At 39.3% G+C, this 431,012-nt stretch overlaps 12 protein-coding genes across 16 annotated transcripts; 5 read left to right on the top strand and 7 right to left on the bottom strand.

The window, feature by feature from the left end:
• Positions 1-25,646: 25,646 nt before the first annotated feature.
• Positions 25,647-30,197, bottom strand: LOC134667744 (uncharacterized). Its single transcript, XM_063525164.1, has 6 exons — positions 30,110-30,197; positions 29,426-29,504; positions 28,894-28,959; positions 28,455-28,606; positions 26,955-27,102; positions 25,647-26,162 (listed from the first exon to the last, which is right to left on the bottom strand). Exons 1-6 carry the CDS (start codon positions 30,179-30,181, stop codon positions 26,095-26,097), a joined length of 585 nt encoding a protein of 194 aa, XP_063381234.1. The 5' UTR covers positions 30,182-30,197; the 3' UTR covers positions 25,647-26,094.
• Positions 30,198-32,698: 2,501 nt separating this feature from the next.
• LOC134667792 (uncharacterized) lies at positions 32,699-42,225 on the top strand. The gene is made up of 9 exons (XM_063525200.1): positions 32,699-32,999; positions 33,064-33,216; positions 33,281-33,430; positions 36,359-36,511; positions 36,853-36,959; positions 38,193-38,312; positions 39,329-39,496; positions 41,354-41,578; positions 41,986-42,225. Exons 1-9 carry the CDS (start codon positions 32,699-32,701, stop codon positions 42,223-42,225), a joined length of 1,617 nt encoding a protein of 538 aa, XP_063381270.1.
• Positions 42,226-75,136: 32,911 nt separating this feature from the next.
• Positions 75,137-76,256, top strand: LOC134667743 (uncharacterized). The gene is made up of 2 exons (XM_063525163.1): positions 75,137-75,338; positions 75,617-76,256. Exons 1-2 carry the CDS (start codon positions 75,311-75,313, stop codon positions 76,171-76,173), a joined length of 585 nt encoding a protein of 194 aa, XP_063381233.1. The 5' UTR covers positions 75,137-75,310; the 3' UTR covers positions 76,174-76,256.
• A 45,241-nt stretch (positions 76,257-121,497) lies between these two features.
• On the bottom strand, positions 121,498-122,467 carry LOC134667742 (cytochrome P450 6B4-like). The gene is made up of 2 exons (XM_063525162.1): positions 122,003-122,467; positions 121,498-121,675 (listed from the first exon to the last, which is right to left on the bottom strand). Exons 1-2 carry the CDS (start codon positions 122,328-122,330, stop codon positions 121,500-121,502), a joined length of 504 nt encoding a protein of 167 aa, XP_063381232.1. The 5' UTR covers positions 122,331-122,467; the 3' UTR covers positions 121,498-121,499.
• Positions 122,468-129,866: 7,399 nt separating this feature from the next.
• Positions 129,867-172,825, top strand: LOC134667741 (uncharacterized). Its single transcript, XM_063525161.1, has 2 exons — positions 129,867-129,875; positions 171,084-172,825. Exon 2 carries the CDS (start codon positions 171,100-171,102, stop codon positions 172,108-172,110), a length of 1,011 nt encoding a protein of 336 aa, XP_063381231.1. The 5' UTR covers positions 129,867-129,875; positions 171,084-171,099; the 3' UTR covers positions 172,111-172,825.
• On the bottom strand, positions 149,598-155,354 carry LOC134667790 (uncharacterized). The gene has a single exon (XM_063525199.1). It carries the CDS (start codon positions 155,352-155,354, stop codon positions 149,598-149,600), a length of 5,757 nt encoding a protein of 1,918 aa, XP_063381269.1.
• Positions 172,826-184,634: 11,809 nt separating the features above from the next.
• On the bottom strand, positions 184,635-306,758 carry LOC134667570 (protein tweety). The gene is made up of 16 exons (XM_063525004.1): positions 306,468-306,758; positions 257,115-257,156; positions 212,479-212,549; positions 204,029-204,177; positions 201,942-202,070; positions 200,454-200,597; positions 199,540-199,752; positions 199,256-199,384; positions 198,273-198,410; positions 196,805-196,949; positions 194,508-194,653; positions 193,617-193,714; positions 192,712-192,867; positions 191,835-192,040; positions 190,799-191,201; positions 184,635-190,192 (listed from the first exon to the last, which is right to left on the bottom strand). The coding sequence occupies exons 4-14, from the start codon at positions 204,161-204,163 to the stop codon at positions 191,875-191,877; spliced, it is 1,599 nt and encodes a 532-aa protein (XP_063381074.1). The 5' UTR covers positions 204,164-204,177; positions 212,479-212,549; positions 257,115-257,156; positions 306,468-306,758; the 3' UTR covers positions 184,635-190,192; positions 190,799-191,201; positions 191,835-191,874.
• On the bottom strand, positions 244,553-430,477 carry LOC134667561 (short-chain specific acyl-CoA dehydrogenase, mitochondrial-like). Of its 5 annotated transcripts, XM_063524991.1 has the most exons (10): positions 430,104-430,477; positions 428,701-428,870; positions 418,131-418,389; positions 417,456-417,617; positions 416,759-416,825; positions 415,905-416,044; positions 414,723-414,814; positions 414,203-414,402; positions 413,585-413,695; positions 244,553-244,562 (listed from the first exon to the last, which is right to left on the bottom strand). In XM_063524991.1, the coding sequence occupies exons 1-9, from the start codon at positions 430,141-430,143 to the stop codon at positions 413,602-413,604; spliced, it is 1,224 nt and encodes a 407-aa protein (XP_063381061.1). In that variant the 5' UTR covers positions 430,144-430,477; the 3' UTR covers positions 244,553-244,562; positions 413,585-413,601. The 5 variants fall into 5 exon arrangements, 1 of the variants encoding a protein (XP_063381061.1); XR_010098652.1 differs by lacking the exons at positions 244,553-244,562; positions 415,905-416,044 and adding an exon at positions 415,000-415,151 and having other exon boundaries at positions 413,579-413,695; positions 413,827-414,402; XR_010098651.1 differs by lacking the exon at positions 244,553-244,562 and having other exon boundaries at positions 413,588-413,695; positions 413,827-414,402; positions 415,905-416,056.
• LOC134667566 (cytosolic Fe-S cluster assembly factor Nubp2 homolog) lies at positions 312,204-315,066 on the top strand. The gene is made up of 4 exons (XM_063524998.1): positions 312,204-312,381; positions 312,517-312,787; positions 313,354-313,525; positions 314,233-315,066. Exons 1-4 carry the CDS (start codon positions 312,271-312,273, stop codon positions 314,459-314,461), a joined length of 783 nt encoding a protein of 260 aa, XP_063381068.1. The 5' UTR covers positions 312,204-312,270; the 3' UTR covers positions 314,462-315,066.
• Positions 315,624-364,115, bottom strand: LOC134667551 (cryptochrome-1). Its single transcript, XM_063524977.1, has 13 exons — positions 363,934-364,115; positions 341,195-341,336; positions 340,759-340,905; positions 340,361-340,548; positions 338,873-338,989; positions 338,106-338,239; positions 336,839-336,934; positions 335,616-335,689; positions 323,863-323,989; positions 322,786-322,968; positions 322,056-322,223; positions 321,464-321,587; positions 315,624-318,167 (listed from the first exon to the last, which is right to left on the bottom strand). Exons 2-13 carry the CDS (start codon positions 341,322-341,324, stop codon positions 318,051-318,053), a joined length of 1,605 nt encoding a protein of 534 aa, XP_063381047.1. The 5' UTR covers positions 341,325-341,336; positions 363,934-364,115; the 3' UTR covers positions 315,624-318,050.
• LOC134667789 (uncharacterized) lies at positions 365,239-391,683 on the top strand. The gene is made up of 16 exons (XM_063525198.1): positions 365,239-365,497; positions 366,205-366,310; positions 368,388-368,612; positions 368,828-369,028; positions 380,673-380,867; positions 381,131-381,332; positions 382,217-382,392; positions 383,181-383,308; positions 385,326-385,427; positions 385,870-385,975; positions 386,814-387,038; positions 387,831-388,031; positions 388,521-388,703; positions 389,358-389,556; positions 390,726-390,898; positions 391,525-391,683. The coding sequence occupies exons 1-16, from the start codon at positions 365,403-365,405 to the stop codon at positions 391,660-391,662; spliced, it is 2,655 nt and encodes an 884-aa protein (XP_063381268.1). The 5' UTR covers positions 365,239-365,402; the 3' UTR covers positions 391,663-391,683.
• LOC134667546 (toll-like receptor 6) lies at positions 395,741-405,782 on the bottom strand. The gene is made up of 7 exons (XM_063524970.1): positions 405,145-405,782; positions 402,008-402,466; positions 401,503-401,770; positions 400,503-400,883; positions 397,366-397,547; positions 396,724-396,826; positions 395,741-396,431 (listed from the first exon to the last, which is right to left on the bottom strand). Exons 1-7 carry the CDS (start codon positions 405,426-405,428, stop codon positions 396,210-396,212), a joined length of 1,899 nt encoding a protein of 632 aa, XP_063381040.1. The 5' UTR covers positions 405,429-405,782; the 3' UTR covers positions 395,741-396,209.
• Positions 430,478-431,012: the final 535 nt, after the last annotated feature.

Raw genomic sequence — 431,012 nt, 5'->3', positions numbered from 1 at the left:
ATCTTGTGATTATCTCGTTTCCCGTATACGCGTGCAAATTATTTTAAATTACATAACAAAGTAGGACAAGGAACAACATATTAATTTGTTTTACAGATCAAATGTAATGATATCGTCAATTATACAAATATAATATATAATTATAATTTCGAATCACAATTAATCCCACGGTGTTTTATCATTCTTGAGTCTTGTGTGATGTAATACTTAGGCAATATAGAGTTAGACCAAGAAAAGTCTGCAGCGATTAAGATAGCCCACGCAGTGCAAGTGTTATTTATACGTCATAATTTCAATTTTCAAAATCACTGCAGACTTTTCTTGGTCTAATTATAAATACATTTCCGTTTTACAGAATTATTAAATTAATTAATAGACAATTCAGTTATATTGTTTGGAAGTTTATTAATTATTATTATCACAACAAAAAACTGTATAATAAAACTTATCAATTCTAATTAGAACATTTAATTAAACAACTAAACAGCTGAATAAGCTCGTTCATTACGTCGCTTTAATAAAGCTCCGTTGTGTGAAATTTTTAATTTCAGTCTGGATCTGGACGTCTAGAATGGATTAAGGGAGATCGCACACGACTTTCTGTAGCAATTTAGTCGCAATAAGGCGATACAGTTGCGAACACTATCTTATAGCTCCTCTACACGATGGGCCAGCGCCGGCCACTCCAAGGGACGCAGCCATGCGGTAGAAGGAAATAGCAATATCACTTGCTCCCTCTAACGCATAAATGCGTCCCTTGGAGTGGGCGGCGCTGGGCCATCGTGTAGAGGAGCCATTACACAAATCGACGTAGTCCCACAATCAGCGCAATAAGGTTTGTTTTGTTATACTAACCGACGATATATAGGAAATTCAACATGAAACATATACAAACACCTGGGCGACCACAGCTCTAAATTTCAAAAGGACCTCTAGATATCGAGTACCTGCTTGTAATTCTAACTCTATTCTTTAAGTGGTAAAGTTGTTATCTGTAAAGAATCTTTTGTTGTTATTGCATTTCATTTTGCATAGGTGATTAGCGGTTTGGTTTAACAAAAGATATCAATACCATTCATCGTAAGGTAGTCTCTCAAGTGGACCCCGATATTTTAAAACCATCCGACTATTCTGATGTCGCGCGCGGAACAGCCGCGCGTTCTGCGATGCCGAATTTAATACAGGGCGACTGCATCGTGACATTCGCGAGTTTTTTTATCGCTACTGAATGGCTTCTGTCGCGCATTGCAAATGCGACTAGGGGCCATAAAAATACGGCCCGTGGTTTGCGGTAGGCCAGGAAGCGCTGGTGGCCTAGCGGTAAGAGCGTGCGACTTTCAATCCGGAGGTCGCGGGTTCAAACCCCGGTTCGTACCAATGAGTTTTTCGGAACTTATGTACGAAATATCATTTGATATTTGCCAGTCGCTTTTCGGTGAAGGAAAACATCGTGAGGAAACCGGACTAATCCCAATAAAGCCTAGTTTCCCCTCTGGGTTGGAAGGTCAGATGGCAGTCGCTTTCGTAAAAACTAGTGCCTACGTCAAATCATGGAATTAGTTGTCAAGCGGACCCCAGGCTCCCATGAGCCGTGGCAAAATGCCGGGATAACGCCAGGAAGAAGAGGTTTGCGGTAGGCCCTCTGAATCAGTCACGCTATGATCGCTGCAAGGCGCCGTGTGCGACCTCCCTAAGAACTAAGATTTAATTGGAGTTTCTTTATGACACAAATTTCAGCTGCAGAAAGGTTTTAAATTGAGAGAAATATTTAGGGACGATCTTAAATACACAGGTCGACTTATCAAATGTAAGCAAACTAAGCAAATGTACCATGTGTGTTAAGCGACGAAATATATATTGATATAGATAAATGCATATTTAGGGTGATGTAGACGCAAAGAAATGCTTTTACCGGTATTCGAACCCGGAACCTCTTGCTTCGTAGGTACTTAAGAAACTTTGTTTTATTTATAAGTTGTACATAGTTAGTGATACGTTTTGAAATAAGAAAGCCGCTAGAGACCTCATAGTATAATCACAGCTGTGACAAGGTACAAAATAGGTTCAAAATTAAATTCTTTGACTGCTATTTGTACCTGTGACGTTATCATATAACGGTCATCACCATCATTATCATCATATTAGCCAGAAGACGTCCACTGCTGGACATAGGCCTCCCCCAAAGAATGCCAATGACCGGTCTTGCGCTACCCGCATCAAGCGGACTCCCGCGACCTTTATAACGGTCGCCGACGGCCAACTTGAAAAGAACGGGTAAAGTACGTGACGTAAAACATCAATCAGGTAATAATGTATGCTTTAATGCCTTCCCTTCACGACTTAAGGATAACTCACGTTAGACCAAGCCGTGTCCGGGCCGGAGCTTCCGGCGGTTACTTTTTCATGACATGACAGGCGATCACGTGATGCTTGCCATAGAAAACGATGCGTCGGAAGCTCCGGCCCGGTCTAACGCGAGTCATCCTTAAAACATAACAATCAGGTAATAATGTATGCTTCAATGCCTTCCCTTCCCGACTTACAAAGCTACTTACGATCTTCCTGGCATTCCCTGAGCCTCTGGAGCTTCGAGTTTGTAAACACAATCCCTGTATGATTGGCAGGCTTTTATCTCCCGTCACGTCTTCTGCCCTGCTTATTGTACGTGCAGTACTTGCATGAAAATCATCGTTTAAATAAAGAACTTATTCAAAGAAAATAAGGTAGACAATTGAATGACTTTTCAACTGCGATTACTGCATATGTTGTTAGCACGGCAGTCTTAATGCCCTGAGTATGCGCAAAGTTGATTCATACAGAGTAATCTATATTCTGCAAGCGGTATTTTACTTAAAAAGTTTTTATTTAACTTGCATTATTTGTATGTATGAATGTTTGAAGAGGTCTCTCAAGGGGGGGTCTCTATTGTTTCCCAAAAAGTTTTGGGAAATGAATTAGATATTAACTAGATACGATATAGTAAAGATATGTGGCGTCCCATGGGTAAAGGTACCTTATGGCGGTTGACGTTTACGCTGTTATTAACGCCGCTCTAATATTATTGCGGCGCTATGCGACATAAGCGCCGGCCACCATAAGGTACTTTTTTTCGTGGAACGTCACATGTCTTCACTATTTCATATCTAGTGAATCTATAATTCATTCCCCGAATCGCGGTGCCAGCCGCTATAAGGTACCTTTTGCAGTAGAACGGCACATATCTTTACTATTTCATATCTAGTGAGTCTCTGATTCATTTCCCGAATCGAGCCGATAATGTATTGTTTGTCGGCATTTTCCTTAGTCATAATTTTTTTGGTTCAGAAACGCGTATCTTTTCAAGATTGGCATAAAACAAACCTAACCTATCTATAAGATAACCTTACGAAAATCCTGAAAAGTTAACGGCTTCAGTTTTATGGTTAATGATAATATGACAAACAATACATAATGACTTAAAACTTTATGTGAAACAAAGGGAAGCAAGAGATCTTGAGCTGAAACTTCACACACATAAAACATCGCTACCTAATTGTGTTTGGGTTTGTTAGAATTGTCTTGATGGGCACATGTTGCCTGTTGAAATAAGAAAACCGTCAGTGATGAAAGGTTGTATCTAAAATGAACATTGAATTTTTATTGACAGACGGACAGACGGATAGCGGAGTCTTAGTAATAGAGTCCCGTTTTTACCCTTTGGGTACGGAACCCTAAAAATTAGGCATCTGCCTCGATTGCAGGGGACACTGGATAGAATAGAATCCAGCCAGCACGGCCTTATTTTTTTACATATTTATGACATTATTTCAGTTTATGACTGAAATTTTGCCAAAAAAGTTTTTTTGGGTAGACGGTACAAGTCATATACGCCTCTAACGTGACTTCCTAAACGATAGATCCCTTCGAAGATAGATTACTGTAACAGTTCCTATATTGTGATCCTGAGCGTCGTGTTTCAAGACTGAGTATAAGAATTACCTATGTGTTATGTACATATATCATATATTTATATTTTACCTGGCATGTTGAGGTAAACATAATGATAAGCAGCTCCGTGTCATGTCTAATAGAAATTTCATTTATCATTTTTGCCATAGAGAAACAATACATAGAGTGCTCACTCCATACTTTAGTTTTAGGTACCAAAAAGACTATTATTTTCGCAGTCGACATCTAGCATCGAATAGCGGAATTATCAGTAGGTACTACTTGACAATAGATGTGGCAAAAAGTCTAATGCTCAACAATTTTCAGCTAATATTATAACCGGATTTACCGGAACTCTATTTCCAACTCCTTCTGCTATTAATACTAGTTGTAAATTGTTGTTCAATACAATTGTCTTGAGTCACGACAATAGATAATTCTAGTACGTATCAAGTAGCAGTACTGATAATTCCGCTACTCGATGCTAGATGACCCTGTCACACTTACACGAATTTACAGGTGCGAAAGAGACGTAAGATGTCGATCGTGTTTCGGGGTAGGCTCTCAGCATTAGGTACTGCTACCCTAAATGTTAAAATCGATGTTACTGTTTTGACATTTTTCACAGCAGCAATATCGCACTGCAATACTGCTACAGTAATGCTGATTCAAGTAGTCTGAATCAGAACAGTACCTTATAGTGTTTTTCATACATAGCTTGGATATGGAATCTTTTGTTGTTCTTGCATTTCATTTTGCATAGGTAGGTAATTAGCGGTGATATCTATTCAATGTAGGTATAACCTTAAAGCGCAAAATACGTACCTATATTGAGATGAAGCAGTGGTGGCCGAGTGGATATGACGCCCGACTTTCAATCCGGAGGTCGCGGGTTCAAATCCCGGCTCGTACCAATGAGTTTTTCGGAACTTATGTACGAAATATCATTTGATATTTACCACTAGCTTTTCGGTGAAGGAAAACATCGTGAGGAAACCTGCATACATCTGCGAAGAAATTCAAAGGTGTATGTGAAGTCCCCAATCCGCATTGGGCTAGCGTGGGGACTATAGCCCAAGCCCTCTCGCGCATGAGGCCTGTGCTCAGCAGTGGGACGTATATAGGCTGATATGATGATGATGATGATATTGAGATGCGTTAGCGTTATGTATATTTATGTATGGAATTTTGAACAGCGCGCCAAGCATGACGTTTGGGAAACTCAAAATCCTATATAAACTGACACTTAACGCAAACGCGTACGTCATGTCAGACTATCGACTGAAATTTACACTAGGGGTTGATACAGTTCAGTCAAGTAGGTACCTATAATTTGACTAAAACCTCTCGGCCTCGAGACTGCTTCCTCAAACACCAGTTTCCAGAAGTTTCCTTTGTTAGTCCTAGTAAGTCTTTGTTAGTCCTAGTGCGCCTAAGCCGTTCCTTCAGCTCATAACAGCCGTATAACACATCCGTAATGCCAAGCACGTCACTCACCACAGCCGACGGGACAGCTGACTTAGGAACGGTTAAAAATGTGTGTTTAAGATATGTACCTACATAACTGGTTTATTAGTGCACACCGTTGTGTGGGGACCTTGCACTTTGAGACTATGCGCTCAAATCACAAATACGTTTTTAGTCTTTTCTACTTTATGCTTTTTTTTTTGTTAGAAAGTGCATTGTTTTTGTTCCAAAACTAGATTTCTCGTCCTTAATTTATCCGAAAATGATAGATCACATGACAGGTATACTTTTAGAGAATTTAGAGAAATGTTGCTCCAAGTGAAGCGCGGCGGCGTCGAACTTCCCCCCTCCCCCCCACTAAATGAGACTTAGCTCTCGATGTCTACCGGTATGTATCTGCTCAAGACCAGCTAAGAATCAACTATGCCAAGTTTCAGCGCATAGTCACAAAGTGCAAGGTGTCGTGCACTAACAAACCAGGTAACAGTTACTTGATCAGTCTTTATTAGACTTATATCGACCGGGATATGGACCGTAATTACCTTTTGTATTGTTTTCGAGCTCCCGATATTTCAATGCAATTACATGCATCTTGTTCACGGGTAAGAGCGGTTTCGCACTACGTCCGATCCGAATCCGATCCGAACCCGGATATGGTCCGTAGTAGTCCGAAAATATGGTCCGTAGTAGCCGTAGAACTATTTCTATGGTAAGTTACGCACCGCACACGTTGAATGACGGAAAGAAATCGGATGACAGAGATCGGATCTAGTGCGTAACTTACCATAGAAATAGTTCTACGGCTACTACGGACCATGTTTCGGGTTCGGATCGGATTCGGATCAGACGTAGTGCGAAACCGCTCTAACTAATGATAGCGGGTGGGTGTCAAAATTGTGTAGACCGCGCTCGGTCTACCCTCATTCTTATTGCGCGTCGGCTTCGTTCGCTTTCAACGTTACCACCTGACGCGTTCACACTCGTGTCTGTCAAACAATCAAAATTTGCACACGTGTGTCTCTTGACTGTCAAATAATCCAAATCTCGCATATAGCTGATTAAAAACCAAATCCAACCCCATTCTTTCACAAAGAGAAGCTAATATTTTCCAAATCGTTTCTAAATGCCGCAGCCGTTTACTCCGCACCATCCCAACATCTCACTAAGGTAGCATAATGTAATATCGCTTATGTTGGTACGTGATGCATAAGCCCACTTTTATATTCCGAAGGGTGCCATGTAAAAGCGTTTTAGTGAAGTGCTAAAATTTTATGTTGGCAGCACATGTCGGCGGATTGAGTTAGGCGCGGAAAATGTTTAAAAGTGAGATATGTCTAATTCAAAATATACCATTAACCAAGAAAATGTATCACGTAGCCAGAATAAGTAATAGTGTCATAGAAAGGACATAATCTCAATTCTGAGAGTCTGGCTACTGAAATATCACACAAAGTTTTGGCGGGAAATTCAAAAAATCTTGGGCTGGTCACACTTTGTGTAGTAGGAATTATAGTTTTGATTCTAGCAACGCGATAACAGAAAGTAAATATGCTGGTGTATTGTGCCAAGTATGGGTGCTTGTCAATTTCATTATATTGTTGTTTTCTATGGAACTACATGTTCATCTCAGTGACAAGCTCTTAAATAAAGAGAGAAAAAAAAGATACTTTTTCTATACCACGTTGCCATGGTTGCGGCAATATACAGTAAAGGCCCTGTCGAAATATACCCATCAAAAACATAAATGTAAAAAAGGAGAGCCAAGTTCAATACAAAAATTATGCTTGGTTGTGGGGTTCGCCGCAAAAAGAATGGAGATCTAAATGAGTGCCAAGTTCTATGCAAAATCCAAATATGTATTTATAGGAACAAAATAACATTATAAACAAGTATTAAACTCTATTTCTTTGCTTTATTGGATACCTATAACAATTGCTGTTATTTAAAAAAAATGCGAGATCTTAAAGCAGGTTAGATTTGACTTGGCCAGTTTTCATTACATCAGTCATTTTATAAAGTTATTCAACATATATATTTTGTAATTCTGATAAAAACTGGCCAAGCCAAATCTAACCTACTTTAAGATCTCACATCTTTTTTAAATAACAGCAATTGTTATAGGTATCCAATAAAGCAAAGAAATAGAGTTTAATACTTGTTTATAATGTTATTTTGTTCCTATAAATACATATTTGGATTTTGCATAGAACTTGGCACTCATTTAGATCTCCATTCTTTTTGCGGCGAACCCCACAACCAAGCATAATTTTTGTATTGAACTTGGCTCTCCTTTTTTACATTTATGTTTTTGATGGGATATCAATACTTTTTGTACAGAAAACTAGGCAGGTATTGAGATTTAATGTTTTTTCTTGTGTTTCCGCTGCATGTTTTTTACTTCTGTTCTTTGTATTAATTATGTGGTGCCGCGCGCCGCCAACGACACACCATTGGCCGGTTGTTTAGCGCGTATTACAGGTTTTTTGTATGGGGACCCCCCCCTACAAAAAACCCCTACAAAAAACCTGGATTCCAAATTTCATCCTTCTAGGTCATCTGGAAGTAGGTTAGGTTTAGGTACTTATATGTCAGTCACAATAAAAAAGAAATTTGTATGGGGACCCCCCCTATTTATTAACTTTTTTTGTTTTTAGACTTTTTCCTACGCTTGCACACAATAACCGAGCTGGATTCCAAATTTCATCCTTCTAGGTCATCTGGAAGTAGGTTAGGTTTAGGTACTTATATGTCAGTCACAATAAAAAATGTTTTTTTTGTATGGGGACCCCCCCTATTTTATAACTTTTTTTTATTTTTAGATTTTTTCCTACGCTTTCACACAATAACTGAGCTGGATTCCAAATTTCATCCTTCTAGGTCATCTGGAAGTAGGTTAGGTTTAGGTACTTATATGTCAGTCACAATAAAAAATGGTTTTTTTTGTATGGGGACCCCCCCTATTTTATAACTTTTTTTTATTTTTAGATTTTTTCCTACGCTTTCACACAATAACTGAGCTGGATTCCAAATTTCATCCTTCTAGGTCATCTGGAAGTAGGTTAGGTTTAGGTACTATAAGTCTGTCAGTCAGTCTTAAAATTTACGACTTTTTGACCTTCATATCTTTATAACCGTTTGAGCTAGCTTCATGAAATTTGGGCTTCTAGATGTCCTTATGGATATAATTAAACACACGTAGTTTTATGTGTTTACGTTAAAGATGTTTTGAGTTATAGAAGGGTCAAAAATGGCACCAAGTGGTTCGTGTAATATTACACTTGGCGCTGGCTAGCCAGTTCCTTTGCTTGAACTTGGCTTGACACGCTGCCGCGTGTCTAGATAACATGATGTCGTATTTTTTGGAAAATATTGTTATTAACAATATTTTCCAAAAAATACGACATCATTTATATAATCAAAATATAATTGTGTTCGATAGCGTGACGTGCGTTCGCGTTATCGTTATATCTATTTTTATATGGGATTTTGAACAGCGCGCCAAGCGGGACGTTTTGGAGACTTATTTTTTTTTAATTACCATACAGCATTTATTACAACAATCATAAGTAATACATAGGCAAAGGGTTAGGTAAGACATATGTAGGTAGGGTAGAAAAGGGGTTTCAGTCGATGTGTGGAAGGGCGGCACCGTCGTCGAACCCAAGCCACCTGGCGGTGGACTTAAACCGGTGGCGGATGCACATGCCGGTGGTGCATATAACGGCTATACTGATCCTGCATCTCAGCCAGCCCAGTATGGTGCTTAGAGAACGGTTCCACCGTTGAGATATGGTTTCTGCCACATGTTTTGAACATACCAATACCATACAACATGACACTTAAAGCAAACGCGTACATCACGTCACGCTATCAGATGAAATTTACACTAGTTAGGTACATAGCTTGTATACACGTCAAGTTTTATGTGAAGCATCATAAAAACAGTTTATGAAGTAACTTGAGGGATTCCTTGAATTCGCTTATTATTAAGTTTTCCGAGTTCATTTCTTTTATTTCCTTCGGGAATAAAAAGCGCTGCGGTTCTTAATAAAAATATTATATTACTATTATTTTTGTTTGCCGTTTTATTATAGTTCTTCTTAAACGAGAAATCACTGCCTACCCTATAGTAGGTAATTTTATTAGTAAAATACTTCACAAAGTACAATTGCAACCTTAAGTAGGTACCTAACATTCGATAGAAAGTAACAAAAAGATTATCGTACAAGACTCACTTTAATCGATTATTTTAAATCTAAATAAGTACCTACCTATTTAGTGTACATTAACAAAATGCATAACTCGGAAATTCCTCAAGTTTGAACCGTATTATAATAAATACGAAATGTTACATTACATTACCTACTGAAGCTTCCAATTTATTATTTTCTTGCTCTAAATTCTCAGACATTTCAGTTTTTTACTAAAATCCTTCATACCTACTTAAGACTTTTTTTAACCATATTTAATGCAAATAAGAGATTTACTTTTTTACATGTTTAAAAAATGATCTAATCAAAAAATATTCAAATTAATTAGTAGGTAGTAACTATTTAATAATTACTTATATCATTATAAATTTTGATAATATTAAATATGTACATCTTGTAGTGTACCATTTTTGCAATAGACTTAAAATAGGTTTTGCGAAAAATATATTTCTACAAGTCAAATTGAACCAATTCATCTGAATTTTACGAGTACCTTTACAAATAGATATCAGATGGGATCGTTTGAGCCCCTTCGACCCTTTTGATCTATTTACCTTTGAACGTTAAGCATAAGTAGATACCATCTTCCACTGTTAACGATTTGTACACCTTATTAAAAGGGGACCCCCCTTTGTTCGGCAGAGTCACAGTACTGTAAAGGTTTACAACCCTTTACAGTCTTTTTTAATCTGTGACTAGCTAGTCACGATATTCAAATTTAGAATTTTTTTTTTATTATGAATGGGCTTACTCATGGCCACAGACTAGCCGAGGCCGAGCCGTAGAGGCGGTTTTAAGCCCGCTGTTAAATGGAACGCGGTGCGCAATCGGCATTCGATTAGAGGCAGCCATCGAGTGTAGATATTTAAGTAAATTATATCCTAGCTGAGAAAATATACCTAAAGAAGTCAGATCTGCTGTTTTATCCATGCCCACAGCGTCCTAACAATAGGCCGTCCCCTTTACAGTACACAGTGGCATAGTTATATTATAAGTCATGTATTGTATGTCATGTCATTATTCCCAAAACTAAAACTGTTACCGTTTTCAGGATTATAATAAGGTTTTCCTATAGATACCTAGGTTAGGTTAGGTTTGTTTTATGAAGAATTCTCTTCTAGGTACTCGTGTTGCCCCTTCAATAATATTTCTAAATTTAATCTAATTTACATTGTATGTTTGATGTGTTTATTTTAAACGTCAAAATTCTATGAAATTATGACGTATTAATGACACTTGCACTACTTGGGCTATCAAAATCGCTGCAGATTTTTCTTGGTCTAACTCTACCTATTTGCGAAAACAAAACATCTTCTGTCATATTTCTCAGCCACGTAAAATTGCATTAAAGCAAGATACACACGTGTATAACTTTACGTTTTCAGGCAATTTTTCAAACGCGCCTTGATCCCGTTTTGTTCAGAAGAAGGCGAGCTTTTATTTCCGTTACCACGCGGTGTAGCAAATAAAAATATGCATTACTGATGATTCGACGAAGAATTTCGACGTTGTTTTATAAAGACTGCGTTACGGCAATCAAAGGAGAGAGTTTATATTTAAGGTGTAAGATGACTGCTAAAATGGCCCAACCTTAGTAGTTGGCTACTCTTAACAAATCATTTTTTTTTATTTGACAAGGCAATAGAAGTCATATTGTTAAGAGTTGGCAGTTACTATTGCGTGGCCAATAACTATAGCAGTCACCCTATGTTGTTAACATTTTCAAAACTTATAAATATAAGAAAAACAGTTAAATATAATACGACTAGGTTTGATATCTGATCTTAGGTAGGTACTCAATTGCCAATTACTGTTTTTATGTCCTCAATACAATTTCAATAAGACGTTAGTCATGCGGTCACCCGTTCTAAAACTGACTCTGCCCGATATTGTTATATTTAGTGACATTAAGTAAAAGAGTCAGACCAAAAAAAGACTGCAGCGGATTTGATAGCCCACGCAGTGCAAGTAACATTTATACGTCATAATTTCATAGAAGTTTACCGTTTAAAATAACATTCGCACTGCATGGGCTATCAGATCCGCTGCAGACTATTCTTGGTCAGACTTTAGTCAGTATTCAGTGTATTTTTTTTGCAATCGTTGAGATGCTGCACTGATTACCTAAGTTAATATTGCAATTAACTAAATGCAAGTTTAAATTCTATTGCAGCGAACAAAATGGTAAAGTCCCATTAATCGGTTGACAGATGACAGAGAAAAGCAAAATGTCATGTCCCCTTGTCATGTGACGTAGCGTGTAAAGAATAAATTAAAGGCTTCCACTCTAACTAGAACCACAGTAGGTATGAATACAGTAATATCCCACGTATATCTGTTACGTATATCTGTTCGTGTGTGGTGTTGCGTGTGTTGTGTGTTGTGTGTGTTGTGTTGTGTTGTTGTTTGTTGTATTTCTGTTTTCTTTTGTATTGTCTTCTTTTATTGAGGTGTGCAATAAAGAGTATTTGTATTGTATTGTATATACAGCTTTAAAAAAAATCACCTCGCTTACCTACTGGCGTGGTCATGTCCGTATTTCTGTAGCTTTACCACGACTGCCTTAGCTGTGTCAAACTGACATATTCACTAACGTCTGAGTAACTTACTTTCCAAACATCTCGCTCGCACTAATATGCGAGTACGAGCGAGATGCATAGAAAGTTACGCACAGTGCACACGCTAGCGATATAGCAGTGTCAAACTGGTGGCATACTACTTGAAACTTCAGTTATGCGGGACGCAATGGTCATGGTTCTTAACACTATTATATGCCTTATGTTCTTAAAATGTTCAAGGAAACTCGACACAAAAGAAGAAAAAAACCTACTCTTTCTTGTTCTGTTGGAATCTATTCTGTTGGAACTGAACACAGGCTCTCTAAATCACACTAGGTAGAGGCATAATGGCACCAACGCCTCGCACCGAGCGATTTAAAGAGTCTACTGTCCAACAAATAGTTTTAAAACTATTTTGTTTGAAGATGGACTACTCTTTCCACATCTATTCTGTTGGAACTGAACACAGGCGCTCTAAATCACACTAGGCAGAGGCATAATCGCATTAACGCCTCGCACCGAGCGATTTGATGAATCGTATGTCCAAAAAATAGTTTTAGAACTACATATTTTGTTTGAAGATAGACTACTCTTTCCACATCTATTCTGCTAGAACTGAACACAGGCGCTCTAAATCACACTAGGCAGAGACATAATCGCACCAACGCCTCGCACCGAGTGATTTGAAGAGTCTACTGTCCAACAAATAGTTTTAAAACCATATTTGTTTGAAGATGGACTACTTTTTTCACATCTATTCTGCTATAACTGAACACAGGCGCTCTAAATCACACTAGGCAGAGGCATAATCGCATCAACGCCTCGCACCGAGCGATTTCCGGACGACGAGCGCCATGTCTGATTTATTCGCGTGATTTCCGGTTGGGCTTAGGCTTTTGAGTTTGCTGGATTTATTGGTAGCCGCGTTTACAATGCGCGTGAGGTATTGTTCTTGTAGATTCTATTGGAATTATTAGTTCGGTAAACGTTCTATTCATCTTCATCATACTTTCGTGATTATGACGCTAGTTATGGCGACAGCATAAATTATCTGTGGGTTTCCATCAGAGAAGGGTCCTTATTGTTCAAGTACAATAAGGTCCTTTCCATCTGAAATTCCAACAGATATTCTGATAAAAAGGTTCTTATTGTACATGAAGCATACCCCGTCTTTGCTGGAAAACCACATCTTGTCTTAAGACTAGAAAGTCCTATTCCATTGAGTTTTAGGCAAGTTCCCGACTACACAAAATTGTCTGCGTTGGAATGCAAACTATTCAATGTGATAACTAGGTACTTATGATTTAGACTCTCATATTAATAAAAACTATAAAACATTTAAATTTGAGAACAAATATAATACGGAAATAGTTGTCATAATATTACCAAAAGTGACTGAGCCCTCTAGAGGCCGAGGCCAGAGTTGGTCAAAGACGCCTAGACTTTCAGAGATTGCATAGACTCCAGAAGGGACGGCTGCCGTCATGGCCGGGAGGCCTAACGGCCCAGGCCGTTACCCGCGTAAGCTGTAAAAACACTACATTTTACTATAGTGCAATTTCAGTCTGAATTTCTAAACAGCTATCATTTATTAATTTCACTTTTAATTAAACCAACATCCATAAATCCGCCACTCAGCGTGAAACCTTTAATAAACAGTTATTATGACAGGAATTTAGCCGGATATCCGGAATCAGGGGCCTTGCGCCGGATCATTGCTCGTTAACAAGTGATCCACCGCCGGTGTGACGTTCCAAACGCAAGCGCGTCGATACTACGTCAATCCTGAGGGTCTACCACGAACTACATTCGACGTGTTGCCTCCCTGTCACACTTATTGGTGGTATTATCGATAAATATATAGTTTTATGGATCGATGGAGCATCAGAAATTATGTACGATACTGTAAAAAAAAGAAAATAAAAAAGATGGACTTACAGTGATAGTTATGCCTCTCAGGTAAGGATATGTAAAATTTGTCATTTTTCGGCAGACAGGCTGTCTGTTGCATTACTGCAGCAGTATGGCTATGCGACATTACTGCTGACTGCATTACTGTCCCAAATGTCAATATCTATGTTGCTGCCCGGAATCTTCCATGGAAGGCAAGTCGTCAAGGTCCGAAATGAAGGCAATAAAGCAAGGGCTTTACAAGCCGTTTTCTCAAGCATTCATCTAATAATGTCAGGGAGTTTTTGTAGGTGCTTCATATTAGTACATTCTCCTCTAATAGGGCTGACAAGCTCTTCAACACTCTGTCATTGCAAACTCTTTAGGTACGGAGTTAGCTTGGTCGAATTTTTTTTTTCTTTTTGTTTATTATGAATGGGCTTACTCATGGTCACAAACTAGCCGAGGCGTAGACGTGGCCTACGATGGAGCGAGCTCGCCCAGAAGGTGCCTGTTCACTCTTGATTTGAAAGTTGCTGGGTTATAAGAACACGAAAATATAGACGCCGGCAAGGAATTCCATTCCTTGGCAGAGCGCATAAGGAAAGTAGAAGCAAAGCGCTTCCTGCGAATTGGTGGAATATCTACCAAGTAAGGATGGAAACCGGCCGTGCGTCTAAATTTTACTCGACTTGTCCGCGCTCGCAATCGTACTCATACTACTCGTAGCAATATTCAGCCAGATTAGTAGATGACATCTGTGACATCTATTGATCCTCTGGCGGCGAATACAATGAATTTATGTCGAAATGGTAACGCGTTATTATTTATGTAGTTCAATCAAGTGCATGACTGTATTAAAAAGAATTATTGGAATTAATTGTTTGTTTAGTACGTTTTAATGTTTCAATCATGGTAAACAAACATGGTGAATGTGCCTAAAGTAGGATGCCCTGTGTTTCAGGCGAGATATAATTTTAATTAACTCCTAAAAGTCCTAAAATGGGTGCAGCACTTTTTTACCAATCCATATTAGCAGATAAAATACTCTTATTACTGATAAAATGAAAACTAAAACTAGAACACATTATGGCTGCGATGTGTCACGGCACAACCCCGCCGTGTCACGGAACCGGCCGCAGAGCCGCCGGAATGTGACACCTTTCGGCGAGCCAACACCTTTCCGTTGATAAAGGTCACTAATTATATGTTAAGCTGGAACATACAAAACAAATAAGTTTTTGGCATAAATTTAATTTTTGGTACAAGCTTTTATCGCTGACTGTACTTTTCTTTCCACAGGCAACTAATACTCATCGAGGCAATTCTAAAAACCCCAAACACAATTAGGTTTCGTTTTTTTATCACAGAGTTCCTATGGCTGCCTCCGGTCCATCATCAGATCAGCTCGATGACACCATAATATTGCATTGTCACCCGACTTACGTATGTATGCAAAATTTCAGCTCAATCGGACACCGGGAAGTGGATCAAATTTAACTTGCAAGATTTGATTACAGACAGGCAAGACAACGGTCAGGTGAAAGTAAATAAAAGCTTGTAATAATAAAATTAAAATTCGAAATGTTTAAGGTGACATTTGAATGGCAATTGCAGCTGCATTACTGTTGCGACATTGTAAATTATGTAGGTAGGTATCTGCTGAATCTTTCTTTATACATGAAAATGATTTAATTTTTATTTTAAAGCAACTATTGATTGGATTGACAAGCTGTTAACTATTGCCCACAGGAGAGAAAACTAGTGTGTTCGCGCGAACTGTACATTTTTCTCTCCTGTGGGCAATAGTTAACATCAGCTTGTGGGCATGTAAGTAATGATTTTATCATAGTTCTCTAAATAAAAGGAGGACCTTTTCACGTGGATAAGGGTTAAATAAGAAGATTAACCTTTATAGCCCTTAACTCTTGTGTATGTCTACAGGAAAGACATAACACAGTTATCTGTTTGACCCTTAAAAACAACGAATAAAAAAACATAAAAAAATAAGTGATAGGTATGAATGTCATCGCGGCAGTCATGCGACGGCGAACGTCACCTATATTATCAAGGCAATTGACAAACACAGCGGCGACCTCAACGCTGCAGCAGTAGTGCAATGCAAGTCACTTTTAACCTTTTAACCACCATAGAATTTTTCATCGAGCATGCTCGTGTCGCCGGCGGTACGAAGTTACACGAAGTTTTGTCTTATTAATCAGACCGCGGCTAATTCAACCCGATTTTGTTTGTCTTATACAGTATATGTATATGAGTCTTCGGCGGTTAAAAGGTTAAAGACACTGTATGCTTTGATTTGCTACTCCATTTGTAATAAAATAGATCCAAATGCAGATACCAAGACTCAATAAGATCAAACGTCGCGTCTCCGCGAAAACGGGAGGTATAAAAAAGAAACATCAAAGTATATAATAAAGCCAATGCCCAAAGGAAACCCTCGTAATAACTAGGAGGGAAGTAGTATGAAGACGCGGGACAAGTATAGCTGACCCATCGCTTTGATCTGGAGAGTGGACTTATAAAAGTACCCTTAAGATGGTGTTTTGACTAAGGTATGTAAATTGAAGCAACATAATAGGGGTCATCCATTAATTACGTCACACGAATTTCTAGGTTTTTTGACCCCTCCCCCCCTCCTTGTCACACTTGGTCACATTTGGCAAACCTCTCCCCCCTAGTGTGACGTCACATTTTTTCTACGAAATCGCCAAATCGAATTAAGTAAGTACTAAGTATTATTAATATTTTATCAAAATATTTTTGACGATATAAATATTAGTAATTTTATAACCCAAAACTGCTTAGGAAAAAATATTAAACGAATAAAAACGAGTATCGTTTTAAAAACTTGTTATTTAAATGTACAGCGAATAAAATGATTTAAATAAATTTTCAGTTACTGATGAAGTTAAAGTGACGTCACAAAGTTTGTGTCTCCCCCCTCCCCCATGTCACAATATGTCACATTTTCTTGACCCCCTCCCTCCCCCTAAACGTGTGATGTAATTAATGGATGACCCCATACAACGAAAGCTCGGTTTTGATGCCACCGGTGGATTTGCAAGTAATTACCCACATCATCAATTTTATATTAGAGGATAAAATTGAAAAATTTACGCTTCCGGCAGAACTTGAACCCGCAACCACCGCAATCCGTGCGTTAGCTCTAACCAATTGAACTACGGAAGCCTACCATAATCTCGCGAATCTTTCCATTCCTCCCTTATGTATATGTCGGCGGCCGATCGTAAGATCAGGCATATCATGAAATTCCTAGGCATATCGTACGATATGCCTAGAAAGTGAAACGTAAAAATCTTTGACTCGTTCCCTGAGTCGACAGAGCCCCGCTACGCGGGGCTCCTATTTCTGGGCAAACGCCCTTCGGGCATCTGAAGCAACCTAAGAAACCTAACATATATTGGTTTAATGTGACTATCGTCAAAACATTACACAGGAACATTACGATCTGCCTAATCTTACGATCGGCCGCCGACATATACACGCCTAAAAAATATAAAAATAAACATAAACAATAAAATTTGGAACATCGCTCGCAGATGTATCTGCATGTTTAATAAATTGATTTACCCACATCATTTTATAGGTATTTCTTAAAGTCGGACGAAGCTAACTCTGCGTGGCATTTGCAAATTACAAAGTTATATGTCAAGTCAAAGGGTCTAGCCGTGTTTGTATGGGGCATCGGCCCCAGAAGCCAATTTGATTGCCGTTTTGCCAATTTATTAGGCCAGATGTAAGATGCTATTTCACCAAAAAAATAACCCTAAAATGCTGCAGGTTTTTGAGAAAATAAAAAAAAAAGAAAATTGGTTTTCATTTTTTTTTTATCTAAACTACCGAACCGATTTTTTTGTAACTTATACACATTATGTAAGTAATCTAGATGAATTATTTAAAAAAAATTGGAGTTCCAAATATCCTTATAATTAGTAAAATTTTCACTTTTAATTTTAAAAAAAAATTTTTTTTTGTATTTCCGAAATAGGGACACCCACCAATTTTGGGTATTTTATGTATAAATTAATGTTCTATAACATATATTTTTTTCAAAAATATTCATTTGGCTCAACAGGGTAAAAATACCGTATGTATGTATGTAATGTATGAACAGACACAACCGGGAGAACTCCCGGTCCCATATCAACCACCGCGCCGCTCTGTACGAATTTGAATTTCGAACGTAACAAATTGCTAAAATGGGCTATATTATTATTGGCTGTATGTGGCTTGGTTGTCGTCAATGAAAGAGCTCATTATAAGAATCTCAAATATAACTAGTATTAAACTCAAAAGTCATAACAAATTAATTTAAATAACTAATTATGATTATGACTTAATATGATTTTCATCAACAGTTTCAATTTGTGAAAAAAGAGTTATACGAATTACTATCTACAGATTCTAACGAAATTGCCATAAAATATAAAACTTGCGCTTGTCTATACTGAACACCTCAATGCGAGATCAACATTCAAACACAGTGTACAAAGGCTCAAAGGGAATAAAAAAAAATAGCGACAAATGTACGAAAGTAATAATTCATCAGGCCTTTTGGCCGCGGGCCAGTCGCTGAGAATGTAAATTCAATACGCTACCTACTTGCCACAGTGTAAGGAATAAAAAGTATACCAACCACATCACTATCACAATAGGTATCAGCCGATAAACTTCTACTAACGACAACACTCACCATTGATAAACAGTGCACGGTGTATTATTTATTTCAACAACACACACACACACACACTACACACTACACTACACTACAGTACTACACTACACTACTACAGTAGGTAAATTTGCAATAAAATAAAATGGTGATCTGTAAAATCGGTTTACGGACGATAATTTTGCGTGATAACGTCATAATAAAACGTGGCCGTAACGTTACCACGGAGATCTGTCCACAACGTTACCAAAGAGATCTGTCCACAACGTGACACTTTTTCGTGCATGCTACCGGTTATTACTACCGGTGTTCAGCGATTTATAAGACGTTATCACGTCAAAAAGATAAGAACATTGGTAAACTGACGTTACGCATAAAGGTTTGTCAAATCTAACATACCGTTTTCAAAATCGCTTGTAACGACAATTTTGACATTTCTGTTTGTTAGAAATTGTCCAAATTTTACAGTAGTTTGTTAGATTGAAGTTTTATGAATACCTAAAGGGGAAATTTACTTTGCAATATGATAACATTGATAACTATACAAATTGTTAGTTTACGAGTACTTACAGTGTGAACGATGGTCCTACGGGGCAGAGATCTGCCCCAAAAAATTTTGTATTTTAAAACGGGCACTGTAGCACAGGGCGGACACGCCATACATCAAAAATCATTTGTGTTTATATGTGTGCGCGGCACGTCTGTACACGCGTTATTGTGTATGTGTAGGTAAGTCGCTTTACTGAGAGGACGCCAGAAGTCCGCCAAATTCATGTCGCAGCCAGTCGCGGGGCGAGGTGATGCGAGTCGGGGCGCGGCGGTACGTGGCCGTTCTGTATGATAATACCTACTATTACTTATTCTGTGACTGTAAACAGTCCGTAGTCCGTACGTATGTAGCGGCTGATCGTGCTTCGTCGGTTTTTGCGAATTTTCAGTATTTTTTTTTTCAAGATAGACTACTCTATACAAATCTACTCTGCTCCTGTTCTGATATACTGGGCCTGTGTTTGGCGTCGCTTGCGTATTGAAAGTATACGATATTGGTCGCGAATGCCTGGGAGTGCCACTTGGAAACTATATTGGACGTTATTTTCTTTTGCGGCTGCCTGTGTAACGGTGTAACGGATTTTGTAGGTGAATTTAGAACTGCCTTTAAGGCACAAGCTTCACGTTACAGGATTTTGTATTAGTCTAAGTTTAGATGTTACATTGCGACATAAAATAGTAAAAAAAATCATTTGTTAAGGTACTTAAGTACTAGTGCTCGACGCTGCCCTAGTATTCGACATGGGCACTTTAATTTATGTCACAGAATAAGTAATAGTATTATCATATTTATGTCAAAGTAATATAGGTTAAATTTGAACGGCGAAGATTTTTCTGTATGTCTTTAATCCTTGTCACTTTGATATAAAGTGCCCATGTTGAAAGCACTAGTACTTCTACCTTATTTTAATAATTGTAGTTAATTTTAGTTTTACATTCATTTTATAACGAATTATTTTCGATTTCAGAAAAAAAAATATAATGAATAAAAATCGTGGAAGTTTAAATCAGTGTAAAGAATCAGACCCTTGACCTTTTGTACAGTACTGCGTGGGTGTCTCCAATCAGCAAACTAGACATTCCAAATAACAGATATATATGCAAATCTGTGCGGATTTCGCTTCAAAGTGCTGACGGAGGATTGGCAGCCTTTGATGTTTTGATTGGGCCCGAACTCTGCAACTATCTTGATTATTTCTGGCTGACATAAAGGGTGACGTTTTGAATAGGTATACAACTTATCAGTGGTCGTTGGTAAGGAGGTTGCGCGGTGATTTTTAGGGTTCCGTACCCAAAGGGTAAAACGGGACCCTATTACTAAGACTTCGCTGTCCGTCCGTCCGTCCGTCTGTCACCAGGCTGTATCTCACGAACCGTGATAGCTAGACAGTTGAAATTTTCACAGATGATGTATTTCTGTTGCCGCTATAACAACAAATACTAAAAACAGAATAAAATAAAGATTTAAATGGGGCTCCCATACAACAAACGTGATTTTTGACCAAAGTTAAGCAACGTCGGGAGTGGTCAGTACTTGGATGGGTGACCGTTTTTTTTTTGGCTTTTTTTTGTTTTTTTTTTGCATTATGGTACGGAACCCTTCGTGCGCGAGTCCGACTCGCACTTGCCCAGTTTTTAAGGTTTCGTAGTCACAATAAAACCCTTATTGCCCTAAGGCCCAGTAGGCGCGCGCCTATCTATGTATCTATCTACCTATCTGTTATCTATCCTAGGACGGCAAGATATTAGGGGCGGGAAATTGAGACAAAAAAAAAATCACTGATGATAACAAGAAATAACTTAAAAAAACCGGACAAGAGCGAGTCGGATTCGCCCACCGAGGGTTCCGTACTTTTTAGTATTTGTTGTTATAGCGGCATCAAAAATACATCATGTGTGAAAATTTCAAATGCCTATCTATCACGGTTCATGAGATACAGCCTGGTGACAACAAACGGACGGAGAGCGGAGTCTTAGTAGGAAATAGGGTCCCGTTTTTACTCTTTGGGTACGGAACCCTTAAAAATGTAGTCAGTATGATGGATGCTGAGAAAGGGGCGGCTACAGGGCCCCCAGGCCCCAGCCTAGGGCGGCAAAGACTGTAAATCCGCCACTCCTTATAGTTTCGCAATGTCCGTCTGTACATCTATCTATTTTTATAGTTGGCACATGCCAAGTGGATAACACCGCTTTTACTCGAAGCAAAACGTGATAACCATTTTACATTTCCCCCATATCTACTTTGACATAACCTTACATACATACATAATTCCTAAAGGACAAATCGCACACAAACACAAAACGAATTATGTCACCATAACTCACAGCAGAATAAATCTAAACACGTTTGGAATAAAGTTGCTAATCGGTTACACGTGTCTCTATAGGAAATGTCCACATCGCTTTGTTACAAGGATCAAGGGACTGTATCGGAGTCTGCTTCGTTCTGGCTGATTTCATATTCAATGAGTACAAAGGTGATCGGTAGAGGGTGATGGGAGGAGCGGATAGCGTTTCTTAAGGGAAAAGCGACCTTATTTATATATTTATTAAGTTGAGAGACGTTGATTGGTGAGATAGAAAATATCAAGATTGAGACATTTTACTTTTATATTCTTTGATGATAAAAGCATTCATTGAACAGAAAAATTAAAGATATATCGTCGCCTAACACACATAGTACAAGCTTTGCTTTGTTTGTGGCTAGGTTGATCTGTGTATGTTGTCCCCTAATACGTATTTTTTTTATTTATATGAGGGTCCTTTACAATTATTCATAGGGTATGTGGTATGTGCAATGGCAGTGTGGTTTGCTTGTGCTGCATCTGACCCACAAGATTCCATTATTTATTCATTTACAGATTCGCCTAGTTGCATCCGATCCAGTTTTCTAGGAAGAACCTGCCATTAGTTGTCATACCATGAGTTAGCATTTGACATTTACGTACACTAGCGACTGCGTCAATTCGATCGCACCAATTAATAAGTGCGAAGGATATGGACTGCGATCGAGTTCACGCAGTCACTAACGTAAGCATCAAGTGTCAACTCATGGTGGCTATATAGGTATTAGTATCTCATCTTTACAACTACAATACCTATACAGATGGCTGCCCAGATTACGAGCAAGGGTAAAACGCTCCGCTCCGCTCAACACCATGGGAGCAACATTACTTCGGGTTGGATGCTGGAATCGAAGGGTACCGATAAGCAACACTTTGATCTCGCGTGACCCCATCTATCCATAATATCAGATGCGCGGGCGTCTATACTGAACTTGCTTCTGTGTTTTAGAACTTATCTGAAGGAAATAGGATTCAATATTGCCTGAATATTTTACGAATACCTTCTCAAGCGTAACTTTAAGACAGAGAAGGAAATCGGAACTTGTATGTCATGGATGATTGTCATTACGTCAGTGGCAAACAAGCATACGGCCTGCCTGATGGTGAGATCAGGTGAGTGTCCGCGGGAGGAAATTTCTATTATGATACTTATTTCGAAATACCAATACGGCCAGCCTTGCCCCTTTTTTAGGGTTCCGTACCCAAAGGGTAAAACGGGACCCTATTATTAAGACTCTGCTGTCCGTCCGTCCGTCCGTCCGTCTGTCTGTCACCAGGCTGTATCTCACGAACCGTGATAGCTAGACAGTTGAAATTTTCACAGATGATGTATTTCTGTTGCCATTTAAGTGGGGCTCCCATACAACAAACGTGATTTTTAACCGAAGTTAAGCAACGTCGGGCGGGGTCAGTACTTGGATGGGTGACCGTTTTATTTTTGCCTTTTTTGCATTATGGTACGGAACCCTTCGTGCGCGAGTCCGACTCGCACTTGCCCGGTTTCTTGTGCACATACGCCCTTGACTTACTTACCTTTACTTACATTTAGTACATTCTAGACAATAGTACAATTGTCACACCAAAGTTACACAGCTCAAAACCGTCCATGTCCGTCTGTGAAAACAATTGCTAGCTCAATCTCCTACATTAATTGAGCATGCACGTGAGCTCAGGTTCTTAAACTACCCTTTTCATAAAAGGGCTTATCTACACTGTTTTACTACATTACTTACTACCTTTTATAATGTGGAACTACTCTTCAAAAGAGCGTATATGGATTTTTATTTCGCTTTAATTTGAATTTTATTCCCGGTGTTGTAGGGTTGATTTTAGAACAAGAGCTTAAACTTTCAGGATTGTTCTGCGATTAAACCTCTTTCCGAAAGAGCGCATGTCCGTTTATGCGTTCATTTGAAAGTTAACTCTGTTCCTAAGGGTTAAGGTTGAATTCAGAATGTTGTGGAAGTGTGGTTAGTTAGAATGGTATAGGAAGCAATGTAAAGGAATCAAACAGACGGAGCAGGCTTTGACGCAGACAATGAATGTTTTGATTCCGCTCACTTGCGTCTGCAATTAGTGATAATATATTCTACATTTGCATTCGAATTTTACTAGTCCTTGTGTATAATTATTTTGATAATAACTAGCCTAGTTCAATAAAAATGTATCTGTATAGCATAATTAAAAGAAAAAGGCATGTGGTGGTGGAAGATTTACTTTTTAACTAATTACTATTTAAAGTGCGTCAGTAGAAAAGAGCGGCTTGAAAAAATGTAGGCGCGAAGTGTTATCGTCCCATAGAAAGTTTGATATTCGCGCCTTTTTCTACTGACATAGTTGTTTGACCGGCTATACTTATGCTCCAAGTACGACGGATGTATTATATACTGATGTATACCGATATATTTCTAAAATTACGAAATTTCCATAATTTCGGAAACTTCTAATTTATGTACGGGTATCGAAATTTTGGCAGAATGAAATCTTTATTTACTGTGATCCGGGAACTTATCGAACTATCTGGAAACTTACCGCAACTTACACATCTATCTAGGTACATACATATAGCCCAAAGGATCATAGGGCAACATCTTAATTAAAAGCAGAAGGCGTTGAAAATAGAGTTCTGGTTAATCTGGTTATAATATTAGCTCATTGTTGAGCATTAAACTTTTTATTTTTTATTTTATTTATTTAGGATCACCAACAGACAATACAATATCATGAAAAAAGTATTAGTAGCTTACATAACATTAAAGGTAGACGTTTGTTCAATTATAGGTAACTAACCACAGCTTGCTACAGTATCTTAGGACATACAATATAGGTACATTAGGTTAAGACGTTTAGACTTAAGCTATATTAATATATAAAATTTAACAAATTTGTTTTTTTTTAATAGAAGAGAATTATGTATAAATGAATGAATTAATTAATTGGAATACATTCGCACTTTGCGACAGAAATGCGACGAAATATTAAGACATCATTCACATTAACATTTCAGTAGTCGGAACATCTACTGTACTGATAATTTCGTTACTCGAAGTTAGATGTCAACTACGAAAATAATAGTCATTTTGGTACTAAAACTGATGTATGGAGTGAGCACTCTATGTATTTTTTCTCTGTGATCTAGAGCAAAACCAATCAAGTTGCGTTATTTTTATTACATTTCTATGGTTACCTGCGTTTTCCATTTTTAGACCAGCTACTTTCTAGAACTCAATCTGACTTCGTGAACTGGGTCAAATCTTGCTCGCTTGCAAGATTTCACCTGAACAAATTCACTTACATTGAGGCTTATTAAGAGCCCTTCAACGTGCACACTAGCGCCACAGCAAAATAATCGTGATTATTTAAATTTAACGAAAGATATTTAAAAAAGGGGGCCGCTACGTACTGTATTGTGTATTTACGTACCTTTTGAATACATCAAACTAGTTTTTATGTTGCTGGTTTCGTCGATCTAGGAACTTAAAACAAAAACGGCCGTTTTAACTTTGGACGCATAGATTGACAAATCCAGCAACATAAAAACTGGTTTGATGTTACGTTAAATTTAAACAATCACGATTATTTAGCTGTGGCGCTAGTGTGCACGTTGAAGGGCTCTTAAATAAATCGTAAAGAAGGAATTTAATGGGAAGTATGGTAACTACAATGATTAGTCCCATCAACTTTAATGTACGCTACTTATTCATGGTGACTATCATATAAAAATAGGGGCAAAGACAATACTTTTGTTTCAAGGGTCAATCATTGGATACTTTACCCTGAAAGTCGAGAGGAATCGAGTTGAAACACAGTCAAAGTTTGTTAAAGTTTATTATGACACAGATTTTAACATATCTGAATTAAATGGAATCTTAGGCCACTCTAAAAGTACAAGCACGCCAAATTGTCGCGTCGTCACTTGTTTTACTAAAGATGCACCGGATATTCGGTTTCTATCCGGTATCCGGACTATCCGGCCCTTATTTTACTATCCGGCCGGACACCGGATAGTAACTTTGCTTGATTTCGGAGTACACAAATTGGTTTTAAGAAACAGTCAGATCATGATCGTACTCATTTATAATTTAAAAATTCCATTCACTTGCACGCGCACTCATTTCGAACCTAGAAATGAGTCCGCGCGATAGATCACTACGAAACAGGTCAAAACCTGCACAATGCGCACCTGAAAAACCGAATTGTAGGTATAGTTCCGCCGGCCGAGGATAAGACCGAATATCCGGTATCCGGCCAATCAACTATCCGTTGCATCTCTAGTTTTTACCCATGATCCCCTCATTTTCTTGTTCGAAGTTGGATTACTTACTTACACAGTATAAACCACTGTACACTGGTTAAGTGGTTACATGGTGGCCTAAGGGTCCCGTTGGTTGGTTCTACACACCAACAACAGACTTAACAAACTTATTAACACTCTATATGAACATCATTACGCCAATTCCCTCGTCGGTAGGCTGGTTCAGCTGCTGAGCCGTGGTCACGTCTGCTGCGACAAAATCAATTTGTATACCTTTTTGCTTAATATGAAGTGGGTATCTGATACCGGAGATTATTCGGGGGGCTCTCTTTAAGGACGACTCACGCTAAACCGGGCCGGGGCCAGGCCGAAGCTTCCGGCGCTTCGCTTTCTATGGAAAGCACCACGTTGTCACCGATCAGCCGTCATAGAAAATAACTTGTCGGACGCCTCGGCTCGGGCCCGGCCCGGTCTAACGTGAGTCATCCTTTATTCGGGAGGTTCTCTTTGTCGGGCATACGAAAAATAAGTAAAGATAACATTCCATTTCCAACGACAGGTGCACTACTGTCAATTTTACTATGGAAATTGAGAATGACAGCGACGCGTTCAGTACCGGTAGTGCAGCTGCGGTTAGAAAATGTTACCATTATGGTACCTATAACATTCCATTTCTTTCGCTGTCATTGTCAATTTCCATAGTAAAATGAACAGTAATGCAGCTATCGTTGGAAATGGACTGTCGCCTTAAGTGAAATCAGGAAGGAGTTAAACAATGAATATGCATGGAGATTTTAAAGGTAAATACTTCATTTATATTCTACTTTCTTCTTAAAATACCGTACCGTGGCGTGGTATGGAATTCCCTTAATAAAATCTTTACTTCGTGATTAAACTTTATACGTTTGGGTAATCTTTTTACGATTGGTTGCATTGAATGTCCATGACAATAATGCAATACTGCCAAGGATTTCAGTATTTAGTCATATGTTAGTTTTATTTTTATGGAAAGTGTATGTATAGATAAATAAAAGTTACCATCGTCACCAGCAAAGCCTCTCTCAGCTCTGCCTCCTAAAGACTCATCTCTCCAGAACAAGAAATCTGAATTTTGCTGTTGTATTCGGTTCCAGTTCCAGTGGTCTCTCGTCCGCCATTTTGGAGTAGGGAAGAACGGCAAGAGGACCTGATAAGGGAATTTGAGTTTTATTGCGCGGGAATACGAGTATAGTAAACAATTGAACAATGCGCGATACGGAGTACAGTTTCACATGAAGCTCTTTTAGGGAAGTTCTAACTCTATATTTCTTTTTTTTAGCATTAGAAAGAAGGTAAGCGATCCTGACATGTCTTTTAATTGAAAAATGCTTTTTAAAAATCAGTACCTATTACTTATAAAAGCAGAAGAATATAAATGATCGTATTAGATTCATATTTAATTGTTACATATTTTCCGAGACTTATTTTTAAAACGTGTTTTTCAATAAAAAGACGCATCAAGATTGTTTACCATAATATTTCTAATGCTAAAAAAAACGAACTACCTATATAGAAAGTAAATGTTGTATTATTTTCTTTTATTTTAAAGTAGGTATACTTATAATTATATTGAAGTTTTGGCCTGGTTGTCTACCTTAACAAACATGTAGGCAGCATTGCAATCAATATTCATTTCATTTTTTTTATATTTTAATTCATTTATTTAACATTAAAATTCATGGGCGTATATTACTATAACTAATATTTGCTATTTTGAAAGTAAATTCACCCCATATTAAATTAGAGTTAAAAGAATTTTGATACAAGTAGCAGTAAAGTATCCCATGAATTTTACACAAAGACTAAGATTAAGTCTTAATAAGAGTTCTCTGAAAAGGACTCAATGCCATAGGGTCTACAACAAACGCAACAAGTTAAGAAGACCTCGAATCGCGACTTAATAATATTAGTCTGAAAAGCACAGTTGAGTCTTAAGTAATTTATTATAGATTGTAAGTCGCACGCCCCTACCGCTAGGCCACCATCCACCACCACCAAGTTCGTTCGTGGAAGTTCGTTAAAAGACAAGAACACTCGAAAGCTCTAATCAAAGGGTTCAACAGCAGAACTGCTAAGGAGCTTTTAGGACTTAAAAGGCACAAAACCTACGCGGTGACGAGAATACTGACTGGACACTGTAAGTTGAATAAACATAATATGTTTCAAATTGGCAAGAAACAAGATGCGACATGCAGGTTCTGTCAGGAGTCAGAGGAGACTGCAATGCACATTCTCTGCTCTTGTGGACCACTAATGTCAAAAAGAAGTACCTACCTAGGGCGACACGTAGTGCAACCCTAGGAGGTAAAAAGAACATTACGGCCCAAAGAATCTGGAACTTTCTGGATGCAACGGGCATTAGTAATGAACTTTAAAGGGCCGTCACAATAGATCAATGCTGGTCGATGCGACACTCAAAGGCCCACAACACAATAATAATAATAGGCCACCATCGCTTCTGTGTAACTTAAAAATAATCTACTTAAAAACTTAAATTACCTGCTTGTGTTTAGGGCGTTGAAAGTAATATAACATGTCTGGTGGCATGGTATTCTGTGCAGTGATAATTTCGGTCATGGCCGGCGTTGTGGTTGGTATTGAGCGCGTTTCAACAATTTGTGGTAGCTCGGTTTGATATGTAGTCGTTTTAGCTGAAAAATTTTTATAATTGTAGTTTTAAAACGTGTTAAAAAGTAGCTAATTAAAACTAGTACTTATACGTATATGACGAAACGAAGTGCAATAAGGTAATCATTGAGAATGAAAAGAATATACCGTGGTAGGTATTATGTACATTTTGTGGATATGAAATTGTGTAGAATATTACCTAAACGCAATATTATTATGATATTTATATTTTGTCTATATTTATTAGAAGTGAATTTTGTGAAGAATTATAGTTAATTGATATCTGTATAATTGTGTATAATATACCAACTTAAAACTGTAGATGTAGATGTGCTAAACCACCCAAAGGTTGTAGAAGTTGAAGCCGTTGTTGAACCTGTAAAAAATATTTGAGAACTGGAATAGACATGGTTAACTATATTTGTATGTGATATAGTACAATCATAGTCGTCAATCAATATTTAGTACTAGTTAAAACAACGCCACAAAAGTAATTCCACTCTATAATTTAACAAATACATATTATCACATATAATGTATAAATACCTATATCTCTCCAGTTCGCGTTCATCAGTCTCTGCCACAGTCAAAATTGTAGTCCACAGTCAAATTATGTATCTAAGAGAATATGTATATAAAGCTACTTTTACACTCTCCTTGCTTGCGAGCCCTCCTCCCTGTAGGGACGCGTCTTCGTGGATGGCACACCGCACAAACTATAGAAGTTTTACATGCAAAACTTTTACTCACTCAATTGTATGGGATCTTGTATATGCAATCGCATACAAGCGGCTTTTTGAGAAGTTAAGCCAGGCTACTGTTATAACTAAATTAGAACTCACCGTGTTCATGTATTCGTTTGGACCTGGGAGGTCTTTTGATGAAATTTTTGAAACCAATCCAAGCATTTTCTAAATGTACCTGAAACAGTATATTTGACCCAACTAAAAACTTATGACGTTGTAAGTAAATCTAGGCTATAACGGCGAAAATCGAAGTTCGTCTATTGCGGGCATTTTTCTCTGTCACTCTAATTACGTCTTAATTTGCGAATTTCGGTTTTCGTGGTAGACCCGTTGCACCTAATCTTAACCAACTTTGCCTATATTATTTTCATAGAAATTTAATATAAATTATTTGATATTCATTCAGGGATAATTTTACAGCATTACAGCTAGCGCCAATGCGCTGCTGTACAATTAAATATGTTACAGTAAAGCTATATTAATAAATATATGATGAAAATGACAATAACTAAGCTATCGTGATGATGACTATGTTGATTCACAGAAACGTAAAAAATCTTTATAAAGTTTATGATGTTTGTCGGCAAACAAGTCGCAGGTTTTGTAGTGTTTTTAACAAAATAGGTAAATAAATGAATACCTACTTAAATAAAAAATTGTACTTAGCAATCATATAGGTAGTAACTGATTTTTTGTAATATTTCAGTAACATTCTCGATGACTCCTAACTGTATCAAATTTGAACGATCCTAATATTCCTGACTTTTACAAGAAACTTACTACTAAATCATCCAAGAAATTTGACTCGGCACCAACCACGCACACTAGCACAACTAGTATACCCACTTTCATGTCGTGCTTAACCCACAAACACGCACAGAACAATGACCAACTGACAGACACGTTGTTATTAATTAATCTGTTGAAATAATAATGTGCATCGCTTCAGATATTTCCTTTTTTAGGGTTCCGTCCTCCCTCCGATCGCCAACCATCAAGGTCCATGATGCCTTAAGCCCACTTGCACCATTCCACTAATCCGGGGTTAACCGGTTAAACCAGGAGTTGCCATGGTTAGCCATACAATTTGACACTAGGTTAACAGTTTAATCGCTTAACTCCGGGTTAGTGGAATGGTGCAAGTGGGCCTTAGAAGTTAGAAGACGCAAGAGATCGAAAGGCCTGGAAATCTGCCATCCGGAATCGGGCATTTCTATTTAAAGTTGTATTTTAGATTTTGGATTTTTTTATATTATATCCACTCAGAATCACGAGTTCTTTCGATCCTAATACAAGAAAAAAAGTGTCCCCAAAATTTCATACAATTTTTTGTTGTCCGTTTTGTTACGATCATAGGAGGTTGTATTGAGAACCGTAAACAAACGTACCAAAAAAATTTGGGGACTTGTTTTTTTTAGTAGATATGGAAAAAGCATGATTTCTGTGTACAAATAGTATAAAAATTTCCAATTCTACACAAAACACAAAAAATTGTAAAATTGGGAGAGAAGGATTTCTTTTTTTAGGGTTCCGTAAAAGGTACAAAATCCGTAAAGGATGACTCACGCTATGCTTTGTTTTCTATTACGGGTGATCGATGATCACGTGATGCTTTCTATCCGGCCCGGTCCCGGATCATTATAGCGTAAATCAGCCTTTACAGTACGACTCTATTTGTCTGTTCCATTGATAAATATCTCGGGATGTTATACTATCGATTTGAAATTCGGAATTTGTTTATTTCAGAAAAGACAGTAAAAAGACAAATAAATAACTTATGATCTAAATACCGGGTGTGGCCTGTAATACGAACAAAAAATTAAACTGTAGGCTGTACTCCTCATACTGACCAACATTTGTTCAGCAACTTTTAAAAATAACTTGTGGTTTGATTTTTAATACAGTTTAAAGTTTATTTTAAGACGCAATGTATTGCGAATTTTGTTATCTTTAAGGCGTGACAAGCAACGTCAATCACAATGATATGGCGTGGCGATGGATTCTAACCCATTGAAAGAGTTATTTGTAAGAATATTGTAACGGTTTGCTATTTTTTATTATTATTTCCTATGAAATGAACAACCAGTACTTACCAAGTCAGTGGTTACCAAGTCACGTGGAGTACTCACAAATAATTGTGACGTTATCTATGAAAAGGGGACCTTATTGTCGATGGCGCTTACGCCATTATTAGCGATGCTCCGATATAAATGCAATGCCTCGCGACGCGGCGCGGCGTAAGCGCCATCAACAATAAGGTCCCTTTTCATAGATAATGCCCCAATTATGCTGGGCGGCTGAAGTTAAACATTCTGACACATTTTTTTTGTTTATCGATAATAAATTGTGATAAATAAAGGAAAGTGCAATAAAAATTCTAATTCTACCTTATCTCAGAAGTTTACCACGGAGTAAATATGAAATTTTAATATAGGTAAAAAATAAAAGAGTGCCCCCTTTCAGCAAAATTAGCTAACTTAAAGTATTGAGATAATTTCTCTCCAGGGTCCATAAATTTTCCACACTGTATAACAAGGTAACCAAAACATGGCCCCTGACATTCGACCCTCGGGTCTTACGTGGTGATTATATTCTCTTTGGGGTCTTAGTCTTAGTCGACTCACAACCGCCAGGTAAGTAACACGGCAATAAGGTAAGAGCCGCCAAACATACTTCATCTAGTCTTGTAAATTTTGTTGCCAATGTTACTTTAAGTTTAGAGTGGGTCCATATTGGGTCGCATAATAATTGTTTGTCCTAATGAAATATTAACATTTCTGACAAATTATAACACAAACCTAACCTAACCTTTTATTCTACACAACCTATGCAAAATATTTTCGAAAATACTTTCCGTTTCAGCTGGAGAAAAAATATGCGAAAAGAGATTTATGCGTAACATTACATTATGACAATCAATTTTATTATTATGCGATGAGATAGGATCCCGTTTAGAGTATTAGAGTATACGTCGATAAATATGCATTATAACTTCTAGACTGTTTTGAAACAAATCTATATGTTTAAGCATGCTTAAATATGTTTTTTCAGTTAACTCTCAAATTAAATTATACCTATTTTTTTATTTGTCTTAGTTGGCCGCGTCATTTCAGACGAAATCGGGAGGGTTAACAATCTCACAATGATGTTATAATATTAAAATAATCGTGACATTAAGGCAAAAGTCAAAGGAAATTTGTTTTGGCTCTTATCCTAGTTTTATGGTTTATTGCTTAATTAGATTATAGGAAATTATATCAATAGTTTATAATTATAATTAGGAATTAACAATAAAATAAATGTGTGCGACATTTTCGTTTCTTTCCAGATTTCAGTCTGAACTTGGTCTGAACAGAACCACATCGCACAATGCACACACAACGAACGCCGCTACGACTGTGCCTATGGGCTTTACTGGTCGCGATATGTTGGGCTGACCAACTCGCCCCGTTAGCCCAACCAGCGCAGAACCCTTGCTCTAGCAAAACTACCTGCAGCGACTGCATACGAGTGGATAGCTGTGCCTGGTGCTTCGCTACCGGATTCAACGGCCCGAGGTGTTTCGACCCTGCCTTAGAAGGAGGCTCTGCGGGCTGCGATGAAGCCTACGTCTTCAACCCCGACAACGAGATGTCTGTAGATCATGCTTATAACAAGGAACTTAGTAAGAGTAAGTAGACCTTAGAGACACCGCTCTCACACCGCTAGCTGTTCTTGATATAAACCTGATTCAGCAAAACAGCGACTAGTGGCCAGCTGTACCAACGGCCCCAGGTGCTTCGACCCTGACTTAGAAGGAGGCTCTGCGGGCTGCGATGAAGCCTATGTCTTCAACCCCGACAACGAGATGTCTGTAGATCATGCTTATAACAAGGAACTTAGTAAGAGTAAGTAGACCTTAGAGACACCGCTCTCACACCGCTAGCTGTTCTTGATATAAACCTGATTCAGCAAAACAGCGACTAGTGGCCAGCTGTACCAACGGCCCCAGGTGCTTCGACCCTGACTTAGAAGGAGGCTCTGCGGGCTGCGATGAAGCCTATGTCTTCAACCCCGACAGCGAGATGTCAGTTGATCAAGCTTATAACAAGGAACTTAGGAGTAAGTAGACCTTAGAGTTTCTAATAGAGACACTTTACCGCTCTCACTCTAAACCTGCTTCAGAAAAACAGCGACTGGTGGCCAGCTGTGCTTGGTGCTCCACCGCCGGGTTCAACGGCCCTGTCTCAGAGGAAGCCGACAAGCTGTCCGTAGACAAAGGTTATAGTAGAAGAGCTCGAGTGGAGACCACGGACTAGCAAGCGCAGCGTAATAGGACGTCCACCCACAAGATGAACAGACGACCTTGTTAAGGTCGCCGGAAGACGCTGGATGCGGGTCGCTTCCAACCGGCACGTATGGAGGTCCAAGGGGGAGGCCTATGTTCAACAGTGGACGCCTTATGGCTGAGATGATGAAGTTGTGCTTAGAAACATTTCCCTCCCTTCCCTAATCCCCTGCTCCACTGCTCCAGAAAAGGCAGCGGTGGCAAGCTGTATATTTCCTTGTCGCCGTTTTTAACGGCCCCAGCTGCTTTAACACTCGCTGTGGAATAAGTATTATACGTCTTAAAATCAGTTTACAACAACCTGGGCCCAGTTTTATAAAGTTACAAGTTACAGGTTACAAGAGTACAGGCTACAGGCACCTGTAATGCACTGTGAACGGCTACAGGTGTTTTATAAATACACATACCTAAATAATTACAGTTGTAAAGAACCACGGTCAATCTCGATTACATGTGAAATCTAAAGGTGTGAAGGACATCACTATTTAAAAAAAAAAGTGTGTCATAGATACTCGGTTCTCTACTAAATTATGTGTTTTTGTTTGCTGTAAAATATTGATTACTGGAAAAATGGCCAGAAATGAAGGAAAAATCGAGTGGTTGAGAGCGGCGTTCCATGCCAAGGATATACTTTTTGGGCCGTTTTCAGATTCAGATTAAGTTTGATTTAATGAAATATTTACGTAATAAGTAAATAACATGTAAATAAGTACTCTTTCACATTCTTACATTAAAATGTATCGTTTCGGTAGCGGCTCAAAGATAAATACGGTGTGTATCGACAATTATGAATAGTACACTTTACCATAATGTGAATGCACTATACTTAAATAAAGAGACGAATGCTAATAAATCAACGACAAATATCGGCAATAATCCCTTTCCATTTCCTAGTAGATAAAATAAAACGAATCGTCAATAAAATCAATATCAAACATATTGTCACTTTATTTCCTATTTACTATATATTTTAGATACATTAACAAAAACTGATAAGGTGCATGGAAAAGTATGCATGCCCTGGCACAATCGTTGGCGTTGGTGCTTAACAATAAAGAGTAAAGTTTAAAATCTCTCAGAAAACGAGTCTACAAGTAACTGCTGTTGTGCTGTTACAGGACTCAAGACGTATGTAAGTTTTTGTTACAAGTGTACCAATCTACACTTGTAATTTACAATATTTTTATAAAACGCTTGTTCGATTATGAGTTTAAAACTATAAAACTCCCGTATTTTCGTCTATGGTTGAGCTACAGGCACTTGTACCTGTAACCTGTAAAATTGTAACACAGTACTTTTATAAAACGCAAATTGTAAAAAACGGAGCAAGTGTTGCCAGTAAACGCCTGTAAACTTGTAACTTGTAACTTTATAAAACTGGGCCCTGCTGGTATTTTGGGGACGTTTGTGCCGGGTACTTACCGGATTAGGATATAGGTATCATCATCATTATCTCAGCCATAAGACGTCCACTGCTGAACATAGGCCTCCCCCTTCGACCTCGATTCGTACCGGTTGGAAGCGACCCGCATCCAGCGTCTTCCGGCGGCCTTAACAAGGTCGTCCGTCCATCTTGTGGGTGGATGTCCTACGCTGCGCTTGCTAGTCCGTGGTCTCCACTCGAGCACTTTTCGACCCCATCGGCATAGGATGTGTTTATGGCTTATTATTATGTGTTTTGTGAGCAGAAGCAATATAATCTGTGTAAGAAATAAGCAGATGTCCTTTAAAAGATTTTGAAGCTGATGTAATTAGTTGCTATTATGAAAATACTAGCAATACAGACTAATAAAAATAAGTATGATAAGGTTAATGAGATCCGCCGGCAGGTAGGCACTTTTGATAACCCACCGATTGACCCGATGCAATTTACCTACATTTTGGCTTCCGAAGATAAAGATTAATCAGTCCTGTCGCGACGCAGACGGGTAGATACAATAAGTTATCAAAAATATACGTCGCTGTTTACCTCCAAACATCGCATACATATATGTAATGTTAAGTTAGTGTAGTTATGATATAGGTATTTAACTTTTGACATAAACCACAAATAAAGCAATTAAATATTTCGGTATTTCCGGTTTATGTAAAACCGACATTGCGTACTACTCTAATTTATAGATAGTTATTATCCTCATTATAGGATTTCATAATAATAAACAAATACTGTTTGTTGGTATTGCTAAGTACAGTGTTATCATTATTCCCGTGAACCCTGAATGCTGATGATAAGTATATGAGTCATATTTGATAGCAATATAAACCTATAAATTAGGTATTTACCTATTTTATATATTTAAAAGAAAACTTTTATACTTAGCAGCATGTAGCACGTGGATCTCGTCTATAAGCCCACACCTACGAAAAGTAAGTAGCTGACATCAGAATTTGCCTGGTTCGCTAGAATCTTCCGTATCATTATTCTTCTTCTTGTCTTCTTTTTCTTCAGCGTGTTATCGCCTACCGTTGGGCATACGCCTCTCCAATCTCTCTCCATTTTGAGCGGTTGTTAGTGTACCTTATCCATACTGGTCCCGCAGTGTCCTTTATGTCATCGGACCAACGGGCACGGTCTGCCTACACTTCTTCTACCTAGCCTAGGTCTCCACTCCAAAACGCACTTGCTCCGTCTTGTTCTATCATTATTACGATTATTATTTTCTTAATTCTTGTATTTTTAAATGTCCTCGTTTGTGTTTCAGTGCGGTCTCTCTCGAGCTCTAGTTCAGGCTCGCATGGAGAGTCCGGATCCTCTGGGTCCGGCGGCAGTGCCGGCGGCCCCATGCCCGCAGCAGGCTCTGGAGAGAACCTCGTTCAGATCAAACCGCAGAGGGTCAATCTGCAATTACGACAGAGTAAGTACTTATATAATAATAAAAAAACAACGGGAGTGCCGGCAGAAGTGAAAACTCAATGACATTGTAACAGTTTTTCGATCAGGTCACGTGTCTGTCTTACGCCTTACGCTCTCGCGAGTTTAACAATTTTTCCTCATCACAAAAAGAGCACAGCGCCGCTAAAGAAGTTTTCACTTCAAAAACCTACCTAATTGGGTCGATTTTTATTTTGTTCATTTTTTATTAGATTTTGATAAATATGACTGGTTTAAAGAGCTTTTCATTCTGGATAGAATATAAAAACAAAATCCTAATTTAGAAAAAAAAAGTTCGTTCATTACATTTTCATTATTTTACAGATCAAATGCATAAGTTATCGTTCGTCTACTTGCGTGCCCTAGAATACCCATTAGGGCACACCGAGAGCCCTGACAACGTCGTCAACATGGTGCGGGAGCAGTACAACGTGAGTGCAACGATTATTTAACCCCTGGAGACTTACTAACCTTTCTTTTTAGGGTTCCGTACCTCAAAAGGAAAAAACGGAACCCTTATAGGATCACTCGTGCGTCTGTCTGTCTGTCACAGGCTATTTTCTCGAAAACTACTGGACCAATTAAGTTGAAATCTGGTACACATATCTAAATTAGTAACCCAAACATGGACATGTTATTTTTTATAATTTACAATGCATAGGTTCGTAGTTATTTAAGAAAATAGCCAAAAAAATGACCATTCCCCCCCCCCCTTTATCTCCGAAACTACTGGGTCTAAAATTTTGAAAAAATACACAAAATAGTTCTTTACCTATAGATGACAGGAAAACCTATTACAAATGTGCAGTCAAGCGTGAGTCGGACTTATGTACGGAACCCTAGAAACGCGAGTACGACTCGCACTTGGCTGCTTTTTTAGGGTTCCGTACCCAAAGGGTAAAACGGGACCCTATTACTAAGACTTCGCTGTCCGTCCGTCCGTCCGTCCGTCTGTCCGTCTGTCTGTCACCAGGCTGTATCTCACGAACCGTGATAGCTAGACAGTTGAAATTTTCACAGATGATGTATTTCTGTTGCCGCTATAACAACAAATACTAAAAACAGAATAAAATAAAGATTTAAGTGGGGCTCCCATACAGCAAACGTGATTTTTGACCAAAGTTAAGCAACGTCGGGCGTGGTCAGTACTTGGATGGGTGACCGTTTTCTTTTTGCATTTTTTCCGTTTTTTTTTGCTTTAAGGTACGGAACCCTTCGTGCGCGAGTCCGACTCGCACTTGCCCGGTTTTTTTTATTTATTTACTCAATAAAAAATACAGAGCAATAATTTAGGGTACACATATTTAATAATATTTATCCGCCAAACTGCATGACAGTTTGTTGGCCTAACATACAGATGTCTATTCTATTTAATACTACCTGATGATGTTATAATATGTTTGATATTATAATAGTTAGGTTTGAATGACTAAGCGCGCGGTTGTTTTAGGTATGCGATAAACGCAATGCGTTTGCCGCACACCCATTTTACATCAGATAATCTAATGATACAACTACATTATTTTACGCGGTAAACGCAGCATTGTCATTTTTCATACAGTCCGTTGGCGCATGCGTCTAACGTTGCGTTTATCGCACAACCGCGCGTTTAAGTTCTTATCAAGTTATCACGTATCTGATTATTTAATTGTTGTTTTCTACAGAAAGTTACTTCGACGGTCGAAATGACAGACACATCGAGTGACGCTATCCAAATCGTGTATTATTCGTCCTGTCTCGACAAAACTAAAGTAATTCAGACGAATAAGTGTGACGGATTAGGGGTAAGTCATATATTTTATGAAAAGATTTTTGTTTACATATACCGGGTGTGGCCTGTAACACGAGCAAATAATTAAAACATACATTGTACTCCTCAAACAGTGACACTTTTGTTCAACAACTTTAAAAAATTATGAAGTAATTAGACTCCCTATTTTTCATACAAAATAAATATTATCTTCAATGGACGCCATCGGCACGCTATGTCATTGTGATTGACGTTGCTTGTCACGCCTTAAACATAACAAAATTCGCAATACATTGCGGCTTAGAATATTTAAACTTTTAAAGTGTATTAAAAATCAAACCACAAGTTATTTTTAAAAGTCGCTGAACAAATGTTGGTCAGTATGAGGAGTACAGCCTACAGTTTAATTTTTTGCTCATATTACAGGCCACACCCAGTATGTCATGTTTTTTTTCTTTCTTGTGAAAAATTGTTGAGTAGTCATAGTTTTACATTTTATATAATAATAGATATACCCCTTTATACTTATTCATAAACGCGTTACAAACCTGAGTTACCCAATAATCGTTTGTCTTTATCTGTTATTTTGACTTATGTATTTGGAAGAAAGGGATAAAACATAATTTAACCAAATCAGGCCCGTAAAGTTTTATGAATAAGGGGGTTAAGGGGCCCACTGACTAACAGCCCGCCGGACGGTATCGGCCTGTCAGTTAGAACAAAATTCTGATAGTTCCGAACAACTGACAGGCCGATACTGTCCAGCGAACTGTTAATCAGTGGGCCCCTTTAGTGTACGACAGAGTTTGTTTTTATAAAAAATAAAAATATTTTATTCAGCAGCTCGAAAAACAAATTACAGTATCTGCACTGGTGTCTCTTTTTAAGTGAGAAGACACTTGTGCTAAGAGAACACCGCTCTTCCACGCGGTTAGTTTACAATAATTATAAAAATTTCAAAATATTACTTTAAAAAAAACCACAAAAATCACAATACGTGGTACGTTTGTTTGCTCCCAGAGCCACTAGTAATAATAGTATGGTTTTTAGGTGGGTGATGTCGTGGAGTTTTCGGCTGAGATTACTTTGATGGAGTGTCCGAAAGACCCGAGCAAGTGGAAGCAGACATTCGTCATCCACCCTGGAGACATCTCCGAGGGCCTCACTGTGGAGCTGGTGATGCTATGCGACTGCCCGTGCGAGCATCGTGGCCATCACGTGAGTTAACTTCTGTATATCTCTCTATTTATCTATCGATTTATCTCTATCTCTTTATTTTTATTTGATTTTACTTTTATTTAACCATTGACAGTTAAACCAAACATGCAAGTTATGGGTTACAAATATATGTTCTTAAAACTAATTATAATAGACGTAACACTAAATTTACCTAATTAATATATTAATAGTTGTGGGCGTAGATATTTATTTATTTATTTAAACTTTATTGCACATAAAATTATAAGTACAAATGGCGGACTTAATGCCATAAGGCATTCTCTACCAGTCAACCACTGGGCCAAAAAGAGACGGTTGTTAGGTGCAGGTTTTATAATAGAAAAGTTAAAGCGATAATCACAAAACTACTACTACTATTTACAAAATAAACACTAATTAACATACGATGAAATAATAAACGTACACATACATACATATATATATATATATATATATATATCTATAGGTAATATATAAAAAAAATATCCATATTTCCCTTAGTCACGGCATCACGCGTGAACGGCTGGACTAATTTCGCTAATTCTTTTTTCTCGTGTTTGTTATTGTCAGGACAAGGTTCTTATGAAATAAAATATTATGAAAATAGATAGGTATAGATGAAACGAAGTTCACCGGGTCATCTAGTTTTTTTATTTATAATACATATATGTATATTTGATATAATTATAATAAGAAGAGGATTGTGTACATAATTAAAACGCTTTCTAGATATCTATGTTTATCAAGGTGAACTGCGCCACATTAACTGATATCAATGTTTTTACTTTTTGTACACTTTGCATACCTACCTACTCGTATGTAAAAACATGCATTTTGTGTAATAAAAATCTAATCTAATCTTAAATAATCTTTACTTTACAACTTGGGACCAAAGCCCATTGATGATGGTATATATATATACTCGTATACATACATACATACATATAATCACGCCTATTTCCCGGAGGGGTAGGCAGAGACCATGGATTTCCACTTGCTAAGTACGATCCTGACATACCTCTTTCGCTTCCTTCACAAGTTCACATTCATGACATTCCTCATACACACTCGCCGATTTACATCTACTGTCGAAATACAATACTATAGCAATGTATATGTCAGACTGCTCCTGTAAGGCACAACATTAATGATACAATTCTAAAGTCCTAATTCTAGGGTCCAATATTGTTCGCCAGAACAATAAAATCCAGCAATCCAAGTCTGAAACGGATTACTCCGTCACGAGTAAATGATTGGTCGTATTTCGTAAAAGGCGAGACTATGCCGGCCCAGAATTTGTGTCGCTAGACAACTGGGTTGATTTGAATTTATTAACCAATATAGTCAGTAGAAAAGAGCCTGATTAATTAAATATAGCTATATAGCCTACATTTTTTAAACTAGAGTCAGAACAAGAAAAGTCTGCAGCGATTTTGATATTAATAGCCCACGCGGTGCAAGGGTTAATTATACGTCATGTAATAGAAGTTTGACGGTTAAAATAACACTTGCACTGAGTGGGCTATCAAAATCGCTGCAGACTTTTCTTGGTCTAAGGGTAACATTCCATTTCTGACCGCAGCTGCACTACTAGTACGAACGCGTCGGTGTTATTGTTAAAATGAATGGTAGTGCTGCTGTCGTTGGAAATGGACTGTCACTAGCTGCCTTTTTCTAACGCCATAATTGGTTTGCCAGACTTATGGCTCCTCTACACGATGGGCCAACACCGGCCACACGAGAGCAAGTGATATTGCTACATATATCATTCTACCGCATGGCTGCGTCCCTTGGAGTGGCCGGCGTTAGCCCATCGTGGAGAGGAGCCATTAAACTAATAACACCGTATGTGATTAGGCGTACGACGACAGCCCCAACGTGTGCAGCGGGCACGGCATCTCCACGTGCGGCGTGTGCGCCTGCCAGCCCGGCAGCTTCGGCAAGCACTGCGAGTGTGTTGGCGGCGTCACCGACCAGGGCCTCGGCTGCCGCCCCACCAACGCTACCGGCGCCGAATGCTCCGGTCGCGGCAGCTGCATCTGCGGCGTGTGCGAGTGTGAAAAGTTGGCCGACCCCAACGAGGTACGTTGTCTGCGTACGTTACGTGCCTCGGCAGCAACTGCGAGTAGAGTGCCCGAACAATTCAAATTCAATATCAATTAACAGTGATGTTGTGTTTGTCTTGTATTACACTTATTTTTACATGCACATAAACATTGATTTCATGAGTTTGATTTTGCTACGAAGCAGGAGGTCCCAGGTTCGAATCCTGGTAAGGGCATTTATATGTGTGTGCATCACAAGTAGGGCCGGTCTAGCGTGAGTCATCCTTTATTGTGTGCGGCGGGTCATCGTGAAAGTTGTCGGAGTGTTTTTGATATAGCGCGCCTCAGTTGACGTGTTTGGCGGTCAAAGGGAACAATTCAAAAAAGCATCACTACTTTACTTATTTTATTTGCGCAGATAAGTCAACTAAGCATTGTTCTCAGGTGATATCGGGGCCGTTTTGCGAGTGCGACAATTTCTCCTGTGATCGCAACAAAGGTCTTCTCTGCTCGGGCCGGGATCACGGCGAGTGCGTCTGCGGCCAGTGCCAGTGCATGCCCGGGTACACAGGCGCCGCCTGCAACTGCCCGATTGACACCCAGGACTGCATCCCTCCACATCAAGGCTGGGCGGATGCTGAGACACATGCGACGCGGGCTCATGGTGAAGGGCTCGAACCCTAAGTCACTATTTAGTTTTAAGTTTGTATAAATTGCTTCGCCTTCAGAGCGAAAGCACATTTCCGATATTAAGCATAAGAGCCCTGCGCGACTCGGCATAAAAGTTTCGTGTCAAAAAAAATAAACAAAAATTTACGCAAAGCAACGCAGAGCAGATTTTCTAAAATAGGTATGGAGCTTCCTAGTGCGATGCAAGGTGCGTAGCTGGGTTATTATTTCAAGGAGTTAAATTGTAATCAGACTCAACTTTTCAATTATAATTTAGAAATAAAGTTTTCTTTTAAAGTTGCTTAGGATGTTATCACTTAAACTTTTGGTGAATAAATTGTATTCCAATGTATCTTTCTTTTGATAATATTTTTCTGCACGAACGTCATGTTACGTGGTCCAGTTCGGATGACACATATACAAAAACTTGCTGTTTACTATGGGTATATTGTTCATAATAATATGTTATACTACCTATGTATGCAACAAACATAAAAAAATTGGTCATTAATAAGATATTTTTTAGGGTTACGGAATCCTGAGGTACGGACCTCAAAAGGAAAAAACGGAACCTTTATAGGATCACTAGTGCGTCTGTCTGTCCGTCTGTCACAGCCCATTTCTCCAAAAGTACTGGACCAATTAAATTTGGTACCTACATACAAAACTCCATACTTCAAAATTCCATACAAAAATAGACATAACGCAAACGCGAACGCACGTCACGCTATCGAATGCACTAGGGCAGGGATTCTTACAGTGGGGTCCACGGGCCCCTTAGGGGTCCGTACCATGTTAATCAGGGGTCCGCAGGTCAGTTATCTACTGTAAACATACTTAGTTATTAGGAAATCTTGTAGTAAGTAAACTTGACGAGACCTTAAGTATAATGAAACTTTATTTATAAATAATTTTTGACTGGGGTCCGTGGAATGGTTTAAATTGTGAAAATGGTCCATGACTGGAAAAAGTTTACGAAACCCTGCACTAGGGGTTCCGATAAAATGTCAGAAAGTCGGAGGGCGCGGCATGTCGCCAGCGGCTCTGAGTTGACTCTTGCTGACTCACGACCCGGGGCATATTAGGAATTATTTATATTAGTCTTCAGAGGGCTTACCGTAAAAACCAAAACACGCAAATTGCGGGAATCTTTCTCTTTTACTCCAATGAAGGGGTAATAAGAGTGACAAAGAAAGATCCCGCAATTTGCGAACTTCGATTTTAGTGGTTATAGGTATTTATAACTTTTTAGCCCTGGCAAGAATGGTCAGTGTGGCAATGCGGAGCCGTATATCTGGTCATTAGGCTACCACATTGAACAAGGCGCTTTACCTATCGCGCCAGCATTTTTGGCCACGGCAGACGATGTAGTGGGATATGTTCGCAAGAACACCCGTTAACTACGAGGTTGTAGGTACCTGCCATTGCGCCATTATGTGCACTACAAACTTTCAGAAAAATAATTTCATGTACAAGGTTACCTACAATCGATATTAAACTTTCGTGAGACATATTTTAAATCCTCACTCAGCACTCGAGCCTGAGGAAGGACCCCCGACGGGCCCGAAACATGTCGCCAATAGCGACTAAAAATTCAGGTTACCTACAATAAATTTTCTTATGAGATACCGCCTTTTAATTTATCGGGGTACAGAACCACCCTGTACCCTGATAAATTAGTTAAATTAAAAGGCGAAGGTTCGTTCGTGGTGCGCGTACCGCGGCCGCTGCTGGAAACCCATTGCAAGAGCGGTCCTCTGGCCGAAGGGTATAGTATTCTGCATGTTAGTCTGTAAGGTACCTGTGTATTTATTGGCATTTCTTGCCTGACAATAAATTATTTTTAATGTGAATTAGGAGAGAGGGGAATATCAACGTAACCTCTCGAAATAAAAACCGGCCAAGAGCATGTCGGGATTGTCGGACCATGTGACTTCTTGTGGAACTTAAAAAAAAATGTTTCGTATTGTGTATTGTATTGTACCCATTGTATCTTAACCTTAATCTGAAGCACTAAACTCGGTGACTGGCGTTTCCCGGCACTCTCGAGAATGAATGAATTTCGCTTTTCCACTGAAAAGTAGGCAATAAGTGTTTCGCTTTTTTCCATAAACGAAACGCTTTTGTACGATGACCTGCACTTTTGGAGGGGCCTTTTGTTGAATTCCTATACAATTGGGAAAGTGCACGTCACGGCTAAACATTTTGGGGTTTCTTTAAAATAAAATGCTTTTTGGTGCTTGGGGATGTTGAGAATAAAAATGCTGTGTTGTCATGGTACTTTATAGGAAGCGTGCACAAACTGTAGGGGGCAGCACAGGAGCCCCCTGTTTATTGGCGCAGTGTAAATGTCAAGTTGAAGCTTCCAATGTAGCGCACAGGATGGCAGAAACCTACAATGCCAGTGGGGAGACACTCCTGACTTCGGTCGAACTTGGCTCCATTCGGCTCAGCATTGCTCCGAGCAATTATTAGGGTTGGCAGTTGGCACCACTTGACTTCCTTGTGCGTGCACGACCACAGATAAGATAATCACTTGAATTTTGACAACCCTAAATAGCCGAAAGGGATAGTGCTATATATTAGAAAGGGATAGCATGATTCGACCCTGAATCGCTGTCAAACTTCGGGTTTGTAGGAAGTGTCCTTTCTGTACGGTAGTACTATTATTTCTTCTGTGAACAAGAAAACGTACGTAAACCATAGAGGGCAGCACTTTCTTTGGCGTGAATAGTGTCAATGTACCGTTTATATTTCCTATTCAGGTCACAAGATGACAGACCCTCCTACGCACACGCGGTCCTTCTCCGTTTTCACGTTTTCAGGTGGTTTAATACCTATACATAAGGTATTATGACTTCTGAGGGCGACGTCTATAAGTCCTCGTAAGTGCCTAGTAATCTGAACTTTGATAACCCGCATAACCTTTATATTCGATGTCACTATACCCACTTTAATATTCTCCTTCTTCGCTATAAATCCTATAGCATATAGCGTGAAGTAACTAAGGGCCCATAAATACCACGAAAAGCTGCCAACCCTCCCGAGTCAGATGAAAGGTCGTAAGCGCCCTGTTTTTTCAATTAACTTGTGACGTTTTCTGCAAGGCTGTTGTTGTAAATCGAGCATCGCCCCCGGCCGCAGCGAACGCGTGTTCAAGTGCATAGTCCAAACCGCGACACAGTATTCGTATAATGGATGGTATAACTATTATACAGTATGTCATCGTCATCATCATCTCAGCCATAATAAGACGTCCACTGCTGAACATAGGCCTCCCCCTTAAGGGGGGTGAATGCCATAATCGCCACGCTTGGCAGGCGGGTTGGCGATCGCAGTCGAGTACACCGAATTTGAGGGACGCTGCTGCCCGTCCACCGGTGGTCTTGGACGTGGTTTAAGGACATACCCGGGTCCCCGGGTCCGGGTTATACAGTATGTAAACTTACTATCTAGACACGCGGCAGCGTGTCAAGCCAAGTTCAAGCAAAGGAACTGGCTAGCCAGCGCCAAGTGTAATATTACACGAACCACTTGGTGCCACTTTTGACCATTCTATAACTCAAAACATCTTTAACGTAAACACATAAAACTACGTGTGTTTAATTATATCCATAAGGAAATCTAGAAGCCCAAATTTCATGAAGCTAGCTCAAACGGTTATAAAGATATGACGGTCAAAAAGTCGTAAATTTTAAGACTGACTGACATACCTATAGTACCTAAACCTAACCTACTTCCAGATGACCTAGAAGGATGAAATTTGGAATCCAGCTCAGTTATTGTGTGAAAGCGTAGGAAAAAACCTAAAAATTAAAAAAAGTTATAAAATAGGGGGGGTCCCCATACAAAAAAACCATTTTTTATTGTGACTGACATATAAGTACCTAAACCTAACCTACTTCCAGATGACCTAGAAGGATGAAATTTGGAATCCAGCTGAGTTATTGTGTGAAAGCGTAGGAAAAAATCTAAAAATTAAAAAAAGTTATAAAATAGGGGGGGTCCCCATACAAAAAAAACATTTTTTATTGTGACTGACATATAAGTACCTAAACCTAACCTACTTCCAGATGACCTAGAAGGATTAAATTTGGAATCCAGCTCGGTTATTGTGTGTAAGCGTAGGAAAAAATCTAAAAACAAAAAAAAGTTAATAAATAGGGGGGGTTCCCATACAAATTTCTTTTTTATTGTGACTGACATATAGTACCTAAACCTAACCTACTTCCAGATGACCTAGAAGGATGAAATTTGGAATCCAGCTCGGTAATTGTGTGTAAGCGTAGGAAAAAATCTAAAAATAAAAAAAGTTAAAAAATAGGGGGGGTCCCCATACAAAAAACCTGTAATACGCGCTAAACAACCGGCCAACGGTGTGTCGTTGGCGGCGCGCGGCACCACATAATTAATACAAAGAACAGAAGTAAAAAACATGCAGCGGAAACACAAGAAAAAACATTAAATCTCAATACCTGCCTAGTTTTCTTTACAAAAAGTATTGATATCCCATCAAAAACATAAATGTAAAAAAGGAGAGCCAAGTTCAATACAAAAATTATGCTTGGCTGTGGGGTTCGCCGCAAAAAGAATGGAGATTTAAATGAGTGCCAAGTTCTATGCAAAATCCAAATATGTATTTATAGGAACAAAATAACATTATAAACAAGTATTAAACTCTATTTCTTTGCTTTATTGGATACCTATAACAATTGCTGTTATTTAAAAAAAATGTGAGATCTTAAAGTAGGTTAGATTTGGCTTGGCCAGTTTTTATCAGAATTACAAAATATATATGTTGAATAACTTTATAAAATGACTGATGTAATGAAAACTGGCCAAGTCAAATCTAACCTGCTTTAAGATCTCGCATTTTTTTAAATAACAGCAATTGTTATAGGTATCCAATAAAGCAAAGAAATAGAGTTTAATACTTGTTTATAATGTTATTTTGTTCCTATAAATACATATTTGGATTTTGCATAGAACTTGGCACTCATTTAAATCTCCATTCTTTTTGCGGCGAACCCCACAGCCAAGCATAATTTTTGTATTGAACTTGGCTCTCCTTTTTTACATTTATGTTTTTGATGGGATAACCATTTACTCAAACCCGTTAATGCGCAAACGCGTTTTCGGGGTTTATTTATTTATTTAAACTTTATTGCACAAAAGAAAAACTTATCGTACAAAAGGCGGACTTAATGCCAAAAGTATTCTCTACCAGTCAACAGACACACACACAACAGATATAGTGTCAGTCCAGTGGGGTTGGGTTGGGGCCATAGTGAAAGTTGCTCAGTGTGACCCATTCATTGACGGACTGGAGTAAATGGTTTTAGTAAGTTTACATACCTACTGTATATATTTCATAGCGCTGGTGGCCTAGCGGTAAGAGCGTGCGACTTTCAATCCGGAGGTCGCGGGTTCAAACCTCGGCTCGTACCAATGAGTTTTTCAAAGCTTATGTACAAAATATCGTTTGATAATTCTTCGCTTTTCGGTGAAGGAAAACATCGTGAGGAAACCGGAGTAATCCCAATAAGACCTAGTTTCCCCTCTAGGTTGAAAGGTCGGATGGCAATTTCTTTCGTAAAAACTAGTGCCTACGTCAAATCATGGGATTAGTTGCCATGCGGACGCGAGGCTCCCATGAGCCGTGGCAAAAATGCCGGGATAACGCAAGGAAGAAGTTTATTATTTTCTCATAACTTATCATATTTTTCCGTTCTTGTGTCGTCTTCAAGTCTTCACAACCCAAAGATTTTCTAAAAGAGATAGGATTTACTAACACCTTTAACAGTACCGTAAAACGGGGTGAGTAGGTTTCGCGGGGAGTGGTGGGTTATGAATGAGGAGAGAAGGTTTGAAAGGGGGTTAAAGAGGGAATTTTAAGGTTACTGCTACAAAAATAATGTATTCCAATTTAAAATGGAGCTATAGTAAGACGCATAATAAAAAAAACGATCCACCAATCTTCCAAAATCAACTTTGTATGAAAACCCCTCTCACCCCAAATACGAGGCACTACGGGGTGAGGTGGGTTTTCCTCTTTATCGTCAAAGTTATGAAATGGAACTACCCAAAATAAAATAAAATACAAACGTCCGGAACACTTATTATATGCACCATTCAGTTTTCATATGTAAAAATAAAATGTTATCAAGGTTTGAATTTCAGTTTTGACCCTACTCACCCCATTTTACGGTACGTAAAACATGGTTTCAAATTTCAATAGCTCTTTTATGTTCTAAACTTGTGATACTGTGTTTTCTCTGAAACTGTGGCACTGTGCACTGTAATAGTACCCTCGGAAACTAATGTTTGAGCGTGCATGGCATGCAACATGCTTTCAATCGCTCTTCTGTTTTAGCGAGTTACTGCCGAACATTCCATCGATAACTTGTTTAAGGTGGTTCGCCTAGGTTACTCAAAACTTAACTCTCGCTAGATGGCACCATTTTTGCAAATTTTCAGATTTTATTTTTTTGTGAAATGGTCTTGGTATTTGTATACTTAAAAGTATGTTTCGCGCACTCTTTAAGTAAATATTGAACTATTAAAATAAACATTGAATACTTCATTGTGCAAAAACCACCTTTTTAATTCGACGGAGTGTTGCTGTCACGCTTTTTCCTACTATTACTCACACATGCAAACAGTGTTTCCGTGATCCTTGTAGTAGACAATTTCACACAATGTAAGTATGTTGCAATAGCGTAACGGTATGTTCGTGGAAATACGTGCAAGAGGATTGGGGTTCAAGACTGGTGCGAGTAGGTAATTTCTTTTTGTTTCTCCTTTGTGTTATCTTACCTTTAAACGAGCAATTATTAGGTATATAATTATTTATTTATATATTTGGATGGTATCAGAAACGGCTCTAACGATTTCGATGAAATTTGCTATAAAGGGTTTGATCTCTTAGCTAGGTCTATGAGAAAACGCGCATTTTTGAGTTTTTATGTTTTGTAAGCTTTGGTCGGTCTCCCAGATATTCAATCTCCGCTTGGCAACTAATCCCAGAATTGGCATGCGCACTAGTTTTTACGAAAGCGACTGCCCTGACCTTCCAACCCAGAGAGTAAACTTATTTGGATTAGTCCGGTTTCTTCACATTATTTTCTTTCACCGAAAAATAGGTATCGGTGTATAAATAGGTATCAAATGCACTTTCGTAAAAAAGTTCGAAAAATCATTGGTACGAGCCGGGGTTAGAACCCACGACCTCCGAATTGCTTTCCGCTAGGCCAGCAGCGCTTTCCCCACATACTCAGTGTTATCAGGTTTTTTAAAAATCAAAAACGATTACTTATGAAAGCAGAAGAATATAAATGATCGTATTAGATTTATAATTGTTACATATTTGCCGTAACTTATTTTTAAAATGTGTTTTTCAATAAAAGACACGTCAAGATTGTTTACCTTATTTCTAATGCTAAAAAAAACACACAGGAAATTTTATACACTTCTTTTTAGGGTTCCGTACCCAAAGGGTAAAACGGGACCCTATTACTAAGACTTCGCTGTCCGTCCGTCCGTCTGTCACCAGGCTGTATCTCACGAACCGTAATAGCTATGCTTTTTTTTGTTTTTTTTTTTGCATTATGGCACGGAACCCTTCGTGCGCGAGTCCGACTCGCACTTGCCCGGTTTTTATTGCAGTGAGGATGTCCTGATTGTAAAAATCAGAGAGATTAGATAGAGTATAATTTCTAATTATCTTTGTAAAAATAAAAGAATACGTGTAGCCCATACTTAATAATCGATTTATGATAATAAGAAAAATTTAATAAAAATAAAAAAACAATACGAAATTTAGGTGTAACAAAAATACAAAAAGTTATGTTCCAGCATACAATGACTGGGGATCGAACCGGGAATCTTCCGTTTGCAAGCAAAAAAGCGACTGTTTGCATAACACGCCATGATAGTTCTTAGCTAAGCTGACGAACTTCTCGCTTAGGTCAATTAACTACCTGTCAAATATCAGTGTCAACAAAATTGCACTAAACATGACGGCACTCCAAATTCGAGCCGTGGTCAGCCCGGCAACGTCAGAAATGGTATGGCAACGTCGCGAATGTATCTGTACACGACATTTGTGACACACACATACGTAAAATTGATGAAAAGTTAACTATGATTTTTGCATGATTTCTGTATGAAACATTGTTTTCCTGTTAATTTCGCGCAAACAAATATTCGAAAGAAGATAAATGCGGAAATATTTGTGTACTAATAGTGTGCAGTTACTTAATGAGCTTTGATTGAATTTTGTATGAAAAGCGAACCACCTTAAGACGAAACGGGAGCTGAGCTAAAAGTCAATTTTGAGATTTCAAGCTGAATATACCCGTCGCTCTGACGGGGCGTAACCGCGCCGTGAGAGACTGTATTTGTGTGTGTAATGCACGCACACAGACGCGAGCGGTGCGCCCGTACTCGCGCTGGCGCGCACCTCACTGATTGCAATTTGCATTATCACTTTTTGTTACTGCTACTACTAAGTAGGGTAATTCGCCAGTAACTGGCCACTTTAAATAACTGGCCGCCGTAAACTAAAAATGAATCCTATTCACCTATAAACAGAATTCATTTTAGTATAAGGTTTCAATAACTTCAATAACTGGCCACCTTATACTAAAATTAATTCTATTTATAGGTGAATATAATTCATTTTTGGTTTAGGGTGCCCACTGACGAATTATTACCCTATTGCGATTGAACTTTTTTACTTACCCGGCTTACGTTTACGGAACTCGATATCGAATAGGGTAATTCGACAGTAACTGGCCGCCCTAAACTAAAAATGAATTATATTCACCTCAATACAGAATTCATTTTAGTAGGTATAAGGTTTCAATAACTGGCCACCTTATACTAAAATGAATTATATTTATAGGTGAATAGAATTCATTTTTGGTTTGGCGTGGCCAGTTACTAATAGTGGCCTGTTACTGGCGAATTACCCTATTTATGTACTTAGTGGTTAATACTAGTATCCAGTAAGTTTTTTTTTTTCAATAATGCTCAGAAACGAAGTATAGATATGACAAATATAAATATTAACGTCTTTGTAAGGCAGGATTGGACATTCTATAGAGTAAGAGCACGGTATAATAAAGAGTACTAACGTATGGACATCACTCCCTGCCTCCCGTTGAAAGTGCCGCCCACCCGCTCTCGGTTACCTCACAGTTACCGGCTGGCAAGGCCGCGACGACGCGGTGCGCAGAGCGGAGACCACGTACATAAAATATTCAAATATTTACAAAACCTATAAGATCACACTGAAACCAATACAATACCTATATGAACAAAAAATCATGTTTACAACTTACGTAATATGTTGGTGGCCTGAATTTCCTTACAAAATTTTCGTTACTTTGTTTATACTGATTCAAAATAGGAAACTATAGTATAAATTGAGCTTAGATACCCACCTTACAACATAATACGATTCTTATTTCTTCCTGATTCGCGCAATGAGTTTTGAGTAATTGAGGTCATCGAACTTGACAACAAACTGGCGAGAACCCTCGCACGTCTTATCTCACTCACACAAGCATGGTACGCGTTCACCTATACGAGCTTAGACTGTGTGCATAGGAACGCGTTTGTTTCATACATTTGATCGCCAGTGTCCGGGGTGTGGTAAGAGTAAGTGTATGAAACAACCAATTCAGCTAGGACTAGGGAATGCAATCTAGATCTCGCAATTTCGAGATCTCGCTAGATCTCGCACGTATTTTCGAAATTTAACCTAGTTGACAGGAAATCTCAATATATGCAATCTCGGTCGAGATCTCGATTAATATTTTCGAGATCTCGAACAAGACTGAAAGTGAAATACTTTGTTTTAAGTAATATATGACCTTAGATTCAATTTGTTCAGGCAGTGCTATTATGTGTCCGGCTTTAGCTCTATTATTGTTACGCAGTTTCTAAGTAAAGGTAAATAGTGGTTTAACATCGATAGCATTTCATAGAAGTATAGTAAAAATTAAAATTAAAATTGATTTTATGTTAAATATCAATATCAATTTAATTTGTTATTGTTATATTCCTGATCTAATATTAACCCAGGCATATCACGATCTTTCTTATGAAAGAGACGGCAGATCCATCAGAGCAATGCATTCTTTGATATTCCTAGCTTCATAGCGGGCGCATTGTAAAATAATTGATCGAGAAATCATATATTTTCAATGATTTTGTAAATGACTACGGTTAGTAGAAACCAATTATAGTATGTTTAATATTCTTTCTAATGGTATGCATCACCAATTGATCAGTAAAATAGAACCCGAGAAATAATGATCAGTTGAGGTCGGTCGCCCGCCATTTACGTGACGGAACAAAATTCATCATTACTTTGTTATATAATATCATACAGCAATAAAACTTATGTTTTTGGAAAGCTAATGAAATTTTTCGTATATTTTATAATGACATTAATTGCGGTAAAGTTATAATTTATTGAGTTAGACGCATGTTTTGTCAGTACTTATGCCATCCATGCACGGTAAAAAATCATATATTTTAAATATTTTGTAAATGACTACAGTTATGACTACGGTTATTATAAAACAATAATTGCACGTTTAATACTCTTTCAAACGACATCTCACACGAACCGATCGGTCCCATAGGACTAAAGACGTGAACAAATATCAATGCTGGTCGGCCGCCCACTTTTCCTTCCTTTTTTTCGACACATCCCCCCCCCTCCATAAAATAAAAACCGGTCTATTCATATTCTGGAGACCACGAGGAACACGTCCATACCAGTTTTAGGTATTTAGAAGAGATGTCGACGAAAATCGTGAAGGAGACGACTTTTGTTTAATTTGCCTATAGACTATAGGAATATCACACCTTGAGGTTTGCACAAAATGGCTGGTGTTCGCTAGGCAGATCATGAAATGTCGGCGTTTCATTATATTCCTAGGAATATCTCGATACGCCCGATTTTACGATGTCTATATGTATGGAATTCTTAGAGATTTTTGATTAATGTAATACTTTTTTAGTTACTTTATCAAATTCGATCTCGTCGATCAGGATCCCGAAAATCTGACTGTCGAGATCTCGAAACACCCAATCTCGATTCGGATTTTTCGTGCGAGATCTCGAATCGCCAATCTTGGTGCGAGATTGCATTCCCTAGCTAGGACCTTAAATTGCTCGACAATTACGGAGCGTGACTGTACCTAAAAATTTTGTAAACCCATAACCATGCAATAAAATATTTTTGATTTTGATTTCTAATTTGAAATATTAGAATCAAAAAGTTCTAAATAGATTGTACCTATGTAACTACAATAATGTGTTCCCTCTCAACGAAAAAACCCCTTGTGTCTTAGGAGGATCTAGATATTTTCACACAAGACGGTTTATCGATAACTTCTTACATCACTAGATTATCGACATTAAATGTCGACTATTGCCCATCACTTTTCTGGCTGTGTACGTATTTAGAAACTTGACTCCGCCCCTAAAATTAGTGCGATAGGGACAACTGCAGCTGAGGCGAAAAATCCTGCGTAAAAATGACAAAAATCGAGGTTTCGTAGTCCTCTTTTTCCTCCTCCAAAACTTAACCAATCGTAACCAAATTTGGAAATCTAAATGATTATGAAATTATCTGTGTCGGACCGTTTTGCTTTTTTGGCTAATTGATATCAGTTTTGAATACCACGCCTCTCATTGCGGCATAGTCAATTAGGCCATTTTGGCCATTTTTGAAGGGCTCTAGCGCCTTAAAAAACAAAAATATCACAAAAAGCAAAACGGTCCGACACAGATACTGACAATATTAATTTGTGTTGAAAAAATTATTGCTCTAGCTTCAAAAACCACGGAGGAAAACGAGGACTACGTTTGTATGGAGGAATGACCACTCCTGTTGGCTCTTAATGTTTACGAGTAGGTTTGCGAAGGTTCCCTGTTAACCATTAACATGAGCAAAGACATATATAACTTCGTGTAATGGCTCCTCTACACGATGGGTCAACGCCGGCCACTCCAAGGGACGCAGCCATGCGGTAGAATGAGATAGCAATATCACTTGCTCCCTCTAACGCATAAATGCGTCCCTATTAGGAGTGGCCGGCGTTAGCCCATCGTGTAGAGGAGCCATAAGATGAATAAAGTCTAAGAAAAAAACGTGCCTCGGAAATCAAGAAAAAGTCAGTCTCGGATAGATGGCGCACACACCTTTGGCCTATGCTCGGCTAGATGGCGTGACGACAGCGTTTCATATTTAACAATTTTAACACATAGATATTAGGGAATGGACATTGGTCAAAATAATATAAAAATAATAAATTCATTTATCCATATATACACATTTTTTTGATAATTTTATACGTGTTTATTTTGAGTTTTAGTCGTGTGTCGATAGATGGCAGTAATTTTACAGTGACTACAAAATGTACTATGGCAGGACCCCTCTGAACTATCTATGTATTCTTTTTGACATGAGGTTTCTGAGTCAGTATATTACTGCTATAGATGTAGTTGACACCCCTCAATCTATCAATCATCAAACAATCAATCAATTTGATTTGATTGGTTGATTTTTGATAGTATTTAAACACCCATCTTTCTGCAGATTTTCAATAAACACATCTAAAATATAAAGAACTAGTACGTACCTAGTACATTCAAGTTTTACGCGCAAAGCGATAGAAATTTTACAGTTATCTTAGAAATATCAACGATACAAAAAAATTTCTTCGGCACAAACTCATATTTTCCTAGAAAATCACACTTCAAAGCAGGGATGTTACGGAGTTCCGGTTCCGTTTCCGTTAAGGCGGAACTTCCGTTTGGTATTACACATCCGTTTCTGTTCCGGTTCCGTTATGTTTGAAACGGAAGTTATAACGGATGTCAATGCTTCGCGCGGCGGCGGCTACATCAAAAACAAACATGTTCATACCAGTCATTCGCTCATCGCCCCGCTTGCCACGTGCTACGCTAATTTGTTGTTTGTTTGTATACTTTGTTTTATTCGTGTTATTAAAATTAAAATCGTATGTGTTCTGTTGTGTACTGGCAACTGACTGTGTGTAGTGTGTGTGGTAAATATTAGTATGAAAAAAACGAACAATGAAGCCGAAATCAAGTTAGTTATTACCTTATTAGGTAAAATATTTTTGCTTAATAACATCTAGGTCAAAGATTTTTTACTACATAATAAAAGCTGATTAATATTTAGAATGTATGGTTTTAACAGATTCTGGTTCCGGTTCCGTTTTCGGTTCCGTTAAACTAAATTGAAAACATCTGTTTCCGTTTTCGGTTCCGTTAAACTAAATTGAAAACATCTGTTTCCGTTTTCGGTTCCGATAAAACCACATCCGTTACATCCCTGCTTCAAAGTATCTTTATGTATAAGAAGCAAGTTAGCCATCAAAATAATACCATTATTCACACTGCATAATGCAGCTAAAGTTTACAAACGGTAATAGCTATAAATACTCCCCCCCCTGTCCGTCAAACCCAACAAGGGGGGGAAGGCGGACTCGAATATAAAATATTCAGGGGCTTAAAAGCGTTCCTGTGTTATTGTCAGACTCCGAGTTTAGTGCAGTAATCAGATTTAATTTACCTGCTAACTTGTGTTTGGATTCGGAATATTCAATAATGGTTCGGTTTCTAAAAATAAACATTATGAACGCGTGCCGTAATAGTACATTACGAGTAGGGTTGCCATACGTCCGGATTTGTCCGGACATGTCAGGATTTTTGACCCTTTGTCCGGATTGCGGCCGGACTTGGCAAGTGTAAGATTTTTAGGAATGACCTTATAAAAAAAAATGTTCACGCGATATACTGCGTAACGAATGCGATACGGGGTCGGGCGGAGGTAAAGGGAAAGGTAGATCCACGATACAGTACACCGCAGAAAGCAGCGCGTCGCCGGGGCGTCGTTCAAGCTACGCCAAATCTCTGTTACAAGAAATGTCCGGATTTTTAGGGTGATGTCAGGATTTTTATCAGGACATTTACTTAATTCTTCCATATGGCAATCCTAATTACGAGATACAAGTGCGAATAAGAAGTTCGCAACGAGTGGCGATAAATTAAAACACGACCGAAGGGAGATGTCGACGGTATTTGTTCATAATCATTATCATTTATTTGCACATAAACAACAACAAACAACAACAACAACATGTTCCAACATGTTCTAACATGAACAGTGAAAATTTTTGTAGCACAAATAGATAACAGTTGGGGAGGTAGGGTGACGGCTATAGTTATTGGCCACTTCATAGTAATTGGCCACTTCATAGTAATTGGCCACTCCTTATAAATCAGAAAGAAACAAGCCAATTGAAACCTTATTGTTAAGAGCCCTTCAACGTGCACACTAGCGCCACAGCTAAATAATCGTGATTATTTAAATTTAACGAAAGATATTGAAAAAAGGGGCTGCTACGTACTGTATTGTGTATTTAAGTACCTTTTGAATACATCAAGCTAGTTTTTATGTTGCTGGTTTCGTCGATCTAGGAACTCAAAACAATTCGGCCGTTTTAACTTTGGACGCATAGATTGACGAATCCAGCAACATAAAAACTAGTCTGATGTATTCAAAAGGTACTTAAATACACAATACAGTACGTAGCGGCCCCCATTTTCAATATCTTTCGTCAAATTTAAATAATCACGATTATTTAGCTGTGGCGCTAGTGTGCACGTTGAAGGGCTCTTGAGAAAGTTTATCTTTTTATCTTTATCTTATCTTTAAGAGCGGCTAATTGCTGCCGGCGGTCGGCTGACCACTCTTCAATACACCTTATAAATTATAATTTAACAAAGTCCCCCGCCGGGTCTGTCTGTCTGTATGTTTGTTCGCAATATATACAAAAACTATTGAACGGATTTTCATGCGGTTTTCACCTATCAATATAGGAATTCTTGAGAAAGGTGTAAAGATAAGATAAAGATAAAAAATAGTTTATTCAAGTAGGCATATTACAATGCGCTTATGAACGTCAAATAAACCTTTACCGGCTCCAACCGTACACCTCTGCCCCGAGAAGATTTAAATCCCCCCTCAATTGGAGGAGGGTATCCCAATATGGGACCGGCAACAAACTCGGCGGGACACATCTTTTCAAAACATTATTACATCTTATAATTAACATGCATTACGAGTAATTAATACAATTTAAATTACTATAGAATTCATGCAATTATACTCAGTGAGTACATAACTTTATAGAATTTGATATAAAAAATAAACATATATGCACATGAAATCACAAATACGTAGCTCTTTCAGAAAACAAATCAAATCTTACAAAAGGAAAAGAAAATAAAATCAATAAAAGAAATGAGAATACATATTATATGAATCTAACTGATTGTTATGAGATGCTTTCATACAATTTGATGTGCTTTCTTACCTGAGCTGAGTCACCTTTAACTCTACACATAATACAATGTTTTTAATTGCTACTTGTCGTTATTACAGTTTCTGGTTTGGACCATGCATGTTTGTCTGTCAAGTAGTCCTCGACTCTGTAATAAGCCTTCAACATCAATGACTTTTTTAAGTAATTCTTAAGAGCTGGAAAGGGTAATCTTAAAGCATCCTCAGGTAACTTGTTATAAAAATGAATGCATTGCCCAACGAATGACTTCTGTACTTTACGAACACGAAACTTTCTGATAGCAAGCTTATTTTTATTTCTAGTATTATAGTTATGGACATCAGAATTCTTAGTGAAGGAGTCTAGATTCTTAACAACATAAATAATACTATCATATATGTATTGGGAAGCTACAGTTAAAATATTAATTTCTTTAAAAAGTTCTCTTAATGATTCACGCACCCTTAAATTATATATAGAACGAATGGCTCTCTTTTGTAAGACAAATATAGTCTGTATGTCAGCTGCTTTGCCCCAAACCAGAATACCATATGACATTACACTATGAAAATAACTATAATAAACAAGGCGAGCTGTCTCAACATTAGTCAATTGTCTAATTCTCCTCACAGCGTAAGCGGCCGAACTTAATTTGTTTGCTAGTGTTCTTATATGAGGACTCCATTGTAGATTTTTGTCCAATGTTAAACCAAGAAACAGTGCTTTATCTACCATCTCTAAGCATTCATTATTCAAAAGTATCTTAGTATCGACTGGTTTAACATTCGGCAAAGAAAATCGAATGCATTTAGTTTTCTTAGCATTAAGAAGCAAATTGTTCATAGTAAACCAGTTTAGTACATTAACGAGTGTGCTGTTAATTACACTGTAATCGGTAGATTTACGATCAACCTTAAAAAGTAATGATGTGTCATCAGCAAAAAGAACAATTTCACAAAGATTTTCTACTACACATGTAGGTATTTCTTGTTCTGTCTCATCAGCCAGGAGACAACAATAGCATAGTTTGTAAGAAGAACTGCTGTACCATGTTCTACAAACGTGCTTAGTAGATGTCCCATAATGGAAAAGCCTTATAACTACCAAAAAATTCAAGTTTGGTTCATTGAAATACGAAAAAACTAGTATTTTAAGAGTGACCCAGGAGACCGTAACCATGGCAACTAGTGACAAGAAAAAGTTGATTCACCCAGAGGTGTATAATTTGCTAACCCGTGCGAAGCCGAGGCGGGGCGTAGTTCTAATAAAACTCAAATAGCGGATTATTCATTATTATTCTTTAAATATTTAAATAAAACATACACGCACGTAAGTATTAATATTCTGAACAAAAGATTGTGAACAATGCGGCCATAATAATATACTGACTTAGGAATAAGTATTTAAACTTCTGCTAGTTTTATCAATAATTCATTATAAGTAAAAATATTATAAAATTCCTTTGGCCTTCTAGGTACCTTCCTTACTCATCTTCGATGGTATTTTTCAATCTTTTAACCGTCAAGTACAGTCCACGTCAATTTCGTTCAGTTATTTATTTCAATCTGGCATTTTTTTTTAAACAGACAATTTCCTGCTTTGAAACCTACATAGTTTATAATGGGCGCGGTAAAATATCACCATAGTTCACCCTAAGCCATGGGGGTGTTTTTAGGGTTCCGTACCCAAAGGGTAAAACGGGACCCTATTACTAAGACTCTGCTGTCCGTCCGTCCGTCCGTCAACAGGTTGTATCTCACGAACCGTGATAGCTAGACAGTTGAAATTTTCACAGATGATGTATTTCTGTTGCCGCTATAACAACAAATACTAGAAACAGAATAAAATAAACATTTAAATGGGACTCCCATACAACAAACGTGATTTTTGACTAAAGTTAAGCAACGTCGGGCGGGGTCAGTAATTGGATGGGTGACCGTTTTTTTTTGCCTTTTTTGCATAATGGAACCCTTCGTGCGCGAGTCCGACTCGCACTTGCCCGGTTTTTTAACCCCCGCAATGATAAGTAACAATAAGGCGAAGCTATTTGTCTCCGTGACGTGTCAAAAGACACTGTCAACTCGTGATGTATGGCGTGGGGAACGCAGGCGGCGTGTAAGTACAGTCAGCAGCAGAAGTTGCTAGGCGGGCGAGGTGTTCAAAATAACCTTGACACGCTCTTATTCTCTCAACAATAAAGTCGCGTAAAGATCATTTTGAGCACCTCGCCTGCTTAGCAACTTCTGCTGCTGACTGTACACTTGCGACTTGTACTTTAAAGCCGGATTCACATTTGTCTTCGACCCTTCCTTAGCTCTAAAACGGGTTTGGATCGAGGTGTCCAAACCTTCAGTACTGTACGGAAATCATCACGTGATCACCGAGTCAGAGCCCGGGCCCGGACCGTTCTAGCGTGGGTCATCCTGAAACGTCGGAATTTAAGATAAAAACGAAATCACTGGAACTGAATACTGAAATTATACAGCAGTAGACCCGTTTGTGTAAGTAAACATGTGTAGACGCAGACCAAGAATAGTCTGCAGCCGATTTGATAGCCTACGCAGTGAAAGTGTTATTTTAAACGTCAAACTTCTATGAAATTATAACGTATAAATGACACTTGCACTGCGTGGGCTATCAAATCCGCTGCAGACTTTTTTTGGTCCGACTCTAGGTACAAAACGCGAGAGTTTAAAGTGTTATATCCTTAAATCCATTTCACATTGTGTCGTATACGATCACGGCGACCACCAGGATAAGCAGCTATATGCTCACGACGATTGATAACCGGATTACGTCCGCCCGGTGATTGACAGCCGAGGGCCACGCAATTGGCGATTTGAACCATTCAGATGCAGAATTTTCTTTAAGATTATTATGACTACAGCTACCTAACCGAAGACCGGAGTGGCGTCGTAACCGGCGGGAAGGCATGGCAAAGCACGACGAGCTCTGGATGAACCAACTTAAGCAGAAACGATTTCGCAGAGTTGCTGGACTAGGTACCCCTGGGGCCTTACCATGCTGTCCTTATTGCGATTCTGTTTAGGACCTAAACTGAATCGCTAAAGGACGGAGCTTTAAAATTTATATTCTTATATACCTAGCTTATATGGTTCAGGTCCTAAACAGAACCGCAATTAAGGACATCGTGGTAAGGCCCAGGAGTCAAGACACGTTCGTGATCGATGCGGCAAGAAATGCCGATCGGCCATTGGTCTATAGCCATCGCAGTCGATTTAGGCTGTATACCTACTCAAAATACCTTATTTAGTCGCTGCAACTATCATCTGCAAAGATGCTGTGGCCAATGATGATGATGATGAGCTAACTGAAGTTCTCTATTACCCAATTATGGTCCAAAATCTCCCAACTCTAGTCCAAAATCATATAAGTTTCATAACCCATTCTACAGAAAAAATCTAAAGTGAACAATCTCACATTATGATGCCGCAGACTGGCCAAAGTAGAGAAGATTGAATAGTAAACCAGACCCTGGCGCTAGCACCTACCCCGAGCCTAGTCTAGCCGAGGCTGGCCTAGGCCGAGAAAACGCTAGGCTGAAATTACTGTTTGCAATAGAATGCTGTTTGATATAGAATTTAGCCATATGTACTGTACGGCGCGATTCGGGAAATGAATTAGAGGTGCATTAGATATGAAATAGTAAAGATATGTGACGTTCCATGGCAAAAGGTACCATTGTCTCGGCTGAATATTGGAGCGGTGTTAATAATGGCGTAAGCGCCAAAAGCCATAAGGTGCCTTTTGCCGTGGAACGTCACATTTCTTTTCTATTTGATATCTAGTGCATCTCTAATTCATTTCCCGAATCGCGCCGTTTGTGTGTAAATATTTATGGCCAGAATTTTATATTGACTCGGCTACTGTGTCGCGGCGAAGAACCGCGATTTTAGTGGCTCAAATCGCAAGGATGTCTTGGACTGATTGCACATTAGCATGTCAAGCGACCATATCTAACCGAATCTAACTGTAACGCCTCACTAATGGCCCCTGATTGAAATACAATTTGATCATTACAGTATTCAAGAAGCTATTAGAACTATTAGGATTAACTTTGTTGCCATTAGATATATCGGAGCGGCCAAGGTGCTCGAAAATAACTGAATGTGCAGTTTAACCCTTTGTCTGCCTTATGACGCGCGCAGCTACAGCTCATACCAACCTTCGTGCATTCCGATGAGGTTGACGATGACGCACCGCGCACGATAGGTGTGGCGTTCAAACGGTTAACGGCTTTATAATAGAGGCTTTGTTCAAATATTTGTGAACAGCTTGTCCACTATGATATATCTGATGTAGACTGCACAAAAAAGCGCGAAGTCACCAACTCACAACCTATAGGCGCAATTTTGCAATATCAAACAAGATTCTTGCGTTTACGAAGACAATACATTGACAACATTCAGTTGAATTAATTTTGAGAATTTTAACAAAATTGGGTTAAAATCCTGTTAAATATTGCGACCCACAGTACGGAAAGTTGGCCTTAAATCGGACACCACCCAAAGAATGCCACAATAGCTGTAAAAGTACCCCCAATTTAGCAAATTCCTTATAAGTAGTAGAGTCTGTGCAGAAAGTGAAGAGTCGTAAAATGTACTATTGAACCCCATACATTTCACGAGACTACTCTTTCCGCACAGACTATCTAAGTAATATTCATGAAATTAAAATTTCAACTTTTTCTCTGAAACTTCGAAATAAATATAAAATCTTGAATATTTTATATACACGTGCCTTTTAAACTTTCGTAATATCAAACGATTTAACTTTCCAAGCTAATAATAATTTAATTATAAACTGTATTTAGAAGGAAATTCAAACTTAACGTTTGGCGCATTTCTGTCAGGTGACATTTTAGGGGCTGTCACTTGTAACTTTATAAGATTGTAAACGATTTCCGGTTGAACTTCGTAATGGCGGAGTCTCGTTATTTTACATACCATTAAATGAAATAGATATCATTTACTGAAGAAAAAGTGACCAAGCCGGCGAACAGCCAAAGAAACGAACCGGCATCCTCAGACCTCAGAGGGCCAACCGCGAACCACATCGCTCTTGTAAATTTGTACGTAAGTGTGACTGGGAGGCAACACGTCGAACGTGGTTCGCGGTAGGCCCTCAGCTTACGCGGCAGCCACCACCAGACCACCCTTCCACGGCGGTACCCGTCTTGAATTCTCTAGTACAGTCAAGTGTAAAAATATGGGTGCACACATCATACTCAAAAATATACCCCATATCTCTTATGTCAGCGAAGTAAGAACTATGGGACATATAATGTTTTGGGTAAGTTATGCACCCATATTTTTACACTTGACTGAACATGCAATCTTTGAAAGGCTAGGCGCCTTTAACCGTTTCGACTACAACTACCAATTTAAACATATCTTGCTTTGTATAAATAAACTTTTTAGTTTTCAACTAGTTTTTAAGACAGTGCTACACCCTTGCAGGGTGACCATGTACCAAACCTTTATATCCATGGTTTTTCGCATGAAATAAATGAAAAAAGAAACCCTCTAAATAGCGAGCTGTACCTGTTTATACCTTCTATACGAATCCCTTACGGGTTACAGTACATATAGCCAGAGAGATGGTGATGGTGGACTGTACAATAATCCACATTTTTAGCAAATAACAGTGTGTCCCAAATTCAAAGGAAACTAGAAATTTAGTTCGATAAGCTTTTAAGCGCGTTTGAATGCAAAACACGGGCATTCTATTCAGGCGTGTCGTTCCAAATGCTAAGCGAACACAGTCGAGCCAAAGGCATCAGGGCTATAACCGCGAAAATCGAAGTTCGCAAATTGCGGGGATTTTTCTCTGTCACTCTAATTACTCCTTCGTTGGAGTAAAAGAGAAAGATCCCCGCAATTTGCGAATTACGGGTTTCGCGGTAGCCGCTGGAAGCAGAAACGCAGAGGAATTAGAAGGTGAAAATTTAATTTTTCTTTTTTAGCTATCAATAAGGAGTAGACTTGTTGAAAAAACGTCCATAGCTCCCGCCAATTGTCACAGTTCTGAAATTCCCGCTTTGAAAAAAAAATACACGTGATATCTTCTCTGACCCCCCTGTCACCCCTCATGATCATTCGTGGAATTTCTTACCACCACCCCCTCTACTCTCACATGATTTCTGGACGACCCCAAGGGTTCCGTACCATTACGCAAAAAAAGGGCAAAAAACCATGTTTGTTGTATGGGAGCCTCACTTAAATATTTATTTTATGTTTAGAATTGGTTGTTACAGCGACTACAGAAAATCATCTGTGAATATTTCAACTGTTTAGATATCACGGTTCATGAGTTACAGCCTGGTGACTTACGGCTCGATTCGGGAAATGAATCAGAGATAAACTAGATATGAAATAGTAGAGATATGTGACGTTCCACGGCGAAAGGTACCATTGCCCCGGCTGAATATTAGAGCGGCGTGAATAATAGCGTAAGCGCCAGCCGCCATAAGGTACCTTTTGCCGTGGAACGTCACATATTTTTACTATTTCATATCTAGTGAATCTCTAATTCACTTCCCGAATCGCGCCGTTAGTAATAGGGTCCCGTCACCTCTTTGTGACGTTGCGATCTTCGTAAACGCTTCGCGATGCAAGTGAAGTGAAGAAGACGCTCAGGGTCTACCGCTAATCAAAAGTTACTGTATAAAAATAGTCACGAGATTTTTCGAAGCATCTGTCATCCTGATGTGCAGAAAGACCTTAGCGAACTCGGCGCCGTCGACTGGACAGAACGACTTTGGACAGAGTAGCATGGCGTCGGAGTCTTTGGTGTCGGAGGCCAAGATCCACTTCGGGTCGTTGCGCCACAGCAGTAAGTATCTGTCATCCTGATACATTTGTTGTTTCGTTTGGCGTTGGTTTGCCCGAGAAATGGACTCACCAGCGAAAATGGCAATACGCGACCAGACAAAGCAAATAGCCGATTGCGTGCTGCATACAAAAGCTTAGCTCAACAAATGTAAAACATTTCCAGTTTTTTCTTTCAGGTTTTTGTTTTAGCTAAAGCTTACTTCGGTATCCGAGTGCGAAGTCGAGGGACAATTTTAGCAACAATTGGGATGACGACACATCTTAAAGGACTCATGTTAGACCGGGCCGTGTCCGGGGCTCCGTACCATTAGGTACGTACACAAAAAACGGCAAAAAAAAATATTTATTTTTATTTATTTTATTTTTTATTTCAAACATATTACACAGTATTACAGTGAGACACTAAGGCACTGTGGAATGCAAACAATATTATTATTATCCTAAAACGTTAACATAAAGTTGTGTTATACAATAACAATAATCTTAAATACTAACTGAAGACGGGTGATCATCCATCGCCTCACATAACCTCTTACATTCGTCACATAACGTCTTCCAACTACTGGCAAAAACATCGCATTCAGGTGCTGACTTGAGAAGTGCGTTTAGGTATTGTAAGGCGCGAACTAATGGAGAGTTCCTGTACGCCACAGTGCGCGCTTTGGAAAATAACGTTACATTTGTTGTATGGGAGCCCCACTTAAATATTGATTATTTATATTCTGTTTTTAGTATTTTTCACTTTTCATTTTTTACGTTTCGGCAACACACATACTAAATGTGTGAAAATTTCAACTGGTTATCACGACGGTTCATGAGATACAACCTGGTGACACACAGACGGACAGTGGAGTCTTAGTAATAGGGTCCCGTTTTTATCCTTTGGGTACGGAACCCTAGGTACAATTTTGTGACGCCCTTGTAAATGAAGACTGTGTGTAGCTCTGTAAACCACCGCATCTCAACATCCCTGAAACAACACCTTTGGGAACCCTTACTATAGGTACTATACAGATTTGCACATGAAAATTAACTACTTATAACTTTTAAAATCCATGCTGTAAGCCTAAAAATGCCCGTGTGCCCTAAACACACAGCCTGAGGGTTCTAATAACAAATTAATCCTAACATTACAATCGGTCATGTTTGTTTAGGTTTCGTTTTAATCAGTTCAGCTGTTGATGTTACAGGGCTTATATTCAATATATTCATGCCACAGTGTATACATACGTAAATCAGTTACTGAATACTACGCAAAATACTAGGATTAATCACAGGACATAACACACTAAACTAACACCTACATAATATGGGTAAAACAGACAGCCCCATGTGCAGATAGGGTTGCTATACGTCCGGATTTGTCCGGACATGTCAGGATTTTTAACCCGTTGTCCGGATTGCGGCCGGACTTGGCAAGTGTCCGGATTTTTAGGAACGACCTTATAAAAAAAATGTTTAAATATAATATATTTATTACAAAGTACACAGTTTTCATGAATGAAAGGATACATAAAAGTTAGTAAGTAATCAACGAAAACAATAATATTTCTTTCATCGATACAGTACACCGCAGAGAGCAGCGCGCCGCCGAGGCGTCGTTCAAGCTACGCCAAATCTCTGTTACAAGAAATGTCCGGATTTTTAGGGTGATGTCAGGATTTTTATCAGGACATTTAATTCTTCCATATGGCAACCCTATGTGCAGGGCGTGCATGGAAGAAGAAGAAACAGCAAAATATATTCTCCTACACTGTAAACAGATAGAAGCATACCTAGGGACTCCGTGCACACTGAAGGTGGCAGTTAGCAACCTGTGAGGTTTTATGGAGGAGCTGAGGTGGCTAGAGTATAGTGCTACCTCGCCTCGTTTTCACGCAAAATAGGCACAATGGTTGTCGAGCTGCGGAAAATGCCTAACTTACTAACTACGAGTAAGGTATTTACAACCATTAGTTATGAGCCAGGAAATTATGAAGAAAGTAAAGGATATAGCGCGAATCTTGTGACAGAAGATACGGTATGGCCATTCTGCGGGCTATTAACAACTAATATTTTTCATTAGAGTCTGTCCTTTCAAATACAGGATGGCCAAAAAATAAGTGATTCCCGTTGCCAGGGAGGTTCTGGGATTATACTGAGCAACTTTTACTATGGAACCAACCACGAAATCGTCTGGAAACTAATGGAAAATGTTCTTCTTCTAGGAATTTCACGCGTAGATTCTAACTTTACAGATGTTCTAATGGAGTCAAGTTACTGCTGGCACATTCTATGTTAGTGACAAGGCTCTATACGGCCTCTTCATTATAAAATTGCGCTTAGCAACAAAATTAATTGTAAATTGATGCTGTAAATTTTGTTTTATTATTAAACTTTGTGTTGATGTTAAATTTGTAATTTTGTTTACTCGGAATGATCGTAATATAAATGTTGACAATGTTTTGAATTTGAAACATTTAAAGCCAGCATAATAAACATTTAATTAGGAGTTTCATAATTAACTGTTTGTTCATAACTCATAATAACTACATAGCTGCGAATCGAAATTTTCGAGAGCATCAAAATTGTAGGCATTAGTTTTACTAATAAATTTTGGTAGGTACAGAAAAGTCAAATGTGTGTACAGCAGCAATAGTTACTAAACGGGTGAGGTGTTCAAAATGATCTTGACGCGACTTTATAGTTAAGAGAATAAGAGCCAGTCCAGGTAATTATGAACACCTCGCCCACAGAAATAAGAATTAGCAAGTTCTGCTGCTGACTGTACCTACCTATCATAGCTAGGTAGCTTTGAGCCATACGACAAAATCCTTTCTTTGTCTTTTTTTTTCAATTAATTACTTACTACCAGCCCAATTCAGATTTGACAACTTGTTACGTTTTCCATCTTATTTTGATACGTCCTTGACGATCGCTCACGCTGATTGGTACATGCAAAATGAAGTGAAAGGCGTATGTTAGATGCGTACCAAGACGATCGTCAAGATCTTATCAAAACCAGTTCAAATTCATAACAAATCGGTAAATTTTAATGATAGGCTAATCAAATTAGATTTTTTCAGGACTTAATTCCCAGCAAGCTGGAAATCGTCTTAATACCTTCATTTGGTTCTAAATTAGCGTAATCCGAGTTTTCTCCATTCCAGGAGTTGTGGAAACAAATTGCTCTTTTTCAGTTTTTTGCTTGTTCGGAATATTTGCTCTAATCATGATAAAAAATTACATCTGAGGATCCCAAAGATACCTTAATATGAGTTCATAGTCTCAGGTTGTAAGAAACTGCCGCCATTTTGAATTTCTTCTTTTTGTAAGCTTATAATCGTGTTAAAATCCGTATTCACCAGTGTCTGATTCACAACAACCTTGCTGGTAGGGACATTGTACTTAATGGTGGGTCCCTTCTACATAGAGTGGTTTTATCAATCCAAGGTAAAATGTATCTCCCAACTCCCAAGGCCCGCAAAATATATCCACACCTCCTGGGATGGAGCAAACTCGGATTATACGAATCTAGGACCTAATGAAGGTATTAAAATGATTTCTAGCTTGCTGGGAATTAATTCCTCAAAATGCTTTTTTTTGATCTATTTTGATTGGCATATTAACCTCCTGGGTATTCGATTACAATTTACCAATTATATTATAAGAATTACTCTATGTAATAGCAGGCGTGGTTCACTCTGTAATTTCGTGAAGTAGATACATGCGGCCACACCAGGCCGCGTAGCCAAGATGCCGATCGCTTACGCTCCGTAGCGATCGAAACGCAACTGTCACTGTTGCACTAATATGGAAGTGTGATAGAGAGACATAATGGTTTTCGTTGTCGAAGCGATAGCGATTGTAACCTTGGCTAGGCCGGCAGTTTTGATGTCTAGCAGTACCTAGTAGTTGCCGCGCACCGCTATGGAATGGACGTCCGCTCGCGCTTGCGCTGGTATCTCTCGTAATAGACGCGTTTTGTTAGAAAGTGAACCTTCTGTACCTAGTACATACTATTATTTATTCTGTGGTAAGAAGCATTAAAATCGATTTGAAAAGTTCTATTCGATTCAACGACTATCTCACTATCTGAACTAAAAATTCATATCTACAAAGAGGCTTTAAGTATCTTGCACTACATTTTGACAAAAACGATACTTTTGTATGAATAACATAGGTACTCAACTATAGCGCAAACACGACCGTTCATATAAAACATACTCGTCCGAGAATATTGACCACAGTGAGGTAAATACCGCCAGGATTTTAACATAGAGTAGAAAATATACCGTACCTGCCACAAACGGAACTCTTTTATTAGAAAAGTTTCTGCTGGCCGTCTATCCATTCGTGTGGGTGGCTGTAGTCTGGGTGGCTGTCAGCAGACTGTAACTCAAAAACCGTAATGTTTTTTTTTGGCAAATGTGAATCGAATCTACTTCCCATGAAATTTAAACGTTTTCAATGAGACTGCTATCTATTGTAGGTTCTATTTCTAATACCCTAAAAACTCCCAAAATGCAAAACTAAACATGCGACACGTGCTTCGCCTGGTAAAAAGGGCCCATACCACAGCCCATACAAAAGGCACGCGGTCTATAACGCCAGTGGCCGCAAGGCTGCACTAGATTGTAACGAGTAAAGGTGACAGTCCATTTTCAACGACAGCTGCATTACTGTTCATTTTACTATGGAAATTGACAATGACAGCGACGCCTTTAGTACGGGTAGTGCAGCTGCGGTTAGAAATGGAATGTTACCATAAATCATTAATTTGGTGCTGTTACACATGTTTATTGAACATACATAAAAAAATAGTTTTCATGTATGTGTTGCTAATTGGCAACAGGAGAATTTTTTTAATTTTTATATTGCACATAAAAAGTTTACCCCTGCCTTAGAAATCGCGTCGCTTGTTGACAAATGTATGATTTTAATTAAGTCAAAATCCTGATTATTAACTTCACCGTGTCAGATATGCTCATATAAAAAATGTACACAGTATTTTCAAGTGTCTTTTTACCTTCAGGCCCGAGTAAACATAGTGTCCAATACGCGACGGATTTCAATAACCGGTTCACAAATATCTATACGACTTTCAACCTTATTGTGTTGAGATAAAGCTGAAAAATGTAGATACTTTTGATTGCTAGTACAAAAGAAACTTCCTTCCAAAGAATATGGGTAGGTATTTACAACGCTTACAAGAATATCGCATGTAAACCAAAAAAGTTAGATCTCGCTAAGTACCTAGTTTGAGAATTTAATGAACAGTGGGTACCCCTAATGTAAATTTCATTCGATAAGTAGCGTGACGTGACTTACGCGTTTGCGTTAAGTGTCATTTTGCACGTCGCGAAAATTCAAAATAATTGGCACAACGAAAAAAGGTAGACACAATAAAGATCAAGTTAAACTAGCTAACACTTGCTCAGGTACTTGGACAAAATATTTGCAGAATGTCCGGTCCTAAACAAATGCTGACTATCCTCGTACAATGTCCGTTTATTGCGTTATAGTGGACAAACACGGACGAGGGTGCGCAAATATTGCCGGCCGGTTTTATTAGCGTTATAAACTTTTGTTCCTGAGACATTATATTTATAGGTAGGACCTTTAAATTTGAGAACTTATTATTTATATGCCGAAAAGGTATTATCGCTTACTTTAGTTAGTTAAATTTAGTTGAATAGTTTACCATGTAGTTGTAGTTAGTTACCTATGTAAGGAAGAGCGGTGTCTCCCAACACAAGCATTTATTTTGCTTACAGGGAGGCTCCATCCCTTTGATCATTTGTACATGTTTTTATTGAATAAAGAATTTTGAATTTTGATTTTTTTTTTTGAACTTTCTCGAGGCATAGAATGTTTATTTAATTTTGTTTTAATAATTATACGAACCCGCCGCCAAAAATTTCTATACACAAATTAGAGCGTGTAGAATTTTTGTAAGTCAAATTTCAACTCACTATTACACTCTGTATTTTTAGGTATTTAAATAAAAGTAAACAAATAATTTGTACATTCTCGGGTAGTTATGACATTAATTGGTTAACCAACCAAATACAAAACCGCCTGGATTTATCATTTAACGACCTGATTTTAACCTACATTATATGATCGTGTAATGTTTTATCTACCCTCAACTAGCTTAAGGAGCCATTAGATTTTGTTTACTTTTATTTAAACACCTAAAGATACAGAGTATAGGTTTGTTGGGTTCGTTGCTAGAAATTTAAAAATACAATGAAATTAAAGCATTGTCGATTGAACCAAGACCACCAGTCCTTATTAAGCAGATATCGCATTTCGTATTAAATTTGAAACTTATATTGAAGAGAAAACTTTATAAAACAAATACATTTTAGCAATTTCTTTAGAAGGACTCTCGAAAGACACAAAGATAGCTTCAAGTGGCACTACAATTCATTGTTTCCTCTGTCCCATTACCACAGCGCTGCACGTTAAAGATGGTTCTATTTACCCACTAGAAAAATATGTACACGATGAAACCCGGCCACGCATGATGTGGTAAATCTTTCAAATGAATGTACATTTTCAAGCAGCATTTCTCCCTTAATAATTTGTGATTTTATATAATTCGGGATTGGTCCCATAGAAAAAGTTGTTCAGTGTGGCCTATATAATCACTTCGCATCGGCCACTGATTTTAACCTACATTATATGATCGTGTAATGTTTTATATACCCTCAACTAGCTTAAGGAGCCATTCGATTCTGTTTACTTTTATTTAAACACCTAAAGATACAGAGTATAGATTTGTTGGGTTTGTTGCTAGAAATTTAAAAATACAATGAAATTAAAACATTGTCGATTGAACCAAGACCACCAGTCCTTATTAAGCAGATATCGCATTTCGTATTAAATTTGAAACTTATATTGAAGAGAAAACTTTATAAAACAAATACATTTTAGCAATTTCTTTAGAAGGACTCTCGAAAGACACAAAGATAGCTTCAAGTGGCACTACAATTCATTGTTTCCTCTGTCCCATTACCACAGCGCTGCACGTTAAAGATGGTTCTATTTACCCACTACAAAAATATGTACACGATGAAACCCGGCCACGCATGATGTGGTAAATCTTTCAAATGAATGTACATTTTCAAGCAGCATTTCTCCCTTAATAATTTGTGATTTTATATAATTCGGGATTGGTCCCATAGAAAAAGTTGTTCAGTGTGGCCTATATAATCACTTCGCATCGTCCACTGATTTTAACCTACATTATATGATCGTGTAATGTTTTATATACCCTCAACTAGCTTAAGGAGCCATTCGATTCTGTTTACTTTTATTTAAACACCTAAAGATACAGAGTATAGATTTGTTGGGTTTGTTGCTAGAAATTTAAAAATACAATGAAATTAAAACATTGTCGATTGAACCAAGACCACCAGTCCTTATTAAGCAGATATCGCATTTCGTATTAAATTTGAAACTTATATTGAAGAGAAAACTTTATAAAACAAATACATTTTAGCAATTTCTTTAGAAGGACTCTCGAAAGACACAAAGATAGCTTCAAGTGGCACTACAATTCATTGTTTCCTCTGTCCCATTACCACAGCGCTGCACGTTAAAGATGGTTCTATTTACCCACTAGAAAAATATGTACACGATGAAACCCGGCCACGCATGATGTGGTAAATCTTTCAAATGAATGTACATTTTCAAGCAGCATTTCTCCCTTAATAATTTGTGATTTTATATAATTCGGGATTGGTCCCATAGAAAAAGTTGTTCAGTGTGGCCTATATAATCACTTCGCATAATATGGCTAGTTGTTCAAAAAACGACCTGGGCTATAACCACGAAAATCGAAGTTCGCAAATTGAGGGCATTTTTCTCTGTCACTCTAATTACGCCTTCATTGGAATAAAAGAGAAAGATCCCCGCTATTTGAAAATTTCGGTTTTGGCGGTAGCCCCTCTGTATAAACCAAATTATATCTTATTACATTCTCTTTTCACTAGAGCACTATGCCTAACATTTTTCTGATTGTGTTCAGATTGAGATAGTTCTTAGGTGTTATAAACCTTGGTCAATTTGACTTTTTGACAAAAAAAGCCTCCCATACAAAATAAATTTTCTTAAATAACTTCGAACCTATGTATTTTAAAATTATAAAAAAATATATCCATCTTTGGGTCACTAATTTACATATGTGTACCAAATTTCAACTTAATTGGTCCAGTAGTTTCCGAGAAAATAGCCTATGACAGACGGACAGACAGACAGACGCACGAGTGATCCTATAAGGGTTCCGTTTTTTTCTTTTTGAGGTACGGAACCCTAATAAGTATGTTTTTGGTAAGATGACATTCTAATGCGAATATATTTTTCATTGGGTATATACAAGTGAACAAGCTTAAAATACATAATCTGTGCCAAGCTTTAGATTTCTATGACTATCGTGTTCACAACATAAAAATGCTTTTACCTTTGAATGATATTTATTATTTCCTTTTCTCTTTCACATCTTTGGTTTATTCTTTATTTAGAGGCAAAGCATTAGGAATTGGAGCGGAAAATAGACGAGAATGGTTTGACCTGATTGAGTGTGAGTAATGAAAATATACAAAAATAGTAGGTATAGGTAGGTAGGTAATGGTAGGTGGTAGGTATGTACAACGGGGAGGGTTATACTTTCATCCTCCGAGTTTTTCAGTTACAAGAAAATTAATTACATTTTTGAGCTTGACATTGACATTATTATGTGTGCATCACTTACTAATTTTGTATCAGTGCAGGCGTGATTTTTTATACTACATCGGTGGTATAAAAAACACATATGCTCTGCTTTGCCATCAGTATTTCCATCCAGCGGGGCGATGCGGCCAGCCTTCTGGGCACCCTACCTACGGACTATGACTTAGGGCAAATTATTTATTTATAAGTTTTAGTGTTTTTATTATGCTGTAAAAATGTTATTAAGTAAATCAAATATAGGCATTGACCTATTGTTACTAACGCGTGTAACTGGCACCGGAAACAAGAATTTTGAACCACTAGTTGGTGTTGTTTTGACATCAAACTCGTAATCGCGTATCTCACGACCTAAACGCGTAAGTGCCATGAATTTTACGGCGGTTACGTCGTTTTGTTCGCATGGTACAGGTTGTGATTGAGACAATATCACTGTTTGGTATGGCTTCTCTATAGTAATAATAATTCAATGAATTTAGGTATTGAGTTCGCCTACAACCGGCTTCAATCCACTCCGTCGTATATCCAAACTAATTCTATCCATAAACAAACAGTTATAAATGGCGTCCATATATACTCCGTTATTCGAGCTGAAAGCATTTCTCTGTCGCCAGTCAATTGTATAATTTGTATCGACTCAACGGCTCGCCATTTTGCTATTAGGTTTAATTAAATTTTCAGTTCATTCGAGTTGGTAGCCAAATTAGTCTCAGTTATAGTTGAAGCGTAATATAAATTGACGAAATCATAATTGTTGCGAAAACGTAAAATCTCGCAAAATTGTATTAAGATGACACCTGTCACCGTACACAAACTTAGAAAATTACTATAAATAGGGAATATAGGCATACTTATTTTAATTACCTGCCCTTTAAATAATAAAATAAGTACTTTATATAATTTTCTACAATTCTCTGGTACTTAAGTTGTACTCCGAGATTTCAAAGTTTAGTCTACATTTTTTTTTAATGTAATAGTCAGCAAACGAGCAGACGAGCCGCCTGATGGGAAGCGGTCATCGTCGCCCATGGACATAAGCAACACCACAGGAGCCACTTAAGCGTTGCCGACCCTTGAGAACCCTAAATACCCGCTTTTTGAAGAATCCCATGTCGTAGCGCAAAGGAAATACCTCAGGAGGCAAGTCATTCCACATTCTGCACGTTCTGGGAAGAAACATGATAACTTTATTTATTTTTCGTGCCTTATTAGCAAAAAACTTTATAGAAGTAAGGTTTTCATTGAAAATTTACAAAATTTAATTTCACATTGTCGATTAAGAAGTACCTCTAATACCTAAGTTAAACGTAACGTCTAATAAAGTTAAAGTAAAAACAATACACTCTTTTTTTTTGGGCAGTCGTGTAAAAACTTGTATATGTACGAGTATAAATGATATAATTTGGCAAAAACTTATTTGGTCTAACTTCAACAATAAGAGAATGCTCTCAAACAAACTAAAAATAAAAGAAATTTAGATAATCAGTCATCATCATCATAACTTAAGAGCTTTGCTCTTGTCGGTGGAGTAATCGCCAATCATTTCTTTCTTGTGCCAGTCTTTTAATTTCCTCATACGACGCATTATTTTTTATTTGGCTGAGATAAGTGATTCTAGGTCTCCCTTCTTCTCTTGTCTTTTCAATCCTGCCTTCCAGGATGTTTAGGGAAAAGTTATCATGCCGTATAAGGTGTCCTAACATCATGCCTCTCCTATTTCTTATTGCATTTAACAAGCATCGCTTTTCTCCTATCATTCTCAGGACCTCTTCATTCGTCTTCCTTTCCGTCCAGCTAATCCTCTAATCCTCCTAAGATAATCAGTAAAAGCCTGAAAAGAAAAATAAACGCAATTATTTTATCCTTTCGTCGCCAGTAAAATATAAACATTATCAAGCGTAGGCACCAAAACAACTAAAGAAATAATTGCTTTTCTTGACTTTATAGTTATTAAAAAATAATTTCATAAACCTACGAGTCGTAAAGTAAATTAAATTCTTTATTTACGACCTCCAAATCTCTAGGGAGATCGCTAAATCGAGCCAAGTAATAAAATAACAGTAAAAGAAATACACATCATATTTATAATAGAAGTTTGCTTGGACACAATTAATTAATTTTAATAGTTTTTTTGATATGAAGGTTTCAATTATTGTTACCGCTGGTAAGATTTAATGAGTATTTAGGTATTTTTGGATTAATTTTAAGTAGAATTCTAGTAAAACTGTACATAACTCAGAATACTGTTTAAGTACCTATATTTACCAATTATTATTTATTCTCTTTTGAATAAGTTATTCTCTTTTGAATATCTTGGTTGGGTCTAAAAGAAACCACAGGTCGCCTGTGATTAGTCTTTTTTTGACATGAATTGTTTTGGTAAAGAGAAATACAACTACAGATTTCACAATTCTTTTAGTTTTTAGCTTTAACTCTTTACAGTGGTTGTCATCGCTACACAATCTACATATATAATATCTGCACCCTATAAACCAAGAATACAAATATATGAAATCCACGAAAATCCCACATGGAAGGATAATTCAAATCCAAACCACAAGACTAGAATAGTTCCATCTACGCTTATACCAGGAATGACTTTGGACAACATTGATAGACCAAAGATTTTAATCTTTCCAATACAAAAAAATCTTAAGCATATACCTGATGTCTTCAAGGAAGTTATTAGAAAAATCATTAAAGATAAAAATGAGGTATATGATACAAATAACAGTAATGAAGTTAGGAAGATGCTTTGGAATAGGTATGAAGGTGATACCAGTGAAAGTGACGGTGATGATGATTCTGGAAGCTATAGTACAGAGAAATACTATAGTGATAACAATGACGATGATGATGATGTTGGTGATAGCGATGATGATGTTGGTGATAGTGACGGTAATGCTAGTGAAGATTCAGACAAAGATTTTCTAGATGAAACTCGTTTGAGGTCAAGACTGAGAAAAGGAAGAAAAGCTTCGTATGGTACGGACGAGTAATAACGACGTAATGTTTTTTGTTTGATTTTGTATTTAATTAACTCCGTAACAAAGTTCAATAAGAATACAAATTTTAATCAGTCTACCTTATTAGTAAAACTATATGTCCAAAATATTCATATCACTAATTTTACTCACAACCTTCAATAAATCATATATGTACCTACTTATCGAGCAAGTGGTCATATCAGTACTAAATACAACTTACAACGCACTGTAACTACATATGTATATGGAAATATCTAGATTTATTAATCTAGAAAATAAAATAAGTAAAATAAAATATGAATCTCGTTTAATCAACTACAGTTTTGAATGATTCACGGTTAGTTTCACAAGACTTATATCAACCGGGATATGGACGTTGATTACCTTTTTTATTATTTTCGAGTTCCCGATATTTCAACGCAGTTACACGCATCTAGTTCACGGGTAACTGATGATAGCGGGTGGATGTCAAACAGCCGTATTCGAACAATGAGATACGTCAAATACTAGATATTGAAACGATATTGATTAGATATGTCAGTGTCAAACAAGTGTCAACATTGATGATACGGCTCAAAGTTGTGTAGACCGCGCTCTCTCTACCCTCATTCGTGCGCGTCGGCTGCATTCGCTTTCAACGTTACCATCGGACGCGTTCACACTCGTTGATGATGATGATAATCAATTTGTATTTTATTTAGGTTAGAACATTTTATGTTGCTTTAGGGTAACATTCCATTTCTGACCGCAGTTGCACTACTAGTACGAACGTATCGGTGTTATTGTCAATGTCCATAGTGAAATGAATGGTAAGTAGGTAGTGCTGCTGTCGTTGGAAATGGACTATCACCTTTATTCATGCATACTTGAAACGGATATAAATTGTAATGGACAACGAGTTTTACGAAATTAGGGAAACTTAACTCCAATTATTCAAAACACAGCCCTGATACCGATAAAAAGAAGACAATCAACGAACGCAACGCGGCACAATTAGAGCGTGCACGAAAAAATCCCGGGGAAAAGTCCAGGGGAAAATCCCGCCTAATGACTGCTCCCGAGTCTCGGCACGCACGGGAAATGAACCCGGGACTTTGCAGTACACTCGGTACCTAATTTCGAGTTACTTCCCTTTTTTTTTATTTTTTTTTTCTTTATTGGGGAAAAAAACAGACATAGGCAGATATATAATACAAAAGAGGACATAGATTTATACATTAGTAGGTGCAACCTACATCCTGAGACAATTCCCACTAGGATTTGTAAACCTAGGATATTTAAGTGGCATTGTCATCGGATTGAGGTATAACAGGATAATAGAACTTTGCAAACAAACGGTTTTGATACGAATTTTAAACAGCTTTTAAGATATACATTTTTGGTAGGTGTATTGTACGGATTTATTGGGTCCTCCAGGAGATTTTAAAATGTCGCGATAGCTCGATTTACTGAAAGTAAACATTCTTGTATTTTTCCTGGGCATGACTTGCACTTAGCGATTATCAGTCTGTTTTCAGTTATGTGACACTTTTTTATATTATTTCTTAATTACATGGGATTTTTTGTGGGTCCCCAAAATATTGAGGTAATGCTAATATAGATGACCGGTATGACCGCTGATGACCACTTGTATCGGTAACGTGTAACTTTAATATTTACAAATGAAATGAATAGGTAATAAGTTGCTAAAATATATGGAATCTGCCCGAAAACTTGTCAGAGTTAAAAGTAAAGTCGCATTTCATACATAACCCAACCCTTAACGGTGAACACCACCTGTTATTGAGAATAAATATTGTTTATCTATAAAAGTATGAAAACGCCCACCAGCTGACCTCAAGTCAATACCTTTTCGAGTAGGTATCTTATTTCTCTAGACAATTATACCTGAAATAAACATTGTTTTCTTATAATAACAGAACTGGACCCCTATTCGACAAGCGACGTTTGACGTATCGTGTTGATCTCCCGTTGATGTGGGAAAAATCATAAGTTCTCGAATACGTACGATGTCAAAATTTGACATTAACAATCCACAGTTAGGGTTACACAACAATCCACAAGCAAACCAAACCGAACCACCCTTAGTTTAGAGTTGAGTTTTGGTTGTACCAAATGATATTTTCCACCGTTGATGGAATCAACACTCAGCATGCAATAAAATCAACTGTTGATTTGACGTGGATGCGAAATCTGACAGTTATACATGACGAATTTGGCCCCTGGAATCATGTAATTTCATACGATGGGTTATTGGACAACAGTATTACTTTACTGGAGCTGCAAAGCCTAACCAAATATATTATCTGTGGCATAAAGCTGGGTATCTCGCGCTGGGACAGCCTGAGCCCGGCTCTGTATTCATTTGGTGACTAGTGTTGTTCTGAAGTCCTATACCTCTCGTCGAATGATAGGTCCGTATGAAAGGCTGAGTAATTAAAAAAAATAACTGAATAAATGTGTTATGACCGTATTTTTATTACTAAAATATTAAATTTCTAATAAGAAAAATTACTTCACGTGACAGCTACCTACTCCATATAAAATTAACTGTCATATGGGCCATCATTTGACGCGAGAGGTATAATTAAAGTACCTACCTAAATCCAATTGGGCCAATTTTAACAGTTCGTGAACCTAAAAACTGTTGAATTTGTTTTTCTACGTCAGATAAAAAGTTTGGTTAATTAAAAATAATGCCTTTCAGTGGTTAATCATGGAGGCATCTAATAAATAGAACACTAACAAAAACTTTAGATTTTCATATAGGTGAGAGTCATTGTTTTTTTTTTTATTTGTTTTTAGTCATTGTTTTTTTTACTTACTACATATACAGTTTGGACGTTCCCTATAGCTAGTAAACTCACAGCACAAAATTATGATTTCCTGACTAAAACATTGATAGAAACATTTCATCATTAAAAGAAACAGATTTTCAAATAGTCACATTCAAACCAAATCATTTTGTTTTCCATTAGTTTATATTTTTCCGCTCCGTTATTGTTTCACCCAAAATCGATACTCATAACCAAAATGTACAGCACAACACTATAAACCTTATGGGATTATCATTTCATCGAATATTCTATCAGTAATACATAGGCAAAGTAAAATAAAGAGGTCCCTTTGTGGTTTCGGCAAAGGTAATATTCGTAATAAAAGCCAGTGTACGATACAGACCTTTCTGATTCACCCAACAAGGGTTCGTTTGTTACAAAAAGGCTTATAGTAAGCCCTACTTTTTGAACAACTGTAGTTTCTGCCAAATGTACTACCTATTTAATATAGCGCGATATAATTTCATAGTTTTTACCTTAAATTCCGACGTTTCAGCTGAGTTGCACCATGCAGCTGTGGTCACAGAGAGAACTGATGTCTCAGCAAATGTCAACGGAGATATAAATTATTATTGTTTATTTTGTGTTTGTAATTCTAAAATGTATCTTTTTTTTGTGTAAGACTGAATATTTTAATTTTAATTATTTTAATCATTTTTAAGTGTTCCTAATATTGATTTTTTTTTTAAATTGTGTACGTAATTTTAATTATTTTAATTTAATATGGATCATTTGTTATCTGCAATAAAGAATTGAATATGAATATGAATAAATAAAACACCACTAAACTACCCGAAATTAGTATAAAAAATTTAGACCCGTTTGTGTAAAACTTAAATAAATATGTGTACAAAACGCGAAAGTTTAAGGTGTTATAAATGTACTACCTACTCGAAGAACATATTAATAAATAAAACGTACCTACTTCTAATTTACTTGTGTGTTTTATCTAATCGTTCCAACACACAATTAAGAAAATGGCTTACTTAAATTAATAAACGATTTGCCTTTATTATTGAAGGAGTCTACAATATCAATAAGTGCTATATTTGTTTAGTATTCAATTATTTTGTGTAGGTTTAAGTACACTAAGCTTTCACAAAATTCCCTTCGCAGGTTAATAAACTTTTTATTCACTAAAGCGTGGGTGGGTAAGCTTTCTTTACTCAACTCAGAGCTTTCCAAAAGTAAACGAAACTTTAAAGCAGTTTTAAGCATACGACGGAAACTTCCAGAATGCCAAATAGAAAATTGATACCTTCGATGTATACTTTCATGGTTATAAATGTACCATCGCCGACACTGTTAACTGTATATCATTGGGTCTTATGGCTTATATAATAAATCCTGTACAGTTAGGTTAGGAGTGTTGCTGTTTGTACCTTTATAGAACAAAAATAAATAAATATTACAGGACAATTTTACACAGATCAACCTAGTCCCACAGTAAGCTCAATAAGGCTTGTGTTGTGGGTACTAGACGATGATATATATATTATACACATATATAATACTTATATGTATACATAGAAAACATCCATAACTCAGGAACAAATATTTGTGATGAACACACAATTAAATGCCCTTACCAGGATGCGAACCCGGGACCTCCTGCCGGTCACTACCGACTAGGCTAGGAGGTCGTCACAAAAAGTGTATGTTAATATTATTTTAAGGCTTTAAACTTTTACACGGAGGAGAGAAATATTTTATCTAGCGCTGAAAAGATTTATTTATTCCAATTTGGCTTACACCAGAATTTATTCAATATGTTAAGCCTTGTTAGAGTTAGACCAACATAAGTCTGAAACGATTTTGATAGCACACGTCAATCTTCTATGAAATTATGTCGTATAAAGAACACTTGCACTGCGTGTGTTATCAAAATCGTTCTCTCTCTCTTTTCTTTTTTAATTTCTAAAATAAGTGATTTGAGTTCGTATTTAAAAATACCATCGATCGAGCGTGCATAGATTTTTAACTGTCCAGTTTCATTGCTGCAGTGTGTCTCAATTTTAAAATATAAATCCAAGTTAATTAATCCCAATTAGAGTTATTAGTTTAGCGCATCACATGATACAAAAAAAAGACAATCAATGCCAAACAAAGACTAACCTAATTCCAACCAAACAAGCTGAATTCCATTATTAAATCTTTGGAAGTTGAAATAAAAATAAAATAAAACAATAGAACAGACGTGGGAAACAAAGGGCGCGCGCAATCAGGCCGGGATATTTGCCGAGCCAGCCTAATTGATACCGGGACGGTCCGGCCCGTTCGGCCACAAAAATGACGATTCTTTTATTATAATATGTATGTACTCGTATATACTTCTAAAACATTTTTCCAAAGCGATTTTGTGCGATATTTTACTAAGTAAGTACGGTCGAAAGTATTAATTTATGAGTATTGATTTATGTTTTTTTTAGGGTTCCGTACCCAAAGGGTAAAACGGGACCCTATTACTAAGACTTCGCTGTCCGTCCGTCCGTCCGTCCGTCCGTCACCAGGCTGTATCTCACGAACCGTGATAGCTAGACGTTGAAATTTTTACAGATGATGTATTTCTGTTGCCGCTATAACAACAAATACTAAAAACAGAATAAAATAAAGATTTAAATGGGGCTCCCATATGTGCCTATTTTTAATCTTAATAAATGTATATTTACTTAAACTTATAAGTAAACTAAATCAATCAATATTTCGTACTTTGTCACAGTGACAATCAATATGAAAGTTGCTAGAGACCTCATATTATTGTCACTGTGGCAAGGTACAAAATGGATCATAAATTAAAACTTTCGATTTTATTAAAGGAGATACTTTTGAAAACTAATTTGCCAACAGATCTAACTTAATGGCACCTACGTAATGCCTTTTTCGAAATAAAACTATGGAAACAAAAGGGCAGGCGCAATCAGTCCGGGATATTTGCCGGGCCAGCCTAATTGATACCGGGACGGTCCAGCCGGTTCGGCCACAAAAATGACAGTTCTATTATAATAGATATTTCTTAATAATTTTTCCAAAGCGATTTTGTGCGATATTTTATTAAGTAAGTACGGTCGAAAGTATTAATTTATGACCAATTTCATACATTATCACAGTGACAATCAATATGAAAGTCGCTATAGACCTCATACTATTGTCACGGTGACAAGGTACAAAATGGGTCATAAATTAATACTTTCGATTTTATTAAAGAAGATACTATTTAACACTTTAAACTCTCGCGTTTTGTACACATATTCAATTACACAAACGGGTCTACCGCGATATAATTTCATTGTTTTTACCTTTAATTCCGACGTTTCAGCTGAGTTGCACCAGCTGTGGTCACGGGAAGAGTCTTTGAAATTTTTTCTCTTGAAATTATATCGCGGTAGACCCGTTTGTGTAATTGAATATGAAGATACTATTGTAAACTAATCTGCAAAGAGATCTAGCTTAATTTATTAAAATAATAGTTTAAAAATAAAGGGCGGGCGCGATCAGTCCGGGATATTTGCCGGGCCGGTCTAATTGATACGGGGACGGTCCAGCCTGATGGGCCACAAGAATTACGGGTGTACTTCTGAAGAATTTTGCTTAAAAAAATGCTACCGGACATATAAAACATCAGAAAAATAATAAGAATATAAAAATAATTTATTGATTAAACCTTATTGCTAATGATACATAATGCGTGCACTTTTAGATATTAAGTACATCATTACGTGCACCTGAACTAGGAATAAAAAACTGGACAAGTGCAAGTCGGACTCGCCCACCGAGGCTTCCGCACTTTATAGTAAGTATTTGTAGTTATAGCGGCAACAGAAATATCATCTGTGATAATTTCAACCGTCTAGCTATCACGGTGCATGAGATACAGCCTAATGACAGACAGACAGATGTACAGTAGAGTCTTAGTAATAGGGTCTCATTTTTACCATTTAGGTACGGAACCCTAAAACGAGTTAAAAATTAATTAGTTGCCCGCCCTTTTCCTGGCCCCTGCATGACATTTCAGTTCGTTAGATGCCGTATCATATCTATTTCAGCATAAACACACACACATACATTCACGGCAGGGTTTGGAGCAATTATCCCGCTAACGGATGCAAATTGCATCGTGGGCCTATTGGCTCGCTGGATTGGATTAATTATGTAACCACGGTTGCGTGACAATAACGTGGATTTAGTTGTGCTAGACCTAGCTTAGATACAACACAACAGAACACTACACAACAAGAGCAACAACAACAACAAGCCAACAACAGGAGTTCGATGTGACTCGAGAATATGAGAGGAAGGAAACGTGGTTTCTATACAGGTTGATTCATGAGATGTTAACGGGACAAACTCTAAACACAGTAAATTACAGTAATTACAGTAAATTTTAATTAATGAATCGATCACCGTCCTAGTAAAACAATCACATCTTTTTCCTGTTTTTAAGTATTTTGGTAAGAACAAACTTATTTTTCTACAATCATGTTCAACCTAAAACACCGAATAAATAAAGATAAAACCGCTTTACAGTTGTAGTGAATAATTATTTTCCTTCGTATTTTCACGGAAACGTACGAACGTGTCTTGCTATTTCAATCAGGCTCGGTACAAAAAGTACTGAAGTTGACTGAAGTAGCATGACAAATACGAACGTTTCCGAGAAAATACGATGGAAAACAATTATGCACGCCATCTATAACCGTTATGACAGACAGCATTTTGATTATTATGAAAATAAATTGTCACACTTAATGAGTTGAATGGTTGGCATATTCAAGTAAAAATATCGACCACTATTTTCATTTGCCTTTTTCAAAATAAGCTTGAAAATCTTCCGCAAGCAAACTTATTGAATTCCAAACCAGCCGCCAGTATCTTTTACAATAAAGAATAAAACAATTCGATTGTGCAAAATCAATATTCCGACGAAGTTTCATCTCGGCAATACAAAAAGACAACGGCGCCGGGCCGTGTGGTGATTTCATTATTCGTAACGAACTATCGGCTCGATTCGGGAAATGAATTAGAGATGCACTAGATATGGAATAGTAAAGATATGTGACGTTCCACGACAAAGGGTACCTTATGGCGGTTGGCGCCGCGATTCGGGAAACAAATTAGAGATTCACTGGAACGTCATGTCTTTACTATTTTATGAAATAGTAAAGATGACAAAAGGTACCTTATGGCGGCTGGCGCTTAGGTACGTCGCGTAGCGCCGCAATGATATTGAAGCGACGTTAATAATAGCGTAAGCGTCAACCGCCGTAAGGTTCCTTTACCCGTAAGACGTCACATATCTTTACTATCTAGTTAATCTCTAATTCATTTCCCGAATCGCGCCGTATGTACCTATATTGGACCTTGGTTCTCAGGTATTTTGAATTTCAAAGCATAGGTATTTTAGGGGCCAGTGGTAGTTGAGTAAAAAGGTACATTTGTCAGGTAAACTTAGAATAACTTATTCCTAATAAGATAATAACTTGTAAAATAATACAATGGTCATATTTAATTACACAAACGGCCTGGACCTGGTAGTGGTGTGTATCTACAGACCTCCGAGCGGTGATGTACCATTGTTTCTATCTAAATTAAATCAACTACTTAGCATGCATATTTTTAAAACATCTAAAGTTGTACTAATTGGAGATATAAACATTGACTCTCTTACAAAATGTAGTAATACAAAAAACCTAACATATCTCCTAAAACAGTTGGGATTTAGACAAATTAATGCAAAACCGACAAGAATAACTGACATTAGTCAAACCTGTATTTATTCCAATTTAAATAAATCACAAATAATAAATGTGTCATGTGTAAATATGCACTTATCAGACCACCTATGCCTTGTTATGTCTGTTAAAATGTATAAAAATATTGTAACAAATAAATGTGTTGAAAAGAGACAATTTTGTAATGAAAATGTTTGCAATTTTAAATTAAGTCTTGATTTTTATGACTGGGATGCACTTTTGTGTAAAAGTTCTTGCCCTAGTAAACTTCTTGAATTAGTATTAAATGTAATCAAACATTACTTCAACGTACATTTTCCTCATAGAAAATGCACTATAAAAAACCATAAAAATGTATGGGTTAGTGATGATATATATAGATTACGTCAGAAAATTCATTCACATAAGCTAAAACTTTCACACAACTCGAATGGCGAACAGTTTTCTAACTTATTGCAACTTGAAGCTACTTACTCGGTCGCACTAAAAAACACACGAAGTAATTATTTAAATGAAAAAATATCAAAGAGTAATACTAGCAACATGAGCCGAAATATATGGAAAATTATCTCTTCTGAAACTTGTAAGAATAATAAGCGAGGAAACTGCGCGTTAGACGTGTTGGTGAGCCGGTCCGAGGGCGCGAGCGACGCCGCGCGCGCTGCCGCGGCCGCCGAGCGGCTAAACCACCACTACGTGTCGGCGACTTACGGTGGAGTCAAACCATGCACTAGTGATGCACTTGCATATCTTGAGAACTATCTGCCTTTGATACCGTTGAAATTTAATTTTGAATTATTCACCCTTCAAGAAATTATAAAGTCTATTAAAGAAATTAAACTTAAACAATCAAAGGATGTGAATGATATGTCAACCCACATACTAGGATACCTACCTCCAAATTTAGTGTTAACTTAAAATTTAGTGCAAACTACTAAAGTTATTTAATGATTGCGTTCTGACGGGAAATTTTCCAAATGCACTTAAAATTATAAAAGTGCAACCGGTATATAAAGGAAAAGGTGAAATGCATCTTCCAAAATCTTATCGTCCAATATCATTGATTCCTATAGTTTCAAAAATCTTTGAGCGCCTCCTTAGTGCCAGAATTCTAAAACATCTAGTCTCCAATAATGTTCTGAATGAGCATCAATATGCATATCGAGCGAGCCGCTCGACTGTGAGTGCGGCGCGCGACGTCGTGGCGCGCGTGCTAGCGCACCTGGAGGGCGGGCGACAGGTCGCGGCGATATTCTGCGACCTCTCGCGCGCCTTCGAAATGGTCGACCACGCGCTGCTTTTGGCAAAGATGTCTCGATACGGTATTGAAGGTGAATTTCACAAATTAATAGAATCATTTTTGGGTCAATTTTTGAAGAGGGTGTTTTTTCGACATGTGTATGGCAATTTTTTATTTTAAAAAAATCTGATTTATAATCATCGTTTTAGGAAGGGTTCTTAACAACAAAAAATATACTGTAGGAGGCACCTCTGTACTTTTTATAGTTAGCTAGATATGGACGTTTAAAGATCGACATTTGTATGACACTATGTAGCCATTTGTAAGGCGCTTTTGACATGTATACGCCATTTTTTCGACATTATATGGCAGTATCAACATGTATATGCCACTATTTATTATTTTTGTTGCATTTATAAGACCCTGACGACATATGTATGACAGCTTCTCGACATCTGTATGGCACTAAGTCGACATTTGTATGCCACAATCGACATTTATACGGTCAAAATAGCCATATAAATGTCGCCATACAAATGTCGCGACATGTCGCCAATAATATTTTTTTGCGATATTTCCTACACAATACAACAGATTCACTTATTTATTTTACTATATATTTTAACACTATATTTGCAACTATTATTATAAAAGAAATATTTTTATTCCAACTATGTACCAACGTATTCAGCGTCCATACAAATGTCGTTGTAGTCGTACCAAAATATATCGAAAGAGATTTTTATCTATTTTTAAATAAATTAAACTGTTTCCGGGTTTACATTTGATGTCAATCGATGCCCAACTAACCGCACTATTGCGTTGTAAATTTAATCTAACCGTTATTCAATAGACAAAGAAGATTATAGGGGGTATATTTAAGTCATAACAAAACAGGTGCCGCGCGGGACAGCGATAAAAAGGCTTCCCTTGTTTTATTAAATAACGCATAAATTTATCAATATGATTAAATCAATTCTCTAGAAAATGCTCTTTATAGAAATACAAAGTTGTTTATAATACGTTGCCTACATCCAGAGTTATGATTTTTTTATTGCGCGATGCCGCCACTGGGACACGCGAAAAACGGCAAATTTCGCCGTTTTTGGAACTTCAAATGCGATTTTGTCAGAACCAAATAATATTTTTGGTACAGTTGTGCATGATTTTTAAAGCTTATAATACACTGAATGAAAATATATACATACCCAGTCTTTTAGTCCTATGGACTTCAAGTTTTAGCCGTGGGACAGCAAAAAATGCCTATTTGAAAATTGACCCTTTTAAGCAATCGTAAGCAGTGTACCTACGTCTTAAATGCAAAGTCTAACCTGGAAACCATGGCTGATGCGGCGGTTCCCCAAGGCTCGACGATGGGAAATTACCTGTTTCTTTTGCTTGTCAATGATATCACATCAGCATGTATCGGCCCAGAATATGTTATGTTCGCGGACGATACATGCATCATAGTGAATGCAGATAATTTATTAGACTTAAAATCCAAACTGAGAGAAGTTATGAAACTAATATCTCGATGGTTCACAGTCAATGGTATGTGTCTAAACGTAGACAAAACCAATATAATTCATTTTCAGCTGCGCAAAACTAACAACAGTATGCTCGATATAAGTTTGAACGATGTACTTGTGCCGCAAGTTGATAGCGTAAAATACCTAGGATTTGTAATTGACGAGGGGCTGTCGTGGGCACCACACATAGATGAAACTTGTAATAAGCTGTCTTCAGCGTCCTATGCATTATCTAGGTTGGCTCCCAGTCTGTCTATAGATAATTTAAAAAAAGCATACTATGGATACTTTAATTCCATTCTAACCTACGGAATTGATTTGTGGTGTACCGCAGCCGAACGTGACAGGATATTCAAAATCCAAAAACGTGCCATCCGGGTTATTGCTAAAAAACCTGTTGAATACCCGGCACAAGAACTATTTAAAAAACACAAAATCTTAACTTTGCATAGCATTTACATCCTTGAGGCTTGCAAATACGTCAGACTGAATCTAAGCTCATACATGACCACCGCGCAGCGTCTCGGCTGCGACGCGCGCCGCCGCCCGCACCTGCTGCTCGTGCCGCGCGCCCGCCTAGCCAAAACTCGCAAGTCGCTCGCTGTGTTTGGCGTTAAAATCTATAATGCTCTTCCAGCAGATATTAAAAATTCACCAACCGATGCAATCTTTCTTAAAAAATTAAAAGAATATCTTCTAGGCATGGCCTTTTATAGCATTGATGATTTTTTCGAATCATAGAATATCATCACTAATCCAAAAATATATAGGTAAAAATTGTCAGTAAATAAGAACAAAAAAACTATACTCATCCTTTTCTCTTGGGTGCTAGTACTAGTGTAAGACAAAGATAATATGATTCTCTCTGTCAATGTTTGAAATGAGACAATTAAATGCAAAAAATTATGTAAATATATAATATTAATATCAATATGTAATAATAATTAATCAGTAAATACCTGAAATGTAAATAACAGTTAGATATTGTACATTTATATTTATTGACTTGTAAAATGATTGCCTTTTACCAATAAAACATCTGAATCTGAATCTGAATCTGTTTACCGCGATATAATTTCATTGGTTTTACCTACATTACATTCCGACGTTGCAGCTGAGCTGTTAAATATGTGTACAAAACGCGAGAGTTTAAAGTATTAATATATCCCACCAAAAACATAAATGTAAAAAAGGAGAGCCAAGTTCAATACAAAAATTATGCTTGGCTGTGGGGCTCGCCGCAAAAAGAATGGAGATCTAAATGAGTGCCACTGCCAAGTTCTATGCAAAATCCAAATATGTATTTATAGGAACAAAATAACATTATAAACAAGTATTAAACTCTATTTCCTTGCTTTATTGGATACCTATAACAATTGCTGTTATTTAAAAAAATGTGAGATCTTAAAGTAGGTTAGATTTGACTTGGCCAGTTTTCATTATATCAATCATTTTATATATATTGTAATTCTGATAAAACCTGGCCAAGCCAAATCAACCTACTTTAAGATCTCACATTTTTTTAAATAACAGCAATTGTTATAGGTATCCAATAAAGCAAGGAAATAGAGTTTAATACTTGTTTATAATGTTATTTTGTTCTTATAAATACATATTTGGATTTTGCATAGAACTTGGCAGTGGCACTCATTTAGATCTCCATTCTTTTTGCGGCGAGCCCCACAGCCAAGCATAATTTTTGTATTGAACTTGGCTCTCCTTTTTTACATTTATGTTTTTGGTGGGATATCAATACTTTTTGTAAAGAAAACTAGGCAGGTATTGAGATTTAATGTTTTTTCTTGTGTTTCCGCTGTATGGTTTTTACTTCTGTTCTTTGTATAATTATGTGGTACCGCGCGCCGCCGACGACACACCGTTGGCCGGTTGTTTAGAGCGTATTAAAAGTTTTTTGTATGGGGACACCACTTATTTTTTGACTAAATTTTATTTTAATATAGCAAATATAATAATACATATATTGGGGTAGTTTCAAATATCTGCTTGTAACGGTTCCAACGCTACAATAAAAAAATATTTTTTTGTATGGGGACCCCCCCTATTTTTTAACTTTTCACATAAGCTAAAACTTTCACACAACTCGAATGGCGAACAGTTTTCTAACTTATTGCAACTTGAAGCTACTTACTCGGTCGCACTAAAAAACACACGAAGTAATTATTTAAATGAAAAAATATCAAAGAGTAATACTAGCAACATGAGCCGAAATATATGGAAAATTATCTCTTCTGAAACTTGTAAGAATAATAAGCGAGGAAACTGCGCGTTAGACGTGTTGGTGAGCCGGTCCGAGGGCGCGAGCGACGCCGCGCGCGCTGCCGCGGCCGCCGAGCGGCTAAACCACCACTACGTGTCGGCGACTTACGGTGGAGTCAAACCATGCACTAGTGATGCACTTGCATATCTTGAGAACTATCTGCCTTTGATACCGTTGAAATTTAATTTTGAATTATTCACCCTTCAAGAAATTATAAAGTCTATTAAAGAAATTAAACTTAAACAATCAAAGGATGTGAATGATATGTCAACCCACATACTAGGATACCTACCTCCAAATTTAGTGTCCCTACTACTAAAGTTATTTAATGATTGCGTTCTGACGGGAAATTTTCCAAATGCACTTAAAATTATAAAAGTGCAACCGGTATATAAAGGAAAAGGTGAAATGCATCTTCCAAAATCTTATCGTCCAATATCATTGATTCCTATAGTTTCAAAAATCTTTGAGCGCCTCCTTAGTGCCAGAATTCTAAAACATCTAGTCTCCAATAATGTTCTGAATGAGCATCAATATGCATATCGAGCGGGCCGCTCGACTGTGAGTGCGGCGCGCGACGTCGTGGCGCGCGTGCTAGCGCACCTGGAGGGCGGGCGACAGGTCGCGGCGATATTCTGCGACCTCTCGCGCGCCTTCGAAATGGTCGACCACGCGCTGCTTTTGGCAAAGATGTCTCGATACGGTATTGAAGGTGAATTTCACAAATTAATAGAATCATTTTTAAGCAATCGTAAGCAGTGTACCTACGTCTTAAATGCAAAGTCTAACCTGGAAACCATGGCTGATGCGGCGGTTCCCCAAGGCTCGACGATGGGAAATTACCTGTTTCTTTTGCTTGTCAATGATATCACATCAGCATGTATCGGCCCAGAATATGTTATGTTCGCGGACGATACATGCATCATAGTGAATGCAGATAATTTATTAGACTTAAAATCCAAACTGAGAGAAGTTATGAAACTAATATCTCGATGGTTCACAGTCAATGGTATGTGTCTAAACGTAGACAAAACCAATATAATTCATTTTCAGCTGCGCAAAACTAACAACAGTATGCTCGATATAAGTTTGAACGATGTACTTGTGCCGCAAGTTGATAGCGTAAAATACCTAGGATTTGTAATTGACGAGGGGCTGTCGTGGGCACCACACATAGATGAAACTTGTAATAAGCTGTCTTCAGCGTCCTATGCATTATCTAGGTTGGCTCCCAGTCTGTCTATAGATAATTTAAAAAAAGCATACTATGGATACTTTAATTCCATTCTAACCTACGGAATTGATTTGTGGTGTACCGCAGCCGAACGTGACAGGATATTCAAAATCCAAAAACGTGCCATCCGGGTTATTGCTAAAAAACCTGTTGAATACCCGGCACAAGAACTATTTAAAAAACACAAAATCTTAACTTTGCATAGCATTTACATCCTTGAGGCTTGCAAATACGTCAGACTGAATCTAAGCTCATACATGACCACCGCGCAGCGTCTCGGCTGCGACGCGCGCCGCCGCCCGCACCTGCTGCTCGTGCCGCGCGCCCGCCTAGCCAAAACTCGCAAGTCGCTCGCTGTGTTTGGCGTTAAAATCTATAATGCTCTTCCAGCAGATATTAAAAATTCACCAACCGATGCAATCTTTCTTAAAAAATTAAAAGAATATCTTCTAGGCATGGCCTTTTATAGCATTGATGATTTTTTCGAATCATAGAATATCATCACTAATCCAAAAATATATAGGTAAAAATTGTCAGTAAATAAGAACAAAAAAACTATACTCATCCTTTTCTCTTGGGTGCTAGTACTAGTGTAAGACAAAGATAATATGATTCTCTCTGTCAATGTTTGAAATGAGACAATTAAATGCAAAAAATTATGTAAATATATAATATTAATATCAATATGTAATAATAATTAATCAGTAAATACCTGAAATGTAAATAACAGTTAGATATTGTACATTTATATTTATTGACTTGTAAAATGATTGCCTTTTACCAATAAAACATCTGAATCTGAATCTGAATCTGTTTACCGCGATATAATTTCATTGGTTTTACCTACATTACATTCCGACGTTGCAGCTGAGCTGTTAAATATGTGTACAAAACGCGAGAGTTTAAAGTATTAATATATCCCACCAAAAACATAAATGTAAAAAAGGAGAGCCAAGTTCAATACAAAAATTATGCTTGGCTGTGGGGCTCGCCGCAAAAAGAATGGAGATCTAAATGAGTGCCACTGCCAAGTTCTATGCAAAATCCAAATATGTATTTATAGGAACAAAATAACATTATAAACAAGTATTAAACTCTATTTCCTTGCTTTATTGGATACCTATAACAATTGCTGTTATTTAAAAAAATGTGAGATCTTAAAGTAGGTTAGATTTGACTTGGCCAGTTTTCATTATATCAATCATTTTATATATATTGTAATTCTGATAAAACCTGGCCAAGCCAAATCAACCTACTTTAAGATCTCACATTTTTTTAAATAACAGCAATTGTTATAGGTATCCAATAAAGCAAGGAAATAGAGTTTAATACTTGTTTATAATGTTATTTTGTTCTTATAAATACATATTTGGATTTTGCATAGAACTTGGCAGTGGCACTCATTTAGATCTCCATTCTTTTTGCGGCGAGCCCCACAGCCAAGCATAATTTTTGTATTGAACTTGGCTCTCCTTTTTTACATTTATGTTTTTGGTGGGATATCAATACTTTTTGTAAAGAAAACTAGGCAGGTATTGAGATTTAATGTTTTTTCTTGTGTTTCCGCTGTATGGTTTTTACTTCTGTTCTTTGTATAATTATGTGGTACCGCGCGCCGCCGACGACACACCGTTGGCCGGTTGTTTAGAGCGTATTAAAAGTTTTTTGTATGGGGACACCACTTATTTTTTGACTAAATTTTATTTTAATATAGCAAATATAATAATACATATATTGGGGTAGTTTCAAATATCTGCTTGTAACGGTTCCAACGCTACAATAAAAAAATATTTTTTTGTATGGGGACCCCCCCTATTTTTTAACTTTTTTTTATTTTTAGATTTTTTCCTACGCTTACACACAATAACCGAGCTGGATTCCAAATTTCATCCTTCTAGGTCATCTGGAAGTAGGTTAGGTTTAGGTACTTATATGTCAGTCCCAATAAAAAGTGTTTTTTTTGTATGGGGACCCCCCCTATTTTTTAACTTTATTTTATTTTTAGATTTTTTCCTACGGTTACACACAATAACCAAGCTGGATTCCAAATTTCATCCTTCTAGGTCATCTGGAAGTAGGTTAGGTTTAGGTACTATAAGTCATAAGTCAGTCTTAAAATTTACGACTTTTTGACCTTCATACCTTTATAACCGTTTGAGCTAGCTTCATGAAATTTGGGCTTCTAGATATCCTTATGGATATAATTAAACACACGTAGTTTTATGTGTTTACGTCAAAGATGTTTTGAGTTATAGAAGGGTCAAAAGTGGCACCAAGTGGTTCGTGTAATATTACACTCGGCGCTGGCTAGCCAGTTCCTTTGCTTGAACTTGGCTTGACACGCTGCCGCGTGTCTAGATACAGCATATTAGCACAAATATCCACGTTTCGTTTAGATCAGAAAGTTTGTTCATTCCGAGAAGTAAATTCTCGACATAATTCGTCTACCTACTACTCTAGTACTTTTATAAAAGTAGGCCAAAAACAGTACGTAATGAAACTAATGAACATAACACAAGTAGAAATCAATTTCCAATATTCTTGATAAGCCAACTTGTTTAAAGTTAGTTTCCGTTTGACGCGATACCGTCTTGACTTCCGCTTCCGCCAGCCGGCGACTTCCGGCAAAATGGCGTCGCTTTAATGTTCGGAAGCCGGCTGTCATTGTTGGGGTGAAATGAGTTAGAAATTATTTGGATCGTGTAGTTTTTAAGAGGAAATTCTTCGGAAAAAAACGGCGTAATCCTAAGGGATATTCTTCAAAGTATATTTAAATATTTTTTGGTGGGCTTTCAGCCTTTCACGTGCCATTAATATGATTACATTAAAATGCCCAAAAGCAAGTAGGTACATGAAAGTGTTTCTTTATGAAAAATTTTGAGGTCAACTCAGCGAGGCTCACTGTAAGTAGGTAAGTATGTATACTCGTATTATGTATTATATTTTACCAAACGAACTTACATTCCTATCTATATAGTTAGGTCTAAAGGCTTAGGGCCCCCCCACATCTTAGCGTCTTTCGAGCGTCGCGTCCCTTACGCTTCCTATTGAATTACATAAGTATATCATAAAATTACATTGCAGACCCTAAAAAGGGCAAGGGCATTAAAACCATTAGTCTCTGACCAAAATTTAGGTTTCGGTTTCGGCAGGTTATAAATAAGGCTAAGGTTTTCAATGACATCTGCGTGCAAAAAATCACGGGCGAAAGCTTATAGTTGCTCAAACCAATTTGTCAGTCAGAACCAGGAAAACTATACTCATCCTTTTCTTTCGGGTGCTAATACTAGTGTAAGACAAAGATAGTATGATTCTCTCTATCTATGATTGAAATGAGACAGTCCTTTAACAAACTATACTTGATTATGTGTAGGCAGTTAGTGTCAACGTCTTGGTACCCACGGTCAGAGAGAAAAAAGTACATAGAGTGCTCACTCCATACATCGGTTTTAGTACCAAAACGACGTTTATTTTTGTAGTCGACATCTAGCATCGAGTAGCGGAGTTAGTATGGAGTGAGCACTCTATTCTTACTATATTTCTCTATGCCACGGTAAACTAACTGCATGTCACATTTGATCCGTCAGTCGTATTTGGCTTGTGTAAACCTACATCGTCGATAGACACGTGTCAAGAGCTCAAAGCGCCGTTTGCACAGTGCAGCAAACTGATCTATGTGATCGGGGCATAACGTTGTACGAAAGACATATGGGGTCATCCATTAATTACATCACACGTTTAGGGGGAGGGAGGGGGGTCAAGAAAATGTGACATATTGTGACATGGGAGAGGGGGGAGACACAAACTTTGTGACGTCACTTTAACTTCATCAGTAACCGAAAATTTATTTAAATTATTTTATTCGCTGTACATTTAAATAACAAGTTTTTAAAACGATAATCGTTTTTATTCGTTTAATTTTCTTTCCTAAGCAGTTTTAGGTTATAAGATTACTAATATTTATATTGGCAAAAATATTAATAATACTTAGGTACTTACTTATTTCGTTTGGGCGATTTCGTAGAAAAAATGTGACGTCACACTAGGGGGGAGGGGTTTGCCAGATGTGACCAAGTGTGACAAAGAGGGGGGAGGGGTCAAAAAACCTAGAAATTCGTGTGACGTAATTAATGGATGACCCCTTGTAACTTCGTATAAGATGAATGAAGTCTGAGGAAAAAACGTGCCTCGGAAATTAAGAAAAAGTCATTCTCGGATAGATGGCGCACACACCTTTAGCCTATTCTCGGCTAGATGGCGTGACGAAACCGTTTCATATTTAACAATTTTAACACATAGATATCAGTGAATGAACATGAATCAAAATGATATAAAAATAATAAAATCATTTATCCATATACATACATTTTTTTGATAATTTTATACGTTTTCATTTTAGTCGTGTGTCGATAGATGGCAGTAAATTTACTGTGACTACAAAATTTACAATTACAGGACCCCTCTATACTATCTATTCTTTTTGGTTGTACCACTTGTACCATAGCCCATACTGTTAACTGTACATCGGTGGACCTTATGCCTTTTGTAATAAGATCCACCGATGAAAAGTTAGGAGTGTTGCTGTCCAGGCGGACAATAAGAACTCCAGCAATACTTTTATATATTTATTACTAAAAATTACGAAATTATAAAAATTATAAAAATTGACTCTGAGCGACGTGCGCGTGCTTCAGAGGTGACTCGCCGACTGGTTGGAGCGGCCGAGCGGCCGCGCTCTTCTAGCCGTGTGCTGCGTCCCGCACCCCGCAACCCTTCGTGGCCATCAGGTGCTCGTACATCCTCCCGGCGTTGAAAGCCTGGCTTTCAACTAAACAGTTGCAATTCTTTAAGTTGCCTTTCACAGGTCTAGAATGGCGATCTAGTCAACCTTTCGACAACCTGCAACGCGTTTAGCTAGATCCAAAAAATTGCAGAAATTCTTTATGTTGCCTTTCGCGGGTCTAGAATGGAGGTCTAGTCAACCCTTCGACAACCTGCAACCCCATGCTTATAATGTGCATAATGTGCTTGATTGCTTTCGCTTGAAGATGAAAGGTGAAAACAGTAGTTTGTTCTTAAACTGTATCTTCTTTAGGTCGTTTTTGGTAGTGTGACAAAGTCCCTTCTACAGAATTCAGTTTTTGTTGCCCTTAATGGGTAGGTAAACCATTCTTCCCTTCGACAACGTCTGTAGTTGGGATAACACACATCTTGTTGATGGCTCTTCTTATTGTTCCTCGATTTGTGATTACATCAGCGACACGATTGACTCCGTCTACACCAGGATACAGACGACTTATCCGCGCAAGTCGCCATTGTAGAGGAGGTAGCTGATCTTCCTTTAGTATGACGAGGTCCCCGACTCGAAGCTCCTGCTGCCTGGTCTTCCATTTTGTGCGTTGCTGAAGCTCTGCGATGTACTCTCGCCGCCACCGGTCCCAGAAGTGCTGTCTCAGTTGCTCTATGCGCTCGTATCTGTTGGGGTACTTAGTAGTGACGGTTCGGGACGGCACTGAAGTGAGAGGCCGTCCGATTAGAAAGTGCCCAGGAGTGAGAGGAGATGGGTCTGTGGGATCCGACGAGAGAGGGGTTAAAGGACGAGAATTTAAAATTGCTTCAATTTGCGAGAACAGAGATCCTAATTCCTCAAACGTCAGGGAAGCCCTACCGGCAATACGTCGAAGATGATATTTAGCTGATTTAACTCCAGCTTCCCAAATGCCACCAAAGTTGGGAGAGTAGGCTGGACTGAACATGAATTTAATTCCTTCCTCATTAGCAAACTCAGTGACCGACTGACGACTAGACTTAATTAATTTACTCAGTTCATTGTTAGCACCCTTAAAATTTGACCCATTATCACAAAATATTACAGATGGCTTACCTCTGCGAGACACAAACCGTCGCAGGGCTAAAATAAATGCTTCCGTACTAAGGTCGCTTACCAGCTCAAGGTGCACCGCTTTAGACGCTAGGCATACAAATATGCATAAGTAACATTTGGAAGTGCGGCTTCCTTTCCCTTTCTTACTAGCAATCATAAACGGACCTGCCATATCGACACCACATGTATAAAAGGCGTACGGGGAGCTTACTCGTTCAAGTGGTACATTACCCATTATTGGTTGCACAGGGTTTCCTCTAAACCGGATACAGACTACGCACTTTTGCACTATGCTACGGGCCAAGTTCCTGCCTCCTACGGGCCAAAATAATTCCTTAATTGAAGCTAAGAGAAGTTGAGGACCGGCATGAAATAAGCGCAAGTGTTCGTGTCTCATTATCAGTCTGGTCAGTCGATGCTTAGTATCTAATATGATAGGATGTTTTTTATCGTATTCAAATTGCGAGTTTTGGAGTCGACCCCCTACTCGCAGGACTCCATCAGAGTCAATGAACGGATTTAATGACAGCAATTTTGACCTACGATTTACTGACTTATTTTGAGCAATATCTTTGATTTCACTATCAAAGCATTCAGACTGACATGCCTTTACGAGACATTGCAACGAATGGTCTAATTCGGTAATATCTAGCTGTCCAGATAATTTTGGCTTATGAACCTTACAATTATTTATGAAGCGTAAGACATATGCGTAAGTTCGCTTCATTTTGTTAAATTCGGAAAACCTATCAAACTGTATGACCCCATCACTCGTGACTCCTACATGGCACTTTATGTCACTGCTTTCCTTAGAAGGTTTTGTCTCTGGCAAATCGACAGTAAGTATACGTGCATGGGTTTGAATAGGCCAGTCACAAGGGTCGGACTTAAGAAATGGTGGCCCGAACCACCAAAGCGAACAAGAGATTAAGGATTTAGGATCAGTACCTCTGGACGCAATGTCTGCAGAGTTTTTGTCGGTAGGTATATGATTAAAAGTATAGCCTGGCGTCAACTCGTGTATTTCATTTACGCGGTTGCATACAAAGGCCTTTAAGTCTTGAGTATGAGCTTTAAGCCATCCTAACACGACAGTACTATCGGTCCAAATGAACTTCTTTTGTATGTCACAACGTAGTGACTTACAAACCTTGTCACATAGCCTCGCTCCTAAGAGCATTCCACATAATTCAAGCCTCGGGATAGTGACCTGTTTAATTGGGGCCAACCGCGTCTTTGCACACAATAAACTAACGTTAACTTCGTTATTATAATCCACTGAACGCAAATAGACACATGCGGCGTATGCATTCTGAGAAGCGTCAACACAGCAATGCAATTCGATATATTTTGGGTTATCACCTAACACACGCCTAGGTACTTTGATTTGTGACAGAAGAGCAAAATCTTTCACCAGCTTCGACCAACTCTTTGCAAACTCGTCAGAAACAGGCTGGTCCCAATCAAGTTTTTCGCTCCATAGGCGCTGAAGTAGAATCTTAGCAGTGACTATGCATGGACACATCAGTCCCAGCGGATCAAAGGTTTTGCTTGTAGTGGAAATAACTGACCTTTTTGTACATACAGCCGCGGGTTCTTGATCCCTTGAAAATTGCAACGTATCCGATACTGGCGAATAGTTAAGACCTAGAACACTAGACTCTTTAGATAAGTCGAGAGACGTTGACGCGTTTTCGTTGCCTTCAAACAATTCTACGCAGTTCGTACGAAATTTACGCAAAGGCAAACAGGCAGAATCTAAGACTTTTACTACGCCGTAAGCAATATGTTTTAGTTCTTCTACAGAATCAGCTCCCGTATTTAGGTCGTCTACATAAAAATCGTTTTTTATCACGTTTGAGACCACGGCGTCTGGACACTCTAATGACAACTGCAAAAGACAGCGTGTACTTAAAAATGGGGCTGACGAAGTCCCATATGTTACTGTATTAAGTTGAAAAACTTGTATTGGTTGATTTTCACTGTCGCGCCATAAAATTAACTGCAAATAACGCTGCGATGGGTCTACTTCAATTTGGCGGTACATTTTCTCTATATCAGCAATTAAAACAAACTTGTGCTGTCGAAAACGCAATAAAAGAGACATCAAATCACTCTGTACGATGGGACCAACACGCTGGATGTCATTTAAAGACTTTCCAGATGACGTTTTGCATGACGCATTATAAACTACCCGCAATTTCGTAGTTTCGCGATTTTCGCGCACCACAGCATGATGTGGTAGGTACACACCGAATTTAGGACGCTCAATTTTAGTTAAATGACCTAAATCACTATATTCTTGCAAAAACTCTTTATATTTTTGTTTTAGGTTAGGCTGTCTAGCAAACTTTTTTTCTAAATTTTCTAAACACTTTTTTGCTGTGTTGAAATTATGCCCTAGCGCCTCCTCAGGCGCCTCCTTCAGAGGAATTTGAACAGAAAACCTCCCATTAGGTAATCGAGAAAAGGTTTCTACAAAATGCTGCTCACAGAGCTGCTCCTCCGGAGAATAGGTTTTTTCAGAAGGTAAATCATCAATTAACCAAAACCTTTCTAGTGAGTCACGAATCTCCTGACTAAAGTTGCAAACAACGTTTGATGTTGTATGATAATTGGGCGTAGATCCCGCAACTAACCACCCTAATTGAGTATTCTGCAAAACCGGTTTATCTTTGCCTAAGTTTATCATCTCAGGTATGACCATGGCCCAATACACTTTCGATCCCAACAGAATGTCTATCTCTGAAGGAGAATAAAATCTCGGGTCCGCAAGCTCAAGGTCACTCGGTATCTCAAATTCAGTTGTGTCTATTGGAAACTCAGGCAATACACTGGTAATATCTGGGATTACCAAACATTTGACATTTATGTCATACGTTCGAACCCGAGAGCTTATTTGAAGCCGACATTCTTCCGAAATACGAGTTACATTTTTGTTTATTCCAGTAATATTTACGAACTTTGTGTCTGTATCTATGCGTAACCGCTTTTTAAACGAATTCGTAATAAACGAAGACTGACTCCCGGGGTCCAAAAATGCACGCGCTGTATATGCTTTACCATTGCAAACTACCTTTACTAAAGCGGTACATAGCAAGGCCTGACCTTCAGATTCCTCAGATACCACCGCCGACAACACCACCGGCGCAGCAGAGGTACTAGGCGTCGATTTCTCTACTTCCACGTTTTGTTTATGTAACAACGTATTATGCTTCTTTTTACAAATGCGACAACAACCTCGCAAGTTACATTGGAATGCATTGTGACCTTTACGAAAACAATTTTTGCATACTCGAAGCTTAGAAACCTCATCAAATCGTTCTTCAATATTCATTTCTTTTAATTTGGGACAGTCATATAACCGATGAGCCTGGCTACACATATCACACGTGAGGTTTGATTTCTCGTCTACTGTAGTCGCAAAACTTTTATATTGAACAGGTTGCCCTTTAGGTTTTTGTTCCCGCGACCCAAATTTATGGTCACCCTTGTCAGAGTGATTATTGTATGATGTTTCTAAAACATCAGCACGGCTCCGCAAAAACGAATAGAATTCATTTAGAGTGGGAAAATCTTTAAGACTACATTTAAGTTCCTCCCATTTTTTACTTGTTGTTACATCCAATTTCACAGATACCATAAATATAATGAGCGCATCCCACTTGTCAGTAGGCTGCCCTAGTGTTTCGAGAGCTCGCAAGTGTTTAGAAAAATGGTCGACAACAAACCTGAGAGCTTTGTAAGACTCCTTTGACATACATTCAAAATTAAATAGTGCCTTTAAATGGTTATTAATTAAAATGTTTTTGTTGTTGTACCGTTCGCATAAAAGATCCCACGCAAGATTGTAGTTATTTGCACTGAACTCGATTGACTTAATAACTGTACTCGCACTCCCTTCCAAGGATGAGCGTAAATAATGAAATTTATTAATCAGCGGAATATTGTTGTTGTTATGTATCATCGACTCAAAACTGTCCTTGAACTCGAGCCACTGCAAATAACTTCCTCCGAAAACCGGTAATTTTATAGTAGGTAACTTAATGCCACCGAATGAATTTGAATGACAGCTGGCCATAGACTGATCATCGTGAACTGATTGCGCTTTGTTACAAAAAGACGAATGATCCAATATATCCTGCCCGACAGCTAAACACGACATAAATTGATTTTCAATATCATCGCGCTCCTGCACTTGATCAGAAGAATCACTATGCAGTAACTCAATTTGACCTTGAACGTCATCAAATTCACTCAACACAGATTGCAACTTATTTAGCTTCAACTCTAACTCTTTATACTTTGCCGAAGTCGAAATGGCAGGCTTGGATTTCAGCAAATTATTCAAATAATCGTTAAACTTAGTAAGCCGGCCCTTAATACTTCCGCGTTGCTTAATTAATTTAGCTAACTCAACCTCAGGTTTCACTATTCCGTCCGTTGGTGACATATTTGTAAGAATAAATGTATGTAAATTTAAGAGTCAAATTCAAAAACACTGAACAATGAAATAAGCAACAATAAAAGTCTAACCAGTAAGTCCAGTCTCAGCAGTGACCGCCCGAAGAAGAAGATTGCCCCGGCCGAACACACAGCAGGCCAGCAGGCACGCCGATGACAATGCTGCGCGCCAAGCACAGCAAGCGCTTCACTCGATCTGAGCCCGAGCGAACGCTGAAATAGTCGGCAAATCACTATGAGACACTGTTAATGACTAGGCAAATTCAAACCCTAACGGGTTTTTTTTATATGCGCAACTATGCCGGTATGCAAATAAAAAATTTAAATGCGTAATTATAAATACGTACAGCCAAAATAATTATCAGCCGAATGTGCAATGCGTATTATATTTAACAATGCAAGCTTGATAAGGAAAACAGGCAATTATACCTAAATGATGCTTGAAAATAACTAACTTCGATATTCAAAGAAAAAGAACAATAGAAGTAGATAAGCACAGGTGCGTGCAGCAAATAGTCTTGTTTTTTTAGGCAAGCTAGATTAGGAATAAACCTAACGCTTAAGATGCAAGAAAGCCGTCACGCAAATTGAAACAATTTCTTTTTAAATAGGATTGAAACAAAGGAATGGAATTAATTAGGCGTACTTCCCCCGGAATAGACCTGCAGACGCCACGTAGACACCGTAGATAGTCCTTGCAGGCTCCAGCAACGCAACAGCAAACTCCTTTGTTCTCCGAGTCGGTGAGTCGGCGAGTCGTTAAACAACCGTTACATTTAACGGTTAAATGATAGTCTAAATTTGAACGTTCTTGCAAGTTTCTTCCAACGGTCGCCACTATTGTCCAGGCGGACAATAAGAACTCCAGCAATACTTTTATATATTTATTACTAAAAATTACGAAATTATAAAATTATAAAAATTGACTCTGAGCGACGTGCGCGTGCTTCAGAGGTGACTCGCCGACTGGTTGGAGCGGCCGAGCGGCCGCGCTCTTCTAGCCGTGTGCTGCGTCCCGCACCCCGCAACCCTTCGTGGCCATCAGGTGCTCGTACATTGCTGTTTGTACAGTGACTTATGTGATTAAACGTAAAGCTGATGTTTATGATGAACATATTAACCTAATCCCGCGGAAATAGATAACCGCAAGTTTTATTAAATTTAAAACGGGTCACTAAAGTATTTTTTAAGGTGACAGTCCATTTCCAACGACAGCTGCATTACTGTTCATTTTGCTATGGAAATTGACAATAACAGCGACGCGTTCAGTACTAGTAGTGCAGCTGCATTCAGAAATGGAATGTTACCATTAGGCGACGATTTCTTGACAATGTTTCACCCCAAATGTAGCTAGCGCCAAATTAACGTTAGGTACAACACATTTCACAATAACTAAATATTTATAGCGTTATTCATTATAAACGCGTTACTGGCCCTTATTAGCTATGAATATTTTGTCTTTATCTGTCATTTCAACTCATATATTTGTAAGAAAGGAATAAAACATAATTTAACTAAATCAAGCCCGTAAAGTTTTGTGAACAAGGGGGTTAATGTGCACTAAAACTCGCGAATCTATCCAGAACCACATCTACCTTATCTTCATTTTCGCCGCCGGCATACAAAGTTTAATTCCACATCAAGATATAAGTTTATATCGATAATTCTGCTGCATTTGCTCTTTGCATCTGTCGTCAGCAAGCTAAGTTGAGAACTTGGAATCTGCAGCTTCGCGAGCGTTAAACTGTTTTGAGACAATAACTTGGCTCTCAACTTATAAATATACCTCATCATAATCAACTTAAGAGCTATTCTCTTGTCGGTGGAGTATCTTCCAACTTTTCCTATCTTGCGCCAGCTCTTAGACTTTTTGACTTATATGCATGTTTTGTATGAACGAAGACGCATAGGATTATTTTACGTTACAAAGTGTTTACTAAACAAAAGCGCTGATGCGCTGAAGCGCTGAGTGCTGATGCAGGAAGCGCTGGACTCGTGGCCTAGCGGTAAGAGCGTGCGACTTGCAATCCGGAGGTCGCGGGTTCAAACCCCGGCTCGTACCAATGAGTTTTTCGCAACTTATGTACGACATATCATTGGATATTTACCAGTCGCTTTTCGGTCAAGGAAAAACATCGTGAGGAAACCAGACTACTCCCAATAAGGCCTAGTTTCCCCTCTGGGTTGGAAGGTCAAATGGCAGTCGCTTTCGTAAAAACTAGTGCCTACGTCAATTCTTGGGATTAGTTGTCTAGCGGACCCCAGGCTCCCATGAGCCGTGGCGAAATACCGGGATAACGCAAGAAAGAAGAGACAAAGTGTTTACTAAAAAAATAAAAAAAACACCGCCATCAAACAAAATTGTTCGCGTGCCGCCGACTGTTACGTACTTAAACAAACGCCTGACAGTCAGGGTAAAAATATGCAGAACGACGGATAAGACAAAAATACGGCATTGGTTGCTATTTCAGATAAGGGCTTATGTAGATACAAATACTAATTCGTCCTGGCTTCCTACAAATACTTCATTTTTAGAGTTCCTCAGCTAAAATAGCAAAATCGGAACCCTTATAGTTTCGACATGTCTGTCCCTCCATTCGTCTGTCAGTCTGTATGTCGCAGCATCTCAAAAACTGTGAGGTATTTTAGATTTTGTCGAATATAGGTGTATGTAAGTTAAAATAACTTTACTGAAATTGTACTTACTACAATTTATAGTTAACCTGTCTTGTGTATGATATTGATGAAAATAACAAAATATCTAGTTGAATTAAGATTCCTTTCATTTGAAATCACTTAATCAAGATTCGGCCTTTATTGTCTTCGTTGCGTAAAATCCCCAATCTATCTAGATGATAGCACAAACCCAGATCTGATCAGAACCGAACCGAAACGTACGGCCGAAATGGAAGTCATTTAGATAAACGTATAGTTTTTTATGTGGCCACATTATTTCAAACTGAAGCGCGGAATGGACTCATTTGGACGGGGTTCAAGTGGCGTGCATATTGCAATAGTTGGAGTGTTCTTAGAGATTCCGTGTGACAGCGTGTAAAGTGCTTTAAGTTTGTAGGTAGACTTTCTATATTCGAGGATTCAAACTAAAAGTAAGCATATTTAGAAGTTATGACGATTCTGACTGCTTCAGAAAGTTACTTACCTGCCTTGGGGTGTTTACTGGCCATTACGGGGTAATTATCATCCAATATAAATTACGACAGAAATTTAATCAAAATGTTGTTCTATTTCCCATTAATCACAGAAAAAAACAATCAAAGCTCAGACAGCAAAACTTGCAGAAACAAAAACCATTTGAACCTCGCGAAATCCTTCAATACGGAGACAATGGATCGTAGCTGATAATCTCGCGACCCTTTTCTTATCTTTTTCATTTTCGAAAAACTGTTGACCAAACATAAATAGAGGTTGAAATGGGTTTCATCCCTCCAAAGATTGATAACTTCTCTCAAACACCCGCTGGGTGCGATTCAGACCAGTCCACTTACACTTTTTTTCCTAATTTCGTTCCGTTCCACGCAAAAACAGATCTCAAAGTTCAGTTTTAGAGTTTATTTTAGTTTGTGTTCTGTGTGGTCATGCGTGCTTATACGCAGTATCGGAAAATTGGTCCCATTTTAAAAGAATGATGGGACATTTTTTCGCCGAACGATCCGCGATTCCTTTCGTTTTATCGCTCCTCGGTCGTAGAAATGCAATCGTGGGTTTTAGGGCTGTTTTATTCGTGTTATAGTGCGATAATGCGACTGTAGTGGTAGTTGAATGTGCGACAGAGTAGTTAAATGTTCGATAGTACGGGTTCGATGAATACTAACATGATATGGATGGTATTTACTGTGTGCTTAAGAATTTTATGACTTGGCATCCCGACTTGCGAATGTGAAATGCAAAGTTACGAAGTCAACATTGGTAAGTCGAAAGTAATAAAGTTATGGAAATGCTGTATAGCAATGAAACTCTGTTTTGGGGGAATAACTAAATCAAACAGGTTTGTCTGTATATATAGAACTGGAATAGGTATTTGCAATGTAAGTTTGGATGAGATACATATTCCCCACAGTAGGTAGTCATTAAAAGTGTAAAATGCACGAAACTATATTGTATTCGAATATTATTATGATGTATTGTACTAATGTCGAAAATTTAATTTATACTTCCTCAAAAAGACTGCTAAAAGAAAAGGACCATGACAAGGTTAACCAACCATCGAGCTAGTCAGCAAGTCTAGTACATCTTACCATTATATCCAACGCATCATGTGACATCACGCAATTGGTATCATGAAGACACCTTAGACTTCTGGATTAACGCACAGTTGGGGACCACGGACATCAAAAGTAAGAACGTTATCTACCTCTATCGCTCTTTTTGACGTTATAAATCGATGAACACCGGTAGCATGTACGAAAAAGTGTCACGTTGTGGACGGATCTCCATGGTAACGTTGTGGACAGGTCTCCATGGTAACGTTGCGGGAATTTTTCATCAATGTTTTCTTATGACGTTAACACGCAAAATTATCGTACGTAAACCGACTTTATAGACAACCATATTTTTGTCCATCATTTGACATTTGACGACTTTCATCTACGATGATAATTACGATCGTCAATAACAAAACACTGTCATAAATAATTCATTTCAAAAATAAGTCACACTCAGACTGAAACAGTTCACATCAAAAGCATATTCCTCGAGCGGCGTAAGTGGCGAAGTAATATTTCACCCTACGACACGAACATTTTACCTCGAGAAATGCATTTTATTCCGACACGTATGTACGAAGGGTTTCCAAGTGATTTAACCGCTCCGCACTGGCGCAGTCTGTAGACTGAAAACAGTAAACTTGTTTTAAAAAATGGCTTCCATCAAATGTACGATTCAATGTCAAAAATGTGCTTGTAGAACATGTTGCAGTTGCATTTTAGTAGATTGTTTTACCAAAGAACGCTTAGAACATAAGAATCGTCGGCCACAGTAGGATTGCTGAGATGCATAACTTTACATTACATTACAAATAAATACTCTTTCTTGCCCAGCTCATTAAAGAAAACAATACAAAAGAAAACAACAACAGGCGGTCTTATCGCTAAAAAGCGGTCTCTTCCAGACAACTTTATCGAATTCATTGGAAATAATTTCGATCCATAATGCTTAAATAATTACACACATACGTTTGCCAGACCTGGCAACTTTTTTTATGATATAGGAGGCAAACGAGCAGACGAATCACCTGATGGTAAGCAATTACCGTCGCTCATGGACACCTGCAACACCAGAGGGGATGAGAATGATGGGAGTACGCTCTTTAAACTCTAACATACACTGACATACGTCTAAAGACGGGCCTTACGGGCACTAAGAATGATGCTAGTTCAGCGGTGTCACTCACGAATTCGAGCCAATCGTGGAGTCTGACGCAACTAGTTGCGCGCGTGATGCGAACTTATAAACCAATCGCGTTGTGGCGATAGACTGCACGGTTGCCTCGAATTCGTGTGCGTGACACCGCTGTACTGGCCCGTAAAGCCCTTCTTTAATATTACTATATTATTTGTATGTCTTTCCCAATCACGGAACAATGGTGTTCCTTTGGGAGGCGTGCGCGGAGCCGAAGCCAACACGTAGAGGCCCTTGTGACACTTTAATAAAATGTAAGGGGTACACATTATATTATTTATTATTATAGCCTTTATTGCTGGAAACACACATCATTGTTTATCACTCATCGTTTTTCTTGATTTATTGTCCAATGTGTCCTGTGACGCAAATGCCTCTTTCAGCTTCTTTCATTCCTCTCTATCGTTAGCTTTTTTGGGCCATTCTATTCCTCCAATTTTATTGATGTCATCTCTCCATCTTTTAAATGGGGTTGGCAACTGTCAAAGGTTTGCATAGATGGCGCCATCATAGCTTGCCCCTTTTTCTATGAGAATTGGCTTAAAGAGCTGGCATCCAGGGGATTAAAAAAAAATTTGACATAATTCTAGGGATTGACAGGGCAAGCTATGATGGCGCCATCTGCTTAATACTTCAACCGCGGCCAACCCCATTGGCCACCTTGCTTCCTTTTTCCATCCCGTCTTTAGATATGTGTCAGTGCTGTCATACTGTTCGCATACTGTGTACTTGGAGACTCGTACTCTGAATTTATAATGTTCGACTCGAGTTCCGGTCTGTTTCGCTCAGCGTATGCGCCTGAAAAATAAACAGCGCCAATTCGCTTTGTGGCGCTTCAATATTTTAGTTAGGCTAGCTCTGTCTAGTTTAAAGAGATGATTTGCGGTTGAATTATTTGAGTAATAGAATGAGCTAAAATAAGCTAGATGTTTGATATACCTGGATAACTGACGCTGGATTTTATGCAGGTACTCGTATTATTATTATTATTCAGAGCCCACTGTGTCCCACTGCTGGGCAAAGGCCTCCCCCCTCTTACTCCACTCGTCTCTATTTAGTGGAATATCATCTGGCCAGCCTCTCAAGGAGTCCAAGTTATCCCGCTATCGCCGATGAGGCCTGCCGGCTCCCCGGTTAGACTCGTGGGGCTCCCACTCTGTGGTTAACTTGGCCCACAAGTCGTCCGGCATTCGGCAGACATGACCAGCCCAGTCCCATTTTAACTTAGCCGCTTTTGCTTATGCAGGTAAGATGATGAAAACACGTAATAGTAAATACTTATTTAAATAAATTTTATAACATAGGCGGACTGACAATACTGACATAAAGATACAAGAAATATATATAGAGGCTTGACATAAATTTATAAAAAAGCTCCGATTCTGGCAAGTCGCCAACATGAAACATACATACCTATTTATTAACAAGCTTTTATTAGGTCGACCTGTATGTAACTAACTATGTAATGGAATCTAAGGTAACTAATTTAACCATCTTCCAAGGATCGTAGCGTTATGGAAATTGGCAGCTGTATGTAGTTCTGATGTCAATACAGTAATATGGTACTGTCGAACTGATCTGATGATGGAGACAGGAGGTGGCCATAGGAACTCTGTGATGAAACAACGCAACCCAATTGTGATAGGGGTTTTTAGAATTGTCTCGATGAGTATTAGTTGTCTGTCGTAAGAAAAATACAGTCAGCGATAAAAGCTTGTACCAAAAATGAAATTTTTGCCAAAAACTTATTCTTTTAAAAACTGTCTAGGGTCCGTCTAAGCTAAGGCCTAAATTAACATTGCAACGTTTTGAATAGACCAAAGCGAGGAGCGTCATTATAAACTTAATCTTTTCGTAAAATTTGGCATTAATGACATTGCCACACTTCGCAGCTTACTACTGTAGTTTTTACAAAACTTCCAAGGATATGTTTAAATGAAATGTCATTAAACGCGACGCAAATTAGCCCGGTGGCATGCATTAGAAGACCACTAATGCCCCGTCTACTGCAAACGGGCATGCACACTGCATAATGCACAAATACAGGCTGTTTGGAAACCACAAAATATTTAACTTAGTCTGACTTAAGGTAACAGTAAGGCGCCATGCTCGGTATCAAGCTTCAAGATCGAGTTATGGCAACATTCAATTTCTAACCGCAGCTGCACTACCGGTACTGAACGCGTCGCTGTCACAGCAATTTCCATAGTAAAATTGATAGTGCAGCTGTCGTTGGAAATGGAATGTTACCCTAAGGAATGCCGAGATCCGTCGCCGCACCAAGGTGCATGACGTGGGTTTCGTCATTACCAAACTAAAATGGAATTGGGCAGGACATGTTGCTAGGTAGAGTGATGGCAGGTAGACTAAAATGTTAACAGAATGGTGGCCGCGTTCAAATGAAAGAAGCGCCTGGCGTCCGTTGACTCGTTGGGTGGACGACATCCGGAAATTTGCGGGTCACTTCTGGATGAAATTAGCTCAGAACCGGGACAAGTGGCGTACAAGAAGGGAGGCCTATGCTCAGCAGTGGGCGATAAAAGGTTGATATGATGATGTTGATGATGAAGGTGACAGTCCATTTCCAACGACAGCAGCACTACCATTCATTTTATTATGGAATTTGACAATTTTATAGTATTTTTTGATAATTTTATACGTGTTTATTTTGAGTTATAGTCGTGTGTCGATAGATGGCAGTAAATTTACAGTGACTACAACATTTACTATGACAGGATCCCTCTATACTATCTATTCTTTTTGCTACAGGTATTCTTCCTATTCCTTCTTCCAATAGATACTCGTAAAAATCCCATATCCTTGAAAAAAGCCAAACAAGCTCAGGCGTCCCTTAAGGCTATGTTTAGTACGCAGCACTTGTACAACATTGCTTAACAAATTGCCTACCATGTCAAATTACACCCCCACCCCCTTTTTACGTGTGGACGAGGTACCCTAAGGAAAATGTTTTTTCTTATTTTTCATTGATTTATCTATCCATGCCTTTGGCAAATTACAGCTGTCGGGCACAAACGACCACGGAGCAAAGCCGTGGACACGGAGAAACTAGCCAGGAACCCTTATGGCTCCCCTACACGATGGGCCAACGCCGGCCACTCCAAAGGACGCATTTATGCGTCAGAGGGAGCAAGTGATATTGCTATCACATTCTACCGCATGGCTGCGTCCCTTGGAGTGGCCGGCGTTGGCCCATCGTGTAGAGGAGCCATAAGGGTTTCTGGTTGACTACGGAACCCTAAAAATAGTAATTGTCCACCAAAGGAATCGCTTAATAGCATAATTTTTCGTAAATTATGAGGAAAAGTCGACCATTACATTTGTGTGTGACCGTTACATATAGCAGTGTAATAGTATAGTCAGCTTCAGAAGTTGCTAATCAGTCCAGATGTTTAAAACGTGAAAAAAGAGGGTGTCAAGGTAATTTTGAACACCTGGCCCGCTTAGCAAGTTCTGCTGCTCACTGTATACTAATATTGTTATCTTGGAACACTCTGTATGTAATGTATATGTGCAATGTAATTAAAGTTAGGCATGTTTAGACGACGGTCTTCGCTATTGTTTGGCCTGTGGTCCAAGTTTCTTGGTACTTTTAAACTCATACGCCTTCAACCTTCTTGGTACTTAAAAAGATAATTTTCACTTTTCACCGTTGTTGGTGTTGTTACTATGCATTAGGTATGTGAGCAATTTTTTCACAAGGAAAAATATTCTTATTTATCTAATCCTTACTTACTCTAGTAGGTGATTTTTAGTGTTCCGTACAAAACTTTGTTCACAGAACACTTATGGGATCACTTCGGTCTTGCAAATCAGTTAAATGCGTTTTTTTTTGTGATTAGTTTCTTTAATGTAAATACTATTTTATTTGTGTAGGTAAATATACAATAGAATAGTATTTATTATATTTGGGCAAATAAATGATTTAACTTTGACTTGCCTCTGTTTTCTGATATATGAGACGACTTATTTTTAGTGTTCCGTACAAAACTTTGATCACGGAACACTTAAAGAATCACTTCGGTCTTGCATATTAGTTAAATGCATTTTTTCTAGTGGCCAGTATTTTCAGTAAGTATGCCCTAAATATTAATAATCATTAAAACCCATGAAACGCTTATCACATGTACTCCTACGAGGTACTTGACGTTCGCCGTCTATTATTTGCCCCAGTTTGGCGCATTTCGGCAGACAGTCGAAATTTCGGCACTTGTCTTAATAGGAACCTAGGTTCAATTAGTTATGCCCAGTCTATGAGCCTAAATTGCTTCAATTAGTTGAACACTTTATAGCTCCTCTACACGATGGGCCAGCGCCGGCCACTCCAAGGGATGCAGCCATGCGGTAGAATGAGATAGCAATATCACTTGCACCCTCTAACACATAAATGCGTCCCTTGGAGTGGCCGGCGCTGGGCCATCGTGTAGAGGAGCCCTTATAAATAGTGGCATTGTGAGCTGAAGATCTTGCAAACTCCCATTTTGAAAAAAATCCTGTGATCCGACATATTAAATTTGTTTATCGAACTAGTATGGTCACTAAATTTCACGAGTTTCGGTTAAGAAAAGGTAACCTGAGGGTCTACCGCGAACCACATTCGACATGTTGCCTCCCTGTCACACTTACGTACGAATTTACGAGTGCGACAACGGAGGCAACACGTCGAACGTGGTTCGCGGTAGGCTTTCTATAGATGCGAACAGTTGGACGGCCGGACATACTGCCAAGCTGAAACAAAGACCTTCGCTCTCTCGGTCAATTAGTATCATAATCGTGTCAACTTTCTGATATAGTATACTATATATATATATATATGATGTACTATAGAGGTCCTTGCATGCTGGAAATCTCAAATCCTCCGTTTGTTTTATTTCTGAATAATGGAGTGCCACATTAACAGGATTGTGGAGCCCATTTTCCTCTCTGGATACTGACATAACGAAACATATTTTTACTCAATTTCATGAATATTAACCATGGCTATTTATAAGTTATATGAGTATTGAAAAACATTTAAGTATGCTTTTTTCGCTCCTCTTAAAGTGAATAATCGAAAGGTGGAAAAAAAATTGTATGTACTCTGTCTCCTGGCAATACCGATTTACAATTATCGTCTTATTTAGTACTGGTTTAAAACAGATGCTTATTTTAAAATCAAACGAGAAGTTATTTTAGAAAACACGATCTAAAACATTGTATGCAATTAAAATTTTATTTTTACAGCAAAGAACAGTAATCTAACTAATAATCTTCCATATAATTTTTGTACACCGCAACAATATCAACTAATAAGAAGATCAAAAGTATAAAATATATTTTTTTATAATAAATAAGCTCCAAATAAAAAGCAGGTTTCTCACAACATTAACTTTTTATTAGTTAGCAATAAGTTTCATATTTTACGCTACAAAAATGTAATCAGAGTCGGATTGAAATTCGGTACGCGGCGGCCTCAGGGACCAATAAATTCTGGCGAAATATTATTTTATTATTTTTCTGCAGGAATCTAACTGGGGGCTGTTATTCAAGCTCATTCCACCGTCCCCATTCTACCATCGGACTTTTAGACGCACGGCCGGTTTCCATCCTTACTTGGTAGATATTCCACCAATTCGCACGAAGCGCTTTGCTTCTACTTTCCTTATGCGCACTGCCAAGGAATGGAATTCCCTGCCGGCGTCTATATTTCCGTGTTCTTATAACCCGGCAACCTTCAAATCAAGAGTGAACAGGCACCTTCTGGGCGAGCTCGCTCCATCGTAGGCCACGTCTACGCCTCGGCTAGTCTGTGGCCATGAGTAAGCCCATTCATAATAATAATAAAAAAAAGGTTGATTAGATCGCTCGAGCCGTAGGTTTCTTGATCTAGGTCTAGGATAACCTAGGATTGATGTTTAGTCATTTTTCGATGTAAGGTAAGCGTCCTAGTGCTTGACATGCTAATAATTAAAGTTTGGGAATACTTAACTAATTAAAAGTCAAGTCCGAATGATAATTATCACTTAATGATAAGTAACATTAACAGAAATTCGATTTCTTACTTATCCATAGTTTTGTAATTTGAGATTTTTTTTGTATTCTCCTAAGAAAATATTCAAATAAAAAGTTTGGGAACAAATCAATACATTTTGTCAAATATTTTGATTTGTGTTTTTAAGTTAGTTACACTAACTAAAACAAAAAAAAACTATATATTATAAAGCCTGACCAGTAATTCAATTTTCATGTAGGTACTTATAGGGTGACATGACAGTTCATTATACTTAGTATGAAAAAATTAGTTCCAGCGAAATTCCGCAACATGGCGCGTGATCATAAATAAATATACTGCGGGCGCATATATAGTTCCATTTTTATCGCTTGTCAATATGCCGTCCCTTTCGCACTTACATACTTGTTAGCACGTGACAGGCATGGTGACAAACGATAAGAATGCGACCGTGCTACTACCACCGCGGGTCAGGCTTTATAAGAATTAAATAATAGATGTCATATGAAAAAGGCACTAAGCAATCCAGTTACATTATTTAAGTTTTCTGTCAACGATTGTCATCTTGACTAGCCCCCCTGGTCATATCATGAAATGGCGGGTTGTTGGTAATTAGGCTAAAGTAAGGACTCTAAAAACGAAGAATTTCTGTCCCGCCAATGATAATAGCAGTCTATGCCACTGTGCGAGCGGCACAGCAATATAATTATGCGCGTGCGATAGAGATAGGAAATGCCGTGACAATGTACGAAATTCTGCCTGCTCGGCGTCCTTACTTAGGGGCCAAGGAATTGTAGTACAAACAAGGATTTACCATGATGCATTTTTTATACCAAACAATCCTTTATAGTAAGCGGTCGCCGTAGCATACAGATGTACACCTATGTTGCGTTCACGTTGCTGACCCAAGGCACTAACTATGTAGGCAAGCTAACTTATCTTCAACCTAACCCTATATTTATGTACTAAACTAAACCAAACAAAGATCTAAGAAACCAAGCCTCCAACCCAAAACAGCATTTAACACACCGTAACAAAGTCCAAATTCCCATGTCCGCTAATAATAGTACTTGATAATGCGAAAACAAGAGCATTTGCGTTACGGAAGCGGAGGCTCACATCCGGTGGGGAACTTCCGGAAACGGATAGACTCACACAACGGAAGTGTAACGGAATTACGGGATAAGTAAATAAGTGTAATTGTATTCAGTCAAATATTCAGTGGGTGCGGTGCGGAGTTATGCAGTGTTTTTGTGTACGCCATTTTGGTTAGTGTACGTGAGAGGATATGTGACGTCCCACGGGTAAAGGCCGAGCCACACCGGCTTGCGTGTGCGTGACGTGCGCGTGTGCGTGCGCTAAAATGTTGGAGCCGCACACGCACACGTCACGCAAGCGGTGTGCCGTGTCTCATAAGGATCTGTATACTACAACGCCGCACGCGCACGAGCACGTCACGCACACGCAGCCGGTGTGCACAGGCCTTAAAGGTACCTTCTGGCGGTTGGCGCATACGCTATTACTACGCTATGCAACATAAGCACCAGGCGCCATAAGGTACCTTTTCTCGTGGAACGTCACATAAGGCCCATCCTAATGTACATTGAGCGGCAAATGGATAAAACAAGTTTAATAGGAATATTTTTCGTACTTACTTACATGTCTTATAAAAATATCATCAAAAATTAAAACTACGATCACAAAACGTATTATCTTAAAACCTTTTCTTTAGCTTTAATACACAAACACATACGTTTGTAAAAATATCGACAGAGGCAGTAAAAAAATTTAAGTACTTTATGGGCCACTCGTTGGCTTCTGCTACTAAAATAGACTAACTGCGTTAAGCTATGTCGTGCTAATATTCAATTTGGTGTATGAAAGTCCATATAATTGCATCCTTTGTGTGCAAACAATAACGGAACAAAGGGGGCCAATTCTGATTCCGCAATTTGATAAGGTTACAACTATCAAATTAATTAATTTAATATTTAAATTTGTGTTTTCAAGAGGAAAGGGACCAGTTCTCTATACAAACGTAGTCCCCATCTTCCTCTCGGGGTAAAGACATTATGGAAAATATTTTTCGCGAGAAAAGCACAAAATAAATTTCGAAAATAAATTGCTTTCATAACATTGAATAAACATGAGAATGTGCCCCTTATATTTATTATTATAAGAGTTAGGATTGACTAGGCGCGAAAAACAAATTATTCAATTTTTTTAAACGCTGCCACAGAATAAGTAATAGTATTATCATACAGAACGGACACGCACCGCCCCGCCCCGACTCGGATTACCTCGCCCCGCGACTGAGTTCTGACGGACTCCTGACGTACGCTCAGTTCGGCTAGCGACGCCGCGACGCGATGACGCAACGTTCAAAATGCCGGTGTATTGTGCGATGTACGGGTAGTACGGGTGCCTACTTATTGTAGAAATGAATAATAATATAGTTTTCCAAAGAGACGAAATATGTATCAGTAAATAAGGCTATACTTTTGCGTAAAAATAATAATATCATATGAATTAAAACCCGTTCGTTGAATTTGTGAATGTTAAGCCAACATTTAATATTTAAAGTACCTAAGGTAACTAGACCTTCTACACAGATATTCCTCGTAAATGTTTTATTTTTAGTTTAACACTCTTTTCACAAAAAAGAACTTGTTGGTCGCGGGACATTCGCGTTTGATTTATAATTTAATTTTAAGAATTTAAGAAATAATTATGTATGTTATATAAAATAATCAATAGGCATCAACAATAAGGTACATTTAATAATGGCGTGTTGAAAGTCCAAGTACGTGCAGGACTATAAACTGACAAAGCCAATTCAACAATTGGAGCGAAATAAAACATAAACCTATATTTTGTTAAACATAAACCTATATTTTGTTTTTTTACGTATTTCGGTTGAATTATGCAACGCAGCGGGCCGCTCGTCGTGTCCTTCGGCCGGCCTCGGCAAACCTCGGCTTCACCTTCCCCGCGCGCCGCACGACGAGTCAGCCCTAAGCCACTTACTCACACAATGACGCGTGTACAGACGTGCCGTGCACACATATAAACGCAAATGATTTTCGATGTATGGCGTGTCCGCCCTGTGACGCTGCGTAAAGACATCTATAATGTTAGATGTGTTATGTTGGTTAGAGGTGTTATCCAGAGAGGAAAATTAAGGAGAACATTTGTATTAGAGAGGGGAATTAATGGTCCACTTTCGTATTACGCTGCGTCTTACGTAAGCGAACAAGTCGTGAACGCGACGCGGTGCGGCGCGGCGCGGCGGGCCCAAGGCATTCGCGTTCGCAACGAGATCGCCTACGTAGAACTCTTCTAGAATTATCAAAGGATTGATTCACCACGCGCCGTATATATCGCTTCGCTTCGCGTTCGCGTGTTGTTCGCCTACGTAGTACGCTGCTTTAGATGGTTAAACAGAATTGGCTCCCAGTAAGTTACATGCCAGCAAATTTATAGTTTGCAAGCTGTCCTATGCAAACTTTGTTTTGTTTTAGTCGCGTTTGGGCGGAAACTATTTTGCTTTGACATAATTGAATGGAATATTTAAGTATGTACCTAAAATATAATACATATATTATGAACTTAATATGATATTAACTAAAATATATGACGATAAATTTACTGTATTTGATTACACTATTTACACTAGAGGTACTGTATCTGGTCATACCCTGCGAAGAGGAGATACGAACAACGCCAGTATCGCGTTCGAGTGGCGGCTTCAGGGCGGGAAGCGAGCCCGCAAACGCCCTGTGCACACCTGGAGGCGCAGCGTAGAGAACGAGCTGACAGCCGTAGGACTGAGCTGGAACGAGGCCAAGACGGTTGCTCAAGACAGGAAGGCGTGGAAGGATCTTGTGGAGGCCCTATGCACCTCCGGGGTGCCCTAGGACAGACAACAACAACAACAACTGTATCTACTCTTTACATCACCTACTTACTAGAGTCCGTTTGAGCAAACTTTGCACCTACTCAATGGCGGATTTGCCCTAAGGCACAGTAGGCCCGGGCCTAGGGCGGCAGGATAATTAGGGGCGGCAAATTGTGACAAAAAATTCGCTGATGATAACAAGAAATAAATCAAAATGTAGTCAATATGATGGGTGCCGAGAAAGGGGCGGCTACAGGGCCTGGGGCCTAGGGCGGCAAAGACTGCTAATCCGCCACTGCACCTACTAAGGTAAACGTACTGCAAACATCTTGCAACGTCATTCTAAATAAAGGTGACAGCAAGGTGATATCTAACATCTTGCAACTTAAGTCATTGTCAATAGAGGTGACAGCAAGGTGATATCTATTGGGCATTAGCAAGTCGAACACTAGTACGTTTACCGTAACTAGTGAGAAAGTATCGTTATAAACCTCACGTTTTCATAGAAATTTTACATTAATGATGACACTGCCACACTTTGTCATACCAATTTCGACTGTGGCCAGTGGTTATGAGTTTGATAAAATGTTTCGGCTTCGCGTCGTATAATAGATTTCCATACAATAGTCTTAGCACCCATACGTTGTACCTAATTACAATACATTGTCGTCTCATTAATGGTTCATTCAACTATTATCTAATTATCGTGGAAATGAAATTAATTAAATGATTTTCTTTTACATCCAAAAGTTTGCGATCGTTTATTTAAGTACACTGTTACTGCGTTAGTTATCTAAGGGCCACTTGCACCATCCCACTAACCCAAGGTTAAGCAGTCAAACCGTTAACTCACTGTCAAATTGTACTGCTAACCATGGTAACGCCAGGTTTAACTGGTTAACCCCGGGTTTGTTGAATGGTGCAAGTGGCACTTATACTTTTTTCAGCTAACTTGCTCGTAAAAGGTATTATTCCGCGTAGGGCTGTAATGTAATGAACTTCCGAAACTACGCAGAAGTTTTTTTTTCCTTTTTTTTTCATCACAAGTGTGAATATAGTTATTTACGATATAAGTGCGGAAAAGACGAAAAAATTACTTATTCGCACGTGTATCGTACAACGTTTTACAGTTCATATGGCCCTTTAAACTTTTGACAAATACACGAAAAGTGCTGTTTCTTGCACTAGTGCGGAAAAATAGGACCATATGTACTCGTACTGTAAATTATTGTGTGTGCCACGGGCGGTACAGGAATTACGAACTCGTGTTAGTTAAGCCCTCGCCTTCGGCTTCGAGTTGCCATTCACACTCATCATCATCCTGGCGTCAATCCCGGCTGTGCCCCCGCGCGGGGCGCAAGGACCCGGGGTCCGCCTTCCGACTCCTTCGTGACCACTTTGCCCGATCTTCGGCATCCCTGGTAGTGAGTCCGTTGGCACGTCCTCCTTGACGACATCAAGCCATCGCTTCTTGGGCCGGCCTCTTCTTCCCGTACCGGGAGGAGGCGGCATGGCCAGTTGCCATTCACACTCTTTTATTATAAATTATTTTTTATTTGGTTACTTCTCAGTACTAACGGGCTTTTTGGTACTACCAAGCTACTTTTCAAGTAACAACGACGACTACTTTTCAAGTTACCCGCTCCTTGCAAAATACGTAGGTAGGCTAATTGCTAATGCTCACAAAATTTTCTTGTTCAAAATGTTCAGAACAAGCTTAAGTCCCGAATCTCTTAATGAGATTACGTCGTATAATTCTCTAAATACCCATATGATGAAATAAATTAAGGGTACATTGTTAAATCTGCCTTCCAAGACTCAAGTACCGTGTCTACATAAGAGATCATACAAACTTATGACGTTATTGCTATTGAGCTGTGGAACTGAATTCTCGTCGCGCTAAATTTAGTAATTTATAGATTTAATTAGAGGTGTTAATCGGTAAATGATTATGGAAATTGCTGGCGGTGATTGAGGCACGTATCGTAATTTCAATTTGCAATCTAGTGCTATAGAGAGGCAGATAACCATTGACGTATATCTCAGGGTGGGCCTAAGGCACTGGTCCCACCGCGAGCTAGTAAGCTATGAGATATCGGCTATAAACACGAACAAAAGATAAGCACTCCCGTGTAAATAAAAGAGACACGGCGATATTTATAGCTCACCGCTGGGCGAGTAACTATAAATATCGCCGTGTCTCTTTTATTTACACGGGAGTGCTTATCTTTTGTTCGTGTTTATAGCCGATAGCTCATAGCTTACTAGCTCGCGGTGGGACCAGTGCCTTACGTACGAGCACTAGGTACCTATAAAAGTGGCACTAGTTCAGCGGTGTCACTCACGAATTCGATCCAATCCTGCAGTCTAATGCACCTACACGGCTACCATCAGTTTTGCATTGACATAAACGCTATCGTGAACGTAATTTACTTTCTATAGATAATTTACTCGTACTAATTAAATAATAATTCTTGCTCTGTTTTTTAGTATAGTTAGAAAGGGACAGTATCGCTTGGAGTGGAGTGAAGTTAGGCACATAAGACCGTAAAGAAAACGTAAAACGTGACATACGGCACGTTTATTCACCGAAAGTAAGTGAAAAATACTCTGCCAACTGATGGTAGAGGTACTAGTTGAGTTGCGATCAATCGCGCGCGACATGCGAATTCATCAACCAATCGCGTTGTAGCGGTGTCACACCGCCGTACTGGCCCCATTTATGCCCCATTCTTATTGCCCGTAACGCCAGTCCTGAGATATACGTCAATGCCTTATAACGAATGTTCGAATTCGTGGTGGGCTCTCAAATGTCTAAATAATACCTACTTAACCTTGATTATCTTGATGCCCCCAAAATTACTAACAATTCTAAAGAAAATCTTGCATTTTGCAAACTCTACAAACTAGGTACGGAGCAGGCAATGTATAGCCGAAGTACAGTCGACACAATAAACGTAATCCGTTCGTGACGGGCCGGACCCGGCCGGACTTAGCCGATGCTGTGAAAAGAAAAGCCAGGCACAGGGATTATGGGAGCAGTAGGTATATTTAGGTGGATCAAATATTTCTAGTTAATTTTATGTCCCCTCAGAGACTATAGTAACACAGTTTGTTAATAGTGTTTTGTGTAACAGGTAATAATGAATTATACTAATATAAATGAACGAAGAAGAAAAAAGAGTTGTATGTCTCACTCTCGTCCTCAAAACAAATATTTAATCTCAGGTGAATATTTAACTTCTGCTGCCGCTGTTTACTGTGGCAGGTCTTAGGTCGCAAACATGACAAAATACAGGGGACTTACGGCGAACGATAACACAGAATACAACATGGGTTGGCCAGGAGACAACTAATATCTAAACGGACTTCGAAAACTTTGTAGTTTCGTTGCAACATAGTTGAAATTAAATATAGCCAATGGAAATAAGTCGACGAAAATCGCAGTTAATAATTTTAATTGGCTGTGTTTTTAATTCAGTGAGAATTAAAAAAACATTACCTACAACGACAACACTGTTTTAAATTAAAATAACAACGCTACATTTCGGTATGTTGGGTTTAACTAATAACGTTTACGAACGTACCTAAAAACGAAGAAGAAAAAAGTAAAAGTCATATTCAGTTAACTTTTTAAATTAATAAAAAACATTCAGCCCTTAGGATGGTTTTAGTGTCACGCGGACCATCCTTGCGGAGAGTAAATTTGACAGTGCGGAGCGATCCGCACGGACGGTAAACGCACACTAAAACCAGCCTTATCCTGAATTGATTCACTTCATTACTCGGATAGACAGGTAACGCCGCATATTATTAAGTTTTTAAATTAAAACAGTAAAGTTCATGGTAATAAAACAACGATAAAAACACAGTAAAAATACACTCGCGAAGTCCCAATAGTCCCAACATTAAATGGACTGGAAACAATGCAAACAAAATTTAAATGCTAAATCATAGGCAAAGTGTTTTTTTAGACAAAAGCATAATTTCTGCCATCACGCGATGGCTGGCCCTGCGTTGTTTACTATTTAGCTAATGACCCCCATTATGACAAAAAATGTATCATTTTAAACGATATCTTTTCTCCGCCAGAGAGTATTTTCGAGAGAGTTTTATTTTTCAATTACATTTAATATATATTGGCGCAGATATAAATAAATTATACTAATGATGTAAATGCCTTATACTTGATCTTCGATCCTTTGAATGTCACTGACCGCTGTACATATTTTAGTGTATAATTGTTTTCCATTGTATTTTCTCGGAAACGTTCGTATTTGTCATGCTTCTGCAATCAACCTCAGTACTTACTTTTTGTACCGGGAGTAGTCCGGGACTGTCTGAATAGCAAAACACGTTCGTACATTTCCGAGAAAATACGATGGAAAATAATTACGCACTACATCTGTATTAGATAACGCGTACTTATGGTGGTTGGTTTGGTGGTGGTATGTTTCAATTTATACTAAAAACAGTTCGCTCACTTTTACACTTTTCACAGTTTCTGTAACACTAAAAGAGTCTATAGAGAGATTTTTCGATTGGGATCCTATCTCGTCGCATAATAATTGATTGTCATAATGTAATGTTACGCATAAAACGTTTTTTGCATATTTTTTCTCCAGCTGAAACAAAGAAACAGAATAGGGTAGGTTAGGTTAGGTTTGTATTATAATTTTTCAGCAATATTAATATTTTCAGTACAATAACAATTATGCGAAATGAGTTTTATGCGTAACATTACATTAGGACAATCAATCAATGCGACCCAATATGGACCCTCTTTGATTCGTTCGATCTTAAGATTATAAATAATTAAGCTAATAGAAAGCTTCCCTCTTCACGAAATGAATCGGCAAGCTGCCTTTAGGATACAGCACAGTGCGTGTCGGATCGTACTCGATTTGCCGAGGCGTATTCTTCGAGGGTTCTACTCGGAACTGGGAGAGGAGTTTCACTAGACACACCCGCGATACCACTTGTGCGAAGTTCTTAGCTGAAACAACAGAAAACAGATATTCAGCGAGTGTCTTACATTAAAACAAAGACGACATCTTTAAGAGAAGATGGACTTACAAGGCGGCTGAGACCAATTACGAAGAAAACCCTTTTGAAACGGCAGACCCAACTGCTGTTGTCTCCGGAATTATATGCAAAAACAACCCAAACCTAACCTTTTTTTAAAAAACTAAAGCCATATCAAATGAGGTAGGTATTTACGTAGATATTTATAGATGGTAATCGAAACAAAAGTGCACCAGTCATCAAGATAAAGTAACAAGAAAGACTTTCTATTGTTGCTAAGTACATAATCTTTACTCACCAATGCATTGTTCAAGACCAAGTCCAAAAGGCAAATATGAGCACTCGTGTCTAGCCTCAACATTTTCAGGAGAGAACCTTTCAGGATCAAACACTTCCGGCCTCGGATATATTTTTTCATCATAATGGATACCAAGCACTGAAATCCTAATGCACTGATCCTTTTCTATTGTTAAATTGGTATCTGGTATGTTATAAGTCTTGGTAGATTTTCTCTTCAAATTGGGAACTACAGGATACATTCTTAAAGTCTCGTTGAGTACTTTTCCCATGTAAGATAGATCTAAAATATCTTGTAGAGTCATTTCTTCGTTATGTTTTTCTAGCATTTCTTTTATTTCTACTACCACTTTATCTTGGATGTCTGTATTCAGAGCTAGCTGGTACAGCAGGAAACCTAATGTTGAGGTAATGGCTTCGTGACCTAGTGCATAAAAAGTATACGCTTGTGCTGCTATAATTTCGTTAGTTATGTCTAAACGTTGTGTATTACCAGTACTCTTTGCTTTAAATATATTATGCTCATCTTTATTTAATTTTAAAATTAAGTCCATGAAATCTTTTCTGTTACTTGATTCATAAGTTTTTTGTGATATGAAGTTATGGACTAATTGAAACAAAAAGAAGTTGTCCTTTTTTAGTAAAACGAAGTGTTTAAGTTTATTTATTATGCCGGGATACATCAACTCGAGCTCCCGACCAAAGTTGACAGTTGTTGCCTTTTGGTCGGTAAGAAGCGTATCATATTCTTTGTTAAAAGTGTCCAGTTTTACACAGAGTGAACAGGCAACACTTGCTTGTGTGAATTTTTGCATCAAAGCATGAACATCTTGCTCTTGTTTTGACTGTGTGATCTGGCCGACATATTCCACAAATGCGTCGCCTTTTTCAATTAAGAGATGAATCATATTTTGAAGACTTTCTCTATTGAACAACAAAGAAAAGCGATTTCGCAGCATTTCCCGGGTATCTTCATCTCGGGAATCGTGTAGCAAATCAGCTCCAACATTGTTTTCAAACTCAACACCACGATCGATGAAAACATCCGAGTCTTTTATCAATATATTCTTCACAGCATCAAGATCTTTTACCAGCAATTCTGGGTTTCTCATAACAAACACCCCCAATATCTTTTCTTCTGGATATGCGTCATAGATATTCTTGAAAACAACGCCTATATGTTTTCTTCTAAGCACTGCGTCTTCTACATTTCCGAAAATAAATGTTGGTTCTGGCCCATGAATATTTTTTTCAATCCAATCATCGTTGTGTTTTGTGAAGTGGATATATAGCAGAGTAATTATAATTATGATTGTCGCTGCAAATATGACAGGCATTGTACCTGTTTGAAGCACCAAATATCACTGACCGGATTATAGGTATGTAGTCGTTAATCATTATATAATGAAGTGACTATATTCAATTGTTCACTTCAATGTTATGTTAATTGTATGTTAATTTTGTAACGCGCTTAGTATCAAAACATTGATCTATTGTTTTGTTTATGCCTGCGTTTTAATTTTGTGTAATATAAGTGCTGATGCACAGTTTATTGCAATTTTACGAAGTCATCGATGGCCCGACTAGTAAACGTCAATTAATTTGTATAGCGGAAAAATAGATCCTGCACCATTAGGTGAGCAAACTAACCTTAATATTTCTAGAATTGCTTATAAACCTAACGAGATCGAGTGATGGCAGGTGGCAGGTGGACCAAAATATTACGAGTAAAGTATTGATGGCCACTTTCGGATGTCAGTAGCGCCTGTCGACCACACTGAGACTTTCGAAAGTGGGCAGACTCTCTTAAATTAGTGGCGTTTTAAATTAACCTTTGCTCAAAAATGGACGATAACGGCGGTATATCATGATGACTGCTGACACTGACATTGTCATAATACCTCAGTCCATACGCTAACTTCGAGGCTTCTGGGGCAGGAGAATAATAATAATAATAATAAAATTCTTTATTGTGCACTACTAAAGAAAAGTACATAATAGAAAAAAAAACAGGACTTAAATGCTTAAATGGAGAATGTGTGCGGTGTGCGCCGAAAATCAATTCAGCTTGAGGGCAAGACGCAAACTTTAACAAAGGTTCATTAGGTGTTCACCGGAGAGCAAATCAATAGCCAATTCTAAATTTAATTTGCCGATAGGTCACGAGGTCTTCACAATTCAAATAAATCTTCACATCCGGGCTGCACTTATTTTTAGTCAAGAAATAAGTAGGTAGAATATTTACTTGCTTTCATATTTAAACTTCTCGGCGTCTCTCTGCGCCGACCTTAATTACGAGTTTTTGCAGATGAAATTTATTTCCCCATAATTGTCTGCTGAGATCGGAGTTATTTTTCCTCTTGGGACATTTATTATTAGAATAAATCTTATTTTGGAATAATTTCGACTTCTTTACTTAACGGCAGAATTTGACGATTCCTGTTGGCGTGATTACAGGAAATAATTTAAGTAAGAAAAGTAGCTTAAATAAGTATTTATGGCCAATAAGAATTACCTACATAAATACTTTATTTGCTTTCATATTAAAACTTCTTGGCTTCTCTCTGGAGCGAATGACCGTTCGTTGTGGAGATCCTTGGGGGAGACCTTTGTCCAGCAGTGGACATCTTTCGACTGATATTGATGATACTTTATGGAACAACAGATTTTTTTCCTAATTATTTGCAGGTATTGCTTTTAGTAAAAAAATGTTTAGTATGGCCGACATATTCACCTCTCAGGAGTACCATTCTTTCGAGAAGTTAATTGCCTTTAGATCTTTGAAAGAGAGCTTAGCAATATGTGCCACTAGTATACTTAGATATGAGTGCAGACGCGCTCGCGCACGTCTCGCACTAAGCTGCGTTACGTGATCTAGACGCTGTATGTACCCGGAACAGATATTATGTGTTTGCCGTCTCATACCTTATGGAGGGTGCGAGCTATAAGAGAATGTTACATTTAAGAATTAATTCTGTAAGTACTTAAGGGCTCTTTTACAAGTCAATACAACATTTACAGTTCTGTTGCATCGTATAGTGCAGCGGTCGGCAAACTTTTACACTTTTTTTACGGGCCACATAGTAGTTAACGAAGTAGACGCGGGCCGCACTTTGTTAATATTTACGACTTTATCAGACATTGTCATTTGTCAATATTACATACAAAATAGCCAGGGAGGCTCGCGGGCCGCAAGTGAGAGGTTCGCGGGCCACTCGTTGCCGACCGACCGCTGGTATAATGAAATGAAAAGTACATAGCAACATTTATGAATGCAATAAATAGCCAATACCTGGGTGAACATTACATTATAATGATCTTACGTACAATAAATAATTATTACAAAATAGAAGAGAGGATTTGGAGATGAAAAAGTCCTCAATGTCAGAGCAAATACTAATAGATACTAATATGATAGGTAATAGATACTATAAAATTTGAAGGTGTAAAGACTCTCCAAGTGTCATAACGAAATTATAGGTATATATAAATAAATAAATAAATATTATAGGACATTTTTACACAAATTGACTAAGCCCCACGGTAAGCTCAAGAAGGCTTGTGTTGTGGGTACCCAGACAACGATATATGTAATGTGTAAATACTTAAATACATAGAAAACAACCATGACTCAGGAACAAATATCTGTATCATCATACAAATAAATGCCCTTACCAGGATTCGAACCCGGGACCATCGGCTTCATAGGCAGGGTCACTACCCACTAGGCCAGACCGGTCGTCAACTAGTGGCCGCCATTTATATGAAATAAATGTTTCGCGTCAGGACTGTTTTTAAACTAACAGTCCAATATCCAGTAAGATGGAGTCAGACAATGTCTGATGGACTATTTTTATGACATTGGATTGGAGGATTGGAATTTCAATGTCGTGAACAGATTAGTGTTGATCTAAAAGTTGATCACAAATAAGCTCTAAGTACTTATACTCGTACAGCCGTATTCGAACAATGAGATACGTCAAATACTAGATATTGAAACGATATGGATTAGACATGTCAGTGTCAAACAAGTGTCAAAATTGTCATTTCTTCAAACAAAAACGTTTTGACACTTGTTTGACACTGACATATCTAATCCATATCGTTTCAATATATAGTATTTGACGTATCTCATTGTTCGAATACGGCTGGTAGACTATTTGGTATTCCATAAAAAAAATGATAGGTAATTTAATTTAAAGCCTAAAGGAGCCCACTGATTAACAGTCCGCCGGACGGTATCGGTCTGTCAGTTAGAACAAAATTTTGACAGTTCCGAACAACTGACAGGCCGATGCCGTCCGGCGGACTGTTAATCAGTGGGCCCCTTGGTTATCTCTCTAGGTTGGACCCAAAACTCAAAACACAAGTGCCCGTGCCAAGGATTAGGTGCCGAGCAACAAAATTAAAAATAAATCTCCCTTTTTTAATTTTAGCGAAGTTATTATTCTATCTGATGGGTTTAGGGTGGAATTATACCCCCTGCCTCATTATTTTGTGTCAGACGGTAAAAACAAGAATGTAGTCTTTTTTGAGTTTATATAGATTTAGGTTTAGCAATAACGACTTCTCAATCTCAATAAATAAGGTAAATAAACACAAACAAACACAGTTTTCGTCTATCCGGTACCCGATATCGGATCGAACAATGTGAAAACGCTCTCACCTATAACGTATACCACAAAGATGAGCTATAACACCGTAGGAAAGCTCTTTAGACGGTGAGTTAGAGATTTCTGTGAAAAACGTGATCGCAATAGCAAACGCCGCGACAATGGCCGACGTGACAGTTTGGAAATTTTAAGAATGTCGCGAGAAATGTCCGTAATGTGTCACGTCGGGAAATCGTTGGTGTCGTGCATTCATGGCTCGTTTTGTGCAAAATAGCTTTTGCGAAGTTATAACTTGCTACTGGGCAAAAATCATACTGCCGTATTCGAACTTCAAGATATTCACAAGAGACGACACGTACTAGATCCATTCTAGATACGTTATAGTTTAGATATCAACTAGTTTTCTTTTGCAGCGCAATTCGAGCAACCAATGTCACTTTTACGTTAGATAGAGTAAGATATCTATTAGATGTGAATTTGATCTCTAAGTCATATCCTGTGGAAATCGTTCAAGAGTATCTCCAGAATCGCGCAAATGTCAAATTTGACAGGTTAGATCTTAAACATATCGTTATCTTGGTGAGGTCTAAAAGATGTCTAATAGATGTCTATTACAAAATCCGAATCGGGCCCCTAGAAGCTATCAAAATATTTAAGGATGACTCACGCTAGAGCCGGGCCGGGCCGGAACGGCACTATGTGTTCTATCCTAGTAAGTCCCCGCGTACTTGTACGAGTACAAATTAAATTCGAATTTTCAACTCTTAAGGCCACTTGCACCATCCTACTAACCCGGGGTTATACGGTTTAATCGTCAACCCAGTGTCAAATTGTACCATTGTAACTCCAGGTTTAACCAGTTAACCCCGGGTTAGTGGAATGGTGCAAGTGGGTCTTATAGAAATAAAAGAAAGTTACAAATTCAAAAGCGCAATAATTTACATGGGTCTTACGAGGCTATGGAAAGCACCGCGTGATCACCGATCAGCCGTCATAGAAAATGACAAGTCGGACACCTCGGCCCGGGCACGGCCCGGTCTAGCGTGAGTCATCCTTTTAGAGGTTACCTATAACTGGGAGTTTGATTACGTACCTATAGGTTCTAAAAAATCCTGGCTGTTAACATCATCTTTTTTTTCACGGGAGCCAGGGGCCTGTTCGGCAATTAATCCCAAGAATTGGCACATGATTACTTCCAGTCTCTCCTAAGTTGCTTCTTATAAACTTCCGTTCCATAATGTTCCATAAATAGATAAAGAAATTTCACGGAACTATTAGCAGAGTTGACTTTATTACGCCGATGCCAAAGATTTGTGGAAATAGACAACGTATGTTTCGATCTGGCGAAACAACGTTTTGCCAGTTATTATAGTCTGTATGGTAATCTTTAGATATTTAAAAAGACTAAACAAAATCTTGAGCTCAAGAAGCCATTTGAGGGTAGATTCTGTTTACTTTTATTTAAATACCTACCTATAGTTACAGACTATAGGAACCAGTGGAGGCACGTCTAGATTGTTCGTAGACAAGCCGTAGCTGAGTTGCCCTTCCTTTTCTTCATAAGTTTATAGGAAATGGCTCAAGACCCTGAATATCAGACAAGCCGATAGGAATCGAGTTCTATGGACGCTCCGTCACTGATAGGAACAGCGGTAGCGGTCTCAAAATTAACGAAACTCGTGAATTGCGTTGCGTCATCTATTCATCGCAATCTTTGGCCTGAACATGATTTTATTAAGCCATTTGGGCATCGAGAGCATATGAGCGTCACTCGCGTTACGTTAGATGGAACACCGAGAATAAAAGGGCCAATCGCGAACAACGTTCGACGTGTTGCCTCCCTGTCACACTTACGTACGAATTTACAAGTGCGATAGAGAGGCAGCACGTCGAACGTGGTTTGCGGTAGGCCGTCTGGAGGGCCGAATCTAGTTCACGTTTCATTCGATCACGGACGGAGCGAAGATGTAGTCTCTGTCAATGAAGCTTGCAGACACAACGCTCGTTAATGCACTATTTAATGGCTCCTCTACACGATGGGCCAGCGCCGGCCACTCCAACGGACGCCGCCATGCTGTAGAATGAGATAGCAATATCACTTGCTCCTTCTAACGCGTGTCCCTTGGAGTGGCCGGCGTTGGCCCATCGAGTAGAGGAGCCATTAGGGTGTTTGAGGCCTTTTTAGCCTGAAAATGCCTGAATACCCCGAGTAGCTTTTATTTTAATAGGCCCTATTAAATAGGGTATTTGACTACTAGTCAAATCAGTTTCTTTTTTCGAACTGTCAAACGATTTTGCTACTATGAAATTTATAGGAAACACTACCCATAGCATTTGACGTCACAATAAAATTATCTACATACTGTTTATAGTTTTATAAGGGTTTTAAAATAGTAATCGTGTTTAAAAATACGTAAATGCTGTCTACGTTTCTCTATTAATCTTCTTCATACATTTAAAATTATTTATTTTAAATACAGTCTAATACCTTATGAAGGTTATTCAAGTACGTCTTTCTGCTGGGAAAAGTACGGCCACGATGGATTAATTAAAACGAGGGATCAAATTAAAGCATATAGTATGTAAGTACCTTTAGGAAATTAATTCTCTTTTATCCTCTTTGGCCTGACAAGCCGCAAGAACCGATATTTTAAATCAAAAAACTTTTTCCTTTGCAATGTCTGCTTTGATGAATATAGAAATCCATTATCCGCCACTCATAAAAAACTTCGCGTAAACGTACTTTAAAATAGTATCTTTTAAAAAACCTCGTAAATTTAGCACTCAAACAAACTCCTAAAAAGCTTGTAAATTCACCTGAACGGCCGAAACAAAATGGCGGAACGCAATAAAATCAGGAACACGGAAAACAGGAGCGAATAAATAAAATTTACCCACCGTGGACTTTTTTTATTAAAACCCTAAGAGCATCATAAAGAAAGGGGGGTAAGGCCCAAATTTATTCATTTCGGGACATAATTCGAGGCGTATTTTAATAAAAACCTTAGTAGATTCGCGTTTGAATTTCATCTTGGCCAGGCGCTTGACATCTTGCCCTTGAATGTTTTAAACATGCACCTTACAGTAACTTATTCGCATTTAGAAGGCATAAGTTATTAGACTTTCTGGAAATTAGATATTCTGGAAGGTTCGTTATATTTTATAAGAATTATGGTTGCACTTTACATTTTCTTATTTAGGGCTTGTGCACAAATCACGCGAGGTTCGATAGAGGGAGGGGGGTCACGAAAAAATCATCACGTTGGGGGAGGGGTTTTTCTACAGTGAACAAAACTAAGAAATAAAACATACCACATGAGTAGATACTTTTTCTCGGATTCGTTAAACTTAAATATTCACTCTGCACATCAAAATAGCGAGTCTATTTAACGAAAATAGAAAAATAAACAAGATTTTCTATATACAATACTATTTACCAAAATTTAAAATTTAAAAAAATACACGTGAGGTTGTGTGGGGGGAGGGGGAGTAGCCAAAAACCTCACCAAATATCACCAAGGGGGACGGAGGGTCAAAAAGTCGCCAAAAACACCTCGCGTGATATGTGCACAACCCCTATAGATAAGTATGGAATTAAAAATTTACTTGCTTAGTATCTAACACGACGCCTTCGCAGTAAACATAAACACTCAAATGAAAATGAAATGGTGGAAATATGTAAACATTTTTTACATATTTCCACCGTAAATAACTTTTAAATTATGTTACTCGTAAATTGGTCCTAGAGGCCTATTGAGAGCCTAGAGTAATTTCTCGTCATCACTCATCAATTGTTATGGATATGTCATTGTTAGGAACATGATCAGCTCAACAGTAACAGCGTTTTCACATTTTCCGATCTGATATTGTATGTAGGATCCCACATCCCCGAAACCCTACAGGCCGTAGTCAGGATGCGTGGGGGCGCGCCCGGGCGCCGTCTTAAGCGCGGTCAAGCACACTACAATATATGCTTACACATACGCACACAAACAAATATTATCGGTCCGACAGCTGACGGGGGCAGAATTTATCGGAAGCGCCTTTCCGATATCGGATGTCGGAAGGCGCCTATAACAAAAACAGCTGCAGGAGAGTGCCATTGGTATTAAGTCCGCTGTTTTGTGTTGTCTATCGTTTTTTAGTAAATAATGATTTATTAAATGTATAAATAAATACAGAGAAACACATATTTCTTACATTTTACTTCCTTCCGATATCGTATCGGACAATGTGAAAACGCTCCGTGTTACCAACAATATAAGGTATAGTCGCAACAATAAAAGTCTGCAGCGGATTTAATAGCCCACGCAGCGTAAGTGTTATTTATACGTCATAATTTCATAGAAGTTTGACGTTTAAAATGACACTTGCACTGCGTGGGCTATCAAAATCGCTGCAGACATTTCACGGTCTGACTATACGCCTTTTTGTAATACAATCAATAAACACAAATATTTCCACTTGGCAGCATTACTGGCGTCTGATTCAATAAATAAAAAAATCCCGACGACAAAATCAAATTTTCCGTTCATCAGACAAGTAATGTGATATAGAAAATAGGCGAAGCATCAAATGAAGGCGCAAAATCAATACTATATTCAAGAAAATAAATCCCCAAGCTGGGTAGAGGGGGGAAAAATGGCTTCTAACATTAATGAGGTCATTCCACGGCCCGCATAGATGCTGAGCAAGGCTTGATAGTCGATGGAACGCCACTAAAGGGGGTTTAATGCGAATATTATTCAGTACCCACTTTAGCCATTTACCATTTTGCCCGGCCTCCCCCTTTGCGGCGCTAGTGTTTTAGTTGACTGTAAAAGTAACTTTATCAAGATGTTTTATGGGCGAGCTTAGATTGGGTGGTTTTCGGTGTAATGCGCGGGAATTTACATTCATTTTATTATCGTCGCTCCAATAAAATATTTTCCGTCACGATTTGAAAGAGTAGTGTTATGGAAACAGTAGAAACACGCAGTTAGCACAAATAACTATGCAGCTAACACCCCAAATGATATAATATTTTAAACTTTCGCGTTTTGAATACATATTAACTCACATTATAGACGGGTCTAACGCGAATTATATTCAATAATCTATAACCCGTCTATAATGTGAGTTAATATGTACCCCAAATGATCTACACAACCCTAATTTTCTCTACAAGTTCAAAGAGCGCGTGTTCCACGAATCTAGTATAACAGGATTTGACATTCTAGAGGTGGGGGGAAATGACCGAACGGGATAGTCTTATGTATCTTTCAGTAGGAGTAGCAGCGAAAGCGTTATTATTATTTGTCCTTGTCACAGTCTCACATTTTTTTTATTCCCCACCGTAAACGAGTATATACTAAATATACTCGTAATATGGTGGACAAGTTGGGCAACAAATAAATTCTACCAATCATAGTGTCGTATTGCGTATGTTTTGTCCCTCACGGAGGCACGCGTATACCACTTCTATAGGATCCTACCTTCTATGGCTTGTTCAGATATTGTGAACACCTTGACCACTCCAATATATCTGATAGCGACTGTACCTACGTTCGATTTATTTTAACGTATTCCTGTAGCAGAACCATTTAACATTTTTCCGAGCTGTCTTTTCCTAATAAATTAACATTCTACAGACACGGCATAGTAAATAAGACAGACGCAAGATTTATTCGTTTTCTGGATAGAATCCACTTAAAGTCGGGCTTTGCATTTTAATGCTGTCCTTTAGACGGCTTTCGAGATTTTTCTGATAGTTGAGATAATACAGTTCAAGAAAATTTAATTAACATACTTACTCTGATATTGTATAATTGCTTACCTGTTTGGGGTGGTACTCATAAAACTAAACTCATAGCACTTGAGCGGGCGCAACGATCTATCTTAAAGACACTTCTGGGTAAAAAAATAAGATACAGCACTGTCGACGTTTACCGTGACGCGGACGTGCTTACAGTGCGACAGCTTTACATACTAAATAGTGTTCTCAAGGTACACAAAACATTAAAAATTGATAATAACTTAATAAAAAAACGTAATCCACATTCGGTAGTTAATCAACTTCATACAGCTAAGACTTCTTTTGCACGAAGACAATTTTATGTATTATCAATCAATCTATACAACAAAGTGAACAGGCTAACGAGCATTTACACAAAAAGTTATGGAGAGTGTAAAAAACTTTTATCAACTTGGTTAAAAAATAAAAACTATGATGAGACTGAATCACTCATAGAATAGATAGGATAGGTAAATAAATTATGTAACTGTATAACGGATGGTACGGAACAAGGGACGTTTATGCAAACGGGTAATTGTTTAGGATATGTACTTTATTTCTTACTTATTAATCACGCTAATGTTTGAATTCGGTTGTGAGATACAGTTTGTTAAACATTAGTGTAAAAATATGCATGTTTCAACCCTAGCTAGTAGATACTTAACTGTTTTGTAGACCACTTGGGTAACCTACTGTTATGTCTTTTTCTTATATAATATAATACTTATGTAATTAGTTAACAATAGTATTTAAGATTACCTTAAGTTATAGGTTATTTTATTTTTAGCGCTGAACCCTGTATGAAAGAGCGAATACCTCCTAACACAAGTTTTTAACTTAAAAGGAGGATTCGGCACCTATGTCTTTAAACGTGTGTTAAAAATAAATAATTTTGAATTTTTTTTTTTTTGAATTTTGAATTTGAATAATATGTACCTAACTTTTGCTCTGAAATATTTAAAAAAAAACTTTCAATATTAACGTTGGAACTTTAATTTGTAATGTAAACATTTATTAAAAAATATTAGTTTTTTAGGGTGTCATGCCAAAAACTAGCAAACACCAATTTGTGACCTTCATTCGAAAAGTTCTGAAAAAATATTTTATTCCACAAATAATTTGAAAATAATCGCGCGCTCATTTTATCCACAGCAAAAGGTACCTTATGGAAGCTAGCGCAACTTACGCTATTTACGACGCTCCAAGAATGCGTTGCTACGCGACATAAGAACTATTATATAATCTGTGCTAGAGAGCTAAATAGGATATCGCTAATATGTTTGAGTTATAACCAAGCCATTTTTCCCCTAACTAATAAAGTTTATTGGGTAACTTCGAAAACAGGGTAATTTTGAAATTAACAAATATCTACCATGCTCTACCACCATGCTCTACCATAGAGAAATATAGTAAGACAAGAGTGCTCACTCCATTTATTTCTTTATTTAAATCACATGCATAAACTTACAGCTAAGGATGCCAAAACGCTTATGCGGTAGGGACAATACATACAATTAGATTCAAACACAGTCTAGAGATTAAAACATTACAACAAAACATAAACAATGAAATACGGTCAGGTTAAATCACAAACATTACATTAGTTACACATAAATTAAATTAAATTAAATGCAACAGAGGATAGGATGTCAAACTTAAACTTACACACATATATACATAATATATACAAAAATACCATTATTCATTCGTCAAATACACATTAATATAATTTAAGAATTTTCTTGTGAAGACACCGACACTATCGTAGTATACGTCAGCATCTTGTTTGATGTTAAAAAAGTCTTTCAAAAGTGCCAGAGCTCTAGCAGTGGGAGCGTTCTGGGCCCGACGAGTACGAATCGCACCGCGCGCGAACAGAGGCCTTCGTCTGCGCACCCCACCCTCACCAGTGTCTTCCGCGATCAGTCGCGCCTGCGGTACAAACAAACCGATACGCTCTAAGACAGTTGGATTGTCGACCTTATTATTGAGCAGTTGGTAGTAGTGCACCGCAAGTAGGAGTTTGCGCCGTGTAGTGAACTAGACTAGAAGCATATTCTGCTATAGCAACAGTAAGAAAGATGCTTAGGTAAGCGTTGCAGTACCGTAAGTATTGCAAAGATAGATTTAGGTATTTAGGTGGTGGATTAGTGATTTTCAAAATTTACTAAGTTTTCGAAGTTGCCTACACTGCTTTAATTAACTAGGGCCGGTTTACTTAATTATTGCCTTAATATGTGGACAATTGGACATCCTAAGGTCCTCATTCTCTATTCAGTCTAGAGTCTGTGCGAAAAGAGAATAGGCGTAGAATGTATGGGGCCCAATCTTAGAGCATTTAGTAAATGGAGACGTCACGGCTGTCATTTTCTATACGAAAGTCTGCCGATTTTTTCGGGGGAGGGGACGTCAAATATATTGCTATTTCTACATGATTGGATGCTGATAAGCAATAATGTGTCAACCCACGTTAATTTTTCAATAAGATGTCAACTCAAAAAATTGACGCTTTAAGTTGACTTTTTATTGCAAAATGGATGTGGGATGACTCATTTTTGCTAAACACCATCCTTGTACGTAACGTACAGTCAACTGTAAAAAATATGGGTGTAGCCAACTTATTCAAAAATATGTCCCATAGTTTTTAATCGCTGACATAAGAGCCATAGCTCCCATAGGACATATTTTTTTAATGATTTGTGCACCAATATTTTTACAGTTGACAGTACAAATAGCCATGTCTGTCCATACAAAAGTTTGCACAATTGTGCAAGGTTTTCGGCAGAGGTGTGAGCTCTTAAAGGCGACTCCGGTTATTAAATGCTCGAAGGTCTACAGACCTGAAATTAGCTGTCAGACAATGATACAACCCTCTCATTAAAGCCTTCACAAATGGATCTTGCTACAAACAATTGAAGGGATGTTTACAAAAACAACTAACTGCTTAGAGCGGTTGACACTTTTTTAAGAACATTGTTAATCGTTTCAGGTGCCAACCAGTGTAGTCAGTTATGTTGTTTTTGTAAACATCCATTCAATTCGATGTAGCGATTGGACATTTACAATCAGTCCCCGTCAAATCACGACAAACAATCTAAAACTAACTACAACAACCTCGCATGACACCGAAACATACCATGGAAAAACAAACTTTGTTTCGATCAAAATAAGGATTAAGTTCGTAAAAAAGCCATAGAGAATTATGAGGTTAAGAAAGAACAGTTACAACATTAGCCACGGATTGCAATTTCTACAAATCGCTTCCTTTTAAATGGAATTCCAATTTCAAACTCGGAAATATCAAACGATTCTTCGCGAGTCATAAAACCCAATATTATGATAGGCCAGGAGTTACTGCCGTGTTCGAACTTCAAGATATTCACAAGAGACGACACGTACTAGATAAGGTGTATTCGGGTAATACCGAATGTCGGATAATTCCGAAATTCAGATGAAAATCACCCTTAATTCCATCATAATAAAAGTCTCTTTTCGGAATTATCCGACAGTTTTCGACATTCGGAATTACCCGAGTAAACCTTACGTTATAGTTTAGATATCAACTAGCTCTCTTTTGCAGCGCAATTCGGGCAACCAATGTGACTTTTACGTTAGATAGAGTTAGGGTAACATTCCATTTCTAACCGCAGCTGCATTACTGTTCATTTTCAACGCGTACTGATACCGGGAGTGCAGCTGCGGTTAGAAATGGAATGTTACCATAAGATATCTATTAGATGTGAATTGGATCTCTAACAATAAGTCATATCGTTCAAGAGTATCTCCAGAATCGCGCAAATGTCAAATTTGACAGGTTAGATCTTAAACATATCGTTATCGTATCTTGGTGATGTCTAAAAGATATCTAATAGATGTCTATTTCAAAATCCGATATATATTTTTTTTGTGAAGTATTTTCCTGAAGCAAATTCGAACGCTGCCATTCCAAGTTCATTTCGGGAGCATTTTATTCCGTATGAAATAATATTTCTAAAATTACTGGAAAAATAAATTTCTGATCACTAAACTTGACACTGACAAATTTTTAGCTAAGTCTGGAAACATTGTAGGGCCAAAAATCGGACTAACTACTAAAATTTTCGTAAGCAACACTCTACGAGTAAGTATGTAGTATAAATAGCTTTCCGTAGGTAGGTAAGTGACGGAAAAACAAAACATGAAAAACTGTACTTTTTACTGTAACTTTTTTGTTGTTAAACTTTTTACTCCCTATAATAATAATATTGCAACGTTTTAATAAAATCTGAATGAGTAGGAAAAATATCTAAATACCGTTGTAACTAAGTAGGCAAAATAAAATAAAATAAATTATTTTTTTCTGCGCCTTCTCCTAGACTACGTCTCCACCCCCCATCAAAGTAACTGTCACCCTCATTTCTCACTTTATTAAAACTGCTCAATCGTTTAAGCTCTTTTATTCATCAAAGTATTCGAAATAACGAAGCAAAGCCACTCCTTATTCAATGAAGTGAATATTCATGAATAAATGAATAAATCCGTGGGTCAATTATTATTCCGAGCGAGTTCATCAATTATTAATAAAAATTACAAAGTTTTTTGATCGTTTAATAAAAGTTTTGAGTCAGTTTTTAATCGGATTAAAGTAAGATTTAGGTACTAGAATAATATTCCATATTCTGGCACCTAACTAAAGTACTTAGGTACAGTCAGTATCTAAAGTAGCGGATCCGACTACGCGACAAAAGCATGTACAGTCACCTGCAATAACATGTTACTCTTCGATGGCCGCATAAATACGAATATGTGACACGCTCTTATGGCTCTACAAATAAGATTGTGTCAGATATTTTTGCGGCCTTCGTTGTGTAAGATATTATTGCAGGTGACTGTACCATTCTCTAGCAGCCTAACGAAAAGCGTATGTCGCTGTGTGAAGAACTTTTAGACTGTAGGTATCTAACAGATACTTTTGAATGCGTAGAGTCTATTTGGAAAAGTATTCAAGAGTGGCAGATACTTTTGGCGTTCATCCGCTACTATGAAGGACAGAACATACGCAATGCTATGAAATTAAAAACACTGTTTAACATTTGTTACACAATACCAAAAACAACCTACGTAATTTGGTCGGGTTAGTTGTTACCCACCAGGGAACCGGTGGGCAACAACAATACGTCTACCGTTTTGACGTGGCACTTAGGACTGACGTGGCCTTAGGCAGGCAAATTTAAAAGAGAGACTATAACCAGGAGAAACATAATAGCACTTTCTCTGCTACTCATACTTAAAGTTCCATAAGACCATCCCCTTCGGTAATTTTACCCCGCACTCCAATGTCTTATCCAGTAGATCCTATATTCGTGAGAAAAAGCATGTTTCAAGGTCACTTATAACTCTCAAACATCAGTTGTATTAAGTAATGGGACTTCTGTACCAAATACTCTGTGCCCCAGGCTAAAGTGATTGCCATTTATTGAAAAACGAAAAAAATAATCAGAAATATTTCTACGTCTGTCTGCAGCAGACAGGCCCTCGATTCAAGGGGAAAATTGTTTTCACATTTTAACTTGTTATTTCAAATTGCGTCGCTAATATTTTGAAAGCATCTCGGAAGAGTTCAGCCAGTTTAGCGAGGCTTCTTAAGATCGTTGTATTGAGGACTCTCTGATACTCTAGATAATTGTATTTATATTCAATTACACAAACGGGTCTACCGCGATATAATTTCATTGTTTTTACCTTTAATTCCGACGTTTCAGCTGAGTTGCACCAGCTGTGGTCACGGAAAGACTGACGTCCCAACAAATGTCAGCGGAGATATTAATAAAACAACACTAAACTACCCGAAATTAGTTTATAAAAATGTTCGGGGTAGGGGTAAAAACAATGAAATTATATCGCGGTAGACCCGTTTGTGTAATTGAATAACTATGTGTACAAAACGCGAGAGTTTAAAGTGTTAAATTGTATTTATGTAGTGTATTTTAGTGACTACTTGTATTCTGACATTTTGGCTTTTGTCCCTTTCTAATTTTGTGGCTTCCTCTTAAAACAAATAGGTATAAAGCGCGGTGGCTGTCGAGGGTGCACACTAGACATGCAACGGATAGTTGTTTGGCCGGATACCGGATACCGGATATTCGGCCTGACCATCGGACGTCATATTACTATCCGGTATTCGGCCGGATAGTAGGTCACTATCCGGTATCCGGTGAGATAGTAAAATAATGGCCGGATAAGCCGGATATCGGATAGTAACCGAATATCCAGTGCATCTCTAGTGCACACTCGAACCATGCGTTTCGTAACCAAGCGGCAGGTCCAAAGAGATTCGACTCAACGATCACTAAGGGCCCAAGCGTAGATATTAAGAGTTGATTTGTTTTGCTATGTCACAATAAGGGTGACATTTTCAATTGTGAAAAAACCCTTTTTACAAAATAAAGATTTAAAAAAAAAACACTAAGGGCCCGATTCGGATTTTGAAATAGACATCTATTAGATATCTTTTAGACAGCACCAAGATACGATAACGATATGTTTAAGATCTAACCTGTCAAATTTGACATTTGCGCGATTCTGGAGATACTCTTGAACGATTTCCACAGGATATGACTTAGAGATCATACCTACTCACCAACGGAACAAGCAGATGAAGAATCATGAGACAAGTTCTACAACGACCTTAACGAAGCTCTCATAACACACGCTCACAAAAAACCTTGTAACATATAATATATATCTTACTCTATCTAACGTAAAAGTGACATTGGTTCCCCGAATTGGGCTGCAAAAGAGAACTAGTTGATATCTAAACTATAACGTATCTAGAATGGATCTAGTACGTGTCGTCTCATGAGAATATCTTGAAGTTCGAATACGGCAGTCTGACTCGAGCCCGGCCCACGCTCGCACAGAAGAATAAAATACAGACATATGATTCGTTGTGAAATGACCCTACTTTTCTCCAGAATCTTCTCCAAAACTTGAAAATTATAATATCATCATCATCCTCGTCGCGTTGTCCCGACTTTTTTGCCACGGGTCTTGGAAGCCTGAGGTCCGCTTGGCAACTAATCCCCGAATTGGCGTAGGCACGTTTTTACGAAAGCGACTTCCATCTGACTTGTCAACCCAGAGGGTAAACTCGCTCTAGGCCCTATTGGGATCAGTCCAGTTTCTTTACGATGTTTTCCTTCATCGAAAAGCTACTGGTAATATAGAATGATATTACGTACCTACTTTTTCTTCTAAATGTTTCCTATGGCAGCTCTCTACGAGTACATCTCCCTGTCGGTTGCTTTGTGGAAAGCGTTGCTTAGTGTGATGCTGATGTCCATCAGGGCGGATATTTGGTCACACCGCTTGTTGGACTGAACTTTGGTCCTCTAGGCCGTTTGCCGTCCACCTTTCCCATCATCACAAGTCTCTCCAAGTTGTCAGCGAGCTAAGTATCTCAGTACTCGTTGACAGTTCGTACCTACATATGATCCGAAAATCTCATTGGTACTTAATACGAGCCGGAGTTTGAACCAGTGACCTCCGGATTGAAAGTAGCACGCTCTTCCCGCTAGACCACAAGCGCTCTTAAAAGATTTGGCGATACAAAGTCGAGCTACTGATAACATAATCCTGCGCCTCAGGCACTCATAATAAAATAAATTAAATCCCTCTCAAATTAGCCCGACGCCTACATAAATATTTACTCTGTTAATTGAAAAATTATCTCACGGAAATGGCGAAACAGAGATTTCCAGTTCGTTGTTGGGAAGAAATGTCAAAGTCGTTCGCGGTAATTGTGTTTTCTTGTTAAATAGATACTCGATTGTTTTCGGGAGAGGTGTTTTTGAATGCTACCTTTGTCGGTTTAAAGAATTGTTAAGGTTAGACTGTTAATTAATAATTTTAAAAAATATACATTTATGTATAAGGAGAGCGATAGGAAAGTCATTAATAAGTAACTGTAGTAATCTAAAGTAAATTGAGCGAATGAAATAAAATAATAATATAAATCTAAGCGCTCAACGTGCTCAGCGCTACGCTTCAACTTACTGCCGTATTCGAACTTCAAGATATTCACAAGAGACGACACGTATACGAGTACTAGATCGATTCTAGATACGTTGTAGTTTAGATATCAACTAGTTCTTTTTTGCAGCGTAATTCGGGCAACCAATGTCACTTTTACGTTAGATAGAGTAAGATATATATTAGATGTTACAAGGTTTTTTGTGAGCGTGTGTTAATAGAGCTTCGTTAAGGTCGTTGTAGAACTTGTCTCATGATTCTTCATCTGCTTGTTCCGTTGGTGAGTAGGTATGATCTCTAAGTCATATCCTGTGGAAATCGTTCAAGAGTATCTCCAGAATCGCGCAAATGTCAAATTTGACAGGTTAGAACTTAAACATATCGTTATCGTATCTTGGTGATGTCTAAAAAAATGTCTAATAGATGTCTATTTCAAAATCCGAATCGGGCGCAGAGTTTGATAGCCGAGACTTCGTAGTTAGGGAACTTATCCCGTTATATAGTATTTGTATGCGTAATAAATTAGATACTAAACTTAGCTCAATGGACGCCATTTTAATAATTATGAAATCATAAGCTGCGTTTCCGAAATTAAACAGGATTTATTTATAGAAAAATGAATTTAAGCGGTTGTGAGTAACGTTAAACTATGTTTTTGGTTTTATTTACGTGTTTAGAAAACGTCACTTATATACAAAGTTTAAACTTGGAATTCCTCGCGTTGTCCCGGTTTTTGCCACGGCTCATGGGAGCCTGGGGTCCGCTTGGCACTCATACCGAAAACTAATAGTTCACTAATTTTTACGAAAGCGACTTTGACATCTGACATCTGACCTTCCAACCCAGAGGGTAATCTAGACCTTATTAGGATTAGTCCGGTTTCCTCACGATGTTTTCCAGCACCGAAAAGCGGCTAGAAAATATCAAATGATATTTCGTATTGGTACGAGCCTTGGTTCGAACCCGCGACCGTTTTCTAACAACGTTTGTTATCTTGCCTAGGCCCCCAGGTGTGATTGCGTTCCCCTCCGAGAAAATGGTAAAATTCTTATATATGTATTACGAATAAACAGAGCTACAAGATGGGGCTTCATCGCCAAATGCTAATTGAAGTCTTTGACAACTTTCTTGCTGAGTTTTAACGACATCTAAAATCTTAAAAAATCATGATTCGAAAATATTCACGACTTAAATTCATTGCAACAACGATACACTATGTTCAACCCAACGACGTCACGTTATAAAACAAATGACAGTCTCACAAATTAAAAAGTAATTTATTTATTTATTCTGCCAGAGAGTTCCTTTTTCAAACCCTATAATTGTTTTTTTTTATTTTAGTTTTTTAAGTGGTCAGTTCCAGGGCTATAACCGCGAAAATCGAAGTTCGCAAAATGCGGGGATTTTTCTCTGTCACTCTAATTACGCCTTCGTTGGAGTAAAAGAGAAAGATCCCCGCAATTTGCGAATTTCGGTTTTCGCGGTAGCCGCTCAGGAATTATCAGTAGGTATGCCAGTATTCAAAAATGTACGAGTATATATTAAAAACCAACCGACCGTATTTCGCTTCCAACTTCGCAATAAAACATACGGCTCTGTTGCTGGTGGCGTTACTTTGAAAATGTCAAGTGGAAAAGTGTAACTTTCCTTTCCAGTTCTTTAAAATTTGAGTAACTCCGGCAACGGAAACAAGTTGCAACTTCGCACTGTCGGGTCTGAAGAATGCATTCGTTTTAGCACATAGAAGTTGGTATAAAATAAAGCGGTATATTTTTCATATTGTACACTTGTACAGTCAGCAGCTGAAGTTGCTAAGCGGGCGAGGTGTTCAAAATTACCTTGACACGCTCTTATTCCCTTTTAAAGTCGCGTGAAGATCATTTTGAACACCTCGCCCGCTTAGCAACTTCTGCTGCTGACTGTACCTATAACACACATACAACCCTTCTGGTGTTGCGAGTGTCCATAGGCGGCGTTAATCGCTTACCATCGGGTAATCCGTCTGCTCGTTTGCTTCCTATAATCATTAAAAAAAAAATTGTTACGAAACTAAGTTTATAAATTAGTAACCTTGCTTAAGGAAAACTTACAATTTTATTACACAGCTAATTACCTCCATATCGATTTTACTACTTTCCTTCAGATTTTCTTTAGATTTTACCGCATCATTTTCCTTTTCCACTTTGAAGTTTGATTTTTCAGATATCAAATAAAATAATTACGAATGTGTAATGGACACGGCACGTGGCAGGGTCGCCATGTGGTAGGGGAGTAGGCAATATAAACAACGTAAATGCTGATTCAGTAGCATAGCGTGAACTAATCTAGCCGTGGGCGAAGTCGCATCTGCGAGGCCCTTTTCCGTGCCCGAAGAGGCCTCGCGCGTGGCCGCCCTTGGGGCGCGAGACCGTGGGCGACGGCTCACTTCGCCCACCCCTAGCTACGCCACTGTGCTGGGCTATAACCGCGAAAATCGACGTTCGCAAATTGCGGGCATTTTTCTCTGTCACTCTAATTACTCCTTCATTGGAGTAAAAGAGAAAGATCCCCGCGATTTGCGAATTTCGGTTTTGGCGGTAGCCCCTCTGATTAGACACTTAACTTTATTCAGCATAGTGGTACGATTAAGACTTATACTTAAAAGACAACATTGCACGGATAAAAACCTAGTTTACCTAGTTTAGAATAACATTTGTCATTATCATTTATCATTATCATTTTTCATTTTTTTAACATATTACAATATCAAAAACTACCATCGGTAGGTATAGGTAATACTATTACTTATTCTGTGGTATAGGTACCAAGAAAAGAATTATATTGACTACACATAAACCCAATTCGAACAATGCTTAAAAGACGTCACACCGATACGATGCCGATCTGTCAATGTCAAAAGTGACGTTTTTGGTTGAAGACATGTCACTTTTGACACTGACAGTATCGTACCGGGGTGACATCTTATAAGCATTTTTCGAGTTGGGCCGTATAATTTCTTTACCAACTGCCACCGCCTTACTGATAGACCTTTTAGATTTTATTAAGCTGGTAATTCTCTGAACTATATATGTCAACAATTCTCTGAACTTCGTAGTCCAATTAGCACATTAAAACAAGTCATAAGTAAATACCGAGCCTCTTCTAATTACGTTCAAACTAAGTAAATAATTAATTAATGCTGCTCGAAAAAGAGACCAAGTTTCATACTATAATGCCAGAAAGTTTACTCGTTTTTCCTTCTATTCTAGTTAACCTCCAACATTTCAACTCGGAAACACTTAATGAGAAAGCAATAACCACTCAAAGAAACGAGCGAACCGTCAAGCAATTAACTCACTACAATTAGGTCGAGTTTCGCGTGCGCGCCGCAGTGGCGGCAGCTCGTTAAATGCGACGACACTTCAAAGCAAACTCACCTTTGTCGCCCGAACGCTTTGATCTCGAAATGGATCGATGGAATTTCAGCTTTCTTGTAATTAAAATTGAGCAACTATCCGGGAGTCTCATTTTGGGATGCAGTGGAGGACAAATTAACTGTACCCCATGGTATAATAATATACTCCGCCTGGTACTCTCTTCCCGTCTTTTCGTGGTCACGTGACTGACACCTACGTCAGCCTACGTCATCATGCGACAGCGCTATATGATAATATGCGATAGCGCTATATATAGCGGCCATGTTATTATGACGTAGGCTTGTGTCACTCTGGGAAGAGAAGACCATGTTTTATTAGACTGCTGTACCCCTACTGTAAATTTCATTCGATAGCGTGACGTGACGACGCGTTTGTCAGTGTGTCATTTTGTGAGTGATTTTGAGTTTCCTAAACGTCCAGTTCAAATCCCATAAAAAAATAGACGGGATTTTTTTTGCCGTTTTTGCGTAATATATAGTACGGAACCCTTCGTGGGTCGTGGGCGAGCCCGACTCGCACTTGGCCGATTTTTTCACAAAGTAGTGTGTTTTACACACGTTACGCTATAAGCATTACATTTTTTGTATTTTTACATACTAAGATTTAAAGAAGTAACAGATTTAAACACCACTTTTACTTGTCAAGCAGTGTAAACAATTGTTCAAATGCGCTCGGCGAAATTACTCCAATTCGTTACTAGAGGAGAACATTTTAGACTCGACTCAAAGGCTAAAATAAATCGTTCATTTGCAGGATCTAACAGCCGTCGTGATCGTTATTAACCCCCGACGTACCGCTTGGCAAAACAGAGTAGAAATTAAAAAGTGGCAACACCTTAGTGTCCCGTTTTCTTATATATAAATATCTAAATGGAGAATAGCTCAATGGACGCCATTTTAATAATTATGAAATCATAAGCTGCGTTTCCGAAATTAAACAGGATTTATTTATAGAAAAATGAATTTAAGCGGTTGTGAGTAACGTTAAACTATGTTTTTGGTTTTATTTACGTGTTTAGAAAACGTCACTTATATACAAAGTTTAAACTTGGAATTCCTCGCGTTGTCCCGGTTTTTGCCACGGCTCATGGGAGCCTGGGGTCCGCTTGGCACTCATACCGAAAACTAATAGTTCACTAATTTTTACGAAAGCGACTTTGACATCTGACATCTGACCTTCCAACCCAGAGGGTAATCTAGACCTTATTAGGATTAGTCCGGTTTCCTCACGATGTTTTCCAGCACCGAAAAGCGGCTAGAAAATATCAAATGATATTTCGTATTGGTACGAGCCTTGGTTCGAACCCGCGACCGTTTTCTAACAACGTTTGTTATCTTGCCTAGGCCCCCAGGTGTGATTGCGTTCCCCTCCGAGAAAATGGTAAAATTCTTATATATGTATTACGAATAAACAGAGCTACAAGATGGGGCTTCATCGCCAAATGCTAATTGAAGTCTTTGACAACTTTCTTGCTGAGTTTTAACGACATCGAAAATCTTAAAAAATCATGATTCGAAAATATTCACGACTTAAATTCATTGCAACAACGATACACTATGTTCAACCCAACGACGTCACGTTATAAAACAAATGACAGTCTCACAAATTAAAAAGTAATTTATTTATTTATTCTGCCAGAGAGTTCCTTTTTCAAACCCTATAATTGTTTTTTTTTTTATTTTAGTTTTTTAAGTGGTCAGTTCCAGGGCTATAACCGCGAAAATCGAAGTTCGCAAAATGCGGGGATTTTTCTCTGTCACTCTAATTACGCCTTCGTTGGAGTAAAAGAGAAAGATCCCCGCAATTTGCGAATTTCGGTTTTCGCGGTAGCCGCTCAGGAATTATCAGTAGGTATGCCAGTATTCAAAAATGTACGAGTATATATTAAAAACCAACCGACCGTATTTCGCTTCCAACTTCGCAATAAAACATACGGCTCTGTTGCTGGTGGCGTTACTTTGAAAATGTCAAGTGGAAAAGTGTAACTTTCCTTTCCAGTTCTTTAAAATTTGAGTAACTCCGGCAACGGAAACAAGTTGCAACTTCGCACTGTCGGGTCTGAAGAATGCATTCGTTTTAGCACATAGAAGTTGGTATAAAATAAAGCGGTATATTTTTCATATTGTACACTTGTACAGTCAGCAGCTGAAGTTGCTAAGCGGGCGAGGTGTTCAAAATTACCTTGACACGCTCTTATTCCCTTTTAAAGTCGCGTGAAGATCATTTTGAACACCTCGCCCGCTTAGCAACTTCTGCTGCTGACTGTACCTATAACACACATACAACCCTTCTGGTGTTGCGAGTGTCCATAGGCGGCGTTAATCGCTTACCATCGGGTAATCCGTCTGCTCGTTTGCTTCCTATAATCATTAAAAAAAAAATTGTTACGAAACTAAGTTTATAAATTAGTAACCTTGCTTAAGGAAAACTTACAATTTTATTACACAGCTAATTACCTCCATATCGATTTTACTACTTTCCTTCAGATTTTCTTTAGATTTTACCGCATCATTTTCCTTTTCCACTTTGAAGTTTGATTTTTCAGATATCAAATAAAATAATTACGAATGTGTAATGGACACGGCACGTGGCAGGGTCGCCATGTGGTAGGGGAGTAGGCAATATAAACAACGTAAATGCTGATTCAGTAGCATAGCGTGAACTAATCTAGCCGTGGGCGAAGTCGCATCTGCGAGGCCCTTTTCCGTGCCCGAAGAGGCCTCGCGCGTGGCCGCCCTTGGGGCGCGAGACCGTGGGCGACGGCTCACTTCGCCCACCCCTAGCTACGCCACTGTGCTGGGCTATAACCGCGAAAATCGACGTTCGCAAATTGCGGGCATTTTTCTCTGTCACTCTAATTACTCCTTCATTGGAGTAAAAGAGAAAGATCCCCGCGATTTGCGAATTTCGGTTTTGGCGGTAGCCCCTCTACTCTGATTAGACACTTAACTTTATTCAGCATAGTGGTACGATTAAGACTTATACTTAAAAGACAACATTGCACGAATAAAAACCTAGTTTACCTAGTTTAGAATAACATTTGTCATTATCATTTATCATTATCATTTTTCATTTTTTTAACATATTACAATATCAAAAACTACCATCGGTAGGTATAGGTAATACTATTACTTATTCTGTGGTATAGGTACCAAGAAAAGAATTATATTGACTACACATAAACCCAATTCGAACAATGCTTAAAAGACGTCACACCGATACGATGCCGATCTGTCAATGTCAAAAGTGACGTTTTTGGTTGAAGACATGTCACTTTTGACACTGACAGTATCGTACCGGGGTGACATCTTATAAGCATTTTTCGAGTTGGGCCGTATAATTTCTTTACCAACTGCCACCGCCTTACTGATAGACCTTTTAGATTTTATTAAGCTGGTAATTCTCTGAACTATATATGTCAACAATTCTCTGAACTTCGTAGTCCAATTAGCACATTAAAACAAGTCATAAGTAAATACCGAGCCTCTTCTAATTACGTTCAAACTAAGTAAATAATTAATTAATGCTGCTCGAAAAAGAGACCAAGTTTCATACTATAATGCCAGAAAGTTTACTCGTTTTTCCTTCTATTCTAGTTAACCTCCAACATTTCAACTCGGAAACACTTAATGAGAAAGCAATAACCACTCAAAGAAACGAGCGAACCGTCAAGCAATTAACTCACTACAATTAGGTCGAGTTTCGCGTGCGCGCCGCAGTGGCGGCAGCTCGTTAAATGCGACGACACTTCAAAGCAAACTCACCTTTGTCGCCCGAACGCTTTGATCTCGAAATGGATCGATGGAATTTCAGCTTTCTTGTAATTAAAATTGAGCAACTATCCGGGAGTCTCATTTTGGGATGCAGTGGAGGACAAATTAACTGTACCCCATGGTATAATAATATACTCCGCCTGGTACTCCGTGGTCACGTGACTGACACAAGCCTACGTCATCATGCGACAGCGCTATATGATAATATGCGATAGCGCTATAGATAGCGGCCATGTTATTGTGACGTAGGCTTGTGTCACTCTGGGAAGAGAAGACCATGTTTTATTAGACTATGCTGTACCCCTTAGTGTAAATTTCATTCGATAGCGTGACGTGACGACGCGTTTGCGTTAAGTGTCATTTTGTATGGGATTTTGAGTTTCTTTAACGTCCAGTTTGGCGCGCTGTTCCAAAGCCCATAAAAAAATAGACGTGATTTTTTTTTGCCGTTTTTTCGTAATAGTACGGAACCCTTCGTGGGTCGTGGGCGAGCCCGACTCGCACTTTTCCGGTTTTTTCACAAAGTAGTGTGTTTTACACACGTTACGTTATAAGCATTACATTTTTTGTATTTTTACATACTAAGATTTAAAGAAGTAACAGATTTAAACACCACTTTTCCTTGTTTTTCACAAAGTAGTGTGTTTTAATACACGTTACGCTATAAGCATTACATTTTTTGTATTCTTACATACTAAGATTTAAAGAAGTAACAGATTTAAACACCACTTTTCATTGTCAAGCAGTGTAAACAATTGTTCAAATGCGCTCGGCGAAATTACTCCAATTCGTTACTAGAGGAGAACATTTTAGACTCGACTCAAAGGCTAAAATAAATCGTTCATTTGCAGGATCTAACAGCCGTCGTGATCGTTATTAACCCCCGACGTACAGCTTGGGAAAAAAGAGTAGGAATTTAAAAGTGGCAACACTGTAGTGTCCCGTTTTCTTATATATTCAAGCAAATCTTGTCAGTAGAAAAAGGCGCGAAATTCAAATTTTCTATGACACGATATCCCTTCGCGTCTACATTTTTCAAATTTACCGCCATTTTCTACTGACAAGATCTGCTCAAGTATATATATTGGTTTGAAGGGAACGACACTACAGTGTTGCCACTTTTTAATTTCTACTCTTTTTTGCCAAGCTGTAAAAAGAGGGGTGCTATACGGTAGACGACAACACAATAAAAGTTTAAGACTGGTACACTGCCGTATTCGAACTTCAAGATATTCACAAGAGACAACACGTACTAGATCCATTCTAGATACGTTATAGTTTAGATATCAACTAGTTCTCTTTTGCAGCACAATTCGGGCAACCAATGTCACCTTTACGTTAGATAGAGTAAAATATCTATTAGATGTGAATTAGATCTCTAATTCATATCCTGTGGAAATCGTTCAAGAGTATCTCCAGAATCGCGCAAATGACAAATTTGGATATCGTTATCGTACCTATTGTGGAGTGTAGACTGTAACTTTTCGTGATGAGGGGTTCGTTGGGTGAAGCGTAGAAACTCGCCGCTGGAACGCGCTGGCCGTCGTGCTGTCTCGAAGTCCGCTATACCTCCATTTACCGGAATATGTGTTGTGTGAAATAAAAACACATATATCTGAGTTTATTTACTGGAGAGTGTTCAGGCAAGTGATAGAGTTAAGCTCTCTGAGTTCTCTGAATATGCTACAAATGGCGCGGGTTTATATAGGAATGGCCGGGCGATTTGTATCTCTGAACTAGTGGGCATTATATGCAGAGTGAGTTTTATTTATTTCTGTCAATCTCGTTAATTATAAGCACGTATGAAAGGAGCACGAATCCTAGACTTATAAATAGGTACAATATTAAGCACGTATGAAAGGAGCATGAATCCTAGACTTATAACTAGATATAAAACATTCCACGCAATTCATTGAACATAATATGTGAGCACAAAGTAAAACATGATATAAAAAGTAAAAATAGTAACCTAAACGTAAAGACTAATCTAACACATGCATGACCCTAATAGCTATTTACGACAGTCTCCCCCACGTGTGTTAACACCGTCTTCATGCGCGGAGTAAATGAGGATGAGTCTGGAAACTGGGCGGCGGACGTCACCTGCGCGTGTGCGAACAATGGCCACTCTCACATGACCATCTGGGCCAGGAAATAGCTGGGCGATTACGCCTCTGGGCCACGTTCCTCGTGGCATGGAGCTATCCGCAATAATGACTATGTCACCTTCATGCAGTCTCTTCACGTTTTGATGAGCACCGGGCCTGGGGAGGAGGCTGGGTCGGTATTCCCGCTGCCAGCGCCTCCAAAATTGGTCGGCTAGCGTTTGCGCTGTTCTCCACGAGGAGAGCGACATAGTTGCGTCTGTGAAGACACCCAGTGGCGACATAGCACTTGATCGACCGATTAAAAAGTGGTTCGGCGTCAAGGCTTCGATGTCTAAATCTGGATTCACTGGTGTCAGCGGTCTGGAATTGACTATGTGCTCTGATTCTAGCAGTAAAGTATGTAGAACCTCTTCGTGGGGTGCTCTTTCTTTCAGTACTACTTTTAATGCCGTTTTAACGCTGCCTACGAGCCGTTCCCAGGCACCGCCAGCGGAGGGGTTGCCGGGTGGAATTTTTTTCCATTTTATGGCTCGCTCAGTCAAGAAGGGCTTGAGACTGTCGGGCAGCGTGTTTTTGGCCTCTGCCAGTTCTCTTTCAGCGCCGCAGAAGTTGGTGGCGTTGTCTGAATAGAGAACTGTAGGCGTGCCGCGTCGCGCTATCATTCGGCGTAGCGACAGTATCATGGAGGATGCCGAAAGTGAGGCGGCAAGCTCCAGATGTACAGCGCGAGTCGTGAGGCATGTGTATAGTACACCCCACCTTTTCTCGCGGCGGCGGCCTATAGTTATCTGCATGGGGCCAAACAGGTCTACGGCTGCAGCGGTAAACGGCGGCTGATTCGCTTTTAGCCTTTCTGGCGGCAAGTCACCTATGGGAACTTTGATTGGCATTCCCCTATAGGTTCTGCACCATTGGCATTTATTCGTTATGTAGCGAATGCTACCGCGCAGCCCGATAATGTAGTACCTTTGTTTCAACTCGTTGATGACGGTCGCGTGGTTGCCGTGATTGTAGAGTGCATGAAAATGCTGTATCAACAACTTGACGAAATCTTCTTTCGCATGTAAAACAGGCATGTGCGTGTTTTTATCGATTCTCGTGTTCAGTACGATGATTCCGTTTTTGTCAAGTTGTACAGCGATTTTGTATAGCGGAGATTTCTTCAGGAGTGGCCGCCCAGCTTCCAGAAGCTTCATTTCTTCCGGAAATGCAGCATGTTGGCTCCTTCGGATTAGCAACATCTCGGCTAAATCTACATGCCCCTTGTTAATCTCTGTATCTGTTTTCTTAGCGAACAATGCGGCTTTGAAAACCTCGGCGGCAACTAGAATACTAGCGGTGGCGCGAACTAATCGCACGAATTTTGAGAACCTACAGACCTCCGGCAGGTACTCAAACCTATTCTCCGCAACGCCTACCGAACATACAAGTTTATTGACGCGTTCCTCGCCCGTATCGGCAACGGGCGTAGGCACTTTTTCGATCGGCCAATGCTCACTAGATTTACGTATAAAATCGGGCCCTACGAACCATCGGTGGTTCACTCCAAATTGCGCAGGTATTCCGCGGGTCGCGTCGTCCGCCACGTTAGCCGCACTAGGCACCCAGCGCCAGTTGGCGGGGGTGGTAGTGTTCTCGATTTCTGCTAACCTATGTGCTACGAACGTTTTATACCTACGTGGGTCCGCACGTATCCACGTGAGCGCCGTTTTAGAGTCAGACCAAAAAAACCTTTCCTTTATTACGTAATCTGACTCCTTGACGATGGTTTCCGCTAATCTAGTAGCTAGTACGCAGCTCTGTAATTCCATTCTCGGAATGCTAACTACCCGGAGAGGCGAAACGCGGGCCTTAGCGGCCACTAACGCGGAGGTTCTAGTCCCCTCGGGGTTGATGCTAACTAAATACACGGCCGCGGCATATATTTTTTCGCTCGCGTCGCAAAAAACATGCATATATGCCTCCCTATTAAATGCGGGCACGTGTCGCGGAATTTCCAAGTCTCGTAATTGTTGTACGTTATCAATGAACGATCGCCACGCGGGTGCGAGTGAGACGGGTATAGGCGAGTCCCAATCGATTCCTGTCCTCCATATCTCTTGCATTAACGCCTTACCTAAGACGGATATGGGGCTCACATAACCGATCGGATCAAATATCGACATCGCGCTACTTGTTACCTGTCGTTTCGTAGGTAATTTCTGACCGTTAAGTACGTCTTCGGGCGTATTACGAAAGTTTACGTTAAAACCTAAGGTGTCACGTTTGTGATTCCATTTCAAACCTAAGGTACGCTCGCTCTCGTTCGCGCCTAACAGCGACGTTTCCTGATTGCTATTAACTACGTCAGCAATTACCGCAGGATGGTTCGATGCGAACCCGCGAAGTTCGAATGACGCGCGCATATTTAGCTCGTAAACTTCGTTTACTACGCGTCTCGCGTCCTCTTCAGACGTATCGAGGGCGATCAACATGTCGTCCATGTACGTATTCTTTATCGTTTTTTCCGCTGCGATCGGAAATTCTTTACTATGCGATTTTGCGTTTTCGTTTTTGACGTATAGCGCGGTTGTCGGCGACGCTGCCGAACCAAATATTAGCCGCTTCATCCTATATTCTTGCGGTTGGGAGGTACGGTCCTCTCCCCTCCAAACGAAACGTAACGCATCGCGGTCTTGCTCAATTATTTCGATCTGTAAAAACATCTCTTTGACGTCCGCTATTACCGCGATTTTACCCTCGCGGAAACGCACTAGCACGCCGAAAAGTGATTCTAACAGGTCGGGGCCAGCCAACAGCGCGCTATTGAGCGAACGTCCGTAAGCTGTGGCGGCCGCGTCCCAAACTAATCGCATTTTCCCGCGTTGCGGGTGGAAAGTTGGGAAGTGGGCTAGATACCAAGTCCGGGGTGCCTCGGGGGGCGGTCGCGAGTCCATTTTCTCCGCGTAACCTTTGTCGAGCAAGTTGTTCATATGCTTCGCATATTCGGCCTTAAGTTTCGCATCGCGGTCTAGCTTTCGTTCTAGACTGTACAGCCGTTTCAATGCTTGCTCTCGGTTATCGGGGAGTTTCTCGTCATCTGACCGCCAAAGTAAGCCCGAGCGATACCTTTGCTCCCCCGGTATCTTTTCGCAGGTGGCTTCTAACAAATCTAGCGCACGTTGGTCGGGATCGGCCCGAGGTAATTTTTGCGAAACGCCTAATGACTCTATATCAAAATGCCGTTTCATCAATTGTAAGGCCTCGTCATCCGCGGTATTAGGCCTTGCGTGCCCAACAAATTGTACCGCGGCGCGACGCGTACGGTCTGGTCCATGCAAAACCCATCCTAGCCTGGTTAAACTCGCGACTGGGAGGTTGGGCGGACCGTCTATAATTTGCCGACTAATGATGAGATGCCAGTTATCTTGGCCTATCACGATAGTAGGTACTGCGGGGGGGTAACTTAATTCGTCCGCGATTTTAGATAAATGATCGCATTTATCTACCAAGTCTCGCGGTACGCCCTGCGCTCCTAAACCTATATCGCAAACCGTGTAAGTCTCCATTAATTCCATATGTCGGCTACAAAAACCCCGTATTGCGACTCGTAACGCATACGAATCTGGGTCCCGTACTACACCGCCTATGCCTTCTATCTCTAATGTTTCACCGCGCACACGAGGTGCGATTCTATCCGCAGTTTCATGTAACATCAACGTCATTGCCGCGCCCTCATCGAGTAGCGCGAGGGTTTGGACGGTACCTAACGGTCCCGATACCTCTACTGGCATGATTTTGAGATACGTCTGCGGCAGTTTAACATTGAGTATTGCTTTGCGAGCTGCCGGCGCACTATTACCGTTCGCGGACCCGGCCGCGCTTAAACCGTGTAATAGCCTATTATGCCCGGCTTCGCACTGATTCATGCCACACGCGACATATTTACATCCAAAAAATTTACGGTGATTCGCGCCTAGACACCTAAAGCACAATTTAGCTCCCTTTGCCAAGTCCCAGCGCTCAGATACAGTCGCGGCTAGAAATTTCGAACACTCCTTAACTTCGTGTTCTTTGCCGTTGTTGCATATGGCGCACGCTTCGCGCGAGAAAGAGACAGACGATATCTGTCGCTTGGGCTTAGCTCCGGTGGACGCTGGCTTTTTCTTTAAATTGCCATCGCGGTGCTTTACTTGAGCTACGGTCGATTTATTAGAACGCGATCTATTTCCCGTATCACGTGTGTATGACTCGTGGTAATCTGATTCCGATTCCGAACTATAGTCGCGAAGGGACGCGGGGGCGCGGGGGCCAGCGAGAGCGTGGCTCGATCGTCTGGGCTCGCGCACAGAGGAAACCGCATTTCGTTCATTTCGCGAACTATCATACGTATCACGGTAGAACGCGGGGTCGCGAGATCTAGAGAGAGCTTGGCTCGATCTTTCGGGTTCGCGCGCAGAGGAAACCGCGTTCACTGCATTCCGTGATCGGTTGGACGGCTTAAGTCGGTTTATGCGCTTGGCCGCAGTGCTAATTTCGTTTAGAAACTCGGAAATTGCTACTAACCCGGGTGATTCTACGTTAGACTGCCTGTATTTGGCCCATTCATAGCGCACTATCAGATTCAATTTATCCACGATTTTATTCACGAGCTCAGGCGCGTGCAAGTATTTCTCTTGACGCAAGGATCTAATGGTGGCGACGGCATTCGCTACATGCGCGGCGAATGAGGTTATATTCGAATTGTCTTCGGATAAACGCGGCATGCGTTTAACGTTATGAATTTCCGTAAGAACAATCTCCTCAGGGTCGCCGAACTGCCGTTCCAACGCGTCCATTATCTCGTACGGATCCTGAACCGTGTACATTATTGATTTTACGGCCGTCCGAGCTTCGCCCTTAAGTGCGCGCCTAATCCGACTGACGTTATTGACGGCACTAAACATGGGCGACGTATCTTCGAACTCTGCCCTAAATGATATCCATTCGGAGATATCTCCGCCGAATGCAGGTAATTCCGGCGGTTTATGGTACATTGGCGCGTAGGTACCGTGCGGTACCTCTAAAGTGCGCGGGGTTGGTTTGCTAGTACGTTCGACGGCTGCCCGCGGCGGCGGTGGCGCGGTCTGTTTCGGCGGCGGGATTTTAACGTTTTCCTGTGCGATCTCGTGCTGTAACCTCGCTTGTCGTTCTACCCAACTTCTAGTACGTTCTTCGACGGTCGCGTCACTGCTGCCGACAGACTGCGCCTTCAGTTGCGCAACCTGCAGCCGTAAATTTGCAGTTTCGGACTCTGTCTTAGCAACGACCAGACGGGCTTTATGAACCTCGAGCTCGGCCATTAGCACGGCCAATTGTTTATCGCGTTCCCTAACCGATTTGCGACTTTTATGTGAATCGCGATTAGACGGCGCCCGCGACGGCGACGGCGGCGCATCGGCGTCTTTATTCACTAGCGTACCTGACCTACTACGATTTACTACCGTGGCATCTAACGTTTCCGAGTGTACCGACTCGTTTCCACCGGTAGTATTCGGGTTGCCACTGGTGCCCTTGCTCCACGTATTTGTCTCGCCGGACGTAGTCTTACCGGACGAGGGGGTAGGGGTGTCCATGCTGGCTGCGGGCGCAGGCGGGCCCTTGGTGCGTGGTCGTAGGCTCCTTGCTTCCTTTTCGGACATCTTTCTGGCTGGAACCACTTCACTTCACTTAACACACGCGGGGGTCCCTAACTTGACCTGCCTATATCTATGACTGACCGTTACCGAGCGTAACGCCAGGCCCTAGGCGTAGCGTGGATCCCTCGTGGCACTGAATCTCCCGCAATGGCAAAGTGCAATGCCTAGAACGTTCGAAAGCAGTGTGTGGGTATCAACCATGTGACACATGCAACGAAAGTTGCCAGGACACGTGAGCGGAGGACGACCTACACGCTGCACGGTCCGACCGGCAAGCCGGTAAATGGGTACGGAAAGGTATTGGGGTTGGGTCTGAGCCGAAGCGAACCTCTAGGCCCAGCGCGTTCTTTTTTCAGTCTTGCCGTCTGAGTCAAGCAATGTCGCTTAAAACTCAGCGCGTACTTGTTTCTTTTTTGCCGTCTGAGTTAAGCAATGTCGCTTGAAACTCAGCGCGTACGTGTTTCTTTCTTGATTCTGAATTAAGCTATGTCGCTTGAAACTCAGCGCGTACGTTTTTCTATCTTCATCCGGCTTCAAAAGGACCAAACTGTGGAGTGTAGACTGTAACTTTTCGTGATGAGGGGTTCGTTGGGTGAAGCGTAGAAACTCGCCGCTGGAACGCGCTGGCCGTCGTGCTGTCTCGAAGTCCGCTATACCTCCATTTACCGGAATATGTGTTGTGTGAAATAAAAACACATATATCTGAGTTTATTTACTGGAGAGTGTTCAGGCAAGTGATAGAGTTAAGCTCTCTGAGTTCTCTGAATATGCTACAAATGGCGCGGGTTTATATAGGAATGGCCGGGCGATTTGTATCTCTGAACTAGTGGGCATTATATGCAGAGTGAGTTTTATTTATTTCTGTCAATCTCGTTAATTATAAGCACGTATGAAAGGAGCACGAATCCTAGACTTATAAATAGGTACAATATTAAGCACGTATGAAAGGAGCATGAATCCTAGACTTATAACTAGATATAAAACATTCCACGCAATTCATTGAACATAATATGTGAGCACAAAGTAAAACATGATATAAAAAGTAAAAATAGTAACCTAAACGTAAAGACTAATCTAACACATGCATGACCCTAATAGCTATTTACGACACCTATCTTGGTGATGTCTAAAAGATAGATGTCTATTTCATAGTCCGAATCGGGACCACAGTCACCTGCAATTATATATTACACAACGAGGGCCGCAAAAATATCTAACACGATATTATTTGTAGAGCCATAAAAGCGTGGCACATATTTTTGCGGCCTTCGAAGAGTAACATATTAATTCAGGTGCCTGTACCTACATACTCGTATGTATCCGACTTTTCTTGTTTCACTGTCAGGAGTGTCAAGTACAAGTATTAGACATAGACAAAATAAATAATAATTTTTAAGAAAAAAAAACCGACTTCTATGGGGGCCGGTGAAAGATTGTAGATGGTATACTATGTAGAAAAGGAGGTAAAACCACCCACTTTTCTACTAGCATTTCGCTTCTATAAGGGTCGTAGTTATAGCCTAACCTAACCCACTTCTCTGATAGCAGTTCGGTTCTGTGAGGATCGCAGTTCAAACCTAACCTAACCCACTTAACGGCGCATGCGGTGCGGTGTATGGGGGTTTAAGCGGGAGGGGCTAGTAAGATTGGCATCATCATACTTATATACTTACACATTTTATGGCAGATAATCATAGTGGTTTATTTAGTTAAGGTATCATAGTGGTTTTCCGGGTCAAGGTCCGGGTCCGAGTCCGGGTCTGAGTCCGGGTCCGAGTCCGGGTCCGAGCCCGGGTCCGAGTCCAGGTCCGGGTCCGGGTCCGAACCGGATCCGGGTATGAGTCCGGTTCTGGGTCCGAGACCGGGACCCAGTCCAAGTCAAAATCCAAATTCGTAATCACCAAATGTATACTACTTATGCGTTGTTGAAGAGTTCTATTCTGGTCATCATCAGCAGTTCCATTTCATCAAATGCGACAGTTTTTAATGTAAATGCTTTATTTTATGATGAAAATACAAAAAAATCTATGCGTATGCCTTTAATATTTGAGGAGTTCCCTCGATTCCTTATGGATCCCATCATCAGGACTCGAGCTTGACAAAAATGTGGCTTAAAAACTTAACTTGCTTAACAAACATAACGAAGAGGAAAAATCGCCAAACGTGAACTATGCGTCGTTGAAGAGTTTTGTTCTGATCATCATCAGCAGTTCCACTTCATCAAATGCGACAGTTTTTAATGAAAATGCTTAATTTTCTGATGTAAATACAAAAATCTCTATACGCATGCCTTTAATATTTGAGGAGTTCCCTCGATTCCTTATGGATCCCATCATCAGAACTCGAGCTTGACAAAAATGTGCATTAAAAACTTAACTTGCTTAACAAACATAACGAAGAGGAAAAGTCGCGAAACGTGAACTATGCGTCCTTGAAGAGTTCTGTTCTGATCATCATCAGCAGTTCCACTTCATCAAATGCGACAGTTTTTAATGAAAATGCTTGATTTTTTGATGTAATTACAAAAATCTCTATACGCATGCCTTTAAGATTTGAGGAGTTCTCTCGATTCCTCATGGATCCCATCATCAGAACTCGAGCTTGACAAAAATTTAGCTTTAAAACTGAACTTGCTTAACAAACATAACGAAGAGGACAAATCGTCAACCGTGAACTATGCGTCGTTGAGGAGTTCCGTTCTGATCATCATCAGCAGTTCCACTTCATCAAATGTCACTTTTTTGCATGTATATGCTTGATTTGATGATAAAAACCCAAAAATCACTATATGTATGCCTTTAAGATTTGAGGAGTTCCCTCGATTCCTCATGGAACCCATCATCAGAACTGGGTTTTGACAGAAACGGGACCAATCTGTATGCATATACATTCAATCAAAAAAAGAATTTTCAAAATCGGTCCAGTAATGACGGAGATATAGAGTAACAAACATAAAAAATAAAAAAAATAAAAAAAATAATAAAAAAAAACATACAACCGAATTGATAACCTCCTCCTTTGGGATTTGGAAGTCGGTTAAAAATAAATTTCCACAAGATATGACTTAGAGATCTAATTCACATCTAATAGATATCTTACTCTATCTAACGTAAAAGTGACATTAGTTGCCCGAATTGGGCTGCAAAAGAGAACTAGTTGATATCTAGAACGTGTCGTCTCTTGTGAATATCTTGAAGTTCGAATACGGCAGTACGTATCTAATAGCAATACTAATTGTCTGTAAGGGTGCAGCGTAATAGTAGTTTATGTGACTGCTACATAATGAAAGGCATTAAAATACGAGTGTGGGTTTAAGAAACGAACGAAGTGAGTTTCTTAAAAGGATCACACGAGTGTTTTAATGCCTAATTATGTACAGTTACATACACTACTTTATCTACACACATATTATTACCTTCTATTATATATTCACTAACCTCATATTTCAACCGACATCCATCGTTGCTGTCTGACTTAACTCGCAGATTTGAGAGGTGGCGGCTCCTAAATATCTTTTACACGATACTTTTGCTTAAAGTTTGTTTAAAAACAACTATCAAATCAATTTTATAACCTAAAACTAATTAAAAGATGAAACTGTAAGTCAAACGGCGGTAAATGAAAACTTTTTTTCACAAATGTCACGCATCCGTAGTTTTTTTTAATTCATAGACAAAAGAATGAAGTCCCTATTCTCATGCCACTCGAGATCAAATGTCGTACGGTTTATATTAAAAAAGTATACCGAATTGACGTTTCGTATCGATAATTGTTTTAATATCTATGGATACTAGAATAGACACCCACTTGAGTTTTGACAGCTGTTCCAAATTTAAAACTCATAACCTTACAAAAATCTGTAAAGTTATAACTTTAAAGTACAAATTTTACCTACTACCACAGATAAGAAAGTTCTCATAGTAAAATTGGTTGTGATAATGCTGGTCATTTCCTACGGTTTCTGAATGCATTTTAAGCAGTAATGATATGTGCGTAGATAAACATTACTTATAGCTTTCGATTCCCTTAAATCTGCGATGTCTACAGGAAAACGCGAGTTAAGCACCAACTAGAGTCAGGTACACCAAGATAAGATTGCAACGATTTTGATAGCACACGCGGTGCAAGTGTCATAATTTCATAGAGAAATTGACGTTTGAAATACCTAACACTTGCACTCCTATCAAAATCGCTGCAGACTTATCTTGGTCTAACTCTATAAAATGTGTACAACCCAATTGCGGCTCTTCAAAGTACCTACCCGAAAGATTAACATTTGAGTGTTTTAGACCACTGGAAACAGTATTTGCAGCTCTTTTACACCTAAAGCAGATTTCCATTGCGATTGGCTCTTCTCAAAAGTTTGCCGAGCTCTGCCGTAGCTTATATTAACTGCCTTTAAAATGTAGGTTTGCGCAAACTGTTGAATATTTGATGTCTTCGGATTAACTCGTTCGCCGGCACACACAAACAGAGGTAGGTAGCTATTCACGAACAAGCGTACAACACTGCCTCTTCTGAAACGGTTTTTCAAGTGAAAACTTCTTTAGCGGCGCTGTGCACTTTTTGAGGTGGGGAAAAAATAATAAACTCGAGAGAGCGTAACGCGTAACGGGCTGGCGTCATATGCGACGGTTAATGTTATTCACCAAAGAACTTTAGTCATAACGCATCATAATCAGGCCAATTATTTAAAACTGGACTTTTATATTAAGCAATAAAGCTCAATGTTCTAATCTTGTACGGGCTGAAATACGAGGACCTCACAGTTACATTCTAACTTTATATCACTCAAATATAATTCAATAAAGCTACATATTGATGAAATCGCTAATAAAAGTGAACTCTAGTACTGGTGAATAAAACTCAAAATATCATGACCAAATATATTTATAGGCGAGGTCTGCAAGGTAACTTTACAATTTCTATTCGAATTTTAAACAATTAACGCTACAAATTTAAGCTCACTGGCCAGCAATTTCGGAACTAAAGTTTTTCAATGAGTCAATTATACACAGTGCTGCAGACATTTTGGACTAGTCATTGAGTTTTCACTTCTGTCAGCACTCCCGGAGTGCAACCCGTTGTTTTTATTATTGATAGATCCGGGTGTATGGCAGTTGTTGATCAGTGGAGCTCAGAGTGGCAGCCCAGCAAACGTTAAAGCCTGAAAGGGTCTCGTCACACCTAAAGCTGGTGTCGCGGACTTCCGCGATGTATTATATATAATACACCTGGCAACAGCTTCTATATTGTCTATGGTAAGCAAACCACACTTCCTTTTTCGCTCGTATGAAACTTGCGAGTTAGTTTGTGAACTTATGATTGATTCATTAAATAAAAGTCCTTAATATAAAGTGGTTTGTATAAAGTGGTACGTGTGCTGGACGCCAGCTTCGTACAGCGAGACCATCGTCTTTCAAAGCTAAGTATATGTATTTAAAAGAGGACTGGTTAGTCCCATGCACACATTTTCATATATTTATTTATATAGCTGTGTTACTGGCAGAGGGTGTGCTTGCATATGTTCAGGACAGGTCGGAGATGCGTCTGCCGGCTTGTGCCTAGCCTCATATAGAAAATGGTCTAGAAGCACCAATAGGCTTGGGGTGCTTAGTTGCGACTAAGCACCACTATCCCTTCACGAGGGACAAGTACACCCCCAACTAATGCCAATATATAGATGTATCTGGTTGAGGCCAGGATACATATACGTTGTGGATCTGAATGGTTAGCGACTAGCGCGGCTAGGCATGCGAACACTCTTTAAGTGTGCCAAGGGATCGATATAGATGTATCTGGTTGCGACTGGGATACATATATATACCTTTAGGGCTGTGGATCCGACTGGTTGCGGCTGGCGCGGCTAGGTTGCGACACAGATAGAACTGTGTGCCTTCAGATCCGTATATGGGTGTGACTGGTTGCGACCAGGTCACAGCACCCCTTATCTGGTGCAAAGGTTTAACTTATGAGACTTTCTGAGACATAGAGAATTGTGACTATCTTATGCAGACTTGCATACCTATATATATGTATATTTGAGTCCTGCGGGACAATGTGGTATCTTACTATGAATATGAATTTCTGGCTATCTATCCCTACATATACAATGTTCTACATTTGCCTTGAGATATTATATATGTGTTATAATATGATATAGGCTAGGGATAATTTAGTGACCCATGGTCATAAATCTACTTTCTACACAGGTGGTGGCATATGATCAGGTTAGAGCTGGCGGCTACGCTTGGAGCTCATGAACGGGGAGAAATACTCCATACTCAGCATCATAATAAGGTATGAACCACATTATCCACAGATTAACTGACCACTCTCTCCCAATAATATAAGCGAAGCAGAAATGAGTTCTTTAAGATGCAAGTATACATGTCCAGTTGATAGTAGACTCATATTTCATTTAATAAGGTCTTAGATTCATAAATAACTTGAATTCAGGCAATCAAATTATCTTAGCATTTTGTATCAACGTCGGTACAAAAATTGGTGGAAGAGTGTCTTGGATATGATTCAGACCCACATAAATTCATGAAATTATCTTATTAATCATTTACCAAATCTGTACTAAAATATACAAAGAAATGGTAAAATAAACTGATCAAAACATACTAAGACATGTTCAAGTGTGCATTATCTAAAATTACTGCATGAATAATCATGATTAATTGTAGTATTTGTAATAATAAAATACAAATTCTTAAGAGGTCAAAGGTCACCCTGTGGATAGTGTTGTTCATACAGGGCTGCCGCTGCCACCTATAATTGACATATCGTACATTTAGATGTTTGTATATTGCTAAACGATTTTGAACTTTACAGGATGAATATTACGTTTGATTCGTTTTACCGAATTTATTTCGCGAAAGTCATATTTACGATATCACACTTTGAATATTATGTAATAAATAAATTACGAATTTATGATTCAAAATATTAATCTGAAGTATCATTTTTATGAATTTTATGACTAAAAATTAAATACGACTTGATGATTCAATTTCTCGCGCCATTTTTTCATATGTGTGGCGCGGGCTTGGCGCCAGCGTATTTCCGTCATAGAAGTAGCATCCTATAGAGGTGGTGTGCGCGTGCCTCCATGAGGGACAAAACATACGCAATGCGACAATATTAAAAACACGTTTTAACATTCCTGACAATATACCAAAAACAATCTACGTAATTCGGTCATTTGGCCACTCCCCGTGTCTTCTCTATGTTATTATACCTCTATGATTCCCGTAGTTCGTTCATTTTCGCAAGATGGCGGAACAAGTTCAAGAACTGAAGAAAGTTTTAACGAGTGTTTTGTTATTTGTTTGTTGTGCAGTGTTTTGTTAATAAAAAGTGAAAATAACAAAGGTGAGTACTTTGTGATTGTGTGAAATTTTGATAAAAGTGAATTAATCTAGTACGTGACAGGTAAATACCTATGCGGTATAGGATCCACTTTGAATCATCGATTTTAATTATCGATCTACCGGGTGTGGCCTGTAATATGAGCAAAAAATTAAACTGTAGGCTGTACTCCTCATACTGACCAACGTTTGTTCAGCGACTTTTAAAAATAAGTTGTGGTTTGATTTTTAATAGACTTTAAAGTTTATTCTAAGACGCAATGTATTGCGAATTTTGTTATGTTTAAGAGCGCTCTTACAAGAAAAGTCGAAATAATGCAAAATTGATGATACTAGTCGACGAAATTCAGGACTTTGTGCTCCTTATTAGAAACAATGAGTACTTGTTCCAGTAAAAGCGTCTTCTTATCTTTTTAAATATCGTTGTAAATATTAGAAAAAGGACTTATTAAATAAGTAATGATTTTTTTTCTGATGGTCGTTTCCGAAAAACCGCGTGAAGCACTGAACGGCAAGCTTTTATTTGGAAATGTTGAGAAGTTTTCTCTGCTAAACCTGGCTATTTTGTATTACTAATACCCTGTACTTTAGGCATATCAAACGATATTTTTCCTACATACCTTTGAGAAAGAGAAAATCAAAGTAAAACGAACTCAATTTTCTCTCCGAAACAAGTGTCAATTTCTACGAAAATCGACTTAATATCGAAGTCATTTTCATACTCAAGCAATCTGCAACGTTTGCTTATACTGTTGGTATACATTAGTGTTTATGAAATTCTACTATAATTTTTTGGCAATTTTTTGAAAACTACTCTATATTACCGATGACGCGCGCTCACCAGCTCAGTGCCGCGGCAGAGCTTGTACAGGCAGGACGTGTGTCGGTCGGCTCCGCACATTTTCAACGGCGACGACGAGGTTTTTTATCATTGTGTGCGGCGGGCGCCGTGTAAAACGCTATACTGTGTGCGTGTAAACCGCAACGAGAGACTTTGATCCTAGCACTGTTTTTATATAGTATTATAATTTATAATGGTACAGTTTAATAAACTACCGGACAGGATTAAAAATATTTGAAACGACCTGACATTCTATATGTATTTATTTGACTCAAGATAGTACTCAGGGTCTGATGATGGAGCCGGAAGGTGGTCACCGGTACCAATCAACCATGCAACTAAACCACTTCGTGTTTGGGCACGTTTGATTCGGCTCAACAAGATCTTTGACTCAGGGTCTGATGATGGAGCCGGAAGGTGGTCACCAGTACCAGTCAACCATGCAACTAAACCACTTCGTGTTTGGGCTCGTTTGATTCGTCACAACAAGATCTTTGACACAAGATAGTACTCAGGGTCTGATGATGGAGCCGAAAGGTGGTCACCGGTGCCAATCAACCATGCAACTAAACCACTTCGTGTTTGGGCTCGTTTGATTCGGCTCAACAAGATCTTTGACTTAAGATAGTACTCAGGGTCTGATGATGGAGCCGGAAGGTGGTCACCAGTACCAATCAACCATGCAACTAAACCACTTCGTGTTTAGGCTCGTTTTATTCGTCTCAACAAGATCTTTGACACAAGATAGTACTCAGGGTCTGATGATGGAGCTGGAAGGTGGTCACCGGTACCAATCAACCATGCAACTAAACCACTTCGTGTTTAGGCTCGTTTTATTCGTCTCAACAAGATCTTTGACACAAGATAGTACTCAGGGTCTGATGATGGAGCCGGAAGGTGGTCACCGGTACCAATCAACCATGCAACTAAACCACTTCGTGTTTAGGCTCGTTTTATTCGTCTTAACAAGATCTTTGACACAAGATAGTACTCAGGGTCTGATGATGGAGCCGGAATTTGGTCACCGGTACTAATCAACCATGCAACTAAACCATTTCGTGTTTGGGCTCGTTTGATTCGTCTCAACAAGATCTTTGACACAAGATGGTACTCAGGGTCTGATGATGGAGCCGGAAGGTGGTCACCGGTACCAATCAAACATGCAACAAAACCACTTCGTGTTTGGGCTCGTTTGATTCGTCTCAACAAGATCTTTGACACAAGATAGTACTCAGGGTCTGATGATGGAGCCGGAATGTGGTCACCGGTACTAATCAACCATGCAACTAAACCAATTCGTGTTTGGGCTCGTTTGATTCGTCTCAACAAGATCTTTGACACAAGATAGTACTCAGGGTCTGATGATGGAGCTGGAAGGTGGTCACCGGTACCAATCAACCATGCAACTAAACCACTTCGTGTTTAGGCTCGTTTTATTCGGTTCAACAAGATCTTTGACTTAAGATAGTACTCAGGGTCTGATGATGGAGCCGGAAGGTGGTCACCAGTACCAATCAACCATGCAACTAAACCACTTCGTGTTTAGGCTCGTTTTATTCGTCTCAACAAGATCTTTGACACAAGATAGTACTCAGGGTCTGATGATGGAGCCGGAATGTGGTCACCGGTACTAATCAACCATGCAACTAAACCATTTCGTGTTTGGGCTCGTTTGATTCGTCTCAACAAGATCTTTGACACAAGATGGTACTCAGGGTCTGATGATGGAGCCGGAAGGTGGTCACCGGTACCAATCAAACATGCAACAAAACCACTTCGTGTTTGGGCTCGTTTGATTCGTCTCAACAAGATCTTTGACACAAGATAGTACTCAGGGTCTGATGATGGAGCCGGAATGTGGTCACCGGTACTAATCAACCATGCAACTAAACCAATTCGTGTTTGGGCTCGTTTGATTCGTCTCAACAAGATCTTTGACACAAGATAGTACTCAGGGTCTGATGATGGAGCTGGAAGGTGGTCACCGGTACCAATCAACCATGCAACTAAACCACTTCGTGTTTAGGCTCGTTTTATTCGGTTCAACAAGATCTTTGACTTAAGATAGTACTCAGGGTCTGATGATGGAGCCGGAAGGTGGTCACCAGTACCAATCAACCATGCAACTAAACCACTTCGTGTTTAGGCTCGTTTTATTCGTCTCAACAAGATCTTTGACACAAGATAGTACTCAGGGTCTGATGATGGAGCCGGAATGTGGTCACCGGTACTAATCAACCATGCAACTAAACCAATTCGTGTTTGGGCTCGTTTGATTCGTCTCAACAAGATCTTTGACACAAGATAGTACTCAGGGTCTGATGATGGAGCTGGAAGGTGGTCACCGGTACCAATCAACCATGCAACTAAACCACTTCGTGTTTAGGCTCGTTTTATTCGTCTCAACAAGATCTTTGACACAAGATAGTACTCAGGGTCTGATGATGGAGCCGGAAGGTGGTCACCGGTAGCAATCAACCATGCAACTAAACCACTTCGTGTTTAGGCTCGTTTTATTCGTCTTAACAAGATCTTTGACACAAGATAGTACTCAGGGTCTGATGATGGAGCCGGAATTTGGTCACCGGTACTAATCAACCATGCAACTAAACCATTTCGTGTTTGGGCTCGTTTGATTCGTCTCAACAAGATCTTTGACACAAGATAGTACTCAGGGTCTGATGATGGAGCCGGAAGGTGGTCACCGGTACCAATCAACCATGCAACTAAACCACTTCGTGTTTAGGCTCGTTTTATTCGTCTCAACAAGATCTTTGACACAAGATAGTACTCAGGGTCTGATGATGGAGCCGGAAGGTGGTCACCGGTACCAATCAACCATACAACTAAACCATTTCGTGTTTGGGCTCGTTTGATTAGTCTCAACAAGATCTTTGACACTGAAGATACACAAGGTTTGATTATGGAACTGAAAGGTGGCCATGGGTACCAGTCTATCATGTAACTGAACTACTTCGTGTTTAGGCACGTTTTATTCATCTCAACAAGATCTTTGACACAAGAAAGTACTCAGGATCTGATGATGGAGCTCGAAGGTGGCGACGGGTACCTGTCTATCACATAACTGAACCACTTCGTGTTTGGGCTCCGTGTTTGGGCTTCGTGTTTGGTTTATCACCTAGTGTCAAAGATCTTGTTGAGACGAATCAAACGAGCCTAAACACGAAGTGGTTTAGTTGCATGGTTGATTGGTACCGGTGACCACCTTCCGGCTCCATCATCAGACCCTGAGTACTTTCTTGTGTCAAAGATCTTGTTGAGACGAATCAAACGAGCCTAAACACGAAGTGGTTTAGTTGCATGGTTGATTGGTACCGGTGACCACCTTCCAGCTCCATCATCAGACTCTGAGTATCACCTAGTGTCAAAGATCTTGTTGAGACTAATCAAACGAGCCTAAACATGAAGTGGTTTAGTTGCATGGTTGATTGGTACCGGTGACCACCTTCCGGCTCCATCATCAGACTCTGAGTATCACCTAGTGTCAAAGATCTTGTTGAGACTAGTCAAACGAGCCTAAACATGAAGTGGTTTAGTTGCATGGTTGATTGGTACCGGTAACCAACTTCCAGCTCCATCATCAGACTCTGAGTATCACCTATATAGTGTCAAAGATCTTGTTGAGATGAATAAAACGAGCCTAAACACGATGTGGTTTAGTTGTATGGTTGATTGGTAATGGTGACCACCTTCCAGCTCCATCATCAGACCCTGAGTACTGTCTTGTGTCAAAGATCTTGTTGAGACGAATCAAACGAGCCCAAACACGAAATTGTTTAGTTACATGAGAGACTGGTACCCGTGACCACCTTCCAGCTCCATCATCAGACCCTGTGTATCTTCAGTGTCAAAGATCTTGTTTAGACGAATCAAACGAGCCCAAACACGAAGTGGTTTAGTTACATGATAGACTGGTACCCGTGGCCACCTTCCAGCTCCATCATCAGACCCTGTGTATCTTCAGTTTCTTGTAACTTGTTTCTTGTAAATAAGCGAGTACCTATAATTTCTTTCGAGTAATATACGTTCATAAGTACGAGTATGGGGCTATTCATAAATTACTTCGTTTCAAATGGGAGGAGGGGGGGAGGGGGTCATGGACATCGGATGATGGTAGCATGACGTAGGAGGAAACAGAGTCATCCGAAGCATGATTTTTGGATGATTTGAGGGATGGGGGGGTCAAAAATAGACGACGTAATTTATGAACAGCCCCTATGTACATTTGCACTGCATTTAGTATTTTCGTACTTACCAAATAACAGTTTTAGGACTTTATAAGTTAAGTACAGTTAGTGTTGTTATGGTTGATTTCAATATGCTTCGCGAAGGATCAAGAATGTTTAATCCATCATTGTAGTGCGAGTGTGGTAGAAGGGATCGGAATACTGAGCTCGCACGGCCTGCCGCAGCGCGTAAAATACCTAAACTCGCTCAACCCCGAAATGTAATAGCACTCTTAAGGCGTGACAAGCAACGCCAATCACAGAGTGATATGGCGTGGCGATGGCGTCCATTGAAGATAATATTTATTTTGTATGAAAAATAGGGAGTCTGAATACTTCATAATTTTTAAAAGTTGTTGAACAAAAGTGTCACCGTTTGAGGAGTACAATCTGTGTTTTAATTATTTGCTCATGTTACAGGCCACACCCGGTATATAATTTCGTTTTATGTAAATTAAACAAAGCCTGTACAAGGATTATTAGGCATCCTGTGTGATTGTGAGCGTATACACTATTATAACAAAGAAATCGTCACGCAATTACTTCGTTACAAGAAGTAACGCCATTACGACGCGTAAATAAATAAAAACGTGAATGCTTACCCACGGGATCATAGATACAGTGATAATTTACGTAATAATTAGATATTTAAATGATCTTACTTGAAAGAAATATGACTTATTTCTATGCGATTTGACATGTTACTATTATTACTATTTTAAAAAAATGCGTAAGCACTAATTCGTATACCTGAGAGGATTTAGGTACTTATATCGTTGGGTCAGAGGTTAAATATACTTAGAATGATTGTTTGTTGCACTTGAGTACGAAACCCAACTAATATATTGTTATGAAATAGGAATTTCAAGAAATACAGCGTAGTCAGCGTACGAACTGACAATTTTCGAGTCGAGCGTGAAACCAAGGCGTCTCTACGCCAAGCTACTTCTCTGCATGAGGAGGAGGATAAATATTCTTAGACCAAAGTCATAAGGTACGTAAACATGATTATTATAGTGTTAACTTGGTATACAGCCTCATAATATTGTGTATTATTACTGTCAAATTGCATTCTTCAGAAGTTGAATAATTTACTCGAAAAATTAACCTTATACAGTGTTTACATCTCTAAGAAATAGATGGCGCTTGCAACACATATGACAATAAGTACTAAATATTGTTCTACAGTGATGATGAAATAATAGAGTGATATTCAAATAATAATTACATATTATTATGATAAATACTTGGTGATATGAAGTTTGTGTTATAAACATATGGAATATGTTAGATAAATTGCACATTTGGTAAAGTAAATACTGAATGTTAGTATGTATGTACAGATACCAATACATGTACAGGCATGTACTGTAAGTGAGAGCTACACTTAGTTCATATGATGAGAACAAGTTGTATACTTGAATAATGCCATAGTGTGAGGTGTATCTCTCTCTTCCTAGTCGAATCCTCATGTCTGAGGGTCGTGACCACCATAAGTCGCTCTGTGCTGTAGTGCTCTCCATCCTGGCCGATTCATTGCCTTCCTTAACCCTTATCTTGGCATCGTAACACCCGTGATACATGGAACTTAAAAAAATCTAGCAGGTTCACTTTATTACCTAACACAATAATTCTGCCATCAATATGTCGAGCTACCCTCCTTACTTATAGAAAAAAATAATTGACACGAGTGTCATTGTAAATTAATTAGTAATAATCAACATGGCGCCGCGGAAACAATAGATTTCGGTTCGTACTGGAAGTTTTGCATTTATTTCTTATGTTAGTATATATTTGTCCATAATCTACATATTGATATCTTTACTGTCTCTTAGTGCATACATATTTACAATGCCTTTGAATTTAAAAACATTTAATACACAGAACTTTACATGAAACTGTTATGTATTATATTTGATACACTGCCAAGAACTCAGAAATGTACATATCGAAAGGATTGTATTACATTTAATACATTGCCAAGTCATCGTCAAAATATTTTTACAAAAATTTTTATTTTTTTTATTTTTGTGGGGTTACAAAACATGCTTCAATTATTTAATAGTAGTTGTCGTATTATTTAGTTATTATACTTTGATTTTTTTAAGTACTAGATGTTATTTAACTATATATTCGTAGGCTGTAGCATTATTGCTACGCCGTAGCCCGTAGCACGGAAAAATATGTGTATGGCAAAAAATGGACCCAAAGTAAAAAAAAATGTATTTTTTTTACTTTTAATTATTGGTTTACTGTTCACTTTTTACTCAACTTTTTGCTGACGACTTTTTTGAAACTTTACGGGATCTAATTTTCCGCCCATGTGATCAGGTATTCGTAGATATAATTTATTTTTACAGGTTTAATAGTCATCTGATGCTTTAGATTGCGTTTAATTAGCCGTAAATGCTAATTTCTGTTGCATTACATGTTTTATTTTTATTAAAATCTTAATTTTTCTTCTAAAAAGTAGGTAACTATTTTGTCGAGTTATTGGCATTGTATCAAATATGATACATATGATTTCCCGAAACTGGAAAATCCTGGATTTTTTTTCTTATTTTTTAATAGTCTAGTATGCTCAATAGGTGACAAAAAACTAAAAAAATGTTTATATTTAAGATATTTTGAGCCTTGCTAAGATAAGGGTTAAGGAACCCTGGAACCCCTCGCGTGTAACATCTTGAATGGCGTTGAACCAGCGTGCGGGTATCCCTCCCTGTTTTCGATGTCCTTCAACAGGCCCAACTAGCAGAGCCCTTTCCAGGCTATCAGGTTCACGCCGGGCCAAGTGCCCAAAAAAGCCAAGCATTCTCCCACGGCAAATAGCAGAAAGACGAGTCTGGATCTTGAGCTCCTGCAGAATAGACACATTAGTGCGACGCGCTGTCCAGGATATGCCTAACATTTTGCGCCAACACCACATTCCATGCCATTGCCATGTGAGGTGTATATGAAACTAATAATAAATGATTTTGGTGTATTCCATGAGTAATTTGAGAATGTTTAATACACATGATGCTATGTTCATCATCATCATCATCATCATGTTAGTCATGTTGTACTATTTGTACTTATTAGAAAGTTGAATTAATTTTGAATAATATTCATATATCAACTACTTGCATATACATTTTATCTGTCATATGATGACATTCCTGTTGGTACAGTGATTCACACTCGGTGGAAATATGAAAATTGTATTAAAGTACTTGACAACATTATTGAGTTCTGTTGTGATAACTTGTTTAAAAATACATTTCCAGAGTGAGAGTGAGAACACTATGGAAGCTATCCTGCTGAATCGCCTGTCCACATTTGCCACAAACATCAAAGAGCATCAAGTAAAAGCATCAGAGCTATGTGCGTGTCGTCCATGGGGAAAGGATCAGCTAGAGCAAGCTGCTATTATCGCCTCCAAACTACAATCTATACTGGGAAGATTTCAAAGTAATCTCTATCAGTACTTCAACCTTTCCAAGGATCCTAACGCCGATGAGATTTCAAATGTAACTGCGATACAGCTAGACGGTGATGAAGTTTTAGCTGAACTTAATGCAAGAATTCAAGCTGATAAGGATACAAGACAAGCCAAATCCGATCCTACAAAAAATAGGAGCAAGTTACCAGAGTTGGATTTAATATCTTTTCATGGTGACGTTCTAGAATGGACTCAATTCTGGGACCAATTTAGTTCCAACATTGATCAAAGGAATATACGAGACGTTGATAAGCTACTATACCTTAAAGCATCGTTAAAGGGTGAAGCCAAAACCATAATTGATGGTTTAGAAACCACAAATGACAATTATAAGATTGCCATAGATACTCTGAGAGAGAGATATGGCAACAGAGTGCAGATTGTTGACGCCCACTATTCTTCCTTATATAAGATTAAGAAGGCCACGAAGCCAGAAGATTGCAGAAAGACATTAGATGAACTCGAGAGACATCTAAGAGTCTTACAGTCTCTAGGAGAGGACACAAATCAAAACCATTTAAGATTTCTTTTCATGGAAAAGTTTCCTGAAGACATCATTTATGAAATGAAACTAAAATTGAAGATTGAATCCATTGAGGAAATAAGAAAACAACTAAACGCTATCATATCAGCAAAAGAAGATGCCAAGAGGATAAGCGTTGAGACTAAAGGTATGGAAACAACCTTTACCACTGAAACTTTACACATAAGAGATAAATTTGTGAAGAAATCCAACGATAGGAGAATCAAACACAGAGTTATAAATATGAGGGAAAAACCAAATAAATTTAGAAAAAATACATCAACCTTTTGAAATACATTCACGCCTAAGAAAAGAACATACGAGGCTAATAGTGAATCGAATAATGCGCAGGCTTCTGAAAAACGAAGGAAAATAGAATGTATATTTTGTCAAGAGGATCATTACAATGACGTTTGCACGAAATTTAAGACCTTGGCTGAAAGGAAAGATAAAATACCTAACCGTTGTTACATCTGTTTGAAAATTGGTCATAAACAAATTACCTGTAAAAGGACATACACGTGCCATCACTGTGGTGAAAGGAATCAGCATAATAGAGCATTGTGCCCTACGAAATTGCACCAGGTAACAGAGACGTCATCGTCACGAGATTCCTGTGCCTGAAAGATATATCTAAACCAGCTATAAAAGAGAATCTTATACATTACAGATTTATACGTGTACCCTTTGCAATCATATCTACCTACCTATAATGCTACCATCAAACATCACTTATTCAGTACCAATGATGAACGTTTAAAGAGTCTAGCCAGCGACATCTATGTACATAATATCTGACAGGATCGAATGGAGTCAAAGAAGCGATGAGTCTGTACAAAGACAGTAAAATGATATGGATTCCAACTCTAAAGAGCTTAAATATGCAGAAGAACATAACAGATGCTAGTACAGATAAAACTGTAAAACTCTTGATTTAAAATGGGACTTAGAAAAGGATACAATTTGCCTAAAGATACTACTAACTAAACTACTAATGCTTTTACGAAGAGAGGTGTTCTGAAGACCTTAAGCAAGTTCATCACATATGCCTACCTAAGAACATAGCGAATAGCCAAGACGGCCAACTTCACTGTTTCATAGATTCGTCTATGTCAGCATATGTAGTATATTTACTTCAAGGAGACAAGATGAACTTTGTTATTGGCTTTGTTATTAGACTAATTCAACAGAAGATTTTCAATGATACCTCAGTGGCCCAGAATTTCTGACAGGAGATTCTCACAATTGGCCATGCCAACTTGCCAACCCGCAAGAGACGTTACTCTTCGAGCGGGGGAGGGTCTGTCGAACAACATCATACAGAAAGTTGGATTGAACTGAGACGGAAAAATCAGCTCAATAAGAATATTGGCTTGAGCAAGACGCATAAGTATCAGAAGGAAACCGGACAAGTCTGTTCAGAAACATAGGCAAGTGAGGATAACAGAATAAGCTCAGAAGTATATAGAGACAGTTTTACCTGGATGAAGTTGACAGTAAGGAGACACATCTTACTCGCTATCTAGGATTGTTCAAAGATGTCGACAGAATCCTTAGATGTAGCGGTCGTTTGAACGAAACTTACAGAAACATCTGCTTGACGATAATCAATTACTGACTATCATCAAAGAAGTGGAAAGTGTCATGAACACAAGACCCTTGACTTGTATGAGTACTGGTCTGGAACATGTATTGAAACCAGCCGATTTCTTAACACCAGGAACTCGTCTCGAACTCCAGATGTCAGTGAGTAAGGCACCAGTTACAGTCACTGCAACTAAACAACAGCTCATAGAAAGATGGAGACGAGGTGAGACTATCATGAAGGAATGCAGAGACATATTCATGGATCAGTACTCGTGGAAGTCTAAGGAAATGTTACAAACATTCAAATGAACTACTAAGAATCAGATCTCACGATGAACCATGTGTTGATGACAGTATATTTACAAGGTCTATAATGCAGTTGTACCCTTTAGGTCACCAATCTAAAGTCGAATCTGAACCAAACTCGACGAGTGAGAGAATGGAGGTTGAGGAAGATTCGGACTTACCAGTGATACAAAGGGAAGATTATTCCGATATTTAAACGGATGGAAACATGGATAAGACTGATAACATGGACACGGACATGGCACATAGCATAAATAGAATGAAGGAGAACACTGATGTTACTAATGAAAATGTAGATACAGCAAAATTTGATATGGATTTGAGACTTAAGGACTACCCTAACTTGAGGCTTCGCAATGCAATAGCTTCGCTTCGGTGGGTGTGTCGCGGACTTCCGCGATGTATTATATATATTACACCTGGCAACAGCTTCTATATTGTCTATGGTAAGCAAACCACACTTCCTTTTTCGCTCGTATGAAACTTGCGAGTTAGTTTGTGAACTTATGATTGATTCATTAAATAAAAGTCCTTAATATAAAGTGGTTTGTATAAAGTGGTACGTGTGCTGGACGCCAGCTTCGTACAGCGAGACCATCGTCTTTCAAAGCTAAGTATATGTATTTAAAAGAGGACTGGTTAGTCCCATGCACACATTTTCATATATTTATTTATATAGCTGTGTTACTGGCAGAGGGTGTGCTTGCATATGTTCAGGACAGGTCGGAGATGCGTCTGCCGGCTTGTGCCTAGCCTCATATAGAAAATGGTCTAGAAGCACCAATAGGCTTGGGGTGCTTAGTTGCGACTAAGCACCACTATCCCTTCACGAGGGACAAGTACACCCCCAACTAATGCCAATATATAGATGTATCTGGTTGAGGCCAGGATACATATACGTTGTGGATCTGAATGTTTAGCGACTAGCGCGGCTAGGCATGCGAACACTCTTTAAGTGTGCCAAGGGATCGATATAGATGTATCTGGTTGCGACTGGGATACATATATATACCTTTAGGGCTGTGGATCCGACTGGTTGCGGCTGGCGCGGCTAGGTTGCGACACAGATAGAACTGTGTGCCTTCAGATCCGTATATGGGTGTGACTGGTTGCGACCAGGTCACAGCACCCCTTATCTGGTGCAAAGGTTTAACTTATGAGACTTTCTGAGACATAGAGAATTGTGACTATCTTATGCAGACTTGCATACCTATATATATGTATATTTGAGTCCTGCGGGACAATGTGGTATCTTACTATGAATATGAATTTCTGGCTATCTATCCCTACATATACAATGTTCTACATTTGCCTTGAGATATTATATATGTGTTATAATATGATATAGGCTAGGGATAATTTAGTGACCCATGGTCATAAATCTACTTTCTACACAGGTGGTGGCATATGATCAGGTTAGAGCTGGCGGCTACGCTTGGAGCTCATGAACGGGGAGAAATACTCCATACTCAGCATCATAATAAGGTATGAACCACATTATCCACAGATTAACTGACCTCTCTCTCCCAATAATATAAGCGAAGCAGAAATGAGTTCTTTAAGATGCAAGTATACATGTCCAGTTGATAGTAGACTCATATTTCATTTAATAAGGTCTTAGATTCATAAATAACTTGAATTCAGGCAATCAAATTATCTTAGCATTTTGTATCAACGTCGGTACAGCTGGTCTTTTAAGTCTAAATGGTGAATATGAAACATGCTTTCTGAACATCAGCACAGTCTGCCTACAGGAATAGAATGGATCGATCGGACGCTATTAGATTGTGTTATGTGCCGTTTTCCAGGAAAAGCTTGAGTACTGATTCTAGGTAGTCAAAGTTCTTGTCAAAAATATTCAATTACAAAACGATCATCTCCAGAGCTCACAATGTGGTATTTTTTGCCTAAATGTCACTGTTTATATTTAATATCGGGGAGACCGAGCTTTGCTCGGAAAATATACCGGGTGTGGCGTGTAACATGAGCAAATAATTAAAACATAGATTGTACTCCTCAAACGGTGACACTTTTGTTCAACAACTTTTAAAAATTATGAAGTATTTAGACTCCCTATTTTTCATACAAAAGAAATATTATCTTCAATGGACGCCATCGCCACGCCATTATCATTGTGATTGCCGTTTGCTTGTCACGCCTTAAACATAACAAAATTCGCAATACATTGCGTCTTAGAATAAACTTTAAAGTGTATTAAAAATCAAACCACAAGTTATTTTTAAAAGTCGCCGAACAAATGTTGATCAGTATGAGGAGTACAGCCTACAGTTTAATTTTTAGCTCATATTACAGGCCACACCCGGTTTAAAAACCCCCCGAAAATCCCCATATTATAAAATCTATATACCTACAGATCAGTAGTAGTAGTAGTAGTAAACACTTTATTGCACAAAACAAGTACATAATACAGAGAGAATACAATAAATGTGTACAAAGGCGAACTTATGGAACTTATGGAAGGGGTATATATGTCAAAATCAGATCATTCAGATCAGATCATAGGTATCATATCCAAAACCGATTCATAGCAATCACTAATAGGCCTCCTGGTTACGTTGTATGAGAATTTTCATTAGTTCCCGAGTGGTATACTAGTTGGTACCTAGGTACTTACAGGAAAAATAGTACTTAAGTATATTTTGGCGGCAAAATATGTATGTACATCGATGAAACTTTGTTTTTTATCTTTATCTTGGAACTAGAAATGACGATCTGCCGAGTCCTATCAAAATTTACGGGTCCGACGGACACTCCCACTTTTCTGGGGGTATGTACTGGAGTGAGTTACGGATCGCTGCCATATATGACCCAAAAATTTTTTATTAAGCTATGAGCTTCATCACATATGATCTCTGAGTAATTCTAAGCATTTCTAGCCTCGGAGGCGATAAGAAGCGTGCGTCTAGTCGAGGAGGGCGGAGTACAAAGATGGCAGCCACCCGTCATCATTCAAAAAAATCTGTTCTGGTCTTGGTGGCTACTAGGGCAAGTTTGGTATCATTTTCGTGTAAACCGAAGACGTGGAATTCATTGCTGATATTTGTTTTTTTCAGTTTCATAGTAATTTTGCAACAAAAACGTAAAAAGATAAAAATTTGGGATGGAGGTTTTTGCTTTGAGAGCTAATAACTTTTGTATAGTGGCCAAAAGTATCATACAAAAAATACTATAATAAAGCGCAATTCATGCAGCTTCTAAACATATACATGTTTAGTAATATCCTACTGCAAAAAGATGGTGAAAAAATTATTAAATGACCGCAGCGCGGGTAGTTGGACTCTCGCTAGGCGGCGTTTATCTTACAAAATGGTCGAGTACGAGTATCTACGTAGGTAACTATGCTTACTTTACTAGATTTTATGATGACGAATAAAATGCTTTCTGTATATTTAATGTCCGCAGTTTCCAGTACACAGACATAATTCTGGTATAGGTTACAAAAATACACACAGGTATCCCCATGTCTAAAGAGGAGGGCTCGCTTAACAAATAAGATCATGTACAACCGCAATTTCAGGTTGGGTTAGGTTAGGTTCGTTAGTTACCTTTTATCCCTCAGAGCAGAAAATAGAAGCCCCGCGAGGCGGGGCTTCGTTGGTTTGTCACCAAGTCATACTTGCAAAACCTATATTAGTATGACAAATATACATAGCTGTTATGATTTCTAAATGTAAGCTCTCCGCATAATAGTTATTTGTTTTACAAGGGGGCAAAGTTGTTGTTTAACCGCTCGTGCTAATATTGATACCCGATCAAGCGAAAGATTTCAAAATTGAACCACGAGCGTAGTGAGTGGTTCGAAAAATGGAATCTTGAGCGTTGTAAGAGTTTCAAAGAACGAGGGTTAAACAAAATTTGCCGCCGAGTGAAACACAGAATTTTTCACCACACCAACCTGAAGCAAATATTAAATGTAAAATATCAAACAAAATCAAACCAAATCTAATCCAAATGAATGTTATGTGCAGGTTGAAGTTATTTATTAAAAACAACAAGTAAGTACCTATAAAATTACTTAAAGTGAGTTATAACATGAAAATTATAGTGAAAATAAATATTTTTCCTCTTCCTAAGTAGTACAATTTCTCTCATAAATAGTGTTTTAATATTATCTCATAAATAGTGTTTTAATAGTGTTGGAGGTCGAATGTTGCTTTACGTCCGTAGGAATAACCCTAGAAACCCTACACGTGACCTCCGGGTGGTGCTAAAAGAGCAACAAACCTGGCAGCTGCACTGTTCCTTCTGAATCTCGCAGCACACACACACATACACACAAGTAAGCGAATATGAATAATAGGAATGCGAAAGGAGTGGCTACAAAGAGCCCTCAGACAAGAGATGTCGGACCTTCAGTCCGCATCTGCCAACTTAATATAGAAGGCATAAGCCAATCCAAATCTGACTGTTTGTCTAAAATCATTAACAACTTGGACATCGACGTAGTACTGCTACAAGAGACACATACTGCAGATGCAATACAACTAACTCGCAGGGGGGAACTCTCTGGATACAACTTGGTAGCAGCCACATATCACGCCAAATATGGCACAGCTACATACGTTCACCACTCAATTGCGCAGTCCACTATTGTTATTTCCAATAGCGCGGATCATGAGAACATTGCCACGACTGTAATCGAGTTAGGCGAAATCAAGATATGTAATATTTACAAACCGCCGAAAAGCCGATGGCCAAAGCCCGCACTACCAGAGCTGCAACACCCGTCAGTATATATGGGAGATTTTAACAGTCACCATACCTCTTGGGGCTATAAAGAAATTGATGAAAACGGCAAAGACGTTATGGAGTGGGTGGACAAAACTAACACATTTCTGGTCCATGATAACAAAACGAAAGGGTCTTTCAAGTCTGCTCGATGGGGCCGAGACTACAATCCTGACCTGATTTTCACCTCAAAGGATCAGAACGACATCCCAATACCCGCAAAGAAGTCAATCCTCCACGATTTTCCGAATAGCCAACACCGACCTATTCTCCTAGAAATTGGGTTAAAAATTCCATTAGTCCAATCCTACCCAGGCCCACGATGGAATTTTCAAAAAGCTGACTGGAACCAATATGCTGAAAAACTGGACGAGAGGATTAGGTGGATCGAACCCGTGGCCAAAAATTACGATCGTTTTAAAAAATTAATTATCTCGACAGCGAAACAGTGCATTCCTCGAGGGTACAGAAAACAATATGTTCCATGCTGGAACGGTGAGTCTGAGGAACTGTGGAAGGAATTCCAGGAAACGGCTGACAGAAACACGGCTCAACAACTGATAAGGGCTCTGGACGAAGCCCGTAGAGAAAAATGGGAACGGACAGTCGGAGAGATGAACTTCACGCATTCAAGCCGCAAAGCATGGCATCTTCTGAGAAGACTAACTGCTGGCCAGACACCCAAAAGCTGTCAACCGAAAGTTGGTCCAAATGCAATTGGAAACCGGATAATAGAGCTCTCTAAAGCACCGAGTCACAAACTACACACTCGTGAAATCCGCAAGATGCTAAAACTTGAAAAGTCCCAGGCCATACCGGATGACAAATATAGTGGCCCGATAACAAACATCAACGTAAACAAGGCCTGCGGAGAAGATGGCATTTTCCCCGAATTCCTAAAACACTGTGGTGCGCGGACCCAACTGTGGCTGGCGGCTTTCTATACAAACATAATTCAACTTGGTAAAATACCACCCAAAATGAAGTCATCTAAAATCGTTGCCCTCCTCAAACCGGAAAAGCCCAGTGACAGGGCAGACAGTTACCACCCAATAGCCTTACTTAGCGTTAACTACAAACTACTGGAACGCCTGATCTATAATCGTATATCGGAGACTATCTTCTCGAAAATTCCACAGGAGCAAGCTGGCTTCAGACCGAAACGAAACTGTTGTGACCAAGTCCTTGCCCTCACAACACACATCGAGGCCGGTTTTCAATCAGGAACAAAGTCTTCTGCAGTCTTTATTGATCTAACGGCTGCATACGACACCGTGTGGCGTCAGGGTCTGCTGTATAAACTTTTGAAAACTGTTCCATGCCTAAGAATATTCAGACTGATAGAAGACGCTCTCACAAATAGACCGTTCCAGGTACATCTGGGCCAACAGTCAAGTAAAATAAGGGTTCTCAACAATGGTCTGCCCCAAGGATCAGTGCTCGCTCCTCTGCTCTTCAACCTTTACATTCATGACTTACCTGCCACGAACTCGCGAAAGTTTGGCTATGCTGACGACCTGGCCCTAGTAACTCAGACAAAGCGTCTAGAGATAGCAGAAGCCATCTTGGAAAGAGACCTGGAGGTGATGGACGAATATTTCCAGCGCTGGCGCCTATGCCCGAATTCCAGCAAGACAGAAGTCTGTTGTTTCCATCTGTCAAATAAGCTAGCGAAAAAGCAACTGGAAGTTAGGTTCAGAGGTACAGTCCTACGGCATAATTTCTGCCCGAAATACCTCGGAGTAACCCTTGATAGGAGCCTAACATATAAAAACCACCTTGATAAGCTGTCTGGAAAATAAATAAATAAATAAATAAATATTATAGGACATTTTTTACACAAATTGACTAAGTCCCACGGTAAGCTCAAGAAGGCTTGTGTTGTGGGTACTTAGACAACGACATATGTAATATATAAATACTTAAATACATAGAAAACAACCATGACTCGGGAACAAATATCTGTATCATCATACAAATAAATGCCCTTACCAGGATTCGAACCCGGGACCATCGGCTTCATAGGCAGGGTCACTACCCACTAGGCCAGACCGGTCGTCAAGACTAGGAACAACATCATCCAGAAGCTCACAGGAACGTCATGGGGCGCCAGCGCTGCCTGCCTAAAAACCACCGCTATGGCCCTCGTCTATTCGACGGCAGAATACTGTGCACCTATATGGATGAACAGTGCACACGTGGCCAGAGTTGACGTCGAGCTCAACCATACGATGAGAATCATCTCGGGCTGCATCATGCCAACACCTACTTACTGGTTACCGGCTCTAAGCAACATTACACCACCAGGAATACGCAGACAAAAATGCCTAGCAAGAGAGATAACCAAAATGTCTGGAAACTTATTGATGCCCATCCATCAAGACCTGGACAACCTAAAAAATAGCCGACTCAAGTCCCGAAATCCACCAGCCAAAACCTTCCATACACATGACCTAGCATGGAATGATAGGCGAGCATGGGAAAAAGAATGGGAAGCGCAGCAGCACAATGTAGACAACTCCATCTTTGAGTTTACCACACAGGAATGGCCCAAAGGATTTCACGAAAGCCGACAAATATGGTGTGCACTGAACCGTCTAAGGACTGGTATCGGCAACTGTGCGTACCTTTGGCACAAGTGGGGATGGAGCGAGTCGGCGGCGTGCGAGTGTGGACACCCAGAACAGACCATACATCACATGGTATTTCAGTGCCCCGTTACCAGATATAATGGCTCAGTTGAGGATTTTAAAAACCTGACAATAAACGCGAGTTTGTATCTGCGGAATTGTAAATTTTGATCTTAAGTGTAAATTTAATAAGTGTGTGTACATATTGCCATACGATAAATAAAATAAATAATATTATCAGCAAAAATAAGAGCGCTATTTTATTAAGGGGCCCACTGATTAACAGTCCGCCGGACGGTATCGGCCTGTCAGTTGGAACAAAATTTTGACAGTTCCGAACAACTGACAGGCCGATACCGTCCGGCGGACTGTTAATCAGTGGGCACCTTGAGAATAATTTCATTTATAATAGTTATTTCTCGGACCCAATTTTGGACCCGGGTATATCCTTAAACTACGTTCAAAAGAGAGGTATGGGCACTGTGAATGTCATCTCGCTTTGTGTGGTAGGGCACAGCACAGCGGATGTCATTCCAGATCTATCCGAGCAGAGCCCAACTGGGGAAGTACGTGCTTACCTCCAGCTTACAGAAAACACCGGTCAAATAACACTAGGCCCCACTCAAATCGTTGCAAGTGCATTAAAATTAAAGTGCATAAAATTATGTCTGTATGATGAATTATGTCTGGATGAAAGTATTTTATTCGTCATCATAAAATCTAGCAAAGTAATCATACCTACGTAGATACTCGTACTCGATCATTTTGTAAGATAAACGACGGTCCACAAGATAAACGAAAGTCCAACTACCCGCGCTGTGGTTATTTAATAATTTTTTCACCGTCTTTTTGCAGTAGGATATTACTCAACGTGTATATGTTTAGAATCTGCATGAATTACGCTTTATTATAGTATTTTTTATATGATATTTTTGGCCACTATACAAAAGTTATTAGCTCTCAAAGCAAAAACCTCCATCCTAAATTTTCATCTTTTTACGTTTTTCTTGTAAAATTACTATGAAGCTGAAAAAAACAAATATCAGCAATGAATTCTACGTCTCCGGTTTATACGAAAATGATACCAAACTTGCCCTAGTAGCCACCAGGACCAGAACAGATTTTTTTGAATGATGGCGGGTGGCGGCCATCTTTGTACCCCCCCTCCCCTTATTGCCTCCCAGGCTTGAAATGCTTAGAATTACTCAAAGATCATATGTGATGAAGCTCATAGCTTAATAAATTTTTTTTGGGTCAACTTCATACCTGACTCCGCTATATGCGCAAGGGGTTCATTTTGAAATATGCACATTTTACAAACTGGGCGAGTGAGGTGTTATTTTCGTGTAATTTTTTATACGGTCTACTTGGCGAATTATAAGGTAGGATTGAAAAATGCATTAGCATTTTTTAACGTAGGTATATAAATAATGAATATTTTGAACGAAAAATGAAAATGTTCATCAATAATATTTATCGTTCGTCTATAAGTCTAAGAAAGGAATCCGCCCCGCCCCCGGTTATAACTTTTTATGACTAGGCCGATAATATCGAACTGACATTGGAAGAGTGCTCGTAAAAATAAAAGATAATTTTATTGTGAACTGGGTTGTAGAAAATATAAAGACGAGCTAGTTTATGAAAAATCCCCCAATTAAGCAACAACGTTAAATAATAATACGTACCTACTAGGGTTTGCGATTCGGATCCGAAATGTATGAAATTATCCGGATCTGGATCCGGATCCGCGGATCTCCCCATACATTTCGGACATACATTTGTCGTGCAACCCCCAGTACCTACTTATTTAATTGTTAACTTTTTGCAAGTACTTTTGGATCTGAATTCTGAAACTATAGTTGATCAAACCAATTTGTCAGTCAATAAGAACCAGGAAAACTATTATATACTCATCCTTTTATTTTGGGTGCTAGTACTAGTGAAAGACAAAGATAGTATGGTTCTCTCTGTCTATGATTGAAATCAAACAGTTATTTGACAACTATATATGTATACTATATAACTATATTTATCGTTCGTCTATAAGTCTAAGAAAGGAATCCGCCCCGCCCCCGGTTATAACTTTTTATGACTAGGCCGATAATATCGAACTGACATTGGAAGAGTGCTCGTAAAAATAAAAGATAATTTTATTGTGAACTGGGTTGTAGAAAATATAAAGACGAGCTAGTTTATGAAAAATCCCCCAATTAAGCAACAACGTTAAATAATAATACGTACCTACTAGGGTTTGCGATTCGGATCCGAAATGTATGAAATTATCCGGATCTGGATCCGGATCCGCGGATCTCCCCATACATTTCGGACATACATTTGTCGTGCAACCCCCAGTACCTACTTATTTAATTGTTAACTTTTTGCAAGTACTTTTGGATCTGAATTCTGAAACTATAGTTGATCAAACCAATTTGTCAGTCAATAAGAACCAGGAAAACTATTATATACTCATCCTTTTATTTTGGGTGCTAGTACTAGTGAAAGACAAAGATAGTATGGTTCTCTCTGTCTATGATTGAAATCAAACAGTTATTTGACAACTATATATGTAATTATGGTGCTGGCTGATAGATATTTAAGCCACGCCACGTCACCGAAGTGTGAAAACTGAAATTAAATTTTATACAAATGCACATAGCTCTATGTTGCTCTGTGGTCGGTGACGGATTAATCCATCGTTGGCATCGAAAAGGTTAAGGGAGAAAACAACTGTATTTCCACACAATCACTTATTTAGTTGTTCCACACATCAATACTAAAACCGATGTTAATATATAAGTACATAATAAAATCGATACTCGATACCCATATATTACAGTATTAAGGGTCATAAGTAGAGATGCCCCGAATAGTGAATTTGGCCGAATACCGAATAAGTACCGAATATTCGGCCACTCTCTCGGCCTAATACCGAATATTCGGCGGCCGAATATTCGGCATGACATGTGAACATTTTGAGTCACAATTATTATGAAAACTGTTCGCCTACAAAGCACAGCAAACAAAGTGGCCGAATACCGAATAGTTTCCGAATATTTGTGGAATCTCTAGTCATAAGACTCGGGCTCTGAAGTTGCGATAAGGCACTTCAGGCCCCGATATCTTCGGACCCTTGCTATCGGGTGATGGGTGTGATTGACGTTTTATGTAACTTGCTCTTCCTTGAGTGTACGATAAACTAAGGAGGCTTTATTGATTGGACTATCGCGATGGGAATGAGCGTTGCGATAGTCTAATGGAAATGGTTGATTTATGATATTTGGTTCCTAATAAAAACTGTCTAAATACGAGTTTAATAAAATAAACTTCCGCGAGATATCTATTTAATATTACACATTTGTGGCTTTTCATTAAAAAAGGGTCCTTCCGTTTCAATTGCAATAAGAACGTTTCAATGTGAAATTTCAACAGAAATTTTGATAGAAACGTCCTTATTGCAGATGAGATAAAGCATAAGGCCTTCTCTGATGGATGAGGACCATAATAGAAGTATAAGGTTTCTCTATTGTTTGTGATTAAAACCAGTTTATATTTTTATCCATTTATTATAATTCTTTGTAAACTCATACACTTGATCTATTCAACCACTTATCCTCGTTATACACGCCGTTACATCACGAAATGAGACTTACTTACAAAAAACCTACGCACAATAATGTATTAGATAACAGACCTTATTGTTTGTCGTTTAGAGTTCATTTTCCCAGTTGCATTCCACTAGAACGTTTGCTAAGTCAAAATAAATTCAATCCCTTTCTACGCTTATTTCGACGTTTCAACCTTAGTCAAAATGTCAAAAGCGAATGAAAAATTATCCCCTTTCGTTATTTCTGTATAGTGACAAAAACCCATCTTTGTTTTTGGTCACCTATTTTATGTTTACCCTCTTTTGGGGTTTTTTTTTGGAAAACTAATTATTGGTGGTTTAATCTTTTGTGGATGTACTCGTAGGTAGTTATTAAATATTATTTCAAAGGTCTTTTTTATTATAAACTGCATCTAATGCATTACAATGCGTAGAATAAATACATAGTTTATAGATTATCGAGCGCACCATAATTGACTTGAAAAAGAAAACCAACGCCTCTAAGCGGAAACTAAAAAGAAATAACCAATACTAAAATCAGATTAATTTTCATTCATAAATTATATGCACAATCACCAAAACTTGAGATTTTTAAAGAATCAACAAAAATATGGCACTCAATTTTATAGACATCGGCAGTGTCGTTTTTTTAATTACAATGCAAAATAAAATGTACTATGGTAACTATTATAGTTTCAACGTCTCTACTGAGGAAATAAAATAGTAAGATAATTTCAAATTAGAAAAGTAATCTAATAACCACAGAGTTGACAGATAGACAGAAGTAGGGTGGCTTGAGATAAAACTGTGACCACGTGTCAAGCCGTTTTCGCACGCACACAAACTCACGCATACAAATTCATTCCACATTAGCTGTGCGAGGCAGGAAGATTCTGAAGAAACACACATTGAGGAAGGAGTGCCAACCATCTAAGTGGTTAAGATAGTAAAAATTGTCGAGTAGAGCTATGGCGGAAAGAAGCAGCTGGGATTAATCCGAACAATTCCTCGGAGTACTCCCCTTTACAGGTATCCGTTTTTTTGATTAACTAGCCTACTTTGGTGTCCCACTGCTAAGCAAAGGCCTCCCCTTGTTTTCTCCACTCGACCCTGTCATCGGCATTTTCCCACCATTTGGGGTAGAATGCGTCCAAGTCGTCCCGCCATTTAGACAGGTAACATGCGATAGAAAATTCAAGGCGAGGCTACATCTATACGCAGCGCCAAGAAGTCAAGCGTTGTGCGCGTGTCGCGCGTAAAAACGACAAAATCGACGTGTTATAAAATACAGTTTTATCATAACTACTGTACCTCTGCCCATCTTTTAACTCTGTGCTAGTAACAAATATTACAACTATTTAATAGATAGTTACTGTGATAAATATTGTGCAGTAATTACATGGAAACGGTGTAACTTATCAGATAGGTAATTTATTGCATTCAGATCCAGAATGCTCAGATTATAATCGGCAATCGACAAGTGTACGGCATGAGCGAGCGTTCAGCGGAGCGTGCGGCGGAGCGGGCAGCGTGGCGACAAGCGGTAGCGTGGAATGAACCGCTTGCATACGTTTTCATTTGTTTAATACGCGCGCCGCTGTGCCCCGCTTTACGCGCCGCTCGAGCGTCCACGCAGGTCGTATACTAAGTATGGTTTTAACAAATTATATAGTGTTATTTAAAAATGGTACATTATCACATGCGTTATATTTATGAAAATTTATATCTTGATGGACCTTGTTTCTCATTATCAACGAAACATTATTATGTATAATATGTGATCAGGAACAAAATAAGATATGTTTAAACTGTAAAAGAATATAGTTAAAATTAGCGTCTAAAGTTAGAACACGTAACAGTTATTCATTATTCAACTCATTGAAGATTTGTTCAGTTAGTGAATTAAATTAAATTTCTTAATAAATACGGAATTAAACTCATAAATAATATAAAGCTAACCCATGCCTACGACTGTCGCCATAATCTTAGAATTTTAACAAGAGTAGGTACAGCTTGTTCCAAAAACACATGCCTGCCAGTTTAGAAAAAAAATAAATTAAAAAGAAACAGCCAGATCATAATATCAACAAAGGGTAAAAAAAAAAGCATAGACAATGAGTCCTAGCAGATTTGTATTTTTGAAACAAACCGCACAAAATCCATTTCTGAAACATATCAAAGACGGTCATATCGCATAAAATCATTGTCGTTTAAAGAAAAATCACTTATAAGTCTCGTTTATAAGGTACCTATAACAACTTGCGTTCACCACCACCACACATAGGCAGTAACACCTACGTTGCAGTATGTGTCCCGTCTACATTACGTTACGAAGGTTGATGAATTCGTAAAGTATGTACAGTCGACGTCAAAGATGTTTACATTTTTGGCCTCATCACAAGGAAGTAAGGTGCAAAAGTGTAAACAATGTAAACATATGTATGACGTCGACTGTACCCAGTGGCGGATTTGCAGTGTTGATCGCCCTAGGCCCCAAGTCCTGTAGTAACTACTAGCCGCCCCTTTCTCAGCACCCATATGTACAGGGTGCTACTGACCATGGGGCTTTAAATCCAGGGCTTGATTCTGCTAGCTAAACTGAGCTACTTTTATTATGGCACCAACCCCGACGTCCCGAAAAAGAAAATTTTACGTTTTCATACATTTTGGCTGATCTGATGTCGACGTTTCCTATGGAAAAGCCAAAAATTTTCCCCCGATTTTAGGGTTGGTCCCATAGTAAAATCAAGCCCTGGAATTAAAGCCCCACGGTCAGACACATACTGTAGACTGCCGCCTTGCTGCCGCCCCTAATATCTTGCTGCTCTAGGCCCGGGTCTACTGGGTCTTAGGGCAAATCCGCCACTGACTGTACCTACTAGAAAAGTCGTGATTCGTCCCGAGTCCGGAGGGTCGCGAAGTTAGAACCTCGACTGAGTGAGCGTTTCTTATCTACTTCATAATGCAGTGTATTTAGTATATGAATATGAGTAAAATGCAATATGACCGTCCTCAAACCTATATTTTAAGCTTAACCTTAATTCTTAGCACTAATTAAATTAAATTATGCATTATCTTTGGCGAATACACTGCTTGCGGTACCGTGAAACTTATGAAAAAAAAAAGATCTTAAAAAATGTACTAAACTCGTTGTAAAGTCTCACAAAATTCTCTATTAATACTGAAGTACAAAACATTTCCGCTCTGTAAGTGGTACCTTTTCACTTAAAACTACACTTTAATAATAGCTAGTAAGACTATTTTATACATTAGAAAAGTGACCAGGAAATTGGCTTTACAGATAAAGTATAAATTATACGAAACATACTTTTGACAGCTCTCCTGCGCCATCTTGTTTTTATTACCTTGTACTTATCTAAAATAAGTTAGGTTACTTTATTTACTAAAAGTATTATGTTTCTCTTTACCTGTACAGTAAAGAGAAGCACCAAGAGTGACTAAACGCGAAACCTCCAAGCGCATAGCCACCAGATAATTATAAATGAAAAATAATAACTTAAACACTTACAAATTGAGACTAATCAAAAATGATCGTCAAAATTGTTCTAACCTTTCATGATCACATTTCTTTAAATATTATTATTAATATAATTGTGGTGTTACAGCGATAGCAGTACGTTCATTATCTTAAATATCATCCCCTACTTTGTCACATAACAGTTCATATTGAACCTTATTTACAGAAGGTCAAAGTTGAAATTCCATTACCCTCGATGGAATGTTCATTTAGTTCGATTAAACATTAAATTAAAAAGTCTACGTTATTAAGTTTAAGAAGACTACAATCTATTTACAAAAGGTTTGCTACGTTCCCAGTCCGTATTGAGCTGACTTTAATCATCTAAATTTTCCAATCTCTTACGCATTCGATATTGAACATTATTTCGCTTACAGCAAGGTTGCTTTTGCAACGACAAAAGCTTGGAAAACTTGGATCACGGAGCATCATAAGAGGTTCTAGGTTATCCGTTCAAATATACAAGTCAATAAAACGTTCACACACACTACAGTAACTTCGAGTCGTATATTACAGTTATATACACGTTAAGACAGTTTCCTACTGGCTTCAAGCCTTGCTAATGCTGCCTAGGAATTTTGACACGAATTTCAAATGGCGTAAGGTCGAAAATCATAGTTTTGTTTAATCCCTGTACATTTGAAATTCGCAAAAAAAGATTCCGATTTCAGCCACTATGAGTTGCCAAGTGTAACTCCCTACTATTTGGCATCTTTCTAGCACTTTCGCTAAAAAGCGTCTAAATACCAACAGATAAGTTTCAAAATCCATTGTCTTAACCAGAGTTACTTACGTCTATTGAGCGAAAACCGATTCAAAAACACACAGTCAGACAAGAGAGGACTCTTGAGAAATTTTTGTATTTTCACTTTTTTTAATAAGAAAGTTTTCAAAAAATTATGTTATTGGTCGTTAAAATTTACTGGCACAGCCTTCATGTGGACATGATCAAATGATACGCGAAAAAGTAAGGTCACATTTTTACCAAAAATCATTCTAAGCTATGAAAAACCAGTAAAAACAATAGGCCTTTTCCAATGTGGTAAAAACCGCATCAAAATTTTGTTAAATATTTGTGCTATTAAAAAAATGTCTTAACTAACGTTTGAATAAATTAACGCCGTTCAAAAACACACATTAGACCAAGTACATTTATTATTCCTTGAGATTTGAGCATCCTTACTTAATAGTCTCCATTTCCAACAACACAAATTACAATTATTGCATGCTTATGGCAAGAAAAACCGCTTCACTATGGTTCTAATAAGATATCCTTTATAATTAATCACTCTACTAAACGTTTTTTTAATATTTAGCTAAAAACTTTCGGACGCCACAAACGTGACGAAAAGAATACTGACCGTTTACGAACAGTTAGATAAAAATGTCACATTTATTTCGAAAATTCATTAAGTATCGCTTCGACTACCGTATTTACTTTAAAAACACGGGGTCGTTTGAAAGTCTTTTAATAATTTAGTACCAACCGTTTTCACTCTTAGCACTTTCAACCTCCCGAACGGAGGCGTTCGAAATTTAAAAATCTAAATCCGAATCACTGCACTATGAGAAGGTGGTATGCGTCGTTCGTGTCGCGTCGGAAATCGCACCTTGCGAGGGAAAGGATAGGGTTTAAAGTTCAATGATAGCATAGAGGCGGCGGCACCGTTTGCGCTGCGTCGTATTTTGCACCTTGCGGGTTGAGGATAAAGCTTAGAGTTCAATAAGTCGCTTCGAAATTTAGAAATCGAAATCCGAATCACTGCACTATGAGAAGGTCGTAAGCGCCGTTTGGGTCGCATTCGAATTTGCACGTTACAGGTAAGGGATAGAGTTTAGAGCTCGGTGACGGCGTAGAGGTCGCGGTGGTCGTGCTGGGGCTGCGGGCGGTCGGGACGGCGGCGGTGCGTGGTGCCAGTGTTGGGCGCTGGCTGCTGTCGACGCGGCCGTTGGAGCGATCTGCGACATCATGGATATTATTGATAATGATAATTTTTTTTTAACAAGCAGAAACGTCTGCAAACGATGCTATTAAGCTTAGAATAAATTTAAAAGTGGATAAATTACTAGGTGAGACTTGAACTCACGGCCACCATAGGTATTATGAGTTAAGGGGACTCTAGCGACATTTACCGTAAGAGTTTTTGGAAGTGGTAAGATTTGCTGGCTATGGATGAGGTCTTGGTGGCTCAGATGGCAGAGCGCTGCAGTGTCAACCTAGAAGTCGTGAGTTCAAATCTCACTCAAGACAGTATTTTTTTCCACTCTTAAATTTATTCTAACCTTAATGATAATATTTTTTTTTTAATATATCATAAGCCCGCAAACTTTGACTCACACTTTCGTGTGTTCGAGTTTAGGTTACTTATTAGGAAAATGTAGACCAATTCCTTGTTTGTGGAGTCAAGAACTTAAAATGAGCTGATCGAAAGGTATGGTTTAACTTGACATTAGAGTCTGAAGCAGTATAATTTGTGAGTCTTTAGCATCATGTGTTTTCATATTCAGTTATTAAAGTAATTTTTTGCTGAATATTATGCGATAACAAAACATAAGATTCCTTACCGATACTCGAGCGCGGCGGCCGACAGCGGCTGCGGTTCCGTCCGCCTCGGCGGCCGCACCGTAGCATACTTGTCCTGCTCTCTCGGCTCCCGCGGCAGCTCTCTCGGTTCCCTTTGCTCGCGTTGCTCCCTTGGCTCCCGTTGCTCGCGTTGCTCCCTTGGCTCTCTTTGCTCGCGTTGCTCTCTCGGCTCCCTCGGGAGGTCGCGGGGCAGCTGCGGGCGGGGCGGGTGCGGGTTGTGGTGCTGCGGGTGCGGGGGGTGCTGGGGGTGGGAGGGGAGGGAGGGGTGCGGGGTGAAGGTGGCGAGCGGCGGCGCGGGCGCGGCGGGGCGCAGGCGCGGCGCGCGCGGCCCGAACGAGGCGTACTTAGGGTCGAAGCGGTTCAGGGCGGTGCGGCTGGCCTGACCTGCGAATATTTGCCGAAAGTTAGTAGTATTTTGCAACAAGAATTACATTTAGGATTGTACACTAAATGAAACAACTAAAGCACACTTGAACCCATGTTTAGAGTTGTAAGATACTTTGGTCAATCAGAGATTAATTTTATTAATTTATTTACTAACCCAATTAATTATAAATTTGGAATAGCTTACGGAACTATTTAATGCTTTTACCAGTAATTTTCAGTGTGCTAACCTGAAAATAAAGCAGGAGTGTCACCATCAAAGTTTACTTCAATTCCAGGAATTAGGTTAGAATAGGAGGTATTACTGCAATGTTCTGCCGCCAGAGTGCAGCACTAATTTATTAAGTAAACCATGAAGTAACTTAAACACAGAAGGCCTTAAACAGTTTTTTGACAAGTTTTCACTACAACATTGATGCATCAAGGCGGTTTGTTTACAGGTGGCCTGCCGCGAAACGCGAAAATCGAAATTTCTTTATCTGCCTCTCTATCGATCGAATAGGCAAGAGTGATAGAGACGCAGAAACCGAACTTTCGACTGTCGTGTTTGACAGTAGGCCATGTGATTGGCCTAGTGACGCCCTCTACGCAGAGTTTTGCGTAATATTCCGTATTAATAAGTAATTAGCTGACCCTTGTTAAGTTCGGTGTTGAGCGCGCCGCCGGGCCTATCTCAGTAGAAGTCGTTGCTCTCCAGCGTCTTGCACTGCTTGCTGAGGGTCGCGTATTTGCCGTTGTGCGGCGCGCGGCCGAGCGTGTGCGACCCGCCGAGAGAGTCCACGCCCATCGAGCTGCTCGCGCCGCGCCCGAGTGTCGCGCTGCCCGACATGCGCGATCTGCTGTTGAAGATAACATGTTTGAAGGTTAGTTTTACTTTGAACATGTTATTCATAGTTCTATAAAATCATTTTAAGAATAGTATAATACTAAATAAATTGTACTTAGATATGGAAGAGCGGTGCCTCCTATACTCTGTATTTAAATAAAAGTAAACAAATAATTTGTACATTTTCGGGTAGTTATAACATTTATTGGTTAACCAACCAAATACAAAAACCTTCAAACAAGACGACCGGTCTGGCCTAGTAGGTAGTGACCATGCCTGTGAAGCCGACGGTCCGGGGTTCGAATCCCAGTAAGGGCATTTATTTGTGTAATGAACACAAATATTTGTTCCTGAGACATAGGTGTTTTCTATGTATATAAGTATGTATTTCATCTATGTAAGTATGGATACCGCCTAGCAGCCATAGTACAAGCTTTGCTTAGTTTGGAGCTAGGTTAATCTGTGTAAGATGTCCCCTGACAGCAACCTTTAAGCAACCTGGTGCTTGAACCCACTCAGGGTAGATTTATATTTAATTACACAAACGGGTCTACCGCGATATAATTTCATTGTTTTTACCTTTAATTCCGACGTTTTGCGGTAGTCCCGTTTGTGTTATTATAATTAAATATGTGTACAAAACGCGAGAGTTTAAAGTGTTATAGGGTAGATTTAAGTAGGTACCTGGGTCGCTGGTCCAAATCACACAGTTGTACTGCGGCGCTGTAGCTGGGCGGTTTGCCGTTGGGGAAGGGCGCGGGGCGGGGCAGGGTGCGGCTGCACGCGCTGCTGCCGCCGCTCGAGAGGAACGGTGCTTGCTCTTCGCCAGTTCCGGCGCGTCTGGAAATACAAATGTACAAGTATTATAGTGTGACATGAAATAATAGAAAATAGAAATTAAATAGATTGGAACTTAATAAAATCATGGTTAAGCATTTTACGTCAAAAATGTGACAGTTACGTAGGAAGTGGCGCCGATAATTTTCTACAATTTCTTGTTGGACTTCCTAGACAAAATTATGTTAAAATACTACTTTCTATGGAGTTCTCGACACAACTACATATGTAGGTATATTATAATTATACAACATTTTAGTGAACTATAATGAATATAACTAAATATCTCCCGCCGCGGACGAGATTTTCCAAACGTTAGAACCAAAGACATTAACGAGCTTCCTACTGCTCAGATTGCACTTCTTATGTTTGATTATTTCAAATGATTTCTAGATAAAAACCGGATAAGTGCGAGTCGGACTAGCCCACCGAGAGTTCCGTACTTTTTAGTATTTGTTGTTATAGCGGCGACAGAAATACATCATCTGTGAAAATTTCAACTGTTTAATAGCTATCGCTTTCATGAGATACAGCCTGGTGACAGACAGACTGATAGTGGAGTTTTAGTAATAGGGTCCCGTTTTTATCCTTTGGATACGGAACCTTAAAAACTATTGTATACAATAGTGACATAATTACTTTTCAAATCTCGTGCCTTCATCATCATCTCAGCCGAAAGACGCCCACTGCTGACAAAGGCCTCCCCCTCCCTTTACAGACTAACAAATGTATAAGTAAAAAACACTACGTACTTGGTGTTAATGTAGATCCAGGCGTGCGAGTCGACGAGAACGATGGCGGTGAAGAGGAAACCGGCCGCGATGGCTGCCAGCAGCTGCAGCGACAACGCCTGCAAGAATATATTCATATGTAAAATATATTACAAGGATATTGAGGACTGGATTTTTTTTATTGTCTTGTTTATAAAATCAAGGAATTGATTTCATGTAGGTCGTGCGGTCTACTAAACACAATGTTTTATGAATGCAACACAGCGACAGCGATTCCCGGCAGATTTCTCGGTTTCATATTTCATCGGAAGATCAGTGCTGCAATTCGCCAGCAAGATGCTGAGATGAGACCATTTCGTGGCACTTTCTCCTTTTTGTGCTTTCGAATAGATTATTTTCATTCTATTTATTGCAACAAGTCACTGATGGCTCGCGTTCCGCTCGTCAGAACATAGATACCACATTATCAAACTGCACAACGGGACTTAATCGCGTATTTAAGTTTTAAGATTTACCCCGAAACCCGAAACGTCGCCGTCCTCGAAACGTCGGAGGTAAATCTTAAAACTTAAATACGCGATTAAGTCCCGTTGTGCAGTTTGTTAATGTTTAATAATCGTGATAGATACCACATGCCAGTTTCATCGCACTTACAGTGCAAGTAGAAAGCTGGCCGACTGGTTGTATGCCCAAGCGGGTGGCGCGCGCAAAGAGAAGTCTTAATTACGATCCATTTCACTCTGTGCGTGTCACATTCAGGCATTCGCCAGATTAACCATACTCGTAGATGGTGTGTTACAAGGTGTTTTTACTGTAGGTCGTTAACGGCAGAGATTGCCCTACCCGGTTAGTATTTGATTGAGTAAGGATATACTGTAAAGGCCATCCTACTCATTCCCTAGTTGCCGTTACCTGCAGGCCCGCGTCGCAGGCGGCCCGGGCGCCGGCCACGAAGTACGCGCGCGCCATGCGGCACTCCAGCGCGCCGCTCAGCGACACCAGCGCGCGCTCCGCCTCGCCTGTTCCGGCGCCGAGAGCCCCTAAAGCTGGCTGGAGCGCTGCAAATATACATTCATTATAAGTATTAACATCAGATGAATTCTAAATCTTTCTTTGTAGCACTTTACAACGACCGTAAAGATTTGGCAACATGTAACAACTGTGAGAATTCGAATCATTGCGAAGCTTACGGATGGCTCGACATATGAGACCTCGTGACCGGGGTTTAGTAAACGCTTCTCCATCTACAAAGAGAGAGCAACGAGAAAGAAGAATGTAGATCAGATTTAGGTTCTCGTCGTGAGCGGACGAAGAGCAGTCTTAAAGCGTAGCCCCCATCCCCCATCAGTGATGGGGGATGGGCCATCACCCGTCAATCTAATCAAAATTCGGTATACATTCCGAGAGCCAAATCCCATCTACCTCTAAAAACTTAAAGGAGAAGGGATAGGGAGTAATAAAAAATCTTGTTTCTTTCAGGACCGTTGAAAAGCCGCATGACATTATGACCAGAGGCTGACTGCCACCACGGTGCGCTCGGTCATCAGGATGTCAACAGGATGGTAGAAGATAGCATGATATAGTTAGAGTGAGGCAGGCATATTACCAGGGTCGTTGCACAGTTGCGGCGCGCCGCGCGACAATCAGGTCAGAGCCTCACCGCCACCACGGCGTGCAGAGCGTTACGTTACGCAGCTATATCAGGATGTCAACATGCTGGTAAGAGAGATATAGTTAGAGTAAAACAGACATATTACCAGGGTCGTTGAACAGCTGTGGCGCGCCGCGCGACAGTATAGCCAGGGCCTGGCGGACGGCGACCACCGCACGCTGGGCGTTACGCAGCTCCATCAGGATGTCTACATGCTGGTAGAGGACAGACATATTACCAGGGTCGTTGAACAGCTGTGGCGCGCCGCGCGACAGTATAGCCAGGGCCTGGCGGACGGCGACCACCGCACGTTGGGCGTTACGCAGCTCCATCAGGATGTCTACATGCTGGTAGAGGACAGACATATTACCAGGGTCGTTGAACAGCTGTGGCGCGCCGCGCGACAGTATAGCCAGGGCCTGGCAGACGGCGGCCACCGCACGCTGGGCGTTACGCAGCTCCATCAGGATGTCTACATGCTGGTAGAGGACAGACATATTACCAGGGTCGTTGAACAGCTGTGGCGCGCCGCGCGACAGTATAGCCAGGGCCTGGCGGACGGCGACCACCGCACGTTGGGCGTTACGCAGCTCCATCAGGATGTCTACATGCTGGTAGAGGACAGACATATTACCAGGGTCGTTGAACAGCTGTGGCGCGCCGCGCGACAGTATAGCCAGGGCCTGGCGGACGGCGACCACCGCACGCTGGGCGTTACGCAGCTCCATCAGGATGTCTACATGCTGGTAGAGGACAGACATATTACCAGGGTCGTTGAACAGCTGTGGCGCGCCGCGCGACAGTATAGCCAGGGCCTGGCGGACGGCGACCACCGCACGTTGGGCGTTACGCAGCTCCATCAGGATGTCTACATGCTGGTAGAGGACAGACATATTACCAGGGTCGTTGAACAGCTGTGGCGCGCCGCGCGACAGTATAGCCAGGGCCTGGCAGACGGCGGCCACCGCACGCTGGGCGTTACGCAGCTCCATCAGGATGTCTACATGCTGGTAGAGGACAGACATATTACCAGGGTCGTTGAACAGCTGTGGCGCGCCGCGCGACAGTATAGCCAGGGCCTGGCGGACGGCGACCACCGCACGTTGGGCGTTACGCAGCTCCATCAGGATGTCTACATGCTGGTAGAGGACAGACATATTACCAGGGTCGTTGAACAGCTGTGGCGCGCCGCGCGACAGTATAGCCAGGGCCTGGCGGACGGCGACCACCGCACGCTGGGCGTTACGCAGCTCCATCAGGATGTCTACATGCTGGTAGAGGACAGACATATTACCAGGGTCGTTGAACAGCTGTGGCGCGCCGCGCGACAGTATAGCCAGGGCCTGGCGGACGGCGACCACCGCACGCTGGGCGTTACGCAGCTCCATCAGGATGTCTACATGCTGGTAGAGGACAGACATATTACCAGGGTCGTTGAACAGCTGTGGCGCGCCGCGCGACAGTATAGCCAGGGCCTGGCGGACGGCGACCACCGCACGTTGGGCGTTACGTAGCTCCATCAGGATGTCTACATGCTGGTAGAGGACAGACATATTACCAGGGTCGTTGAACAGCTGTGGCGCGCCGCGCGACAGTATAGCCAGGGCCTGGCGGACGGCGACCACCGCACGTTGGGCGTTACGCAGCTCGGCTGTGAGGATGTTCTCGCGGGACACCTTGCACGATAAGTAGTAGTGCACCATCTGGAATAATTAACAGGTGGAGTGAGAACTGATAACAATATATTATTATAATATGATGAATATAAAAGTAAATAAAATATATAAAAAATACATATAAACACATAATAAAAAACCTAAGCTAGGGTGTCGCCGGCAGCGGGGCAGGACCCAAGCTGTTGGTGGTCAGGACTGCAGAGAGAGGAACCGGCGGACTATCAGCGCCGTGTCCATTATTATTATTTGGAGCCTGTCGTGTCCCACTGCTGGACAAAGGCATCCCCCCAATTTCTCCACAATTCTCTGTCCCGTGCTACGTCTGGCCACTCCTTTAAGAAGGAGTCTAGTTCATCCCGCCATCGCCGGCCGGGTATGCCAGATCCCCGATTTGAGTTTTAACAATATATGTATAATGATGTCTTCTTTTTCTTGGGCTTTGGGGTAGTTGTTAAGTGGAGTGGACTCACGTCAAGCGGCAGGCGGTGCGGGGCGTAGTTGGCGAGCGCGGCGGCGGGGTCCTGGCAGGCGTCCGCCGCCGCCACCGCGCCCGCCGCCAGCAGCGCGCCCGCCAGCCAGCACGCCACCAGCGCGCCCACCTGTATATGTGTTCTACTTGGGGTGTTGGTAAGTAGAGTGGACTCACGTCGAGCGGCAGGCGGTGCGGGGCGTAGTTGGCGAGCGCGGCGGCGGGGTCCTGGCAGGCGTCCGCCGCCGCCACCGCGCCCGCCGCCAGCAGCGCGCCCGCCAGCCAGCACGCCACCAGCGCGCCCACCTGTATATGTGTTCTACTTGGGGTGTTGGTAAGTAGAGTGGACTCACGTCGAGCGGCAGGCGGTGCGGGGCGTAGTTGGCGAGCGCGGCGGCGGGGTCCTGGCAGGCGTCCGCCGCCGCCACCGCGCCCGCCGCCAGCAGCGCGCCCGCCAGCCAGCACGCCACCAGCGCGCCCACCTGTATATGTGTTCTACTTGGGGTGTTGGTAAGTAGAGTGGACTCACGTCGAGCGGCAGGCGGTGCGGGGCGTAGTTGGCGAGCGCGGCGGCGGGGTCCTGGCAGGCGTCCGCCGCCGCCACCGCGCCCGCCGCCAGCAGCGCGCCCGCCAGCCAGCACGCCACCAGCGCGCCCACCTGTATATGTGTTCTACTTGGGGTGTTGGTAAGTAGAGTGGACTCACGTCGAGCGGCAGGCGGTGCGGGGCGTAGTTGGCGAGCGCGGCGGCGGGGTCCTGGCAGGCGTCCGCCGCCGCCACCGCGCCCGCCGCCAGCAGCGCGCCCGCCAGCCAGCACGCCACCAGCGCGCCCACCTGTATATGTGTTCTACTTGGGGTGTTGGTAAGTAGAGTGGACTCACGTCGAGCGGCAGGCGGTGCGGGGCGTAGTTGGCGAGCGCGGCGGCGGGGTCCTGGCAGGCGTCCGCCGCCGCCACCGCGCCCGCCGCCAGCAGCGCGCCCGCCAGCCAGCACGCCACCAGCGCGCCCAGCGCGCCCACCTGGACACATAAAAGTAGGGCTAATTTAGGGCCAGTTGCACCAACCACATTTGACAGACTGATCAACGTCAGGCGCCGCGCCCCGGCGCGCCACTATGAAACTTTCCATACATACAAATTTTGCGAACTCTTTAACGATACAAACAGTTTGGTGCAACCGACCCTTAGACAATGCGAGAACGCGCATGCGAGTTTCATTACATTGCGGGTTTTAAGCGGTCGGTTGAATTGGACGTAACCAACAATCCGCAATGTAACTAAAATTGCATGCAAATTCGCGCGCCATCTAAATCAACCCTAAGTGTCGAGCCTAAACCATTAGTTGGGACCTCGCGTCGACTCGTAAGTAACTGGTTAAATGGTAAAAAAATGGGTAATATTCGGTACAATAAATATCCCAACTTAAGTACCCACATTGTTATAAATACTTGATGTATAAAAAAGTGAATACTTACGTTAGCATACTCACTGTACTAAGGTATGTACAAAATTATCATTTCTACAAAACATTTCTATGACATCGGAAATTCACGAGTCATAGAGTTAAACCAAGAAAACTCTGCAGAGATTTTGATAACCCACGCAGTGCAAGTGTTATTTTAAACGTCAAATTTCTATGAAATTATGAAGTTGAATAACACTTGCACTGTGTGGGCATCAAAATCGTTGTAGACTTTTCTTTTTCTTTCTCTATCGTTCAGCTCAAACACCTGACTGTTATAACTCACTCGCAACGCCGTATTTTAAATACTTCTGAGAAGAGTCGCAACTCAAGCGTGCTCGAAAATGGAGTGAAACTACCAGAGCACAGTAATCTGTTTAGGCGTTGGGCATTTTAAACTTACACAAAGCAGCAGCAGGGCGCGCCTGGAGCGCCTCGCGGCGGCCGCCAGCAGCGCCACGCACACGGCGCCGCCGCAGCACCAGCCCGCCATGCCGCCGGCCCAGCGCGCCGCCTCCCACACCCATGCGCGCTGCAATCATAAAGGGATTTAATTCGTCACCAGCGCTGTCTGGGTGGACACCGGAGCATCCAGTGCATCGTCGAGGGCAGGCGCGGGATCCTATCACTTTTTAAATCAAGAGCCATCGATTGTCACGTAAATTTTAGCCGAATATCGAATCCTACCTTCATAAAAGCATCCAAATTGAGCTGCGCCAACGGTCTTCTCAGATTATCGGCCGCGGACGCCGCAGCGGAGGCATTATTCCTCAGAGTGGACAGCGCCCGCAGCAACGTTCCCAGCGCAGTTTGGTTGGAGACGGGCGCGTCCAGCGCGTCGGCGAGGCGCGCGAGCGGCGCGCGGGCGCGGGACCCCATCGCTTCCTCCAGGATGCTTGACTGTGGAGAAAGAAATTTGAATATACATGTGAGTCTTGGACAATTTTTTATTGACAACGTTAGAACACTGTGTGAGAATTAAACCCACACGCCTCCATTGCTTCATGATGCTCGTAAAGATACTTTTTTGCTATAGGTCTTCTTGAATAAATAATATTATGAATCCTCCTTGTACTCAACTCCACTATGTCTAAATATGTCTACTCCTACTACAGCTCTCAAGGCAATCTCAAGCAGCGGACACGGGAATAACCCCGTTTACAATATTTGTCATTAAGGACAGGGAAGTCTCAAGTCATCGATGTAGGTCGGAGAGCGGCAAAGCTTAAGTGGGACTGGGCTGGCTATATCTGTCGTATGCTGTGGGCCAAGATTACCACAGAGTGGCAGCCCAGCTCAAAACGAGGATTTGGCCGACCACGTCGGCGATGGCGAGACGAGCCTAGACTCCTTTTTAAAAGACTGGCCGGAAACTGCTCAAAACCGGGAGGTATGGCGAAAACGGGGGAAGGACTTTGCCCAGCAGTGGGACACAACAGGCTCTCAATAATAATAATGACAGGGAAGCAAGTAGGGACTGGAGCTTTACACTATATATTACGCTTTTACATTATACATATATTACGCTTGCCGCAAAGTGTCAGCGGCCTTATAGTCCAACAAGTGCCAAGTTTAGTCAAGTGCCAAAAAAGGCGTCGTACCTGGTTCTTCACCGTATTGACCAGCGCCGCGAGCTGGTTACCAGCCTGGATGCTCTGCAGCATGGCGTTGTGAAGGTCGTCGTTGCCGAAGAGACCCACACCTATCGCGCCGCAGCACAGCACTGATAAGATCATGAGCGTTATCTGAAAGACAGGAATACGGTTAGTGTAAGGCCTGAGTGGACGCTCGAGTTGGGCGTGCAGCGGGGCGGGGCGTGCGGCGTGCATGTTAAACAAATGCAAACGTATAGGAGCGGCCTTAGTGCACGCTGCTCAAATCATTTGTGAGCCCGACGCCACGCTGCACGCCCCGCCGAACGCTCCGCTTCCAGCGTCCACTCAGGCCTTACACTTAAGGTTAAAGGTAACCAGCAAGCGTATTATGGATAACTTTATCCACGTGATAGAATAAGTGTCACTTTAAACACCACGCGAATAAAAGAGAGGGACATCTTCGTCATTATCACGCTGTCACGTAGGGAAGTATGATCATCATATCCGTAAAGAATGAAATAATATTAGGTACCTAAGTAGTTGTTCAACAAATGTTCTCGCAGTGCGTTTTTGATGGACCCCGTATATAATAACCACATAAGTTAGATTACAAAAATTACGAAACGATCAAGTGACATACGTTTAACTTACACATGGTATGCGTCAATTGTTTTTACACTGCCCCAACTTTTATAGCCAATCGACACGAGAAAGTTTCATCAAAAAACTCTAACCTAAAACACATTACCATGTTAATGCTTATACCAACGGCATTTAATGGGTTCAGACGGATCGCTGACACATTGAGGACCATTAAATGGGACGTAAACCTTGAACGATCCCATATTGCTGCACCACGAATTACAATCACCGTATCTACATTTCAAAATTCATTTCATTATACAACTTACATGTAAGGCAACAAGGTATATAATTGAATGTCTTTTTAAAAGCACATACGACATGCTGAGCGTTGCGCGTGCAGCATATGGCGACCGTACTGTGAGAAGTCTGATTGTGTTCACAGTATTAATAGAGTGTTATTCTTATTACATTGATTATTCAAACGTGCATCGGATCTATGTCAACGAACTGATTGTTACGCCACGAAACTTGTTTTAGCACAGAATAAATAATAGTACTACCGTACGACCGGTACCGAGCGGTTTCAAAAAGAGACGGTAGCTTTATCATGTCGTTGGATATGGATCCAAAGATGTCAGCACAGCAGCAATGGTACCTTTTGCTGCGGAATGTCACATATCTTTACTATTTCATGTCTAGTGAATCTCTAATTCCTTTCCCGAATCGCACCGAGTATGTAGTTTAATGTTTGCTTGAAAATAAGTGTTGACAGCTAACCTTCAGGGCGGTGATGCTCCTGGGCGGGCGCTGCTTCCTGTCGCAGCATCTCGTCAGTAGGTAGATGAGCAGCACCGTCAGGGTCAGGATCAGCCATGCTCCTGGTAGGGAGCCATCAGGCTCTGAACTAACCTTCAGGGCGGTGATGCTCCTGGGCGGACGCTGCTTCCTGTCGCAGCATCTCGTCAGCAGGTAGATGAGCAGCACCGTCAGGGTCAGGATCAGCCATGCTCCGGGGATGGAGCCGAGGATACCCAGGCTCTGCAAACAAGAAAAATAAAAACTTTATTGTATTTAAATAAGGCGGCCGACTATCAAATATATCGGAACACTTTCTGTGGTAAGAAAGCTGCGATGTGATGATATATTTGGTCACTTTGGCCATCACTATGTATGTTGTATGCTGACTGTACATACAAAATCGAAGCAGCTACGCGTACTCGTATCTATTATGTGTGGCAAGGAAAACTCACCCTAAAGTTAACACTACTGGTGGGTCTGGTGGTAAGCAAGTGTTTTTCCTTCCAATATGGCCTCTTCAAAGAAAGATTAAGAACAATATTTATAAGCAAACGGTGCTCAAATGTCATATCAATCGAAACTGTACAAAGACTTAAAGAAACAGGGTACCATAAGCACTTGTCCATACAACTTGACAGAACATAAGCAATCAATAACACCTTTTGAGTGCTAGGGCAAAGCGCACTTGACACCAACAGCAACACACCGATCCACTTGACATCGTACACTTGTTGTGTAAGAATAAGAACTGTTCCGACAGTTGGTATTACATCGCCTGCGTTCTTAAAACCATGGATTTGTAGGATTTCAATTGAACTAATGCGTTGTTGACTGGAGAGAATAACAGCAAACCAAAGAAAGAGACCTGTATCCATTCTATATTCTGACATTCTCATTAACCCGGAAAGAGAAAGCAATTCTATAGCGCCCAGCATTGTGACGAATGCGTTACGGCTCGGCCACGACATCAAGCGACTTGCGACGGCGGGAGCGATAACAATAGGTTGGAGCGAAAGGTCCGATCGCTGTGTCTCGCTCCGACCTATGGTTAGCGCTCCCGCCGTCGCAAGTCGCTCGATGTCGTGGCCGAGCCGTAACGCATCGTCACAATGTTGGGCGCTAAAGAATAATTTTTCTTTCCGGGTTAACGAGGTAATTACATAAATAAATATTATAGGACATAAATAAATAAATATTATAGGACATTCTTACACAGATTGGTAAGTCCCACAGTAAGCTCAAGAAGGCTTGTGTTGTGGGTACTCAGACAACGATATATATAATACACAAATACTTAAATACATAGAAAACACCCATGACTCAGGAACAAATATCTGTATCATTATACAAATAAATGCCCTTACTGGGATTCGAACCCAGGACCATCGGCTTCGCAGGCAGGGTCACTACCCACTAGGCCAGACCGGTTGTCAAAATGCTTAAGATGTCGTTGACTTTGCACCGGCTACTGATCTTGATCATCACAATCATTAAAATTTTACAGAATTTACAAATAAACGAGTGGACGCCTAATAGAGAAAATAATCAAAAAAATTATTAATTTGGTAAATGTTTCTAATACGTCTCGTAGTCTAAGTAGTAGGTAGTATCGTGCTGCCCTCGTTAGCTTTTGCAAACAGGCACATTCGGCGACGCGTTCGTCAGTTCTGGAGGGTGTTATGTTCTATCATACCTTGAAACATGGAACATGTGACGTCACAGCACTGACTTCCACTGGTTGACGCGGTGTAGCGTGACGTTGATATGGGGGAGCGCGTGCAGCAGCCGCGAGCCGCAGGGTGTAGCCAGAGACACTCCCGCCTATGGTGGCTATGTCACACCTGGAACATGTGACGTCACAGCACTGACCTCGAGGTAGACGGGCGAGTCGGGCGCGAACGTGTCGTTGACGCGGTGTAGCGTGACGTTGATATGAGAAAGCGCGTGCAGCAGCCGCGAGCCGAGTGTAGCCAGAGACGCTCCCGCCCATGGTGGCTGTGTCACACCTGGAACATGTGACGTCACGGCACTGACCTCGAGGTAGACGGGTGAGTCGGGCGCGAGCGTGTCGTTGACGCGGTGTAGCGTGACGTTGATATGGGGGAGCGCGTGCAGCAGCCGCGAGAGCCGGGTTGTAGCCAGAGACGCTCCCGCCTATGGTGTGTCACACCTGGAACATGTGACGTCACGGCACTGACCTCGAGGTAGACGGGCGAGTCGGGCGCGAACGTGTCATTGACGCGGTGTAGCGTGACGTTGATATGGGGGAGCGCGTGCAGCAGCCGCGAGAGCCGCGGAGGGGTGTACTCGTCGGAGACGCCCGAGCCGCCCATGGTGGCTGTGTCACTGGAAATGATAGAAAGACATCTGTTATGTTATAGTACATGGTTGCAGCGGTGTAGCGTGACGTTGATGTGCAGCAGCCGCGACAGCCGCGGAGGGGTGTAGCCAGAACCCGCCTATGGTTGAGGTTTTTTGTCTATTCTATTAGTGTCCTAGGCAAAGGCTTCTTCCCTTCATTCAAACAATTGTGAAGAAAAACGTTTACTCATGTGTAGTTACAGGTTATAAAAAATATACGTAGAGTCAAGACCGCTATAAAAAAAGAAGTCGTTTTAGGTACACTAACAGATTTTTCGCGGGCAGAAACTAGTTTAACTAGGTAGATATTAACCTTTCATATGTGTGTGGTGGTCAAAAATCGTGGGTTCAAACCTCGGTTGTACTGTAAGTATAGAGCAGATAAAAATTGTTCTCGAAATCTTCTTCTTCTTAGTCGGTTCCTCAAGGCTGAGGGTCGTGACCATCAGGAGTGCAGTTCTTCACCACCGCTCTCCAAACCCCCCTGTCTTGGGCCAGCTGTATTGACCCCTGGATGTTGACGCCCGTAGCGTCGCGTATGGCATCAGACCACCGAGTTGGAGCCCTGCCTCTACTCCTTCTCCCTTCGACGCACCCAACCAGAACGAGCTTTTCAAAGCTGGACGGGTCTTGGCGGGCCACATGGCCAATGTAATGTTATGTAAGTAATGTAAGTAATGTTCTCGAAATGGGAAAACGCAAAAAGAAGGCTAAATCATCTGTCAGGATCCTTATCATACACAAACAATAGGTTAAAAGAGGGTTCCGTACTTTTTAATATTTGTTGTTATAGCGGCAACAGAAATAGGTACACCATCTGTGAAAATTTCAACTGTCTAGCTATCACGGTTCATGAGATACAACTTGGTGACAGACAGACAGACGGACAGCCGGACAGACAGACGTACAGTGGAGTCTTAGTAATAGGGTCCCGTTTTTACTCTTTGGGTACAGAACCCTAAAAAGGAGTTTACAATTACAGAGTCAATAGTTGAAATTATATGTAGGTCTTACTAAATTTAACTAACTACATAGTTTTCACTGCGACAAAGTCACGTCCTTTGGCCAGTTTATTTTTAATTCTCACCGCGTTGAGAAAGTAGGGCAATGTGTCTATGTCGCTGTCAAGAGATCGAAGGGATCTCGACGACATGCCAATCGCTTTGATGTGTGAGTGTCACAGATAAGACATCCACCAGACTGAGCATAGTCGTGCTTCTCCCTCTGCCACGCGTACGGTAATTTTACTCCATGTTCGAGTCGAAAGTGTCTTTGTGTGACGTCCGTGTCTTTGAACGGACCAATCACGGCACGGGACTTCGCTCATCTCGTCCCGCGCACCCCCGCATTTTTGGCATCATCGGTTGCATGAAATAATTGCTCTAAACTCGGTCTAGAGGATTCCTAGTCTATGGTGAGTGTACTGTTACAGAGAACAGATTAGTGAGGTGTGTAACACTGCGATTGGGCAAAATTAGATAGTATTTTACACTCGCCAACAGATATATCGGAGCTGCCAAAGTGTTCTAAAATATCAGAACACGCACTCTAGCGCCTTGACAATATGTAGAGGCGTATTCCTGTTCAGATATTTGTGATTACCTTGGCTACTGCGATATATCTGATAGCGACGGTACGGTCAAGGAATTTGTTTTCTTGGCCACTTCGTTTATGTACCTATACAGTAGTATACAGTGACGATAATATGAGATCCCTAATGTTTTTCATATTGGAAGTAGAAATAAATCCTGTTCCTTGACTATACGTAACTGTAAATAAGCGTAAAAGTTTTATTAAACAGTATAAGACTAAGGAAATGACCCAATAAAAATGTTAGGACATTTAAATAAACAATATTAGGACACGGTTTCCATTTAAGGGCGAACCTCACCAGACAGACCCGGTGAGGTGTATGCACATTTACACATAGAGCACATGCACAATTGCACATTTACACAAAGAGCACATGCACAAGTGCACACGTGTGTTTACGCTACTGCTTATGCATTTGTTGTATATCGGGTCATTCGGGTCTTTGAAATAGTTTCTCCAATAAAATTGTGTTCCTTTTTATTGTGTCCGATGTTTCCCTACTGTTACAATTACTGTAGGGCCTCTTACAATTGAAACATTTTGTCAATCAATTTGGCCTCTAACACTTGACACTATCAATTTAACTGACAGTTTATGGCATGGCCGTGACATTAAAAATACACGACGTTTATGTAAAGTTGCCGAATATCGGTCGACGTTTCATAATGGCGGCGACTGTGCCAAGTTCGAAAATGAGGACCGACAGCCGATAAGATTGCTAAACAAACAAAATTGGCACTTACTACAGATAGAAAGGGCACTTATTTAACTACAGATAATTAAAGAAGTGTTCAATCAACTTTAAATAACAAACAAATATTTATTTAATAAGTAATTTGTTACGACATAAAATAACGTTTATGTATATTGACCATCGCAAACGGATCACCTCTCGCTACACGGCTACAGTGAAAGAAGGCATCAGGGCACTGAGCGGGAAGGAACGACGAAAGATGGACATTAGTCAACTTAGGACAAGTTATGACTGATGTTAATGTTGTCAAAGAAACCATCGTGGACTCTATAAGTTGGTCAGTCGTGATCTCCCGTACAACAAGTAGGTAGTCAATATCATTAGCACATAAGTGTACCTACAGGGTGATTCATGAGACAGCAGCAGGACTAATCCTGCACACTCAGTAACTGATAATTGATCGATCACAGTTGTATTTAGGCAAAACAACTACACTTTTTCCTATTTTTAAACTTTTTGGTGAGGGAAAATTTAATTCTGTACAATCATGGTCACCCTACAAGACCTAAGTAATAAACATAAAACCTCTTTAACCGTAATGACAGCATTTTGATTACGAAGAAAATAAACTGTCAAACTTGAGTGAGCTACGAGTTTTCAAAAGTAACCAGACCGTGATGACAGTGATTTCATTCAATTTGACACAGAATATCGGTACCTAGTTTAGTATTCTAATTTTAGGGTGACCATGCATGTCGTAAATAAATTAATAACCTTTTTTTTCAATACGTCTAGAAAATTAACGTTAACCTCACTTATACTGATACGAAGCAGTTGCTTAATAATTTACGAAATGCGCAGTGTTAGTCCTGCTCACGTCTCCTGAATGAGCCTGTATATTAGTGAATGGCGAACGACACTTGCAAAACTTGGACAAGACTCAAAATTGGAATACTTACATATTAACATACTGTAAAAGGATAAAACTTTGCCCTTTAACTGTGTGTAACTGAACTGTGACGCGGTGGGCAACGTTATGTTAAAGGGCACAAAGTTTTATATTTTTCCGGTATGTACATTGTACAATTTATCGTAAGGCAGTTATTTTATTTGCCATTTCCATTATCTCTCTCAATAAACTACTTCGCTCCATATGATACTTCCACAAGGTAAATATGGTGATTAAAAGTGTTTGTGTATTCTACCGTAATTTAATTTGGTGTTAATGCTCGAACGGTGCGCCGTTAGCTATCAATTAAGATGGGAGATATCAGATAAGACAGGTATCGTTCACGTTTCATTAACGAAACTAACAACGTTATGTTGGAAATATGAGCCTCGCTTTTTTGCGGATTGGCGCCTGTCTACCTGCACTCGAGAATTGTGCTATATTTTACTCAAGCGACTGCTCTCTGGCCTTTAGATCTATGTAAGCCCTTGTAAGACGAACTAAAGTAACCGACATAGCCCACCGGATTAGCAAGCCGAAGTGGCAATGGGCAGGCCACATTGCACTCAGAGAAGATGGCCGATGGGGTCGAAAAGTACTCGAGTGGAGACCACGGACTAGCAAGCGCAGCGTAGGACGTCCACCCACAAGATGGACAGACGACCTTGTTAAGATCGCGGGAAGACGCTGGATGCGGGTCGCTTCCAACCGGCACGTATTAGGTCCAAGGGGGAGGCCTATGTTCAGCAGTGGACGTCTTATGGCTGAGATGATGATGATGAAGCCCTTGAGATTACTACTAAGTTACCTATATATATATAGTCCTCCTCATCGTTTTCGATGACGGCGACCCCAGATAAACATCATGGACGCTGTCTAGCGTGAGCCCTTATGTGACTGGCCAGGCCGAACTTGGTCTTAAACACTCTATTGCACGTGTGACAATACAGTTGGCCAGCTTCGTTGAGCGTGTACACGTAGGAGGGCTTAGGTCTCTCTTTCCGTAATTGGCGTTTGGTGTCTAAGCTTTTGAGACGGTTATCCTCAAACATTTTGACACCGTTATGGATGGTAGATCGCCAAGATGACCTTCTTCCAGCAAGCTCCTCCCAATGTTCAGGGTCGATGGCGCAAGCGCTCAGATGCCGTTTGAGCACGTCCTTATAGCGCAGGTGCTGACCACCGTGCTTCCGCTTACCCACTGCCAACTCAGAGTAGAGGACAGCTTTAGGCAAGCGGTGATCATCCATTCGAAGGACACTTAGTCTAGAACGACACTTCGCCTTTGTAAATTTCGTCTAAATCGTTAAAACCGTTTCCGAGAGCCCTGCGTGACAAGCGTAATAATTCTCGTAATAACTATGAACTAAAACTCAAACAACACGGAAGCTCAAAAGCGTAGCCGTTAAGCGTTGCCGTAATTTGTACGATCAAAGGCTAAAATATCGACATCAACAAAGCGTAAAAAGTACATGTACAAGACCTGATTGTCAATGAACCCTGAAATCGCGACAAAAATAATTGTCTGTATCATACATTTTGGCTGGTCCATTTTCTATGGGAGGGTAAATTTTTTCAGGGAGGTTTTCTCTGGCAACGGAAATGCACTTATTTTTTGGCCACCCTGTATAAATATGTATCGATATAGGTATTAGATCTCGACTGTACAGTCAACAACAGAGCTATGAATACAGGCAAAGCGCCAAAAATATCTATACCTCTGTTGTTGACTGTACAGTCAACAACAGAGCTATGAATACAGGCAAAGCGCCAAAAATATCTATACACGACCTTAATGTACAGGCAATAAAGTACTGTATACATATTTTTGACACTTTGCCTGTATTCATAGCTCTGTTGTTGACTGTACAATCAGCATCAAAAGCAACGGATCAGATTACGCGCCAAAAATATCCACCCTATTTGGAAAAGTAAGGGTGACAGATACAGATACTTTTGGCGCGTTGTTTTATCCGCTACCACTAATGCCGACTGTACCTACGAACGTACCTACGCAACCGATGGCAGCTTGATCAGATTAAACCAGAATATCAGGTACTTTATATCTGGCGAGAACGAGAAAATTAATTTGCGGTTAAGTAGATTTATTTTTATCCACGCGAGTCGCATATGTAGAATGACCAATTGACCACAAGCCTCACTTAGAATAGATCTGTGCTTAGTGGACTGGAAAACATACTGCTTCTACAATATTTACACACAGTATTACTAATAAAAGCTTTTACTATTATAATAATTATCATTATTACAATAACACCTAAAATGCGCGTTAACAGGACCGACCGTATCCGAAATACCACACTGCGGTCTAAAATCCACATTGCTGATGGTGCTGAACGTGAACATTGGCTGTTATAAAATGGATTAATATTACGGTATTATCGAGCTAGGTCTTATTTACACTACATTTAATTTTTCTCTTTGTTACAATGGTATATGGTGAGACATACATACAGTTAGGGTTATAAAATGTTACATACGAGTAACATCGTGTGACAGGACAGCATGATAGTATTGACAGTGTTTTATTACGTTGTCCCTGTCACACGATTTTATATAAATTTAATAACAGCCAATGTGGAAGCACCACGTTGGCGAGAAGACTGCTAGGCTCAAATAGGACTAGGCTAGTCACGTCTGCTGCATGCATCCAGGTAGGCCAGTGTCGCTACCAAGTAGGGTTGCCAACCGTACTGTATTATATAGTATTGTACTATATTTTGGCTCTCTGTACTATATACTTTTGGAAAAATATATAGAACGCCAAAATACTATATTTCCGATTAAACGTATATTACACTCATGTTTAGTATTTTATCTACAAGTACTATAATTTTTTGAAATGTACTATATTTTTGATGCCTTTTTCTGGAAAATACTATAATCCACCAAAAAAAAGTTGGTAACCCTACTACCATGTGAATGCCAGAGGAAGGGCGCGGACGCGGCAGCCCCTGACGGAGATGACCTATATAAATACCTTCCTCAACAATTGGCCGGAACTGCAGGCACTAAATCGGGAGTCATATCAAGGGTAGGCCTTTACCTAGCAGTGCAACACCAGAATAGGCTAGTAAATATTTAAATAAATATAACTTCAATCGTTATCCGGGCCTGAGAAATTAATTTGGGCCAAGTATTTATGAGGAGATGAGAAATGAGGAGATCCGTAAACAAACTAAAGTCACCGACATAGCCCACCGGATTAGCAAGCTGAAGTGGCAATGGGCAGGCCACATTGCGCGTAGAGAAGATGGCCGATGGGGTCGAAAAGTGCTCGAGTGGAGACCACGGACTAGCAAGCGCAGCGTAAGGACGTCCACCCACAAGATGGACGGAAGACCTTGTTAAGGCCGCCGGAAGACGCTGGATGCGGGTCGCTTCCAACCGGTACGAATGGTGGTCCAAGGGCCTATGTTCAGCAGTGGACGTTTTATGGCTGTCCTTCTTCTTCAATCGTTATCCGGGCCTGACAAATTAATTTGGGCCAAGTATTTATATTCCTTGCGTGCGTGAGTCCCACCATGACTTGCAAAGCCAAATTTGGTTACTCTAAGCTCAAATAGATGGCCGTGTTTCTACTCTCTGAGTCGGATGGCCTAGCACGCAACAATATGTCATGGCATGACACTGCAGCACTGAAAATGTCATTTAAACATTTAGAACTCTCACCTCCACAATTTATACCATCACCGTTATTCAGATAAAAAGTTTGACAAGGTGGATTTTAAGGCGCGCCGCTAAAGCACATAGCAAGCAAGCATGTGCAAGTGTTATTTTAAACATCAATCTAATATGAAATTATGACGTTAAATGACACTTGCACAGTATGTGCTATCAAAAGCGGCCAAGTGCGAGTCGGACTCGCCCATGAAGGGTAACAGCAAGTAACATAATAAAATTGCGGTTTACGGTTTATTACGTATTAAAAAAAACTACTTACCAAATCTTGTTCAAATCAATTTTCGGTGGAAGTTTGCATGGTAATGTACATCATATATTTTTTTTAGTTTTATCGTACTCTTATTTTAGAAGTTACAGGGGGGGGGGACACACATTTTACCACTTTGGAAGTGTCTCTCGCGTAAACTATTCAGTTTAGAAGAAAATGATATTAGAAACCTCAATATCATTTTTGAAGACCTATCCATAGATACCCCATACGTATGGGTTTGACGAAAAAAAAATTTTGAGTTTCAGTTCTATGTATGGGGAACCCTAAAAATTTATTGTTTTTTTTCTATTTTTGTATGAAAATCTTAATGCGGTTTACAGAATACATCTACTTACCAAGTTTCAACAGTATAGTGCTTATAGTTTCGGAACAAAGTGGCTGTGACATACGGACGGACAGACAGACAGACAGACAGACAGACAGACATGACGAATCTATAAGGGTTCCGTTTTTTGCCATTTGGCTACGGAACCCTAAAAACGCTGACAACTTAACTTTCATCTAACTCTAATACCATAATTGGTATGAAAACGCAGTATTTCACGCCAATGACAAAAACATTTTCATTTTAGAGAGGAATTTGACTTCACGCCTATAAAGGTTTACCTACTGTCCACGTTATTACCAACATTATCGCTATACAAAAACATTGTTTCCCAGGAGTGCACACCAAATTAGCACGGTGGCGTGAATACCCCATCTGGCGGCCCACCGCGTGGCACCCACGTGGCGCTTATCAGATGTAACAACTGTCATGCGTCTCTCTCACTCTGTGCTGTGTAGGACAGTATAGAAAGAGATAGATGGTGTGTCGCGTGACATAGAGTGGTGGTTCTGACCCTTCAATGGTTTATATGTCGTGTTTTTTTTAAATATAACTACTCGTATGTAATTGTATCACGAGATTTTAGCAATGTTGTAACTTGATTATATTGACGAAGCCTGCGTTCTGGATTTTGTCACTGTATTGGTATGACATGTTAAATTTTGTTTTTGGTGACAAAATTTTGTACTACTTTTGTAGTACAAAATAAAGCCAGAGGTCAAGTTGAATCAATAACAATAATATAAACTCACCAGAAGAAGCAAGAAGTTTTCGGCTACGACGACATGGCAGCCAGTGAGTCACGCCCTCACTGAGGACATCTGTGGACAAGACAACACACACAGTTAAAAACATGTTAGCCGGAGAGCCCTGCGCGGCTCAGCTTAAAAGATCCATTTAAAAAAAATGCAGGTGTATGATGGATGGCTTTATTCGCGTGACAAAATATCCGTCTCTTTTTAGCAGAGCGCGATTGAAAGTGACGGATATCGTTTTATCACGCTGTCACGTAGACAAGAACGACCTGGGTGGGTACTGGACGGCATGGGTAGGTTTATCAATAAAGAAAAGTACATTTCCTTAGTTTTTTTACAACCTGTAAATTTTAAAGAGTTATACTATTCAAATCTGCACTTTAAACCCTTTCAATAAGGCTGTATTTAGAACTGTATGACAGTACTCCCTTCCCAAACAGTTGGTACAGGAACCCTCGTCATACTTGCCCTACATAATGTACATAAACAAATGTGAGGGGTTTGTGTGGATGTGTAATGATGTGCGAGTAACCCGCAGGCTGTGAATGTAGTGTGACACTGAGTTGGAAGGACTTATAAATGATATTAGAATTAATAATGTACCTACAGATGTAGTGTATAGTTCGTAGGTTTCTAATAGAGCCCGAGCTAATCCTATTGTCTATTGTTAAGTAAAACCGCTCGTGCCTCGTGCCACAACCACCTGCATAAAAACCTGCGTACTTCGGTTACCGAGTGCCGGCGAGTCGAACACTACAGAACCAGTCTAAAATGTGTCATCGAGATGCGTAACAAAGGCGCGTTATCGGAGAGCGAACCTACACTGGTTTTTTGAGCGTTGGACTAACCCGCGCTCAGGTGCCAAATAGAATAAGTATGACCCTTTTTTGCAGGGAAGTAGCACGTGCGGTTTTACTTAACAATAGACAATAGGATTAGCCGCCAGGCTCTATTACAAAGCTACGAACTATATAATTATTTTCCTTCGTACATTTCACGGACGGACGTACGAACGTGTCTTACTATTTCAGTCAGTCTCGGTACAAACAGTACTGAGGTTGACTGGACTAGCATGACACATACGAACGTTTCCGAGAATATACGATGGAAAACCATTATGCACTAAGTACTATCGGGTGCAGCGACGGTTGAGCATCCTACAGTTCGATTTCAAATGCACCCCAGACGCGGTCACTTATTTACATTATCCACCAATGGGAACAGTCCAAGATTTTTGACCAGTAAGTCTAAATTTTTAATATAAACGTAACGTGCCTAACAATACGGTACAATTTGCAACGGATATGAAATCGAAAGAAGTAGCTTTTTTTTACCTTTTTTTATAAGTAAACCACCAAGAAACATCTGGCTAGTAACACTTAAAATTGAATGCATTCTAATGACCCAACTCAAATTCTTTACCTCGCAGTTTCGGTTGTAAAATTAAATCTCTTGACGACTTTCCTTTTTACTAGACACATTTTTTTATCTAAGTCTCAAAAAAGTTGAGTGCTTAACGAGTTCAACAAAGATCAATAAATAATACTATTGATGTGTTTAATTTATATTATAATATAGGTTAGAATAAAATATACTTAACTACTTTTATAACAAATATTTAAGTGGAGTATCCCGTACAACAAACGTGACTTGTTTGCCGTTTTTTGCGCAATGGTAAGGAATCCTTCGTGCGCGAGTCATAATAATTCAGTTGCCAAATAAATAACTGGTAGCTTGCTCATATTGAAATATTTTAACGCTTTTGTTGCCAAAGTAGGTATTCATTTTAGTACCTATTTCTATTTTTTTAAGCTACTGAAATCCGATTAATAAGTTGACCGGTTAAATACGTGCCCAAAAAAGTAAGGGTCGTTAAACAATTTAAGATTCGTTCAAGCGGGCAGATGTTAAGTTAAGACGCCGCACGGTCTCTGCACGCAAAGTGCGCAAAATTTAACAATTCAATTCTTATATAAACAAACATTATGGCTATTAAAAAAAGTTTCCACGTATTCTTGGTCGCACAATTGTTTTACGGGCACCAGATGTGTAATCTTTCTAACATAGAATGCCCTTTAAAATGCAACTGATAACGATGGTCAACACATGTTTGGGTTGGTCAGGTAAGAACCCAAAAACAATATCGATGCAATATACTTAAGGCACGACTGTGATTGGTTGTAATACTTGTAATATAAGAAGGCGTGACGTTTTAAAGTTTTGGGTGCAAGCGATTTTCGTTGAGAAATGCTCAACCGTCGCTGCACCCGATAGTACTATAGTACATCTGTATTACTTTAATTACGGGTAACCTATTGGTTATTTGACGATGAAGTTAATTATAATATATCGTCAATACAGTATGTATTAACAAGAAATAGTGCGTAAATAAAGAAATATAAATAGTAAATATTATTGGACAATTTTACACAGATCGACCTAGTCCCACAGTCAGCTCAATAAGGCTTGTGTTGTGGGTACTAGACGAATATAATAAAGCCTCCCACTCACGGTTCATTGCTCTAACAACAATTGCATTCCCGTTAACGGACGCATCGTGACGGATGCAATATCGAATAGAGGCAATAGAGCAAGTTGATGCTTAACACTTTCATTAGATTTCTAGTTGGTCCTACTATAAGTAGAAGTAATTATTCTGTGAGGATTTATCCAGGATCAAGAAGTATTTGACGAGAATAAAGAAACAATATCTGGGAGACCGAGCTTTGCTCGGAAAGCATATAAAAACTCAAAAATGCGCGTTTTCCCTGAGATAAGACCTAGCTAGATCGATTTTTTGACCCCGAAAACCCCTATATAGCAAATTTCATCGAAATGGTTAGAGCCATTTCCCAGATCCCCGAAATATGTATATACTATTACAAGAATTGCTCGTTTAAAGGTATATTTAATCAACGAATTTCGAGTAATAAGTAGTTGGGAACCTGAGAACATAAATAGGTAAGTATATAAATTATTTGAGGTTAAGCGAAGGTCTTTAGGTATTTTAAATATTGCACGGTAAACAAAAGTATAATACCTCAAAACAAAAAAATATGGCCTCTAGACCCATACCCATAACCAGAAATGGTTAGAGACCAGGTATAATATAATGCATTATACAGTTTTTAAGCCACACTAAGGTTTTATGCATTAATTTAATCCATACCTTTGAAATTCTTCGCATATGTATGCGATTTTTTTTGCATGCTTTATTTACTTAAAAGGCAAAAGATAGCAAATATCAAATGATAACGAAGTACTCAAGTGTTTAATGCAGTAGAAAGTAATTCCACGTATCAACATGATAACGACTCCCGAGTGTATGACTCAATCCAGCAATCTCGTAATACCATAAAACCACTTCTGTATTTGTACTAACAAAACTAAACTAACCTAATGTGAACCTTATGCCTTTGCAGTAGGGTTCTAGAATGGTCAGTTAATTGTGCCATGGATGGTACCGGTCCCAGCTTTCATTGCCAAGTGCACCGTTTGCAGTGTTATTGCCAAAGCATATTTAACGTTTAAAACGATTACGTTTTCTAATATGGACTTAACTAGTCTGAAAATAGAGCTGTTTTTACAATGAATCAGGTTGACTTAGATACTTTATCCGATACCCTTTAAGGAAAGAAAATATGTCATACGCTTCACCTGCTGGTCTAGAATGTATTAGGTAATGTGGGTTTTTGTTAAGACGTATATTATAGTAAGGAATTATCGCGCTACTGAGGGGTTTTAGAGATCCGTAAAATGTGTCAAGTTTGATAAAAAATCTGTGAATCGATTATTACCTACCCAATACTCTTTTCAGTAAAACAGGACCTATCGCGAACATCGTAAACCAAAATTTTGTTAATAATATTTGATTTATTTTATTACAAGCGAAGGACATGTTCGTATAGGCAATAGGCATATTGATTTTCGAAGTAGGGAATAGACCCTCTCAACTCTACACAAAGTTCGGGTTGTAACACAAGGTCCCTCAAACCAATTGTTATAGAACACATGCTATGACCGATTTTTATTTTATCGTTATATTTTTTATTGTCTGATTTTAATATCAGTTACGCTACGTCTTACGTAGGCGAACAACGCGCGAACGCGGCGCGGCGCGGCGCGGCGAAAGCGGCCGCCGCCGCGCCGCGCCGCCTGACTTTCGCGTGCAAATCGCGCCGCACCGCGTTCGCAACGAGATCGCTTACGTAGGACACTTCTATGGGCATCAAAGGATTGATTTCGCCGCGCCGCGCCGCGCCGCGTTCGCGCGTTGTTCGCCTACGTAAGACGTAGCGTTAACGTATTTTATACATAAGTGTATATATACAGAGATAATTTTTCATAACTCATAACATTCATAAGGAATCCTTCGGCGCGAGCCCGATTCGCACTTGACGAATTTTATTTTTAAATTGCCACAATTATGGAGTCGCACAATGTAGTCAACATTGTGCGATCTAATTTAATTTACAGTTTTTAGCCTTATGCATAATCAACGTAATCATGTCCCGTTTTTGAACATCTCTGTATCTTTAGGTATTTAAATAAAAGTAAACAAAATCTACCCTCAAATGGCTCCTTATGCCAGTTGAGGGTAGATGAAAACATTACATGATAAAATAATGTAGGTTAAAGGGTCGTTCACTGACCCAGGCGGTTTTGTATTTGGTTGGTTAACCAATAAATCTAGGTACACGAAAATGTACAAATTGTTTTTTTTTTTTTTAAAGATACAAAAGATACAGACTATACATACAGTCAAGTGTAAAAATATGGGTACATATAACTTACTCAAAAATATGTCCCATAGTTCTTAATTCGCTGACTTAAGAGCTATGGGAGATACTTTTGTTTTGAGTTTGATGGGTGCACTCATATTTTTACACTTGACTATACAGTCGAACTGAAAAATACGTACAATTAGGATTGTTCATTTTTTTTAGACCCCCATTTTTATTTTATTTTCTGAAAATATAGGTTAATTTAAGATACCAATTTGAATGATTTAGTAATTCGTGGCTCGGTTGAATATTTATAATTTATTGAAAATATGAGATACGACTTCTCGTAAATTACATGTCGTCGGCTGATTAGGATAATGCACAAGCAACAACAAGCATTAAAAAAATAGTTGTCATTGTCAATTGATTGTAATGTCACCTGTCGACAATGTCAGTGTCACGTGTTTCTATAAATAACAATCGTCTGGAATGGAAAACTCGTTTATTTTGAATCATTAATTTCAAAATACCTACGCTATAAATTTGAGAAAGCTGATTCCAGAAATCTGCCTAAGTTATATAATATAACTTAGTTTTATTGGAGTATGTATCCATATAGCATCCAACTCCAACCATAACTTGGCTGAAATCAAGGGAGCAAAAATACAAATGTAAGTTACCTACATCATATATATTTTAACTGATTCGATTTGTAAGAAGATTGGATTCATAAAATCGTTACAAGCGTCCATTGCTAAAGGTAGCTTAGCACCCAGTGGGTGCTTTCTACCGGCTTGTCACCATTGTTTGGACTACATACTTATACTCCCAAGTAACACACAAGCAGGATAATAGAGTAAAATTATCATCTTATTCAAATTAAGATTGCATAAATATTGTGTATATGCGGTGAAAATTACTAAATTCGGAATAAGAAAATATGTGGGCCTAGTGGGGCCTTTATACCAATAAATGCTGAATAAATTTTGCATAGTATCGGTTTTGCATATTAAAGCTGAATAATACTTATTTCTTACACAGTTACTCAGACATTATTCAGCTTAAAGCATTTGTGGTTACTAAAAGCTGCATAATAGCAGCATTAGCAGCAATTAGCTGTATATATTCTGTGTTGTATGATTTTAAGCAGACAATATTAAGAACAATGTGATAGTGGCTACTAAATGCTGAAAAGAAGCGTCGGTGAAGACTTTCAACTGTATAAAAGCGGTTGCAGTTTCTGTTTTAACGCTAGTTTTTGAATAAAGGTGGACGCTATTACTGGAAGCTGTAATAAAATCCACATATTATTTGTTATTCAGTAGCTGCATATATGGGTTAATTATGGCTTTTCTTGACATAACGTCTGAATAATAAATACTAAAACAACACTTATACTTAAGTTATAGCGATTTTAGTACACATATACTATATTTTCTTGCTAAAAGCTGCAAAATGAACGCAATGAGAAGCGCTATTCAAACTACTGCTTAGTATCAACAAGTGCGCAGTGGAGAGGGTTCCGTAGTTTTATACACGGTCAACAGTGCTACTTGAGTCTGATTGCTTTGAGCTTGAGCGTGTTTTTATTTTATTTTGAACGCATCAAGAATAAATACGCATATTATTTAATCCAACCATTATTTAAAAAATCGAGGTTTAGTTTTCTTAACAATTCTCTTCGATTGGTTATTTTACACAAGATGCATTGTCCTTTTAATTAGAGATGCACCGGATATCCGGTTACTATCCGGCCTCTATTTTACTATCCGGCCGGATACCGGATAGTGACCTTCTATTCGGCCGGATACCGGATAGTAACATTGCATGATTTCGGAGTAAACAAATTGGATTTAAGAAACAGACACGGTCATAATCGTACTTGTTTATTATTTTAAAACAATTTAATCATTCCACTGACTTGCACGCGCACTCGTTTCGAACCTAGAAATGAGTCCGCGCGAACGTTTACTAGGAAACAGGTCAAACCTGCAGAATGCGTACCTGAAAAACCGAAATGTAGGTATAGTTCCGCCGGCCGAATATCCGGCGGCCGGATACCGGATATTCGGCCAGTGTCCAGGCCGGATATCCGGTATCCGGCCAAACAACTATCCGTTGCATCTCTACTTTTAATGACGTAAAACAATTGCTAGTTACCATCGTAAACACTGTAAACTGACCATTTTCATACCTTACTGCAACGAGATAAAGTTTACCAATGGCCATTTAAGGTTGTTGTTAGTTGGCAAACAATGTGTCAAATGCTAGTTATTCATATTGTTGCATTAAAAAGTTGTAGACTGGACTGGGTATGAGAAAAATAAAATAATCACCCTCATAGCGAAATCGATTCTCCTGTCGATTTTGAACAGACTGTTTTTAGTTTTCAAGTGGGTCTACTCATACCCATCCCACACTATACTCGTACTCATACCTAAACAATACTGCCCATATCAAACTATACTTAATTGTACTCATACCCGTGATCCCCGCTACTAATATGAATGAATGAATGATATACCCTCACCTTCGCACCTATACCATATTCATATTCATACCATACTCGTAACCATACCATACTCATACTACATCTTCGTACTCACGTCGTACATCTTTGCGTTACCTTTACCTACTACATATTTGTCGGAACTGATAACGGAAAAAATAACTGTGTAAACTGCCGTGCCCCCAGATTTATCATATAACTTATATATTATATCGCGTTTATAATATTAGTGGGAAGTAGGATTGAATATTGCCCGTGTTACATACCTATAATGTTTTATCATCAAAGTAGTGAGGATCTATGTGGTTTTTACTATTTGTGTATAGAACCCTAATAGGCTTTAAGATTGAGAAAACAATTACTATTATACTGATGTTATTCAAAACTTGTTGTGTTAAGACCATTATTATCTAACATGTTGCTTAGTACCGCGAATAATGTGTATGCTTATTCAGAAATTAGCACAATAATAGCTGTGGCAGCAGCTTATATTCAGCACAGTCGGACGCCATTACGGTTGCTCACTTTCTAACCTCTACAATTATATAGGAATTGAAAATGAACTGAAAAACCCATTTTATTCATTTATAAAACTAGTTTTATCGTAGCATAACTTGTTAAAGTACATTTTCTATCACTAAAACATCTAAACACCGCAGAAAAATTACAAATTTAAATGTGGAGTAGTAAATTTTCTATATTTACTTTTGAAACGGTGCATTATTTACGCGGCGCTTTAAAATTTTAAATAAAATGCATATATATATTAACAGTAAAGTCGCATGCGCAATGAAATTGAAGTTATGTAAACATCAAATAAATATATGGGTGATGTCTTCCTTATTTTGTAAGTTTTCACTGCAGAAACTACACTTTGACACGAGTTCACAAATTAAAATGGAAGACAAATCATTGATTTAACACAAATATCTGAATATATTTTCTGTAAAAATGCACTTTGGAACCAAAAGCTTCATAACGTGTGAATAACTGATTCATTGTGTACAAAGCTGGATAACTTTGGTTTAAAAGCGGTATATAAGCTTTTGACAGCCTCTATACAAGTGTTATTCAGCGATTCAATGTGTGGGCACACACTTATATAGCTATTACATTACTGTTATTCAGAAATAAGCGGCGTGGGCACTGCCCACTTTGCGCCCAAACCTGCTGTATAACGTCTGTATTAGCACTTATTCAGCTGTTATACAGCTACCTTATTCAGCATTAAGTACGGCATGCTCTATTATTCAAACAATATTCAGCTACGTTGTGTTACTTGGGCTACTATTGCCAACAACATGCCAATTTTGCTAATTATATCCTATTATTTCAGGTCATCGTGATTCCTATTTAGATACAGCTGTGAGATATGTAACTGCACTTGGGCCCAGAACAAAGTTGAGCATTTTGTATTGAAACGAACGTCATATTATTAATCGTCGTAATACTTTACGACCGTAAATAATGCCTGGGAACAGAGTAAATAACAAACCATACACTTCTCTTCTGGATGGTCAACAAGAAGCCATCATTGTCAGATGCTCGTGCAGAACATGATAAACATACATTTAATGTAAATTTACAATTCTTTTTTTTTGGAAACATATATAACATATTTCCCAAATTAATAAAAAAGTAGGTAAACAAAAACATGTTTTATTATTCACAACTCTTTATTAAGTCTTGTCCACCATGATATCAGCAGCTTGAACTGCAACATGTACCTGGAAATTATAAATTATATCTTTTTAAAGCAGTTTCAGGCTGAATTTTGAGTATGGCTATGTATTCTTGTATATTCCTTCTTTCTAGTAGGCACCATCTCTGTTTAACGGTTTGCCTTTAGATACTCTGGCTACATTACCACAGAAAATAAATAGATACCACGACCCTACCAATAAAGTGAGCTTTTAAATACTTAATTGTAGTAAATTAATATTAATTTTATACTTACATCGACGTGATTCTCACAGCAATACTGTGTGTAACACGTGAAGTAGGTAGGTATTCCAAGTTTAATTCACGGCACCATCTTTCACGTCGTAGGTCTTCGTGGATTCGAACTATTATTTTTGTGAATCATTCCCACACATAGGAACAAGGTTTTTGATATATTATTAAGCAATGAAATCTACTGTTTAGGTATTAATTATAAATCAAATTGTAACAAACAAGCGCAGCGGTTTAACTGAAAAAATTTGTTATGACAATCGATGACAATGATAACTTTGACAATTACGTGAGTGACGGATTTATTTACTATGGTTCGATAACTTTTATTATGCAATGACTTTACATTCAGCCCAGGAGAAGGTCAAACTAAGGTCATAAGGATATTTGTTGAAATATCTTCAATCCTCAATTATTATATCGCAGCAAATGTCGGAAACTGTTTAAAAACCTTATATCTCGAAATGGTTTTCGAAATAGAACATTTGAAAAAAAATGAACAATCCTAATTCGTACATACATAGATGAACTACGAAATACTTACTTATAACATTCCGTTAACCAATAAGAAATCAATATACACCGACACCGTTAAAATATCTATCAATCACAACATTCACAACTAATGGTCTCCCACCATCATTATCACTCATTCAAAACCACAATAGTTCAGTGTTCTCTTTCGCACACACCTCGTTCTGCCCAACTGGAGCGAGACAGCAACATGTAATGCTTTTTAAAATAAACGGGACGAACGTCTTTTGTTATTTTTAATTTGACGCGAGTTGAAAAGTTGAGTGTTTAAGTGGGCCAACTCATGAAGAAAGTTATATTTGTTTGTATAGGTATTTTAGTTAAATTATGATGATCGTTGAAATATTTTTTTAACTAATTAAATTCTATTATCAATATGTAAGTACTTAAAACAAGATAGATTTTGTACACCTATTGATAGGTATTAATACGCGCCAAAGGTACCTAATGCACTTTGAAAGGTTCGAAATATATTATGCACTTACTATTCTTCACCACAAGCTTCACAAAAATTGTCCTATACCTCTATTTATAATCAAAGATAAAAAAAATATACTTTTCACACCACCTATTCGGAAATGAGCTTTTTCTTCCCTGCTAGGAGGGATCAAAGTGGCACTTTTCCTCCCTGCTAGGAGGGATCAAAGTAACACTTTTCTGTTAAAGCACACTATTTTTACATTTTTTCGTACATTATTTTTTAGCTTAAATAATCAGATTTTTTTATTTTCCTCATAGTTGATGTGAAAAGCAGTATGTGTCACACGGTATCAAAATTATTTCGTCTTGGGCGTTAACACTTGAATCCCTCATTACGCTCAGGATTCAATATACGACCTTGACGAAAATATACCATTTTGATCCCTTTTAACACAAACTACTATTTTTTATCTATGATTTTTGTTAACATTAACTTCTTAGATTGGTACACCTAAGAAGTTAATATTGTTTCATTAAGTGTTACCATCTTACGATGTTTACGGGAATTTGCATCGCACAGAGTAAAGTTTTTAGTAAAGTCAAATTATTTTTGATTGCATCCTCTCCGGAAACTCACGATAAATCTTACTGAAGTGTTACATTAAGTTTTTACAACGAGTCAGATTATATTTTCAGCGTAATACTACGGAAACAAGCAATATTCACGATTGGAGATCTAAACATTATTGGTCTTTTCCGCGATGTAATAATACGCCAATACCCAGTAAGGTGTGTGGATAATCCATAATTCTATAGATAAACGCATCTAGGAGTAATCTTGGGTAGAAGAACTATTTTAACCTTGCACACTTAATCGTTAGAAATCAATATGCGTAAAAAAACAGTCCGTCTTGTATGCCAAGGGCAATACTCGTAGTATCGATGAGAAAAATGTATTATTTTTTTGATATTTGTACTTGTTTATTTTATTATTTATTATGAATGGGCTTACTCATGGCCACAGACTAGCCGAGGCGTAGACGTGGCCTACGATGGAGCGAGCTCGCCCAGAAGGTGCCTGTTCACTCTTGATTTGAAGGTTGCCGGGTTATAAGAACACGGAAATATAGACGCCGTGTATTCTAACTTAAAACTTGTATAACTGTGGCCCCAGTGAAAAGGGGTACAAGTCTCACACAGCTTAGGAGTAAAAGGGCATAGGTGTTACTTGGAACTTATACCCTTTTACAACCGCGCTGCCCGAGACATGTACCTTTTTTCACTAGGGACACAGTATTAAACTGAGTGTACATCCTTATGTACATTGGGCGGCACGAGGATACTCCTGTGAGCAAATTGCCGGGAGACGTCATCAGAACGGCTAGGTACGTAAACATTAAATACGTCAAATACGTGACTCTAAATTAAATTCAGCAAATCAAGTATAGCACCACAATAATCCATAGAGTTAGACCAAGATAAATCTGCAACGATTTTGATAGCACAAGCAGCGCAAGTGTTATGTTATTTTAAACAAACTTCTATGAAATTATGACGTATAAATAACACTAGCACTGCATGTGCTATCAACATCATTGCAGACTTGTCTTGGATATCTTTGTTTAACTCTAACACTTACAAACTCATTGCAGGTTCATAATATGTTACAGGCGGTCTAATCGCAATAAAGGTATATCTTCCAGGCAAACTAATAGTGTTAGAATGAGTATAGACAACATGGCGGTAGAATTAGAGCGCGTCCCAGTGGCCGAGGACGTTCCGGCCGCCGGATGTTCGGCCGGATGCCGGATCCCACCGTCCGTCGTTATCGCTGCTCCATTGATTTATTCAGTTTCGATTTCGTGTAAAATTGACATTGTTTTTATACTTACTAATCATCCATTAATTACATCACACGTTTAGGGGGAGGGAGGGGGTCAAGAAAATGTGACATATTGTGACATGGGGGAGGGGGGAGACACAAACTTTGTGACGTCACTTTAACTTCATCAGTAACCGAAAATTTATTTAAATTATTTTATTCGGTGTACATTTAAATAACAAGTTTTTAAAACGATAATCGTTTTTATTCGTTTAATTTTCTTTCCTCAGCAGTTTTGGGTTATAAAATTACTAATATTTATATCGTCAAAAATATTTTGATAAAATATTAATAATACTTAGGTACTTACTTAATTCGATTTGGTGATTTCGTAGAAAAAATGTGACGTCACACTAGGGGGGAGGGGTTTGCAAATGTGACCAAGTGTGACAAGGAGGGGGGGAGGGGTAAAAAAACCTAGAAATTCGTGTGACGTAATTAATGGATGACCCCTACATGGAGGAAATAAAGGGGACTATTAATATTAAGTTTACAGTTTATTGATTTTATGTATAGCCCAAGCCCTCTCGCGCATGAGAGGAGGCCTGTGCTCAGCAGTGGGACGTACATATATAGGCTGAAATGATGAATGATGATGATTTTATGTAAGTAAGTTAAGCATTTAGAGCTCAAATATTTTAGTGGAATAGGAAAGTTTAGATATGTGATTTATACATAAATATAAGTGACGAATTACTTATTTTAAATATTGATATAAATTGCAAAATCATGCTTGAGCGTTACAAAGATCAAGTCTCAAAAGTGCATGATAAAATAAAAATCATAGTTTAGGTAGTCGACCTACTTAATAACCGGTGACACAAGCTCTGACGACCGGTCTGGCCTAGTGGGTAGTGACCCTGCCTATGAAGCCGATGGTCCCGGGTTCGAATCATAGTAAGGGCATTTATTTGTATGATGATACAGATATTTGTCCTGAGCCATGGTTGTTTTCTATGTATTTAAGTATATACATATTATATAATATCGTTGTCTGAGTACCCACAACACAAGCCTTCTTGGGCTTACCGTGGGGCTTAGTCAATTTATGTAAAAATGTCCCATAATATAAGCTCTAACCGAAAAGTTCACCTGATAACTCTACTATAAGTTACTCGTAGTAGTAGTAGTAAACACTTTATGGCACAAAACAACTACATAACACAGAGAGAATACAATAAATGTGTACAAAGGCGAACTTATCCCGTTAAGGGATCTCTTCCAGCTAACCTTTAAGTAACTGAACTCAACTCAACTCGTTATTTGTTTACTAAATTCTTTTAGTCTTAGCTAAAGTCATTTGAAACTGGTATTAGAATAAATGTGACGCCCCAGGGGTAATGGGTTGGCGCTTACGCTATTATTAACATCGCTCCAATATTATTGCGGCGCTATGCGACGTAAGTGCCAGCCGCCATAAGGTACCTTTTCCGTGGAACGTCACAAATTAACATTTTACATCAAAAAGCCGTACTAACCTGATTGTATTGTTTGCTCGCGCTATAAAGACACTATAAGTCCTTATACAATAAGTAGAAATGTGTGCCGCCATTGGAGCCCGGTGGGAATTAGATCGCGGCCTAGTCGGCCAGTAAGCCATTTTCCGGACGCCGGACGCCGGACGCTGACCGGATGCCGGATCCCGGTATCGCGGCTCTATTGGTTCCCGGCCTGTCCGGGATTTATTGAGATTAGGTTTGTGTACAAATACTAAAGATACAGTGGGACTGACTGTTCGCACTTTCCTGTAGTAAGTAGCGTTCAGAGCCCTATTTCACCAACGTGACAAATGTTGCATTTGTCGACATTACTGTTACTGACGTCACAGGCTTCCATAGGCTACGGTAACCGCTTACCATCAGACGGGCGGTGTGGTTGTTTGCCATCAACATGTTAATTAAAAAAACTCCACTATATCGCCAGTAAATAAGTATTTATTTTGCGAAGCCAATGACAATTGTCACAGGAAATACGACAATTGTCACGAAATTCCGACACAGAACTCATTTGCTGTCAAGAATTACCGAAAGTTCTTTGAAATCTTGTGACAATTGTCATCATTATCATCATAAACATCACAAGAGAAATACCTGTTTTTTGCCGATATAATAAAGTTTTTTTTAAATAATACAATTATGGTGACAAACAGGAATACGGCCCGCCCGATGGTAAGCGATAACCGTAGCCCATGGATACCTGTGATGTCAGCAACAATGAGACTTGTCGAATTGTCGCACCTGTCACGTTGGTGAAATAAGGGCCAGATGCTGATACTCATATACTGATTGGTTGTGTTTAGGAAATGAAACGACGGTAACCGGACAAGTTCGAGTCGGACTCGCCCGCCGAGGGTTCCGTACTTGTTAGTACACTTGTTGTTATAGCGGCAGCAGACATACATCATCACGGTTCATGAGATACAGCCTGGTGACAGACAGACGGACAGTGGAGTCATAGTAATAAGGTTCCGTTTGTCCCCTTGGGTACGGAACCCTAAAAAACAATGATTCATTATATAAGTATATAATCAGTTAGTAACTAGGTACGAAGTAGCCTTACTTAATGCAGCATTCCAACATTTCGGAGTTCTACGAGTGCATATTACATTTATTTTAAAAGCGAGCTAAAATTAGTGCTCCATTACGAGATTAATTTCGGACCTCTGCATAGTAGAGCTTACTTCTGTAATAAACCTTGAGGCCAGTAATCACCAGATTAGTTCCGAACCTGGGGTTATTAGTAATAAGTAGCGATGGGTTAGTCTGGTAAACAATGAGCCACTAGTACACAATTAACCATTGCTTTTATTGAAAAATCGTCGTCGCCGTCGCCGAGCTATGATTAGGCCTTATTGAGATTAGTCCGGTTTCCTCACGATGTTTTCCTTTACCGAAAAGCGACTGGTAATCAAATGATATTTCGTACATAAGTTCCGAAAAACTCATTGGTACGCCGGGTTATAAACATAAGGCCTCCGGATTGCAAATCGCACGCTCTTAACCGCTAGCTGGCGGCCTATCCAGGCACCAGCATCATTAAATCGCGTCAATAAATCCTACTAATAAATAGTTTTACTCCATTTTCAAGTCAAGTATCTTTGTGTGACGCCCGTGTCTTTGAACGGACCAATCACGGCACGGGATTCGCTCATCTCGTCCCCGCACCCCTGTATTTTGGCAGCATCGGTTTCATGGAATAATTGCTCTAAGCTCCGTCTAGAGGATTCCTAGTCTATGCTTCCCAGGTACGTTTCACAAAGTCCCCGTTCAAACGCAAGTTGGTTCGCGTTCGTAAAGTTCCAAATCCCTCGTTTGATTAAATTCCTTGTCGAGTTGCCGGAGTTTCAGAAGCTTCGGTTTCACGTCTACAGAAGATTTAGATTTAAATTACATGATTATTAATAGCAGTGGGGCTTTTAGGGACTATGGACTCATTATGCTGCGATTGCGATTATTTTAAGTAAGGGGTGATACCTATATTTGAACATGAGTGCGAAAGGTGTAGCAAAAAAATCGACGACAACACTAGATCTGAGAAAACAAAGTTTTTTATGTCAATTTGAGAAACTGGTAGTAGCCATCAACGAATGTTAGATGATACATATTTACACTACGACTAAGTCATGATTCACTGCTACTAATTGATTATACATTTATCAATAAGTTTGCTATTAAAAATTTACTAACAAGTCATTTTTTACTAGTAATCCAAAGAAAATTATCTACTGAGTACCGATCAATCACATCACTAAGGCGTCTGGCTGATTACTCTACTTCCTTTGTCCCTTGTTCAAAACTAGGACGCACCAAATTAAAAAAACAAATTAGGCGTTTTTCCCTTCACACTTCCCAATCTGCGATACTGGCCGCTAAGAGAAAAGGCTCTAATTAAGAAACACTGGCAACACTGCTAATATATCAAGGGCCGTTAAAATTAATAGACCCCGCCGACGCATGCGCGGTGGGCAAAGGAAACTGTGTCGCGTTAAAAAGAAAAGCAAGCAGAGGTTCAGCGGGAGGGAATTGAACCATTATACTTATTGAGGTTGTAAAGAATCAATTCGGAACTTTAAGTTACGTCAGTATTACACAGATTTCTTCTTGATTTTATGAAACCACGTGCACTGAGATCTTAGAAGCTACACCCCGAGGGATCCTGTAAAGGAAAGGGTTCACAGTGGATCAGGAATCCAATTGTTTGATAGTAGATAACTTTTAATGTTATGTCCACAGAAGTTATCTTTTTCTGAAATATGTTTGACCCTAATCGCGACCGGAAAGTGCGTCACACAGCTGCCGAATGTAATCTTTCAGGCGGGATTCTACCAGTGTGCGGCACAAGCATTATCTACTACTCGTATATATTCAGTACAAAAAATCTTAGACCGCCCAGTGTCGCACACTAGTGGCATCCCGCCTTTATACATTCAACAACACTGTTAGACAAGCAGCTAAAGTCGTAACGTAACAAAACCGTCCCGAGACCCCTAATTGGCGTTATCCTAATTCAGCCAAGGCCAGCCGTAGACAATACCTAGCTCAATTAGGTATTCAAGCATCGGTCGCGATTTATTGAGCACTTCCTTGCGGCTCCAACTATAATACCTATACCTCTAACCATAGGGATTTAAATGAAATCGGTTCTACCCAATCTAGACTACTTAGAGCGCGGCCACACTAGCGATTTGCGAGGGAGTTGGAAGCGAAGCGAGCGCGGAGCGAGTTCGCCGCGAGTGCGCAGCGAGTTCGCCGCGAGTGCGCAGCGAGTTCGCTATGCAAGTGCGCAACGATCTCGCCGCGAGCACGCATCGACTTCGCTCCCATTTCAGTAATATGACAGTACGCAGCGAAATAGATCCTAGAACAGTGGTTCCTAACCTGGGGGTAATTACCCCCGTGGGGGTAAAACTAGTATTTTACACGGGTAATAAAGCTAACCTAATATTACAATACAACAAACGTACACGTTTTATTTTTTATTACCATTGGGAGGAGGGGTAAAATCAGGTTCCCTAGTTAGTCATTAGGGATGACCGGACTGAAAAGGTTAGGAACCACTGTCCTAGAAGGTATCCCGTGTTGCGTTTTTATGCGGGATGTACACACTCGTTGAGAGACCCCGAGACCCGACGAGACTGACCGAGGACGAGTGTGTAGGTACATGCTGCTCCCTTCTCGTCTCACTCTTCCTTGTCTCATCTCGCGCTTCTCCGGTTGGATCGGAGCGGTGCCGAGATTCCGGGCGTGAGGCTCTCGAAAAGTGCCGACGTTACAGGCATGCTATGACAAAGAATTATTATGTAGTTAAATGTGACGTTTAGGATTTTATTATTCACCACAGTGCTTTGTCTGTCTGTTTTTAGTGTTCAATATCAAAATTTAATCTATTTATAGACAGATAATCAATTCTCCGACAGAATTCAATTATAAGCTTATCAATAACCCGAAACTTTGTGAAGCGTTGATCGGATCCGTTTTAGTACTAACTACATTAGTAATGAGCTAATTCAGACATGTCTATTCACAAATTCTTTTATAATTTTCTGTTAGCTTGGTCCTAGTATAAAATGACCCGTCGATTACTAACAATTTTGAATAATCGGCGGTTAGTCGCTTATGCTGGTCAGTCACTACCAAGCGGTACAGTTATGATTTGAGCGTTAACCCTTCTAACAGAGTAAGAACGATCGCCCCTAACTTTGGCTATAACATTTACAGGATTAAATATTTAATATCGTTCAAACACCTTTGTTTTCTCATTGGATTTTTCTTTAAAAAAGTGTATTATGAAACAAATTTGTTTTTAATTTACTCTTTTTGTGTTAGCACTGTCAAGACAAGCTGATGTAGTGTAAATTGTTTTCCGTCGTATTTTCTCGGAAACATTCGTATTTGTCATGCTACTTCAGTCAACCTCAGTACTTTTTATACCATTTTTGAGCTCTTGTTAGACTTCTTTAGTTATTCTAGTTCGTTGTACCATACCTTATTTGATGGTGGCTAGTATAATTAATTAAATTGAATAGCAGTAGGTACCTACAGTTACTGAAGAAAGTATTATCTTTCGTATCGTATAAGTCGCCCTCTACTATTTATAGTAATTATAGTATGAATGGAACAATCATATAAATCATCTGTAATTCAAATAAGATAAGATAACATATAACACTAAAATGGTTTTTATATACACCAGTGTTAAAATAAGCTATTAACATTTTATAGCCCCCGTTGGGCGCCAACGTTGACTAACCGCACTAGCCACGCAATTACCAACTTTACGACAACGCGATAAGAACTACATATATCAAAGACAGTTCGTACCTGTAACCGCCATCAATCTTTTACAGTTACGTTCAATTCGACATATGTCCATAAAACTTTAGAACTCGATTCTTTCGCACGTCGTACTACATGATATTACGATCGCTTCCCGAGTCGAACGCTACCCATACCCAGTGTAAACTAGTGGCTCTATGTCGCACTTGTAATTTCGTAGGTAAGTGTGACAGGGAGGCAACACGTCGAACGTGGTAGTTGGCCCTCTGTAGACCTCGCGAGTGTGATATTTCATAAGATTTCAAGAATAAATTATAATTATTTTATGTGAGTTATGTTAAACTTATGGCATTCAGTGGGTAGTGATTAGAAATGTGATTTGTGTTTACCCGAACATTTGTTAATTAATCTGTCGGTAGTCGCGAAAATGACCCTTCTCTCCTACCCACCAATTAAAATGATGAAAAAGTATAAATGTAACGTACCATGGGATGGAAGGGGCATTCTCGCTTTGGCGCTTGAACCGGTAACATTGAGTAGGAAGGCTTACTGCGTGTTAAGTTAAGAATGTCGAAAGTGTTGAAGTAAGAACTTGGAGCAGAATAAAAGTAATTAATTGTACCCAGGACTTTGAATCATCACACGAGCATAACTTAAAATTGAAAAAAAAGTTATGAATCCACCATATTGAAAAAAAATCACAAAAATCAAGAGAGAGAGAAAGAGAGACTAGTGACCCAACCCACAACATGTTTACCTTTTACAAAATTTAAGCTTGAAGCCTAGCATTGCAGTGTAGTTAAGTGTACCTGACCCGAAGCAGTTGTGGCCGAGTGGATATGACGTCTGACTTTCAATCCGGAGGTCGCGGGTTCAAATCCTGGCTCGTACCAATGAGTTTTACGAAACTTATGTACGAAATATCATTTGATATTTACCACTAGCTTTTCGGTGAAGGAAAACATCGTGAGGAAACCTGCATACATCTGCGAAGAAATTCAAAGGTGTATGTGAAGTCCCCAATCCGCATTGGGCTAGCGTGGGGACTATAGCCCAAGCCCTCTCGCGCATGAGAGGAGGCCTGTGCCCAGCAGTGGGACGTATATAGGCTGAGATGATGATGATGAAGTGTACCTACTGCACTGTAGTATGTTCAAATTTGTCCCTAATAGAAATGTCTCGCGGGATAAACGCAAATGAAACCCGAATACCATTGCTCGAACCGCTATATAAACGTAGTTTAGTATAGAGTTCCACTGAGAAACGGTTATTGAAATCAAACCCCTACTGGGTTAAAAATAGATTAGAATATTTTCAACGATTTCCACGCGTAAGAAGTTGCAGGTAGAGGTTATATAAATTTCCTTACTAAATAATAATAAATCCGTATTCTGCCACCATTTTTTTTTACTGTAGAAGGTACTAAGGTTTACTCGGGTAATTCCGAATGTCGAAAACTGTCGGATAATTCCGAAAGGAGACTTTTATTATGATGGAATTAAGGGTGATTTTCATCTGAATTTCGGAATTATCCAACATTCGGTATTACCCGAATACACCTTATTAGGTCTTAAAATTCTTGGGTCTGTTATGTTACTAAAACGGTTAATTTTAATAATTCTTGTTATAAATTGTTTTAAAATATACGAATGAAAGTTCCTTCAAGTATGTTTTGGTTGAGACTAACTAATTTAAATATGTAAGTAATTGAAGAAATACGTTTTTACCGTATTTTTATTATGAACATACACGTACGTTACATTTCTAAATAAATGAATATGATAAACATCCCAAAAAATACTACAAACATTTTATGTGACAGCTACTCCATATAAAAATTAACAGTCATAGGGACATTAGGGAGCATGATAGTAGTCCGGAAGCCGGCCGTGATTGGACGCGAGAGTAGTCCGGGAGCCGGCCGGCGGCGGCGGCACGTGGTGGGTGAATGGAGCACGTGGTGGGCGCGGCCGCTCGATAGCGCGGAGGCTGCGCCCTGCAGCCCTGCAGCCTGCCGGGGCAGCGTAACCGTACGTAATCCAAGACGCTATTAGTACGAATACGATAATAGTACGATACGGTAGGAGGGTTCGATAATATTATCTCATTTTCACTTACGTGCGATTATCACTTTTTTTTTTCTGATTTTGCAAATACGAGTATGAAAAAAAAAACTTTATTGTTGTTTGATTTGAGCAATCAAACAACTGGAAGAGATCCCTTAAAGAGATAAGTTCGCCTTTGTACTAATGACGAATGTTATTTTTCCTGTTTATGTTTTGGTTTTTGTACAATAAAGTGTTTTTCTCAAACATGCAATGAAATATTGATGTTATGTTCCTTATAATAGGCTGCGAAGTATGACGTTTCAGGTGCGGCTAGGACAAAAGGTCGTTAATGGAATTTCATACACATCTTGCAGGCCTAGGCCGGCAAAGTCCTCTTTTTTAATTTTCATTTCACAGATATTTGTGACACAGCATCGTGGCATTCATCCATTAAAAAAAACTAGAGGCAGTATTTGCTTTATGGTTCGTAATGGCACTCTGCCACTACGCCTATAAAAAAAAAACAAAAAACAATGTTTGCTATAATTTGCAGTTTTATTTGTATAAAATCAACATAAACTTAATAAATAATACATTCTATAATTTTAAATTATAAATTTAACTACACAAATAAAAACATTTAAAATATTTCATCTAAACGTTAGCGGTAAAAAGGTCTACTCAAACACGCGTAGTTATGTTTTTTTAATTGTTATGGAGGTAAAGTTGAAAAATATTCATTCTGTTTTATTGGATTTATGGTGCGTTGTTGATTTTTTGACTTTAATATGAGTTCCGACGAAATAATGAAATTAATATTAATTGTAATCGTAGGTGTTGGAATTGGCAGCGTAAGCAGAATTGATTTTAAATAACTTGCTGCCTCTGCCGCCAAGTCAAAGACGAAGTATGTATGTATATGGTTGATGCTTATGGCAATTTTATTATTTGAGAAACTAAGAAAAATGGCTTACAGTTTATTAGAAACAGTTTTGTGGCATATTTTAAATGAATGTAACTACAAATTCGTCAACACTGTGGAAATTATACTTATTTACTCCATGTATAAAGCAACGATGTATGTGAAACATGATATCAACATCAAAGACTATGTAAACCTTTGTGACGAAAACGACAGTCAGACGGATACAAGGCGAAAAAATCAAAGATACATGAAAATATACGGGTAGTAAAAATACACGACTCGTGTAAAACATACGCATGATAATGATATAGGTACGTGTTGGTTATATTTTGGGTGTAGTTTACTTTTAGTTTTTTCTATAAATAAAACTTGGGTTTCGTGGATTTTTTATTTTATTTATTTCATTGCATGTTTGAGAAAAGCACTATACATACCTCGGCGGGAAATGGGGTTGCCCGCGCTCAGACCTATCCGGCCTCGCTTCGCTCGGCCGTCTATATGTCTTCGGCCGGCAACCCCTTTCGTCCCGGCCTCTGTAGTAATGTACTATTACTACTACTACTAAGACATCTATGCTACTAGCTAGGCCGGGGATGTAATCTAACGCAAGCCGAAGGGATACTATTATCCCATTTTCACTTACGTGCGATTATCAGATTTTTGAGCGATTGTATTTTTTAAAATATTTGCAATATTTTTATACTGGGCAGCGTAATCGTACGTAATCCAAGCTAGTAGGATTCGATAGTATTATCTCATTTTTAGGGTTCCGTACCCAAAGGGTAAAACGGGACCCTATTATTAGTAATAGTCTTAGGACTTCGCTGTCCGTCCGTCCGTCTGTCTGTCACCAAGCTGTATCTCACGAACCGTGATAGCAAGACAGTTGAAATTTTCACAGATGATGTATTTCTGTTGCCGCTATAACAACAAATACTAAAAACAGAATAAAATAAAGATTTAAATGGGGCTCCCATACAACAAACGTGATTTTTGACCAAAGTTAAGCAACGTCGGGAGTGGTCAGTACTTGGATGGGTGACCGTTTTATTTTTTGCTTTTTTTGTTTCTTTTTTTGCATTATGGTACGGAACCCTTCGTGCTCGATTCCGACTCGCACTTGCCCGGTTTTTTGTTTTGCACATTTGCAATATTTTTATCTATGATAGCGCGGAGGCTACGCGCTGCAGGGCTGCTACAGCCGGCCGGAGACCCATCTCGTACAGTCACCTGCAATAATATGTTACTCTTCGAGGGCTGCAAAAATATGTGACACGCTCTTATGGCTCTACAAATAAGATCGTGTCAGATATTTTTGCGGCCTTCGTTGTGTAACATATTATTGCAGGTGACTGTACATAATTCAAGAGGTTAATATGAATCGATAGTATTATCTCATTTCCACTTATGCGCGATTATCAGATATTGAGCGATTACCAAAGTTTAGCTTTTATTGGATTTTTCTTATTCAGAATTGTTAGAAACTTGGATAACATTTTCGATTCGAATAAGGTGATATTTTAGTGTGAGGGTGCAACGGCTGCCGTAACTTACCTGCCCGATTAACATTGCGACCTCTTTTATACACTTAAACTTAATCTTTATACCTACTTTTTCTTCTTGTTCTTTGACTGTGTCAGTTTGTTTCTGTCAGTCTGCCTTTGTTTGGCATTGCAATTATGCTCAATATTTTTAGTATCATTTAGTAAAATGAGTAATTGTTTATATGTGTTTTCATCGACAAACTCACTCTCACATCATACAGTCTACCAGCTATCACTTATCAACATTTAGAAGCCATTTTGTCAAAACTTATATGTTATCTTATCTTACCAGGGTTGACTTTTGGCATGGCCCCAATGAATCAGAGTGAAAGGAAGCATCTCAGTCATCCATCTGTAAGTGATCTGTCACGATCACATTCATCATGTAGTTTTATGTGTGACGTAAGTATGTTATTTAGTAGTTTCATTCCAGATTTGCATTTTGTTTAGGTACTCTTGCATTATGTGTGATGCACGATTCATAATAAATCTTGTTTGTGCTTAGTTTAATCGGCATTACCTCATTCATTGCAATATTTTTATATTTGGATTAAATTAGATAAGATTTACCCGTAAATTATCATTGGTTATAGTGTTTTATTCTATACATTTTAACATGGTATTAAAATTAAAATTACATGAATTTAGCATGGATTATATTGTAAATTACAAAACCAGCATCAGCAGAATGAAAGAAAAAAAAAATCTTAAATGTATTTAAAATTCCCCAATAAGTTTTTGTCTCCGTCTAAAAATAACTAACCAATGACAGATGGTAAAAGGAGAAGCTTGACAGTCAGTCAGGTTAAGATGATCTTAGGGTGTAACATAACATAACACAGCGTTGGTCTACATCATCGGTCTCTCTCGCACTTACCTGCTTTTTAGAAAAAAGCATGCTTGCATGTAAATTTATACTAGGTAATTTACTGATATTATATCCATAAATATGACCTAAAACTTCCTAGACACCGAAATTACTTCAGGCTCTCAAACATCTGCAACAGCTTTCAAGACATTGATGCGACACATCATTAGTGCAACTAACCGCTTGCAGCCCTTGTAAAATTAGTTCTAACTGCCAAGCTAATATAACCCCTGTGCCGATGAATATAGAGTGCATGTCAGAGCCTAGTGATATTAGTTGTAGCTTTCACGTTAATCTAGACCTTGTGCCGTTTCAATAGAGTGCACGTCAGAGATGTCACGGCTCATTTCTCAGCGTACTATCGATGGACGTAGGGATGTCACGTCTTTTGTTTTACTAATTACATTTCATGTGCGAGTAGCGAAGTGGTTCTGGAGTGTTTATGTTTTCTTTCATTATGCGCACACTCTACTACACTATTAAGAATGGGTTCTTTTAATGAGACACCAGTAACAAAATCGAGAATGGTGTGATATTATATTCGTAGTTTAATACTGTCCAAGAGTAACCCATTTATATCTAATTAAAAGCTTTCGTTTGGCATTTCGTTATGTATAAAAAAAATTGTTTAAGGATCTGATAAAATAAATCTGATAAAGAAAGGGGGCAATACCGAAGCTAAGGGTTTATTTTTTTTAATAATCTGTAACACCGATCTTTAAGTCACCTGGATGCGGATAAAGACAGACATGGCGTAGATACAGGTCCAGGCCAAACTGTTAGTGCGACGTCAAAAAGAGGTTATTCTCGCATGGAACTTTGAGGCCAACCGCGAAATTAAGAACTACGTTATCTGCCTCTCTATCGGTCTCGTTCAAACGACAGAAAGGCAAATAGACGAACGAACGATGTGGTTCGCGTTCCCTCTGAAAAGATCGATTGCCAGGCTACGTCACAAATCACGTCGAGGGCAACGCACGGCACTGGGGTATCAGGGCTCGTGCATCGGTTAAATTAAATACGGCAGGGCATTATTTTATCTGTGCGTGGGTGTCCTCAGAACCGAAAGGTCATAACTAGAAGGATATAATCACAGGATTAAGCCTTATTGTTTGGTAATAGCGGAAAAATGCGGATCTTTATGCCTCTAAACGGCTGTGGAATTACAATTACATGATTTATCAATGCATGTTGATCTAATAAAGCGTCCAAATAGCAAAGAAAATGTCTAAGGACATGTCTTTACTGTTCTTTGTAATTCTAAGCACATAAATCAACTGTCAATACGTAGATTCGAACTTTCACAAAACGGTTTGAGTGTAAGAAGTTTAATATGTCTTGTGTCGTTTTAATGCGAAATGAGGGAAATGGGAAAATGTATAAGTAAGTTGTTAAGTAGGCGGAAACAGAATGCAATGAACCGTTCTCAAAGGATTCGCCTTAAGGTGAACAAGGTATTGGGGAAGAAATAATATTTTCTTACGACGTACCTACGTATTTAGCCCCACGTTGGGCGCCATTTAAGAAGTTTACTGAATATAAGAATGAGAATGATATTTATTTCTTTAAAATTTACCAAAATTATAACATTCATGCACTTTAATATGACATAGCGTCTGTCAAAATAATGTCTTCGCGTATAATGAAAAATACCTCATGCCGAATAATTGCAAGATATACTTAACGATTACAATTCCTCTTACTCTCACTGTATCACATTCGAATACCGTTTTTTTTTTATCTCAGAATGAATTTTATAAAAAATCGCTATATTATCTTATCATCAGTTTTTTTTTATTCAATACAGTCATAAATAACTAACATTAGATCTAAAATAAATCAACGTGCTTTTCAAAGCCAGACATTAAGTTTATTACACGTTGATTTATTCAAATACTGGATATTTTTTACATTTCAGGAAACAGTGAACAGCGATCAAACGATAAGCCAAGCCAGGCCAATAATTGGCGCCCACAAGCCATTACTCACTGGCCTGGAACCGTTGACTTATGGCCAGGATTCCGATTTGAACATGTTTATTCAGTGTCAGAAATGGGAATCCGGATATATGAGTGTGCGGAATTTATTGTTCGGTGAATATAAAAACATTTGCGCTATGTGAAGCGTTTTCAGTTAAAGGATTGGGAAGTCAAATTAAAAAAAATTCGTTGTTTATTCATATTTTACAGATCAGGATTATCAGGAAGCCTGAGGGAAGCGTCACCGTCAGCTTGGGAAAAATGGTTTCGTAGGTATATCTGTCCGGCTTATCTTCTCAACAGGTAAGAGTTCTCAACCGATTCTAATGAAATTTTGTCAGCAAGTTCAATAATTATATGTTTTCTTGTCGCTTCGTTTTTTGATCCTTTTACAAAAGTGCGGAGCAACGTGAATTCATGTGCGAGATCAGCTCACAAAGCCACAGTTATATTTGGTCGATTTTTGAGAATAAAAGTGGACACTATGGGCTGTTCACATGTCAGATGGAGGGTAAATGTTTGCTGGGAACGGTTGAATAAGAGATGCCCAGGGAGAGCTTTTCAGACTATTCAAGACCCGAGATTTAGGGAGTCAGTTTTTATGTCACCCTGATTCTGAAAAATGGCTTACAAATACTTATAGGTACTGTTACTATTTTGTTGAACTGCCATGCTATACCCAGCGATTATCTGCAATCATTTGACGAATGTCTTATACTTTTAGTACTTCCAAGCTACCCATTAATTTTTTGTGGAGAAACTGAACTAAATATATTACGACGGCCTGACTTAAATGTCAAGGAACCAAAATCACGAAGCTTTTTAAATAAATGGATAAAGAAGAGTTCAGTCGAACCACTGAACCGAATAAGATAAAGCTGTAACCAATATGTTGAGGTGAGTCAATACCCTGGATACAAACCTATTTTTAACTCAAAATAAACTAAGGTGTTCTCTAAATATTGTTGATTAGAACATCGACTGATAGATTAGCCTAACTAACCCAATGATAGGGTTAGTTATAATTGAGATTTAGAGGAAGACGAATGGAATAAAAAATAAATACATAAATGGAATTACACAGACAGGTTAAAAATCTAAACTTAAAATGGCGATGATAGTCCATCGCCCAGCCACGAATGTTGTGTTTCTGTGGCCTTTCTCCAAGATTCTAAATATCAGAAATTAAGAACTTGTGTCAAAAAAGGATCTCTATTTTAATTATTTAGAGGATACGATACGAATATTATTGAGTAGTTCACGGATTCGCGATGGTAAATATAGCGAGCTTAACACATTCACTGCCCCCGACGCACATGTGCATCCACCATCATACAAGATTGTTCCTACGCCACGCCCCCTGGCAGTGGATGCGTTAATTCACACTGCTCGGTAGATTCCACAAAGCATCGTTCATCTTCAACCAACTTTACTCTTTCCCTAAATACTGTTTTAAGATAATTTTCATTCGTTACTGGAACATACACGCAACTTGAAAATGCGGGTGAGTATTTTCACCCGCATTTCTGACATAAAAGGAATTTCGTAAGTTTCGCAAGCCCGTTATCTTTCGGACATCGGACGTAAACGCTTTCGGAGATCGGACTTATTGTCCTTTACCAGCTGTGTGGTCACTCGGGCACTTAACCCGGACGCCATCGGCCGTAAAGTCAGCTGTTTATGGCCTTTACAAACTGCAAGTTGATAAGCGTTATTCTGTGGTCTTAATTTTTCAGCAAAAACATAGTTGTTTTGCCTTTGTTTGGTTGGTTGCGGCTAATCCACTGTAACGGTCTATTTTCAGTAAACAAATGCATAAAAGAAAACGGTACTCTAACCCAAATAAAAATCTGTATCCGTGACACAGTGAACAATCAGCCATATGCAACTCAATGAAAACAGCTGTTAACTTTTTCCAAATTCAAAAAGTCACATGAGCCCATAATAGAGGCCAATTGTGTTTTAACGATTTGATTTAGTTATCATCCTGTTTTGATATACGATACGACCTTGACTCGTATCAATTCATACGCGCCCTAATAAGTGCGAGCAAAATGCCTCATGACTCTTATAGGCCGGTAGCTTGAACGTGTCATGCTCGCTTAAAAGTCTTTGCTTACGGAGGCGTCGTTGATCGGGTCGCCAATCGCCACTTTCCCGAATGAAGGTTGAGGGAGGCGATGGCTGTGATACGCGTCATACTCGTGGTGAACGGGTGCTGTTTGTGGAGACTGGTCTGTTTAAGCTAACACGAGCTATTATACATACCTACTTAGTAACTTTATTTTTATTAATCAATTACAGCGAGACGCCTCCTTCTGCTCTCGTGTTCTTTTCTCTTAATGAATTGGAGAACATACATCTCTAAGGATAATTTGATAAACTATAATCTTATAGTCCTGACACCTAGAGACATTTACACCTCTAAATATTACAGTTTTTTTTTTGTGTTTTGTATCTGTATCTTTTTATGTAATTCGACATTAAGAGACCATATACATCTCTTAGTAATTGTAATACGTTAGATTGAATTGTTAGTATTTTATAAAATTGTTGATGATGTATTGTTATTATTTTTGCTTGTATATAAATTCAATGTTGACGTGTAACAGTGCCCTTGTGGCCTATTTGCTGAATAAATGTTGATGTTTGTTTGATGTATGAGACTACTAACTAACCTATTTTTGATAGAAAACGTCAATCAAAGATTAAGTAGCATCTGTCATCCCGACAAATGTTTTTTTTTTTTTCGTTTGGCGTTTGTCGATGTACGATGACTAGGCCCCCAGGCATCCTACGCGCAGCAATAAGTGCGAGCGAAATACCTATAGGAGACACTTTTGATTTAATTTCGTCAGCACCAATCAACGTGAGCCGCTGACGCTGGTTGGTGCTCAGTTCTCACGGTAGGTCGTATCGTATCAAAATTAAATTAAAGCCATATCAAATTGTTAGAACAGAAGAAAGACAGCTTACTTTGGACATATTTTGGGAGAATTAATAAATATGACATATTGAGTAATATATTTGAAGGTAAGAATAAATATAATGTAGAAGAGGTAAAAAAAGACCTAGAACAACATGGACTAGAAATATCAGAGAATGGACTGGAGTAGAGAAAACATTCGCATGATGATCGCCAATATCCGATAGGATATGGCACTATAAGAAGATAACAGAATTGGCTACTTAGACTTACATATGGACTTTACATTTATGTACATGCAATTTAAAGTTATACCAATGACCTCCAATAACCCGTAGCGCTGTTGCCAAATGGGATATCACAGTTCAGATCTGTACAAAAAAGGAAAGTCGTGTTCCATTTTCCATTACGGTTGTTGGCATTAAAGTCGACGTTCCAAATATCAATGCCAAAAGCTTAGCTCAATGTTTATTGTTGCATTGTTTTATTATCGGAGCTAAACGTTTCAAGCCAATCAGATAAGGCTAGCATAAGAGTCACACGAACCTAGACGCCACCATACAATCGAATGACATTCTGAAATAACATGAAATATGATATGAATATTTAAGTAACATATATCTATGTCTGGTACTAGTTTTACAGTACTGGCTAGAAATTGTAATACAAAAAAATTTGACCGAGTAGAAGTTGTACCATCACGCTTCGCGATTGTTCCGCCATTTAGGGTCCTAGCTAAATTGGTTGATCAATACTTACGTTATAGAATTTCCAATGTAGCAAGAACCCTAAATGGCATAACAATCCTGTGTTGTGACTGTACTTACAAAACCTTTATTATCTCTATCGAGGCAACAGAAGAATAGGTCTCGGGAAAATTTTAGCAAATTAAATTATCATTGAAGAAAATTTGTCCCAGATCTAGAACAACTTGTATAATCCTTTACTGGACTACTAATAATTAAGTTCTAGCTATAAATTCAGAAGTTACTAAGTTATAACCAGGAATACTCGACAAGTTTGTCCGGGGACTTCAGGGAGTTTAGGGTGCCTAGAGAGTGCACAGAATTAGCCATTTGCCGAACTTGGCTTCTCAGGCAAGTTGTATTTCAATGCAGTTTGCATCTTTCATTGGCTTTGCTCTTGTTTCATCAAGATCCCTTTATTTAAGAGATCTTGAAACAGAACAGACTAAATCAACACTTTTTGCTAAAGTAGAAATTCTATAACGTAAGTATGACATTTTAAAATGATTGACACTTGCCTACATATCTACTTTTCTTACCAGATGTTAAACTTTCCGAAGTTGTAAATGTTGTAATAGAGTAACTTCTTGAAGAACCCCTTGATACTTACCTGAAAAAAAGAAATTAATGTACATGTTTAATTAATAGTAAAAGCAAAAGGCTTCCGGAAATAACACCAAGAGGAATATGATTTGTAGACAAAGAAGCACACAAACCATAAGATCATAGAATTATTCTCACGTATACTTATTGTGAAATCTAAAAACTTGCAGCAGCACAATGCTTATTAAAAACACGCTACCTACATTCATAAAGATTTCAATAAATATTCAAAATCAATCACATATAATTGCGATTTGTGTAAACTGTTCCAATTAGGGAATGCAATAACCGGCCAAACTTCATAACCGATTTCGGTTACGGTCATGCCCGAAAAATAACCGAATATCGGTTATAATCGGTTACGGTTATTTTCGACGAAAAATTTAACTACGAAGTAACTAAAAATATACAAAAATCTTTATTTTAATACCTACAGTATTAGGGAATGTGAGTAAGTCTTCGTTTTTTAATAAAATACAGTAAAAGTAAAATATGACCTTGGACGTGATACAATATTCAATAAAAATATTTCATAAATAAGGGAAGGAAATTTGGTATATTTTAGTTATTAAAGTCCAAGAATGACAAAAGTTAAAGTCACAGGCGTCACAGCTAAAAAAGACAGGATTTAGTAGTCATAAAAACATACAATTTAAATCATAAATAAATAACTGAAAATAACCGAAACCGGTTAATCGAGTTTCCAATATTCGGTTATGAAATTTTGTCAAAATATTCGGTTTTAACCGAATATTTCGGTTACGGTTATAACCGATTTGCATTCCCTAGTTCCAATACATTAATGTGGTACAATAATTTCAATATCTCAATTTTTCTCGATGTCGCAATCAGTGTATAAGTAGAACTAGAACGCATTAATGTCTGGCATATACCAAAGTCTAGAGAACCTAGCCAACTGTCTGCCAATAATCTGGGTATTAATTTCCCGGTCGTTGACCTCTGTTACGATCCGGTTCGAAGGACCATGGGGCGGTAAAAAAGGGGATGGCATCTGATCCCGTGATTTTATGGGATACTGGGTTGTTTCTTTTTATATTGATTGCTTGACACCACGTTTACTACTGCTTCGGTAATAAGCCCTTGCCGCGCAGAGGCCTATAAAAAGGTTTCGTATTCCATTATATTTTATAATTTTTTTTTAGACATCAAAATTGCATTTGTCTTGGCAAGTTTTGCGCGTAGGAGGGGTGTGGAGAAATTGAAAAAGGAACATGCCAAAATCCCTTGAACCCTCAACAGAGTAAACCTTCAAATATTTTAAAAGATAAACGAGCTGCACGCCCACGTACGTCTAAAGTTACAAACGGCCATAGGCTTCGGTGTCCGCTTACGAGCAGGCGGGCTTATTAATATTAATTTTCGTTTTCTTGTCATTTTTAGAAAACTTTATTAAACAACAAAATTAGCTGCCTTCGATTTCTTTATAACTTTTTTATTTGGCACGAAATCCTATCGAAAATAACGCCAGACACCAAGTATTTTTGTTCACGATTTCTGTTGCATTATTTTTAATGCAGTCTCGTTTCGCTCTCTCTCAATTACTTTCTTTTGAAAATCTTATCTCGATCCATTTTGTCACGTCGGCGCTAATTTAGCAAAAACTTCGGTTGACATTTAAACGTTTTTATATTTCAGTTTATTGTGTGGAGAAAGTTTTTTTGGAACGGCTAAATTGGACGTGATTCGAGATGTTACACAGGAAATTTTAACTTAAATGGCAACCAGCTTTAACACTCGATATTATCATACTTCTACTTCACTTTCTTGCCAACTGTAGGCATATAAAAATGAACCCAGCATATCGGAATGGCTCTATTAGATATCTGAAAAACTATCCTTTTATTGGGCGATCTGGAGCACCGAACCGCCTTTATAGCCACGCCAGAAATGACCCGAAGGCCGATTCTGTAGTAAACATTTGATACATTATTTTGATACGACCTTGTGTCATGTTAGGCATCTCACGACGTCATAAGTGCGAGCGAGATGCCTTGACTAGAGTCGGGCCGCGCCGGAGTGCATTGTCAATGTGCCTATACATTATGTATCGCAGAAGCGATGAAATCCGCGAGCAGCGTTCCGTACAAATGTAAAATAAGCGCAGACTCCGCCGGTTCGGTAGTTTACCGTAAGGTGACATTCGGATGTCAACTGCAGCTGCGTTGCTGTTGCGATATTACTGTGGCTGCGTATCTGTAAATGTTCTTGATAACATAAGAGATGCGGCAGTAATGTGGCGCCCAACGTCACTCATTTTATTATTGAAAATGAGTACCGGGTACCGGCAACATCACCGCCGCTGCAGTAATGGCGAATATCACCTTTAAGCCGACCACTGACTAACAGGCCGCCGGACGATATCGGCCTGTCAGTTAGAACAAAAATTTGACAGGTCCGAACAACTGACCGGCCGAAACTGTCCGGCGGACTGTTAGTCAGTGGTCGGCTTTATGAGCTAACTGCTGATGTGCACCTTATCGTATTTTGTCATCAAAAAGTCAGTCAGCGTGAGCGCAGCTACGGTGTACGGTCAAGGTCGTATCAAAGGCTTATCAAATTGTTACAGCTCGGATCGTATCGGATCGTTATCGGGTAACGATAGCACCATTTTTATTCAAATTTCCACAACATTAAGGGGTATTTCTGAGAACGGACTTGCTGTTACGGGCAGTAATTCTTCTATGTTCGTTTTGTTCCGATATTTGTGGACCGATTATTGCTACAATTACGGAAACGAGAAAAAATATGTACCTACGTTTGCTTTTTAAGTGTAATTTCAACTGAATATAAACGCGAATGGCGAATATTAAGCTGATATTTTGTCATAATATTAGGTAACATAAGGAAGTAAGAGAATATGCAGTGTGAGATGTTTGATAGCGCAATTTGCGCCCCGTCTGCCGTAATTTGTCTTGTCAAGACAGGAACTACTTTCCTTCAGACTCACTATCTAAGTTTCCATTTTTACCGAAACATGTCCGTGTTTAGTGTTGGTAGGAACTCGAGTATTTTTTGAGTTTAAATTTGAAAACTTCCAAGTTTTTTAAGCGCCTAGTCGAGTCTTTCATTAAGCTCAACTCAACAGGACTCGAGCCTCCGAATAAAGAGTGCGTCCGCAATTTTGTAGGGTTTACCTAAATAACAGGAAAAAAAAATAGGCGTCATTATATGATTTATATACAGTACCTAACCCACGAAAATTGTGAAGGAATTATAAATTTTGGGTAAACTTTTAGAGTACTCTGATTACTCTGAACTCAAGTCAAAGTCTCAAAAAAAGACTGGGGTTTCTAAGAAGTCGAAAAGAGCTCGAGTTTCGACTTAATTACAAGAGTCTGAATAACAGAGTTTCGTCTATTTTACACAGAAACAAAAACAAAACTATACTCTTCGAGAGCACATTTAAATGGAACCAGCGCCTCGAATTGAAATTGTTAGAAATAAAAGCCGAGCGCAATTTCCGAACGTACCTCCAATTCTTACTGGCCAGTATCTGTTCCAAAATCGAACCAATATATCGCATTCTGAATTCAAATCGGTGCGTTCCACGTGACGCGACGCGTTCAGATATTGGCAGCACGTTGCTCTCATTGTCGTATTCGTAAAATATTTCATCTCTATTGTGAGATAGTCCCCAGTATAATTTGACCTCAGGATTTCAAAACCAAAGAACTTAAGGTCTTGTTTATCTACCAAGGGATACAATCGGGAGAAGAATCAGCCAACACAAGGATAATATTCAAGATTAGCATCATTACTTTGCCACTTTCATGGATAGATACGGTTTTCGCATCGGTTTTTGAAGAATAAACTGTGCCTTTACGACTTGCTGTGGTGAAAAATATAATAATCGGAGATGACATTTTTGAACTAGTTCCAAGAGGCAATACGGCGCAAGCTCTGTAAATATCAGGACAGACGAAGCGCGACCGGCACAATCAGAGTGCTTGTATTCCCAGTCGATTGTGTCTCGATTCTTTATCGATGATTGACGATAATGAATTTAAGTGCCCGACGATAATAGAATTGGGTAGGTAAAGTTTTTTGAAGATAGGCAAATTATATTTTTTTCCGATAGTATTCATTATAGTGATCACGGAAATGCAGCTCTTTTATTTTTATTTAATTTTATTGATTAAATATAATTTTTTAAATGATCGATATGACGTTTGTGAGGTGAAATGGCAGATCCGATTAATTCCTTTGCGTGTAGTAAATGGGACGAGATAGAAAAAAAAAACGATGTCAACTGTCAGTGTCATTCTTGGAAAATAACATGAAAATAATTTTCTGTTACCTTGCGAATTGCTATTAATGTTATCATTGAGATTTTCGACGACCTCAGCACGACCCACGGACTTCTGATTCCCCACGACATCTGCGCGTATTTGGACAAAGATTGAATTTACTTTCGACAACTTGGCACTGCATATTGGACAACGTTTTCTTCCCCACCCCTACACGACGACCCCTGCGCTGACCCTTGGACTGAGTTTTGCAAGAAAAATAAGCGAGTTCATGCGAGATTGCGAGCAGATTCTACAAATTTGAAATTATTATCATAACAGTGATAAGCACAATGCCGTTGAATTAGAGGAGCAATGGCCGTACAGGAGTACGTATCCGTGAAATACATAGGTACATAAAACTTTTTTCACTAGTTTTTTGATTTTTATTATTAGATTGCCATGAGCTGTTAAGTTCGTAAACAAGAAATCGGTCTAATTTTTTCTAACAATTTCAGCCATCCGAGTTTAGTTTTGTGTGGTTATCCTCATTTTATGAATGTTGTTCTTATTTTCAGGTGGATGTAAACACTCATTGACGGTATTATACTGATGGCTAATTAGAACCATTGAGCCATCACATACTTCCGTGCAGTATTATTGGGCTAAGCCTCGAGCATCCTGTGAATGTGAAGGATATAATTATTTCCATAAAAAAGAGCAATCGAATCAGGACCAAGATATCCCGAGAAACTAAAGACATTTTATAAAAATGCAATAAAATGAAAATGGGAGACTCCTATTTTAACAATGTTACAAGATCATGACAATGTTATGGTCTATACTTATAAAAATTTTCAAATCAACATGTCTTTATCTTTGACTTGATAATGTACAAATGATTTGGGTTAAGTTTTATGAAATGCAACTTATGCTAAAAATCTATTTCAAATTATCGTGAACTCGATGTTGCTTAAGGCGTATCCAGATTAGTCAATTTTTCGCCAATCTGATTAAATTGCACGATCGAATCGGGACGTGCGGACGCAAACGCCAATTTGGCTCGCCGATAATGACCGATATTAACGATAAAATGAGGTGCGGACGCAAGAACACCAATTTGTGACGCTAGTATTTTCGTTATGGGGCATTTTTTTCAATTTAAAGGGCTCTAATATCACCATAAATCTAAAATCGGAGATTGACGCCAATTTCAATCCCGTCTGGATACCGCTTTAGCACCGCGAAAGGGCGCTGCGCGGTGCGCGCGGATTGACGCATGCGCGTACCGTATGCTTAGTATCTATGGTAATATGATTTTAAAAAATATGCAAATAAAAGGCGGCAAAGTTTATTCGTTGTGTAATACTCAATAAGTTACCGCTTGTTATTTTAATACTCGTAATAAACAAAATGAGTTCAAGTGACGAAACCGACATGGAATAGACGGCACACCGCCTCATTTGAAAGCAGAAGCAAATTTAATAATGAATAACTAGCTTCCTGCTAAGTCCAGGGACAAATACAACAGGACTTACGACATGCTCATGCTGTGGAAGGACAGCCAAAACGCAAGAAACACCTACTGTGAAAGTGGTTTTTAGCGTATTTATGTGACCAAGCGAAAACTAAAAAGCCATCTACATTTAATATAAACTAAGAATATGCGTTGTTTTTTTAATTGTATTCGCGTCACTTTACCTCTATTAAATACGCTTTACTAAATTGATTTTTTTTTATTACCTCACATAATTTGAGAATAGTGCTTACTATGTATACCTCAATGGAAGCAAAAATGTAGTATTTTTGCGAGTTGATACACTTGCTACTTGTGTTTAGTGGCAAATGTATTAGACTCGCAATCAACACTAAATCAATATGTAAACAGGCCCCAATGTGAAGAACACTTACCCAACAGACATACTTATCCATAATACTGTTGTAATGTTAATGCTTAAGGATATAATTTGTGGATTTATAAAATAAAACGAAACGAAATTTACTGGATTTATATTATATTATTTTGTAAGTTTTCTAAAGTACAGTCGCCATCAGATATATTGGTGCAGCTAGGGTGCTCATAAATATCTGAACAGGCCTCTATTATCAGGGCGTTAGAGTGCGTGTTCAGATATTGTGAATACCTTGCCGAGCCCATATATAACAGCCAATAACGACCTAGTTACAAGACTATTACAATCTTAATTATTATGTACCTATGTACAATACAACAATTACGTTTATATAGTCCTCACAAACGTATAAGTTACCATTTTGGCCAATATATCTTCAAAGCTTGGCACCGAATCGCTGTTATAGACTTTGGTGTGCTCAAATACGCTGAATTTGGAAAGTAATGTCTGTACTTCCTACAAGACGGTACGAAGCACTTTGAGTTCATCTCTGTAATATTCTATTTCCATTCGAACGTTTCCGGGATCGTCTCCATCTATTGTGTTGATACTGAGATCCAAAATGACTCGTGTAGCAGTCCAAGAGTCGTCGTGAAGGCGTTAAAGAAAATGTTCAAGAAGCAGTGCCAAGTAGTCAAAAGCAGTCGTTATCATTATCAAAATATCCGTGTTGATCGTGCTAGGGACGTTAAAAATACTTATTCAAGAAATCACACCGACATCCAATTACAAGAAAACACAAAGGTTTCGTTCGACCATTATTTTCCAATTATTTTCATGTTATTTTCCAAGAATGACACTGACAGTTGACATCTTTTTTTTTTCTATCTCGTCCCATTTACTTCGCGCAAAGGAATTAATTACTTGCATCTGCCATTTCACCTCACAAACGTCATATCGATCATTTAAAAAAATATATTTAATCAATAAAATTAAATAAAAATAAAAGAGCTGCATTTCCGTGATCGCTATAATAAATACTATCGGAAAAAAATATAATTTGCCTATCTTCAAAAAACTTTACCTACCCAATTGTTTTCGACCCAACGATTCTTTAAGGACTTTACGTAAAGTTCTATTTATAGCATTTCCTGGTACCTGAAAAGGGAAATTGCGAACAATATCTCGCGTAATTTACAGGAAATTCAATCCAAGCACGAGTGTTTTCGAAAACAAGACAATTAACGTGTCAAATGTGAACAACGCCATGGTAACGCAGCCACGATGAATAAATAACGAGGCGAGAACACGTGGTAACGCGTCAAGTGACGTGACGAGCTTTTATCAAGACTTTCTTTGTCAACGTCTTTTTGTGCAATATTTCACATTGGAAAATGTACTTTCTTGCTTAAACAACAAGGTTGAATTTAATGTTTATAAATTAAGTAAGATAGGAGCTATTGAGAATGATTTTTATTTAATGCGTCATGGGAAAATAATTAAAGTTCATTCGATTTTCACGCCCAATGCCCTTTTGTCTTTGTTATATTTTCCTTATTATGAGCTCCAGGAGGACTTTGTTTCGTTAAACAAGGTCCAAATAAAGAACGCTTTTTGTTTTCGATTATTTTTGTTCATGACTCATGAGCTTTTCGAGTTACATTAATTAATCTTTCCTGAAACTAGAAAAGCGATGTTTAAAATATAAGTTAATCAGAAGGAAAATTACATCAGATGATCGTTTACTTGCAATTATTGCTGTTGGCCTGTTTTCTTATCCCACTACTGCAAAGCTATAGGTACATCAATACTTTCACAATCGGAATGTAACCTTTAATAAAAAGTGATTTAGATGATAAAAAGTGATGGCGCCGACAGTTGTCAACGAGTACAAAAAAAACCTTTCGAGAACCTATTTAAGAGATCTTATCGTATTCAAGTTACGATAGGCTTCGCGCCGACAGCTAAATTATAGCTACAGAATACCATCCTTGTCACAGTTAACTGAACGTAAACCTTATTGTAACTACATAAAGTCTACCATTGGTTACTCGTGTCGTGTGTGGAGACGGAATGCAATAAACGCGGACATATCAAAGCGCGTGCGACTGACAATTGACGAGTGCAAATGGTCGGCGATTTTTATCTGCGCAGACGCATTGCGATTCGTGATGATTGCAATTGTTGTGTGCTTAAGGCGATTTAGAGACTTAAGGATTGTAGTGAAAGTGCAAAGACCTAAAGCTATTGAGTTTACGATCTTTAATGGTTGTAAATGTAGTTTGTTTGTTGAGGTAAGCCAAATTAATCAGAAATAAGAACAGGTTCACAAGATTCGATCTGGCTTAACAATCATTGGAATCTTATAACTAACCAGTTCTCAAAAAAAAAAAGAACTATCATATCGCTCGTCATACTTTCTTGAGCCGAGCTCCAAATGTTGCTATCTGAATTTCATATCACTTGACCATATTATATCTTTTAAGTCTGGTATTCTAGGAATTATGTTAAGAACTAGAATTATAATTATCCTCATTTAAATGACTAATTCTACAAAAAATCCCAGTTCTTAAGTTTCGTGTTCTCATGCAAACCTGCTGAGTCACACAGGACAAATGGACATAAAACGTAATTTGAATTCCGTCGCGTGAGTCAGATACTTTTTGTGAAGCATTGTAGAAACCTAACTTAAAAAGTAGTAAGTTACTATGAAATTTGTTTGGAGATAAAGCTTTTAAGCTAGAATGAAAAATAGGGGTCATTTTTTAAAGAATAGTCACGATTGGCGCCTAATGCCGTTATTTTCTAAGGCCATTCAAGACGATGTTTTTAATATCACTCTCATCTCATATAATCATTGCTCCCATCTATTGTAATAAACAATAATACAACCTGCCTTCTCGATGTCATCGTTTTATTTTTCATTATGTTTTTTAAGCATAGCTGACCTTTCATGCTTTTTTGAGCTATTTTCGGCTGAATGATGATCGCCGCTACGTATTGGATGCTGTTACAAGCAAAAGGTGTAGGTATGAGTTTAGACTAATTATATTCCATGGCTTGGCTTAAAAAAATAATAGTGAATAACCCAAACGCAGCTAGTATAAAAAAAATTTAAGCTTTTAAATTACTTTTGTCCCAACGGACGCCTACTATCAAATCAAACTTAACGGGATTGCGTTAGTTCCTAAAACCGAATTCAATCTCCATCATCTTCACGAGACTTCATCATCAGTTCGAATCCGAGTTAGGTATCTAAGTGCTGCATGTCACCGGTATGTCTTCCTTCATTTAGCGTCCAAAATTTTACCCATACATATAACTAACATACTAACAAACACGGCAATTTTAATGTTACGTTCCATGCCTAAAGGGGGCACTTATGCGCATAGAGCATAAGGACCCTTTAAATATGGAACGCCACAAATAAAGGCTTTTAAAATCAAGAGTAGCGTTCGTAAACGACATAGGTAGAAAATAAAATGAAGCGGTATATTTAATGAGCAACTCCTGAATTTCGCTCATACCATACGAGTACATACGCCATATGGTACGAATATTTGTAACCAAAAATGTCCTATGAACGTCCTCGATCTAACATACTTACTCCTCTTTAGTTCTGAGAATCCATTTGGTGATTCAGTTACCGTTATAATTGGACTGTATCATAAACTTCCTTAATTATATTTTGACTGTCGTTTAACCAAATGCGTATAATTTGTTGAATTAATTATTTCTAAAGGCTTTTCTGAAACCATTTTATTTAGAAGATGTTTAGTTATATAACTTATAAGACTTTTAGTCATCATCATCATTTTAGCCTTCAGTCATTTTAGAGCCCACTGCTAAGCTTAGGCCTCTCCACCACCGCTTATCCCGGTCCTGGGCTAGTCTCATCCAAAGGTGTCTCCTTCAAATAAATTAACTAACCAATAATGAAATTAGTACATGATTATTAATTAATTAACGCGCCATTGTTAATCCAAACCTTAATGAAAACATATCAAGTTCGGTAAAAGTTAACTCTGACAATAGACATCCCAACAACTAACCCAACCTCGTATACACTTGGAAACTAGACCTACATCCATGGGATTAAAGTTGAAAATCTATCGAGGGTTGGATATGACGTGTGTTGTGTGGGTAATGTGACAGACAGTTCCATTAGCGGGACGATTATATCACATGGAGTTAGTACTAAACTTAAAACTGGAAAGCGCTACAGCCAGACATCATAAATTTTATACCATCATTTGGTGCAGCCGAGTAGTGTTAACGGAATTGGTGTAGATAATTCCAACTGGAATGGTAAATTAGTGTTAATATTAACGTAATTAACGCTAATTAATCATTAGGGATCATTAATCATATACGATGTCTGGCTATAACAGAGTGACCTTACGACCTTAGTTATAATAAGAAACGAAAGATTCATGTGCTCTTTAAGTCCCGAGCAAGAGATAACTTCTTTATTAGAATCAAGAACGAGTGATTCTTATTTATAACCTTGAGCGTAGCGAGGAATCTAGAAGTCATGAATTTATGTACATTACATTAAAACTAACCTCATGTGGAACCGACAAGTCTACACCTGAGCAGCGAGAACATATGAGAAGTGTCTTTTCAAAAGGGAAAATAGAGAAATAAGCCCTTTTGAAAAGACTTCATATGACAGAATCCTAGTCTAGAAATGGGAGCCAAAATTTGCCTGCAATCTTTTAATCATTCGAATCGAATGATTAAAAGATTGCATGTCATAAAATGAAGTAAAATTCGGAGTACCTAGAGTTCAAAATCCAAGTTCCAGTGTTCAATTTAATTTTCTCTTTTCTTTCATCTATACCTAAAATCATGCCTTCCAATTAACTTTTTCTTATGCCGACTAAAAGCTGATTTGATGTATGATAAAACAGTTTCTATGGACCGAACCGAAGCAACCAATTTATACAACTTGTCCAGCTTCTGTTATTAATAGAAATGCCCTATTTAATTACACCAACGGGTCTACCGCGATATATATGATTTCATTGTTTTTACATTAAATTCCGACGTTTTAGCTGAGTTGCACCAGCTGTGGTCACGGCAAGACTGACGTCCGGTAAGTACCGGTAAAACTGGCCTTGAACCTGCCTGTAACCCAGTCACGCGGCCTTAAAGACCATCCTCCACTTGGCTGACGACTGTCGAAAGAGACCTCAAAGAAGCTCAAATCGACACCAATGCCGCCCGAAATTATAAATGCCCTATCCAGTTTTCCAAAATAATAATTCCATGTAATATCGCTGTGGCTAAACGAGCTTTGATTACGTCCACAATTAGGGAAAGGTTTGAGGCACGGGTTTAAACACAATTTCCACGGCTATTGCCTATTACCAACCTATTACGATTTACTTGTTTCCTCCTCATTTACTGTCAGTCGTCTGTTGGTCATCAATGTCATCGCCATAATCATTGGCTGTGCACAGAATTCATTTCATGGCCGACAAATAGGCATAATGTTAAATGGAGTTCCATCCACCATGTTTCGCAAATTAATTGAAACATGAAATTGGCACACCAACATGATGGGTGTGTAATGATCGCTATAACAATAAATGATATACTATACATATTTTCATTCGATATAACAACATATGATATAATTTTGAAAGATATATCAGTAAGGTAATGTAATCAACGATGTGTATACCAACAGGAGGAATAATTTTATATTGTATAATTAAGTATTATATTGTATAAAGATGCCCGCAATTTGCGAATTTTGATTTTCGCGGTTATAGCGGCCCTTGTTGGTGGGTTAAAAGTGGATATCTACATTACCTACATGTATCATGTAAAAATGACCTTTCAAGTTTTCTAATATAAGTAGATGGTCAAACAAATCTTGTCAGTCGAAAAAGGCGCGAAATTCAAATTTTCTACGAGACGATATCCCTTAGCGCCTACATTTATTTTCTGCCTTTTTCTACTGACAAGACCTTCTTGACCAACTAATATACATAATAAAATTTGAAGAAATACGTAGCTATGTATTTTTTTAAGTTTATACATAGCTGTCTCCAGTGCGACACCTATACGTACCTATAAAGTCAAAAGTAACCTACTTATAACGGATACGAGACATTCTCGGTATAACCCAGAACTGCAAACAACTAACTTTCCTCGATTTGCCTGTCAAATGGCTGCATATTCTAAAGTAACGCGTGATTTATGCGCATCGGCATCACTAGCACACCCGGATACGGCTTTAAGAGCAATGAGGTTCTACAACACTTGGATAATCATTTATCATTTGAGTTTATGTGATACAAACAAGCAGAGAAAAAACCGGACGGTTTGTTGTATGGGAGCCGCACTTAGCCGCAAATTTCATTTTGATTTTAGTATTTGTTGTTATAGCGACAACAGTTCTATCACGATTCATGAGATACAGCCTGGTGACAGACAGACGGACAGGCGGACAGTGGAGTCTTAGTAATAGGGTCCCGTTTTTACCCTTTGGGTACGGAACCCTAACAAAAATTGCCTCTCCTGTTCCCGAAAGTGCATTTAGTTTTTTGGAGCTTGGAAACATCATCATCATAAATCATAACTTTTCTTTTACAATTGCATAATTAAATAAAAAGTTATTGAGATAGCAATAATACGATCATCAATGTCACTTTGATCAAGTACAGCTATTTGGGTGGTAAGTGCACTCATAATTGACCATCAACGGACCTTATATCTTAGCAATAAAGTTTACAAATAGTTAACAGTATGGACGGCACAGTAAACGTTATACGATAGTGATAGTAACGTGGGCGCAAGGTGGGCGGTTATTGATTGGTGCAGTTACCCTAATGGCCGGGCAGAGTTGTAGTACTGTTACTAGATGCCATGGATAGTTACACGCCGTCTGTATAACAAGCAAATTACAATTATTTCATCTTTGTTTTTGCTATAGGTAAGGGCATTTTCACTTAAGCGCCACTTGCACCATTCCACTAACCCGGGGTTAACCGGTTAAACCTGGAGTTACCATGATTACCAGTACAATTATACAATGGATTCATGATTTAACCGGTTAACCCCGGGTTATTGGGATGGTGCAAGTGGCCCTAAGTGTACCATCGCCCACACTGTTAACTGTACATCGGTGCACCTTATGTCTTTTGTAATAATTAAGGTCTACCGATGTACAGTGTTACTGTTTGTACCATTTACTTATTTTTCGAAAATCCATTAACTTTTAGGTTATTTTAGGTTACTCAGAATCACGAAAAGAAGAAAAAAAATTGTCCCCAAAAAAATGACATTTTTGGGACACATTTTCATATAGGTACATTTTGTATGGACCGTCACAAAACTGATACCCAAAATTAGTATGAAAAACAGGGGACACTTTTCTTGTTTGTCTCATTTCATCCAATAGTATACTCGTGATTCTGAGTCTCAATAAACCAAAAGTACATGATGTTTCTAAGAAAAGTAAATGGTACCGTTTTTTCTGAAAATCCCCATAAATAACCTTTCTTGCCTAATCTTCTAAGACGACTCTGCACTTCACCGACTGAGAGAGAAAAGTGCCACTAGAAACATACATAGAAATACAAAGACACGACTAAACTATCACCACAGTTTAGTTTAACCATCCATGGCATCCAACTATGCCGCAAATAACTCAATACCCGGGTATTAGGGTAAACGCACCGTTCGCCGGCCCCCGGCATAAATAAACGCCCACTTGTTCGTGCTATCGTAGTTGAGAAATTGGTAAAGTTACGGCTATGAGGCTTTGCTAGCACGATGCAAATTGATCTGGTTTAATACCTTTTGTCTTTTTCTTATTTTATTTATTTATTTCCAAAAAAGACGGATGTTATTGGCCCAAACTAAAGGCTGACAGGCAAAGGGGCCCACAGATTACCAGTTCACCGGACGATATCAGCCTGTCAGTTGTTCGGAGCTGTCAAATTTTGCGTTTAACTGACAGGCCGATATCGTCCGGCGGACTGGTAATCAGTGGGCCCGTTAATAACGTTCGGAGAATCCTAACGATCCTAAATGAGAATAAATATTTGCATGTATGATTTCTTTGATTGTAATATAAGTGATAATTATAATCATCATCATCATCTCAGCCATAAGACGTCCACTGCTGAACATAGGCCTCCCCCTTTGGGGGGGTGAATGCCATAATCGCCACGCTTGGCAGGCGGGTTGGCGATCGCAATCGAGTACACCGAATTTGAGGGACGCTGCCTGTCCACCGGTGGTCTTGGACGTGGTTTAATGACATACCCGGGTCCAGGACGTAGTTTAAGGACATACCCCCGGGTATGATAAATACCTATATTAAATATCATTCTATGAAGGAAAAGAAGGCACCAACTTACCGAAGCCTGTCCTTTGCCGCTCGTCATACATCGATAGTTGTGCCCGCGTGGCACTATCACTATCATTGTCAGGAAGATCAGACGGGAAAAGCTATACATTCAATACACTATTTGCGCAGTGTCATGGGCGCATTAATCAACATTGTACACTATCTAGCCCAGTTTAATGCCCGTCACATAGAAGCCCCAAAGCACGAAAAACATGGGTCGTACTCACCGTAACAATAGCAGGAAATCCGCGTGTCACGCCGTAACAACGCTGTAACAAGAAACGCATACGTTACACATGTATCTATATGGCATCGTGCAATATGGGGAAATTAACTTCTCTTTTGTACGATAAAGTGTTTACATAGATGCATAGAAGTGCGTGTACTCCGATGGGCTCGACTTCATTTTCATAAGCATCTAGTAATTGCAATATCTACTAAACTATGTGTAAAGTTGTAGGCAATGGCGGATTTGTCCTAAGGCACAGTAGGCCCGGGCCTAGGGCGGCAACATATTTAGGGCCGGCAAATTGTAACAAAAAATTCGCTGATGGTAACAAGAAATAACTCAAAATGTAGTCAATATTATTGGTGCCTTGAAAGGGGCGGCTACAGGGCCTAGGGCCTAGGGCGGCAAAGACTGCAAATCCGCCACTGGTTGTAGGGTATGAATTATCTCAGATGATTTGTTCAGGCTCAGGCCCTAATATGTTAAACAAAATTGTTTCCTTTATGCAGTGGTTACACTGCTTACTGCTGATAGCCCCGACATAAGTAAAAGGAACAAGCCCGTTGAAAAAGCAAATTTACCATTCTATTTATATGGTTCAAATTCATGAAACAGACTATTCGGAGATAACACGTTTTGTTATTTCCAAAGAAAAGACCAACCCTGATTGTTCTCTGAATGAGCTGTCACGTAAATTTGAACCTTAATACCATCACGATAGTTACTTTTTAAACGACATGGTTGCTTTGGCACGTGCTGAAGACCACTCTTAAATGAAACTCTTTGTTTAACAGATTATGGCCCATGCCCGAAAAAATCATCTGAGATAATTCATACTATAAACCTACATTAAAAGTGCAATCCTGCATGTAATGCTGCATCTTTAATGAACTTATCGATCGGATAATGATTACGTGGTCGCGGCTGCAGGTTGACCAACGTACTCCATTGTAGAAATTTTCACGTCACTTGAGTTTAGATACCTACATGAAAAATATTCATCTTATATAGTAATTACTTTTCATGTCAAGCTCGTGGTTTTTACCATATTAATAAAAATCGAAGAGTGCTGAATTTAATTTTTTATACTTAAAAGCAATATAATTGTAATATGTTTACTTTGTATGCAAGTGCCATTATTTTACTGTCTGGTATACTTCGACAAACATCGCATAAAGAGTGAAGACGACTTACAGTCTATAAAGACATTTATTTCTGTCTATCAGAGTACTATGACCCCTGACACACTTCACGTAGGTGTAGAACAATTAAATCGGAGATAATAGCTGTTTTGTACTGTTGACATAATACCAGCCTATTGGAAAAGCAGCGGTAAGTGTATACACAACATTAAGGCGTTTAATGCATTTAGGTTCTAGATTAATTTAATACAATGAATGGATGTACTTATTGGTAGGTATGTAACTATGTAGGTAACGTATCTAACTCTGTTTATAGAATGAGAAGTATATTAAGGCCCAGTTACGTCAGTAAAGTTGGAATACGAAACCACTGACACGACAAAAACAGCTTATTAAGTTCAGTTATTTAAAAGGTACTTTTTCATAAAAATGTTTTTATATACCTACTAAAAAATCTATTTCTAAAATATTTTTCGAGACGGCGACGCGGCGCGCGTTAGGAAAATTGTAAATATTTATCTACAAATGGTCGCTTGCACTGGTCGACGATCCCGGCCTTAAGGCCAGGCCACACCGGCTGCGTGTGCGTAGACGTGCACGTGTGCGTGCGCTAAAATGTTGGAGCCGTGCACGCACATGTCACGCAAGCGGTGTGGCGTCTCTCATGCAGAACTGTATATTACAACGCGCACGGTGTGCACAGGGTTTAATAGGGAATTCTGGTGACTTACGACCATCCGCATATGGAAAGCAAGGCCATTGTCCCGAACAATAATCTACCAACCATTGTCCTCCCGATATAGACATCATGGTTTCCTTACATTTTGCAACTGTATTTGGCATAGCACTCTATTCAAACAGAATGTGAACTATTTGTTGTAATATAGACACTAGAATATAATAACTATTATAAGCAACTGTTACTTTTTCATCGTAAAACTATACGAGTAGAAACGATTTATAATAAAATTATCGCTAATTGCCGCGAATACAGAATTGTCTATGTAACAATTCTGTACTTACGTTTTTAATTGATTTATATGTACATAGTATATTTATGATAAACACGCATGCTTCCGGAAATGTATTTACCTACATGCGCATGTTTGTTATCCCTATGCATTTAAAAACATATTAGCATTATCGCAAAACATTATCGCTTCGCGAACTTCGAAACTCCAACTAGCAACAATGACAAAATACTCAAAATAGTTATCAAAACCTAAAAGTAATCATAAATCATAAGCTTTTCTTGCCGTGTAAATAAATGGGCGACCTAAAATATGCAAATCTGATTGGGTAAGTCCAACAACCTACAAAGAAGTCAAGTGTGAAATGCCCCAACCCTTCCCGATACACAACTGCAACCATAATAGCAATCTTTTAGAATAAGCCACAAAAGAAAATGTCAAGTAATGCAAAGTTGTACAACAAAAGGTACGCACGTGCCGTGGGCACATTTTACCGAAACCAACATGAATTATAACAAAGATTCACATACGCAGTGGAATATTCACCTTAATATTTCACAGCTAAGGTGCATTTTTCAATAGGCGAACATTTCCGAAAAACAGCGTCGACGTCGAGTCAAAGTTCAAACTGGGACGCAATGTGTGCAAAGATTAAAAACGCATTATGCAATTCCTGCTTTATGGCGACAGATTCAGAGTTCAATTTCGAACGTACGGGTTATAGATTAGGGTGGGTTTTTTACGCGATCGTGTGTCATATTCTAAATGCAAAAACAAAACGACGTATGTCGATATGAAAAGCACGTACATTGCGTCATTTTAATGTGAATGGGCATAGTTGTTTCCATCGCTAACCTAGCGTAACGCGCGTTTGGGTTGTGGCTAACCGTTATAACTGCAACTCCGATTATTACTAGTTGTCAGGGGTCTCAAGGTCCCACTTTACTGGTTCATATTTATATGTAACCATGGAATAACATCACAGTATTGTTCTCTAGCCGGATTGTATGGTCGGAAATGCACATCTTGTGCGCGGGTTTACCCGATGGTTCATTTTTGCCGTTTCTGCAGGGAGGCAAAAAGTGCAGTTTTTCAACGGCTTTTAGGTAGAAAAGGTCAGGCCGGGCCAGGTAGCAGGGTTGTTTAGGGAATGTTTTAAGATATGACATCAAGATATCATGATCGTTAAAACATGACGTGTGTTAATCTTTTAACTTTTGAAAATTACACTAAATGAGGAGTTGTAGTTTTATTATCTATTTCTCAATCAGAATTAGTTTAGGCACAAGGATTTAAAGTTGCCTTTCTTTGTAAAAATTGTTAATCTCTATAGCAATTTATTCCATTCTAAAAAGGAAGGGTGAGTATATGTATTTGAGAGATGTCTTTAGATATCAAAACGTGTGGTGTAAATAGTGTGTTTGTTGTGTTTTTCTTGTTGTTTTTTTTTTAAGTTAGGGCGGGATTAATACAATTACATTTGCTTCCACACACAACAATCAAATACCTAAATACGCCACAGTATAATTCCATTCGATTTTTTTTGCTGAATGGAATAATGTCAGCAGAATACTTAATTTCCAAAGGATAATGTCGTCAATTAAACTTAAAAGGATGGAAATCAAAAAGGTCTTCAATTCCCCCAATCAAAGCCATTGTCAAAGTTGTGGGTAATCGTTAATTTTACCCCACAGCGTAATCTGCCATTTCCATCGATTGCTGGCTTTAATACGAGTGGTATGTGACGTTTGAAACGGAACATATGTGTCGTTTGTAATGTTTGTATTATCGTTTGTTGATAAGGTCGACTTCTAAACAAAATGACTTAATGATTACATTTTAAAAACTTAATTGAGTTTTATAGATTAAATCACAAAACAAACACACTTACAACACAGATACACTTACACAGTTACAGACAGACTTTAGAAATAATTAGAGATGCACCGGATATCCGGTTACTATCCGGTATCCGGCCTATCCGGCCATTATTTTACTATCCAGCCGGATACAAGTACGATTATGACCGTGTCTGTTCCTTAAATCCAATTTGTTTACTCCGAAATCAACCAATGTTACTATCCGGTATCCGGCCGGATAGTAGATCACTATCCATCTACTATCCGGCCGGATACCGGATAGTAACATTGGTTGATTTCGGAGTAAACAAATTGGATTTAAGGAACAGACACGGTCATAATCGTACTTGTTTATTATTTTAAAACATCATTCCACTGACTTGCACGCGCACTCATTTCGAACCTAGGAATGAGTCCGCGCGAACTTTTACTAGGAAACAGGTCAAATCTGGAGAATCCACACCTGAAAAACCGAAATGTAGGTATAGTTCCGCCGGCCGAATATTCGGCGGCCGGATAACGGATATTCGGCCGATGGTCCGGCCGAATATCCGTTATCCGGTATCCGGCCAAACAACTATCCGTTGCATCTCTAGAAATAATATAATAAAATAAACAAATAATGCATGTAATTATCATTGTAATTACGAATATAATTAGTAAACTACGTATAAATTTATATCCTTCCCCACCCAAAACCAGAAGCGGCAAGCGTAAGTAGAGACCGGTTTATCGTCTCTAAACCCTCTAAACAAACTGTGTAGTTCATTTAAACGAGTTTAATCATTAATTTGTTGACAACCGCGGGGTCCGGGCCTTGACATCGTTAGAGTCAAAGTTCAACTACTAATAACGCTATGCTGTAATACTATTACTATTACTGAGTAATATATTCAGTGTGGAACCGTTATCATAATTGTACAAAGTATGTACAGTATGTATTACATATTCTGTACTCGGTTATTCACATCTGTGTGCGCTATTAGCATCTTTTTCCTGACCGGTATTGAATTTGTATGGCGACAACGAGAACCGAGATTACCTGTTCCGGGATTTTGTTTAGAAAACCAGAGAGGCGAATATTTAGGTCATTCTGCACAACTTTTACTATGGAAGTATGGAGCAAACCCTCTAAAACTGTTCCATAGAAAACATTGGCATATGATTCGCCGAAATGTATGAGAGCAGATTTAATTTTTCCGTTTTCAGGGTTAGCTCCATATAGGCCAAGAAATAAGAAGTTATAGAGGGAAATGCTAGGAACACAATTTTTGACTCCGTAACTTTGTTTGGACTAGTTAGGAAGTGAACATATCAAAAGTCCCCGGCCGTAGCCCCGGTGCTGGGGGGGAGAGGGGGGAAAGAAGGTCTCATTTTTCGGCTTTTTACTAATATCTTGGAAACTATGCGTCTTAGCGACATGACTACTGAGACAAACCAAAAGCTGATAAAAATTGTTACAAGTTTTATTCAGTCAAGTTTTTCGATATCTTGAATAGTTTTTGAGATATCCGCTCTTGAAAGTTTATTTAGGGCTTTAAATTTTATCTTGATATCTACATTAGTGAAGCTGCTAGGCCGTGTTTGGTATCATTTTCGTATAAATCGGGGATGCTGAATTCATTTTTGGTATCACATTGACACCATTCCTAAGAAAAAACATATAAACATTAAACAAATAACTTTTTTTTTTAATTCCTCTTCACGCTTAAACCGCTCAACCGATTTAATTGTAATTTGGTATACAGATATTTTGAGTCCCAAGACAGGACATAAGATACTTTTTATCTCAATAATCATCCTTCAAAGTTGTGAAATGGAGTATGGGGGGAATTCAACTTCATCGACAAAACTGAATTCCTGAGGTTCATACTGCTTAAGGTAAGGTTTGAAGTCATGTTAGGTATCATTTTCATCTAAATCACACATGTATACCATCCTAAATTTCACCTAAACCGGTTCAGCGGTTACTGACTCCCCATACAAACTTCCACCCCACTTTTCACATCCTCAAAAGATGCTTTTGGTTATAAAAACTATCCTATGTCCTGTGTCGAGACTGAAACTATTTCTGTACCAAATTTCAACGAAATTGGTTTAGCGGTTTAAGCGTGAAGAGGGATTTAAAAAAAAAAATATTTTTTTAATTTTGTTTTTACTTCGGAATAGTGTCAATGTGATACCATAAATGAATTCAGCACCCCCGATTTATACGAAAATGATGCCAAACATGGCCTAACAGCTTCACTGATGTAGATATCAAGATAACATTAAAATCCCTAAATAAACTTTCAAGAGCGTCTATCTCAAAAACTATTCAAGATATCGAAAAACTTGACTGGATAAAACTTGTAACTAATTTTATGAGCTTTCGGTTTGTCTTAGTAGTCATGTCGCTAAGATGCAAAGTTTCCAAGATATCAATGAAAAACCGAAAAATTCGACCTTCTTACCCCCCTCTACCCCGCAGCACCGGGGCTACAGCCGGGGACTTTTGATATGTTCACCTCCTAACTAGTCTAAACAAAGTTACGGAGTCAAAAATTGTGTTCCTAGCATTTCCCTCTACAACGTTTTTTGAGCATTCATTTCCTGACCTAATAGTAAAAGTTGTTCAATATGACCTACATATTCCCCAAGTACGGTCAGATTAAAAAACTCTGTATGTATAGATAGATAGATAAATCCCCTTTCTGGTAGGTATTTAAATCTTATTGCGACTAACATATTAGGAAGGTCACCAATGTCAAGATCGCGCCAAAAACAAAGTATCCACTTGTTATTCCATCCTCACCTCCATTTCAATCCTCCACGAACGTAATACTAACCTTTTTCAATCGAATAATTTACATAAGAATCGAAAGAATTTCTGGAGACCGAGTTCAGTGACCCCGTCTTATCTCGGACACCAACTTTATCTATCCACGATATACATCTACAAGTTCTACAACAAACCCGAACAAAACACAACCTTAGTGCTTAAAGCTTAGGGTGGTATTTCTATCGCCAGCGACTTTGAGGTAAATGCATTTCGAATAAAAGTCTACAATTGTATAAGGTAGGTGGATTTGGCGATGGTATATCAGTACCAATATTTGTCAAGATTAAATAGCAGAGGGTCTAAACAGACTCTATTGTGCTGATGTGTTTGATAAAAAATTCAAAGTAATCTCCAAATTAAATTCACTGTTTGAACAGAGTGGTCGTATTTCATAATTTTAAGGTGTATCTACCTACACGGCAGTTATAAGCTTTTGTGGAGCAACACTGTGCAATACGGCATGCGTCGCCAGCTGCTACGCTGATGCTGATGCTATGCTATGATGCTATGGGCTATGGGGGCCGAGGGTAGAGGGAGGGGCATAAAAGCTACGAGAATACTACAAGGCAAGTGGTGGGCAGCGGTGGTAGCACGATCGCATTTTTATCGCTTGTCACCACGCCTGTCACGTTCTGACAAGTAAGTAAGAGCGAAAGTGACGGACATAGTGACAGGCGATAAGAATGGAACCATACTGCGCCCGCAAGCTAGTTATGTACTAACAAAATACAGTGTTTTTTATCAGACTACATCTACTAGTGCTCGTAAGAGAATAATGACGTCGGGCCCTAACGGAACCGCTTCCCTACAGGACCTAAAAATAAAGCAGGACAACAGGCAGACAACTATTATGTATTGTTAAAACAGCTGTTCTGCATACCAATTACAGCGGCGCATACGCCTTATCCACATTGTGGTGTGTAGTAAAGCGTAGCATAGGACTTAAAGAAGGATAGGACTTTTTAAAATTGTGTTGGTTGACTGTTCCCAATTCGTTTTTTTTTGGCATGGAACCAGTTACAGTGAACTCTAGTGTTTTATTAATTAACCCATGGAAAAAAAAACCCCGACAGCAAGCGCATGGACACAGAATAACTAATACTACCGTACGGATGGATGGCCTACGGATGGCGTTATCCACTTAATAAAATAAATGTAAATTTAACACCTCGTGATTGAGAGAGACAAACATTGTTGTTATTACGCTGACATACCTGTAAGAAGAGTGTGACCATCATATCCGCAAGGTGCATTAAAAAAAATTCGAAAGCGGGTTATTAATTTTGGAAATGGCAAATATCTACTAAATTAGAAACACTTTCTTTTTTAGTCTGTACTGTAGCAACAGTAAGCAAGATACATTGCGTAAAACATCATATAGAATAGTGAGTAAGCGCTTTAATCAGAAAATTTAGTAGGTACCTGTATAAGAATATGTTAATTCGACGAATCCTAAGTCCTAAGTAGTTTTCAAGGCGACATATTTCATAAGTAGACCATAAAATACACACTGAAACAAAAGAAAAGCTCTCGCTAACTTGTATTCTACGAGCAAAGTTATTATTTATACCGGAGAAGCCTAAAAATATTCCTCGCGATTTGCGAGTGAAAACCATAATCGTAAATCAAAACTGCTGTCATTACGTATAACAATCTGACCTAAAGTAATCCTTATTACGTAGGAATAAGGTTCAGAAATAGTCACTAAAATGTGGCATCAATAGCTCAGCACTGGGAGCCTCAAACAGCCAGATTGTGTAGAACTATGACTGATGTCTGCAATTCACATTGGATGAGGATTCGCAACTCCAGTATATATCTCAACATTCTTTTTATTCGAATTATATTTATTAGATAGAATACAAAAATAAGTCCTCTTCCTCATTCCCATTTTGTTTTAAACATATATTTGGGGGAGTCCATTGGACGTGAGGGGTTTTTGAGGATTTGCAGATTTTGGGAGTACCCTAAATCCGCAAATCTCTGTATTTTTCGGCATTTCTGGCAACGCAGATGAAGGTCCGGATATGTTAGATAAAACACACACAAATTCCGCAATATATTAGATAAAACACCAAACCAAATACATGCTCCACCTGATGTTTTGTAGAAAATAGGGAAAAACACGCATGATCGGAAGAAAATTAAGCAATCCCAATATTATGTGAAATTTTCATTAATTTTGCTACACTACTCCCAAAATCTGCAAATCTCCAGATTTTTCGGCATCTCTGGCAACGCAGATGGGGGTCCGGGTAAGATGGCGCACGGACGTCCGGGCGGAGCTTAGCGCGCAGCCTCCGCAGTATCGAGCGACCCGGCCCACGTGCTTCATTCACCGGCACACCACGTGAGGGCCAAAAATTTCACACAGTCGCCATTGGAGAGCTCATCATCGTCAAAAATTTCACAGTCACCATTGGAGAGCTCATCATCGTCAAAAATTTCACACAGTCACCATTGGAGAGGCCATCATTGTCAAAAATTTCACACAGTCGCCATTGGAGAGGCCAATCATCGTCAAAAGTTTCACACAGTCGCCATTGGAGAGGCAAATCATCGTCAAAAATTTCACACAGTCGCCATTGGAGAGGCAAATCATCGTCAAAAATTTCACACAGTCGCCATTGAAGGGGCCATCATCGTCAATGTCCACTGCATCCCTGACAGATGATTGTTGCTACGCTGTGTCAAGAGGCTCAAGAGCGGTTGAAATGGTCGATGCATTTCCGCGTATACTTACAAGCCTATCGCGACATTTCTTGCCGCATAAAGGCAGGGACACACTAGTTGCCGCATAAGTCGCATGTATGTGTAAATTGAGCTTCTAGAGGTGAGGCCAGGCCAAGGGTTTGATGACGCCTGGGCTGTCTTTTATGCTTTAAGTTTTCCAGGTGCTTAAAAATATATGAACGTCTTCATTGTCAAGTGTTAGTGTGAAAGGTTAGACATTATAGCATACACCTTGAGCGCTTCGATATGTTTGACAGCGACTGCCGAAAAAATAATTCATATGTCGGAGGTGATTAGTTGTTGAGACTAAAATTGGCGCCCAAACGTGGGGCTATGTGGTATTGTCAACATAAATATGACATAGCATATTAATAACAACATAAATCGTAAGCTCTGCAGCCTTGTACCTTCTACTTAGTGCTTTCAACTTGTCCCAAATACGAGCTAAAACTTCTCGATTCCTGGTATTAAATTAATTCGGCCCATCCCGTCCGAGCTACCTGAGGCATACCCCCTTTCATTAAGAACTTCCGAAGTTGATTACCAGAGTAAGTAGATTTACATAAGTAGTCCATTTTCAAAATGTCTTGACGCTAATGGTTTTTCGAGAGCTATAAGAGCGTGTTACATTCGCAATAACACAAAACGTCCTTAAAGTCTCCAAAAACATAAACTACAAAAATAAAAACTACATAAAATGTCTTGAACTGATGATTTCAAAAACAAGAACCATGAAATGTAATTTTAGTATATATCTAAGATAAAGAAACAGACTGTAAGTACGTACTTACAGCGAAAGAACATCTCTAATCTGGCTGAACCATCGTAGCATTCGCGATTGGAACATCAAAATAAATATGAATTCCTAAATGTGGCTGACCAAAATGGCAAATATATGTACCATCGCCCATGCTGTTAACTGTTTAACGGTAAGCCTTATTTAATATAAGGCAGGTCCACCGATGTTAAGAGTGTTGTTGTGAGTTTGTACTACTGACTTTATTCCTCAAACTGTGACGTTTTAACTGAACGTTCGCAGTCTCATTTGCAATTTCGTTATCGGGCCCGACACATATAAAGGGCGTACACTTCGACAGATAACGCGCGTCAGACCAATCGGCAAATTGGTGATAGCAATTTGGTGTCGCTTTTAATTATTCCGATGCAGCGATTTATTGACGATTCGGGTCACTTAATTGATGTGTTTGATTACTGAATTTTCGGTTTAGTTGTGGCACAAAATAGATTATGATGGCAATAGACTAAATTACATTGCAATATAAAGCGCGCAAATATATCACTTATATTATCATATCATATGCTCTTAGGGTAGAAATATTGTGTTACATATTTTCGCGCGCTTCAGTAGTGACTTGTAAAATTAGATTTGTGAGTATTTAATACAGAAGCTTCATAGCTTACGAGTATTTTTAAGGTGCCTTATGAGTCTCTCTCTTTGGTCGGTCCCTCATGTCTGAGGATCGTGGTCAGTATCAGGGTTGCATCTGGAGCGGATGATCTGTCTCCACCGGTTTCTATCCAACGCGTCTCTGACGACCGTGTAGAAAGCAGAGGATGACGAGTCTTTAACTTGATCGGTCCATCTTATTGGTAAACGACCGCGTGATCTCCTGCCTTCGGTGTGTCCAATCACAATCAGTTTTTCTAAACTTTCGTCGCCTCTGCGCACTGTGTGTCCGAAATATGATATTGATAGTATGCGCTGTTGGCCTTAAGAGTAATGTGTCTAAAACATCACGCGGTTGTTATGCTGGATGGGATAAGGTTATTTAGGTTCACAACTAACCGAGCTTGTCTACTGAAATGTTGACATTTGATCTGACCCAGATCACCGGAACCCAGTTACAATCAAATGCGCTAAATCGATATTTGATTATACTGAGTTTGACCAAGGACCGACAATCACAGAGTTTTGGTTCGTTCCTGGTCGTGGTCCAATTTCTGGTCTGCCTTTTTAGAGTGTTGGTATAGCTGCAACCAAATCGAATTAGAATTACGACTGATGAAAACATAAGGACGTGCAAAATAAATGAACTTTCGAGTAGGTTTTAAAGAGGGATGCATCGAATAACTACCAACTACGAGTATATTTGCGGACAATGGCATAGAATTTTGGTTCGAAACCGATCCAGTTTTCGTATTAGCAGAGTCCAAAGATAGTCACTGAGAACCAGCTGGCATCAATAGGGGGAGGGGAAGATATCGAATAATATCTGATGACTTTTGAAACGGACCCGTTTAATATCAGTATCCATGAGTTTATCGCGACCCATAGACTAGGAGTCCTGTAGACGGAGCTGAGAGCAATTATTTCATGTAAGCGATGTTGCCAAAAATACAGGGGTGCGGGGGACGAGCTGAGCGAGTCCCGTGCCGTGATTGGTCCGTTCAAAGACACGGGCCTCACACAAAGACTCTTAAGATTCAAAAATGGAGTAAAACTACCGTATATTTGTGGCAGAGGGGGTAGCGCTACTATGCTCAGTCTGGACGATGTCTTGTATGTGTCACGGCCCTATTCGATAGCGATTGCGAAAGGTACAAGCAAGACTAGCGAGATACACTGCCGCTAGCGTTAACTTCCACGGAAAACCCATAGGAAGGCACAGTTTGCGGATCAACAACGGTATAGAACGTTGGTTCGTATTTGGTCGAATTTTCAGTGCGCTGACGTCCAATCAAACCGGCGCATCCAGGCGCAGCTGCAATCAAATGCTGTGATAGGATTACGGTTAGAGCAATTAGCGGTGACATTTGATACGACCGACTAGCAATATTGGTCAAAGAATTAGGTCAAAAATATAAACCGAAAAAGATGTCATATTCAATAAAATAATTTGATTTGTTTCTGAGTTGGATTAGGTCAAAAGTTCAATGGGTTTTAGTGGGTAAACCTGGGGTCTCATTAGCCCACAACAGGGAGTCCCACATAACCATCCCGGCTCGTCCCCGCGCCGGGTGGTATGCGTAAAGCATTTCTCCTCTTAAAAAAAATAAAAAAGGTCAAAAGTTCAATAGTATTTGTAGTGATTTTGTAGTAAGTTTTGAACAAACTTCACTTCCAAAATTCATAAGTACCTACTTATTACTTTCAATACCATTTAGTCAAAAAAGCTCCGCTATATGTCCCTTTAACGGACCAGATTTTAAAAATCCGCAATTTTAGCCTCATTGTCACTTCATAGTCTTAAAATTTCAGCATAAGAAAAAAACACAAAAGGTTACTTTAGGTCTTATTTCTGCTTTTAAATATACATTGTGCCCGATAAACGGCTCATCAAAATCCTTATATATACTTACCTAAAAAGACCAAATTAAAAATATTATGGTAATTGACATATTTAATTACAAACTCGGTTATGTTATGATTTCTTGATGAAGTCTTATTGGTGTAAAAAAATCAAGTACCTATTTATAATTTCTTATAAGAAGTTACAGCACAAACATCCGTCTGAGCCGCTAAGTCGTCTAGAGCGGTAGGTACTTTAGAATTTTTCAACCGCGAGCTTGAACGAAGCTCGCGAACTTTCAACGACTTCTAATACAATACAAAGCTTTGGCTTTAAACTTCCGTTATTTTTCTACATTTTTTGATTTCCTGTAACTATGAAGGACTTAAATGAGTAAAAAAACGTTATAGCTTTTATTTAAGTTGCAATATTAAGTATGTACAGGTCAAATCTCGCAAACTAAATTAGTCCCACTGACCATTATGTGATTGAGCTGAAACTTCAAATAATTATGTTAGTTGGATTAATGTTATATTATGGTACCACTGAGAGCTGATCAGATGATAGACACAGGAGGTGTCCATAGAAAGTCTGTGATAAAACAACGCAACCTTTGTGTTTGGGTTTGTTAGAGTTGTCTCGATGAGTATTAAAGTAAAACCAGCGATGAAAGTTTGCATCGAATATGATTTTTTTACAAAACTTTTTACTTATTGAACAACTTAAACTCGGTTTCAAACATTCCAATCCATTACGCCGTTATTGCGTGATAAAGTTTCAAATACCGGTACTTCCATTCATGCGAACTTTAACGTTAATAGTATTTGAGGGATGGATATAATATGTATAATATATCTTCATAAATTTCCAAGTTGCTCTTTTTTAGCAGGATCCTAAACACATGCGCAACCATTACTGGATACATCTATTATTTATACTAGCATTTAGCCCAGTTTCATCTTTAAAAGTAGCACAGATGTAGTAGAAACGAAACGCACGAACGTTTCATGTTATTTCAGTTAGTTTCAGTGCAAAAAGTACTGAGGTTGACTGAAATGGTAGCATGACAAATCCGAACGTTTCCGAGAAAATACGATGGCCAAGGATTGTTCACTACATCTGTATTTTTTGTTGCATTTTATAATATCTTTCACAACCTTTATTTATCATTCTACCGCGAACATAGGCCATCCTACTGGGCAAAGCAAATCATACATTTTGGTAAAATCTGTAAGTATATTGCTTCTTCATGAGCTGTCTTTCAAAGCCAACTATAATAATCCTTCCGCGGTAATCGTGTAAGTCATAAAATAACTCATAATCTAAGAGTCCTTAGACATTAACTATCTTGCTGATGCTGATCTCTCACAAGGCATCGTTCAAAATGCTTTGAAAGCAAGAACTCATAATCTAAAAGTCAGAATTTACTACCTTGCTGATCTCTAGCAAGGGCATGTCGTTCAAAATCCTTTGAAAATTATTCCCCAGTTCACTTGAATCGCTCTTTTATTACTTTACTGTGACTAGGGTTTGCAATCCGGATCCGAAATGTATGAAATTATCCGGATCTGGATCCGGATCCCCGGATCTTCCCATACATTTCGGATCCGTCGTGCAAACCCTAACTGTGACATCAGCTCAGCATAGCCCGTCTAGACTTGTCTGCTCCACTAATAGGAATTATGTAACCGTTTTAACGCCACTATCAGGCCAATTCGAACGTAAACTGACATCGGAATGATATGGCATTTAGTTAACGTGCCCCTCACTCGCGCCAATATACACGGTGGCTAAAAAATGACTGCATTCCCATTGTCAGGGAGTGCAGGGAATGCAGATATTTTTTTGCCACCCTGTATGTACAACATGTACCTAGCCTACGGAGAGCGAAATGTACGATTGAATGACATCATTTAGATATTATACTGATGTCAGTGTAGGTTTGAATTGGCCTGTATTTATTTTTACTGAGCTGTGACGAAGGTCAATTATCGATGACATAAGGTGTCAAAGAATTTGTAAAAACATGAACAGTCGAGGCAACGCAATATGTCGAATATGGTAGTGATATCAACATTGTTGACCTTATAGTGTATAATTTGTATTATGTAGCGTATACATCATATATAATAAGATGAAAATCACCCAAAATCCCATCATAATACGAGTCCCTTTTCGGAACTATCCAACGGTTTTCGACATTCGGATTTACTAGAAAACACCTTAGGTAAATATATAGATTTCATTTAACCCTACAAGTTTCTCTTTTTCTGGCTGTCCCCGATTGTATGATCGCCATGAAATAAAAGTTCAAGGAAACATACATAGCACACTGACGTAAACACAAAACATATTTTAGCTGTAATAAAACTAAAAGTCGAACGTATTAATTTGTATTCAGCTACCTTTTCCGACAAAGTTAGAAACTAGGAACTCCACACAGAGGAATAGGTAATATATAGGTTCGAGGCACAAGTTAAACATAACGTTCGACAGACGGGGAATAATGGGAAACTTTCCGTGTTTCGGTTCTATTTCACCGGGAATTCCATTACTTTGTTTAGGCTCCGTTTTCACCGGCGATGTGCAGGAATGCGTAGCGAGGGATGTGTTTGTTAAGAACTATTGAAATCATTTTATTTACCTATCGTCGCCCATGGCAGTTCTACTGGTCACTTTTTCTTTAGTGTATGACGTCAGTTTATAATTTGGACCAGGCTATCTGTAACCGAATGAATTCAAAGCGCTGCCCTTGAGCTCCATCATCGGACACGTGGAGAAGGTCGAAATAGCTCTTCAGTAGGCAAAAGGTTGTCCTTAAGGGAGCGATCACATAAAAGATCCTGATGGGTCGAAGTGCAGCAAGAGCCCCCGAAATAATAAGATACCACCACATAACAAACCAACGGCGTAACAACCCCTCACATCTTTTTGAGCAAAGAGAAAACAACTGCCAACATACGCAAGAGTTCAGCAAATCTGTAACTCCGAGCGTCGCGAATATAAATTCATTGGCGATTTATGAATGAAATATGAGCAGCGACGGACGCTGCAGCTGCACATTGAGTTTCAAAGATGCACATACGGTAACAGATTTATTGGCATTCGTACGTATTACGTAACTTAAGTCATCATTCGCTTATCCCATTGATTTGGTGTCGGCGCAGCATGTCTTCTTCCACACTTCTCTCTCGCCCGTCATCTCATCATTCACTCGCGTTCGTTTCATATCATCTCTCACACAGTCCATCCTTTTCCTCGATTTTCCTCTCCCGTTACTTCCCTCCACTCATTGATCTTTCTCGTCACATGACTTTCATGAATGCCTCCGCTGATAGATACATAAATTGTAAATATTTACAACATGTGTTACGAATGTTACCTCCAAATGATTTGCGAACACCAAAAATCTAAATAAACCCTACTTACCTCAAACCTACTCTCAGTAAATTTAACGTCTAGATACAATTGGATATGCAATGCAATCCGTTCTCCCATACATCATTGTCATATTACAACAAACAGAGCCACTTTATCTTGCATTGTGTTATGCTGTGCTTTCAAAAATAAACTTTAAATAAATCTTTACAAAAAACAACAAGCAAGTACGTGTCCGGCTAGAACTGCGCTGAGGGTTCAGTGCCAAGCTTATTTTTAATCTTATTTCTATGGCCACCTGGCAAGCCAGCTGCTATGAAAGTGGAAAAAGACGGTAAATTTGAAAAATGTAGGCGCGAAGGATCGATCTCCTATACAAACTTCGAATTTCACGCCTTTATCTACTGACATAGTTAGCTTGCCTGAGTATAATATAAATGTATTTTTCCATATGATTTATTCGTTTTATATAGGCCTAACTAAATTCGAGAAATGCGGGTTATACCTACTCGTAAGCTCTACCAATGATCGCAGTAGGTACTTCCCTTGTCTGCCTCATCTAATGTACCACCCAACCTTCACCAGATCGTGGTAGACCAGGCCACCCACTCAGCTTTTTCCGGTACGTGATCATTGCAAAAGTTTTAGCTCTCATCTATCATCCATGCAAGCAATTCCCTTCCCACTACCTTTCAGATTTAATATAGCAAACGTAGAAACGGTAACGGAACCCTAAAAATCGACGCACCCGCCCACTCGGGCGATAATTTATTAGCCATTATCTCTGGTCTATTAGACAATAGACTTTTACCAGGAATGTTAATTGTGTGCCGCCAATTATAAACGTATTTAAAATGGTATTTGATTTTAGACGAGAACATTCTGTTTCCATCTTAATCATTGCATTTCCTGCCATCGGCAGTCGTCTAATGACTTCTAATGTTTTGTAGAAAAAGGCACTTTGTAGGGAGTTAATAAGAATGATTTTTCATTGCGTTTTGATTACAGTAGCGGTATGTTGACAACAGAAAATTCGATAAAGATGAATCATTTAACGGAAACTACATTATGTGGGTGTTAATCCCACGTAGTAGATAGATACATAATATGTGACGTCCCACGGGTAAAGGTACCTTATGGCGGTTGACGCTTACGCTATTATTAACGCCGCTCCAATATTATTGCGGCGCTATGTGACGTAAGTGGCAGCCGCCATAAGGTACCTTTTACCGTGGAACGTCACATATATTGAATCAAAACCCAAATGGCCCAGAATCACGGCCAGTGGAAAATATGTATATAACCCCCTAGGGTTCTAGCAGAGGGATGAAAAGAAGAAAATAGTCTTTGATTTTCACTTGTTAAAATGTCAGCACATAATACCTATATATCAATTGGTAAGAAAATCCCATCCCATCCCATCTAAAATTCCGGATGATTCCACTTGCAACCCCTCTGGTGATGCAGGTGTCCATGACGACGGTAATTGCTTACCATCAGGCGATTCGTCTGTAAAAGTAAAAGTACTTAACTTAATTTGTTTGTATTATTGCGAAGAAAAAACGATTGATTAAATCCCAAAATCGAATCAAATGACAGTCCAATTCATTTTCAGTTCCCGTTCAAACTCTATTCAGCCATGTGTACAATACTATAAACGCCATAACATATTCGGAACTATTCACATATTCATCTCCATACAAATCCCATCGCAATATATTTAGATCAAGACTACTTCCGCTATTCTATCATATCGTCAATTTAAAGCCCACTCAACTATAACGCTAACCCAAAAGGTCATATCTCCACAGGCATTTCATAATGACATACAACTTTTTGAAACCGAACGACTTCTAAGTTTATTTGAAAACTTCGAATCAGATACACTGGATTATGGACTCTTATCGGTTTCAAATAAGGTAAAATATCGCTTGGCATGTTCCAGGAATAAAATATCAAATTGGCGAGTCATTCCTCTGAGGATGACACGAATCAATTAATTAAATGAAACCGATGAAGCGAATCTTTTCGGCTGCCGGTGCTTTTAGACCGCCATTAATAAATCTTTCTAGTTAATTTCATCCAGCTTCGGTAGTAATCACGGAATAGATTATAACTATGAAATAATAATTATATGAATGTTCGGTGAGAAGCAGACGTAGTACAGCGGAAGGGTTAACGTGCGTGTGTACATTTTAACCCGTCAGAAGTGTTCAGATGCCGAAGTGTTTAGATCATCTTGTATAACTTGCCCGCTTTGCAAGTTCCGGTACTCCCTTTATAGATGGTCCACTACACTATTTAACAAAAACAATGGTTGACAGCATCGTATCATGCATGTTTTCGGCTTGCTAGGGTTGTGTCTCATACACAGTGAAGTACCACTAACTTTACGTTGAAGAGAAAAACCAGTAAGGAAAAAACCCTAGCTAATTCAGCTTGCAGACGATGATCCATCTTTCTAAAATAACTTTCCTAGCAAGAAATCTAATTAGAAAGTCCAATATTTCTTACGCTCAATCTAAATAGACTCATGGTCATGGTCATAGTCGATTAAACCCCATTTATAAACTCGTAATTTTTATTGGACGTTACTGGTACTAGGAAGTAACGGTTTCCCACTTAGTACTGGGATATCATTATCTCCAGTATCTCCACCCTCGGTTAGAAATTTTAATGGAACGTGTCGGGAATGTCAATTGATTATGGGCGCCATCCGTACTACTACTCGACAATGTACATTGTCGACAACTCGACTCTGTTAAAGGCAATCCAAAACCTAGATGACAATCGTTGATAGAAAACGCCCATCGAAAGTAACTGCCCGATTCGATCTTTAAGATATGTCAATTAATAGATCTAGAAACGATATGGATTAGATGTATCAGTGTCAAATGTGATGTTTTTGTTTGAGGAAACGTCTTTGAAGAAACTGCAGCCTTCCACTGAGGCGGAGGAGACGTGCGGGAATCAAACAATAGAGCGGAGAAGAGATGTGGATTTAAGATTTGTTTGGCGTTTTTCATAACCGATTATCAATTGGCTAGTCCCTGTCTCTTAAAGCTCTGGTTTCCTAGGATAGCGGTGCCGTCATATAGCTGCCGTCTCCATACAAAATACTATTACTTACATCCATATTTTAAGGTAGACTTCCGAGCACAGCGGCTCCGGCGACACTGACGCGGCGACAGAGCGACAGTATTATGCAGTATGGAAATGTATGAACTAACTTCCGAGCGCAGCGTCACTTTAGCCGTATTATTTTGTATGAAGACGGCCGCTATACGACGGCACCGCACCGATATCCTAGGAAAACAGAGCTAAAGATCCTCTATGGCGGCGTGCCTTCGTCATTTTTGATTAGGTTGAATGTCGATTTACTGTCAATTGTTTGTTTTTAATTAATCGTCCTTTTGGTCGCCTGTCAGTATAGAGTACTTAGATGATAAGTAATTATACCTACTACACATAGCGCCGTAGTGAATGAGCGTATGTTGACGCATCTCCATATTGGAAAGACCTTCGGCCGCCAATCGGCGAGTCCAATGTGATCAGAAAGCCTACCTCGAACCACGTTCGACGTGTTGCCTCTCTATCGCACTTGTAAATTCGTACGTAAGTGTGACAGGGAGGCAACACGTCGAACGTGGTTCGCGGTAGGCCTTCTCACACATGTCAATTCTGATTGACTGAGAGTAGAGGTAGTAATGAATTGAACACACTCGAACGACCTTTTATGTACTTGTAAATATGAGCTTTGTAACGTGTTAATGTTACCTTCTACGTAATCGTAACAGTCGTATCGTATTTATCAAACTATTACTAATAGCAGTTTTCATAACATTAAAGACCACGTTAATAATTCACAGTATGTAATTAACTACCTTAAAATCAATTCTAGGAGAAACTATGTTCTGTCGTAACATAAGTATAAAAGTAGGAAGTAGGTATGTAGGATGGAATGGATGCGATCCGTGGCACAGTCTACCTAATTTAAAAGTAAAATAACTTTTTTATGTGATGACGCCGCGACTCCTCCTACCTAAGTAGTACCTATTTCCTAATGCGAAGTCAGCATCAGTGGGTCTAGGGTCTAGCTCTAGGGTATGACGTCATCTTATACCTAGTCATTATTACTCATTAATCTCATTATACTTGTCATTAACTATTTTAAACCGATTACTCCCATTTGATTCTAATTGAATCATTCTAGTTACTTCATACTCGCTGACTTGATGTAGTTTCTGAAACCGATGTATTCATATAATTTATATCTTTGTTCCTAGCCTAGTTTGAAATAAAAATAAATATGTTTTCATCACACTCGCTCAGTAAATGTGGAATTGCACGCAGGTTTAGCGGGAGTTATAGAAAAAGCGTTCTCCCTAGGGAGTTCTGAAGTTTCTAGTGCCATAATTAACAGTGTTTATTTTTGTATCGCAAGTATGATGAAAAACATTGTGTGTAACTCGGGGCGTAATAATATTGCAAACGAGAGTATAAATCGCTCCGGCAAGCCGTCGCGATTTAACTTACTCTCGTTTGCAATATTCAACTTACACCCCATGTTGCACAATGTACTGTTCGTTAGAACGCCAAAGAGTTAAAAAGTTAAGTTAATTATTACAAGAATACTAAATAATCATTATACCAGTCAGTGATAGCTACAGAGCATCATTCATAAAAATAATACATGCCAATTGGACAATAAGTCAATAATGTAATTACCTACTGTAATACAATTTTCCGCTTATGATAAGGAATAAACCGATGCATAAGTATTAATGTACCTAATGTTTTTATCAATTTGCGGTTTATTTATTTAATGTTTAATTTGTATGAGGATAACGCAAAATGATTAAGTCAAGTTGTGTTTTTTGTGTTGTGTTTCAGCTTGAAATGAATGTAGTCTTTAATTTGTAATGAAAGTAGGTAATGAATATGGCGTCGCCTCCTTTGAACTGCCGCAGGTTGCCCCGTGTTTTTTCGCATTAATCGTATATGGCTACTGGATTTGGACTTCTAAAAGGAGTGTCTCAGGGAACTTTCCGCTCCCTGTCCTGTTATGTCCGCTATAATTGATTCAGTCAAATTGTGTTTGAAAAACAAATTATAGCCAGCATTTAATGATGATACCTTTGGGTATGGTGCTTTACGCACACTAGCGTCCCCTCCCCTCCCCCTGAGGGCCTGAGGCAACCCCCCATTTAGCATGAAATATGTCCCAGTTGACGGTTTTTTAATTTTTGAGAATAGTATTAGTTAGGAAAAAAGTGTGAAGGCAAGAAATAATTCCTTACCTCAATGTCGCAATTTGTCGCGCCTGATTTGATTGGTCCGTAATCAGATTCTTTGCGTTCCATTCCCGTGGGACTGTCTGGGGGGTATCGATCAGTGCATCAGTGAAATCAAGCTTCGAGAGCCGTTGTACACTACTGTTTGATATTTGTGCACTAACAACTAACATTGTCGTTCAAAGTGTTTCTCTATTTTTCTTTCCAAAGTGTTTTATTTATTCCTACTTGGGTTGGGTTAACCAACTGGATGCCGTCCTGTTGGTGATCCTAAATACCGTTGGGCAGATAGAGTGGAGGCAGATCTCCGTAAGCTCAGCGTCGGCGAAAGCTAGCGGGATACCGCTCTGGACCGATCAAAGTGGCGTGCTCTTGTGTTGGAGTGGCCTCCAGGAGATTCATTTTGGGTCATCTCGACAACTAAGTAAGTAAATTTAAGTGACTCAGATCACGACGCACTACTTACTTAACTATCGTTGTAACCGAAAACCATTATTTAGCTTTACCAACTTACGAAAAAGTTATAACTTTTATAAAACGCTGCAATGCTCACGCTATATGAATACCTGTAACAAAAATTATATACTTGAGTGGCCATTATTACACTTATTACCTAAACCTTATTAATTATTATACATTTAGAGTCTGTGCGGAAAGAGAAGAGTCGTGGCAGAAACGGGAACTAACATTTTAAATTTTATATGGCAATCAAACCTTTGACACCTTGTCATGTAAAAAGTAAACAAACTTCTGTCATTGTATATTTATTAACAAATCCGCAAGTTTTATGTATAATATATTTTCAAAACACGATAAAACCGTACATAAAACCACAAGGAAAATTATATTTAACATTGTTCGGTTTTGTCAGCGGGAAGAAAACGGCTAAAAGCCGACTATCGACTTACAAAAAGTCGCGGAACGTGTTTCCGCTATTCGCGGGTATTGATGTTGTATTTAATATTAAATAATTACCTATTTAATAAGGCCCCTAAGTAACTTGTCTCCGGTACATAATCGGTAAGTATATTCATTCAAAATATATTAATTTTCATAAATATGCAGGTCATTCATGGTCTTTAAAATAACTGACAAATAGTCTTGATACTTGCCATTTTATGCATATTTATATGTAATTTTTTTTTTCAGGATTGTGTAAAAGTACCTACGGCATCTCGAATAAAAGACCGCTAAGTAGGTGATATGCAAGAATTCGTAATCTACGTGCCGGATTCAAGCACATCCAGTTCAGATGAAGATAGTTCTATGAGTGTCCCTGGTTGTTCTGAAGCTAGCTCAAACATAAGTGACATTGAATATTTTAATTCAGACTTCGATTACAAAGAATAAAACTTTTTCTAATAAAATATTTCTTTATTTGTAGGTTCTGTTAGTTACGAAATTATATTTCATATTTAGCAGTGTTGTGACATAGGGGAGGGGGGAGTCACAAACATTGTGACGTCACTTTAACTTCATCAATATTCATCAGTAACCGAAAATTAATTTATATTTTTTTAATCGCTGTACATTTAAATAATGATGTAGGTAGGAATGTAATTTTCGTTCCTAATTGGTTTTGCGTTATAAAATTACTAATATTTCTTTTACAAAAAATATTTTTTTATAAAAAAAATACAGCCGAGTTAGTATTGCCGATTTCGTTGAAAACAAAATTGCCTAAATGTGACGTCACACAAGGTGGGGAGGGATTTGCAAAATGTGACCAAGTGTGACAAGGAGGGGGGGAGGGGTCAAAAAACCTAGAAATTCGTGAGACGTAATTAATGGATGATTCCTTATGCACTATTTTTATTCATATCCATATTTATTATTAATAATGTACACATACATTACAAGTCAAGTTTACAATGGGTGAAATATATCCCAGATAAAATTACAGTTCTATTGCCCAATTTCTACCCGATTTACCCGGTTTTAATAACTGTTGGACTGCACAGATTAGGCAGTACATAAATGAGACTCTATCTTGTTTGGTACTAAAATTACAGTTGTATTGGGCAGATTCTTAACTAGTTTTAGCACTTTTAGCAGTTTTGTCAATCGCACTGTCACTTTTTAGTATCTGAGACATAAAAACAAGTGTGTTTTAAAAAGAAAACTAGTGCCTGCGCTAAATCAGGGGATTGAGTTGATGAGCCGACACCACCACCAGGCTCCGTTTAGTAAGCCGTGGTAAAAAACCGGAACAAAAGGGATTCAAGTATCATGACCTTTAGTGTCGTACTATAATCACGTGACCAGTGTTGTCAGCATAGCAAAAACCATAAAATAGCACTGGCGCGCCCTCAAATCCCACGACTCTTCTCTTTCCGCACAGACTCTAAAATAATGTTTATAATCAACTTCCTATAATTATGACTTGGAATGGTTATATTTCGTTTCTAATGATATAATATCATGTTTAATACGAAAGTTAGATCAAAGACGCAACCGCTTCTTTGCCCAATACTTTACTATAATATCAAATATACATTCGTAGTCACTGACTATATATTTTAAAACCTATACCTATTGTAATAAGATTTAGATTTGGGCGCTAACACATTTTTAACACTTCACCGCGTCCCATTTCACCTGACAATACCCAAACATGTTCAAAAATCGTATGTAAATGATATGCGTGTAGTATGTATTCATTGTAATTGTATTTGACTAGTCGCCAGGTCGATATCATGTCAATATTGTCAATGTAACGGGGATGTACTTATACATAATATATGTTTAGTTCTAGGCGTGCTTTGTATGTCGCTCACGGACGTGTGACAATGAAACATATCGTTGTTCTATGGTTTATTTTTAAAATAATGAAGTTTATTGTTCTAAGTATAACACAGACCTTTTATACATCACGGTACGGCGAATCAATTACGATAGTAGGGAGTACTTACGTACTTACAGAAAAAACTCTGTTTCGTAAGCTTTTTCTTTGGGTTATCTTTTTTTTTTCTACTTTCATAATATAATAATTTATTCATCAAATACAAATACAAAGTCAATCTTAAAATCTACTTAAATAATTTACATGCAATTTCCTAACTTAAAATCTAAACATATTACTAATATACTATCCTACTTACTTTGGGTTATTAATATAAAGTACCTAATATAAGTAAGTAGCAGGTGCGGCGCGTCCATAAAAGCCGATTCCCACCGGCTTGCCTGTTTTTGGACGTTTGAGCAGAGTTGTAAAGGAAATATGTAAGCCAAATTAGCCCCCGTTTACCTATGGATAATTGTTTGCCGCGCTGCCACTGGTAAGTAGGTACCCTGGACATCGGGGTTTGTTTGACGCCCTACCATTAAGCTATACACGTGTAAAGGATTACCCAGCATACAAACAGAAATGTCGGCTCAATATAATTCATTCAACGAATTCTATCTTCGCACCAAAAGTACTTCCTATAGCTGAGCATAATACATATTTGGCCAGCGGATCAGCCTTACTTTAGCAAACTCTTATCTTACTCAATTGCGTCAATTAAAATCGAACCTTTATAATAGCTCAATAAAGTTCACTTTTGATGCGTCGTAATGAACATATGTGATGGACGTATTTGGCCGACGGACATCATAATTATTTTCGCAAACACTTATCTTACTTAAATCTGTAACCTAAATAAAGCCTAAGCTTCCATGTAACAAAGCTCAAAATGAAACGGCTCGTCAAGGAGAGATACGGAGGGTTATAGATTTATAACGTGTTCAATGCACTCTGCGTCCGGTAGATTTAGGAGACTTGGCTATGTTTGTTTGTCTATAACTTCCTGTTGCCCGTCGATTCCTGCTGAATACCAAAATAAGGGATCTAATGGTTGGTCGTCATCCGGTTTAGACACCTGGTTGTTAGCGTAGCATTTCAATTAGGGCATAAAATTGGTTGCCGACCGAATAACTATATATAGTTTCAGTAAGAAATAACTGATTTGCAAGACCGAAGTGATCCCATAAGTGTTCCGTGAACAAAGTTTTGTACGGAACACTAAAAATCTCCTCAGGTATGTAACATAAGCGGTAAAAGTGAGTGGCGAATTTATCAATGAATTCATTCATAATTTCTCCATACAATTTCGCAGCTCACTGTACTATGATGTACTTAAGTTAGTGGAGACTATCAATAAGATGGAAAGAAAAAAAATTTAAGACCACAGAAAATCGTACTATCGTGCGAGGCCCATTTCTTTGCCTTAAACAGTTGCGTCATTTTGAGACACTGCTTATTTTCTTACAGCACTTTTTCCATATTAATACGAATAATCCCACGACCAATGATTGATTATTCGAATAATTATTCAGGTAAGTACATGAAAAATTATTCGAATAATGCCCAACGCTGATTGATTAACAAATTCCTGTCAAACCCAGCATAAAGGGCCTCAACCTAAACCTATTACAACCGCCATCGCCATTACGTCGAATATCTTGATTGTCGCTGAATATTTATATATAAATCTTTGTACAAATTATCACTTTCACTAACTCGTATTTATATCAACTCTGTCATCAAAACCAACCTTACTAACAACAGTATAGAGTTCAAATTTGAAAGCGCTAGCGAAAATAGTAAGATTGTGTCGGGTAAAATATTACCTTCACAAACTCGTATCTCTCTCAATTGAGCTATCTTAAAACAAACTCTATTTTTAACAAAATAGAGTGCAAATCACAAGGTGGCGACGGATGTATTAAGTGGATTTAAAGGGTTGATTGGAAAGGGCAAAGGTGACGTTGTAATCTAGTTTTTACGAGTCCCGTTTGAACTTGATATTCGTACCTTGGAGGTTTAATTTGCGATATTAAGTCAAATTTAATGCTGAATCGTTTAGTCTTAGCCCCTTATTCATTAAACGTTACGGGCCTAATTTAGGTCAATTATGTGTTATCCCTTTCTTACAAATACATAAGTCAAAATGACAGATAAAGACAAACGAATATATACTAGCTAATTGCTTGTAGCGCATTTATAAATAAGGGGGTTAATTTGGTTGTCTAATTGCAATCGTTTTGAGTCCTATCAAATTGATGGGATTATTTTAATTTATTGTTCTGTTTTATTGTTTACTAGCCTACCAACAAAAAAAAACACTGTAGAGGAGGCCACCACCCAAAAAGGGTTGTAAGTTGTAACGCTGGAAGCAAGTATTGTCAACAAAATTTGTGACATGGGCACGTATTGAACGTTTACAATGTTTGCATCTCTTGGCGCAATTTTTATACTTTGTAATACATAGATAATGTGTGCAAACAATCCGCTATCGGCGGACGCGGCGCAACCCCGGTCGCCCGCGCATAAGATAAGATAACAGTTCGCGAAACAGTCCCACAGGATAAACCTATCTGGAGAACATTTCACAACAAATTTAGGTACCCATAGGTCATCATCTCCTAACCGTTTTCGGCTACAGCGACTGCTTTTCTACCGCTGAGAGCGTTCCTGGTGCGCTCTCAGGTCAGGTGACTGACGTAGCCAATCTTTGCAGCAAATGGGCCGCCGCGCTCTTTGCAGGTTAGCACCCCTCCGACGTAATTATACGTGATGGCTGATGGCTACAGGTGGTCTGGCCTGTATAGCTCGTCACGCTTAGCGTCGAGCTCCGTGCGTCGCCTGGCTTCAAATTCACGCACCTGCGTCTGCACAGTCATATGCCGCTTCAACACATCTGTTTCTGCGGTTTCTACCCATATGTATATCAAGGAATATCTACAAAGAGAGTGTATTAGGGAGAAGTAGAAGCGGGAGTTGGAAGGGGTAGACCTCGGCGGACTTTCCCTGATCAGATCGGGGAAAACCTGAAGAAAGGCCAGGTCAAGAGCTCCCTAAACGGCGAGCGTGTATGAGGAATGTTATGAAAGTGAAGGAAGCGAAATAGGTATGTCAGGATCGTGGCAAGCGGAAATCCGTGGTCTCTGCCTACCCCTCCGGGAAATAGGCGTGATTAGTATGTATGTATGTAAGGAACGTCAAGACGTTCCTTACTCAAGAGTGCTGCAGTGTCTATGCATCCTAAAAAGAAGACAGGGCATGTGTTGGCGACGTAGTCCCAACAATGACGCAAGCACGAGGTTTTACGACATTGACTGCTTAATAAAATGGGTCCCTGGATAAGCTACTTGCCACTTATCAGAGGAATAAAGTCATCGTTGGCGTTTCATAATCATCGAATAAGCCTAACTGGTAGATAAATACCTTTACAAATTTACTTTTTAACACATCTCCATGATTAATTATCAAATTCTTCAATAAATCGTACTAAGAATTTACAATCCTTGCTCCAGCGCATAGAACCATAGACATAAATAATGTTCGATGCGCGTCTATAAAGAGGGCAAAGGCAGAGGGTCGTACCGCGTTACGGCCGACAGATTATTGACAATATTCAACCTTAAAAGCATAGACATAAGGTCGCGTATGTGAGACACGGGGGTAGTACTTATTATATGTTTTGAATCAGTATTTTAACGTAGTGCCGATGTTAGTGTACTACATTTGTGTAAACTTTACTATGTTTGGGTACCTAGCTCGTTTTGTTTTACAAAATATCTTGTGATAACATTTTGTATATGGTTTACCTGTACTCTATAGGTATCGTCTGCTACCACACAAGATTTCATGTTTCATTATTTGGTCACAAGTATAATATTTTTCGCATCAAAGATTCAATCAAATATAAGTCATTATCTGAAGGAAGTTAGGAAACTTGATGTAACAGGCCGATTTATTATTATTCGGTTATGTTATGACCAACCAAATATGGCAAAGTCAGAAGAGCCATAAACGCGACCTTTCCTGCAGTCTGACAATTGTCTGAGCCTGGTATGCAGCCAGCTGAATTCCATCGTCCCAAGCAGAGACAAGCAAATATAAAGGACTGGCAACATAATATTTCGAATACGGCCACTATGAATGACGGCTTTTTAGGGTTCCGTACCCAAAGGGTAAAACGGGACCCTATTACTAAGACTTCGCTGTCCGTCCGTCCGTCCGTCCGTCTGTCACCAGGCTGTATCTCACGAACCGTGATAGCTAGACAGTTGAAATTTTCACAGATGATGTATTTCTGTTGCCGCTATAACAACAAATACTAAAAACAGAATAAAATAAAGATTTAAATGGGGCTCCCATACAACAAACGTGATTTTTGACCAAAGTTAAGCAACGTCGGGAGTGGTCAGTATTTGGATGGGTGACCGTTTTTTTTTGTTTTTTTGTTGCAATATGTTACGGAACCCTTCGTGCGCGAGTCCGACTCGCACTTGCCCGGTTTTTAATACAATACCATCCGACTATTACTATCTGGTAGGGACCCTACCGTAGGGTAGAATTAAAAGCGCCTTACAAAATATATGGGACTTCGTTCTGGATTTCATCTATTACAATGATGAGGAACGCAACTGGGCGTTTTCAGAAATAAATATTGAAAACCTGATTCTTTCACATCTGGACGTTCTTGGGCTCATTCTACTCAGAATCGACTACATTCTCCATCCCACCATTAAAAAAAGATGTCCCAAAATGTCCATTCCATTACGTCACGTTATAGTATGAAAACATTTTTCACTTGTATGCGCGTGACGTACAATTTTCGTACAAATTTTTGGGATATTTTATTTTATCATTTGAATTGAATATGCTAGTGATTCTGAGTTGAAAGAACCCAAAAACACCGGGATCTGTGAGAATCGGGTTTTCGATATTTATTTCTGAAAACGCCCAACTTACGCAATCCACAATTTATATGTTAGCGGCACGCCCCGCTCGCGCCCCGCCCGGAGAACGCGCCTGTGTGACGAAGCCTTAAATGTGCGTTTCTCCAGAAACATCCTGCCTCGCATAGCTAAACTATGGAATGAACTGTCGCCCGCGATATTTCCGGGCTGATACTACCTTCAAAACAAACAAAAAAGAGCCTATCTTAAATACCGGCAACGCATTTGTAACTCCTCTGGGGCGACGACAATTGCTTAAAATCAAGCGATTCGTGCGCTCGTTTGCCTCCTATATCATAAAAACCACCAGTTTCTATTATTTATTAGTCTATGGTTGGCCCGAAGCAGCCCAGGCTTAATCTAGCTTCTATCGAGCTCGTGCCTCTCCAACAATAAAATGGCCGCTGTTACGTCTAACTGCATTTGTAATTGCATTTTTGCGTCACGAATGGGAACAGACATGTTGGACCTAGATAGTTTAATACAATCGTAGCTATTGTAATTAAATAAAGTAGGTCAGGATCATTAAGGTAGGGATCTGTGCGGAAAGAGAAGAGCCGTAGAATGTACTCGTATGGGGCCCGCCGAGTCTAGTCGAGTCTCTTGACGGTCTCATATTGGGATACCCTCCTCCTATTGAGGGGGGATTTAAATCTCCTTGAAGCAGAGGTGTAGGGTTAGAGCCGGTGTACACTGAGAGAAAAGTACAACAAAAATACACTTAGAATTACAAAAATAAACTTAATCCGGGGACAAGGAGAGTTAACTAATAGGAACAAATTGACTTTTGCAATTTCTATTATCTGTTTGTTGAAATTATATTTGGGATTACCGAGCTGTTTGTAGAAATAAATAAACTTTACAGAAATAGTGAAACGTCCATAATTATTACTAAAACTTCATTTTTTCCCCCAGTACAGAACTGTTTTTTAATTCCTGGTGATGATTTTTCTCTCAGTGTTTCTCAGCTTTATTTAACGTTCATAAGCGCGTTGTAATATGCCTACTTGAATAATAAACTATCTTCATCTTTATGATGTGATACACCGGTATTTAAAAGTTGAGATACGAGAGTAGAATACGTTTATAAATTTTATAAAAACATTTAATGAATAACCGTAGGTGTGTAGATATTTAAACACACAATCATCATCTCGTAAAGCACGCGTATCGTCCTATATTTAACGGAGTATAAGGGCAAGACTGGTACTAATCCGTGACCCCAAACCCAAAGGTCACGTTACTTTGAGTTACGTAATCTATACGTAACACCGTGTTTGGTTTGCACACTTGGGGAACGTAACGTTCGGCATTACAAGAACGGCGTAACTGCCACTATGAAACCAAGAATACTAGGCCTTATGCCTCTGAAGATAAAGTTGGTTAAGATTTCTTGCTTCTTATAACAAGATGGCGTAACTGCCACCCAAAAAGCCCTACGCTTTTACAAGACTTGTAGTGACATAAGACATTTTGACATACGTATTTATGGTACAAGTAGAGTAGCTGAGAATGAATGTAGGTGATGCGCGATGATTTGATTATCGATTTTAACTTCGTTACATAATCGACGCTGAGATGAGACGCTGGATGCGGGTCGCTTCCAACCTGCACGTATGGTCCAAGGGGGAGGCCTATGTTCAGCAGTGGACGTCTTATGGCTGAGATGATGATAATGATGATGACATAATCGAAGGTATAAAGAATGTCAGTGTGATGATGCGTTGAACTGAAATTATTTGTACTAAGTTCAAATAAGGTCAAACATCTCGAAGCGACATTCGAACCTAGGGTTTCTGGTTTCTCGACCTTTTTAATTTCTCGAGGCACGGGAATTCTCGACCAATATTTCTCGAGTTTCTCGAGTATCTCGAGAAATTTTGAAAGCTCCAAAAAACACCACATTATTTGATTTTTTTTTGCTTTTTTACAAATCAGACTCGTAGGAATCTTAGGTGAGATCAATAATCAAACATATGGTAAATTTTTTGTCACCATAAATTGCACTTAATAATTAAAAATACAACAACAAAAAAAAACTATAGGTGCAGGCGTGCGCACCGGCGATGTGTTATGCTATAGTGTATTTCTGTAGGTACTCAACAAAATGTAAACAAACCACAATATGGTATTTTATTAGGCAGCAATATTTAAGTTAATAAAAACTCGATGTGACAAAACTTACAGAAGTTTTACTACGTAATAGGTATTAATTACTCGTACTTACTCAACGTAACAATAAAAGCTGCTAAAATTGTAATATTTTGCTAATAGGAATATATCGGGATGATTTGATTTATCAATATATAGGTAGCAATTTAGTTTTGTAATATTTGTTATTACACTTATTACATGGTCTTATAATTTGTTACAAATTTTTTTAAAGCGTTTTTCAATAAAAAGACACTACATGAATGTCATGAATCATGATAGTTTAAAAGTTTCAAAACATGAAAATCGGTTAAAGCTAGAACGATAGGGGACGGATCAAGGTAGTTTTTTATTGGTAATAAATGTTTTAAGTAGGTTGCTACCTGAAAATGTAAAAAAAAACATTGTTCATATTTATTTAACTACCTAAAGAAATACATCATATACACATCATGTGTTATACGCGTGTTTTCTTTTTTACTTATCACAAGAGATTTATTTCTCGAGCTCTCGAGGCATTGAATATTTTTTTCCCGTCTCGACTTGGGGCAAATTTCTCGAGATTTCTCGCCTCGGGAATTCTCGAGCAGAAACCCTATTCGAACCCCAAAAAAAATCCTCACTCCAAAAAAAGTACGAGTGAGATGCTCGTGCTCATTAGAGCACAAGGAAAAATTCCTTGAAAAAGGAAAGGAAATTATTCCTTGTGAAATGATGTCAAATTGACTTTAAATTTTCCCTCTTTGTGGTAGACTTACAGCATCTTCATTATTCTAAATTAACATACAAATCTTAGGGCCTAAGTCGGTACGTCTTTTGACCAGCTTTTTATGGTTGATAACGTCAATAGCTCTAAGTGACTAGAGGCATAAATAACTTTCATACAAAGCTTTTATAGATAATAAATTAAAGTATAAAAGTAATGTGTAAGTGATTTGTCTACGGAATGTGTGTGGGAGAGCCATAAACGTCTGTGAAAGGTTAACGCATTCAAGATGTTGCGAAAGGTCGTGGTCGTGGCTTCACTTTACGATGGAGTCAAAAAACCGGCTAAGTGCGTTGGACTATTTAAAGTTTAAACTGAAAATTAAAAAAGGTCAAATTTTTTGGTCATACACATTGTATGGACTGACGTCTATCTGACATGGCTATTTTAACGTTACGTATACATTTGACGTGCCCCTCCCTCGCAAAAATCGGCAGACTGTTTTGTACCGAAAATTACAGACAAGGCGTCTCCATTTGGTTATATCCTTTAACTAAGATCTATGTAGGTGTCCAGTTAAATTTAGACAATTCCCCATGCATATTTCGATTTTTAGGGCTTTGTCGATGTTCAATTATCGACGTGTTTTTTAACCATCTAAAAATATCGTTCAAGGTATTTAAAATTAGGGACTTACCGATTGAACGTAGCGTGCACATGCCATGTACTCTTTCAGAGACCCTTAGGGACCTAATAGCCAAGTTGACAACCGTACATCGACAAACGCCAAACGAAAAGTAAAAATTTATCGGGATGACAGATGCTACGAAAAGTCAAGTGACCCTTTCCATATAGTGTAGGACACTGTAGGAAATGAAGCAAGTTGTTGTATGGAGGCTGGCCTCTGCCAGTAATTCCTCTGAATTATTGGGGGGTCCACTCCCTTTATTTCTTATTTCCTACACTAATACATTATTTGCGCTAGGCGTTTTCTATAAACGATTATCACCTTGGCTAGACTCCTTGAGGTGTAAGAGGTATTAAAATATGTATGTACGCCAGTCAGACGTACCGATAGTAATTCAGCAATAATTTATATAATTGTCTAATACATTTATTCACCAGCCAGGCTCCTATACTTCATATGTAACGCAATCATAGGGGAACCCGGGCGTTGGGGACCCAAATGCAATCATCTTACCCTTCGAACTGAGAGCATCTGATGCAATTAGTTTCGAGTATTTACATAATAGAGGTGCATGTTATGCGACTGGTCTGGTCTATGTTGTTCATTTTTAGGGTTCCGTACCCCAAAGGGTAAAAAATGGTACCCTATTCCTAAGGTAGTACTATTAGTTATTCTGTGTCCTAAGACTCCACTGTCCGTCTGTCTGTATGTCACCAGGCTGTATCTCATGAACCGTGATAGCTAAACATTATTGAAGTTTTCACAAATGATGTATTTCCTTTGCCGCTATAACAACAAATAAGACGGAACCCTCGGTGGGCGAGTCTCGCACTTGTCCGGTTTTGATACATGATAAAAAGATGGGGTCTTTCAAATTTGCTTAAGCGTTATTAAGAACTTAGCTGTCGCATTACATCGAAGTTACACTCTCATTTTTAAACGACATAAGATGAAACTTGGCATGGACAATATTTTTTGTGAGTGTTTTTTTTTTCGTGGTTGTGTCACTCCGTACCAAATGAACCTTAACTTAAAGCGATTGGCGCTGCTAACGAGCATACTAACAATGCTTCCATAGAAATGAGACGTAGACGCTTCATTAGGTCCCTTTTTATGTAGCACGACCTACTTTCCTCAAGTTATTTTACTATGGTGAATGCATGGACATACCCGTTTGTAATATGTATAAGTTACGGCAGATGGCGTTGAACTTTTTGATGAAGCTGTAATTGACTTCGATTCATCTTGGACAAAATATTTTGTGATTGTTTTTAAACATTCCCCTTGATAAACGTAAAGGTTGGTTCAGAGTCAGTCAAAAAAACAAGGCTTGAGCTTTTAAGTATAGGTTTTTGCAAATGATTTGCAAATGATTATGTAGTTCTTATAACGTAAAGTTAGTAAAAAGTAAAACATGCAGCAAAAAATACTTTAGTCGTCATTAAAAACCTGTATTTCAAAGTCGAATGTCGTGTTGCTATTTCAAGAATGCAAATCGATAATGTTAGCCTGTGACACAATTTTCCTTTCAATTTGCTGCGAACACTCACGCGAACAAATGTAAAGATATACATATATATCTAATAAAAATTTTAGTAAACACGACTTATATAGTAAACAATATACCTAACCGAAATAGCAGTAGTCCCACTTCACCAAAATTTTACCCGAGTTGCTATAATATTAGATTTTTTTTTTTCCAAATAAAAAGCGGCCAAGTGCGAGTCGGACTCGCCCATGAAGGGTTCCGTAGCAGCAAGTAACATAATAAAATTGCAATATTAAAAAAATATCTATGGCTATCTATACCCCACACGTATGGGTTTGATGAAAAAAAATTTTTGAGTTTCAGTTCTAAGTATGGGGAACCCCCAAAATGTATTGTTTTTTTTTCTATTTTTGTATGAAAATCTTAATGCGGTTCACAGAATACATCTACTTACCAAGTTTCAACAGTACAGTTCTTAAAGTTTCGGAAAATAGTGGCTGTGACATACACGGACAGACAGACATGACGAATCCATAAAGGTTCCGTTTTTTGGCATTTGGCTACGGAACTCTAAAAACACCGCTTCGGGTAAGATTTGAGCTTGCGACCTAGTCGGCACACCGGTTCCATGGCTCTTAATGTAACAAGTTGGGAGCTAGAGCTACCGAAGTTTACCAGAAGCGTGCGAATTTCTCTATTCCTTCCTTTTTGTTTACACGCCTTAGGGAGGCGCATAGCGACAGCGACATCTACCTAAGTTACATTGTTAGTGGTAAATTCTCAATACCTAAGTTATATTGAGAATTCACCAGTAACAATGTGCTAACTCATAATAAACTACCGTAAACCGGGGTTACTTTGATTTGCGGGTCGACTTTGATAGCAACTTCTCTCCGCTGCTAAAGTCCTTGTTTTAACGTGTTGAACAAAAATTTCGCAGTATTTTTTTCTTTATTGGCAACACTGATAGTTATTTCACCGCGCAGTAAGCGGATGCGAGTGTTATGTTATTATTTCGTCTAGAAAAAAAAATTAATGGCGGGTACGCTTTTCTTCCTGATTTTATTGGTTGAAAAACTTTGACTGTATTTGTGTCAATAATTAATACATGTAATTTTATAGTGTCTTACGTTAATCAGTGTTAATTCGCGAGTTTATAAAAAAATACCTGAATTCGACAACCTCCACATGCGCCCGTAGCCGGGGAATCCCTGGGTCGGGGTGTCTTTGTTCACTTATACGTGGTGAAATTGATCAAAAGATTAAAGAATTATTTTGGCAGCTTACGATTTTTTTATGTATTTTTTCAATAGTAATGTAATAAATAGGCATCGTTTGAGTCAGTGGAAGAGTTAGAGGTTGTAGAATTATAAATTTGTATCTAGGAGTTGATCTCTGGAACTGCTTATCTGATTATAAATATTCTTTTACCTGTTTCTTCCATACCGTTGTCGTATGGAATTAAGTTTCTGGGTGGAATTTGGCTATATTTTATCCTGCGGCTTTGCTTTAGGTGTTTTATTATACGTGCGTAAGGCCACCAGCCCACCAGGGCATTAATTCTACAATAAATAAATATGCATTGTTTTTTTATAGAAATAATGCCATAGATTACAAAAAAATATATCGGGTAACAAGACTACAAAAATACCAAGAAGAACAACTTAATGATGCATTCGCAAACATTGGCACAAAATCTATTCGTGCCGCATCGAAAGCACACAATATTTTTTTCTCAAACATGCAATGAAATATTGATGTTATGTTCCTTATAATAGGCTGCGAAGTATGACGTTTCAGGTGCGGCTAGGACAAAAGGTATTTAATGGAATTTCATACAAATCTTGCAGGCCTAGGCCGGCAAAGTCCTCTTTTTTAATTTTCATTTCACAGATATTTGTGACACAGCATCGTGGCATTCATCCATTAAAAAAAAACTAGAGGCATTATTGGCTTTATGGTTCGTAATGACACTGCCACTACGCCTATAAAAAAAACAAAAAACAATGTTTGCTATAATTTGCAGTTTTATTTGTATAAAATCAACATGAACTTAATAAATAATACATTATTAACCAAATTTTATAATTTTAAATTATAAATTTAACTACACAAATAAAAACATTTAAAATATTTCATCTAAACGTTAGCGGTAAAAAGGTCTATAGCGGAAGCAGTTATAAAGTTGACCCAAAATTTTTTTATTAAGCTATGAGCTTCATCACATATGTTCCTTGAGTAATTCTAAGCATTTCAAGCCTGGGAGCCAATAAGAAATGTGTGTCTACTCGGATTTGTAATGGATTCAAACTTTCAACCCCTTTTTAACCCTGTTAGGGGATGAATTTTACAAAACGCTGAAATTACCTTTCCTGTCTTTTAATAATATCCCCAAATACAAAGATTCAAGTCCCGCGTTCGAAAATTTTTTTGATATCCATACAAACTTACAACTCCTTTTTCACCACCTTAGGGGATGAATTTTCAAAAACGCTGAAATTAGTTTTCTTGTATTTTAATAATATATCGTTTTACGAAGTTTCAAATTCCTAGCTTAAAATAAAACTTGAACCCCATACAAACTTTCATCCCCTTTTTAACCCCCTTAGGGGTTGAATTTCTCAAAATCGCTTCTTATCTCTTGTACACTTTATAAATGTAATCTAGTGTGCAAATTTCAACTTTCTATCTTTTGTAGTTTCGGCTCCGCGTAGCAAAAATCTCCAACCAAATTTTTCACCTTTTTACGTTTTTCTTGTAAAATTACTATGAAATTGAAAAAACAAATATCAGCAATGAATTCTACGTCTTTGGTTTATACGAAAATGATACCAAACTTGCCCTAGTACCCACCAGGATCAGAGTAGATTTTTTTTAAAGATGACGGATGGCGGCCGTCTTTGTACCCCACCCTCCCCCCCACTTCAGGCTAGAAATGCTTAGAATTACTCAAATATCAGATGTGATGAAGCTCATAGCTTAATAAAAAATTTTTGGGTCATGTATGGCAGCGTTACATAACTGACTCCAGTACTACTCAAACACGCGTAGTTATTTTTTTCTAAATTGTTATGGAGGTAAAGTTGAAAAATTTTCATTCTGTTTTATTGAATTTATGGTGCGTTGTTGATTTTTTTACTTTAATATGAGTTCCGACGAAATAATGAAATTAATTGTAATCGTAGGTGTTGGGATTGGCAGCGTAAGCAGAATTGATTTTAAATAACTTGCTGCCTCTGCCGCCAAGTCAAAGACGAAGTATGTATATGGTTGCTTATGACAATTTTATTATTTGAGAAACTAAGAAAAATGGCTTACAGTTTATTAGAAACAGTTTTGTGGCATATTTTAAATGAATGTAACTACAAATTCGTCAACACTGTGGAAATTATACTTATTTACTCCATGCATAAAGCAACGATGTATGTGAAACATGATATCAACATGAAAGGCTATGTAAACTTATGTGACGAAAACGAAAATATACGGGTAGTAAAAATACACGACTAGTGTAAAACATACGCGTGATAATGATATAGGTACGTGTTGGTTATATTTAGGGATTTTTGGGTGTAGTTTACTTTTAGTTTTTTCTATAAATAAAACTTGGGTTTCGTGGATTTTTTATTTTATTTATTTCATTGCATGTTTGAGAAAAGCACTATACATACCTCGGCGGGAAATGGGGTTGCCCGCGCTCAGACCTATCCGGCCTCGCTTCGCTCGGCCGTCTATATGTCTTCGGCCGGCAACCCCTTTCGTCCCGGCCTCTGTAGTAATGTACTATTATAGAACTTTATACAATAAGTAGGTATAAAGGTAACAAAACCTATCAAAAACCCGGGTGCACAGACCAAATTTACTGAAACGGAAAACCTTGCAATTCAAAAATCTGTTGCTATGTGCGATGATAAGTTAAATTCCTACGTTATTTATAGTAAATAAGCGCTTAATTTTTTTAATTTGTATCATATCGTATGATATCAAAGTAACCCCACACCTTAAAAATATAAATAACTTAAAAAGTACTTAACCGATTTTTATTTTTTTATTTTTTACGTGCTTTTTAGCGGGTCTACTTTAGATTGTCAGCAAAAAACTAAGTGGTTTCAAAGTAACCCCATTCTCAATATAACTTTGATCGCGTGGTTTTTATTTTTTTCTGAAAAAATTATAAGTCCTAATATTTTTTTTATTTGGCAGGCGGAAAGAAGAGAAAAAACCGATTATTATATTTTTATTTCATATTTTTAAGTATATTAGGATCGTCAAAAAATGATGCCAAACTCTAAAATTGATCAAAGTATCCCCGGTTTACGGTATTAAAAAAGAGTCCCTCGATTTCTCCAGATCCTGATCTCGTGACAATTAAAGACCAACAAGGAAGTAAAGTAACAAAAAATATTGTTAAAATGATTCATAGGTAAATCGCATTCACACAAAAAATCTCGACCTATTGAAGTCCCACTTTTTAAAGCCCGATAAAACAAAACAAAACGGGTTGACATAAAAAATGAACGTAAAGTCCTGTTATAAAGCCGTGGAATCCAATACCTACGCCGGTATCAAATTACCGACCCATTCGAATCCCGAAAAGAACATATTTTATTCGTGTTACAGCGAGAGTAACAATGACCGAAGTAAATATCTCCGACGACTTTAAAATTCGAGTATTTTCGTTGGGGTTGCGCGACGAAGAAAACCTTTACAAACCTTTTTCCGTGTCGCATCTAATATTTATGTTGCTTAATGTTTAATTGACAATGCCTGCACGGTTCTCGAGTTCATACACTAAACAAAACATATTATACATATCTCCTTTTCGATTTTGAACGACTAAAATACTTTTTGAAATACTTGTCAGTGTTAGTAAAAGTATTGTTTTCCTTGTGGACTGTGGAGTCCTCAGTTGACAGCGTGATTTACAGATGTAAGTCTAAAGCGGCTACATTGACCAAAAAGCCCCGCCATTGGTCAAACGCGTGTCAAACGTCCTTTTACACCTGTCACATGCAGCTGTAAAAAACGCCGTTTCACACAGGAGTATCTGAACACAGTTATTTCAGAGATTTCAAAAGATTAACCCATTGAGTCGACACATACATATATTGGTGTTCGATACTTTCAACATCTGCAAACTTCAGCAGTTAACTACCTGATACTAAACGTTATTAATATGATGTACGTCAAAGGAATTAAAGCGACACGGTTCTAACACGGACAGATGTTTATGTCGCTATTTGTCGCTAGCTGACGTACAAAACGACTGTTACAAAATATTAATGAGACGGAAAACGGACATAACACGTGCACGGATGCACCGATGGAAATAAACGAACAATACTACGCTTTGGGAAAATGAAATAAGATTTCGAACATTCTATTGTTTTCCAAAAGTAGTTACCAGTACAGCACAGAAAACCGCCTAAACCGCGAATTCCTATCTCCAAATATTATAGTCTCGGCGCTTTTCTCGCGTCAGCATCGTTGCCAGAGCGAGTGTCGCGGTATCGCGAGAAGCGACCTAGGCCTGACCTTAATTTAATAGACAAGCATTTCAGAACATCTGTATCTTTATATGTAGGTAGATAGGTATGTATACACATAACCAAATTTTCACTTTCTAATTTCCTACGGTACCTCCGGAACACAGGTGAGATCCTACTTTTGAATTCCTATCTCCACATGTAATGAGTCTCGGCGTTTTTCTCGCGCCAACATTCTCGTTAGTGCCAGAGCGAGTGTTGCATTATCGCGACAAGTGACCGAGGCCTGACCTTAATTTACTCGTTAGGAATTTTATTTACAAAAACTTGTGGGAAAAATGTCTTTTGTTTGCATTTCTTTTGTTTCAGTTGAATACACACTGAGGAGACCTTATTGCAATAAAAATAAGTTAAAATAATGCTTACTAATGGTGTATGCCGTAGGATATGGTGGCGAGTTGACCATCAATCAAGGAGTATTCAGGGTTTTTAGAGTGATGTCCGGACTTTGGTCAAGATTATTCCATTTGATCATATGGCAACCCAATTTGCGACATAAATACAGAATTGTGTCATGAAAAAACTTGACAGAAAACATTTACTACTGTAATCGCAGTATGCTCTTTAGACTTTAGCATGGGTTAGGTCAGTTATCTGTGAAGTACTCGTACGTATTACAGATTTATTTCGTCGGCTTATCAGGATGAACTATATGCCCGGAGTTAAATATTTACTTGATCCCATTTGATTACCTAAACAAACAAAAGAGTATCTTATTGTTTTGTCAGGTTAAAATCCGGTTCAAAGTCGCAAGTGCCCATTGGCTATACAGCAGCGTCGGCAACCTTTTAGCAGCCAAGGGCCACATAGTAGGTAACGAAGTTGAAGCGGGCCGCACTTTGTTAATATTGAGGACTAGACTAGACATTGTCGTTTATCAATACTACATACAAAATAGACAGGGAGGCTCGCGGGCCGCAAGTGACAGGTTCACGGGCCGCATGCGGCCCGCGGGCCGCGGGTTGCCGACCGCTGGGCTACAGTAACGAATGCAATTATCGTCAGTTAAAGTTTTTCTGAAATGGAGAAAATTTTGCATTAAATGCATCGTTTACATTTACTTAAATGGTGTAGCATACCAAGGACATTTTAATATTGACTAGGTGACTATCACTCCCTGTGATCACCCCAGTAAGAGGGCCATCTTAAGTTCTTAAAAGTTTACATTTCGGGTCGGTATTCTCGGTATTATAGATTGGCAAAAAAGAGTAGAAATTAAAAAGTGGCAACACTGTAGTGTCGTCCCTTTCAAACCAATTTATATAAGAAAACGGGACGACACTACAGTGTTGCCACTTTTTAATTTCTACTCTTTTTTGCCAAGCTGTACAACACTGTAATTCCGGCATTTTTTTTTTTTGAAACTGCGAAACTAGAGCAAAGCCGACTCCGTTTTAGGTTTCGGCAAAAAAACCGGTTTCGGTCGGACTCTACTTTTTCTTAATAACGAATCAAACGATAAACAAGTCTAAGATGATTACAGCCGATATGTTAATAGATGGAAATGATCGAGTTGATTGAACCAGCCAGCTAGTCAATAGAATTATTGATGGATGAGGTCTTTGAAATTGATTTAACTAGACTAGAATACTAGACCCGCCCACATCTAGATGCATGCGATAAGATTATATCGTGGATGATTAAACGAAGAACATTAATTTAAGTGTTTGATTGCTAGGTATTAACTATTAAGATCCACAACTTGATTTATTTAATTAAATACATTAAATTCATGTTTGCGAGAAAGTATTTTATTAGATTACCGCGTTATGGTGTAAATCATTTTAAACTAATGCATTAAAGTTACTGTTACTTTCATGGTGTGCTTAATTAAATTTTTCATAGAATAATCTTGGACACTATAACGTCACTAACCCCCGTATACATAAAACTTTCCAAGCGTTGATTAGTTAATTTATATTTAACTCTTTCTTACAAATACATCAATAAGCCAAAATTACAAAATAATCAGTTGCATTCAGGGTATGTTTTCAAAAAATGTATAATCCAATTACTGTACCCCTTTGCACTGTAACTTTTTCCTTTGATAGTACGTAGCCTGCGACCCAGACGACAGTATTCGCGCTCAGATATCTAGTGTATAGTACATATTGTACATACCTGCATACAGAACCAGGGCATCAAAAAGCGCAGTCTCGCGCGGCGCGGCATTTCGTAACGTCTGCCTGCAACTCACTAACCTTTGCTACCAGTCTGCTATATTATGACCAGTGTAATTCTGACTCTTCACATATTCTCCCCTGCTTTTAACCCTTTAACAGGCAAACTTCTACTTGCACCATTCCACTAACCCGGGGTTAACCGGTTAAACTGTTAACTTAGCGTCAAATTGTACTGGTAACCATATTAACTCCAGGTTTAACCCGTTAACCCGGGTTAGTGGAATAGTGCAAGTGGCGCTAAGGGATATATCTAGACACGCGGCAGCGTGTCAAGCCAAGTTCAAGCAAAGGAACTGGCTAGCCAGCGCCGAGTGTAATATTACACGAACCACTTGGTGCCACTTTTGACCCTTCTATAACTCAAAACATCTTTGACGTAAACACATAAAACTACGTGTGTTTAATTATATCCATAAGGATATCTAGAAGCCCAAATTTCATGAAGCTAGCTCAAACGGTTATAAAGGTATGAAGGTCAAAAAGTCGTAAATTTTAAGACTGACTTATGACTTATAGTACCTAAACCTAACCTACTTCCAGATGACCTAGAAGGATGAAATTTGGAATCCAGCTTGGTTATTGTGTGTAACCGTAGGAAAAAATCTAAAAATAAAATAAAGTTAAAAAATAGGGGGGGTCCCCATACAAAAAAACCACTTTTTATTGGGACTGACATATAAGTACCTAAACCTAACCTACTTCCAGATGACCTAGAAGGATGAAATTTGGAATCCAGCTCGGTTATTGCGTGTAACCGTAGGAAAAAATCTAAAAATAAAATAAAGTTTAAAAATAGGGGGGGTCCCCATACAAAAAAAACATTTTTTATTGGGACTGATATAAGTACCTAAACCTAACCTACTTCCAGATGACCTAGAAGGATGAAATTTGGAATCCAGCTCGGTTATTGTGTGTAAGCGTAGGAAAAAATCTAAAAATAAAAAAAAGTTAAAAAATAGGGGGGGTCCCCATACAAAAAAATATTTTTTTATTGTAGCGTTGGAACCGTTACAAGCAGATATTTGAAACTACCCCAATATATGTATTATTATATTTGCTATATTAAAATAAAGTTTAGTCAAAAAATAAGTGGTGTCCCGTCCCCATACAAAAAACTTTTAATACGCTCTAAACAACCGGCCAACGGTGTGTCGTCGGCGGCGCGCGGTACCACATAATTATACAAAGAACAGAAGTAAAAACCATACAGCGGAAACACAAGAAAAAACATTAAATCTCAATACCTGCCTAGTTTTCTTTACAAAAAGTATTGATATCCCACCAAAAACATAAATGTAAAAAAGGAGAGCCAAGTTCAATACAAAAATTATGCTTGGCTGTGGGGCTCGCCGCAAAAAGAATGGAGATCTAAATGAGTGCCACTGCCAAGTTCTATGCAAAATCCAAATATGTATTTATAGGAACAAAATAACATTATAAACAAGTATTAAACTCTATTTCCTTGCTTTATTGGATACCTATAACAATTGCTGTTATTTAAAAAAATGTGAGATCTTAAAGTAGGTTAGATTTGGCTTGGCCAGGTTTTATCAGAATTACAATATATATAAAATGATTGATATAATGAAAACTGGCCAAGTCAAATCTAACCTACTTTAAGATCTCACATTTTTTTAAATAACAGCAATTGTTATAGGTATCCAATAAAGCAAGGAAATAGAGTTTAATACTTGTTTATAATGTTATTTTGTTCCTATAAATACATATTTGGATTTTGCATAGAACTTGGCAGTGGCACTCATTTAGATCTCCATTCTTTTTGCGGCGAGCCCCACAGCCAAGCATAATTTTTGTATTGAACTTGGCTCTCCTTTTTTACATTTATGTTTTTGGTGGGATATTTCCCACTTACGGCACTTCAAACATGTGTTCTTTCGATCAGTAAGACTGACATTCGATTGTCAACTTTGAACTGTCAGTCTGGTAAAGGGTTAATTAACAATACCTAAAGTTGCAAACCTCTAAACTGTCTCGGAGCATATAAAAGGTTTGAGACTGACGAGTGTGTTAGACTTAGGAACGTGATGGGAAGTTGGGAAGACATTTCCCAAATAGGCTCAGTACCCAAAGCTGCTGCTGCCTAAAGCGATTACCAGTTCGCCAGATGATATCAGCCTGTCAGTTGTTCGGAACTGTCACCTTTTGCGTTTAACTGACAGGCTGATATCGTCTAGTAAACTGGTAATCTGTGGGCCCCTTTACAGCGGTGTATGTAGGTACGTTTGGTGAATACACGGACTGGCATTCGGTTTTTACGCAACTCTGGAGTGCTTAAAGTGTTTTAGTTTGGGATTAATTGCTCAAAGGGCTTAAGTTGAGTTGTGAAACTTTTAATCAGCGGTTTATTATGCGTCATAAATGTTTGAGTTAGGTTAAAGCAGAGACAAGTTAGTAATAAAGATTGATAGTATCCATAAAGAAGCGTTCGTTCCTAATCAATAATCATTATTGTCGATATTGTCGCACCGGCGGGGTCTCTGCCCCATTAATTTGTATAGAGCTTTGACTTTCGCTCACAAACTCACAACTATACTAAAATAAGTAAATCGTAGTTCGTCAGTGAGTGCCATACCACGAACTGACGAACTTTCTTTCTGCGTACCCGATAACCGTTTAAAATCGATTTACATAGCAAATGTAGGTACTCTTACTTTTGCAACAATAACATAAGAAACGCGACGTTAGTTCGTATGAACATTTTGAAGGTTTTTATAACTTTCTTGTCTTTGAGTAAAGACTGTTTATTTAAGTAAGTACGTTTAGTACGGTGTAGAACAGTTAGTCTGGGCTATAACCGCGAAAATCGAAGTTCGCAAATTGCGGGCATTTTTCTCTGTCACTCTAATTACGCCTTCATTGGAGTGAAAGAGAAAGATCCCCGCAATTTGCGAATTTCGGTTTTCGCGGTAGCTCCTCTGACTCGTCTGACTCACAGGATGATTTAAGTGCGCTTTTTTAAGGATCCGTTACTTCTTATACCGGTTAGTAACGCCAAAGTCGTCTGTAATCTTGTAATGTAGTATTTGTAGTCTGTCTCTAGTCAAACGGATAAACGGAGCTTTAGTAGTTTCCAGTACAATAACAAACACTTTCAGGACCTAGTTTCTCTTGTGGATTAAAAGGTCAAAGTATATACTGTCGCTAAAATTAATACTTACGCTAAAACCGGTTCAAGGAAAGGGAATGGTCATTTGCAATTTATATTAGAATAGTATCTCAATGAAAGAATTACAACAATCTTACTAATGAGTAAGTGAGTACTCCTATTTGTTTTTCTACACATTTAACCACCTAGTTAGCGGGTTAAAACCTGCTCATTATTACCTAGTTTAGTAGCTGCCACTTAAATGCATCGGGTACAAGGTTACGTCGGATGACGAGAAGATAACCTAATAACCTTTCTCGAAGATGACATAATGATAACCTGAATCAAAAGAAAATATCAGTTGCGCTGAGTCGAATAAAGGACTGAACACACCGACGCCCATACGGTATCATATCGCAACTTCTAAAAATGTTTGATGTTTCATTTGCCGAACGCGTTTTTCCTCACTTTTGAAAAGGTCAGAGGGGACTCACTCCTAGCTCCTTTCGGGCTTTCTCGGCTCCGCTCGGCTCAGCATTGCTTTGAGCAATTATTAGGGTTGACACAACTTTACGTCCCTTTACGTGCACGACCACAGATAAGATAATGACTTGAATTTTGACAACCCTAAATAGCCAAAAGGGATAGTGCCATACATTAGAAAGGGACAGCATGATTCGTCCCTGAATCGCTGTCAAACTTCGGTTTTGTAGGAAGTGTCCTTTCTGTACGGTAGTACTATTATTTATTATGTGACCCTGTAGAATGTAGATGTAGAAGCCATTGGGTTAGGTAAGATGGCTTCTGTTCTTAAGAGGGACGTGAACTTTAAATGGGATTCCTCTACGCTTTGCCAATTTTCCGACGTACGCAACACAAAAAAGTGTTGCCAACATCATGCCACTAATATGTTAATTAAAATACCAATAATGGCAACCCCGTAGCCATAAAGCAGGCCACGTGTCACCAGGGGAGCAGCCCTCGCGGGGGTGAGAGCTAACTTAAAGCGAAAAGGTTGTAAGTCGGTGTCGAAGTAGTGTGAATAGAACTTTGTAATCGTAACGGAAGTGCGGCCTTGGGCTTCCCCTGTAATTAACGCGAATTGGGTTTACGAACAACTGTGGGGCTTGATCGTATTGGGTTCCGCGTTATAAGGAGTAATCAAATCGCGTACTGTTTGTATAGAATGTATGTATTTATAGACTTGGACTGCGGACACCGCGGTACCAAACGTTTTGGCCATAGGGTAACTTTCAGTATTTCAATACTGGTTTGCATTTCGCATGCAGGATGGTCTTTGGGTTTCTTTCTTTTACGCACGCCAAAAGAAAGGGTATGCGGCCCAGATTAGGGCCCCCCCCACATCTGGCGTCTTTCGAGCGTCGGCGTCTGTCGGCGTCGGTCCAGCGCTATGGAAAATGACGTCGCTGCGCAGTTGCGTCGACGCTGCGTCGACGTTGCGTCGACGTCGGCCATAGAATTGTAGACACCGACGCTCGAAAGACGCCAGATGTGGGGGGGGGGGGGGGGGCTTAGGCCCACGAGCCGTAGTTTGGATACTCTTGACTTAAACTATAAAGTACCTTAAGTACCTTATGTGCAATAGACCTAAAGTGTATGTATAGATAGATAATTTAGAAAGAATCAGAAAGTAGGTAGGTACCTTTAGGTTGGTGACTTTTTCCACGGGCCTTGGGATAGTGTCAAACTAGGTAAGTAATATAGGTATCCTAGATTTGCCAGTAAGAACCAAATTGCTTTAATTGCACTACAACTTGTATTTTAGGCTTTAACTACGGCATTCGGAAGAAAACACATTCCTATCTTTAATCCAGTGTTTATAATAATAACATACCTGCTGCAGTGCTGCTGCACTGCAATATTACAAAAGATACACAAAGATAAGAACATTATCTACATTCGATTTTTATTTGGTTAAATAAACAATATTAAAACTCATCATCATCATTATCATTGGCCACGGCATTTTTATTAATCCGGTTGCAGTATTTTGTGCATCAAATTGGGTCCATATTGGGTCGCATAATAATTGGTTGTCCTAATGTAATGTTACGCATAAAACTCATTTCACATAATTTTTATTGTGCTGGAAATATTAACATTTCTGAAAAGTTATAACACAAACCTACCCTATTCTACATAACCTATGCAAAATATTTTCGAAAATACTTTCTGTTTCAGCTGGAGAAAAAATATGCGAAAAGAGATTTATGCGTAACATTATTATGACAATCAATTATTATGCGATGATATAGGATCCCCATCAATTTAGTTACTTATTGTTTATTATTCCTCCTTCGCATATTCTGGCCGCTAAGACTATAAGAAATGAGGATTTGTGGAGTATGTGCCGACAACCTCCGATCGCCCAAGAAGTAGCGCTGCGGAAGTGGAGATGGATCGGTCATACCCTGCGAAGAGGAGATACGAACAACGCCAGTATCGCGTTCGAGTGGCGGCCTCAGGGCGGGAAGTGAGCCCGCAAACGCCCTGTGCACACCTGGAGGCGCAGCGTAGAGAACGAGCTGACAGCCGTAGGACTGAGCTGGAACGAGGCCAAGACGGTTGCTCAAGACAGGAAGGCGTGGAAGGATCTTGTGGAGGCCCTATGCACCTCCGGGGTGCCCTAGGACAGACAACAACAACAACATTGTTTATTATTAGCTATTTCAGTTTATTTATTTGTTCTGTAATATCAAGTAATACCTGCCTATCCTTTATCCAAAGGTAATAAAGTAGGTACAGTCAGCAGAAGAAGTTGCTAAGCGGGTGTGGTGTTCAAAATTACCTTGACACTCTTATTCTCATTGTAATAAAGTCGCGACAAGATCATTTTGAACACCTAGCCTGCTTAGCAACTTCAGTTAGTGACTGTACTTAAATTTAATGCCTGAATTATTGAAATAAACATTCACACTAAACTAAAAACATTTGTATTTTGGAGATTGACTGTACTAACACAAAATGTTATTTTAGATTACAACTATTTTAAAACCAAATTAAAAACTTGGTTTAACATAACCATGATCTTAGAATAACATAAGAAAAATGTGACTCGAATCTTAACAAGTTTTGACTGGCAAAAATTAAATTATCAATTCAGGGTCTGTAAGATCTGGGCCATGCTTTACGATACATACAAAGTGGTGTGAAAATTTGCATATCTCTCAGTGTGGCGTCACTTACTATTCAGAATGATGCTGCATGACAATAGCTGGAGATATGAACATTACTTTGTGTATTTAATTGCTATGTGCGGCTCAGTGTTTACATGTTGCCAGTTTAATGCTGATTTTATGCAAAGATTGCGTATTTTAATTCGTGACTAGGATTTGCAAATATTTAAATAATATTTGATTTAGTAATTGGATTGTTATGATGGGAATAAGCTTTAGTTACAAAATTATGATATGTCCCAAGGTTGAGTGTTAGACAAAACTAAACATGTTACAAAAATTGTTTTTTTTTATAATCTGAACAGTAAAACATGCCTAGACAGTAAAACAGTTTTTTGACTTGATTATTTTGTTGCTGAGCTTTTGTCATTAGTGCAACAAAATATAAAACTAGTAAAAACAGTAAAGTATATCTAAATTCTAAGCTAAAAAATATTTTCATATTGTATTTAATGTAAATATGATTAGACCTTTCTGCTTATGAACTTACTTACACTTATTACCATTGCAAAAAGAGCTGAATAAATAAAGAAAAAAAATTAACATAACTAGAACTGCATGTGTCCATCCTTCCTTCCCTTCATCATTTCCTATTCTTTATCATATTTCTATTTTGTTTGAATATCTTAATCTTCTATTCTATTCCTATTCTTCTATCTTCACACAAAACCTGGCAAACATTCAGTCAAATTAAACACAAGTACATATGCAAGTATAAAACGAAGACATGTAATTTGTAAACCAATAAGATTGATTCATTTCAGACATCTCATAATATGTAGATAAATAAGTTAGATAGTGTAAATTCCCGACACGCATCGAATAATACGGAGGAATAATAAGACATCACAGCAAATCACGACAAAACATAACATGGGCATAGAGAATGTAAATAAAGAAGGGTAAAAGTATATTTCGCAGTTTATAGAGTCATCGCGAGATTGCCCTCCGCCGGGCTTAACTAGGGGTGGGTCGGGAGTCGCCCGATCCCGGCACTACGAGACCCGCATTTATTATTACGCCCGCACCGCAGGACGTGTTTACTACACCACGCCGCCTTCCACGATCATCGTCTACAATTCCTATCTATAATCTAACACAACCTTACCTCTCAAATATCCTGCAACGGAGACCGCCGCGAGCCGAAGTCGAGAACAAAATCCTTGCACAACCACAAAATGAACTCAAACTACGCAAAAGAAATACACTTGCACCCGCGAAACACTATCTATTCTACGGAAAATGAACACATAAAACAATATCACAAACAAATTATGTCATAAAACGTCCAATAATCCTGGGTGTATTGAGAAAAATAATTCATTTCCTAATAAGAATACCGGTTCGCAAACTACACAGCCACCACTACAAAAATCTTTACAAAACTGAAGAATTTTTGATTTGACCACAGCGGCGCCACAGTCGTCGCGCAGGCTGCGCGCAGGCGCTGTCAAAATTAGGCCTTGACTTCAAATAAAAAAATCTCGCGTTATAATAAATATTGCAACAAAGGAAATTTTCAAAACTGCTGAGGTTTTATTATTTTTATTAGTTTCAATTTATTCTTACCTGATTTAAAATACAGTTAATATTTTTATAACTGAAAACAACAACGACACATTCTTGTAATGGAACGTAACAATATGAGGCGTTTTATGTTGTTTTTACTAAGAGCGTGTTTGTAATGTGTGAAGTAATAAACCACGCTTGAAGTTATTGAACTGTCAAAAAACGTCTAATCGTCGTGTTGTTATCGATTCTTTGGCGGGAATTTAAAAAAAGTAGACGGAAAATTTTCGCTCCAACTTTTAAAAATTGTTATTTATTAGTTTAAAGTAGTTTAAACTGACTTAACTTGTATATATTTAATGTTAAAAGTTGTAAATAATTATAGATAGTGTTTTAACAATGGGAGATAACGAGGGGGGCGGGGAAAACCCGCCCACCCTCAAGCGCTCCAAAACCGACGGCCAAGGCGGCACGGACGATGGCGGCGGGGGTGAGCAAACTAATAGTGCTTATTTACCGTACTTTAAACCGGACTACAAAAGACTATACCCTGAGAACTCGGGAAAACTAGAGTTTAAAGTTTTTGTAGAGCATGTGGACGCAAAGGACAGATTGGGAAATAAAAGTCCAATATTTCTCAACCACATATTCACAAATGGCATAAAAGGTGTAACAGCTATACAGCGCGTAAACGCTAACAAAATTGCAGTCGTTTTCAAGCAATATAATAATGCAAACAACTTTCTAAGCAACACTGCATTTTTGACCAAAAACAACATGAAGGCGTACATACCGGCGACCCAAATCGAAAAAACTGGGATAATTCGATTCGTGCCAGTCAATATCTCGAACAAGGATTTATACACAAAGTTGAGCTCTATTTATGAGATCATAGCGGTCCGCCGCTTCACGAAAAAAATCGGACAGGATCGTGTTCCCTTACAGACGGTGAGCATTACATTCTTGTCGCATGTACTACCGGACAATGTACAGTACGATTTATTCTCGTACCGAGTATTTGAATATGTGCCTCCACTACTGCAGTGTTTCAAATGCTTTAAATTTAATCATGCAGCTAAAGTATGTAACGGAAAACAGCGTTGCTCCATTTGCTCGGGCGACCACTTTTATAAGGACTGTGACAAACCGAATGACTTATGTTGTGCCAATTGTAGCGGCCCCCACTTGGCAATTTCAAAAGCTTGTCCTGTAAAACTTAAAAAAATAATGGAAAAGAAGACAAACATCACATATGCTTCTAAGGCTGACACGAGAAAAGTCGAGTTTCCGGCGTTACCTGACAAAAGCAAAACTGTAAGACCTGAAAAAACACCAAAAACACAATCGCAAAAACCTGTTCCTTCTACATCAGCAGAAATCCCGAAATTTGACATTAAAAAAGAATTGTTACAGAATACAGATTTAATGAATGCACTGGTTAGCACTCTCATAGAATTAGCCAACAAGACCGATTCCAACCCAATCACTAATAGTTCTATTAAAGATATGCTTATTAAAAACATTAAATAATGGATCCTACACACATTCGTATTGCTCAATTCAATATTCAATCTGTTTCAAATAAAAAACCGTTGCTAATTAATTTTCTAAAACTTAATAATATTGATGTTTGTCTTCTTAATGAAACCTGGTTAAAACCAACTACTGCTTTTAGAATACCTAATTATAATATTTACTGCAAATATAGTAAAAATGGACATGGCGGAGTTGCTATACTTGTTAAAAATATATACAAACATACTTTTATACAAACTAACTTTTATGAAAGTATTCAAAATGTAGCGATCTCAATTGTGACTGACCGAGGGCCTTTATCAGTTTTATGTGTGTACTGTCCTCCAAACCGTCCACACATAAGACTAAATAGACTTAAAAATATAATTGAAAAATTACCAACACCTATAATAATATCAGGAGATTTCAATGCACATCATACAGCGTTTGGTTGCGCTACTAACCAATCCCGAGGTAACACACTGTTCGATATTATAAGTGACTTAGACTTATGTATCTTAAATGACGGAAACCCAACTACAGTTACTTACCCTAATCGAAATCCTTCAGCGATCGATGTTAGCTTCTGCAGTGCAAGCATAGCACCTCTGTGCGAGTGGCAAGTCCACGACGACCCTATGGGCAGTTATCACTACCCTACTATAGTTAGTATATTGACCTCTCTTGAAAAATATCAAATAAGTGACCCTATAGATAAATTTATATATACTAAAGCTGACTGGAGTAAATATAAAGAGCTTTCAGAAGAGGTATTTTCGGATTTTCCTTTAAATGAGAATGATCCTATACAATTATATGACAAATTTACTTCTGAACTCCACCTATTAAAAATACAATGTATCCCAAAACTTACTAAAAATACAAACTTTATTAGCAGACCGCCGGTTCCTTGGTGGAATAAAAAATGTGAGGATAGTGTCATTAAAGCCTACGAGGCATTAAAATATTACAGGGCGAATCCATCCATAGAAAATTATATTACGTACAAGAGACTTGTTGCTCTTAAAAAACGCACAATAGCAGAGGAAAGAACTTGTAGTTGGCGTAGTTTTTGTGCTTCTTTAAATCGATGTACACCTATTGGGTTAATATGGAACAATATTAAACGTTTTAAGGGATTAAAATCTAAACAGATAATTAAAAATGATGAATTTATAGAACCATTTATAACTAAACTAACCCAAGGTTGTAGTAACGATTCTAGCTCTATAGAAAGTTTATTTGAAAGTAACAATGATAATAATGAGTCTAAGTACCTTATTGAACCTTTTACTTGGGAGGAATTCATTGTAAGTCTGCAATCTAGGAAAAATACTACCCCAGGCTTAGATGATATACCATACCTACTTTTAAAGAAGCTGCATGTTAATGGTCAAAAAGTTTTGCTAAGAATTATGAATTTACTTTGGATACATGGCAAAATACCTCAATCTTGGAAAACACAATGTGTAGTACCTATTTTGAAACCAGATAAACCTCCTAGTGAGGCCAATTCTTATAGACCAATTTCTCTATCATCATGTATTGGTAAGGTTTTTGAGAATATGATAAAGACTAGACTTGATTGGTATGTTGAGGCAAACAACATATTGCCTCCATTTCAAAACGGCTTTCGACGAGGTAGAAGCTGTTCTGACAGCTTCATATCTCTTGTTTCTGATTTAAAATTAGCTAATTATAACAAGTCACATGCTGTTTGTATATTTTTAGATGTACAAGGAGCATTTGACAATGTTGATCCTACAATACTAGTAAAAGTTCTATCTAATATTAATATCCCTGGGAAATTATGCAAATGGATATTTAATTTCTTAGATGATAGAGAGCTATATGTAAAATTTAATAACATATTACATGGACCACGACAAGTTTCCAAAGGCACAATGCAAGGAGCAACGCTGTCTCCTTTACTGTATAATTTGTACACTAGCGAGATAAACTCATTTGTAAATAGTTCTAATGTTAGTATACTGCAATTTGCAGATGATCTTGTAATATATTCTATTAATTCTAATCTAGATGTAGCTAAAGCTCACATTAATAATGCACTTAATGAACTTCATGTTTATTACAATAATTATTTACACTTAAAGATAAATCCTGACAAAAGCAAGTTATTAATATTGAGCAAAGACACAACAAATGTAAATATTGTATATAATAATGAGATTATTAGAGAAGTTCCTTCTCATAAGTTTCTAGGCGTAGTAATAGATAATCATTTAAATTTTGAGCTACATGCTAAGCACATAATTTGTAATTCTGTTAAAGGTTTAAATATTATGAGATGTCTTGCCGGTATATCTTGGGGTGCCGACCCTAAAGTACTGTCCTTACTATACAAAACCCTAGTCAGAAGTCACTTTGATTATAGTTTTCTTGTACATATGAATACTGATCACACACATAAGTTACAAATAATTCAAAATAAGGCAATGCGAATAATATCGGGGGCAATGTGTTCAACCCCAATAAGAGCAATGGAAGTAGAGACAAAAACAATGCCTTTACCTGTCAGATGGGTGTTGTTAGCTTACAGATATTTAATTAAGATATATGCTAAAAATAATCAAAGTATAATAAGAAGAATAAAGGGTCATCCCAGAATTCCTAAGTTAACAGCATTACTCTTACAGGTGGAAGCTAAGTTTAGTAATATATATAAAAATGAAATTTGGCCATGTTATGACGATAGCTTTAATAGTAAACTTTTAAACATTACAGTATGCACAAAATCTATCAATAATAATACTGATTTTCTACATTACTTGTCACAAATTCCCAATTATTACAAATTATACACAGATGGTAGTAAAGCAGAGTCCCATGTTCGATGTGCAGTGTATGATCCTCAGACTAAATTTGTACAAAGCTTTAGGTTGCATGATTTATGTTCCATATTTACGGCTGAAGCATATGCTGTATTTGAAGCCCTGAAAGTTATATTAAGAATGTCAGAATATAAGCATTTCTTTATTTTCACTGATTCACTTAGTTTAATTTATGGATTACAGAATAATCAATTGCATTATAAAGATAATTTTATATTGTACCAAATTAAAAAGTTGTTATTACAACTGAAAAATAATAATGTAAATATTAATTTTATGTGGATTCCATCCCATACTGGTATAACAGGGAATGAAGTTGCAGACAAAGCTGCTTATTTAGGTATCAACGAATTAGATGTAAGATGTAGTACTAGAATTCCACTAACTGATTGTCAAGCTTCTGTTAAGACTGTTGTGGCTAAGATGTGGATAGATTTATGGACCAAAGATAGAGAGACAAAAGGAAGATGGTACGCTAGTATTCAAACCGACTTACCTGGAAAGCCTTGGTATGAGAAGATAAAGATTGGAAGTCGTAGCTTTATTACCACCATCAATAGATTGAGGTTTGGTCACAACTGTGCACCAGCGCACTTAGCCAGATTTTCGATTATAGCCGATGGTACATGTCCTCACTGCCAGAATGGTAGCGTTGCAGATGTTGAACACCTTATATTTAAATGCCAAGTGTTTGCGTTTGAAAGACTCATCCTTGCAAGTGAATTAAGTGAAGTGTTTGATAATAATGTCCCCCGCCGCCTCACTGATATTCTTAAAAATGTTGACAGTTACGTTCCATTATACAAGTATATAAAAACAACAGTGTTGAAGATATAAAGTGAAGTGTGTTGTAATAAAATTATTAGTGCATTCTTTGCCATTTAACTCTTTAAATGAAGTGTTCTAACAATAGCAAAATAAAGACTTGGCTTAAAGGACTCGCATCCAGGCCATAATTGTTAAAAAAAAAAAAAAAAACGTGTTGTTATCGTTTTGCTACAACTTAAGAATTCTATTTATTTTATACTTTTCACTATGTTAGACGACGTGAAACGTGTTATATTGGTATTGTCGGGAAAAGGCGGTGTGGGAAAATCTACTGTTAGCACTCAGTTAGCTTTAACATTGAAGGAAAGAGGTTATAAGGTGAGAACTTTTCACTTAGTTTTTCTTCTTATTATGTTTGAAATTTGTACATATAACTTCTGAAAACTTTATTAAAACATTTCCTATGATTATCAGCTACTTAAAAGACACTAGTAACTCGCTATATTTTATCAGGTTGGACTTCTGGACGTCGATTTATGCGGCCCCAGTGTGCCCTATCTACTGAATCTTGAGAACCATAACGTCCATCAAGGCCCCCAGGGATGGGTCCCCGTGTACACAGACCCCGAGCAGAGGCTCGGAGTCATGTCCATAGGCTTTCTGTTAAGTTCTCGCAACGACGCGGTGGTGTGGAGAGGGCCTAAGAAGACCTCCATGATTAAGCAGTTTTTGGAAGATGTGCAGTGGCAGGAGCTTGATTATCTTGTTATCGATACTCCACCAGGTAGGTGATATTTAGATAGAAACTTTTCAATAAACTTCAATCATACAACGGGGTTTTCGGTGCGGGAATGTTTGTGAATGTACTGTGAATGCACTAGCCAAATAACAGGTAAAAACTGTGAAAAACGATACTAATTTAACATTTCTAAGCACATTTGGACCTTACTACCTACATTTAATTCATAGTTTGGTAATTATTTTACAATAAACAGTTATAAATACACAAAATCATTCCCGCACTGAAAACCCCAATGTATGACTATAATGCTACATAGTATCAAGTATCATATTTTTTTCAACATGACAAAATTGACAAAGCAATAAGTCTACAATTTATTCATTTTGTTGTAGTGTATTAAGAAATAAGACTATCCTACTGTATACTATGAATTATCGCCACTTGTTACGATTTTCAATTTTTGTACAACATTTATAGTACCTATGATGAGTTGTTTAGCTACGTCTTTGACAGGTTTTTTCATATTTTTTGAAGCAATAACATCCTAATTCTTGATAATTAACATTAACAAGTTATATATTTTAATTTCTTTTAATTCTGTATTTCAGGCACCTCAGACGAACACATCACTGTGATGGAGAATTTGCGACAAGTGCCCCAGTGCTCCGCCATATTGGTGACCACTCCGCAGCAAGTCGCCATCGAGGATGTGAGGAAAGAAATCACCTTCTGCAAAAAGACTGGCATTCCCATCATGGGTATCATTGAGAATATGAGTGGGTGAGTCAGGTTTACCATATTCAGGGCCAAGAACCCGACTGTCGGGTACACTGTTCGTAGCGACTACGCGCTACACACGGCAAAGACGTGACTACGCGCTACGAGCGTAACCCGTAGCACTTAGTGGCAATGAATGTGTTAGCAAGTCAAAGATGCATAATATTGCTAAATATTGTTGCCATCTAATAATAATAAATAAAATTATAGCCAAAGAAGATAGAATCTTGTCATATATTCAATCGGGTTCAATTTAATTTGTTCAAAAATTTTATGAGACAAATGAAATACCACTTTGTTTTGAATTAAGGTTGACATTCCATTGAAACAGTGTACATTCTGATGTACATTAGGCGGCACAAGGATATAAAGTGTAATAGAATAATATATGCTACAAACTTCACAAATAATAATTTAATCTTCGTCTGATTAAGCATTGTATTTACCTGACATATAAAATTCTATTTTTATCAATAAAAAATTGAATTCATGTAGTGTCTTCTTAACGTTTCTAACATTTAGACTACACTAAAGTGTTAAGGACTGTTAAAAGAAGACACTTAACCTCTAGCCGCCCAGAGACCTATAAAAAGGTCTCCTGTTCCATTCTAATTTGAACTTTGTGTCGACAAAATAAAATTTCATTTTGCTTGGCAAGGTTTAACGTATGGGCGGCTAGAGGTTAAAATAATCAACATTTACTTTTCCAGCTATGAATGTCCAAACTGCAGCGAATGCACTAACATCTTCTCCAGCGGAGGTGGAAAGTCCCTAGCCGAGTATGCCAAGATCCCATTCCTCGGCAGCGTACCCATCGACCCACGAGTGGGCAAGCTGGCAGGACAGGGACTAGCTGCCGTCACGGAGCTGCCAGATTCAACTACTAGTAAAGTGTTTGATGAGCTGGTGAGGACACTAGCACAGAATGATAGAGCATAGATGTGGGTCGAGTTGCAATAATCGAAGATAATAATAATAATAATTGGCAGTTGAATTTGAAATGAATGCTGTACGGAATAAGGTTGAAAATATTTTATTTTGAAATTGAATTACAGAATGGCAACTTTGTGGGTCAATATTTTTTGGATAAAGACTGTTACATAATATACGTATGTTGTTGTTACAGCCAATGTTATGTTTTTGTTATAAGTCATAAAGAATGAAGGTTATTAAAAGTTGAAGCATCGATAACCATACACTCTATACTTCGTTTTTTTTAGCATTAGGAATAAGGTAAACAATCTTGATGTGTCTTTTAATTGAAAAACACATTTTAAAAATAAGTCACGGCAAATATGTAACAATTATTAATCTAATACGATCATTTTTATTCATCTGCTTTCATAAATGATAGTTACTGATTTTTAATAAGCGTTTTTCAATTAAAACACATGCCAAAATCGCTTACCTTCCTCCAAGTTCTTTCTAATGCTAAAAAAAACGAACTATAAACAAAACCATTCCTTTAGTTTTTATGTGTGATTGTAATAAAAATAAAACGAACTTTTAAAACACAATGACATTTATTACGAAACTACTAACGCTACGTCTTACGTAGGCGAACAACGCGCGAACGCGGCGCGGCGCGGCGCGGCGAAAGCGGCCGCCGCCGCGCCGCGCCGCGCCGCGCCGCCTGACATTCGCGTGCAAATCGCGCCGCACCGCGTTCGCAACGAGATCGCTTACGTAGGACACTTCTATGGGCATCAAAGGATTGATTTCGCCGCGCCGCGCCGCGCCGCGTTCGCGCGTTGTTCGCCTACGTAAGACGTAGCGTTAGATTATGTGTAAATAGGAATAACATTGAATTGTATATAAACATTGTAAAATGCATTTGATTTTTCTAAAATAAATATATTCATAATATATTTTATTATATAAAATACATACAAAATAATGTACGCATCAGGACACCTAGATATAGGCCTTGTCTCATTGACACAAGGCTTACTTTGGCATGTGTCTTCATTGGTACCTTAGATTTACCCTGATATTGTATAATTTGGCTTGTTATACTAATAAATTGTTGTCTTAAAATCCACATTTTTTATAATACTTACCCTAGAAATGTTTGACCTGTTTGAGATCACTTTTTTTTAAATTTTTCATACAACTAAGTTATTTATTGTTCCTAACATGTACCGATTACATTTTAAACCCTTTTACCGATTGATCCCTAAACGGAATGACTGAACCCAGTTCAGTTGGAAATTATACCTAAAACCCAATTCTGAGAGATGTTAAGTCCTACAACTTTTAAAATTATGAATTAGACATAGAAGGTAGGATCCTATAGAAGTGGTATGTTACGCGTCCCTCCGTGAGGGACAAAACACGCAATGCGACACTATGATTGGTCGAATTTATTTGTTGCCCACCATAATCCATACTAGATTTACGATGGGGAACATATAAAATGTGAGACTCACAAGGACAAACAATAATAGCTCTTTCACTGCTACTCCTACTGAAAGATACATAAGACTATCCCGTTCGGTCATTTCCCCCACCCCTCATGCCAGATCCAGTTATATACTAGATTCATCGATTTAGACATATATGTACTTTCGCTTACCTAACCAAACGGCCCATCAAAAAATTTAATAAAGACTATGTGAGTGGTATACAGTGAAGTCGCACGAGTACAGTAATTAACGCATTCACTGCCACCGACGCATAATATGCGTCACCGTGACTTTCTCCCGTGCCTTTGACGCACAGACGCGTTCATAATATATAGTGACAGCAAAGTGCGGCACCTGATGAATGTCCAGGAAAAGAGGGTGGCAGTGAATTCGTTAAATTCGAGCGAGAATACTATTTATACCTACTATAGCTAAACATAGAAACAACGACACAAATGCTAAACATCAAAATATACGTATAGATCTGATAAACACTGAATCAATTACTAAGTAAAAAAAATGCGACACAAAAATCGCACAAATATCGCAGCCAGTTTTGCCGACTAAATCAGGATCCTATCCATAAAAAAACTTACAAATCCCATATATATATGTATACCTACTAAATGACAGTACTCGTAATAAGTAACGTTATTGGCACAGCTCTGTCAAATTTAAATGCACCTATTAAAAATAGGTTTAGGTAGGCTAGTTTCTTTGCGGGCAAATTAATTTTAAATTTATTACTCGTTCTAATATGAAACATTTGAAAATACATCTTAAAAGCAGTATTTGTTATCTGAAAATCATTCAATGCAGCATCAGTTTGCTTGATTACAATAATTTATTATAAATTATAATATTCATTTGATACCAAGATCATAATGTCATAATATTTTGGACTAAGCTAAGCCATCTGGTGTTTCATGTAATCGCCCCACCCAAGAGCCACGGAACGGACGCTTCAAGCCAAGTCCCATACTTATGTTCTAGCCTAGGGGCTGTCCATAAATTACGTCATCGATTTTTGACGATTTTAGACCCCCCCCCCCCTATAATCATTCAAAAATCATGCTTCAAATGACCCCATTTCCTCCCACTTCATGCTACCGTCATCCGATGTCCAGACCCCCCCCCCCCCTAATTTGAAATGACGTAATTTATGAATAGCCCCCTAGCATAGCCAATCAAATACCTCACATCTCAAGCAATGAGGCCACAGACTACACAGATACCGCATTATGATGCGTTTACTATCAGGTTGGCAACTGTCAAAGGTTTGCCTATACTTTGTTTTTTTTAGCATTAGAAATTAGGTAAACAATCTTGATGTGTCTTTTAATTGAAAAACACATTTTAAAAATAAGTTACGGCAAATATGTAACAATTATGAATCTAATACGATCATATATATTCTTCTGCTTTCATAAGTAATACTTATTGATTTTTAAAAAGCGTTTTTCAATTAAATGACATGCCAAGATCGCTTACCTTCTTTCAAGTTCTTTCTAATGCTAAAAAAAAACGAACTATAGATTCTTGCTCCTTTTTCTATTAGATTTGGCTTAAAGGGCTGGCATCCAGGACGTACAATTCCATTAAAAAAAAAATTTGACACTTCTATGGTTTGACATGGCAAGCTATGCTGCGGCCATCTGCTAAATACTTCGACCGGCCAACCCCATTAGCATGAGGTCGCAATGCACACAGGTGCAATTTTACTTTTACAATACTACGATTCCAGCAATACAACTAAGTTGTATTTTTCACCATTTTATACTATTACAGCCGAGGTACACTCCTAAAGCTTATTTTATGTAAATATTTTTAATTAACACAAGTATACTGGTCATAGTTTTAGGCGCAACTGAAATAAGCGGTTGCGCACCCATACAATTTTGTACCGCTATTGCTCTGGTCTGTGGATGAGGCCTATACAAACCAGTTGACATAGCCGTGACAAATCCGTGGCAGGTACGCCATGATACCTATTTCCAGATACAGCAGCTTTCAGTTTCCCAAAAGACCATTAGACGAAACAAATCCATATTTCTTGGTACGTTGGTTGTCTAACTAATATCCTCCTAGTTGCCACGCGATTTAGGACTTTATTCCTTGGGTAGTTAAGCCGTGGTGACCTGAGCGATCGCGTCGTCGGGCAGCCACATGAACTGGCGGATTTCCTCCTCGGAAGACGGGCAGCAGTGCGGCGGCGCCTTTTGAAGCATTTGACGAAGCTCCTGCGAAATAACGGTCATGTTAATGTAAGAAATAAACAGTTTAAAACAAGTTAACGTCATGCCCCAGTACAATACACCGTCACCTGTGTTTTACATTGTACAAATTAGAAATAGTACCCTTGGCTTATTTAGACGATGCGAAAACTCGCATGCGAGTTTCATTACATTGCGGGTTTTAATCGGTCGGTTGAATTGGACGTAACCAACAGTCCGCAATGTAACTAAAATCGTATGCGAGTTCGCGCGCCGTCTAAATCAGCCCTTAGTGTAAATTTCTTTCGATAGCGGGACGTGACGTACGCGTTTGTGTTACGAGTCTGTGTGGAAAGAGAAGAGTCGTGGAATGTAGCCCATACATTTCACGACTCTTCTCTTTGCACACAGACTCTAAAGTGTCATTTTGTATGGAATTATGAGTTTCCAAAACGTCCCGCTTGGCGCACTGTTCAAAATACCATACAAAAATAGACATAACGCCATTGACGTACATATATCTAAGGACGGGCACTATAAATGGTACTAGTTCAGCGGTGACACTTACGAACTCGAGCCAATCGTGCAGTCTAACGCAACTAGTTGCGACCAATCACGCGCGTGATGCGAATTCATCAACCAATCGCGTTGTACGAGCCCCGATGCATATGTTTTCGTCAGGTGACCCCATTTTTTGAGGTTCTCGCGTTTGTTCAAAAATAATGTTTTTGTTTAAAAATTACTAATATTTAATGCTTATACTAATGTAATTTAATTTTATATGGTAATACTCTGCAATAACTAAATCCAAATACAAGAAATACCGTTTGTACTGAAAGAAAAAAAAAAGATTTTTTTTTGACGGTTAGGATTACAACACATGTGAAAAGGGCTATTACCAGGAAAAGCAATAGGGCTCTGCCAATGTACTGACAATTTTGTTTCGAGCCCATGCATGCAGCAGTGCTGTAAGAGAGGACAATATGATTTGGACAACGTTTTTGAAAAGTCCTTTTTTTTCAGCAATAAAAGTCTCATGCAATTTTATTATACGATCAAAATAAACTACATTAAACATTGCTATTATGGTTCCCATTACTGGGTCATTATATGTTCATGTGTAAAATTTATTAAGATAAACAAAATTGTTGCGCGGAACTAGACGAAATCATTTGCATCGGGGCTAGTAGCGGTGTCACACCGTTGTACTGGCCTCATTCTTATTGCCCGTAAGGTCCAGTCCTTAGATATAATACGCCATCGAATGGAATTTACACTAGGGGTTCTGAAGGGTAAGGGTAAAGGTATAAGTATACGTCACAGGATAGTTAGTCAGTTGTGTTATCTACTTATCTTGCTGGGGATTTGTACATGCACTGGTCATAGATCTTTATCTTTAGGTATAATTGAGTCAGGTTTACCATTTAACTAAGACGTCGCTTTAAGAAAACGCGCGGGGCGGAGAGCTATAGTACATAACATTACACTCGGAAGGCGCAAAAGCGGGCACGTCACTTATTACGAAACTAAGTAGGTACAGTCGCCATCAGATATATTGGAGCGGCCGAGGTGCTCAAAATATCTGAACACGCACTCTAACGCCTTGACAATAGAGGCGTGTTCATATATTTGTGAGCGCCTTGGCCGCTCCTATATATCTGATGGCGACTGTACAAAGATGTTTAATCGAAATTGAGTTTATTCCAGGCACAAGTCCATTTGGTATAATGATATCATATGGTTACTGAGGGTGGTATTCCACCTATCCAATGTGTATTTTGTCTTACATTTTGCTTAGTGAGAGAGTGAAAGGCAATGACATTGGACAGATGGAATACCACCCTAAGTTGCGCAACAAATATATTCTGCAATTGTGCATCAACTTTAAATTTATACATTTCGTAACGTATAGGTACAGTCAGCCAAGAAAGTGGTCTACCAATTTTAGACTCTATCATCTGATTGATAGAGTCTAAAAGTGGTAGACCACTTTCTTGGCTGACCGTACGTCAGTAAATTAACCCCTTAACTCACAAGGCCTTTATCGCAGGAGTCAATTATGGCCTTATTTTTTATTTATTTATTTGGAGCATTGGCAACACGGCCATCAGCTCAAACATAAATACAATACAATACAACTTTTGCCTCGTAATACCAAGCATGCCCGCTTTCCTAAAGCCCGCTCAACACTCGTGCGCGAATCGCGGCGTGGAGCTGCGAACGCGAGTGTGGAGTTGATTTCGAAGATCTACGAACTCGACTCCACACTCGCGTTCGCGGCTTCACATCGCAATTTGCGCGCGAGTGTGGAGCGGGCTTAATGTGATTCTGTCACAGAGGGTATGGTAAACCAACTTGGAAAAGCTAATAGGCCAATGCCGCGCACCATACAAGTGTCAGTCGAAGGGTAGGCTTTCAGTACCTGGCCGTCCGTGGGTCACGTTTTCTTGAGTATATTATGATGTGGACAGCCCACATCTCGCTCGCTATAATGAGCATTGCAGACGGCAGCGAGGTACTGTGTCACGGACAAATTTCAAGTGTTGTAACGTTTCATTGAAAAAAAAAAGTATAAGTAGGTAGGTATTTATTTAGAGTTTCTCACCGAAGACATTATACGTGAAAATTGAATTTATGGTCGGTGTACAGCAGTATCTGTGTTAGACCGTAAAAAGTCTGCAGCGACTTTGATAGCCCACGCAGTGCAAGTGTCATTTTAAACGTCAAACTTCTACGAAATTATGTCGTATATAAATAACACTTACACTGCGCGGGCTATCAAATCCGCTGCAGACTTTTATTGGTGCGACTATAATTTATACTCAACTAGAAAATATGCTTACACATCGACACAGTGAGTGGAGTGAGGGACCAGTAGGTAGCACTATGTACCAAGAATAAAAGTAAATATATGTTTGTTTTAATCATAACTAATTATTCTGGACCGTTTTACTTTCGGAGTTTAAAGCGAGGCGAGCGCGCAGCGAGTTCGCCGCGAGCACGCAACGATTTCGCTGCGTACTGTCATATTAGAATGGGAGCGAAGTCGTTGCGCGCTCGCGTCGCTTTCAACTACCTCGCAAATGGACAGTGTAACCGCACCCATATTGTAATTACCTAGCTTTATAGAATTCAATGTTTCTGTGAATGCTATCCGTGAAACAGCCTTGAACGGAGAAATCTCGGTCGAACTCTATAGGAACCCTGGCCAACCGCGAAACACGAAAATCGAAATTTCGTTATCTGCCTCTCTATCTTGTATATTCGAACGATAGAGAGGCGGATAAAGAAATTTCGATGTCGTGTTTCCCAGCTGATGTTACCTGCATGGCGTTCCGGTTGCGCTGCGCGGCGGCCAGGTGGTTGACGATGGGCGCCGGGTAGTGCTGCCCGATGATGCACCTGGCGCGCTCCTGCACCTCGATCGGCGCCTTCCACGGCTCGTAGCTGGAATTAACGGCCGAATTTAAATGGTTCACGGTTAGTTTCACTACACTTATTACAAAAGGTAATCACTATCCATATCCCGGTCGATATAAGTTGAGTGTATTAATTTTGTGCGACGTACATACGGGCTATGCGCATTCACCGGAGTCAAGTAATCCCTCAAAAAGCGCTGGATGAGACCCATTACGCGTGAAACCTGGACCATTAAAATCGAAACTCATCGCAGAATGGATACTTTCGGGATGTGGTGCTGGCGAAGAATGCTCCGGATCTCATGGATCGAACGCCGTAGAAATAACTAGTTTTAGGAACGACACAAACGTTATTTTTCTTGGTTATGAGTGACTTGAAAAGCTGCAATAGTATCTCCAAAGAGCCGCATGCGGCTCGCGAGCCGCGGTTTACCGACCTGGACGGACAGGGCAGACGCATTCTCCGAAATCCAGTAGGTAGTTGTTCGGTACTCACATGTAGAGCGGCGGCATGTTGGTGAGCTCGGGCACGTAGCGGCGCACATATTCGCCGCTCGGGTCCAGTCGCTGTCCTAGACGCACGGGGCACGCACATTCCCCAGAGTCCAGTAACGCCTCGAAAGCGCTGGAGGAGACCCACATCCAGTTACCGGCGCAGACGGACCTGGAGACGTAAACGGGTTGACTTTATAAAATTTAAAGTTATGCCAAGTCCGATTTGTGGTTTTCATATACATAAAATAGGTGTACTAACTAAACATAAAGTTCGCTGGATAGAACAGCAAAAAAAAAAGAGCAGGATGTCGATTTATTTTTGGTCCACTAGGCCTTTTTTTCCTTCTTTCTTCTTTTCCGTCCTTCTTTTTCCAACTATGTTAATTAAAGAGGGACGGGTAGTCTATCTCGCCGCGAGATACTATCGCGCCAATCATGTGCTAGCCCCGCAGTAGCTATACACCATGCATCAAACCCAGCGAATACTTGAGGAAGTGGTTCAGCCCGTGTTCCCAGGATAGCCAGAGGGTGCCTCGGGTAAGGGATGAAGCCACGGTGTTTCATACTGCGTGAAGCCTCTTATGTCTGTATCACCCACCAATCAGCGTCCAGCAGATACTTGAGGAAGTGGTTCAGCCCGTGTTCCCAGGATAGCCAGAGGGTGCCTCGGGTAAGGAATGAAGCCACGGTGTTTCATACTGCGTGAAGCCTCTTATGTCTGTATAACTCACCAATCAGCGTCCAGCAGATACTTGAGGAAGTGGTTCAGCCCGTGTTCCCAGGATAGCCAGAGAGTTCCCCGGGTAAGGAATGAGGCCACGGTGTTTCGCACGGCGTGGTGGAGCCAGCCCTCGATGCGGAGTTGGCGCATGGCCGCGTCGATGAACGGGAAACCGGTTCGGCCATCCATCCAGCTGTAGAGCATGATAGGAATGTCAGAAAATGCAGTAGTTGCTCGTATGTTTGATTACCTGCATGACAACCTTAATGATAGTTGAAAGCCAGCAGTTAGAATTTATTGCACAATAATACGATAACCAAATGGAGTTTTCCAATGTCACTTACGATAGCTATGATATGCCGAATTTTAAATGCATTTTTGAGTAAAATAATTATGTTGGCACGACCTTTATGGATCCGAATTCGTATTGTAATCTCCACGTTTATCATTAAAATTTATATTTGTCAAAACGTCATGCATACTGATGTTTATGCAAAAACAGGACACTAAGTAAAGCGGGGTAGACTTATTTGTTACGTAAAAAAAATATGATAACCGAAACTAACATTCGAATAAAGTGACTGGAATATTCCCTTACCTTTTGAGTTCATCCCCGCTGGGCTCCTTCCACGGAATTTCCAAGCAGATAGGGTTGCCTGCCATCTGCCCGTATTGCGGGTTGTTCACGCTCATCGTGTAGAAGTACCTACTCTCGCCAGATGAGCTGCCCTGCACACGTGGAACGTTTGCGTCACATCCCTTACCTCTTGCGTTCATCCCCGTTGGGCTCTTTCCACGGGATGCCCAAGCAGATAGGGTTGCCTGCCATCTGCCCGTATTGCGGGTTGTTCACACTCATCGTCTAGAAGTACTCTCGCCAGATGAGCTGCCCTGCACACGTGGAACGTTTGTGTCACATGCCTTACCTCTTGAGTTCATCCCCGCTGGGCTCCTCCACGGGAAGTCCAAGCAGATAGGGTTGCCTGCCATCTGCCCGTATTGCGGGTTGTTCACGCTCATCGTGTAGAAGTACTCCCGCCAGATGTGCTGCCCTGCACACGTGGGACGTTTGTGTCACATCCCTTACCTCTTGAGTTCATCACCGCTGGGCTCCTTCCACGGGATGTCCAAGCAGATAGGGTTGCCTGTCATCTGCCCATATTGCGGGTTGTTTACACTCATCGTGTAGAAGTACTCTCGCCAGATGAGTTGCCCTGCACAAGTGGAACGTTTGTGTTAATACATTTATGCATTAACCTCTAGCATCCCACGGTCCTAATATTAGTACTTTTAATTGGAACAACGTTGTATTTTTTTTAATTCGTTCTATTTATGAAAATAAAATGAATTTTGTTGTGTAATTCGTACTATTGTTATATGGGTGCACAAATCATCTCAAAAATATGTCCCATAGCTCTTATGCCAGCGAATTAAGAACTACATTGGGACATATTTTTGAATAAGTTGACTACACCCATATTTTTACTGTTGACTGTACCTACATTCTTCCATAAGAAGTAACTTTAATTGTTGTTTATGAACGTTAAAATTAAAAAAGTTTGCTTCAAAAGTTTTCTTCCCGAAACTTCCAAAGCTTTACAAGGAAGCGCCACAAAAGCCAGGAACCTTCAAGTTAATTAAAGTTTCTCTCATTAAATTATAGGTAGCAATTTGTGCCAAGCGCGATTCGGATTTTATTAATCACACCAAGTTTCATGTTTATAACTTTAACCGCCCAAAAACAACAAACGCTTCGTGTAGGTTTAGATACATGTAGTTTTTAGTGTGAATTAGTTGTTGTTACGGCGGCAATTGAATGCACAAACGTTCCAACCCACAAGGACCTCCTTGTGGGTTGGCAGATATTGTCAATATCTGTGTCGGACCGCTTTTTTTTTGTTATATTTTTGTCTTTTAAGGCGCTAGAGCCCTTCAAAAATGGCCAAAATGGCCTAATTGACTATGCCGCAATGAGAGGCGTAGTATTCAATACTGATATCAATTAGCGAAAAAAGCAAAACGGTCCGACACAGATAATTTCATAATTATTTAGACTGCCTAGTTTGGTTAGGATTGGTTAAGTTTTGGAGGAGGAAACAGTCGAGTACGAAACCTCGATTTTTGAGATTTTTACGCGGGATTTTTCGCCTTATCCTTATCGCACTAGTTTTAGGAGCCGCTTCCGTTAGCGAGACGGGTATATTTACCTAAAATATTTAAAACTCAGCTCCTGTTTCGTCTCAAATGAGTCCTCGCCTGCGCGGTACGGGGGCGACGGGGTAGGACGACTAAGGGTGGCGGGGAAGGTGCGGCAGGCGTACGGCGTCTCCCTTAGTCGTCCTACCCCGTCGCCCCCGTACCGCGCAGGCGAGGACTTATTTAAGCGGTCGGTCTACACGGTGTAACATGAGAAAACCGAATAATTTTAACCAAGCATTTCTGAGGTCAAAAGAAGTAAAAAATTTAATACGAGTTTAGGTCATTTTCGCCAAAAAAAATTTTTTTTGTTCTGTTTTTTCAATTTATTTGTACATAAAAAAATAATGTTATTGGTAAACTTGTCACTTAAAATTTATTTATACATTTTTTTTCGTAAAACCTACTTTTTGCAAAGTGTTACTTACTTGTCACTTTTTGACATCGGTCAATAAGGATATTTAGACTACGTCCCATAGCAGCAACATCACCATCAAAAATGCCTTTTACACTATGTAACAATAAAAACTTGTTTTTTTTTTAATTAATAATATCTCTGAAACTAGGCGAATTTCAAGAAAGTTTATAGGACATTTTTATCTCTAAATATGATCAGGAATACGCTGTTAAAAATTATTCGGTTTCTTCATGTTACACCGTGTATAATATACAAATTTTACCTTCCAATAAAATTGGTATTATGTTTCCTTCCACATCGAAGATCTTCATTGAGAGAGTAACGCGATCGTTGACCGATCGATGCCGCTAGCGTCTATGCAGTCGCTCCGCTCCACGCCGTGACGTAGTTCCGCTTCCCGTCCCTGCCAACCATTGCTCGCTTCCCGCTAATCGCCGCCGCCATGTCATTGTTGAGGAGAAGTACCGTCGGCATAAAAGTAGCCTAGTAGCCTGCCAGGAAGGCATTACTCAGATCTTCGATGTGGAAGGAAACATAATACCAATTTTATTGGAAGGTAAAATTTGTATATTATGTGTTCCGTACTCCACATCGAAGATCTTCATTGAGACCTGTTTATTATCTCCTGGTGGCGAGTTAGCGGGCGCGCAAGCGATAGGGCTACACCTACTGTCATAGAACTCAGAGAAAGAATAAATATGTATACACCATATTGCAACCCATGAAATCACAGTGACTCGTTATAATGTGAATTACAGGAAATTGAGAATTGAAATTGTAATCTCAGGTTCGAATCTGACGTTAAACTGGTTAAGAGATTTCTCATTCGAAAATCGCATCCGATCCGCAGAATCTCGGCGAGTCATGTTCCCAATTAACATAAGCGAAAATATCGCTAAGTAAATAGCTTTCCAGCCAATTTAGTTATTAAGTACAACGTGGATCGAAAGCAATCGTAGGCGAGGCCGGCTTGGATGAGACTGTGGCTGAAAGAAATAAGCGAAGTGTCCCCTAACATTTTGTGTAATTCTCGCAAGGTGACGTACCCAGACTACCTACTTATACTGGGTCTATACTTTATTCCGGAGCTTCTAAGAGTCCAGTCGGTAAGACACGTTATCTGGTTTAGAGCCGAATTTCGGACACAAAATAATAGCGTTAAAGTTATCTATGTAATTGCCCGGGCTACAGTGTAAGGTCATTGACCCTGCGGCCTGATGCTAACAGCAAAAGTGCGGCAGCTCTTCTATCGTACTTCTTCTAACGTACCTAACGTTGTAGGGCTATTTAAATTAGGGCAAGTAGATGTCTCGCGTCCCAAGCTGGTGCTTTGGGAGGCGCTGGTCTCGCTATTAATGGCGTTGGAAGAAGGCATAATAATAATAATAATAACCCCGCGGGGGCAGCTTGTGGCGAGCTGACGGTGAGTGGCGACACCGCGGACCCCTATTCCAGAGGGCCCTGTCATCTGGCCCTCGCCTCTGTGCTTGCCTTGATTGGCCGGCCAGAGTGGAGTCGCAAGAGCGGGACCTATGCTCCAGGTTGGAAGTGTAAAATGTCATAACGCCGGCGGCCTGCTGAACGGATCACCGGGATCTGGCTACCGCAGACTCACCTCTCGACAACCTTACAGCCGCTCCGAAGTGTTGCCCTATTGTCGCACTGTGCGTGCGGCCGTTGTAGGGCCCACTAAATGAGTAGGCGAGTCACCACCTGTCTTACACAATTTTGAGACTGATTGTCACGGCAGGTGTCCGCTAGTCTCTCCCATAGCCCATTATCCAGTCCATCCAACTTTCAAATCTATAGCCCATGACCTTAGTTCCCATCGCAGCACAAAAGTGCTGCACTGCAATAGTCTTTGCACCTGGCGGGGACCATCTCCGGATGTATCACATTGTGCGTTCGGGGATGGTATCCGCCACGTGTATCCCTTGCTTTTAGATTAATTTGTCTTAAAGGGCCTCTGCGCTGTTGGCTTCGGCCCCACGCACGCCTCCCAAAGGTCCGGGACCCCATGGTCCCGAGATATGGAAAGACAGACAAATAATAATAATAATAAAATCATTTTATTTCGGATATAAATCCATAGTTGTTAGTTACAAACATTTAAAAATTAACTTATAAAATAGTGTTAGTAGAATTACAATGTAATCTTAACCTAAGTACTTAACTACTTATTCACTACAGTGTGGAGTTTTGACCACTGCTGCAGCAGGGGGGAGTCCCACCTATCCAACAACGCTATCATGATACTGTTAGCGCTGCCCCGCCAGCGGCTAAGTAAAGAGGCGCACCGCTTCCGCATGATAGCCGCAAAGCCGTCGACTTGCGCCTCCGCAAACATCCCGGAGGCGCTACAGTGACGAGGCAGCCCCATCAGCATCCTGAAAGCGTTGTTGTATTGCACTCGTAGGTCGCTGTACGCCCGCTGCGTATAGCTACCCCACAGGCTGCAACTATAGAAAGACTGGCAGTAAGCTTTGAAAAGCGTCACTTTAACTGCATGTGTGCAACGTGCAAACCTGCGGGTAAGCATATTGCACCGCACGGCCAGCGACCTACGTTCCCTCTCTATATCACAGTTATCGCTAAGATCTTCGGTAACCCAATGACCTAAATACTTAAACTTACTTACCCTAAGCAGAGGTGTGCCATATAGAGATACATCCGGCAAACTGGTGTAGGTTTTAGATCTGGGCTTGAAAACCATTAGCTCACTTTTTTTTGCATTGTATTTTAGGCCATGCGTTTCCGCATAGCCTTGACATATTGATATTAGCCTTTGCAGCGCCCTGATTGAAGGGCTTAGCAGCACCATATCGTCAGCGTAACTTAGGTTATTTATACACACTCCTCCTACATGACAACCGACTCTGGTGCTACTAAGCTCCTCAATCAGCTGGTTCATGTAAAGGTTGAAAAGTCTGGGAGAGGTCAGACCTCCCTGCCTCACCCCACACCCCAACCTATACTCCCCCGAGACCACGCTTCCCCACCTGACTTGGTTTTTTTGGTGGTTATACCAGTACTGTAATAACAATATGCATTCAGGAGCCAGGGTTGTTTCCTTCCTTAACTTATCCCATAACAAATCGTACGATACCAGATCAAATGCTTTAGAGAGGTCTAAAAAAGCCGCAAATACAGGGGTTTTTCTGGTCGTATAATACTGCACAGTCTGTTTAAGGCAAAGGATAGCACTCTCCGTAGACAAACCAGGTCGGAACCCAAATTGCGCATCGTTAAGTGACAAGTGCTTCTCCATTTGCCGATCAATCAGGCCGTCCAGTACCTTAGCGATGATAGAGGCTAGCGATATTGGTCTGTAATTAGATAAGCTAGAGGAATCACCCGTTCTGTCTTTAATTATTGGCACTACAATCGTACGCATCAGGTTTTCCGGCAGGTACGAGTGACGCAGACATAACGTGTAAAACATTGCCAGAGACCTGGGCAGATGGATACCCGCATGTCGTAAGTGTTCGACGCTAAGATCGTCATGCCCTGGGGATTTTCCTCCATCTAAACCTTTAATAACACTCCACACATCGCTATCTGTAAAGCTGATACTACACTTCAGGTGGACATCCGAACTAGCCCCGGACACCGACGACGCAGGGCCCAATGGCGACTCTAATTTAAAATGTCTTTGGAACAAGTTAGCAATTTCAACGGGCTCATGTATCCCCTCCACGCTCACAGGGAGACCCGCCTTATGGTTTAATCGGTTTGTGTTTTTCCAGAACTTGCCAAACTTTTTACTTGAATGGTGTTGCGCAATAATATCCATTTTAATCTTTTCCGCGTTATCCTGGCACCATTTAAGTTTTGATTTAAATATTTTTCTGGTTTCACACATACGGTTATAAAAGAAACCAGATTTTGGTTTGCCATATCGCATCCAAGTTTGAAACCATAAACGAGCCTCGCCATGCGCCTCTCGCACGTACCTATTCCAGCCGGTTATATATTTTTTTCTTTTTACACTACGTTTATTGACATACGTTAGCACAGCGCCCATTGAAAGCGTATCGATAATTTCCTTGTACATGCCATCCAGTAGTAAACAATGACTCTTATCTGTACACAATTTATCTGCGCAGTCGCAAAAACATTGGTTAAAATCGAGCTCTCTTAACCTATTATTACAATATTCACGATACCTATCAATCTGATTTTGGTCGCGTTCACCCCACTTTACTTTATTTTGCCGCAAGGTGTCCCTCGGTAGGATTTTTGGTGTTATTAAATCTATGTCACACTCGCACAGGACAGGGTAGTGATCAGACCAATAAGCATCGTGTAACACAGATACATTTGAAACCGTTAATTTTGCCGCATTTGTTAGTATACAGTGATCTAGCCACCGGCGGCAGCCGTGCGCTTCACTCACAAATGTAAAAGTGTCCGGCGGTAAACACTCCATATCAATACACGTCCACGACCGTTCCGCACAAAAGTTTGCAAGTTCATATGAGAATGACTCACCTGGGTGCGCATTGTAGTCCCCCAACATGTACACACACTCGATATTCTGGTTCTCGATGATTGCATTTATCTCGCTCATGCATTCCGTAAACTCAACGAGATTATCGCTTGAATCTATTGGCATGTATACGGAAAAAACAAGTAACGAACGATTATGTAACACTACCTTAATTGCCGTCAAGCGCACACTATGACACTGCACTACTGATACCGTCGGGAATAATTTCTTCCTCCATAGTAGGGCGACCCCTCCGTACGGTCTCCCCCGCAAGAGGCCCGCCGACGTATCCACTGCTGACTTACCGCTAAACGCAAAATTATCGTCAATGCTTCCCAAAAAAGGCACGTCGTTTTCTAAAAGCCAAGTCTCCTGGAGTGCAATTATATCTGCAGACTTACACAACTTTCTGATACAGTCAACAGATCTTTTAACATTTTTACAGTTGAACGTAACTAGTTTTACTTTTTTTTTCCATTATTGATTTACTTTATTATTGCCTTATCTGAGTCTGTTTTATTCATAAAGTTGATGAAACGGCGATAGGATACCCCTTCAGGCCAGAAATCATTATTTAATAATAATTCGGCTTTACTAGTAGGTACGAAGATCTTAAAAGAATTGTAGGGTTTTTCCGCTTTCATGTTCATTTTCTTAATCACCACATTTAACTTAGTCTTATTTTCAATGTATGTTTCAATATCACACACGGACACCTCCTTCGCGACATTATAAATATAAATAGGGACACACGATTCTGCCGCTTTAAAATTCGTTTGGGGGCCCGTAACCGCTACTCCTTTATGGCCAACAAAACGATCATTTACTTTGTTTTTCGGTCCGGTTTTCTTTTTTCGCTTTTTAGTTTGTGTTTTCCATTCGCCTTCCTTAGCAACGTCCGCAAAGGAGACATTATTTTGCTGCTCGTTCTGCGCGCCCGTATGTATCGACGCATCGTCGATCACCTGTGACGGTTGCGTCATCCTCTTATCAGTATCGCCTCCGCTCACATTGTTATTGTCCTCCAGATGTATTTTATTTATATTTTCGTTTGAAGCCGGCGCAACGGATTTAACTAGCTTGCAATTTGATTTGCCCTCATGAGAATTGGACAAATTTTCTACTTGCTGATAGTGGGACTCTGAGGTTGATGGTGATGATGATGGTGCTGTCCCTGCCATCGGGGCATAGCAAGCCTCCTTAGGAGCATCTTCAGCTTCGAAATGCTGTAATCCCATCGGGCCACTATTCATATCATAGCTAAAAGAGCTCATCAAACAAGCTCCCCGCCGTGCATTGATTTTTGAAATACCCTCATAGTTATTTACTAGCGAGGCCTGTTTTAACATTTCCAATTCCGTTTTTACTAGTTCTAGCTGCTCACTTGTGCTATATCTCTCTTTAATATGCCGTATTTCCTGCTTTAAAAGATTCAAGTCCTGCATAATCCTTGTAACGTCGATATGATCGAACGAAACGGGCGGTAGTTTCCCAAGATCTTTCGCCACGAAAATCGGAATTTCTTCCTGATCAGCCACTCTCAGAACTGATATTATGTCGTCGATAGCTCTTAGTGTCTTTCCTTCCCCTTTCCTGGCTATGTTTTTCACTCCAGGTAAGGATTCAAACAACAACTTTTTTGCACTCAAAATGTCCGCGTCAGAAAAAGCGGTAACACAGATCCTACTTAGACTTTCGTCATTCATCACATGCAGTTTATTATCAATAAAAGCAAGTACTTCATTGATCACAATGTTGCACGAAACACATTTCACTATTTTTGAAGACATTGTCCTCTACTCGCTCGGTACGCACGTCAGAGCATAGTGTCCGATAGTGGTTCATATACAGCACTTGTGAGAGGCTTATGAACGAGTATCGTTCTGAAAGCTAACATGGATAATAGAAATAGACGTCTGAGATAGCTCGCTACTTCACTGGATAGAGGTACCTGGCAGTTGATCTTATTTTGATGCACCATAAAGACCATTTCTACATTGTGGCCGTACATGCCGCCTAGACAAGGGGACGATCTAGGGGCTCCCGTTACTGGTTTTCTATACACAGTACCGGAATCGGGAATATCCGGTTCTTCCATATTACCGAGACAGTGACAGTTGCGTTTCGTTCGCTACGTAGCGTTAGACCTTGGCATGTTATATGCATGCGCCAGTCACGCCAGTAGCGGACTTCACTCCTGATCCCGCCAGCTCGGTGTTGGAGCGTCCTATCTGACAGGAGCTACGCCTCATTCTTAAGGTCGTTGACTCGTAAGAGAGGGCGGTCTGACGTTGTGTTCACTAGGACCGCCAGTAAATTGCAAGCTTACCACAGCTCTGCTGCTTTAAGACTCTCCTTATCACGCCGTCGCAGTACACAGACTAGGCTGGGAGGTGGAGACATCCATGCCAAGTCTCACAGGCAGCTGCCAAACGTCGTGGTAGCAGTTCAATGAGTCTGTTAAGAAATACCGTGGCACAGTGCGAGGGCTCTCGAAAGCGGACGCCGGCCAACAAGGCGCCTGTCAGGCGAAGACAGTCTCGGCGGCTGCTGGGCGCAGCTGCCACTCGGGCGCGCAGTGACTTCTTGATAAACCGTCGCCCTCGGGGGTTGTACCGACCTGGCAAGTAGCAAGCAACCAGCGCGACCTGTAGACGACCTGCTGGCATCAGCAGTTTTTTTTTTTGCGACAGCCGTAGTAACGGAAGGGATGTAGTGTCGCCGTCGTTTTATGTATACTGTACCGGTGCGGTTGCATGTTTACACTTCTGCCGTCAGCGCTGCAGATGCGGCCCGTTAACGGTTACTCTTCGCTGAAAGGGCCTTACCTCGTACATTGTCTACCAATATTGGAGATTGTAACGGACTGCTTGCATAAGATGAGGAAGAAAGTGGTGCGAGGCTTTCGGCAGCTCCGTGTTGCTGGGGACTGCGAAGGCTTCACCTTCCTCCATGAACTAAAGTTTGCGAATTTGAGACTGAACAGAAGGCATTGAGTCTCATTTCTGCGAGAAACTCTGCAGCAAGGCAGGCCTGTATGTCGCGAAAATGAAAACTTTCAATCGGGGTGTTGTGCCGCGTGTCCCACGTGATGTCTAGGAGCGTGATGGTCTAATTCGCTTTATCCGAAGAGACACCCTATATCGAGTTAGTATAGGGCATCGAGTTAGTAGCATGCTTTTAAGGAAATCGAACTGATGAAATCAAGTCTAAAATCGATTTTGGCGCTTTGCGTAACAAAACTGTTTCGATAAAGTCGAATACAGACAGATGGAAACTGCTGGAGTCCTCCTGGCCCCTTTCTCTTAGCACCGGAAACTCAAGCTTGTTCAGGCGCAGCGGGTTTATTCGTCCCATTTTGTTTATTATGGGCTTTTCGCACGAGTTCGTCTTTGTAAGACGGAACTTAAGCTGGAGAGCGCGAGCAAGCAGAGATAATTATGTGAAGTCTGCATACCTTTTCGATGCCTTTCACCTCGGTTTCGAGCGGTCGCACAGGGCCTTGTCGCTAGCTGCTCTCCGGTTGGACCACTCCATGGCCTCGAGAAGTCGTAGGAACTTCGAAGCGACACAGCGAAGTCGATCAGCACCTTTATGAAGCCCGGGAACACGACGTATTTTCCTCTGAGTATCGACATATCTTACCGCTTTCAACTCCGGGCAGTCGAGCCGCGCTAGGACGGGGCTCTTTACGACCTTGTCTGCCATCGCCGGAGGATTCTTTAACCGAAACCAAGAGCTTAGCGGTCTGTTCGTGCTGTACCATACCATACCTATACCTGCACCATAGCTATAGGCGCCTGCGTATCTCAATGGAACCATGTGGACAGGACAAAACTGATACTGTGGCGCCCAGCGAGCAAGGGACGACATCGTCGTAGTTGCAGCATCGGTGGACAGCATCGGCGTGATTGTGGCAACCGCCGCCGCTCGGGAGGCGCCGGTGCGTGAAGCTAGGGGCGCCATCGTGGTGGCCGGCTCGGGGAGGGGGGGGCACCGGTGCCTGAGGCCGGGCAGCTCATGGCGGCCGCCACTGGTTCGGGAAGCGCTGGTGCGTGGGGCGAGGACCCATAGTGGCGGCCCGCTCTAGAGGCGTTGTCGCGTGAGGCGGGCGGCTCCATCGTGGCGGCCGCCGCCACCGGCTCGGGAGGCGCCGGTGCGTGAAGCAAGAGGCGCCATCGTGGCGGCCAGCTCGGGAGGCACCGGTGCATGAGGCGGTCGCCGTCTGGCTCGGGAGGCACTGGTGTGAGGCGAGAGGCGCCATTGTGGCGGCCAGCGCGAGAGGCGCCAGTGCGCAGGTGGTGGTGCCATCGTGGCGGGCGGCATCATCGTGGCGGGCAGCACCATTGTGGCAGCTGCCGCCGCCGCGTCGATGCGTAATGCGAGAGGCGCCATCGTGGCGGCCAGCTCGGGGGGCAGGCGGCGTCATCGAGCGGGCGGCGCCATCATGGCGGCCACCGTCGCCAGGCTCAGGTGCGTGAGGCGAGAGGCGCCGTTGTGGCGGCCAGCTCGACAGGCGCCGGTGCGCGTGACGGACGTTATCGGCACGGGAGGCGCCGATGGCTAGGCTCGTAGCTGCACGCATTCACGGTGATGCTGTTGCCCTCGGCGGTGCCATCGTGGTGGCCACCACCGGCGCGTAGGTCACCAGCGACGTCATGACGGGCGGCAACTAACGCGGCGATCGTCGCTGTACTCGTAGCATTTCCACTGCTTACACGTAACTTACCTTCCTTCCGCTCGAGCAGTCGCGGTCCGCCTTCACCTTGGCGCGATCCACCCGCGATGCGCCCGCAGCTGCAGGAGCGGGCGTGTGACGTCTCGCCGAGTCCTGCGGACTGGAGGCGCCCACCGTGGCCCGCAGCGTCGCGGTGTCTCGGAGTCACCTTGGACGACAGCAGAAGACGCGGCGCGCGCGGGCGGGGGCGGGCGCCGGGCCCGCGCCCCCGCGCCGGGGGTCGGGGCGCCCCGGGCGCGCCGCAACTAACAACACGAGGTACTCCCAGGCTACTGCCTGAGAACCCTCCGCGAGTGACGAAGTAACTTCTGAACGCCAATAAAATTAGAATATCTTAAACTGGCTCACCGGATGGTTCGAGACAATCCAAACCTCCTTATCGGCGAAGCGCGGCCCCCGGCAGCGGCGCGCGCAGGCCGCCGCCGCCGCGCCGCCCCCGCCGCCGCAGGCACGATGACCGCACGTTCCCTCTCCGATGCGGAGCGACTTGTTACCACTTGTTAACAAAAACCACTGACGCACTTCCTACTTCGATCTCGAAAATGCGAGTTAACGGTAACGATTTTAGCAGCATGGAATGTGAAAATTAATTTAGCAAGAAAAAAGTGGGTAGAATCGAAAAGCACCGTTCGATGACTTCGATCGCGAGACCGCCAAAAGACTAATAGTGGCGATCTCTGCCATATCTCACTATTTAATCGACCGAGCTTTGGATCTGAAATGTTAAAGCACCATGCTGCAAAAATATACGCAAAAAATATTTGCGGACCATCGGTCGAGACGGTCGACGAAACAATGACATGGCGGCGGCGATTAGCGGGAAGCGAGCAATGGTTGGCAGGGACGGGAAGCGGAACTACGTCACGGCGTGGAGCGGAGCGACTGCATAGACGCTAGCGGCATCGATCGGTCAACGATCGCGTTACTCTCTCAATGAAGATCTTCGATGTGGAGTACGGAACACATAATACCTATAAACGTTTGACGTAGTCATATTACCTGTTATGAACTGGTTGGGCGGAAGTCGGCCTTGGTGCACTTGGCGGTACAGGTCTTGGACGGCCCAGTAGAAACTGAAACATAACGGAATATCGGTAAAAATTAACCAAACATCACTTAAAATCAAACTTATGGTAACATTCCATTTCTAACCGCAGCTGCACTACCGGTACTGAACGCGTCGCTGTCATTGTCAATTTCCATAGTAAAATTGACAGTAATGCAGCTGCGGTTAGAAATGGAATGTTACCCTTAACCATATTTCGAATCTAATAAATCAAATAATAATAAATATTAATTAAATTTATTTACAAGTTTATTTTAAGTTTTATATTAATAGTTTAATTTTATTGTTTAGTTTGTATTTTTATGTTCCAATAAAGTCCTGTACATCTAATTAAAATTATTTACATAAGGCTTATGTTGTGGGTAATTAGACAACGATATATACAGGGTAACATTTAAGTCGTGATCAGTAATATGTTTTTCTAACTCCATAAACAACGAGCAATTTAATGCCCCTACTCTAACTAAAGTCAGGCAAGATATTATTTTAATTTTTTGTCATTTATTTTATTTTTACAAGTGGCAATGTGGTATTTAAATACAAGGCAAAAGCGTTACGTAAGCGACAGTATAAGACTAAAACGATGACATGGGCGTATTATTTTATGCAATCCGGTATCTTTAGGTCATTCTTCCAAGCAATACATATTTCATACACATAATCAACCCAACCTTTATGAAACGTATTCAGCAGAAACACCCAACATTATAACGATTGGCGATTTCCAACATGCATTATGCATCATTGCATCTGAAAGATGCATGCATTTATCCGAGAGTTTTGCGGAAAAGGGCCTTCTGGTCGAATTATTTTATATGTAAGTACTAACAACAACATCATTTCATTTATTTATTTCTATAACAATATGATATCCACAGTTACCCGATCATCATCATCATCATCTCAGCCATAAGACGTCCACTGCTGAACATAGGCCTCCCCCTTACTCGATAGTTACCCGATACTAAAATTAAAATTTAACGTTGAAACTAAAGTATTAGAAGTCTCAATTAGCACAATGTTTCAATGCGTCGGGCATTCAATTTCATCGTCACACTTGTTTGGATGTGCTACCGTCTCCGCTCCGTCACGACACGCCACACTCTGTATAGAAAAGTGGATAGATACTTATGGCACAGACCCGATTGGTACTTACCTACGGACAGATAAGCAGCCGAATCGTAGCGCCGGGCTCAGGGAGATGGGCGGCCCGAGCAAGTCAGGGCTGCCGTGGGTCGGCAGATACGAGCCCCTGAAAAATACAATTGTAAGTTTCTCCACAACACAACCTTCGTCAACAACGACGTCATCACGTCAACCACTGGCAAAGACGTCTGCTAATGATAAAGCATTGACACAGATATCTAGGGACTGGCTTTACGGGCAATAATAATTAGGCATGACAGGGGCCAGTACAGCGGTGTGAAACCGCTACAACGCGATTGGTTGATGAGTTCGCATCACGCGCGCGATTGGTTGAAAGTTAGCATTACGCGCACTATTGGTCGCAACTGCACGATTGGCTGGGATTCGTGAGTAACACCGCTGAACTATTAGTGCCATTTTTAGTGCCCCATTAGCCCGTCCTTAGATATCATACCACGTCAATGTGATAAATGTAGCCGGTAATATTTAACAAAGTTGGTAGAGTTGCGGGTCAATACCAGTTTCAAATTCATTTCTGTCAAACCAAGGGGATTCTAGGCTTGGAATTTGGTAAAACGATATGCTATAATAAGACAAATAAACGCAGAATAATGGACATAATGGTATACACAGCCAGGGACAGTTTCACTATAGGATTGCTAACAATCCGTTTGTATTAAAATGGCGCAGTCGGTAGGTTAACTTACTTTGTGAAAACTAAGTGAAAATAATGTATTTAAGAGAAAGTGGCAGCAGGCAATTTTTAGTGTTCCGTACAAAACTTTGTTCACGGAACACTTGTTTTTTTATTAAATAGGTAATTTAGAGAGAAAAGCACTGGTGGCCTAGCGGTAAGAGCGTGCGAATTTCAATCCGGAGGTCGCGGGTTCAAATCCCGGCTCGTACCAATGAGTTTTTCAGAACTTATGTATGAAATATCATTTGATATTTGCCAGTCGCTTTTCGGTGAAGGAAAACATCGTGAGGAAACCGGACTAATCCCAATTAATTTGTATAAATTCTATCTTTACAACTGGCCGGAGGAAGCACAGAGCGGCTACCGCGAAAACCGAAATTCGCAAATTGCGGGGATCTTTCTCTTTTACTCCAATGGAGGCGTAATTAGACTGACTGAGAAAAATGCCCGCAATTTGCGAACTTTGATTTTCGCGGTTATAGCCCAGAATCGGAAGTTATGGAGAACTAGGGCAGAGGCCTTTGTCCAGCAGTGTGACACTCAAATAGGCTAACAAAAAAGAAACTTCTATCAATTCTACCTGCAAAATGTCTCGTACTCCACGCTTAAGCGATGTTTCATCTGCTTAAGAGCCGTGGTTTCCCCTCCGACCCAGCGGATCATCCGGATATCCTCGTTTTCCAGGTGGACCCCGAAGTCTTCCGGCTTAGGAGTCTGAAAGCCACATTGATGTAGCAGACAATCTTAACACTTCAAAGGGGCCCACAGATTGCCAGTTCGCCGGACGATATCAGCCTGTCAGTTGTTCCGAGCTGTCGAATTTTGCTTTTAACTGATACGCCGATATCGTAATGGTAATCAGTGGGCCCCTTAAGACATGTCCATGGATGTTATACTGTAATAATTAAATGTGGTTATTCAAATCCAATAATGTTCCAATTAATTTTAAATTCGATACAGAATGTACCTGACATGTAACTTGGCGTTATTATCAAAGTATTTGTATTTGATTTTTATCATTATTTATATGTGTTTCTTTTTCATCTTAGCGGCTACCCCGGTTACTTCTAGCTACTGCTTCGGAGCCCAGAGTGGGCTTTCCGTCTTTTTATACATTTATATATTCTGAGAACGTTGAACATAAAAATTCCAAATGATAAAGATGTGGGTATTATAAACCTATGCTGGTGATATGAGTATACTACGAAAATCAACACCGAAATAGGTAATATAATATGGTTTTGAAAACGAATGCAAAATTGGCCATTTAATTTTCATGTTCCGAATTTTGTATTTCTTGATAGGGGTTCTGAATTAAATAACCACTATGTATAAAACAATCCATACCTTATCGAAGACCGTGAACTCGCTGTAAAAGCACTCCGGTAGCGTGCCGAACTTAACACCGCTCAGGTCTAAATCACCGACCGGCCGTGGCGGGTCGCCAATCGTTGCCACAGTGTGCTATAACAGAAGTTGCTTATGTTTAGTATAGACGTATGGAAGATTGAAAAGAAAAAGAAAGAATGCCCATTTCTCGACACGCCTGCTTCACGCTTTGGCCATAGTCTAATAAAACATGGTCTTCTCTTCCCAGAGTGACACAAGCCTACGTCACAATAACATGGCCGCTATATATAGCGCTATCGCATATTATCATATAGCGCCGTCGCATGATGACGTAGGCTTGTGTCAGTCAAGTGACCTAGAAAAGACGGGAAGAGAGTACCAGGCGGAGTATATTATTATACCATGGCTTTGGCCATCCTGTCACTTTAGCACTTATGGGGCCCACAGATTACTAGTTCGCCGGACGATATCAGCCTGTCAGTTAATCGCAAAAGGTGACAGTTCCGAACAACTGACAGGCTGATATCGTCCGGCGAACTGGTAATCTTTGGTCCCTTCCTTGTTGGAATGTGACGACCACGAATGTGACCAGACGATAAAAGCGAGCGAAATTTACCTACGCTGGCTGGCTGGAATTTTGGTCCAAGGAGACACTTGTGTATAAATAAAACTCTTGGGTTATTCCGTGGTGCAGTCAGCGACATACCTAAAGATACCATGATGTTGTCAAACTTTTTGTTGTTCAAAAGAGCAACCAAAGATAAGCAACCATCTTAGGTCGACTGAGCTCGAGACATTAATAACTTACCAAGAACATCTGATAGGTGAGTGGTGGTATCCCCCCATTTGCCTTCATGACGGTATCGGGCTCCCAAAGCGTGTTCTTGTGTGACATGTTACACCGATTTCGCGACACGCCATCTTGACGATCTTTGGCTAACTGATGAGCTGTAGATATTGTTAGCTTACCAAGAACATCTGGTAGGTGAGTGGTGGTATTGGCCTTGATGCCCCCCATTGGCCTTGATGACAGTTTCTGTCTCCCAGAGCGTGTGGGACACGTGTTCGTGACAGGTCACGCAGATTTCGAGACAAGCCTGTTCACAATCTTTGGTTGACTGAGCTGTAAATATTGTTAACTTACCAAGAACATCTGGTAGGTGAGTGGTGGTCCCCCCATTGGCCTTGATGACGGTATCGGGCTCCCAGAGCGTGTGGGACACGTGTTCGTGACATGTCACGCCGATTTTGCGACACGCCATCTTGACGATCTTTGGCTAACTGATGAGCTGTAGATATTGTTAGCTTACCAAGAACATCTGGTAGGTGAGTGGTGGTATTGGCCTTGATGCCCCCCATTGGCCTTGATGACAGTTTCGGTCTCCCAGAGCGTGTGGGACACGTGTTCGTGACAGGTCACGCGGATTTCGCGACAAGCCAGTTCACGATCTTTGGTTGACTGAGCTGTAAATATTGTTAACTTACCAAGAACATCTGATAGGTGAGTGGTGGTATCCCCCCATTGGCCTTGATGACGGTATCGGGCTCCCAGAGCGTGTGCGACACGTGTTCGTGACAGGTCACGCCGATTTCGCGACAGGCCTGCTTGACGCTGTTGTCACGGGCGCGCCATACCGGCTCGCAGTCTTGTTCGAAGCAGAGCTTGCGGATGCCTAGAGGAATGAGGATTATTAAAGAATAGAACAAAGTAAATTAGTCCAAACTGACATTTATTTCATGCATGGGTACCGGACACACGCTTTTATCATCTTGACATTAAACTTGTGTTTTGGTTGTTTCGGGTCCACGTCGTCCAGGGATTCCAACAGTAGTAGCCCAGCAACTTCCTTCCTAATATGAATCAGCACAATAAGTTAACTTACCAAACTCCTCCCAGAGCCTCCGGAACACCACATTGGGCTGCCCTTTGAGCATGATCAGCCGCCCGCCATGCCGCTTGAACTGCTGGTCCAGGTCATCCAGGGCTTCCAGCAAGTATCGCATGCGGTTGTAGCCCACCAGTTTTGTTCCTAAATATAATATAAAACATGTGCCTTATCTATTTGCATTGTTGAGGCAAAGGAAATATTTTATGTTTTCATAGTGGCGGAAAACTTGTTAAGATCTACATTTTGAATCCGAGTAGCCCAAGGTAATAACTCTAAACTATGATATGATACATAATGGTATGAGATCGCATCAAAAATCTCGCGGAATTTAGCCATACTATAGAACCATAAGATAAGCGCCAGACTAGGATGTTTGGTGAGACGACCACCCAACATTCTACAGCCCAGTAAAATTCCTGGTATACCATACCTGCCGTCTCCCCATCGAAGATGAATATGGGGTAGAACGGTACAGTATGATCCTCCAGAGCGGCGTGCAAGGCCGGGTTGTCATGCAGCCGCAAGCCATGGCGGAACCAGAGTACGCTTCCACCCATCATTTATCAGCAGTTCTGAAGAAGAAAGATATAGTGAGATGAGATAGTAACGCTGCGTCTTACGTAAGCGAACAACTCGCGAACGCGACGCGGTGCGGCGCGGCGCGGCGCGGCGGGCCCAACGCAACAAGATCGCCCACGTAGGACACTTCTATCTAGACACGCGGCAGCGTGTCAAGCCAAGTTCAAGCAAAGGAACTGGCTAGCCAGCGCCGAGTGTAATATTACACGAACCACTTGGTGCCACTTTTGACCCTTCTATAACTCAAAACATATTTGACGTAAACACATAAAACTACGTGTGTTTAATTATATCCATAAGGATATCTAGAAGCCCAAATTTCATGAAGCTAGCTCAAACGGTTATAAAGGTATGAAGGTCAAAAAGTCGTAAATTTTAAGACTGACTTATGACTTATAGTACCTAAACCTAACCTACTTCCAGATGACCTAGAAGGATGAAATTTGGAATCCAGCTTGGTTATTGTGTGTAACCGTAGGAAAAAATCTAAAAATAAAATAAAGTTAAAAAATAGTGGGGGTCCCCATACAAAAAACCACTTTTTATTGGAACTGACATATAAGTACCTAAACCTAACCTACTTCCAGATGACCTAGAAGGATGAAATTTGGAATCCAGCTCGGTTATTGTGTGTAACCGTAGGAAAAAATCTAAAAATAAGATAAAGTTTATAAATAGGGGGGTCCCCATACAAAAAAAAACATTTTTTATTGGGACTGATATAAGTACCTAAACCTAACCTACTTCCAGATGACCTAGAAGGATGAAATTTGGAATCCAGCTCGGTTATTGTGTGTAAGCGTAGGAAAAAATCTAAAAATAAAAAAAAGTTAAAAAATAGGGGGGGTCCCCATACAAAAAAATATTTTTTTATTGTAGCGTTGGAACAGTTACAAGCAGATATTTGAAACTACCCCAATATATGTATTATTATATTTGCTATATTAAAATAAAGTTTAGTCAAAAAATAAGTGGTGTCCCCATACAAAAAACGTTTAATACGCCCTAAACAACCGGCCAACGGTGTGTCGTCGGCGGCGCGCGGTACCACATAATTATACAAAGAACAGAAGTAAAAACCATACAGCGGAAACACAAGAAAAAACATTAAATCTCAATACCTGCCTAGTTTTCTTTACAAAAAGTATTGATATCCCACCAAAAACATAAATGTAAAAAAGGAGAGCCAAGTTCAATACAAAAATTATGCTTGGCTGTGGGGCTCGCCGCAAAAAGAATGGAGATCTAAATAAGTGCCACTGCCAAGTTCTATGCAAAATCCAAATATGTATTTATAGGAACAAAATAACATTATAAACAAGTATTAAACTCTATTTCTTTGCTTTATTGGATACCTATAACAATTGCTGTTATTTAAAAAAATGTGAGATCTTAAAGTAGGTTAGATTTGGCTTGGCCAGGTTTTATCAGAATTACAATATATATAAAATGATTGATATAATGAAAACTGGCCAAGTCAAATCTAACCTACTTTAAGATCTCACATTTTTTTAAATAACAGAAATTGTTATAGGTATCCAATAAAGCAAAGAAATAGAGTTTAATACTTGTTCATAATGTTATTTTGTTCCTATAAATACATATTTGGATTTTGCATAGAACTTGGCAGTGGCACTTATTTAGATCTCCATTCTTTTTGCGGCGAGCCCCACAGCCAAGCATAATTTTTGTATTGAACTTGGCTCTCCTTTTTAACATTTATGTTTTTGGTGGGATAGGTATCAAAGGATTGATTCACCCCGCGCCGCATCGCTTCGCTTCGCGTTCTCGTGTTGTTCGCCTACGTAGTACGCTGCCTAAGTAAATTTATGCGAGTTTGATTTCAGAAGCTTCATTATATAGTTTCATACATTTTGGCTGTTTAGATTAGATCTCGTAATTTCTATATAGCCATATTAAAAATTGACTCAAACGCCCTAGCGGTTTTAAACAACCGCGATTGCAGAGGACGCTTGTTCGTTTCCGGCCTCGGACACTGGAGGTCTTGAGGTCGTTTTTTTAGGGTTCCGTACCCAAAGGGTAAAACGGGACCCTATTACTAAGACTCTGCTGTCCGTCCGTTCGTCCGTCCGTCCGTCCGTCCGTCTGTCACCAGGCTGTATCTCAGGAACCGTGATAGCTAGACAGTTGAAATTTTCACAGATAATGTATTTCTGATGCCGCTGTAACAACAAATACTAAAAACAGAATAAAATAAAGATTCCACTTAAATCTTTATTTTATTCTCCCTTTATTTTAGGCTCCCATACAACAAACGTGATTTTTGACCGAAGTTAAGCAAACGTCGGGCGGGGTCAGTACTTGGATGGGTGACCGTTTGTCTTTTTGCCTTTTTTGCATTATGGTACGGAACCCTTCGTGCGCGAGTCCGACTCGCACTTACCCGGTTTTATTTCGTACATATATGACATTTATTTCAGTTTACAATCAGAACACCCAGCCGTGCTTAATTTACGTAACCACGACAATACATTCGTTTCTTTTCTTGGTAGGTAAGTAATATAAACACACAGTTAATCTAACCGCTAAAGTAAATGGCATAAACATTAAAATATTGTTGACTAGCGACCCGCCCCAGAAACCTTCCTCAAGTATCACGCTATTGATAGGTGAAAACCGCATGAAGATCCGTTTAGTAGTTTTTAAGTATCGCGAACATACTAACACGCAAACAGACAGACATGGCAGGGGACTATGTTTTATAAGGTGTGGTGATAATCACCGAATATAACCAGTATCTTGCTAGATATACAGGGTGTGTCGGACCTTGGGGCTTTAAATCCAGGGCTCGATTCTACTCGCTAAACTGAGCTACTTTTATTATGGCACTAACCTCGAAATCCCGATTTTTTTTTTTACTTTTTCATACATTTTGGCTGATCAGATGTCGACGTTTTCTATGGAAAAGCCAAAAAAAAATCTCCGATTTTAGGGTTGGTCCCATAGTAAAAGTAGCTCAGTTTAGCGAGTAAAATCAAGCCCTGGATTTAAAGCCCCATGGTCAGACACACCATGTATGTAGTACCTATTGTCACTGTCACAAACATAAATGTACCATGTACCTAAACGAGTTGCCAAGTCGTAACATTACATAACCTAATGCTTACTAATCGCTTACGTAACAGGTAATCCTGACACTGACCTTGTTACAGTTATACGATACTTATCAATGGTTTTACACTAGAAAAATAAGTGGAACAAATGCATACGAGTGCATCTCCACGGCCATTACAAAAACTACTCTGTCCCGCGGTTTTAAAGAATAAATTAGCAAGAAAGGCAAGAAGTTTTTGAAGTTATCGCGAAATCTAGAGTTGAAATCTGAACCTTACTTTTCACAAAATGCGGTTGCCTTTACAATACTTGAAATCATAGGGCATTGTGTATATAACCCATATTACAGAGAATTACAATGGCAAGCACCGCAATGATTGGTCATGTGCACCTACCTAATGCGAAAACATTTGTTTCGCGAATACTTAGGAAGCCATATTAATCCGTTACCACGCAATAGAATTTATATATTTTAACCAATTTAGCTAGGACCCTAAATATTTAAATGGCGCAACAATTGCGGAGCGTGATGGAACTTATACTTCCGTTTAAAATTTTGCTAGTCAAATCCCTCGGCTTAAAACACAGTAAGGGTCTCCCCTAATATATCGACGCGCATTCGGCAAAAGCCGATAGGAAAAAGCTTTATGTCCGCGCAATAAGAGCGAAAAAGTCCTCGTTTGGCTCGGCTCGCGACGGCCGACGACGCCGGACGCGTCGACCGGTTTTTCGCTCTTATTGCGCGGACATAAAGCTTTTTCCTATCGGCTTTTGCCGAATGCGCGTCGATATATTTGGGGAGACCCTAAGTCTCTAATAGAGACCTGTACAAAATTAATCATGTACAGACTTTTAGAGCACATAAAAGGCAAAACAGGATAAGTTGCAGAAAATTTGCTTTAAACATGCTTTTACCTCGAGATATCTTAAAAACACGTACTGATAATGTGTGTTAAAATTAACCTCAGGTATACAAATATACATTACTATTAGCGACCCGCTCTGGCTTCGTACGGGTTACACAAAACCTTAACAAATTATACCTACACTTAAACCTTCCTCAAGGATCACTCTATTGATAGGTGAAAATTGAATAAAAATCCGTGGAGTTTTCGAGTTTATCACAAACAGACAGACGCGGCGGGGGACCTTGTTTTATATTTAAGGTGTACCTACTGGAATAAAAAGATTTTCCACAAATCTGGAAAATCCATAACGTGGTAAAACGGAAAAACCTATCCGAAATAGAAATTCGAAATGCTCACCCCAAATCAGCAATACAAAAAACTAAAGACAATAAATTGCCATAAAGAATTTCACTGGAAACCTGGATCGGCGAGCACGGGATTTGAAATGTAAATGAAAGCACAACCGGCCGCCTCAAGCCCCGCGGATACAGTGAAATGCCCATTGAAATGGCGTCGACATTTTCCGGTACTTTGAGTAAGTCTCGAATCTTCCAGAACTTTAGGTACAACTTGTACAAGAAGGTCTTTGTTTGCTCGAATTTCGAAGGTTTCAGTTCTAAACTGTTTTAGGGTTCCTTACCTAAAGGGTAAAAAGGCCCCTATTACTAAGACTCCATGTCCGTTTGTCTGTCACCGCTGTATCTCATGAACCGTGATAGCTAGACAGTTGAAATTTTCACAGATGTTGCCGCTTTGAATGAATGAATAATATTTATTTCAGGACAAGTCCCATATTTTGTTAGTAACAAGTTAGGTACATACTTATTAAATTTAGTGTAAGTGCAAAGCAACATAAATAAAATTTAACAAATAAAACTTATAACCTTAACGTGGAGCGCGAGACATCCCAACAAACAATTAGGCGACACTTAGCACTTATTATATCACCTAAAGACATAAAACGGCTGTAGAATAGCTATATACTCTAAGCTTACAGGCTCTGGTGACATCAAGGTCTTTAAGAGGTCCATGTATAGCTTTAAGATCCACAGTAGCCGTTTTGGCCGCTATAATGGATCTTAAGCAGCTAGTGTTATAGCTCAAAGTGAATTCTACCACCTTAACATGTATATGAGTAATATGCAGCTGCAATTTTCACTTAAGGTTCTAAACAGGCGATAAAAACTCTTTTATAGCTCCGTTACCCGCAATCGCTTCTTAACTCTCTTGTCTCACTTACAGTCGAAAAGAGAAGTTATGAGTCACTTTTATAGATCATGTAGTCGCAGACGGGCGTTATTCAATACCTTAGTACATCTTATAGTGTTATTAGAGTCTTACTTACAACCTAAGCCTATAGCGCCATGTTAATATGACCGATGAATCAATAAGCAAAACAAAAACTGTTAATTAGAACGTATATACTTAATAAAAATCGATACTTTTACTCAATATAGACATAATGTTAGCATTGTTTTATTTAAAACCGGACTTCACGTATATTATGTAATTTTGCGAAAATTAAATACGGTGGACCACAATTTAAAAAATATTATATTCAGATAAATATGCAAAGGATCAGAGGCCCTTTAAAATTTTGTTAGTAATACATATAGTTATTGACAGTGTAATTAATTTCGCCATCAGAAATCCGCAGATAACACCGGCATCAGTGAACTAAAATAATTATTTGCTTTTATTTATCCGCCATTACATTTCACTTCAAGCTGTCACAGTGCAAACTTACAAATAATAATACAAAATGGAAACATGTGCAACCAAAGCAGGCAGGGCTAAGGAAAAAATGTGCAATTACCTTCTTGAGTGTTACAAATATTGACTTTAAATGCTAATATACCATCTAAAGCTGAAAGTATCATCTATATAGCTCTACACTAATACTCAAACAGTTAGTAGTCGCTTATTTGGCACCCTTTTAAATCCTAAGTTGTTCATCAACGCTATTACAGCACTACTTTAGCGCTCTTCTACTACAACAGTTTGTAGTCACCTATATGCAACCCATATAGCTCCTAAAGAATTAATTAACACTATTGTAGCTCCACTATACCGCTCTTATGTCTCTTTTTTTATCCGCTAACCCTACTGTAGCACTGTTATAAATCTTATGGTGATAAAATTTGTGCCCAATCCGGGGTTAAAACGGGGTTATAGCCGGCTATAACTCCTATTTTTAGAGTACTAACAACACCTAAAGAGTAAATAGGCGCTGATATAAATCTCTTCTAACCCTTAAATTTAGCGCCTAATGTTAGTTGGGATGGATGGCTTTAACAACAAACACTAAAAACAGAATAAAATAAATATTTAAGTGGGTCTGCCAAACAAACGTGATTTTTTTGCCCTGTTTTTGCGTAATAGTACGGAACCCTTCGTACGCGAGTTCGACTCGCACTTGGCCGTTTTTTATACAACGCTGGTAGCAAACAAATGTACGATCGGTATCATGAATTCATGATAAATGGTTAGTGTGATGGTTACACTGGTCACAGCCTACATTTCAGGGGTGCTATGTGTTAGATAGAACGCTTTGTGTGGAATCACTGTCTTTATTTACATAGTAATAAATGCTCTGATATGATATTCTGACAGAAACACAGCGCGCTGAGTGTGAGGTAAAACATGTGTGAAAAAAGTGATTCAGTATTATGTATAGATTCAGAAAACAGTTTATACTTAGAAGCTAAGAAATATCGACACGTTTTTCAATACGAAGGACAATTCTGTCATGTTTTGTTTTCTGAAAAGACATTCAACATTCAGCCATCAATTTCCATAGCTAGTGCGGCCATCAGTCAGTACGCTACTACGAACTCAGTCTTGGTCTGGTCTAATACGTGTGGCCGGTATACGCACACATACTAGGCCAACGCGTTGGAACCGTATAAGGCCAGGCAGGACAATATATTACATAACGGACGCATTCCCAAGGGTCGAAGTGTATCCGCAAGGGCCCCTGAAAATCATATAAGATACATAAGGTTCAGAAGACGCAGGAGGGGCATACATTGTATATATGAAAAGTTCAAACTCCATCAGGGAGGCACGGCTGAACCTCGCTGCTCCTACTTGCCTACGCGCAAGCTTGAACCTTATTTAAAGACAGTTGTAACACTCAGTGGCGTAGTGTGAACTAATCTAACCGTGGGCGAAATCGCATCTGCGAGGCCCTTTTCTTTCACTGTGTCCGAAGGGCCATCGCGCCATTCGCGCAGCGAAGGCCCCCCTTGGGGCGCGAGGCCGTGGGCAGCGGCCCACTTCGCCCACGCCTAACTACTTACTCCACTGGTAACAACTTTTCTCCAAAAATAAGTTCCAATCCAATGACGGTTTCTTACTTGCTTCTGAAAGAATTGAATAAGTATGAAAAATAATCCTTATTGTTGTACCTATTCAATTCTGGGAGCTTTTATTAAGAGCCAACAGGAGTGGTCATTTCTCCATACAAACGACTCGACTGTTTCCTCCGTGGGTTTTGAAGCTAGAGCAATGATTTTTTCAACACAGATTAATATTGTCAATATCTGTGTCGGACCGTTTAGCTTTTTTTTGATATTTTTGTATTTTAAGGCACTAGAGCCCTTCAAAAATGGCCTAATTTCATTCTTTCACACTTTTATGGAACATTATAACGCGATATTTACTTCAAAATCGGTCGTAGTTAGTGGTGCATCTGTTTTTAGTGAGTGGGCTACTGCGGACTTACATCAACGGAGACGTGAACTGTATGCTTTGTATGAGGAACGGCGGTTTAATACGAGTGATGAATTTAAAGAACATGTCAAGGAATATTCGAAGAAGTTTAAAATAGATTGTCATATAGCTAAGCGGAATTATCTAAGTCAGAAAATTAAAAATAGTCCGGACATTATTAAAGCAACTTGGAAAGTTATTAATGTGGAGACTGGTCGCTCGAAACACACAATGAAAGAACTGAAACTAAATATTGATAACAAAATTATAGATTCCAATTTAGAAGTAGCTACTGAATTTGAAAAATTTTTCACCGAGGTACCAGTATCCACAACTAAGGATTTAAATTCATCACCCTCATCTGCTGTTACATTATTAAAAGATAACGCTCCAGAGTGTTGTAGAGACCTTCATTTTGAACATGTTTGTACCTCAGATGTAATAAAGGCGTTTAAATCAATTAATGTCAAAAAAACGAATGACCTCTGGGGAGTCTCTGTCCATGCTGTCAAATCCTTAGTAGAAATTGTAGCGCCTGACTTGGTAGTTATATTTAACAACAGTGTCGATTGCGGCGAGTTTCCTGATTTAATGAAACATAGTAAAATAACTCCTTTGTTTAAATCTGGTAGCAGCTCTGACCCCACTAACTTTAGACCGATATCTGTGCTACCAACATTCAGCAAGATTTTTGAAAAATTAGTTCTTTCACAATTAGTACGACATTTTAACGGCAATAATTTAATGCATAATAAGCAGTTTGGTTTCACACGGGGTCGCTCAACAACCGATGCTGGTGTTGAGCTAATTAAGCATATTTTCGATGCCTGGGAGGAGTCACGAGATGCTTTAGGTGTCTTCTGTGATTTGTCTAAGGCGTTCGACTGCGTTTGTCATGAAACATTGATCAGGAAACTACACTATTATGGAGTTAGAGGATCGGCACTGAATTTACTTAAGTCCTACTTAAATGGTAGAATACAAAGGGTCGATGTGAGTGGACAGCGATCACCGGGGTCATTGGTCTCTATGGGTGTACCACAGGGGTCAATATTGGGGCCTTTCCTGTTCCTTATCTACATAAATGACTTGCCATTCCTTGTAAAGACCCACCATGACATAGTATTGTTTGCAGACGACACCTCACTTATTTTCAAAGTCAAACGACAGCAACAAGCGTACAATGATGTAAACGATGCTATTTCAAAGGTAGTAAATTGGTTCAATGTTAATAATTTATTGTTAAATGAGAAAAAGACTAAATGTATTCAGTTTGTCACTAGTAGTAACGTAAGGCATGTGCAAACAAGTGTCATTGTGAAGGATGAGGAATTGGAATTAGTTGATAGTACAGTTTTTCTTGGTATAACTTTAGATTCTAAACTTCAGTGGGGTCCCCATATTGCTACTCTTTCGAGTAGACTGAGTTCTGCAGCTTTTGCAGTGAGCAAAATCCGTCAGTTAACTGATGTGAAAACAGCTCGATTAGTATATTTTAGTTACTTCCATAGCATTATGGCATATGGTATTTTACTGTGGGGCGGTGCTTCAGAGATAAATACCATTTTTGTTCTGCAGAAGCGGGCTATTCGAGCAATATATAAATTGAACCATAGAGACTCACTTAGAGATAAATTCAAGGAAATTGACATAATGACAGTGCACTGTCAATATATTTATGAGAATATTCTGTATGTACATAAAAATATTGTTAATTTTAGGAAAAATTGTGACATTCATAATATTAATACTAGAAATAAACATAAGCTCGCAGTGCCCTTCACACGGCTCCATAAAATTAAAAAATCATTCATGGGTAATTGTGTAAGATTTTATAATAAACTTCCAAACCATATTACTGAATTATCAATTAATAAATTTAAAAATTATGTAAAGCGTAAACTTATTTCTAAAGCTTATTATACCACACAAGACTACATGAGTGATAAAACAACGTGGGATTAATTGTGACTCGAAATAGATAATTCAATGTATGTAGGTACTTCTTTGTTAAGTTTTATTGACATTTGTTATTGACATTTAGATTTTATTCTAGAAACATTCTAGACTAGTATTTTTTATACAATTTTTTTTTATGTTTGACGATCTTTTTGTGAAATTCTTAGTATTAAATTTGATCTGTATAATAATCCAATATTACTATGGAATAATATTAACTTCAATAAATTGCTCTGATAATTAGCTTAAGATAATATATTATTATGTAAAACGTTCATAAGTGCTTGTTACTAGGCCTACATGAATAAAGTATTTTTGACTTTGACTTTGACTATGCCGCAATGAGAGGCGTGGTATTCAAAACTGATATCTATTAGCCAAAAAAGCAAAACGGTCCGGCACAGATAATTTCATAATCATTAACATTTTCAAATTTGGTTACGATTGGTTAAGTTTTGGAGGAGGAAACAGTCGAGTACGAAACCTCGATTTTTGAGATTTTTACACAGGTTTTTGTCTTTATCGCACTAGTTTTAGGAGTCGCTTCCGTTAGCGAGACGGATATATTTACCTAAAATATTTAAATTGCAGCTCCTGTTTCGTCTTAAGTAAATGTCGTTACGAAAATAAGTACAATAACACCTAGTATATAAGCCTTTTTTATAACAATCATCTTTACGTAACTGAAGTTCAGCGGCCGTTTACGTAAAGCTAGAAAATATTCCATTGCAAGATAAATGTAAGGGCTATATTTATTCCAGACTGTTACGTATTCATGCTAGAATTGGAAAAGCCCCGGGAGAATATTTCTTTAGCCGTCGACGATCACATAACAAGTTATTAGGTAAACCAAATTATACAAGTATAATTATATCGGGACCACTTGGTGGTAACTTTGGGTACTCCAAGGAATCTCCAGTTTGATTTTTTGCTCTTATTACAGGCCACACCCTGTATATAAATTACAGGGCGTTTTTTGAACAACTAACCATATTGTGCAAGGTGATTAGGCAGGTGATACTGAACAACTTTTTCTATGGGACCACCCCCATCTCCCGAAAAAAAAAATGGCCTTCCCATAGAAAACGTCGACATCCACTCGACCAAAATGTATGAAACGGCCAAAAAATTATTTGTGATTTCGGAGTTGGTCTCATAAAAAAAGTTGTTCAGTATGGCCTACCTAATCACCTCGCACAATATGGCTAGTTGTTCAAAAAACGCCCTGTATAACTAACGAGATCAAGTAAATTGCCCACGCCGTTAACAAACAAATCGTCAATGTTAGTTACAGGAGGGCTATAACCGCGAAAATCTTAGTTCGCAAAGGATGATGTTCCGCTCCCATACAAGTTTGGCCTCTCGCGAAACATGGGTGGTATATTGTTAGGCTCCAAACATGAAATGAAAGTCCCGATAGTTATTAGATATTCACCGACACTTACGAATACGAACATAATTATTACTGTCCAGTCTCCAGTACACTTTACTTTAACTGATTTTTTTTCGCATTATTCTATTTTGTTTTTAAATTCATTAACAATGCCGACAAATGTTTGTTTGCTCTGTAAATATACCGTAGTTTATTTTTGTATACGTGTTAGTAGTTAGTGGCAACTTCACTGGTTCATATGTTGCATAATATTAATATCTGTAAGCATTATTGTACCGTTTGTGCCCAAATAAACATTAAAACAAGAATTCTACAAAGTTAACCTAGTGCACCTTCGATCATAATATAATCCCGACGACTTTTACATAATAATTATGTATGTACATAAAAAGTAATAAAAACACGCAAAGTTTCAGCAAATTGATATCTATATCTGCACGTGCAGCGTATTCAATCAATGCTTACGACACTGGAACCCGCAACAAAACATAATTACACGGAATTAGACTCTAAACCCTTGTAATAAGGATCAGGTTGACCGCACGATCGGTTTTGCTGAAATCAGGTCACGTTTTGCTCTGCTAGGACGATAAATTGAGCTAGATCTAGATTTAGTACCTTTACTACTCTAGGTACAGCATGGTTCTTTGTATATGGGCTCAGACTGTGGGTGCTTTTAATTCGAAAGATGGAAAAGGGACATATTTTTCGTAATTTGGAAGTATGGCTTATGGAATGGAGTAGCCATAGGCCACAGAATTCCGCCTAGCATAGGCAGACAGACACACGGATCTCCTTTGTAACTACCATGGTATCTAGACACGCGGCAGCGTGTCAAGCCAAGTTCAAGCAAAGGAACTGGCTAGCCAGCGCCAAGTGTAATATTACACGAACCACTTGGTGCCACTTTTGACCCTTCTATAACTCAAAACATCTTTAACGTAAACACATAAAACTACGTGTGTTTAATTATATCCATAAGGATATCTAGAAGCCCAAATTTCATGAAGCTAGCTCAAACGGTTATAAAGATATGAAGGTCTTCTTCTTGGTCGCATCCATCATGACTGATGATCGTGGTTGGTGGGTTTTGTTCGGGCACGAACACACTCTCGCCATCGATTCCGGTCCATCGCTTTCCTCACCACGTCATAGAATTTCTGAGATGGTTCCTCGCCTTTGAGTTATATGAAGGTCAAAAAGTCGTAAATTTTAAGACTGACTGACAGACTTATAGTACCTAAACCTAACCTACTTCCAGATGACCTAGAAGGATGAAATTTGGAATCCAGCTCAGTTATTGTGTGAAAGCGTAGGAAAAAATCTAAAAATAAAAAAAAGTTATAAAATAGGGGGGGTCCCCATACAAAAAAACCATTTTTTATTGTGACTGACATATAAGTACCTAAACCTAACCTACTTCCAGATGACCTAGAAGGATGAAATTTGGAATCCAGCTCAGTTATTGTGTGAAAGCGTAGGAAAAAATCTAAAAATAAAAAAAGTTATAAAATAGGGGGGGTCCCCATACAAAAAAAACCATTTTTTATTGTGACTGACATATAAGTACCTAAACCTAACCTACTTCCAGATGACCTAGAAGGATGAAATTTGGAATCCAGCTCGGTTATTGTGTGTAAGCGTAGGAAAAAATCTAAACAAAAAAAAGTTAATAAATAGGGGGGGGGGTCCCCATACAAATTTCTTTTTTATTGTGACTGACATATAGTACCTAAACCTAACCTACTTCCAGATGACCTAGAAGGATGAAATTTGGAATCCAGCTCGGTAATTGTGTGTAAGCGTAGGAATATATCTAAAAATAAAAAAAGTTAACAAATAGGGGGGGTCCCCATACAAAAAACCTGTAATACGCGCTAAACAACCGGCTAACAACGGTGTGTCGTTGGCGGTGCGCGGCACCACATAATTAATACAAAGAACAGAAGTAAAAAACATGCAGCGGAAACACAAGAAAAAACATTAAATCTCAATACCTGCCTAGTTTTCTTTACAAAAAGTATTGATATCCCATCAAAAACGTAAATGTAAAAAAGGAGAGCCAAGTTCAATACAAAAATTATGCTTGGCTGTGGGGTTCGCCGCAAAAAGAATGGAGATCTAAATGAGTGCCAAGTTCTATGCAAAATCCAAATATGTATTTATAGGAATCCAATAAAGCAAGGAAATAGAGTTTAAATACTTGTTTATAATGTTATTTTGTTCCTATAAATACATATTTGGATTTTGCATAGAACTTGGCACTCATTTAGATCTCCATTCTTTTTGCGGCGAACCCCACAGCCAAGCATAATTTTTGTATTGAACTTGGCTCTCCTTTTTTACATTTATGTTTTTGATGGGATAATAATATACTCCGCCTGGTACTCTCTTCCCGTCCTTTCTAGGTCACCTGATTGACACAAGCCTACGTCATCATGCGACAGCGCTATATGATAATATGCGATAGCGCTATATATAGCAGCCATGTTATTGTGACGTAAGCTTGAGTCACTCTGGGAAGAGAAGATCATGTTTTATTACAGTTCGTTTTTTTTAGCATTAGAGAGAACTCCGCAGAAGCAAGCGTGCAGTTTTTAACAGGCTCGTTAATTGTTAATAATTATTGAACTATCTAATGTAGCATGGTCAACACATTTAATTTACTTCAAATTGTTACCGCCAAAAGTGCCAGATTTAGAACCACAAGCGAACTTCTGCGAAGTTCTTTCTAATGCTAAAAAAAACGGACTATAGACTATGGTACCTACAAAAGTGACGAGAGTCAGCATAGCATGGTAACAATTTGAAAAATATGTAGGTAGGGTAATTCGCCGGGTCTCTATTGTTTCCCAAATAGTTTTAAGTCATAATGTATTGTTTGTCCGAATTTTCGTTAGTCATAATTGGTTTTTCTCAGAAACACGTAACTTTTCAGGATTGCCATAAAACAAACCTAACCTAATCTATCTATAGAATAACCTTAGGAAAATCCTGAAAAGTTAACCGTTTCAGTTTTATGACTAACGATTATATGACAAACAATACATTATGACTTAAAACTTTATGGGAAACAAAGGGACCCCTAATTCGCCAGTAACTGGCCACCGGCTAATAAGTGGTCACAGACCAGAATAATATAAACAGAATTAATTGTAGTATAAGGTTCAATTACTGGCCAGCAATCAATAACTAGCCACTAAAATTAATTAATATACTAAAATTAATTCTGTCAGGTGAATAAAATTCATTTTTAAGTTTAGAGTGGCTAGTTTCTAACAGGTGGCCAGTTACTGGCATATTCATCATCATCATCATCAATTCAGCCTATATACGTCCCACTGCTGAGCACAGGCCTCCTCTCATGCGCGAGAGGGCTTGGGCTATATAGTCCCCACGCTAGCCCACTGCGGATTGGGATGGGGACTTCACATACACCTTTGAATTTCTTCGCAGATGTATGCAGGTTTCCTCACGATGTTTTCCTACACATAACATATTACTCTATTATGTTTGGCATATTACTCTATGTATATATAAAATAAATTGTTGCCTAAGTATACATATAACCCTAATATATACATATAATTATTAGTTATCGTTATTAGGTATCGTTATCGTTGTTCAGTTGTTTTCCAACTTTCTAATAAGTGCCTCTGTTCTCCTTGCAACATTTTTCCATGTCTCTGTTTGGCCCGATGGTTGACTGGTAGAGAATGCCATTAGGCATTAAGTTCGCCATTTGTACATTATTTTTATGTTTTGTGCAATAAAGTTTAAATAAATAAATAAATAACCTAAAACGTCATCAAATTAAAGTGTAGGTGTAGGAAATCAAGGAGGCGGCCCTGGATAGAGTCAAATGGAGAGAGCTACACCGACAAAAGTCTAACTCTTAAATTTACGACGACGAAAGTGTAGGTATACGATAGGTACATTCATTACCGTGTATGTCCAGTCCACAGTTAGAAGACGAAAACCGTGCTGAAATTTGTTATGGTTACTGAGGATCCAGGAAGTGTGCTCTGTGCCCACCATGAACTCAACAGCCCATCGACACCCCATACTTTGATAAATTATGAAAGCCCTTGTTACCAACATTGAGGCATAGAAATAATCTTATCGAATTAAAATGACTGCTGTTGCATTTTGGTGGCACATACCATACTTGTTTTTAACATAGACGTATTATACTTACTTTTCTTTAGGTTGGTATGATTGGTAGTAAAACGTCAAACGTCATTTGAATTGTCGTGAACGTGGAAATACGTGGTTATTTTTTATTGTAATTGGTAAAATAACTTTAGCTGTTATTTAAATGGGGGCCAAATCTTTAAGGAAATGTGAAGTTTGTAGTGGGTGTGTAAGAAGACTAACTACTGACGCATTTTTGGCCAAATTTCCAACTTGACCCCGAACGGGATCCCTTTGTTTCCCATAAACTTATTGTGTCGAATTTCGATATTCAGAAATTGATATCCATATAATTTATGGACATAAACATCAATAGTCATAATTTTTGTTAAGTATAACGTTTCATAGTTCTAATGTTAAACATCTATAATATTGAACGCTATAATCACAAAAGATATAAAATTGATGAGTATAACATTCAAAGGTATATCAATAATTATTCAGAAATATTTTAAGGCATATATTTTATCGGACTAATGGTCGTTATTCATATAGTTTTAATATCATCCCTTTGTTTCCCATAAACTTACTGTTCCGAATTTCGATAGTCAGAAAATGATATCCATTATGATTTATGGACATAAACATCAATAACATAATTTTTGGCAAGTAAAACGTTTAATGTTTCTAATATTTAGGAGCTATTATTACTATTAAACATTATTGTTTATATTTAAACATTATGACTTTCAATAATTATGTCAAACAAAGGGACCCACATTTTTTATGATTAAAGTGAATTACGTCTAAGAAACCAAACCAATAACATCCTCCTTCATATAAAGAACGCGGCCGCGAAGCGGGGCTCCGTCGACTCGTTGGCGGGACGAAATGGCTTAATAAGCTACATGAAAAATAAGAAATAGTGGGGAAATCAGTAAGTCAAACAAAAGAAATCTGTTTCCTCAGGTAGGTTCGTTAGTTACCTTGTGTCCCTCAGAGAGGAAATAGGAGCCCCGCGAAGCGGGGCTCCGTCGACTCATTGGCGGGACGAAATGGCTTAATAAGCTACATGAAAAATAAGAAATGGCGGGGAAATCAGTAAGGCAAACAATAAAAAATCTATTTCCTCAGGTAGGTTCGTTAGTTACCTTGTGGCCCTCAGAGCGGAAATGGGCGTTTTCGGAAAAAAATATTTGGGTAAAATATCACTGTCCTACGACTTTGGTATACTTTTTTACCGTCAAATACTGTTTTAAAGTGTACTACATGTATACAAAAATTGTAAAGTGATTTATTATCTGAGTATTTATGGTAAAAAAACTGATTAAATGGTACTTTAAAGTAAAGAAAATGTACAAAAACTGAAGAAAGGGAGATGATTTTTGAGTGTCCCATGCACACTTTGCATACTTTGGATCCAAATATTATATATCTGCCTCCTTCTAGGCCCGAACCTGGTTGTTGTGTGATAAGATCGTACCAGCCAAAATCTATTAAAAACCTTATTTTTTAGCACCTAAAGTAAAAATATGCATTAAAGTTTAATTTATTGTTGTCCTTCAATATCGACGTAGTGGAAATTTCCACCAACGTCACGGAGTTTTTACCAACTTAGTAGCAAAAATCTACTAATATCATACGGATTTTTACATGATCGTAACATTATGTTCCTATAATTACCAGGTGTTTAGGTTTTACAAGGCAATTGGTCTCGAAAAAAGCTAGTGTAGGTTGTGCGTCACGATGTGCAGAAATTTGTTTTCCACAACGAACTGAATTAAACTGAAGATAAGGAGTCAATTATTGACTAAATATTTATGAATTACGTTAGATTATTATGTGTTGTATGATATCAAATAATTATAATTAAGAAAATTCAAACGATCAGACCGCTATTTCGCTTTATTAACCAACCGGCATGCCTACGTCACATCCAAAACGTTACGTGATGTATTAGTGGAACAAAAAAACGTGACGTATGGAATGAAAATGCACGGTTTACATGCCGTCAGTTTAAGTTGCCAAAATATAGTAGGTAGAGTGATATTAAAAACACACAAATAATTTTATTCTAGCTATATTCTTTTAACTACTCGACCTACTAGTAATTACTTAGCACCAGTGGCGGCTCGACCTAAGAAACGCTGGCAGGCGCAGGTTATGCTTACGACTGCAGCAGTATTGCAGTACGACAATACTGCTAACTGCAAATGTCAAAAAACTGGGCAGCAACATCAATTTTGATTTTGTATCAGTAATGCAGTCGGCAGTATTATCGTGCTGCAATACTGCTGCAGTCGAAAGCATAATTACTGCAGGAAATTTCAAATCTGTTAAGTTAAACTATAATAATAGGTATTAATTACTAAATTATTTAATTTAGTACAACATTAAGTAGGTATTAAATTAAGTAGCTATTTTCCGCACATGTAAACCCTTCATGTAGTTCCTAAACGCGATATTATGGTCCATAACGTCACTTTGTCCTACTGTGACTGTGATTGATTTTATTAGAATTTATATTAATTTTTAGGATAATTGATACTGATTTCGATCTCATTTGCAAGAATAATATATGATAATTATTAAAAACAACTTTTTATAATACCTTTACCTTACGTTTTTTATAACAAAATGGTTGCAAAGCGACAATTAAAACGAAAAATGTGACGTATTGGAAAGACTTCTTTAAATAACTTTATTGTAATGCTTAGTATTGCAGTTGTTATTCGTTTTTAGAAAATTAATATTGTTTTGTATTTCAATAAATAAAAACTGGTTCACTTAAAACACTCCGATCTTCACTTAAAACCTGCCTAAAACTTGTAACGTAATGGATCGTCACATTCGCTGTCATTCAGTTTAAAGTGATTTATTAGGAATATAAATAATTTGCATAGAAATAAAGTAACATTTTCATAAAATATATAAATAGTAGATTTAATTCAACCCATTTTTAGTAAAAAAAAATTTTTTTTTGGTGTGTGGAATTCCATTACGTGACGGACTCTAATTCTAAAAACGCCCAAATAGGAGCCCCGCGAAGCGGGGCTCCGTCGACTCGTTGGCGGGACGAAATGGCTTAATGAACTACATGAAAAATAAGAAATGGAGGGCAAATCAGTAAGCCAAATAAAAAATAATCCCCAGGTAGGTAGGCAAGCATGCAATTTGTATTGTTTAATTTTATAACTATTGACAATATGACTAATAAAAATTATGATCGAAAACGTTATGGTCTAAAAAAATCGGAATTTAAAATTTAGGGAATGCAATAGAGCCTCTACTTATCATTATAACCTGCGATAAAAGACCTTACAACGATTATTATAAGCAAGTTTATAGCCTTCAACATTATGTAGTGGTATACCTTCTGGACTATGAATATTATGAGTAACAAATTTTATACCTAACAATAATAATGACCTGCAAAAATCGGAATTGCAATTTATGTTGTTAAATTTTATGACTATTGACAATATGACTAATAAAAATTATGATGAAAAACGTTATGAACTGAAAAAATCGGAACAAAAAATTTATGGAAACCAATAGAGACCCGATCCGAACAGGTCGGTAAACTGATGTTTGTATGCAATATTTTCATTTTTTACTTTGAGTCGTTAACAGTTACTAATTTAATTAGTTTTAGTCGTGTACAATCCATGATTAAAACGAAAATATTTTGTGAATAAAGTATTTTTAAGTAAAAAACTAAGTAACCTATGACACGAATAGTGTACGACCAATTTTATCGATAATCTCTTTATTTCAGATGTCGATTATGGGCAAAGCTGAGGAAAAGGAAATGAGGATTTGGCGTATTTATTTACCTATTCAAAAGCTGAATGGAAACAAGTTCATTTGTGGAAATCATTCTCCATCCAGTGCCTTCAATAAAAAGGGACCAGATTAAAAAAGAATGCGTGCGAATTCAGCATATTGTAATATGCCTACTTGAATAATAAACTATGTTATTTTTATCATGTAAAATAAAATTGTTTATATATATATATAATGTTCTTTTATTTTATTAATAGGTAGTACAGTAGGTAAATACAGCAGCACGTATCGCACATTTATCGATATCGATAAACAGCAGGTACTGGAAGTGTCGAGCCCTAGCGTTGTTTTTTTTTGTGTTGGTAGTATTGTGTGGTTTTTCTTTTTTTAACAATTATGGCCTGGATGCGAGATCTTTAAGCCTGTATTTGGTGTGTTGGGATATGTACGTTCATAATTCGGTTCGAGGATTGTTCGAGAGTGCCGACTCATAAAACGTAGTGATTATATGCTCTTTGGAACTCAATATGAGGTCTTCACGCGAGTAGGGTTACCAGATGTCAGGAATTTTGGCCACTTGTCAGGAATGCGGCCGGAATACGAAAATGTCAGAAATTTTAGTGAATCAACAGACTAGGTACATTATTCAAATTTACTTACATAAATTCAAAACAAAAACAAATTTAAACAATGTATCAAGCATACATAGATATCGCTTACGGCTAGCCCCCATTTGATTTTTGATGTTTGGCGTGTCCGCCCTGTGGCATAGAAGAAATAATAGTACTACCGTACAGAAAGGACACTTCCTGCAAAACCGAAGTTTGATAGCGGTTCAGGGTCGAACCATGCTATCCCTTTCCCTCCCTAATATATCCCTTTCTAATATATGGCACTATTCCTTTCGGCTATTTAGGGTTGCCAAAATTCAAGTGATTATCTTATCTGTGGTCGTGCACGCAAAAGGAAGTCAAGTGGTGCCAACCCTAATAATTGCTCAGAGCAATGCTAAGCCGAACAGTGTCGAGTTCAATCGAAGTCAGGAGTGTCTCCCCACTGCCTGTGGTCGAAACCGGGAGAGTAGGTACATATTAGAATATTATATTAGAATATTATCTCTTTGCCTGAGATACAGGATTATATTCCTAGTTCAGGCGCACGTAACAATGTACGTAAAAAGTAAAAGTACACGTCCAATGTAACATTAGAAATAAGGTTATTCTCAATAAATTATTCTTATTCTTATATATCTTTAAGATTTACACGTGCTTAAGGTTCATTTTTGGGTTCAAGGTAGTTTTGTTGTTTTCGCGTATGCCAAGGGTATTCAGTTTTCGTTCTACGGGCTTCATGAGAGGCTTCACGATCCAATTTAACTTCAAGAATCTTTGCGATTGTTATTAAAATTGAATTTCTTCGTGGCAACATTGCTCTCAAACCATATAGAGCAAAAAAAAACCGGCTAAGTGCGAGTCAGACTCACGTTCCAAGGGTTCCGTACATTACACAGTGAATTGCCTTTAAAAAACCCGTAGGGGTTGGATCAAAAACTAAGTAATTACTAATTAGTCCGACTCACGCTTGACTGCATATTTCTAATAGGTTTTCCGGTCATCAATAGTTAAAGAACTATTTTGTATATTTTTTTTTTCAAAGTTTTGTATGTAATGTACCCAGTAGTTTCGGAGATAAAGGGGGGAATGGTCATATTTTTGCTAAAAAAAATTAAAAATTTTAAAATTACAAAAAAGATTAAGATTCTAAAAATGAGCTCTTTCATTTGATATACTGTAACATGATATAGTTTAAAAGGAATATTTTTTAATTTTCTCATACACCATCCAAAAGTGACTTCCATGTTTAAAATTAATTTGTTTATGTAAGATGTCTGTCTTTGTCCATCCTGTGTATAACATTTCAAATTAATTGGTCCAGTACTTTTGGAGAAAATGGGCTGTGACAGACAGACAGACAGACATATGCTCTTTTACTCCAACCTTGGTTTATAAAATTCAACAATACCTACCTACAATTTTAGCACAAACTGTGGTGGCACTTTGGATGTAAGTAATAAGTTTAATGAACTACACCGATATTCTGTGATGAACTACCATTGTTTGACTTTTCATATATTTCCAAGAAGAGAAACTTTATTGGGACAAAAAAAAACAAACTAAACAATAAAAAAAATATATATATATTTCCATATGCTTGTTTACCACTGACATGGCAAGATAAAGGTAAGGAAAAAGGTACTTATAGTTCGTTTTTTTTAGCATTAGAAATAATATAAGGTAAACAATCTTGATGTGTCTTTTAATGGAAAAACACATTTTAAAAATAAGTTACGGCATGTAACAATTATGAATCTAATACGATCATTTATATTCTTCTGCTTTCATAAGTAATAGTTAATGATTTTTAAAATGCGTTTTACGATTAAAAGACGTGTCAAGATCGCTTACCTTCTTGCAAGTTCTTTCTCTTCTTCCTCGCGTTATCCCGGCATTTCGCCACGGCTCATGAGAGCCTGGGGTCCGCTTGACAACTAATCCCATGATTTGACGTAGGCACTGCCGAAAGCTTTTTACGAAAGCGACTGCCATCTGACCTTCCAACCCAGAGGGGAAACTAGGCCTTATTGGGATTAGTCCGGTTTCCTCACGATGTTTTCCTTCACCGAAAAGCGACTGGTAAATATCAAATGATATTTCGTACATAAGTTCCGAAAAACTTCTTGGTACGAGCCGGGGTTTGAACCCGCGACCTCCAGATTGCAAGTCGCACGCTCTCACCGCTAGGCCACCAGCGCTTCTTGCAAGTTCTTTCTAATGCTAAAAAAAAACGAACTATAGCAGAGTCTCAAAAAGGATTAGTCAGAAAAGGAGGTCCAGCAGGTGTCTACTACTCGATATCTACATCAACGCTGCTGTGATACACCAGTAAGAGAAAAAACCGGCCATGTGTGAGTTAAGTTCAAATACTTCAAAATCAAGAAAGGGACATGTGCTGAAACACTATAATATATCTGAGAAAGGGACGGTTGGAAATTAAAAGGATGTTACTATACATAATCATACATCGGTCGGGGTTTTCGGTGCGGGAATGTTTTACACTAGGCAAATAACAGGTATAAACTGTAAAAAATGATACTAATTTAACATTTCTAAGATTTCCCACCTGATTTTGAACTTTATTTCAAAGTGATAGAGTTCAATTTTGCATACACCCTTATGCCTTATAAAGGGTTAATTCATAGTTTGGTAATTATTTTAATTATATTACTACTAATAACTTACTTACAATTAGGTACATCAAATACAGACTGACACCTCCTAAAGTCCTCATAATATTCCCAAATTCCTAATTAAATAGGTATTAACTTACAAAGTCAGGTGGCACAGACAAAAAGTAAAACTCAAGTAAATATAAATACCACTACGTACCCTAATCGTTTTGTATCTATGTAAGGCTACTTTGATAAATAATAAAAATGAATATTCTGATGAATGCTGAAGTTATCATACATTTATGCAAACATATAATGCAATAACCAGTACCTTTATAGAAAACACTTCTAGAACAAGGTCAAGATCAGTATAAACCATAATACATACATACCTTTCTTTACATAAACTGGAGGCAAACTTGAGCGTATTGTTTTCATAAATTTGTATTCTTACTTCACACACATTTTACACCATGGCGAATGAAATCAAAGTGCTTGAAGGTTATTAAACAAAGATTAGATATAGCAAAACACTTCCCACCATAACATAACATATTATTACGATCTGCAAAACAAAATAAATGGATAAATATCAAGTTGAGCACTTGCGTTGCGAATCATTTGCGAATATCGCGAATATCGAAATGCGGATTGTTGACAAAATCAGTCTCTATTACCGTGTAATAAAGTCTACATTGTTTCATTGTTTCAGCAAATGACATTGACAGATCGTACAAATCTGTCAATGTCAATAATACATTTCATTCGGATTGTTTGAAGCACTTTTAAAAACGTTACCCTCCAATTAGAACTTAAATACTTTCATATTCTTAACAAGCCAAAAGCATTTATTGTTATTTACAAAATGACCATGTATAAAATAATACAAAATACCGTGTAAACCAAAATTCTCAAATTGCGGGGATCTTTCTCTTTTAAGCCAAGCGCGCACCACGATTTTTTGTCGCGCGATAATTTAGTCGCAGAAATGTAACGTATGGGTTTATATGGCGGTGCGCGCATATGCGACAAAAAAATCGCAGCGATTTTAAAATTGTGATTTGTTACATTTTTCTGCGTAAGCGCGCGACGCGATTGTCGCAAAGTGAATTGCAGCATACGAAGCTGTATGGCCCCGCGCGCACTGCGATAATAAAATCGCAGCCGGGACCTCAGTCGGCATTTCGCTCTCCAAGCCTCAACATATCGGAACCTGCTTCTCCAATGGAGTTACAAGATGAGACGCTAGATGTTGACCATTTAATTATAGAAATAGAAGGAGATCACCTTTGTGGTATAAATACTCAGTCATACAGCGATTGCATATTGTTTCACGACAAGCGACTGGTACGAACAAATCGTCGACTTTTTCATCGCAGTGCGCGCACTGAATTTTCTGCGATAAATTACAGCGCGATTCTAAAATCGTGTCGCAAAAATTAAAATCGTGGTGCACTCCATTGAAGGCGTAATTAGTAATTAGAGTGACAGAGAAAAATACCCGCAATTTGCGAACTTCGATTTTCGCGGTTACAACTTGATTTGATTTATAAGTATCAATCAAGATACCATTAAAAACGACAGTTACCAAGCCTTATCATTGACGTTTCCATATGACATAACGCATTTGACATTGACAGTTGAATTTGATATTATTATTTTCTCTGATTTCTACAGCAGACTACAGCTGATTGTGATTTCTCCGGTACGCACAGTAGCAACAAAACACAAAATAGAAACTGCGATAAACGTGGCAGGTTACTTCCCAACCGCCTGCCGGTCTCTTCGGTCATTTGCACTCTCGAATTGAAAAGTTGTTCACTAAGACTATCGTTTTTGTGTTGTGTCTTATGTCCTAAAAATGAATAGCGTAACTCGTTCTTTGCGGTCAAAATGTTTTCACTCTGGATGGCACAGGTCGTTCTCTGTTACGGCGTCAGACAACGCCACTCATTCGTAAGTAATACTTATTAAATACAGGATACATTTATTACCTTTAAGAATTTTATCATCTTATTTAAGAAGAACCCGTAGTTCTGTTGTTTATGACTATTGAGCAATTACATTTACTGGTATTTACGACTGCCTAGTAACATTTAGTTGAATGTTATAGCTTTGGCTACTATTGTGTACAATAATAACTTTTTATAGTTTTGAATTTGCCCTTGTATTTCTGCACTCAGCATTTAAGTAATCTCTTGCAGACAAATTAAATTTAGATAAAAAAAATAAAAAAAAATAAGATAAAAATGAGCATATAATACAGACATTTGGTTTCGTTTATTTTAACAGGGAACACACCACACAGGATGCATGCTGCCTGCTATATGGCTACTTGGGCACAAAATTTTTCAAAGAATCCTTAACTTTATTATGAAATTTGTTTATTTATTTATAGCCTTATTTCAGAAAAGGTACTTTTTTTTATACTATATCTATGGTTTTTCTTAATCTACATTCTACGCTTCTGTGTGCCTTTGGGCAAAGGCCTTCCCCCCCCCCCCCCCCAAGTAAAATAATAAATTGTTCAAGCTCATGGCAGTTATTGTGTCTAGGTAAAGTTATTTATTACAAACTGCTCTGCAGAGAGTAATTTGACGGAGAAGAAGAAATTTCATACAAAATTCTACTTAAATATTTTAAATTCATTTTGTTTGTTGCAGATGTAAATTATTAGTGGTGGGGGGAGGCTCTGGAGGCTGTACCATCGCAGCCAAGTTTGCTCGGAGACTCGGGAAAGATGCCGTCATTGTACTAGAGCCAAGTTGCGTAAGTTTCCTCAATTACCAACCTATGTAGTACAGTCGACGTCAAAGATATGTTTACATCTTTCGCCTTATTATAAGGGAGTAAGGTGCAAAAGTGTAAACATATCTTTGACGTCGACTGTACATGCTATTGCTGGATGTAGATAGGAGACACTACTCCTTTCGAGCAATCTCGGCTCTGTTCGGCTCAGCATTGCTCTGAGCAATTATTAGGGTTGGCACCACTTGACGTCCTTTTGCGTGCACAACCACAGATAAGATAATGACTTCAATTTTGACAACCCTAAATAGCCGAAAGGGATAGTGCCATATATTAGAAAGGATTCATGATTCGTCCCTGAATCACTGTCAAACTTCAGTTTTGTAAGAAGTGTCCTTTCTGTATGGTAGTACTATTATTTATTCTGTGCCTGTGCCTCAGAGCTTCTCTTGTTATTCAAGAGGAATCAATAAAGGTATAAATAAATAAATACTCTACGAACGCATAAAAAATAAAAAGGAATGCAGATACTTTTTTTGTTTCTTTGAATGCCAAAATGTTTATAATAAGAGTTAGAGGGTAGGGTTATTACAAATACGAATCGACTTGGCGGGGGCACTGCCGTGCCCCCAGATTTTTAAGCATGACAAATGATACGCTCCTCATATCAGAGTATTGGTTTTTCATGACCGAATTACATATCATTATTGTTATTATCAGAAGTAAACTGTAAAACTGGCTGCAACCAGTTTAGTAGGGTCTAAATTTATTACCCCGGACTAAGGACCTGGGTATGTCCTTAAACTACGTCCCGGACCCGGGTATGTCCTTAAACTACGTACCGGACCCGGGTATGTCCTTAAACTACGTCCCGGACCCGGGTATGTCCTTAAACTACGTCCCGGACCCGGGTATGTCCTTAAACCACGTCCAAGACCACCGGTGGACGGGCAGCAGCGTCCCTCAAATTCGGTGTACTCGACTGCGATCGCCAACCCGCCTGCCAAGCGTGGCGATTATGGCATTCACCCCCCCCCCCCCCCTTAAGGGGGAGGCCTATGTTCAGCAGTGGACGTCTTATGGCTGAGATGATGATGATGATGAAATTTATTATTTCTTTTACCTGTATGTACCTACAGTAGTTAAATAAACCCTGCTAGGCTACACTACAAGTAAGTTAAGTTAAGCAGTATTACTATTGTCATAATATCTTATCTGTAGATACTTAGGCGTGGGTCAGTATATAGGTACTTATATATAATAAAGAATAAACAATGGATAACTACTTGTCGTACCTACGGCGTGTCAACAGATTATGTTTCAAGGTCTTTTAATTAGCAATGATTCGTTAATAATTTCATAACACTTACAAAATCAAAGTTTACTATACCTGATCCCTCATTTTATATTCCCGTTTGGAATGTATAAAAACTTAAACAATTGAAATGTCGAAGATTTGATTTTTCATCAGTAATTTACGGTTTACGACGTTTAACGTCGTACATTTCCACGACACAACGTCTCAACACGAAGTCGTATCGTTTGTCCCCTGTTATACACCTGTTGTTGTGTGCGTGTTATGTTAGTTATACTCGCGGGCTTGGTTTCCACAACTCGACAAGATTACGCCTATTTTGCGTGGTGGGTTGTCGGCACAACTCTTGCCAACCCAACTCTACCAAGACCTAGCAGACCCTTGATGTTGCCGACGCCGACGACTTCTGGGAGAGACCCAGGCGAACCGAGGTGTTGTGCCCGGTACTCTGCCACCCCTGGGCATTAGAGAATGACGTGGGCACAGAATAAATAATAGTACCTAATAGGTACAGAAGATTCGCTCTGTAACAAAACGCGTCTGTTACGATTAGGATAGATATGGCCAGCCACCATAATTGGTGTGGAACGGATGTAGGTACATTGTAGCTACTTGTTGTGACGCGACGAATTCACAGAGTGAGCCACGCCTGACATGGGCGGCTGTCTCTTCAGCCCCTTAAACATTGTTGTTGTTAGAACCTATATCTCTGACATCTCTGTCTAACCTTTTTCCTGCTTTCATTACCTATCGGCCTTAAGTTTCATCTTCTACCGTCTGCAGGACCACTACTACCAACCGCTCTGGACGCTAGTAGGAGCTGGTGTAACCAGCGTGGCCAGCACTCGGCGAAGTGCGATCAGCGTCCTCCCTGCAGGAGCCAGGTGGCTGAGGGACTCTGCTGCATCCCTCGACCCTAAGAACCAGGAAGTCATCACGGCAAATGAGGACCAGATCAGATATGAGTACATCGTAGTCGCTGTGGGGCTGCAGAATGATTATGATAAGGTTAGTCATAGTTTTAGTCGTTTAGAGAAATTCTATTGCAGATTTCCTTAAGAATTATACTGATTTTTAAAGGAAAACGCGCTTGTGACACCTCTGAACTAGACTAGACTACTGTAGCAGATGGGCTGTGTACTTGTTTAATACTATTCAAGTAAAAACATTACATAGAAGTCACACATATAAATTTCAACTTATAAAAAAAAATACTTCCACAGGTCCCCGGCCTTAGCGAAGGGCTCCAGCGTAAGGACAGCGGCGTCTCCACAATCTATTCCCCGGATTACTGCGAAAAAACATGGAGTGACATGCGACAGCTCAAAGGAGGCGAGGCCATATTCACGTATCCCGACACACTCATCAAATGCCCGGGAGCCCCGCAAAAGATCGCGTATCTAGCTGATTCCTGGTTTAACAAGGTAAAATTGTTTTCACCACACCAGCTCGGAAAGGCTTACTTTGCACTTCAAACACTGATAGCAAAGTTGCATTTTATTCACATGTGAGGCAAAGTAATCAAATGCAAATTTTGAGTGGTTTTCTTATGTTTGCTGGTAGAATTGACTTTTAAATGATGATTTTGGATGATAAATATTTAAAAACATTCATTTGGATTTGATTTGGTTTGATTTTGTTTCATATTTTACATTTAATATTTGCTTCGGGTTGGTGTGGTGAAAAATTTTGTGTTTCACTCGGGGGCAAATTTTGTTTAACCCTCGTGCTTTGAAACCCTCGCAACGCTCAAGATTCCATTTTTCGAACCACTCGCTACGCTCGTGGTTCAATTTTGGAATCTTTCGCTGGCTCGGGTATCAATATTAGCACGAGCGGTTAAACAACAACTTTGCCCCCTTGTAAAACAAATAACTATTATAATAGTGGACCTATGATAGTTCCCTGAGACACTCTTTTGATAAATCCAAATCCAGTAGCCAATGCTACTAGCCATAACGATTACTGTGAAAAAACATGGAGCAACCTGCGGTAGCTCAAAGGAGACGAGGTCATATTCACGTATCCGGATACACAATCTATAAAATGTCCGCCGGGAGCATCTCAAAAGATCGCGTATCTAGCTGATTCCTGGTTTAACAAGGTAAATTGTTTATAATAGCGGACCTATCATAGTTCCCTGAAACACTCCTTTGATAAATCCAAATCCAGTAGCCATATACGATTACTGCGAAATAACATGGGGCAACCTGCGGCAGTTCAAAGGAGGTGAGGCCATATTCACGTTCCATCGCCCACACTGTTAACTGACAGTTCGTAAACCCTATTACAAAAGGCATAAGGTCCACCGATGGACAGCCAAGTGTGTTGCTGTTTGTTCAATCTATAAAATGTCTAGGCGCATCGAAGAAGATCACATACGTCGCTGAGTCTTGGTAAACAAAGCAAAATAAAATATTTAGTCATTTATAAACACTCCGTCTCTTCTTTCCAGAAAAATTCCAAACTTGTGTAGACTCAAAAAATAAGATACTCGTATAAAATTATATTTTTGTATGATGACAAGGAAAGTTTAGGTACGCTGGAAAGTTGTTACCCTGAATCCTAACTTTGTAAGTTTGTAAATGATATCTCAAAATTCTCAAAGCATTGGAAATTATAAGTGAATTGTTTGATACATTCTCAATTCTCTCAAAACGTTTACTTTTGCGGTTAGTTGAACGATCAGTCTTGCAGGCTGAAGTTTATCAACTCATTCAGTGATAACAGCTGTGTTTGATTAAGTAATTGACCGGCAATATAATCAGTGCAATCGATATTGCCGTTGACAGCAATTATACTTTTTCTTAACTTAAATGATTTTTGTGAAGAGAATTAATTTATGTATATACCATCTCCCACACTATTAAAGCCTGACCATATATGATTATTGTCAAGAGGGCGCTGTTATTTTCATTGTATAGGCCAGCTGTCGGCAACCTTTTAGCAGCCAAGTGCAGCCATAGTAGTTAACGGAGGTAACGCGGGCCGTACTTTGTTAATATTTATGACTTTATGAGACATTGTCGTTTGTCACTATTACATACAAAATAGCCAAGGCGGCTCCCGGGCCGCAAGTGACAGATTCACGAGCCGCATGTGGCCCGCGGGCCGCAAGTTGCCGACCGCTGGTATGGGCCATAGGGTGACAGTTCAGTAGTTCCAGTGAAATTCCGCAACATGGCACGTGATCATATATTCAGGCTTTAAATAACTGACAGTTCGTAAACCTTATTTCAAAAGGCATAAGGTCCACCGATGGACAGTTAAGAACGATGCTGTTTGTATATGATGTTTTGTGGGAATGTGGATCGTAGGGCGATCAGATCCGTAGCATCTGTGTTGAGGCTTAATAATCTACAATGCCATTTCCCAATAATATTTATATCTATTCTATAAGTAAACAGATAATGTATTTTCTCAAACATGCAATGAAATATTGATGTTATGTTCCTTATAATAGGCTGCGAAGTATGACGTTTCAGGTGCGGCTAGGACAAGAGGTCGTTAACGGAATTTCATACAAATCTTGCAGGCCTAGGCCGGCAAAGTCCTCTTTTTTAATTTCCATTTCACAGATATTTGTGACACAGCATCGTGGCATTTAGCCATTAAAAAAACTAGAGGCAGTATTTGCTTTATGGTTCGTAATGACACTATGCCACTACGCCTATAAAAAAAAAACAAATAACAATGTTTGCTACAATTTGCAGTTTTATTTGTATAAATTCAACATGAACTTAATAAATAATACATCATTAACCAAATTCTATAATTTTAAATTATTAATTTAACTACACAAATAAAAACATTTAAAATATTTCATCTAAACGTTAGCGGTAAAAAGGTCTACTCAAACACGCGTAGTTATTTTTTTTAAATTGGCCCAGTTAAATTAAGGGTTTCACCTCGGAATGAGAGATAATAAGCTGGAAACTCGTATACACCTTAGTTATGACATTTTAAAGGTTCTCTTAAAAGTCGACGCATATATCGTGTGCGCGTCGGAAGTTATTCCAGGTCAAAGGTCATAAAAACTGGTTATTCGCGGATATCAAGTTTCCTATAGCTCCAATTTTATTGACATGTAGGTAAGAATTGTAGGGCATACAATTTGCGACGAGTTAGGTATAAAACGTTTTTTCATGCCATTAGCCATTTTCAAGATATACGGCATAGAAGGCGCAGCGGCACGGGAAACGCACTATAACGCAAGGCGAGCTGGTAATCTGTGTGAATAATACGTTCTATAAAGTTTATTAATCGTTAGAATGACACTTATGGATCACATATAGATTTTAAAACAAAAGTGGCCCCTCCTGTGGACAATAGCTAACAGCTTGTGTGTATGTATGTAATGATTTTATGACATAGTTTACTACAAAAAGGGTACCCCTTTATTGAGGTTTAATCAGGAAATTAAGCTTTATAGCCTTTAACTTAAGGTATTTCTACAGGAAAGAGGTAGATTTTAAGTACTAATAATACATGAAAATGTTTTCAAATGCTTTTATTTAACTCCCGAAATCTCTATCTGTAGTTAAAATAGCGAGATAAAGTAGTTTTAAGTTCATTCTTATTCGTTTTCTTTGTTAGAAAGTACATTGTTTTAGTTCCAAAAATAGATTCCCCATCCATAATTTATCCGGAAATGATATATCACATGTCCTAATATGTATAGCTTTAGAGAAATGATGCTTCAATTGAAGCGCGGCAGCGTCGAACTTAACCCCCCTCCCCCCCACTAAATGTGCGGTGGCTCTCGATGTCTCCCGGTCAGAATCTACTCAGACCAGCTAAAAATCAACTGTGCCAAGTTTTATCGCATAGTCACAAAATGTAAGGTGTCATTCACTATCAAACCAACGTATAGTACTTATGTCTGATCACTGCGCTTTCTGTGCCCTATATCTTGAAAACGGCTAATCTCATGAAAAAATGTTCGATGCTTAACGTGTCACAAATTTTATGCTCTACAATTCTTCCCTACATGTAAACAGCGGTGGAGTTATAGAAATCTTGATATTCGCAAAAAACCGATTTTCATGAACTTTGACCTTGATTAACTTGTGACGCGCACATGATATATGCGTCGACTTTTAAGAGAACCTTTAAAATGTCATAACGAAGGTATATACGAGTTTCCAGCTTATTATCTCTCATTCCGAGGTTGACCCCCTTTTTAGGCTTAAGATGACTGGCCCAAATTGTTATGGAGGCAAAGTTGAAAAAATTTCACTCTGTATTTCTGTTTTATTGGATTTATGCTGCGTTGTTGATTTTTTTACTTTAATATTTGTTCCGACGAAATAATGAAATTAATATTAATTGTAATTGTAGGATTTGGAATTGGCAGCGTAAGCAGAATTGATTTTTAATAACTTGCTGCCTCTTGACGACAGCTTGCGACCTGGGCCCTATTTCACCAACGTGACAAATGTCGCATTTGTCGACATCACTGTTACTGACGTCACAGGCCTCCATAGGCTACGGTAACCACTTACCATCAGACGGGCGGAGTGTTTGTTTGCCACCAACATGTTAATTAAAAAAAAACTCCACTATATCGCTAGTAAATAAGTACTTATTTTGCGAAGCTAATGACAATTGTCACAAGAAATATGACAATTGTCACGAAATTCCGACACAGAACTCATTTACTGTCAAGAATTACCGAAACTTCTTTGAAATCTTGTGACAATTGGGTAGGTAAAGTTTTTTGAAGATAGGCAAATTATATTTTTTCCCGATAGTATTCATTATAGCGATCACGGAAATGCAGCTCTTTTATTTTTATATCATTTTATTGATTAAATATAATTTTTTAAATGATCGATATGACGTTTGTGAGGTGAAATGGCAGATTCGAGTAATTAATTCCTTGGCGCGTAGTAAATGGGACGAGATAGAAAAAAAATCGATGTCAACTGTCAGTGTCATTCTTGGAAAATAACTTGCAAATAATTGGAAAATAATGGTCGGACGAAACATTTGTGTTTTCTTGTAATTGGATGTCGGTGTGATTTCTAGAATAAGTATTTTTAACGTCCCTAGCACGATCAACACGGATATTTTGATAATGATAACGATTGCTTTCGACTACTTGGCACTGCTTCTTGGAGAACATTTTCATTAACGCCTCCACCACGACTCTTGGACTGCTACACGAGTCATTTTGGATCTCAGTATCAACACAATAGATGGAGACGATCCCGGAAACGTTCGAATGGAAATATAATATTACAGAGATGAACTCAAAGTGCGTCGTACCGTCTTGTAGGAAGTACAGACGTTACTTTCCAAATTCAGCGTATTTGAGCACACCAAAGTCTTTAACAGCGATTCGGTGCCAAGCTTTGAAGATATATTGGCCAAAATGGTAACTTATACGTTTGTGAGGACTATATAAACGTGATTGTTGTATTATACATACATAATGATTAAGATTGTAATAGTCTTATAACTAGGTCGTTATTGGCTATTATATATGGGCTCGGCAAGGTGTTCACAATATCTGAACACGCACGCCCTGATAATAGAGGCGTGTTCAGATATTTATGAGCACCCTAGCTGCACCAATATATCTGATGGCGACTGTACTTTAGAAAACTTATAATATAAATCCAAAATAATATAATATAAATCCAGTAAATTTCGTTTCGTTTTATTTTAAAATCCACAAATTATTATCCTTAAGCATTAACATTACAACAGTATATAGAATCACGCTGTGTGGCGTGCCCTTGAAGAGAGTTGAGAGGTTCAAATATGGTCAATATGGATAAGTATGTCTGTAGGGTAAATGTGCTTCACGTTGGGGCCTGTTTACATATTGATTAGTGTTGATTGCGGGTTTAATACATTTGCCACTATACACAAGTAGCAAGTGTATCAACTCGCAAAAATACTACATTTTTGCTTCCATTGAGGTATACATAGTAAGCACTATTCTCAAATTATGTGAGGAAATAAAACAAATTCAATTTAGTAAAGCGTATTTAATAGGGGTAAAGTGACGCGAATACAATTAAAAAAACAACGCATATTCTTAGTTTATATTAAATGTAGATGGCTTTTTAGTTTTCACTTGGTCACAGAAATACGCTAAAAACCACTTTCAGAGTAGGTGTTTCTTGCGTTTTAGCTGTCCTTCTTGTGTCCTTCCACAGCATGAGCATGTCGTAAGTCCTGTTGTATTTTTCCCAGGACTTAGCAGGAAGCTAGTTATTCATTATTAAGTTTGCTTCTGCTTTCAAATGAGGCGGTGCATGCCGTCTATTCCAGGTCGTTTTCGTCACTTGAACTCATTTTGTTTATTACGAGTATTAAAATAACAAGCGGTAACTTATTGAGTATTGCACAACGAATAAACTTTGCCGCCTTTTATTTGCATATTTTTTTAAATTATATTACCATAGATAATGTAACGTTGTACGTACATGTTTTAATTATAAGCTTAGATTTTATTATTTTTACATATTAAATTAATCAAATTTAAATAAAAATAACTTATTTATAATAGATTTTAATTTATTAACGCATGAATTATAATTTTACTTTTATTTTAATCAATTATTAAAGCATACGGTACGCGCATGCGTCAATCCGCGCGCACCGCGCAGCGCCCTTTCGCGGTGCTAAAGCGGTATCCAGACGGGACTGATCAAATCGGTCGATTTGATCAGAAATGAAATTGGCGTCAATCTCCAATTTTAGATTTATGGTGATATTAGACCCATTTAAATTGAAAAAATGCCCCATAACGAAAATACTAGCCTCAGAAATTGGTGTTCTTGTGTCCGCACCTCATTTTATTGGTCATTATCGGCGGTTGAATTCGGCGAGCCAAATTGGCGTTTGCGTCCGTACGTCCCGATTCGATCGGGCAATTTAATCAGATTGGCGAAAAATTGACTAATCTGGATACGCCTTAAGCAACATCGAGTTGACGATAATTTGACATATAATAATAATAGATTTTTAGCATAAGTTGCATTTCATAAAACTTAACCCAAATCATTTCTACATTTTCAAGTCAAAGATAAAGACATGTTGGTTTTAAAATTTTAATAAGTATACACCATAACATTGTCATGATCTTGTAACATTGTTAAAATAAGAGAGTCTCCCATTTTCATTTTATTGCATTTTTTATAAAATGTCTTTAGATTCTCGGGATATCTTGGTCCTAATTCGATTGCTCTTTTTTATGGAAATAATTATATCCTTCAGATTCACAGGATGCTCGAGGCTTAGCCGAATAACACTGCAAGGAAGTATGTCATGGCTCAATGGTTCTAATTAGCCATCAGTATAATACCGCCAATGAATGTTTACATCCACCTGAAAATAAGAACAACATTCATAAAATGAGGATAACCACACAAAACTAACAGATGGTTGAAATTGTTAGAAAAAATTAGACTGATTTCTTGTTTACGAACTTAACAGCTCATGGCAATTTAATAATAAAAATCAAAACACAAGTGAAGAAAGTTTTATGTACCTATGTATTTCACGGATACGTACTCCTGTACGGCCATTGCTCCTCTAATTCAACGGCATTGTGCTTATCACTGTTATGATAATAATTTCAAATTTGTAGAATCTGCTCGCAATCTCGTATGAACTCGCTTATTTTTCTTGCAAAACTCTGTCCAAGGGTCAGCGTAGGGGCCGTCGTGTAGGGGTGGGGAAGAAAACGTTGTCCAATAATTTATGCAGTGCCAAGTTATCGAAAGTAAATTCAATCTTTGTCCAAATACGCGCAGATGTCGTGGGGAATCAGAAGTCCGTGGGTCGTGCTGAGGTCGCCGAAAATCTCAATGATAACATTAATAGCAATTCGCAAGGTAACATGAGGCTTGTCCGTTATTTTTCGGGAATGAGAGCTAAGTGACACTGACAGTTGACATCGTTTTTTTTTCTATCCCGTCCCATTTACTACGTGCAAAGGAATTACTCGGATCTGCCATTCCATCTCACAAACGTCATATCGATCATTTAAAAAATTATATTTAATCAATAAAATGAAATAAAAATAAAAGAGCTGCATTTCCGTGATCGCTATAATAAATACTATCGGAAAAAAATATAATTTGCCTATCTTCAAAAAACTTTACCTACCCAATTGTCATCATTATCATCATAAACATCACAAGAGAAATACCTGTTTTTTGCCGATATAATAAAGTTTTTTTTTAATAATACAATGATGGTGACAAACAGGTATACGACCCGCCCGATGGTAAGCGATAACCGTAGCCCATGGATGCCTGTGACGTCAGCAACAATGAGACTTGTCGAATTGTCGCACCTGTCACGTTGGTGAAATAGGGGCCTGTTATTAATATAAGACGTGAACCATTATCATTACAATAATGCACAGATTGCACAGGTGTAAGTTGCAATTGAAACAAAGCAATATAATCTCTGCCCAGCAACAGCGGGCCGTTGTCGTTAACAACATACACATTTAATGCGTGAGTGCTACCCGCGTATTCTACCCTCGACCGTGCATTACCCTTACATTGTAGATGTTGGCCTGAATAAGTGACTAATCTTTTTAGGGTTCCGTACCCAAAGGGTAAAACGGGACCCTATTACTAAGACTTCGCTGTCCGTCCGTCCGTCCGTCCGTCCGTCTGTCACCAGGCTGTATCTCACGAACCGTGATAGCTAGACAGTTGAAATTTTCACAGATGATGTATTTCTGTTGCCGCTATAACAACAAATACTAAAAACAGAATAAAATAAAGATTTAAATGGGGCTCCCATACAACAAACGTGATTTTTGACCAAAGTTAAGCAACGTCGGGAGTGGTCAGTACTTGGATGGGTGACCGTTTTTCTTTTTGCTTTTTTTTTGTTTTTTTTTTTGCATTATGGTACGGAACCCTTCGTGCGCGAGTCCGACTCGCACTTGCCCGGTTTTTTTTTGTAGGTAACAATGGTACGTCTTTAAAATGCATTTTGTACGTAATGTAAGAAACAACGGTCGCACGGACCAACGGAACCAGTGTCGATTTCAAATTTCAACTTACGACCATTGATTTTTACCGTTTCAACCATAGGCTCACCCCTAAACGATCGAATGTAATATAACTTATGCCGGCTACATACGTAACGATAAATCGTTGCGATAAAACTGTGCAGTCCGACTGTGCAGATAAATCGAACCGTGTGTATGACAAATCGTTGTCGATTATCGTAACGATTTGTCATACATACGGTTCGATGTAGCCGGGGTTACCGTCGTCGTCGTTATCGCCCTGGCAATCCGCCGTTACATTAACGTAATTTACGCTAGTGCACATCTTACGGAGATGCCCTTTTTAACCGACTTCCAAATCTCAAAGAAGGAGGTTATCAATTCGGTTGTATGTTTTTTATTTTTTTAACCGACTTCCAAATCCCAAATTAGGAGGTTATCAATTCGGTTGTATGTTTTTTAACCGACTTCCAAATCTCAAAGAAGGAGGTTATCAATTCGGTTGTATGTTTTTTTTTATGTTTGTTACTCCATATCTCCGTCATTACTGGACCGATTTTGAAAATTCTTTTTTTGATTGTGTGTATGTGCATACAGATTGGTCCCGTTTTTGTCAAAACCCAGTTCTGATGATGGGATCCATGAGGAATCGAGGGAACTCCTCAAATCTTAAAGGCATGCGTATAGAGATTTTTGTATTTACATCAGAAAATCAAGCATTTTCATTAAAAACTGTCGCATTTGATGAAGTGGAACTGCTGATGAGGATCAGAACAGAACTCTTCAACGACGCATAGTTCACTTTTGGCGATTTCTCCTCTTCGTTATGTTTATTAAGCAAGTTAAGTTTTTAAGCCACATTTTTGTCCAGCTCGAATTCTGATGATGGGATCCATAAGGAATCGAGAGAACTCTTCAAATATTAAAGGCATACGTATAGATTTTTTTGTATTTTCATCATAAAATCAAGCATTTACATTAAAAACTGTCGCATTTGATGAAGAGGAACTGCTGATGATGACCAGAACAGAACTCTTCAACGACGCATAGTACACGTTTAGTGATTACGAATTTCGATTTTGACTTGGACTGCGACCCGGACTCGGCCCCGAACCGGACTCATACCCGGATCCGGTTGGGACCTGGACACGGACCCGGATTTGAACCCGGACTCGGTTCCGGACTCGGACCCGGTCTCGGACCCGGTCTCGGACCCGGTCTCGGACCCAGACTCGGACCCGGACTCGGACCCGGACCTTGACCCGGAAAACCACTATGATACCTTAACTAAATAAAATACTATGATTACCTACCATGAAATGTAGGTTTAAAGTATGATGATGCCAATCTCACTAGCCCCTCCCGCTTAAACCCCCGTACTCCGCACCGCATGCGCCGTTAAGTGGGTTAGGTTAAAAAAAAAGGTTTGAACTGCGATCTTCACAGAACCGAACAAGGGTTAGGTTGAGTTAGAACTGCGAGCCTTACAGAAACGAAATGCTACTTGAAAAGTGAGTTTGATTAGGTTCGAACTGCGATCCTCACAGAACCGAACTGCTATCAGATCAGAGAAGTGGGTTAGGTTAGGCTAGAACTACGACCCTTATAGAAGCGAAATGCTAGTAGAAAAGTGGGTGGTTTTACCTCCTTTTCTACATAGTGTAACATCTACAATAATCTTTCACCGGCCCCATAGAAGTCGGTTTTTTTTTCTTAACAATTATTTATTACTCTTTTTACATGTAAACTTAGCGAAACGGCACTGTGACGCACTATGGTTGGTGTAGCCGCACAACGAACACTTCACCTTTGCACTTCCCTCGTTTTTACCACCACGCGCGATCTTAAATAACTCGGAGGCTGATGATTCCGAGGATCCCGGAGTAACGGCAGCGGCGCCGGCCACGGCCGCGCCTGCCCGCGCGCGACGAATGTTTTCCGCAAGTTCTACCGCCTTCGCTAACGTTAACGCGGATAAATCTTGAGCATATAATTTTTCTTTTTCCCTGCCCGGCAGCATCCCCATAACGAAACGGTCACGCAATGCTTCTTCTACGTTATTAAACGCACAATGCACAGCCAGGCCTCGCAGCCTAGCGGCCCACTGCGGGTATGACTCCTCCCGTTGCTGCGTTGCCGAGTAAAAGTTGTGCCGCTCGCCGAACCCGGTTAACTTGGGAGTGAAGTGGTCGTCCAGTAATTTTAAAATATCCTCGTACGGCACTTCTTGGACATCTTTGGGCAGCGCCAAATGCGCTGCGAGCTCGTATGAGCTCTCATTGAGTGCGCTTAACAAAATCGCTCGTCGTTTCTGTCCCTGTGCATCTGTAGCCGCTGTAATATTATTAGCGATGAACCACTGACACACACGACTTTTATAATTTTTCCAAACTTGCAAATTATGGTCAAAAGTCGGAAGGACACCGAAAACAGCACTCATCTTTTTAAAATGTGGGTAAACGTCGCCACTGATAAGTATAGGGCCGAGGAGACGAGTGACACAAGCGGTGGTTTATAGCACACTGCTTTATTCACGAAAGTAAGATGGATGGTGGGCGCAGCCACACACACATGCATAGGTAGTTGCATACATATACAACAGTTTAAAATCGCCAACAATCACCATTGTTTCAAACAAATGCGTAATTATTTAACGATAATACAATGATGTTGTTTTGATGTCGTCGATGTCATATCAGTTTCTTTTTTCGAACTGTCAAAACGATTTTCTACTATGGAATTTATATGAAATTACCTATAGTTGCCTTAGTTTTATACGGGTTTTAAAATAGAAATTGTGTCTAAAAATAACTGCTGTCTACGTTTCTCTATGAATCTTCTGGTGATTTATTTCTTGTATGATGTAAAATATTTATTTTAAATACAGTCATATACCCTACTGAAATTAATTGTAACTAATGTAGTTACCATCGTCGAAACTGTTAACTGAAAATTTGATAATCTTATTGCAAAGAAAGACAATGTCGACCGATGATCAGTAAAGTTATTAACCTTAATGAAAAAAGTAGGTACTTTTGTTAAATAAAATATAATCTGTACACTTCATCATATTTCAGGCCAACGTCCGTTCAAAAACGAACATAACATACAACACATGCCTGCCCGTCATATTCGGCGTGAAGAAGTACGCCGACGTGCTGCTAAAGGTGGTGGAACGGAAGAATATCAAGGTCAACTACACCACGGTGCTGAAGGAACTGCATGTAGACAAGAAGGAAGGCGTATTTGTGAGCTCTAAGGATAAGAGTAAGGTATCGGGGACTTTTATTTATTATTTTTTAATTGAGGACTTACATTTAATAGCATTTTAAGGTATTGAGCACGTACTTGTATATTCGCGGCCTAAGAAAGCATAGTAAGACCAACGTCCTCTCTTCGTAGTACATATAAGAATTTTATTTACTTTCGAATCCTCTTCCTGCCAAGGTAGATTCAAATAGTCTTTAGCGATAAAAAATTTCTATACCTACACATAAATACAAATATGTATTTGATTATGAATTATTTTCGCCAGACATTTGTCCAGCCCTACGACATGATCCACGTCACGCCTCCAATGAAGACTCCGGACTTCCTCCGTAACAACAAGGACATCACCGACGCCAGCGGATACCTAGAAGTCGATAAGTTCACTCTACAACACACCAAGGTCCCCAACATGTATGGGATCGGAGATTGCATTAATACGCCGAATAGTAAAACTGCTGCTGCAATTGGTAAGTTGTAGACTTCCAATAGGCTTTTGATAAAGTAATTTGACACATATTATTACTCTGCGGACACACACATACTTGTCATTTGCTTTAACTTGTGTAAATCCTACCTGTCATGGCACTTTGTACTACTTAAGGAAACTGACAAGACTTATTGGGTTCAATGTCAATGTAAATAAAGACCAGAGTGCCTTGGGGTTCAGTATTGGGGCCTTTGTTTTAAATAATTTATACAGTTGACCACAAGAAGAGTGGCTTGTTTGTAACTGTCAATAAGTTCACTCTACACCAAGTTCCCCAACATATGCGGGATCGGAGGCTGCGTTAATACGCCGAATAGTAAAACTGCTGCTGCTATTGGTAAGTTGTAGACTTTCAATAGGCTTTTGATAAAGTAATTCGACACAAATGATTACCTTGCTGACACACACATACATTCTGCTTTAACTTAGATCCTACCTGTCATGGCACTTTGTACTACTTACGGAACGTGACAAGACTTATGGGTTCAATTACAATGTAAATAAAGACCGGAGTGCCTTGGGGTTCAGTATTGGGGCCTTTGTTCTTTGTAATTTACACAGACTACAAGCCGATCGGCTTGTTTGTAACTGTTGATAAGTTCACTCTACACCAAGTTCCCTAACATGTACGCAATCGGAGACAGCATTAATATGCCGAATAGAAAAACTGCAGCTGCAATTGGTAAGTTGTAGACTTTCAATAGGCTTTTGATTAAGTAGTTTGCCACAAATTATTACTTTGCGGACACACACATACTTTGAATTATATTATCTACCTACTACTCTATAAATAGTAAATATCGTCAATAAATTTGCGCCTGTTTTACTTTTTTTTCTATATTATGAATTTTCCCTTTATTCCAGCGAAACAGTGCTACGTCCTAGAGCACAATCTCCTTTCAACGATGGCGAAGGACAACCCGAAGCAGAAATACGACGGCTACGGCGCCTGCCCGCTGGTGACGTCATACAACACCTGCATACTGGCTGAGTTCTTGTACGATGGCGTAGTGCATGAAACTATGCCGTTTAACCAGGTAGTAAGTTGACAATTGGGTAGCTGCCTAGAGGTATTTAGCGAGTATGCTTAGTAAGTATAGAGGTTATAAAGTTACTTTTACATGTACGTTGTGTTGGCATTTTATACGAACAGTATCATGTTGTATGCTCCTTTTTGTTTTTTTGTATTTTTTATTTATGATTTACTTACCTGTTTGATTAATTATTTGATGATAACTGAGTTTGATAAAAAGTTAATTTGTAGTTAATTGTATTTTTAATTTTGTATTAATAGTCCGCAAAAGAATTTTCATTATTTAATTACCTATTCCTACTTTTTGTTACTTCTTTTTTCAAAGCTAATATTTGTTTATAGTTCATTTATTGACGGAACGAAATCAGCTCTCGATATTACTAATAGACGGCTGGTGGATGCAAATGTAACGTTAAATTTTCGGATTTATAGTAAGAATAGAAAGTTCAACGAAAGAAAGTTATTACATTACTGTATTTACAGCTGTAATGTAATAACTTAGAGCTGCTGTGATTAAAAATAGCTACGTTAAATATTTATCCGTAATTTTTAAAGAAAGAAAGAAAGAAAGTCATTTATTGTAAAAACCTTCTACATACAGCGCCACTTCATTTATAAAAAAGAGAAAGAAGAACTTACTCACTAAAACACTTAAAGCTAGTTACAGGGTAATTTCTAAAGTAAATGTTACACAGAAATAGACAAGTCCACCAGCAACGTGAACAAAAAAAAGAAAAGAGAAGAAAATTTTCGTAAATTTTCCCTATACTTAATATATGTTTTACACTTCCACAGGCAACGGAAAGCCGGGTAGCGTACCAAATGAAGCGCCACCTCTTCCCCTTTATATACTGGAACTTCATGCTGAAGGGCTATTACCACGGGCCCGAGTTCATCAGAAAAATCGTCAACCCATACGCCAAGTAGACATCCAAGTGCTCGTCACCAGTCGTGATCGTTCCAGGTGTCATCTACTGGGCATTCACATGTCGAGCATTAGGAAGTTTACCATAACGTCTCTAAGAGAAGGTAACGTAAGCGCAATTTAGTCGAGTTGCTGTTCTTAAGGTTCAATTTTGGTACGCGTGTCGTAATTATGCTGTGAGACCGGTGGGAAATTCATCAAATGGGGGCAGGCAATGCGGGCAAAGCATTTCGGTAAATTTGGGGCCCTCTCCGACCAAGGCCTTGGCATTTTGGCCACTTTGCGACCCTAAAGTTACACCATAGGGTGTAATATTTTTTTAATAATGTTTTTTTTAGATGGAACTGTACTCAATTATAAGGTTTTCAATTTACTTTTTTGATGGAAATGGTTAAGAAGTTATTGGTGTTGCGAATGATTTTAACTTTCGTAGTTTGGCACGGCCATGATTTAATATCTATGTACTACGCTTTAAAAACATCGCAACAAAATAAGAAAGTTAGGATTGGAGTTCAATGCATAATTTTATATTTTTAGAAGAACTCAAATTATTGAAATTATATAATTTAGTATGTATATATCGGATCTATTTTAAGTTTATTAGAAGGTTGAAACGAGCATACTTAGATATTAAGATGTCGACATTATATTATGAAATAACTAACGTTGCCATTTATTTTAGCCTACTTAAACTTAAATATTACTTTGTGTATTTTCTACAATTGGTGTACATATTTCTACAAATATTTTAGACGTTTTCTATGGCGAATTTAAATATTATTTTGTTAAAATTTTGTTATATTAAAATGTCCAATCAAATTGGAATGCATATTTTATATTATTTATTTATTTTGTTGTTGTTTAATTAATTATGGAGATTAACATACTATATACTCATGTTTAATTCAGATGCCATATAACAAACTAATCATCTATAACCCAAATTCTATGAATTATTTTAACAAGGATATAAATTCAAAGTGCTCTTTGACTGTTATGTAAATAATCAGATGTTCTAATAAAGTAAATATTTTTACATAAAACAATCGTTTTATTTAAGAGTACCATTCAGTACTGAGTGCCGGCGAGTTGAACAGACCAAACACATCCTAACAAAATATTTATGTCAAGCAAATCTTGTCAGTAGAAAAAGGCGCGTAATTCAAAATTTCGATGGTACGATAACCATTCACGCCTACATTTTTAAAATTTGCCGCCTTTTTCTACTGACAAGATCTGCTAGACCAACTATATCCATTAGTTCATTTTGAATCTTATTGCACAATTTCCATAGGACTTGCAATTCAATTACCTGAGTAAAGTGAACGAACGATTTTTTATGCAGGTGGTAGAAAGAGCGGGTTATAGACAAAGGATTAGCTGTCGGGGTCTGTTAGGAATCTCCAAACTATACCTATGTATATATCCTTCGCAGCGTATCTCGCTTGAACTAATATTAGAGGTATATAAGTATGAATTAGATGCACTGCAACTGATGGGTGAATCAACATTGCAGAATAAGAGATCAAATATCGCTCCTGTACAAGTTTTTTTTGTTTCAGTAATCTTGTGCTAAACCCGTAATCTAAGTAATCTTGTGGACCCGGGTATGTCCTTAAACTACGTCCAAGACCACCGGTGGACGGGCAGCAGCGTCCCTCAAATTCGGTGTACTCGACTGCGATCGCCAACCCGCCTGCCAAGCGTGGCGATTATGGCATTCACCCTCCATAAGGGGGAGGCCTGTTCAGCAGTGGACGTCTTATGGCTGAGATGATGATGAATCTTGTGCTTGTATTAGAAATTTAGAACTGTTTCAACAGTAACCTTGATTTTATTCTTACTAGCTACGTCGAAGGTTTAGGTATTTTATTCCTACTAAGTATCTACGGCGAAGGTTTATGTATCGCGTAATACTATATTTATAAATCTAGATGGCTTCGCCGTCAAAATTCCAGTTAAACACAATCAACAATGACTTCAACACAAATTTGTATAAATATTTATTGCTGATGTTTACAAATGGCCATCGTTCTGAACAAGCTGAATGTTTACCGATATGTGACGTCACAGTTACATTATAGGTTCGCCTCGAACACTAGTAATAACAAATACAAGTGAGTACTTTGTTTATGTTTTAGTGTCAATAAAGACTAGTTATTTATTCTTTTCACAGTAAGTCCGTATAAGACAGTTGTTATAGATAGGTGGCGAGAAAGCGACAAGTGATAGACTATTTCCTCACGGAAAGAAACTCACTTCTCGCTGTTTTTAAGCAATTTTACTACATTCACAAAATGTAACTATATATATAAACGACTTATAGGAATTACGTAAAAACTCTGAATACAAGTGATATTTACACTCTAACGCAGAAATAAAGATGTCACGACTTTTTTTAACTCTTTGACTTGTACCTATTTTAAAATGGCAAGTGTAATTTTATCGGGTTATATGTATACACTGTTATCGGCGTAAATACCAACTCGGATACGTGTTTTTTGTGCGATTAGCCTACTTGTTCCTACATTAGGTACCTAATCTAATTTGTGCTTTTAGATGTAAATTGCTGATAGTGGGGGGAGGAACGGGCGGCTGCAGCGTCGCGTGGCGGTTCTCCAACAAATTGAAGAACAGTGAAATTTGTGTCATAGACCCAGCAGAAGTAAGTAATATAAACGTTAAAGGCCTGTGCAGTGCACACCGGCTGCGTGTGCGTGACGTGCACGTGCGCGTGCGGCGTTGTAGTATACAGATCCTTATGAGAGATGGCACACCGCTTGCGTGACGTGTGCGTGTGCGGCTCCCACATTTTAGCGCGCCCACACGCGCACGTCACGCACACGCAAGCCGGTGTGGCTCGGCCTTAAATATTTTGCCGTTTTGATCAAGACACTCAACTTCGAATCCTCTTTCACTTAGAAACATGTTTGGTTTTTAGGGTTCCGTACCCAAAGGGTAAAACGGGACCCTATTACTAAGACTCTGCTGTCCGTCCGTACGTCCGTCTGTCACCAGGCTGTATCTCACGAACCGTGATAGCTAGACAGTTGAAATTTTCACAAATGATGTATTTCTGTTGCCGCTACAACAACAAATACTAAAAACAATAAAATAAAGAGTTAAGTGGGGCTCCCATACAACAAACGTGATTTTTGACCGAAGTTAAGCAACGTCGGGCGGGGTCAGTACTTGGATGGGTGACCGTATTTTTTGCCTTTTTTGCATTATGGTACGGAATCCTTCATGCGCGAGTCCGACTCGCACTTTCCCGGTTTTTTCCTTATTAGTTTTTTGTTGATGGAGGGAGTAGAGAGTACCTAGGTAGGAGTAGAATGGAATTAAATTATGGCAATCCGAACATTAACCTTAACTACATGTCGGTGCCCCTAACAGCTTACTTATTCTCCTTGAAACTGCATATTTCTCACTAATAGGGCTTTTTAACGCCACATAAATTTTAGGCGCCTGAAAAGAATTCATTTTTAACTTAAACTATCCAGTTCCACTACTACCAACCGCTCTTCCCCCTGGTGGCTGCCGGTATCAAGGAGTTCGATCAAAGCAAGAAACCCCTCCGCGCCGTGTTGCCGCCCGGCGTGTGTTGCATCAAAGACTACGCGTGGCATTTCGACCCGTGCAACCACGTTGTCCATACGCATGGTGGGGATGAAATTTATTATGACTTCTTGGTGGTGGCTGTGGGGCTTATTAATGATTATTACAAGGTAAGGCATGACCAGTTATATCTCATATCTGGAGTAGCTAAGTTAAGGAAGCACCTTGGCTTGTCAGAGAATCTTAGTCAAATGAGGTATAGGTAGGGTTGCCATACGTCCCGTATATACGGGACTGTCACCGTATTTAAGTATCACGTCCCGTATTTTTACTGGTCCCGTTTTTGTCCCGTATTTTGATAGTAAAAAAGGTAGTAAGGTACCCTCAGGTAGTAAAAAAGTTTGGAGACCCCTGGTCTAGAATACCACTGTCCTATAGAACTGTACTGTCACTGTAGAATGTCACTGTCAGTTCCGACTAATTATGGCAACCCTAGGTATAGGTATAATATGCACTTTGAGAGAGATCACAAGAAATTCTCAGAATTACTTTTCGATTGATGGTCGATATTGCGACTGCTAGTGCTTACCTACTTACTGCTGTGGCGCAACAGCCCGAAGTGGATCTTGGCCTCCGACACCAAAGAACGCGATGTGATTCTGTCCAAAGCCGAAACTGAACTGAACTGTGTATGAAGACTCTGCTAGTCCTACAATCGTAAAATAATTGTACCTACCTCTATGTTAGCTAAGTTAAGCTTTATTTTGTGCTAAATTACCTTAACGTTTTTTTTTTGTTTGGTACGCCATCGCCATTACTGACATAACTATAAAGCCATAATCCTCTCAGTGTTACAGAGCACTGGTGTAAGCTTTTTTCAAGTATGTATATTCATACCTAGCAGTGTGCCAGACAATTGTGATTTCGTGGTAAATGTACCTTCTGTCATGAATCTGTTTCAGATAAACGGCCTAAAAGCAGCGCTAGACGACCCGTGCAGCTGCGTAACCACAATATATTCTCCGGAACACTGCCAGAAGACATGGTCGGCCATTCAACGTACGGCCGGGGGTCATGCCATCTTCACATTCCCACGCGATGGTGCGAAATGCTCTGGCGCCGCGCAGAAGATCATGTATCTCGCTGATGACTACTTTAGAAAGGTCCGTCAACATTTGAGTTACAAAATCTACCTTCATATTATACGTCAATGCCTTCATCATGACATTATAGGTACCATGGGCGTACGCAGCATTTTTAAGGGGTGGGGCAGAAGTAGGGGAGGCTGGGTACATTGTAACAGGGTACAGTTGAAACAGAAATTCTTAGCTTATGGTCAGAGACCAGGGTGGGGCAACTGCCCCACCTTGTCCCACCGTGGGTACGCCTATGGATGTTACTCTCCTGAGCACCAAGAGACAGTCAACCGGTCAACGCGTGCGCAGCGGTCAAGCTATAAGTATTTATTTACATTCCCTCGTGACGGGACGCAATATTCAGAAGTCGCGCAGAAAATCATGTAGGTACCTCTCTAATGACTATTTATTTAGGAAGATTTGTCAACATCTCAGATACTAAAACATCCAGCTTCATAATTTACACTCTTTGGAGTCCTGACAGTAGACCTGTTACCCCTTACTCTTTCTTTACAGAACAAGAAACGTGACCTTCTAAACATAACCTACAACACTGGCTCCGACGCCATTTTCGGCGTACCGAAATACGCCAAAGCGCTAGAGCGCGTGGCCAGTGCACGTGCCGTGGCCGTCAACACGTGCTGCGAGTTGGTGGAGGTCACGCCGAAACACGCCGTGTTTGTGGACGCTTGTGGAATGGTAGGCATTCTGGGTTTTAATGGTTGAAAAGACAAGCCACATCATCATCCTCAATACTTCAAAGATGATGAGTATTGATGAGATATAGCAATCAGTGCAAATTTGATTTGACGACATAAACAATTTCATAAGCCAAACGGTCATTACCAGAAAATATGTCGGCAGTCTGATTGATAAATCCCACTATAGTTCATATAAAATGTTTTTAAAAAGCTATTAACTGGTCAACACTGGCTCCGACGCCATTTTCGTCGTCCCGAAGTACGCCAAAGCGCTAGAGCGCGTGGCTAGAGCACGTGCCGTGGCCGTCAACACGTGCTGCGAGTTGGTGGAGGTTACGCCGTAACACGCCGTGTTTGTGGACGCTTGTGGAATGGTAGGCAAAAGAAACAATTTCATTGACGGTCATTATCAGAAAATATGTTGGTAATCTGATTGTTTAGGTATTAATTATTACTAGGTACTACTTCACATGAAATGTATATTTAAAAAAGGGTGACAGAGAAAGATGCGCGCAATTTGCGAACTTCGATTTTCGTGGTTATAGCCCTGCAGCATATTTATTGAGAAAAGCCGTTAATGGTCTTGTTATATTTAGTCCTGAATGTCTTGATGTACACAAGTAACATAGTGATTTAGTTATTTCTTCCACAGCCCATAACGCTCCCATACAACTTCCTCCACGTAACGCCTCCAATGTCGCCACCCACCGGTCTAGTTCAGTCCCAACTCGCCGACGAAACCGGCTATCTCGACGTAGACCAGTACACCCTGCAGCACCGTCAGTTCTCCAACGTATACGGCTTGGGAGACTGCACCAATACGCCTAATAGCAAGACTGCTGCCGCTGTTGGTATGTACCTTATTATCTACCATTAACTGGTCTGGTTAAGTCACAACACAACTGGCTTCTTTGACGTAGACCAGTACACACTTTAGGTAATCAGTTCCCCAACGTATACGGCTTGGGAAACTGCACCAATACTCCTAATAGCAAGACTGCTGCCGCTGTTGGTATGTACCTTATTATCTACCATTAACTGGTCTGGTTAAGTCACAACACAACTGGCTTCTTTGACGTAGACCAGTACACACTTTAGGTAATCAGTTCAGCAACGTATACGGCTTGGGAGACTGCACCAATACGCCTAATAGCAAGACTGCTGCCGCTGTTGGTATGTACCTTATTATCTACCATTAACTGGTCTGGTTAAGTCACAACACAACTGGCTTCTTTGACGTAGACCAGTATACACTTTAGGTAATCAGTTCAGCAACGTATACGGCTTGAGAGAATGCACCAATACGCCTAATAGCAAGACTGCTGCCGCTGTTGGTTAGTTACTAACTGATTCAGTAAGAACTACCGTCTAGTCTACCTACCACCTGGCTTGATTCAGTCATAACTCACAGAAACCGGCTACCTCAACGTAGTCCAGTACACCATGCAGGTCCGTTAGTTCAGCAACGTATACGGCTTGGGAGACTGCATCAATATCCCTAATAGCAAGACTGCTGCCGCCGTTGGTTAGTTACTAACTGGCTGACTGAACCAGTACCATCACCCACTAGCCTGATTTAGTTACAACTCAGAAACCAACTATCTTCACGTATACCAGTATACACTTCAGCTAATCAGTTCAGCAACATATACGGCTTGGGAGACTGCACCAATACCTACCCCAAATTGCTGCCGTTGGTAAGTACCCTATCATCTACTGGTCTGTTTCAATCAGCAAGGAAGCAGCGCTAAATATGACGTTGTACGGTCCCAGACATGATGCGGTAACAACAAGCGATAAATTCTTACAATCTAGTTATCCCAAAACGCACGAGTAAGTATAGTGCTTTATGGTCATATTTGTGGTGGTGGTGTTTATGGTGGTAGTGCGCGTCTTTGTGGTCACTACAATTTAAACTATCTTTTATTTATGCATAACGTCTAAAAGAACTCATACAAAAGAAAAGTCCTCACTTTATTTGTAATGGCAACTATCCGAAATTTCTATTTCACCCTTTCAGCTCGCCAAAGCCATGTGGTAGAACAAAACCTATGGGCTACCATGCAAGGCCGGCAACCTTCAGCCAAATACGACGGCTACGGCGCCTGCGCGATGATGACGTCATACCGCACCGGCATCCTGGCCGAGTTCCGCTACGACAAGCAGCCGTGTGAGACCTTCCCGTTCGACCAGGTATACCTTAATACTAGCGCGTTAAAGTTCAAATTGTAATGATCGACAATCGACGTAGTCGCTTGAGTTGCGCTACGACTACCACGAGTGCTACGACAAGCAGCATTGAAATGTAAGGCCTTCCCTTTCGACCAGGTTGACCTTATTGCTAGCGCGTTAAAGTTCAAATTGTAATGATCGACAATCGACGTAGTCGCTTGAGTTGCGCTACTACTGCTACGAGAGCTATGACAAGAAGCACTGTGAGCCCTTCCCCTAGGTACTACCAGATAGACTTTGATACTAGCGCGTTAGAGTTTAAAGTCGCGTATGCGCTGGCAGCTAACAATCTCATGAAATGTATCAGGTGAACTAGACCTTAATAATAGCACATAAAGTTTAAAGTCGCTTAAACCTTGAATTAGATCTCAAATAATTGTATATAGTTGAAGTTATACATATATGGCAGGTATATGGATAGTGGAAATTATAACTACTATAATATAATGTGAAGTTTCACGGCCCGGTATATAGGATCCGTCCAGGTAGGTGTAAAAATGTCTAAATACAGCCTTATTGGTAATGAGGTAATAGTTCTAAGTACATTTTACTCGGCTGTAGTTACTTTGTAAAGTGTATTGTTTCAGAGTAAAGAGCGAAAACTGTTCTACTACATGAAACGAGACTATTTCCCATACCTATATTGGAATAAAATTGTCAAAGGAAAGTGGAACGGACCTAAAAAATTACTCAGATTGAGTAACCCTTTTCGAAAGAAGAAATAAAACCACAGTATGTTTTTTAAAGGTTTATTTGTTATTTAATAATAAAGATTGTCAAAAAATAGTAATAGTACCTATCTATAGTTACAAAAAGATTAAGAACTGTGTTATATTTAGTAGTTTGTTACATATGTGGGTAATATTTATATATATATAAACTTACATATATAATTGTATTCTTTTGGTTTGAAGCTAACTCTATTTTATCTTGGTATTGGTATGTCAACATAAAATATTTCTAATCTTAAGTTTTATACACCTACACGTTAATTGTCTTTATTTACAGAAAATATCTATACAAAAATAAATATTGCTCAATTAGCTCATACACTTATTTTGTCTATACTATGAACTAAAACCTATTTATTTACAGACTAATCTTACTAAATTTACGATAATACAGGCCACAGCGTAAGGCTTATATACACTTAGCGCACTTTTATGAGTAATTAATTAGTACCTTAACGCTTTGGCACGTTTAGCAGTGGACAGTGCATTATTTCCCTTTGGTATAGCCTGTCCGATGTCTAAGATCAACTTTGCCATACATTTACTATGGCGTACCTAATATGTACTTGATCTTAGAAAAACGGACAGACTATAACACCAAAACATGATATCAATATTCTACAAGTTACGCTTTGTTCAACGCTTTAAATTGTTCCTTACTATTCCTGGCATACGCGCTCTGTCTCTTTCTCTTCAGCGTCGCCTGTCTCACTTCTTCTTCGTACTCTTCACCAAGTACACGGATAGCACTATGGCTATGAGCAGGGATACTATGACGCAGCAGTCCAGTATGACGCCGGCTGTTAAACTACTCAATCTATCTTGTTTTGTACTAAAAATGACAGTTATCGGGGAAAGTAGGTAGATTGGCCAATGTAACTGTTATTTTAGTAGGAATATCAAAATAAAAAAAAGACATTAGAGAATCCTCACAGTTCTCAGGGCACCTCAAACTTCTGCAATGCCTCATCTATCAAAACTACGCTTTATTCAATGCCTTAAATTGCTCCTTACTATTCCTCGCGTCATACGCGCTCTGTCTCTTCCTCTTCAGCGCCGCCTGTCTCACTCGGTACCTTTTCCTACTCTTCACCAAGTATACGGATAGCGCTATGGCTATGAGCAGGGATACTATGACGCAGCAGCCCAGTATGACGCCGGCTGTTAAACTACTCAATCTATCTTGTTTTGTTATAAAAATGACAGTTATTGGGGAAATTAGGTAGATTGGCCAATGTAACTGTTATTTTAGTATATCATAATTTAAAAAAAAGACATTAGAGAATCCTCACAGTTCGGTATTCTCAGGGCACCTCAATCTTCTGCAATGCTTCATCTATTAAAACTACGCTTTATTCAATGCCTTAAATTGCTCCTTACTATTCCTGGCGTCATACGCGCTCTGTCTCTTTCTCTTCAGCGTCGCCTGTCTCACTCGGTACTTCTTCGTACTCTTCACCAAGTACACGGATAGCGCTATGGCTATGAGCAGGGATACTATGACGCAGCAGCCCAGTATGACGCCGGCTGTTAAACTACTCAATCTATCTTGTTTTGTACAGTTTACAGTTATTGGGGAAATTAGGTAGATAGGCCAATGTAACTGTTATTTTAGTATATCATAATTATAATAAAAAATAAGTTCAAAAACTAAAACCCGACTACTGCAAATCGCGCTCTAAAAAGTATGAAACAAGATAGAATTCTCATCTAAAAATTATCGAACAGGGAATATTATAAATGTTATCATTTTTTAATAAAAAAAAATACAACGTAATATAATTTACTACATTTTTTATATATTTACAGAGATTCAGAGGATAGCCGTGGTCGTATGCCACTTTACCTTAAAGTTTATAATCGTGGCATACGACTACGGCGAACCTCTGAATCTGTGTAAATACATATATAAAAAAAAAGTAAATTATATTACGTTGTATTTTTTTATTGAAAAAATGGTAACATTTATAATATTCCCTGTTCGATAATTTTTAGATAAGAATTCTATCTTGTTTCATACTTTTTAGAGCGCGATTTGCAGTAGTCGGGTTTTAGTTTTTGAACTTATTTTTTATTTAATTAATTTTGGGGTCATGATTTCGTTACTAACTATTTGAAGTCACTTGATATTACTTTTGCGAGGGCGTCCGCAGTACAGAAATGCATGCAGAGAGCCGCATATAGCGGGCTACGCCCGACTCCTTTGGTATGAGGGCGCCGAAGGCTCCCGTCTTTGGAACGCGTACGTCGGGCTACGCCCGACTCTTTTAGTATGAGGGCGCCGAAGGCGCCCGGCTTTGGAACGCGTACAGCGAGCCTCGTACGTCGGGCTGCGCCCCGTCTTTGGAACGCGTACGTCAGGCTACGCCCGACTCTTTTAGTATGAGGGCGCCGAAGGCGCCCGGCTTTGGAACGCGTACAGCGAGCCTCGTACGTCGGGCTGCGCCCGACTCTTTTAGTATGAGGGCGCCTTCGGCGCCCGGCTTTGGAACGCGTACGTCGGGCTGCGCCCGACTCTTTTAGTGTGAGGGCGCCGAAGACGCCTGGCTTTGGAACGCGTACAGCGAGCCTCGTACGTCGGGCTGCGCCCGACTCTTTTAGTATGAGGGCGCCTTCGGCGCCCGGCCTTGGAACCCGTTCGTCGGGCGTAGCCCGACTCTTAGTATGAGGGCGCCGAAGGCGCCCGGCTTTGGAACGCGTACAGCGAGCCTCGTAGGTCGGGCTACGCCCGACTCTTTTAGTAAGAGGGCGCCTTCGGCGCCCGGCTTTGGAACGCGTACGTCGGGCTACGCCCGACTCTTTTAGTGTGAGGGCGCCGAAGGCGCCCGGCTTTGGAACGCGTACAGCGAGGCTCGTACGTCGGGCTGCGCTCGACTCTTTTAGTATGAGGGGGCCTTCGGCGCCCGGCTTTGGAACGCGTACAGCGAGCCTCGTACGTCGGGCTGCGCCCGACTCTTTTAGTGTGAGGGCGCCGAAGGCGCCCGGCTTTGGAACGCGTTCAGCGAGCCTCGTTCGTCGGGCTGCGCCCGACTCTTTTAGTATGAGGGCGCCTTCGGCGCCCGGCTTTGGAACGCGTACGTCGGGCTACGCCCGACTCTTTTAGTATGAGGGCGCCGAAGGCGCCCAGCTTTGGAACGCGTACAGCGAGCCTCGTACGTCGGGCTGCGCCCGACTCTTTTAGTATGAGGGCGCCTTCGGCGCCCGGCCTTGGAACCCGTTCGTCGGGCGTAGCCCGACTCTTAGTATGAGGGCGCCGAAGGCGCCCGACTTTGGAACGCGTACAGCGAGCCGCGTTCGTCGGGCTGCGCCCGACTCTTTTAGTATGAGGGCGCAGAAGGCGCCCGGCTTTGGAACGCGTATAGCGAGCCTCGTACGTCGGGCTGCGCCCGACTCCTTTAGTATGAGAGCGCCTTCGGCGCCCGGCTTTGGAATGCGTTCGTCGGGCTACGCCCGACTCACAGTATGAGGGTGCCAAAGGCACCCGAAATACAGGTTACAGTCTCTTATAGGGAATGTAGGGCTGTTTCCTACATTTTGGCTGATCTGGACTTCTATACCTATTCACTTTATAAAATATTGCAGATCATTAAAAAACACCATGTATATAGTGGCCAAACAAATTTCTTTTGCAAAAACCTTCTTGTATCGCCTTAATCGGGTAATACGCGGATAGAATTCAGAGCGCTTATAGATTCGTAGTTCGAATTACCTACCCGATAAATTAATGTTTTATCGGGTTCATGTAAGCAAAGCCGGGTGCAAAAGCTAACAATATGTATATATTTTAAATGTGCTAATTGAGCTCTTTCAAATGATATACAACACGCCATCATTACTTATTTTTATTTTTTTGGTTCGTGCCTTTATGACCTCTAGAGGGCGCCGTGTTCCTTTTTTTGTGACGTCATATAGCCTATAACCAGCGGACGCTTAAGACGATTCGAATGACATATCGTTTGTCAAATTATAATGCGTACTTTAGGAGTTCTGAGGGAACAAATGAACATACATACATACATACATACCCACATACATACCGGTCAAAATCATAACCCTCCTTTTGCGTTGCCGTAGTCGGGTAAAAAAAAGACATTAGAGAATCCTCACAGTTCGGTAAACTATTCTCAGGGCACCTCAAACTTCCGCAATGCCTCATCTATCAAAACTACGCTTTATTCAATGCCTTAAATTGCTCCTTACCTACTATTCCTCGCGTCATACGCGCTCTGTCTCTTCCTCTTCAGCGCCGCCTGTCTCACTCGGTACCTTTTTCTACTCTTCACCAAGTATACGGATAGCGCTATGGCTATGAGCAGGGATACTATGACGCAGCAGCCCAGTATGACGCTGGCTGTTAAACTACTCAATCTATCTTGTTTTGTACTAAAAATGACAGTTATTGGGGAAATTAGGTAGATTGGCCAATGGAACTATTATTTTAGTATATCATAATTTAAATAAAAAGACATTAGAGAATCCTCACAGTTCGGTAAACTATTCTCAGGGCACCTCAAACTTCTGCAATGCCTCATCTATCAAAACTACGCTTTATTCAATGCCTTAAATTGCTCCTTACTATTCCTCGCGTCATACGCGCTCTGTCTCTTTCTCTTCAGCGCCGCCTGTCTCACTCGGTACCTCTTCCTACTCTTCACCAAGTATACGGATAGCGCTATGGCTATGAGTAGGGATACTATGACGCAGCAGCCCAGTATGACGCCGAGGCGGCTGATGGTTGGAACATGCTCGGTGGATGGTTGAAGCTGAAAAAAAAAGTGTTTTCTGTTAATACCTTATATTGAACTTTATCTCTTTTTGATAAGGTCCAAAACCTATCAGAAAACTAACGACATTATGCCCATTTGACAAATTTAATGAGCTAACACGTGTGCCTAGATTTTCGTTATAAAGCGAAAAATATCGAGCAACTCTTCGACTCAAAATACGTGAGTGATTTGTTCTAGTAATAGTATACTTACTTTGTCTGAGTTTTACGGAAGTTTTCTAATTAAAATTACTATTTTGTCATTATTGTAGATATTTTGGTAGACTTACGAAATAAGTGCTGTGCATGTAATTGTCCCCGCAGAAGGCCTTCTCAGTCCAGTTGTACCAGTGCACCAAGCGGAGCCCCTCTAGCGCCCGAGGAGAGCCACATCTGAAATAATGTTATTTACTTTATATACTAGGTTTCAAAAACAAAAATTAAACATGCTACTTAGGTAACCCGTAACCGTCACCAGCAGGAAATTCGGGTTGGAAATACACTTGAATGATTGGCTCTGTTGGGATGACCACTGGACTCTGTCTGTAGTGAGGTACCTACGATTATTCGGTTATATATACGTATATACCGATACGAGTATTCGGTTCGGGGACCACTCGAGTGTAAAGTGCATCTGGTTTAGCGGACCACTCTAGTGATGAACCATTTCGATTAAAAGGATTAGTTTAGTGATAAATATATCCTGGTTCGCAAGAAAGGACGAGATACTATCATATTAACCTATTCGGTTCGAAGAACCAATTTATTCCTGAGATTATGCGGTTCAAAGAATGACTCAGATTAGCGTGCTCAGTTCGAAAGACCACTTTATTGAAGAACCTACTCGGTTGGATGGATGTACCTTAACCAAGTGAAAGGTTCGAAGAACTATTTTAGGGACGAACCATATTGGGTCAAAGGCCCTGACTCACCTAAGCTCTGCCAACAGCCTGGAATGCTTCACATACATCTGTGGCAGCAGGTCATCAAGGAACCACTGCAGGTCGCAGGCGCAGTCCCACGGGTTGTGCTGGAGGTCAATGCCCTCCGAGATGGTGGACCAGTCTAGAAGATCCTTCGAGAGGCGCGTTAGGTTGTTCTTGCTTATGTCCAACTGAAGAAAAGAAAAAATTGTTTGTTTTTTTATGGTCGTCAATGTTATCTAGAAATATTTACTAGTGGGAAGTCATCACGTTACATTCTTTAAATAACAGTTAAAAAACGGGACATGCGTGAGTCGGACTAGCCCACTGAGGATTCACGCTTTTAGTATTTCTTGTTATAGCGGCAACAGAAATACATAATCTGTGAAAATTTCAACTGTCTAGCTATCACTGTGCTATCACGGTTCATGAGATACAGCCTGGTGACAGATAGACAGTGGAGTCTTAGGGTCCCGTTTTTACCCTTTGGGTACGGAACCCTAAAATGGTAGTTGTAATAGACAGAGAGCAAGATTCGATCCTGGCAGAAGACTCAGTGGCGTAGCTAGAGGATATGGCGCCCGGGGCAGACACCAAATTTGCGCCCCCCCCCCCCCCCCCAAACGAAATGAACTAACGAAACGAAAGGGTTATTTTTTTGCTTATTAAAGTTTACTTTTAATTTAGACAAATACAGTGTACCTATGTTTTTTTAGTACATCGGTGGCTAACAAGCTTGCGACCCACCTGATGGTAAGCGGTCACCGCATCCTATGGACGTCTACACTCCAGGGGTGTTACATGCGCGTTGCCGACCATTTTAAAACTTATAAACTTCTTTTGTGGAGATCTCCTTAGACTTAAAGGTTCAATATCGCTTGTGAATTTGGGATCGTAGACTATTCATAGGTACAGCGCGGCTTTGGACTGATTTGAAGGGTCCAAGGTGGCATCCAGGTGCTCCTGTCCAAAGGTGACAGCAGTACTCAATATATGGGATCAGTCTACCCCAGAGTAAAGTATATCGCCTCCCTTTATTGAGCACACCGAGTTTTTTTTGGATACGAGCGCAGCCTACCCAGCAAGGTGGCTACGAAATTATTGGACGTCACTGATGGAGATGTCAACACCGATCAAGGCTCCCAATACTCCCTGACATGGGAAGGGTTGTGCCTTGAAAAATGAGGTTTTCTTAGCGGTAAACGCGCAAAATTGAGTCTTGGTGGGATTGAATTGGACTGAATTGTCCCGATCCCACACCGTAACTCTGGATAGAATGCTCTCGATACCTGACACAGGTTTTTCACGACATTCTAGTATCACAGACCGAGTGATGTTGGCTCGGCATGTGTTATACAGATTGGCCCAAACCTTGACGTTCAATTTTTTTTTATATTGCTCACGCCGTGGGCTATTAGAATAGGTATGTATGTTAGCCGAATTTTCGTAGTTTTCTAGTTATTGCTTTTAACTTTTGTTAAGAAATTCCGGGGTGAAGCAATTAATTTATTTAAAAAAACTATTGAACTTTTTTAAATGTTTCTTTTTGTAACATAATCCTTGATAAACGGCGCAGTTGCTAAAAAAAATCAGCATCCTCACTTGGCTGAATTGGGAAAAAAGGACAGTTTTACGTTCAAGCATGTCAAGCTTAGATGTTGCCCTTGCCTAAATAAATAAAAAATACAAGCGATTTCAAGGACTTTTGGTTATTTTAGAAACTGCTAGACCCTAAGTTTTTTAAAAGGTCAAAAAAGTGATACTTAATAGTCATAAGTTGTAAAAAAAATCCTTTTTTGTTATTAGAAGGCATAATTTTAAAGTTTAGAAGGCCTAGTTTATAAGCAACAGACTAACAAATGTGGACTGTATTTGTCTGAATAAAGAAATTATTTATTATTATTATTTATTAAATAGAACTTGTGTTTAATAATTTAAGCAAAGCAAAGCTTCACCCCGCAATTTCTTAACAAAAGTTAAAAGTCTCGAAAACTACGCAAATCGGCTAACATACTCGTACACGGGGAATATTCTGATAACCCATGTCGCGGATTCTAAAAAAATTTTTAGGCGTCAAGGTTTGGACCAGCCTGTATACAGGGTGGCTAAAAAATAACTGCATTTCCGTTGCCAGGGACGTTTTGGGATTATACTGAGCAACTTTTACTATGAGTCCAACCCCTGAGTCGCGAAAAAAAATTTAGATGGTCCTTACATTTTGGCTGGTCCATTTTCTATGGGAGGGTAAACTTTTTTTCGCGATTTCGGGGTTGGTCCCGTAGTAAAAGTTGCTCAGTATAATCCCAAAACCTCCATGGCAACGGGAATGTAGTTATTTTTTAGCCATAGTACTGTCGTCCGCATATTGATGAATGTCGTCGATAGACAACATGTCACCGATATGCAGCAGCAGCAGCTATTGGAGCAGCCGGCCTAGCCAAGGTTACAATCGCTATCGCTTCGACAAAGAAAAGCATTACGAGTATGTCTCTCTATCACTCTTCCTTATTAGTGTGACAGTGACTACGCGGCCAGGTTCCGTCTACTACGGCTCATATGCCCCTGCCGGACAAAGGGATAGTGATCCATTTGCATAGGTAGTCTCTTGGACAGTCCATAAGATGGTAATTTGCCATATGGCTATTGCCATACGATTAAATAAATAGAAGTTTCTGGCATAGAGTATTCACACTGCGGGATGGTGGGCAGTAGGGGGCTACCGTCGTCTTTCAAGGTCGAGTTCGAGGCAAAAAGACTACCTAAGAGATCGGCTTTCTCTTTTGCGCTGTGGGCCAGAATACCATCCGCATTTCACACTTCACAGTGGTGGTAAATACGACCGACAAAAGTTTCCCTGCTGCCTTTTGGCAAGGCGGAGAGGTAGTAATTTGCCCATTTTGGCGCCCCCCCTAGGACGGCGCCCGGGGCACGTGCCCCCTCCAACCCCCCCCTAGTTACGCCTCTGAGAAGACTGCCAGTCCAAGACAAATTGCTCAAGACAAGATCAACATCATCCATCTAAGCAAGGATTGCAGCGATATTTACTATGAAACCTGCTGCTGCTGCGTTGTACATTCATTATACAACTCAACTCAGCGTTTTAAGTTCCGCTGTCGTGGATTAGTCTTGTTTAAAAAAAAACTTACCATACACAACGTTGTAGCATCAAACGCTCCATCCCTTATCTCGCTCAAATGACGGCAATTAGACAGAAAGAGTGAGAAACAGTTCTCATCGCTCCCATCCATCCCGCGACCGACCACATTGGTAAACGCTTTATCATCCACAACTACCAACTTAACCATATCATTCATATACAAACTCTTTACAGCTATTATGTTTTTAAAATATACACTTTCTAAAGGGTTGCCATCTAATCGTAGTTCTTCTAAATTAGGCAGGTTTTGTCTGCTTAAACTCTTTGGTATTTCGGTGAATTGATTATAGGCGATGTCTAAGCTGAATAGTTTGGGGAGTTTTTTCTCGATGTTTAATTCTTTTATCTGGTTCCCAGCGATGTTTAATACCTGAAATGAAATACATAAGTATTATTCGTATTTAATGTACCTAGCCGCCGCCGGTCATTGTGGCACTCTTTGGGGGAGGCCTATGTCCAGCAGTGGACGTCCTCTGGCTGATATGATGATGATGATGATACCTAGAGTCAGACCTAGAAAAGCCTGCATCGATTTTGATAGCCCACGCATGCAGTGCAAGTGTTATTTATACGTCATAATTTCATAGAAGTTTCACGTTTGAAATAACACTTGCACTACGTGGGCTATCAAAATCGCTGCAGACTTTTCTTGGTCTAACTACTTATTGATTCTTTCAACTCAAGCTTAGTTTATCATACTCATTTGCATAGTGTAATGTCATATGGCATTCTAGTCTGGGGCAAACTTGTATAGTCATGCATCATGCATACAACCTAACAGACTATCGTTTTCTCAAGTATGGATATATCTAATTAACTTATTTGACTCAATTCATGTTGGTTCATGTAGGTTCCTTAAGATTCAAGTTTCAAGTAGCATCAGGACTTCTGTATTTGTAGACGAGCCAGTGTTAAAAATCGCCATTACAGTTAAGAAATGAGACAAATTGGACTTTAAACCAACGTATTACAATTTAAATCATACCAACCTCTAAATTTTCGAATTTCGCTTCAATCTCATCATACATATCCGACAACCTATTATATGATAGATCTATGTACGTAATCCCACTAGGGAACGACGGCCAATGATACAACGTGTTGATCTTCAGGATGGCGATCTGGAGAGACGGCGGCAGTGCGAATGTGAACGTTATGTTGTTTTGCGCAAGGTTCAGTTCGCGTAGACTCGTGCAAGTAGAGAATGCCTCTGGTTCTACCATCTCGATGACGTTGTTTGAGAGGTCGAGGAGTTCACTGTACAATACAAAGTATAATTTAGAATTTAGTCCTAATAAGGTAAACATACTAGTGCTCGACATGCTAATGCCCAATAGATGACACCTTGCTGTCACCTCCATTGACAATGACTTAATTTCAATATGACATGTACTGGGACCGCGTCGAACACCAGTACGTTTACATTAATTACGTAAAAAATATCAGCATTTACATTAAATTCTATAAAAGTTTTTCTTTAGACAAATTACTTACATGCTGTTATCAGTGGGAAAGGAATCCCTCACAATAGATCTTATTCGGTTCCCGTTCAAATTAAGCCTCTTCAAACCCTTCATAGTGTTCCCATCGACTCTCTGCAGTAAAACGTCGTATATGCCATTCTTACTCAAATCCAAGTCCTCCAATGCGGACATCGGCTCCAAAGCTCGGACTGGTATCTTCTTCAACTGATTACTTTGCAAATTCAACCTTCTGACGTGGGCTAAAGATTTAAAATCCAATGTATTAAAATCAGCTAACTTGTTATAGGACAAATCTAAGTCTTCTAAAGCTCGTATCTTCGTGAAAAGGTCGGGGGTGATTTCTGTTAGGTCGTTTTGAGATAGCGATAGCTTTTTCAAGTTCGGAACCTCGCTGAAAGGGTCGGGCCAGTAAGTTTGAATTGCGTTGTTGCTGAAACGCAAGGTTTCTACTTGCGTGTTTGATGGTAGCCTGAAATAAATAAATAAAGCATAATTGGATTAACAAGGGCAAAAGACCATTCAGTCCAGCCAGGTGCACCAGCAGTTTAGGTGGATCAAAGTATTAAGGCAGAATTACAGACTAAAGATAAAAATGAACCACTGTCTATCATGAACCATGTCCTCATTTAATATGAGATTATGGTCATTCAGAATAGCATTTAGCTAATACCTACTGCTGCTCAGTTTGCCAGACCTGGGACCTAAGGAAATAATTGATGTATCGTTAACATACTAAGTAACTAACCAAAAGTACGCCCTATTGCAGTACGTAATACATATTTCTTCTTCGTCGGTAAACCAATTTTTTAGAGAGTCTAAAGCCTGCAATTCAGCAAATATTCAGAACAAAATTACAATTAAATTCATACGCTGGTCAATCAAACCGACATTCTTTCCTATTGTCTACAAGTAGGCGAGTTCGAGTTATTTAGCTATAAAGTCGCCCCCGTCTCATCATGTTAATACCTAACGAGTGACATTGGATAAACTCGGTCATTTCCTGCAAAATGTCGCGTGAAGCTAAGATGGATGGCTTTGATCTTGTCAAATTATGTTTTATAGTCTGGCAAACAAACAAGTTTTATCACTAGAAAAAGGACTATAGTCATCCCTATTTTTGGGGTTATAATACTAGCATATAAAAGAAAAAGACAGTATGACTCTCTTTGCCTATCCATCACTAACAAGAGCGACTTTTACCAAAACTATAATAGGCAACATCAGTCGTGATATAGTTGACCGCAGTTCTTTAGATTATGATTATGAGTGTACTACAGATTTTACGCGCGAATGTGAATAATATATGTATGTGAAATCACTACAATCACAAAATCATCTAGGTGCACTCGCCCTTATACTCCCTCAAATGTAAGGGTGTGTCCAGAACCTTGATTATTTCAACACTTCGTCCACTACTTCGGGATATTTGTTTGTCGCTCTTTGATCTTATAATTCATTGATCAACTAGTAGGTATCTTAATTGAAAAAAAAGTCTATACTATAGGTCTAGACTCTATAGGTAGTTTAAACATTCAATTGCGGCCAACCGCAAACATAACACGTTTAACGCTTGACGTGATTGATGAAAGGCAGGAGGGCAAACAAACCGGCAGATAACATGGGACATTAACCTTGCGGAAATTTGCGAAGAAAAGCACTAAGAAGCAGTCGGGTAGGCCAGTAATGTGTTTAATTTTTATTGCTTTATGTGGTCCTTCGAGCCGGATACCTCGCCTTTGAATAAATTGCAATTATGAATGCTGCAATTCTTTGTAAGTAAGGGTTGGTCAAACTACGTACCCCTATTTCGCCTTCAATGCATAACTTCGGCTTAACTAATAGGTACAGTATGGTACGAAATATTCGGATAGAATATGAGTTTTAAGTCAATAGAATTAATGTAAGAAACGGCAGAAAATATTTAAATATTGGAACATTTAATCTAAAATAACATATTTCTTTGACGAAAAGAGAGCTTCAAAATGGACTAGAGTAAATCCCAGCGAAGATACTTCAATGAATGATTTTTTATTCACATGTAAATCAACTGGTGTTTAAAATAGCTACGGACTCACACTATCAGCGCTATTAGATTATCAGATATCTTGTATTGAGTGTCTATTTATTAACGCCTGAATACTCCCCTAGCAGTTAACTGAAAAGGTGTAAAATTATATTATTTCTATGGTGGATACGTCATTGCTAATTATGATTGTAGACAACATTGTGTAAAGATAACACTTTTAATCTAGTTGCATTGTGAAATGTTTGACCCATCTATACTGTATTTTTTATAAGTACCTACGTCAATTTGTTCAGATCGTGATATAAATACATCTTATTTCCTTATTTACAAATAGAAAATTTATATCCTATAAGTCCGGTTCGAAGGACCATATTGAAGAACGGCGAAATGTATAGTGTGTCGACCGTTTTCAAATCATAATTTATAGAACCATGTCATAATAATTCCATAATTGTTACCTATTAAATAACCACAAATTATTATAAGTACCTATAAAAGTCTATGGTACAGTCGCCATCAGATATATCGGAGCGGCCAAGGTGCTCACAAATATCTGAGCACGCCTCTATTGTTAAGGCGAGGCGTTAGAGTGCGTGACTGCGTGTTAAGATATTGTGAACACCTTGGCCGCTCCGATATATCTGATGGCGACTGTACGATACCATACTGGTTGACGATCGTTTTACCTAATACAATATAATAGTAAGTGGTGAAATAAGATTTGGTTTGAGCAATAATAGTCTCTAAATTATAGCCTGTTATTAAACCTGACAATGAAATATGTCGAACGCTACGATTCAAACCAATTAAACTTTTTTTGTTCAACAGTCGCAAAAAGTCGCTCGTTGTCTGTATAACCGGTATGGATATGCTTTTTCGTAGGTACCGATTGTCTGGTCTGTGATTTATATTAAACCAAAAAACCCATTAAAAGATCAAATAACAAAGTAACTCTAGACACATTAATGATCGTAAAAGTAGATATTTCATGGTTTGTAAATAATATTTACATAAAAGCTATCATCGAGTAAACAACGAAACGAGCCCTAAAGGACTAGTAAATAACGATAAGCGACCAAGGCAAAACAAGTGACAAGTGATACTTTTTAAATTGTACTTACTTGCTCAGAGTCGAAAGGCCTAAACCTTCGAAGGCCGCGGACACTTTCAGCCCATTAGGATTCTCCGGCCACTCGATTTTATCCAAATCCGGGACATTTTCAATCATGTCCAGCTCCGAACATTGTATATTGAACACCAAATCTGTACCATCAATTTCAGGTATCTCACTGCACGTGCAAACGACACACAATTTGATTACATTCTCCTTTTCCGTAACAGAATCCTGGCCGCTTGTAAATTTAAAAATAAAAAAGTAAAGCGTCAAATATATTTTGGCGCGCATTGTTTTTTTTTAATTCGCGGCGCGGCATGCGTATTCGACTTTCGATCGAGGTGGAATGATAAGGTTCTTTATCGTGGCCTTATCTTTGTATCGGGTGTGTACATTGCTGAAAATGACGCAGACTATAGATAATGTTGGAATTGTTGGATTAAGGGGAACTGGTGAGTGTTCTACGGTACACATATACACAAACATGATCCATTTAAGTTGAGCAAATTCCGGAAGCCGATCTAAAACACTTCATAACAAGATATTGATGAGAATTTCTAAACAATAACAGGACCGTAGCGCGTCAGTCGCGTAGATTCAATGACCATCATGTATCGTAGGATTCATAGGCAACCGTGCAATAGATAGACGATCAAGTTCATTAACATGTATACGTTTATGCACCTTATCTCAATGCAATAAGATCTACAAATGAGTAGGTGCTTGTGGCAGTGGTGTGTAAAACGAGCCGTGTAACGCGAGCTGCGGCGAGTGCCGGGATCTAATGACAACATTACGAATTGCCGTCATTAGCTATTGGTAAATACGCTGAATTCCACTGATAACGCGAAAGCTAGCACCTGGTGCTTCCGTATACCTACAGGGGTAGGTATTCTTGCATTTTATGAAGCAAACACTCATTTATATTGTAAATAAACAAATGATGATTTGTGTAGCACTAAACAGAGACGAGTGGAAGAAGTGGGGGGAGGCCTTTGCCCAGCAGTGGAACATCAAGGTACCAAGTACCAACTGACCTTCCAACTTCGAGGGAAACTAGGCCCTATTGGAGATTGTGACTGGTAAATACCAAATGATATTCCGCACGTCAAAGAAACTCATTGGTACGAGCCGGGGTTCGAACTCACCACCGGTTTAAATGTTGCACAATTTACCGGTATCACCGTTTTTGCGACCGGTCCAAACCATGGCAAATTATGTTATATGTACCTATTGGTTGCACCAAACTGTTCGTATCGTTAAAGAGTTCGCTAAATTTTTATGTATGGGAAGTTTCATAGTAAAGCGTCGGGGCGCGCCTGCTGACGTTGATCAGTCTGTCAAATGTGGTTGGTGCAACTGGCCTCTAATCTGTGGCACAATACCTATTCTCGCATGTTTCCCACAAGATGAATCGCGCCTTATTCGCGCTAGTTAACTTCGCGAACAGACGATCCCGCGCGATAACGCAATGGGAACCACGCTCAATTGAGGCAATCGGCTTAACCACGTTCGATATGGTTTTAGATTCTACGTTTGTATTTGGGGCAGTTGATTTAATCAAATTAGGGAACCGGTTCAACCGGTTAACGTTAAATCATCTGTGGCCTACTCCACATAAGTATTCAAAGTACGTTGATAAAATAAATTCTTCAAACCTTCTTCGCGTGGACCCACAACGAAAGTTAACAACATGGCGGCGCGCGAGTCGGCAACCGTTGCTAAGCAACGATCGTCGCCCGCGCCGGTGCCGCGCGCACCGCGCCCCTCCGGCAGTGTTACCTATGTCACGATATAGATCACACGCGCATCATCACTGTGAATCTCGTCCGTATAGCTTTGTAAATACCGCGATACTAACCTATAGACTTATTCACTGACTATGTAAATGGTGTGTGCATGAACATAACAAGTTCTCCAGTGAACTGCGTGCTACTGTGTTTGTGCTAACCGCTTGTCTCTAAAATACTAACCCTAGTAATAATAACTCTAGCTGTATTTCAGACATTATAATATTGTTAACTAAGTGCGTGTGTTATTATTTGCGATCCACGTTATCCACGTAGGTTTAACACCCACACTGGTGACCACGACAATAAGAACATGGCTAACCAAAATGGTGATAATTCCGTCAAGATGCCTCAGGGAAACGACACCGAAGCTAACGCGCAACCGCAAGCGGACGGCGTAGCACCCGTCCCGCTTCCACCGACGCAGCTCGTAGCTGTACCCGTCTCGCTCCCACCTGCGCAGCAGAACACCGCGCCCGCCTCACTCAGCGCCCCGCCAGCTGCGCACTCGACCGGCGCTTCTACGACCCAGACGAACAACGCCGAAGCTGAGTTTTCGCAACTTACGCAGGCAAGTTTATTCCGAATTGGAATTAAAGTACCAGCATTCTGGGCGGATAACCCTGCGGTGTGGTTTGCGCAACTAGAAGCTCAATTCGACCTGGCACGCATCACATCTGATTCTACAAAATTCTACCACGCCATGGCGCATCTAGAACGTGAAATCGCTGCAGAAGTAGAGGACGTTATTATCAACCCACCGAAGGAAAATAAATATCTTACGCTGAAAACTGAGTTGATACGTAGACTGTCCGTGTCACAACAACAGAAAGAGAAGCAGCTTCTAATGCATGAGGAGTTGGGTAGTAGAAAACCATCTCAATTTCTTCGCCACCTAATTCACCTTGCTGGCCCAACTAAATTACCAGAAAATTTCATACGCACCGTTTGGTCCAGCAGGCTCCCACTCCACTTACAAACTGTAGTAGCTCAACACCCAGATATTCCCCTGGCAAAGTTATCAGAATTAGCAGATCACATTCATGAGATTGCCTCGCCTAGCCCTCGCATCGCGGAAGTGTCACCCACAGCTGCACAATCGCAACCGCTCTTACCCGTCGCTACGCCTTCAATGCTGTCAGCGCACAACCCTTACACTACGCCGCACCCGACGTCGCCTCTAGAGACGATGTCCTTGCAGATCGCTGAACTCACCCGACAGATGGCAGCACTCACCAGTCACGTGTTTGAAGTTCGCTCTCGCTCTCAGACCAGGTCATCCCGTCGAAGCAATAGTCGTTCACGTTCCAAGTCCGGGGCGCGCCCGCAAGTGCACGACGGCGTATGTTGGTACCATCGTAGATTCGGTTCGGAGGCAACGAGGTGCACCCATCCCTGCGATTACAAGACGGAAAACTAGCGCGGCAGCCCGAAGTGGCCGAAAATGACTGCCCTACGCGACCCGGCCGCCTATTCGTAACAGACAAAAACAGTAAAGTACAATTTCTAATCGACACGGGAAGCGATCTTTGCGTTTACCCTCGATCAGATGTCAGAGGTCGTCGATCCAAAACCGACTTCCAGTTATACGCCGCAAACGGTTCTATCATCGCAACATACGGATATGCTCACCTGGAGCTGGACCTAGGCCTGCGACGTTGCTATCGCTGGCGATTCATTGTTGCGGACGTCACAAAAGCCATAATCGGAGTCGATTTTCTGTCCCACTACAATCTCCTCGTCGACTGCACTAATAAACGCCTCATAGACTGCCTAACGTCGCTGCAATCCCCAGCGCAACCTGTCCCATCATCAAATACGATAGCCTCAATCAAGACTATCATTGGAGAATCAACATACTACGATATTATACGCGACTTCCCTGACGTCACTCGCCCGGCCGGCACCCATCGTCAGTTGAACCACGGCACCGTACATCACATACGTACAACACCCGGTCCGCCAGTCGTCAGCCCACCTCGTCGCCTAGCGCCAGACAAGCTGAAGATAGCGAAAGCAGAATTTCAGTCGATGCTCGAAAGTGGAACAGCTCGACCTTCTGAAAGCCCATGGTCTTCACCCTTGCACCTCGCGCCGAAGAAAGATAACGGATGGCGTCCATGCGGTGACTATCGAATGCTCAACGCCCGCACCATACCTGATTGCTACCCCATCCGTCACATACATGACTTTACACAGAACATCACAGGCTGTAAAGTATTCTCCACCATCGACCTCGTAAAAGCCTACAACCAAATCCCAGTCAACGAAGACGACATCCCGAAAACTGCTATTACTACGCCATTCGGTATGTACGAGTTCCCCTTCATGACCTTCGGACTCCGAAACGCCGGTCAGACTTTCCAGAGGTTCGTCGACGAGATGACGCGAGGACTAGACTTCTGCTACACATACCTGGACGATTTCTTGGTGTACTCTACGTGCCATGAAGAGCATGAAGACCACCTTCGCCAGTTGTTCTCCAGACTCCAGCAATACGGTATGGTTATAAATACATCGAAGTGTGTCTTTGGGAAGTCGCAAGTTACTTTCCTCGGCTACAGTATTTCGGCAGACGGTATCAAACCTCTAGAAACAAAGGTTCAGGCTATTAAGGATTACCCTGTACCTAAGACGGTAAAGGAGCTTAGAAGATTTTTGGGCATGCTCAATTTTTACCGCCGTTTCATCCCACATGCAGCCAAACTCCAAGCACCGCTTAACGCTTTCTTGACTGGCTCCGTGAAAGGCTCACACCCCGTGGACATATCGGGTGATGCACTCAAAGCATTCGAGGGCTGCAAGCAAAGCGTATGCGATGCAGCACTCCTAGCACATCCAGACTGCAATGTTCAGCTCTCTTTGGTCACAGATGCGTCTGACACATCGATCGGCGCAGCCATACATCAATACAAAAACGGAGCATGGCAGCCTCTGGCATTCTTTTCGCGCAAATTAACTACAGCACAGCAAAAATATTCTCCTTACGATCGGGAACTTCTTGCCATCTACGAATCCGTACGCCACTTCAGACACATGCTGGAAGCAAGAGACTTTATCGTGTTTACCGACCATAAGCCCATCACTTTTGCTTTCACCACAAGACGCGACAAGTGCTCACCAAGGCAATACCGTTACCTAGATTACATCGCCCAGTTCACCACAGATATTCGCCATATCTCTGGCACAGATAATTCAGTCGCCGACGCGCTGTCACGCATAGCATCTGTCGCAGTAACCATAGACTACAAGGCACTCGCAGAAGATCAGGATTCAGATTCTGAACTGCAGCACCTCCTAACTAATGGTTCCTCCCTAAGACTGCAAAAAGTGAACACCGAAGGCGCAAGTATATACTGCGATCTCTCTCAAAGTGCACCAAGACCTTATGTGACACCACCGTTCCGCAAGCAAGCGTTTGACAGCATTCACAATTTAAGCCACCCAGGCGCCTCAACATCGGCCAAACTAATCGCTGACAGATATGTGTGGCCCGGCGTTCGTCGCGATTGCAAGATCTGGGCACAGAGTTGCCCAGACTGCCAGCGCAGCAAAATACATCGCCACACTTCAGCTCCACTTACTCCCATACAAACTCCTTCCGATCGCTTTTCCCACGTGCATATGGACCTCATTGGCCCCCTTCCCGTCTCTTCAGGCAACAGGTACTGCCTCACCGTCATCGACCGGTTCACAAGATGGCCTGAGGTGTACCCACTACCAGACATGACGGCAGAGACGTGTGCAAAAGCGTTTGTCTTCGGCTGGGTGGCACGTTTTGGCTGCCCAAACAAAATAACGACCGATCGTGGAAGACAGTTCGAGTCGCAACTATTCAAAAGCATCACAGGTTTCCTCGGCTCCAACCATTGCCCCACAACATCATACCACCCTGAGTGCAACGGCATGATCGAACGTCTGCATAGACAGCTAAAAACCGCAATCATGTGCCACAATAACCCACAATGGTCAGAGATCTTACCACTCGTACTCCTGGGAATAAGGAGTGCCTGGAAGGACGACCTCAAAACTTCGGCAGCAGAACTGGTTTACGGCGAACCCCTCAGATTACCAGGTGAATTTTTCAACCCATCCACCAACCTGGACATTGACGTGACTGACTTCGCCTCACGCCTTCGTAGACATATGGCCAACCTCAGCCCAGTTCCAGCGTCGTGGCACACAACAAAGACGTTTTACGTACCAAAAGATCTGCTCTCTTCAGAATATGTTTACCTGCGTCAGGGTCCCGTCCGAAGATCCCTAGAAGCTCCATACTCTGGCCCATATAAAGTCCTGGACAGATGCGAGAAAACTTTTAAAATAGATATACAGGGCAAAGAGTCAACAGTTACTATAGACAGATTAAAACCAGCTTACCTGCTTCGCAATTCCTGCAATCAGCCACAACTACAGCCAGATAGAGTCCCCGAAAAACAAACCAGAAGCGGCCGAGTAGTTCGATTTCCAGCTCATCTAGATCACTATCGCCCGTGAAACGGTCTCGGCGGGGGAGTATTTGTGGCCTACTCCACATAAGTATTCAAAGTACGTTGATAAAATAAATTCTTCAAACCTTCTTCGCGTGGACCCACAACGAAAGTTAACAACATGGCGGCGCGCGAGTCGGCAACCGTTGCTAAGCAACGATCGTCGCCCGCGCCGGTGCCGCGCGCACCGCGCCCCTCCGGCAGTGTTACCTATGTCACGATATAGATCACACGCGCATCATCACTGTGAATCTCGTCCGTATAGCTTTGTAAATACCGCGATACTAACCTATAGACTTATTCACTGACTATGTAAATGGTGTGTGCATGAACATAACAAGTTCTCCAGTGAACTGCGTGCTACTGTGTTTGTGCTAACCGCTTGTCTCTAAAATACTAACCCTAGTAATAATAACTCTAGCTGTATTTCAGACATTATAATATTGTTAACTAAGTGCGTGTGTTATTATTTGCGATCCACGTTATCCACGTAGGTTTAACACCCACACATCCTTGTTCATACAAACTAAAGAAAGGACTATATTGTAGATTTGCTAGCGCTTGACAACCTAGTTAGACACCGCTCAATGTTCGTGCCCATCTAAAGTGTAATTCTATGGAACTTGCTAACTATATAAACAAAAGTCACTAGTAAATTCATCATTCAGAGACAATTTCAATATATGGCGGTTTATTTACATATTTAGGAAGTGAAGTTACATAGAATGACAATTTATATGGGCACTCGCTATTACCATCTATTTCAGTAAAGTTTGACGCAATATTGCGCTACTTTGCGTAAACAAAATTAAATAAATAAATATAAATTAGCGTTAAATATATATGTAATGCCAGTTACATTCCTGCTGTCAACTTCGAAACTCATATGTTTTTACGATCATTAGGATAGGGCGCGAGATTGGATCACACAAAAAAATATATTGGGAAAAATAGATATATATTCAATAAAATTTTGGAACACATATGATTATAAACACGGATATTTACTCTTATAGATTATTGTCTTTGGCAAATATTTCTCATATAGCTTACGAAATATTCACCAACTTTTGTATAAGAACGTTTATACAATACAAGCGAAACCAAAATGACTAAAACGCCTTGGAAGACAAATAACATACATATATATTAAAATAATATACCCTGTACAATTTATACAATTTTCTATACCAACCAAACTTTTATAACATAACATAATTTTTGGAATGTTAACTAGAATAAGTACAAACGTGATTTAATAAGTTCATTTTTAACAAGTGCAATTTTTTTTAAACCTTGAACAAAAATAGATATAATTGATATGTAATGTAACTTTTGCGACTAGCTTATACAATAGCAATACTTCTAAAGATACAAAAATTCACACATTTTCAAATAGGCACTAAATGATGTATGAAATAAATTTAAATAGGTACGCTTAAATCTATGGATTGCTTATAGCATATATTATTAAAGCATAGATCTAGCATTGATTGGAACATCACGTAACTATGTACTCATAGGTACAGTCAGGTTAGGGACTTTATTTGTTAAGCCAGTTAGGGTTTTCTTTGAATACTTTTTGTAAGTGTTGACTATTGAACAACTTAATAACTAAAATGAAAATTTTATAGCAATAATGATTTGAAACTAAAATATTTCATGCAAAATATGTTTTTTTTACTGCTATATTCACTGTACATACATTAGCCACTGGTCTCAATGCCTTTTTTCAAGATAAATGCAAAATATCTTTAAGTAGTTACCAGCTGGTACGGCGGCGACTAGCGAAACGCAGACGAAACCAAACAAATGCAGACGTATGTGAGTCTTACTTATGGCGTTATTCATAAACGCGTTACTGGCCTGAATTAGCTAATAATCGTTTGACTTCATCTGTTATTTTGACTTATGTATTTGTATGAAAGGGATAACACATTACTTAACAAAATTAGGCCCATAAAGTTTTATGAATAAGGGGGTAAAACTGCACGCGCCGCTGGCCGCTCACCACCGTAGATACACTTAGGCTCACTAACGCGGGGTTAAGCGGTTAAACCGTTAACCTAGTGTCAAATTGTACTGGTAACCATGGTAATTCCAGGTTTAACCGGTTAACCCCGGTTTAGTGGAATGGTGCAAATGGGCCTTCGTTGGATGGGTATGGGAGTGTTACTAACAGTATCAGAGTGCGTCGTGTTCCTTGAGCAAGAAATGTCCAACCAGCCGCTTCTGGATGTCCGTCACGCCGCCGTATATCTGTGTGCCGCGCGCATCCCTGAAAACAGAAAAATTATAACTCCAATACCAGAAAGGTTAACTAGCCTGCACACTCTGGCTTCCGCTTTTTCGAGATTTTATGATAGTTGGATTGAGCCGATTGGGTAGTAGATTTGCCAATATACATACCTGAAGTGTCGCTCCGCGTCGTAGTTGGTGGACAGCCCTCTGCCGCCGAGTATCTGCACGCAGTGGTCGGCCACGGCGACGGCGTTGCGGCCGGCCACGTACTTCGCCATAGAACTGTTCTTGGTGCTGATGTCGGTCGCGGCGCGGTATGTCAGCAGACGAGCGGATTCTACTAGACATCTACATACCTGAAGTGTCGCTCCGCGTCGTAGTTGGTGGACAGGCCGCGGCCGCCGAGTATCTGCACGCAGTGGTCGGCCACGGCGGCGGCGTTGCGGCCGGCCACGTACTTCGCCATAGAACTGTTCTTGGTGCTGATGTCGGTCGCGGCGCGGTATGTCAGCAGACGAGCGGATTCTACTAGACATCTACATACCTGAAGTGTCGCTCCGCGTCGTAGTTGGTGGACAGGCCGCGGCCGCCGAGTATCTGCACGCAGTGGTCGGCCACGGCGGCGGCGTTGCGGCCGGCCACGTACTTCGCCATAGAACTGTTCTTGGTGCTGACGTCGGTCGCTGCTCGATATGTCAGCAAACGAGCGGATTCTACTAGGATGCACATGTCTGTGAGACGATCCTGTAACAAATAACCAACATACTTAGATTAGTTTCAAATACTATCATATAAAATCTCTAGTTCGAACCCTCTTATGAGTGATTCCAGGCGGCTAGCATGAGGTGCGTTCTCGCGCGCGACTTCATACACCTAGCGTGACTTCAAGTATGAACTCGCGCGTTCTTCTAGTATCCTCCTCCACTAAAAATCTCTTACTTACTATACATTTTTCAACAGAAAGTTTGAATGGTAGTCAGAAAGTATGAGGTATGAGAACTATGAGATAAAGGTATGAGAATGCATAGATTATTGAGTGGATGCCATTAAACATTATTGCGTACCTTCACCGAGGGGAGTCGCGTTAGGTTTTTGCTGAACGCCTCCCGCTCCTTAGCGTAGTTGATCGCCGTATCTAAAGCGGCTTGTGCAATACCTGTAAAACAATACAATATTAAAATATATATATATATATATATATATATATATATATTTTAAAACTTATAAAAGGAATTACGTCCCAGCGTCTCCAGCAAGTTACAACTAACTTATCACAAGAATCTATAGTCTGGCCAACAGGCGATTCAAATTACAGACCAGACAACATTTATACACACTTACCCACAGCGTGCACCGCGATACCAATCCTGCCTTGGTCCAGCTGCGCCATGGCTATCTTGAACCTCTCCCCCGCTTCCCCCTCCAGACTCGACGCCGGGACCCGCACGTCTTCTAGCATGAGGTCGCAGGCAGTCGCCGCCCTGTGACACACGCTTCACTGCTGAAGAATATATACACTTACCCACAGCGTGCGCCGCGATAACAATCCTGCCTTGGTCCAGCTGCGCCATGGCTATCTTGAACCCCTCCCCCGCTTCCCCCACCAGATTCGACGCCGGGAGCCGCACAGCTTCCAGCGTGAGGTCGCAGGCAGTCGCCGCCCTGTGACACACGCTTCACTGCTGAAGAATCTATAGACTTACCCACAGCGTGCGCCGCGATACCAATCCTGCCTTGGTCGAGCTGCGCCATGGCTATCTTGAACCCCTCCCCCGCTTCCCCCACCAGATTCGACGCCGGGACCCGCACAACTTCCAGCGTGAGGTCGCAGGCAGTCGCCGCCCTGTGACACACGCTTCACTGCTGAAGAATCTATAGACTTACCCACAGCGTGCACCGCGATACCAATCCTGCCTTGGTCCAGCTGCGCCATGGCTATCTTGAACCCCTCCCCCGCTTCCCCCACCAGATTCGACGCCGGGACCCGCACAACTTCCAGCGTGAGGTCGCAGGCAGTCGCCGCCCTGTGACACAGGCTTCACTGCTGAAGAATCTATAGACTTACCCACAGCGTGCGCCGCGATACCAATCCTGCCTTGGTCCAGCTGCGCCATGGCTGTCTTGAACCCCTCTCCCGCTTCCCCCACCAGGCTCGACGCCGGGACCTGCACGTCTTCCAGCGTGATGTCGCAGGCAGTCGCCGCCCTGTGACACACGCTTCACTGCTGAAGAATCTATAGACTTACCCACAGCGTGCGCCGCGATACCAATCCTGCCTTGGTCCAGCTGCGCCATGGCTATCTTGAACCCCTCCCCCGCTTCCCCCACCAGGCTCGACGCCGGGACCCGCACGTCTTCCAGCGTGATGTCGCAGGCAGTCGCCGCCCTGTGACACACGCTTCACTGCTGTTTTATAAGCTCCTTTTGTATGCGGGATTGGGGACGATACAAAAGAGAGAAATTACGATAACAATGAGACTATCCAAAGCTGACCTATATAAAACAAACTTGTATTACGATTACATACAGGGTGGCTAAATAATAACTGCATTCCTGTTGCCAGGGAGATTTTGGGAATATACTGAACATCTTTCAGTAAGAGACCAACCCCGAAATCGCGAAAATAAATTTACCCTCCCATAGAAAATGGACCAGCCAAAATGTATAGAACAACCAAATTCTTTTTACGCGATTTCGGGGTTGGTCCCATAGTAAAAGTTGCTCAGTATAATCCCAAAACCTCCCTAGCAACGGGAATACATTTATTTTTTTATCCACTCTGCATGTAAGTCATATTGTAGCTTTTTTTGGTAGCGTCTATAGGTAGTAGGTCTTCTCTGCTCCGCTGGATTACAACCAATTCTACTGGTTAATTTCCGCACGTGGAGGAAAGGAAGAAAGCAAGGAAAGCGAACCCTGGCAAAGGCCGGCATAACGCTAGGTAGAAAGAAGACTGTAGTAAAGACTTTGTCAAATCATAATTATCAAAATTCTAATAGTTCCTGAATCATAAGCATAGCATTGTATAAACATAGTTTTCATTAACAAAGAAAACAAGTTAGAGAAACACTTACACCGGTGCAAAACAAGTAACGCATACCTGACGCCTATAAGAGGTTCCTTGTTTCCTCTGAACACACCCTCAGCGTCCAGCGGCACCAGAAAACCTGGAACATTCAGTCATTAAGAATATTCTCCTTAGAGCGCTGGTGGCCTAGCGGTAAGAGCGGGCGACTTTCAATCCGGAGGTCGCGGTTTCAAACCCCGGCTCGTACCGATAAGTTTCAATAGGTTTCGATAGGTTTCGTACAGAAGTTCTTCGGAACTTATGTACGAAATATCATTTGATATTTACCAGTTGCTTTTCAGTGAAGGAAAACATCGTGAGGAAACCGGACTAATCCCAATAATGCCTAGTTTCCCCTCTGGGTTGGAAGGTCAGGTGGCAGTCGCTTTCGTAACTAGTGCCTACGTCAAATCATGGGATTAGTGGTCAAGCGGACACCAGGCTCCCATGAGCCGTGGCAGAATGCCGGGATAAGGTGAGGAAGAAGGATGCAAGTGTTTGGGAGTGGCCCTTTATAGTATTTGGCTAAATTTTCAACTGAACTCTTCGCGCTTACATTTTTGAAATTTGTTGCCTTTTTGTACTCACAAGCTCGCTGTGTCAGAATGTATTAACCCTTCGACCGCCAAGTCTACTGAAGCGCAATATCAACCTTCGTGCATTCCGACAAGGGTTAATTACGCCTAGCTCACAGATCAAATAACAGCAGAAAAATGTCCAATGGACTCACAAGCCAATCCCTTATGGCGCAGGTCGGGGTCAAAGGTAGCGAACACCGCCGTAGCTTGGCCCTCTATCGCGGAGGTGACCCAGCTCTTCTTGCCGTTCAGGATCCAGTGGTCGCCGTCCCGTCGAGCCAGGGTTCTGATGTTGGCTACGTCGCTGCCAGCGCCTGGAGAGGATTGTTAAATTAAGATTGACCATATATACTAGTCTCTAATGTGAAGTGGTAGAATTATTTACCTACTCATACATACATACATATAATCACGCCTATTTCCCGGAGGGGTAGGCAGAGACCACGGATATTATATTACATACTCATAGCTAAATATAAGGACATAACTTAGAGATACAATACAACATAAAGGAGAATTGAGCGAGAAATAACTTTTTTTTAGTTTGTTTTAGCTTATCTTGTAACCTACATATATTGAACAAATAATTTAATGTCTTTGAATCTGCTAGTGTGTTAAACAATATAGTGTAAATCAATATCTGGGAGACAGAGTTTTGCTGGGAAAACATCTAAAAACCCAATAATGCGCATTTTCCCAGAGATAAGACTCCTAGACTAGATCAATTTCTCGCCCCCGAAAACCTTCATATAGCAAATTACTCGAAATCGTTAGAGCCGTTTCCGAGTTCCGAGAAGGAGGACTTCTCTTAAATATTTTACACCCACCTGGTTCACTCAGCGAAAAGCACCCAATGTTCCCCGCCGTATAATCCTTCAAAAACAACTGCTTCTGTTCTTCCGTCCCTCTCTCGTTAACCAAGTTCGCATAAAGGAAGTTATGTATTGACAGTATCATGCCAGTGCTGGCGCAGCCTCGAGAGATCTCTTCCACGGCGAGCGCGAGGGATAAGTAGTCGAGGCCTAGGCCTCCGTACTCGGAGTCCACGCAGGCCCCCATTAGGCCTAACTTTGTTAACTTCTTTATCTGAAATATAAACAGTGTTGAATAAGTTTTGTTATTTATATTGTAATAACAGTGGTGAAGTGTCCATAGAAGTAGATTTTTAGAGGTTTGCCTATTTTTAGTGCTCTTATCCTCTAGCCGCCCATACGTCAAACCTTGCCAAGCAAAATGAAACTTTATTTCGTCAACACAAAATAAGAATGGAACAGGAGACCTTTTCATAGGTCTCTGGGCTGCTAGAGGTTATATAACTTTGTTCACGGAACACTTATGGAATAATTTCGTCTTTTAAATCGGATAAATGCGTTTATCTCTAATATCGTTTGACGTAGATACCTGAAATTTGGAAAAGCTATAGCAACTGCCATCACAAATAACGTAAGCCGTAATTATGTCCAGACTACAATACCATAAGCAATAGCATAAGGTATTTGTAATATATGGGCCTTGTTGCCTGAATTAAATATCTAAAAAAAAAGAAAAAAAAAGCTTGTTTGATAGTTGAACACTTCTTAAACCTACAGTACATGAAGAAAAGTGCATATTTAATAATTATGTGGGAACTACAATAACTTATACGCAGGAATTGTTACGTACTCCTAGGGCCTACCCCTAGGAGGAATAGGATAAGAAAGGAGGAAAAGTATTCAGGAAAATAACCATGTTATCGGAAAACGAAGAGTAATTTATAAGAGTAGAGTCATATACAAGAGAGATATAGATATAGATGTAGAGATATATACAAGGAAATATTAAAAACTTTGAATTTAATCAATATCTGTACATGTTTATAAACTTACACTATATCTAGATATTTTTGTAACGGTGCGTGTAACGAAGCGTTACACTATCGACCTTCATACTATTTCTGGCACCATACAAATTCTAAATTCCTTTTTGAAATTCAAATCCTATTCCAAATTCCATTCAATGATTTTTATTTTCAGTTCGATCACATACTTTGATCGATAAACATCATTTTATCTAACGGACTGTACTTCCCAAGTTTCTAAACACGACCGTTTAAGTGTGATTTTTATTAGTAAACGTAATAATTCATAAGTGCGTGCAGTTCAGTATAGTGCTCGTTTTGTGGCCCTGCACACCTTCCAGATATATATCTACATCATCACCAAGGCACATATTGTAAGTTATTTGATTTCTAACCTTCTGAATTACGAAAGTATTTTTATACATACCTATCTGTTAACACGTAACCTGTATTGTTACAGGTGCCTTTTTATATAATTAATAAATACCCATCATCGCCCTGGTTCCCGACTTTGATTACCTTCCATCATCCTGGTGAGGCTCCCATCTGCCCCCTCACACTGGCGCCATCAACGTGATCAAACCCACCCGCCCTACGACGCAGAGCAGCCCTTCTCTTCGTGCCTCCTCCGCTACGCTCGTGCTCCTACTCCACGCCGACGCCTGCTACTTTTTGAAGACATATTTTTTTTTTTTTTTTTATCAATTTTATATATCTTGTAATAGTTAGCATAAGATTTTTTTCAAAATTCTAAAAGGTTATAGTCGACCCAACTCAAATTTTCGCAATATCTCTCGGCCTAACATCATTTTATTTAATTTTCTATTTTACAACCAACCTTTTAACTAATCCTCAACCGTTTAACCAAAATTCCCCCCTTAAATAACCAATTACATATACATCTATCATCATTCATCATCTTATACCAATTTATCTATATCTATTTTCTAATCCCTATTATGCCAGCGTCCTACGCTTTTTGTCGCGCCACGTAACAAAACTCTTAACATAGTGATTACACAAAACATCTATCACATACAATTACACAATCCAAGATTTCCACTGAAATCTCACAAATTGGTTTCAATCCTAAGTGTTTTTAAAACTCCTTGGAGTCACTGAAGTGCGAACCAATCCTGACTTACGGCAGTACTGTTGGAGATAATCCGATAGCTTATCCTTCACCCGATTAAATAAATATACACAACTAAGCCTAATATCACAATAAACTTCTCCTTTCGATTCAATAAAAAATAAAATTTAATAACTACATATTTTATTTATATTGATAACATCAATTATTCTCTTCGTGATAGGTATCCACTTTAATAAACAATGAATCCAGCACTATTAAATAAACCTGAACTCATCTATGAGCTCAAACTCAGGAACATTCAGTTCCCAGCCACCGCGCAGGCTGATGATTTAAGACAGCTCCTCACTCCAAATTTATTCGCGGACCCGTGTTCGAATCTCTCCAGCCCATATGATCTTGAACAGGATATCACCGAAATTAGCAGATGCCTCACAATAGTTTCTTCTCAGCTACAGCTTGCGACCACCAACCAAGCGAAGCACGATAGAATAGCGGTTTTCTTATTTCATTTATATAACAGAATAGAACGTCTCCATATTACCACTGAATTATCTCCAGAAATTATTGACAACTATTCGAAAATATGCGAATTTTTGTCAAAATGTCAAACAAAATTTAACATGTCACAACCGTCAACAACAACGTCAACTTACGCGTCAGCAACCTCTTTGATAGATGATTCCACAAATTTAGACCTACTTGCTCGAAAATTAACCAACCTCTCTGAAGCAAAACCAAGCGATTTTAAAAAATTCAACTATAAAGGCGATAGTTGCCCTTATGATTTTATTCGAAACATTGAAGAGTTTGCAATTGCACGTAACATTGACGACAAACGCTTACACAAATATATATACGATTTTTTATCAGGCACTCCTTTAGATTGGTATAGGTCAAAGAAAACAACCCTTACAGATTGGAAATCATTTAAAACCCACTTCTTAAAAGATTTCGAATTGCATGACCATGACCACAACTTACTACAAAATATACATTCCCGTAAACAAAAACAACATGAACGAATAATAATGTATTTTTCAGCCATGGAAGCCCTCTTTTCCAAATTACATGAACCCCTTTCTGAAAAACAAAAAATAGATATCCTCCGTAGAAACATGAGCCCTTATTACAGTTCCAGATTAGTTCCTACAGATGTTACGTCTATAGACACATTATTCCAATCGTGCAAATGGTACGAAAGCTGTAATACTACCTCTACTTATAGCTCTAGCAACTATACCAACATTCAACAAGATTCTAACCATACCCCCCCTTCCCAACCGTACATACCACCATTCCCATTTAATACTCGTAAACCGGTCCATACTGTAACAGCACCACCTTCTACGTTACGTTACTCCTGTCCGCGTTGCAGAACAAACGATCATTCTTTAGATATTTGTACAAGTAAAAATATAGTATGCTTCCGCTGTGGCAAACAAAATGTCACTTTTGCAAAATGTACAGTTTGCCATAAATTTCCAAAAAAACGCATAAAGGAGAAAAGTAACTTAAATAAAACTACTGCTACAGAATGGAACCAATGGTTAGATACCATTAAATTATTTATGTCATCATACAATACTACATCAGCACTTTTCACTCAAGATCCATACGATGAACGACCTTATGTCAACATCCAGACAAATAATTTAACTTTATGTGGCCTCTTAGACAGTGGCAGTGCTTTAACTATTTTCGGAAATAATTCCCATAAAATTCTCTTATCCCACAATTTTACCATAAATTACGACCATAAAGTCGTAGGCTCTGTAGCCGACGGCTACCCTATATACTCTATTGGTACAATTCAACTACCAATTTCGTACAAAAATATTGTGACTATTATTACCGCTCATGTTATCCCTACTATAAAGCAACCCTTGATTCTAGGCACAAATTTTTGGAGAAAATTCAATATAGCTCCCCACATATTACCTGACATAACGTCATATTCTGATAAACATATAGATACCCTAGTTATTTCCACCTGCGACCAACACATCACTAATTATGACAACCTTTCTGAAACTCAACAGTTAATTTCAGATACTATTATTGAAAAATTTAAAAATATTTCAACAGAAACCAAACCCTTAGGACGAACCCACCTCATTGAACATCACATAGATACCGGTGACCATCCACCAATCAAACAGCGATGCTATAGGCTTTCTCCAGAGAAACAAAAAGCTTTATGCAAAGAAGTTGATGAAATGCTAAAGCTTAATGTTATCGAACCCTGTGAAAGCCCATGGCTAAACCCTGTCATAATAACTCCTAAAAAAGATGGAACGTGGCGTTTTTGCATCGACAGCCGTAAACTAAATTCGATTACGCGCAAAGATGCCTACAAACTCCCACTCATTTCTGACATTTTAGATAATCTAAAAAATGCTAAATATCTATCATCGATAGACATAGCAAAAGCATTTTGGGAAATACCCCTACGCCCTTCTGATAGACCTAAAACTAGTTTCCATGTACCCTCAAAAGGCATGTACATGTTTCGCGTAATGCCTTTTGGATTGACTAATGCCCCTGCTACCCAACAACGCTTTATGGATGCGTTATTCCCTTCTGAAAACCTTGATAACTCAGTATTTACCTACTTAGATGATATTATCATCATAAGTAATACTTTCGATGAACACATCACTTTACTTAATAAAGTTTACCAAAGGCTAGTACAAGCCAACATTACTATAAACTTCCCCAAGTGTTCATTTTTCAAAAAAGAACTTAAATATCTTGGTTACATAGTTAATGAACACGGCTTTCAAACAGATCCTGACAAGGTTAAGGCAATACTTAACATCCCACCTCCCACAACTCCTCGAGAAGTTAAAAAGTTCCTAGGTACAGCAAGTTGGTATAGACGCTTTATCCCCGATTTCAGCACAAAGGTTGCACCACTAACTAAACTTACCTCCACTTCCAAAAAAGCACCACCATTTAAATGGACATCACTAGAAGACAATGCCTTTAAATCCATTAAAGAAGCTCTAGTCTCTACCCCTGTTCTTGCTTGCCCAGACTTCTCAAAACCCTTCGCAGTCCACTGTGATGCATCCAGCTTCGGCATCGGTGCCATGCTGACCCAAGAATTTGATGGCGTTGAGAAACCCATTGCTTATATGAGCAAATCCCTAACTGGACCCCAAAGAAATTACTCAATTACAGAAAGAGAACTCTTAAGTGTCTTACTAGCCCTAGAACATTGGCGTTGCTATCTTGACAACGGCTTAAAGTTCACAATCTACACAGACCATTCCGCATTACAATGGTTTCTCCATCTAGATAATCCAACCGGACGTCTAGCCCGCTGGAGTATTCGTCTATCTACATTTAACTTCGAAATTAAACATAAACGTGGTAAAGATCATCTAATCCCTGACGCTTTATCACGCTTACCTTCAGTAGACGTTATTAACTACAATAGTTCTAATACCAATGACGACTGGTATAATAATATCTACGCTAAATGCAGTTCTAACCCCAACACAACTCCAGATTACATAATACATAATAATAAATTATACCGATACTCAAAAACCCCTTCGTTACTCCAATCTGAGTATAATTGGAAAGAAGTTATCCCACTAGAGTACAGAATACCCATTATCACAGAAAATCATTCCACCCCAACTTGCGCTCATTTCGGAACATTTAAAACATACAATAAAGTTAAATTGAAATATTTTTGGCCAGGAATGTACAAAGATATTTCAAATTTTATTGCCAAATGCGAGACTTGCTTAGCTTGCAAACACCAAACCCAACTAAAACTTGGCCTAATGGGTAAACCTAAGCAATGCTCTCGACCCTTTCAATGCATTTCAATAGATTTGATCGGCCCCTTGCCTACTACACTAAAACACAACAGATTCATCTTTGTCGTTACTTGCTGTTTTTCAAAATACTGCCTCCTCTTTGCGATTAAACGTGCTACGTCATCAGTAATCGTTCATATTCTAGAAAACCTAGTTTTCCTAGTATACGGAATCCCACAGACCATAATTCTTGACCATGGTCCTCAATTCGTTAGTCAAGAGACAACGGATTTATTCCACTCCTATCAGATCCCAAAAATACACTATTGCGCAATTAAATGCGCCCAACCAAATCCCGTGGAGAGATATAATAAAGTTGTTACCACAGCAATATCCTCATTCATACAGGATGACCACAGGAATTGGGATATCAACCTACATAAGATACAATTTGCTATTAATACTTCCGTAAATGAAACAACAAATTATACTCCTTCTTTCCTTGTATTTGGTCGCGAATTAGTCACATGTGGATCAGCATACGATAAATCTGATCTCACAGATGATATTATATTCGCGCCCAGAGACGAATACGCTGATAATCTTGGTCTTCTCCAGCCTGTCTTCTCCGAAGTACAAGCCCGTCTTTGGAGAGCACACCAAACCAATTCTTCATCGTATAATAAACATCACCAACATTTCGAATTCAACGAAAATGACATCGTCTGGAAACGAAATTACGCAATTAGTAATTCTCCTAAACACTATTCTGCTAAACTTGCACCCAAGTTTATTAAATGTTCTATCCTAAAAAAAATATCACCCTTAGTATATGTCCTACAAGACATGTCCGGCAAAATGCTCGGACGATGGCATATTAGAGACCTTAAACCTCTCCCCAAAATTCTAAAATAACATACTGTTTTTCCTTAATTAGATTCTTATTTGGCTCAAACTTAGCTACTTTTCTCCTAAGCTCCTAACTTGTAAAATATTGTATATAATGTTATACATTTATAATTATATCTCATCCCCATTATACATTTCGGACTCATTACATTTCGTACATACCTACTTAGTACGAATTTATACGTTCATTTATACTATTTAATTTATATAACGTTATATTACGTTCATATAACGTTATTCAAAGCTAACTCTACCAGAGTTAGAACAATACTTATTTATATATTTCTTCCCTTGACATAACGTTCATATTTACGTACTTAGGTACATACGTACCGTACAGTACATTTATTAATTCCATTAAGGAATTATCTTATGATATTTTGTAGTAATCCTACATTCCATACGGCATTATTTTGTTGAATAAATTTCAACAATCGTACTCTTTGTAGGTACACATTATTGTAGATATTATATTTAGATTCATTAATATTCAGCGGGTGGTTACTGATTAATAAGCCTTAATACTAATGGAGAGCGATTTAATGAGTACGTCCTCTACTTAAAGGAGTACTCTATTGAAACTTATTTTGGTTAAACAATTAACCAAAATTTTATAAGATGATGTATGAATGACCTTTGGTACGCATGTTTAAATCGCCTCTCTTGTATGATAAACATTGTATATAACATCCCCACCTTCTAAATTTATCACTCATACCCATATTCATTACATTATATTTATATTACGGAAAAATCCTTTGGCCATAAGCCCCAGGATTTTCCCTTCCAGGGCGACCCCGGTAGTGTAACGGTGCGTGTAACGAAGCGTTACACTATCGACCTTCATACTATTTCTGGCACCATACAAATTCTAAATTCCTTTTTGAAATTCAAATCCTATTCCAAATTCCATTCAATGATTTTTATTTTCAGTTCGATCACATACTTTGATCGATAAACATCATTTTATCTAACGGACTGTACTTCCCAAGTTTCTAAACACGACCGTTTAAGTGTGATTTTTATTAGTAAACGTAATAATTCATAAGTGCGTGCAGTTCAGTATAGTGCTCGTTTTGTGGCCCTGCACACCTTCCAGATATATATCTACATCATCACCAAGGCACATATTGTAAGTTATTTGATTTCTAACCTTCTGAATTACGAAAGTATTTTTATACATACCTATCTGTTAACACGTAACCTGTATTGTTACAGGTGCCTTTTTATATAATTAATAAATACCCATCATCGCCCTGGTTCCCGACTTTGATTACCTTCCATCATCCTGGTGAGGCTCCCATCTGCCCCCTCACAATTTTCATATAAATATGTATGATGATGATGATGATGCATTCCTGTTATCCCTCATTAGGGACATAAATATGTATAATAATTATAATATATCAATCGGAACGCGTCGATTCTGAAAGAACTAAATATCAAAGAGAGATTGTCGTCGACTGTGCAATTGCGAATCCTCAAATTCTTTGGACACATCACTCGGGACTCCATGGAACGCTTGGTAGTGCAAGGGAGAGTCGAGGGCAAAAGATCTCGTGGCCGCTCCCCAACACGATGGACAGACCTCATTAAGTCCATCACAGGAAATACAGTCAACGATTGCTCCCACTCCACCAAAAACAGAGCCACAGAGCGACGGATCGCAAGAGCTGCGGTGGCGCAGAAATCGACCGTGACATGACCACGACCACTCTGTCAAGAGTGCACGACTAAGAAGAGATCAATCGGAAAATAGATAGGGGCTTATGTAACAAACAAGACAATGGAAATACAGATGAGCAGATCACACTACATACTTAAGATACGTATGACTGATAAGAATTACAAGAACGGCTTATTGGAAAGAAATGCCGGCAAAATTATCAGCATATTAAAATTTGTACTACTTATTTAAATACCCGTTTTCGTTTCTAACTAATTTTCATGTTTTTAATGTACATACGAGCAATACACATATATACAGTGTTGGGCCTTATCTATGTGATTGTTTATTTATCTGAAAGAAAAATGACATGAACAGTACCTACAAAAAGTTAAGATAAAGATAAGATAAAAGATAAAAGATAAAAAATAGTTTATTCAAGTAGGCATATTACAATGCGCTTATGAACGTCAAATAAACCTTTACCGGCTCCAACCGTACACCTCTGCCCCGAGAAGATTTAAATCCCCCCTCAATTGGAGGAGGGTATCCCAATATGGGACCGGCAACAAACTCGGCGGGACACATCTTTTCAAAACATTATTACATCTTATAATTAACATGCATTACGAGTAATTAAGAAAAATACAATTTAAATTACTATAGAATTCATGCAATTATACTCAGTGAGTACATAACTTTATAGAATTTGATATAAAAAATAAACATATATGTACATGAAATCACAAATACGTAGCTCTTTCAGAAAACATATCAAATCTTACAAAAGGAAAAGAAATTAAAATCAATAAAAGAAATGAGAATACATATTATATGAATCTGACTGATTGTTATGAGATGCTTTCATACAATTTGATGTGCTTTCTTACCTGAGCTGAGTCACCTTTAACTCTACACATAATACAATATTTTTAATTACTACTTGTCGTTATTACAGTTTCTGGTTTGGACCATGCATGTTTGTCTGTCAAGTAGTCCTCGACTCTGTAATAAGCCTTCAACATCAATGACTTTTTTAAGTAATTCTTAAGAGCTGGAAAGGGTAATCTTAAAGCATCCTCAGGTAACTTGTTATAAAAATGAATGCATTGCCCAACGAATGACTTCTGTACTTTACGAATACGAAACTTTCTGATAGCAAGCTTATTTTTATTTCTAGTATTATAGTTATGGACATAAGATTATAGATCCCAGATAAAAATTAGTTGAAGTGTAACAAAATAAACATTTTACATGTGAATTGTGTAATCACACACAATTATGTAATATACTTAAAGAAAAAGTGACCAAGCCCTCCCATGGCCAAGACCAGGTTCAGACCAGGGCATTCAGCTTTCGAGTATACTCAATCTTTGAACACCTAGGCCCCTTTGACCCACAGACAAGACATCCTCCAGACCAGGGATGTTGCGGATGCAGATTTTTTTACATCCGCGGATGCGGATGCAGGTATTTAAAGCCTCACATCCGCGGATGCCGGATGCGGATGTCAAGGTTTGGTACTTAAAAAACGTCAAATACCTATTACATTTTTAGCATTTTTTATTTAAAAAAAACGAAACGTTTAGCATTCGTTTTATTTAATAAACAGTAACTTGGCGGACTTTTCGGGGACTAGACGACTTCGTTACATATAATGAGGAAATTACCTAGCAACTTACGCCGCCGGCGCCACCGCTAATACGTTACTGTTACCGACTTGGTCGACATCCGCATCATGCGGATGCTCCGCATTGATTTTATGCGGATGCGGATGCAGATGCCGATGCAGATGCAGATGCGGATGTTGAAAATAATGCGGATGTTCCGCGGATGCGGATGCGAATATTCGCAACACCCCTGCTCCAGACTGAGCATAGTAGCGCTACCCCCTCTGCCACAAATATACGGTAGTTTTACTCCATTTTCGATCAAGTGTCTTTGTGTGGTGCCAGTGTCTTTGAACGGACCAATCACGGCACGGGACTCGCTCATCTCGTCCCCCTGCACCCCAGTATTTTTGGCAGCATCGGTTTCATGAAATAATTGCTCTAAACTCCGTCTAGAGGATTCCTAATCTATGCTTTGACCATACACTAATGAAGAGTGTACTTACAAGATCAAACGGGAACCTGGCTTGTGTATCAAGCTGAGAGGCCTGCGGTTTGAGGTGCTCCTTGGAGAAGTTGCGGGCCAGGGTCTGGATCTCCTGCTGCTGCTCCGTCAGCTGAGTCGTGAAGGCTCGGCATTGGGATGCTGCTGCCTTAGCTGATTGGAGAGAGCATACTGAAAAAACAAAATTGTGGAAGTTTACACTCACTTACTTTCACACTAAACTTGCTAAAGAATCAGAACATGGAGTGTCTCTTATGTAGCATTCATTATTAGGGTTCCATACCCAAAGGGTAAAAATGGGACCCTATTACTAAGACTCCTCTGTCCGTCTGTCTGTCACCAGGCTGTATCTCATGAACAGTAATAGAAAGTTGAAATTTTCAAAGATGATGTATTTCTGTTGCCGCTAATAACAACAAATACTAAAAATAGAATAAAATATTTAAGTGGGGCTCCCATACAACAAACGTGATTTTTTTTGCCGTTTTTTGCGTAATGGTACGTAACCCTACTTGCGCAAGTCCGACTCGCACTTGCCCGGTTTTTTTAACACTTCTTAAAGTTTAAAATTGTTGGGGCAGATTTTTAACTAACCAAACATTTTTAACCAAATTTGATTGACAAAACATATTAAGAATTATAAATAAATACTTTTGTTAAAGGCAAATAGAGATCTTTAAGTTTAGTAAAACATTTACAACTGTAAAGTAACTGTCTCAAATCACAAGTCATCCTTGTGTTTATGTAAGCATGTTAAACATGTAAGACAGTATACAATTTTGAACTTTATACCATGGCATTAAGGCATACATGGGCTTGTCACTGACTGTACTTGCTTATTGCTATTACAGATAATGGGATAGTAATCAAACTAGTAATGGGGAAGGGGGGGTGACAAAGACCAATTCTCACCAAGCAAAGACACGGGTATTTTATATATTTTGGTGGAAATCTTGGTAGAATGCTAGTACTCAAATTGAGTAAAATTTTTTTTTATCTATATATTTTTTAAAGGGGTACGTCAATCAGAATAAAAAAATAATAATTCTCAACTGAACTAAACAAGCTATAATGCATGTAAATTAATCTTGTAAGTTCGGATAATTTAAGAATAAATTTAAGCTCCAACCTCACATTCAGAATTGATAAGTATGTGGGTCATGATTATTATGCGCCCTCCTCACATAACCGGCTCTGTGTTCACTGTATATGTTTATGTAGGTATACGAGCCAACTGGGTAAACTTACTTGGGTTAGGTATAATGTTTGTTTAAGATTATTCAATTAATGATAAAGAGAAAAGATTGTACACCGTAAATGTCATTAAAACCCATGAGTATTTAACAGAATATATATCTGGGAAAATATCTAGGGTAGAAAATTAAATTTCCGAAATATACTTACAAGTTAATTTTGTGGATTTCAAGAGACCGCCTGCTGCCATGTTTCACAAAGATAAAACACAGTATATCGGAGAACAGACGAATCTGATACGAAATAACAGTTGCCAGTAAAATATACGATAAGTATGATAATGACCAAGGTCGCAGCATACACTAAAAACTTCAAAAAGTTGTTTTCCCCACCGCTCCACCGGTTCGCCACCGAGCGAATTTGGTATAACTTGTATAATTAATTAATTATAGCTATAGACTTAACCAATATCAAATTATTCTTAAGAAACTACTTATAAATCTTTAACTTGAATACTAAAATTAAATACTGTGTCATAAAAATAAGCAAAATAAGATTAAAAGAAAGGTGCCGCCGCGAGTTTAGTTTGACGACTTGACTTTGACAGTGACAGTCACTAAGGTATTTTTTAAATAGCCAACTTATTTATTAATAAGTTGGCTATTTAAAAAATACCTTTGTACATTTGGTTAATTAAATTTGGTTAATTTGGTAAAATTTGTACACACACACACGCACACACACGGTACTGTTTTGCCGTCAGTAATTTTGTACTGACGGCAAAACAGTACCGTGTGTGAGCTATTTCTTGCTCCGTAGTAGTGAGTATTATACACGTATTATATTCTTTGCTCCGTAGTCCTGCAAGGCGTACTACAATGTAGGAGGGTGTGTGAGCTATATCCTACGCCGTAGTCCTGCGAGGCGGACTACAGCGGTGGGCGGGGCTTGTAGACCAGCGGTGGAACAAAAATTGGTTTAGATAACATTAAAGTTTTTTCTTTTTTGATATGTTATTGTAAGCATGTTAAATAACATTCATGTAAAAAGTTAGAAAATTTTAGGTGGAGCGTTCGGTCATATTTAAATTTTTAATTTTTGCTAAATAACTATGTAAAT

Source organism: Cydia fagiglandana, chromosome 9 (genome assembly GCF_963556715.1).
Source record: "Cydia fagiglandana chromosome 9, ilCydFagi1.1, whole genome shotgun sequence".
Taxonomy (NCBI): domain Eukaryota; kingdom Metazoa; phylum Arthropoda; class Insecta; order Lepidoptera; family Tortricidae; genus Cydia; species Cydia fagiglandana.
Note: the sequence above shows the minus strand (reverse complement) of the source record. Positions and strands in the feature narration are given on the sequence as shown.

Bases quoted from the DNA above. Each gene is read 5' to 3' on its own strand.
- LOC134667743 (XM_063525163.1), top strand. From the start codon at position 75,311: ATGAAGGTTTCAATTATTGTTACCGCTG. The intron at 75,339-75,616 runs GTAAGATTTAAT...AACTCTTTACAG, and splicing joins TTCAATTATTGTTACCGCTG to TGGTTGTCATCGCTACACAA.
- LOC134667792 (XM_063525200.1), top strand. From the start codon at position 32,699: ATGCACACACAACGAACGCCGCTACGACTGTGCCTATGGGCTTTACTG. The intron at 36,960-38,192 runs GTGAGTGCAACG...TGTTTTCTACAG, and splicing joins TGGTGCGGGAGCAGTACAAC to AAAGTTACTTCGACGGTCGA. The intron at 39,497-41,353 runs GTGAGTTAACTT...GTATGTGATTAG, and splicing joins GCGAGCATCGTGGCCATCAC to GCGTACGACGACAGCCCCAA.
- LOC134667742 (XM_063525162.1), bottom strand. From the start codon at position 122,330: ATGCTAGAAAAACATAACGAAGAAATGACTCTACAAGATATTTTAGAT. The intron at 121,676-122,002 runs GTGAGTAAAGAT...CTGTTGTTTCAG, and splicing joins TGGTCTTGAACAATGCATTG to CTAAGAACTTCGCACAAGTG.
- LOC134667741 (XM_063525161.1), top strand. From the start codon at position 171,100: ATGGAAGCTATCCTGCTGAATCGCCTGTCCACATTTGCCACAAACATC.
- LOC134667744 (XM_063525164.1), bottom strand. From the start codon at position 30,181: ATGAAAGTGGGTATACTAGTTGTGCTAGTGTGCGTGGTTGGTGCCGAG. The intron at 29,505-30,109 runs GTAAGTTTCTTG...ATACTGTTTCAG, and splicing joins ATTTCTTGGATGATTTAGTA to GTACATTTAGAAAATGCTTG. The intron at 28,607-28,893 runs GTTGGTATATTA...AAAATTTTTCAG, and splicing joins ATCTACATCTACAGTTTTAA to CTAAAACGACTACATATCAA.
- LOC134667546 (XM_063524970.1), bottom strand. From the start codon at position 405,428: ATGCGCGCCAAAATATATTTGACGCTTTACTTTTTTATTTTTAAATTT. The intron at 397,548-400,502 runs GTAAGTTTTTTT...TCTTTTCTTCAG, and splicing joins ATGCTACAACGTTGTGTATG to TTGGACATAAGCAAGAACAA. The intron at 396,827-397,365 runs GTGAGTCAGGGC...ACATTATTTCAG, and splicing joins AGGCTGTTGGCAGAGCTTAG to ATGTGGCTCTCCTCGGGCGC.
- LOC134667790 (XM_063525199.1), bottom strand. From the start codon at position 155,354: ATGTCCGAAAAGGAAGCAAGGAGCCTACGACCACGCACCAAGGGCCCG.
- LOC134667551 (XM_063524977.1), bottom strand. From the start codon at position 341,324: ATGATGGGTGGAAGCGTACTCTGGTTCCGCCATGGCTTGCGGCTGCAT. The intron at 340,906-341,194 runs GTATGGTATACC...TATTATATTTAG, and splicing joins CTTCGATGGGGAGACGGCAG to GAACAAAACTGGTGGGCTAC. The intron at 318,168-321,463 runs GTAACATCAGCT...GTTATTTCGCAG, and splicing joins GCAACCGGAACGCCATGCAG to GAGCTTCGTCAAATGCTTCA.
- LOC134667570 (XM_063525004.1), bottom strand. From the start codon at position 204,163: ATGGGCGGCTCGGGCGTCTCCGACGAGTACACCCCTCCGCGGCTCTCG. The intron at 199,753-200,453 runs GTACGACGCCTT...CTTTCTCCACAG, and splicing joins TCAATACGGTGAAGAACCAG to TCAAGCATCCTGGAGGAAGC. The intron at 199,385-199,539 runs GTAGGATTCGAT...TTATGATTGCAG, and splicing joins ATTTGGATGCTTTTATGAAG to CGCGCATGGGTGTGGGAGGC.
- LOC134667566 (XM_063524998.1), top strand. From the start codon at position 312,271: ATGTTAGACGACGTGAAACGTGTTATATTGGTATTGTCGGGAAAAGGC. The intron at 312,382-312,516 runs GTGAGAACTTTT...ATATTTTATCAG, and splicing joins TGAAGGAAAGAGGTTATAAG to GTTGGACTTCTGGACGTCGA. The intron at 312,788-313,353 runs GTAGGTGATATT...TCTGTATTTCAG, and splicing joins TGTTATCGATACTCCACCAG to GCACCTCAGACGAACACATC.
- LOC134667789 (XM_063525198.1), top strand. From the start codon at position 365,403: ATGAATAGCGTAACTCGTTCTTTGCGGTCAAAATGTTTTCACTCTGGA. The intron at 368,613-368,827 runs GTTAGTCATAGT...ATACTTCCACAG, and splicing joins TGCAGAATGATTATGATAAG to GTCCCCGGCCTTAGCGAAGG. The intron at 382,393-383,180 runs GTAAGTTGACAA...ACACTTCCACAG, and splicing joins CTATGCCGTTTAACCAGGTA to GCAACGGAAAGCCGGGTAGC.
- LOC134667561 (XM_063524991.1), bottom strand. From the start codon at position 430,143: ATGGCAGCAGGCGGTCTCTTGAAATCCACAAAATTAACTT. The intron at 416,826-417,455 runs GTGAGTCCATTG...TGAATGTTCCAG, and splicing joins GCGCCATAAGGGATTGGCTT to GTTTTCTGGTGCCGCTGGAC. The intron at 414,815-415,904 runs GTAAGTCTATAG...ATTGTTTTACAG, and splicing joins TATCGCGGCGCACGCTGTGG to GTATTGCACAAGCCGCTTTA.